This window comes from Panthera onca, chromosome A1 (assembly GCF_046562875.1).
Source record: "Panthera onca isolate mPanOnc1 chromosome A1, mPanOnc1 haplotype 2, whole genome shotgun sequence".
Classification (NCBI taxonomy): domain Eukaryota; kingdom Metazoa; phylum Chordata; class Mammalia; order Carnivora; family Felidae; genus Panthera; species Panthera onca.
In genome coordinates, this window is record NC_138339.1 from 169,306,628 (window position 1) to 169,860,591 (window position 553,964).

General features: G+C 40.1%; 3 protein-coding genes, 1 long non-coding RNA gene and 4 pseudogenes across 12 annotated transcripts; 6 read left to right on the forward strand and 2 right to left on the reverse strand.

The window, feature by feature from the left end:
- Window positions 1-676: 676 nt before the first annotated feature.
- On the reverse strand, window positions 677-413,723 carry PCCA (propionyl-CoA carboxylase subunit alpha). Of its 7 annotated transcripts, XM_078432159.1 has the most exons (24): window positions 413,574-413,721; window positions 397,988-398,065; window positions 391,990-392,037; window positions 391,819-391,887; window positions 344,630-344,743; window positions 342,771-342,824; window positions 299,622-299,753; window positions 279,256-279,292; window positions 257,733-257,811; window positions 253,129-253,231; window positions 245,721-245,815; window positions 242,689-242,839; window positions 220,719-220,862; window positions 219,279-219,353; window positions 214,932-215,000; window positions 212,953-213,028; window positions 195,741-195,851; window positions 180,109-180,217; window positions 142,985-143,087; window positions 94,861-94,959; window positions 72,577-72,630; window positions 14,803-14,943; window positions 3,616-3,693; window positions 677-1,023 (listed from the first exon to the last, which is right to left on the reverse strand). In XM_078432159.1, exons 1-24 carry the CDS (start codon window positions 413,676-413,678, stop codon window positions 955-957), a joined length of 2,193 nt encoding a protein of 730 aa, XP_078288285.1. In that variant the 5' UTR covers window positions 413,679-413,721; the 3' UTR covers window positions 677-954. The 7 variants fall into 7 exon arrangements, with proteins under 7 accessions (XP_078288285.1, XP_078288289.1, XP_078288293.1 ...); XM_078432163.2 differs by lacking the exon at window positions 397,988-398,065 and having other exon boundaries at window positions 413,574-413,722; XM_078432167.1 differs by lacking the exon at window positions 14,803-14,943 and having other exon boundaries at window positions 413,574-413,722.
- LOC132681873 (large ribosomal subunit protein uL29m-like) lies at window positions 73,206-74,086 on the forward strand (annotated as a pseudogene).
- Window positions 155,820-157,658, forward strand: LOC132674937 (tubulin alpha-1D chain-like; annotated as a pseudogene).
- Window positions 333,035-333,133, forward strand: LOC132682568 (U6 spliceosomal RNA; annotated as a pseudogene).
- A 40-nt stretch (window positions 413,724-413,763) lies between the features above and the next one.
- On the forward strand, window positions 413,764-433,888 carry LOC132680540 (asparagine synthetase [glutamine-hydrolyzing]-like; annotated as a pseudogene). The gene is made up of 6 exons (XR_014137686.1): window positions 413,764-413,767; window positions 413,802-413,929; window positions 431,814-432,159; window positions 432,462-433,093; window positions 433,125-433,137; window positions 433,582-433,888. The product of XR_014137686.1 is annotated as an asparagine synthetase [glutamine-hydrolyzing]-like (transcript).
- A 7,508-nt stretch (window positions 433,889-441,396) lies between these two features.
- On the forward strand, window positions 441,397-450,905 carry LOC132681874 (uncharacterized). Its single transcript, XR_009611292.3, has 3 exons — window positions 441,397-442,074; window positions 449,382-449,806; window positions 450,124-450,905. It is a non-coding gene; the product is annotated as an uncharacterized LOC132681874 (long non-coding RNA).
- A 38,670-nt stretch (window positions 450,906-489,575) lies between these two features.
- Window positions 489,576-494,393, reverse strand: ZIC2 (Zic family zinc finger 2). Of its 2 annotated transcripts, none has more exons than XM_060636767.2 (3): window positions 493,228-494,393; window positions 491,258-491,421; window positions 489,576-491,032 (listed from the first exon to the last, which is right to left on the reverse strand). In XM_060636767.2, the coding sequence occupies exons 1-3, from the start codon at window positions 494,297-494,299 to the stop codon at window positions 490,673-490,675; spliced, it is 1,596 nt and encodes a 531-aa protein (XP_060492750.2). In that variant the 5' UTR covers window positions 494,300-494,393; the 3' UTR covers window positions 489,576-490,672. The 2 variants fall into 2 exon arrangements, with proteins under 2 accessions (XP_060492750.2, XP_060492751.1); XM_060636768.2 differs by having other exon boundaries at window positions 490,915-491,069.
- Window positions 494,394-505,075: 10,682 nt separating this feature from the next.
- Window positions 505,076-513,638, forward strand: ZIC5 (Zic family zinc finger 5). Its single transcript, XM_060636769.3, has 2 exons — window positions 505,076-506,545; window positions 510,877-513,638. Exons 1-2 carry the CDS (start codon window positions 505,084-505,086, stop codon window positions 511,317-511,319), a joined length of 1,905 nt encoding a protein of 634 aa, XP_060492752.2. The 5' UTR covers window positions 505,076-505,083; the 3' UTR covers window positions 511,320-513,638.
- The last annotated feature ends 40,326 nt before the right edge of the window (window positions 513,639-553,964 follow it).

A 553,964-nucleotide genomic window follows, 5' to 3' on the forward strand; every position in this document is an offset into this window, starting at 1 on the left:
ACCAGCGAAGTAGGAAATGGATTCCAAGAATTGCAGAAGCAACTGCATTCGCAGCTGCTGATCCTCAGTGACCTCGTCCTCCGCTGGGAGAGCTCACTCACTCTTCAATTTAATGGTACACTGTGATCGCTAACTGCATCTGGCACAAAAACATCATCATTATTTTTAGCCCTTTTTTCTTAACGGGAAACTTGCTTCACAAAAACACAAAAAGGCAAGGATGGGTATCAGCTGATGGGCTTGTGGCAGCCACACCCACCACTCCCAGGGGAGGGAGCCCCAGCAAAGCCCTGGGGATGTGGGCCGGGCAAGAGGGACCCGGAGAGCGGCTGTCACTAAGGTGCCCCCCCCCCCCCCCCCGCCAGCTCATTCGCCTGCCCAATGAGAGCCAAGAGCAGCACAGGAGGAAGCTCCAGACCTCTAGCCCCCTGTGGGTACTGCGCGGGCTCCCGGAATCATGAACGGCCACAAATGGGAGTTAGGTCCTCAACCAGGAAGAAGTAGGTAATCAGAGTATACAGTGGCAAATGATAATTTCATGAAACCGAGGTAAAGAACTGGGGTTTATATAAAATGTTTTAAAGGATCACAATGAAATGCTAGTATTTAAAGTCTACTGGCACAGCCAGTAGCCTCTTAATGTACATTGTCTTCATTCAAAAAAAGGGCAAGCTAATATTTAGACAAATGCTCAGTTTTATTGATTTAATTTTGACACTAGGAAATCTCACAGCAGAAGTACAAATCATATGTACAAGTATTTATATCAATAAAAATTTCCATTGGTGATATTTTGGCAGAAATGTTGGTTTTGACTATATGTGGAATAAATATGACCATGTAAAATCTGCTGCACAGGGGTGTTCCTGCAAAATGCTTGACTAAATTGAGTGTGAAAGAATAATAATACAAATGGCTAATTAAATTGGGTGATGACGGAAAGGCTATAAATACTCATTCCAGTTCCACGAGCAGATCTCCTTCTCCAACTGTGTCTCCAGCTTTACAACGCACTGATTTCACCTTGAATTAAAAAAAAAAAGGAGGCGGGGTAAAAATTATTAAGTAGACCACGAGGGAGATCTCCTCTTCCTTTTCTGGAAACGAGGAGGCAGCCTGGCAGGCTCCGGAGCACAGGTACAACAGTCCTCTCCTGCCGGCAGAGGAAACTGTGAGCATAGGGACATCGTTGCTGAGGGCTGTGACTCGCCACCTTCCCCCGCCCCGGCCTGTCCCCTGCTGTCCTAAAAGCTGCTGGCGCAGGGGGTCTCTGCTGCTGTCTGCCTGGGCCCGGGGGTCTGTGCAGTGTCCTAAAAGCTCAGTGTATTTATGCCGGATGAGCTCTCAACAGCCAGCCCTCCCAGTCTCTTCTACAGCATCAGGTGCTAGAAATGGTCTCTGAGAGCTAACGGTATATACTTGGTTTAGTGTGAAACCCAAAACCAAAAATAACCACACAATTATACACGAGCCAAAACAAACTCCTTAGCCTGAGATCATAAACTTCCTTCTAACGGGAAATGAAATCCTCCAAAGACATGTGGCTGCAGGGATAGTACTATATGGCCTAATGTGGAACAGGCACTGAGCTCCCACAGCTGTGCCACTGTGCCCTTACATTCTACTGATTCCTCTCAATTTTAATCAAGTTTTGCTTTCCCGAATTTGTGTTCCGATTTAAGATGAGCAGGGAGATACTGGAGTGGAAATGAAGCAGTCTTTTGATTTCTTGGAGGCTCTGCTCAGGCATGGAAACAAACGATGGGCTAGAGCTTCCTGGCCATCTGAGCACCTGGCAAACAGGAAGAACGTCCCGGACGGCGGGTTCGGGGCCCTGGCCTGCGTCCCCACTGCTCCACTGGGAAGCGGAGGGCTAGAGGGGCCTTTTCTCCCTGGAATTCAAGCTCTGGGGCCTTCATGATGTGAACATGTGCAGTGGCCACTTCAAAGGCCTGGTAGGTGCTATTGGCACTGAAGCGGCCGCCCTTTCTGATCTGAAGCCTCCGATGTTTGTATAGCGTGTATCTTTCATGCTGCGATTACTACATGAGGACCGGTTTCCATTGTGAACGTTTTCTCCGGGAGGAAAAATGGCCCTCCAGATAAGAGCTGCCAGTCCCCAGGCTCGCCGGGGCCTGCTCCTCTGTGCAGGGGCCTCTGGCCACTCCTGGGCGCCCTGCTGGGGAGGGGCAGAAGGAAATGGGATGGGCAGGAAAGACTCCAGCTGAAAGGGGTCAGGCCAGAGTACAAATTCACCCAGAGCCCATCGACACCCTGAAAGCAACTCTGGGCCGCCGATGGCCAGGGATCAGCGAAGTTCCACATGAAACCCAGAAGCCACCGTGAGGCCACGGGGCTCAGAACACACTGACAGACCAGGGCTCCACGCTCCCTCAGGGAGCTAAGACAGCGTTCATTTTTGTGTTAGTACTTCGGTCCAGCAACACGGGCCCTTGGCACGTAACGACATAGACATATTCTGGATCCCCCCAGATAAGGCCAAGTCTTCATCATGCCTGGAAATTTTTTGACACTAATGCAGCATAAATGTTAAATTAACCCTAGGGAGCAAATGCAACGATTTCTACAGGAACAGAAACGATTGTTGGTCCGCTTTTAGAAAAGAAATCAGATGTCGAGAGCAGAATTCCCAAATCATGCGATTCTCCTCTCCCAAACACCACGGAGCCTGGACACAGCCCACGACAGTCTCTTCCAGCCTGACCAGCCAGCTCCAGGCCCAATGACCATAAACTGGGCCTCTGTCCCCCCAGCCAGGCCTACTGTCTGCATATCAGCCTCATTTCTTTTTGGGGTGACAGAGGCTGTATCTCTCTGCAAGTGACACTGTGAGTTGACAGCACCTCTCTGCCAGGGCACCCATGTCCCCAAGGCTTGGTCTCACTTCCCAGGTGTGGCCGCAAGGGCAGGATGCCTATAGTCCTCTCCCCTCCCCGCCCCACCCCGCCTCCTCCAGGACACCCGACACTTCCAAACCAAACCCTCCTCAGAAAAGGCTCATTCTGCTACGAGTGGCATCTTTTTAGAAGCAGGGGGAATAATGAAGTTATTATTAAAAGGACTTTTCTTTATTCTTCAAGGAGAAACCACATTTAAGAAGTTTTACTCTTAACAAGTTTCAGGACAAATATAGCACCTTTTCTCCTCCCTAAATCATGCCATCCCACATGTGTGCATGGGGCTTTCAGCTCCTCTTGATCTAACATTGAATTGTTCTCTTTGCGGAGAAATTATCTTGAAGAGTTATATTAATTTTTGCAATCTCTAAAACCATTTCCTGCTGTGTCACCTGAGTCTCAGATAACTAACTGCCTCCAAGACAGATGTAAACATTAAAAATTAAAGAGTCCTTAATTTGAAAGACATGAAGGTGAAGAACAATTGTTCTTGGACTACCTGCACATCGCAAAGACTCTCCACGAGGCAGGGACACACGAATGCAAAGTGAAAAGAGTTCCCAATCTTAATGTCCTGGTGTGCTGGCAGGGGTCACCTCCACGGTCCCTTCCAGGCCTACCCATCCAAGATCCAAGGGTGGAAATTCTGCTTCCTGTCACAGAGCTGGCATGGGCTACTGGGAACTTGGGGACGTACCTTGCCAGTTTTCCCAGCTGTCATACTGTTCTGCATTTTCATGGCTTCAATCACACAAATTTCCTGGCCTTCTGCTACCTGGAAGAGCGAACAGAAAAAGGACACACGTTTTAAAATCGTTGTAATTTTGCAACAATGCTCAAGAGTGAAGCCATCAAGAGATTCTTTGTCAAATGCTCTGAAATGTTATCCAAACAGCAGCAACGACCTCTAATACTTCATGTTCCAAGTGCTTCTTGGGGGACAACAGAGAAGGACCATTTTCTCTATCATCATCAAATACTCACTGGAAAAAAATCCCTGATGTTGGAGGATTAGGGGGGCTGGTTGTGGGGTCTCCCCTGGGAATCAGTCTCTGAATCTGCCTTTGCTATAGAGATGTGGCAAAATGGGATGTTTTCCACTTAATGTGACATGTCCAGATTTGGCAAATCTCTACATACAGAGAAATCTGGGGTTTCTGGGGGCTGGGAGGCAGAGGGGAGTGACCGCTGGTGGACACAGCATTTCTTTTAGGGGTGAGGAAAATGCTGTGACGGTTGCACCCCTAACTGTGAAGCCATGACAACCACCAAGTGCATGCTGTAAGGGGCCAAACTGCACTGGATGTGAATTTTATCTCAGGAAAGCTGTGACCAAAAAATAGTGTTCCTGTCTATCGCCTTGGGGGGGGGGGGGGGGGTGCCGGGAACAGCAGCCAGCCATGGGGACCACGGTCTCAACTTCTGCAGGACATGCCAAGTAACAACCAGGTGGCTCCTGGGAAGTGCCTTCCAGAACAGGGAGGGATTTCTCAAGCTCTGCCCGGTCCTTGCAAGGAGACCGGTAGCTCCCACAGGCACTGGCTGAAGCTTCACCTGCCTTTCGTGGCGGGGCCAGTCCAGGTGGAGCTGGCATGAGCTCCCGGGGCTAAGCCTGGGGCTTCCAGCAGCAGGCAGCTGTGACCAAAGGCCGCTCTGTTTATTCTCTTCGCTGCCCTTGATGGGGAAGCATCAAGGAGCGGGCTGGATTTTTCTCCTCTGAAAAAGGGCCTCCTCCCAGTCTTTGAAATGGTAAAGTTGTTTCCCAGGGCAACTGGCTGGCTCTTCTGGGGTGCTGGTGGGCATCCTGGGGTGGGGCTCCAGGGCACTCACACCACCAAGGTGGCGCTGGCCCAGTGTGGCAGGAGCGCCTGGAGAATGTTCTTTCCTGAAATCCCCAGATGATCTCCGAGCCCCCCCCCCACCCCTGCCCCCGGCCCCCTGTGTGGCACAAGCTGTCTCGCTGGCAGTCAGGGCTGCCTGCGCCCTGTGCATTCCTTTCCTTCTCTGATCAGGTGGTGGGCTGCCTTCTCCTGGCACAGAAACCTAGGACAGGGGCTGCCAAAGCTGCGGGGCTGGCACGGAGGAGAGACGCTGAGCTGGGGAGCTGGGCTTTGAAGCTCTGTGCTCACTGCCCGTTTTGCTTCATTTTCTCCTGGCATCTGCATACCGCGGAGAGCGGAGGATGCGCACGTGAGGGCCGCTCATCGCAGGGCAGGGGGCAGCAGGTGGGCGTTGGCACACGTGCCCCCTCCAGTCGTCGTTCCGGGGCCGTTTTTCTTTTCAGAGGCAGGCGGGGCCCAGCGAGATGGGAGAAGGGCGACTCCCTTGGAGGGGCCCCGCTCACAAGCCCCTGGTGGGCCTGCACCGAGGTCTCCTGGGGGCTGAGGGGCCAGAGCTGGCCTCTCTGCTCGGCGTCCCCGCCTGACGACTGGGCATCCTGGCAAAAGATGCCAGGGGGGATTTCTGGAAATGGATCTGACACCCAACACAACAGAATGTAAATTCTATCCAAACTAACCAGCTCTCCCCTGTCCAGCCCCCCTCCCCCCGCCCCCCCCCCCCAGGTGCTGGTAGCTCTCTCCTTCACAGCTGGCCTAGTGCCCATGGTGGGGACCTGTGTGAGCTTGCCCCCCTCCCCGGCCTCCCACCGAGAGCCCAGGGCTCCCCGGCCCCGGGCCCTGTGGGCTTCGTGGGGGAGGGCACACCCCGCCCCCCACCCCCCCCCCCGTAGCAGGTCTGTTCCCTGTTTGCTGCTCGGCCTGGCTCAGGGTCTGCAGGCCAGACCGAGCGCCCCTCGCTGTTCTTTCCGGGATCTTCAAGTGAAGTCACAATTAATGCAAATATGAAAAAGAAATAAACTCCAGAAGTTTCCAGCGGTCACACCAAGGGGGCAAGACCAACCTGACAAGGATACCATAGAACCTGTGCTAAAGGGCAGCGGAGCCCGGGCCACGACCCGACATGAGCCGGTCACACTGGTGCTTAGACCAGGGCCCGCTGGAGCACGGGGCAAGTTCACAGGATTCTGCTCTCGCCACCCCCGGCCATCCTGCCTGGCTGGCCCCGGGCGCCCAGAGCCTGCGTGATGTGAAAAGAGGTGCCATACAGGTGACTCAAGCAGAGGTCCCCAATCACACTACTCAGAAAAACAAAACCTTGGAGAGGGGGGCAAGTCCCAAAGTAAAAATACTCTTATTAAGTCCCTCTGGCAGTCTGATTAAAAGGACTTCAAAGAAAGCGCCTCGGATTCCAAGGGGCCACTGGCAGCACTGCCTCGAACCCACATCCGGTTCCTCTCCCTCCTGCTTCCCCCCTGGTCCCTTCCCTCCACCTGCCAGTCTGCATCTCTACTTCGGTCCGGGTGGAATGTGAAGTACTCACTTCTCCCTCTCTGTTCACTTAGCAATGGGTTTTCTAGTCTGTTTTCACTCATTCATCCCTGAAAGAGAAAGAAGTCTTGGAAGTTGTCCCTTGAGACCCCACAAAACAGAGAGGTCCGTCTTGGTCAGCAGAATCGAGTCACACGCACACGCGGACGTGTTCTAAATTCACATTATGTCATCCCTCAACGACCGCAGCCGGAGGAGCTACGTGGGGTGGATGCCGAGGTCGGGGACCGCGGGCCACGCTGTCAGGGCGCCCCACCCGGGCTTGGCCCGCCGCACCCAAGGGCATCCCAGGGCCCCCCACCCCCACCCCGCGATCTGGGAGCCTCCAGTCCACCGGTGGTGGCTGGCCTGCCCACGGGGCTGACGGCTGACGAGGTCGCGGTGGCGCCGCCCGCATTTCCCCAGGTGCCTGCGAAGCCCAGGCAGGCGCGGCATGGGCCCGGAGCGCTGACGTGGGGAACTTGGCCCCGACGGCTCCACGTGAGCGCGCGGCTCCCGAAGGCTCCGTGCACACACTTCTCTAACACTTTTGTGCATCATCTGATAAAGGCTCACTGATTGTGACAGGAGGTCTCCGACGTTGGGCTTACAAAATGGTCACAAGCCTCGCAAGTCTTTTCGATAAACCTAGTCAGCCTGATGTCCTTCTCCGCTCCCTGTCTAATTGGTGTAAAGTTTGGAGGCCTGAGTCCTGTATCTTTCATCCGGCTTATTGCGTCCTCTCCTTTGACATGGGGTCAAGGTTCACATTCGCATCCGATTATCAGAGCGCAGCGCTCATTAAGCGGGGGCCTGCCTCGCTCCAAAATGAGTAAGCTGGAGAGAAAACTCGGCCCATTTACTCAGCAGATTTTAGCATGTTTAGGAGGCCTGAATGTCACCCGGCAGTGCTCTGCGCTGAAGAGTTTCAGACATCTCCAGCTGATGATTAATTGTGAGTGATGGGAAATAAAATCCAGTAAAGCCAGCTGCTTGCCATGGTCGGCAAAATGACTCTAATGGATATAGGCTGCCAATTTTCCAGTTTTACTGGCAAGTCTTCCAAGTGTAATTAAGGGAAGTTATAAATGATATGGAAATCTATCAAGTTCCATTTATTTTCAGAGGACTCTTTCCCCAGAGACTTTTATCTTCAAGCTTATAGTATGCTTTGTTGTGCTAATGATTTAAACCCCTTCTTATTTCTGATTAAAGCCCCCAATATCCTTCTCCCAAGTTCGCTTCCCTCCTTCCCCAAAGATGAAAAGACACAGACCCTTCTCCAGCACACGTCCCTCTTGGAAAGCATGCGAAGACGGGGACACGTCTGGCAACTTGTATCGTGCTGACTGCGAATGCACGAAGAAGGCTCAAAGAAAAGTGCAGGAAGAGCGCGGGCAGAGAGAGGGGGAAGAAAGACCTCCACCAAACATAAAAGGGAGCCCCCAAAAGTCCAGACTTGAAAGCTGTGCTCGAGGGCAGACATTCATCAGAAGGTGGTATAGCTCACTAATGTTATTTGATTTGGAATAAAAGCATGAAAATGATGGCAAAGGCCTAAAATTGGAGATGTAAAGGCTGACTGCACAGTATCCCATTTCTCAATTTCATCCTTCAGAGCCACAAAATGGGGGTGATACAGTGCCGGGATGAGGTTTACAGTAACAGCTGTGCTCTTCCCACACAGGGGAGGCCCTTCTAATGGGCGAAGGTCTGTTTGGAACAGACGGGGAGAAACAAAACAAGGTTCCCTATTAAGAGTGTGCAGTCCTATTTCTGATAAAGAAAATGATTACGGGAGTCGGCTTTCCTCTGAGGTGGGTCCTACCCTCTTTTGTCGTCCAGAACCAGGGCTGTTTTAAAGGTGTTATCCTTTAAGTGGAGGAGAGAGGACATAATGTCACGGAGGGTTTTCCCCCTGTAAGCCTCCTCTCCGGCAACTGTAAAGAAGGCCCCGGAAACGGTGCCAGTGGCATATGGCTTTCTACTGTGCTAAACATTCACACAAAAGACAGGTTCATCAGTCATTGTGGTATCTGGATAAAAAATTAGCTCCTGATGGATGGTATTTTGAGCTTACCTGCTGCTAGTACATTACCAGAGAAACACAGGTTTTGAAGCCCACATGACATTAGAAACTGCAGACCATGAAATACGACACGTGCAGGAGCACATAATGTACGCCAGATTATACACAATAATAAATAAGCTATTTAAACCCTCTGCCTAAAATTGGGCCCGCTGCAAGGAACCCTGGGTCACTTCTACGCAGGCCAATTAATGCACAGCATCTGCTGTATAGAAGCAGGGCACGCAGCACTTCCGAATGATTTCAGCAATTAAAAGAAAACTGTTTCCTGCCTGTTCAGACAGCAACTGTTTCAATGCAAGAGTGAGCACCAAATCACTGTGTGCAGCTGAAAAATTAAGTCCCCTTTTTGGGGAAGAGGGGTGGGTGGGAGGACGAATTTTTATGGAAAAGGGAGCCTTCTTTTGTTGTCCTACATTCTGTGTTTTTCTGCCAAATTAGACAGAAGGCTCGGAGGGCTTACCGGCCTGCTGCAGGCTCCCCTTCTGGGCCACCCGAAAGCGCGGATCAATATCAACCCTGCTGACGACTCCACAAAAGTGAAAATCCTTCAATTACATTTTTAAAGGCTGTTCTACTTAGAACACAGGTGCCTGAATGCAATGCATTTTACGGCCCTTAGATCTGAAGAAAGACGCAGTTAACAGCCACAAGAAAAAGGCCTCTCAGATTTGGTTAAAAGGCACTGCTAGAATCTGATTATAATAACTTCCTCTTTCTGAGCTGGTAAGATAGGCTGGTAAATATCCCCTGATATTTCCTGAAGAAGAAATGTGCATTCACATCCCAACATCTTCATGTAAAGAGGGAGGGAGGGAGACCCGGGGAGATGGTCTAGTATTTAAGCAGTGATGGAAGGAACCGTCATCAAATTTACAAAGAAAGAGGAGGCGGGCGAAAGAAATGCCACCAAACCCCTTATCTCCAGTCTAAGGCCTCCAGCAATGGGTTTGTGCTCTAGCCGCCTGCTCACGCAGGAGCAAGGAGAGGTGACACCTCAGCCAAGGTTGCCGGCTGGGGGGACTCCAGGCCCCTGCCTGCGCAGCGCTGGCCCCGCTTCCCCCCACCCCCACCCCCGCCCAGAGCTGCCTCCCTGGGTCTGTACAGTGGGCATGGAAGCAGGGAGCAGAGAGGCTCCGGGAGAGAATACAGAGTCATGGCCAAGATAAAAGTCTAGTTTTCCTTAAAATGAAAAACATTTCTCCTTACTGCCTTCTAAGTAGCCAGGAACTGGAGCCAAAGCCCCCAGAGTTAGAGAAGAACTTAACAGTATCTTTAAGGTATCAGTCTGGATCCTCTACCTCTGTGAAATATGCTGTTTTAAAGCCCTCGGTGATTCAGTGTTTTTGGCTTTTTTCTCTTTTTTTTTTAAGCAAAAGGGTGAGAAAAGATCTCGAGAACTGCCATCTTCAAAAATGGTTAAAATGAAGATAACATAACCTCTAATCCCAAGTGGATCATTTCTTGAAAAATAAAATCAAATGCCCAACTTGCAGAAGACTCACCTACAATATTTATTGATTGATCTGTAAAATATTTCTCTTATAATTATCATTAAGTTACACTGTGAAAATTCTCAAGTGGTTACCTCCAATAAAAATTTGCCTAAACACTGAAAAGCGAATGTTACCTGGAAAAGATAAGAAGGCCAAATTCAGGGTAGCCATCACTTGAAGAAGACAGGACAGGAATCTGATGAGGGTAGGGAGGGGCCACGGGCAAGTCCACAGTGTGAGCAATGTTTTATGGTTAAGTACAAGTGGAAATACAGGAAAGGTACGCAGAGAGCATGAGTACTTGTATTATTCTCTGTAACTTTATGTTTGTAATATTTTGTAATTTAAAGTTTAGAAATGTTAAGTAATGAATGCATAAATTTATTTATACCTGCTTTAAAATACGATCTGAGGTCTAGGTGAAAAACTGGCATCTTGTCAAGTAAACTGCGATAAAACATGAAAATGTAATTATTGTCGTGATTTCACGAGTGTCCATCAAGATATCCAGAAATTGGAAAATCCATCAGTCGAGCCAGGGCCTCTGCCAGGGAAAGACACCATTATCATTATTATACTGGGCTGTACGGGGCATACAAGTCACTGCCAGATAAACATGTCAGGAGGGCCCATTCCAATGCCATCTAGAATGCCTAAGAGCAAAAGAGGCTCCAAGTCTGTTTCTTCAAGAAATGAAAACTAAAGGTCTCTTGCCAAATTTGACATGCGCTTTCCCCAGGATCAGCTGTGGGCTCAGTTCCAGATGGTCTGGGGGCAGAGGGGGGTATGAATGCCACACTCTGAAACGGCGCACCTGTGTCTCATGATCAGTGGCCATCCAACTGCTTGGGAACCTTCCCCTGGAGCCCCTGCAGGAGCACGTGCAAGGAGGAAAAAAATCAGGGCTAACTCTGGGGCCAGCGGCGGGGTGGGGGGGGTGGGGGGGACTCCCACTAATGATCACAAATTTTGTCTTCATTGGTGCACGTTAGAGTATATAGTTTTGTGCCCAAGACCCCATGCATGACAACAACAGTCCCAAACACCTACTTCCCCTGCTGCTAAAGGTCAGTGCCCTCACCGAGTACATCTCCCTTGTCTTGGCCCCACAAAAATACCGCCAAGCCTGTCTCACTAATACTGAACAGGGTAAGTGGCAAGAAAAGCAGCAACAGGTACTTGCTGCCAATCTATTACTGGACCTGTTCTCACAAACTAGTAAGTCACAAAGTGGTAATTACCTAAGTGGGGACACAGCCTACCTCTGGTTCAGGTCTCCACTGTTACTGTAATCAAGAAGACGAATATTTCTGATGCAAATCTGAGATGTCTGCTTAACTAGAACCCACCTCAGAAGAAATCTTGATTGATTGCGACAGGAAAGTCTCCCCTTGGGTTGCCTCATTTTCTGCTTTGTTTCTCGTATCGAAGGACTAACAAAACAACTCTGCTCCTTACTGACTTTATGCCATTTCAGCAGCTCTCAGTCTAAAGCTGGCAGGTGCACTCTGCCATTATTATGAGAGAATATGTGTACTTAATACTGTTGTTCGACAACATCCTAAAGACAGACATTTTAAAATTAAAACAAGTTATAAAAACTCCTGGCTTTGATTAAAATGCCGCCAGTGTATGATGGTGCTAAATATACAGGAAAATAGGGATTTCTTCCAACTGAAATGAAAGTCCGTTGCAAAATTATTTTCAGACGGCTGATTACCAAAAAAAACAAAAAACAAAAAACAAAAAAAACCAAAAAACAAAAAAACAAGAAAACAAAAACAAAAACAGACAAAAGCATATGAAAGTCATTCTGCCAACTGTCTTCTGAATTAAATGTGTGTCTCCTGACTTTCCACAATCCGCTTTCTTTCTTTCTTAGTGGTTTGCTGGTATGTGTTTGACTGTTGACTACAACCCCCTCCCACTTGTTCAAAAAGGCTACTCTACCATCATTTGAAAAATGATTTTACTGCCACATTTAATGTTAAATACTATGTAACAGACACTGAAAGGATATTAGAAACTTCTGCCGCGTGAACCCAAAAGAACACAGCTTCTGTGCTTTAGGAGGGGAAAGACCTTTCCACAGGAAGCTCTCAGAGTGCATTTCTTACTTTTGAGCAGCCACCCCACATCATTTCGCCCTGAGGTTTTTTTTTTTTTTAACTCTGTTAAGATTGTTTGCCTCACAAAACAGATTTATTATTTATTATTTATGTGATGCTTTTGTGGAACACATTATTGCCAGGAGCTCCATTCTAAGATTTCTCAAGTTTTACTTAACCTGAATATAAAAATATCAGATTACTGGAATTCAAACTATAAAAAAATAACATTTCAAAGAAAACGAGAAGAGCTGTAGGCCCCTATTTGTTTCTTACGTCCTTGTTTTCCTTGAAAACACACAGGGATGACTGATTCCATTATCTTTCTACTGATACAAGTGGAACTTTGGCTCAGCTATTGTTATTGCTAAGAACAATACAACATGCCCATGGCACTAAAACAATTTAAAACCACAAAACTTAAAAGTTACAAGTATTATTTTCTCATAATGGCCTCAAGTAAGCATGTGCCTTTGGTCAAAGGAAAGTTTCTTGTGTTTTAATTACACAAGGCAGATTTAATGATAGAAGCTGCTGTTAAGAGCCCAAGATGAAGCTTCTCACCCTGCATTTGGGGAAGGGAACGGTTTGGGACACTTCTCACAACTAGTAACTCAAGAGAAAATACTGTTTTACCAAAACACGACGGCACAGAGTAAGAAAGGAAGTTCAGCAAGGACCAAAAGTGGCACCGGAAGCTGGGGCGAAGAATTTAAGAAGGTGTGCACTCTCCCTGACCAGCCTAGGCACACGCGTGCAGAGAGCATTTCTAAGTAAGGGGAACCACACAGAGACTAGAAGCCAATTCACCCAGACTTGGACTTTAAAGGACTACATAAAGTAGAGGTCCCATGACCCCACAGTAACATTTTTAACAGTCGGTTCTCAAATTAAACCATTCTTGAATACCCACATTTAATGACTGGTGGTGGTTTTCAATATCTGAGCTATCCCAATGAACCAAGGACTAACCCCACGTTGTTCCAATTTACTAAATGCTTTGCTTTCCCCCATTAGATTATTAGCCAGGACACGGAAAGTATGAAGCCTAAACCCTTCTGGTGTCTGGAGAAGCCAGACCTGGAGAAAGCAGTTGCTGGAAACAAGGAGGCTACATGCTTCCCGGTTCTCTGCCCCAGGAGTGGTGCGGGGGAGGCCAGTGCCAAGGGAGGAGCAAGACCGACCACAGTGTGAGCCCCTCTTGCCCCCCACCCTGCCTCTGGTTTTGATTCAGGTGTTGGAAAAGTAAGGATTTCAGTTACACTTATTTTCTTAAGTGCAAATGTGATTTTATAATTAAAGCCACACAATTAGGACAAGCTCAGGATGGCAGCCTATGTAGCTTCTAGAAAAGGCTTAAGATGAAAAATGGGAAAAAAAGAAAGAACACACCACACTGTTTACTAACCTGCACGTCTAGTTGCTGGAAGATTCCACTGACTGCTCTCATAATGCAGTGAGTGAGTGGAGGCATTTTTACAAAATCCAAATAGTATATTTGACACACAAGATTACATTAGTTTCAGGTGTACAACTTAGCGATTCAACGTCTTGGTGTAAGCATTCTTCATGTCAAGGCCAACGAGCTATCATCTTAGGACCCTAACCCTTTAGAATGAAGACCAACGAGGCAAACCCCTCCCCATATTCAACATATAAATGTAATTTTATGTATCACTTCTCCTAAATCCTTAATAAGACAGTCTTAATGAGGGCTTTCTTCCAGGAATGTCAAAGCCTTTAAAGTAAATATAACAATTCATAGCTACTGAGCCTCTCCTATGCCTTTCTAGAAGAGTGCGTAGAGTTGTTTCTATATCATCAGGTAAGAGCAACTGCTAAGTCAGTTTTCTGACTTCATTTATCAATTTCAGGGCTCATCATTTAAAGAACAAACTGATCGTTTTCTTTTTTTCCTGATCATTTTTTCTTAATATTCATTTATTATAAATATTTCTCTAGAGGCCAATGCAAGCTACATGAGTTTTTCTCCATGTGATTTTACTAAGTATATTAATAAAGAAATACAGAGGAAGTTCTAATGCACTCTTTACAGGAAAGTATGTAAACTCCTGTGATTTCACTGAGACACACAATGGAGTCACCGCCATACCATCCATTAAAGACTATCATGTTGGGCCATGATTTTCCAGCACATAAATAAAAATGCTAGTATTTAACTGTCCCCTAGAAATCTGGTTACATCTTTGTTTTCTTTTTACAAATTTCTGCTGCAAATCAATAGAGCTCTCTCTCCATGCTCTATGAAAATGCATCCTACCAATCTGTCCATAACATGTTATGGTGACTCTGAACATGTGAGGAAATACTAAGATAGCTTTGATTTGTGCCTTAATGTCACAAGGTCGAGATGAAAAGCTTCAAACTGTGATCCTGAATTATATGTATCAAGTTACGGAAGTGCTCTGTACCGCACAGTTTATGGAATTAGCTTTCCTTAGCCCCAGAAATCATAGAGAGTTCCCCATCAAAGGACTATTGCTTGGTGTCGGTTCTTCAAGGATACTTAAAGCACAGAGAACTAGAAAGCAAATTGAAATTTTAAATAAACTACTTCCAAAATACTGCATTTGCCAATTAACAGAATGACTCTGGCCTTATTTCTATTCCAGTCCCAGGTCTTTGGTAGGGGAGACACTCAGGGATACTGTTACTAACCCAATTCAAATGTGAAGCAGTTGGACAGAGAATGTGCAAAAGCTATTTAGCGGTTTTGTGGGGGTGGTAGGAGTCAAGAAAGAGCTGCACGGAATGTGATTGCGCTTCAGTCCGCCTCATCCCACAGACAGGCTCGGTCCTTACCATGTCTCCAGGCTTGACAGAGACGGTCACCACCACGCCAGGCATCGGGGAGCGCAGAATACTGCTTGTGTCCTCAGCCGCTTTTTCCAGCATAAATTTGTTCAATTCTGCAGCCAGTTTGGTTAATATATGCACCTTGTACTTAAGGGGGTAAAAAAAACGTAAGTGAGTTTAAATGAACTTTTCCTCAAAGGTAGCATTCTTTCAGAATCAGATTTTTAGCTCTGAAATTTAAATGATCACATCTTTGAATTCAATGGTTTTTAATTATTGTACAGATAAACAAAATATAGTCATTTTGTTTCTGGCACATGTTGTGAGCTGGTTATTTAAGAAATTTCTTGAAACGAGAACAACTCCAGTAATTAATTAGTGAGAAATAGCAGTCACCCTGGAAGAGAAACATCTCAAAACTTTTGTAAAGAAAACAGTGAGGATTTTTCCTTATATTCCCTTCACTGCTCACAAACTTATCCCAATTAACACGGATTCTATGAGCTGGCTGGGTCAGCAGGAGGGAGAGGGGTGACTCTGCGGGCACCCGCCAGCAGATGGCAGCAGATTGCTGTCTCAGGCTCCTGTTCCCCGCGAGAGCGGCCGCGCCACCAAGTTAAGACAAAGGGTTTCAGTGTTCGTTTGGGGCAAAATAATATTTAAAATTCAATCTCTTTCTAGAGGCACAGTATGTTATATTCACTACAGAAAAAGTTAGCTCTTCTTTTTGGGCACAACATGGCGTAGTCTTTCCAAGGTACCAAGATGCTTAGGGTAGATAAAAATGAAATAGAAGGACTATCTTCTACACAGAGAGACAATAATATCAGACTTTAAGCCATTGAGAGAAACATTATGCACAAGCAAGTATTTTTAATGGAACCTTTTGTAGATGGTTCTCAAACAATCGGGCAGGTTCAAGGGAGTTCAAACAGAACATTTCTAATAAAGAGAGTTTCTGCCTGGCAGGGGAAAATATCCTGGATCTCTATGAACAAATAGAAGAGCCACAGTTTGGTCTACCCAAAAAGAAACAAACTCAGCTGGTTTGAGGAGGGGTTACTCAGTGAGGCTGAAACCAGCACCTGAAGATTTCTGAATTCCTTCCAAATTGCATCTCCCTTGGGTAAGAGAGATACAACACCGAGGCAGCTCCATTTTGTTCGAGAAAAGATGCTGTAACTCAAAGCCGCCTGTGGGCATCATGATGGCAGGGATGCAAAGGCAAAATAGAACTCCCCTCTAGTTCTGTACAGGCATGGCGGAATTCCTTCTGGGTGCTCTTTGTGGGACTTGTTCTAAAAGGGCAAGGGAGACCCCCAGGAGGAGCACCGATGGCCTAAGTTCCGCTCAGATTTGCCACTGTGACAGGTTGAATAATAACATCTTTTGCATGTTTCTTTACTCCTGAGTGTGTGTTTTGCAATCAAGACATACAAGTGTCTGCCAGTTTCTGAAGGATATGATCCTTAAGTGAAATTACAGTGCAAATAAAAGCTTTTTGCTCCTATTAAAATTCATCTGAGTCCTAAGTGGCAAGGAGAGTGCATTGTGCTGTCAGTCTAATAAACATTCCAGGCAGAGGGACTACTTATCAGCGATGAATTGTACCTCAAAGTCTTTCATTAGACCATGGCGGGGGGGTAGGGTGGTGGACGGAGAAAGAAGGGATAACATAATTGTACCAAATTGCATGGTTTTTCGTAGCTGTGCTCTGTTTGCCTTAGAAAAGAAAACCCAACACCCCTAGGAGCAGGAGAGTCCACAGCAAAGTCACTTTTCTAGCTGGCAGCGCCCTCCCCGGCTCCCAACACGTGACTGGTCAGCACTGGGCCCAGCTGTCCAGGTTCAGTGTAGCACACAGATCTAGTTTTTTCCCCTTGTTTTTTGTACCATTTGACTACAAAATGTGAAGTCTAAATTCAGGGAAAGGCTCTTTCTGCACTGTGAACAATATGATTTATCACATTTCACCACAGTGGACAGGCTTAAAACCTAATTTTAGCTATATCACAAACAAGCCTTAATGTAAATAAAGAGCTGAGATCGTACCGAGCTCCATTTCTCCCCAGAAATTACAAGATCCTGACTAAAACTGGATCCTTTTACTATTTTTATAATTTTCCTATCTTTTGAATTCCTTTCTCTGTAGGACTCCTGCTTTGCTTGGAAAGAGATGTAAAAGAGTCACAAAACTCAGCGCCTTTAGATGCAGTCTTTGTTATTGATGAGATGTTCCTTTTCCTCTTGTATTTGTTTATTGTTCTTAAATCTGTTTGGGGGATAAGCGACTTATTGTAATCACAAGTAAAAAATAACAACGGGGTAAATGCCTCAGGAGAGGCCTCCTTGCAAATAGTTGGCTAAGAAACGACCTTTCTGAATATAAAGAGAGGAGGCAGCAAGAGGTTCTCTTTTTAAGATTACCTTTGATGTGTCCTGACCCCTTCAGCGTGCCCACACAAACACGCCTCTTAAAACAACGTCTTGGCTCGGCAGCCGTGCAGCGGACGCGGGGCGCGCTGGCGGGATGGGATCTAAGCGGGTGCAGCATATGGGCCCATCAGAATGAAGTGCCTGGTGAGAGCCATAAAAGCTTTTTGCTGCCCCCAGAAAAGAAGTCGTTTAAGAGTGTACACTACGGCTTTCAAAGCTTCTGATCAAAACTGCTATTTATTGGTTTCTCTGATTCTTACGGGGCTCAGGCAGAGCCAGCCAACGAGCTAAAAGAATTCAGGAAAATGCCCTATGACGCGCAAAGAGCTTGGTTTTTTACGCTAGGCATTTAAATATTCCTAAAGTGTTCCGTGAAACCTCCCTGGAGAGTTGTGCTTTTAAGTTGTTGTTGTTGTGGTTGCTACTGTTTTCAAGCAGATAAACCACAAACTTGAGGTTCTGGGGGTGGGAGTCCAAGATTTTAAAGGTTACTTGATAGGACGGAGAAGTACAATCCTAGAAGAACCCAGAAGGTTCTCACCCTGCAAGGTCACAAGAAACATCTGTGGGGCCTGAACTGGATTCGTTCTGGGTTCTTCGGTAGATGGAACCTCACTGTGGTTTTAGGGAGGTGCTCATAAACCACAAATTATCAAGCTCCGCATGGAGGAACTTAACGCTGAGAACAGGTGCTCTCCGGGGGGTGGCCTGGTCAGCTCAACCCATGTAGGAAGGACAGTGATGGGAGGGAACATTCATGGGAGGTGTTCTCTAATGACCCCAGCCAGAGGCTCTAAGCGAATGAATTTTATGGTGTCTGTAATGTAAAACCATGTCTAACAAAATTTCTCCCAAAAAGTTCAACAAGAAAGAAAGAGAAGGGAATCACACCAGACATAAAGGGTCAGGAAGAAAACTACAAGAGATGGACGCTTAAAAGGAACACAATGGAATTGTTTTTACAATGAACATACGGCTCTCAGGGCTCTCAGCATGGAACCTAACGAAAGGGGAAAAGGTGGGGGCAGAGAGCCATGGTAGTTGGGGGAGAAGCCATACGTGGTCACGGTTTGGGGTGGGGGGCGTATATGCTTTTTGGTCAGGTTGGTTAACAGAAACATCCTGCAAATGGGCAAGCCCACCCGTGCCAGGCACACACACAGCACACGCACACGCACACCACCGCGTAAAGCAGCCCTTGCTACGGCTACACTGCACTAGATGGTCACACAAAGTGCCTTGCCGCTGGTGTCTGCGCCTCCTTAGGGAGTTTAAATCCGTGCGCCTCTCTGTACGGCCCTGAGATTTACCAGCGACTTCACCAAGTCACACACCCCGAGTGCTCGCACCTGCAGGCCTTGGAGGCCTATGGGCTCCCAGCAGGATGAATGCTTCCAAGCTGCTTTGCATACTGTCTCAGTTGTGATTTCACCTTAAAGTAGCCCACCTCTGGTTTCCACTCCTATGCCATTCTTCCAAAACGATCAGGACGTGTGCAGTTGATGAACTGCTCGTGTTTTCACACGGCAACCGTGGGCCATCTCAGTCAAGGGTAAATGGTGCACTTTGCTGGGAATTATGTTACATCAGTTCCCAAAACATCCTGAAGCACCGGTCATATACCGTATATCAACCCTCACTAAGTAAGGGAGGAGATGCATTTCTTCAGATATAAGGTTCTCCTCTTCAAAGTTTTCACCTTCTGGTCCCAAGGGTCTCCAACATTAAACTGCCTTTTCATTTCCACGGTGTGGCAGTGAGAGCTAACACTCCAACATACCCCTAAAAATCTACTTTCCTAACTCTGAGCTGGAGAGCAAGTGTCAGTGTTCTTAAAGTGTCAGAAATGACTAGCTGCAAAAAAAAAAAAAAAAAAAAAGACACATCTTTAAAAACACTGGAGTTTCAGAAAACTAGAAAAAAAAAAGCCTCACTAAATATACATTAGAACACTGAGGTACATTTGGAGTCTTAATTCAACGGTTTTTGTTTTGTTTTTTGTTTCCCCCATTCCTGAGTTCTTTGTGGGATCACTATGAACACTGGAGGAAAACCACAGCAAGGGGTCAATGCCGTGCAAAATACAGCAGCATCGGGCCCAGCCAAACCAAACCGACCCTGCAAGAATCTGCAAGAAAAAATCTGCAAGAAACAATACCCCAAACAGAGAGAATCAGAGCCTGTGGCTGCCCTTCTCTGGGAGAGCCCCCCACCTCCACCAGCCCTGCCACCGCCGCCACCCCCCCCCCCCCCCCCCCCCCGCCAACACACACCCCGGGCCAAGAAGGTGAACCGAACAGGCGGCTGTCCCTGAGTCAGTACAGCTGCAACCACCGGAGCAGCCCCTCAGCATAATGCTGTGACAACTCCATCCGCACAGTCTCGAGGTAGCTGTCAATCAGGACGCATCATTTAATCCAACAGCACTCGGAGGACTTTCTCCGACAACCCACATGACAGCATATCTACAGCTCTATTTATATCAGCGCCCGGTTGTGTTTACAATGCTGTGGCAATTAGAAAAGATGCAACAGGCAGCAATATTATGGAGATTTCCAGTTCGCAGTATTGCCCCGTAAAGTGTGATCTTGCTTCGCAGAGTCAGGCTAAATGACAAAAGGCTATTTTCTTCACTCTCCGTGCTCAGACAGCACTTCATTTGCAGCTAGCTATAATTAGATTAATGGTGTAGTGCAGTACAAAGCCGGCCCACTTCACATCAGATAGCATATGAATTAGGACAAACACTTATTTCAATTCCAGGCAGAGAAAGCAATGACTGGGGTATTTAGCATACCCTTTATGGTGGAATGAGATGTTAATTGTGTACCATTACCTCTAAACTGCTTGCTTGTTGTATAAATCACTGTGCTAATTGATGCCGAGATAGAAATGTAGCCACAGGCAAGAAAGCAAAGGAATGAGAGCTGAAGATGTTGGATAAAGGATTATCGAGTAAAACCATATGGAGATGAGGTTCCTTTGAAACCTTTCCTTTCTGCCCAAGAGCACCAGTTCTTAAAAGTACAGAAAAACTCTTGTACTAAGAAAGCAAATTTCATTTTTCACATTCCTCTTTAAAAGCACCCGTTTCTTTTCGAAGTTCCTGTCTGTCAGCAATCTAAATAAGAGGTATGTGGAATTAATCTGAATATACACTTACAAACACAAGGAATGTGCAGTTTTCAAATAGTGAGAACTCCCTATCTGGGTCTTTGGCTCATGGGTTAATAAGGAACACCTGTCAACTACCTGAAGCAGATGTTTCCGACGCATCCACAGGGCAAAAATAAATTCTTTCCCAAGACCTGACCTGGAGTTGTTCTTAATAGACCAAAACCAAACACAAAAATCCGCTGGTTTCGGTGTGGTGTGTTATCTACTCCATTTGCGTAGAAAGAATTATTCAGGATGTGAGTCCAATGGGACAGGCCCATTCTGATCTGCCACTGAAACAATGATTTTACTGACATCTGACTAGGCCAGTTCATGATTTTGTATGAGAGTAAGGAATTAGAAAGGAAATCTTGTTTCTTGTCTGGCCCCCTAAAACTAGCAAAACATAATAAGCAGAAGCACGTAGTCATTTAAAAGCTTCAGTCTTGTTGTAAAATGCTACCCTTCTCTTTGTAAAATGTCCTATCAGTGCTCAACAGCTCCTATTAGGGTAAAAACGAGTGTCTCAGAAGTACACACATAGAAACCAAATGCTATACTCAAAAAGTCAAACTGTTGAAGGTCCACAGATAAACATGCTCTTTGGAAGTTTATAGATCAAGCGCATGCACTCCATGTATGTGATCACAATTCTTTTCCTAGCAAAGCAACAGTCAGGTGCAAATTACTGCTGTGCACTTTTTCACAAATCCAGCTGCTTAGTAATTAGCACTGTTATAACAAACTTTTACACAGAGAGCAAATATAGTGGGTCGACTAATAGTTCAAATTCTCAACTTCAGAGTAACAGTTAACATATCTGATTCTCGCAAACGCACTTTTGAGAAACGCACGTTTGAGAAACACCGTGTATGGCTTAGCCTTGCGAAATCCAAATATCACATCGACTTGTAAGACAATAAAAGAACGTCCCAAGAAACTGCATCATCTGGATTGAATTATCACCACTGAAACCTGGAGAAAAAAATCCAGAGCTGCTTTGGTGGGGGCAAGCCCACCTTTCACTGGACCATATAGTCTTTATATATCAGGAACACCTGCGTTGCAACCGCCATGTCAAAGAGTTTAAGGTTTAGGTCATTGTGCTAATAAATAAATAACACGTGAGTATATATGCATTACAGTACGCTTAATATAATACTTCAGTAAATACACACATACACAGAGAACAGGTACATGTATATAGAGCAACATCAAGGGTCCCCAAAATGGAAACCAATGCCGACAAAATAGTGTGATCTGTGCTGAAGTAACACCTCCCAAGCGTGTGGCTAGGTGACATAAATGGAAGTGCGCTGAAGAAAAGATCTGGAAAGCAGTGTAAGGGCCTGCCCCCAATCATTAATCACTTGTTTGGACCATTTAAACTAGAGCAGTACAGCCTGAAGCAAAACACCAACACACCCCTCGCTTGCGAGGCTGCGAGGCTGGTGTTAACAGGAGAAAATATATGGTTTCTGATACTGTGACCCCGTTCCCCAGCGTTTGCTACCTTTAATTGAAAAAGGCAGTTACACACAAAGTAAATCATTCAGTGAGGTGAGCTGTTTAATGACACATAATTGATAATGTCAATATGTGGCAGTGACATAATACGCCACTTTCAACACTGGCCCACTTACGGTTATGAATCAATCTATGCTCCAGGTTTTATTCTCTTACTGCTAAGTTGGTTCTCAAACTCCAGGCTTTTGCTGGACCGATCAATGTGCCACAAGGAGCCACAGTGGCGCAACGACCTCATGAAGGACAGTTTTTGAGGCAAGAATCACAAAAGGAGAGGTGGGAGGTGAATTCCAACAAAGCAAAACAAGAAAAATACGTGAAGCCCACTTCTGCACCGCATCTTTCAAATTCTTGCTAAAAAAGACCAAGTATCCTTAGAGAAAAGAACTAATCTTAAGGCTGATATCAAAGCCTTTGAAGGAATGAGTAAGTTCGTGTGTTTCTCCGGCTCATTCCCAAAAGACAATTTCCTCAGAAGAGAAAAACATGGGGACATCTGTCAATCATGTAAAAATCTAACCTAATTTGTTTTTCCAATTTCGTTTTTTCCTCAGAAACACGAGTCCTTCCAATTCTAATATCCTAAGATCAGCAACGCATCTTTTGTCACCATAGCACTGAAAATTAAATTGCAACTTAAACATTAAACCCGGCACTTAACCAATCCTATTTCCTCAGCCGTGTTCCACGGAGTTACCTTCGTTGCAATTTGAATCACTGGTGTCTCAAGATAGAGCCAAAACTGAAGGAAAAGCCACAGAGCTACCGTACAGGAAGCCAGCCCGCTCCCAGTTTGCAGGACAGCGCTGGCTGCGGGTCCTCAACGGGTTTCTGGAAGAGCGAGTCAGTGAATGGGGGAACTTCCCTGGTGCCCGGCGCTGTGGGGACGCAGTGTGCAGGTGTGCCAGGATAAAGGGGCCCAGGCTCTGCCTCACCCAGGTGCCCGCAAGCTGTCTAACAAGCAAGTACATATGCCACAAAGGTTATTTGCTGGAATAAGTGGCACTTTCCCATCCACAAAGGCAAGTCCATTGACAATGTTCTGTACAGAACTCACAAAACAGAACACGCGCATTCTGTTTGATCAGGAGTCTCTGTGACACATTATGACTATAATGAGTCATTTCTTTCTTTTTCATACAAGAAAAATATTATAGATCTTTGAAAGCCTTGTGCTCAATTATGTAACAATACCAACATCTGTGAACAGTACAGGCTGTTTCTATTCTGTATCCTGAACAGTTTTACGTAATTACGCATTTATGAGGTATTTGGTAAACCAGTAAGAAGGTACCTTTTTAAAGCACTATATAATTTGGGGTACAATGAAGTGTTCTCTTGAAAATCTATAATTAGGGCAGCATCAGCTTACAGAAAAGTACAGGAAGTGTTATAAAAACACAATTATGTAAATAAGCACATAGGTAGGGAAGTGTACCATTTCGCTATGGTCCCTACGCCTCCATTTCCTCCTCTTCTATTTGAATTGTTCTGTGCTCATCTCAAGTTAAAGTAATGTTGTCTACAGGGCACAGAATAAGTGAACTCTGGGGAAAAAAGATAGGGATCTTGGCCTTCCCTGGAAAGTTCTTTAGTCCAGAGATGGAACATCAGAGATCTGGGGAGTGTGCCGATGCCATGGGGCTGTTCAACAGTGCTCTGGGCTTTATATGGATTTTTTTAATGATACAATGTTCTTACTAGTATGAATTCACTAAAGAAACTCAGAATCTAATAAGGCAAAATGTTAGCTTATATTGGTCAGAAATTTGAAACTAAAATATTTCAAGGCAAAAGCAAACAAAAGTACAGAGGATAATATTGTGGAGTAAACTGTTGGCCAAGAAGATGAAAGCAGAAAACTAAAGAAGGGCACAGTATGCCAGCCACCCCAAAACATGCCCTTTCGCTGAAAGGATTGCTTTGAGCTGAAAGCAATGAGCTCTCTTCCCTCCCCTTCTGGTCTAGAAGCAGGTGTCTTTCTCTCATACACAAGGAAGAGAACTGCTCCAGAGCTACTCTTACGGCCTGAGAAGACTCTTATCGGCATGAGAAACCACACTAAAAATACCATATTTATCCTACATTTCCTAGTTACCTTCCCACAACTTACTCCCACCCCCAGAAGTCCCAAACCTCCTTTCCTTTGTCCCCACACTATAGTGTCCTTTGTTAAGATAGTATAAACCCCCCACATTCTAAATGTCTTATTTTACATTTCTTTGGGAACTCCCATGTATAAGTGTAACATAATCTATTTTTTTCTTTTGTTAAGCTGCCTTTTGTCAGTTTGATTTGCAAGGCTCCAGGCACTGAAATCTAAGAGGTGAGAAGAAAAAGTTTTCATCTCCTACACAACCCAACAACCCCTGGTCCAAAGTACTGGGAATGATCTTGTCAGGGAGGAAGAAATTTCCTCTGCCATTCAAGGTCCTTCTAGCTGGATTAAGGATCAGGTGGACATAAGATGAACAGAAGATCAAATTTAAAATTGTAGTTACAGGAAATCCACACAGACATGAAATCGCAAACACAGGCAAAATAAGGCATCTCTGTCATGTTGAACACTGAGGAGAAGGGGGTATGGGTCTGGGACCTCAAAGGGAAGGAATGTAACCTTTAGGAAGAATGAGAAAGAATAAATGTTTGGTAAACAAGTGTTTGCTGGGCCACTCAGAAACAACAGAACATGGAGGACTTGGATCAAACAGGCCTTGCTAGCTTCCTCCCTATCTACTGTACCTGGCTCAAGGTGTAACGTAGTCATCTGTGGTGACAGCTCTCTTCCTGGAGCAGGCCCCCTAACTAAATTCTTTTTAGGCAGTTGTGCGGGAGATAAAGAGCTTTTCCTGAATCTGCTGGGTTTTGATTGCTTTTAACTCAAAATTATCTTCATACCAAAGGGCCCATTTTGCTGTGGCCTGCCCTTGGCCTGTGCAATCTATCAGGGGACTGCTTAGCAATTTTATAGTTTAGAATTCTTACATATCTCAGAAGTTTAACCCATGCTACTAAGTGGACTTCTGGCATGTCACATGTTGCACATTATACAGAAGATACAGTATTGAAGACAGACAAGCCCTATAAAGCCATGTGGACAACAGAGGTAAAAGGAGATGTGGCCACCATACTGGAAGCAGAAGAGAGTTCAAAGAAAAAAAAGCACAAGTCTTTGAAGCCAAATGACCTGAATTTTGATATCCCAATAGATTCACCTTTTGGCCAAGTGATCTAACTTCTCAGAACAAATCTCTTCATTTCTAAAATCAAGATAAAACATGGATTAAATGACTGAGAGATTAAACTGAAAAAGTTTTGCAGACTAAGTAGCAAGTGCCTGACAGTAACCACTCACCAAATATGATTTCCTCTTTCCTTCCCAAGTACCTCTGATTGTCAAAGAAAAGACAGTGGTAGTTGTGATTTTTTTAATTGTGTATTGTAAAGCATCATGGAATAACAAATTCTATTTGTTACAATTCTAGTTCTATGGTTCCACATTAAGGAAATAGACTAAATTTTTCAAAATGACACCTGGCTCTAAGATCAAAGAAAAGAAGTTGGTTCTGATATTAAGAAGGCATCCAGATCGGGCAGTGCAGGATTCTATGGTCATCCTTTCCTTAGATAATGTCATACTCAATTAGTGAAAGAGTATGGTTCATTCATTCAAAAACTATTTATCACGCACATATGGGCAATATGAGAATACAATATAAATAAGAAAAATTGGCTCCTGACCTCAAACACCAGAATCTGGCCAGAGAGAAAAGACATTCATAAATAACACAAATATAAATATAGATGAGGACTATAAATCATGTAATCAATGTGAGGGGAGCTTTTTTATGTTAGCCCCTCTCTTGAAATGAAGTGAAAGGAAAAACAAAACACTTTTTCATACTCAGAATACTCTGGCCACTAACTGTGTGGGCATTTTCCCCACACCAATTCAATTCAGTTCTGACACTGTCTACCTGCAGTTAGTGTCAGACCTCCCAGGTTAAGGGCTCAGTCCCACAAGACTGGCCCCACCTCAGATGCCAATCACAAGTCCAGGCTGTCACCTGTGCTTCTGATGGACCTGCTATAAATAAATTGGAGGCTCCCACAACTCCCTCCTCGGATTTGAAACTTTGTTAGAATGGCTCACAGAACTCAGGAAAATAGTTTGCTTACTAGATTACTCACTTATTACAAAAGAAAACCCCTCAGGAACAGCCAGACTGAAACAATGCAAAGATAAAATATGAGGGAGGGTGCAGAGCATCCATGACCATACCAGGTGTGCCACCCTCCTGGCACATCAACCCACAACCTCTCCAAACCTCTTCAGTTAGAGTTTACAGAGGCTTCCTTATGGAATCATGATCCATTAAATCATTGGCTGTTAGTGGTTAGTTTAACTTCCAGCCTCTATTCTCTCCCCAGAGTTTTTTTTTTTCTTTTTTTCTTTTTTTGGTGGGGGGGGGGGGTAGGGCTGAAAGTGCCAGAACTCTAATCACCTTCTTGGTTTCCCTGGAAACTAGCAACCCCCCCATCCTTAGAGGCTTTCCAAAAGTCACTCATTAACCTAAGCTCAGGTGTAGCTGGAAGGGGCTTGTTATAAATAATGAAAGATGCTCTCTTTACCTTTATCACTCATTTCACTTAGGAAATTCCAAGGGCTTTAGGAGCTCTATGCCAGGAATAGGACAAAGAACAAACATGTATTTTTTTTTAATTTTTTAAATGTTTATTTAGTTTTGAAAGAGAGACAGAGCATGAGCAGGGGAGGGGCAGAGACAGAGAGAAACACAGAATCTGAAGCAGGCTCTAGGCTGTAGGCTCCAAGCTGTCAGCACAGAGCCCAATGTGGGGCTCAAACCCATGAACCATGAGATCATCACCTGAGCCAAGGCTGGACACTTAACCAACTGAGCCACCCAGGCACCCCCAAACATGTATTTCTTATTACAAATCACAGTATCTCATGAAGTCAAAATTCAGACACCAAAATGCTTGGGCATATTCTCCGAGAAGACACTGGAGGCTGTACTGGGTATTCCAGAATTCATCAAAACACATATATCTAAGTCTCTCTCTCAAGCACATGTAAACACACAACTTATTTTTCACACCTCAGTCTCCTACATTTGGAATTTCCTCTGATAATATTCTTAGCCTAATAATGTGGCCTTCTATTCAATCCTCATGAGCATACTACCTGGAAACTTTGCTGTATCTATGCTAATCTATCATAATCTTGCCCCAGACTTAGGGTCTATGTTCTAAATTCTCAGGGCAGGAGAATTCATATTTGAGGAAATTGAGAGATTTATAAGTGAGAGAGAGAACTGGGGACTGAGTTTGTGAGTGAACTTTGAAAACTCTTATAAAATTTAAGATTTCTTTTATGAAGTGAGCAAGAGTTAAAGACTTGTAAGAGTCCTATAATAAAGAAGTATATAAAACAAGCTAATAATCCCCCCTCCAATCCCACTCCCCTGAAGTCATGAAATAATTTGGATTGTAAATCTACTCATGTAAATCTATAAAAACATAAACATACATATCTATTTTTATAAATGCATCCACTCTGGGTACAATACAACAAGGAAGCTGCCTTATCTAAAAAGGGGGGAATTCGGGCACCTGGGTGGCTCAGTAGGTTAAGCATCTGACTCTTGATTTTGGCTCCGGTCATGATCTCATGGTTCATGGGATCGAATCCCCCATTAGGCTCTGTGCAGATGGCCAGATGGTGTGGAGCCTGCTTGGGTTTCCCTCTCCCCGCCCCACCCCCCACCCCCACCTCTCTAAATAAATAAATAAATAAATAAATAAATAAATAAATAAAACATTTTAATAAAAATAAATAAATACAAAGGGGGAAATCCATGGTATTTTGCCAGTCAGCATCCTTGACTATCAGTTTTTAAACACAGGAAGGAAGTTAGGTTACTTCTTTTTGCATGCTTAGCTCATCTGAAGCAGAGGGAAAATTCCCATATACCCCTGTGTTGTTCCCAACCCCCTTCCATAGTACACAGACTCTGCTATGACGACTCCAGAATGCAGAAAAATAGCCCCAACTGGCCCGGCTGGTCCCTCTTCCCCAGGACTCAGCTCTCTTATTCCTGAGGACTATGAGGCACAGTTGTAAATGTAAGAAGGCGTTGGGTATGCTGCCCCTCAGCTTCTCAGGCCCTTCCTCCCAAGGCTGCACTGACAAACCATGTCTGCCGTCTGCTCTATCCCCCTGTCCTTCACTCAACTTCATTCTCGTTTTCTCTAATTGTCCCCGAGAGCATGACCTGTTATCTGTATGGAGCAGATAACCAAGCCTGGTTGCAATGACTCCACAATAATGTCCCGGAAGCTGTCCTTCGCTCAAATACTAATATTCATATCAATCAACATAAAGCTCTCTTAACTTTACAAACTGTTAACCACTCAGTGATTTTTCTGAGTCTAGAAGGTCAGAAATGCCAAAAGAAATCACCCGAAGCTTTAGTCATAGAATCTAGGATCATTTCCCTGTGGACTTACTCCTAAGCAAAAGCTGTCTAATCAAATTGAAAAACACCTAACACTTTTACAATTACAGTTAAATAATGTTACACAGCAGTCCACGAAAATAAGTCTAGGAAACACTTCACTTGTGTCCAGAACCCAGAGACCAGGAGGGCTGACTATCAGTTAGTTCTTCCACTGGAATATAAGGTCAGGAAAGAGAGAGCCCCAGGAGGGCTGGGATGGAACCGTGGCTGCTGGGCTGACTCACCCCATGGCATCTACGTTAGTGAATCCACCCTAGATCACAGGCCGGGCCACTGTTTCACAGCCTTAGACTTCCTCAGACTTAGACTGTGCTACAGACTTCCTCTATAGCACAGAATGGGTCATTCTCAGCTAGATGGGTTTGCTTGTCAAGCTCACAAGAAACTGATGTGTGAAAACCATCCTGTAAATTTACAATCAGAAATACATTTGTAAAGGGAAGTAGCACATCCCGCAAGTGTAGTGTGTGTGTGTAGACAAATTATATCCATGGTTGTTTGATACACATGGAATCAGCAGAAGCGGCATCAAGGGGCCTTCAGCAGTGCTCTCCATTAAGACAGCACAAGTAGTGGTTCTCCACCCAGAAGACTCAAAACTCACCCAGAGGGCTGGTTAGAGCAGATTGCTGGGCCCCACCTCCAGGGTTGCTGACTCAGGACTGGGTCGGGGATTGTATTTCTAATAAGTTCCCAAGAGACGCTGAGGTGGCTGATCTGGGACCACCCTTGGAGAAGTGTGGATGTAAGGCACCCTACTCCACTATTGGAGCAGCCTTTTCAGGGGGCCTATCTTAGACCTTCAGGGCTGCTGTAACAGAAAGCATGCATGTGTGGCTTATAAATAACAGACATTTATTTCCACAGTTATAAAGTTTGGGAAGTCTAAGATTAAGGCACTGGCAAATTTTGTGTCTGGTAAGAGCCTGCTCTCTGGTTCACAGACAGCCATCTTTCTGTTGTGTCCTACATGGTAGAAGGGCAAGGGATATCTCTGGGGCCCCTTTTATTTTTTTAAAAATATTTTATATTTAATCACATATTTTCCTTTTGAGCTTTTTAGTTTTTTTCTTTAGAGACAGAGAGAGAACAAGCAGGGGCGGGGCAGAGAGAGGGGGAGACACAGAATCCGAAACAGGCTCCAGGCTCTGAGCTGTCAGCACAAAGCCTGATACGGGGCTTGAACTCACAAACTATGAGATCATGACCTGAGCCAAAGTCGGACGCTTAACCGACTGAGCCATCCAGGAGCCCCTAAAGAATGCGTCTTTGACTCTTGCTCTGGGTAGAAAAATCTTCTGAGTGACATAGTCTTTCTTCATATATGATAATCACTGATAAACCTAAGAAATTATCAGTATGGGGTGCCTGGGTGGCTCAGTCAGTTAAGTGCCTGACTCTTGATTTTGGCTCAGGTCATGATCTCACGGTTTGTGGGATCGAGCCCCATGTCAGGCTCTGTGCTAATGGCACAGAGCCTGCTCAGGATTCTATCTCTCTCTCTCTTTCTGCCCCTCCCTGCTCATGTGCCTACCCCCTCTCTCTTAAAAATAAACAAACTTAAAAAAAAGAGAGAGAGGAGGTCACAGAAACCTCTGATTTATAGCCAGTCAGTCAGAGTACAAGTAACAATTTGGATTTGCGACTGGTGTCAGCATTCTCTTTCTCCAACCGTGCAAGCTCACAGAGGAGTTCGTCATAAGGGGTCCTGGATAAGAGGGGACCTTTGTCATCTCAGCCTTTGTTGTCTTGTTAGAGCTGGTAGAGTCCCAATCCAGTAGTACCTGCTCAGTGTGACAGCTTAGCAGATCTGTGACTGAGGTGTCTCACATTCTCATGGGAAACCAGGGACACTGTTTAGGCTATACTATTCCTACTGCCTGTGACAATGAAGTCTGCTTTCCAAGGCTAACCCTGGGAGTGAACTTCTGGACTTGTGAGGGCTCCATTTCTTATACTCTCCTAAGGGGACAGCTCTGAGGGGTGTCCATGATTAAGTTATAAAAAGGCTTATTGGTTTGAGTTGTTATTGAGATTAAAATAAGATTCTACTCAACGGCCAGATGATGGATCCTTTGAATGGACAAACTTCTATATTGTAATGTTTTTTTAATTTTAACTTAATTTTTTTATTTTAGAGAGCGTGTGTGCATGTGGGGGAGAGGAGCGGGGTGGGGAGGGAGAGAGAGAGGGAGAATCTTAAGTAGGCTCTGTGCTCAGAGTGGAGCCCAATACAGGGCTTGATCCCACAGCCCTGGGATCATGACCTGACCCGAAATCAAGAGTTGGAGGCTCAACTGACTGAGTCACCCAGGCACCCCAGAGCACCGGGGGTATTATACAGGCTCCTCAAGTAAACACTAAAAGTCAGGTAGTGAATTCAGCAGAAGCACCTGAATGGCCAGCAGACTAGCTCATCTTTCTCTTACAATTCCTTCTACTTTCCAGAGCCCTGAGATCAGGCCCTGCCAGCCGCAGGCCTTCATACACAATGTTCTCTGCAGATATATCCTGGACCCCCAGTGCAAAGAATTCATGTCCCCTGGACAGCAACAGATTTTTTAAGTTATAAAGCTCTTTTGACCTCCATTTTCAGAAGATCTTGCCAAACTTAGGAAGAAATTAGAAAGATTCGTGGCCATTTACAACCCCCTTCACAGAGGAAACAGATGACGAAATTTCTTCTAGGCCTTACTACAAATGATCAGCTGGAAGCCGATGTTTGGGGGCTGATAAAAGCCAAGACTGAATTATGCTTTCAGGAAAGAGAGCACCCAAAGTCCTTTTTAAAACACTTTATATAGACTTTTAAAAGATGTAATGCATTAAACCCTGAAGTTCTAGAACACAGAAATCTTTTAATTCTAATTTTAGTTGGAATGCAAGTCTTCTCCCTGATATAAAGAAGCAAATTGAAGAAAATTTAATTAGATGAGCAGGTCAGTCCCTTGATATTCAAGCTGCAATCTAGTTCTTTGGGGAATTACAAACAACTGTACTGTCTTGGTGGTCTCTACAATACCAGAAATGTGGTTTGAGAAGCAATTCAAACCTCCCCTATTCATCTCAAAATACTTCTAGGTGCATACAATTCAGGACATTAGAAACAGGATTGTCTTGCACTTAAAGAAAGGGAAAAAAATGAAAGTAATCACTCTAGACCTCTGATAGGAGGCAGATATACCCCCAAAACTCCTTGAAGAAAAGTTGGATACTTACTCTGTACCTTGGTGATGTGGATTTTCTACCTCCATCTTCTCTAGGATGTCATATTTTTCTACCTCTGGATGGGTCATCAGGGAAATCATTCAGTATTAAAACTAGTTTAAGTTTGTTGGTTTAATTAACATAGACATGTCTTTAGAGTTATCAACATTCAATAGAATACTTTTATTCTACCCAGGCTTACTAAATATGTTTAATACCTCTTGCAAATTTCAACAGCAAGAAAAACAGCCTGGGATGATGGCTGACTTTGTCTACTGTCTCAAGAAGTTTTTGTGAGTAAACATATGTTGGAATTTACATAGATGTACGTGGGTAAGAGTCTTTAGGTGAACTTCTTCACAATATATTTTATGCTATGTGTACTTAAAAATAGCTTTCAAAACCTTCTAGCTACCTCGAAACTTTCCAGCTTTGCTAAGTTTGGGGAGTTTTCTGGTGTCAACAGTTACTCTCTTGTTAGTTCTTCTTTGACCCCAATGTTGCTGCCCCTGAATGAGATCATACACATCATTTGAAGGGTGAGATTAGAGAAAGAAACATGTTAATACAGACTGAAGGTTTCTCTGGTTCTGTAAGTGACCTTCTGAGGTTGGAGAATACCTCTGGGCTCAAAGTATCTTCTGGAAAGGGGTTCTCTTTAAATGTTTACAGATTATAGATAGGCTGAAACCAGCTATAACCACCCAATATCTGGGCAACTGGGGGAGTATTCATTTGATCTCTTGGTTTATTAAAAACTATGGGGAGGCTAAAAAAAAGTCCTAGAAAAGTTGGCAAGGTAACTTCAAATGGAATGCATATGTTATTACACAAAACTTATTAAGTACAAATCCCTTGAAAAGAAACTTTAATATTAAAGAAATTATAATATATCCCAAGGAGAATTCTAGTCTCAATAAATGACAGCAAATATAAGTACTAGATCACTACTGCCTTTGGTCTGGCATCTGCAAGAGGAAATTATACACTCAACCAGTTTGACTTCTATGTGACTTTCAACCTTTCTACAATCTTGTTAGAATGTGGAGAATCTGGAAACTCCATTCATTTTAAAACTAATTGCCTCAATCTGAAGATGGTCCCAGGAGAAAAGGAGTTGAACTAGAATTGTTTTAGCTCTTTTCCTGGACAGTGGGACTCCATTCTTGCCAAATTTCTTACTTCAATTAAGTTCAGAGCCAGAGGGATTTGAGGATGGGATTCAAATATTGTCCATCTTAAAAAAAAAAATCTGTTATTCATTCTCCCCCAATGGCAGAAGCATGATTTAATTGAATATTCCTTCAAACTCTATAGACTCTTAAGTTAGGGACAATTAAATACTAGCACCTCCAGAAAAGTCTCACATAGCCTAAGAACCAGAAACATAAAATATTGTTTTCCTTGGCTTCTTCTGTGTCATTCTGAAAACTGTCCTCTGTGAGAGAAAAAGTTTTATTTTTAATATCAAATATATTTAAGATTTATTTCTATAAGGAAGTCTGTCAAAGTTCACATGAGCCCTGGTCTTATTTTTGCCACTCAAGATGATGGGACAGATATGCTCCTTTGTGGCCAAGTGCTCTGTGGAGAAGTGCTTGTCGCAATGAGCATCAGTCCATCTTGGAAACAGCAGCAACCCATGCTCTTTATCATGAGAAGGCATGACATGAAAGGCTGAAACTAACTTTACCAAAGTATTATTCATCCCAACATAAACGTCTGTCTCGAGACACCCTACAGGCTTGCCTGTTACCCTGCCAAATAAAAGAGGTCAAACGGTACCAGAAGGGGAGGAGGAAGCCATGTGGCCTAGAAACAGTGACTCCTGGTCCAGAGGAAAAAAGTAGAAAGAGTTTCTCAAACATTAAAAGCCATCAATATCGGAATCACAAATATTTCACTAATATCTCCTGGGGAACAGACTGATATGCCATTCTCTCTGCCCAATACTCCAGTGGAATGAAACTATCTCCCAGGTCAATAAGCTCCAGTATGGGAACACTGTTGCTGACAAAGGAAAAAATCTTAGTTTCTAGGCCTATTTTTAGGAACAGCAAAGGCTGTTGGTATTTTAGAAAAGGTAAAGCAGTTCCATGCTAAGCAATGGAAGGAAACAGTGTCCTAGGCATGGATTGCACACCTGTGATTTCTACCTATAACAGGTGGAAAGGCCTCCACCTGTCAATCCAACTCATAGTTTTCCACCACAGTATGAACTGACAGCAGTGATTTTGCCCGCCAGGCTAATACAAATCTTGTCTGCTGTCATTGCCAAGCTCTCAGAACCAGAGAACTGAGTCAGTACCTTGTTCAAAAACAAAATGGACAAAGGGGGCGCCAAGGTGGCTCCATCAGTTAAGCATCCAACTCTTGATTTTGGCTCAGGTCATGATCTCACAGTTCGTGGGATGGAGTCCCGTGTTGGACTTTGTGCTGATAGTACGGAGCCTGCTTAGGATTCTCTCTCTCCCTCTATCTTTGCCCCTCTCCCACTCACATTCTTTCTCTGTCAAAATAAATAAAGAAATATTTTTTAAAATTGGACAAGGTTTGAGGGCAGAATACAAAATCTTTCTCTACTATAAAAAAATCTGCTAACATAATACTGCTGAGTCCTTAAACTGCTTGTATTCTAGAAATATCACTTCAAAACAGTTCAATGGGAGGAGTTGATTTTTAAACATACTTAAAGAATATACTTGGTAGAGGGGCCTGGGTGGCTCAGTTGGTTAAGTGTCCAACTATTGATTTCAGCTCAGGTCATGATCTCATGATTTATGGGATTGAGCCCTGCACTGGGCTCTGTGTTGACAGCACAGAGTCTGCTTGGGATTCTCTCTCTCTCTCACACCTCCCTCTCTCCCCTCTTGTGTTCTCTCTCTGCCTCAAAAATAAACATTTTTTAAAAAGAATACACTTGGTAGTAGAATACTATTCAACCATAAAAAGGAACAAAAAACAGGAAACTGACACTTGCTACAACAGGTGAACCACAAAAAAATATTATGCTAAGTGAAGGAGGCCAATCACAAAAAGTTATATAATCTATGATTCCAATTATACAAAACATAAGAACAGGAAAATCCAGGTGCAGAGAGCTGACTAGTGGCTGCTGCAGGCTGGGGAGAGAGGGGTATGAGTGATGGCTAAGAGGTACAGAGTTGCTTTTTGCGTTGGAACTAGAGAGAGGCCACAGCCCTGCAAATGTACTAAATGCCACAGAATAGTATATTTAAAAATAATTAATGGCAAATTTTATGTTACATAAATTTTGACTCAATTAAAAGAATACGGTTGGCCACATGAATGTAGTAAAGCATTCACATTAAGGCTCTTTAGTTAGAAATACTGGATTATGCTACCTGATTTGGGGCTGGCACTGATACACACATCGATGTGATGACCTCCATTAGTTAGGGATCATAGTGTCTGGTACACAGAAGATAGTCAAAATTGTGGATGAAAAGTAAAAAGAATCTATGATCATTTTGGCCAAGCTCTGCATACCTCTACCCGAGCAAGAGGAGGCAAAAAGCAGATAGTTATGAAAAGTTCCAATGCTGAAGAATGAAATTCTCTGAGCCTCAGAACTACTAATTTCTTAGAAATTTATAGGGTCTTGAAAACCTCAAGGAATTCTTCTGAAGATGTATTTTTGCCCAGACATCATTAAAGCTCAGACAGAGGTTCATAATCCTTTTCTCACTCACAGCATCGCTAATGTCCACTTTCCAAAGATGACCTCACTTCTAGAACAAAGGAGATGTCTTGACACGAATTTAATTTGGAGACTCTTGGAGAATTATAGCAGTTTCTTGACAGGAGACTGGAAAAGTCCTGGGCAGTCCAAATGTATTTGCTACCTCATACTTGGGTAAGTTAGCAACATTTGCCACAAAAATAAAAATTTCAAATTGGCTGAGTGTCAAAGAGCATAGAGAGCCTACACCCATTCACCACTCCACAATTTTAACTTCTTACTCAAGCCAAAGAGTAGCAGGCTTCTCGGCTATATATTGCAAAGCCAGATTCAGGTTGATTTTTGTTTTATTTGCATCATTTTTCCTATTTTTATTTTCAATAATTTTTATGCTGGAAAAGATGAGACAAAAAAGTGACATGAGCTTTTTGCAAAGATAATTACCTTCTCTGAGAAAGAAATCAATTTCCAGTGGAATAAATTGCATCCCACTGATGATGTAACTTGTACACCTATCAAATACTGTGATTTTCCCTCTAATGCCCACATTTCTGCTACTTCTGGCTCTGTGAATTAGGGAAGAGAGGACTGTAGAATTCAGAGACAAAAAAGACCCCACAATTCCTGAGAGAGAGCAGGACCTTCACTTCTAGCTTCCCATGAGACCTCACACACTCAGATTTCCATCTGAGGATTCCATGATTGGAGAACTCAATCTCAGAACTCAAGATGCCAACCACTGCAGTTTCCTAAACATATCATGCTATTTCATGGCTCTATGGCTGTGTTCATGGTATTGTAGCCTTCTAGAATATCCTCCCCAGATTCCTTTGGCTGGCTGATTCAACAATCATTCCCTAAGTCACCGCTGAGGTGTCATCACGTCGGGGGATTCCATGGCTCCCATGGCACCCTGGCTGTCTGTCATACCTACCATGCTGTGTGAAAATGACAAGTTTAAGTGTCAATTTCCTTTACCAGACAACTAGAAAAAGGAAAAGTAGTAAGTTTAATGCAGAGAAACTGGACAAATCCCACCTTAACCAAGTAATCAAAGTAATATCACCAGTGATGGGACATGTGCCTCTCTCCCTAGGATGTACTGAGGGCACAACACACTTCGGTGGTATTCCACACTTTGGTATACATTCCGAAAATGTATAAATTCATCTGACTATAAGAAAACACCAGACAAACCTAAATTGAGACCCATCTGACAAAATAAAAGACGTATCTTAAAAAAATGTAAAGGTCACATAAGACAAAGACCAAGGAACTCTTTTCGAATGAAGCAAAGTAAAAGAACATGAAAAGTAAATGCAATGTGTGTTTCTGAATTAGAGCCCCAACCAGAAAAAAAATTATTTTCTTTTACTATAAAAGACATAAGTAGGAAAACCAGCAAAACTTTAAAGGCTTTTAGACTAGATAATATTACTGTGCCAATGTTAACTTCCTGCACTGTGGTTATATAAGGGAATGCTGTCCGGACTTTAAAATAAGTTGCTAGCAACTTAACTAAAATCGTTCAGAAAAACAATCATGGGGGTGTGGGATGACACACAATAAAGCCACCGCAACAAATGTTATACATAGTAACATGTTATACAAAACGTTAACATTTGGGGAATCAGTGAAATTATACGGACATTCATAATTGTACTATTTTTGCATTCTTTCTAGAAGTCTTAAATTATATCAAGATAGGTTTAAAACTTTTTTAATTATAAAAACCTAAAGAAAATTTTCCTTTTTGATGAGAATAATAATGTACAGGATTAGAAACGCATATGCTATGTTCAGGGTGGATGAGAAAATCTGCAGTAATTACCTTTTTTTCCCCCCGTGCAGTAATTACTTTTAAAGTGACATCAGTGGCTACACAGAGTGCTAATTGGAAGTTGGCACGATTCCAGGTCACTGATATGCTCTCCCAGATTAACCCAACAAACTGGACAGCGTTGCAATACAAGGAATTTTCTTTACTTGTATAGTCGTAAGTGGGAAGCAAATACACTGTCCATAATGGTGAGCTCTCTACCTGCTTTAGAAGTAAATATTTTTCTCACAGCCTTTACAAACTAAAAAACAAAAACAAACAAACAACAAACTCCACCTTAAAGGTAATGATCCTACAAATACCCTACACAAAAGATAAGGAACAATAATGTTGTGCCAGGATTAGGGTTTGCAGCCGACTGATCTTCACTGCCAGCAGGGGAATCATCTCTATGGGGTTGGTCGTTTCCGAGGCAGCATTTTCTAGGACAAGATTAAATTAACTGTTCTAGCGGCAGGGCTACAAAACAAAGAGAGTAAGACACTGCGTCTGCCGTCAGGAAGTTTACCATGACACGTGAGGAACACACGTATAGAGGTGAGTCGTGGGCCCAAGCATAATGTGGAAACCAGCGAGGGGTGGGAGAGCTGCAAGGACTCACAAGGGAGCTCTCTATAAACACCTCCATGTAGGGAAAGGAATCGATTTATTGCCCAGCCACAGAAGACCTGCACAGGGAGGCAGAGTTCAATCCAACATAAGGAAACAATTTCCAACAGAGCTCTCCAACAATACAATAGGTGGCCTTGTGAAGTAGTAAGCCTCGCCACCAAATACATTTAGGTATATCCAGGATGTACTCTTCAAGTCCTACAAGAACCAAGGATTCTTATTACATCATCTAGGCTGAATCACTGAAGGTCACGTTTCTCAATGTAGCATCCCTGGCCTCTAGCCACTAGATGTTGTAGTCCCCCTTTCCAGTTGTCACAGCTGAAAATATCTCCATTCATTGCCAAATGTCCCCTGGTGGTGGGCGGAGGCAGACTGTCCCCAGCTGAGGGACTCCAAACAAGCAAATTTCTCTGAGTGTCCGTGTTGAGAAAATGAAATACCGTAGAATTTCAGAGGGAGGGCCTAAGGTAGTCAGAGGACTTGTGGAGAAGGTAAGACTGGAGAGAAGTCTTGGAGTAAAAGAATTCTGAAGAAGGGCAGAGGAAGCAGTGAGCTTCCTTGGAAAAGTATGCTAGGAATCAAGATGTAGAAGAGGTAGGAAAGAACAAGACTGCAACAGGACTATTAGGAAGTCAGCTGGCCAAGCAAAAGCGTTCAACAGTAGATAAAACTAGGAGTATTTGTAATGTTGTAATGTGTTGAAGGAATTTCCAATCCAAAGTCAAAGCTGCTTAGGTTAGTATCCATGACCTACCCATATCATGGGAAAGTCAAAGGTGAACGCAGTCCGATCCAGAGACAATGTTCTGGAAGAATGATGGCATCCTGGACAGTTAGGCAACACACCATATTATCCACTCCTCCATTTTCAAAAAATATAAATGTTTGCTCTCTTATCTACCACTGCTCTCTACATGTGAATGACAGAGATTTGACTGTCATTTTAAAGTCCACATGGAAGAGAAGCAGAAGGCAAGTGAGTGGTGGGTAGGGAGAGGAAGAGAATAACAGTCATCAGATGCTGGACTGAAATGCATCAGATTTCCTGAAAGATGGCAGAATGTTAACATTTTCCAATATTCAAGCAATGCTCACATGCCAAGAAGGTTGGAATCTGCAGGTGTATGGATGACCAATACTTCAGTCTTTATTTCGTTTGGTTCTATAGATCCAAAACTGACCCCAAGTGAGTTTTCTCAAATCACGCTGTGGTTGTGAGAAAACTGGGCATGTGGCAGAGTCTGATCAAGGCTAGCGCCAGCCTTAAGAATCAAGCTTCCTGGGGTGCCTGGGTGGCTGAGTTAGTTAAGCATCCAACTCTTGGTTTCGGCTCAGGTCATCATCTCAGGAGTCGTGAAATCAGGCCCCGCATCAGGCTCTGCGCTGACAGCATGGAGCCTGCTTGGGATTCTCTCTCTTCCTCCCCCTCTCTCTGTCTCTGCCTCTCCCACCCACTCACATGCTCCCTCTCTCAAAGTAAATAAATAAGCATTAAAAAAAAAAAAAAAAAAGAACTGAGCTTCCTTAGACTAGGCTGGTTCTCCTCTCAGCATGGCGCTCAGATACACCCAGGAAGGCTCTGGAAGGGCTCACGTTCAGAGAATCTATTGCAATCTTGGAGACTAAAGGGAACACTTCTAGTGTTCCTCCTCTGGACAGGCACTGGTTGGCAGTGCAGCAGGGTGGACAGCTCACATCCATGACACCTCTGGAGGTCTGAGAATGCCAGGAGGCCCACTGGCAGTTGAGGTAGGCTGGTCCTGGGGCCCCTACATCTGTGCACTCAACTGAGGGAGACAGCAAACACCCTTCTGCTGACTCCTCTGTCTTCTGCCGTTCAGAAAAAGGATGGTCTATCTGAGCAGTCACGGAGGGGCAGGAAGCTGCTGGCTTCTGCAAGAAACCTATCAAACCTATTGGACCACCTCCAAAAGGTGCAAATGAACCTTTCCTAAGTAACTCTTCCCCTGTATTCCAATATACTTCTGAAATGGGCCCTCCAATTGACGTTCACCAGGTTCTTTATGGAGTAGAATTCAGCATCACTCTTGAGAGTTGTCTACCATTTCCACTTGTTCTTTCAGGGCGTATGAGAAGCTACTTGATTCACCCTAATTTAGGTTCATCTTACCTAAACTCTATTTTAAAAAATAGAGAAAAGGAGACCAAAATATTTACATTTAGGGAAGATTTAAAATAAAAGCGTTACAAATGCAAATGAGTTTGTACAAACGGAGAGCTTTCAATCCAGGCCTCCTGCTGAGCCAGCCACTCAACTGCAGACCTTCTGCCAAGTGTTCTCACATTAAATGGAGGAGCTTTCTCGAGGGCTAAGAAAAAGTTATTAGGAGTGTGAGCTTTGGCCATTATTTCACAACTGAGTTAACCTCTATCCCAAGGGCAACATTCTGCAGCTGTCTGCAGTGAGTCAGTACTTTGTCTTCGTCTTGATTTTTTCTCCTATTTGGGTAAATTACCCTTGACATTTTTGCCTGTGACTAGGGGCATCAGAACCAAGCTTGGGTCTGTGTCTTGCTGCCGTCAATAGCTGTCTGCTTTGTCAAAAGCAGAAATGGATATAGAGTCATGTGACCTTAATTCATTCTAATGAAAGTCACAAACTGATGGAGAAGGCGTGCGTGTGCATGCACACACACAGCAGCAGCAGCAATGGCACTTCAAGATGATTGGAAAACATGACCTCTCAGATGGCATCTATTGGCATGTTTACCATGTAGTCTCATACATTTCTTTCCTCTAGACTTCACCATATCTGATTGTCGAGAAATGCTTGGCACGATCGTAACAAGCACACACAGAAGACCCATCACAAAAGGGAGTATTTCTCACAATGCTGGAGACTGTATTCACCAGGAAAACAGAGATGATGAGAGTAACCTGTCTTGAAGGATGCTGTGAGGAGCAAAGTAGTAACACACATAAAGTGTTTCTAGTGGTTGCCTGGGGCTGGTGGAGGAGACAGGGATTGGCTGCATGCAGGCAGAAAGGAACTTCTGGGGTGCTGGAATGTTCTAACAGCGAACTGTAGTGGTGGCTGCACGAGTCCATTTGCTACCAATCACTGGATCGCAACCTACATGGCCGACTGTGGTCTGTAAAGAATACCTCAATTTAAATAAAACTTAAAACTTAAAAATGTTTAGAAGAGTGCCCAGTTCATAGTATCAGATGTTGGCTCTTATCATTTCATTCAAAAGGATTTATCAAATTGGACATGTCATAAAAGGAACTAATCTCCCTTCAAAGTGTGAGGGTCACATTCTGCCTTGATGTCTTGAATGGGATCTGTGTTGTAACCTGTAATTGATTTGAAAAGTAAATTAGGCCTATGGCAATCATTTCTATTACGAAGATTTTACAGACGGAAAAAACGATATCCCACAGAGTAATGTATCAATAGCAAACTGGCATGTAACCAATCCAGTTACACTGCTCCATAATCACTCACTTTCCTTTTAAAATATGGTGAACGTGGGGTGTTCAGTTGGGAGTCTGACTTCGGCTCAGGTCATGATGTCGTGATTCATGAGTTCGAGCCCCACGTTGAGCTCTGTGCTGACAGCTCAGATCCTGGAGCCTGCTTTGGATTCTGTGGCTCCCTCTCTCTGTGCCCCTCCCCCTGCTCATTCTCTCCCTCTCCCTTTCTCTCTCTCAAAAATAAACATTAAAATAAAATAAAATAAAATAAAATAAAATAAAATACAGTGACCGTGTAGATTTACTTTAATTCAGAGTAGCAGTCTTCATTACTGCCATCTCTTTCAATAACAATGACTCATCATAAACTATATTAGGATTAGGATATGGGCAAGAGAAGTAATGCAAGGCAACATACGGGAAGTGCTCGAAGGTGGCCCTGGGTAGAACCTGAGAAAACAATCACACGTTAGTGCCAGAACTATGTATGAGTAGGTATTTAACAATACTGACTTACTGACAACTGACAATGTTGAATCTTCCGAGTGCTGTGCAGAAACGGTCACAGAACCTCCACTCTCTTCCATCTGGTAAGTGGCTAAAGGCAGAGAGCCACTCTCCCCCCATGACTTAGACAAGACTTACTGTCCACTCCTCCTCCATAAGCCCCATTAGACTGACGATGACTCCCTTGTGTACCTGCTTCGATGGACCCGAACCCTTCCTTTTAAGACATTCCTCTTTAATGAGGATTCTCCCTCTTGCAATAGCCTGAATAAAAGTATCTTTCTTCTCTATTCTCCAGTGCATTTTGTTCTTGACACAGTAAATATAACAAACAAGTTTGGGTGGCATTTCTATCCACTCTTGGTTAACAATGTTACTTGAATCCCTTGACATTTTATGATATTTTAGGGTACACACCTATATGCACAACATACATATACCTGTATGCATGTGCTAGAGAACAAAAAAGCAGAAGATAAAATTAGTGTGCACACACAACTACCTACAACTGATTGTCCAGGCAGAGGTGGACACACTTTTCCTACAAAGAGCAGATAGTAAATCTTTTGGGCTTTGCAGGTCATATGTCTGTCACAACTACTCAGCTCTGCCTCGGCACCATGAAAGCAGCCACAGAAAATACAGAATCGAACGGGTGTGGCGGTGTTCGGATAAAACTTTATTTACAAAAGGGAATGGTGGGCTGCAGTTTACCGCTCCGGGGCAGTGTCTCCCAAAGGTATTCGAAGGAACACTACTTTTAGGGCTTGTTAATAAGGAATATGGAAAAAAAAAAAAAGATGGGGAACAGATTTGGGGAAATTGGGAAGCAGGTTTCTTCACTACGGCACTGCTCAACAGCTTTAAAATGCCAGTATGCACTGTGAATCTCCCAGGGAGAGCCCTTACAGAATATTTTTCAAAACCTCAAGTCAGAGGGTTATTGCTTTGTAAAAATATTTTTTAAATCTATAAAATTAAGTAAATCAATATGTTTTTTTTAAAAAAATAGTAACTATTTCGAAAGTACCTATGTATTTGAAACACTTGGGTGGGGTCACCTTTGTAAAATGTACTATATAATTCCTACTTATAGAGATAAAATAGAGAACATAATTTAGCCTATTCTAATCGAGACAGGTCCCTATAAATCACATGCTACTATCCTTCCTGTAAGATTATAGTTTTGTAGGGGATTTTTTTTTTTGGAGGGGGTTCTTTTTCCAAGTCATTGGCAACTCAGGTATTATTTCTGTTTCTCAGTCCTCTGCACATCTTGCTATCTTCTAATTCCTAGTTTAAAAGGTCCCAAGGCATCAGGCACCTGGCTGGCTCAGTTGGAAGGGCATGAAACTCTTAATCTCAGGGCTGCGAGTTTGAGCCCCATGTTGTAGGGTAGAGATTACTTAAAAATAAATAAATAAAAATAAACAAAAAATAAAAAATAAAAGATCTCAAGGCAGCATCTCCTATGTTAGTCTACAAAACAAGTTCTGGGAAAGGTTAACACATACTCAATGAAAAAAAGGATTCAGTGATAAAAATAAGTTTGAGAAATACTACTGCATTCCACATTCCCTCTCAGAGATTCAAAATGAATATAAATCTAATAAAGACTAAGAAGTCCTGAAGTAAAAAACATTATTAAAAAATAAAAATAAAAACCACATTGTTTAGGGGCACCTGGCTGGCTCTGTTGGTACACCTTGTGTACTCTGGATCTTGGGGTCAGTGAGTTCAAGCCCCACACTGGGAGTCGAGGTTCCCTTACAAAATTGTTTAATTTAACCTACCATTTCCCAAATTATATGAAATAGAATTTTTTTTTTTTTTTTTTTTTTTTTTTTTTAAGGACTACCATTCACACTGCTTGGCAAAAGTGGCCTATACACACACACACAGACCCAGGCACATAGAGATCAACTAATTCTTAGAATCAGCTGTAAATGATTAGAATGAGCTAATTCTTAGAATTCTATGTAAATTAAGAGTCAATAAACTTAAAGTCATGAACTTAATGACACCCTTTCATTGATTCTCAAGCCTCTTTCCAGTTATTCTAGGTTAAAAAAAAAAAAAAAACAAAAAACAAACAAACACAAAACATCTCCATGGTAAGACAGTTCCAGAAATCTGGAGTGTTACTCTATTAAAGAAATGCACTTTTCTCATTTTAGCTCCTTGGTAATAATGACGCTCTATTATTACGTTCCCCCTTATGCCCTTAATTTGTTGTGTGATACCGGTAGAGGTAACTATAGTTCATAGCCCCTAGGTCTTACTTTGTTTTCTTTCTCAATAATCAATACTATTCATTTCAGCTTTTAATTAGTACAACTTCTATACCTTGATATGTTTTGCAAATATGCTGCTGAATATATACGCGATAGATGTTCATTATCACACAAACAGATGTTAACAGAAAGGCATGAAGAAGATTCTGTTCAAGTTACACAACTATTAATATTCCTGAATTCCACCGTCCAAGTTTGTGCTTTTAAAACAAAATAGGATCTGGGGCGCCTGGGTGGCGCAGTCGGTTAAGCGTCCGACTTCAGCCAGGTCACGATCTCGCGGTCCGTGAGTTCGAGCCCCGCGTCAGGCTCTGGGCTGATGGCTCGGAGCCTGGAGCCTGTTTCCGATTCTGTGTCTCCCTCTCTCTCTGCCCCTCCCCCGTTCATGCCCTGTCTCTCTCTGTCCCAAAAATAAATAAAAAAACGTTGAAAAAAAAAAATTTAAAACAAAACAGGATCCTATATACATCACTTTAACCTTATTTTTTCACGTCAGCGTAGTTCACATTGCATCTTTCCATGTGAATAAACACTGACCTAATCCTACTTTTTATGGCTGAATATTAATATTCTACCATATGGAATGCCATGATTTCTTTAATCAAACCCCTGTTGATGGACAGGCTGGTAGTTTCCAATTATTTTGCTAACATAAACAACACTGTGATGAATATCACAGACATAGACTTTTGGGAACTCATCCAATTAGTCCCCCTGGTGGACCTCAGGCTGGGTTCTCTTCCCATCCAAGTCCTGCTAGGTGGCGGTATATATAGCATAGTGCATGCCCTATCTTCTGTCCATGGTGTTGGCTGATGGGATGAGAGGACAGAAAACCTCAATAATCCAGTGATCCACTACACATATAAGTGAGAGAGGATGACATGAGCTAGTCTCTCAGGATGAGAGGCAGCTTCCAGGGAGGGCATAATTTGGAGAACGGCTGACAAGGTCATGATATGCGTCAATCTGCCATATGTAGTCCTCAGTTACCAGGCAAAAATTGTACCCTGCAGAAGAAGTAAAAGCCACAGATGGATGCAAGCAGACTCCTGTAGAGGCACTCAGTCATGTTAATGGGGGTGCACTGTAAGGAGGGTCCAGGAGCCACTCTTGATGGCTTTGCCATCAGACAGTCCCGAGGTTAACCCCTGTTTCTGATTCTGGCTACACAACCCTGGGAAGATTACTTGATGTCTGTACATCTGAAGTCCTTCAACTCAAAAACATGAATAGTAACAGTATTTACCTCATGAAAGATTAAATGAGAAGATAAGCTGAAATGCCTCCTACATACCGAGCACTCAATATAGGTTAGCTCTCATAATTACAGTCTTATCATTATGATCTGAGCCACCCTGGGTCCAGACAATTGGATGGATGCCCTGGGGCCTAGACAACTGGCCTTTTCCAAAGGCCTCTCTACACACATCCTGGTGATAAGTTTAGGAAACTTGAGTGAATCTCCTGCAAGCAAAAGAACCTAACCAAAACAATTCCTTATGATAAATTTCTAGAGTTGGGATGGCCACTTCAAAGAGGAGTATATATAATTCTCTTGGAGAAACTTCTGTTAGAAGTTATTCATACTGGACACTGGTGTGAACTGATTCCTCTAAAGAAATTCAACCACATGATACCTAAACTGTAGAAATGCTTGGTTCACATGAATTGAGGATTTGTCATTGGCTGTTACAATGGTTAACTGCGTTCAAGTTCAACATGGGTCTCAGAAACGACAACCAGAACTGATAGTGCACCTCCCCTCCCCACCAGAGCTGCCACAGTGGGTTGGTTCTGGGTAAATACTCAAGAATATGAAGGGTGGGAGAAAAAGATGGCTCTACTACCACTGCTTTAGAGAACAGTGTGGCTAATGTAGAAACGCAGGCCCAATCCACAAACCCTTTCCACACCCATGAAAGCAATGGGGTGGGACAGTTGCCCCCTTCTCTACACCCACTTGCTCTGTTTCCTCCTCTTCACCCCTCAGGCCTTCTGACTGCTGGGTCTTAGTGCAATGCTTTCCCTTTGCTTCTACACAAAGGGAGAATGAGAGGAACAGGAACGGAAGGAGGTGTAAGCCGGTGGGAAATTATCTCAAGTCCATGTTTCTTAGAACGGCCCTGCACCAAACAGTTAGCAACAAAAAATACACAGATGAAACCATACCTAACAAGAGTTTACAACGGTGGTTTTACAGAGGTATTCACCACAATCATGGGGAAGCCATTTCACAATGGAGATGGCCAGGCCCCACCCAGACCCAATACACTGCTGGGTTAAAATTCATAGTGAAAAAAGCATATATAATGGTTGCTTTATGAGTTCCATCAGTTTCTTCTGAGTTCCATCTGGCTACCTGATATCTGGTCATATCTGGAAGCAACTGATATTAACAGTGGGCTCTCAAAGTCTCCATATGCCAAATATATCTACAGGAAGAAAAAGAAAAATTCAAACATCTCCAGTGATCTTTGTAACCTCAGGCTTTTATCTCAAGGATACTGAACATACATACTGTTTAGAAGTTTAGAATGGGAGCACAGGAGTAGTCACAATACATCAAAAACTTTAGGTGCATGTCAATGAGTTTTTCTATTCCTCAGTAGTTTTCTATTTTGGGAGGACATAATCCCACGCGTACGGTTTACAGCATCTGGGCACTTTCCTTAAGACGGGTCAAAGGTCAAGGGTTTCAGGAGGGCCCCTCGCTCAGTTCCTGAAGAACACTGTGGATTTGCTACTGACTTAAAATAGGGCCACAGTTCTTACCGTTTCAGTGTTAGGGTCATAAACACAAACGACCACCAGAGACCACAGAAGACCGGATATGAGCTACTTATAGTAAAACTGAACCAGGGAACAAGAATGGCAGGAAAGCTGCCTATTTTCTTGTTGTGAGGCCCTTTGAAGTAAACTATTTATTAAACATTATATTACAGTGCCCAACACAAAAATCTTTGAAGGCAGGTTATCCTCCCCTGCACAGGGGCCCACTGCTAACGAATTGTTTCCTTTTCCTCTTAGGTTTTGTTTTTCCTTTTGTGAAACTGAAACCCAGATTGCTTTCCTCCATCTATGAAACTAGCTGGCACAAGGCACCCCTCCTGGCAAAAATGTCCATGAATAGGAAGAGCATTAAAAACACGCACTAACCCATCACTTTCCACCACACAACGTAAGGAGACATGAGTATCAAGAAGCTGCCATATACGGCTCGGCAACCTCTCTAAAGTTGAAAGCTAGGTTATAAGAAATGAAATCCAAGAGTAAAAATGGCAAGAATTCAAACAATAGGATTTCAATTTTTAATTTAATTTCAAATTTATCTATTGCAGTCCCTACTTCATCGCTATAGACAGACAGACCTCATTTCAGTTAGCATTCTTCCACTTCTCACTCAATAAAGTCCCCGAAATCCACCAGTGACAGTCACATGTTAAAGAAACGTTCCAAAGAAGAGCAAAGGGTGATCTAGTTTATTTTTCTAAACCGATCATTAGCTTAAGAGTCTTCCCCCGGAAGTACAAGGAGAAGAAACAGTATGTCACTAATGGCAGGAGCCTAGCTCACTCCCAAAAGGCCCGCTCTCTAGCTAGCTCAGTGTGTGCTGAGAAGAGAAAGGACAAGGCCATTGCTGGACATACGGCTGGGTCTGTCTCAGTGTGGCTGGGGACGGCAGGAAGCTCTTTAAAATCTAGAAATACATCAAAGGGCTAATGCAGATTAAGCTCTCCTCCCTTTTTCCTGAAAGGCTCACTTTTGTTCCTAATATAAAGACTTAGATATTTCTTTAGATCATAAAGCAAGTTGTACTTTTAATGATGGATTAAAAATTATAAAAGTAAAAGATAGCTTGTTCTCGCTGTTCTTTCTTTCTTTCTTTCGTTTTTTTTTTTTTTAAAGTGATGAATGCAGGAAAAGACCAGTCTAGGGCAGATTCATCTCTTGCTGACCTTCAGGGACGTTGAGTAAGCCAAGAATGATGTTAGTACAAGGTCAAATGTGGATACTTTAGTCACTTTTTTGTTATTTCCATTATTAGAAACATTAGATGATAAATATATAATAGCACCTATGGTAGATAGCTTTAAAATAATACGAATTTTCACCCTAAAGAGTATAAGATAAAATAAATTTGTGCTCACTCTGGTCTTTTGAAATAGAAAAGCTTGTCATGTCAACACAATAATTATTACTGAATGGATGAATGCTCTCACAAAGAAAAAAAGTTCCCTGGGCTCCTTAGACAGCCTACTGCCCAACTAACTCTCCATGATTTGTCGATCTGTAGCTCTGTCCCCCTAGCTTAGGGAGGGAGGGAGAGAGGGAGTGCTCTTCCTATTTGCCATCAGACATTGCACTTGAATCCTTGGCCGGTTCTTTACTCCTTCCTTCATCAACTATGACCCTGCTTCACCAACTACACGTTTTCCTCTCCATTGGCTCCTTTTGCTCAGCCTGAAAAACAAGCTTGAGTCATTCCCAGTAAGAAAACAAACTCTCCTTTGACTCTGCATCCCATCTGGTTTCTGCTTTCCCCTTCATGCCCCGCAACCCCACCCTTCGCCTTACCTCCCCCTGTCCTCCCCCTGTCTCCACCACGGCCACCTCTATTCTCCACCATGCCTGTGGCAGGAAGGCCTCTCTACCCCATGGACAGCTTATCTGAGGCATCCACATGTTAGATATTTCAGGGGAAAAGACAGAGTGGTACAGAGATGTTCATAATAGAATGAAGAAACACAGCAAGTCACACCAAGTTAGAGGCTCTGCATCTAAATTAGTTGTCCTTAGGATAAAGCCGCCATGGCAACTAGAAAGTTCCCAGGATGGTGTCTCATAAAGGTGAACACAAGTTTAGTCCTTGGTATAAAATATATTTCCACAGTGCTGGTTAAACTTATTGAGTGAATTATACTGAGAATTATAATAACTGGCACATATGCATTCTCTCACTTAGTTCTCACAATAGATGGGATTATTACTCTCATTTTACAAACCAGGAAACTGGGCTTAGAGAGAGCAAATAAGGCTAAGATCAAATAGCTAATAAGTGTCTGCCAGACTTTAAACCAGGTACCTTTAATCATTACTCTGTAAATTACATTAAAAAATTTTTTTTTAATATTTATTATTTTCAGAGAGAGAACTGGGGAGGGGCAGAGAGAGAGGGAAAGAGAATCCCAAGCAGGCTCTGTGATGCCAGTGCAAAGCCTGATGCAGGGCATGATCCCATGAACTGTGAGATCATAACCTGAGCTGAGATCATAATCTGAGCTGAGATCAAGAGTTGGATGCTTAACTGGCTGAGCCACTCAGGTGCCACTCTGTAATTACATTTTTAAAAAAACAGACTTTATGTTTTAGAAGTTCTTTAGGTTTCAGCAAAATAAAGTGGAAAATAGAGAGGTTTCCCATATACTCCCTGCCCCCCCACATGCAGGAACTCCATCAACAAGTAAATTGCTTTCTGTATACAAACAGGTGGAAAATATATAATTGAAGTAATAATTATAAAATGCAAGGGAAATTCAAGAAAGGAAGCAAGATCTTTACATTTGTGGAAGGAGACTTAAGACCACAAAACTAAAAACTGGCTTTTACTTCAAAAAGGGAGAATAAAGTGACAGTCTTCAGAATCCAAAGTCTTCATCATCCCCCTTACTCAATTTCCCTGCCCCCAAACTCAAAGGGGAACTCTGAGAACTGACCTCAAAGGCCTTTCGTTTTGCTATGAGAAGCTAAGGAAAGGTAATTTGGGTTGCATATGATGATCCCTGACCTATGATGGCCCTATAGGATTTTTTCTAATTTATGATGCCTTGAAAGTGGATATGCATTCAGGAGAAACCACACTTTGAATCTGAACTTGGACCTTTCCCAGGCTAGTAATCAGTGGCATGATTGTCTCTGGTGATGTGGGGCAGTGACGTCTCCCAGTCAGCCATGCTGGGTAATGCTCACAAGGGTAAGCAGCCATACAATGACAACCCTTCTGCACCCATACGGCCACTCTGTCTTTCCTTTCGGTACAGCATTCAATAAATTAACACTTGATTATAGAACAGGCTTCGTGTCCGATGGTTTTGCCCAAATGTAGTAAGTGTTCTGGGCTCATTTAAGGTATGCCAGGCTAAGCCACAGTGCTCAGTAGGGTAGTTGTATTAAATGCATTTTCCATGCATGATATTTTCAACTGAGGATGGGTTTATCAGTATGTAACCCCATCCCCAATGGAGGAAGATCCATACTTACTACATCTGCTCATTGTATACATTAGCTGGTTGCCTCTGGATACTTATTTGTGATTTATATTCTGTCTTACATCAATTGGTCCATTTCCCCAGGACCTAGAACATTGTATGGCAAGTAATATGCACCCAACAAATATTTGTTGAATGAATGAATGAATGAATGAATCACAAACTTCCACAGCTATGCAAAATAACAGTGGTGCATAGACAAGGACTTTTTCTTCCTGGCATCTGCTAACTTTGAACTAGTGACTCGTAAAGATACTGAATATGTTTTTCCTTCTGCACAGTATTAGCACTAATTAAATACAGTGTCAGTTATTATATCCCTTACAAACACATGTAGGTGGTCTACAGAAGAGAATTACTACCTAAATGACTAAGGAATCAAGTATTTGAAGCTTGATATTTTCCCACTATCTTAGTTTCCAAAGCAAAATATCAATTCACAGGCAACAAGAAGAAACTGCCCAGTAATGTGCAAAAAATATCAGTTGGCTTATATCTCAAAATGTTACAAGATACCTATTAAAAAATTATACAAGCAGCATTAACTTTCTCTTCAGTGCTGATTACTCTTTCTTCCTCTCTATATAATGACCTTCCTGCACAGTATGTGCTACCATTAAAAAAAAAAAAAAAAAAAACCCAAGGGAAATGAAAGGATTTGCTTGCTTTAATATCAAAAACATTTTACATGCAGAAGGAAAAGACAACAGTGCAATAGAAAATATACAATAATTAAAATCAATGTGCTTTGTTGTTTTATTAGGGTTAAGTTTGTTTTTAAACAAAACAAAACAAGACACAACTAATACACTGTTTGGGTTTTTTCTGAATCAGGAGTTCTAGTGAAAAGAAGGAATCCTACACAGAGTATTTGAAAACGAGTCCTATCTTTATACCCGCTAGGTGTCTAGAAATAAAGACAGACATCGGATATGAACTAGACCTATTATGGTGATCATGTCACAGTGCATACAAATACTGAGTACCTGAAACTAACAATGCTGTATGTCAATTACACTTCAATAACAAAAAGATAATGACATGCTGGCAAGGATGTGGGGAAAATAAATGACTCACATATTGCTGGTGGGAATGTAAGATGGTGCAGGTGCTTTGGAAAACATCCTGGCAATTCCTCAAAAAGTTAAACATAGAGTTGCCATATGACTCAGAAACCTCTCTTGTAGATACACACTCAAGAAAAATGAAGACATATGTCCACACAAAAACTCGTACAGGAATGTTCACAGCAGCATTATTTATAGTAGCTAAAAAGAAACAACACAACATCCATCCTGAGGAACGGAAAAACTGTAGTGTATCCGTCCACTGGAAAATTATTCGGCAAAAAGCGAATGAACTACTGATGGTACAACAGAGATGAACCCTCTGAAAACTTGATGCCAAGTGAAAGAAGCCACTCACAAAAGATCACATACTATATGTTTTGTTTATATGCAACGTCCAGAATAAGCAAACACGCACAAATAGGAAGATTAGTGGCTGCCAGGGGCTGGCAGGGCTGAAGGAGAATGGGGGTTAACTGCTAATGGGGAAAGAGCTTCTTTTTGGGGTGATGAAAATGCTCTCAAATGGACTAAGGGATGCACAGCCCTGTGAACAGACGAAAAACCACTGAACTGTACGCTTTAAGTGGGTGACTTGTGTGGAATGTGAATTACATTTCAATAAAACTTTTTTTATTAAGTAAACTCTACCCCCACCATTGGGCTCAAACTCACAACCCCGAGATCGAGAGTTGCACGCTCACCGACTGAGCCAGCCAGGCACCCTTCAATAAAACTTTGTTTAAAAAGGCCTTATAGTCAGCCATTTGAAAATGCTCTATAAATCAAGAACTTGGTATCTCCTGGCCACAGGCAAAAGTTAAAAACAGGAATACAAGAGAGACAAGTAGTGAACACGCAAAATACTACAAGAAAAACAAAAATAGCAACATTGAAATAAACCTATTAAACAGATTGCTTCCAAGGGCTGATACTTGGAATTATGTTGTAAGCAGGACACTGACTATACCAGTCAAAAATAACTACTTTTTACATCATAAAAGGAAGATGTGAGTTTTTAATTTGAAGATTCCACTTAAAAGTCAAATTAGCTTATTTGCATTTGAAATTGAAGAACAAAAGAGGTTTCTTTTCTAACAGTTTCAACCTATTTTAGACAGATATTTATTAAATATTTATTAAAATGCTTTAGTTTGAAATAATGCTATAGGCACCAGAAAGAAAACAAATATGAGCAATTCAATTCTATACCTTCTGTTCAATAAAACTCGCTTCTCCGTGGCAGGTGGTACAGAGAAGTCTACCCAGGGGGTTAATCAAAATTCCCTTAGAATAATTGAAAAGCATCTGCATTTTTCCCCAGAAACCACAAAAAAGTCACAGTAAGCAGAACATATAATCTTGATTATTAGCACTGAGCCTGTGCCAGCACAATGTGCTGTCCCCCCAAATTAAGTGACAGGACACAGTATCATTGTGTGATAAGCCAGCGATGTCTCCCCCAGAAGAGACTGAGAAACCCAAGAAAATCAAAAGACGATGATAATAAGTTGCATGTGTGATGTTTTGCTACCATAGCAAAGCAAACCCCATATTGTGACAAATATAATCATTCTCAGGGCAGGCTGGTGCTGGGGAAGACCTCCGGGGTCAAGAACTCCAACCTTTCATTTTACAACAAAGAAAACAGAGGTTTGGGAAGGTCACACAATCAGTTTAAAGCATTTATGGGCTAAAATGAGATCTTTCAGGGCTCTTTCCATGAACTATTTTTTCTGAGTGTATGTACTATGGGGGCCGGGTGGGGGGGGGGGGTACCTAAGAAATGGAAAATTCTTAGGAACTTCCGAGACCTGCATGTGTGAAACTCCACACATAAGTGCTAAAACTAACTGTTGGTGAAAGTGCATCACCAAAGAGTTTGGGGGCACTCAAAATTCCAACCAAAGTTCTCTGTGTGTCACCCTAAGGGAAGCAGGACTATCATTCCACAGCCTGGCTCCATGACAATAGTTTCAGTAGCTGCAGGTTGGTCACCTGCAAGAGCCACGTGGGAACATGAAGAGCATGTTCTCTGAGGCCCAGAGAAGATGAGGTGGGCATTAAAGGGTGTTCCTGCTGCAAGTCAGAAGCGATTCTGTCAGAGGTGCCTCTGGGGCTCAGTTGGTTAAGTGTCCGACTCTTGGTTTCGGTTCAGGTCATGATCTCAGTGTTTGTGGGTTCAAGTGCCTCATCGGTCTCTGTTCTGACAGTGTGGGGCCTGCTTTGGGATTATTTCTCCCTCTCCCTCTGCCCCTCCCCTGTTTGTGCTCCCTCGCGCTTGCTCAAAATAAATAAATAAATAAATAAAAAGAAAAAAAGAAGTGATTCTGTGAGATTTCAGCATAGCATAAGTACACTAGGTCTCTCTCTGCTCTGACAACCCACATTAGTTTTGAAATAATCTGCCTAACCAGCCTTCCTAATTATTCTGATACCATCATTCACCTGGTATTCTGAAGAACAGATTTAAAGATTTGGTCACAGGAAGAAATATTCCTCATCTCAAATTAATAACTACATACTGTGGTTTAGTTGCTGTGAGTTCCATTGGATGTGATTATTTCCGGGTTCTATGTGTATTAATCGTGAGGGTTTTCCCTCCTACTTCTTATACTGTTTTGACATCTTCGAGACTCTACAGACCTGGGGAGAGACTGCCCTTCCCAGGGCTGGCTAACTCCTGAAGATAGTGAGGAACTTACCTGGGAACATGCCTTACCTATGCAAGCTAACTACACTCACCCAAGCCATTATTTCCCATGCCCTAAATCATGCTAGGGCCAGGTATCAGACAACCAGAGACCACTTGTTAAAGTCCAAAGCCCAATGAAATGCCAACTAGCAGTCCTAAGTCATTTAGACTGCCCTCCCTTGCCTTTCCTGTGCAAACCCCAATAAAGGCTCCTCCTGTCCATGTTTACCCCTTGGCTCCTTTTTGCCTCCTGACAAACCCTGGTGCTTCTGCAGTGGCCCCGCGTGGTGTGGGGCACTCCCTTCTCATGGAAAATGTTAAGTCATTCTTTCAATGGCATTAACCTCTGCGTCAACACTCAATTACCTCCATAAATTAAAAACCTGTAGGTACATTTCAGAACACCCCGCAAAGTAAATACCAAATCTGCAGAACCACCGAAGGCTAGAATGCAGGCCACAGGGTGTAGGGGCGCCGAAGTGTGAGGTCAGGAAGCTCCTACCTGGGCCCCACTCTCACCCGCTCACAACCCTGCCTTCAAACCACAAGAGCCGCCGTTGGGAAGATACAGGCTTTGTGGAAAGCTCAGACACGCTGTGTGCACACATGGAGCACACAGCATGTATTTATATAGGTTTATTTTCAACAAATTGATAAACTGATACCACAACATCTAATTGATCTTTTACTCTGAGCAGCTGTGGCATTAACAGAGCTGATTCAACAAGAAAACTCTACTGATGGGCAAGCCTGAGATGTAAAATGTTTGGGGTTTTTTGAAATGAAATTTAGGTACAATCAATATAAAAAACAATATCAAAGCCCTTTGGATCATAACTGCAGACACTGGTTAAGAGAAAACTTCATTTAGAGGAATGACATGTTGGTCAAAAGTCTGTGAAGACACAAAATGCAGAGAGGATCATCAAATTAGGACATAATAGCGAAACAATACGTGTGACATATATGTGTCTGGGGCCCAGTTCTTTGCTAATATGATCAAGATGTCAGCAAGTCCATCGATTCACAAATAAGACTGAAAAGGGTGGGGCAGCTGCGGACTATCTGTCCAGGGGACACCTAAGTCTGCAGAACAGTAGAGAGCTTTGAGGACAGTTGGAGAGACGGTCACGGGTAATTACATGCTGTTCCATAGTTATTGTCTAGACTCCAGCCCAACCTCGACACTGCTGATATTTCGGGTTGGATAATTCCTTTACAGGAGCTGTCTTGTTTACTGTAGGATATTTAGAAATATCCCTGGTGATGCCTCCAATAACTTTTAGGAAATCTACCCACTAGATTCCAGTAGCAGCCCACCACTTGCAATAACCAAAATGTCTCCAGACATTGCCAAGTGTCCTGTCAGAAGCAAAATGGCCCAGGGCTCAGAACTGCCAGTCTAGACTTGCAATACTGCGAAATACTGCCAGGCACCTGTATTTCAAAAACTACCCATGTTATTCCTAAAATCCTTTAGGGGGCTCATAGTTTGGTTGAACAAAGCAGTGGGAGGTAGAAAAAGAAGGGTTAAATACTCAAATAAGGACAATTAATTTTTTACCACACACTTTAACATGTATTCCACAATCTAATTACCTTCAATATCATCTAAGGTTTTTCTCACCTTCAAATTGAAAGATTTTTTTTTTTAAGTCTATTGATGTATTTTGAGAGAGACTGAGTGAGCAAGCACAAACAGGGTAGGGGCATTAGGGAGATAGAGAATCTCAAGCAGTTTCTGCACTCCCAGAGCAGAACCTGATTCAAGGCCCAAACCTACAACTATGAGATCATGACCTGAGCCGAAATCAAGATATGGATGCTTAACCAATAGGCATCCCAGGAAAAAAGACTTTAAATCAAACTGAAATTTTAATCTATTTTTAAAATCTGGAATGATTACTTGGATAAATACTACCTTTTGTAAAAAGAACATTCCCTCCCTGAATACAAAGTAACTTGTGAGGAAGCAGAGGAGCCTGAAGCTTTTATACTCTATCCCATTAAGTGGCTGGTCCCTAAGTTCAAACACTTAAAAGGAAGGTTGGGGCACCTGGGTGGCTCAGTGGATATGACCTCACCTGTAAAAAGGGGTTTCTGCTGATGATTTCAAACAGTTGTGGGAACTGAGGTGACAAATATAAAGCATTGGGCACACTGTAGGCATTCAAGGAGCATTGTCTCCTTGGTCTAGTTTCGTGAGCAACTGAGACAGGAAAGGGTTGGGTGAGGTCTGGGACACGGTGTACATTCAGGGTGACTGTTAAAACCTAGGCAACTAACCATTTCCCTGTGCTTCAATAAGGCAGGGGTTCTATTTCAAACAAGGGCACCTCACAGTTTCCTGTGTCCCCTGACACTTGATAATTACCTAGGGTAATTAACACTGATACCTTAGCAATTACCTTAGCTGTCCCCCACAAGCTTGAGAATTTACATCCATACACACACCCGTGTCAGCTTGGGAAAGCCCCCTCTCAGAAACACATACCTGAGATACTGACTATACTATTTGCCTCTCACATGTCCTGCTGGGCACCATGCCCATATACCGCCCACACGTGGGGGCAAGTACAACAAAACATTAAAGAGCTATGCAATTATATGCTAGCCAAAAAGAACAACAACAAAAAATTTTTGCAGAGCCCACTGTGAGGTGATGCTGTAACACACTCTATATGACACATCTTACCAGGAAGGTCTTACAGGACTTTTACAAAATGGAAGGCCAAACAAAGAGCAGCAGCTTCTGAGATAAAATATTACCTGTACCCTCTCCCTGTCGACTCTGCATGTGAAGATCTTTGGTAAACTCTTCTTGGTAAACGGTAGAAAGGATCCAAACAAATAGAATGCAGTTATGCAGACGAGAGCTTTCATGAACAGTTGTCCTCATTAGATCTAGATTATGATCCAATACAAGGAAGACTATGAAGGAGCAGTCCTCATACCCACCTCCAACAGCTAACAGTTAAAAATGCCACTAAAGCAAAAATCAAACAAGAGGCTAGCTAAAGTTTGTTGTCATTTTCTGTGCCTAAGGCATTTGAGTAGGTCAAGATGTATGTAAGATTGTAAACTTCAGGCCACTGAGGAGTATTACATCTGCTTTAGAGACTTCGTGTCTCCAACATGAAACTTATTAGTGAAAGGGGAAAGAAAACTCTGAAACTCCAACTGTTGCTTGTAGTTTAAGCTAGTGGTTCTCAGCTGGGGGGTGGGGGTGGGGCAGATTTTGCCCCCTTCTCACCCCCAGGACCACATGGCAATGTCTGGACGCAATTCTGGTTGTGATACTGGGGGAGGTGCTGTGCCATCTAGTGGATAGAGACCTGGGATGCTGCTAAAGGTCCCATATAGCACAGCACAATCTCCTACAACAAAGAATTCTCTTGTCCAAAATGTCATTACTGCCAAGGTTGAAAAACCCCACTCTAGGCCCAAAATAAAAATGATTACTGTCTAATGGCTACAAAACTTAAGAGATACATTTGATACTATAGATTTAATTATACTGTGGTTCCTATTGTCCCTTCCTGGTTAAAAAAAATATATATGTGTTATAAGTACATACACTAATCAATTCAAGTTATCAAATGTGCATCCTACCCTCTCATTATAATAGGAAACATCCAGAATACTGCTGTTATGCTTGACTCATAACACCAGTAATTTAATGTGTATTGGGTATCCATTTCCTCAACTAGAGACTAATTCTACCATTAAGTGTCAAAACAGATTCTAAATCCTAATCCTGGTGTATTTTACACTGATTTCTATCAATACAGATCTCTAAGTCTTACTTGAGACCTACAGAATGAGCTTTGCTGAGAAGGCGGCCTGGGAATTTGCATTTTTTGGCAAGGTTTCCCAGTGATTCTCATACATGCTCAAGTTTGACAACCACTGACTTTGCGTCTACGAGAAAAGAGATGTCATTTCCAAATCATTCTTACATAAGTTAAATAGCAACAATCAAATAATTTATAAATACGGAATCAGCAACATATTGCACTATGCCACAGTGGCTTTAAAGGGGCTACCTGAAATAATATCTCTTCAAAGTGGGTCTGGTATAAGAAAGAAGTCCCTGGTTGAATATCTGACTCTTGACTTCTCGCTCAGGTCATGATCTCATGGTTTGTAAGACTGAGCCCCAAGTCGGGCTCTATGCTAACAGTGTGGAACCTACTTGGGATCCTCTCTCTCTGTGCCCCTCCCCCATGCTCTATCTCAAAATAAATAAACAAACATAAGAAAGAAAGAAAGAAAGAAAGAAAGAAAGAAAGAAAGAAAGAAAGCTCATAAGCACCATCATAAAATTCCCTGTATCAGAAGTATTTTGTCTTGCAAACTCAAGATTTACCCAGTCAAGACTGTTCTTGGTAAAACATACTTACTCTTCAGGTTGATGTTCTTAAATGTCTGGCTGCCACAAGGTACAGGTTCACATACATGCTTTATACTTGTCATTAAATGACAACACATTAACTGTGAGAGGAGGTCATAACCATAAGATGAACAAAAACCAGACTTTCCAAATTAAAGAGAAATATTTTTCTTCTGAATTTTTCTGGGACTGAGCACCAAATATAATCTCATCTGGAGATTACACATTCAGAAGAGAACATGTCCCCAAGCAAGCAAGAAAAAGGAAAAAAAAAATGCAAAGCAAAATGAAGCAAAGGGAAAGTGTATTAAATGTTGGGGGTGAGGGCTAGAGTAATAGCTGAGCCACTGTATGTCAAGCACCTATTATTTTCAGGCATTTGACAAACACTTCCTTATTCAACCCTCACCAGTTCCACAAAGGAGATATTCTGCTGATGAAAAATACCGAGGACCAGAGAGGTTAAGTATCTTGATCAAATTCACAAAACTAGTCAGTGGGAGATCTGGGATTCAGACTCAGGGAATCAAGGTTTATGCAGCATTCCTCCACTCATGAGCCCGGCCCATCCCAATATCCACTAACATCCTGGTAGTGGTTTGTGGAAATTGCTTGTGAACATATAACTCAATAATAGCAAATATTTTTAATTGACATTTCAGAGTGCTGTGTGTCTTATTTTTACAACAACGTCTAAACTGCTGTATGGCTTATTTGTCTTAGAAATGGAATGGAATCAAATAAGCATTCTAAAACCCTAAAGCATCATACAAATGTAAGGCATTATGTTATTCATTAAAATTAATTTTATTTTGAGGATCTCTGACAGATGGCAGCAGGATTTTGAGATACTCTGAAATAATTAGTGACATGCTAGGATACTGTGAAATCATGACTGAGGTTACACTAAATTGGCTTCTAATAGCCACATATAATATAAATGATTTGGACAAGAGATAACGTCATTTTAACAATGATATTAGAGAGGCTCCAAGCCTCCTCCCTAGATGTGGGCATTTCCCAGGGGTCCGTTCTGGGCCTTTCCTCTACTTCTCTATCGTCCCATTGGACAATCTCAGCTACTGGAGACTTCAGATCTCACCTCTGCATGTTGACCAAGCACCAATTTACATGCTCACCCTTAACCTTTTTCCTGATCTCCAGACCAGAAATGTCCCTGATATCAGAGATGTTTTCCTGGCATTTCAAACTTAAAACAGTCAAAACTCCAATTCATTATCTCTTCCACCTTTTCTCTAATATAATTCCTCTCCTCTTCCTGTTTTTCTCCCTCAGGTAATTGTATCATTGTTCACATCCAGAAACCTCAGAATCATCTTCAACTCTGTCTAATACACATAACTGGACACTGGGTCCTCCAGAGGAAGCTCTCAAACCCACCCTCTTCTTCATGTGCTCCCCCAAGTTCTCTCTAAAACCAGAGCACCTGGCTGGCTCAGTTAGTTAAGCATCTGACTCCGGCTCAGGTCATGATCTCGTGGTCCACAGGTTTGAGCACTGCATCAGGCTCTATACTGACAGCTCAGAGCCTGGAGCCTGCTTCGGATTCTGTGTCTCCCTCCCTCTCTGCCTCTCCCCCACTGCCCCCACCTCTCAAAAATAAACATTAACAAAAAATTTTAAATCAGAACAAAACAAACCACACCTCTTCTTTCAAATCCTTCGAAGTCCAAAGAATAAATTCCAACCGCCTTAGCAGGCCTCTGCATCATCAAGCTCCTGCCTAGTTTCACCTCCCATACAGACCTCTGCCCCCTGCCTGGCACCCTCACCAGCCAACCTGCTCTTCCTTAAACATCTGGACACCCTCAGCCTCTGTACCTTCATTTATTTTACACCATTTGTTTTCTCTACTATCATCACAGAGCACAGCTTCTGAACATGCCATCTCGCTTTCTGTATAGAAAAGAAAAAAGGAAAGGAAAGGAAAGGAAAGGAAAGGAAAGGAAAGGAAAGGAAAGGAAAGGAAAAGAAAAGAGAAAAGAAAAGAAAAGAAAAGAAAAGAAAAGAAAAGAAAAGAAAAGAAAAGAAAAAAGAAAAGCTAACAGATATATAATTTCTGCTACCACATCAGCCTGTACATAACCCATCTCAGCACTTATCCCATACTCATGATACCAGTGTGTCTGTTTTTATCTGGAGCCAATAGGGCAGAAACCAGATCACATCATCCAGCAAACTTCCTAGCACATGGTGCAGCAGGCAGTCCATGATTTCTCTAAAAGTTTTGTTCAAAAGGCATCACATCATGGGATATTAATAATTGCACTTTCATATGATATACAGCATGCCAATCTCAAAAGGCCAGAAAAGTAAACTTAGCTACATCCCAAAGGTTTGTTTTTATTTTTTAATGGTTATTATTTATTTTTGAGAGACAGACAGAGTGTGTGCAGGACAGGGGCAGAGAGAGAGGGAGGCGCAGAATCCGAAGCAGGCTCCAGGCTCTGAGCTGTCAGCACAGAGCCCAACACGGGGCTCGAACCCACAAACCGTGAGATCATGACCTGAGCCAAAGTTGGATGCTTAACCAACTGGGCCACCCAGGTGCCCCTCAAAGGTTTATTTATGGTTGGTTACATAGTACACAGAAAGCATGTTACCACAAAAATAATGTTCAAGAATGAGATTGCACTGAAAGCCCATCTCAAAAAATCTTGTTTTAGTGACATTTTGGCTGAGATTTTGCGTATGGGGGGAATGGCAAGACAGAATGCTATGGAATTACTTTTTCACAGTATGGTAAAATGCATCTAGAGAACAGAACGACTTCATCAACCCTCCATAAAATGCTCTGCGGCCTCTGTCTGATCTCTGTGGCTGGATAGGCTAAGGATAAGGAAAAAGGAGAACGTGACCCAGTGGGGAAGGAGCCCTGTCTGGTTGGGGCAGGAGTGGCCCTGTGAAGGCTCTGTGGCTAGACACTTCCCATCTCCCCCCCAGTTTCCCCGATCCAAGGAAATCGGAACGGGCGCAGCTGGGTGAGGTGAGCAAACTTCAGGGGGTGCAATTCAGGTAAGAGGAGGTGGGCACAAGTGGAAAGCCTAAGCCAGCAGCATTTGGTGTGACGGCAGAGGCAGGCATGGACGAGCACACACAAAACCCCCCAATAAGCCATCGTTCACTCCCGAAACCCCACTAGTAGAGAGAAGGGGATGGGCTACAGAAGGGAGAAAAGGCAGATGGAGTTAGAGAGGAGTCAGCCATGATGTAAATAGAGGGACTGCCTACGAATTTGTAAGGTATACAATACTGAAAGAGTTCCCTGGAAGTTTATTTTTGGAAGACAATAATAACCCAAACCGTATGACATCATTCACTTCTCCAGAGTACTAAGAAAAACAATAACATAGCTTTTTTCATTTTCCGATTATTTGGAGTTCAAACAAATGGGAGTTTACTGTATCAAAATTCAATATCCATATGTGAGCTTTCAGAAGAACTTTTTGATGATGTTCATACATCTATAAATATGAATAATGCAGACTGTGGATCCTATGATATCAGATGACAAGACACAGCCTAAGCCTCAGCTCTTGCTAATTAAACGAATCAATTAAGAGACTACAGTTGCAACCGCATAGCTGCTGTTCTATAGTAGCAATAACAACCCCACGGGGAGGTCTTTTACTACATTAAAATGCTGTCCTCCACAACTCCATCTGATATTATTAGAAACAGTTATTTGTGTCTTGCTGTCATATTAGTAGCAAAGGCAAATTATAGAAATATGCAGACCAGAATGGTCCCAGTATGAGATCAGGTTGGGTTTTCAGCCTCCAAGGGAACATCGCTGAAATTCCAAAGTTCCCCAAAGTTCTTTAATGGAACTGATAAATCTACCAGCACAGCATCCATTTAGAAAGTAGGTAAGGGTCACATATTTACATACTTTCCTGCTAAGCTGATACAATTCAACTAGATGAATTATCATATTAAGTTTACCCTCCTGAGTTAAACTGATGGAGTTCAAAATTGTTTTCGATGGTTGTCATTAATCGCTGTTACTTCGTAAACGCTTACTTTGAAATCTAATTGTGCTAGCGTATCAAGGGTCATATTAATGGCCTTCTTAATGGTAAATCTTTGTAAAACATGTTTATTCTACTGATGTTATCACTCAAGCTTTCAAGGCTAATAAGAAATAAAGTATATTTATTATCAATAAAAACTTAATTTAAATGCACAATTTGAGATTTAAATTAGCTTTAAGAACTTCACCATGATTTGGTTTCATTAAGATCTCTGGCTAAGCTTCAAAGACATACAATCTGATAGTTCCTGAAGAGTCCTTGGGTAAGTGCCAGTAGCACACTGTACCCTGAAGAAGCTGCTCATTGTACCCTGAGCTTGTTTTCGCTTTTGGACAATGTGCATTATTTTCACAAGAAAAAAAAAATGAGTCTTGGTGAGATACGTTTGACATCCTATTATAGTACTTAAAAAATAATAGCACTTTAAAAATTAAACGTAGGGGCGCCTGGGTGGCTCAGTCGGTTAAGCGGCCGACTTCGGCTCAGGTCACGATCTCGCGGTCCGTGAGTTCGAGCCCCGCGTCGGGCTCTGTGCTGACAGCTCAGAGCCTGGAGCCTGTTTCGGATTCTGTGTCTCCCTCTCTCTGACCCTCCCCCATTCATGCTCTGTCTCTCTCTGTCTCAAAAATAAATAAACGTTAAAAAAAATTTTTTTTTTAAATAAAATAAAAATTAAACGTAAACAATGATTACAATACAAAACTGTGGAATAAAATGGTAATTTGTGCATTCCTAAGAACAGTATCAAAATATTCATCCTTATTATAAAGCACAGTCAAGTAAGGAATTCTGGTTAAGTGAAACATTGGACATCTTCTGTTTCTTCGTGTACTGATACTATCTGGTATGTACAAACTCACAGCTTCACCAAAGACATGCAAACAAAACAAACAAAACTCAGACAGATTACAATTTGAAATAGGCATATATATCTTGGAAAAATTCCAGGATATGTAGCTTACCAAGTAAGTGTATGTTATGGATTATATATTTGTGTCCCACCCCAAATCCATATGTTGAAGCCCTAACAACCCCCGATATAATGTTACTTGGATGTGGGGGCATCTGGGAGGCAGTCAGGATTGGATGATATCAGGAGAGTGAGGCCCTAATGATGGGATTAGTCCCTTATAAAAGGGAAAAAAGATGAGCCATTGTATTGTACACCTGAAATGAATATAACAGTGTATATTAATTAACTGGAATGAAAATAAAAACTTTAAAAAAATAAAAGTGAAATAAATAAAAGAGAAGAAAGCCCAGAACACTCTCTCTGCCATGTGAGAATACAGCTAATAAGGCAGACACCTGTAAGTCAGGAAAAGGGCCCTCACCAGGAAATGAATCTGCTAGCATCTTGATGTTGAACTTCCCGGCCTCCAGAACTGTGAAAAATAAATGTGTGTTGTTTAAACCACCCAGTCTAAGGTATTTTGTCACAGTTGTACTTAGCAGTTATGGCCATAACTGGATTATACAGTTGAGTAATTTGCTTTTTTTTTTTTTTATTTTTTTTAAAGTTTATTGAGAGAGAGCAAGTGCAGGGGGGAGGGGCAGAGAGAGAGAGGGAAGGAAAGAGAGGGAGGGAGAGGGAGGGAGAGAGAGAAAGAGAGAGAGAGAGAGAGGGAGAGGGAGAGGGAGAGAGAGAGAGAGGGAGAGGGAGACAGGGAGAGAGGGAGAGAGAATCTCAAGCAGGATCACACTCAGTGTGAAGCCTGATGCGAGGCTCAACCCCATGAACTGTGAGATCATGACCTGAGTCTAAATCAAAGGTCGGACGCTTAACTGACTGAGCCACCCAGATGTACCGTGAAACAATTTGTTTCTAAGGAACTCTGACAGTGAACAGCTTAACTTAAAAGTTAGAGACACCTGGTTTTGTGTCCTGTTTCTACCAGTTATTAGCACTGAATAGTCATTTAACCTGCCTGTGCTAATTTTGTCTTCTGAAAATCAGGCATACTCTTCATCAGCATTCCACATGTTTAAATGTGAGATATAGGTGATGATAATAGGTAAGAAAATACTCAGGAAAATAAATGGCAGTACTCAAGTCAGTTACTAGTAAGATCTAGACCTAAGGAACAATGCTCTGTTTATAAAATATATTTTTACGTACATTGCCTGAATTAGTTTTCAACTTTTCATACACATCAAATATGCTTTCGTGCCTGTCTATATGGAGTGTATACTGGGTTGAACACTGCTATCCAAAACGGCACGTCCAACTGATATTTCAGAATGTGACCTCAGTGGTAAGGGGGGGGGGGGGGGGTCTTTGCAAATGTAATTAGTTCAGAAGAGGTCTTACCTAAGGATGGGTCCTAAATCCAATGACTGGTGCCATCAGATGTCTGTGACCGAATATACACAGACCCGAGGTAGAGAGCCATGTGAGGACAGAAGCAGGGACCGGAACAATGCAGGTCTAAGCCACCAAACAGCAAGTGCTTCCCAACTACCAGAAGCTTCACAAGAGCCATGAACCTGATTCCCTGGGAGAGCCTCCGGAAGGAGCCAGCCCTGCCTACACCTTGATTTCACATTTCTCATCTCCCAAACTCTTAGAGAACACATTTCTGTAGTTTTAAGCCACCCCTTTTGTGGCAACCTGTTGCGGGCAAACTTATGAAACTAACAACTGTCCTATATCCTACTTTTTGGGGACGGTTAATGAAACTAATAGATACCAAAGGCTAAAATGTGGATGGTCTGAATTTGTATGTACATTCAAGTCAAAGAAGCTGCTTCTCTGAATCATAGAGGCACAAATTTCATCTCTCAACGCCCTTCACTAATTCAGAAGAGTTTGCCTTTCATTACATAAAAATACTACTACTTAACAATTTTTAAATCAAGTTCAAACAGTAACAGAAAGGAGAGACCTTACTCTTAGCTTTAAAGTTGAAGAGCCAAAGGCTTTAAAGTGGACTAAATCCACCGTATCTCCAATCTCTACCTTTATATGAATCTGAATCTATGTAAGTGGGTGTGGGGCTCTATGAACAAGAAGAGAGCCCTTTAAGTTCCAAGGCTGTGTGTCAGGATAAGCTAGGTTAGGCTTTAGAAATAACACGGAAATCTTAGTCCGTGGAAGGCTGAGGGGACAGTGCCCAGCTCCCATCTTCCTCAGGGACACGTGCTGCTAGGACTCAACAACCAAGCATACAGCTTGGTGGACATGGTAGAACCCAGAAAGCTCACACTTGCTCTTGTCACTCCCTGACCACAAGTGAGGACCTCTCTGTGAGGAGACTATTCTCCATGGGTCTCTCGTGCTTCTCCACTTCTTGTGAGCACGGCACTGACTGTCTTTTGTTCTGGACTATTTTTCAAGGCTGTTTGAATAGCAATGTCTCCCTCAGAACAAAGGAAGGCATGCTCCCTGCCCATACAGACACACTCAGGGTTCTCTGAACTAAACTCAGGCTCCTCTGCTATAACACACAACCCACTGTGCAAGCAGGTGTCCCCCTGCCCTCATCACACTGCCCTCTGGGAACTGGAGTTCAAGGAAATGGTGCAAAAATAATGATATTCTGGCTATTGTTATTGCTGTAATAAACCATCCATCTCAGACCCTGGAGTCTCGCCTCTTCCACCAGCATACATGACTATAATGGGTTAATCTTCAAATAGGGTAAAACCTCAGACCCTCCATTGTTCTTGACAGTCACTTCCATTCATAGCTCATAGTCAGAACTAGTCATGTGGTCCAACCCAATCCTTCTGCCTTATTACTGAAAATGCAAATGACATAAATAGACTAAATTCATGCACGTATACAGTCTCACTCCACAGAAAGATGGGCAGAAGGTTTAAGCGGTACTTTACAGAGGAATAGACTTAATGGTCAATAAACATAAAGGAGCAATACATCCAGAAAAATAAGTCCTACTTCATTAATAATCAGGATGTTAATTAAAACCACAATGAAGACACTACAGACACTGGCAGAAATTAAGAAGTCTGATAATATCAAGTACTAGTGAAAATGTGGAACAGAGTGAATTCATTCACTGCATACTCCATGCACATCAACCCTAACAAAGCTTTTGCATACGTACAAAGTAGGCTACGTGCACTTATGGACATAAATGCTTACAGCAGCACTGAGTTACAGCAAAAACACTGGAGACCACCCGGGGGTCCATCAACAGTCGAGGTGGGCCTCACAAACAACACAGAACCAAATAACCATGCCATAGATGATTATAGAATATAATCCCATGCATTTTGAGCTTAAAAGCATGCAAAACTAAGCTGTATGATATTTAGGGGTGCATATATGTGGAAAACTTTAAAAAAAAGAGTGATAAAAATCAAAAAGTTCTCTGTAAAGGGGGAGAAAGGGTATCTAGTAGGATTGAGAAGGAGCCCACAGTGAACTTCCAAGATAATGAAAATTTTTTTGTTGTTTTCAGAAAAACTATGGTGGGTGTACATTTGTTTTACCTTTATGTTTTGTAGCTTATAAATATTTTTTATAATATTTATTTTTGAGAGAGAGAGAGAGAGAGAGCGAGCAGGGGAGGGGCAGAGAGAGAAGGGGACAGAGGACTGAAAGCGGGCTCTGTACTGACAGCAGAAAGCCTGATGCGGGGCTTGAACTCACTAACCATGAGATCATGACCCGAAGAGAAGTCACACGCTTAACTGACTGAGCCACCCAGATACCCCAACAAATATTTTACAAATGTCCTTTTACACATACTTACAAATATTTGAAATATATAATAGTTTATATAATATTTAATATTTATATATCTAACAAAATCTAATTTTAATGAGATTTATTTTGCTGGACATGAAAATAACAAAATGGTATTTTTTAAAATTCAAAGTGTGTATAAAAAAAAGGAATGAAATTAATTATTTTGAAGTCTGTACCTTCCCTGAGTTGAAACAGTAACATTTTTGAAGTTTATCATTGCAACAAAGTACTTCTTAGTCTAAAATTAAACTCTTACTTGGTCGGCTCCTGGCTCAGTCAGTGAAGCATCTGACTTCCGCTCAGGTCGTGATCTCACCGTTAGTGAGTTCAAGCCCCACATCAGGCTCTCTGCTCTAGGTGGAGAGCCCACTTTGGACCTTCAGACTCCCTCTCTCTCTGCCCTTACCCCCTGCTCATAATTTCTGTCTCTCCCTCTCTCCCCCTCTCTTCTCTTCTCTCTCTCTCCTTCCTCCTCCTTTCTCTGTCAAAAATAAACATTAAAAAATAAATAAAATTAAGCTCTTTCTAAAAAACTCATAAAATTAAACTCTGAAGGCCATGTTTATCAATATTCAAAAGCCAACTTCTATGGAAAATTCCACAGGTATTCTCACAAAGGCAAAACAAAGACAAATGTGTATTGGGAAAGTCCTCCCTTTACCATGTGACCTGCTAATGCTCCTGCTCCTGGAGTGCAAGCTTTGGAACCTGCTTCTGCTTTAGAAAATTAGGACTGAAGCAGCACAACCTAGCTAGAAATCACCTGGAAAGTACTCTGTATCTGTCCTATTAGTCCCACTATCTCCAAACCCTTTCTTTCCCTCTTCCATCCTGGTCTATTATTGCTAATAGAAAAATGCATTGTAAACAAACTACACTGGCCATCCCAACCAGAATTCCCATGCAGAATTTTAGAGTGCTTAGAAACTGCACTAGAAATTGACGTTCCTTCTGCATACAAGCTGTATAAACAATGCAGACAGATGTTTGGGGAGGTTGTGGCTGTTTAGGGGCACGAGCGTATGTTTTAGGTGCCTGGAGTGGATGAAAGTAAATGAGGTAAAGGGCATTTGCTGATGGGAAGAGCACTGGGCACAGCGGAAAACCCGAGCATGCTTCCCTGCTCTACGCACCAACTGGCTGTGACACCTTGGGCAAAACAAAGCTGTCTTTTCTGATGCAAGTTCCTGATCTAAGGAAGGGGGATTCACTCTAAGGTCCCAAAGTCCCCTACACTTTTCCATTTCTCCATTTGTTTCTGTATTTGCTTTCTTCCCATTTCTTTCTTAAGCCTAATCCTTAGGTCTCATGCCTGTCAATCTCATGAATTCGCTCGACAAGTATTTACTGGGTGCCCACTGTTCACTAGGGTGCTGTTCTGAGTGCTGGGTGGAGAGTGGGGAGCAGAACAGACCAGAGCCCTCTGCTCATGGGGCTTATCATAACCAGTTTTTAAAAGTAAAATATTAAAGTATGTCAAATAGTGATAACTGCTAGAGAAAAAGAACAAAGTGGAGGAAAGGTGGTCAAAATTTTATACAGTGTGACCCGGAAGCCATCCCTGAGGTGGTGGCTGCTGTGTAAAAAGACATGAAGAAAGTGAAGGAATCTCCTGTGCAGGTATGTGGGGGCAGACAGTCCTGGCAGAGGAAAGGCAGCTGAGACCCTGAGGTGTGTGCCCAACATGTTTGAAGAAGAGTGACAAGACCAACTAACTGGATTTATATTTCAAAAGATCACATTAATGGGGCACCTGGGTGGCTCCGTTGGATAAGTGTCCCACTCTTGGTTTCGGCTCAGGTCATGACCTCACGGTCCGTGGGATCCAGTCCTGCATCAGGCTCTGGGCTGACAGCGTGGAGCCTGCTTGGGATTCTCTCTTTCTCCCTCTGCCTCTCTCTCCCCAGTTCATGTGCTCACTCCCTCTCTCTCAAAATAAATAAATAAACTAAAACACACACGCATGCACGTGTGTGCGCGCACACACACATACACACACACGTGTCTCACATTAATGGTTAAATTAAAAACAGGCTAAGGACCAGAGGCAGAGGTGGGAAGACCGGTGACTGCAGTAATTCAGACAGGAGATGATGAAAGCTTTGGTCAGGATTGGGGCAGCTCATGTAGCCATTTTCGACATAGGAAAAAATTGACAGAGAAATGTTTTGGTTTTGTTTGTGGGTCTTGCCTGTTGACAGCTCAGTGTTCCATGTGTGAACGCTGAGAAATCAATTAGAATCCAAGGAGAGTTATCAAGTAGCAGCGACAGAAAAAGTGCCCTTTCCAGCATGAAGACTGAGGTACAGAAAGACCGCCACAGAATACATTCTAGGAAAGATGCCCATGAGTTATTGCTGCATAAGAAGATGTGTAATTCTATTTCTGGAAGAATATAGGCGTATTTCATTCTATTGTGCTTTGGTTTACTGCATGCTACAGATACTGTTTCTTTTTTTACAAACTGAAGGTTTGTAGCAACCCCGCATCAAGTGAGTCTGTCAGTGCCATTCTTCCAACAGCACTTGCTCACTTCCTGTCTCCATGTCACATTTTGATAAGTCTTACAATATTTCAACTTTTTCATATGACTGTATTTCATTATTACTGTATTGTTGTAACCTGTGATCAGTGAGTGATTACAACTCACTGAAAGCTCAGATGATGATTAGCATTTTATAGCAATACAGTATTTTTATTTATTTTTAAATAGCTTATTTATTTATTTTTAGTAATCTCTACACCCAGCATGGGGCTCAAACTTACAACCCTGACATCAAGAGTGACATGTCTGAGCTCTTCTGTCTGAGCCAGCCAGAAACCCCTAGGAATACAGTGTTTGAAAATTAAGTTACGTGCATTGTTTTTTAATTATTATTAAAAAAATTTTTTTAATGTTTATTTCTTTTTAAGAGAGAGACAGAGCACAAGTAGGGAAGATGCAGAGAGAGAGGGAAACACAGAATCCAAAGCAGGCTCCAGGCTCCGAGCTGTCAGCACAGAGCCTGACGTGGAGCTTGAACCCACAAACCATGAGATTATGACCTGAGCCAAAGTTGGAAGCTTAACCAACTGAGCCACCCAGGCGCCCCTGTGCATTTTTTTTTAATATAATGCTTTGCACACTTAAGAGACTATTCTATAGTGTAAACATAACTTTTATATGTACTGGGAAACCAAAAAATTCATTTGACTCGCTGTATTGTGACATAAGCGTTCTTGCTGTAGTATGGAACCAAACCCACAACAGCTCCAAGGTATGCCTGCATATCTACTGTTAATAATGAAAATACTCTAGGAGATGGGATGTATACTTCTGTGATAGTGAATTTTATGTGTCAGCTTGGCTAGGCCACAGTATCCAGATTTTTGGCCAAACATTATTCTAGATGTTTCTATGAAGTTATTTTTAGATTAACATTTAAATCAGTAGATCTTGAGTAAAGCAGATTACACCTCATAATCTGGTTGGGTAACATTCAATCAACTGAAGAAAAAGGACTGACCTCCCAAGCAAGAAGGAATCCTGCAAGCACATGGTCTTTGTACTTGAACTCCAACCATTTCCTGGCCTACTGTGCAGGTTTTGGACTTGACCCCTCTTCCTCTCTCTCTACACACACACACACACACACACACACACACACTCCTGGTTCTGTTTCTTTGGAGAACCCTAATACAATTTCCTAGGACATGCATTGAAATAATATTTAAATTTTTAAATTAAAAAAAAGCATGAAATAACTTATCAGAAAAAATAACTATAAATCGCAGGTGCTACACTTAAAATTTATGCATATACTACTACATATGCTTTGATACATAAACTTTACTGTGTCTCTATATATAAACTATAAATGCACATTATTAGTAATGTCCTTCCTATCTCCATGACTACAAAAACACTTATCCTTTGATCCACGCCACAGGCCTCTCCTCTGATATTCTCAATAAACTCACAGAGCAAACAGAACTATCCAATGTGAATTTACAACCTGAACAAGGTACCCAAAACTATGAACAGACATTTTACAGATTATAAATGATACCTAGCAAATGAATACATGGAGAAACATTCAAATACATAAGGAGTAAACAGAAATGCTAATTAAAATAAATAAGTTACCTTTTTTAACAGTTAAATTATTTTGAAAATTATAACTAATACTACTAATGATATGATTATTATGCTCGTTACTTTTACATTAAAAGTAAAAATAGTAACTGTAAATTGCTTTCCATAGATAAAGCTCAATGCTTTTAAAAATCATAACTCCTACTAGTGAGAGTGCAAAGTGGCATGCTGACACATGACGAAGGGCATTCTAAAGAGATATGAGGTAACTGATAATGTGTACTAAGCCATAAAATTATTCATGGTTTTGATTCTATTCACTTAAAATTTTTTTAATGCTTATTTATTTTTGAGAGAGAGGGAGAGTATGAGTGGGAGAGGGGCAGAGAGAGACAGAGAGGAAGAGAGAATCCAAAGCAAACTCTGCACGGACAACACAGAGCCCAATGTGGAGCTCAAACTCACAAACCGTGAGATCATGACCTGAGCCAAAGTCAGATGCTTTTCCAACTGAGCCACACGGGCGCGCCATGATTTTATTTAGAATGAGATATATTTCATACATTTCTGAGCATGCTTGAAAATAATTCAAAATGTCAAAAAAGCAAAACCCATTAAGTTGTTCATTAGAACACCATTCATAATTGCAAAAACGAGGACTAACTTAAATACCTAACAATTGGGATTCATGGATAAGAAAATATGCCACAACTACTCATCAGAATGTTAAACACAGCTCCAGTAAAATGATGCTGATATTTTCTAGCAATATGGAAAATGATTAATAGGATCTTAAGTGAAAAAAATCAAGATCCAAAATTATGTCTCAGTTCCCTTAGAAATGTGTACTTGAAAGGACCTGATAGAGAAAGCTAGAAGGAAAACTAAAGAGAAAAAAGCCATGGTCACTATTTTCAAAAGCATCTTAAATAATATGTTCTTATTTTTATAATAAAAACAGAGAGAAAATCTTCAGTAGAAAAAAAGCACTTGAAATACTCAACAAAGTTCAAATAATAATAAAAAAAAACATTTTCTCTCTAAAAAGAAATAGCTAAAACTATTCTATCACGGAAACGTGACGAACACATTAAAGAATGTATTTTCTTATACAAAGATACCTCATTTAATAGTAAAATAAAACCATGATGAAGGCAAGTTCAAATACATGGGCTAAAGCTATTTGAACGCTTTTGTTTCTCTGTAAATTAAATGATTATACAAAGTAATAATTCTTTCATACTTACCACTGTGCCAAGAAACTGAATGCTCATGTTTCCACCTGCTTCTCGAGAAAGACACTGGAAAAAAAGAAGTATAAAATGAATTCGCATCCACACAAAAATGTGTACATGAATGTTTGTAGCAGCATTGTTCTGAATAGCCAAATAACCCAATGTCCATCAACCAGTACACAGATAAACAAAACATGGTATTTTCATACAATGGAATATTATTCGGCAATAGAAAGGAATGCAGTACTGATACATGCTACAACAGAAATCAGTCACAAAGGACCACATGTTCTACGATTCCATTTAACATGGAATGTCCAGAACGACCAAATCCACAGAGACAGGAAGCAGCTGAGCAGTTTGCCTGTTCTTTGCAGAAGATCCGCAGCTACCCCAGAGACTTTCCGGTCATCACAACTTCCTCGGTTACGACAGGGTGCCTAAGAATACACCAAATATCACATCTTTTCTTTGGGGTAAATTACACCACTGGTCAAGGAAACGACTCAAAAAATTTTTTGATGACCCAAGAAATTAGGGGGAAAAAAGTGAAACTTGGGGCTTCACGGACCTGTCAACAATTAGGAATGAAAGTAATGAAGACATGCATAAACTCTGGTTGTCCTACTGAAAAAAGAGACATGCTTATAACTTTAGAGCAGAATGCCAAATGGCAGAGATTGCCAAGGCCAAGTCTGGAAGAGTTAGAAAGGGTGGCAGATTCCACGGATGCATTAAAGTTGTCCAGGAAAGAGAAGATGCCCCTAAGGCTTCTTCAGACTGCTCCAGAAAAAACTAGACCTCATGCTTGGACAAGAGACATCTTCAATGGGCACCTGGGTGACTCAGTTGTTTAAACGTCCAGTTTCAGCTCAGGTCATGATCTCACAGTTCATGGGTTTGAGCCCATGTTGGGCTTTCTGCTGTTAGCACAGAACCCGCTTCATATCCTCTGTCCCCCTCTCTCTGCCCTTCCCCCACCTGCACTCTCTCTCCCTCTCTCAAAAATAAACAAACATTAAAAAGAGAGAGAGACAGGGGTGCCTGGGTGGCTCGGTCGGTTAAGCGTCCGACTTCGGCTCAGGTCATGATCTCGCGGTCCATGAGTTCAAGCCCCAAGTCGGGCTCTGTGCTGACAGCTCAGAGCCTGGAGCCTGTTTCAGATTCTGTGTCTCCCTCTCTCTCTGCCCCACCCCTGTTCATGCTCTGTCTCTCTCTGTCTCAAAAATAAATAAACGTTTAAAAAAAACTTAAAAAAAAAAAAAGGAGAGACAGACAGACAGACATCTTTGGAAGAATCATCTGGCACAAGTTCAAGAAGTGAAATTTGTACCTAAGTAACAGATACAATAAAAAATTATTCTTTGCAATGCTTTACGTGGGACATTTTGACAGACTGAGACTCAAGAAGTAAGCCTACGTTAAAGCCAGGAAGAAAAGTTTAGGGAAAAAAAGTAAGAAAAAAATTCTTCAGTAAGAGTTTCCACATCTTTCCAAAGCCCACAAGTCAAGTCTTATCTAATAAATCTGAACTCTTAACTTACCGTTTTTTCTTGGATAACAGTCTATATACAAAAGTAAACATATGTTAAGGGGTTTCATAAAGAACTTATGTTTCCAGTCAAATGACAATTTACTTATCGATTGGTCTAAGTATTTTTATGCCACGCTAATTCTGGAAGTGGTCATGCTTTTACCAAACTTTAAAAAAAAAAAAAATTAGGAATAAGGCACAGATCAAATTCCAGAAAAGAAAGAAAGAAAGAAAGAAAGAAAGAAAGAAAGAAAGAAAGAAAGAGGGAGGGTGGGAGGGAGAGAGGGAAGGAAGGAAGGAGAGAAGGAAAGAGGGAGGGAGGAGGACTAGGAGGAAATAAGAAATGACCGCTAATTAGCATGGGGTTTCTTTCCACATTGGTGGAAATGTCCTACAATTGCCTGTGGTGACTACTGCACAACTCTGTGACGAAAATAAAAAACACTGACTTGTGCACTCTAGGTGAACCATGTGGTATGTGAATTCTATCTCAATAAACTTGTTATAAAAAGTAAGTTAGCATTTGTTTAAAATGACAAGAGAGACAACACAATTCTTCTATGGCCAGAGAGTAGTCAAAAAGCACCTCTATGCTATGCATTTATTTGTAAATAAAATAAGTTCAAAATGAATACAGTATGATTTATGCATATCTTGTTTGAATTTTAGTTTGCTAGAAATGATGACTAAATAGTTCACAAAAAGTAAATTATACCTTTTTTTTTTTTTCAGGTAATTCTCACCCATAAAACTGCTGTGTTATTCCTAACATGTTCTTAAAAATTCTTTCTTCCCTGTGCTACTCTGAGAGGGCCCAGTGGCTTCAAAGACCACACAAAAAAATAAAGCAATTCTAACTACGTAGCTATACATTTTTTTTAAAGTTCCCAGATGTGGCCCTCGAGGGAGTAGTGGCCATCAATCAACTCCATGCCGTGAACTATTACAGACATATCCTAATAGTATTCCTTTCTAACAAGTGCAGGTTTACCAATTCCAATCTTTTTTTAAAAAATATTTTTAATGTTTATTTATTTTTGAGACAGAGAGAGACAGAGCATGAGCAGGGGAGGGGCAGAGAAGGAGACACAGAATCCGAAGCAGGTTCCAGGCTCTGAGCTGTCAGCACACAGTCCAACGTGGGGCCCAAAGTTACAGATCAGGAGATCATGACCCTAGCTGGAGTCGGATGCTTACCCGACCAAGCCACCCAGGCACCCCCTACGAGTTCCAATCTTTAAGATCACCCAAGTCATAAAACACAGAGCAAATCTCCAGAATTCAAGCTGAGCCCTTGGGTCCTTGATTGAGGGAAGTTAGATCAATAAGAAAGAAAGTAGTTCAGTGTACAACGACAACTGGTTACACCACCTGTAAATATTGCCTCCAGTGACTCAACACAATATCTGACGGTGCCTGGGTGGCTCAGTCAGTTAAGCGTCCGACTTCGGCTCAGGTCATGAACCCAAGTCTGAGCCCCATGTCAGGGTCTGTGCTGACAGCTCAGAGCCTGGAGCCTGCCTTAGATTCTGTGTTTCCCTATCATTCTGCCCCTTCCCCACTCGTGCTGTCTCTCTCTCTCTCTCTCTCTCTCTCTCTGAAATAAATATTAAAAAAAAAAAAAAAAAAAAAAAAAAAAAAAGCTATCTGACCAGCACACTCAAGGTGGAGAAAACTCAAAATCCATATTTTTATCCATTAATTTCACTTCTAAGAATTTATCCTAAGGGAAAAAGTCATGAATAGGAAACACACACACACACACCCCCCACACAAAAAAATCCACAGCTACAAAAATGACACTGTAGTGCAGTTTCCAGAATCTAAAAATTTCAAGCAATCTAAATGATAAATAAAACAAACTGGTTAAATAAATTATGATATAATCCATGCAGCCATTAAAAAATTTGAGACATGAAAAATGTTTATAGTATATTTCTAAGTGCAAAAAAATCAAAATGGTATGTTCAGAATACATCATGTTAAAAGCTTCTATATGTTCAAGATAAAATTCTAGCACAAATAATGCACATAAAACAGTCAACTATTATTTCTGGGTGGAAGATATTAGTTGGCCTTTCTTTTTGGCTTACCTATTATTCCTATTCTTCCAAATGGACATACATAACTTAATAAAGGCAAAAAGAGAAATAATACAGAATGAAATAAAGTAATTTATTTCCCTCAATGTCCTAAGGGATTAAAAACTGAGTCTTGAATCATGGGTTCTGACACTGGCACTTGTACTTTGGTCATCCATCCACCCATCCATCCATCCATCCACTAGATTGAGTTGAGCACTGCTAGTTGAATTAAGAATCATCCTCTGGGAGACCAAATGAAAGAAGAAAATTTGAAAAGAAATCATAGGGGCGTCTGGTTGGCTCTGTTGGTAGAGCACGTGAGTCGATCTCTGGGTCATGAGTTTGAGACCCACATTGGGGATAGAGATTACATTAAAAAATAATAAATAAAATAAATTATAATTCAATATGATAAATCTATAGTACAAAATGTACAAAGTATTATAGGATAAGAGGCCAGACTAGCTAAATGCCCAGAAAGGTTAAGGAAGACTTGCAGATACACATTAGAGTTGGGTACTCAAAAATGAGCAAGCATTCTCCAAAAGGGTAATAAATGAAACACCTTTGGTCAGATGGGACTGTTTATGCAAATTTCAGATTAAGAAGAAGCACGGTGATTTTAAGGCATGGTGAACAGTCCAGTATGACCAGAGATAGGTTTGGTTGATGGAGGGAAGGGGCAAGAAAGGAAACCAAGAAGAAATTAGGGAGCCAAGTCCCATCCTGCACAGAGTCATACTTTACAAAGTTCTTATACTTAAAAACTGAGGAGTAACATGTTTGTTTTAGAAAGACTGATGGTCTAATGTGAGGTTGAGGGTACACCAGAATGGAGGAGGAGGTGGGCTGGGAGCACAAGGAAAAGGCAGCAGGTAGCAATCACCAGGTTAGTAGGGCTCCAATGCTAGAGGTAAACCCAACAGTAGAACTAAGCCTGTTTCATTCACAGAAACTTAGAATTTGGAAAGCAAACAGATCTCAAAATCTTCATCTTGTTTTACTTATGAGGAAATCAAAGGTACAGGGATGCCTATATTGCACTAGGAAAATAAGAATTCCAACCCAAGCAGTTGTGCAAGGTTTGGATATCCCCACTATGTGGGATGGAATATCTCTACAACATCAGGCTAAATCATCACTTAGATGGTGGGTCCTTTAAGGACAAGGACCATTTCTAGCATTTCCTCCTTAATCCCAACAGCATGCAAGTCAGTGCCGCAGAAATGGAAAAGATTTAAATCAATCTTCATCAAGAATTCTGAATTTTTTTCATACTATGAAAGAGAACAGTGACCTACAGCTCTCTCAATCTTCAACTGTCTAGTGGAAATTTTAGCTAGGGAGAGTTAGAAGTGTAGCTGCCAAGAAATTAGGGAAAGGCGTGTGATAGAGTGAGGATAGGCAGTCCAATAATACGCTGACTTCCGCACTGCTGAGATTTTAAGAGTAGGGAGGAAAACACTCAGTGCAAGCGTCGCCATTACTATCAGCCCAGGACTCATCCCCGCAGTAGCTGAATCTTCCTTCCTCAGAAGCTCAAGGCAGAAATCCAGAATCCAGTCCATATTTACCAGGACAGAAGCAGCACAATTAATTACTGTAAGGCAGCAACAGTATCAATCATAACGGCTGTTCAGAATGAGAAATTTTCTGATTGAAAAGTATGGCCCTTATACTCTGGGAAGATGGCAGTGGTGGCATGGTTTCTGAGTCCTCTCCAGAAACACTGAAGAGGCCCAGTGGCAACAAATGTCCCTAGCACCCCAAATGCTGCCTACAAATACCGTTTCCCACTCCAAGAAATCAAGGCTTCTTGGCAGAACAGCTTAGCCCTGGTTTGAGGCAGAAATGAGGCTGCTACATCTTGTCATTTCAGAAAGCAAGGGGGCTATCAAAGACGGGGGGAGTCACACGAAAGGGACTTAGAAGCCAACCTGAAGAAAAGTCCCTGGCCAAAGATGGCAAAATCTGACCATCACTAAGGTTATAACTGCAATGGATTAAAGCCAAGTATGTTTAAACCCATGACTTCAAAACAGATACCGGAAACAAAAACAAAATAACACCCTAAGTGAGTCACTTTTGGAGAATGATAGGGAACCAAGTCTTTGGGAACTGAGAAGTAAAAGGAAAGGATCCAGCATTTGTCTTGCCTTTTCTATGAAAACTGATCTGCTGGATAACCCAAGAAGTAGGTGAGGTAGAGCTTCTCTTTAAAGAATTAATCCTGGTAATAAATTTAAAGAAATGACAACATTGGAATATCATCGTTTTGTAAACCTTAACGAATTTATTGATTGAAGCTTGAGCATCAACAGAGAAGTAAGCAGACAGTATGTGCCTCTTCCAGAGGCACACCACAGCATTTATGACTCAGTCTTGCCAAAGATAATGGCACCTGAATCTGATTGCTCCTCTAGATCCAAATATCAATTTCTAGAAAACAAAGGAGAGAGGACATGTTAACCCATACCACTGGAATGCAATCAGCTAAATTCTGACCATGGAAAATTGTATAGGACAAACCATCCTGTTCCTTCAAGAAATAAAATGCAAAGAATAAAAAAAAAATTCTACAGACATTTCCCTCAAGCTACTATCCCATTTCTCCTTTAAAGCCAGATTCCTTAAAATGTTGTCTCTCTTCCTGGTCTCTGCTTTGTCACTTTCCATTCTCCTTTGAACTCATTTCCATTTGTTTCCCCCCCACTATTCATCTGTAATCATTCTCATCAAGATCACCTATGATTTCCATGTTGCTTTACCTATCAGTCGGTTTTGTCCTCATCTTACCCAGCAACACTACAAACAGTCAATGATTCTCTTTCCCAAACACAATTCTTTCACTGGCTTCAAGGATATCCATGCCCCTAGTTTATCTCCTACCTCCTTGGCAGCTGTTTCTTAGCCTTCTTTGCTAGCTTCACCTCTTCATTCAATTTCTACCTGCAGGAGTGCCCCCAGGGCCTAGTCCTCAACTCTCTTCTCTTTTCCATCATGCTCTTCCCCTGTGTAATCTCATCTCTTCCTCCCAATCCTGATGCCCATCTTAAAACAAATCAATTTCACTGAAGCATAATTTAGGTACAAAAGATTGCATTCTATTTAAAGAACAGAATTCAGTGACTTTTGACAATTTTGAGAAATCACCACCACAATCAACACAGAGAACATTTCCAACACCTCCAAAATGTTCTTCCTGCCCATTTACACTCCAATCCTGGTCCTTGCCCCCCAGGCCACCATTGATCTGGTGTCTAATACACAAGGTCATTTTATTCACCAAAATGGACATACAGCTGTTTGAGTACCGTTTAAGAGAATTTCACATTAAAAGTCCTTAGCACTTTTGCCAAAAATTAATTGATCTATATGTGGATCTACTATACTTTCTTCTGTTCTACATATCTAACTACCAATGCCACACTGTCTTGACGCTGCTGTTTCATAGTTAGTCTTGAAATCAGGTTGCATAATTCTCCCAAGTTCATATTTCTTTTTAAAAATTGCTTTGGCTCCTATGATTTTTGAGTGAACAGGGTCTTTTTTTTTTATAGTAAAAAAACATGACAAAATTTACCCTTTTAACCAATTTGAAAGTATACAGTTCAGTAGTGTTAAGTATATTTACGCTGTTGTGAAACAGATCTTCAGAACTTTCTCATCTTGCAAATCTGAAATTCTATTCCCACTAAACAACAACGCTCCCTTTCCCTTCCCTGAGGTCCCTGGTAACCACCATTCTACTTTCTGTTTCGATGAATTCAACTGCTTTAGGTGCCCCATCTAAGCGGAATCATACAGTATTTGTCTTTTCTTGTCTGGTTTATTTCATTCAGCATAATGTTCTCAAGGTTTAATCATGCTACAGCATGTGACAGGATTTCTTTCCTTCTTACGGCTGTAAATTATTTCACTGTATGTATATACCACATTTTATTTGTCCATACATCTGCCGATGAACATTTTGGTGGCTTCTACCTCCTGGCTATCCCAAATAATGCTGCAATGAACTGGGGTATGCAAATACCCCTTTAAGACCCTGTTTTCAATTCTTTCAGATATATATCTAGAAGTGAGATTGCTGGACCATATGGTAGTATTATTCTTAATATTCTGAGGAACCCTCATACTGTTTTCAAGTTGTGCCATTTTACACTTCTACCAACAATGCACAAGTATTTTAATTTCTCCATGTTCTCACCAACACCTATTCTTTTCTGGGTGTGTTGTTGTTGTTGTTGTTGTTGTTGTTGTTGTTTTTGGTAGTAGCCATCCTAATGGATACGAAATGATATCTCATTGTCATTTTGATTTACACTTCTAGGATGGTTAGTGATATTGAGCACATTTCCATATGCTTATTGCCTGTTTGTATATCATCATGGAGAAATGTCTATTTAAGCCCTTTGTCCATTTTTAAATCAGGTGTTTTTTTTTTTTTTAGGTTGTGGGAGTTCTTTATATATTCTAGATATTAACCCCTTATCAGATTTATGATTTGCAAATATTTTCTCCTATTCTGTAGGATGCCTTTTCACTCTGCTGTGTCCTTTGATGCACAAACGTTTTTTTAGTTTGATGTAGTCCCATCTGTCTTTGTCTTTGTTGCCTATGACTTTGGTGTTATATCCAAGAAATCATTCTCAAGTCCAGTGTCATGAAGATTTTGGCCTCCATTTTCTTCCAGGAGTTTCATGGTTTTAAGTCTTACATTTAGGTCTTTAATCCATTTAAGCTAATTTTTGTTTATGGTGTAAGATACAGATCCAATTTCATCCTTTCCTTTGTGGCAGATCCATGCTTTGAGAGAAAATCTACAGGCTTATGACTACAGAATTTGTGTTTTCAACTCCCATTTGTCATCTGAGTTCAAGGCTCATACAGTCAATAGTTAACTGGACATCAACACTTGGATATGTAATGTACATGTTAAACCTACCAAGTCTGAAAAGAATTACTGATTTGCCTCTCCAAACCTGTTCCTCTCCTAACCGCCCCCACCCCCACTGCCCGACCTAAGTAAGACCATTGTTCACTCGGTTGCTTACCCCTTCATTCTTTAACTTCCTTCACACTCAAGTATCTGAACCTGTGGATCCTTGCTGCCTTCCTACCCAATTAGATGTCAAATCAGTTCACTTCTCACCATCTCTACTGCTGCCATCTTAGTCTAATCCAAGGACTGGCAAACTCTTTCCGTAAAGAGTCATACAGTAAACTTTTTAGGCTTTGTGAGGCAAAATTGAAGGTATTATGTAGCTAGTTAGAGAACAAGAGAGAAAACAGATTTTCACAACTTTTGGGGGGACAACATTCCAAATATAATAAGCACCAGTTTTTGCTAATACTAATACGGAAAATGGAATTCTTTTATTTAGAGATAAAATTCTGTTTAATTGGGGCTCAAAGTTAGTGTTCCCTATCACCAAAGTCAATGGCAATTATACAACTGTTTAATGCTGACCTACAGTGAGATTTTACTGATTTCATCTTTGACGATACCTTTTCCCAGAGACAGGTACTGCCAAATACTAACAATAATCCATGGGTAAGGGATATTACTTGAGCATAGTGGTTGCTTGGAAGGGATTTATAGAATTTTGTTAAATTCCTCTCTTGATATTCGCCATTAGCCTAGCATTTACATTGCAGTTTGATCACTTCCAATTTTAGGCTGAGTGGAAGATCCTCAATTGTACAGTGAAATGGATTTTCACATATGGAAATTTCCTTTGCTCTTGCACTGACGTTTGAAAACTGCTGCTGAAGCTAGTTCACTTCTTATTTTAATCTTCTAACAGCCTGGGAAGTGTAAAAAGCAGCTAGACAAGGGAGCCTGGGTGGCTCAGTCAGTTAAATATCTGACTTTGACTCAGGTCATGATCTCGAGGTTCACAAGTTCAAGGCCCACATCGGGCTCTATGCTGACAGCTCAGAGCCTGGAGCCTGCTTCGGATTCTGTGTCTCCCTCTCTCTCTGTCCCGCCCCTGCTCATGCTCTGTCTCTCTCTCTCAAAAAATAAATAAATAAATAAACAAACAAACAAACAAAAAAAGCAGCTGGACATTAATTGTGATTCAAATGTTAGTTGTTGTCAAAATAATGTTACCACAGTATAAATTTTGTATGTAAGTGCTGTTTTGTCTTACAATTTTAGGTTGAATTCATTAATAAACATCAAATCTACAGCATGAACTAATTTTCAAAGCTATCCGATGTTTGATAACAGTGGCTGAGAGTGTTCTTCTTGTTTAGGAACATGTAAGTCTTGGTTCTGTGCTAAAAAAATAATCACAATAAATTTTACCACTGCTAAGCCAATTGAACTGCTGTGAGATAGCTGGAAAACTGGGACATTAAGGTTCTACTTAACAAAAATTCTACAAGCAGTCATAGCAAATAAAAACAAATGATTGTGGCTATATTCTGGTAAAACTGTATTTGTGGATGCTGAAATTTGAATCTCGTATACTTTCCATGTGTCATGAAGCATTATTCTTCTTTTAATTTTTTCCAAACATTTAAAAATGAAATAACCACACAACTTGTGGGCCATACAAAAACAGGCAGTGGGCTGGATTTGGCCGACTCCTGGTCTAAGCCATCAGCACCTCTCACCTCCATGACTACAATGTCATAAAAATGGTTGTCCTACCTCTGCCACTGGTCCCCTGTGGTCCATCGTCCCCAGAGCAGTGATTTTAAATCACATCACATCATTCCTCTACTCAAAACCCTTCAAAAGCTTCACAGTTGGAACTGAATAAAACCCAAACTCTTTGGCCTACGAAGGCTCTATATGGTCTAGTTCCTGCTTCCTTCTTGCACTCTCCTAAGCTACACTCAAGATGCTGGTCTTCCCTCAGGCCTCTGCAAAGACCAAGTTTGTTCCTGTCTCAGGGCCTTTGCATTTACCATTTCTGCTACTTGGGACTTTCACACTTTTCATTTTTGCATGGTTGCCCCCCTTGTCCTCAAAGGTCTTCACTCAATGTTAGCTATTCAGAAACTTTCTTACTTTTTTTCCTTTCTAAAAAAATTTTTAATGTTTATTTATTTTTGAGAGAGGAATAGTGTGCAGGGGAGGGGCAGAGAGAGAGGGAGACACAGAATCTGAATCAGGCTCTAGGCTCTGAGCTGTCAGCACAGAGCCTGACATGGTGCTTGAACTCACAAACTGCCGAGATCATGACCTGAGGCAAAGTCAGACTTAACTGACTGAGCCACCCAGGTGCTCCAGGAAATGACTTTCTAACCACCCTACCTCCTCTACATACTTTCTGTGAATGATCCTGTTTCAGAGCCTTTATCGACCTTCTTAGTACAATAATTACGTTATTTATGTGTTTACATGTTTGGTATCTACATCCCCCTGTAGCAAATGTTGTACATGTTGTGAGGGGGACAATGACAGGAGGAAGAGAGAGAAAAAAGAAGTACCCAAATCTGATACAGCTCAGCAATAAGGACTGATAAAATGAAACATAGGGAAAAAAAATTTCATCCACACCGAGATTGATCTCTGTACACAAAACAGGAATATAGAATTTTCCCACAGTTTACAATTAAGACAGTTAGGTTTTAGAGTTCACCAAGAACAAAGTATCAGACCTTACAAACAGTCTGAGGCATGCCAAAACAAATAGGAACAGACCATTTGATTAGCTAATAACAAAAAGTAGAATAAAATAAAAATTAAGACTTTTATTTTCATGAAATATATTCCATCCCTATTAAAATACTTTCTCCAAGTTTTTATTTTATCCCTTCTCCTATTTTAAGTGGTACTTCATAGCTAGATAAAAATTTCCTTCTGTTCTTATATTGATACTCTGCTCCAACATTTACAAAATACACACCTTTTTGTTTCTTTAAAGAAAAGAATATTTAAGAAGACTGATTATCAAAATGACTTCAACATTTGTGAGAACCAAATTCATACAAATTAGCAAGGCTGTTTGTTCACTCAAAAAAGGCAAAACATTCACAAAATAATAAATGTTCCAAAAATATCTCCCTGGTATAATAAAATCAGAAGCAATTTCACCTTTAAAAGTAATCTCACTGAACGGTAAGAGGAAGAAATAGTAATAGTTTTCTTTTCCCCTCACTGATTTCCAACATGATAATATGTTGTAAAGGCCATTACTGGGGGATTTGTCTTATCGGTCTCCAGTGTGGCTGCCTGTATTATTTTCCACATTTACTACAATCAGTGTTTATACTATTGAAAATTCTCTTCTTCTGGCAGCTACTAAAATATAATTTTCTAGTAAACAGACAGTAGAGGAGAAAAAGAATACGTGAGGGGAGTGGGGGAAGATTCAGAACATTTTCCCATTATAGTAAATATTTAAAAGCAACTCCAAATCATAATGCCACTAGAGACAAAACACACACACACACACACACACACACACACACAAAACAAACAAACAAAAAACCCAAAACAAACCAAAACAAAACAAAAAAACACTAAGCTTCTAAGACTACATTTCAAAAGCAGGTAAATGTGTCAAAATTAATATTTTAAATTATAGTTGTAAATACATCCCAGCTGTTAAATTGTGATTAAATTTTTTGAAGCATAGTGAAAGGAGTTATTTCTGTTCTCCTGGCAGGCTTGTTTCTAAGATGTGTAACTGTAATTGATATTTTCAGGAGTGTGAAAAGGAGATGGTTAATAATTACTCTCTTATTTCCTACTTCTTTGGAAAAAAAATACCAACCTCCACTTATTCTGGGTTATATATTTATATATCCTATACATCCTAAATAGATGGTTCCATATTACATTTGGTAACTCTAGAGTAATCACATGTGTATAGTACAAAATAACAGCTAATTACTTCTAAGGGGATGGGGAGAAACATCTAAAACCCATGGAAAACATTTATTTTGGGACTAAAAACATAAGGTGATCACTTCCAAATCCACTTTTTTTGGTACTGGCAAAGTATAAGCAAACAAGGAAGCCCCTTCATTTAATTTTCTAATTAAAATATCATTAAAATATTTACTTTAGCATCTATATTCACTTATATAGCATCTGTATACATTTACACATTTATTGTAACCCAAGTTTGTTCCCAGAGGTTGTTACTTTCATCTAAAAAAAACAAAAAAAGAAAACAGCTTATTTTTAACTTTCCTTACTCAAAGAGGTACGAGGATCAATTCATTTTCTTTGAAAAAAGAAAGTTAAGCTTAAAATTTTAAATTCTATTCAAACTCTGCACAAGCATTTGCAAGCACACGTACCACAGATAGTTATTCAATCTGCGAACACAATTAGAGCCGTTCCTTCAGGTTCATGTGCTTATATCATATTCTGTATTACACAGGCTCACTGAGCATTTTAAGTTATCATGTCATGTAATCTATTTAACACTGCAATCAATGCACAAATAATCCATTTAATCTGGCATTCTGTAGTAAATAACATGACATTCGTGTGACACTATTCCAAATGTGTCTGCTTTAACATAGAAAATTAGTTCCACTTAGTTGAGTATCAATGACCTATTCAATGTAGAATGTGCTAGTGCTGCAGTCAGCTTTCTCCTGTTCTTTATCATAAATTTATCTTCTCTTGAAAATATTTAAGCAAGAATATGAGAAATTAAAAAAAAAAAAAGCCTTCAAAGGTACATCATGAATAGCTTCACATCACACAAACGCAGAGATTGTTAGACCTTAGCGGGATCTCAAGACATTTTCAAAAGTATTTAGCTCCTCTTCAGGCCTGTAGACAACCTGCTGTGAGCAGGTGGAGAGAAGAAATCATGCCACACAAAGAAACAGGCCAATACCAGTTAGTCGGCAGCTCTGCTCGCAAATGTTCAAACAACGCGACTACGCAAAACGAAAATCTTGTATGTAAAATGCTAACGAGAAACAACACATTAAATCCCAGACAAATTACACTGTAAGAAACGGAAGACTATGTGAGTTGTTCAAAGTAAAACTGAAGAGCTTCTTTGGAGGTTAAAAAGAATGCTTTATAGGAAGAGAGTATATTCACAGAAATTTAAAAAAAAAAAAAAGTTCTATTTGATCAGCATGTTCCACACTACGAGATGCTACGGCGTATGGAGAAAATACAGTGAGTTCAACATGTGCAGAACACCGCGTATCTTTTGTTTCAACACTTAATTGTATGCTGCAGGCAGGATATCATTCCGCTTATTAAAAACAGTCCTAAATTTTGCTAAACTTCTAAGTTAAAAGGTGAAAAGGTTGTCAACTAGAGAAGAAATTCGTCTCCTGTTTAAAAAATGAAGTTAGTTCATCTCCTCTTAATTTTAAATGATAAAAACCAAAACTGCGGTGGACACACAGGGGAGTGCATAAAAACCAGTACATTTTGTCTTCTATGAGCACTCTCATTTAGGAAAAGTTTTGTGACCCATCTAACCCGTAACTGCTAGCCACACTTGGCTACTGGGGACCTGGAATGTGACCAGTGCAAGTGAGAAACTACATTTTCCATTTTAATTAATATTAAGTAATTTAAATACAGAAGCTGTGGAACCTATTTTTCTTTACACACAACATTCTGGTAGGGCCACATTTCACATTCATCATTCTGTTGCTTAAGATATTATTGGTATATTAGCATACGTATTTCAGGCATAGGTGCTGTTTCTGATATCACATTAATAATTTTCTTTAGATAATTTCATGTTGAAACGCTAACATTTTGGATATATGGAGTTAAACAAAATGGATTAGTGAAATGAATCTCACTTGTTTTTACTTTCTTGATGTGGCTACTAAGAAATTTAAAATTGCATATATGGCTTAACAGATTTTATTGGACAATGCTGCTTCACTCTATAATTTTTTAAATCAGTAATTTGGAATTACTAGAGATTTGGAATTACTCTCATACTAATGAGACTTTATCTTCCCATAGTCAAAATGAGAAATGATTGTAGGTCCTCAGATTATACCATTAAGATCTACTGTATAAACATTATTACTGATGGACTCTACATCTACAATGGGGAACTAGTAGGAAAACACTGGTACATACCCAATATAAGAAAAAAGAGAATTACGAAATGCTATCATTTTATTTCCCTTGAATGATGTTCTTTGAGGAAAACTTGGCTTACTTATTAGATGAAGAAATAGATTAAAAACCTATAAAAATTCTAGAGGACCTATAAGTATCTCCAAGAGTTTTTTAATGCTTATATCCTTGATTCTTCAGCATAAATTACTTCATTTCAAAATACAGGACCTCCTCTTCCTCCTTTTGGATACGTGCATCACTAGCTATATACTTAAAGCTATTAATAATGATTAGAACTTCTGTCCAAAAATAGGATTTTCTAAACATCAGAAGAGAAAAAGCAGCCGCGTGGGTAACTGAAGTAAGAGCTTGTGCAGCAGACTTAACTGAACAATGGGTTATTAGTGATGCTGGGTAAGATACAGCTCAAGCAATGTGCCAATGTTCGCATTCCCCTCATAGAGACAGGGGAAATCAGGAACAGTCTGAGGTGAACCTTTACTATACCTATAGATACTGTTGGCCTTAAACAGCTTAGGAAAATAGGAAAGATGTTTGCTTGATTGGAAAGAAACTCACTTGGTAAGCATGATACTTTTGTGGGCAGACCGTTGGGAGCCCTCATTTGTCTTTGAACTCACAAATACTATGTGATTCCATATCCATGGGGATCAAGCTGCCATGTTATCTAAGAGTACAGATTCTGCAAATGTTGGAAAGTAAAGAACTAAAGAGAATTGATAAAACAGCTAAGAAGGCTATCCTATGAACATAGCTTAGTTTGATAAAGTCTTAGAAGAAATAAAATCTAAATCTTAAAAGTATAGATAAGACAGATTTATTTCTGAAATTATAAAATGCAAGATAACTATCCATGTATTCATCCACTCATCCTTTCCTCCAGCTAATGAGCCGTTCTTCACATGTGCCAGGAATTCAGTATGGCGGTGGGAATTGAAGGTCAAATCAAAACTGAAAATTCTGATTAAAGGAAGTTAGTAACCTATCAAATTCATTTTCCAAATGAGAGTACATGCCAAAATACAATTTTTTTTAAAGGAATTAATAGATAATATCAAGTTCCTGAGGCTTACCAAGGAACGCCAGGAAAGTCAAAAGATAATGTGATATGATTAGATTTGATTGGATGAATAGGGAGCTAACTCTTAAAGCAAAGGTATGCTTCCTCCCCAACTACTTGATCATTTAATCAGATGAAGTTGTTAACTGCTACTTTTCACGTAGTCACAGGGATTCAATAATAAAACTAAACAGAGGGGCACCTGGGTGGCTCAGTCAGTTAAGCATCTGACTTCAGCTTAGGTCATGATCTCATGGTTTGTGGGTTCAAGCCCCACATTGGGCTCTGTGCTAACAGCACGGAGCCTGCCTTGGATTCTCTCCCCCACACTCTCTCTCTCAAAAATAAATAAAATAAAATTAAAATAAAATAGGTGCTAAGTACTCACATATTCTTGAATAAGACTGGCTACACAAAAGTAGACTGGTGTACTAGACTGGCTACACCAAGTAGAACATGCTAGGAAACCACAAAACCAACAAGTGCCCAACTCCCACCTCAAGAGAATATGAAAGAAATTTAAAAATTGTTTGAAGTTAAATTCTTAAGCTAAGAACTCAAGGTTGAACATTTTAAGCTATGTGAAAGGGATTTTATGAGAATCCCTTGGTTTTCCATGTATCTCCTGGATTTTGAGGGGTATCTAGGTAAGATCAGCAATTGTTTTAGTGACAAAACAGGAAGAGAAGAGTATGGTGAGGCATCGATTTGTAACTATTTCTTGTGGTCTAGACGTGGATTGTACAGAAAAGACTAAGGCTGAGTCGTTATGAGAGAACCTGCTCAACAGAAAAATCTAGAAAAAGACAGCTGGAAAAGACAGAGCAGACTTTAAGGGTTCTACAGGTGAGAAATTCTCCCAAATCCACAAAAGTGTCCTTGAGGACACCAGCCAAGTGTCCAACTTTGGATGTTTGACATGCCTCCAAAGTAACGAGGGCCAGGTTACATTAGCTAGGTCAACCTAGTTCTTCCTGCCATGTTCCTCTCTTCTTTACCCCAGACTGAAACTTTGGACAGACCTCAGATGGCAAACAAGAAGTGAGAGAGGATATAAAGCAAGAGGGAAGAAAGCAACACTCTCATTTTCCCTATAAAATTTCTGTCTGAGGTGGAAATGAGTTCAGGAGGAGAGGTTTTAACAGTTTTGACATTACAATGAACTAGATTTTTATTTATTTTTTTAAATGTTTATTTTTTTGAGAGAGAGAATGAGCAGGGGAGGGACAAAGAAAGAGGGGGCAGAGGATCTGAAGCAGGCTCTGTACTGACAGTAGAGAGCCCGACACAGGACTCGAACTCACAAACCACAAGATCACGACCTGAGCTGAAGTCAGATACTAAACCAAATGAGCCACCCAGGTGCCCCTGAACTAGACTTTTAAACACTTCCTCTCCCAAACAGAATACTGCTTGCCTATTCCCTGGTAGCAACTATACAACTGAGAACTGTATGTGATTTTATGCAGGGGAGGAAAGAATAAGCTGAGAAAGTGAGTTTAAAAGAAGAGTTGTAAAAAAGTTCCTTTCATTGGGGGTGCCTGAGTGGCTCAGTAGGTTAAGCCTCAAACTCTTGATTTCAGCTCAGGTCATGATCTCACGGTTTGTGAATTCGAGCCCCACACTGGGTTTTGTGCTGACAGTACAGAGCCTACTTGGGATTCTCACTCTCCCTCTTTCTGTACCCCTCCCCAGCTTGTTCTCTCTCCCTCTCAAAAAATAAACCAAAAAAAAAAAAAAAAAAAAAAAAAAAAGTTCCTTCTATTTGCCCTGGCAAAGTTTCATTTGTGCAGCAAAGCACTTATGTGGTAAAACAGATAAAAAGAAAGACAAATATTAGGAAGTACTCAGAATGTTTTCTCAATAACTATCTAAATAAATTTTGTTCTACAATGAGGTACTACCACTTCACACCCATTAGGGTAACTTTATAAAAGAACAATAAAACCACCAGAAAAGAACAAGTGCTGGTGAAAAGGTGCAGAAATTGGAATCCTTCTGCATTACTGTAGAAATGTAGAATGGTGCAGCTGCTGTAGAAAACAGCACAGTGGTTCTTTAAAAAGGTTAAACACAGAATTACTACATGAGCCACTAACAGAGGATCGGGATTCACAAAATATGAACTTTTATGAATCATTAAGTAAAAGATGAATGCTCCAATAAAAAGAAAAAATGGGCAAAAGCCATGAACAGGCAGTTTGCAGAAAGGAAAACAGGACTGACAATAAATATATTTTTAAAATGCTCATTGTCATTACCAACCACATTAAAACCACAAAAAGATAAGTAGTCTGGATATCAAGGGTTACCTAGGATGTGAAGCAAAATTGTTAAAGGAACAGATTCCTGGGTTCAAATCTTGGCTCCTCCATTTATTAGCAGAATGCCTTGGGTGAGCAATTTAGTTTCTATAGGCCTCAAGTTTCCCTAACCTCAAAATGCACGGTAATACTAGTACACTAGATTGGTGTGAGGATTAAATACTTTGATACAGATGAGGTATTATAGGAGAGTCAGTGCCTAACATAGTAAATATACAATAAGGTTTTATTATTATTCATGTTATTGATAGCAGCAGCACTGTTGGTCTGCGTGAGGGGTCATTTATTTCACATTAATTTTTTTTAATTTATGTTTATTTTTGAGAGAGAGAAAGAGACAGAGCATGAGTAGGGGAGGGGCAGAGAGAGAGGGAGACACAGAATCGGAAGCAGGCTCCAGGCTCTATATGTTGGTAGACATATACATTAGTACAGCCATACAGGAAAAACCATTTGGCATTACTGTGTAGGATTAAGAATGCATGGTCCTTACAAGCCAACTGTTCTATTGGCTGGCATACTCCTTGGAGAAACGATTTCAAGAGGAAACATAGAAATGTTCAGAGAAGCAGTGTTTGTTCTAAAAACAAAATAAGTAACACAAATATCTTCTTAGGGGAGAAAGAATAAATTGTGGTATATTAATAGGACTTACATAGCATGGAAATAAATAAAACTACATACATCCAGATGATCAATCTCACAAACCTAATACTGAAGGAGAAAGCAACTCACAGAAGCACACAGAAATATGGTGCTATACAATATACTGTTTACAGTTGTACGTATATATGACATCCTTAAAGAAAAGGAAGGGAGAGATACATTTAAAAACTGGGATTGTGGTTATCTCTTGGGGCAGGAGGAAGGATTTTAAGTAAGGGGGAATGCAGAGGAAAGTCAGTAATATTGGTAATTTTTTTTCCTTTTTTAATCCAGATGGTAAGTAATGTTTTTGTTGTGTTTTTCTTTAGATTTTATATAGATCAATACATATTTGTGATATAAAATACTTAATAAAAAAAAGTTTAAATGCAGGCACAAAAATCTAGGGGGAAAAAAACCTCCAGCCATTATTACTGTAAAATCACTTGAAAATCATCTGTGATAATATCCATCCTAGTTCTTCTTTGAAACTCATAGCCACATTTTCATAGCTATCTATTTGAAGGTATTGAGCTGAAGTCTTGAGGAACTCAGCCCAAGAAGTTAGCACAGAGAAAAGGGAGTTGGGCACAAATCCTGAAGGTCTGCCCAGGCTTAAGGCAGGTGGAGGGGAAATCCACAAAGAACACTGTGAAGCGATCATTCATTCTCCTGTCATTTCAAATCCCTTCCCCACACAATGCTCTGAACAGCTAACATTCTGAGACAAGATGATTTCCCTCCTCTGTTTCTGAAATGCATCCTAACTTCTCTCTTTGTGTCCAGTCTCATTCTCCTCCCTTCCTGTCTCCACAATGCAACTTGAACCAAGCTCTTCCTAAACTCCCAATCCTCTCCACAGCATCACTTCATTTGTGAACACTCGTCCACGAGTCCCACCGGCCAAGGGTGAAGCAGTGGCCTCATTATGTAATTAGCAAGGCTTCCAATGAGCTGGCTCCTACTCACTTCACTTTTGCTCCTCACACCCAGCTTATTCTCTGATTGCAAGGGTTTAAAGCAATGGTTCTCAGACTGCTTTCCCCAGAGTAGCAGCATCACCATTACCTGGGAACTTACTAGAAATGCACACTTAGCCCAGGCCTACTAAGTGGGAGTAAACTCTGGGGTGGGTCCAACCATCTGAGTTTTAACAAGCCTTCCAGGTGATTCTGAAGCACACCTAAGTTTGAACATATTGGCTTAAAGCATGAAGGAAAGGTACATTATTATCTGAAGAACTCTGATGGAGACAATCAAAAAGTACTATATAGCACAGTGGTTAGAAGGTTAGAAGCTCACACTCTGGGGTCCCAGTGCCAGGGTTCAAATTTCTGCTTAGCTTCTTCCTAGCTTTGTAACCACAGAGAAGTTGCTTAGCTTGCCTCAGTAAAGTGTAATGCTTAACAGCACAGGTCCTACAGCAAGCCTGCCTGGCTCTACCTCCTATCAGCCTCGTGTCCTTGAGGTCACTTACTTTTCTCTGAGCCTCAGTTGCCTCATATACAAAAGTATAAATAATAGTACCCACTTCATACAGTTGCTGTGAAGATGATATGAATACATGAAATGCATTCAGAACTGTGCCTGATACACAGTAAGTACTGTGTATTACTTACCCTCATTATGTTATTAATTTCATGGGAACCACGTTATAGAGACAAAGAGAGTCAACAGTGAATGTTAATGTCCATAAAGAGTGAATAAAATCCATCTATTCTGGAAAGGAAAACTTTCTTCAGCATTTTTTAGGTCAATGAGTTTGTTTGGTTTTTATCCAGTCTACCATTTACCTCTCTGAATGAATTTATTTCCTTCTGATGAAATGGTACTTAACTAGATGCAACACCCTTCTCCAGGGTCAGGGGGGTCTGCGTGAGGGGTCATTTATTTCACATTAATTTTTTTTAATTTATATTTATTTTTGAGAGAGAGAAAGAGACAGAGCATGAGTAGGGGAGGGGCAGAGAGAGAGGGAGACACAGAATTGGAAGCAGGCTCCAGGCTCTCAGCTGTCAGCACAGAGCCCAACACGGGGCTCAAACTCACTAACAGTGAGATCATGACCTGAGCTGAAGTCAGACGTTTAACCAACTGAGCCACCCAGAAGCCCCTAATTTTTTTTTTTTTTTTAAGCAAAGAACTTACAAGAATGACAAGATTTACTGAACAGTATCTCTATGATAGGGAAAATATTTCTGGGAATTATTCTAAATACATATCCAGTATTAATTTAGCTAGAAACTCTACATATAAAAGTGCCATCAGGCTACCTATCTGCACAGTCATTGAGAAGGAAGCTGAAAATATGATACACTAATTTGGGTAGTAGGAATTTGTATCTCTCTACTGGCGGGTCATATTATGTCCCCTGACCAGAAAATGCTGCCTGGCCACAGCACATTCAGGGCAGAGCATATTCTATTATACATAAACAAATATCACAAAACCATGTTTTTGGAAAACACAATGAATGGATCCAGGTAGTGTGAAATTATGCAGTGATACTTTTTCCAAGGGTCTCAAAGTATTTCACCTCATAATGAGAATATGAAAGAAAATATGAGAGAATAAATATACTGGGGCAAGCCAGAAAACCAAAGCCAAAATATACGACTCGGTCCTGAACATTCAATGTTTGTTAGAACCATAAAGATAATCTACCAATTAAGCCTGGCTTATAAATTAGTTTAGTCATTAAATATTTACCAGGAAGTTTCTAGACTACCTCTGTCTCTAATAGAGATATATGTGAATCTGGTATAGAGAAGTCTTGATCTGTGATTCTGTTGACTTCTCTAGGTTTTAAAAATCAGTTTCCTGTGTAAAATCAAGTTAAGGAAACACAAAAATATTTTTGTAAAAAACAACAACAAAAAGAATGAGCGTTTAATACTGTGGGGTGGGGGTGGGGGTCTGGATTTTTATCTGCATGTGATCGTCACATGTTACGTGGAGTTCTTTGTTTTGTTTTCCCTGGAACCCTCCCCCTCAACTAGGAGGTGAGCTGCAGGAACTCTGGCAGCACCTCCCTTTGTAGCTTCTACTTCAATACGGAAGCCACCGATAGCAAAGAATATTCAGTCAACTCTGGATTTCAAGTCATTTCCTCAATGTAAGAGATTGTATTTTGCAGGGAAAAGAAAGGTTAACATGTTAAGATCACTGAATTTTTAAAAGGCATCAAGGTGTTCTGGCAAGTCCATCTGAACAGCTCACATTTCTGCTGATCGAACAGTACACAATCTCAGTCACACAGAAAAGGAAGGTAACAAAGTCATATTTTATAACTAAAAACCCACAATGGCAACAAAAATGCTATCTTCCCATGTTTTTAGAAAAACACGCAGGATGCTCTGTGTACAACAGTAATAATACACTGACACTCCTGGATTGCCTGAAAAAAAGAAAACATCCATTCCTCAGAATAAGACTTGCTTCAAGATCCCCTCAAGAACGAAACAATGTTTTCAACTATGGAATGTATGAGACAGGATAAAATGCAGCCTCTCCCAGCCACTTCTGTCAGTGTTAACCACCCAGGTGCTGGTAAGGATTTTGGACTTGACGGACCCCTCAAAGTAAATCATCAGAACATTTACCTGCACCGTCCTCGGAGTGCCATCAACGCTGACAGACAATAAGGGTGAAGCCAGGTTCCACGTGCTGGTCACATTTAGTTTCGACCCATCAACTTCCACCTGTTGTGACACCAAATAAGACTGTTACCATGAAGAAAGACAGAAAACTGATCTCAAGTTCACTGCCACATACAAAGCAGCAGCCACTTTAAACAGATGGCTCCCAACAGCCTGTCATGTTTACTGCTCCCGCCATGAGAGACAGGGTCCAACAGGAGTCTTCTTAGCTGTCTCTGGGGAGAGGTGAAGGACCTGGGCACAGCTGCCTCTGGGTACTGAGGTTTCCAGTGATTTCCAGTAAGTAACAAACAGCCTTCTCACTCTAAACCTATCTGGACATGCTACATTTACTGCAATTAGACAAGTAATGCATATAAATTCCAGTGACATTTTGCAACCCACACATCAGGGCTTGCATATAATATCCTCTCCAAGGACCAAGAAAGAACTTTTCCTGTGTTAATTTTAATGAAGGACTGTGCATTGTGATTTTAATTAAACAGAAGCTTTAATTAGGCAAAATTCTTTGGTGTGAATATTAAAAGTCCATTTGAACTTTGCAAAAGTTGTCATATTTTTGTCAATCTTAAATGACTAATTTCACCAAGTCATCACTTATGAAGATGCAAAAAAACAAACAAACAAAAAAACCCAAAAAAACCAAAAAACCCATATCTTTTAAAACAGATACTTTTAAGAGAAAAATTCTAATTTCCAAATAAATAATATAAAAGAGAAAACAAGCAAAGCTAAAATAAAAAGTACTGTTAGTTTCTTTCTTTCCTTCACTCACCGATTCCCTAAGTCTTGTATGGGAGAGCTAAGAGAAAATAACAGTATTACATCCACAGTAAACCACATAAGGAAGGGATATTTAAGTTTCAAAATAAAACTGTAGCAAAGTCAAGACACAAGATCCCTAACAATTCTCTCTCTCTCTCAATTCTCTTAAAAGATACTTATTATAATAAAAGACACACAGATATTATTTAGAAGAATAACTGTATCCATATACATCTATACAGACTTTCTGTTTATCTATTTCCACAATAGTGTGGTCATACAGTCTAGAAGCAAAGACATGCTATTGGCTACATAATGAAATGTCAGCTGGACATACATTATGCACTTGCTTGTTTCTGGGTTCAGGAGCCTTCAGGTCCATACAGCACATTTCAGTAACTGGGAAGAAGGAACGACAGCTTGGGTCTCACCTGACATTACTATTTGACTAAGTTAGAGCTGCTTACCACGCTGGAGTATTTAACCTGTCTGAACTTTAGCTGCCAAACTATAATACGGTAAAACTCTATCTGAAAGGGTGCTGTAATATTTTTTTAAATTTTTTAATGTTTATTTAGTTTTGAGAGAGAGAGAGACAGAGTGCAAGCAGGAGAGGGAGAGAGAGAGGGAGAGAGAGAGGGAGAGAGAGAGAGAGGGAGAGAGAGAGAGAGGGAGAGAGAGAGAGAGAGAGAGAGAGAGAGAGAGAGAGAGAGGGAGAGAGAGAGAGACAGAGAATCTGAAGCAGGCTCCAGGATCTGAGCTGTCAGGTTGCTGTAATATTTAAAAAATTAACATAAAACAGTCTCTACCGATATTCCTACTATAGTAGGTCCTAAAAATTTTTTCCCTTTTCCTGTTTCTAATGGTTCCACTTTCCTTAAATGGATTTTAAAAATAAGGTCAGATATCATGCTATCTCATAAATTATGTACTATTAAAAAGTAGGTGATAAAGATCCGTGAAGCAGAAAGACTATAGTTTTGAGAAGAGCAACATTTTAAAATTATCTATTTAGATAATTAGCCATTAACTGCCCTGGGTGGCTCAGTCGGTTAAGCGTCTGACTTTGACCTAGGTCATGATCTTGTCATTCCCAAGTTCGAGTCCTGCATCCAGCTCTGCGCTGACAGCTCAGAGACTGGAGCCTGTTTCAGATTCTGGGTCTCCCTCTCTCTCTGTGCCCCTCCCCCACTCTCACTCTCTTTCTCAAAAATAAATAAAACATTAAAAAAATAAAATAATCTATTTAGCACTTCTTCCTGAATTAAATATCTCCTTATGTAATGGAAGAGTTCCAAAAGAAGCTCCCAAAAGATAGTTTTACAAATATTAAGTGCTAAAAATACCTTTTAAAACTGAGAAAAATATTTGCTTTGATATGATTCCTAAATTTAAAAGGTTAAAAAAGGTCAGTGTTCAATTATAAAAGTTTTATGTGTTAAAATGGAAAGTTAGAGGCTGTAAGGAAAGATATTTTTAATGACAGGCATTTACAATTTGTATTTGATACTAATTTTAAGTCAATAGGGGTGACAGAATGAAACTGTAATTGTCATCTTTAGGGGTTCTCAGAGAAAATAACCTAACATACTCAAATCATGCAGAAGAGGAACCACTTTACAACAGCCTAAAGTAAACTATTTTATGACTGGTTAAACAAAATGCGGCATATCCATATAACAGAATATCATTTGATAATAAAAAGGAATGAAATGCTGATACATGCTACTACATGGATGAATCTTGAAAACATGCTAACTGAAAAGCCAGTCACAGAGGATCACAAATTATATAGTTCCATTTATAATGAAATGTCCAGAAAAGTCCATACCAACAGAAAATAAATTGGTGGTTGCCTTGAGCTAGGGGTGTGGGGATGGATGGAAGGATTGAGGGGTAACAGCAGTGGGGCATTGGCTTTCTTATTTGATATGATGAACATGTTCTAAAATTGACTGTAGTGATGGTTACACAGCTCTGGGAATATACTACAAGCCACTTAATTGTACAACTTAAATGACTAAAGTGAAGTATATCTCAAAAAAGCTGTGGAAAAATAAGTAACAAATGAAAACAGAAGGGAGAGGTTTTACTTTTTCAAAAGTCAGAAGCAATATTCTGTGAGAAATTAAAGAATTAGACCTAAAAAATGGAGATATATATATATATATATATATATATATATATATATATATATATATATATCATGTTCATGAATTAGAAAAGTTTCAGTATTATCAAGATAGAAGTTCTCTTCCAAACTGATATATATATTCAATGTAATTCCAATCAATATCCCAGCAGGCTTTTTTTTGTTTTGGTAGCTGATTCCAAAATATACAGAGAGAAAAGCAAAGGATATAAAATAGTAAAGATAATTTTGAAAAGTAACAAATTTGGAGAACTCATGCCATTTGACTTCAAGACTTCCCATTAACCTAGAGTAAACAAGATCTGGTGTAAGAATAGAATGAAATGAGAGTTCAGAGACACATACATAAATGATTAATTGATTTAAAAAAAAAGTGCCAAAACATTAAATGGGGAAAGCATAATTTGTGAATAAATAGTCCTAAAACAATAAACATCCACATTCAAAAAAATAAATCCCAACCCCGATAACACAACATTAAAAAAAAAATCAACTCAAAACAATGAAAACTAAAGGTAAAACCTAAAACTACAAAACTTCTAGATAACAAAGAGAGAAAATCTTTATAACCTTGGTCCAGGCAAAGATTTCTTAGGACACAAAAAATACTAATCTTGCAAGAAAAAATAGGTGAATTAGACTTCATCCAAAATTATAAATTTCTGTTTGAAAGACACTGTTAAGAAAAGAAAACCTGAGCCACAAGTTGGGAGAAAATATTTGCAAAAAATATATCTGATAAAGCACTTGAATTCAAAATCTACAAAGAATTCTTTTTTTTTTCATGTTTATTTAGTTTTGAGAGAGAGAGAGAGAGAGAGAGAGAGCGAGCGCAGAGACAGAGGGAGACAGAGGATCCCAAGTGGGTTCTGCACTGACAGCAGAGTGCCTGATGTGAGGCTCAAATTCACGAACCGTGAGATCATGACCTAAGCCAAAGTCGTAGGCTTAACCAACCAAGCCACCCAGGCACCCCAAGAATTCTCTTTTTCAACTCAATAAGAAAACCAACTGAATTTCTTTAAAAATGGGCAAGAGATTTGACCAGAGACTTCATCAGGGAAGACAGATGGGTGACACAAGCACATCACGGGTTGGTCATTAGGAAAAAACCAAAACTATATGAAATAGGGCTACACACCCACTAGAATGGATAAAATGAAAAGTACTGATAATACCAAGTGCTGACAAACCTGTGAAGCAGGTTTCATACATTGCTGGTGGGAATGCTAAATGGGAGGCCTGCTTTAGAAAACCCCAGAAAAGTAATGATACATACACACAAAGACCTGTTCGTGAATGTTCACAGAAGCTTGTTTATGATAGAATACATACAGCAAAATGTTTACATCAGCCTCAAACTGGAAAACCCCCCAAAAGTCCAATGAACTAATTCACGGACAAATATGGTATATCCACACAACAGAAAATTAGCACTAAGCATCTCAAAAGCACTATGCTAAGTGAAAGGAGGCCGGTAAAAAAGGATATAATAGAACATGAGAATGGGGGCACCCAGGTGGCTCAGTCAGTTAACTGTCAAACTCTTGATTTAGGCTCAGATCACGATCTCATAGTTTGTGAGATCAAGCCCTGCATCAGGCTCCGAATTGAGCTTGGAGCCTGCTTGGGATTCTTTCTCGCCCTCTTTCTCTGCCCCTCCCCCACTTGCGCACGCACGCGCGTGCTCTCTCTCCCTCAATAAATAAATAAATAAATAAATAAATAAAGGGGAGGAGTGAGATTCCCCCTTAAAAAAAAAAAGAAAAAAGTACATGAGTATGATTCCATCTATAGAACATTCTGGAAAAGGCAGAAATCAGGTCAGCAGTTGCTAGGTGATATGGGTATGAAGATGAGTTTGACTGGCAAAGGGCATGAGGGAACTTTCTGGGGTAACAGAAATGTTTTAAATCTTGATTTTGGTGGTAATAATATAACTACATAGATTTGTCAAAACTCAATAAAACCATACAATTAAAGACTAAATTTTATATTAATTATACCTCAATAAATCTGACTTTCTAAAAACAAAAGCAGAGGGAGAAAAATGAAAGTGGTATTTCTGAACTACCTCTATCTTCCCTTACTGATAAATTAATTTCTTTCCCTGCATCCTCTGCTATTGGATGAGTGGATGTGAATGTTAACTTGGAAAGAAGAATAGAAGGAAAGTTCCTTCCAGATAGAAACATGGGGGGCTGGGGGGGAGGCCTTTTCAAGTCCCTGTGGATTACATGAAGGAAAGATACAGAGGGAAGATGCAGATATCAGAAATCCGAGACCTCCCCATTTCCTTTTGCATGGATCCTTGGGAATAGGTAGGGGACAGCAATGGAGACAGATGGATGAAAATATTCTGACAGGTATCAGGTACCCTAAAAATATCTGGGCTGGAGATCTACTTCTGGGATATAGTCTAGGGAAAGCTGCAGGCTTCTACTAAAGCCCAGTACTTGGTGTCACAGCAATCCTAATGTGGCTTATGAAGCAACAGCACAGCACTGATTGAGGAAGAACCTGGAAAGATGACCCAAGCACATCATGATAGGAATCCAGAAGTTTCTACCTATCTTAGTGAGATAACAAAGTCTGGGTCAAGATAAAGACAACATAGTACAAGGGACTCCATGACTGCAGGCAAACAGTACCCAGGACTATGGGTACAGAGGCCTCTTCAATGCCAAAGAGGATGAATCATCGCCTGCCAGTACCCAGTCCAGATCCTTACAGCAAAGCCTAGTAAAGACAGTCTGGGTCTGAGCTCTCCTCCTTACCTCAATAGTTATGAGTGAGTCCAACCACATACCCAAAGGCCCCTTTTACCTGTACCTAACTCCACGCCTCAGTGGAACCTGGAAGGAAAAGAAACCTGAAATACCACAGTTTCTGAAAGATACTGCTTAAACCAAAGGAGCCCAAGATCTTATTTATTACCAAGTGTTTCCTCCCTCTCCCCACCTTAGTAAAGGTAGAGGGCTTATGAGAAAGAGTACATGCGACAGACATACAGAAACGACATTTCCTTGTACACCTGGGAAGTAATGAGCATAATTTTGAAATGTTACTATACAACTGAAACAAGGAAGCTGTCAAAGCTCCAAATCATAAACTATGAAACACATCTATAAACTTTAAATGAGGGAAAAGAACATGCTGAAAACCACCACCAGCCTTCTCAGGCCTCCAGCCACAAACAGATTTCACCAAGAAGCATAATTCGGAACAGCAGATGCAAGGATTCTATTGATGCTATCATCAGATGAGTGAAATCTCAATGGCTTATACTTATAAGCTACTAGGAGAAGCAGGAAATTTGTACATTTTAATACCATAGAAATATAGGAACAGACTGAAGAATTCTTGTTACTGTGCTATGTACACGGTTTATGCGTAATTCTTTAGCCAAGGGGGACTAAAGCTGCAGATATGGGGTGGAAGTGGCATTTCACTGTTACAACACCGAGAAGCTGACATAAAGAACCCACCCTATGCCAAAAACTAATGGGAAGTGAAATCTAGGACAATGGAAATAACAGATTTGATGAGAGGGTATTATAAGCCTAATTAAAGGAAAAGCTGTGGGCTGTCCATGCTTAGACCCAACCACCTACCCCACTGCACATAAATGATGATCAGAAAATAACCAATACTGCATCTTTGCATACAGTTTGCAGAACATACTTTTATCAAGAGGAAAAGGTAAATTAAGAGCATTATAACACAAGAAGAACCACTTGAAGAAACACAGGAAGAGTTCAGATAAATAATTCTGCAAAGTCTCAAAGACGACTGTAGGAAACCTGACTCCTCTTTTAAAAAATGAGCTCAAAGAAGAAAAACAAAGGTTCAAAGAAGAGATCATACAACAACAGAAGGAAATGAAAATCAAGCTGGAAGAACTCAGAAAAAAAATGAAGAGAAAAATAACACTATAGAGATAAAAGCTACTTTAAGAAGCAACCAAAAATAGAATCAATGTGACTAAAAAGAAAGATAAGGGCATGGAGAAATCATATAAAACAGAAAAGACTAGCAATATAAAAACAATTTATAGAGAAGACAACAGATATGAAGGAGGGAGAAATGGGATCCAAAGAATATACAAAATACTTTTTCAGAAAGGCTTACGAAGAAAAACGAATAAATGTAAATTCGAAGATACGATAGGGTAAAACTTTTCAAACTAAATAAAACCTTAAATTTGTAGAATTCTGCTGTTTATGGAACTTTAAAGATAAAGAATGTTTTATGTGTTACTTAGGCAAAAGTAAGAAATCACGCACAAGTAAGGAAAAACATCAGGTCAGCCTAATTGTTCGAGGGCAAAATTGAGATATAAGACCACAGAGCAGTGTGGTATAAGTACTAAAAAAGAAAATGTTGCCCTCAATTTTATACCCAGCCAAGATGTCCTTATATCATAGAAACACATCTTGCAGCCTATAAGAGAACTTAGAACCCCTTCTTTAAAAAAGGGCATATCTATATATTGATATGAAATTTTCCCAAGAAAATACAGAATAGCATATACAGTGTGCTATCATTTGTTAAGAAAAAAAACCCTTCGAAGTGTGTGGTTTTATTATTTTTTTTAATGTAAAGAATATCTCTAGACAAATATATAAGAGGAGTGGGAGGGGTTGAAGGACAGAGATACAAGGGAGGCTTGCTTTTTACTGCAAATCTATTCATATTTTTAAGTTTTCCTCTTTATGTATATTATATACTAAAAACTTTAAAAGTGAGGAGAAGGATAAGGGCCTATTTTTCCTCTCTCATAGCACCATAAAGTCAATATTTACTTTATACCTTTCACTAACAGGCACGTAACACATAGTAGCTGCTTTTTTAAAACTTCATTTTAGTTAACATAGCAATACTCATTTCAATTTCTCTGGTCATAAATTTATGGATTTCATCTACCAAACCCAATTGTACAGTGTATTTTGGACACTGTCTTTGTATCAACTCTTCCTTATCTGAAAATGAGGGACCTGAAGGAGCAATGCTGAAGATCTCTTTGAGGCTAAAATTCTATGGTTTTATGGTTGCAAAGTTCTTTTTTTAAGATACATTTACACAGTTAATTTCAGACATGGCAAATTCTAATAATTAGAAAGGGATTTTGTTTTGCTTGAGTACCTACGTTTGGGGTTGGAAGGTTTTAAGATCTTTCCTTTGACAAACAAAAGCTAACAAATTAAGTCAAATTCGGTGTGGGTATTAAAAAAACAAATAGACCAAGTGTAAAATGACAAATGACATAATACTCTGAGGCTCAATAAAATTTCACACCTTTCAAGGCAGATAATATTGTGGAAATGTTCTAGCACTAGGAAAACACTAGAATATTCTAAATTATTTTAAAACTCTATTTAAAAAACAACCCAAGGGGTGCCTGGGTGGCTCAGTCGGTTGGGCGTCCGACTTCAGCTCAGGTCATGATCTCACAGTCTGTGAGTTCGAGCCCCACGTCGGGCTCTGTGCTGACAGCTCAGAGCCTGGAGCCTGCTTCGGGTTCTGTGTCTCCCTCTCTCTCTGCTCCTGGCCTGCTCATGCTCTGTCTCTCTCTCTCTCAAAAATAAATAAAAACATTAAAAATAAATAAAAATAAAAATAAAAAACAACCCAAAGACGCCAAATCTCAGTTTAGAAACACTAATTCAGACATAAAGATTTCATGTTTTTAGAGTAAACAGACCTAGGACTCAAGTGCACCAAATTTACATTAATTATCATATTAATTCTGACCCACACTTTTGGCAGATGACCTCTTTGCTTTACCAAAATTGAAGCCACAAGACATAAGTCCTCTTATTTTTTAGCATCATCAACTATTTTCTTTCCTTTACTGAGATCTCACATACCAGCTGCTTTCTCTCCACCTTCAAGCACATACAGGACTTCCACATTTTCACAGATGTGTACTTGACCCACTTGAACCACCAAACTTCTTCTCTCCTTTTCTCTGACAAGTTCTAGAGCAAGTACTCTGCTCCCAATTTCCTACCATGTAACTTTTTCCATTAACCTTCTACAATCTGGCTGCTAAAACTATATTCTGAAAGGTCACAAATCTTCAGCAATTGTATACTCTCTTCTTAATTCTTATTACTCTTCAGGAAGGAAGAGCACTCAAAGGAGGTGATCTTTAAGCTAAGAGCTGAAAAGTGAGTAGAAATCAGTTGGTAGCAGTGAGTGAGTGGGTGTGTAGGTGGGTGGGACTATCCAGAGGAAATATCCCAGAGTGAATCTCACGTAAAAAGAAAATCCCAGAGGCAAGAAAGAGCTTGGTTCATATGAAATCAGTGTGTGGGGCACAGAAAACAAAGGTGAGCATAGTACCCAGATAAAGGAGGAGCAGTGGGAAGCACTAAAGGATTCCAATGGGAGAGTAACACCATCAATTTTTATTTTTAAAGATCAGTCTGGCTACAGCTTGAAGAATGAGTCAGATGAAGCAAAAAAGAAAATGGTGACCAGGACTAGATTGTTGGCATTGGGGAAAAGTGGGATACTCAGGAATAGTATTAACTGGAGAAGGAAAGTGAAAAGTATGAATACAGAGGTCATGAAACACAGAGGTCACTAAAGAAAAAGGAGAGGGATGAGCTTATCAGAAAAACAGCACAACTGCCACCTGGTGTCGGCTGCTCAGCCACAGTGGGCAATATGCACATGGAATGATATGAATCTGCCCTTGGCATGTGGTTTTGCCCAGCAACGCTCATGTACTTTGCCTGATGCAGGCATTAAGAAGGTGGGTGGATGGGTTCATCCAAGTTTAGGAATGATGGAAGAATTAAAGGGGTTGAGGAAGTTAAGGGTTATTTGCAAGCGAATTACTACGGCCAGGGTGTCTAAGCTGGATGAAGGATGGAAAAACAGAGGTAGGATCAATGGATGGAGAGAAACTAAAAGGACTAATGGTTGTATTGAGGCAGAGAGACCATAAACTGGTTGCTAGCCTTCAAATGCAGGGAAAGGAACTTAGAGGTTGCCAAGACAGAGGGGAGGTAGTGATGAAGCCAGGTGATGTGAACTTCAAAGAACAAGGATTTTCTAAGAAGGAGGGGACTGTGGTCTAGAATGGTACTAGGGGAAAAAAACAGTCTCGCTTCCCACCTCAGAGGTGCATGTGGTATGGAAGAAAAACCACCAGGTTTCTGTGAAGGCAAGTAAGTGGCAGAATGTTCCAAGAATGTCTGGAGATACAGGGCAGTTTGTTGATAACAAAGCAAGAGATACAGAGGCTACCATGGAAAGGGTTGAGAGGAAGAGGAGAGATCATATCGAAGAGCATGGATGACTGGAGAGGCTTTCAAACAGCCCCACTTCCCTCCATCCTCACACAACCACCTTACCTGCACCTGCCACTGCCTCTCACCTGGGCTCCTGCAACAGACTAGTCAGTCTTCCACAAGCCCCCCCCCCACCCCGATTGGTTCCCTCACTATAGTGCAGAATAGTTTCTTGTAAACATAAAGCTGATCTGATCATGTACAAAATCAGAGAGAAAGGGGAAATAAAAAGAGAGTGAGAATGACCAAATAAAGGTCCTGCCAGCTTTTGAAAAGTGCAAACTTCAAAAAAGATGTATAATACTGCAATCTTGAGTATGAGAACATCATATGTCTCAGTGTTCTGGAATCATTTAAAGATTACATTCTATTTAAAGTATCTATAGTTTGGGGCACCTGGATGGCTCAGTCAGTTAAGCATACGACTCTTGGTTTCGGCTCAGGTTATGATCTCACAGTTTCATGAGTTCAAGCCCTGCGTCTGGCTCTGCACTGGCAGCAAGAAGCCTGCTTGGGATCCTCTGTCCCTACCCCACCCCCACCTCTGCTCTCTCTGCCCCTCCCCTGCTCACGCTCTCTCTCAAAATAAATAAATAAGCTTTAAAAATATATTGATATTTTAAGATCAAATTAAACAAAGCAAGGCTATGGTAGATAGAATTCATGAAATGCATTTTAACACACACTGTTTTCTGCAAAGTTTCCCCCACCTACAGAGGATTAGTTAAGTTGTTCATAAGAATATTTATGATGTTTAAAACATCACTCCAAAACATGATTTCCTTCCTATTTCAACAAAGTATCTTCTCATATTTAACAATCTGCTGGTAACTTTGTATTCCATTAAAAGCATTTAACTGCATTTATGGTACAAATAATGTTGATGTGGAATATTTTCCATGAGTCGTTTGGAACATTTCAGTTTTCCTATCTACGTAATCATAGGGGAAAAAAGAAAGTACACACCCAAAATTAATTTGACATTTGAGAGAGATTACTTACATCCTTTGCCATTAAAAAACAAAAAAAAAAAAAAAAAAAAAAAGCACTTCCTCAGAGGTGCCTCATGACACAAATATTATAGCTTCTATTGCAGTAGGCACCTGTTAAACACATTTTTTCAATAGTAGGAATGTAAAACTTACAAAACAAAATATTTGCCAAAATTTTTTTCCAAAAATAATAAAAATTGGGGAAGATACAGGCTATAAAAAGTGTGTCTGATTCACCATACAATTCTTCTATTCTGTTATACACAAATTTTAAATGCTTTTTTGTCATCAAATGTTAAGATTAGCATTGTGCAGAATTAGATGTCAGATAAAAATCAAGGTATTCATTCCACTCTTTAAAAAAGACTTCAATTATATATTTTGTTTCTGTTTCTGAAGGCAGTATGAAGGATAAAAAAGATTTGTTGATCACACTATAACTAATTATCAGAAAGGAATGACTAGTGTCTGCCTAGTTAATAGGCTTTCATAGCATATCTTAAAAATTACGAGTCTGCACGAAATGTGGAAAAAGATCTGTGGTTTTCTGATTTGACTATCAGGCTGGAAAAGATCCTAGAAAAATATATTCCAATTCAACCCTCTCCTCCTGTTCCTGCACATATAAGGAAATTAAAGAACCATATAAATTATGTAGGCAAGAGAAGCCATTATCTTGCAATTCTCAGAGTATCTCACTGAAATCCACACGTCAAAAGCAAAAGTAACACATGTAATCTAAATATTAAGGTACAATCCTTGTATGTAGCAAACACTCACTGCTTATTTGTACCTTCAAAGACTATTCTAAAGATGTTTACTGATTCTTTTTAGTTCTTATCTCATAATTACTGCTAACAAAAATACGGTTATTCACTGTATATTAAATCAATGAAGTATATCCAACACTCCCCAATAACAAAGGAATCTGTAGGCCATGCAGTTAATTACACTGGGATATTACCATCATCTACCATCATTATAGTTCACTGACTCCTACATGCAGTGCTGCTGAACATATGAAACACAAATAAGGTTTCTAAAAAAATTCTGAATATGTTGCCAATAAGAAGCATATTAATTCTCCTAAAATTTAGATCTCATAACTTTGCTAAGTTACTTGCTTCAATGTTAACTTCTCAGGTAAAACATGAAAAATAACTCAAACATTTTTATTCAATTATAATAACGATTCCTAACATTTTAGTAGGAAGTATAGCAAATCTTAATACAGATCTTAAAATGACAGAAAAAATGTAGGTATTCATGGGGTGCCTGGGCGGCTCAGTCAGTTAAGCATCTGACTCTTGATTTCAACTCAGGTCATGATCTCATGGTTGGTGAGACTGGGCCCTACATAGCACTCTGCACTGACAGTCTGCTGACATCTCTGTTTGGGATTCTCTCTCTCCCTCTCTCTCTGCCCCTCCCCTGCTTGTGCTCTCCTCTCAAAATAAATAAAACGTTATTTTTTTAAGTTAGCATTAAAAAAAGGGTAGATATTCTTTATCCTGCTCACCTATTTCCTAAAATATTATTCCAAAATATAGTTGTGATACCTCTACTGCCCTTCCATGGAGGAGATGAGATGCTTGCTTTCTGAAAACAAAAGGAGACAACCATTTTTCATAAGTTTCTTCTTTATCACTATCACCTTGGAAACAGTCTTTTATTTCTGTCCCAAAGAGATATGTAATAATGACAAAAACATCAAAAAGGATTAAACATAATGATGGTGAAGATCTGTTAATCTGTCACAAAGGATTATATTAAATATGCATGTGTTATAAATGTAATTAAATATATCTCAAAGGATGTGAATTGCAAAACAAATTTTAGGTACTGGTCTACAATCAGCCAGGTTGACTAGTTTCTCTTTAATTATCGCCTCATTAATTGATCAGTAACAACTGTAATTTCAGTTGTATGGTTTAAAAAAATCCTACATTATTTTGCCCACACTTTAATTATAGTAGTAGTTTCTTTTCGATTGGTGTGATAAGGTCATTCTCTGAAGGCAATACTGTAAATTATGTCACAGCTTAATGAATAACTCAAGGTAGATGAATTTAACATAAGGAACAAGTGAAACTGCCTTTACTTCTCCTACCAAACATACCAAATCATGGTGGAATCCTATGTTTTCTATGTGGTATTGTCATCAATAGTCAATATGCCTGTAAATGAACCTCAGGTTCAGAAGCTGCCTAATTATTCATGTCTCCATGCCCTCAAATGTTAACTCTATACTGGAGGAATAAGGCAAGCACTTAGAACAGTACCAGGCATGTAATAAGCCCTCAGCAAATGCTGGCTGTTGGCAGAAGTTCAATGCAGTGATACTATGTCCTCCTCCCACAGTAATAATTATTCTGGATCCATTTTTCAACATACCTACTTTTGTTTGTTCTTCCATTAATACCTCCTCCTCCTCCAAGTCCTCCTTTTTTTTTTGTTTGTTTTTGTTTTTGTTTTTTTAAGAGAGAGCATGCAGTCAGGGAAAAGGGTCAGAGGGAGAGAGAACTCAAGCAGGCTCCATGCTCAGTGCAGAGCCTGACTTGGGGATAGACCACACGACCTTGGAATCATGACCTGAGCCAAAAATCAAGAGTCAGACGCTCAACCACCCCTCATTTTTATCTTTTTAAATTTTATCTGATTCCTATTAGCATCTCTTTTGCTTTTCCTGTGTATTTCACTCCCACGTCCCCCTGTCCCCTGCAACAAAAACCTTAGCTGCTGGCTTGCCCACACAGGACCTATGTGGGCTACAGGACTTGCATAGTAGTGTCTAAGTCCTCCTTCCCCCTAAATTCCCATGCACTGCATCTGCAACATGCTATTTCCTGACCATCTTATCTACCTGTGACTGTTTAGCATTCTAGTTCTACCCTTAGACACATGAGTTTGCCCTAATGGCTCATTTCTCTGGGCCAGCAACAAATATATTTGACATTCTATTTTCTATGTTCCTACCTACCGAGGATTACCCCCCAGTTCTGCACTCTCTTCTCAGCTTCTGTGGCCATCGGTGATATGATTTCTAATACATATATGAAGATATTTATTATCTCTCTCTTATACTGCAATATCAACAACATAAACTTGGTAGTTTTATGTTTGAATATTAAAACTGTAGTAGCAAATATACTGCCAAAAGAATTACTATATAGTTTATGTCCTTAGAACTTCTCATGAATTGCAAATCTAATAACAATGTTTTCTAAGCATGAACAAAAAAACCTTTTTTTTTTTTTTTTTGGGTCATGGTGAGAAGTGAGATACAGGAATTGATGCCCAAAAACTACTCACCAAATCCATCCAGTGAATAAAGTAAAGTAACAACCAGCCTTTTATTCTGTAAGTCCCAATTATATCTCAGGAAAAACCCTAGTAAAAATCTATCAACTTGATCACAATTTTTAAGAAAAAACACTTGGAAAGAGTCAGTAGGATAGCTTCTAGCTCTATAAACCACTAATATAACCCAACTAGTAAGAATTAGGGTTTATGGAGTTACCAGTATTTTTTCATTGCTTCTAACACGAAATAGAATAATACATAGTACAATCAATTTCCATCATTCTAATGAATGATCTGTTCCTTTTTTGTGAAGTAATTTCAAATGTACATAAAAATTACAGCAATTGTACATCAAGTTCAGATTCCCTACTTGTTAATAACTTTTGACAGTTAATATTTTTTGCCAGTTATGACGTCCTATAGCCCCCTTAATAGTGCAACTGCAATGGGGCGCCTGGGTGGCTCAGTCTGACTACAGCTCAGGTCATGATCTCATGGTTCATGAGTTCAAGCCCCACATCAGGCTCAAGGCTGTGGAGCCTGCTTTGGATTCTGTGTCTCCCTCTCTCTCTCTGCCCCTCCCCTGTTCTCTCTCTCGCTTTCTCAGAAAATGAATAAAACATTAAAAAAATTAAAAACAAAATAGTGCAGTGCGTTCCCAAGTACAAGGATGCCCTCTGTACAACCCAGCAATATCAGGGAGTTTAATATGGACCCAATATTACCATTGAAACCACAAACCCTACTCAAATATCCAGAAATTGACCCAATAATGCCCTTTAACCTTTAAGGTATGTCCAAGATTTAATTTATGCTCCTGCATGTAGCTGTCATGTCTGTTTGGTCTCTGTCCATCTGGACCAGTTTCTTAATTCTGCCTTATCTTTCATGACTTTGACCCTTTTGTAGAAATAGACCAGTTACTTGGTAGAGTATCCCTGAATTTGGAAGAAGGTTTCCTCATGATTATGCATTTTTACCAGGAACAATATAGCAGTGATACTGTGCTTTCTTCAGCATCATACCATGGTGTCAAGGGCCCACAACAACAAGGTGTTGCCCACTGTAACATTAAATACTAAGTAACTCCATCTAAATCTGTTTCTGTATCTATGTATAAAAAACCATGAGATCACACTGATCCCTCCAATTCCTATCCAATACCACCAGGTACATTCTAGCCTTCCTCTGTCCTATATTTGTCACTCTCTGACAGTGAGAAACCTGCCTTCCATTATCCACCTAAAGAGCAAGTCTGCTACTTGTTTTCTCTGCCCAACATTCATATATATGTATCATCTTCCTTACATATATTTTACAATATATATTAGAAAAAGAATGTGATAGTGCTTTAATTTAAAAAGGTCAAGTGATTTGACACTAATGTGAATTTCAAAAGAAATAGGTTTCTTTTTGGAGAAAAAAATGAACTGTGAATTAGATGATCAGTGTACAAGGGTTTGGGAATTGGGACACTGGAAGATGTGCAACTCAACAAACTAAAAAATTTTTTTAAATAAAGATGAATTGATAGCATGTGTCGTACGTGCTTTAAAATACTCCAGAAATTTTTGAAAAGTGAGCAGAGATAAAACAAGGATAGCACATGATATTCATTATACTTTTCTTTCAGTTTCATGTATACTTTAGGTTTTTCCACAATCAAAAGTCTAAAAACACAGACTATCAGGTCAGGCCAACTATTTGGACAGTCATACTTGGTACCAAAGAATTCCAGTCCCTACTCTTGATTAAGTATCAAGCCAAGGTGGTCACAAGCAGAGATGGTTTACAGACTGAGTCACAGCACAAGTGGCCTTGACAGAAGCAGACTCGTTCTAAAAGATATTCCATTTACTAAGTTTTGCTTTTTTAACCCTTTCTCCTCCCACTATTGCTGATTTCTCTCCAGTCTATCTGCCCAAATTCTCTTATCAGCCACTAAGTCAAATACAAACTCTTTTCCTCTTAGCAACCCATTCAAATAGAAAACCTTCCCAAGGCCCTATCAGCATTTAACAATTCTATTTACTTTCACTGACCAGTTAAAGATGTGGCTTTTATCTTACAAGTTTTCTCAGCTCAAAATCTTTCTTGGCCTCTGGTTGCTTACTAAATAAAATGTTAACTTCTCAAAGTGGCCCTCAAGGTCCTCTATACTAATGGTCTTGATCCAGCAACCTATCATTCTGACTTTTCTTCCCTCTTTCTCTTCCATTTAACAAACGTGCACAGGCCCTATTCCAGGAACTCAGCCTAATAGACTTCTACCATCCATTCTTCATTACCTGCTCCATATGCTATTTACTGCATCCAGTTTGCTCTTGACTTTCTGCCTTATCCCGCTCAAGCCAACTGTACCACCTCTAGTCCTCTGCTCTATTGGATGGAATCTTCCCTTTCTTTGAATTTCTATAACATTCTGTACCTCTATGCACTTATCAAATTATGCCTTATATTACAGATCAGTAGAGTATTGATCTAAAAACCTCCCAACTAAACCGGAAGCTCATGAGTGCAGATTAGTGCCTTATTCTTTCATGTGCCTTATTCTTTCATGTGCCTCATGAAGAGCTTAACACAGTGCTTTGATGTTGAAGACTGAGGATCTTTGATAAATATCTATTGTATTAAAAATAAAAATTATCAAATTCAGTGAGAGAAAACCTAACTTTATTTATTTATAACTTTTATTATAACTTCTGTTCATTTTTTCATAGCTAAAAAGCTAACAAAGCTATGTTTACAATTGACACAACATAAAGCAGACAAAAGCATAATGACATGCTCTCATAGTCTTAATGCATGTTATTCAAATAAGTAGCTTTTATCTTAGATTGTTGGCCAATGAAAATATAGTTCTAATTTAAAACTCCCTACAGCAGCTTTTGGTAAGACTAATAAAGTAACCTTATGTAAGAGTATTTTTAGTCATAATGTCCTGAACTGTTGGTAATACGTGTACTTAAAAATCCACATGTGCTTAGAGTAGCAGATTAAAGTTATTCCAACTATATAAAAAAACTCCATTAAGCCCTTTTAGGATACAAAATCTACACAGGATCTAATATATCAAAGATGAACACCCCCCCCCCCACACACATGCACGCATATTTAACATAGCTCATTTATAGAAAGAGAGAAAGAAAGAATTTCAAAACAAATTTAAAATGCCACTTAAAATTCTATCCCATTTCTAGGGTTTCACTTTCATGTTCACACAAATAAAATTATCTATTCAAATTGTTAGATAAACCCTTTTCATTCTGATTGCTGCGAACAAAGGAAGACCATTCTATTATTTCTAAAACTATGCTTCCAAACCAAAAGGAGATGAAAACTGGCACTTTTCCAGAAGCCTTGGAAAGGGTCATGGCTAATGTAATATATCAGTTTGGGTAGCAGTTACCAGAGATAATACACCGATCATGGCCAAAGAGAAAGCTAACAAGGAAAGGGAAGAGTGGACACCAACAAAGAATAGCATAAGGAATTAATGAGCAAACTGCATTCATGCCTCAAGACCTATTTCAGATACAAACTGAAACAGAAATAGTAAAAATTTCACATTTTAATTTCTTAGGAAGCTATAAAAAATTCTGAACTATTTCAGGCAATGCTACTTTGAAATAAGGGTCAACTCCTATCAATTTCCAGACAAGAAGCATGGAAAAAGTCACAATAGTGTAAAAGATCTTGGTTTCTCCATGTTTTACTAGCCAAGGATTGACATTACAAACACCTAAAAACTTTACTATTACCTGATCATAATAAATCCCAAATAGACTTGGATCAACAGCAGAGTACACAATTTACATCAACTACTCATCTATGTAATAACCAGCAGATAGAAGGAAGGGATACAGTAACTGTTTGCAGCACTGAACTTTCCAGCAAGAGCCTTGAGTAACCACCCCTCCTCCCTAGATACCCCTTTGCAAAAGGGCCTTTTGAACTAAAGAAGACTTGATTTTATTTTTAACACAGGTAATTCTAAATTATTTGGGGATGGGGAGTGGACTAAAAACACTCAGAAATACCCACATGAACAAACATAAGCTAAACAATACAGTCATACCCTCTCCTAACTCAGCTAAAAAAAAATGTTACATTAATGGAAAATATTTCTACTGAAGAAAAACATTATTATCTCTAGAGCAAAAAAGCTAATATCAATCATGACACAATACCTAAAATCGTTAACCCTTCTATGAGGGGTGATACTCAGAACAGGCATAAAGATCCAGCTCAGTGACTAAAAATTCTACCCAGTCATTCCTTTCAGTTAAGAAAGAGTCTTCAGGGACACCAGGGTGGTTCAGTCAGTTAAGCATCTGACTTCGGCTCAGGTCATGATCTCACAGTTCATGGGTTCACGAACTCTGTGCTGACAGCTCAGAGCCTGGAGCCTGCTTCGGATTCTGTGTCTACATCTCTCTGCCCCTCGCCCATTCATGCGCGCGCGCGCGCTCTCTCTCTCTCTCTCAAAAATAAACACTAAGAAAGTGTCTTTAAAAAGCTCCTATTAAAATTTACACTGCCTAGAAATTAACTCATTTGTACATGATCACATAGATGAGCTCACTAGGTTATATAGCTCTCACTTTAAAGGAGTCATTTTTGATAAAAGGAACTAGGAAAATTTTTTAAAAGCAGGTACTTGTGGGGACGTGGGTGGCTCAATCTGCTAAGCATCAGACTCTTGGTTTTGGCTCAGGTCATAATCTCACAGTTTCATGGGTTCAGATTCTGCATCTGGCTCTGCACTGGCATCATGGGGCCTGCTAGGGATTCTCTCTCTCTCTCTGCCCCTCCCCTGCTGGTGCTCTCTCTCTCTCTCTCTCAAACTGGATAAACTTTAAAAAAAAGGGGGTGGGGAGGGGCTGTGCAGGCACTAGGAAGGAACTGGTAAGTATAAAAGACCTTATAAAAGTAGGGGGAGAGAAGGTGCCTGCCCTGGGTGGCTCCATTGGTTGGGTGTCCGACTTTGGCTCAGGTCATGATCTCATGCTCTGGTCTGTGAGTTTGAGCCCCACCGTCGGGCTCTGTGCTGACAGCTCAGAGCCTGGACCCTGCTTCGGATTCTGTGTCTCCTTGTCTCTCTGCACCTTCCCCACTCGCACTTTGTCTCTCTCTCATAAAAATAAATAAACGTTAAAAAAAAAGTAGGGGGTAAGGTCATGGAGCATATTACACAAACAAAACAACAACACTTCTGTTGGGGAAAGTTCGACATAAACAGCAAGAATAGTTTAACAACCTCTATATTTCCATCACCCCAGTTCAAAACTTATCCACTTAAAGCCAATCTTGTCTCACCTATATCCCCGTTGATTCTCCCAACCTGCTCTGTGACTATTCAGAAGCAAATCTTAGACTTCTTGTTCTTTCATCCATAAATTCAATTAATATTTTTTTCTTAAGTTTAAGCCTAAAGTGCTATGACATGCACCAAGCTTTTGGCAACAAATCAATCAAAAAATTAATATTCAGTAACAATAGTTATCTCCTTTTTCTACAGCACATATACTTTGGTTTCTCTGAGCCTGAGAGGGGTGGGAGGAGGTGGAAAGAGGCAGTGGAGCAGGCAGCTGTAAAAGGTTACCTGAAAAATAATCAGTAATCACACACACTGCATATTGTGCCTTCTATAATTTCTATTCATTGAAGGATGAGGTCAGAATGAAGTGTTCCTGTTAGTCTGGGTCACAAAAGTAATTCAAGATGCATATAAAAATGCTTATTATCATTCAAGTTCTCTAAACCCATTCAACCATTCAGCCCTTTGCTTTCTGATAAGACTGCCAACAACTATGCCAATTAGTGTCAATTGCAATGTTAGATTTTATAGCATCCGCACCTGCCTGCCAGTTAGCTTAGTGGGCAGAAAGAAGGAACCGATGGTTACAAGTTTCAGCAACTTGAAACTCTGTTTCTTCATTAACATTAGGCAAGTCTACAAATTCACCAATTGGTGCTTTTTTTTTTTAATTTATTTTGCAGATCAGTTTCTATAGAGGCTTTCTTAATTTTTGGAAGGAAGGCAGGTTTAGCCATTATATTTTAAACTACAACAAAAATAATAATTTTTTAAAAACCTGAAGTTTCATAACTAGAGAAAAATCTAATCTAAAATAAATTTGGTGGATTATATATTTACTTCAAAGTTTCACAAATGCTAAATTTATGCATTTCACTTAAACACATTATTAAAAAAAACCCACCTATTCATATTTTGAATGAGATGTTTCTCACTTTAGACCAAGATTTTTGATTAAAATTCGTCTTTTAGAATTTGCCAAATATTAAAGCATATATATACAAAAGAGCAAAGTGTAATTAACATGGAAGGAATCAGGGGTGCCTGGGTGGCTGAGTCAGTTAAGCATCCGATTTCCACTCAGGTCATGATCTCACAGCTTGTGGGTTCGAGCCCTGCATCGGGCTCGGTGCTGATAGCTCAGAGCCTGGAGCCTGCTTCAGATTCTGTGTCTCCCTCGCTCTCTGCCCCTCCCCCACTCACACTCTGCCTCTCAAAAATAAATAAACATTAAAAAAAATTAAACATGGAAGGAATCATGAACATCTGAAATTTGGTATTATATATCATCATATTAAGGTGTATATTTCATCTTTCCTTTTTAAATTTTAATTATTCATAATTAAAATTCATGCAGTACTTCTGAAATATCCAGAACAAAATACAATCGTTCTTTTATCCTGAAATCAAAATGCTTCACTTTGGTTTGTTATAATTAATAACATAGTATTTTTTTTTTAATTTCACAACTGAAGCAAATTGCATGTAGCTGATGAGAGCTACTGGAAGTAATATAGTGGTTAAAGACAAAGTGCATTACTAAAGAGAAATAAAAATTGCATGTCAATATCTAAAAGTATGGGAGATGTATATAGTGTAGCACATTCTATCTAGTGTCATTACTTAAATTGCTACTTTTCCTCAACAATCTATTCTCCAGCTCTAGCAAGTAGAATAAATGGTAATTTTACCTGCCAAATTTGGCACAAAAAGGGACAAGCAACTTCATTAACAGAACAATGCTTTCAATATGATTTTTTTCCTTTTTCCACCCAGTGCCAAACAGTAGAACAATTCAAATCAAGAAATCTAAGCAAAATTACCTCTTCTTGTTGAAGTTCACATGCTTGAATAAGCAAATGATACACACAGAATGCTAACAGGAATATCCTCCCCATAAGTCAGTGTATTTCTTGTACTGCAGCTTAATTCCAAGCTGGTATGCTGTACTCAACAAAAAGAAAATACCTCCCCACAGGGGTAAAATTCTCAAGGTGTGGTGCGATATGGATATGTGATAATTCAACGGAATAGATGAAACCTAGAAGACATGGCTTAAACTTCTGGGTTAAGAGCTCCATTAACACACCTAAACCAGCAGGATGGACTTAAACAGAACAGATTTACCAATCTTTGATAAACTGACGGAATACCACATCCACCACCAGCAATCTTGCCGAGCACCAACGGCTCTCACACTTCCTTTGTGTTTTTAGCAGCTGGCTATAAACCAAATCATATATTCTTCTAAACTCTGTTTCAAATCTGATCATAAAAACAATAAACAACAACTCTTCTATTAATAACGCTGGAGATACAGTCAAGCTAGCTCTTAAGTGACCATTACTAGATTTTAAAAGCTAAACATAAGCACTTTTTGTCCAAGTGGATAAATTTGGTAGCTGTACACAAATTTGTCTGTGGTTATTTACAACAGGGCATGTGCTATGTTTAATCGCCAGCTGATTTCCTTACTCTTGTTCCATATGACAACCATGCATCGCACATGTAAACACAGTCAGTGGTTTTTGTAAAAAGCCAAGTAACAAAATGGGGCAACAGCAGTATATACCCACCATCATACCAGCATAATAGATATGGCTAAGCGCAAATATATCCATGCAGAGCCTTACCCAAAGTCACTGCACTAAATTTTAAAATTTCAAGCAAGATCTGTATTTTTTTTTTTAAGATTCAAACACTGAGAAACAAAAGACATGGCTTATTTTATAATTTCCTTCTTAGAAATAAGATGAAGTTAAAAAAAGAAAACAATGAATCAGAACAGACATTCCAATGGTGAGAATACCCCGATTATGAATGCCCCCTGGTTTTCTTCGTAGCTAACTAACTTTTGTCACTTGTTCACAAAAATTAGTCTAAACAAAAGGGAACATGCACTGAGTGCCTAACATCAATCAGATATTTTAATAAACACTAAACTCACTGAATTCTCAGAGCATTCCTACAACAGAGATGTTTTTAATCACATTTTAGAAATGACAAATCTGAGGCTCAGAGAAATTAAAATAACTGCTCAAGGCTCCACAACTAGCAAAGTAGCATATCCAAACTCAGGCTGATCTGATTACACATCAACTGAGCCAACTTAGATATTTGTAGATAAATTCATTTGTAGGGAAAATCCAACAGCAAGGGTTGATTTTTTTTTTTTTTTTTTTTTTTTTTTTGGCAAAAATGGTCAGTATACAGTTGGTATGGTAATTCCATGATGGCTGGAGTTGTTGTGTGTTTTTTTTTTTTAATGTTTGTTTATTTTTGAGAGAGAGAGAGAGAGCAGGAGTGGGGCAGAGAGAGAGAGAGAGAAGCAAATGATCTGAAGCAGGCTCCACACTGCATGGAGAACCCTGCATGGAGCTCAAACACACAAACTGTGAAACCATGACCTGAGCCAAAATTAGTCGCTTAACTGATTGAGCCACCCAGGTGACTCGATGCCTGGAATTTTAAACAGACATCAGTACAGTGTCCATGGAGAAGAAAAGGCTCTACATAGAGAAGGGACAGATTCCCCCAAAGAGACTGATCCCCTCAGCCCTGCACCTAGTAACAGTATAGGCGGGCCTTGTAGTGGGGAAGGGGGAAGTGCAGGCTTCATGGGCTTTCAAACCACAACAGGGTCCTGAGGGGTCATGGAGGCAGCAGCCACTGGCTCACCAGGCTCACTTGACAAAATTTCCCAAGGTGAAACACCAAGAGGTGAAGTTTACTTCTGTAACTACTCCCCAGGTATTCTGTGGCAGCCTCAAAGAGAGTTTCATAAATCAAATGAATTCTGGGGCACCTGGGGGACTCAGTCAGTTAAGCGGCCAACTCTTGATTTCAGCTCAGGTCACGATTTCATGGTTCATGAGTTCAAGCCCCTCACTGGGCTCTGAACTGACAGCTTGGAGCCTGCTTGGGATATTCATTCATTCATTCATTCATTCACTCACTCACTCACTCATTCATTCATTCATTCATTCATTCTCTCTCTCTCTCCCCCCAGCCCCCTCCCCGCTCAAGTGGGCTCACGCTTGCGTGCTCTCTCTCTCAAAATAAATAAACTTTTTTTTAAAAAAAGCTATTTTAGGTTCTTTTAAAAATCACTTTGTCTGTATTTAGGGGTGAGATCATTAAGGGGGCTCACTCTCGAGTGCCAACTACGTGCCAGGCACTATACTAGCAACTTTACGTACACTTATTTGATTTTTACAAAACCCTGGAGAACATTAACCCTATGTTATACATGAGGAAAATGAAGGCGTAGAAAAGAGAATAACTTCTGATTTTACAGCCAGCAGTTCCAGGACTGATACATAAACCTGAGTCCATCTGACTTCTGGCCTTTCTGTTTTCCTGAGTACTAGCGCCTACCTCAGCAGAAGCTCAGAGATACTCCATTAATTCTTTCAAGGTTACATAACTGCTAAGTGACTGGTAAAGAGGTGTATCAGTTTTCAAAAAGTGTTGTTTTAAATACAATGTTACACTATTGATTCTCCACCACCTGTTTACCTAGCCCCAAACGAAACCTGTTAGTAAATGCTGGCAGGTTTTATAAAGATAATGGAGGAAGAGTATGATTGTCTATGTCCCTATATCCAATGTGACTGATTTCTTTTTTATAAGATGGCCCAGTTTGCAGAATAGAAAACATGATAACTGTAATGTGTTACTTATTAACTCCAAATGTTAGAAATAGGATTCCCTAAAAACTTGTCTTGCAAATTGATATAAAAGAAAATTCATAATGTTCTGTCCTTTGTATTTGACATTTTATATTTCTACCAGGATTTTGTTTTGGGTGAGAGAGATCTCAAGTGGGGGAGGGGCAGGGGGGGTGGTAACAGAGGATCTGAAGTGGGCTCTGTGCTGACATCAGAGAGCCTGATGTGGGGCTTGAACTGACAAACCACGAGATCATGACCTGAGCTGAAGTTGAACGCTCAACTGACTGACATTTGCAGGACATAAAGACTGTGAAACCATATAACACTGTACTAAGGGCAGAACCGTTCAAAGAACACCTTAAATAAATCATATGGATAAAAATTTTAAACATTAAATTTACAAAATTAAATCAAATATTCCTGAGCCATATGTCCATCTATAATTCTCCTAACACCAGGATTTCCCCCAAATAGTCACAAGTCACAAAACGTGTAATAAAGAACACAGAGATCAATTCCCAACAATATTTTGGCCCTTTCAGTGAAATCCCTTTCTGGCTTACGCCAGCATTGCTCAAAACACTTAAAAAAAAACCAAAAACAAAACTGTTTATAAGCCTTCATCAATCTTTTTTTTTCATTATCTTCAGTAGTGGATACATCTCTGACCTTTAGTGTTAGAAACTGGCAGTTATGTACAACTACGTCTGATGAATAACATGGAAAAGATCAGTTATGGCTAAGAAACTAGGCAGAAATACAAGCCTGAGATCTACAGATTCTTGGATGGAATCCTGAAACAAGACACCAAAAGAATTTGTGGGATATATTACTATGTATTTTTCAGTGTGATCTGTGGCTATGGGACAATTTTAAGCTTGAATAGTCTAAATTAATTTTCCATAAAAGTAAAAAAGAATAAGTTAAAGAGTACTTTTTTAGGATTTTTTTAAACAAATCAGGATGTTCTAGCAAGAAAAACTTTTAGAGATGCAAACCTGTGCCTATGAGTGAACAGCCCAAAAAACCCCTGAAGCATTTCATCCTAAATACAATGAATGACCAGGATTCTGGGAGGGATCACAAACCCCTGAAATGTAATTAGAACTGTGGGCACAGAAGATAAAAGCTGCCTTGATGATGAAGCATGCCAGACCCTAGGCACACTAGCTGAAAAAAAGAGAAGAAAGAGCATTATTTTCAGGGCAAATCCAAGTAGCTATTCTAATGAAATGTGAAGATTGAGGGATAATTGTTCAAAGACTCCAAATATTACTAGCAGTATATGTTTTTAAAAGTCTATAACCTTACTATGGAGAATATGTTTTGATATTGAAGCATACTAATTTCAATTAATTTTTTAAAGTATTTATTGAAAGCATATCATGAGCCATGCACGGTAGGGAGAGTAAATCAAAATGCAATTACTATTTGAATTATGGCAAGCCTTGTTGGTTGATCTGCTCTATTTTTGCGGTTCATATTATAAGCTTCTGAACCAACTGCCCTATTAACATATTCAGTTACTGGTTTTCACCTTATATACTGGCATTCAAATTTCGGGTTTACAGAATTATTCCACAAGTTTATGCCATAATTTTGGTTCACGTCTCCCGTAAGCAAAATATGCAAACACACGGCTGCCCTAATAGTCTGACAGAGCAAGATCTATTCCACAGATCTCGGACTTCCCCCAATAACCAGCTCTGATACAAAAGGAACCTCGGTGAAGAAAGTTATGTTTTCTTAATAATAACAGTTGTATAAACAGAAGGTCTTCTCAGTTAAAGGGAAAGCAACATCAAACAGCAGTAAAACATAGAACCCTAAAGCTCTCTTTCTTTGAAGAAGCCCGTTTGAAGCGAGGTGTTTCTAGTTATGGGTGAATGAAATGAGAATTCAGTTGTAACCAGCGGACACCCAGTCCCAGGAAGGGCTAATTAAATCCATCTGAGAAGCGCGTCTAAAACTGCCTCACACATTTCAAAGGCAGGCACTAGGCTGCCTTCTGCAAAGACATCAAAACCCTCAGTCATGAATGACGCACATCGAGACGCTACGACAATGTTATTTTTATGGACTACAAAGCTCCATAAAAGTAATGTTACAAGTTTACATGATTTCCTTACACAAAAATCAAAGTTAAGGCAGAACATTTTTACTTCTATCTGAAATTTCTTTCTGGCCTCCAACTCTATTTTTGCACATCTTCTACAGGACCTCAAAAAACAGAGGAGATACATCAATAATATTCAAGTGTTTCAAATATTTGTTGACTGGAAGTAGTTAAAAAGTTAATAAAAAAAATTAGCCATGGTTTGCACAGTTAATTTCTTCCCTAACAACAACAAAAAACCCCAGGACTCTGATGTTAAAACTCTTTAGTTAATAAAAGCCAGCAGAAAGAGCTCAAAAATTTAAAAACTTGTTGATTTGGCAAAATATTCCATTGAACAGCCATGATTTGGACTATGAAGTGGTAGAAGAAAGTTACATTCAGAATCAGGAATATTATCCCAGTAGAATAAAGTAGTCTTGGTGTCTACTCTACCAACCCTTTTTAACTATCTGTACTTGGTTATGGTGGGCTCATATACTCATATTGAGCAATCACATCCTTCTCTTAAAGAACACTATTAGATACGATGGTATGCAACAAACTCTAAATAGGAGAAATTCAATACTTCAAAAGCAATATATATATGTACATATATACAAGTATATATATGTATATACATGTGTATATGTATATTTGTGTGTGTATACATACATATATATATATTTACACACACACACACATATATATATATATGACACCACCCTCATACTTACTAAACTGGAATCTCTTCTCCCTATAGAGAACTCAACAAAAAGAGGACTGGTCATGAGAAGACCTGAGACTTCTGGCTTTGCTCACCTAATAACCTTGGATGAGGCACTCAATCGTCCAGGCTTAATGTGTTCTCCACTGTTAAACAAGGAGATGACCTAGGGGAGTCAAATACTTTTTAACTTCTGGAAAACAGTATAGAGGTTCTTCAAAAAATCAAAAACAGAACTACCATATGATCCAGCAACTCCACTTCTGGGTGTTTATCTGAAGAAAATGGAAACACTAACTCTGTGTTCATTATAGCATTGTTTACAATAACCAAGATATGTAAGCAACTTAACTGTCCACCAATGGATGAATGGATAAAGAAAATGTGTGCACGCATGCACGCATTCACGTGCAGACACACACAGCAATATTATTCAGCCATAAAAAAGAAGTAAATCTTGCTATTTGTGATGACATGGATAGATCTTGAGGGCATTATCCTAAGTGAAATAAATCAGAGAAAGGCAAACACCATACGATCTCACTTATGTGTAGCATCTTACAAAACAAAGCAAAACAAGACAAAAAACCATATACACAAACTCACAGATACAAAGAAGAGATTGGTGGATGCCAGAGGAAGGGGGTAAAGGGTGGATGAAATGGGAGAAGGGGGGTCAAAAGGTAAAAACTTCCAGTTATAAAATAAGTAAGCCATGGGGATGTAATGTACAGCATAGTGACTATAGTTAATACTATATCACAGATTTCAAGGTTCTAAGAGTAAATCTTAAGCGTTCTTATCACAAGAAAAAAGACTACGTATGGTGATGGATGCTAACTACACTTACTGTGGTGATCATTCCACAATACTACATACAAATACTGAATCATAATGTTACATCCTGGAAACTAATTTGTCAATTATATCTCAATTAAAAAGAGTAATGAGGGGCGCCTGGGTGGCTCAGTCGGTTAAGCGGCCGACTTCGGCTCAGGTCACGATCTCGCGTTCCGTGAGTTCGAGCCCCGCGTCCAGCTCTGTGCTGACAGCTGTTTCAGATTCTGTGTCTCCCTCTCTCTCTGCCCCTCCCCTGTTCATGCTCTGTCTCTCTCTCTGTCTCAAAAATAAATAAACGTTAAAAAAAAAAAATTAAAAAAAAAAAAAAAAAAAGAGTAATGAAAACAAAAGAAATTACATCCTCAATCCAGCATAAAGTTAGGGAGTAAAGGTCAGCAGAGGGAAAAGAATAGTTTTGTCCGTAAGAATGGGGGAAAGGCAATCATCGCAGTGAACCCAGCAGAGCAGAACTAGCCTGCGGAGCAGTGTGGCCCTCTGCGGCCAGCCTGGGAGAAATCAGCCAATACCATGCCCTGATTTACTGTATTGCAGTCTGTACACACTAAGAATAAGCATGGTGGTTTATTACAAGTCTCCGAACTTTAAGAATGATCACAATAAATACCATGTAAGATGGTTTCTTAAAAAACAGTAAGAAATTTTATGAAATATTACACAGTTACTTTAGATTATGTTTTACCTCTGAAATCTCAGTTGGAGACAGGATCTTTAAGACTCTAGCAGGATGATAACATTTCAGAAAAACCGAAAAATTCTTATAACTTCTAAAATTCTGATTTTTTTCCTTCAAACCCAAACTCATAAACACTACATAGATGGTTTAGAATCCTACTTACAGCTGTTCATGTAATAGCAACATGTGAATGTCCCACTTCTGCCCTATCTTTTTTGTCCCAAGAAAATTCAGGGCATACTATGACAGTTTAGCAAGTTAACTCCAACCGAAAGATTTCAATTCAGAGAAAATTTCATAGCAGAGAATAAGTTTCTAGAAATAAATAACAGACTGCTTTATTACTGAAAGAGAAAAAACTTAAAGGAAAAATAGATTTTTAAATTTATTATCTAATTTGAAATACTGCCAGGGCACTGGTGTGGCTCAATCAGTTAAGCATCCAACTTTGGTTGAGGTCATGATCTCATGGTTCACGAGTCTGAGCCTCACATCGGGCTCTCGGCTGTCAGCACAGAGCTTGCTTTAGATCCTCTGTCCCCCTTTCTCTCTGTCCCTCCCCTGCTTGCATATGCATAATCTCTCACTCAAAAATAAACATTAAAAAATAAAATAAAATAAAATAAAATAAAATAAAATAAAATAAAATAAAATAAAATAAAATAAAATAAAATAATTGCCTGGAACTGTACACTCAAGAATTCACTAGTAGGTATTACTTACAAATGCAGCTGATCCTAGCATTAAAAAATGTCAGTTACACAAACTCTTAACTATAGAGAACACACTAATGGTTACCAGAAAGGGATGTGAATGAATGAAATAGGTGATGGGGAATACAGAGACCACTGCGTGTTGTATGTAAATGTTGAATGACTAAATTCTACACCTGACACTAATATTACACCTTACATTAATTGGAACTTAAATAAAAACTTGAAAAAAAATGTCAGTTATAGGGGAAAGTATACATTTAATTCATATGGTACCAATTATAGTGCTGGAAATATTAAGTACTAAAATTAGGCCAGCTGAATGAAAACCAAATTTAAAATGCCTTATTAAATTCAAAACAATAAAGCATGATACAACATACTAACATGTGCACTACACAGCTTTAAATGTGTTCAGTATCAATGTTATTCATCATTTATAATTAAATTAATGAGATATGTAAAATGTGTAAACAAGTGCAGTTATAAGAGTTGTTGGAAGTTGGAAATGCCACTCAACAGGCTACAGAGTTTAGGTAGACAAGTGACATTTCTGAGTGGGCCAGCTGCCTTCCCACTGCAATAACATGCCATTTGACACAATTCCATCTTTCTCACGTGCAGCCATTGTACCTGTGCTCCTGATTACTCTCTTGGTATCATTCAAGGTGCTGGTTTTTATCTATGTCCAAATAGAATATTAATTTGAATTTGCTTTAATGGTTATCTTTTTCTTTTTCATTTTTTAATTAATTTTAGAGAGAGGGAGTGTGTACAACTGGGGGAGAAGACAGAGAGAGAGAGAATCTTAAGAGCATAGAGTCCAACACCAGTCTTGATCCCACAACCCTGGGATCATGACCTGAACCAAAAGCAAGAGTTAGACGCTCAACTAACTGAGACACCCAGGCGCCCTGATGGTTACCTTTTTCTAATCACATAATTGAAACTAATTAGCTTGAATGTTCCCTAAATTTGCCTTTTGAGAGACTGGAATAATGTTCCTCTTAGTTAACGGCAAATATTTCTTAAATTGCTTTTGTTGCTTTAAAAAAAATAATCTTCGTATTACTCTGCTTTTCCTAAGAACCTGAAGAAATGTGAAGTATTATCAGAATATATTAATCAAACTCATTTTGTGTCCTAAAAATATTTTAGCAATTTTCTAAACCTATATATATATATATCATTTTTTTATTTGTCCAAAAAAATTAGATAACATTCTGTAAAAATGTACTTCACGTTGGTAAAGTTAGATTTTAACACTTATCAGAACAGTTAACGTCGTAAGTTGCAATGACCTTTGCTAATAACATCACTGAAAATTTAATAAAATATAAAATTCAAAGACAGATACTTTTATAACGCAAGATTTTTAAAACATTTAACCAAAATATGCAATGGATATTTATCCTGCATCTAACCTACTCATAGAAGTGTTTCATTTCTTCAAAAGAACACTACTGGTATAGTAAGCAACTTTCTTTGTTAACAAAAATAAATGTTTTTCCTCCCAACTGGTATCTTCTGAGGTAGTGGTTTGGCCCGTTCTCCTCCATGTGGACACATAGTGTGACTACATCTCCCATCCCCTAAAGGCGGAGGAATAGTCACATCATGTGCTTTTTCCAACGGAATGAACAGATGGACACAGGCAGAAGCTCTGAGAACTGGTGCATGATTTCCATTCTCTTTCCTTTCCTTTGTCAGGTCCTGAGCTTCCTAGTAAGGATGCACCCCAACAGATACACAATGCACATCTAATGCATGTAAGAAACAAACCTAAGTTCCTGCAATTTTAGGGTGACTGCTACTGTAGGATGGTCCAGCTGATCCTAACGGATAAAGTTATGATGTTACATCACTAATGTGCAGTGTTCTTTTTTGCTTTCCATCAATGTCCTATGTGAGCAAAAACAAACAAAAATCACCTAATGGTATGTTAAGACACATTTGAATCTGTCATATCAGTAACATTAAAATGATTTTTTAGAAAACATTCAATCATTCCTAGCCTAAAAGGCAGACTGAAGCTTGGCAGTTAAAACTTAGCTTGTGAAACAAAAATTCAATTTTATTTCTAATAACATTTGAAGAAGTGAAAAGATTATTCAGCCTATTTATTGTTACAGGTAAGTTCAATAAATTACCAAAAAAATGGATTTTTTTAAAAAGTTCAAATCTAGATTTCTTCACTGTGTTCTTCAAGTTCCAGGGGGCAGGGACAACCCATTCTTTACAAACCAGCTCTTGAAGGTAGGCTGGTTTATCACTAGCCCATTCTCCTATCTGTCCCACTGCGGCAGGCGTATACTTCTCCACACCGATGTTGGGCTTAGGTCACTTGTTTTGCTTTGTGCAGACACACTGACTGCATGTCTGAGATCAGGCTATAAATGTGTTTGCATGGTATGACTCGCCCTCCAGTTCTCCTGCCTTGTTTGATGAAAACAAACATGCTCCACAGGGTGGTAAGCAATATTCCTCCAGCCTGGATCCCCACAGGGACCTACGACAGGGACCTACGACAGGGACCTACGACAGGGACCTACGACAGGGACCTACGTGGGGAAAAACCTGAGCTTGGCCTGCAGCTGAGAGCCATGCCCAGGTGGGCCTGGTTAAGCCCAGCCCAATCTTGGGGAGAACCAAGACAAGAGTCTCACCAAAAGACGTCACAGCCAAACTGTATGCAGCCACAGTGATTTTCTGGGGTGTTTTTCTTTTCTTTTACCCTACGAAGAGCTGATACTCTTCATTAGACTTCCTTGTAAAAGCAATCACTTATTCTAGGCCCATCCTGTTTGAGGTGCCTTTTTGCTGACAAACACAGGACTACATGCTTGCCACGTTACCACAAGAAAAGCCAGAAAACATTTCATTTGACCTATTAACTAAAACAATATATCTGATGACAAATAAAAATCTCTTAAGTTTTAATGAATAAAAGGAACTATCTCCCCTTTAATGATACAATGACTGCATAGTTTTAATTACACTCCTACATACATACATAAATCCAGTATGAGTAACTCAACCTTGAAATGAATGAAGAAAGCTTAAATTTGATATTTGGGATTACATTTCCCAGGTGCTGGATTTGTAATAAATAAAATCATTGTTTTCTTTAATCGTAACAAATTAAACCCGCAAACATACTGGGCTGAATTTTCATACCCCATCATGTAACTAATTTGTTGAGAGAGTACAACAGGCAACTGCCAATGCAGATGACCCTGCATGTAACAGATGTAATGTTCTAATTTATTGGCTGAAGCCTCGTCATACCGTGTCATTAGGAAGTGATTTTTCAACTTTCTACCCACTTTCCTTCCTTCCTTCCCTGCTCCCATACCCTCGTTCAACATTTCCTGAGAAGTACAACTGGAAAACAAGGCAAGGTTCTCCTCTTATATAAAGCTTATATTTTAGTGTAAAGAGACTGAACTTACATAAGTGGACAAAGAAATAAAAAAGAGAATTAAGGGGCGCCTGGGTGGCTCAGTCGGTTGAGCGGCCGACTTCGGCTCAGGTCATGATCTCTCGGTCCGTGAGTTCGAGCCCCGCGTCGGGCTCTGTGCTGATAGCTCAGAGCCTGGAGCCTGTTTCAGATTCTGTGTCTCCCTCTCTCTGACCCTCCCCTGTTCATGCTCTGTCTCTCCCTGTCTCAAAAATAAATAAAACGTTAAAAAAAAGAGAGAATTAAAATTTATAATAGGTGTGATGAAGAAAATAAATACTGTGATATGACAGCAAGTAACCATGTAATTCACTTAGGAGGCCTCCAATTTATTCCTGCTCCCCCATGTAAAAACAACAATGAAGACAAAACAAAATGAAGAACAAAAAGCCTCTTCACATACCAGAATTAGTGAGTAAAATAAATTGGTATAAAATATGAGTTTACTAAAAATATGACAAGTTTGTTCATTCCTAATCATGACTAAAGTGTAGAGTCTATTAATTCATAAGATACCAAATTGAGCACAAGTTAGACTTTCAAAAAATCTCGATTGATCAAGAGTCTTCTCTAGAACACACTTTATAAAATGTTCCAACAAGAGATGGTGAGATAATGAACAACCTCAGAGTAAATTCAAAACTCATGGTCTAAAAGGCCCTCCAGGAACTGTGTATGTCCATTTTGCTCACCGTTAACTTTCTGTCCCTCTCCTCCCCAAGCCCTGCTTCAGGCACTGTTCTCTCTATGACCAATTATTTCTGCTAAATCCAATAGGCACACCTCAGTTTTCTTCTTCTTTTGTGACCTCTTAATATTCACTGGCATCATTGACCTTTTCACCTTCTCAAAACTTTCTTAAAACACAGAATCTTAATACCAAGTCTTAGTAAACATCTCCACTTGTCTATTTCAGACACTGTAAACATGTCCAAAATTCAAAGTATTGTCCTATCTCAATTGTTCTACTTGACTGACACAGACTTTGTCCTTGCCACCCTCAACAGATGACAAATTCTGAGGAGTAAGACATCATCTCTCTTGATGACTGTTGGTTCTCCGGAACATATGTTGTAGGAGGTACTCAATAAACAGCTATTAAACTATATTACAACTGAAATGATAAATGTATAATGGCTATAAATAGATCAAAATTCATTAAATGGTTGAATTGCTCAGCAAAGGCACATTTAACAGTTTGCTTCACTGTTCACAAGGAGCCAATAATATAATAAAATGAGTAAATAACTTATAGTAAGTTGTTGTGGTAGAAGTTTTAGCAGTGGCCATTATGAGCTACTAGACTACAACGAATTATTTATAAGAGCTTATAAAGCTGAACTGACTCAACCTGAATGTCTGGTGTCTGAAATAAAACTGAAAGTTTTCTTCTAAATGAAATGCTTCAGAAAGTGGCTGAAACCAGGGGATAATACTAAAAATCACTTAAAGTCTTAATTATAGCATTTGCCAACTTTAATTTGGTAACAACCAATACCATTCAGTGTTTTCCATTTCCAAAGTAACTGGATTTTATAATGCACTTTTCCTTCATTTAGTCACATAACAAGTTCCTGGACTCTTGAGCACAACATGACTGAATCATTCAAGAGGGTACAGGTGCAACTGTGCCCCCAATTAGACAAGCAATTTTCCAGATTACATGGGCAGGAGCCTCACCTTTTTATGAAAATTCACTCTTATGGTTCAGAAGCACAGTACATACCCACTGCACAAGGGTGCGTTGGAAAAGTAAACAGGTCAAGCTGTGCAAGGTTACTCTTCAGACTTAATTTCTCTACAACCTCATTCATCCGACCCCCTCCTATCAGACATCAAGCTGATTTGGAGGAGTTCTCTTTGAAAGGATATTCTTTAGTTTGGAGTAAAGGAGTCACATTGGTAAGGAAGTTACTTTGGGGCCTTCCTCTGTAAGCCAAGAGTAGCAGAGAATAAATCCATTCCACCACTGATATTTTAGAACCAATGAAATTACTGTGAATTCTGGGACCCTGAGCAAAGCTTCTGGAGTGAGCTCTCGCTACCTTTTGTAACACAGGCATCTCTCTGGCTTTTCCAAATAGTAATCTCTCTGTACAGTTTACATACCTAAAGAAGGAAAAAATAGGAAGCTGTTGGAGGGGCTGTCCAGATCTATCGACTCAATTTCCTTTCTCTCACTCATGTTACTTACCATCCTTCCTTTGCTTCTTTCCAGTTTCTTATTTCACGTTAGATCAAGCTCTTAGTATAGCCTATTCAGTGATCTCCACCAACTGCCTTCAAGTTCAGAGTGCCAGCTGGAGTTTCAGTAATTGCACTTTGTGTAGTTATGGGTATAAGACCAGAGCTCTTTATTCAATAAGCCAACTGCTCATGTGACTACTTCCCTGGATGGGATAGGCAATGTAAGATCCTTGACAGGTTATTAAAATTCCATTATTTCAATAGTCCCATACCTTGCAGACCTGTCCACTGCATAATTTTGAAACATTACTTTGGGGGAGTGGGGACGTAGGTAATACAAAATAGGTTCAAAATTCAAAAAGTACTAAAGGGACATCTAGTATAAGGTATGTATCCTTCTCACCCTGTCAAGGGGTCAGCCATACAGCTCCCCAATTCAAAGGCAACCATGGTTATCGATTTCTTGTGCCTCCTTCCAAAGATAACCTATACACGTAGCAAACAAATGTTTTTTTATGCAAATGAAAATACAATGCTTTTGTCATTATTAGCATATACACAGAATGTCACTTAATACACTCAGCATATACAAAGAAAGTTCGGATCCCTATAGTTCAATGACAGGGCTTTATTTAATGACCCCATTTTGATAGGCATAGTCCAGTTGTCTGTAGTCCTCTGCTCTTGCAAACGATACTGCCACGAACATGCTTGTACGTCTCCTGCATGTGAACACATCCTAGAGTATAAATTCACTTTCGACAAAAAATGGAGGCTGTATCAACTTGCGCACCCACCAGTTACACATACATGGGCCTGTTTCTCTATAACCTTATAAAATTAGAGAATTATCCAACTTTTTATCTTTGCTGAAATGTAGGTGGGAAATGGTATGTCATAATTTTCACCTTATTCTCTCTGTGTGGTTTAGCACATTTTGTCATGGATGGAGGCACCATTTATATTTCCTCTGCCATAAACCACCTGAGAATTTTTCACCTGGAAGGCTGGTGTTTTTCACTGATCAATAGTTCTTTATATATTAAGAACATTTATTCCCCTTTTGTCACTGAAATGAGCGGCATATTTCTCCTCTGGTCTGTTGGCTTCTCTACTGGCTTTACTTATGATTATGGTTTTACAGTTTTTGCCAAAATATTTAAAATTTTAAGCACAAACCTATTTTCCTAGCAATTTTTCTCAAATGGAAAAATAACTTTATCAAGAAAACAAATGTTGTTGCCACAGTGAAAGAATTTCATGTTTGCACAATATTATGTTTTCTGGAAAAAAATTCATTTCCTCAAATAGGGTAACATTTTTGCTACTTTATCTAGCATTCTTTTTAAAAGCGGGGGGGGGGGGGGGTTGGGGAAGCCTAAGTGAAAAAAATCACCTAACAAAAACGTAGCTTATATGATCATAACATTGAATTAATTGCTGCCAAAAGAAAAAGATTTTTAAGTTTTAAATATAAAATAGTGCATAATTTCTTGGGGTGCCTGGGTGGCTCACTCAGTTAAGTATCTGACTTCATTTCAGTTCATGATCTCACTGTGAGTTCGAGCCCCATGTCAGGCTCTATGCTGACAGCCTGGAACCTGCTTTGGAATCTGGATCCCCCCCCTCTCTGCCTCTGCCCCCCCCATACTCTGTATCTCTCTCAAAAATAAATAAACGTTAAAAAAATACTGCATAAATTCAAAAACCTCAATTTTTTTTGTCATTTATCACATACCATATGTCAATTTTCTTTTTTTTTTTAATTAAAAAAATTTTTTTTGATGTTTATTCTTTGAAAGACAAGAGACCCAGTGCAAGCAAGGGAGGGGCAGACAGAGAGGGAGACACAGAATCCAAGCAGGCTCCAGGCTCTCAGGTGTCAGCACGGAGCCCAACAGGAGCCTCGAACCCACAAACTGTGAGATCATGACTGAGCCACCCAGGCGCCCCAGTCAGTTCAATGTCCAACTTCGGCTCAGGTCATGATATCACCTTTCCAGAGTTTGATATCACCGGGTTCCAGAGTTGGGCTCTGTGCTGACAGTTCAGAGCCTGGAGCCTGTTTCAGATTCTGTGTCTCCCTCTCTCTGTTCTTTCCCTAGTCGTGTTCTGTCTCTCTCAAAAATAAATGAACATTAAAATTTTAAAAATAATAATAAAGTCCTTCATTACAAGCACTTAAGAGTACTATGGTATTCATTTTAAAATGTTACTATAAAAATCTAAATAAAATAAAGTAAAATAAAAAATAAAATAAAATAAGTTACTACAAAAATGTTTTTTCAGTTTTCTGTCTGCCTACCATGCCCTTAAGCTATATAGCTAACTCTTTAATAAAAAGCCTACAGTAGGCATAAATGTAAAAGTAAACTCACCTTGTTTGTTGATGTCTTTTTCATGTTCAAAAATAAGAGTCTACTCTAAAACTTGACCATAGTGACAAAAGGACAGATAGAATAATATTGCATTTTATTCTACAAAGGGCACTGGAAAATTATTTCCTTAAAAGAACCATGATTCTTACCATGTCCCTATAAAAATTCCAGTAACTACATGATTTAGCATTACTCCCTACAAATGGGATAAAAGGAACAGAGACTGTGATGTAAAATGCAAGAATAAATTCTTACTGAAAACATAAAGAAAATATGATTTTGTGCACAGAATTATTTATTGGCAAATGCTAACTTCATTTAATTCTTAATCTTTATGAAAATATTACTTAAAAATACTTAACTAGTTCTACTTAAAACCATATTTTCAGGGGTGCCTGGGTGGCTCAGTCAGTTAAGTATCTGACTCCTGATCTTGGCTCAGGTCATGATCTCATGATTCACAGGTTCGAGCCCTGTACCGGGTTCTGCGCTGATGGCACAAACCGTGCTTGGGACTGTCTCTCCTTCTCTCTGTCCCTCCCCTCCTTGTGCTCTCTCTCTCAAAATAAATAAATAAACTAAAACACACACACACACACATTTTCAAAGTAACTCTGGTGGTGTTTTCCTACAAATGAAGTCTAGAACAAAATCTATAATGGTAGAACAAATGGGAAAGGGTTAGCTATGTTAGAGAAGGAAACCTTCAGATGATGCATATCTAATTATTTATTATGCATCCATATGTATTTATTATTTTTTATTCTTATGTTCTTTATCATTTTCTCTGTTCGAGAAGAAAAATATAGGGTGGTAATTTCAATGATATGAATACTACAAAACATTTCCCTCCCACAGGCATCTAAAGATGAGACAATTTTATATCAACCAAAACAAACATTACTAAGAAAATGAAATGAAAGCTCTTTTAGATGCAAAAATCTTATTTATCTCAAATCATGTATTGCTCTCAAAGATTATTACTTACTTGGATAAAACTGTAAGATCACTGCTAAAACTCAATATATTGAATTTTAATACCCATTTGAAAAATACGGTAACCTCTACAAGAGGTAATAAGATACTAAAAATGCTTTCTAACAGCTACTCTTTTTTTTTTAAGCTTATTTATTTGAGAGAGAGAGTGCAAGGGAGGGGCAGAGAGAGAGAGAGAGAGAGAGAGAAAGGGAAACCCAAGCAGGCTCTGCACCGTCAGCGTGGAGCCCAAGTTGGGGCTTGAACTCACGAACTGAACTATGAGACCATGACCTGAGTCGAAATTCGGAGTTGGATGCCCAACTGAGCCACCCGGACACCCCTCTAACAGCTACTCTTAACCAGTATTCCTGATTGTGTACTTTTCAACACTGGGTACATTGTGTATATAATATTGTGTACATTTTTGTGATACCTTGCATGATCCTTTAAATAGTATGACTGCAGCCTTAACTTTCTGCCTATCACAAAGAAAAATCCCTTTATCATGTGTCAAAAATATTCTGTTTGGAAATAAATGCATTATTCTTTGTAATTTTCCTTGACAGTGCTACTATATCTCAGAATTTTGTCTAGCAAAACTACCCTATAAAAGGAGATATAGAGAGGTACTAGTGCATGGGCTAGTAACAACTGCGTTCCGGTTTCCTACTATCTCATTTAGAGATAAATTATGTGTAGTGCCTACCACAGTGCCTGGGACAGGGTACATCTTTGATAATCGCAAACCAAAGTAATCAACTGCTTCATGGAAATACCTTTAAATAGGCTAAAATAGGTACCAGAAAACAACAATGCAACTAGAACAAGACAGGGACACCCCTTCCTCACTCTACTGTTTGTGGAAAACAAATAATAGAAAAATTAAGGAAACATACACTTCCATAATAAGAAATCAAAGTTATCTATAGAAAATGTCTCTGATGTTTCAAAAAACTTACCTTGCTACCACGTGCCAGTGCTTTTCCTCACCTATTTTACCACAATTTGGAGGTAAGTCATGACATATGTCATCACATTCTAATCTGTTACTCATTAGTCATCTTGGCCAAGAAGAACTTCACTTTCACCTAGATACTTCCTTTCCCCCAGCCAGTTGAGTGCTCTTTCTTCTATCTTTCTCAGGATTTAAGTGGTTGAAGACACTTCTGTTAAGACATTTATGTATTTTAATTCCAAGCCTGCTGACCCTTTATTACCATATGTAGAGATTGTTTACATGGATATCTCCAAGGCAAGCCACCATTAATTCATCTTTTTTTCACGTTCACATTCACAATTTTTCATTGGATAGGGTTTTTTTTTTTTTTTTTTTTAATGTTTATTTACTTTTGAGAGAGAGACAGAGTATGAGCCAGGGAGAGTCAGAGAGAGAGAGGGAGACACAGAATCCAAAGCAGGCTCCAAGCTCTGAGCTGTCAGCACAGAGCGCGACACAGGGCCCAAACTCAGGAACTGCAAGATCATGACCTGAGCCGAAGTCAGACGCCCAACCGACTGAGCCACCCAGGCACCCCTCATTGGGTGGGGTTTGAGAAGAGGTATCAGTGAACCAAAGAATATGAACATTTTTTAAAGGTCTTTGATGAATGTTATCAAATTATTTTATAGAAAGGGTAAATGGATATTATATATTCCTATTTAATTTACTTTTGAGTTGTATGTATTTATGTATTTTAAATACAAGTGTTTTACTGAATATATTATTTGCAAATATGTTTCCCCCTTCTGTGTTCTGTCTTTTCAGTTTCTTGTTCTGTATCTTTTGAACACAGTTTTTAATTTTGACAAAGACCAATTTATTTTTTCTTTTGTTGCTTGTGCTTTTGTCCTATCTAAGCAACTGCTGCCACAAGCAAGGTCATGTAGATGTACCCTTATGTTTTCTTCTAAGAGTTTTATTGTTTCATCTTTTACATTTAGATCTTTTATCCACTTTAGGTTAATTTTGGTATAATTAACTCAATATGAGATAGGGATTCAACTTTATTCTTTTACACGTAGACACCGACTTGGTCCAGTACCATTTGTTGACAAGATTATTCTTTCCTTCACTGAATTACTTTGGCACCTTTGTCGAAAATCAGGGATTTAGTTCTGGATTCTTAATTCTGTTCTATTGATCTATATGTTTACCTTTATGCAAGTACTATATTTTATGAGACAATTCTGTTGTTAAGTCTTGAAAAGGGAAACTGAGTTCTCCAATTTTGTTCTTTTTTTCAAGATTGCTTTTGCTATTCTGGGTCCCTTAAGTTTCCATATAAATTTTAGTATCAGCTTGTCAATTTCTGGAGAAAATTTTTTTTTGGATTCTGGAAAGAACTGCATTGAATGTGTAAACCAATTTAGGAAATATTACCATCTGAACAACATTAAGTCTTTCAATTCAGGAATATGAGATGCTATTTATTTGGATTTCTATTAATATCTTTTTTAATAGTTTTTAGTTTTTAGTTTTCACAGTATAAATTTATACCTCTTTTGTTCTTTTATACTTTTGATGCTCTTAATGGTAACTTTTTCATAATTTTGTTTTTGGATTGTTCATTGCAAATAAGTAAAAATGCAATTGACTTTTATATATTTATTTTGTACCCTGTACCCTTGCTAAACTTATTTTGTAATAATTCCTTAATGGATTTTTCAGAATTTTCTACATACAACAATATGTCATCTACAATAGAGATTTTTATAACTTTCACCAGTAGTAGTTGCTTTGTCGCACAAAACTGCTGTTTCAGAAGTGGATCTCTGCCATTTAACTTTTAATATAAATTGTATCAATATACAACTTACTTGAAATTGGCAGAATGAAAGGAATCTGATTGTAATTTAAAACTGCAGCACAATCAGGAACACGACGGGGATGTCCATTCTCACTGCTGTTGTTTAACATAGTGCTGGAAGTTCTAGCATCAGCAATCAGCAACAAAAGGAAATCAAAGGCATCAAAATTGGCAAAGATGAAATCAAGCTTTCACTTTTTGCAGATGACATGATATTATACATGGAAAACCCTACAGACTCCACCAAAAGTCTGCTAGAACTGATACGTGAATTCAGTAAAGTCTCAGGATACAAAATTAATGTACAGAAATCAGTTGCATTCTTATACACTAATAATGAAGCAACAGAAAGACAAAGAAACTGATCCCTTTCACAATTGCACCAAGAAGCATAAAATACCTAGGAATCAACCTAACCAAAGATGTAAAAGATCTGTATGCTGAAAACTATAGAAAGCTTATGAAGGAAATTGAAGAAGATACAAAGAAATGGGAAAACATTCCATGCTCATGGATTGGAAGAATAAATATTGTTAAAATGTCAGTACTACCCAAAGCAATCTACACATTCAATGCAATCCCAATCAAAATTGCACCAGCATTCCTCTAAAGCTAGAACAAGCAATCCTAAAATTTGTATGGAACCACAAAAGACCCCGAATAGCCAAAGTAATATTGAAGACGAAAACCAAAACAGGAGGCATCACAATTCCAGACTTTAGCCTCCACTACAAAGCTGTAATCATCAAGACAGCATGGTATTGGCACAAAAACAGACACATAGACCAATGGAATAGAATAGAGATTCCAGAATTGGACCCACAAATGTATGGCCAACTAATCTTTGACAAAGCAAGAAAGAATATCCAATGGAAAAAAGTCTCTCTAACAAATGGTGCTGGGAGAACTGGACAGCAACATGCAGAAGAATGAAACTAGACCACTTTCTTACACCACTCACAAAAATAAACTCAAAATGGATAAAGGACCTGAATGTGAGACAGGAAGCCATCAAAACCCTAGAGGAGAAAGCAAAAAAAAAAAAAAACAAAAAAAACAAACCTCTCTGACCTCAGCCTCAGCAATTTCTTACTCAACACATCTCCAAGGCAAGGGAATTAAAAGCAAAAATGAACTATTCAGACTTCATCAAGATAAAAAGCTTCTGCACTGCAAAGGAAACAATCAACAAAACTAAAAGGCAACCGATGGAATGGGAAAGGATATTTGCAAATGACATATCGGACAAAGGGCTAGTATCCAAAATCTATAAAGAATTCACCAAACTCCACACCTGAAAAACAAATAATCCAGTGAAGAAATGGGCAGAAGACATGAATAGACACTTCTCTAAAGAAGACCCCAGATGGCCAATAGGCAGGCACATGAAAAGATGCTCAATGTCGCTCCTCATCAGGGAAATACAAATCAAAACCACACTGAGATATCACCTCACGCCAGTCAGAGTGGCTAAAATGAACAAATCAGGAGACTATAGATGCTGGAGAGGATGTGGAGAAACGGGAACCCTCTTGCACTGTTGGTGGGAATGCAAACTGTGCAGCCGCTCTGGAAAACAGTGTGGAGGTTCCTCAAAAAACTAAAAATAGATCTACCCTATGACCCAGCAATAGCACTGCTAGGAATCTACCCAAGGGATACAGGAATGCTGATGTATAGGGGAACTTGTACCCCAATGTTTATATAGCAGTACTTTCAACAATAGCCAAATTATGGAAAGAGCCTAATTGTCCATCAACTAATGAATGGATAAAGAAGTTGTGGTTTATATATACAATGGAATACTACTTAGCAATGAGAAAGAGTGAAATACGGCCTTTTGTAGCAACGTGGATGGAACTGGAGAGTGTTATGCTAAGTGAAATAAGCCATACGGAGAAAGACAGATACCACATGTGTTCACTCTTAGGTGGATCCTGAGAAACTAAACAGGAACCCATGGGGGAGGGGAAGGAAGGAAAAAAAAAAAAAAGTTAGAGAGGAAGGGAGCCAAACCATAAGAGACTCTTAAAAACTGAGAATAAACTGAGGGTTGATGGGGGTTGGGGGAGAGGGGAAAGTGGGTGATGGGCATTGAGGAGGGCACCTGTTGGGATGAGCACTGGGTGTTGTATGGAAACCAATTTGACAATAAATTTTATATTAAAAAAATAATAAAAAAAGATAAAACTGCAGCACAATTTTATGGCCATCAAAAAGGAAAGTTTTGACCTTTCCATAAGAAGCAAAAAAAAAAAAAAAATCTCATTTAGGAGAAAATGAGCTGAAAAGAGTTTTAAAAAAGATAAAAACAATTTTCATTTTTCTTAACTATACTAAATGTTTCTTTTCATCATTGAGATTTTTCTCTTCAACTATTAGCACAAAAATTACATTGCTGTGCCAAAATTCATGAGTTTGAGGATTCTGGATATTCTTAAGTAGTTTACAGGATCTTTATAAAAATTTCTATTGATGGCTCACTGTAACACAAAGGATATCTAAATCAGTATCTAGGATCATATGCTGTTTTCTGTTTATTATTTCTACTTACTAGTAGTTAACAGAAATATTAGGCAAAAAAATTTTAAGTGCATGTACAGTGCACACTTTTTCATCTTTAGGAAGGCTGAATTCTTGAGCTAATTTTCTTCACATCAAGAGTACTCTGACATTCTTCTTCCAAGTGAACTGTTTTCAGTATGAAGTTAGGCCATCATCTTTAAGATAACAAACGCACTATCATGAACTATTTTGACCAGTATCACATTACACAGAATAAAAGAGAACGGAAAACATCTTGGGAATCCAGAATATAATCATGAATTAAATGTAAGTAAACATTAGTTTGTTTTTGATATTTTTAAGTTTCTCATCTTAATATGCTAAACAATATTTCAATTTGGTGTTAGCAGATTTTATACTCAGTTTTGCTATTCATTCTGACCCTTATAGTCAAAATCAAAAATCTAAAACATAAAATATTTCACCCTATCTACTACTTCTTTTTTTTAAGTTTATTTATTTATTTTGAGAGAGCGAGCACACAAACAGGCGAGGGGTGTCGAGAGAGGGAGAGAAAGAGAGAGACAGAGAAAGAGAGAGAGAAAATCCCAAGCAGGCTCCATGCTGCTGCCCGCAGAGAGCCTGACAGGGGGCTCGAAATCACAAACCAGGAGATGATGACCTGAACCAAAATTTAAGAGTCGTATGCTCAATGGAGTGAGCCACCCATGCGCCCCCACCTACTACTTCTTCACTTAACTTTTCCCCCTACCATGCTTCCTTTGTTTCCCAAAAATTTCATCCTCACTACTTTTAAATTTTTTATCAAAAAATACTGATCTGTATTGATTTTTGCACTTAAAAATTTTTTACAAATCATATAATTTACTATCTTACCCATTTTGAAGTGTACAGTTCAGTGGTATTAAAGACATGCAGAGTTTTGTATATGCATCACCAATGGCCATCTTCAGAATTATTTTCATCTTGTGAAACTAAAACTCTATTCCCTTTAAATAATAACCCTCTGTTTCCCACTCTCCCAGCCTCTGGCACCACCATTCTATTTTCTATGTATTTAACTACTCTACATACTGTATGATTTGGAATCATACAGTATTTGTCCTTTTGTGTCTGGCTTATTTCACTGAGCTCAATTCCCTCAGGTTCCTCCATGCTGTGGCACGTATCAGAATTTCTTCTTTTGGTCGATGTGTCTGTCTTATGCGAGTACCACACCATTTTGACCACAGCAGTTTTGTAATAAGTATTAAAATCAGGAAGTGTGAGCTTTCCAACTTTGTCCTTCTTTTTGAAAATTGTTTTGGCTATTTGGGGTCCCTCCCTTAAGAGTCCATATGAATTTTAGGACTGACTTTTCTATCTCTGCAAAAAATCGGTTGGGATTTTGATAGGGATTGTTTTGAATCTGCTGAACATGGGTAATACTGAAGCCAAATCATGGGTAATATTGACATTATAACAACATTAAGTCTTCCAATCTATGAACCCAAGATGGCTTTGCATATATTTGTGTTTTCTTTAATTTCTTCCAGCAACATTTTGTAGCATCTAGTGTACAAGTCCTTCTCCTCCATGGTTAAGTTTATTCCTAAGCATCTTATTCTTTTTGATAGTGTTGCAAATGGAGTTGTTTTTGCTTTGTATATTTCAAACTGTTACATAAATGGCATCATTAAGTACTTATATTTTCACAGTCTTCTTTTTTACTATTAAGTCCATGCATACATACTAAATGTAGAACAATATGCACAAGGAGGACACATAGCATCTTCAGGATAGCTGTCACCTCTGGAGAGGGAAAGGGCGGAATGAGATATCATAAAGAAGGGATTTAGCTGTAACTATGAATTGTTTCTTTTTCAGTAAGAGATCTGTATAGAACATTTGTGCATTTGCAATACTTTCCTTATTTGAAACATCTTTTAATTTAAATTTTTTAGATTAAAATAATTTTGAAAATGTGGGGTATCTGAAGCATTACTTCAGGCATATGACTTTGCTTGTACCACTCTTGGGATCATGACCCTAGAGTGTCACCTTGAGGCCAGTTACTTTTTCTTGATGTGGCAGTGGATGACCTAGGAAACCAACAGTCACAGCTCTCCCCCCGAGACCCTAAAATCTGAGACTTCGTATCAATGGGTCTTTACTTAGTCTGTGCTATTCATCTTGACTCTCTTCAATAACACTGATGTCAAATGAAACTCAATCCAAATATACTTAGGAAAAAAAAGACACTATCAGGATTACCTGTTTTTCATTAGGTTTGATACTGTAAAGCCAATAAATAGGGGTAAGTAGCTATTGATACTATGTATCAAGGTGGATATTTTCCAGGGAAATTTTTAATGCAATAATTTTGATGTGTTTTTTTTTTAAACAGCCCTGCTTTTCTTATGAGCTAAAAAGTAAAACAAGAGGTAATTCTACTGGAAAAATTCAAAGACACCATTTGAGCTGATGGTCTCTAGTTTTTCAACATGGAATCTGAAACAAGCACCAAGAAATAACAGCTCTAAGACGTAATCTGAGCCGTTTTCTTATTAAGGCAAGGCACTGCTTAGAAAAACAGTGTAATGGAGTATCAGATGAACAGTAACACTTCAGTGGTGACTCAGTACAGAACTAGAAATTATGCTAAGTCTACATTTTTGTAAAGTTAACCTTCCCTGAGGAAAATGTTATAATATTAATACTCTTTACTATTCAATACACATAGTTTGCTACTCAACCTGATATACACTTAAGTCTCCACTTATAGAGCTACGTTTTTAAATGATCATATAGAAAGGAGGAACATAAGGAATCACGTAAGTACATCACAAAAAAAATACATCATAAGACAACTGTTTAACTCCACCGCAGTTTTCACGTTAACAGAGTAGAGTGAAATACCTTTCAGGAACAAATGCCTCAGCAATTTTGGCACACAGAATGAATCCCAACACTTAAAGACAACCAAGGAGATGACCCTTCACTCATGAATGAATCTCATTTACGTGTGACTCTGACTACCACATAAGAATGTAAGCTTCTCCAGTCTTAACAGCCTAGCACTTACCTAGCACAAGGTAGGAATGTAGTACGGATATGTTGAATAAGTGACTTCTCCTAACTCTGATGTTACTTTCTAGCTGGGATCAGGAAACTGCCACCAGGAGGTGCCTGGCTGGCTCAGTTGGTAGAGCATGTGACTCTTGATCTCAGGGTAACGAATTCGAGCCCCACGTTGGGGGCAGAGTTTACTTAAAAAAAAAAATACACATAAAAGCGAAAAAACTACCACCCTATACCTCAGCTTCACCAGTTCTTCTTTTCGTGAAATCATATTATTTTTATTTTCATATCCTGTTTAAATCTTTTGATGAAAAAGTCATGTTTTCCAAACAACAAAATGACATTTCATTGCAACTTAGCCATGAGAAGAGAAATGTAGATTAATAAAATATTCATTGCACTAACTACCTAGAAGCTCCTGTGTGTTCAGGCTGAAAGTAAAACAGGAAAAACATTTCACAATATCATGATATTTTTCTGGCACTCACTCTCAAATCATATAATTTAAACATATCATTCATAACACAGTGTAAACACTAAATGTTAACGTAACACTGCTTAGTACAGACCCGAATTAAACTAAAGCAGTTCTATCATGGATATTATCCAAGGGGTTTAAGTTCAAGTTTTAAATTCCTTCAAAACAAAAGGAATGTCACCACAAGGTAAATTTAGCCTCAAGAATGTCTCACACAACATGAAGTCTCAAGAAAATGTTATATAGGCTTCAGATGACTTGTTTTAAAAGAGTGATTACCTACCACAGCTATCATATGTTTGGAATTATACTTAAAGATGCTCTTCTCTGGGACAAAAACAAAAGTATTACTTCTCAATAACAAAAGGAAAATGAATCAGGTGTCAGGAAGTGGGTGTAGAATGTGGCTAAATCTAGGAATGTATTTCCTAATTAACATGAGAGAACAAAACCTCCCATTTACATTCAGCTTCCTAAAGAAGGTGAAACAAGCACATTGCTGTGTTACAGACTCAAAAGATGAGAGTCGCTGAATACATTAAAAATTGTTTGAAACAGGCACAGATCAATTTTCAAGACTGCCAAAAAAAATAAAAACAAAGAAATAAAACTCACAGAGAATGTTGGCCCACTGTTTGATGCTACGACAGTATGAACTTCGTCATGCAATTTTACTGAGAGCTGCCAGTTAGCCACTTGTGGTTGAATAATAGGCACTCTGAAGCAGAAAAAAAGAAAAGGAGTTAGTAATTTTACATTATTCTCTTAGTAAACTGATTTTCCTTTGGCGTTAAGTGTGCAGGGTAAAATTGCCACAGATTATATTTCAGAACATTATTTTAAAAGGCTCTGTCCCTGGAAAAAAGCTTTCAGATTTAAACTAGAGCAGTTAAAAACAAACATACAAAAAACACATAGACATTCCAAGGACAACAGTAATCACTCTGGGATAAATGTCCTAGTGCCATCCATTCAAATACCATTATCCATTCTATGAATTTGAGTTGCTTAACTATGACTTTCAAAAATTAACTGTATGCAATATTAATATCTTTTCAGTATTTTGCTACTGTTCCAGACTGTTTTCAAAAATTTACAACGTGAATCTTTTATTTTTCTGGGTTTATTGAGTTATGAGTGGTATGCATAAGAACTGCATATAATTAACACACAATTTAGTGAATTTGAACATAGTTATTCATTTGTGTTTCCATCACCATAATTAAGGTAATAAATATATCCATCACCTCCAAAAGTTCCCTTGTATATCCCTTCATTCCTTTTTGGTATTTTGTTTGTTTGGGTAAGAATACAATCTTGGGGCGCCTGGGTGGCTCAGTCGGTTAAGCGGCCGACTTCGGCTCAGGTCATGATCTCGCGGTCCGTGAGTTTGAGCCCCGCGTCGGGCTCTGTGCTGACAGCTCAGAGCCTGGAGCCTGTTTCAGATTCTGTGTCTCCCTCTCTCTGACCCTCCCCCGTTCATGCTCTGTCTCTCTCTGTCTCAAAAATAAATAAACGTTAAAAAAAAAAAAAATTATAAAAAAAAAAAAAAAAGAAAGAATACAATCTTAATAACAGGTCTTTTCTTGCCTATGGTCCATATTACATGGTCCAGAAAAACTGGGTAAAGCAACCAGAGACAAAAACATTTTTAGAATACAAATATTTCCCACAATTTTTTAAAGTAACAAGATTTTAGGGGCGCCTGGGTGGCGCAGTCGGTTAAGCGTCCGACTTCAGCCAGGTCACGATCTCGCGGTCTGTGAGTTCGAGCCCCGCGTCAGGCTCTGGGCTGATGGCTCGGAGCCTGGAGCCTGTTTCCGATTCTGTGTTTCCCTCTCTCTCTGCCCCTCCCCCATTCATGCTCTGTCTCTCTCTGTCCCAAAAATAAATTAAAAACGTTGAAAAAAAAAAAAATTTAAAGTAACAAGATTTTAATCATTTGTGAATTAGCCTAATTTAAATATTGCATGTTTTCATTATTTATGGTCATAAAGGAATATTTTACAAAGCAACTACACAGATACTATCCAGACTCTTGTCTTAAGTTATAGTTCCGAAAAAATGTTGCAGGTCATGTTTCAAGGTCACACCCCCTCCCATGAATTTCAAAAGGATTCTTTGTGTATTCAATGAAAACAAATTCAGGCACAAAAACTATGATTATAATCAAATCATCTCTAGACACAAGGTCTAATGGAGGATGATGGATAACTTAGGAGAACATTTGTATTTGGCCCACTATTTATTTTCTGAAAAAGAAGAAATGTCTTAAATACTCTAGAAGTGAAAATTAACGTTTTAAAATGTATCAACAAATCAATACTAATGAACATGGCAGACATGGACGATTCTCTCGGCAACTTAAATAGGGCTGTTTCAGAGGATAGAGCTTCACACATGAGAGCTTGAAAGAACAACAGGGGAGCATACAGGACGCAGAGGAGGAGAAGGAGGAGGGGGGTAAGAGGAGGAGGAGGAGGAGGAGGAGGAGGAGGAGGAAGAGGAAAAGGAGGAGGGGGAGGAGGAGGGGGAGGAGGAGGGGGAGGAGGAGGGGGAGGAGGAGGGGGAGGAGGGGGAGGAGGAGGGGGAGGAGGAGGGGGAGGAGACAAGTGTCACAGGGCAGAGTGCTCCAGTATGCCAACACCCCACCCCCCTCTATTTTGTCACTCTATTCCACAGGGCATCTAAGTTTGTCTCCTTAATTGGCCTGTGAGCTCCTAAAAGATCAAGATCATTCCTGGGGCACCTGGGTGGCTCGGTCAGTTAAGCATCCAACTTCAGCTCAGGTCATGATCTCGCGGTTCATGAGTTTGAGCCCTGAGTCAGGCTTTGTGGTAACAACTCAAGAGCCTGGAGCTTGCTTCAGATTCTGGGTCTCCCACTCCCTGCCCCTCCCTCACTCATGCTCTTGCGTGCTCTTTCTCTCTCTCAAACATTTAAAAAATTATAAAAATAAAGATCAAGGTCATTCCTTATTTTTGTTTCCCAGGTCCCAGCACAGTTTGGGGAGAAAGGGATGATGGGGGCAGTAGGAAGGAATCTGAGGAGCACCTACTATGTGCCGAGCACCGCATAGGAGAGGCCGCGTCACCCAAGGGACAGAGTATGCTCCAGAAAGAGCATGGCCCCTGAGCTCTTGGCTTACTACCTGGCTCTTTTTGCATTATATAAAGGACCTCACCAGACTTCACTCTGTTTACCTTCAAAGGGGCTAACACCCCAACCTCTCAGGGGTTTTGTGATGACAGAAATAACCTCCCAGCTATATTACTGGCAACCTAACTTTCTTAAGTCTTTACTATCCTTGACAATTATGTACCTCTGCTGCTCAAGATTGTTACATGGTTTTCTACTTCATATCAGGTGAAATCTTAACTGAGTTACCTACCATTCAAGTTTCTTATAAATAAGGTCCCTCTCTTTGTATCCAGTTTTATTTCTGATTATTCATGACTTGCGTATCTGGTTGCGCCAAAACCTTAAATTACTTCCCAAACCAAACCAAACCAAACCAAACCAAAACAAGCAGGAGAAATAAGCACAGTGGTCACAAACCCAGGCTCTGGTAACTCGCACAAGTGGGTTAAAAACCCAGCCCTTTCTGGGGCGCCTAGGTGGCTCAGTCGGTTGAGTGTCCAACTTCGGCTCAGGTCATGATCTCACGGTTTGTGGGTTCAAACCCTGCCTTGGGCTCTGTGCTGACAGCTCAGAGCCTGGACCTGCTTTGGATTCTGTGTCTCCTCCTCTCTCTGCCCCTCCCCTGCTCATGCTCGGTCTCTCTCTCTCCTTCAAAAATAAATTTTAAAAAACATAAAAAAAAAAAAAAACCCAGCCCTTTCATTAATTCATTCTTGAGCAAACTATTAAGTCTCAATCTCCTTATGAATCAATCTAGATATATAATAGTATCTACATCACAGTGATGATGTACTGAGAACTAAATCAAACAGTGCATGTTAACTTTTATTAATTTGATTAGTCCCAACCATAGGGCTACATATTCATTTCCACCCACCCCCATAACTGAAATCCCTTTAAGGGAAACCCTGGATTCCTTCTGCTCCACAAACCAACAGATTTTTCAAGAAGAATATCATCTCTCTCATAAACTGTTCCCTAACCATATAGGTACTGACCATAGTACAAACAACTTCAGTGAGCTCCCTGCCACTTAACCTACATTATAGGCTTAATATTTTTCACAATTTAGTAGCCTGAAGGAGGTAATTCTTTCAAGTAAATGTGGAGACTCTTTTCAGTTATGCAACAAGCCTCTGTTTCCAGAGGAGCTGCGAAGTTAATGCTGACATCCGGTTGGAACCCAGACTGAATTTTCCCACAGAAAGCAAACCTACAGATGGTGGCGAGATACAGTTGCCACCCTTCAGAACCTAACTACTATTTATTTTTCCATTGTTTTATTTTGACCCACATCTGTTTCATATATGTTAGAACCTGCCCCAAGAGGGACCTTGTAGAAAGAGCACAGGCTCCTTTGAGTTAAAATGCTGGGGTTTAATCTCAGTCCATTCCCTTACTAACAAGGTCCCAGGGACTCCAGTACTTTGGCCCCAAAATTTCCACACCTGTGAAATACAGCTGGTGCAGCGCTGGGCAGGTGATGGGGGAGCTGTAGCTTCTTCTGAGCACACAACTCCTGAAGTGCCCTTTCCTAACAATTTCTCTTAAGGTGATGTGTTACTAGGAGGTAGGAAAGAGGCTTCACTGTGACAGCAAGCCCTTGAGATACAAGATGGTCACACCGTGGAATCTCTTCATGAGTTCACTCTTCTGCAAACAAAATCTGCTAAGATTCCTTCCGGCTTTATGTAAGTTTGAAAGTAGTTTTGTTTTGTTTTTAAATAAAATGGATGGGGTTGGGCATACATGCCCAGTGTAAAGATCCATAAACTGGGCAGCAGAAATAAACTGTAATAAACTACAAATAAAGAAAGTAACATGCACCAGCCTGGAAGTATAAAAGTATATGTGTTCTATTTCTGCAAAATCATTGGGGCTATGTTAATAATTACTTTGAAACACTGATATCAATTCCACCAGCACAAACGTGTTTATAATGGTGGCAGTTACATTTTACAGTTATATTTTAAATTTTAGAAAGGAGTTCCTTTTATCCATCAAATCCAAAATAGTCTCAAATATTTTTATGAACAACTCTCTGGAAAGGGAGAGAAAAAGTCCTAGAGTTTCACTCGACTCAGCTTAGTAATGTTACACAGAAAACAGCTTCTTTACTGAACTATGTGCCTAGTAAAAGAGGCTGACATCTGATCAAAAATTTCATCTGTGCAGCTTGTTAGTTACTTGAAAAGCTGTTATCATTTAAACTACTACTTCAAAAAACAAACAAAACCCCCAAAACCCAGGAAAAGGGAACTCACATAAACAGAGACTCACAAAGCAAATCAAATAATAGGTCTTACCCAGACCTGTCCACTTTGATTATCATCAGCCAACCAGAATGAATATGCTCAATAAAACTGAATGTTTCTGTATTTTATAGTAAAAACGGTCAGCTGATTATCACAAATGTTAATGCTAATGCATTTAACTTATTGGAATATTTTACTCAAAAATGTGTAAATAATACTAACCCAAATACCCAAATCTGGGTAACCAAATACCCATTACACTTCATGTTTTAAGGCAGATTTTATGTAAACATAACTCACAGCATCTTTAGTTATCAAGGATTATAAACATCTCAAAACCATATTATGAGACACTCAGAAAAGCTGGTTTTCAATTGTGCCATTACATATTTAGGAGTGAAACACTGAGTTAAAACAATGTTAGTGGTCAAAGAATCATTAAGCAATCCTTGATCATAACTTTCACAGTGGGTGGTCTGTAAAATGATCAAGAATAATACGCTGCATTCCATAGCCACAGAGGTCAGCTTCTGCATACAAATCTTTGCAGGAAGAAAAAGGCCTTCAGAAAAGTGGGCCATTCATCTGAACCAAGTTCAGAGAATTTCCAGCACGGTGAAAAGATATGTTATGCGAGCACATAGATGTATTCAGTGGGGGTAGACGGAACCAGCTACATGTGGCGACTACAAAGGAGCCCTCCCATGGTTCATGAATAAGTCGAGGAAATGATCAGAAAAAAAAAAGAGAGAGATGTTTAGACAGATGGCCCACTTAAAATGCCTGAGACAGGGCATAAGCAATTTTAATGAAACTTTAGATCTAGCATATGAATTGTTTCTTATTTCCTCCAGGGAAAAAAAATCTAAAGACGACAAAAATTCAGCAATTTGCTGAAAAACTCACTCTTAGCAAGTTGGGATGGAAAAAGAATTACAAATACAAGTTTTATTAGTGCAATAAATTCATATAAAATTCTTCACAGAGCCATCAGCTATCAAAATGAATATAAGCATGGAATGAACAGATTAAAGGAATTTTAAACAGAAGTCTACTGCCAAAGCAAACAAAAATCTAAGCCTTATTATGTGAGAACTTACAACACTCCAACATTAAAGTTCATCACTGCAGAAGAAAGATAAAAGCAGCATTTTCAGAGAAGCTCTTCAAAGCTAGAAATTGTCACAGTAGAGGAATAGAATCCTGCTTATATGCAATTTAAAATGTGTACATTCAAATAGATGAGGCTGTGTATCACAAAACAGTGCCCAGAAAGGGTTACAGAACACCCTCAAGTTTTGAGTCATTAGCATTACAAATAACACAAATGACACCTGAATCAGGAAACCGAATACTAATGTTACTTATAATCTTACAGATTTTAATATTATGCAAACCCTATTTCTTGTGCTACCAATCAAAGGGTTCAGGTTCTCAATTTAAATGCTGAGCATGAACAGTCAGGAAAGGCAATGGAGTTTAGCCTCTGCAAGCCCTGGTCATGGACTGACCACCAACCCCAAAAGCCCTGTGGCCTTCCAAGTTACTTTTCCTCCTTGCATCTCAATTTCCTGGTCAGCGAGCCTAAGACAGTAAGAACACTTTCCCCACAAGTTGATTAAAGAAGGTAAAAGGTGTAACACACTCAGATTCGTGCTTGGCACGTGAATGCTAAAATAAGAGTTATTCTCATCATTTTCAGAATATGGTGAAATATCTGAAACTCTCCTCTATTATTTCAACCCCATTTTATTTATTTGAGAGAGAGAGAGAGAGAGAGAGAGAGAGGGAGAGAGAGAGAGAGAGAGAGAGAGAGAGAGAGAGAGAGAGAATATCTCAAGCAGGCTCCATGCTCACCACGGAGCCCAACACGGGGCTCGATCCCACGACCCTGGCATTGTGACCTGAGCCAAAATCAAGAGTAGGAAGCTCAACCAACTGGGCCACCCCGGTGTCCCAACCCTATTTTTAAAAAATACATTAATTTATTATTCATATACAGTGAAATTCAAAACTGTAAGTTCCATCATTTATCATTCCAATAAATCTGTCCCTTTCCCCAGTAGTTCAACTATAGATTAAAGCTTCACATAAACAGACTCCAAAAACATGCACTCTTGCATGTAGCTTTCTTTTCTTCCTTGCCCAATGCAATGTTTTGAGGCTCATTCACGTTAATAGTTCATTATTTATTGTAGAGCAGTACTCTATGGTACCAGCATACCAAAATTAGTTCATCCTTCTGCTGATGGGCATTTGGGCTATTTCCAGTTTGGGGCTCTTATGAACAAACCTGCTATAAACACTCTTTGTATGAGCCTTTTTTGAAGACAGAAGTTTTGATTTCTTGTGGGTAAAAACTCTGAGAGTGGAAATGTGAGGGCAACCATGTTTAATTTTATAAAAACTGTGCTCGCTTCGGCAGCACATATAATAATTTTATAAAAACTGTCAAAACTGTCTTACAAGGTATTAAAACATATCTATACTCCCCCCAGCAATGGTACTTGCTCCATAGCCTTGTCACCATTTGGTGATGTGTTTCTACTTCTAGTCAGGCCAGTGGCTTAGAAACTTCTCATTACAGGTTAACATGCATTCCCCTTATGACAAATAATGTTGGGCACCTCAATATTAGTGCTTATTGGCCACTTGTTTCAAAATTTTGTCCATCTTTTTAATTAAGATGTTGGTCTTACTGATTTGTGGGAGTTATTTTTTAGAAAGCCTCTATCAGATTTAGGTCTTGTGAATATTCTGCACCACCCCTGAGGCTTATAAATTCTCTTAAAAATGTCTTACCTTCAGCAGTTTTTAAAAAATTAACAGACTTAATTTTTCAGAGCAGCTTTAGGTTTCCAGAAAAATTGAGCAGGAAGTAGAGTTCCTACAAATACCCTCACTCACCCTACCCTGGCTACAGTTATTACCATTCTGCATTGCTGTGGTACATTTGTTAAAATTGATGAGCCAAGGTTGACAAATTGGTTGACAATAGGTATGGACTTTAGTCCATAGTTTACACTAGGATTCACTCTTTGGGCTATACATTCTACAGGTCTGAACAAATGTATAATGACAGGTCTCCACTATTAAGGTTTCATATAGAATAATTTCACCTTAAAATTGCTCTGTGCTCTACCTATTTAACTTTCCCTCCATCCCCCTGAATCACTGGCAACCACTGATCTTTATTATCTCTACCATTTTGCCTTTTCCAGAATGCTGTATAGCTATAATCATACAGAATGTAACCTTTTCAGATCGGCTTCTTTCACTCAGCATTATGCATTTAAAGTTTCTCCATGTCTTTGTGTGGCTTGATGACAGCTAATACCTTTTTATTGCTGAATAACAGTCCATTGTCTGGATGTACCACAGTTTACTTATCCATTCACCTACTGAAGGACATCTTGGTTACTTCTAAGTTTTGGCAATACGAGTGAAGTGAAGCTGCTATGAACATTGACATTCAGTTTGTAAGGTAGAAACATTTTCAATTCATTTGAATAAATACTAAGGAGTACAAATACTGGATCACATGGTAAAAGGATGTTTCATTTTGGAAAAATACCTGCTAAACTGTCTTTCAAAGTGGCTGCACCATTTTGCATTCCCATTAGCAATGAATGAAAGTTCCTGTTGTTCACAATTTGGTATTGTCAGTGTTTGGGATTTTAGTTATTCTAACAAACATATCTCTTTGTTGTTTAATGAAAATTTTTAATATGAATAAAAACATATGCATTTTCCCTTTTATGCTCAGTGCTTTTATGTCCTTGCTAAGAAGTGTTCTGACTACAGCAAGGCTCAGAAGAAATATTCATGTTTTGCTTTAGAGGTTTTACAGGTGGACCTATGATTCATCCTTAATTTTCTTGTGTGAAGGGAGAGAGAAGGAGTTTCATCTAGTTGTTTCAAGAAGACTTGCATACCAAGTTCTGCAGCTTTGTCCATCGGTTAAGATGATATTAGCTGTTCTAGATCCCTTTGCATTTTCACAAAAATTTCAAAACAGGTCAATTTCTTCTCCTTCCTCCCTAAAGCAACCCCCCTAATGGGGTTACGTTTGGGCTTGCACTGAATCTCTTCATTAATGGAGGGAGAGCAGACACCTTAACATTTTATCCTCCTATCTACAATAGCTCTTATCTTATATTGTGAATTTCTCTCAGCAAAGTGTGGCAGTCTTGAACCTCCTTTGTGAAAATTATACCTATTTCTTAGTTTTATTAGTTGTATCACAGATTCCTTAGAGTTTTCTTAAGTAACCTATTAAGGTGTCCTGGAAAGCTTTCTTTCCAGTCCTTAGGCTTTATTAGTTTTTCATGCCTTAACTACTCTGACAACTGACAGTCTTGAATTTATTTTGTTAAAGTATTTGCCTACCTTTTTATGCTGTTAAACAAAACTGTTAATTTTTATTTTCTTGTTGTTAGTTCACTGAAACAATTTATATGATTGACTTTTTATCCTGCAACTCTGCTAAATTTATTTCAGTAATTGTGTTATAGATTCCTTAATGTTTTCCATGCAAACTATTGTATCCTTGGTGAATAGAAATGATTTACTTCTCCCTTTCTGATCTCCATGACTTCTTATCTTACTGGGTAGGATCACTACTATAAAGTTGAATAAAAGACACACACAGAATTCTTTCCTCTTCCCAATCTAAAGAAGACAAACTCCGTATTTTCAGATATATTTTACCCCATTTTCTGTCTTCTATTTCCTTTTGTAGCTCCAAATATACATAAGTTAGACTTCCTGATCTTATGAACCTAGGTCAATGAGAGTCTCTTCAATGTTGTGAAATACCTTTTCTCTTCAGAGTGTATAGTCTCTATTCTTCTAAGTTTACCCATTCTGCCTTCTGCCAGCACTAACCAATATGCTTTTCAGCCTACCCAGTAAGTTTTCCATTGCAGGGACAATACATTTTAAGATCTAGGATTTCTACTTGGTACTTTCCTAGTTTCCAGATCTATGTTTATATTCCCTATTAACTACTTCATTTTGATCTTTAATATTTGAAAATAATTTTAATAACTGTGCTAAAGTCTTATACATAACCCAATATCTTATAGTATTATAGTTGGCTTCTACTAACTGCTTTTTCTCTTGACCATGGGTCAACTTAATTCTTGAATTGCGTGCCAAGTGAATTGTTTTTTGTACATCAGATTGTGGATATGTCGCAGAGACTGTAGTTTTCCTGTTATCTTCCCCTGAAAAATTCTGATTTTTATTTCAGCAGGCAGTTAAATTACTGACTGATCACTGTGAAGTCATCAAGACTCACCTTTGTGTTGTGCTAGGATGCTTTCTGGTTTTGCTTTTACTGAATTAAAAGTCCAAATCACTTATTCCAGAAACAGTGTTTCTCCTAAGACATGATCCTTCTGGGGTTTTAATGGAAAATTCGAGGTGTTTACAAGCCCCTCAAATTTGATGAGGCTCAAATTCCAATCATTATCATCTGTTTGAAAGGCAGCAACACAACTTCAACTCAGTTCACTCAGCATTCCAGAGGGATTCATACACTGGGATTCGCAAAGTCTTCATGCATGCACATATCAGGAATCAATCATCTATTTGAGTGAAGCTAAATTCAGAGATAGAAATCTTCACTGTTGCTCTCTTTTTGCCATGAGATCCCTGCCCAATCTTCAGCAGTTCTTACAATTCTAAGCATCATTCTCCAAGACCTCAAGTCAATAAGATTGGGGCTAACTCCTGAGTTCTACCATGTCCTGATGCGCGCATGCAACGGTGACCACCTTCAGGGGAAATGCCATACAAAGGTGGATCTCATCCAGTGTGTTTTCCTTCGACAAACACTCAAAATCCATTCAAATTCTGACTGGTTTTAGTTGTCATCCAGAGCCTTCTAATAATAGTTGTATATCTTCTCCAGAGCTTGCCATTGTTATTTGGAGGAAGGTTAATTGGAAATAAGCTACATAACTATTACAGAAAGTAGAAATTCTCTATGTTGATTTAACCTTCTTTCACTTGCATTCAAAGGCAGAGGAGGAAATAAAAATAGGAGAACACTGGATCACATATATATACCACTTCCACCTGCCAAGTAGTAGCCCAGGAACACTTGACATCTGTACACGTTTATTCATGGAACTAAATTGAGAGCAGTCACATAAACATTTTATAATCATGAGAATAATCTTAAAGAAGATTCCATCATGTGAGAAGATACATCATCTCAGCTAATTCCTAAATTTTAAACTTCTATTATGCCAACAGGAAAATAAATTCTTAAATATAAAATACGTAAGTTTCAAAAATCGTAAGCAGTTTTATTGACATGAAGTTCAGACACCATAAATTTAACCCACCTGAACTGCACAATTCAATGATACTTAGTATATTCAGGGTTGTGTACCCATCACCACAGGCAATTTTCAAACATTTTTATAACCCCAAAAAGGAAAATTTGGACCCATTAGCAGTCACTCCATACTCACCTCCCCCTACACCACTACTAAAGTTCCTTCTATTTCAATAGCTTTGCTCATTCTAGACATTTCATAAAAATGGAAACAAAGAAATCGTGGCCTATTATGACTGCCTTGTTTCATTTAGCATAGTGTTTTCAAATTTCATCCATGAAGTGCCAATACTTCATTTATTTTTTTATCACTGAATAATATTCCATTCTATAAATACATCCCATTTAATATTATTTATCCATTCATCATTTTGTAAACATTAGGGTTGTTTCTACTGCTCATTTACTATGGAAAATGTATGAACATTTATATACAACACTTCTGTGAACATATGATTTCATTTCCCTTGGGTATAACCCTGGAAGTAGAATGGCTAGGTCATGTGGTAATGTCATACATTGTGAGAAACAGCCAAATTATTTCCAGGTTTGCACCATTTTACTCAAATTCCTACCAAGAATGTATGAGACTTTGAACTTCTCCACATCCTCACCAACACTTTGATATTGTCTGTCGTTTTTATTACAGCCACTCTAGTGGATATAAAATGGTATCCCATTTTGGTTTTGATTTGCATTTCTCTAATGACTAGTGGTGCTGGGCCTCTTTTCATGGGCTTGTTGGTAATTTGTATATCTTCTTTGGAAAAATTTATATTCATGTCCTTTGCCCATTTTTAAATTGGGCTATCTTTCTATTATTGAGTTATATAAGCATTATTTACATATTCTGAGAAAAGTCTCCTAGCAGGGCACCTGGGTGGCTCAGTTGGTTAAGTGTCCGACTCTTGATTTCGGCTCAGGTAATGATCTCAGGGTTCATGAGTTCAAGACCACATCGGGCTCTGCACTTTCAGTGTAGAGTCTCTTGGGATTTTATCTCTCTCTCACTTTCCCTCTGCCCCTTCCCTACTCACATTTTCTCTCTCTCTCTCTCTCTCTCTCAAAAATAAACATTTAAAAAAAGTTTCCTAGCATCATACCTATGTTTTGCAAGTGTTTTCTCATATTCCATAGGTTGTGTTTTCATTTTCTTGATGTTGCCTTTTAAAGCACTTAAGTTTTTTTCTTTTGTTTCTTGTGCCTTTGGCATCTTACCTAAGAAATCATCCCCTAACCAAAAGTGAACCAAAGCTCTTACTTTTAAGACTGTGATTTTTTTTTAAGTTCATTTTTGTGTATGGTGTAATGGGGGGAACTAGCTTCCATCTTTTGCATGAAGACAGCCACTAGAGTTGCTCCAGCAGCATTTATTGAAAAAAGTATACTTAAATACTCTAAATTGTCTTCATATACTTTTGAAATCAACTGATCATAGTGTAACGATTTATTTTTGGACCCTCAATTCTATTCCATTGATCAACATATCTATCCTTATGCCAGTACAACCCTGTCTTGATTACTGTAGCTTTGTAACAAGTTTTGTAATTAGGAAGTGTAAGTCCCCAGTTTGTTCTTTTTCAAGACTGTTTTGGCTATGCTGTGTCCCTTGCACTTTCATACAAATTTTGTAATTTTTTTTTTTTTTTTGCAAAAAAATACAGCTGGGATTGAGAGACGGATGGCACAAAATCTGTATGCCGTGTTGGTGAGTACTGCTATCTCAGTATTAGGTTTTCTGATCCATGAATAGGGGAAGTTTATCCAATTAAGTTGTCTTTAATTTATCAACAATTGTTTTGCCACACAAGTCTTGCACTTCTATGTAGAAAAATTTAAGCTTAAGTATTGCATTCTTTTTGGTGCTTTCATAAATAAAATTGTTTTGTTAATTGCTTTTTCAGTTTGTATGCTGGTACTGTATCAAAATAAATTTGGTATTTGTATATCATTCTTATACCTTGCAACCTTGCAAAAGTCATTAGTTCTAATCGATTTTACGAATTCCTGAAGTTCTCTTACATCAACCACTTAACAGTCATGCTGTAAAAGTAACCTCTCCTCTTCCTCACCGCCATCTGTTCAGCAGCCACAAAGCAGCAACCATGTGTGAATGCATCTCCATCCATGTTGGCCAAGCTGGTGTCCAGATCAGCAATGCCTGCTGGGACTCCTACTGCCTGGAACACAGCATTCAGCCCGATGGCTAGATGCCAACTGACAAAACCACTGGGGAAAGAGATGACTCCTTCAACAAGTTCTTGAATGAGATGGTGAGATGGGTGCTGGCAAGCATGTGCCCAGGGCAGTGTTTGCAGACCTGGAACCCAGAGTCATTGATGAAGTTCACACTGGCACCTACCACCAGCTGTTCCACCCTGAGCAGCTCATCAAAGGCAAGGAAGATGCTACACCTGAAGCCACCAGGCCATTGGCAAACAGATCACTGACATTGTCTTGGACCGAATTCAGAAACTGGCTGACCAGTGCCCAGGTCTTCAGGGTTTCTTGGTTGTCCATAGCTTTGGAGAAGAAACTGGTTCCAGGTTCATTGGAAAGTCTGTCAGTTAAGGCAAAAAGTCTAAGTTGGAGTTCTTCATTTACCCAGCACTTCAGGTTTCCACAATTGTAGTTGAGCCCTACAACTCCATCCTCACTACCCACACCACTCTGGAGCACTCTAATTGTGCCTTCATGGTAGACAACGAGGGCATCTATGAAGGTCACAGAAAACTTGATATTGAGTGCACAACCTACACTAACCTAAATAGGGTGATAGGTGAAATTGTGCCCTCCATCACTGCTTCCCTCAGATTTGATGGAGCCCTGAATGTTGATCTGGCAGAATTCCAAACCAATCTGGTGCCCTATCCCTGTATCCAATTCCCTCTGGCCACATACACCCATCATCTCTGCTGAGAAAGCCTACCGTGAACAGCTTTCTGTAGCAGAGATCACCAACGTATGCTTTGAGCCAGCCAACCAAAGGATGAAATGTGACCCTCGCCATGGTAAATACAAGGCTTGCTGCCTATCATACCATGGTGATGTGGTTCCCAAAGATGTCAATACTGCTACTGCCACCATCAAGACCAAGCATACCATCTATTTTGTTGACTTGTGCCCCAGTGGCCTTAAAGCTGGCATTAATTACCATCCTCCCACTGCAGTACATGGTGAAGACCCACCAAAGAACAGTGAGCCGTGTGCATGCTGAGTAACACCACAGCCACTGGTGAGGCCTTAGCTCACCTGAACCATAAATTTGACCTAATGTATGACAAGCATGCCTTTGTTCACGGATATGTGAGTGAGAGTATGGAGGACAGTTTTCTGAGGCCTGTGAGGACATGGCTGCCTTTGAGAAGGATTATGAGGAGGTTGGAATGGATTCTGTTGAAGGAGAGGGTGAAGAATACTAATGCTAAAAATCTCACAAAGGTGCTGCTCTTACAGGAAAGCTTATTCTATTTTGCACACTTAAAAGCTGTGCTCTGATCAGTTAGTATGTATGTACCAGTGTATGGTCTCATATACAATTATGGACCTATGCTTTAAAACACAATGCTTTGGGGCCACCTGGGTGGCTCAGTTGGTTGGGCAACTGACTTCAGCTCAGGTCATGATCTCATAGATCCTGAGTTCAAGCCGTGCGTCGGGCTCTGTGCTGACAGCTCAGAGCCTGAAGCCCGCTTCAGATTCTGTGTCTCCCCCTCTCTCTACCCCTCCCCTGCTCACACTCTAGGTCTCTCTGTCTCTCAATAATAAATAAATGTTAAAATTTTTTTAAAAAATAAAAAAAATAAAAAATAAAACACAATGCTTTGTTACAGACCCAAGCTGTCCATTCCTGATGGGTTTGAATAAAGTATTCCCTGTCTTAAATGAAAAAAAAAAAAACAAAACACAATTTTATTTTGTAAATTCCTTAAGACTTCCTACATATAAGATCATATCAGGGGCGCCTGGGTGGCGCAGTCGGTTAAGCGTCCGACTTCAGCCAGGTCACGATCTCGCGGTCCGTGAGTTCGAGCCCCGCGTCAGGCTCTGGGCTGATGGCTCAGAGCCTGGAGCCTGTTTCCGACTCTGTGTCTCCCTCTCTCTCTGCCCCTCCCCCGTTCATGCTCTGTCTCTCTCTGTCCCAAAAATAAATAAAAAACGTTGAAAAAAAAAAAAATTTAAGATCATATCATTTGGAAATATAGTTTTAATTCTTCCCCAACTTGACACTTTTTATTTTTCTTGGCAAAGTGGCGTACTAGGAACTCCAGTACAATGCTCAACAAAATTAACAAATATCCTTGTCTTATTCCTGATCTTAGGAGAAAAACATTCAGTCATACACTATTAAATACAATGTTAGCTGTAGGTTTTTCAGCTGTAGGTTTTTCCTCATCAGGCTGAGGAAATTCCCTTCTATTCTATTGTGGTTTTTACCACAAAAGGCTGCTGGATTTTATCAAATGTTTTTTTTTTCCTGCATTTATTGAGATAATACTGTGATTTCTGTCCTTTATTAATAGGGTTAATCACATTGACCAATTTTTGGATATTAAGCCAACTATGTATTCCTAAAACAAATCTCACTTGGTTACAGAGTATAATTATGTTATATATTTCTGGGTTCCATTTGGTAGTATTTTGTGGAGGATTATTGCATTAACATTTATGAGGGATTTTCATCTCCGGTTTCCTTTACTCATAACATCTTTATCTGATTTTAGCATGATGGTAATATTGCTCTCATAGAATGAGTTGCAAATGTTTCTCTTCTCTATTTGTGGAAAAGTCTGTAAGGAATTGGTGTTAATTCCCTTCTGAACACTTGACTGAATTCATCAGTGAAGACTTCTAGTCCTGGGCTCTTCCTTTTGGGAAGTTTTGTGATGACCAATTCAGTCTCTTTCAGGTCTATACAGACTTTCTGTTTCTTCTTGAGTCCATGTCAGTAGCTTGCATCTTTCCAGGAATGTCTCCATTTTATGTTACCTAATTTGTTGGTAAACATCTGGTCAAGTTATTCCCTTATAATCCTTTTTAATTCTCTAAGGTCTGTATGCATACCTCCTCTTTCATTACCATTTTTAACTGTTGGAAGTCTTTTTCTCTTGGCAGTCTACTGTAAGATTTGCATTTCTGTTGATCTTCCCAAATACTGCTTTTATTAATTTCCTTTATTGTTTTTCTATTCTCTATTTCATTTATTTTCATTTTAATCTTTAGTATGTTCTTCCCTCTGCTAACTTTGGGTTTAGTTTGCTCTTCTTTTTCTATTTTCCTAAAGTGGAAGATGACGTGATTGGTATCTTTCTTCTTTTTGTAACATCTGTGTTTCTGGCTCTAAATTTCCCTCTAATAACCACTGCTTTAATGCATCCCATAAGTTTTTGAACCATGTTTTTGTTTACATCCATTTCAAAATATTTTCTAATTTCTCTTGTGATTTCTCCTTTAACCCACTGGTTTTCTAGGGTTGCTTAATTTCCACATATTTGTGAATTTCTCATTTCCTTTATTGTATATTTCTAATTTCATTCAGTTGTGGTTGGAGAAGATACTTTGTATAATTCTAATCCTATTGAATTTACTGAGTCTTGTTCTATGGCTTAGCATATGATATGGTCTTTTCTGGAAAATGTCACACATGCACTTGAGAAATTGCATACTCTGGTGTTGTTGGGTGGATTGTTCTACAGATCTGTATTACATCTATTTGGTTTATAGTATTTTTCAAGTCTTCTACTTCCTTGTTTATCTTGTCTAATTGTTCTATCCATTACTAAAAGTGGGGTATTATAGTTTCTAACAATTGTGTTATGTAGTCCTATAAAATATCCCCTTTTGTCTCCAGTAACAATTTTTGTCTTAAAATTTTGTCTGATATTAGTATTAGTAATAACAGTATTAGCATTGTAAATATAATATTTGTCTAATAACTCTCTCCTTTTATTTTCAACCTATTGTGTCTCTGAGTCTAAAGTATTTCTATTAAGGGGAACCCTCTTGCACTGTTAGTGGGAATGCAAACTGGTGCAGCTACTCTGAAAACAGTGTGGAAATTCCTCAAAAAATTAAAAATAGAATTACCCAGGATGCCTAGGTGGCTAGGTCAGTTAGTGTCCAACTCTTGATTTCGGCTCAGGTCATGATCTCATGGTTCATAAGTTCAAGCCCCACATCAGGCTCTGTGCTGACAGTGCAGAGGCTGCTTGGAATTCTCTCTCTCCCCGTGTCTCTGGCCCTACCCTGTTTGTGCTCTCTGAAAATAAAGAAACTTGAAAAAAATAGAATTACCCTATAACCCAGCAATAGCACTACTAGGAATTTATCCAAAGGATACAGGAGTGCTGATTCATAGGTGCACATGTACCCCAATGTTTATACCAGCCCAATAATAGCCAAAATATGGAAACAGCCCAAATGCCCATTGACTGATGAATGGATAAAAGACATGGTGTGTACACACACACACACACACACACACAAGAATACTACTCGGCAATTAAAAAAGAATGAAATCTTGCCATTTGCAACAACGTGAATGGAACTGGAGGATATTACGCTAAGTGAAATAAGTCAGAGACAGACAAATTTCATGTTTTCACTCATGTGGAATTTGAGAAACTTAACAGAAGACCATGGGGGAAGGGAAGGGAAAAAAAATAGTTACAAACAAAGAGGAAGGCAAACCATAAGAGACTCTTAAATACAGAGAACAAACTGGGTTGATGGGGGTGGGGGGGGGGGTCGGGCAAAATAGGTGATGGGCATTGAGAAGGACACTTGTTGGGATGAACACTGGGTGTTATATGTAAATGATGAATCATGGGAATCTACTCCTGAAGCCAAGAGTACACTGTATAGACTATGTATTAGCTAACTTGACAATAAATTACATTAAAAAACAATAATAATAGAAATACCCTATTGTAAAAAGCATCCAGTTCAATCTTTGTTTTGTTTTTGTTTCTGTTTTTTGAGAGAGAAAGAGAACAAGTGAGCATGGGGGAGGGGCAGAGAGAGAGGGAGAGATATTCCCAAGCAGGCCCTGAGCTGTCAGCACAGAGATTGACATGGGGCTCAAACCCATGAACAATGAGATCATGACCTGAACTGAAATCAAGAGTTGATGTTTAACTGAATGCACCAGCAGGTACCCCCCGATCTTCTGTTTTATCTTGTCATTTGCAACCACATGGAGAGTGCTAAAGAGTATAATGCTAAGTGAAATAAGTCAGTCAGAGAAAGACAAATTAGCATATGATTTCACTCATGGGTAATTTAAGAAACAAAACAAATGAGCAAAGGGGGAAAAAAAGGGACAAACCAAGAAACAGACTTTTAACTACAGAGAAATGATGGTTACCAGAAGGCAGGGGAATTCATTCCCCTGGGAATGGGAATTAAATGGGAATTAAAGAGTATACTTATCAGGATTTAACAAAATAAACAACGGAAAAATTTAAAAATAACAATAAAGCAGGTCTATTGTAGAAAGCATACAGTTTGATCTTGCTTTTTACCCATTCTGCCAATATCTACCCTTAATTGGCATGTTTAATCTATTTACATTTAATATATGCATCAAGTAGGATTTACATCTCTCATTTTAATTTTTGCTTGTTATAGGTTATGTCTTTTTTTGTTCTTCTATTCCTCCATTACTGCCTTTTTAAAAAAAAAATTTTTTTAATGTTTATTTTTTGGAGACAGAGAGAGGATAAGCCAAGCCAGGGAGGGGAAGTGGGAGAGGGAGACACAGAACCCAAAGCAAGCTCCAGGCTCTGAGCTGTCAGCACAGAGCCTGATGCAGGGCTCGGACCTACAAATGGTGAGATCATGACCTGAGCCAAAGTTGGATGCTTAACTGACTAAGCCATCCAGGTGCCCCGCCTTCTTTTGTTTCAACTGTTGTACCATTTTAATTCCCTTAATGTTTCATTTACTATTTTTAAATTTTTTTAATGTTTTTACTTATTTTTGAGACAGAGAGACAGAGCATGAGCAGGAGAGGGGCAGAGAGAGAGGGAGACACAGAATCTGAAGCAGGCTCCAGGTTCTGAGCTGTCAGCATAGAGCCCAATGCGGGGCTCGAACTCATGAACTGTGAGATCATAACCTGAGCCAAAGTCGGACACTTAATCGACTGAGCCACCCAGGCGCCCCTCATTTACTATTTTTAAAAGCAGTTTTCTTAGCGGTTACCTTGGGGATTACAAATTAGCACTTTACATTTAAACACTATAGCTTGGATTAATGCTAACTCAATTGCAATAGCATACAGAAAATCTGCTCCAATATATCTTAATTCCTCCACCCTTACATATCTTATTGTCATAGAAATTACATCTGTATATATTGTGCACCTACCAACTTACAATTATAACTACTGCATTAAGTTGACTTTTTAAATTTTTTAAAAAAATATTTGAGAGAGAGGGCATACCAGTGGCAGAGGGGCAGAGAAAGAGGGAGAGAGAGAGTTCCAAGCCTACATGGGGCTCGATCCCATGAACCATGTGATCATGACCTGAGCCAAAGTCAAAAGGCAGATGCTTAACCAACTGAGCCACCCAGGCATCCCCCTACCCCACTTTTTAGAGACATGCTTGAGCAGGGGAGAGTAGAGGCAAAGAATCTTAAGCAGGCTTCACACCCAGCATGGAGCCTGACCACAGAACTAGATTTATGACCCTGAGATCATGACCTGAACCTGGACCAAAACCAAAAGTTGTACGCTTAACTGACTGAGCCACCCAGGCACCCCTATCTTTAAGGGCATTTGTCTTTTAAATAAGAAAAAAGATGTACTAATCTTTAACCATTGCTCTTTATTCATGTGTATTTGAGTTTTGGTTGGATAGGTCTACTAGCAATGGATTCTCTTGGTTTTTGTTTACCTGGGAATGTCTTCATGTCTCCTTCATTTTTTAAAGGATAGTTTTGCTGGATATAGAATTCTTTGATGACATTCTTTGTGTTTTTATTTTCCTTCAGCACTTCATTTATATCATCAAGGCTCCATTGTTTCTGATGAGATGTTAACTGCACAGGAGGAGTCATTTTTCTCTTGCCGCTTTTAAGATTCTGTTTGATTTTGACAGTTTGACAATAATGTGTGTAGATACAGAACTTTTTGAGCTTCTTCTAATTTATCTACTTCTTGAATGTACAGATTAATGTTTTTCATGAAATTTGTGATGTTTTTTGCAATGACTTCTTTTTCGTTTTCTTTTTTTCCAGTAAGCTCTATACCCAAAGTGGAGCTTGAACTCATGACCCCAAGAGTCACATGCTCTACTGACTGAGCCAGCCAGGCATCCCAGCTATGGTTTATTCTTTCCATTCCTTTATCTTTTTTCTCCTCTCCTTCTGGGATTCAGCATGTGTGCTGGTACATGTGATGGTGTCCCATGGGTCTCTGAAGCTCTGTTCATTTTTCTTTTTATTCCTCACACTAGATAATTTCAATGTATTTTCAAAATTGCTGATGGTTTCTTTTGCTAGGTCAAACCTATTGCAGAGTTCTCTCTAGTATACTTTTTCATTGTAGGCATTGTATTTTCATCTCTGGAATTTTTATCAATATTTTCTATTTAGTGAGACATGATTGCCATACTGTTACTTCTTTGTATCTGATTTCCTTTAGTCCTTTGAACATATTTTTAACAGGTTATTTAAGGTTATGGCATAATAAAACACAACATTTCAGCCACCCTTCTGAACAGTTTCTATTGATTTTTTTAACCTGTAAAAGGGACATACTTCCATATTTCTTCATGTCTTGTAACTTTTTATTGAAAACTGGATATTCACATAGTGCAGCTAACCTGCAAATGAGATTCCCTTCCTTCACACTTCACTCACGCTGCACTCTTTCTCTAGCAGTTTTCAGGGCTGATAATCATCTGTTTAATGTCTACCTGTTCCATTCTATTTTAAGCTTCTTAAATGGAAGGAATTGTTTTGTTATTACTCTAAGCCCAAGAAACTTACCACAAGGCACGCTATTTGTTATTTTTGGAATAATCTAATAACTCTAATTCTGAAGGTAAAAAGTTATTACCATTAACATATATATTCAGGAATTTATTCTACCAAAACAAAGTGACCTTTGTGAGGTAGATGGTCAAGATACTGGTCATCTAGACCAACATTACCTAGATTCAGGGCCACTTATGACACAGGGGCATTGAAGGTATGAAATTAGAAATTAGTCTGACACACTGTGTGAGGCCACAAATTCTAAAGAGTACTAAATCATAAGTTTTTTTTTAAGTAAAATAAAAAGATAGTATAAAAGAATAAATAGGTTAATTCGAAGTTTATCCTATAGATTAATGCAAAAACATTAGTGATTGTATAGGGGAGTATTAGGATACTTAAAGAGGTACTATGCCAATATATATTTTTTTAATTAACAGTGCTTTCAAACAACATGGGTTATTAACTAATCTACGTTCTTGCTTTCCATACACATTTCTTTATATTTCTTGGACTATTCCAAAGTTCATAAAATTTATTCACAGAACAAATTTCATTGAAACTATTATTTAGAATAAAAATGGAAAGTAGCTCTATAAAGACAGCTCAAGTCTATTCAATTCAAAGAATCAAGATCTAAACATACTAATTTTCATCTTTACTAATCTATCATTATTATTGGATTATTTAAAGACAAAGTAGCACAGGGACAACTCATTTTACTGCACTATGCTTTATTGGGCTTTGCAGATATTGCTTTAAAAAAAAAAAAAAAGAAACTGAAGGTTTGTAGCAACCCTGCCTCAAGCAAGTCTATCAACACCACTCTTCCATTTGCTCACTTTGTGTCTGCTGCATTTTGGTAACTGTCATAATATTTCAAAGTTTTCAGATTTGTTACAGTGATTTCTGGTGGTTACAGCTCATTGAAAGTTCAGATGATGGTGAGCATTTATTTGGCAATAAAGTATTAAAATTAAAGTGTGCACATTGCTTTTTTAGACACAATGCATACTTAACAGATTAAAGTATAGTGTAAACATAACTTTTATTCACATTGGGAAACCAAAAAATTCATCTGACTGGCTTTACTGCAGTATTTACTTTACTGTGGTAGGCTAAAACCAAACTCGCAACATCTGTGAGGTAACGTCTGTACTGAAGTAAATGGATAAATAGCTATTAATGAACACAATGCCCAAATCAATCACCTACAAGAAACTTTTAATTTCATTCTGGTAGATTACCTCATCCATCACCAAATACATAAATTATTACAGTATATATATTTAAGTACATACACAGAGAAAAGAACATAATACTGAAAAATGAATTATTATCTTCAAAAGATATATTTTTCCATTTGTACTAATTCCATTGCTCTTTTGAAATGTTCCTTGTTTAAATCTCTCTAAATCCCCTTTAAATCTTTTTTTTGGAACCAGGAAAAACATAAATATATACAAATATTCCTCCATTACCTACAGAAAATTGCTTTACACAGATCGGCTAACTTGGGAGTTTTAATAATAATCTTTGAATTATGTAAATTAATCGTTTGACATTTTACTATGAATGTAGTGATGGTGTTGACTTAGTTTCAATTCAAAAATCAAGGATTTCATTATCCTATAAAACATATTCAGAGTTCAAAGTATTTAAGGGGGGTTAAACAAAATGCAAACATTTAATGCAACATTAAGCATGTGAAATAAAAACTTGATTGCCTAAAGAAAGCATGCTATGCTGTTACCCTGGTGACAGGTTAAAAAAGGGATTGTGAGCTGAATAGCTGTATGATATGAAATTAAAATGTTTCACATTGAACAATCCAAAACGAATTGGGAAAGGTTAGAGTAGAGGAGAGAGAAATCAATTCTCCAATGGCAGTAGTGAATGGGAAAGAAGTATGAATAGGATTTGCCAGTGGGGTGCAACAGCTGCCAAATATCCTGCAGCCAAAGAATTACAATAATACTGATGAAGTGTGCAAGAGCTTCTGGAATCATTGCAGGGAATGGAGAAACTCTCCTACAATAATGAGGCCATTCTGTCTTCTGTTCAGCTGGTATGGTGGAATCAAAGAAAAAAATATTTTAAAGTGTAATACTTAGCAAAAAAAAATGTATAAATAGGCCATCTTAGCCATTAATAGTGTGTGCTTGAACTCACGTAGATTTCTAAATCACCCAGGATGTGGTCATATTAAGTAACAAAAAATACTGTAACAGAGATAGTAAAAAGTAAGGCAGGCTTAAACGTTAATGACTGAATTAACATTTTCTCCCCTTTGTTGCTTTTAGGAGACTTATTTGCTCAAATCAAAGTAGGCATTTCCAAAGGCAAAGCATGGCTATGTATGTTTGTGAATATATACCCAAAGTATGATTTTTTTAATTATATAGTCAGTTATCAGAACACCCACTTCATTCTCATAATGAAGTAGTTTACCTCAGAACATATATGAGACAAGTATGATAAAAAGTTGTATTTTATTGTCACAGATGGTATAAATCCATTAATAATGTGTCCTTTTAAACTCAGAGACATTTCAGTAAAAGAACCAATTGCATCTGTACCACAATACTAGCTTTTCCTTGGGAACTATTTTCATGTGGCTGCTTTTTTCTATGTTTCTTTCCCTACTTATCTTTCAATGATTGTGATATTTTAAAACCTCAAACTTTATCATCTAATTGAAAACTTAGTAACAGGTAAGAGAATTATAAATCCACAACCAGGAAAGGAAAGAAGCAAGGAAAAAAACCCGAGATAATTGCATCTGCCAGGTAAAAATCACTAAAGAATTGATTCTCTGTTTTATCAGGAAGCCAGAAGAGGAAAGAAACTACAATATGAGCGTGAGTCACGTGAATGTAACTTTCCATTATGCCACTCTGGCTGACACTGAAACCCACACCAGGCTCTGTAGCCCATCTACATACCTGATACATATACCCGACACATTCCACGGAGGATCAACTCCCAGAGGCGGTGATACACTGACTCCACATACCCAAAGCAATCTCTCCAAAAGTGAACCCTACGTATTTTAAAACCTTCCAGGCTAAAGTCTTTTCAACAGTGTTATCGTTGGCCACAGTGAAGGAGTTCCCTTTCCTGAGTCTTTCACCTCTGCTCAAATCTCAAGAGAGACATTAGAAGCTTTAAGTAGAAACCAGAGAGTCAAACGGTCTTGTTCAGCCCCATGCAAATCACTCAGGATAAGCGCTTAAAAAAAAAGTCAGAAATCATCCAATCTAACACTGCTGTTCTCAGAGGAGGAAACCAGAGTCAAAAGTTGAAGCATTTGTACAGAGACTTGGGCCACCTGTATACTTGGAAGTGGTGCTGGCACCAAAATTCTGAGTCCTGCCACCTCATTCCGGGCTGATGCCAACTGGACCACACCGAGCACGGACATTTCAGTGCCAGCTGAAGGAGCCAAAAGAACCACAGATGACATAATTTTCCTAACCCCAATTACTGAATAGGGGAACTGCCATAAACAAAATAAGCTAGACAGAGGTGCCTGAGTGGCTCAGTCGGTTAAGCAACCTGAGTCAAGGCTCAGGTCATGATCTCGCGGTTCATGGGTTTGAGCCCTGTGTCCGACTCTGGGCTGAAAGCTCATAGCGTGGAGCCTGCTTCAGATTCTGTGTCTCCTTCTCTCTCAGCCACGTCCCTCCTCACGCTCGCTCTCAAAGATAAACATTAAAAAAAAATTCTCAGGATTTATCAATTTTATAAGAACAAGGTTTTCTACAGATGTTAATTTTTTCAAGTTGCTAATATTGTACAGTCTTTGAAAACCATTTTTTCAAAAACTATTAATACAGAGAAATGTTGACAACACAACATGCTTTTAAAAAAAAAAAGACATCCCTTCAAGTAGAATGGCCCATTTTCTGTAAAATCAAAATAACACACTTCATGTACATACATAGAAAAAAGGCAAATCCTCCTAAGAGTTTCTAGAACTTACAAGCTGCCATTTCTCTCTCCCCACCTGTTCTCAAACACCCCTCAATCCACCTTCAACCACCACTTCCCACACAACATTCCCGAACACTGCCCTCATCAAGGTCCCCATGACCTCCACATCGCTAACTTCAACAGTCAACAGTCACTCTTCAAATCATGTATGTCAGTTGAACACGTCTTCCTCCTTGAACCCTTTCTGCACTTGGCTCTCTCAACTCCACCCCAGACTAATTTCCTGCTGGATCTGCCTCTCTTCCCAACCTGTTACTGCGGAGTGTTCCAGGGCTCAGGCCTAGGACCTCTATGCCTGACCAGCTTCCTGGCTTCTACTCTTTCCTCCTTACGGTTGTTTACAATATTGCAACCACAATGCTCATTACTACACATGGTACAAGTTCTTTGCCCGAGACTCTGCAATGCCTCCCCACTTCAATCAGTGAAAACCTAAGTCCTTACAACAGCCTACCCAAACCAACTCTAGCCCTACTAGGGGAGCTTGCTTACTCTTCTCATTACATTGGCCTCCTTGCTATTTTTCAAACAGGTGGGGCATACTTTGACCTCAGGGGCTTTGCATTTGCTGTCTCCACTGATAGGAAGGTTCTTCTTGGAGATATTCATGTGACTTGCTCCCTTCCACCATTAGGTGTCTGCTCTAAAGTTCATCTTCTCATCCTGCTAATCTTTCTTGCCATCCACTTCCCTGTGATCCAAATTAAAACTCCAACTACCCTATAATCCACCTCCAGGATAATCGATAATACATCCCTGTTTATCACCAAAATATTTATCATCATTATCATTCTCATATCACACAGTTTACTGACCTGTTTTGTCTATCAACCATCTGCTAATTAAATGTAAGCTCAATGGGGGTAGGATTTTTCAAAATCATTTGTTCCCTGCTAATTTATCTAAATTTTCTTTTCGAAATGTTTTATTTATTTATTTTGAGGGGTAGGAGGGGCAGAGAGAGGGAACAGAGAGAAGACCAAGCAGGCTCCATCCACACTGTCAGCACAGAGCCCAACACAGGGCTCAATTTCACAAACTGTGAGATAATGACCTGAGCTAAAATCAAGAGTTGGACTCTTAACTGACTGAGCCATACAGGTGCCCCTAAAATATCTAAATTTTCTAACTCAACTCTTATAATGATCAACAGATGATATTAAAAGACATGTGATTATACTCAATATCTGTATACTATTCTTTTATTCAAAGTGGAATGGAAGAACACACCCTTAACACAAGAAAAAAATATTTCCTACCAACTGCCAAACTATCTGTTAATATTGAAATGCTCAAGGTATTTGTTAGCTAAAAATAAAACAAGCATGCATCATGACCATTACCCTTGAAATGGAATCTTTGTCATTAGAAATTCTAAAAAAGAAAATTGGGCAAGGATAGCTAAAATTAAATGGGTATGTTAAGTATTTTATATCTCATTTGACATTGACAAAAACTCATTAAGAACTACTAATTATCTTCATATTGCAGATGAGGAAATAGAGTCCAAAAGAGATTAAATAATTTATCCTAAGATAATAGCTAGGGACTGGCAGAACCAGGGGAAATCCAAGTCTCTGGCACAAAAGCTTTGCTCTTAAACATGAAACTGTACTAGAAGCTCTAGCAGAAAGGAAGGCATGGGGTAATTAGAAAATGCAGAGGCCACTTTGGTTACTCAACATCTATCTCATACCAGAAAATCATTCCAAGACAATCATGATAATCCAATTCCCTTTGCAGTTATTGGCTTATGAATGGGCAGGAGACTCACTTTTGGTCAATAGGAACTGAGAAGTAGCTGCTTGAGGATCATCTGGGAAAAGTTTGCTCAGACATAATCCTTTGAATCTTATCTAGATTTGACTTCCCAAACTCCCTACAGCCATCCTGCTATCACAGAGTTATGAAAAAGCCACACGGAGAAGAAAGTGAGGCTAAGAGAACTACAGAAAAGTAGCATCAGCAGATAACCATACTGAACTTTATCTTTTCTCTTCTCTGAGCTTCTTGTTCACTGTGAAGCAAGAACGACTATCAGTCTGAATCAATGGCTCTGTTACCTGTATCCAAAAGGATCCCAAGTGATTTAGAAGGTTATATGATTGCCCCTCTTGAAATCAATTAAAAAGGTATTACAATGGATTTTTTACAACTAGGAAGAATTATTACAAAAGAAATACAAATACTAAAGTGGTCAAACTCCTGGTGATAGAAAGAATGGTGGGTGCCAAGGGCTTGGGGCAGGAGGTGGGTGGGCAGGTGAAGAAACGGGATGTTATTCGAGAGGGTGGAATTTCAGTTCTACAAGATGAACACCTTCTAAAGATAGGTTGCACAACACTGTACATATAGCTAACACTAATGTACTATATGCTTAAAAATGGTTAAGATGGTAAATTCTGATATGTGTTTTTTTACAATTAAAAAAATAAATACAAATATCATTAGCTTCTCTTTATGAAATGAATAATCATTTTAAAAATGAGAAAAAGATCCCATCCATAATACAATATATAAACAACCAAATAATAATACAAAAACATAAACTATCTAAGAATAACAAGAAATCTACTCTTACAATAAAAAAATTATAAAGCTTTAATGAGAGAATCAAAGAGACTTTGATAAATACAGTCACATTTTCTGAAAAACCTCAACATCTGATGTTTATTCTACCCAAATTTATGTAGCTTTAAGGCAATTCTAATATCAAAGTGCTTTCAAAGCTCAGCTAGAAGAATGAACAATAAATTTTGGGAAGAAAATAATAATTATTAATTTAAGGATAGAATGACAAATGCAAATGAAGAGAAAAATTTGGAAGTAGACCCTAACGTATTTAAGAATTTGGCATAGGATGGGGCACCTGGGTGGCTCAGTTGGTTAAGAGTCCAGCTCCTGATTTTGGCTCAGGCCATGATCTCATGGTTCTCGTGGCTGAGATCAAGCCCTGCACTGGGCTCTGTGCTGACAGTATGCAGCCTGCTTGGGCTGCATTCCCTCTCCCTCTTTGTCTCTCCTTCAACTTCAAAATAAATAAACTTTAAAAATAAAAGAATTTGGGGTGCCTCGGTGGCTCAGTTGGTTGAGCATCCAAACTTTGACTTGGGTCACAGTCTCATGGCTGATTAGTTCAAGCCTTGCATCCAGCTCTGTGCTGACAGCTCAGAGCCTGGAGTCTACTTCAGATTCTGTGTCTCCCTCTCTCTGTGCCCCTCCCCTGCTTGTGCTCTGTCTTTCTCTCTCTCAAAATAAATAAACATTTGTGCTCTGTCTCTCTCAAAATAAAATAAATAAAATAAATAAACAAAATAAATAAATAAAAATTTTTTTTCAAGTAAATTAAAGAATTTGGCATAGGAAGAATGTGACATTTAATAATCAATGAGGAAAGAATAAATTAATAAATGGGACCAATTCTAAGAAAACAAAGAAAAAAGGAGACAAACCAAAGGACAGACTCCTAACTATAGAGGACAAAGGAGGGGTGGTGGTGAGAGATGGGTGAAATAGGAGATGGGGATTAAGAGTGCACTTGTCGTGAGAAGCACTGAGTAATGTATAGAAGTCTGAATCACTGTATTATACAACTGAAACTAATATAACAATGTATGTTAACTATACTGGAATTACATTTTTTAAAAAATGGAACTGATTCTACTGGTTAACTATATGAACAAGCAAAATTAGATCTCAACCTCCTATCACTTTGCAAAATAAGCCTGAAATATGAAACACCAGTGTAATAAAGAAAAACTATAAAAGAATGGAAATAGAATATAAGTAAATACTTGATATAAGGGTTTTTTAAGAAAAAAAAAAAAAAAAAAGCAAAGTAGGGGCACCTGCCTGGCTCAGTCAGTGGAATGTATCACTCTTGATCTAAGGGTTGTGTTTTTGAGTCCCACATTGGGTGTGGAAGTTACTTAAAAATAAAACCTTAAAAAAAAAAAAGATTGATTTGACTAAATTAACATGGAAAACACACCCTACTGGTGTCTCATTGCTGGACTGTAAGATAAGACATCTCATTTTTTTCACTAAAGATAATTAGACCCCAATTTCTACTTTCTTGTCATATTCATAGCTACCCGATATAAATAAACAAAAAAAGGCCATTTCTTATTCTTAATGATTTTTGCTTATCTATAAAACATTTATGTAGTTTTGTACAATATAAAATTCATTTCTTTATTTTTTTTTAGTTTGTTTATTTATTTATTTATTTATTTATTTATTGAGAGAGAGAGAGAGAGAGAGAGAGAGAGAGAGAGAGAGAGAGAATCCTAAGCAGGCTCCATGCTGTCAGCAAGGAGCCCAATGTGGGGCTTGATCCCATAAAATCATGACCTAAGCCAAAACCAAGAGTCCAACAACTTAACCGACTGAGCCACCTAGACGCCCCTTATTTCTTCATGACAAATCAGGTAAAAGAATTTGGGTATTGAAATATAATTACACAACATCAATTATTCTCACAAAAACTTACGAAAAACATTATTCCCATTTTAGTGGTAAACTTAAGTTTAAAGTAATATATCTAATTAAGTAACATATCTAAAGTAATATATCTAAGGTCACATTACAATAAGTGGTACAGTTATGACTGGAAACCAGACTTCTAATTTTAAATTCTAGTTTTTTCCACTAAACCACAGAATGTATTTATGTAACATATGCATATCTACTTAGACGTGTGTGGTGTGGTGGTGGGGGGTGCTCTGCACACATGCACGCAAGTCACACAAATGAAAGAGAAGGAAGGAAAGAGGAGGGGAAGGGATGTGAGGGCAGCAGGAAAAGAGAAGGGAGAGCGGAAGTAGGGAAGGGAGAGATGGGCAGAGAGAGGGAGTGCATGAGTAAGCACACACTCACTGTTAGTGACTAAATGTTTGTGTCCCCACTCCAAAAACTCCAATGTTGAAATCTAATGCCTCATATGATGGTATTTGGAGGCAGTGGCTTTGGAAGGTAATCCGGTCGTGAAGGTAGAGCACTCATTAAAGGGATTATGCCCTTATGGGAGGAGGCCAGAGAGCTAACTTGCCCCCTTCCCACCATATGAGGATATAAGAAACAAGCCTTCAGCAACATAAAAGAGAACCCTCACCGGAACCCAGCCAGGGCGGCCCCCTGATCTCAGACTTCCAGCTCCAGAGCTGTGAGCAATGTTTGTTATTTAAGCCACCCTGTCTATGGTAATTTGTGAGAGTGGCCCAAACTGAGACACTCATATGTATTTCTGTCTTGCTATCTTTGGACATACAAAGAGATACTACTTTATTTGAGAAGTAGGTTGGAATATTTTATAAATAAAAGGCTACCAAATCACAATGAAGAAACTCTTTTATAACATACACATAAGTGAATCCCAAATGAATTCAAGAGTTAGATGTTGCTGATTTTCCCAAAAGTTCACATTTAGGAATCTGAACACATTCTCTGGGAAATGGAAAAGTACAAAGAAAGAAAGAAAAGGAAGCAAACAAGCAAAAACAAGCCACAAAAATATATATGATGAAATTACTATAAATCTGCAGTAAAATAAATATTTTTATAAAACCCGTGAAATCAACACTTACTTTGAAACACCTTAAAATAGTTTCAGTATACCTCAGTGTAGCTACACTATGAGGACTGACATGCCAAAAGGAGTCAAAGACTTATCCTGAGCCATACCCCCTGCCAAATTCTTACAACACACAAGGTTAAGTGAATGCAAAACAGCACTTTGCTAGGGAAGAGAGACCTGGTCACCAGCCTTCCACCACCAGGGAAGTTGGTACAGCTCTCCCAAGAACTAATAATCATTACATGATAAATTAGCATAACAGAAAGATAATAATCATGAAATTAGGAAATGTAAGTGATAAAGCTCAAGAAAGCCTAGTTGACTATTTACTTAGCTACCAGACCTAACCAAAAAAGGCAACAGGTGTAGAAATAACAGTGGGAAGGACAGAAGTACAGAAGTTTAGAGAGAGCGCAGTGGCGTTCTCACTAGCGCCTGAGAAGCTTGGGATGGCAGAGGTGGACTTGAACAAGAATAAAGAAAGGAAAGGGCCTCGCTCAGAAAGGTGATTCCTGACCTGTGAACAAGCATTTAGATCCAAGGAAAACAGGCATATCTTGAACAAAACTAAATGAAAGATTACTATAAGGGACTAAATTGTTTCCTTTACTCTTTTTTCCTCCAATCATTATCTGTTAGTGCAACAAATTATTAAACCAAACCACACTGCAACAAAATCACTCTCACTTCAAATAACATGAAGTGATTGTTTAACACAACTTTCAAACATTCATTTCTGTCAAAAGAATAAGTGACATGACAATTAAAAATAATTATCATGTACTTCTGTAAAAATTTAATTGTGTTTGCCAAATTTATTTGCGGTCATCCTGAGAAAAATTGCTATTGTTCTGACATTAATGTTTTGGTGGTTTTTTTTCTTCTAAAAGGCACTGCTATCTTCTTACTATCCAAATACTATGGGTACATGTCATCAGTGTCTTTTTCCAAGTCATAAATGATGAAAGAATAAAATCCATAGAGATATTGGGAAAATAATATCAGCAGCCAAAACAAGCCACACAAAGGAAGGGCTGAGGGCTACTGGATCTGGAAGCATAAACATTACATGAGCACACCCATGATGGAGGAATGTGCAGCCACACCTGGAGGCTGACTCTTAGACACCATTCCCAAGCCAATAATGAAATCATGCTTCGTGAACCAAAATGTAAAGACTCAATCACCTAACATCAACTTTGATGTCAGGGACCTTTGCAGCAAACAAGCAAAAATAACTTAGATTTACTTCGTTTAAGTAAGATTATACTCTGCCAAAAAAATCAATATATTTTGCTAGATATTACAGGTCTCTGTTGTCATGGGTAATACTGTTTCACAATAAACTGGCTTACTAAATGAGTAAGTTCCATAGAAAATAAACTCACCCGAAATAAATCATTGTTATATATGTAACATGTGCACAGTTATTTACATAATTTTTGCCACATATTTTATTAATATAATTTTTCCAACTTTTAAAGAGTAATAAGTTCAATAGTAATATATAGAGGAGAAGGATTCTGGGATGATGGCGGACTAGGAAACATCAGGAATGTGTCTACCCTCCTAAATGACGATTATACTGGCAGAATCTCTCTGATATTTTTAGTTTAGAACTCCAGCCCAGTCAAAGGCTTGCCAACTTCCAGGTTAAAGTGGGATGGTAAATTGCAATTAATTTTGGTCAATTTCAGGTCTTACCAGAGTAACAGCTACTCATCCCCCAGCCCATCCCCAGCAACTGGCAGGCAGCTTGGCATGTGTTCCTGGAGCAGCATCCACACGGCTTGTGGAAGCCAGGGTGGGCAAAAAAAGGATCCTGTCCTCCAAATACTAGGCATCTGTGTTATGATGACTGACTACTGCTTGTGATCACAGAAGTGCAGACAAAAAGGTAGACAGCCATTGTTACTGCACTTCCTCCCAGTGTTGCAAGCCCCTCCCTCTGGCTGAAGGGACTTCCAGGGGATTTAAAGGGTCAGTACCCCCATTTGCCTCCTTCATTTTCTGCTTTTCCCCCTGTCAGGAGCCAGACAATAAAGACTAAGACATTCAAAAACAACTGCATTTATAAGGGAAACTGGAAAGTGACTGTAACACCCAGGGAAATGCTCAGAAAAGACCTGAGAAGACCTTACATTTACACCTCAAGCTGATCAGCTGATTGCTGGCATAGAGACAGCCTACAACAAATAAATGCAGACAACAACAACAACAACCAGTAAACCCTGAGGAAAGAGGAGAATCTGATTTCCAGAGTTACCATATTAACAGATTCAAATGTCCTATGCTCAACGACAACAAAAAAATCACAAGTCATATACAGAAACAGAGAAGTATGGTCTTCTCAAAGAACAAAATTAGCAGAACATGACCATGAAAAAGAGCTAATGGCAGATATGGTAAACCAAGACTTTAAAACAACTCTCTCTTAAAGATGCTCAAAAAACTAAAGGAAGATGTGAACAAAGAAAACAATGTGAAAACAAAATGAAAATATTAATAAAAAGATTAAAAACCTATAAGGAAATTTAAAAATTCTAGAGCTAAAAAGTACACTAACTGAAATGAAAAACTCACTAGGATTAAAAGGCAGATTTGAGCAGGCAGAAGAATCAGCCAACTTGAGAATAAGGCAAGAGAAATTCTCGAATTTGAAGAACAGAAAGACTGGGTCCTGTGGGACACCATCAAACAGACGAATGTATTCATCATGGGAGCCCCAAAAGGAGAGAGAGAGAACGGAGAAAATATGTGAATAATGGCTGAAAATTTCCCAAATTTGATGACAGGCATGAATATAAATATTCAAAAAACTCAATGGACTCCAAGTAAGATGAACTCATAGACCCCCAGGAAGACACATTACAGTCAAACTTTTCAAAAGCCAAAGAGAAAATCTTGAAAGTAGCAAGAGACAGGCAAATCATCACCTCCAAAGGATATTCAATAAGACTGTCCGATTTTCAACAGAAATTGAAGAGGCCAGAGGCAGTAAGCTGATATATTCAATGTGCTAAAAGAAAAAAAACCAAAAAACAAAACAACCTGTCAACTAAGAATCTGAAATCCAGCAAAACTGGATTAAGAAATAAAATTGGAAATTAAGACATTCCCAGATAAAGAGAAGCTGAGGCAGTTTGTGGGTTTGTGACCACCAGACCTGCCCTGCAATAAATGCAGAAGGCAGTCTTGCAAGTTGAAATGGAAGGACTCCAGACAGTGCCAGGAAGCCACATGAATAAATAAATGTCTCAGTAAAGTCCATATTATTATGGACAATAATAATAGCTGTTATTATTATAACTTTTTTTGAAAGTCCATATTTTGTTTTCTACATAATTTAAGAAATTAATACATTTAAAAGAATTATTAATTTATGGTTTGGGGCACAGAATGTATGAAGACGTAATTCTGTGACATCAACACCTGCATCCAGGGAACCACTAATCTTCCCATCATTATATTTTTGCCTTTACTAGAAATTTAAAATAAAACTACAGACTATATAGTCTTCTTTAATCTGGTTTCTCTTAGCAGGACTTTTTTTTTTTTTTTTTTTTTGCATGGTGATACATATACCAGTACTTTTTTTCTATTTTACTGCTAAATAGTATTTCATTGTATGAATATACCACAACTATTTATCCACTTACCACTTAATGTACATTATTCTAGTTGGTGTGTATTAGTGTGGCAATGTGATTTTGTCTTTCTCTAATGATTAATGATGCTGAACACCTTTTCATGAACTTATTGCCATTCACATAACTCCTTTAATAAAGATTTCTATTTTTTTAATTGGGGTGTCTGGCTTATTTTTGAGTTTTAAGAAGTATTTATACATTATAAACTCAAGTTCCTTATCTATATACCTATATATCTATATATCTCTGGATACATTCTGCCATTTGCTACATATATTATTTTATAGTTTTCTCAATGGTATCTTTTGAAGAGCAAAAGTTTCCATATGTTTTAAATTCTGTAATAAAAATTTTAAAATATGCTTCTAAAGACTAGGGAATAAAAATAATATTCACAACATAATATTACAATAAAAAAATAGAAGTCAAACTATATTCCCAGTATGACTCTATGTGAGGTATATGCACGCTACATGTATGTCTATAAATATACACACATATATACACTTAGAAAGGAATACATCAAAATGTGAAAAAGTACTTCCTGAAAAGTTTGTGGGATACAAGTAATTTTTATTCTTTTCCTTTTTAAACCTTTTTCAGATTTTTGCCAGTGGTAAGTCAGTACTCTCTGAAAATAATTTGAATACATATCTTAAAGATCAAACCACTTCATTATTAGTGACCCTCAGGACTTCAGAAATGATCAAGGTCCAAATAACATCTGAAGGGCATCAGGATATGAACACTATATTTATCAAAAGAATAATAAAAAAAATTATACAAGGTATGATTCTGGATTTAAAACAAAAGCTAGATACACACATCCCTCCAAAACATCCCTGTTGCAACAGAGCTTGATGGAAACAAACTGCAATGATAGAAGGTTCTTTCTATCACTCAGTTCACTAGCCACTAACCACAGTACAGCAGTGGCTACAGAGCACATGAAATGAGGTTGGTGACTACACAGATAGTGGCACTGAAACCTGAGAAACTGAACTTTTAATTTAATTTCAGTTCAAGTAAGCACACATGGCCAATGGCTACTACATTGGCCAGTGCAACTTTAGGGAAAAAAAACAACCAGATTCATGGCTTTATTGCCCACTTTCCTCCTCCTTCCATCATTCAGTAATTTACTGATATTCTGTAACCTCTCAACTCTCCCTAGACATCTATCAAATCATGACTTAAAAAAAGATTATACATTAATCTACTAATGAGTATCTACCCAAGGGAAACGAAAACACGAATTCAAAAAGATATATGAATACTATGTTTAGTGCAGCATTATTTACCATAGCCATTTCCTACACACACACACACACACACACACACACACACACATTCACAGAGAGAGAAAGAGAAAAAGAGAGAGAGAATACTACTCAGCCATAAAAAAGAATGAGATCTTGCTATGGGAAACAACATGGATGGACCTAGAGGGTATAATGTTAAGTGAAATAAGTCAGACAGAGAAAGACAAATACCATATGATTTCACTTATACATGGAATCTAAAAAACAAAACAATGCAGAAACAGACCCATGAATACAGAGAACTGATGGTTGCCACAGGGGTGGGGGGGGCGGGCACGGGCAAAACGGGTGAAGGGGAGGAGAAGGTACACGCTTCCATTTATGGAATGCTAAGTCCATATGAAAGCTACAGCATATGGAATACAGTTAATGGTATTGTAATAGTGTTGTAGGATGACAAACGGTTACTGTGTTTACAGTGTGCACAGCATGTAGTATAGAGCTGTTCAATCACTATGCTGTACACCTGAAACTAATGTAACACTGTGTGTCGACTATACTTCAATAAAAAAAAGTGGGAAAAAAAAATCATCAACTAAGCTTCCTATACTCTCTGTTGAGAATAAAAACAAATGAAGAGTACTATTTACTCCAAGATTTTCTGAGTAAGACCAGTCAGCCATTAAGATACAGCCGAAACCCAATCTACTTCTCCTCTACCTAATTCTCAGAGGGTAATCTGAGTTTCTGATCTGTGTTCTTCAGAGCTGCTCAGTCACCTGCCATCTTTTCTCTTTTTCTCTTTGTTCTTCTTCTTGTGGAAAAGCAAAAAACATGGAAAAGAAGTTGAAGTGACACAGTTTTATCAACAACATCACCCTAGCAAGTCATAGACTGTACTTGCTAAAGTAGGATTATGTTAGCAAGGACACAGAAATTCATGTTAAGTAATTCTGTCATTTAGAGCCATTAATGTCATGATGACTTTGTTTTTATTTGCCCTGATACAAAGGATATTTTTTCTTTCACTTACATTTCTAGGAAGCTAAAAGGTATACTTAGGGATCACAAATAACTAACTCAACCTGTTAACTCTTTCTTGTATCTTATAAATGAATTTCTTATATATATGTATATTTTAGCTGCTCAGACTCAATCCTAATTTTTAGTACTATAACACTTTTCAAAACTTTGTCAACAAAGTTAACAAAGATTAACAAACGAAGTTATAAAACAGAAATAATAAAATACAAATTACTTAAACAGATATTCCTCAGGGCTTCAGAGTATCTTCTTACCTCTAATAATGTCCAAATTAGCAGGGTCAAGATCCTTTTTTCTGAGTTAAAAAAAAATCATTTGAACAAAATAGAAGCAATACCATTTTTAAACAGTGTGATTTTATTATATGTCTGCAAACACTCACAAGATTCAGAACTATGATCAGTTATATTTTTTATTAGCTATTTTCTACGATTAGATTGTCGGTATTTGTTCATTTATGCTGTCTTAAATAATCTAACATACCTTGAATTTTCATGTTCTTGAAAATGTTGTGCTCTTAATTGGAATGCCACGAACAATGATGATGCTATTGCCAATAATTGGTTTCTCTCATTCTCTGTTAACTTGTGTCCTGAGGGAAATCAATCAATCACATACATCTTGTTAACATCTAGTGCTTCTAACTTATAGAATTATTAGTCATTCAAATAAGTATTTTATCAAACATCTATTATAGAGCTAGTATTATACCAGGCACTGAGGCATGCACTGGGGAGGGAAGAGAGCAAGATTATTCAAATAAGACCAAAAACCCCAAGTGAGTCTATCAGTTAGTTCTAGGAATTTGGTAATAGACCCCTCAATGGCCTGGATAAACTGCACTCTTCCAGGCTTTGAAAAGTTCCTGATGAAAACAACTCACATGACCCCATACTTACCCTATATGAGGATTACAAAAATTTGGTCTTAGTCTTCTCAAAAACAGTCTACAAGAGCACTTCTCAAAGTGTGTCCTATGGGCTATCAGGAGTCCCCAGGAACCTTTGGGGACTGCAAGGTCAAAACTACTTTCACAATAATGCTAAGATTTATTTGCTTTTCCTCCATCATTTTTTTCAGGTGTATACTGTGGAGGTTCCCTGATCCAAGAGATATATGTGTGGTGACTTCATTGCTCTGATGTCAACATATAATGGATTTATTACTAGTACTATAAAAATAAATTTTAAAAAAAGAAAAAAGAAAATAAATAAATATTTTTAAAGCTCCTAAGTTTTTTCTTCTTTTTTACAAATTGTTTTAAAATATTTTTTAAATGTCTGTTTATTTTCGAGAGAAAAAGAGAGAGAGAGCGCAAGCTAGGGAGAGGCAGAAAGAGGGAGCAACAGAGAGCAAAGCAGGCTCCACACTGTCAGCACTGAGCTGGATGTAGAACTTGAACCCACTAAATGTGAGATCACGACCTGAGCCCAAGTCAGATGCTCTACCGACTGAACCACCCAGGCACCCTTCTTCTTCTTTTGTTAATGTTTATTTATTTATTTTGAGGGAAAGAAGGAACATGCGTGCAAGCAGGGGAACAGAGAGGGAGAGAAAGAATCTCAAGCAGGCTCTGCACTGTTGGTGCAGAGCCCAATGGAGGTGCTCAATCCCACAAACTGGGGGATCATGACCTGAGCTAAAATCAAGAGTTGAACACTTAACCAACTGAGCCACCCAGGCGCCCCTGAAGCTCCTAAGTTTTAATTTATAATATGGCAACTATCAACGGATATAACCACAAAAGCTCTTTGGAGTATAAAGAGGACCAGTAAAATGATCTCCAACTTCACTGTGCCTCAGAATCACCTGCATTAAAGCAGATATTCCTGTGCTCTATCTGCAGAGACTGACTGGTAGTAAGTCTAGGATGCGGCCCAAGAACTTGCTTTTCAAACAAGCTTCAGGGTGGTGCTGATGCTGCACGTCTACAGATCTCAGCTTGAATAGAACTATTTTAGACACATGTTTACCAAATTGCATAATGCAAACCACTCAAGTAGTTCATGAAACCAGTTTAGTGGGTCATGACCATAAAGACAAATTATGTGAACATTTTGCACCCCGAATCTTTTGTGGATGTGTGTACACTAATCAAGATGCAGAAGAGATTTCTTACAGTGGTTGAAACAGTCACTCCTCTAGACACATTTGCACATTGTATGTCATCAGCAGGGAAAAAGGCAATACATTATGAGAATCCTTTCCTCTGTAGGACACTGGTTCAGTGTTTCATTTGGTCTAATCGCTAGCTGCACTAAGATAATATTGAGAAAGGAGATTCCCAAATAAAACTCACTATTATTCATCACATCTCACAGAGAAATTGATACAGTGTATATCAATTTTAATCCTTTTATTGATACTGGAACAGATTTGCAAATTCTACCAAGGACTAATTCCCAATAAATTTCTATCTGATATAAGCCTGCTGAAAACTTATCTACTTCTACAATTTAAATTTGTTTCCACAACTTAAGAATCTCTCAGGTAATTTTAACAGAGTAGTGCTGCAGAGATGATCTATTTCATCCTCCATGCAGTGCGAATGCCTCTTCTACAGCACTATTGCATAGATGGTTATCTAGGATTGACAGAACCCCAATAGTTGGAAAGTGACAAACTCAAAGATTTCTAAATAGATGGTTACTTCTCATACTGAATCAGACTGCTTCTACAAACTTTTTTTTAATGTTTATTTTTGACAGAGAGAAGAGACAGAATGCAAGTGGTGGGGGGCGGGAGGGAGAAAAAGGGAGACACAGAATCCGAAGCAGTCTCCAGGCTCTGAGCTGTCAGCCCAGCCCAGAGCGCAATGCGGGGCTCGAACCCACAAACCACAAGATCATGACCTGAGCTGAAGTCATACTCTTAGCTGACTGAGCCACCCAGGGGCCCCAAACTTTTTAAAAAATTTTATTTGAGAGAAAAAGAGAGCATAGGAGAGGGGCAGAAGGAGAGACAGAATCTCAACGTTTTTTATTTATTTTTGGGACAGAGAGAGACAGAGCATGAACGGGGAGGAGCAGAGAGAGAGGGAGACACAGAATCGGAAACAGGCTCCAGGCTCCGAGCCATCAGCCCAGAGCCCGACGCGGGGCTCAAACTCACGGACCGCGAGATCGTGACCTGGCCGAAGTCGGACGCCCAACCGACTGCGCCACCCAGGCGCCCCAAGGAGAGACAGAATCTCAAGCAGGCTCCACACTCAGCACGGAGTCCCAAGCAGGGCTCAATCCTACGACCCTGGAATCATGATCTGAGCTGAAATCAAGAGTTGGATACTCAACTAACTGAAGCACCCAGGCGCCCTGAGTCAAACTGTTTCTTTGTGACTTCCACCCAACTTTTCCAATCTGAAGTAATTTTGAATAAGTCTATTCTAATTCTATTCTTTCCTATGCTTGTACATTACCCATCTTAAAGGATATAGACTGCAGTTACACACTCTGCCACTCATTAAAATGGGTTTTATATCTTGACCATCCTTGGAGTATCTAGCCACATTGAAAAGATACTTTTCAGGTCCAAAGTGGCAGTGTAGAAGATATTCTATCATAACTATTCTTATGAAAATGGTTCTAGCATAAGGCTACTCTTGATCACAGATCAGAGGGGCCTTGACTCCTGTTGTTCTCTTATGGCCTGATACCCACAACATGTCTGCCCTGGCTCTGACCCTGGACTTCTTCTGAATGTTCTACACTACTATGCCCTCAGGTTTTTCCTTGCTGAAATCTCTGGCACAGCTGGTCCTGGAGTCTTGCAATCCATGATCCAAATGTTGTTCCTAACTAAGTTAGACTAAAATCCAGCCTAACCACCTGGACCAAAGCTGATCCAAGGCAGAAAGTGGCCCTGACTGAATCTTAGCTTTGAGATGAAGATTAGTTCATCACCTGACTCTTTCACCAGAGTGATCAATATAGTATGCCCTACCAACTACAAAAGTGACCCATTGTGTATTAGACACAGTCAACAAATAAACACACATCAGTGGCCAGGGCTCAACTGCTGGGTCAAGCTGATTACAACTGCATTATTCCATATTAATGAGTCCTCTCTTCTCCAGGCTAACCACCTATAGTTCCTTCAAAGTTCTTGATGTGAGATGGATCTCATACCACCTTTTTTTTTTTTTTAACATTTTTTAAATGTTTGTTTATTTCTTTAAATGTTTATTTATTTTAGACAGAGAGAGAGAGAGACAGAGTGCGAGCGGGGGAGGGACAGAGAGAGAGGGAGACACAGAATCCGAAGCAGGCTCCAGGGTCTGAGCTGTCAGCACAAAGCCCGATGCAGTGCTCGAACTCATGAACCGTGAGATCATGACCTGAGTCAAAGTCGGACACTCAACCAACTGAGCCACCCAGGCACCCCTAAATGTTTATTTTTGAGAGAGAGAGAGAGAGAGAGAGAGAGAGAGAGAGAGAGAATGAGCAGGGGAGGGGCAAAGAGAGAAGAAGACAAAATCCAAAGCAGGCTCCAGGCTCTGAGCTGTCAGCACAGAGCCTGACACAGGGCTCAAACTCACAAACCACAAGTCATCATACCATCTCTAATAAGAGGTTATGATTTTCATTATCATAATCACTTTCTTTTGCACACACCCCAAAAAACTGAAGGACAGTTTTTTTAGTTCTTTTCTTAAAATGATATCTTTTAAAAATTGTGAGATAAAAGACATAAAAATGTAAAGGACTTGGTCTAATATCAGAGCCATGTTGAGATAGTCTTTGACTAGAGGTTATATAATCATACTATGGCTCTCCCTATCAAAATAACACCAGCATTCTTCACAGAGCTAGAACAAGTAATCCTAAAATTTGTATGGAACCAGAAAAGACCCCAAATGACCAAAGCAATCTTGAAAAAGAAAAGAAAGTAGGAGGCATCACAAACCCAGACTGCAAGCTATACTACAAGGCTGTAATCGTCAAGACAGTATGGTACTGGCACAAGAACAGACACTCAGATCAATGGAACAGAACAGAGAACCCAGAAATGGACCCACAAACGTATGGCCAACTGATCTTTGACAAAGCAGGAAAGAATATCCAATGGAATAAAGACAGTCTCTTCAGCAAGTGGTGCTGGGAAAACTGGACAGCGACATGCAGAATGAACCTGGACCACTTTCTTACACGATACACAAAAATAAACTCAAAAATAGGGGCGCCTGGGTGGCTCAGTCGGTTAGGCATCCAACTTCGGCTCAGATCATGATCTCGCGGTTCACGGGTTCGAGTCCCACATCAGGCTTTGTGCTGACAGCTCAGACCCTGGAGCGGGCTTCAGATTCTGTGTCTTCCTCTTTCTCTGCTCCTCCCCTGTTCACGCACTGTCTCTCTCTCTCTCTCAAAAATAAACATTAAAAAAACAAATTAAAAAAAAGAAAACTCAAAATGGATGAAAGACCTAAATGTAAGACAGGAAGCCATCAAAATCCTCGAGAAGAAAGCAGGCAAAAACCTCTTTGATCTTGGCCACAGCAACTTCTTTTAACTCAACATGTCTCCGGAGGCAAGGGAAACAAAAGCAAAAATTAACTACTGGGACCTCACCAAAATAAAAAGCTTCTGCACAGCAAAGGAAACAATCAGCAAAACTAAAAGGCAACTGACAGAATGGGAGAAGATATTTTCAAATGACATATCAGATAAAGGGTTAGTACCCAAAATCTATAAAGAACTTATCAAACTCAACACCCAAAAAACAAATAATCCAGTGAAGAAATGAGCAAAAGACATGAACAGACACTTCAAAAGACATGAATAGACATCCAGATGGCCAACTGACACATGAAAAAATTCTAAACATCACTCATCATCAGGGAAATACAAATCAAAACCACCATGAGATACCACCTTACACCTGTCAGAATGGCTAACATTAACAACTCAGGCAACAACGGATGTTGGCGAGGATGCAGAGAAAGAGGATCTCTTTTGCACTGCTGGTGGGAATGTAAGCTGGTGCAGCCACTCTGGAAAACAGCATGGAGGTTCCTCAAAAAGCTAAAAATAGAACTACGCTATGACCCAGCAATTGCACTACTAGGTATTTACCTAAGGGATACAAGTGAGGTGTTTCAAAGGGACACACATGCACCCCAATGTTTATAGCAGCACTATCAACAAGAGCCAAAGTATGGAAAGAGCCCAAATGTCCATCAATGGATGAATGGATAAAGAAGATGTGGTATATATATATATATATATACGTATATATACATATATATATATATACGTATATATATGTATATATACATATGTATACATATATACATACACACACACAATGGAGTATTACTCAGCAATCAAAAAAAATGAAATCTGGCCATTTGCAACTACGTGGATGGAACTAGGGGGTATTATGCTAAGCGAAATTAGTCAGAGAAAGACAAATATCACATGACTTCACTCATATGAGGACTTTAAGAGATGAAACAGATAAGGGAAGGGAAATAAAAATGATATAAAAACAGGGAGGGGGACAAAACATAAGAGACTCTTATAGAGAACAAACAGAGGGTTACTGGAGGGGTTGTGGGAGCGGGATGGGCTAAATGGGTAAGGGGCATTAAGGAATCTACTCCTTAAATCATTGTTGCACTATATGCTAACTAATTTGGATGTAAATTTTTTAAAAATTAAAAAATAAAAAAAAACATGCTATGGCTCAAAACAAGACATTAATATTAGAGTATGCTTATAGTCTAATATAGATCCATATAGTATACAATATATAATGTATAAAAATACTCATTTTAGCTTTTAAAAAGTAGTTGTATTTATTATCCTCATAACTTCCAAGGTATAATATAGACATAGTAATTTTTTTAATTACAAAATGTCTGAAATTTCATCAAGTAATTTTTGACTGACATATGAAATCTAAAAATAATCTATGTTTTAGCCATTTAATTGACACTGACCATACAATAATAATTTAAAAAGAAAACTTTTTTACAACAGCTTTCAATTTCAAGTTTATGGGCCAATTAGAATTCTTTACATATGCTCAATTAGCACTTACTATTTTGCCAAACAGAAATAAATTTTACAGAACATTGTACAGAAAAATTTTACAGAACACAGTCATATCATTAGTTTTCATTAGAAATGTTTGCACTATTCTTTTAAAAGATTACTCCAATGTCGAGACAGTAACTAGACTCCTCAGTTTTATTCTAATTGTTTTTATGTTTTACATTTAATCTTTGCCTGGAACTCATTTTTTTTAATTTGGCATAAATTAAAGTTCTAACATTTCATATAGAGTAAAAGAAAAAACTCCCACATATACTAATTTCTGTTTATGAGCTCCCTATTCCATTACACTGACATACTTATCCATTTTTTTTGTTTTCTTTCAAGTATTTCCTTTCTTAAACTATTTTTTTAAATGTATGTTTATTTACAGAGAGAGAAAGCATGAGCCGGGGGAGGAGAAGTAGAGAGAGAGGGGAAAGAGAGAATCCCAAGTGGGCTCTGCTGTCAGTGCAGAGCCCAGCATGGGGCTCCGTCCCACGAACCATGAGATCATGACCTGAGCAGAATTTAAGAGTCAGACACTTAACTGTCTGAGCCACCCAGGCATCCTACCCCCATTCCTCCACTTTATATCATGCTGTTTAGATGCAGAGGCTTGGCAGTACATTTTAAAACATGGAAGGCCAATTTTCCTCTATCATTCTTCATAATTTGCTATTTTCAGAAATTTATGAATACATATAATCTTTTAAATCATTTAATGTAGTGGACCTTGTGAATCTAACTGGAATGACATAAAATCTGCATCAATCTGAGATAGATTGGCACTCCTATACTATTGAGTCCCCAAACAATAATTGATATGTTTAAAATTTAACAACTCAGGAAACAACAGATGTTGATAAAGATATGGAGAAAGAGGAACCCTCTTACACTGTCGGTGGGAATGCAAACTGGGGTAGCCACTCTAGAAAATAGTTTGGAGGTTCCTCAAAAAGTAAAAAAATATAACTACACAAGACCCAGCAATTGCACTACTAGGTATTTATCCAAAGGATACAAAAACAGTGATTCAAAGGGTTACATGCAGCCCAATGTTTATAATGGCACTATCAGCAATAGCCAAATTATGAAAAGAGCCCAAATGTCCATGGACTGATGAATGGATAAAGAAGATGTAGTGTATGTGTGTGTGTGTGTGTGTGTGTGTGTGTACGTACACACACACACATTGGAATACTGATCAGCCATCAAAAAGAATGAAATCTTGTCATGTGCAACAACACGGGTAGAGCTAGAGTGTTTTATGCTGAGCAAAATCAGTCAGAGAAAAATACCATATGATTTCACTCATATACGGAATTTAAGAAACAAAACTGATGAACACAGGAGAAGAGAATGAAAAATAAAATATAAAACCAGAAAGAGAAGCAAACCATAAGAGATTCTTAACTACAGAGAACAAACTGAGGGTTGCTGGAGGGGGGTTGGGTGGGCAGATGGCCTAAATGGGTGATGGGCATTAAGGAGGGCACTTAAGTGACAAGCACTGGGTATTCAATGAATCACTAAATTCTACTCCTGAAACCAATACTATACTATGTGTTAGCTAACTTGAATTTAAATAAAAATTTGAAAGAAAAAAAAAAATAACTGATGTTTTCCCATCTGTTCACATCTTGTTTCTCCTCAACAATATTTTTACAGCTTACAGAGTCCTATAGGTTCTATGTCTTCCCTATTAAATTTCTCTTGACTATTTTACAAGACGCTACAATTAATATGAACAGGGTTCATTTCAAACTGGCTCTTTCTAACACAGAGAAGAGACACTAACTTTGCATGTTTATCTTGCTGCATTCAGTCACCTTGACAGACATGTTTTAAGTCTAGAAATTTTTAGTAGTATCTTCTGGGTTTTCTAGGGACACAATTATATATGGAAAAAGAAAATTTTCTTATTTTCAAAATATTTAAACCAACTTTTTTTTGGTCTTTTTGATATTCCAAAGCAATAAAAATGATTGATAATAACCGTCACTTTACAGAATTCATTTGTTCCTGATTTTAAGGGAAATTTTTTTAGCATTTCATCATTTAAAACTAGGGTTTTTTTAGTTTTCATAAAGTACATTTTTAATCAAATTTAATTTAATGTTTTTATTTCAAAGAATTTTTAATTAGAAAAGGCTATTGAAAAGCATAAGAGACTTAAAAACTGAGAACAAACTGAGAGTTGATGGGGGGTGGGAGGGAGGGGAGGGTGGGTGATGGGTATTGAGGAGGGCACCTTTTGGGATGAGCACTGGGTGTTGTATGGAAACCAATTTGACAATAAATTTCATATATTGAAATAAATAAATAAATAAATACATACATACATACATACATACATACATTGTCAAAAAAAGAGGCTATTGAATTTCCACCCAACACCTTTTTAGCACCTACTTTTTTTGTAAGCCATCACTTTTTATTTTATTCTAATTGTAATGGATATCATTAACAAAGGTACTTTTTTTTTTTTTAACTCTGAGGTACAATTTTCATACAATATATGGGTCCATTTTAAATAAGCAATTGAGTTTTGACAAATGTGTATGCCCATATAAACACCACAACAATCCATATCAAATTTTCCATTACTCCAAAATGCTCCTTTGCATCTCTTTCCAATCAACACCTCTGGACCTCCTTTCCCTCCCTGACCTCAGGCAATTAAGCTCTTTTGTAGTTTCATTTAAATGGAACCAGAAAGTAAGTACTCTTTCGTGTCTGGCTTCTTTTGCATCTAATATATTTGAGATTCACCCATGCTTTTGAGTGAATCACAGTTTCTCTCATTCTCACACTCAGTAGTATTCTATAGCATGGATATACTGCTATTTGTTTAGCCATTCATTCACTGAGGGCTTTCAAAGTAAGGGAGGGGGAAGATATGATTTGGTTCTAAAAGTGAACTCTGGCAGCTGGGCGAAGATGAATTACAAAGTGCAATGGCGGCAGGAGGGAGGGCTATGAGAAGGCTGTTCTAAATCCAGACAAGAGTATAGCAGCTCGGATAAGGGGGGTTGGTGTGCTGGTTTGGTGTTGAAATGAGACACGCCTGCATTCAATTCCCAGCTGTAGGTGAACAAGCTAAGGCAAGTGCACTGTACTGACGACCGTGAGTGGGTTCACATCTGAAAACACCTACAGAGAGAGTTGTGGTGAGGGGGATGAGGACCCATGCTGCCTGCTAACTCCTGGCATTGTAAACCCCATGCGGGCAGCAAGTGTTTCTGCTTACCGATGAATCCTAAGCACCCAGAACTTTGGGACACAAAGTGTATTTAAATTCTTTCAGATTCTTCCTATCCCTTTCTCAAGTGTGAAGGTAAACTAAGAGAGCACTGCAACTTGACCCTTGTTTTTCACCTCTGCCAACCCTGATTGAGAAGATTCATAAGCATGACCCTGGCAGTCCATGGGGTCCAAACAGTGAGGCAGAAAGACCAAGAACTTCCAGCCTGGCATGCAAGGACAGATGCAGCCTCACAAGCTCTAGCAAGAGCCATCTTCAACAGCAGCAACTCACCTCCACGTAAAAGTTAGAACCCTAGCCTGGGAGGAGTTCTAAGGGTTTCTCAAACCCATCTTTTGAAACCTTCAAGAGCATTAAGGCTTGAAATCTCTACCATACTCTCTGCAGAAGACATGGTTGGAAAAAGGTGCAGGTCTTGATTTAAAAACCCTTACGCTTTTTAAAATACCTTCCAGGGGGCGCCTGGGTGGCTCAGTTGGTTAAGCATCAGACTTTGGTTCAGATCATGATCTCACAGTTTGGGAGTTCAAGCCCTGCATCAGGCTCTCTGCTGTCAGTACAGAGCCTGCTTCGAATCCTTTGTTTTTCCCCCATGCTTTTTCTCTCTCTCAAAAATAACCGTTAAAAAAATAATAATAATAAATACTCTTCAGTATTTATTAGTGTCAGAGCCTAGACACTACCTTTTACCTAATGGGCTCAGTAAATATTTGTGAAAGAAAGGAGAAAAACTTCCTCTTCACAATTAGCCCTCACCTTCTTAGCCTTTGAGGGAGTTGGGGAGTGTGGGGGGAGAATTTCCAACAAAAACCCCAAACTTCAAACAACATTTAGGCTCTCCCGTCCTTATTCATTCAGTTGGTAGTTACTACGTGCAGATCAAATCACATAGTAGCACCCACAAGGTCTGTGATATACCTCTGTAAACCTCATGCAATTATCACTCCATGTGCATGACCCAGTTTTTCAGAAGCCTGATCAGTGTTCTCCTAAGTGGCTTTAGTTCTATCATCTATTTTTAACAGTCATCTGGGGATTCCCTTTCAAACTAGTATTGTCTTAAATGATGCTGACAGATGTCCTGATCCTGAGCTATGCATGTTCTCTCTTTCTGGGATGTGGCTTTGCTGACCATTTGCTTTGTGTGTAGGCTTCATGGACGGGTTGGGAGACGGGGCGTCACCACATTCAGTATGTCCACATTCACTCAATCCTCTGTCCAACTGTGCCTGGTGTCCCTGGAGCAGAGGGCATCTTATTCTCCAAAGAGAAGAATTTCGAAGTCTTTGCCAAAGTGGAGGAGAGAGCCACCCTCCTCTAAAGAGTGAAGGAGGGGATATGGAAAATTTTTCCAGAGATTTTTAGACCAATAGTCCTACCTTTAGAAATTTCCCAAGCTTCCTGAAACTTAAATAGGAGCTAAGACTACTAAAGGGTTCCATGGTGGTAATGAGCAACTTCTCAGTTTTTCACACTGTCAGATTAGGATTCAACTTTCTTAGGTTGCCAAGTCAGTTAAGAATCATTTTTTGGCTCTTCATTTTCCAGAATACTATCTCTTCTCTTTTTCCTTACGGGCTTGTGTCTTTAAAAAAAAAAAAAAAAAAAAAAAAAAAAAAAAAAAAAAAACACCTCAATTCAGGACACCTGGCTGGCTCAGTCAGTGGAGCATGCAACTCTTGATCTCAGGGTCATGAGCTCAAGCCCCACATTGGGTGTGGAGCCTACTTAAAAATAAATAAATAGTAAAAATAAAAGTAATAAAAACTTCAATTCATTGGTTGGGAAAAATGGGTATAATTTAGGTGTCATCTTTACCTCATATTGGTTAAAGCACTTTCTTCAGTAATTTCCTCAAAATATATATAATGACATATTTCTGAATCTTTATTTAAAATCTCTTTTCATGGCGCCTGGGTGGCTCAGTCAGTTAAGCATCCAACTCTTTGTGTTGGCTCAGGTCATGATCGCATGGTTTCATGGGTTCAAGCCCTGAGCTACCAGTGCAGAGCCTGCTTGGTGTTCTCTGTCTCCCTCTCCCTGCTCCTCTCTCTCTCTCTCTCGCTCTCTCTCTCTCTCTCAAATAAACAAAAAATTTTTAAATAAACAAAATCTCTTTTCATAATTGAGAAATGAAAGATATGTTAGTTGGGTATAGTACCTCCTGGGTCAAGTACGTTCTAATGAATCAGATATTTTAAGATTTTCTAATTTCCAGTTTATGGAATCTGAAGATGATCTCATTCTACATTCTCTGCATATAACTTGGTGCTTTTTTTTTCTTTCTAGAAGCTTTAAAGACTTTTTATTCTTGATATTCTAGAAGAGTTACTTTTTTCATTAATTTTGTCTGAAACTCAGTGAATCTTTGCAACAACACATCAAGGCTTTCTCAAGAACAGTGAAACAAAAATCTCCCTTATTATTTCTTTTAAAATTAACCTTCCTTTACTTGTCCATCTTTTCTTCATGAAACTGTTATATACATACAAAATCTCTTGGATCATCCCTCCACATCTCTTATTTCACAAATTATTTCATCCTTTCTACCTTTTTACCTGTAGTAAAAGTGTAAGGAATAAGGGAATAGGACCCTTATTCCTTAGGGTCACTAATTTAGTTCTTAAAAGTGACCATCCTACCTTTCGCTTTGCTGAAACACTTCTAAAAATCAGAGTTTTTATACTTTATTAAAGTCTCTCTCCTCTGATTTCATGTCCTTAAATGTTCTTACCATTTTTCAGCAAACTCTGTCATTTGACTCACAGGAGTTCTAACACAGCACCGCCTGTCCTCAGCGATTCTTCTAGGTCTTCCTCCCTACATGGTAAGCCTTTTCCTTTGTACAGTCAGGTCAAAGGACCAGATGCTGGTATGCTGGTAAATGATAATAATCAACTCGGGTGTGAAAGAAGAAGAAATGCACCAGTGCAGGTTTTGACAGTTTCCTCACTGTAAATACTCTCTCCAAGGCTGATTTCAAACTACCGGCATCACATCAGAGAGGACGGATTGGGCACAGATGAGCAGTGTCCCAGAATAGTTCTTGGGGAAGTGCTGCAATGGTCTAAATGGTACCTCATCCTGGAAGCCATCCTTGATTCCCTGAATCGGAAGTGGTTTTTCTCTGTGCTCAAGACACTTTGCTTACATCTTCATTTAGCCCTTCTTTTGTCCTATAGCGGTTAGTTCGTTACATATTTATTACCTTGTGATGTAAGCTCCTTAAGTGCAGGGAAAATATATTATTTGCTTTCCATTTTCTTCTAGAGCCTGCATCAATTATTTGTTGGATGATTTTAATGACTGAATTCTCAAAGGCAATGCTACAGCCCAAATTTCATTTTACCACTATCACCAGCTAGACCCCAAGACATGACCTTTACTCCCCACTTGCCTGTGCTCACCAACCTTTGTCCCCGTTTTTCCTTACACTCTTCTTTCCAGCGTATCTCTTAACTCAGACAAAAGACCCTATAGGGATAATATTCAGTGATGGAAACCAAAACAACTGCCCAGAGTACCAGCCAGCCAGACCAACCAGACCAGTTTAAAACTAACCATGCCACCATCCCCTGCCCCCAACCTGCACCTGCACAGATGGGCAGTGGAATGACTGACAGTTACCTTTACCTCATTATACTAAAATCTCCACCAAAGGAGGAACAAGCCTCATTTACAAACAATGTATACATAGGTATATTTCCTTATGGCACATATGAGACCTTATGCCTGCCTTTACATACAATAACAAAGCTCCCTATCTAAATATTCATCCTAACCCTAAATAGAAGGAACCCATTCACCCTTGCCCAGAGAGTCACAGCTTTGGAAGTTATTCCCCACGATCTCCTCATTTGCTGCAAATTAAGTTCCCTTTATTTTATTATCCTGTTGCACAGATCTGTGCAACAGAAACCATGGTGTGGTGTCTGCCTGTGACTCACCAAGGAGCAACTCATACTGATTTGGTTACACCGCTTTTAAAGGAATAGAAATACTTGACTAAATTAAACGGAAAAGAAAAAGGTGTAATTAGTGGTATATTACTTGTGTTGAACCCAATTTTTGTTAAAAATCTGCAGCTTTCCAGAAGAGAAAAATAATTCTGATCTCTTCTTCTGACAGGGCTAAAGGTTAAACTGTAGCAAGGCAAAAGAGAAAAAAGTCCAAAATGTTCATTACAGGCCAACTGAAATTACAGTTCCTAAAATAACTTCTTCCTCATTTTCCCTTTACTCCAGAGTCAAAATAACATCTTCCCCAGTTTTCATTTATTTTTCAAATAAATGCACAGCAGCTTTTCAACCTGAGACTCTAATAAGCAGATATGAAGAATATATTCCTGTGCATCCTATTTTTTGGTTTTAGTCACAGTAATTCATTCCAAAGGTCAACCTCAGAACCTTTAGTAACACTGTTCCAGTCCACAAATATATTTGGGATAATAAACATATATAATAGAAAATGTTAATGCAGTCATAAAAACACGTCCTCGCCTGTGAACAGTGCCTAGGATAGCTGGACAGATGGGAAGCAGACGGGTAATCCCAAAGGGACAAAATGACCCAGCCTCAAACATATGGAGAAGATCCTGGATTAACTTCAGTGGCCACTTCCTGCTGTCTCTTTCAGGCGCATATATCAAACAATCAAAGATGATACAGTTTAAAATATCAGATACCTGCTGTAGGGAAAAATAGGAAGGAGGAAATAGAGTAATCTGAAGAACAAGCGATAGTAGCCATTCAGAGAAGGACTGACCTGAGAATAATGTGAAGGAAGACAATGAGAGGTCCACATTAAGAAGGGCAAAGCTAGGTGTGTACTTTTAAAGTGCTTACAGGCATTCTACAACAACAACATACAGCATACTCTGAAAACCTGTATGATTTGTGATTTTGAAGCCTAGCACAATTGAATGAGTACTGAAACAGGAGGTGGAAACTAAGTTCAGCTTCTGGCTTTATTATACTACTGGTCATTTAGCCTTATCAAGCTCTCTGGGCTTTCGTTTCCTCACATGGAAAAATAAAGGATGAGATGAAATAATTGCTAATGGTCCTTTCTAACAACTTCTAACAATTTTTAAAACTGTGTTCCTATCTTGTATAAGCATGAATAGAATTACATTGTCCATGCTGATAATTCCCTATCAAAACAGAAATGTAATATAGTAAGTTTATCACGGAAAATGGCAATGTTAAGTTTTAAGTAAATTTCTGAGTTCCCTTGAGAATGTGTAACATTTTCTGATGCTAAATGTATAGCACATAGTAATCAACTTCAATTAGAAATTTTAAATGCCATCTTCTTCCCCATAATGGGATCCAACACCATCTATGTACACATATAGACATTTACACAAATGTATGTATGCAAGCATGTTTGCTCTAAAAGTTCCCTCAAGTTTTCACCTGTTGTCTGCTTCTGCCTACTGTTTCATGACACATCATCATCACAGACACATTAGCCAAGCAGACATAAAAGCATATGGAAATTCTGAAAACATAATTCTGATCTTTTCCCTTGATGGGGCTTTAGGTTCAACTATATATAGCAAGGCAGCAGAGAAAAGAGGCCAAAATGTTCATTACAGTTGAATATCTCACTCAACAAAATTATGGATTACTGCACATTCATGAGTCATTCATGAATACTCAAAATCATGAATGTCAATAGTCTAGGATACTCTGTTAATAAATCAAGTACAGTATAGACCAGAGGCCTTAATTTCAAAACAGAAAAATTATACATTATAATAAAGTATAAAAATAATAACTTTAATACAGTAAAATACTTCAATGCACACAAACCTTTAAAGCCATCAGGATACACATCAGAAAGAAATTTAGTGTTGATGTCTCCTTCTATAAAACGTGAGTTGATTATCACCTCTCGGAGCAATGCAATATTATGTGTAACACCTAAAAATAAAAACATATCAGATGGAATTAGAGAACAAAGAGTCAGTTAAAAATCTAAGTCTTACTATCTAGAGAAATTTATCATCTGTGTCTTATGATCTAGCAAGAACCAGGCAAGATTATCCATCTCCTTAACTTCAAGTAACAACAAAAAAGGTCTGAATCTGTGGTAGCAATAAAATACTAAATGTAAGCCTGAGAAGCTTGTGACTGCCAAGTCAATTTAATAGGGTAACAAATGTCTTTTCAGTAAATGGTACTAACATGTCCATTTGGGAAAAAGGACATTGAACTTCAGCCCTATAACTCACACCATACACAAAAATTAACCTAAATTGGATCACAAACCTAACAGTAAACCCTAAAACTTCAAGACTTATGGGAAATGTAGGAGAAAAATCTGTTATCTTGAGGTAGGCAATAGATTCTTTGGTAGTACACAAAAACCATGAGCCATAAAAAAAGAAATTGTACTTCATCAAAATTTAAAAGTCTGCTTCAAAGGATACAGTTAAGTAAACAAAATGGTAAGCCACAGAGAAAACGTGCACAACACACATATCAGACAAAGAACTTGTATCTAGAATATATAAAGAATGCTTACAGCATAGTAAGATGACAATGTAAAAAATGGCAAAGGATCTGAACACATTTCACAAAAGAAAATATGCAAATGAAAAGTTGTTCGGAGCGCCTGGCTGGCTCAGTCGGTTGAACGTCTGACTTCAGCTGAGGTCATGATGATCTCAGGGTTTGCGAGTTCGAACCCCACATCGGGCTCACTGCTGTCAGCGTAGAACCCGCTTTGGATCCTCTGCCCCCTCTCTGTGCCCCTCCCCGACCTGTGCCCTCTCAAAAATAAATAAAACTTTTTTTAAGAAGTTGTTCAACATTGCTATCATCAAAGGAACACAATGAGATGCCCCCCAAAACCAACTTAAGTGGCTAAAGGTTAGAAGACAGAAATATCACATATCAGTGTGGATGTGAAACAGTAGAACTGTCACACCCTGTGGTGAGGATATAAATGGCACAAATACTTTGGAACTGCGTGGCAGTTTCTTAAAGAGTTATACATACATATGATTCAGACAAGTCACTCCTAGGTAACCTATCCAAACACTTATACACATAGGTTATTAATTTATTTACAATAGTCAAAACTGGAAACAATCTAAATGTCCATCAACAGGTGAATGAATTAGCAAAGTGTGGTTTGTCCATACAATGAAATTCTATTTAGCAATAAAAAGACAGGGGTTACTAAAAACACAAGAATGAATCTCAAAATAATTATGCTGAATTTAAAAAGACTACTGTAGGAATCCATTAATATAAAAATTCAGAAAAGGCTAAAAAACCTACAGTGACAGAAAGCAGATCACCCGGTTGCACTGGGACAGGGGTAGAGACACCGAGGATTCCAAAGGCAATGAGGAAACTTTTGGAGGTGACAGAAATGTTCAGCATCTTGATTGTGGTGATGGTTTCACAGGTGAATACATATGTCCAAACTCATCAAACTGAATAAATACGAGAAGTTCATTTCATGTCAAGTATACTTCAATGAGTAGTAAGAAAGGAGGAGGGGGGAAAAAAAGAAAAAGAAGAAAAAAAAGAACAGAACAGCTTGTGATCCAGCAGGAAACACTGAGTCTGGAACACAAGGACCACTACAAAGTTATGTTACAATAGCTAACTGCCACAACAGGGACTCGAAAGGTATCGGGAGAGTTCTGTGAGATAGAAGGGCTTTATGAACGGAGTATTTGATCTTGGTCATGCAGATTACAAAGACGTAAAGAGGAATAAAAGGGAGGATGAGAGGCATGTCAAATCCAGGGAGAGCAGGAATTCGATCAGGCTTCCACAAGAGGAGCAGGGGACTGGAGTATGATAGAGCTGAAGTAATGAGAGGTTTGCTAATTCCTTCCAGTTTCTTCACCCACTTCCATACTCGTCTATACCATTTCAGACAGCACAGTCCTCATCATACCATTCTGCTGCATAACAAACCTAGAAAGCCTGATTCTGATCTTGCTATTCAAGTCTTGTAGAGTGCTCATTTTTATAAAAATAATTCCAAAGTAGGGTACCTGGGTGCCTCAGTCGGTTGGGCGCCTGACTTCAGCTTGGGTCATGATCTCACGGTACGTGGGTTCGAGTCCCGCATCAGGCTCTGTGCTGACAGCTCAAAGACTAGAGCCTGCTTCAGATTCTGTGTCTCTTTCTCTCTCTGCCCCTCCCCAACTTGCACTCTGTCCGTCTCTCTCTCTCCCAAAAATAAACATTACCAAAAAAATAAATAATTTTAAAAAATAATAATTCCAAAGTAAGCAAAGAATCAGAACCTCAGGCTCAAGTACCAGATCTGCCTCTTACCTTGGGTAAGCTACTTCACCTCTCAAATGTTTAGTTTCTTCATTTGTTAAGTGGTGATCACAGCAGGACCTATTTTGCATTACTGTCATGAAGTACAAATGAGGTAACGCTTAAGGCAATGCCAGGCACTCAGGAACATTCATCAGTGTTGTGCTCATTATTATCCTTTCACATGAGAACCGATACACAGCAGAAGACAATGTGTAGTTAATCAACATCAGACATGGGAGCCTGAGCAGCTCAGTCCGTTAGGCATCTGACTCTTGATTTCAGCTCAGGTCACAATGTCACAGTTCAGGAGCTCGAGCCCCACATTCGGCTTGTGCTGCAGGTGTGGAGCCTGCTTGGGATTCTCTCTCTCCCGTCTCTTGCTGCCCCTCCCTCTCCCCCTCCCCAAAATAAACAAACTTTAAAAAAAACACATCAGAGGGCAGATGCGCTGAATTTCAAGCCTCAGCACTGACCTCCCTCCCCAACTTCCAGTTTCATATCCTATAGGAATCCAGTTCCTCAAAAGTTTACACCTCTCTATCCAGAGAACATAGCCATCCTACTAGGTGGCGTTTAGCAAACTCAGGACACAAATCAGACCACCCCCTATTTTTGTATATCGAGTTTTTTTGGAATACAGAAGTGTTTACATACAGTGTGTGTGCTCCAAGAGTCAATCAGTTGTAATAGAGACCATATGACCCACAAAAGTCTAAGCTATTTACACTCTAGCCCTTCCCTGAGAAAGGTTGTGGACATTGGCTATAAGGTTTTTAACAATGTTGATATTCTGAGCAAATTAGTCTACACCTATCAACATTTATTCTAAACCTACTGGTCATGTGGCAGCTAGATATCACACACAGGAAAAAATATGAGAGCAAACACTGTAACACTATAGTACCTGCTTTGGGGGAACTTTCAGTAACCAGTCACAGAATAAGAAAATTACAAAGAAAAGAGACTTAAAACTAAGAAATTGTGATCTAGAGAGAATGAATCATATATCTAAAGTTTAGTAAAATAGAAATTGTAATAGTAATATATGTTTAAAAATATGACAGCCTGCGGGTTTCACCGAAAATGTGATTTCCATTTTTTACACAGTAACAAGAGTCTTAGCAGAACAAAAGACTCCACAGACACAGACTCTATTTTCCTGTCTGTCCTACAGCTGGACCTGACAAACTGATTTCCAGACAAGGGGCTAGAAGTTAGAGTGATGTGCCCAATTCCAGCCTCGCTTACTTGAAAAGAATAATTACTTGGGCTTCCTTTCCTCCCTCTTCCTATGGGCTTCCTGATATGGCAGGAACTCAGCTCTGGAAATGAAGGTGAAACAGAGCAACATGTTGGCAGGAGGGGAGGGAGGATCTCCTGGAATGACCACAGAACCACAGGACACAAACTTGCCCCATCAGCACAGACCAGCCAGCCAGTTAAATGAGAAGTAAATAAGATTCTATCTTATTTATACTACTGTATTTAAGAATCTTTGTTAAGGCAGGTTACCCTGTACTCTCATGTATACATATGGGGGAGAAGGGCATACTTTCCAATATGATTTCCTATTTCTGAGCCAACCAACTAGGCATTTCTCTATGCATCTCTTTATACTAGACAATGTTAGCAAACATGTGCAAAAATCTGAGCATTATCTGTTCCTCACTCAGAAAATACCAAGTGCCTAAAAACTTTATAAAAGCCAATTTTCAATCTATTCAAACTGCTTCAAAACATTTAGAGAAAGTTCCCAATTAAAATATTAATGGTATTCCTTTAGCTACATAAATTTCCAAGGAAGAAGTTATCACATACAGACAATGACCTAATAAGTATCTTTCATAGCACATGCCCCAAACAAATTATCTCAACCTTGCTCTGTGGGTAATGCAGTTATCCCAACCTTGCTCTCTAGGTAATGACTTAGCCAATATTCAACCACTCATGTGTTGAAGGGCTGTTGTGATTATGTGTATTTCTACGAGGAAAGTACTGGAAGGTGTAAGAAACTTCATCTGATGACACAAGTATACCTCACAAATTATTGCAAAAATGTGACATCTTCGTCTACTACAGGTGATATTTGGGTAGATGAAAATGAAGAGCAACTGAAAGCAACATGCTACGAGTGCTTAGAAAGCCAAACACAGTAGGCAAGAATTTAAAATAAAAGACTCCTTGAAAGAGGTCAGGCTGTGAAAGGGAACTGAATCCCTTTGTTGCATGTTTTACAAACAGACAAAACTAAAGCGCTTTTGAAGAAGGAAAGGGAATGGCTTGCCAGAAGAGATTTCTATGCATAGGCAACAACAGATGTGGCATTCCAGGAAGAGAGAAGTATCTGTGACTTACGCAAATCCTCCTAGCTGGGAAAAGAAATAGAGAAAGACACAGAAGGACACAAAGATGGGTAATATAAGGGAGGAACAAAGAATTCTCATGTTGTTTTGGACACCACCAGGTATTTGTGTGGAGAGAACTGGAAGATGGGCACCGTGGCCAAAGAGCATGAGCAAAGGAGAGAGCTGTGTGCCTAAGAAGTCCAAGGGGGGGGTGGGGGGGGGGGGGAACCAGGTCTGACAGTCATGCAAACATTTTACCTTTCTTTGAGAGCAACCAGAAGAGTTGAAGCAGGGCAGGAACGACTACGTTTGAGCTCCAGGAACCATGCAGGCTGTTAGTGGACTGGGGTCTGGGGAAGGGTGAGGGTGTAAGTGGGAAAAACCATTAGCTGACAATTGCAGGAGACATGTTGAAAAACTGCAAGGCATCAGACCACAGCAAGAGTGTGGCCACTACAGACGGAGAAAAGCAGATGGACTGGAGAGACATTTAGCAGGCAGAGAGGGCATGGTGATTTAGTGGACATCAATGGGGGAGACAGAGGGACCTGGCTGGCTCAGTCAGTTAAGTGTTCAGTTGTAAGTTCAGGTCCCATGGTAAAGATTACTTAAAAATAAAATCTTTAGGGGCACCTGGGTGGCTCAGTCGGTTAAGTGTCCAGCTCTGGATTTGGGCTCATCATGATCTCACGGTTCATGGGTTTGAGCCCCACATTGGGCTCTGTGCTAATGGCGTAACGCTTGCTTGGGATTCTCTCTCTCTCTCTCTCTCTCTCTCTCTCTCTCTCTCTCTTTCTCTGTCCCTCCCCTGCTTGAGCTCTCTAAATAAATAAACACTTTAATGAAAAAAATAAAATAAAAACTTAAAAAAAAAGAATAGGGGAGAGGAGTCAATCACAACATGCACCCTTCTGGCTCTGCCATGCTACATGACTGAAGACCCCACTTACAGACAAGAAACAGGTTAAGAGGAAAACATGTGATTTACTTTGGGCAAGTTCAACTGGAGAGGCCTGGGAGAGTAGACTGATGGTATCCCTGTGGTTAGAGTTCAGAAGAACAGGTCCGTTAGAACAGAGATCCACCCCCAACACAGAACACATGGGGGCAGATGCCCACATGAAGAAATCCAGAAACAGAAATGCAAGACAAAGCCAGCAGTATGCAGCTTATCCCTATACAATAACTCAAGTTTGGAAGAAGAAAACATCCTAAAGGAGGGACTGGAAAGGATGAAAATACGAAGATCAGGGTGCAGCTGGAATTTCATTTCCAAAAAAAAAGTGTTCTTAGGTGCAATTTAGTATTTCAAAATGTCTCCATTTGTAAGCTTTTAGATAAATTATAAATAATGTAGAATCTAGGAGCACCTGGATAGCTCAGTTGATTGAGCGTCTGACTCTTGATTTCGGCTAAGGTCATGACCTCTTGGTTCATGTGATCAAGCCCCATGTCAGGCTCTGCACTGATAATGGGAAGCCTGCCCATGCTCTCGGTCTCTCTCAAAATAAATATACATTTAAAAAAAAGTAATAAAGAAAGGCAATCTAACTTTCAGAATTTCTGTCCTTCCCTCCTCCCTCCAGTTAAATAAAAATAATAGTGTTTACTTACAAACTTCCTATTTCGTATTTAACTTTACTAGCTCTCCTGTTACAACCTAGTGATAGTATAAATTTTCTTGTTCCTCTGTGAGGCTGAAGTCAAAACAGCATCAGACTGTCTTCAGGAAACTCGAACATAAAGTTTCAGAAATAATGATCATCTGAACAAAAATAAGATTGTTTTCTGATAGTGATCAATTTGTGATTGAGGACATCAAAAAATTACAATGTATGCAGTTTCAGGGCGCCTGGGTGGCTGTTTGTTGAACACCTGACTCTCAATCTCAGTTCAAGTCATGATCTCAAGATTCATAGGTTCGAGCTCCAGGTCAGGCTCTGCGCTGGCAGCACAGAGCCTGCTTCGGATTCTGTCTCTGCCCCTATCTGCCTCAAAATAAACAAACTTAAAACTTTTTTTAGTAAAATGGATGCAGTTTCAGGCACCTGAGTGTCTCAGTCAGTTACGTTTGCCTCTTGATTTTGGCATAGGTCATGATCTCACAGTTTGTGGAATCGAGTTCTACATTGGTCCCTGCACGCTGACAGTAGGGCCTGCCTGAGATTTATCTCTCCCTGGGCCCCTCTACCCTACTCATGTGTGCTCTCTAAAAATAAAATAAATCTTTTAAAAAAATAAAAATAAAAATAAAGGGGTGCCTAGGTGGCTCAGTTGGTTAAGCATCCAACTTCGTTTGGCTCAGGTCATGGTCTCGTAGTTCATGAGTTCAAGCCCCACGTCGAGCTCTGTTCTCTCAACTCACAGCCTGCTTCTGACCCCTCTGTCTTCCTCTCTCCCTCTCTCTGCCCCTCCCTCACTTGCACTCTCTCAAAAATAAACATTTAAAAAGTAAATAAATAAAAATAAAATGTATGCAATTTTACAGGATAAATGATATGTTGTTTTTTTTTTTTAATTTTTTTTTTTAACGTTTATTTATTTTTGAGACAGAGAGAGACAGAGCATGAACAGGGGAGGAGCAGAGAGAGAGGGAGACACAGAATCCGAAACAGGCTCCAAGCTCTGAGCTGTCAGCACAGAGCCTGACACGGGGCTCGAACTCACGGACCGTGAGATCATGACCTGAGCCGAAGTCGGACGCTTAACCGACCAAGCCACCCAGGCGCCCCAATATGTTGTATTTTTATTACAAATTCAAAGTTGTAAAAAGTGATTTTAGAGAAGTCAAAGGAATTATAAGCAAACATTAATTTACTTTGTGGATATCAAAGAGCAGAGCCACTCAAGCACACAAATGAAGCACGGACTTTCAAAACTATTTCTACTTGAATAGTAAATAGAGCATGAAAACAGACTTTTATCTTGCTAAATGATGTTTCAGGAATAAAATTACTACACAAAAGCATTTTCTCCTTAAATGTTCTCTGAATGAAAGATTACATATTACTATGCAAAATCAAATCATTATGTTTTTCTTTCTGAAGGACTAGAAGATGAAACAATGGCTAATGGCAGACAACCAAAATCTAGGTGCCTCAACTGACTCCAAAGACTACTGTACATTCACTGATTCTAAAGCCAAATGGGGGAATAATCAAAGAACTATTTTTTTCCCTAAAAGCACAAAAGAACAGATAAATGGGACAAATCACTGGACTGTTCAAGAGATATCCTACACATCTGAAAGTTACCATTTTGTACATAGTTACTTTTTTTCCATGTCCCAGGAAAGACAATGCTGTTTAAAGCAATCTTGTTCAAACAAGAAGTCGGTAGCGGAGGTACTCTGAGACATAGTTTATAACTTCAACGATATTATTAATCACATACTCATAAAAATTATGGCTCTCAGTTTTAGACAGGGAATTGAAAATGACCTCTACCAAAGTTCACAAGGTCCCATCTGTATGGGAAATCACCACCAGGCCACAGAAGAGACGACCCCTAGGAGCGGCTTTCTCCTGACTACCTGCTGTTTCCAAAACACTGGCCAGACGTTAGCTGCACACACTGCCAGGATCAAACAGAGGCCAAAAGTCACCGCTTATTTCATGGGGACTCAGAAATTAACTTTAACCAAATTACATCTTTGCTCTCAAGATTTTTTTTTAACAAAAGCTCACAATCCGCTTAGGAAAAAAATTATTTGAACAAATAAGCAGTTATCCAACAAGACAGTAAATTGTCCTTCACAAAACAATTTCTTTAAGCCCTCTATCCTTTAGATTTTATCAGATAAATAATATATCATCACAAATGCATCTGTTTTTATTCCTTAAATAAAACTCCTCAGGTTTGGGAGGAGGGGACACATGCTCCTCTTCACCTATTTTTTAAACTTTTTATTTTGGAACAATTTCAGAATTATAAAAAAAAACTCATAAAATAGTAGGAAGAATTATTGCATATCCTTTACCCCAAATATTTATTTATTCACTTATCATTTATTTATCATATTTTTTTCTCTTTACACACACACACAATTCTTCTTAAACATCTGGTGGTAAGCCAAAGACAGGATGTCTTTACCTCTCCACACTTCGGTGTATTTCCTAAAACCAAGGTAACTCTCTCATGTAATCACAGTACAATGACCAGATCTGGAAATTAACATTGATAACAGTATCATCATCTAATCTACAAACCTTGTTCAAATTTCATCAACTGTCTCATTTATGACCTTTACGACAAAAGAAAAACATTTTTTTTTTTTTTCTGGTCCAGGAACTTATCCTGCATTAGTTGCCACGTATCCTTGGTTTCCTTTGATCTAGATAAGTTGATCCACTTTTGTGTTTCTTGACCTTGACACTTTTGAAGAGTACAAGCCATTTATTTTGTACACTATCTTTCAATTTGGTTTGTCTGCTGTTTCCTCACGATTATATCCATGTTATACATTTTGGAGAAGGACATCACAGAAATGATGTGCTATTTTCAGTGCATCATACCTCAAGAGGCATGAGATGTTGATATGTCCCATTACCAGTGATGCTAACTGTGATCATTTGGGTAAATTGCTAGGTTTGTCTATTTTAAAGGTGTTATAGTTCCCACTGTAATTAATTAGCATCACCTGGGGATATACTATGAAACTATGCAAATACCTGTTTCTCATCATATTTTCACCCGCTTATCTTAGCATCTGTCATTGATGATTCTGACCCTAGACAATTTGGTGTTTACCCCATGGGGATTCTTCTATATTTATAAGTTAAAAATCTGCTGTAGAGAAGAGCTGTGCCTCTTGCCTCTTTTATCTTTCTTATCTATTTATATCAGTATGGACCCACAGGCTCTTGTCTTATTCCATGGGCTTTAATCCATCGCTAACATTATTTATTTTGTTGCTGAAGTTTTCCCAGATTGGCCAGTGGGAAACCCCATAGAGCTGGCTCCTGTGTCTTTTTGACATATCATCTTTGAGCACTTGATTACTTTCTTATACAAGATGTTTCAGGCTCATCTTACACTCTTCCGGAAATCAGCCGTTTTATCATGGAGTAGTGGTTCCATTTATGAGACAATGGTATTTAAAAAATAAGATCTGGGTTCCTGGTATGCTCATTGCTATGGGTGCCAATGTTTCCATGACCTCTCAGCAAGCCAGTGGTTCTCAGTTGAGGGTGATTTGCCCCCCTCCCTCATGACATATGGCAGTGTCTGGAAATACTGGGTTGTCACAACTGAGGAAATGTTACTGTCTTTTAGTGGGTAGAGGCCAAGAGTGGTGATAAACATCCTACAATGCAAAGGATACCCTCCTGCACACACAATAAAAAAATGTTTACCCCAAAATGTCAATATTGCTAAAGAAACCCTGAGCTACAGAATCTGTGTATATACACACACATGTGCAGTAACACATTTATACAGTTATTTTTCAATATATATTAAAAACCATGAGTTTCCATTGATACCTCCAATTTCAACTCAATACATAGGACTCATTTAGAATGGAAATCCTCATCCATTTCCCCATCTGTAACCTCTTTCTCTGACAAGAAGAAATGTCACTCATCTTATCCACAATCCATGTATTTATTTCCTTAATCCCAGAATATACAGAAACTGGTTTCAGAACTGCTAACCCATGAACTAGGAAAAACAAACCTACTAACTACAGTTCAATGTTTGCTTCTACTGTTTTTTAAGCCTGAGGATATGCAGTTAAAATATGCTTAAAAGTTATTTAAAGCTAGTTTTTTTTTTATCTCTCTCTCTCTCCCTCCATCAGTACATTATTCATAAAATTCTGTCCACTGTTGGTATTCCATTTAGAGCTTTTCCCCCAGAATGTCAATAATTTTATTTGGAAATGTTAATGTCAGAATTCTAAAAGTATAATTGGAGAAGCCTCTCTCCTTTAACTCAGGTACTTCATTTCCCATCCCCCAATCATTTCTACCAGATGAGGATCTGGGAGGTACACCCTATAGGTCCACCATCTTATTAGCTCTGCTCTTGTGTATGTGTGTGTGTTTCCACAAATAAGCAGATACATGTATATATTCTTATTCCCCCTAATCATCCACCAATATCTAGTCTATTTTTCCTTTAATAAGAGAAATGCTACTTTTTAGCTTAGTATATGGCCACCTTGGTATCAACCACATTGTTCATCTTCCTGGCAGATAGGTATGACCATGTGATTAAATGCCAATAGGATGGGAGCAGAAATAAAGGGTGCTTTCTAGGTTATGCCCTGAAAAAAAATGGGTGTGAACTCCCCTTGCCCCTGCCACCTTCCTGCTGAGGCTGGATGATGGGCATAAAAGCAGCCACTCTGGAGCCCCCAAATGAAAACCATCTGCTGTGAATCCAAGTCTCCCTACCAGCCCTTGACAATATTTCCTTTTGGGACTATGACATGGTAAATATATTAAATTTTATCTTTCACAGGTCACTGTATTTTTCATTCTCTTTGTTATAACTGCTTAGACTACAGCCTAACTATGAAGGTCCTTGGGTGGGAAGAGGACTGAGCATTCCAGCAAATGAAAACAGAGAAGCAGGAAGGAAGGGAAAAAAAAAAAAAAAAAAAGAACATGAGACAAAGTTGTGTAAATGACCAAAGAGTCACATGAGGGCAATGGGGAAATATTAAAGGGTTTTAAGCAGGGTTGGGATTATACTTTAAATTTTATGCTGTTAAAACCAAAGAATGGATTGGTGCAGACAAAGAGTATTTACAGAGAACCTGTTCAGAAAGCTCTTACCTGAGCCATGACACACATAGCTGGAGTATGGGATAGCACAGCCAAAGAAAGGAAATAAAGGTTGTTTAGATGAAGTTACAGATCAAGCCCCCTCAAAATGCCTCAGAAACCACTTTTCTGAGCCAAACGGTTCACCTTCCTACCAGGTACTTCAAGGATTTTGCACCCATCACCAGAAGGGCTAGGTTCTCTGGCCATCCCTCATCCTTGGAACATCAGCTGACCTAACCACTCTCACTTCCCCAAAACACCTCTTCCAACTCTTTTCTAGGCCACTCCACAATGTTTTCTGAGACTGCTGCTTCATGATTACCACTCAGGTCTACTGAGGGTTCAGTATTTTCATGGAACATTCCATCTATCTCCTTGCCTCACTGAAAACCTCAGTGACCTCAAGGACCTCACTTCTCCAGCAACCTTCACATACCTCCTTGAGATCCACTGTCACTTCTAGAACATTACCTCTTCTAATCCTTGGAGAAAATTCTATTTCCTTGAGGCTTATTTCAGCTGGCCAAAAAAGTCTTCCCCAATTCCCTGTCATCTATCGACATCTCTTTTAACAACCCAACATTCGCTGCAGAATTTATGTCACCTGGAAGACGCAGAATTTATGTCACCTGGAAGGAAGAACCTTCCTTCCTTCCCCTAACTCATGTCACCATGAGTATGACCCAGGTAACATCCTCACCACTCAGCTCTTTGGATCTCATTTCAAATTACCTATTCTTTCACTTTAGCCACCTAATCCCAGAGTCAAACCCTAAAGTCATCTAGTGTTCACTAAGTGCACCATATTCGAAATCACCAACTCAAAATAAATTGCTTTCCAACTGCAACCCCTATCTTTCCACCTCCTTTCCCAAGAGACTTGACTGGACCAATATTGAAACTTCCAATCTAGACTATGAGACATTCTGGAAGTCAGCTGCCCTTCACTCTTATGAAGAATTAATGATACGAAATACAAAAAGAGCAAGATAATAAAGAGAAATAAATAAAAGCAACGTGTAAACTCTAAGTGGACCATAGGTGGTGTTAAAAAAACAAACAGATAAACAGATATAAAAAGACACTTAGCAAAACTAAGGAAACTTGAAATACGGACAGTATGTTGGACGATATTATGAGATTCCTGTCAATTTTCCTTGGTGTAATACTGGTTTTGTGATTTTGTTGGAAAACGATCTTACTTTTAAGATCCATGCTGAAATATTTAGGAGTCATGTGTCATGACATCTGCAACTTTCTTTCAAATAGTTGAGGAAAAGAACAAGGAGAGAAGGGAGAGAGGAGAAGGAAGAAGAGCAAGGAGGAGGAGGAAGGAGAAAGCAAAGAAAGGTATAAATGGAGAGATAGAGGGAAAGATGTAGAAAAGCTTAACAATCTAAGTGAAGAGCATACAGGTGTGCAACGTACTATTTGTTCTTTTTCTCTAGGTTTGAAAATACCTAAAATAAAAGGCCTGGGGGCAATGTATCAATATCAATATATATTATATATAACATATATAGGTATGTATTATGAGAGAGAGAGAGAGAGAGAGATCTCAATCTGACGTGTATACATCCACATCTTTCTCTGTGCTCATCCAAACACAGTAAAGATACTTCAGGATGGGAAGGTGGCTTAACTGACGTGAGGCTGCACCACACACACTACTCTGCGAACAGCCTTTCTATTAACAATACATACAGACAGGCCTTCAAGTACCGGCTGTGCCGCAACTTATAGTGAAGACGCACAGTAATTTATCCGGTCGTTCATCCATTTGGTGGACATGATGGTTGATTACAATTTTGGCTACTTTAAATGCTGCTGTCACAAATGTCCTTGTAAATATCACTTCACAATTCGGTCTTTTAACTCTGAAGGATAGATTCCTGAAAATTGCACAGCTCAAAGAGTATGCACTTTTAACATCCAACACCAGATTATCTTCCCAAAAGACAACAGTCAGTCATATTCCAAACAGGCCTGAGTGCGCTCTCTCCTATATTTCACCTCCACAGTAAGTTATCAGTCTTTTTAAAAAAAAATGCTGCCACTCTGGGGAGCTGTTTGAAGGAAACACAAAGTGAGGTACTCTCAACAGAGTCACTTGTGAGAGTCACCTAAGGCAATGCTCACATTACTTCCAAAGAACCAAAAGCAAAGGTGGGAAAAGAAAAATGCCTCCCCCATCTGAATTCCCACCATAGTTTTTCACTCCAGTATTATGGCGTCTATAAATTTATGTCCTTTCTATATGCTTCATGCCAAGTTTACCAGAAACTCCTTGAAATAGGGCTACTGTCACTCATTCATTAATTCATTCAACAAATACTTATTACTCACTGACCATATCAAGCCCTAGTAATACACACGTGAACAAGATAAACACCATCACTGCCCACATGCACCTAATATTCTTATGGGATAATCCAACATTTAGCAATTAGTCAGGCAACTAATATTTTAATTATAGTTACGGTAAATGCTTTGAAGAAGCAGAACAGTGTGCAATGAAAACAAGTACCCAGCACACAGTACCAGGAATGACCCCAAATGGGTTTTCAATGTTATCTATCTATGGCTTCATCAATTTCCCATGTCACTGACTGACTGATAATGACTCATGACATATGATCTTTAAATATGCGGTTTTACAACTGTAATGAGAGAAGGACAAAAGAAGATAGGAACTCAAGTTATTGAGCTGGTACTGTGCCAAGCCCTTTTGTGTACCTAACTTCAGTTCATCTTTGCTACTAATTTATAGAGCAGAGGCTAATGCTCCACTTTTAAATGTAGAGTATGAGATGAAGGGAGACAAAGTAACTTGACACAACTCACATAGTTACTAAAAGGTGTTATGACAGGATAGGAACCTAGGCCCCTCTGATTTCTATTTTATCAGAGTGAACCAAAGGCCTTTTCAAACTAGGCCTGGAAAAGGGCCTGGAAAATACATACAAAGTTAGGAGAATAACAGCAAGCCTACTACTCTGTATTAAGTCACTTTAATTTAAAAATGTGGTAACTGGTGAACATTTATTACACACACACACACACACACACACACACACACACATTAAGTAAATTCAGTGGCAAACATTTATTTAAATATAAAAGATGAAAAGTGTACTCTGTAAATATGTTAGAGTATTCCTTTCAGAATACAGACAGAGGAGAATACAACGCTAATATTTTGACCAACTGCCAATACGCCATGGCACTATATTACATCAAAGCTTAATAGAGATGTGATTTGACAAAATATTCTTACACAAATGGACTATCTCAAATTCATGAATTTACCACTCAAGCTCATTAGAACAAAACCGAAATTAACCAAAATCCAACAATTCAACAACCATAAAAAATTACAAAGATACTGATGGGGGGAGGAATCTAGAAAGCTCTTACAAATACTTTAAACGCCTCTGGGGATAATATTCCCAAGTACCTTGTTTATGTCTGTATGTGTGTGTAGTTAAACACACAGAGACCAACATACACCCAAATTAGATGTGTGTTCCAAACATGCACTGAAGTATTTCTGGGGGAATACTATTTCTAAGGAAAATAAACCCCTCCAAGCCTACTTAACCAATGTACAGAGAAAATATGTAGCTGCTGCTCATGATGGCTCATGATGGAACATGGCAGAGTTTAAAAACCAGTAAATACTCCACAATTAAGGCTGAAAAGAACTAGAGAATGAGCTAGAAAGAACGTGAAGGGGATTTTTCAAATTTGTATACGCTTTGGATACTGAGGTTATGGATTTTATTTTTAGGTTCACTTGAGAACTGTTTTCCTTTCATTGACAGAGGTGAATTACTAGCACATGAGATTAGATACAATCACTGATTACCTGTTAGTTAACAAATGGGAAGAAAAGAGAGTGACAGTAAAAGGGAAGGGAGGGAAGAAGTTTCTCCAGGTATAACAAAAGAAAAGCTAGAAGAGAAAAGTGATTAAAAGTAATGATTATATGACTTAATTGCCATATATTAAAACAAGAAGAGGGGTGCCTAGGTGGCTCAGTTGGTTAAGCGTCCGACTTCGGCTCAGTCTCACGGCTAGTGAGTTCGAGCCCCGCATCAGGCTCCATGCTGACAGCTCAGTGTCTGGAGCCTGCTTCGGATCCTGTGCTTCCCTCTCCCTTGACCCCTCCCCCGCTCACAATCTCTCTCCCTCCCTCCCTCTCTCTCTCTCAAAAATAAACATTTAAGAAAATTTTTTAATGATCAGGGAAAGGAAAATATGTAAAAATGGAGTCACTAAATTGTCCTGAGTCACTACTGTACAGTTGTACAAACTGTTCACTGCATATAGGCACTGGGTCAAGGGTGCAGAGTAAGGGTTTAATATGCTCCATTGCCAAGCTGGGCTCTCTGTCTCAGGGCTGGATGCGCCCAGAAAATGGAGCACTTTTCCTAATTCACACAAAGTTGTAGTCCACTTGCCAAGCCTTCTGACCTACAGGTCGTGTCCACTCAAAGGGAAGCCTTTTGAAATTACATAAAAGCTCTGTATGGACTTGAGAGGCGCTAAGTAATCATACTCCACCAACATTCTATCCCCTCAGCCTCCAATTCTAGCCTCCCAGCTCCACTGTTTTAGTAAGCCATGAAAAAAGAACAAAACTATACAGCCAGTCCTTCCTATGGGAATGTTCGTAGACCCACACTATTCACTCATAATTCAAAGTGAACTGTACTTTAAATTTGATGTTAAACTCCATTATTCTTAAGTTGATGATAATTTATGTTGGACTAAAATGAAATGATCTTTTCAATGCTAATAAAAAGTTGCTAATACAACTTACAACATAATTTACTCCTTAAGGGGAATTAGTATAACTTTGCTTTAATAATTTAAATAAAATGGCTGTGGGGCACCTGGTGGGCTCAGTCAGTGAAGCATGCAACTCTTGATCTCAGGGTTGTAAGTTTAAGCCCACACTCGGTGTAAAAATTAGTTAAAAATCTTTAAAATAAACAAATCAATAAAATGGCTACTCCTGATTCAGTTATCACTCCACATTCTACAGGCCATAGGACTGGACTTTGTTAGACATTAGAACTGACGTCTATGTACATGAGGCGACACTGTTACATATGCTACAAGACATTCCATAATTTGCTCTAATTTATAGACACAAAAGGCTATTCCCTCACTCTCAAATTAGTCAACCGTAGGTCACTATATTTTATAGCTCCATATATTCTTAAGCTTCATACTTCAAAACACCATCAATAACAATAAAAGACAATAAGTAGTTAATTTGCTGCACTGGCCTATAAAAGACTTTAGAAAAAAGAACCATTTCCCATACAATACATACCTATAAAATACTAAATATTTGTCTAGGAAAGGTTATGCACCGTAAGGTTAATTAAAGAATTTAAGGTATATATGTAAAGTATAGGGCTGCTAAGGAAAATAAAATACCTATTCTTAATTAGTATGTCTAATTCAAGCTTTTCTTATTTCTATTTAAATACATAGTAAGCACATTTTCTACTGAATTCTCTAGTTAGCACATCTTCAAGCTGTTTTCTAGAACTGGACACCATGTGTAATACCAAGACCTCAAATATTTGTTTTTACCTCGAATAACATAATTATCCAGTGCATCTTCCATTCTCTTCAGTGCTTCAGTTCTATCAGAACCATATGTGATCAGCTAAAAGCAAATAAACAAAAAACAATTTACATAGATAGATACCAATCTATCTAAAAGTCAAACAATTCATCCTAATAAAAATCAAAATACTTTGTAACAGGTTTCCCAAAACATCCTCTGAAATTTCACAGTAGCTCAATTTCTAATATAAAGTATGTCAATTAAGATTTTTTTAAAACTCAATAAATATCAGAATCAAGATATTTCAGACTTTTCTCCTACATTCACTATCACAGAAAAGAGCTATTTGAGATAAACAACAACATAATAAAAATAACCATAAAAAGTTTAAAAGGAAAGATATCAAAATGTGAACATTTGGGATAGAATATAAACATCTGGAATAGTGAAGGATCAGGCAAGATTTTTCTCTCCCTACGAAAATGTCGTTTCCAAGTCTGATACCCTGCATAGCTAACTTTTACACATAACATAGCATAGAAGCAAACTGTTCTTGTATTACAAAAACAGAAGGGTCTTACTGTTCTATATGATTTTGTGCCTATTTATAAGAATCTTAAACAAATTAGCAACTAAATACAAGCAATAAATAATATTTTATTGCTAATTTGCTTGTTAAAATAAGACTTTACCTACTCATAAAATATTTTTCTATTACATTAGTCAGTCTATAGTTTACAATTACTTTGGTACATTTCATCAGCTCCTCAGTATCAAGCCAGGTTGGAAATTTACTTGCAGGCCACTTTTCTGAACAGAAATGTATTCATCAAAAAATGGAACCACATATATCAAAATCAATCTATAATTTTTTTGTTTTTTTATTTTTAAATTAAATAGCACTTCTCTAACAAATGAAATACCTAAAGGTCACTTTAATAATGTTACTATAAAAACTTAAGTGAAAAAAAATAAAAAAATAGTTTGCTACAAATACATAAAAAGTACTTGGGGGAGAAAACCATCTGACAAAGGGTTTTTAGTAAAAAAAAAAAAAAAAAGTAATAATAAAATCGTTCTTCGGGATAGGGAAAACAGGATTTTCTAAATGAAATCCCCAGGTTTTGTTGGTTTTTTTGTTTTTTTTGGGTTTTTTTTAGCGTTTATTTTTTGAGAGATAACAAACACAAGCAGGGGTGAGGCAGAGAGAAAAGGGGACAGAGGATCCAAAATGGGCTCTGTGCTGACAGCAGAGAGCCCAATGCAGGGCTTGAACTAACGAACCAAGAGATCATGACCTGAGCCGAAGTTGGATGCTTGACCAACTGAGCCACCCAGGCGCCCCCATGAAATCCCCAGTTTCAACTACTGCAGTCAGAATCCTACATTTTATGAGATCTTAAGATTCTAATGATTTTGAAAGACCTAAAAATTTGAGCAGCACTGTTAATTTATTCTGGGAAGTCAAATTTCAAAAGACAGGTGGGCAAAAAGACATCTTGTACTCTAACATAAAACTTAATTATGTGCAATCACCACAAGTAATTAGTGATTCATAAAAATGGAAAAGAAATGGTAAAAAGTATTCCAAAAAACATGACCTATCAGCTCAACTCCTTGACGTGGCAAGCCATCCATACTTCCACCTCAGGTAATTTCTAGGGATGACCAAATAACGTAATTCATGCTCACTGTATCGGCTGCATTGGAGCCACTGGTTAGATAACTTTATTATTGTTGGGGGAGGGGATCATCATTTGATTTGATTGGGGACGAGCAAATGACTGACTTGATTGGGGAGTATTACAAAGTAACATGCTGTTGAAATTTCTCAAGAGAAAGAAAATCTGCTCTGCTTTCACTTTTCCATCAATGCATAATTACTTGTTTAATTACACAGCACATGATTCAGAGAAAGGATCAATTTAAGATTTTTTAACTTTAATACTTCCACTGTCTTTCAGGAGAAAAATGTACAAAGCCATTAAGAAATCGAACTAACTTTTGAAATCATTGGATCATAATAAATGCTAATGTCACTTCCTGGTTGGATGCCGCTGTCAACCCGGACCTGGAAGAAAGAAAGAAATGAAAGTAACTTCATATTGTGCAGATATTTTTCTAACAACAAATTTAATTTCCAAGGAGCAGAAGGATAATTTAATCTCAAGTAACATTTCAACTTCTGGAAAACAGAAGAACAATCTAAACCATATAGAGACCAAATTATCTTGATCTGTTATACCATGTAGTATAATGCATTTTTTTGTTCTCACTCTAAACAAAGGAACGAAGAAACTGCAAAAAATAACAACAATAAAACTTTATACATCACTATCCTGGGATGCATTTGTAGCTATTTGATGGTGTCTTCCAACTGAAGCATGGCATGAATGATGCCCCTTCTAGGCATACTCCCCACTGTACCCTTCTGAGAGCTTCAGGGAGGACCCCAGTCAAGCCATGCAGCAGGACTCGGGAGTTCTGCTCATCAGCTCTACAAGAACGCTGGTCCTGCGACTTTCATGTCTGTAACACTTTCCTTTTTTGCCTTACCCTCTCAACTGTACATTTTTTCTCTGTTACTGTCAGTCCCCTGAGACTTTAATGTTTACACAGCTTTTCTCATAGCTTTGCTTTGTAAGGACACAGCCCCAATTAGAGTTCTGATTTTGCAATTTTCATGGGGGAAAAAAAATAGCCCAAGTTCAAAATATTCTTTTGAAGAGCCTGATTGCTGTTAACCAGCCAACAAGTTAGTTAGTACATCGCTGATTCTTGTTTTCATCTCCCAGTTTGATACCAGCAGTAAGGCACAGAGGTTAGCCATGTAAAACTTTTAAAATGAGCAGTTGCTGAGGACGAAATATTTATTAAATTATTGTGCCTAAGTTTTGGAATCTGAGGTATTTAAAAGCTAATCAAAATACTTAAGACTGTCAAGCATGTCCTAGGGGTCTTGAAGATAGAGGAATTTAATCGAAGCTGCCAGAACAGCAGGACTTTGATGCCCAACATCGTAAAGGGGTGGGAAGAGAAGAGCGGAAGCTCACATAGCTCTTCACCTGTGGGAAGAAGCCTTCCTAATAAACAGCAGCTCATCTGTCTGCAGCAAGGCAGAAAAAGGTCAACACAGCGGCTGTTAGGCCTTTAATATTTTAATTTAGGCAATTATCAAGGGACCACATGTAGAACCTCTTGTCTAGGATATCCACATGAGGGTATGATGATGGCTTTATTATACAGTGACATCAAAAGATAAAGCATAGTTTCAATCTTTAAAAAAATCACACTACTATTATTCTCTTCGTAAGGTTTTAGAAGGTAACACTATAACAAACTCAGAGTGCTTTTATCTCTGCATTTGCAAACACAAAAGTATGGTTATTTGTATTTACATTCACATTCATATATGAAAATCTCAATTTTAAATGACAGTCACTCAGCACACTTAAAAATATCCTGGCTTTCTATTTTCTGAAAACATACTTCAGTGCTATGAAATACACAGTGTTGATAAAAACTAGAAAAGAATTAATGGGGCAGCTGTGAAAGCAATAAAATCATAATCTACCCTCTCCCCACATTTACAGAGCCCCCAAATGGCAGCTGGCATCCAACTTACATAGCAGAAAAGAGCCTTCTGAACTTGTATTTTCTTAATTTTAGTAGCAAAAAGTTAAAAAGCTTATTTTATCACCAGGTATTATTTAAAACCAGAGCATGCTTGCTAAAGCTGTGTTTCCAATTGAGATGGGTAAAAATTCTAAGATCTTTGGCTTTAAATATATCCTCCTATTTGCTATGTAAACTGCTACAAACCTACTGCAGAACTTTAATGTTCAACCCACTGGTAAAATAACATAGACAGTAAAGATTATTTGTTACACTCTTCTCTGGTTCATAATTTAAAATTTTAGTCACTTTGAACAACACCATTCTGAAAGTTAAGTTACCTAGGGCTCTTAGATATAACTATTTCATTTACTAAAATTATGATCACAGAAGGTATGTCATTTTAATTTAAAAATACATAGGGTAAAATCAAGAGGTATTATACATAATCAACACACATCTCTAATCAAACACATGTCTCATTAGCAAATCAACATTTGTAATTTAAAACTGTAACAAAGCATGAAGACTCTGACTTATAATTTCCTGCTTATGTAGTTTTCAAATAATCATCAGCTTTTTTTTTATTTCTAACAATGAATTCAAAGTCAAACTAAGTTGCTATTCCCCGATGGAAACAAAGGCTACACACAAAAACATATATATATCTTAGCTTTTGCACACAAAGCTTTAAGAATAAGTCAAATGGAATTGTAACCAAATTTCTGAGAACAAAATTACAGAAACTACCAAATTTATAAAATGTGGTGATCAAAGACACACACAAAAAATCTTCCACAAAGCCAGAATGAGTAAATTGTAGGCTTAAAAAAGCAAGTGAAAACTACAAACTGTAAGTTAACGTTGAAGTATGTATTCCTGTGACCAAAAAAAAAAGGGGGTAATAACCAAAAAGTTTCCTAAATTAAAACCAACTGATCTAGTTAAAGAGGCAAGTAGGAAACACCAACACCCAGGCACCTGTGTATTGAGGGTCTCAAGCCATTGCTCAGAAAACATCTAGCGTAATTTAAATGTCTTTCTTCTGTATCAACGGTAGACCGTGTGAAACTACCAGCCGTCTCCCACCCTTCATGCTCCATTCACCTCTCCCCCTCAGTCCAACTCCCAGCCCACCATGTCTACCTGACAAGTGACAGCCCAATCTGATTAAATGCTTCCAAGGGAGGGGACTCGTGGGCCTCCATGACAGGCCAAAAGTGATCACCATGGAGATACATAATTACAGCTGTCAACGCATCTACTGTCCTGCTGACATCAATTTGATTGCTCCCAGCAATAATGATAGACAAAGCTTGGTGTGCACTCTCCCGCACCCAATCACTTTATCTATTCCTTGGTCCATTTAGCTGACATGCAACATTCACACAAGCAAATAACAGCAGTAAGCAGAACATTTAAGGCATTTTAATTGTTTTTTCTTTCTATGGATGGCTCACAACTGCAAATGTTATTACATAAAACTCCTGCTGCAGCATTAATTGAAGAAAGATTTGGTGGGACAAAGACTGTAGGGGGTATAGTTTGTCCATTATCACTTGTACTTTCAACAGGTCTCACGTTTGAAAATTGCAAATTGCAAAAACTTGCGAGGGCAAAATGTTTGACATCCTGTTAGCTATTACAACATGGTGAAAACTTCTAACAACTAGAGTAATCATTATGAATTCTTATTTAATACTTTTTTGTTTGATTAAAAAAATGTTTAGATATGTCCCTATGATACTGGTTTTCTCATCTGCTATTTAACGTCACATAATGCCTGTTAAATCTTTACAATTTTTTTTCTGCCTTCAGGCTTTGAACACAGCATGGAGTCTCCCAGCCTAGAAAGGGTCAAGTCTCTTCAGAACGCATATGGGCAAAAACAATTTAAAAAGTGAAATAAATCATATATCCAATAACATCTTCAAATTTAGGATCCTTCCTGTAATCTTTCACCATCTTCATGCCAGTAATCAGACTGAATAATCATATTCACAGATGGTACCGCCTTGTCATCCACTAGTTAACATAATGGTATGTGTGTGTGTGTGTATATATATATATATATATATATATATATACACACACACACATATATATACACACACACACACATACATACACACACACACACACACACACTACCTTAAGAAAAAGGGTATGCCCTTGTTCTTTATATGCAACAAAAACTATTTAAAGAACACTTATTAAATATAGAAGAACTATGAATTAAGTGGACAGTGATCACTTTTCTTTAACTGGTAGAAATATGTACTTCTTAAAGTACGTGACACTTAATAGAATGAGGCACACTTTGTTTTCCTTAATCCATTTCAATTAAGAGGCTGAATTTCGTGACATCTGACTATACAGGGAAGCTAGGTTAGATTTATTGAAAATATTAAAGTAATACAGAAAAGTCATTTCCCATTCTTAGGATCCTGTGATCTTTTTCATTACCATTTTCAAAAGAATTGGGAACATTGTAAACTATCATTTATTCAGAAGTCAGATGTCTCTAGACTTCCCTGTGAAGGGAATTCTGACTTCCCTACACATCACCAAGTACAAAATATTTTTTTAAAAAAATAACAAAAAACTGTGATTTATCCACAAATTTCACTTGTCCTTCTATTTACACCCTTTGGTGTTGACATGCTTTAACATAAAAGTATGACATAAATCAAGATTTTAACCCCTCACTTGGCATTGCAGCTTAATGACTTACACCAGGTAGATGTATTGGTTCTTGGTACTGAGACAATCTCCCAACGGACGGTAAACCAAAAGACTTGTAGGGGTCCTGAAAGTTCAAAGGAAAGGAAGCACAGTCTTTGAAATATAAATCAGCAAAGTAAGGTTAAATATTTATACAATGAAAAAGCATTTATAGATCTATTTTCAACACACAGTATTTACCAAATCACGATTTCCTAAGATCACTGTCTTATACTCACTCTAGATTACTTAGAGAAGTATTTAAAAATTAAACTGAAATGTAAGCAGAATTGAGCCTGACCTTAGTCATACTTTATTGAAATTGGTAAAATTCCAACATTTTATAAATTGTCTTCAAATGCCTTGGGCAAAAATAAAATAACCTAGGCGTTACATCAAAACATCCCCAAGTTCAGAACAGCAACTGTAGTGCACTAAAGATAACTGTTTTTCTTGCTCTCAAAACAGTTCACATATGGCAAAATTGGAGAATTTTGGTTCTTCAAGTAAAGACCTGAAAAAAAACTTTTCATGTGCTATTATTAGATATATGCCTCACTTGTAAATATCTTAGATCATCAGAATAAAAATTAAATGAGTTCAGTGTCATAACAATACCATTTAAAATATGATAAAAAGCAAGAACAATAACCCGGGCAAGTATATTCTCAAGATCCTTGAAAAACATTTCAAAACAACTTCAAGTATTCTTAAACACAGGTACCATTAATTTATTTTTTTTAAAGGACTTTGAATTCTAAAAGCAAAAGATAGTATTAAATGCTTCCTTGAATTGTTTCACTCATTGAAAAAAGCATTTTCAGATGTTGATTGCTTTATTATCTGATTAATATAGTTATAAGATAATACAAAAGTTTTGGACTGAAAGCTTAGGAGTAAATTCCATAATTAAAATTATGAATGAAAGCTTTGCAATTTAAATTTCAATCACTACTTTCATGTAATCATAAGGTTTATCAGAAAATAAACTTGCAAAAAAATTTAAGTTAATATTAACAACTAATGTGTATGCAGGGTAGGCTCTTAAAAACAAAAAGCAAAAGACAAACAACAACAGAGAAATAAATGATTCTGTTCGTTTCAAATGTGATCTGAAAACAAACAAAATAAAAACCCTGGTCCATGCAAACATACTGAATATTTAACAAAAGCAAGAACATTTAACGAATGCTTTGTTGCCCCTTAAACTGATTGGTGGCTATCTTGCCCGTGCACAGAAATACACAGAACTTAAACAAACTCGGTCTTTTAAAACTATTTTGCATTGCGTCAAAACTGCCCCCTCTTTTGCCTGGTTTGATTCTCTATTACATAAGCAAACACATCACATGGGTTATGAAGCCCTAACTTGCTCTTGCTGTTTAGTTTTCCCTGGTCCCATGTCTCGGGACACAACCACCATGCTTCCTGTGAACATCATTCATTTTACCTCAGCATACACCCGACATTCAACTGCCCAGCCGTTGATGGGAATATCAGCTTGTTTGTGCCTGAGAGGGTAACCCTTGGCAACACGGATCATTTCTTGGACTAGGTCCAGGCCAGTAATGCATTCTGTGACAGGATGCTCCACCTGCAAGGCCAATATCTGCCAGTCAATAGGTGTAGGAAAAGGGAATAAACAGAATAGGCAAGAACAATTTCAGCAGTTCCTGGACAAAATGGGGTTAATTATACATAACATTTAATCATTTTTAACTAAAAAACCGAGAGAATAAAACTAAACAAGCACAATCTAATACAAAGCATGATTTAAAAAAAGAAAAAAACGCCAATGCCTAAAAAGTATTTGTAAACTATCTGTATCACTTGTCTCAGTTTTTAATTAGATGTCGTCCAGCAATGCTTCCCACTTTCAATTCTGAAACTAATTCTTATCTGAAAATTACATATTTAGCTGCAATCCTCGGTATGGCTGGTAATCAACTGTTCTGCTACACATAGCATGGCATCCACAGAGGCAGCTTATGATTTTCCAAAGCACTAAGCTAGCCTGGTCTCACTCACTCTCCTGCTTTCACTAACCTGTCCTGACAAGCAACCAGATTAGCGTACTCTTACATCAATGCAGTGTAGCAGAAAGGAGCAGATGGATCCTGCAGGTTGTTTCCCCTTCAGACTTACATGGGGAGTGCTTAGCATGCACAATAGCAAAACTGAGCCAGTGAAATCACTCTGCTTTCTCAGCAAATTGCCGATAACTACTTTGGATGATGCTGTCATGGGGATCCCTGGCCTTCCACACTCACACATGGGATCCACATGTACAAAAACATGCACTGACATAGAGGGATGCTAACAGGGATACACATCATTATGAATTTGCTTGATTGCTCGCAAGTTGCTAAATTTAACGAAGCTACAAAAAAGCCACTTATGGCACTGATAAGGAGCAAATGATATGTCTCTCATCAAAAACCTTGAAGAAGTTTTAAAAATTTAAAACTTTAGCCACATCTGTTACTTTAAATACCAATTTCTTTTCTCATAAAAACTAAAGCATGTTCCAAATGCACCTCTTAATAGTTTCTTTATCATGACATGTCCGATTTCATAAACTCTGACACGGGAAAAGGTCAATGAACAAACGAATTGTCTTCCCATCTTCAACTACACTAATTGAAGGACAGGACTTAGTCATTATAATAATCTCGAAGCTTATCATAAGCAGACAATGCCATGGTCTTAAAAAAAAAAAAAAAAGAAAAAAGCTTTGTAAAAATAAACAGATGGCATCCATAATTAGCTCTGTGTGTGTTATGAGTTTGTTTACAGTTTCAACACTTTAAGACATTTTGACATAATTTTAATGACAAATCATCACTAAAATAAGCATCTACCCTTTGCAAAATGAACGTGACACTAAATAAAGATCTTATTAGATAGTTCAAAAATTAAATTTTTCAAAGCAAATTATGGTTTTTTGAGAAACAAGATTCTATATGATAAATATAACAAGAAGGGAACAATGTAAAGCCCCTCTATCACTGCTAGAAACAAATCTGAATGGGAAGGCATCTTATCACTCTATTCAAAGTGAGCCTACTATGTGCCAAGGGCTTTGTATCAATACTATTCATACACCTCCATAGGTGAGAAAACAATTTTAAAAGTGAATGACTTAATTTCCTCCTCTGGCTAGTGCCCAGAAAATATACTAGGCAAATCAATATATATTGAATGAATAAGTGAGCAGCAAATCCAGAGACACATCTACAGCAAATGGTAGAGGCAGCGCTGGCATTCAGGTCACTCCAGAGATGGTATGACGTTCCTATTCTCCTCATGTAAAAATGCATATAAAAACATGTAGTAAACTGGGGCGCTTGGCTGGCTCAGTCAGGGGAGCATGTGACTCTTAATCTCGGGGTCGTGAGTTCAAGCCCACATTGGGTGTAGAGATTACTTAAAAAAAAAAAAACTTAAAAAAATGTAGTAAACATAAAAAGCTGCATAATTAGGTGCTGTTGTCTTCTATAAAACACAGTATTATTAAAGTTTAAAGACCCAAATTCATTATAAGGCTCTGTTTACCTTAGAAGACTTTTCTGTAACTGTCTAAGAGAAAAGTATGTAAGACCCATATTAAACGAAATCCAAAAATGGACCCACTTGACACCAACTTAGAATTATAGAACAGAAACAACACATTTTTCAATCTCAATTAGTGAGCTACAATCGTATCAAAATAAAATAATTAAGTAGGTAACTAGAATAACAACTAGCTGCTAAAGGCAAAACTCATTACTTGCAGAACTTAAAAAACATACCCACTTAGGTTCAAGTATTGTTAAAGAAATATTTCTAAATACATTTGAATATAATTCTGAAGTTATTCAACTGGATGTGTGAAACATTTCCTTTAGACCCTGCCTTAGTATTACCAGGAATCTTGTAGGCATAACATTGTTTAAATAACCATGTATAGCCCCATTTCTGAGAACTTGGAAACAGGTTCCCCTCTGCAAGTCAAATTCCATACTTAAGAGATCAGAACAGAGATATACAAAGAGACAAAACAGTTCCCAGGCCAAAATATAATTCAATAGAAGTTTTAAAAATATGTTTTAAAAGGGGGGAAAAAAAGGGCAGGGAGTGAGGATCAATGGAAAGTGAAGGCAGCTAACTGGAACGAAAGGTTATTCAAAGAGAGACTCAAAGACTGGTGTCTGGTAGGCCAACAATTTTGTCTTGTCCCACCAGAAGAAACATCTACATAAGTTTAATGCCAATAAACATATATTCAGAGGACTATTATGTGGAAGGGGGGAAAAAAAACCCACAAGGTTTCTATGTCACTTCTATTCAGAAAACACTGATTTCACCTAAGTTAAATATGTTCTTCTTCTTTTTTTTTTTTTTTTTAAGACTCCTCAGACTCATTAATCTGTCAATATGCTTTGGGATTCTCAAGAGGAGGGTATTATACAGCACTTATTCACCCACACACCTGCTTTTGGACGATATCCTATGGGTTGAGAAGTCCATGGAACACACTTTTAGAAACCATGCCCTAAATATTCAAAATACAAAAATGAATTCCCTTATTGTGACAAAAAAATTTTTGAGAACCTGGCTTCACACATAATTTTTCTACCCAGTAGAAAGGGTGCTAGTTCCAAGAAGTATATGAATAAGGATACACTAAATAGTATGATTCTGCATTTGAAGATTAATACACTGACATTCTAGTATATAAATCTCATGGTTTAGTCAACAAAAGACCTAAACTACCCCCACCACAAAAATTACACATTAGTAAAAAAAAAAAAAAAAGCCCAAAACAAGTCAGAATTTCTGAATCCTTGAAGACAAATTTGTGATTGGGATTAGTGAGAGAATGTGCACTCTGCAGGGTCTGTTAGTAGCTGATAAATCAGTTTGTACTGGCAATGCCCCTATCTCTCCATGATGTTTTGTTCAAATAGGTGCAAACAGCTACAATCATGAAATGTCATACTATGGAACACACAATCGTGCTAGAGTGAGTCTATATAGTTCTATATGCCTACATCAGATGATTGCAAACATCCAGCTTTTTATAAATCCATTTGCTATTTTCATTTAGTTTTGTCTTCTTGATCACCAGCAAGCTGTCACTAATATCTGTGTTTGTGTATAGACCTCTTGCCACTCTGTTTTCAAATGTATTTGTTCCTTTAAATGTATTTCCCCCCCCAAATATAAATAACTGAGCTTATCAAATCCAACAGTGAGATAAATCTGATTTTGCTTCACCTCTGAGTTCTTAATGTATCAAACTTCAACACTAACAAACTTAGAAAAACAAGTCTTCCCAGCATTGGGTCTGCCATTCGCAATCTTTAACCTCATTTCTCATTAAATACAAACAGTGAAGTATCTAAAACTAGTGAGTGAAAGTATCATGAAACATTTCCAGTACCGAAGTAACTCCCAATAAAATACCTTACTGATGACGAAGGGAAAAGTAGTAACTCTACAGTAAAGAAATGCAAGAGACATCAGTTAACCAAGTCAACCTGAGCAGTAACGGGATAAACAGACCTCGCAGGTCTCCTACGTGGTGGTCAGAGGAGGACAGTACATTTTCTGTATACTTCACAAGATACAGAGCCTCAATATAATCATCAGAAAGCAGACAGATGCAACATGAGGGATGTTCTATAAAATAAAGAGCCTGTGCTCATGAAAAAATGTAAAGATCACAGTTGAAAAAAAAAAAGACTAACAAACTGTTCTAGATGGAGAAAAAGAGGTATGACAAGTAAATGTAATGTAGGGTCCAGAAAATGGGTTTCTTTTACCCTGAAAGACTTTAGTGGAACAACCAGTAAAATCTGAATATGATCCGTAGATTAGATGATACATAATATGTAAACGTTAATATCCCGATTTTTATAATGGCACTGTAGTAATGTAAAATAATTTTCTTGGGGTGCCTGGATGGTATCTGACTCTTGACTTTGGCTCAGGTCATGATCCCAGGGTCATGGGATCAAGTGCAGCATTGAGCTCTGAGCTGAGCATGGAGCCTGTTTAAGATTCTCTTTCTCCTCTTTCTCTCTCTCTCCTTCCCTCCCTCCGCCCCTTCCCCCACCCCATCACTCAAAAAGGAGGAGGAGGAGGGAAAGAAAGAAAGAAAGAAAGAAAGAAAGAAAGAAAGAAAGAAAGAATCTTCTTCTTGTTTTTAGGAAATACAGATGTATTTAGAAGTAAAGGGATACCAGGCCTGCAATTTACCCTTAAATGTTCCAGGCAAAGAAGACATAGAGAGAGAGACATAGATAAAAGGATAAAGCAAATGTAAATGTTAGTGAAAGGTGTTCAGAACATCTTTGTAACATTTTGCAATTTTTTTGTACATCTGAAAGAATTTCACATAAAATTAATACAAATTAAAGCAACATCACTAAAGTTTGTTTTATATAATAAAATATTATTAAAATAAAGATATCTGACTTGATCAACATTTTATCTTCAATCAAACATAAAGATATCTTGGGTGGCTCAGTTTGTTAAGCATCCAACTCTTGATCTCAGCTCAGGTCATGATCTCACAGTTTGTGGGTTCAAGCTCCGCATCGGGCTCTGTGCTGGCAGTGCAGAGCCTGCTTGGGATTCATTCATTCATTCTCTCTCTCTCTCTCTGCCCCTCCCCTGCTTGTGTTCTCTCTCAAATAAACATTAAAATAATAATAAAGATATCTGCCTTAGTCAACATTTTCTCTTTAATCAAAATACACTGTGTTAAATAATCAATAGTAGATAATATGTTCAAGAGGTTTTCTCTGACTTAAACTTTTAAATATTTTGTGTTATTTGCCTAACAATTCCTAAGATTTAAAGAATAGGTAATGAAGTAACAGGCAAGTTTTCCTCAAGAAGAGCAAAATTCAGGCAATTCTAATTATACACTTAAGTTAACCTCAAATGAAAATTAACACTGAGGGAAGTTCAAAAGAGAAAAAAGTCACAGAAAGTATAGAGAAGTCAGAACAAAGAAGTATGTGTTGGCCATGAGAGAGAAGGAGGGTTATGAAAAGTATTCAAAATTCCTTAAATGAAGAAGTATTTGGTTGTAATTGTCAACTGGTAAATGGTGGCCCAATTGCCTAGTCAAGGCAGAAGGTGTCCCCAAAGATGACCCAACCAACATACCTAACATGTAATAGCACTGAAATTTACAAAATCCCACCATATGCATGATCCTGTTCCTTAATACTCCACTCTCATTTTATAGAGAAGGCATATGAGTTACAAAGAAGAGGTATTTGGTGAGTGAACATTAAGAGTATCTAATAATCAGGGGTGCCTGGGTGGCTCAGTCAGTTAAGTGTCTGACTTCGGCTCAGGCCATGATCTCACAATCTTGTGAGCTCGAGTCTGGTGTCGGGCTCTGTGCTGACAGCTCAGAGCCTGGAGCCTGCTTCAGATTCAGCCTGCCTGCCTCTCTCTCTCTCTCTCTCTCTCTCTCTCTCTCTCTCTCCCCCCTCCCTCCCTCCCTCTCTCTCCCCCCTCCCTCCCTCCCTCCCTCTCTCCCTCTCTCTCTCTGCCCTTCCCCTGATCGTGCACTCTCTCTAAAGAAAAAAAAAAAAAAAAAGAAAAAGAAAAAGAAAATTTTAATTAAAAAAAGAATAATATTCAAATAATGTTTTTTGTAATTTTGCAAAATTAGCGTGATTTTACGAAACATCTTTATTAAATGCATCAAGTCTTGGGGCACCTGGGTGGCTCAGTCAGTTAAGCACCTGACAGGCTCAGGTCATGATCTTGCAGCTCATGGGTTCTGGCCTTGCATCAGGCTCTGTGCAGGCTCTGTCTCCAGCTCTCTCTGTCCCTTCCCTGCTCACAGACTGTCTCTCTCTCTCTCTCTCTCTCTCTCTCTAATATAAACATTAAAAAAAGAAAAAAGAAAAAAAATAAATACATCAAATCTAACCCAACAAATGTTACAAGACTTGGTTTGGGAACGCTCTCTTTGGTAAGCAGAACCTATTTGATTCAACTCAACAGAGTAGTTTAGGTGTAACTACCTGTTGAATTATGAGGAAATTGCCCTGTTATATAAAACTGAGTTTCATAATGGTATTTGGCATAACAGATCCCTGTTCGGTTTGTTGTTATTCCAGCCTGAAAGTATAACAGATGCCATTATTTTTGGTTGTGCTCTTTCGGTTCAGAGAGCTTCCTTGTCCAGAACAGAATCTAGCATACATCTATTAAAATTCTGATGCTCTACCTTCTGAGAATACAGGATTTCAAAATAAAGATCTAAAGTTATTAGATTTTGATCCACAGCACTCAAAGATAAAAAGCACATTGGGAAATGGGCCCCAACATAGGATTCTTGTAAACTCACCTTGAAAATAATGGCTATATTCAAGTGTGGCAGTAAAAACTGAAGAGATTCTATTATAGAGCTTCCCCGAGCTTCCCAACACAAATAACTAGATGAAGAAAGGATAACGGTTTTATGTTATGGGCTGAACTGTGTCCCCCCTCTTCCCCCATTTCATATGTTTAAGCCCTAACCCCTAGTACCTCAGAATATGACTGTATTTGGAGACAGGGTCTTCAAAGAGGCAATTAACTTAAAATGAGGTCATTAGGGTGGGCCCTAATCCCACATGACTAATGTCCTTAAAAGAAGAGATTAGGGGGGCGCCTGGGTGAGTCAGTCAGTTAAGTGTCCGACTTCAGCTCAGGTCATGATCTCGCTGTCTGTGGGTTCAAGCCCCACTTCGGGCTCTGTGCTGACAGCTCAGAGCCTGGAGCCTGCTTCAGATTCTGTGTCTCCCTTGCTCTCTGCCCCTCCCATGCTTGCGCTCTGTCTCTGTCTCTCAGCAATAAACATTAAAAAAAAATTTTTTTTAATGTTCTTTTTTTGAAAAAAAGAAGAAGAAATTAGGACACGAACACACAGCACAGAAGACAGACCATGGGAAGACACAGAGACAAGATGGCCATCTGCAGGCCACAGAGAGAGGCCACCAGAAGAAACCAACACCGTGAACATCTTCATTTTAGACTTCTAGCCAGAACTATGAGAAAATAAATTTCTGCTGGTTATGCTAAGTGAAATAAGTCAGGCAGAGAAAGACAGATACCATATGCTTTCACTCATATGTGGATCCTGAGAAACTTAACAGAAGACCAGGGAGTAGGGGAAGGGGGAAAAAAAGTTACAGAGAGGGAAGGAGGCAAACCATAAGAGACTCTTAAATACTGAGAACAAACTGAGGGTTGATGGGGGTGGGGGAGAGGGGAAGCGGGTGACAGGCATTGAGGAGGGCACCTGTTGGGATGAGCACTGGGTGTTGTATGGTATTGTCAAAACCAATTTGACAATAAATTATACATTAAAAAATTTTTTTTCTTCTGGGTAGGCCACCCTGTCTGTGGCACGTTGTTACAGTAGCTCTAGGAAACTAACACAGGAACAAATTTGAAAAATTAAAATCTAGGTAAGAGTCCAGAACTCAAAGACACCAAAATAGTCTTTCAATAGTAGACACCACAATATGCTTTCAAACAAAAACCTAAGTGAAGGTATCTGACCAGTTTACCTATTCACATCTGAGTAATAGAAACTTCTTTCCTTCAACTTTCTAATAAGACTCAATAAATATAAAGGGAAAATATAGCATAGCCTACACTGTATTCTCAGTTTCATATGAGACTGGCTTCAAATATTCCAGAACACTCCAGTTCTGGCTTACTCTAAGCCAGTCTGTGAACCTTGGCCTGACTTTAAAAATAATCAAAAAGGTCAACTTCTGCCCATATCTAAAATGTCCCTTCTGGAAAAAATGTAATTTTACAAATTAGTCACAAATCCATTTTCCCTATTAATTTATCCTAATTGCATCAATTATTCTTTCAATCAACACTCTAACTTCAAAGAAGACCGAACTCTTTTAGTATGGACAATCCTGAATATTTTTAAAATCCAAAACTGCTCTGAAATTAGAATATGGTATTTGTCAGTTACAGTCAATTCTTAGAAATCAGAATTTGGATTGCAATAATTCTTAATTTTTAAATAAGTGAAATAACAAAGAGGAAAAATCAATTTAGAGTTTCTAAAATCCTTCTGCAATATAAAGATACCACATGGTGCAGAATTATCTGATGGGAGGTGGGGGTGTCTCGTCTCCATAGAATCTCATCAATTCCACTTCACTTTCTCTTCCATCCCATTGTGAAAGTAGATTCTGATTTCACTGTGGCAATCACATATGAGCAACTGACTAAAATCTAACAAAAGTGGGAGAATTCAGCTGTCTTTTCTTAAGGATATGGAATAGGCAGCCAGCTGACCACACCTGGGCGTTCACTACTGTAAGATATTATTCCTTTCTACTTGACAGTGTTCCAGTTCTTATCATCTTTGTAGACTACATAAAGGCTGTCTTCCCAAAGAACTAAAATCTATAAATAACCTACGCTTGGAAATTAGCAATTATACACACACACGAATTTGCAAAGGTATATTCAGGGTCCTAACATTAATCTTCTAGAAAAAGGTCTAAGCAAAAATAACGTATGAATGTAACAAACACTTTTACCCATCAGCTTCATTTTTACATTTCCAAGTCTTCTTCTAATCTCCTAGTCTCTTGCACAAATATCCTTATGATAAAAAGATACCTTTCAAAGTGGTTTATTGCAAGTATATTTGTTCATTTGCAACAATGTTTCTGCAGTTAACAGACAAAAGAATAATTTAAAAAGTTATTAATTTGTGGCTCAGTTTGCCATTTGAAAAAAATGACTACTGACAAGCTTTCCTAATAATGACAATAGTAATAGTAAACACGTTAACCACATTTAACAAACATAGCATGCAGAATATCATGGTGAAATTCTCAGGAAGAAGGAGTGTTTAGTCTAAATCAGGCACTTTTCTGAGCATTTTAAATGCATTAACTCATTTAATGCCCACAATCCTATAGAGCACATGCTACGGTTACTGTCCCTTTATAGATGCAGGTAATGAAGCATAGCAAAGTTAAGGAACTTCCTCATAGTCCTACAACCAGGAAGGAGTAGAGCTAGGATTTACTTGCGCTAATCAGAATAGAGGATGTTTGCAATTAATGAAAACAATGAATAAAGGACTTGCCCATTAGTCAGCTATAGCTGTTATGAACCATTTTAGGGTCTAGAACCTCACTAAATTTCTCTCTAGAAAAGCATGTATCCAATTTCAGAGGGTCCACAGATTCCTCCAAAGCTGCTTAACGATATCCAGGTAACCCTGGTTAAATATTTCTGCTTTGGAAGATGGCCAAACCAGCACTGCTCCACTCCAAATCGCATGGTCTCTATTTCCCCCAGAGTCAGTGAGCAGTTCAGGATACTGCAAACAGTGATGAAGAGCAGGTGGCTGTGGTCTCCCGTGGGCTGGGGGACACCTGGAGGCCAGCTTCAGAGATCCCCAGGAAAAGATATGAAAGAAGAGGTCAGGGAGACAGCTTGGCCTGCAGAGATCTATGCTGCCAGAAAACAAAGTCGCTAAAGGCTCCAGGAGAGTCCCTGATCACTCGGCTAACAAGTCTGAGTAGTGAATGAATATTAGCTGGATTCTCCTGGAGACGAAGAGAACACGAAGAGATATATGCTCTTCCTGACCTCAGGAGTAGATAAGGCTGTGTCTTCAACCACTCGAAGGACTGCTGCCACTTTGAATATTACAACAAACAGAACTCAGTAGTGAACCCAAAATCAACTACAGTAAAGCCACGGGAGGCAGCTTACCCATCAGGGACAGGCCAATCATTCAGAATAATGACTATAGATACCTAGTGAAACAGAGCAGCTGAGGAACAGGAGGAAAAAAAAAAAGCAATGGGGCATTTAGAAACTTCAAGGGTAGTAACACATGCACACATACCCCCATGCTCAAGGGGAATTTCTGGGATAAAATAACACGATTTCCCAACTATGCAACTTAGTTGAATACTTTAAGGAAAAGATGTAGCCATTAGAACTCGAATTAGAAGCCTGGAAGAGCAACATAAATATCAAATAACAGAACACAAGAGCACCTGTTTGGCTCAGTCAGTTAAGTGTCCAACTTTGGCTCAGGTCATAATCGCTCGTGAGTTCGAGCCCCACGTTGGGCTCTGTGCTGACAGCTCAGAGCCTGGAGCCTGCTTCAGATTCTTTGTCTCCCTCTGTCTCTCTGCCCCTTCCCTTCTCACACTGTCTCCCTCAAAAATAAATGTTAAAAAAATTTTTTTAAATTAAACCCTTTAAACAAGACAAAGATATGATATAATGATACAAGGTACACAATGCAAGTAAAATGTCATAAACATATACCTACCATACACAGATATAGATATATAGATAAATATGCAAAGTAAACATTGCTTAAAATGCAAGGACAACTTGCTGCAGAATGAATATAGATGTACACTGAAGTAGTAACAGATGAAATTACATAATGTCTGAGATTTTTGTTAAAATACTCCATCTAAAAGGGACAAAAGCAAGGCTTATATAAAACAATATGAGCAAAGTAAATACAAAGCTAGGTTACAGATTCACGGGACTTTACCATACCACTCTTGCTCTTCTTAGGACTTTTGTATGTTTGACAATTTCCATGCATAAAAGAGACAGAAAAACTGACACATGGAGGAAGAAAAAGAAGGAAGGGATGGGGGCGGGTGGGGAAGGAAAGAAATAAGAAAGACGGAAAGAGCCAAGGAAAGAAATGCAAGAAGGTCCTGAATGCAAGAATTTTTAGAGCAGTGAAACTACTCTGCATGACACTGTAATGGTGGATACATGTCATCAAATATTTGTCAAAACCCACTGAATGTACAACACCAAGAATGAACCCTAATGTAAATTACTGGTTAATAACAATGTGTCAACACTGGTTCATCGATTGTAACAAATATACCACACTAATACAAAACATTAATAATAGGGGGAACTAAGGCTGGATGGGTAAAAGGGTATATAGGAACTCTTTGTACTTCCTACTCATCTTTCTGTAAACCTAAAACTTCACTAAAAGATAAAATATATTTTTATTTACTTACTTATTTTTGAGAGAGAAGGTGAGGGAGGGGCAGAAAGAGAGGGAGAGCAAGAATCCCAAGCAGGCTCAAGGCTGTCAGCATGGAAACCAATACAGGGCTCAATCCCATAAACCGTGAAGGTCATGACCTGAGCCAAACACTTAACCAACTGAGCCACCCAGGCATCCCTGTTTTTTTAAATTATGATGAGAAATTCTACGTATCTCTTTCTAAATCAAATAGATCCAATAAAAAAAAAAAAAAGAACTCGGGCACCTGAGTGGCTTAGTTGGTTAAGCATCCAACTTCAGCTCAGGTCATGATCTCATGGTTCATGAGTTTGAGCTCCACATCAGGCTCTGCGCTGAGAGATTGTCTCCCTTTCTCTCTGCCTCTCCCCTGCTCATGCTCTCTCACACACACACAAAATAAATAAATACACTTAAAAAGTATTTTAAAAAATCTAGAAGAACATGAATAAATCATTAACCTTCAATAATCTTGATTATGAATAGATCATATTACCTCATAAAGTATTGACAGTCTACCACAAAAGGAATTAGAAAGTTGTTTAAAGACCTACCACTGAGAAAGATACCAATACAAATGGATTCACATCTGAGTTTTAATATTTAAGGAACACATATTGCCTATTACCTATACAATATTCTCACAGTTTCAAAAAATACATATAATATTAAGTCTGGTAAAGACAGTATTTAAAAAAATAAAAATTCAAAATCATTATAATTAGCTCACAAAATCCAGTAAAACACCAAAAGGAAAATCATTATGTCTAATTAAAATTTATTATAGGAATATAAAGCAAAAGTATCAAAAGAATTCACAATGTTAATAAAAGATAAAAGCTATTTTTCCTTATTAGTAGTAATTGGTAGACAACTAACAGTTTTGGCCACAACTAGAGACAAAGGTAAGATCTTGCAAATTTCTAGAGGGAGAATTTTTTTTTTTAATTTTTTAAATATTTATTTTTGAAGGAGAGCGAGACAGAGCCTGAGCAGGGGAGGGGCAAAGAGAGTGGGAAACACAGAATCCGAAGTAGGCTCCAGCCTCTGAGTTGTCAGCACAGAGCCTGATGCGGGGCTCAAACCCACGAGCTGTGAGATCATGGCCTGAGCTAAAGTCAGACACTTAACTGACTAATCCACCCAGGCGCCCCAAGAGGGAGAAAAATTTTTTAAACAAATGGTCAAGAATCAGAATACATCTCAATATCAAAAGTCGAAACTAAAAGAAAGCTGAAAAAGGTCTTCAAGACACTAACAGAAAGTTAATTCTAATCCAGAATTCTATACTCAAAATTCTAGAAAAAAACACAGGAGAAAGTCTTTGTGACCTCAGGTTAGACAAAGAATGCTCAGGTACGACACCAAAAGCACAATCCATAAATGAGGAAAAAATAGTAAACTGGGCTTTAATGAGTAAAAAACTTATGTTTCAAAAGACACCATTAAGAAAATAGAAAGACAAGCCACAAACTGGGAGAAAATACCTAGAAATTGCATATCTGTATCAAGAATGTATAAAGAATTCTTACAGGGGCAGCTGGCTGGCTCAGTTAGTGGAGTGTGCAACTCTTGATCTCAAGGTTGTGAGTTTGAGCCCCACGTTGGGTGTAGAGATAACTTAAATAAAATCTTTAAAAAAAATAATAATTCCACAGCTCAGTAATAATAAGGTAAACCAATTTAAAATTAGGCAAAGGATATGATTAGACGCTTTAACTAAAGGAGATAACATGACTGACCAATAAGCACCCAGAGATTTGATATCACTAAGCATTAGGGAATAGCAAATTAAACCCCAAAGAGATAGCATTTTGTATCCACTAGAATGGCTATCATGAAAAAGACAATTAAAAAGTACCTATTCAGAAGGATATGGAAATGTAGAGAAACTGAAACTCTTACACATTATTCATGGAAATGTAAAATGGTGCAGCCACTTTACAGCTGTCCAGACAGCTGGACAGTTTGATAATTTACCACACAACAAACAATTCCATTCTATGTATCTACCCAAGAGTAATTAAATAATTTGTCCAAACTCTTATACCTCAATCATCATAGCAGCATTATTCACAATAGCCAAAAAGTGGACGCAATTAAAATATCCACAAACTTATAAGTAGGGAAGTAAAATATAGGATATCCACACAATGGAATACTATTCAGCAATTAGAACAGACTACTGAAACACACTACACCATAAATAAACCTCAAAAACATGCTAAGAAGTCAGACACAAAAGACCATATATTGTTTGATCTCACGTATACAAAGTGTCCAGAAATATAAAATATGGAAACTACAGAAACAAAGTAAATTAACAGTTGTCTGGGAGTGGGGATGTAAAAAGGAATGACTACAGGGGCACCTGGCTAGCTCAGTCATTAGAGTATCCAACTCTTGATCTCGGGGTCGTGAATTTGAGCCCCACATTGGGTGTGGAGATTACTTTAAAAAAATAAAATCTTTTAAAAAAAGAAAAGAAATGGCTTCAAATGTGCACAGGTAACTTTATGGGGTGATAGAAATGTTCTATAGAATGATTCTGATGTTAGTAGCACAACTCTGTATATTTATTTAAATTTTACTGACTTGTCTTAGTCCGTTTGGGACGCTGTAACAGAATAACATGGACTGAGTGGCTTATAAAAAACAGAAACTTATTTTTCACAGTTCTGAGGTTGGGAAGTCCAAGATCAAGGTGCCAGCCAATTCAATGTCTGATGAGAGTCACTTTCCAATTCATACATGGGAGTCTTCTTTCTCACTGTCCTCACATGACAGAAGGGAGAAGGTTGCTCTCTAGGGTCTCTTTTACGAGGTCACAAATTCCATTAGTGAGGCCTCCACCCTTGTAACCTAATCATTTCCCAAAAGCCTCACCTCCAAATACCATCACCTTGGGAGTTATGTTTTAACATATGAATTTTGGAGGGATACAAACATTCACTCTACTGAGTTTGTATACTTAAAATGGATGAATGTTACGATATGCACATTACACCACAATAAAAACTATTGGGTTTTTTCCCCACAATAAGTTAATACAGAGTCATCTGCACTCATGCAAATTCTCATATAATTTAGGTCCTGTGCACCAGTTCTTAGGAAGCTACCTTTTAAAGATGTGTTCCAGGAAAAAAGGGAATAAACGAATGTTTACGACAAAAATGCAGGAGAAAAGAGATCCAAAAAAGGGAAGTGTAAGGAATCTTCAAGACAAAGTAGGGAAATCTCAGCTAAAAAGTCAAAATGCAAATGTAGAAGGCAACCAGTCCAGACTACAGTAAGTCAAAAGGAACCAACTATTTCTACCAAAAAGTAAAACTGACAGAAAACTCAATGTGCTTGCAAATACTCAAACATGGGACAAGTTTTTGGATAAATAAGTGATAGGCACACAGAAAACTAAGCAAACAAAGACAATTTTTAACAGTAAAGAAAAACTGGTGCAGGAAAGTGAAAGTAATCTTAGGTGACAACAGGACTGCTGTGAATAGTGTTCACACTGTGGTCATAATAAAATCCCAACACTGAGCTAACCCAAATCATGACATAGTAGACTAGAAAGATGGGAAATGTGCATTTGTGCAGAGGGTGTGGACAAAGTGAGACGCTGACAGAAGAAAATGGGAAATCAAGAAAGACCTGTGTACATGTAGTGATTAAGAAGATATAAAAAATATTAAAAGAATCAGCTAAATTAATTCGAATTGGTCAGAGCCATCAATACGAGGCTCCCCTGTGAGGGAGGGGCAATAACTGTCCCTAAACAAAAGCAAAGAACAAGCAAGAGCTTTCCTCCTGCTCTTCTTTCCCTAGCAGCACTGGCTGTTCCCTCCCTACAGCTATAGTTCCCCACACAGATCAGTTTAAAGAGCCTTCTCTCTTCCAAGTGATTTCTCATCTCTCCTTTCTCTATTTCCTTTTCCTCTTTCTTTCTTTCTGTTTTCTTAGTGAATTTTGGTAGTTACTCAAGGGTTGGTATTGGATCAAAAGTCCAGTAACATGCTAATTCAGCTATCTCAAACCCCAGAATTTTATACCCAGGTGAAAGGAAATTTTTCAGTTATAAACACAACCTTACCACCCATCTAAGAACTCAGAAAATACACCATGGATACCTCTCAAAAATAAGTTCTTGGTTTTAAAAGAAAGAAAAAGAAGAACATATAACCATAAGATGAATCAAAATGAAGAACTGATTAATCATGAGGCTATGGAAAGATGCTGCTGGTGACCATAAAAACAAGTTAAAATACAAAAAGGGAAGACACTAGGAGAGTTCTGTTACAGAAATGTTACAGTAATATAAAATAATAAAAATAGCAAAAATGAAGAGTTAGGGGGAAAAGACAGCAGAATTAAATATAAATATGCCAATTTCCATTCATTTTTGTAAAAGGGAAACAATATATTCTTTCAAATTAAAGTATGAAGAAATATGATGACAAAAACATAAATGGTTTTAATAACCATTTTTCTTATTAAGAACATCTTTTAAGGACTTAATATCTCTGGAAAATTAGAAACATTTATCTAATAGTTCAGCAATTTCATCATTTTAATCTTTTTCTTTGGTTAAATATAAACGAAATAAGTGAATTCTAAAACATCATATAAAAAAATAAGAGTAATGAGAAAGGAACAGTCCTGCTGGATATTGTGTTATAACACAGAGATATAACATCCCAAACCGTGTGGTACTAGCACATGATTAAACAGAAAGGTTAAAAAAGAAAACAGATCTACATACATATGAGAATTCATGATATAATTAAGGTGACTTCCAATTACTACATAAAAGAAAAATTATTCAAAGATGGTTGTGACAATCAGGTAGCCATTTTTTAAATAGATAAAATCAGGGGCGCCTGAGTGGCTCAGTCGGTTAAGCGGCCGACTTCGGCTCAGGTCATAATCTCGCAGTCCGTGAGATCGAGCCCCGCGTCGGGCTCTGTGCTGACAGCTCAGGGCCTGAAGCCTGTTTCGGATTCTGTGTCTCCCTCTCTCTGACCCTCCCCCATTCATGCTCTGTCTCTCTCTGTCTCAAAAATAAATAAACGTTAAAAAAATAATAAAAAAATAAAAAAAAAAGATAAATAGATAAAATCAAATTTCAGATGAAATGAAAACTTCACCAGGAAAGATGAAATAAGTACTAAAAGAAAACATGTAAGAAAAATATTTAATTTATGAATGAGTAGGAAAAGCCTAAGTATGTTATAACACCAAAAATAAGATATTTAAAATGCAACTGTAAGACTTAAAACAAAAAATATCTACATAGAAAGAAAAAACAATATACCAAGTCAAAGAGGCAAGAGGTGAAGAAGGAAAAATAACAAATCACACCTGGTTTTGTTTTGTTTTAATCCACATTTATTTGGTAATCTTGCCAAGAAACAAATAAATGGTTTGTAGATGGGAGAAGAAACCAATTATTTAGTCATAGAACATGGTAGCACTATTCCCCACATCTCAATTCCATATAAGGCAATGTGATAAAGGCCTTATTTCTCTGCGCATGCAGAAGAGTAAGAAGCACAGGAGAGGAACCCCAAAACTATTAAACTCAGGGCTTATGTAAGAGTTGATGCCATATCTGCCCTTCCTTGACCCTGAGGAGAGTGAGCCAACCTGGCTCTAATGTACACCTATCTTTCTGAGGGAAGGGGAAATTCAAATGGCTCTGAGGAAAAATAAGACTCTCTCCAGTTCTGTCTTAAAGTTGCTATCCTTCGGGGCGCCTGGGTGGCTCAGTCGGTTAAGCGTCTGACTTCAGCTCAGGTCACGATCTCGCGGTCCGTGAGTTCGAGCCCCGCGTCGGGCTCTGGGCTGACGGCTCAGAGCCTGGAGCCTGCTTCCGATTCTGTGTCTCCCTCTCTCTCTGCCCCTCCCCCGTTCATGCTCTGTCTCTCTCTGTCTCAAAAATAAATAAAACGTTAAAAAAAAATTTTTTTTTTTTAAAAAGTTGCTATCCTTCAATCTAGGCACGAATGGTCTTTCTTTGACTAGAAAGCCCTCACTCTAGGGGAGCTCCTGGGTGGCTCAGTCGGTTGAGCGGCTGACTCGATTTTGGCTCAGGTCACGATCTCAGTTTGTGGGTTTGAGCCCCGCATTTGGCTCTGTGCTGACAGTGAGGAGCCTACTTGGGATTCTCTCTCCCCCCCTCTCTCTGCCTCTCTAACAAAATAAATAAGTAAACTTAAAAAAAAAAAAAAAGGCAAGCCCTCACTCTATAGAAAGGTGAAAAATATTCACAGAGCATTGCTTCCTCTTAATATCACAAATGCCTAATTGCCTAAAAAAAATAAAGGACACCTACAATAACAGAAGGCTAAGGATCTAATAGTCAATTCAAAGAAAAGGGAATGTGAATCAGTATGTGAAGAAAAATTCAACCTCACTCATAAGAAGGAAAATGAAAATGAGATGCTATTTTTCACTATTAGACAAAGGCAGAAAGTCAAAGATCCTTTTGGTCAGGGAATAAAGAAATAAGCTCTCCTATAAAAGATATCAATAATACTTAACTAAATTACTAAAGCTCACATTTCCCCAGCAATTCTACTTCCACATGTGCAAAATGATGATGTACAGGATCATTCATAATCGCAATATTTGTGATAGCAAAATCCTGGAAAAACTGCCAACAGGAAACTGGTGAAATTCTAGGACTGTACAGCTACAACTAAATGTTAAAAATCATAAAAAAAGAAGATAATGCTTTAAGTTAGATATGGAACACTACCAAAGATGCGTTGTTAAGTAAAACAAAGGATGCTTCCAGAGGAAAATTAAATGGTTGAAATAAAAACGTGGTATGGAGAGTTATTTTTCCAATGTATACTCTTTTGAACCATTTGGAATTTTGTTAAACCAAATATTGCCAATTCTTAGTTTTATCATTAAGATACGAAACTAAAACTATTCAAGCAGAATTACATACAATTTCGTTAATTAAAATGGCATTTTAACAAAATCACGTTTTTTGGTCTTCCGTAAGGAGAGAAGGAAACATCTATACAGGTATGTGTGTGTGAGTAGATGTATATGTGAGCTTCTACTACAGGAAATGAGACATTTCAAGCAAAAGGAATGACATGATAAAGGTACACAGAGGTAACACAGAATAGCACACTTGGGAAAGAAAGGACTCTCTCCTAACTAGTATATCAAGAATAACAGTGGCAGGAAAGAGGACTCTGAGGGAAGGTGGAGAATACAGAAAAAAGGAACCGTAACGGGGAAGCATTTGAATTTTTTCATTAAGCAACAGAAAACTAATGACTGTGAAAACAATCAAACATATACAAGGACAGCATAGATAATTCTGACATATAAATTCTGACCAGACTGAGAACAAAGCCAGTCAACTGAACCAAGCATTCATGCACCAAAAGTGGTGACTTTCTCAGTGTCGCACATCTTTAAGGAGAAACTATATTTGTATTTCAAATTTCGCTCCAAAAAAAAAAAAAAAAAAAAAATCAAGCAATGTGATGCTACTCACATTTCTGTTAACCAGAAAAAAGCGTGTTAAGTTCTGAAGCTGGAAAAAGTGATAGCTCAATCAAGATATTTCAAGGAAGAAAACAAAACAAAAAAAAAAAAAGAACACAGAAAATTATAGCCCTCCAGGCTCAAAATGAAACACTAATTAGAGATAACATGTATCTTAGAAGATAAAGAATTTGGTGAATGTGCCTTAAGTATTATAATTTAAGGTTAGTAAAGAAATTTGAAAGAGAAAATCTATTACAAGAACATTTGAATTGTTTAAATATCAGAAAGAAGTCTCTGAAATATGTAAGAATGGCTTTCTGAATACGATGAAATTCAAGGTTCTTTTTTCATGTTCCCATTCAGTTACAGCTTCCACCAAGAAATATCCCAACACACATGCTTCTAGAAAATCAAAATTAATTTGTCTGATAACTGACAGGATTACAGTCACTGGAAGTCAACACACATAAAAAAATAATAATAAAACATTAAATGGGAAAGACAAATGGATGAAAGTGTGATATTAAATAGCATAAAATTAGGTACTATCAGATATAATAGGATAAAACTTGTCACAAAATTAATTTTTTAAATTCATTTATAATTTTTTTCTGGGAGTACCAGAACAGAACTTGCTGACAAGCTATCTAAGACATAAACTGTAAACATAAGTAGTTAATGACTTTGATCAACTGCATAGCATCATTTGACATAATACCAACTTTCAGAGGTCTTATACCAAAACAACCATGGGGGGGCCAACTTGGAAAAACTTTCGGATTGAGATAGATGAGCCAGGAACAAATAAAACACACGCGCGTGCGCACGCGCGCACACACACACACGAATAAAGTGTCCTGAAGACAACACTTGTTTTTAATTTTGTAAATTCTGATAATTACCCTAAACAATCTAGTAGCTCTTGCGTCTGTAATAAAATACAAATGTCTTCTGGTCACTTTAAATTCCCTTCAGAAATCATATTACAAACTAGTATTCCCATCATGATATGATAAAGTCTCCATTTTAATAAAAAACGTGATTTCCCAGCTAATTATCTAATTAGACATACTTCGTTACAAAGACATTATTTTTAATCAAAATCAAATTAATCTCCAAAACACAAAATTCTGTCACTCTTAAAGGTATTCACACCAATAAACTACAGGCTAAAAAAGTGATTTCAAACACAAGTATCTTAAGTTTTTAGCAACAACTGCTAAGGTAAATACATACACAAACTCAACAAATATTTACAACATTGGTCTGAAACGCATCTAGATACCATAAATTCTGCCATAATAAATGAAATCCAATCCCACAGTGTAATCTTATCATGTTGAAAAAAGAAGCAAGGTATAAAAAGTTACATATCACATGATCCCGGCTGATTCAGTCGGGATTCAGTCAGAATAGGAAATAGCTCTAGAAGGATGGAGAAGGGATCCTTAGAAGGGGAAGAAGTTGGGCAGGGGGTGTAAGAAGCTGGCATTTTGGTTCTTCAAGATCCATTTGATGCTTCCATGGGTTTTTGCTATAGTAATTTTTCAACTTTAAATTTGTGTTTTATGTACTTTTCTGAATGTGTATTTTAGTTTACAGCTTAAATAAAAGAAAAAGGGGAAGAAGGAATAAAAGCCACCAGTCCTCCTAGACCTTGACTGGAACAGAGGAAGTATGTCCCTAATGTCAAGAATTCCACCAGGAATGCAAGCTGGTGCAGCCACTCTAGAAAACAGTATGGAGGTTCCTTAAAAAACTAAAAATAGAACTACCCTACGACCCAGCAATTGCACTACTAGGCATTTATCTAAGGGATACAGGTGTGCTATTTTGAAGGGACATATGCACCCCCATGTTTACAGCAGCACTATCGACAACAGCCAAAGTATGGAAAGAGCCCAAATGTCCATCGATGGATGAATGGATAAAGAAGATGCGGTATATATATACAATGGAGTACTACTCGGCAATCAAAAAGAATGAAATCTTGCCATTTGCAGCTATGTGGATGGAACTGGGAGGGTATTATACTAAGTGAAAATAGTCAATCAGAGAAAGACAAAAATCATATGACTTCACTCATATGAGGACTTTAAGAGACAAAACAGATGAACATAGGGAAGGGAAACAAAAATAATATAAAAACAGGGAGGGGGACAAAACAGAAGAGACTCATGGAGAACAAACTGAGGGTTACAGGAGGGGTTGTAGGAGGGGGGCTGGGCTAAATGGGTAAGGGGCACTAAGGAATCTCCTCCTGAAACCATTGTTGCACTATATGCTAACTAATTTGGATGTAAATTTTAAAAAATAAAAAATAAAACAAGTTAAAAGAAAAAAAAGAAAAGGAAAAAAAAAGAGTTCCAGGGTGGCAGCCTGACTTCTCAACCTCATCATGGTGGCAGTTCCTTTAGAAGCCAGGCTGGTTGGTCTAGTTCTAAGAGCCATTCCTGAAAGTTACTCTAGGGACCCTTCCTCCCTCCATCTCTTCCAAAGATTTGTAAGCACTTAATCCCTTTCTGTTTATCACACCCACAGCAGTTCTCTCAACAGGACATGAACCCTGACTAATACAGGTCATCAAGAGAGGTTAGGGGAAAAAACCCAAGTGAAATTCCCAATATGGCATATTAACGGTAACAAAGCAGAAGGCCTAGACACTGACCATTAAATTACCCTGTTACTTATCTATCATTCCCAACACATGTCTTAGCACAAGCATAAACATGAAATCTTTAGGACTTTATGAAGTTGACTTGTAAGTTTCATGAAAACAAAAATGGGTGGGAGAAGAGGGTCAAGTATAGAGGCGTGGTGAGGAATGAAAAACAGTTACCTGGAGTCTCGTATTCATTTCCAAAAAATAAAAATTCTTCTTTGAGTCCACAAGGAATTCTACGGTTCCAGCAGAGGAATATTTTACTGCTTTGGCGAGAGCTACGGCTTGTTCTCCCATCGCTCTTCGAGTCTCAGAATCCAGAAAAATGCTGCCAATACAGAAAGATTAATCAACATTTTGAACAAAAGTAATCTTTTGTGTGCACCGTATAAAAATTTTCTTAGAGTTTACTCAGGTTATGATCTCTATCAATTTAAGATTTTATATTATATGCTTTACAAGTGTTTATAACATGTGCTTTTTGTGTTATTAAGCCTAACATGTTTAAATAAGTCAGCTTCAGATTTTTCATAAAACTAATATTTGAACTTTCCACATTATGCTGCAACTTCCATCAGTTTTCGCACAAGTAGTTGTTTCCAACTAGTAAAACTTAAACACATATATTCAAATCTACGCAAGCTAAAATTGGGAGATGTGCCTTCAGTGAAAGGCGAAAGATTTATGCGATTTGAAGAGAAACCAGAGCATGAGATGTGCCTTCAGAAGAACACGTGTGGTGGATGAACTACCTTCCGGCATGTGTTACAGCACTGCCGACTGGGGCTATGAGATCAGTATTAATGAACCAACAACATGCATTTAGCAAGGTGTCTTTCAACAGGAACACACATAAAACAAGGTTATGTCAGGACATTTTCATCAAGGTTATGTAGGGATTAAAATGACCCAACTAGAGGCTCACAGAACGTAACTCTGGGTCTCCCCTAGGAACAATGCTTCAGTATTCACTAATTCAGTGTTCACAGGGACTCTATAAAACATAACTACCACATATAACAAGAACTCATTGTACATGTAATAAATCCTCAAAACTTTTGTTTCACAATACCAAAATAACCCTCCAGCAGGCAAATAAACCTGAAATGTCTTCAATAAACCGTAAAGAAGTAAAAAATACTCAGAGCGATAAGCAACCTCATCACTGCACTCAAAACACAGCAGTAAAGTCAAAATCTAGAAACTGAAACCTACATATTACACTTACTTTACTTTTTCACAAATAATAATACACAAATACCTATCAAGTATAATGATCAGTTCCCATTTTTTTTGTTTGTTTTTGTTTTCTTTTTGCTTCCTATGGCTTTAAATTTTCCTTTTTTTCTCTCAATGAATAGGTGAGTTCAAACAAAAACTTACATTTCCAGAGAAAGAGAGAGAAATGCAACAAAAATAATGATTCAAGTTTCCTAGTCTGTGAAAGGTTTTTTCCCCCACTCAACCTGAGTGAATTTTAAATAAAAAATTAGTTATATTAGAAGCAATAAGAAGATAGCACCAAATTATAAAAGCAGTGTGTCAGAGACTACTATTATTCTACCAGGAATCCTTGTCCCCTTCTACACAACTAGAAGAATTTTAGCAGGACACACAGTTACTTAATTTAAAAAAGACTTTTCCCGGGGTGCCTGGGTGGCTCAGTCGGTTAAGCATCTGACTTCGGCTCAGGTCATGATCTCACGGCTTGTGGGTTTGAGCCCTACATCAGGCTCCTGGAACCTGCTTCCGATTCTCTCTCTCTGCCCTTTCCCTGCACATGTGCGCACGCGCGCTCTCTCTCTGTCTGTGTCTCTCTCTCAAAAATAAACATTAAAAATTTAAAAAAAAAGACTTTTCCCAACTTCCCAGCAAAGTGCCTAACTCCAGATCACCACCAAGTTAGCACGGGTAAATTTAGGGATCCTTCCTAAAGATACAGATAAACATTGCTTTTGCCTTTTCTTCTTCCTTCCTTCTTACATCCTGATCCTGGGCCATGAGACAGGGGTAGGCCATGTGCAGGCTGCAGTGGGCTGTTCTTCAAGCTAAGCGTCCCAAGAAAACAGAAGTGGAAGCTGGCAGTTTCTTAAGGCCCCTTCAGGCAGCATCACTTCTACACAGTCTATTGCTCAAACAGTCACAGAACACAAAACCAGGGGGAAGGTACACAGATCCCTACCCCTACTCCTCAACAGGAGAAGTGGCAAAAAACTTGGGAACCATGTTTTAAAACCACTATACTATACCATATATTTAAAAACCAGGGGCACCTGGGTGGCTCAGTCAGTTAAACGCCCAACTTTAGCTCATGGCTCTTGAATTTGAGCCCCGTGACGGGCTCTATGATGACAGCTCAGAGCCTGGAGCCTGCTTCGGATTCTGTGTCTCCTCCTTTCTCTGCCCCTCCCCTTCTCATGCTCTGTCTCTCTCCTTAAAAGATAAATACACGTTAAAAGTAAATAAATAAAAACCATTATAATTGAAGTAGGATTTGCTTTTTGCCATTACCCTGTGATTAAAAATCTGCTCATAGCCACATCTACTTTTTACAGAAACTATACACATATATCAAGGCACACTGGCTATGACAAAGTTATAATTGGCTATACTCCTTATCGCCTGGTTATTAAAAATAACAATGTACACTCAAGTGGGATTTTTAAGGACTAAGAGACAACTTGGATATATACAAATACCAACCTAGCATCAAATTAGACATGAAGTTCCATGAAATTGCTATATTCAACACATCTAAAGGTGGCTTGGAGAAGTGCCTGAAAGAGTGCTGATAAATCAAGAAATCTCTAAAAATTATGCTCCAGAAGCCTCTTCATGGTAAGATAAATTTAAAAACTTCAGGATCACCTTTATGAAACTTTCACCAACAGAACATCCTGGACATTCCACATGACTGGAAACACTAGCAGGGTCTATTCCCTAGAAGCCTGTGGAAGTCATAGCTGGCTATCCACCCAACTCTCTCCTCTAACAAAACCCCACCTTGTTTCCCAAGAACTCTCTCACGTGTCATGCACTAAGTACTGAGGAAGATGAAGTGGCAAATTCTTAATTATAAAAATATACATCAATAGAATCATACCATGTCTACCAAACTGCAATTAAAGCAATTTTAGCCAGTAAAATGGGAAAGGAATGTAAGAAACAAAATCAGTCTGTTATAAATGCTCACTGAGAGAAACTCTTACCTGGGTGCTTCCTCCACCACTTTCTGATTTCTTCGCTGAATTGAGCATTCTCTTTCATTGAGCCACAAAGCATTCCCATGTTTATCACCTAAAACCTGACAGAGTACACTGCTTGAAAAATTATACTGCCAAACCTATAGAGTATGTGCCCAATTAATGTTTTCACCATGCAACAACCATTGGTTTTTACCAAGCACACCTCACAGAACACATGTGCCTCTCAAATATGTTTCTCTTTTGGTTGATGTTAATAGAGGAAAACTATTTACAACCCCCAAAACTCACTAAAATGTTTTAAAAGACTTGAGGAAAAAATTCTCATGTTACATTTCCAATGTACTAGGGGAAATACCACATCAATTGTACAAATTTTGTGAAGGAAACTGAGTGTCAACAAAGGGGAATATATGTTCCAGGTATCAGTGATGCTTTAGGAAAACCATGACTGTTATCACAAACATCGGTTTGTTTTTAACATCATTAAATACCTGTTGGTCAAGAAATGCTATCTTATTTACATCCAATATGTAGTCTGTTATTTATATACGGATGTTTTTATGTGCTTTTTTTTGTTATAGAAAGTGATAAAAAGTCTGGGGTTACCATGTAACACATTATGATTTTTCCCATTTGTAATACTGAAAAATGAGCTGGAACTGCCAGATAAAATAACAGGATACCCAGTTGAATTTGAATTTTAAATAAACAACCAAAAATCTTAAAGAAAATAGGTCCCAAATACTTACTAGGACGTACCTTCACTTCAAAACAAAAACCAGTTTATCTGAAATTCAAATTTAATATGTATCTTATCAGCTAAATCTGGTAACCCTAAAACATGCTCTTGGTTAGTATTTTTGGACAGAATGCTTGCTTTTAGGAACAGATTAATATATTTTCATGATTAAGAAGTAGATAACTATTATTGAATGCATATGTTAAGGTCATAGAAGTAAAAGCTACTCTAGAAGGCTTAGGCTAGGCAACAATTTTAACTCACTTCTCTGGGCAAGTCACTCTGTTTCCTTACGCATTATAAATAGCAGATAACATCATCTTAATATTTTATATGACTGCTGAAAATATAAAATCAAAAAAGATCATGGTTACAGCAAGTATAACAAACTATGAAATGAGTAGTTAACATATGAATGCAAACTTAATTTTTAGGAATAAAACCTATCTAAATCTTAAGAATGATCCAAGCAAAGGAAAACACTGCAGTAATTAAATGTCAAAAAATTTGGAATTTGATTTTTAAGACTCAAAGGTGGCTGCATGAAGCATACCTGAAAAATAGTTTAACACTAAATTTATTCTACTTCTTTTCATTCTAGTTGACAAGGGAGTGAAAGCAGACCTTGCGTCCAAGAAATTAAGCCATAACCAAGAATTCTCAGAAATATTTCTAACTATAACAGATTAGATTCATATATAGGATCACATCTATTTTTCCCTGAAGTCTGTGTAGTCTCCTGGTTCTTTTTATAAAGTCTTGCCATTTCCTAAGCATTCAACAAAAATAATTTGACAAGGATTTATTCCACTAAATAAATGAAGAAACTAAGTGACCCGACAATCTAAATAAAAAGTGCTTGTAAGGGAAGTTAATCCTTAAATCCATCATGAATTTTTTTTTTAAATGTAATCTCTACACCTAATGTGGGGCTCGAACTCAGGGCCCTGAGATCAAGACTTGCATGCTCCACTGACTGAGCCAGCCAGTTGCCCCCCATCATGATTTAAAAAAAAAACAAAAAACTTTTAATATAGCCCTTTACCAATGCGCAGGTACTCAATGTGGAAAAATCTCCCAGAAATACTGCCTACTGAAAAGTGCTTCATACATATCTATATGCATGTAAGCGACATACATATCTATACTTCACAGTCCATGGCAGGATATTCAAAAAACAGTAACAGTGCCTGCTTCTAGGGACAGAAACCAGGGGACTTGGAGACAAGGGTGAAAGGAATGCTCACTTTTCATTGAATGTCCCTTATAGCGTGCACAAATCACCTCATATAAACGCAAATTGAGGAAAATAAAAAACTTCCAAGCACAGATCAGATAGAGCAACATCTCTGTTACCTATTTAAGTAATTACTGTTACCTATTTAAAACACTTTCACCTGTGTTTAAAATTATCACCTAGATTATATGCCATGGCTAATGAAAATAAAGGCTGATGTAGATATATAATTACTTAACACAACTTGACAAAGCTTTATAGAGTATTGGTAATGTGAAAGACATCGGCCTGGTTGTTGGAACCAAACGTGAATAAGACCTACTAACTGCCTTCAAGGACTTCTTGGTCTATTGGAAAAGTCAGACAAAGATAAAATAAATGGTATTCTAATAGCACAAATAAGTGACAGATGGGGAATACAAAGAAGGGAGAATTAATTTTGCCTGTAAGATCTTACAGGAAGGGCAGCCTAAGTATCTCCCCTAAATTACAGACTTAAATATCCAACAGTCTACTTAGTACCTACACTTTGATATCTCAACTGTGATTTATCCAACATCACACCCTGATTTCCTCCCCAAAACATGCATCTCTCATAGTTTTTCCTTTCTCAGTAAAAGATAGTCCCAGTCTTCTAATTCCTCAGGCCCAAACCCTAAAGCCATCTTTGATGTCTTACACTTTTTCTTATACATCACATCTGATCTTTTAGAAAATCTAGTCTACCTTCACAGAGTATCCAGAATTCAATCACATTTCCTCACCTCCAATACCAACACCCTGGCCCAAGTTGCCATCATCTCTCACTAAGAATTACAACAACAAAAAATCTCCTATGAGAGCTCTCTACTTCAACTGCTGGTTTTCAAATACTAAATAAGAGCTGGGGCACCTGAGTGGCTCAATTAGTTAAGAATCAGACTCGGTTTCAGCTCAGGTCATGATCTCATGGTTAGTAAGTTTGAGTCCAGCATGGGGTTCTGTGCTGACAGCATGGAGCCTGCTTGAGATTCTGTCTCCTTCTCGCTCTACCCCTCCCCCACTTGGTCTATCTTTCTCAAAAAAAAAAAAAAAAAAAAGTAACAGCCAATAAATACTGTGTGCCTAGCTTTTTTTTTTTTTTTAACCTTGTTGAATGGGGCTACTTATTGCAGTGTCATAGCCTTTCCTCCCACCATTGCAAGCTTGACAAGGAGGCATCAAACTGTCTTTAAATACAGAGGTCTCTGCATCAGGAGAACTGCTTTTAATGAACTGTACACAAGAAGTCTCATCCATAGCAGGGCCAAGTTTGAAAAAGAGATTCTGGTCTTGAAAGGAAGATGTTTATGTTCTACTTATGGAAGGACATGATCATTAGGGCCTGAAGAATGGGTTGTGGTAGCTCATATCCAAAGATGGCCTTCACATTCAACAATATATTAAAAGAACCATTCACCATGAGCAAGTGGAATTTATTCCAGGGATGCAAGGATGGTTCAATATTCACAAATTAATCAATGTGATAACCACATTAACAAAATGAAAAAAAATCATATGATCATCTCAGCAGATATAGAAAAAGCATGACAAAATTCAACATCCATTCATGATAAAAACTCTTCAGGTGGGTTTAGAGGGAACGTACATCAGCATAATAAAGGCCAGATGCAAAAAATCCACAGCTAACACCATACTCAATGGTGAAAAATTAAGAACTTTTCTCAAAATCAAAAACAAGACAAGGATGCCCATTCTTGCCTCGTTTAGTCAACAAAATAGTGTAAGTCCTAGCCACAGCAGTCAGGCAATGAAAGGCATCCAAACTGGTAAGGAAGAAGTTAAAATGTCACTATTTGCAGACACATGATACTATACATAGAAAACTCTAAAGACTCCACCAAAAACACTACTAGGAGTAATAAATGTATTCAGTAAAGGTGCAGGACACAAAATCAATATAGAGAAATCAGCCACATTTCCATATGATAATAATGAAGTAGCAGAAAGAGAAATTAAGAAAACAATTCCATTTATAATTGCACTAAAAAGAATACAATACTTAGGAATAAAATAACCAAGAAGATGAAAGATCTTTACTCTGGAAACTATGAAATGCTGATGAAAGAAACTGAAGATGTCACAAACAAATGTGAAGCTATTCCATGCTCATGGACTGGAAGAATATTGTTAAGATATCCATAGTACCCAAAGCCATCTACAAATTTAATGTAATCCCTACCAAAATACCAACAACATTCTTCACAGACTAAAAGCAAATAATCCTAAAATTTGTAGTCAAAGCAATTTTAAGAACAACAAAGCTTAAAGGTATCACCATCCCAGATTTCAAGATATACTACAAACAGTAATCAAAATAGTGTGGTACCGGCACAAAAACAAACACATAGATCAACAGAACTGACCAGAGTGCCCAGAAATAAAACCCATGATTTTATGTCAGTTAATCTATGACAAAGGAGGCAAGAATGTATGATGGGGAAAAGACAGTGTCTTCAGTTAATGGTGTTGTGAAAACTGGACAGCTATATGTAAAAGAATGAAACTAGATCACTTTTTTTTTTTTAAGTTTATTTTGAGAGAGAGTGAGAGAGAGCAAGGGCACGTGAGCTAGGGAGGGGCAGCGAGAGAATCCCAAGCAGGCTCCACACCGTAAGCACAGAGCCTGATGTGGGGCTCAATCTCACAAATCATGAGATCATGACCTGAGGTGAAAACTGAGCCACCCAGGCTCCCTGCAAATGGACCACTTTTTAACACCATACACAAAAATAAACTCCAAATGAATTAAAGACCGAAATGTGAGACATGAAACCATAAAAATTCTAGTAATTTCTCTGACATCGGCCACAGCAACATTTTTCTAGATATGTTCTCTAAGGCAAGGGAAACAAAAGGAAAAATAAACTATTGGGGCTACCACAAAATAAAAAGCTTTCACACAGCAAAGGAAACCATCAACAAGACAAAAAGACAACCTACTGATGGGAGAAAATATTTGCAAATGATATATCTAATAAGGGGTTAATATCCAAAATATATAAAGGACAGGGGCACCTGGCTGACTCAACTGGTGAAGCACGCAACTCTTGATGTAAGGGTTGTGAGTTCCAACCCCCCACTGGGAGTGAAGCTTATTAAAAATATATATGGGGCACCTGGAAGACTCAGTTGAGCGTCTAACTTCGGCTCGGGTTATGACTTCATGGTTCATAAGTTCACGCCCCAAGTCAGACTTGCTGCTGTCAGCGCAGAGCCCACTTCAGATCCTCTGTCCTCCTCTCTCTGCCCCTGCCCCACTTGTTGTGTCTGACTCTCTCTCTCTCTCACTTAAAAAAAACTTGTATAAAAATAAAAAATATATACAAATATATGACAACTACAGTATTTACCAGAACTAAACATAACATTACCATGTAATCCAGTAATATTTCTCCTCAGTATATCTGAAAGAATATATATGTCCATGAAAAGACATAGCAATTTATTCAGCATTAAAAAGCTGACAACAACTAGAAGACCCACCAACAAGAAAATGGATAAATTACAGGTTATTCAAACAATGAAATATCACAGAGCAATTTATTTTTTTTATTCTGATTTATTTATTTTTTATTTTAGAAAGAGAGAGAGTACAAGTGAGAGAGAGGGGCAGAGAGAGAATCTTAAGCTCCACACTCAGCATGGAGCCTGATGCAGGGCTTGATCCCACGACCCTGGGATCATGACCTGAACCGAAATCAAGAGTCAGACGCTTGGCCAACTGGGCCACTCAGGTGCCCCTGCAGAACAATTTCTTAGAATGAATAAATAACATACAGCCTCATGGAAGAATCTCAAAGATATGATATTGTGTGAAAGAAGCCAAGTACGTATAACCAAATATATATTGTATAATTTCATTTATATGAAGTTTAAGGACAAAAATAATCTGTGGTGTTAGAGGTCAGAACAGCAGGCACTTTGGTAGTGAAATGCAGGGATTGGCTGGGAAGTGGTATGAAGAAATCTTCTAATGTCACAGAAATGTGCTATACATCTTATATCTATCTATCTATCTATCTATCTATCTATCTATCCATCCATCCATCTCTCTATCTATCTGGATGGTTGCTATACAGGTTTCCATGTATGCACAAGAATTTTATTGAAGCGTACACAAGATTTGTGGACTTTACTGAAGAGCTATGTTATCTCAATTTATAATATCTAAAAACAAAAAACCAACAACAAAAAATCCTGCTAACTTCAGAAATAAATACACTATATTCGACGTTTTAAAACTAACTGATGGGGTGCATGGGTGGCTCAGTCGGTTAAGCGTCCGACTTTGGCTCAGGTCATGATCTCGTGGGTCGTGGGTTCAAGCCCAGCATTGAGCTCTGTGCCAACAGCTCAGGGCCTGGAGCCTGCTTCAGATTCTGTGTCTTCCTCTCTCTCTGCCCCTCCCCTGTCCATGCTCTGTCCCTCTCTCTCTCTCAAAAATAAACATTAAAAAAAAATTGTTTAACTACTAACTGATTATGTATGTTTGCACATTTTTCCCATTCTGGAAAATTTGAGGATCTAGATGAAGATTTTCTACTCATAAATAATATCTATGTAAAACGGAAATTAAACTTAACAAAACCACAATGACAAAATCTAGGACTTTTACTATGCCCCATCAGAAGGGGCAAGGGCAGCAAATAACCTATTAGTTTTCTGGTTCTCTATTCACACTGAAATGAGGAAAATAATAACCTAAATTTCAGTATGATTTCAAATTTGATATTTATGTTTTATCAATTTTAATTCAATTCATAGCCCTAATGTGTAAAATAGAATGAAGACAATTCTGACAAAAATGACAATTCAGGACACATTATCATCCTCTGTGTGCCATTTCAGAAAACCCAGTTTGTCCTGCTGAAATCCATACTCCCCACAACCACTTTAGCAGTTGGATTAAAATCTTAACCTGAGTAGAAGAAATCATTTACTCATCTCTCTACCACCAGCTCCTAGAAGAATGCCTGTCTCAGTGGGCCAGCCACGCAGACATTTGGTGAACTGAAATAATAGGAATCCAGATGAAGCACTTAAAAAACAAAACAAAACAAAACAAAACCAGCTCTGAAATGGCCAGTCTCAGAAGAGGGCTAATGAGCCTCTGGGCACAATGTATTCAGCCTGGTCCATCTTGGGACTGCTTGTTCCTATGGGATTTTTATATCATTCCCTCTGTTGACCAACATTCTGGCACTCTGACAAAAAGTATACCCAATTCCAAAGGGAAGTGATCAATTTATGTACATTCTCTATTTTGAAGTTATGGAAACATACCAGAACGATTCACAATCATTCTAAATGGAAGAAAGGATGTGTTTCCAATAGGAATAAATGATGTTATTTTGAAGTCATAATAATTAGAAAACATTTTAAAATGTACCAACCTGGATTTCTATATGACGAGGGTTATCAATAAATTTTTCTATTAGTAGTCTATCATCACCAAAACTAGAAGCAGCTTCTTGAGATGAAAATCGAAAACCATCCCTGGAAAAAATTTTTAAAAAGGAAGAACAGTCAAACTAACAAAACAAACACAGCCCTCAATCTAAAAGAAAACAAAGCAATTAAATATTTATCGTGGCTTACTTATGAACAAAGCAAAGAAAAATTCACTTAATGCACAAGTATCTAAATTGACTTGCAGTGAGCTGCAAGTCTTACACTCACCAGCTCTGTGACGTGCGGTCAGTGATTTAATTTCCCTGATCCTAGATTTTATAATGACATAGGAATACCAATACCTAGTTCACTGTGAAAAATCAGGTATTTTTAATAAACCACACAAATCACATAAAATTCCATTTCCTCAACCCAATGTACCTTAATTCTATTATTAAAAAATACAAAAATGCATGTCCATTTGATTCAAGAGTCAGAATATACACACAAAAATGCAAAGGGTCAAACTGAACAACGGCACAACTGGGGCAAAACTACAGCAAAATACTCTGTGAAAATGAACACAGAACAGGAGGATCCTCAAGAACATTTCACAATAGTTTAAATGCACACCTTTATTTAAATATAATTGCCCTCTACACACCCATACAGGTTATGACAGCTTAGTCATTTCTGGACTTGTTCAAAATTAATACTTAGGAAAGTACAATTTTTGAAAATACAAAGTATGGATAGGATTATCGCTTTACATGTTTTATTCCCAAGCTGTAATCATTTAAATCATTAGAATTAAAATATGCTCACTAAATTCATACACTTGGGCTCATTCGGTCTATTAAAAACTCACACTTGCTTACCTAAAACTAAATGAGTATATTATTTTCCATTCACTGATATATTCAGAATATAAAGTTTAATTCTTTTTATACATTATTAATAGTTTATTAATCTTCAAATTAAGTATCTGTACTTAAATACAGTATTAAAATTATTCCAATCTTTTAATTTGCAAACACTCCATCTGGCAATATTAGAAATAAATACCACTTTTGTTTTTGTGCTTAAAAAAATACAACATTGAAAGTAAACAATGACTAGAAGATAAATTCAAAACATATTGCAACAATTCCTATTTCTCAGAGTTCTGAGGGAAAAGGTATCAGGTTTTCTTAGTCCTCTATTACTTCTTTGATTTAGGGGAATGGAGTTTTTAGATCTCAGGAGACTGCAAAGCTCAAAGAAACTAAAGCACAATGAATTATTGTTTTCAATACCATATGACCAACTTTTTATTAGATGGGACATGAGGATTCAGAAAGAAAGACAAGGCACTTTACAGTTTGTCTTTGCTGTAACGACTCAGAGCTTACATCTTGCATTTAAACCAAGAATACTAAAGGTGAAAATCAAAATCACCCAAATAAATTGTCACATTTGAAAGCATCACGGGGATATTTTGGAACTCATGGAAACTGCATTAAAAACATCATTTGTTATACCTAAGTTACACATTCACTCAATACATTTTTACTAATCATGAAACCATGTGCCTGGTGCATATTTAGGTGACAGGAATACAAAAATAAAGCAGAAACTGCCCTCACAGTCCTCGAAATCTAGCAGGGGTATTCCACAATGCAGACATGATCAATTTTCCAGTCATGCCGTATTTCATTGAAACGTGGATAGGGAAAAGAAAGCCAGAGGTTATTATGAAAATATCTGAGTCTACTTTCAACAGCCTTCATGATTCTCCCAATTTAATATACAATAACAACACTATTTTTTTTAATCTTTCAGATGTTCCAAGATTCTAAGACAAGCCATAAATGCTACTTCCCTAAAACCACGAAGGAAAGATGTTACAAGAGGAAGACACTCCTCTGGATAAAATAATAAAGCAATTAATGGCTATCAGATTTTCCTTCCAAAGAAGGCTAAAATTTTTATCGCGTATGCAAAAAATATTTCTGCCTTAAGAAGGGAGAAGGCAAGGAGTAGATGCAGTGTGGCCTATTAACAACTGGGGACTATAGAAGAAAACCCCATGGATATTTTCTGGACTGTTCTCTCAATTTTTCTGTAGTTCAGATTCTTCCAAAGTAACAGGGGATACAGAGGAACTTTTTAAAATAAAGAGCATGTATTATCAAACCAAATAGTGTCATACTTTTATTAATCTCAACAAAGTTTCAGATACGATTTATCAAAGTGAGAGCAGTATTTTAGATAGAAAAGTATGGGTGCACATATTTTTATAAATTTTATCAACATATTTTGAACCAATGTGCCATTTAATGGGTTAAATTATTACCCAAAAAGATGCCCAATATATGAATAGATACAGTGATTTCTGAAAATACTGAATGCTAAATTAAAATCCATTGGTTAATAGCACAGCAAATCTCAATACCTAGAAATTTAAGAGTTATCTTCACCATAAAAGAATATGTTACTAACAGTAAGCCCTGGAGAAATGATGGATAAGCAATCTGAGATCCCAAGAAGAATAATGAAAAGTAAGTGCTAAAGCTTTCAGTGAAATTGCTATGTAAGTGCCATACAAGAGGGCAAAACAGTGAGAAAAAAGTTAGTTTATAAAATACACATCTCTTACAGAACCGTTGTGTTTTATATCTTTATTACATCATTCTTTCCTACCAAGAGGCTGCAGCAGATTGTCTTTTCCAAAGATGGCCACAGTGGTGTCTCCTACTGTCTGGATTTATGCTATATACCTCTTTTGCATAATCATGCAACACATGAACTTCTTGTGAAAACAAGGCCAAAAGTGCAAGAAAGAAAATGCACAGGACTGCACACGAAACAAATTATATTGAACTACAGGCATCAAAATATTTTTAAGAACAAATTTGGGATACAATGTATGGGGTTCTTTATAATAATAAGCTCCAACAACAAATCTAATAATAATCACTGTTACTCAGAGATATCTTCAACAACTGTAATGTGATAACATGTGACTTCCAAAGTGGTACAAAGTTTCATAGATATTACCACTATTGTAAGTCTGTTGCCTATATTGGAGGAAACACTAAATCCCAACTAGAAGCTAGTGAAGAAATAGGTCCTTTTTTTCCCTCATTCAGATGCATAAACCTCTCCTCAATTTCCTGGGGCTGGGAACTCAAAGGTTAAGAACTCCAGATCTAGTATATAAACTGCATAGAGGAAAGGATTATTTTGTCTGTATTCCTGGAACACTACTAAAACAGTGCCTATCACACAGATCCTCAACCAATATTGTCACTCCATGCAATGAGTTTATTCTTACAGTCAGGCTCTGAGCTGTCAGCACAGAGCCCGACACGGGGCCCGAACCCATAAATCTCGAGATCACGATCTGAGCCAAAGTCAGATGCTTAACCAACTGCCACCCAGGCGCCCCAAGACTGGGGTTTAAAGAGCAGTATATGTTATCTCTTATAACGCCACAACACAACTAATTACTTTCTCTGATGCTCAACCAAAGAAACAATGGTGTCCTGAGATAATTTTCCTTTAGAGGTAAAATCATCTGTGCAAGTCTGCAACCTGGTGTTTTCCCAAAAGATTTTAAAGGGTAATAATATATTGCCTTGAGGAAATTTTTACCTTGCTTGTACACTTTAGAACCTAATTTCTGAATCAGGTTTGTAGTGAACAACTTTCACGACGACTGCTCCAGACTTCTGTTTTTGAGAGATATGGGGGAGTGGGGAGGAAAGGAAAAGCAAAGGAACTGAAGAAAGCAGAACGACCTGGAAGACCACATTACTTCTGGGTAGAAAAAGGGCACCAAAAAGCAACATAAGACAATAATTAAGTCATTGTTTATCCCCTCCAACCCTCCAAAAAAAAATGACATAAATCTCTTCTGCCATATCCGAAAATCCATAAAAACACAAACCTACATAGAAGCGCCTAAAACCTGTTTGTACTATGCAGTTTTCCCAAAAAGTTATTTTTTAATCACCATGATGTCATCAATGCATTGGATTTTTAAAATTTGGTTTTAAAAGTTACTTTTGATTTCTGAAACTACTAATAAGAAACTGGTCTACATTTACAACAGAGTGCACCGTATATAAAGGACATTTAGTAGTTTCAAATTCAGAAGAAATATATTCCACAGCATAGAATTATTGAAGTAGTTCACCATTTTTATAGACAAGCTATAGAAAGTACACACTGACTAATGCACGAATGAAATCATAACTGCCTTTAAATATATTTGCTTCAAATCTTCTGACCACACTCAGAATATACATCAAATGTTAGTAGCTTTTGCCTAAAAAACAGAATCATGACTATAATTTTTAAAATATAATATAAAAACAAAAAGACAATCCTCCTTTGTTAATGCATAAAAAAGTAAGAACCTTTCTCTAACAGAACAATCATCATCAACATATAACCAAGAAAGTTTTCTGCATAATCTCCATTTTTTCCCATCTAAAAGAGTAAAAATTATCTGGTTATTGTAATTATTCCATTACACTTTTGGTATCTGTTTACTTGTCAGTTTAATAAAACTCCAGTAACTGCAATTTTCATCAAAAGTAGATTTTGGACAGCACCTCACCTGGTCTCTTCATCATCCCAGGCGATTCGCATGCCTTTCCCACCACCACCTGCTGAGGCCTTGATCATGACAGGGTAGCCTAACAGCAGGGAAGAATTAAACAGAAGTTCAGACTTTGATCATCTGGATGCATGAACATGACAACTGACCACATGTTCAATAACACAGAAGACAATAACTAATTTATTTAAAAGTTCCTTTCTTTAGAGTCAGGAAAATAACACCAGTGTAATGATCTCATATATATTTTAAAAATGAGAGGTGATCATTTCGAAAGAAAAAGACTATTTGTATCAATAAATATAACATTTTTACCAGTAATGAAATAAAAAGCTAAGAAAACATAAATAAGTTATTTGACAGAGGATTCCAAAAATAGAAGCACATATAATATTAACTAACCAAAGATACAAGAAGCAACTTTTATGACATTTACACACACACACACACACACACACACACACACACACACAATTCCTCCAAAGTACTGTTTGCATGCATCACAAATTAAACTCCCTTTTTCAAAAGTAATGATTTACATGTATTTGAGGTATTTTCATCTGAAAATTCACAGGGAACCCCTGCAGCTTTTATCAGCAAAAACTGACACAATGATTTGGGGAGAAATCAAGTCACATTATTCTATCATGGGTGGAAGCAGAAGGTCCAGGACTCGCTGTTATCAATGGAGAGGCTACTGCACTATCCCACTGATTCAACAAGGAATGCATATGCTAGCAAGTGTGATGAAAACACAAAGTAAGACCCAAACAAATGACATCTCCAGCTAAAGTTTGATAAGAGAAAATGACATAAGATTGTTGTTTTAGTATTTTAGATTATTCTAAGGTTTGTGACAGCTTGAGTTACCAAGAAAAGTTATAAAAGTCTCCTTGCTTAGAGGTTTCCTGAAAACAAGGTGGATACACTTATGTCTGAGACCACTTGTTTATGATCTTTTCTGAAGAAAACAGTGAGCACCAGGAAGACTCTTCCTGGCCTGTGATGCTCTAACAGCACTACACTCTACCTATAGGATCTTAGAGGAAAAGGAAGAGAGGGCCAAATGTCATAGACCTTTAGCCCCTAAGCCACAAAACATAGCTCTTAACTTCAACTTAGTTAAAATGGCACTTGCTTTCTATGTGTTTCATAATTAATTCAATTTTTAAAATTCTCATGTTGGTTATATTTATGTGGGACAGTATTTTAAAAGCAATGCTAAGCGCAGTGAGAAAAAAGATTAACAATACTGTTTTTACACTGGAGTGTCAGAATCTAGGAAGAGAGAGGGAAAGTACCCAAATAACTCTGTCACTGGGAATTCAGAAGAGAAAAGTACAACAAGGTAAGACGAAAGCGATTAAGGAAATCATCTTACAGCAAGGACCAAATATTTACGTGAGGCTGTGAAGGATGAGCAGGATTTGAACACTTTAGGCAGGAATAGCAGGAACAAAACAGGCAGGGAAGCATGGGATTGGCTTAAGGAATGACTAAAATAATCCAGCTGTAGAGTATCCGCAGGATGGCAGAAGAAAAAGAGAACCAAAACATAAATTAGGGGAAAAATATGCTTCACACTTTTGCATGCCACAGACCCTGCACAAGAGTGAAAAAAAAAAGGAGTATTCGTCTCTTTCCATGCTGTGGCCTCACAGGAATGTCCCATAAAGGAATCAGATTGAAGTCATTCATGAGGAATCAGCCTGTTTTAGAGTAGTGAAGAAATAATACCTAAAAATTAGAAATTGGCATGCTTAAGAAATCATTAAAATTTAAATAAAATTTAAATCAAAAATTTAAACAAATGGTGGGGTGCCTGGGTGGCTCTGTCAGTTAAGGGACTTTACCTCAGGTCATGATCTCGCAGTTTGTGAGTTCGAGCCCCATGTCAGGCTCTGCACTGATAGCTCAGAGCCTGGAGCCTGATTCAGATTCTGTGTCTCCCTCTCTCTCTGTCCCTCCCTCCCTCCCTCTCTCTCAAAAATAAAGATTAAAAAAATTTTTTTTTAATTTAAACAAATGGATCCATACCCCAAAAAACATGTTATCACTTCACCATCCAAAACTATTTATCCATACAAACAGGAAACAGGAAACCACAAGAGGTAAGCTATCTATATCCCGTATCTCTGTTTTCAGTTCCCTCTGAGGATTAGGAAATGTGCAGTTATTCTGATTTCAGTATTAATCTCATCTTATTTACTATGGACCCTAGTTCAAAATAAGACTGGGAAAGTGTCCTTGGTCAGAAGGAACTAGATGGGGAAACAAAACAGAAAAAGTAACTTGTCAACAAGAAATTATTATATGCTCAGAAAAGATGAGTCATTGTTAGGCAACAAGGTAATACATAATAAGGCAATTACATATGGTCCCCCCAAAAGGAGGCAATGTAGCATGAGACCTGTCAATACATATAACCCAGGAAGACAAGATTCTCTGATGAAACTAACAAGTCAAATATAACACAATTGGGAGGGAAAAAGAAACTGGCATAAGCTAGTGGTGACATTACAGTCACCAACTCAATCTAATTTCTGAACTATAATTGGAAATAATATAAAACTAAGGTTTTATACTCCACTTCCTATGCCAAATAAGTCATTAAATTTCAGACAGAACATATTTTTATGTTGTCACCATGCCATGCAGAAACTAGACCTAGCCATTTCAAGAGGAGGGGAAACAATATTCCACACAGATGATGTTAAATAATATCAAAGAGCCCAGTCCCTCATCCCTACTTTCTTATTGTGTCTCTGAAACTCTAAATGGGGTAAGTCATGGGGGACCAGGAACTGGAAGAAAAGGTAAAAAGATTCAACCAAAAGTAAAAATTCCTAAAAAATCCAAACTAGTCAAGTAGATGGCTGTCACCACTCCCTCACTTTACCTGGTCTAGACCCAAAATTTCCACTAATGTTCTACCCCAATTTATTATCCATTGGAGTACTCACTTCTGAGTACTATGATGGAGTTCTTTAATATTATTTGGTTGCCATAGATTTGAAGCAGAACAACCTCCCTTAGAACAAAACAAATTTCTCTAAGGTTTTTAAAAGGAGAAGAACTCTTGGTATGAAAAGATTGCTTAAAAAAAAAAAAAAAGATACCACAGGTCCTGGTGCTGTTGGCAAGTTCTTCCACAGGTTTCTTCGCCTCTCCCCAGATGCCTACTCCCACTACCTGACCTCACCACCCAGTGACGCTCCTGCAAACACTCTCAACTCCAACATGCAGCGAGTCTCCATTCTTTATTTCCCTCCCACCTAATGTTTCCAAAAAGAAACCTACTAAATACTACATGAGGAAAAAAATTAAATATTTAAGGAAGTACAGAAACTCAGGTTACCAAAGCACTATTGCTCCCTTTCTGTCCTCAAACTTCAAGGGCAGGTCTGGTCTCCTGTCCCCCCAGCAATCAACAGGTCTTACTTTCCACCAGAAAGCAGCAATCCTCTTTCTTTCTAACTCTCTACCAAATTCCCATTCATCAACTCAAAAATATACACTCAGTAAACACTATGTGCCAAGCACCAATCTGGCTCCTGGGGACACAAAGGTAAACAATTCAGAAAGTTCTCTGCTCTCATGGCACTTACCATCTAGTGGACAATGATGTGTAAGTACACAGGCACCTAAATATGCATACTCATGCATAAATATGAATATACACACAACACATAAGGGGGCGGGGAGTACAATAAAGACAACAGAAGGATATGACTGGGGGTGATCAGGGTTCCTTTTCCTTGAAGCCTTCTCCGAGAAAACATACTGAAACTGAGACTTGACTGAGCTGGAGCCTGCCCTCTGAAAACCAGTGAGAGAAGAACATTCATGACAGAAAGAACGAGTTGGAAAGGCTACAATACAGGAGAGGGCAGCAACCTAATGTTGGGTTTGTGAAGATCACTTTGGCTGTTCCGCAAGGGATGAACTGTCTGAGGACAAAGGTGGGCACAGGGAGACTGATTAAGAAGCTTCTGCAATGTTCTAAGGGCGAGCCAACTGTGCTCTGGACGTGGCTGGAAGAAACAAAGGCTTGCAGTTTGTTTTAGAGATAGAGTCAGCTTGACTTGCTGATAGTGTGGATACGGACGATAAGGAAATGAAGGAAGATTCTGGGAGTTTAGGCACTTTCCCATTTTGTTATGGATTACAGGTCTAAAGGAACTTTTTTTTTTTCTTTTGAACAACTGATAGCACCACATTGACCCATATAAGACACAATACATTACATAACCTCCCCCTTCAAGCAAAATCTGCCCCTATACTCGGTGTAACAACTTGGTAACTTAAAGCTGGCAAATGATACCTCAGTGATGCAATAGTCATAAAATAAAGAATTTTATGTGGTTCTTCACCTTCAGTTTCTTGAATTAAGATTTCGTAGAATATAATGACTGATGGAGACGAAAAATGGGGAAAAAGGTAAAAAGTGAAGTATTTCTTGGAAAATGTCCTATTCCTAATTTGATAGTGTAAATCAGAAATCTCTCCAGCATCAAAGAGAACATATGATGGGGGGGGGGGGGTGTTCTTTTAAAAACAGTTGGAAAACATTTATAATTAGGCCTTTATTTCCTAAAAGTAGGGTTCAGAATTAAAAGAAAATGAAAGCTATTTCAGAGAATAGGACAGTCCTCCAGACGGACAGAATAGAATCTCATAATGGAACCTCAGAAGAGAGAACAAAAGAATGGGGGTGGGGGTCAGGGAGATTCTCAGACAGCCAGGAAGGAAATCTCCAGCTAACAGCTATATATTATAATTACAGGGAAATCAAGTATTATACATTGCATTGGTTAGATTCCTTTTCTCTCCTTGAATAGTTCACTTATTACCTTTTTGATTTGGAGTTTGTGTGTATATTTATGGGAGGAGCTATCCTACATGAAAGTGATATTTTGAAAAATCCAAACTACTGTTGCAAACAATATCCTACAATTTCAATTTACCTGATTGTCTCATTATTAGATTCAGAATAAAAATCTGTTAATACTACATAACTGAAATTGTACCCTAATTCTTATATCACATCAGAAAGAAAAAAAAAAAGTCTAATTGTCCATTTCCTGATGAAGAAGTTTGATTGCTTGATTAAGATGGTGACCATTAAATTTCCTCATGAAAAATATGCCATTTTCAGTTTATAATTAGCAGACGATCTGTAGATCAACCTTTGGAAACTGTGAATATCCTATACTCAAACAATATTCCACCCAATAGTAATAATAAACTTTAATGAGTCTTGCTTTATATAATTTTTACACTGCTTATAGCAAAATGAGTTTTTAAAAATGCTGACAATTTTTGCCTCTTCTCACTGTTGTTTCTCCAATGACTAAAAGAGGGCCTGGAGAAGAGAATGCAAAATGTACTTACTAAATAAAATGTATTAATTAACAATTTCAGTACTTGCAAATCCTTTAATTTTAGTACTATATTTCACTGTATAAACACACATTATTCATTCTAGTGAATAGATATTCAGATCTATACATACAATGCTCCCATGAGTATTTCTGTATCTGTAGCTTGGAACCCTGTGCAAAAGGTATATGTCTAGGACTATAACTGTTGGATAGTATGCAACAGTTACAAAGTACTAAAAAATCCAGTTTCTTCACTATTCTTTATCTCCATGATCACAACACTTATACAAACTACCATTACCTCTTTATAGGATGCCTGTAGTAGCCTCCTAACACAACTCTCTGCCACTATAGTTGGTCCCCTCGGACTATACAGTGGTCACTGGAATTCTCTATTTTTTTTTCTCACCTCTCGCTCCAGCCTAAAACATTAAGAGTTTATGTTGTACCAAGAAACCATAGATGTTTAATGAAATTAAAATTATGAATTCAAGGAAAGGAAGAGTGGAAGGTACAAGATGGCTTAACAGAAACTTGTTGAATCACAGTACCAGGTAACGCTATGCTTCACTTGAGTTAAGGAAGCTTATAAAAAAAAAAAAAAAGGCACCTAAAAGGTATTAATATGAACATCAATTAACTGACCTATCAAACAAAATAAATTTTAACCGCTTTTACACAAAGATAACAAAATCCAAACACAAAATATAACATTCACAATGTTTACAATCCAATCAAAACTTAAGAGACACGTGAAGAGGGATGCCTGACTATCCCAGCCCCATACAGCATGGGACTCTTGTCTTGATCTTGGGGTTGTGAGTTTGAGCCCCGTGCTGGGTGTAGAGAGTACTTAAAAACAAAAACAAAAAACAAAAGAAAAAGAGAGAGAGAGAGAGAAAATGCAATCACCTCATGAGGAAAACAGTCAAAAGAAAAGAAGCCCCAAACTGAAAAACATACAACAGCTATTACAAATTATAGCTATTAGAAACATTGTAAGTATGGAAAAGGATTTAAAGAAAAAGTCATCAACTACACTCCAATTAATTTTTTTTCTAAAAGGAAAACAGAATCATGTTGGGAGAAATTTTTAAAGATTATTAAAAATTAAAATTTGGGGAGCACCTAGGTGGCTCAGTTAGTTGAGCGTCAGACTCTTGGTTTCAGCTCAGGTCATGCACTCACAGTTTCATGAGTTCAAGTCCTAAGTCAGGCTTCGAGTTGACAGTGTGGAGCCTGCTTGGGATTCTCTGTCTCCCTCTCTCTCTGCCCCTCCCCCACTCACACTGTGTCTGTCTGTCTGTCTCTCTCTCTAAACTTTAAAACAAAAAGTTAAAATGGGGCTCCTGGGTGGCTGTCAGTTGAGTGCCTGACTTCAGCTCAGGTCATGATCTCACAGTCTGTGGATTCAAGCCCCATGTCAGGGTCTGTGCTAATAGCTCAGAGCCTGGAGCCTGCTTCAGATTCTGTGTCTCCCTCTCTCTCTGTCCCTCCCCACTTGCACTCTGTCTCTCTCCCTCTCTCTCTCAAAAATAAACAAACATTAATTTTTTTAATTAAAATAAAAGAACTAAAAGGAAAAGATCCAACAATGTATAAAAAAGAATTATACCATGACCACATGGGATTTATTCCTAGTAAGCAAGGTTATTCCAATACTCGAAACATCAATTAACGTAATCCATCACATCAACAGGCTAAAGAAGAAAAAATATGATATGACTATAGGAGCAGATGCAAAAAGTATTTGACAGAATCTAGCACCCACTGAGCTCAGCAAGCTACAAATTGAAGTTCTTAAACTTCATAAAGAACATCTATAAAAACCTACATCTAACCTTAAAGTTAGTGATGAGAACCTAGATGCTTTCCCCTTAAGTTCATGAACAAGGTAAGGGTGTCCCCTCTTAGCACTCCTATTCAACATTCTATACAAGTTCTATTTTATGCAATAAGACAAGAAAAAGGTAAACACATTGGGAAGAAATAAAACTCATTAGCAGGTAATAGGATGTCTATAAAGAAAATCTCCAAGAGTCAACACAACAACCAAAAAATGTCTAGAACTAATAAATGAATTGTAACAAGGTTGCAGGATACAAGGTCAATGTAAAAAGTTGATTACACTCCTATGTACCACTAATGAAAACTTGGAATTTGAAATTTAAGACAGTACCATTTACATTAGCACCCCCCCCAAAAAAAAATTAGGCATAAATCTAACAAAAAATGTATGGTACCTATATGAGGAAAGCTACAAAGTTCAAATAAAATTAAGGAAGATTTAAATAAATGGAGAAATATTCATGTGTATGAATAGGAAGACAATATTGTTAAGATACCAATTCTCCTCAACCTGATCTACAGATGCAATAAATCCCAAACAAAATCCCAGCAAGTTATTTTGTGGATGTCAACAAACTGATTTTAATATTTATACAGAAAACAAAAGGCCCAGAATCACTAACAGTAAAGGAAAATAACAATTTCAAAATATTGATATAGGGCCGACTAGATGGCCCAGTTGGTTGAGCGTCCAACTCTTGATTTCAGCCCATTTCATGACCCAGCGTCATGGGGTTGAACTCTGCATCAGGCTCTGCACAGACTGTGGAGCCTACTTGAGATTCATTCTCATTCTCTCTCTCTCTCTCTCTCTCCCCCCTCCCCGTCCCCTGCTTGTACTCTTGAAAATAATTTTTTTAAGTTATTTAAAAGACAAAGATTGACACTACCCAACTTCAAGACTTCTTATAAAGCTATAGTCAGCATGGTATTGGTAAAAGAACAAATTAATCAATGGAATAGAATAAAGAGACCAAAAACAGACACACGTGAATAGAGTCAACTGATCTCTGGCAAAGAAGCAAAAGCAATAGCAATTCAACAAAGGAAAGTCTCTTCAACAAATAGTGCTAGAACTGGACATCCATACACACACAAAAAACTAATCTAGACACAATCCTTAAAAGGTAACTCAAAGTGGGTCTTAGACCTGAATACAGAAACAACCAAAGTTCTAGAAGATGAATGACCTAGATGTTCTAGATGACCCTGGGTTTGACAATGAGTTTTTAAAATAAAAAAAAATTTTTTTCAATGTTTATTCATTTTTGAGAGACAGAAAGAGACAGAGCATGAGCAGGGAGGGGCACTGAGAGAGGGAGACACAGAATCCAAAGCAGGCCCCAGGCTCTGAGCTGTCAGCACAGAGCCCAACACAGGGCTCAAACTCACAAACCATAAGATCATGACCTGAACCAAAGTCAGACACTTAACCGACTGGGCCACCCTGGCACCCGACAATGAGTTACATGAGTTACAATGAGATACAACATCCAAAGCACAATCCATCAGAGAAAAACATTGATAAATATGTTCAAAACATGTATCTGATAAAGAACTTGTATCTAAAATAGAGTTCTTAAAACCCAACAGTAAGAAAACCCAAAGTAAAATCAGCAAAAGAGGTGCGTGGGTGGCTCAGTCAGTCGAGCGTCCAACTCTTCATTTCGGCTCAGGTCACGATCCCAGGGTGATGGCATCAAGCCCCACATTGGGCTCTGTGCTGAGCATGCAGCCTGCTTGAGATTCTCTCTCTCCCCCACTCTATCCCTCTCCCCAGTTCGCACTCTCTCTTTCTCTCTTAAAAAAAAAAAAATCAGTAAAAGATTTGAAGACACACCTCTATAAAGAAGAATGTAAAGATGGCAAACATAGAAAAAGACGCTCACATCTTTGCATTCAGGGAAATGCAAATTAAAACAAGATACTACTATATTCCTATTAGAATGGCTAATAACAAAAACATGCACAATATCAAAAGCTATCTGGGATGTAAAGCAACAGGAGAGCAACAGGAATGCATATTCACTGCTGGTGTGCATGTAAAATAATCTTACCCTACAACCCAGTAGTCAGAGTCCTGGGTATATACCCAACTAAGTTGAAAATTCATGTCCACACAAAAACCCGCATACAAAAACTTTGTCCACAATTGCCAAAAACTGGAAACAACCAAGATCTCTTTCAAAACGTGAATGGATAAACAATCTGTTGTATATCCATACAATAGAATATTATTCAATAATTAGAAGAAATGAGCTATCAAGCCACAAAAAGACATGGAGGAACTTTTACATACATACAGCTAAGTGAAAAAAAAAGCCCATCTGAAAAGGCTACATACTGTATGATTCCAACTATATGACACTCTGGAAAAGGCAAAAGCATAGAGGTAGTAAGCAGTGTTTCCCAAGGGTTGCAGGGGTAGGGAGAGGAGGGTTTAAAACATGAAGCACAAGGGAAACTATTTTGTATGAAACTATAACGGTAGAATCGAGTCATTATGCATTTGTCAAAACACATAGAACTACACAATGCAAACAGGGAACTTTACTGTAAACTGTGGACTGTAGTTAATAATGTATCAAGGTTGGTTTGTTAATTGTAACAAATGCACCACACTAACACCAAGTGTTAACAATTGGGGAAACTGCAGTGTGCTGGGGGTGGGGATGTATATAGAACTGCATGTACTTAACGATGTGTTCAATTATTCTGCAAATCTAAAATGGTGCTTAAAAAATAATTAAGTCTATTAATCATTTAAAGGGGGACAAACATTTGAAAAGACAGTTCACAAAAGAAGATTAATGAATGTGAAAGCATTAGGCATGCGAAAATATACTCATATTATGTATTAGGTATTAAGGAAATATAATTATAATCACACTGAAATAAAACTTACACATCCATCAGAATAACTAAAGTTAAAAAGACAGGCAATGTTAAGAGTTTTTCTGGAATAACTGGAACTCTCAAACACTTTTGTGGAAATGTAAAATGGAGGAAGGGACATTTTCAAAAAGGATAACAATGTTCTAGATCTTAATTTTGGCTGCATTTATTAAAATTCACTAAGGTATACACTTAAAATAGCTAGGCTCTATTCTTCATAAAATGTACATCAATAAAAACGATTTTAGGAAGCAGACAAAAAGAACAGATCGCCATCAAGTAACAAAAATTAGAGCTATCTCTTCAACAGCTACAGAACACAGCACAACCATTTCAGCACTATGCTGACAGAAAACCTCTATCAGTCTAGATTTGCACATGTGGCAAAACATCTTTCAAGAAAGAACACAAAATAGGGGCACCTGCGTGGTTCAGTGGGTTGGGCATTCAACTCTTGATTTCAGCTTAGTTCATCATCTTACAGTTCATGAGACTGAGCCCTGCATTGGGCTCCATGCTAAAAGCACAGGGCCTACTTGGGATTCTCTCTCTCCCTCTCTCTCTGCCCCTCCCCAACTTGTGCACAAGTGTGCTCGCGCTCTCTCTCTCTCCCTCTCTCTCTCTCTCTCAAAAATAAACAAACATTAAAAAAAAAAAAAGGACACTGCTAATCTGAATAGAAACAAAACAAACATCAGTCTATATACTTTCAAGAGATACACCTAAAACAATGGTTCACTGGTTGATTGAAAAGTTGGAGGAACATACAAAGAAAAGACCAAAATAAGGTGGCTTAGACATATTATCATCACATAAAATCAGATTTAAAAGCCAAAAAGTCACTACACTTCGCTAAGAAGTAAAATTAGCCAAGAAGATACATGTTATGCTGTTATATTACTTATTAACTTATCTTAAGAATATACAGAGGCAAAACCTTAACAAGCAAGGAAAAACTGAAAAATCCACTCTTTTACAAATTGATCATATAATCAAAACATCACTAGAATATTTGAACATCCTAACAGGTAGTGCTGACCTACTGGTTATCTATAAAATACAGCATAATTTGAGAATATACATTATTTTCAGGCACGGATGTAAGATGTAAAGTGACTTATGCCTTGGCCATAAGGTAATTCTTATCAAATAAGATTCTAAATAAAAAAGATCACATTCATTTAACAGAAAGCAATTAAGTTAGAAATCAATAAAATAAGCAGTGCCTGGGTGGCTCAGTCAGTTAACTGTTCGACTCCTGATTTCGGCTCAGGTCATAATCTCACAGTTCACGGGATCTACCTCTGCATGAGGCTCCTTAGGATTTTCTCTCTCTCCCTTTCTCTCTGCCTCTCCCCTGTTCATGTTCACTCACTCACTCTCTCTCAAAAATAAGTAAACATTAAAAAAAAAAAAAAAGAAATCAATAATACAAAAAGTAGAAAATTTTCAGTTATTTTAAAATGCATTCTTAAAAAACACAGTCAAAAACCATAATAGAAATCTGGGGCGCCTGGCTGGCTCACTCAGGAGAGCATTCAATTCCTGATCTCAGGGTTGTGGGTTTGAGCCCCATGTTGGGTATAGAAATAGAAAAGAAAAAAGAAAAAGAGAAAAGAAAAAGACAAGAAAAGGAAAAAAAGACAAAAGGAGAGAGAAGAGAGAGAAACAGAGAGACAGAAATCTGAAAATACCCAGATATGAACAATTACGAAAAATACATATCAAAACTGTGAAATAGGGTTTCCAATTCAGATCATCACTTTAGGCCATTCTGCCAGCTGCTGGAAATATTATTGGCAACCAACAGCTGACTTGTCCTCAGCTTTCTGCTCAATCTTAGGGACAGCCCACACCCAATGGTGAGCTGACACCGGTGTACAAAGGCTCAATGTCATTGAAACAGTTATAAAAAACCAACTCAATATTCAGAACTCTCTGTAGGGTCAGCTAAGTCCTTTGTTGAGTCTGCATCTCAACTCAACTCCTCTTTCAGTCCGGAGTCTTTCACTCCTTCACATATACTGGTCCCAAGTGTATTTCTGCAATAAACTTCCAGAATCTGTTTCCAAAGGAATTCCACCTATTACAAAGGAATACATCTGAAAGGCTATTACAGTGATCAGAGCAAGAGGTGACAGGAGCTTAAACAGAAAAAGGAGCCGAGAAATGGAGAGAAGCTGATAAATTCAAGATTTGGGAGATAATGACTATCATGCACAAAGAGCAAAACCACAAAATGAAATAGAATAGTGAACAGTGAATCATGGGAAAAGCCTCATTGCTGATATCGAAACTGAAACCTCTCCACTTCCTGCCTCTGTGATACATGACACTGCACATGGCAGAACTTCCATGAGCCCTCTTACTCCCTGAACAAGGCTGGCACAGAACAAGGCTGGCTCCCACAACATGACTGCTGGGAAGCAAACACACAGGACAAAGAAATAGTCTTTGTTGCTTAAGATCACAAGAGAAGACAATAAATATGTGGAATACTAGAGAGCTTATGAACTAATGACAACTATATGGACTTGAATAAAAACCAGCATATTACTAGAGCTTTCTGAGAAAGTACAATTCAGAATCTGCTGGGAAATGTGGCTGTCACACAACACTTGGCTACACTGAAAAGCTCCTATTGTATATACAAACAGAGGTAGTTTAAGTTCAAGCAATTTGAGGTAATGAATTCCATTATCAATGCATTACTCATGTTGTGTATACTTGGTCATAACACTTTCTACTTTCTTTTATTTCCAAATCAGTAATAGTTAGTTTTAGCATTATCAACTTAGTTTTGCCATACACTTTGGGTTAACACATTTAGACTGAGGTGATACATATTTGCATCGAATACTATCTGGGATTTATCATCATCCAGTAACTGGAATGTAAACATGTTATGTATTGCAGTCCAACTATGAATGACTCATATCTCCACTACCACTGCAGATATATAATATATGTATTCTCTAAAAAGATACTGTAAGTGATCCTTATTATCACTTTATTTTTCCCAATGGAAAATTTTTAAAAAGTGTGAAAAGGGGGGCGCCTGGGTGGCTCAGTCGGTTGGGCGGCCGACTTCGGCTCAGGTCGTGATCTCGCGATCTGTGAGTTCAAGCCCCGCGTCGGGCTCTGTGCTGACAGCTCGGAGCCTGGAGCCTGTTTCAGTTCTGTGTCTCCCTCTCTCTGACCCTCCCCTGTTCATGCTCTGTCTCTCTCTGTCTCAAAAATAAATAAACAGTAAAAAAAAAAAAAAAATTTTTTTTTTAAAAAGTGTGAAAAGGGCACAGGATGGTTTGCCCTTCCTACGTTGTCCATACACACACAACACAAATAACTACAGAAATATATTTAGTTTAAATAAGAATGAACCAATACTGCACACATAAAGATATAATCAAGACATGTTATAAGCTAAAGTAAACCAAAACATAACATGACTTGTTTTGATTTGGCAAGGAAAAGCAATTATCCTTTTTAGAAAAACTGATCTTGTCTACCTATTTCCCTCTACTCAGGCAAATAAAAAATTAGATCCCTAGCTCTGCTCTAGGAACAAAAATAGAGCACATTTAATGTATTGATAGATTAGAGCAAAAGGGGTTCACACACAGCAAGTTTCCAAACAAAAACCAAAGGCTCAATGTTTTCACATTACTGTTGGAACATCAAACACAGCCTCTTGTGTAACAGAAGAACAGAAAAAAGAAAAGGTATGCAAGAAAAACAGAAGATGAGGAAGAACTGAGAAAAGCAAAAGAGAGGCAATGGGAAAGAATATGGAAAAAATACACAGTGAGAACTTGTGAAATCACGCTAAAACCAAAACGTGTATGCTGGAGTAATAAAAGAAAACAGAAGTACCCTAAGTGACGGTGGGAAATGAAGGAAGGGGACATAGGACTCTCGTTCCCCCATCTCCCAGGGATTATCATTCTGACCTCGAATGACCACATTACTTCAATGATGGGAAAAGAGCAAGGTAAAAAATCCTCACTTTTTAACGGATTTCACAAAGAACACCATTCTCTTCAACCTAACTTTTTCCTTAGGCATTTCTTACTAAATCTCCTTAGCATATTAATCATATCTTCTATTGTGGACCTATTTGGAAAATAAATTAACAGAATGTGAGATTGAGAAGAAGGTATACAAACTGTAATAGTTCTTCAAAGGTTTCTTCAATATATCTTCAACCACACAGCCGTATACCATGTGTGAAATAAACAGCATGAAATAGAGGAAATAAAAGATTTGGGGCCTTAGCCAAGTATTTTTATCCCTCTTAACACAATTTGTTCTTATGTTAAAAAAAAAAAAAAACCACAAGCAACTTTTTATGTAATGATATGTCAAAAGGAAGATGGGAGGTACAGGCAGGGGAAAAGAGCCAGAACAGAGAAGAAAGCAAGACCACCCCCACTAACCAGAGCCAGAGGCCATGGCAGTCTGAAGACTAATATCAAAAAGAAACCAATGGAAGGGGGCACCTGGCTGGCTCTCTCGGTAGAACGTGCAGCTCTTGATCTAGGGGTTGTAAGTTCAAGCCCCACATTGGGTGTAGAAATTACTTAGAATAAAAATCTTAAAGAAAAACAAGCACACACACATGCACGCACGCACACACGGGAGAGCCTATCTTGCTAAGAACATAAGATGTCACCATCAGAGAGAAGTGAGAAGGCAATAAGGATCAGTCACATAATCTCATACATCTGAATCTTAGATTCCTAAAACTGCCATTATCCCAGCCTAATGAATCCAAGGACAACCTTCGAGAATTGATGAGCAGTTGTTAACAAGCACATACTAAATTTACTTGAATAATCTTAGATTACTTTTTAGTTATCTATTTGCTGACACTTTATCATGGTTTACTTAATGTTCCAGTTCTTCCCAGGTATCTCCATTACAAAATTCAAGATTAGGAAAGGGGGGGAGGAAGTGAGAAAATCTCTGTCAAATTATGGTCTATAAATATTGTGAAAAAAAATTTAATGTATGATTACTTAATTCATTTGTATACTGATATACACATTTCTATTAGTATTCATTCACTGAATAACCACTTGCTGAATATATACTATGTGATAAGCATTGTCTTAAGTACTAGAAATGCAAGGAAAACTAACTCACATGGTCAACTTTATTACAAAACAGTAACTAAATGAACATAAAACCACCATTTGCAAAGATAAATAGAATCTGTTTAATGCAAGGAATCCCATGCTATTTTAAGAGAAAAGCAATCCATCAATATACTTCAATAAAAGCGGCAAGGAGATATTTCCATATTGAAATAAGTCCTGAGAACACTGCAGGACAAAGAACACACTTTATGAGATACTGTTTGGTTTGATATTATTTTATCCTTTCCTTAAAAAATGTTTTATAACCCAATCATTCAGTCCTTCATGCCTCCTTTTAATAAATACTTGAGGAAAATGTGTATTTTTCTAATGTTGTGCAAAGTATTCTATATATATAAGGCCTAATTGCTTTATAGTGTTGTTCAAGATCTGTATTTCCTTACTGATCCTCTCTGTAGATGTTCTTTTTGTTGTTGTTGTTGTTGTTTTGACTTAAACAACAAACATTTATTTCTCATAGTTTTAGAGGCTGAGAAATAGAAGATTAAGTTGCTAACAGATTCAGCATCTGGTAAGAACCTACTTCTTGTTTCATAAACAGCCAAGAGTCCTCACATGGTGAAAAAGGCAAGGGAGCTCTCTGGGGTCTATTTTTTTTTTTTTTCATGGAATTTTTAAAAATATAATCTATTGTCAAATTGGCTTACATACAACACCCAGTGCTCATCCCAACAAGTGCCCTCCTCAATGCCCATAACCCACTTTTGCCTCTCCCCCACTCCCCCATCCACCCTCAGTTTGCTCTCTGTATTTAAGAGTCTCTTGTGGTTTGCCCTCCCTCCCTCTCTGTAACTACTTTTTCCCTTTCCCTTCCCCCATGGTCTTCTGTTAAGTTTCTCAAGATCCACATATGAGTGAAAACATATGATTCTGCCCTTCTCTGAATGACTTATTTTACTCAGCATAATACCTTCCAGTTCCATCCACGTTGCTGCAAATGGCAGGATTTTTCTTTCTCACTGCCAAGTAGTATTCCATTGTATATATAAACCACATCTTCTTTATCCACTCATGAGTTGATGGACATTTAGGCTGTTTCCATAATTTGGCTATTGTTGAAAGAAAGTGCTGCTATAAACACTGGGGTACATGTGCCCCTATGCATCAGTTCTCCTGTATCCCCTGGGTAAACTCCTAGTAGTGCTATTGCTGGGTCAGAGTGTAGTACTATTTTTTGTGAAACCTCCACACTGTTTTCCAGAGTGGCTGCACCAGTTGTATTCCCACCAACAGTGCAGGAAGGTTCCCGTTTCTCCACATCCTCGCCAGCAGCTGTAGTTTCCTGATTTGTTCATTTTAGCCACTCTGACCCATGTGAGGTGATATCTCAGTGTGGCTCTGATTTGTATTTCCCTGATGATGAGTGATGTTGAGCATCTTTTCATGTGTCTGTCGGCCATCCGTATGTCTTCTTTGGAAAATTGTCTATTCATGTCTTCTGCCCATTTCTTCACTGGATTATTTGTTTTTCTGGTGTTGAGTTTGGTTAAGTTCTTTATAGACTTGGGATACTGACCCTGTATCCAGATACGTCATTTGCAAATATCTTTTTCTGGGGTCTGTTTTATAAGGATGCTAATCCCACTCATCAGAGCACATGGCTCTGTCCTGATGACCTGATCACCTCCCAAAGACCCCACCTCTAAATACCATCACATTGAGGATTAGATTTCCACACATGAATTTTGAGAGGACACAAACATTCTGTCTATAGCAACTGGCTAGAACCAGCCATGTGTTAGAATTGGCTTTTATTAGCTCAGAAGAGCCAACTGCTAAATTTTCAGGAAACTTGGTAATAAATACTCAAAATGCACCACTGTCTAATTATTTTCCTACACTTGGCTATATCTATGTTCTTGATGTTATTGTGTTGGCATGGTGGAAATACTATAAAATGGCATGCTACTGCACTTCTCCAAGTTCCACGTTCAATAATGTCTCACTGGTGGGGCGCCTGAGTGGCTCAGTCCGTTAAGTGTCCAACTCCTGATTTTGGCTCAGGTCACGATCTCACGGTTCATGAGGTCAAGGCACATGTTGGGCTCCACGCTGACAATACGGAGTCTGCTTAGGATTTTTCCTCTCCCTCTGCCCCTTTTCCACACATGCACGTTCTCTCTCTTCCTCTCAAAATAAGTAATAACGTCTCATTGGTAACTTGAAATTGGCTATGGTAGAAGTAGTGACATCATGGAAATCAGCAAACTTTCTACAAATCAAGAATTTTTTTTTTAACTGGAAGGCACATTGTTCAACTTTATTGGTGAGAACTCCACACACCTGTCAGAATGGCTAAAATTAACAACTCAGGCAACAACAGATGTTGGCTGAAGTTTGAGGTGTTCAAGAAAGCCAGTGTAACTAAAGTATAGCAGGCAAGGTGGGGAGTAGTATAAAATGTGATTGGAGAGAAAGCAGGTGCCAAATCATTTGGGGTTAGTCAGGCTAAGGAATTTTGATTTTATGTAAGTGCAAGGAAATGCCATTAGAGGGCTTCAAGCAGATACGGAGTGGGATGAGATGGGGGCGTGTCCTTGTTATTTAGAGTTTTCAAATGTCACACTAACTGTTATGTGAAGAATGGCTTTGAAGTGTTTAAGAAAAGAAGCAGAGAAACTATTGTCACAGTCCCAGAGAGGACAATGGTAGTTTGGGAGAGGGTACTAGTCGTACAGATAGTGAGTAGTGAACACAGGAGGTATTTTGAATGAAGGACTGACAGTATCTATTGATATATTGACATTAGGATGACAGGGCAATGGCACCAGGATAGATCTTGGGTTTTAGCTTTAGCCACTGAGTAAATGGGAGTGACATGTACTGAGATGCAGAAACTGTGGACGAAGCAGGCTTAGAGGATGGTGAATCTGGGGATCAGAAAACATTTATTTAAATCGGACATGATCTGCAATTGTTGAGAAAGACGTGCCAAAGAAAAGAATCAGAACAATCTGGAAGTTAAAGGGCAGGTTAAATGACAGGTTTCAGATTTACAATTTCTTTTCCTTTCACCAATCAATTCAGCTTGATTGTATTAAGGACCTTTGATCCAGTAAAAAAAGATCAAACTTTAATGCAAATCAGTCTTACTGATTACTGTTGTCTATCTCTGGGGTTAAAGATAAACTGGGGATCAATAGCCCTGTATCTGTAAACTTAGAGAGGTCAAAGGAAAAACATCAGGAGTGAGAATGAAGGAGACAAGGCAGACCAAAAATCAAGTACACAGAGGTAACATATTAAGCCCTAATGGTCTCTCACCCTGTCGACGATACGAAGCTGTTTCTTTAATGCCACAAATAACATGCTTAAGTGACTCACAGTATTTTACACCAAGTGGTGACTGAAATGTTAGCTCTCATCCTCTAATCCCATTAGTTTAGCAAAAGTATAATGAAAAATCGATAGTCTTTGGAGCTAAATGAACCTATATTTAAAAGCAGGCCCACCACTCAGTAGCTCTGTGACCTTGAGCAAATTACTTACCATTTCTAATCCTCAGTTTCTTAAATGTAAATGAAAATAATTAACCCAGGAATTAGCATTAGAAATAACATTCACAAAGTGCCTGCAACATGGAAAAAATGCTCCATAAACAAGAGCTACTATTATGTAAAAGACACCTAATTCATCAATGCTCAAGGCAGTTAGCTTCCTCCTTTGGCCTCACAGATTCCTGTTTCCAGGAGAGAAGACTCGAGAGAGGAGGGAATCACAGAAAAGCCCAATTTAATTTTCTCCAGGTAACACAGAAAGAAGGAAAGCAGAAAAATATGTCAATAGATATATATGACATCGTCAATCTGCTACCCATAAATAGACAGTTTCAAAGGTTTGATTATAGTTCAGTTGTTTAGAACTAGGAGCATATTTTCCTGTGGAATCAATGTTTAATTCAACTCTTAAATGAATTCACCAAAGCCCATCAAAATCATACTGTAGTTAAAGTGTGATAGATCTCAATAAAATGAGTAGAAAACAAAACTGATGAATCACCAAAGAATACAGAATACTGAGAGTGGAATAATATTTAATTTCATTTCATTTATTTTAGAAGCTGGCACTTCAGGGAAACAGTTTTATGGGAGGTTTCTGTGGTGATTCAGGGGGGGTTTCAGGGAAATTCCAAGAGCTTTATAATGGGCTGATGACCCTGGTTCTTTATTATGTTTTATTTCACCTCAAATTTTATGGCTTCCCTTTCTTTCAGCATAAGCAAAACACTAGCAGTGTTAGACTTCACAGCCATGATTACGATCATTTATTTCACAAATGAGAAGGTATAACTGGAGAAGAATGAGAAGATAGGAAAGAGGAAGAAGTCATAAAGGTTGCGCCTAAATATAAAGAAAAGAGCCTGCGATGGAATTCGGTAACTCCTTAGCTCAAAGGGGAGCAAAGCACAGCATTAAAATACTGAGGAAAGCCAGGTGATGAGAACTGTTCAGAGTCCCACTATGATTAACTGATTATTTTAAAGGTCACAGATTATTTGGGGGGAAAAAAGAAAGAAAACATAAAGGACAAGACATGAAAAAGCAAGCAAAGCCATTTGCAGCCTGCCATTTACACAAAGGAAATGCTTAAGAGGTGAAGATTCATAATTCGAAATAAAGCATGCCAATATAATTCAAGATTTTCTTCCAATCCCTTTCATTTCTCTAAATTTATCCAAATATTCTGTCCTTTTTATGTAGATACTATTGTGTTAACAGTACTAGTCTATCTTATTCTGTAGTTAATAACAATACCACCTAAACTAGAAAGATGACTTCTTAAATCTACACGTATACAGTAGAATGAAGTGAAATTACTTTAGAAGAAAGTCTCCTCAAAAGCCAGCAGGTATATGCTACCTGCCTCTTAGGCTGTGAGGAATGACAGTGATTTCAAACTTCAGAGAGACGCTTTTGATTTTCTCAAAGAAATAAACCACGAATCAGTTCCATGCAGTCCAACTTATTCAGCAATCCAGCAAATCTTCCTGTGAAGTACTGAAATGTTTTTTTGAAAATGTTGATGTGTCAGAAGAAATGATTAAGGAAGAGATGTTATAGTCAGATAAAATAAGATTTTCTAAGACTGGGTCTTAAATCCAAATCTGTATCAGTAGCAGCTATGTTTGCAAAACAAATAAACAATGAAACACAGTTAACCATGAGCCAAACCAAAATAATTTAGCCAGACCCAACCAGAAACAGGGACACAACAAGCCAACAACTTTCCAGATCACTAAAGAACTGTTCAGCTAGCCTGAGCCAATTGTAAAGAATGTATTTACTAATGCAATCGATTACTTTCAGAAATAAGATGTATATACCATGTATCACAACTCTGTAAATGTTGCCAAATCAAATGTTCTCCCAGTGGATAAAACAATTCCAAACAGTGGATCTTAATGACAAAACAGGACCAAAGAAATGTTAATGCGGGATGCTGAAAAGTTTGGCCCCATCCGTGTAGGAATGCTAAGAAGGTGAGATTTCCTGACTGCTGAGCATTGTCAGATTTCTCTCACAAACCTACAAAGTTCTGTCAAATGTATACAAATACTAATTTGATTAACACAACTGTAAAGTAACTGGATACCACCACTAATCCATGATAACAATTTGTCCTCACCTATTTTTTTAATTGGCAGATACTGAAAATATAACAGTTGTCATGAGCAATAAAGGAATATTTTTTTAAATAAGAAGTTGATAAGCCCTGCCCTAAGTATAATTGTACCTAAAACAATCAAGTAACACAGTCATTAAAATGTCCTTCAGTTTACTGTTTACTCCAATTTAGAATATCCAGTTCTGATTTGTCAAATTCTGTTTCCTAGCAAGATTATTAAAACATCTTAGGACAAGGTAAAAACTTGAAGAGCCTTGTCAAATGTGAAATCTTCATTTTAATCATCTATGTCTTTAACTTTAATAGGTTGTATTCAGCTAAATACATAAAATTTACATTATATCCAATCTCAAGAGTTAAGACAATTCCTTCTTTTAATTAGCCAGTGATTTCAACTTACAAAAGAGCTGTAATTAAAAAGTCAAATTACTCTTTAAAGTTCACTTTAATAATATGCTAATTCAGCACATAAATTCTTCCAAAGGGACAAGTAATCAGAATCCTAAATGTATTAAAATATTATTTGCTCTATGGGGTTACTTATTACATGTTTACTCAACCGTATCTGCTGAAAGACACAGAAACTCTAGCAAAGTTAATTTAAGAACTTACCAATTTCCCTTGCAATTCTGACAGCTTCATCTGCATCCTGTAAAAGCAGGAAATGAGAGCCAACATTAATCCCATCAGCCATTGCACAATGTCTTTAGGGCAGTCATATATTGCACTACTGTCTCCTCTGATTCATTTAATGTTCAATTTTACAACCTTCTAACTCTTTTCTTTCAGAGAAATGTAAAATTAATACCATAAGTGGAATGTAAATTCTACCTCATCATTATTATATTAAGAAACTCAAAGCAGTTTGAAATGAGCTGGCAGGAAGCACTACCAGAATTGCCAAATGATTTGGTGCAGTTGCTGGAATTTAACAGCAGAATTTAGATGTTTACAATCAATACTGAATCATAAATCAGATCATTAAAGCTTGTCTACAACCAGCTTGTTCCTGTCCTCTGATATTTACATGTCATGTTTTCCTGGATTCTGTCAGCAGGGGGAGTTGATTCTCTATTGTTTCAGAGAGGCTCAAGATTTTCCAGAAATAAAAAAAGTAAATTTCCAATATCTCCAGGAATTGTCAACTGTCTCCCCAAAAATTCCTTTAGTAGTTTCCATTACTTTTTCTTTTTTATTTCATTATTTTGTTAGGTACATATTTTATCTTTATATCTTATTAAGACAAGTAATTTAAAACTTTAAATTCCATGAACCAACTTGTGGGGGAAAACTTCAAAAAAGCCAAGGAAAGCAAATGCCTCCCAAAACAGTACAAGGTAAGAGTTGATGCATGTAAGAATTATTGCCAAATACCAACCAATGCAACTGAAAGGAAAAAAATTTCCCTTGAATCTAAACCATTTCATTGATCATTAACTTTCACCTAAGACGCCCAGCACAGGACACTCCTGATACATCTCCCCATGGAAAAATAAAAAGACAGCTGAAAAGAAGGTGTTACATCTAAGCCTCCCTAGTAAATATGACTTTTCTTTACAATTCAGTGATGTAAACTAATCACAAGGAATAACAGTAATGTTTTGAAACCATTAGGTAGTGAGAATGCCTGAAGTTTTCAAAAATAACTTTAAAATATTAAAGTGAAGGCTGGTATTTTTTAAGCTTTTAAGCTAGTAATCTAAAGGTGTAGAGTAACCATGTCAGAATTCTCCCCCAAAAGGAGGGGCGGGGGATGTTTATAACTGCTTCATTTATGTCTAATAAAAAAAAAAAAATCTTCCTTAAAAGTCTTCAGTACCTAATAACATCCCCTGAATAAGGAGGTTGGCAGGGGAAGTTGTCAGAAAAATTTAATTTCCTTTCATTAGCCAGTCTGCTCCACAAATAGGTGCTTGTTAAGTTCAAAGCGGTCCTGAAAGCAACATCAGTTTTAAGTCTCTCTCTCTCTCTCTCTTTTTTTTTTTTTACTCCAAGCAGTCACATCTGCTAATGAGATTTTCCAAATAACAATTGTTTGCAAGTCAGAGATAAATCTATACCTCCCACTCTACTCTCCCCCAAAAAATCAAGGTTTACTGCTTTATTACACCTTGCTGTTTTCACTGACCCTACATTCTCCAAATTTTAGCTTAAAGGGATAAAAATCCATGAAAAGGGTCATTTAAGAATGTTAGTGGTTTCCACACATTGAGTTTGGAGGTTCTTTGTTCAAGCCAGTGACAGTTATTGGAGAATACTTCCCCTTAATAGCCTCTCTGTCAGGAAGTGTTAAAGCTGCCAAATGCGGACAATTAGTGCCTCGCGAACAAAATACAGGAAGAGTGCTGGCTGATGGAGACTGGATTATAAGAAGCCTAGAAGGAAACTTTTAACATGTCTTTTCTTTCAAATGTGTAGTAGTATATTTGCAAAAGATATTCTGAGAGAAGATAAACTGCTGTCTCAAAAGTCTGTTATCTTGAGAGAACTGACAAACAGGCAAATGTTAAAAGATAATGCACAGAATTCATTGGTGATATTTATTATGTACACATTGTAGATGTGTGTATATAAAGAGATATCTATTTACACAAAGCACAACTTACAAAAATTTTGACTGTCACAAATCCAACATTTCTATAAATAACCACAAAACAATCCTGTCTTTTAACTTAATCAGTATGTTACATTTCCTTACCATGATGTGTTATGCAATATTTGGGACCTTAAAAAAAAAATCATTATCAGGGCACCTGAGTGTTGGTTAAGTGTCTGACTCTTGGTTTCAGCACAGGTCATGATCTCACAACTTGTGAGTTCAAGCCCCACATCCAGCTCTGTGCTGAGGGCACAGAGCCTGCTTGGGATTCTCTGTCCCCTTCTCTCTCTCAGCCCCTCCCCTGCTCATGCTGTTTCTCTGTCTCTCTCAACAATAAACAAACATTTAAAAAAATCATTATCTAAGATTCAGGTTTAACTGGGCAACCTGTATTTTTATCTGACAACTCTTAAAAACAAATTTTTTTTCCTACCATGACAAGCAAATGTTACTAAATGCACTTCCAAGTAAAATCAAACTGCCTTAAAAATAAATTTTTCACTTGTCATTCATTTATCCCAAGATATTTTATTCAGGACATATTATATATATTATAAAGCTTGAAGACCTAAATCTCTCAACCCAGCAATTTCATTTTTAGGAAGCTATCCTATACACATAGGCACATGCATGCACACAGAGAGATATATAAATAAAATTATTTTTAATTTGTTGCTTGTGATTTGATAAGAAAATCAGAAAAACAATTTTAAAGGTTTTCAGTAAGGGACTGGTACCAAAAAGGGACTGGTACCAAAAAGGATACATACATGAAATGGAATATGCCATAGTCTTTTAAAAGTTTTAAAAGATGAGGTTGATCCATATGTAATACTATGTGAAATAGTTCTTGCACCCACAGAACTTAACAGACTTGTTTAATAAGGGAAACTGAAAGAGAGCAAACAAACCAACCGAGAACTGAAATAAATGGCACATGGAAACAAACAGTACTGAGGGAGACAGGGAGGGAGAACATGTTTTAGACAGACTGCCCAGAAAGGGTCCTTCTGGGGGTGCCTGGCTGGCTCAGTCAGTAGAACGTGTGACTCTTGATCTCGGGGTTGCGAGTTCGAGCCCCAACTCAGAGGTAGAGATTACTTAATAAATTAAAAAGAAAAAAAAAAGGATCCTTCTGAAGTGAAATATAAACTAAAGCCTGAAGAAAACAGTCGCTGCCATGGGAAGATTAGGGAAAAAGAAGTGTAGACAGAAGGAACAACATGAACCAAACCCCAAATTTGGAAGCCATTTCCTATGTTCTAGAAACCAGGTCTGTGAGGTGAAAACTGAAGGCAAAAAGCAAGTGGCAGAAAAGGACAGTATAAAATCCAGTGGAAGGCATGGCCTCTCCAGCAGGACCTTTTGAGACTCAGGACACAGTTCCAAATGCCTTGGCTCTATGCCAGGGAATGAGGACTAGGGTTTAGGAAGGTAACTCTTCCACTTCAAGAATATGCCAAATATAGTGTGTGCCATGGGGGAAAGCAAGTTGTAGGATAATATATATATGACCTTATCCACATTAAGATAGAAAAATACCTTGGAATGCTCATCAAAGGTCATGTATGGACATATTCAACCACCTCAGCTTGAGTTACTGCTCAAAAATAGGATTAAGAGTTGGAGAAGAGGCAACTTTGACTTATGGCTACAGACCCTTAGGTAGATGTTTAACTTTATTACCAGTAAGATCAAAATTTCATACTTCATACCTCTTTCACAATTTAAAAATTAAACCAGCCACACTTGAAGGTGTTATCCAATGTACTTAATGATTTCCAGGACATTAAATGTTATCACAACAAACTAGTATTCCCAAAATGTGCTTAAACTTTTCATGACTCCCCACTGCCTTAGAACCAAATTTTAATTCCTTTACTTTGTGTCAGTACTTGATCCCTCCTGCCTGCGCCACCAGTCTTGTCCCCAGTCCCTCCCTACCTCTGCTTTCCTTCCCACCCCCAAGCCCACACAGGCATTCCTCCAGCTGCCTGGCCTTTACACCTCCTCCTCAGCAAATCCAGAAACCCACTACTCTTCCGCCCCCTTCCACCAATCCAACTCTTACACTATACGCCCCATACCAGGCCCTGACGACAGAAGGCAACAAGAAAGGCACCATGCCAGCCTTCATGTAATTTATAGTCTAGTGGAAAAGACAGACCCATACATGACACACAGTGGCTAAGAAATCATTACTGAGATGCATGTTACGCAGAAGTGAAGAGGGCGTGTGACAACAGGGAATCTCTAAATTTAAAAACAGAGTTCCTGGAAACTTCTCAGATACTGCAACTATGAAAAGAGACCTGCAAATGAAAGAAAGGGTGGAACAGAGTCAGCGGGGCTGGGGCCTGAAGAGTAAGCCAACTGTACAAGGAAGCGGAGCTGCCACAGGCCACAATAAAGACACTGAACTTCAGCCTAAGAGCAAGAAAACCGAGTCCCCACTATGGCTGCATTCTGAAGAATCTGAACTTATAATTTGCTCATTATTTTGAGTATTGTCTACCCTCTTCATTTCCCTACCACATTAAAATACAACCTCCAGGAAAGCAGAAATCACTAACTGGTGCAGTGATATATTTTAAAAGCCTACAACTGCCTGACACATAGTAGTCATTCGATAAACAGCTGTTGAATAAAAAGACTATGAACACATGAATAGAGAGAGGCAAGAGGGACGTGAGGACTTTAGTTGGGAAGCTATAGTCCAGATGAGAGAAAAACTACCACTTTCTCTCAAACACAGGGGTGCGTGCTTCACATCTCACCTAAACCTCACCTTCCCTAGAAAGCCTCTCCAGCCCTTCTACACCAGGTTAGGTGCCATTGCTGTGCAACATTACACTCTGCCCTTCAATTATGACAGCCCCTATCACTTAATCTCCCTGACAGCAATGACTAGGTCTGCTTGCTCTCAAGAAATCCCCAGAGCTCAGCAAGTCAATACATCAACACGTTATTTGTTGAGTGAATAAACAACTATGCATCAGCTTCCACAGAAACCAGCCTGTTGCAGTAGGTGCCAGCACCAACAGAAGGGCTCATCTCCAGAGCATCAGTGTTTGAAGCAAATAAACTTCTAACCAAGGAGATGTAGTGGCTTGTTCAAATTGACACATCTAAGTGATATACAGCAAGGGAAGTACCACTTGGTAGCTCAGAGCAGGAGCTCAAGAACCAGATGGGCTAGGGTTTTGCTTCAGTTTAACACAAAGCACACTCAATGAAGTACCACTGCCACTGGGCAAAACCAAGCCCAATATGTGCCCTTGTCTTTTTATCTTCAGTCAAGCACTTTTTTTTCATGTTTTATTTTATTTTTGAGAGAGAGAGAGAGAGACAGCATAAGTGGGGGGAGGAGCAGAGAGAGAGGGAGCACAGAATCTGAAGCAGGCTCCAGGCTCCGAGCTATCAGCACAGAGCCCGACACGGGGCTCGAACCCACCAACTGAGAGATCATGACATGAGCCGAAGTCAGACGCCCAACTGACTGAGCCACCCAGGCGCCGCAGACAAGCACTTTTCTTACTGCATGCTGCAGCTTCAAATGTTTGAAACTTGCGTTTCACAAAAACTATTCTTTAAAAAAAAAAAAAAAAAACTTAAAAAATAGTGCTACCCAAGCTGTAATTTTAAACAAATGTTTCATTAATTTAAAAGATCAGACTTTAGGGCGCTCTGGTGGCTCAGTCAGGTAAGCGTTGACCCTTGGTTTTGACTCAGGTCATGATCTCACAGTTCATGAGTTCAAGCCCCACATCAGGCTCTGCACTGACAGTGTCGAACCTGCTTGGGATTCTCTCTCTCTGCCCTTCCTGTTCTCTCATTCTTTCAAAATAAATAAATAAATTTTCTAAATAAACAAGTGACCAAATTTTACATGGCAGTAACTTCTCAAATTGAAGGGCCACACATTATACTAAAATATAGAAGAAAACAACAGATATTCAACTTTATTTATAAAAATGTAAAATAAGTATTAAACTTGATTTTACCAAATACACTTCACTATTTATATAAAACAAATCCCTTTTAAGCAAAACATCATTACTTCTTCACAAATCCAACTTGGCAATATTTGAAGAAAAAGAATTGCTTCTACTCTTTGCTTTAGAATATTGTTTTCTTTAAAAAAATTTTTAATATTTATTTTTGAGAGAGAAAGAGAGACAGAGCACAAGTGGGGGAGGGGCAGAGAGAAACAGACACAGAATCTGAAGCAGGCTCCAGGTCAGCACAGAGCCAGACGCAGGGCTAGAACTCATGAGCTGTGAGATCATGACCTGAGCTGAAGTTGGATACTTAACCAACTGAGCCACCCAGGTGCCCCCTTTTAAGATTTTATTTTTAAGATTCTAAAGTGATCTCTATACCCAACATGGCGTACAAACTCAAAACCCCAACATTAAGAGTCACATGACCTACTGACTGAAGCAGCCAGGCACCCCTAGAACATTAAGACAGTTCCCACATCTATGCATTATATGATATACAACATGTGAAAATATTACAGGGATTAAGACAGCAGATTCCATTCAAGAAGTGTTCTATACGATAACATTCTATGATTTATTAAGAGAAAATTTCTCACAGGTGGGACAATGATCCCCTGAAAATCAAAGAAAAGTCAAATACAAAAATTTCAACACAAGGAATAAAACAAATTTGGTGCTATTAATGCCCTTATACAATTTTAAGAACTTAGAATATTTCTGTTTTATATCAAAAGTTAATACAATTGAGAAAACACAAAGTATAAAACTAAATGAAACAAATCATTAGCAATAATATTCCTGATGGCTTCAAATCAGGAAGAAGGACAAAGGAATGGTCTAACAATATCATTTGATTCTATTCTCCTAAATGATTATGATCCCTGTGGTTCTTTCTCTAATCCCAGCCTATAAACCCAGTTTGAAGGAAGCCACACTCAGGTTCTGAAGTTACTGAGCACTTGGGACACTGATGAGGTAAATATTAAGCTGTGTAATTCCAAAACAGCAGTCCCAGAAATGCAGAAAGAGTAAAGACACCACCAGAACCAGTAACTATTTCTTTTACTCCTCTCTTTGAGCATAATTTACATTAAATGAGCTCTATCATCTAACCGAAGAACAAAACAGTCAAAAATTATGTTTTCCAAAAGAATACGATGGGAGGAGTGGATGATGTTGCTATATCTAAATAAGCAGATCACAAAAATGTCCAAAGGAGTTGGGGTGCCTGGGTGGTTCAGTAGGTTGAGCATCCGACTTCGGCTCGGGTCATGATCTGGCAATTTGTGAGTTCAAGCCCCATGTCGGGCTCTGTGCTGACAGCTCAGAGCCTCCCCTGTTCATGCTCTGTCTCTGTCACTCAATAATAAACACTAAAAAAAAAAAAAAAAAATGTCCAAAGGAGTTAATAAAAATTGGGTGGTTCTTCTACAAACCTGTTTCTTAATACTCCATGATACCTACCTGGGGGGCATCCAAAGTCCAATGGCTAAGAACACAGGTGCTGGAGCCAGAAGGCATGGGCTCCGACACTGGCTCTCTGACAGCAAACCAGTTACCTCCCAGGGTGTCTCCCTGGAATTGGGTCTCCTCATCTCTAAGATGGAGATAGTAACAATACCTATTTCATAGGATCATTGAGAAGATGAAATTAGCTAAGGCTAAAGTACAACGGAACAATATGTGGCACACAGTATGCTTAGCAATGGCAGTCTGCCACCCAAGAGTCCCAAATTTGTTTCTTCCCTGCCTGTCTTTGGTTGGTATATCTTGTGGTCATCATGCAGCCTCTGAACCCGTACAACACAGAACTATTATTGGTATTACAATACCACAAAAAATGTGCGCCTGCATCCCTAGAACACTCCACAGGATCAGATGATCTGTATACTCACTATTGCCAATGAGCAAGGGAAGAAGGGCAGGGAAGGGAAGCAAAAACTATAACAAAGGCAAATTCAATTCGTTATCACTGATGCTATGTTTTGCATGCTAAAAAACAACACTAACACCCTATTTACTTCTACAATGATTCAGACCATACATCTCCCTGCTACATACATATAGCCTACCCACTCAACCCCGAACTCTACACTCAATGGCTGCCAATCCTGCTACTAATTCACATAAGAAGCTACTTACGGTTTACTTTCCTTGGCTGGTTCTACAACAAATCAGCAACTGTTTGGGGGGGTAGGAAATCATTGCTTCAATATAATATGGGTAAAAGCGTATCTGTACACAAAAAGCATCCTCAAACTATTCTGCATTTGTGTATAAAGCAGAGCTACACTTTCAGCAGTCTTGGGTTCAGGAAAATAGTTTCCAGCTGACTGTGTTTTCCAGACAACTCCGAGTCAAGCAGACGACTATGTTGTCTACAGACTACACGTAGTCTATAGACTAATATACTTTCAAATCTTTCTAAACTTTAGTACACATTTCTATTATTACTGTCAGCATAGCAAACATAATTGAATCTTTTTTCAAAAATATAGAGCCTTTGAGGCATCATCAAGAGAGTTCTTCTTGGTTTAGCAGGAGAAAAGGATACTGATATCTATACTGTACTTTGTAATTATAGGACACAGCTTTTCAATTTTTTGGTTTTTTGGTTTTTTAAATGATTCCCTTCATGCTAGTTTTTGTTGTTATTTGGCTCTTTCTGCTAAAGCAAGGGTGCAGTTTGTAAAATCTGGCTAACTGGGTGACAAAAACAATGACTACTTTAAACCTACACTGCATAATCCACAAACCTCAAATTACCACACTCTGCTCTGAGATGTAATAATCCTACTATTCTCTCTTAAAGGGCAATAAGAATTCAGAGAAGTTTAATGAATTTACCCCCAAATTGGAATGCTGATAGGTATTCACAAGCAAATGCAGCAATTTCATCAATGGTGGTTCCTCCCTCTGCCCCACTCCTGACGTGTACCAGATCATGTAAGCTATAAATTCAGCTTCCACCAGGCACTCCACACCAGCCACTCTGCTCCATCCTAATACTTTATTTTAGGCCCCTATCACTTCTTACTGAGGAAAAGCACTTTTAATTCACTGGCCAACTTCAAGTTTTGTACTGCTTCAATCCTTTTTCCACATCACAAACCAAAGTAAGTTTTCCAATTCTAGAATTCTATCATGTTAACTTTTCTACATCAAAGGCTCCCAAAGCTCTAAGGCTAACCTCCAAAACCAGGAACATAGCAGTCAAGGCCACATATACCTGGATCCTCGTTTTCTCTCCAGCTTGCTCTTACTACAGACCCATACACCGCAGACCTGCAGTTTTCTAAAGCTCCAACCGTCTCGGAGCACTAAGCTTTCACGATAAGATGTTCTCACTGACCTGGAGCTGTGTCTCCATCACCACCCTCACTCTTTAGCTAACTCACTACTGCTCAAACTTTAGAAATCATTGGTAGATCTGCCAGGATGCCCTCAAACTAGGTTTGGTGCCCCTCCTACGTGGGTCCCCTGCACTCTGAGCTCTGAATTATTAAAATGTATTATGTTGCCTGTCTACAGCCTCCTAAGGGGACTTGAAGCTCTTTGAAATCATGGTGTGCAGTTGTTATTCTTTGCTAAACAAGTGGGCTGGGGTTCCAAACCCTGTCTTCTCTAGCTTGAAATACACACTTTTCACTGCTCTCAAGTTCCTGAGGTCAAGTTAATAAGATGTTGAATAGAACAGAACTTGTTAAAGGCCACTTTGGTTCCTCTGCCCCACCCCCCCGCCCTACCCCCATGTGCATACATATTCTCTTTCTCAAAAATAAAAAAATAAACATTTTTTTTAAAAATTGTGTTAAGATTTTAAAAGAATGTAGTAAACCATCCCTCTATACCCTCCATACAACAGTATAAACATTCAAATGGGAAAGGAACAAAAGTTTTAAAAAGAAATATAATGAATTGAAATCACATTAATTTACTCAAGTTAGATGTGAAAATTACTTGGGGGAAAAAAGTAGAATAAAATACAATTGCCAAGGAAAAAAAGAAATTTATCTTTAAAGATACCAGAAGCTAAGTAAAAAAAAGAGAGACAGAAAAAACAAAGAAAAGAAAAAAAAGAAAAGAAAAACATATGGATTTTAAAAAACACAATTATCTATAATTAACACATACATTCTTTCAATGGTAAAGTACTGCTAATGCAATTGCTAAAACCACAAGATACTCCAAAAATTTACACTGTTTATTTGTATAAGCGAACCTCCATCTGCATAGATACCCTTAAAAGTAATCTTTTACCCAACAAGTCTAAACTATAAAATGTGAAAAGTAGTGTAGTTCCAAATGAATACAGAGTCACTACACAAGAAATCTAAATTAATAACCAAACTTAAAAAATAAGTACAGCTTCTCATATCAAATAATTAAAAGCAAACTAGAAATAATACCAGCATAAAAATTTATCAGCCAAAATTATTTTCAAATGCTTATCAGAAAACTATAACCTGCAGGTTCATTTGTGGCTTAACTAATTCAGACCATAGGTGCCAAGAACTGTGTACCATAAAGTTAACACAGTAGGAAGAATCTGACATTATTTAAGAGTATGATTGGATCTTAAAAATCACCTAAAGCATACAAGAAGACAAAACTGAAAAGATAAATGGGGTTTTTTTTCTTCTACTTGCTACTTTTCCCTATTTTCCAAATTAACAGAGGTTGCAAATTCAAATGCAGGTTGTCAAATGCAGCCTCTCTGAAAAGACTAGGATGCACAAGCAAAACCAACTTAATTACCTACTACAGTTAAAGATACCATCACTTTGAGGCAATCTTAGAAGTTCCACTAAGTTCTGTTCAAGACCCTAGATTCCAAAACGGTAATGATCTTCGGATGCCTGCTGAGCCCCCCACCCAGGGGTGTCCCCAAAAACAATGGTGAGAAAAATCTCACTTTGGGGAGAGTCCCAATTTCCTTTTCAGGAACCTCAGAAACCAGGAATCTGTTGATATCATGATTAGATTTGAAATGTTTATTATTGGAAGAAGCCCTCCTTTTTATTAACAAAACCTTCCTTATTAGTAATAAAATATCCTCAGCATATCTTGTTCTAAGTCCATAGAAAGAGTTCATATGGAAGAAGACAAGTATAGGACCTATAAATTCATCATTGTACTAGCTCCAGAAGCCAATATATTCAGATGGTTTCATCACATTGGTATCTAAATAGGATAAAATTTGCTTTGAAACCTATAATAAAACCTTGACAATCTTCTCTACCTTGTTTTGTCCATGGGAGAGATCTCCCCTTCAAATCTTAAACCACCACAGCACTGCATATTATCAGGTCTACAATCAGAGATAGCCAACCATTAGGTTGGGAGCTCAAGATATGCTATTATGAGGTTCACATGGGTTCATCACAGGCCAAGTCTATGCTGTGAGGCAGACTTCTTAAAGGTACAAAATTCAGAAGTTATATTTACGTTCTTATCCTTCTAAATAGCATACTCTCACCTAGGATAATTCAGAATTATAGTAGACTATTTTGTAACCCTTAAGTTTAATTTATTTATTTTTGAGAGAGAGTGCATGCAGAGGGAAACAGCAGACAGAATCCCAAGCAGGCTCCATGCTGTCAGCACAGAGCCCAACACAGGGCTCGAACCCACAAACCATGAGAGCATGACCTGAGCCAAAATCAAGAGTCAGGCACTTAACAAACTAAGCCACACAGGCACCCCTCTTTTGTAACCTTTTGATATGGTTTGAGAGTCACCTGTGAGGTGAGGGGAAGACTCAAAATCTCAAACACCTAGTGTTCTGCTATTTTTTTTAATACAATGAGGAAACCTCCAAAAGGAATTCAGATTCCACATTTGTTTCCTTACAAATTCACAAGGAAGACAAAGCTCACAGGGAAGAGGAAAAGCACAGGAAAAGTCAAGTGAAAAATGTGAAAAACTTACATCTCTCTCAAACCTCCTGGTCTTCATCCTGCTATTCCTTTTCCTCCGTCCTGTTTTCCTCCATTTGCCCCTGCCCTGCTCTTTCTTCCACTGACCTGCTCCCTTATTCTTCTAGTTGGCCAGAAACCCTCAAAGCAACATTACCTTTTAAAATTAAGATACTGTCGGGGTGCCTGGATGGCTCAGTCGATTGAGTGTCTGAATTTGGCTCAGGGCATGATCTCACAATTCATGAGTTTGAGCCCCACATCAGGCTCCCTGCTGTCAACACAGAGCCTGCTTCAGATCCTCTCTCTCCATACTCTCTCTGCCTCTCCCCTTTTCAAAAATAAAAAACATTAAAAAATTTATAAATAAAATTAAGCTACTGTCAGAACAGGGCCAGCCTTGAGGGCTACATTAAAACTTTGGTCTCTCCTGAACTAAGTAGTATTAAAGACTTTCCAAAGTTTACACAGATTAGACAGATATTTACAAAGAAATTGAGGAATGTATAAATAATCTAGGGCCCTCATATTTGTATCAGTTGGTTCATATTGCTTCTAAGAACCTCAGATTATAAACTATTAGAGGAAAGGGAAAAATGGAAAGACCTGAGAGTGACTTCAGACTCCTAACTGCACAGGAAACCAGAGAGGTTTCGATACTGGAGTTTCGAACTGGAAATGATGGGAAAGGTGCTTGGGAAGCCACTACCGAAATCTTTCCTATGGAAACAGGTTGGACTCTAATCCAGTTGTGCTAGCAAAGAAAGGATACGTTTATTGGGCTCTTCAGAGAGAACTCTTCAGTACCTTTAGATAGCATTCAGGAGTAGACCCTGAAGCAGTTGTCATCCATTTCCCTCCTCATTTGTTGTGAGTAGCCTTAAGCCAGAAACTGAAAATTTTATAAACAAGCAAAAACTGGATGTATACAGTCATATAGTCTGATCTTTAATGACATACTATACATTTTGAAAGAGCCTGAAAACAAAAGCAGAATAAGACCCAGAATAAACTGATGGACTTACAGATAAAACTAGATGTTCCCACTCCAGAAATTAAAGCAATCTTTTGATAAAGACACCTGCAGTATTGTAAACAGAAGTGACAATGAATAAACCATTGTTCTATATTAGCCAAGAAAATGAAGAAAAAAAATATATAATAGACAATGTTGAACAGCAAATTAAGTACCTATTTCCCATTTTACCCCTCAACTTACGAGAAATTTCACTAACTAGTTATTAGTGATACAAGTAATACACCATAACTTTAAGCCCAGCCACTGTTACACAAGCTCGTTCTCAGAGTCAACAAAGTACTCAGATCATGAGTATCTCTAATAACCTTCAATTTACCATGTCCCAACCCATAGCGGTCACCGTGGGACCTTGGTTCAAGGAACATTCCTTCTCCCTACAAGACACTACATTCACTAATTTCATAAGAAAGCATATACAATACAAGCAGAATTTCCAGATCATATGCTCTCCTAATGACCACATATGTCAACTCCTAAGGACTCTGCTACTCACCCTCAAGACAGAATTAGTTTGGACTCTCATTAAGTCCAAATTGAAGATTTCAAGAAGGCCAGATTTCTTGTTAGAAAACAAACTGCAATTATACCAATAGAAGTATTGGGTCTAAATAGATCACAGTGCGTAATAAGCCACCTAAACCACTACCTGAACTTGCACAAGTCACTCAAACAAGAATGTAAAGAAGGACTAAAGAAAAACTAAAACCCTACTCAAGACAGCCTAGTAAAGAAAACACTTGTCAATACTCTGCTCAGAGTTTTTTAAGTCTGCAGTCAAGGTGTGGCTATATTATATTTTCATTTAGAGGTTCAACTGGGGACAAATCCAAACTCATTCAGGGGGTTGGCAGAATTTATTTCCTTGTGGCTGTATGACTCAGCACCCCACCTTTTTGTTGGCTTTCAGATAGAGATCGCCCTCACTCAGATCCTTAGAAGTTGCCCATAGTTTACTGCCACATGCACGTCCTCAATATGGCAGCTTACTTCTTCAAGCCAAAAACTACAATCTGTTCGCTAGTCCACTAAGATGGGAACATAATCACAGCAGTAATATCCAACTACTTTGCCCCATAATGCAACTGAATGCGGTGATATCCCATCCCTTTTGCCCTATAACATAACCTAATTCAGCGAGTGACATACTATCACCCTTTGCCATATTCTTTTAAATTTTTTTTTTCAACGTTTTTTATTTATTTTTGGGACAGAGAGAGACAGAGCATGAACGGGGGAGGGGCAGAGAGAGAGGGAGACACAGAATCGGAAACAGGCTCCAGGCTCCGAGCCATCAGCCCAGAGCCTGACGCAGGGCTCGAACTCACGGACCGCGAGATCGTGACCTGGCTGAAGTCGGACACTTAACCGACTGCGCCACCCAGGCGCCCCACCCTTTGCCATATTCTAACAGAGAAGCAAATCACAGGTTTTACCCAAATGGAAGAGGAAAGGGTTACACAAAGGCTTGGATGCCCTGCAGTTCCTCAAAAAGGTAAACATGGAATTACCGTATGATCCTGCAATTCCACTTCTGGGTGAATACCTCAAAGAACTCAAAACAGATATTCAAATAAATATTTGCATACAAATGTTTGTACTAATACTATTCACAGTCACCAAAAGATGGAAACAACTCAGACATCCATCAATTAATGAATAGGTTTTTTTTTAAGTGATTTAGTCCTACTATGAAATATTATTCAGCCATAAAAAGGAATGAAATACAGATATATGTTACACATGGGTCCTATATTCTTAGTTTATTATTAAACCTATCTAAAGTCCTTATTTCCATATATTTGTAGTTATGTAATTTCCATTTAATTCTATTAGAGATTCAAATTCCCTGGTGAAAATCTTTACATGTTAATCTATTTTTCTCCACATTTTCTTCAAATTTTTTTAACATACCAATCACATTTATTTTATAGTTCTTATCCCTAATTCCAGTATCTGCAGCATACGTGGATCTATATCTATTGTCTATTTTACTTTTTCTCTTGGTTTTTCATTACATTTTCCTTTATGGTGTGTCTAATAAATATGTACTAAAGGACAAATAAAGTGTATACAGTGGTTATATGTGTAAAAATCTATCTCTTAGAAAAGTATTCATCCAACAAGTATTTAGTGAGCACCGACTGTGTACCAGGTACCACTTATAAGTGATGCAATAATAAAAAGAATATAATCCCTTTCAGCAAAGAGTTTACAATCCAGTGCGGGCTGTAGGCATTTAGCCCATCATTAAAATGGGCAAAAAGGCCCATAAAATCTGCACTCCCCACTATACCTTACTTCAATTACCTCGTCTCTGACTTCTCTCTCCCTTGATCACAGAAGCCACAAGACTCCTTGCTGTTTGTTCAACATCAAGTACCTTTCAACCTCAATACCTATATGTTTTTTCTTCTTTCTGCCTAGTATGCTCTGCTCTTCCTGCTGCTAGCCACATGACTTGCCCTGTCACCTCTTTAGATGGCTTGCTGAAGCGATTTAAAATTGTCAATAGATTCACCCACTCCCCGGCATTTCCTCTTCTCATTCCCTGTCTTATGTTTCACCATAGCATGTACTGTTTATTATTTGTTTATTGTCTGTCTACTTCTTCTATAGTATAACCTCCATGAGGGCAGAAGTTTTTTATTGCTGTTGTTCATGACAATATCCATAGCACTTCAAATAATGCTAGACAAACAGCGTGCACTTAAATACTTAGTAGATGAATGAATGCATGATTTAAAATGTGACGGGCAGGGGCACCTGGGTGACTCAGCCAGTTAAGCATCCGACTCTTGGTTTCAGCTCAGGTCACGATCTCAGAGTTCATGACATCAAACCCCGCATTCCACTGACAATGTAGAGCCTGCTTAGGATTCTCTCCCTCCTTCTCTATCTCTCTCTCCTCCCTTCCCCTACTCATGCACACATACGTGTGTGCTCTCTCACAAAATCAATAAATACATGAATGTTTTGAAGTAAATAAAATAAAATGTGATGGGAGAAGTGTGGGGTACTAAGAAAAGATAGCAGGGGCCTTAATCTAATCTAGACAGTCAAGGGATGTCTTTGTGAGGAATGTATGTGTAAGCCAACACCTAAACAATGTGGAGACCATCAAGAATGAAGACAGAAGCAGAATCAACACACACGACAGAATTTAGCAGAGAAGTTTCAAGAACCAGAAAGGTGTCTTACATGGCTAGTCTACACAATGTAAAGGGTGAACTGGCACGCTATCAGTCTGAAGAGAGAAACCAAGGCCAGCTATTAAAAGGATTTAAATGAGTAGCCATTCACAAGTTTTTAAACACAGTCACAAGTTTTCAACATATAGCTGAATTTGGATTTCTGCAAGGTCTCTCAAGCCCCCAGTGTTGAAAATTTATTAGATGGGACCAAGACTGGCTACAAAGAGACGAATTAGAATGTTGACAAAGTAATCCAGATTAGATGATGGTAACTGGAACTTGGGGTTAGCATGAGCAAAGAAAGAAGTAAATGGATCAGAAAGATCGATAGATGAATTCTCTGTAGTTGTATTTATCAAGAATGACTCTACATGTCTAGCTTGAGGAAAGATGTGGAAACTACCACCACTTTCCCAGGCATAAAAGAATCAGGTTAAGAAGTTTACAGCAAGAGTCTGCAAACATTTTCAGAATGGGCTAGGCAGTAAATATTTCAGATTTGGTGGGTGACATAGTCTGTCACAATTACTGAACTCAGTCATTATAGTGAAAAAGCAGCCATTGGCAATATGTAAAGGAATGAGCACGGCTGTGTTCCAATAACACTTTATTTATAATCAGGTGTGCCAGAGCCATAGCTTGCCAATCACTGGTTAGAGAGAAAATTCTGAGCTGAGCTTTCAGCCTGTTACTATCAAGGTACCTCAGAGGCATCGAGCAGAACTGTTTCAGAAGCACCTGCAAATGTAGTTCTGAAGTTCCAGAGAGAGCTAACACAGATACAGACAGGTTCCAGATGGAAGACTGCCCCAGGGCAAGTGTGTACAGTAATAAAAAATTTCCTTCTCAGAACCCAAAATAAAACCAACATTTACAGAACAAACATAGGAAGAACAATCAGCATGAAAACTAAGAATAAGCATTCAAAATACGCTAAAAAATACAAAAACAAAACCAGAATGAGTAGTGTGTCAAAAGGGAATATTTTGAGAAGGAGAAAATGATCAAGAGACTCAAATGCTTCAAAAAGATAGAGAGAAGATCAGGATTACAAATTATAAACTGAATTTAGTGAAAAGGAGAGGTTGCTGGTAGCCTTGGCAAGAGAAAGTTCAGTGGGAATGAGGAAAGAAGCCAAACTATGGCAGATTAAAGACTGAGTGAAAAGTGTAGAAATGAAAGCAAGTGAGGACAATTCTTCTAAGATGTGTGGCTGTGAAAGGATAGAGATAACTAAGGTGACAGCTGTGAAGGGGCAGGGGGTTACTGTGCTCCAGGAGGCAGAGGAACACATTTCTTTCCACTAAACTGGAAGCAGTGGTGAGGGATCATGGGTATTGTGTTTATCACCACCTGCTTCCCGGTTAGCCTGGGATCAGTACATTTGTTGACTGAGGATTTTTAACAGCAAGGGCAATAGGAAGGTGCTGAAAGACAAGTTTTAAGATATGGAAGAGGGAAAAGATAATCAGTAAAAACTATAGCCCATGAAGTCTATAAGGGATACATCTAGAGCCTGACAGGAAGAACTGGCTCTACTGAGGATAACAATACCTCTTCCTTATAACAAAAAAACAAAACAAACAAACAAAGGATGAATACAGATTAAGGTAAACATGGGCAAGAAGTGGAGGATATTAATAAGGGCCAAGCTTGTTAACTGTCCTGTAACACATGAAAGGTTCCTGCACAATAAAGAATTGTCCAGCCCAAAAACTAACCATAGTTAACACTGAAATTTTAAGTTTTTATAGATTAACTCAAATCACAGATTAAAGCCTACATAGGGACACTCTTCTAATCAGGGAGGAAAAAAAAAAACAAACTATATATATACAGAGAGTAACTTTTCCCCGGGAAACACATGCATACACACACACACAAACCCACTCACTTCAATTTCTGCATTTCTTAGAAACCTTCAGCTGCTGAAGCTGCTTACTGAGGAATTATGTTTAGGATCTATGATCATCCACAGCTGTATCACTTTCTACCAGAAACACATTTATAATTTATGTGTTATGTATATGGACAGAAACTCAACATAAAGATACACAGAGAACATCATAATCCTTCAAACATTAAACACATATCATCATTAAATGAAATCCAGAGATCTAAGAAAACATTTTTAAATCACCAAGATTTTTCCTATTAAATTATAAGCCAATACTGCTCATGACTAAACGGGAGAAGATATCTGCAAATGACATATCCAATAAGGGGTTAATATCCAAAATATATAAAGAACTTATACAACTCAACACCAAAAATCAAATAATCTGATTAAAAATGGGCAGAAGACCTGAATAGGCACTTTTCAAAAAAAGCAAAAAAAAAACAATACAGATGGCCAACAGACACATGAAAAGATGGCCAACATCACTAATGATCAGGGAAATGCAAATCAAAACCACAATAAGATATCACCTCACACCTGTCAGCACAGCTAGACTCAAAAAGACAAGAAAATAGTGGCTCAGTCGGTAAAGCATCTGATTCTTGATTTCAGCTCAGGTCATGCTCTTCTAGTTTGTGAGTGCAAGCCCTAAGTTGAGCTCTATGCTGACAGCACAGAGCCTGCTTGGGATTCTCTCTCCCACTCTCTCTCTACCCCTCCCCAGCTCATGCGCACACGTGTACTCTCTCTCAAAATAAATAAGTAAACTTAAAAAAAAAGTTTCAAAAAGCAATAACAGGTGTTGGAGAGGACATCAAGGAAAAAGAACCCTCATGCGCTGTTGGTGGGAATGTAAATTGGTGTAGTCACTACAAAACAACAATATGGAAGTTCCTTAAAATATTAAAAATGGAGGGGTGCCTGGGTGGCTCAGTCAGTTAAGTGTCCACCTGTTGATTTCAGCTCAGGTCATGATCTCACAGTTCATGAGTTCGAGCCCCACTGACAATGCAGAGCCTACTTGGGAATCTCTCTCCCTCCCTCTCTCCCTCTGCCCCACCCTTGCTCATGCTCACTCTCTCTCTCAAAATAAATAAATAAAAATTTAAAGAAGTGAAATATCCTATGATACAGTGATTCCACTACTGGGTATTTACCCAAGCAAAACAAAATCATGAATTCAAAAAGATATATGCACCCTTAGGTTTACTGTAGCATTATTTACAATAGCCAAGATATAGAAGCAGCCCAAGTGTCCGTAGATAGGCAAATGGATAAAGAAGAGGTGACGTGCGTGCACATACACACACATATACACATACTGGAGTATTACTCAGCTTTAAAAAAAAAAATTAGATCCTGCCATTTGCAACAACATGGATAGACCTATGATGCTAAGTGAAATAAATCAGAGAAAAAGATATACCATATGATTTCATTTATATGTGGAATCTGAAAAAAAACAAAAAATAAATTCATACCCATAAACACAAAGAATAAACTGATAGTGGCCAAAAGAGAAAGGGGTTAAGATATGGGTAAGTGGTTGAAGGGGTATGGGAAGTACAGGTCTCCACATGTAGAATAAGTCACAGAGATAAAAGGTACAGCACAGGGAATATAGTCAATGGTACTGTAATAGCATTGTATGGTGACAGGTGGTAACTACACTGTAGTGAGCACAGCATAATGTATAGAGTTAGGGAATCACTATGTTGTACACCTGAAACTAATGTAACACTGTGTGTCAACAATACTTCAGTTTAAAAAACATTGATCGTGAAATACAATGCATAAGTGGCTTCTTGCTCCTTTTAACTTATGCCATTTATTTTTTTTTTAACATTTATTTATTTTTGAGACAGAGAGAGAGAGAGCATGAACAGGGGAGGGTCAGAGAAAGAGGGAGACACAGAATCCAAAACAGGCTCCAGGCTCTGAGCTGTCAGCACAGAGCCCGACACGGGGCTCGAACCCACGGACAGCAAGATCATGACCTGAGCCGAAGTCGGACACTTAACCGACTGAGCCACCCAGGCACCCCGAACTTATGCCATTTAAAACAATCCAGCAGTGTCTGGATGACTCAGTTGGTAGAGCAAGGTGACTCTTGATCTTGGGGTTCTAAGTTTGGGTCCCATGGTGGATGTAGAGATTACTTAAAAATAAAACATTTTTAAAAAATAAAATAAACCAGGGTCAACAATACTGATTTATTTTAACCTACACATATATATTCTATAAAAGCAGTAAGTGCATTTTATCTTACACTTTTGACAAAATATTTGACTCAAGGACATGTATATTTCAGTAAAACAGTTGCTCACCTTGACTACTCCATCAAAGCCAGGGATTGTGTTAACCTTTGCTTTCTTAGCTAATAATTTGCTTTCAATCTTGTCACCCATGGCTTGAATGGCATGTGTGTCAGGTCCAATGAAAATGACATCTTCTGCTGCCTGTGAAGAAATACAAGTCAAATTTTATGAGAAAAACAATACAGTGCTTGATACAGAGTCACAACCTTATAAAAAGAAAAACCCATACATATATTTACTAATCCTTTACCCACCCAAAACAACCTAAAAGCAAGCATTTGAGCCATTAAAATATATAATGTCGTATATAGTTAAAGTACACAAAGATATAGAAAACAAAGTCGGGTCAAAGAAAAATAACAAAGATGAATTCCTGCTTGATGTTAACAGTATTCTCTGGAACAGCCATGGCTGTGGTGTTATTTTTTATATATAGTATGCTGCCACCTAACCTAAACAGTAGGTTCACCTTTAAAACACCTTATAAACCTTTGTATTCTCTAAACCCTGCAGCACACTGCCCAGTTCAACACAAATATCCACTTTTATTAAATACCAACTCTGTGCTAGGCTTAGAGCTAAACACAGGGGACAACATGGATGAAAACCACAGGATATCCGCTAATTCAAGGGAACGAGATCACTGACACCTCAGGGAAATAGACAAAAGAAAGCAGAGAATGTTTACATCTTTGTGACTATAAGAAATGAGTCAAGAATACAGTGGGAATTTACCAGGTAGAGTTACAGTTTCAACAAAAACTGTTCTGTATAACTCATATTTAGTTCCCCAGCAATAGATCTACCCCCTCTGTGTTTGTGGTATTATAATGAACAAAATGCTAGTGAATTTTGCTAATGAACTAATTAGGGACAGAACAAAATATGATGTAGTTATTAGTGCCACTACAGAGCATGGTTTACAGAAGTAAAGGTGAGCCTTGCTGAAGTAAAGAATGAGGTTATTGGGTAAAGAATGAAGATTAAACATGAAAAAAAGGAAAACCAGATTGTATGCTGGGCGCCATCTGGGTAAGGTGCCTATCGATTCTCCAGTGATCTTTGGTTGGGTCAGTATAAAGAATAAACCGTGTATTTTATGTCTCACATTCTATTGGCCTTGGCACCTAAAAAGACTCGGCTTGGGGGAGCTTCATTCTCCCTGTATTATCCAGAGTGGTTACTGCAGTGTGTTGCTTGGATTGGCCTCTCGGTCATTATGAACCAAGAAGATTACACACACCCACAGCAGAAGGTGGAAGGAGAACAGGGAATCAACAAAAGGAATGTACAAAGAGATAAATAATTAGGACATACGATGACTTAAATTTTGCACATGCTAAACTGAGAGGTCAATGAGATAGTGTTCAGAAAGCTGACAGAGAGGTCTAGAGGCTCTAAGATGAGTCCAGGCTGAGATACGGAGTTTCAAAGGCATTAAATGAAGGAAAAAGTTGAAAGTTGCAGATGAAATCACTCAGATAAAATGCATAGAAAAGCTGATGCTTTTAAACTCAGAATGTATACTTTCCCTCATGCCCAAAAACAAGACAGAAGGGAATTTTTAGATTCTAAAATAATAAAGCCTCCTTTTCTTTGTGTGATAATAGGAATAGCCACCACCTTGCAAGTCTGGTTGAAGGATTAAATAAAATAATGTAAAACATCAAGCTGAATATCACAACTATCAGTTATCTGTTAACCAGAAGTCCTGATAAAAAGAGAACATGAGAATAGTATGACAGCAAGGTCCACAGGGACCCTAAAATACATCACAGGAACCCAAATACCTACAATTACCAGTTACAAATGGCATAATGCTAGGTAAGAAACCTTTTCAGCCAAAACAGATGCTCATAAAGTACCTCTCCATCAAATGTTTGTATTTAGTTGTAATAGGACAAACTTTTCTTAATTAAAAAAAAAATCTTTTGTGGAACCCCAAAATGTAGATAGAACACATGAAAAGTAGAGCTTCTCTATAAGAGGGGAATGTGACTGCAGGCCCACATCTCCACATGCTGTTGGTCTCCAGCTCAATAAACTACCACAGCAACTACCATATTCATTTCTCTTTATCCCAAACCTGCAACTCACTAAATGCTAAGTCAAAAGAAAACAATCATATTTCAACTATCAACTGTCTTTCCATATTCTCATTTTACTTGCTAAGATGGAGGTATTTTTATTATAAATGCTGTTTTAAAATACCACTATGCTAGATAGATATAACCAAGTAGTCAGAATACCCACGCAGACAGTTCGAGAAATAATATAAATGAGAACATCCAAAATACATTACGATTGTACAGTAAAAGTTCTGATTAACAAGGGCCCAACAACTAGGAACCACTCATCAACTAGATTTTTCTCATGGATTCTGATTTGAGAAAAATTACTCACCCCAAAATGCAAAAACTACCAAGAAAAAAAGCTCACATCAAGTATTTAGTAACTATTCTTTTCGTCCCATTCAACAGAAAAGAAAATTAGTCAGTAGTAAGCTGGGTAACTAACTACTCAAAGAGATGTTCCAATGAACCAATTTCCTTTTTACCTACATTTTGGTAGTATTCCCTGGGTTAGCCTTTAAATGTAATTAAAGCAAAATGAGAATGCAGAATCCTGGCTCCTGACTCCCACAACTCCTTGACAAATAGAGCAAGGATGCAGTTAGGGTAAGACAGTATGATAACTGCAAAGTGATGGAGCAGGTTTTAAAAGTTCTGAGATTTTGACCAAAGTCATTGCATGATTTAGAAGGTAAGGCAAGAATTTATCCACCCTCTTGATAATCTTCTGTTAACCCTGTATCTTATTGTTATCCATCTAATTGTCAATTTCCTTCAATCACAGTAAGTCTTTTTGACATTCCACAGCAATACAACTTACTTCTGAAAATATGCTTTTTAGGGACTTTGTAAATTTACCATGAATGATACATATAATACCTGAAGGCAGATAGATGTCTTACAGTCATGGAAAAAAAGTGTTTTTTTAATATTTTTTAATGTTCATTATTTATTTTTTAGACAGATAGAGACAGAGCACAAGTGGAAGAGGGACAGAGAGAGAGGGAGACAGAATCCGAAGCAGGATCCAGGCTCTGAGCTGTCAGCACAGAGACCGATGCAGGGCTCAAACTCACAAGCCGTGAGATCATGATCTGAGCCAAAGTCAGATGCTTAACTGACTAAGCTTCCCAGGTGTCCCAAAAAGTGGGTGTTTTTTAAATGGCATTGGAAAACATTTTAAGAGTGATATATAGGAATATCCAAAAAGCTGAAAATCAAAATCCAAAAAGCCAAAATCACTGCTCTAAGATTCCTTCCCCTTGCTAAATTCTGTGATTTTATGATTCTGGTCAAATTTTGATAGAAGAATAAGAAAAAGGGTTGGTTTTGAACAGCATCTTAGGGGAATAATGAGATTTAACTTACAATAGGCTTTACATTGTAAATGAAGAACAGAAATAATCATCACTTGTAAAAAATGTCTGATGCATAATAAATTCTCAGAAATACAACAGTTACTAAACTGCTTTACTATGAATTCAGATTTCTTTTAAATGCATACACATTAGGCTCACCAAGAATTACTACTTCGATAATTATAAAACCAGGGTCAGACAAGAGACATAGCCATGAAAAAATTGCGGAACTGCCCAATGGACTCAGATTCCAGACCTTAATGTATTCCTTGCTAAAAGAAAGGAATAATACAAAATACACTTCAGTTAGAAAAGGTCAGTTCAGGATTGGTGCAGGGAACTTAGTACATGAGATAAAAAAGTGAGCCAGTGAAAAAGCTTCCAAAAATAGTATGATTATGTCAAAAGCATACAGTAGCAGATAGAAAGGCTAACTCTTGAATATGATAACAGTATGAACATCAAAAAGAATTGGAGCGCCTGGGCAGTTCAGTCAGTTAAGCGTCTGGCTCTTAAGGTTGGCTCAGGTCATGATCTCACCATTTATGGGTTTGAGACCTATGTTGGGCTCTGTGCTGACAGCGTGGGGTCAGCTTGGAATTCTTTCTCTCCTCTCTCTCTGCCCCTCCCCTTGCTGGCACACACATGCTCTCAAATAAATAAACTTACAAAAATTAGTAATAGGGAGATTACAAGGTTAATTCATCTTTTCAAGTCCTCAGAATAAACCTTTTCCTGCTATCTCTGTTCAAACTTAAACTTCTTGGACATGTATCACTCATTTAAAAAAATATATGCAGTTCTTTTAAAAAAGCAATATAGAAGAAAACTAACTTCACACATAAAACTAAGGAAATAAAAAGGTCAAGATAAAATCCCATACAATGTTTCTGTAAGGAAAAAAAATATGGATGAGAATACTGTATATGAAGGAAAGAAAAAAAAAAAAACGAGAAAAACATACCAACACATAATAGATTAAAACTGTTACCTGCTGTTTCAAAACAAGCTGAAAGACATGTTAAAGTAATAGGACACATTAAATAACATAAATCAGTATTAGAAATGTTCAGAAATGAAGTGACTGACCTCAAGATGCAATCAGAAATTAAAATATCTTTCTAGAAATGAAGACGAACCCAGAGGAAACTCAAGAGTGAATAAAGAAAACAGCTAATGCCTTACAAGAAATAGAAAGTGAAAGAAAGACATTATTCTAAATTTAAACATCAAGAAAAAAAACTATTTTTAAAAGACGTAAGAGAAAATGACAAAATAAAGAACATCCAACATATGGATAAGAGGAGTCTTTCAAGAAAATTAAAGCAAATACTAAAAACTCTATTTCAAGAAAACCGTCTTAAAATTGAAAATACATAGCAAAAAAAATACTACAGTAAACCTGAGAAATTCAACCCAGAATGACACATTCTAGCAATACTGCTTAAAAGAAAAAGAAAAAATGCAAGGAAAAAAAAGAATATGTCATTTATATAAAAGAGAAGTTTAAATTATCACCAGACTCTGGGGCGCCTGGGTGGCTCAGTCGGTTGAGCGTCTGGCTTTGACTCAGGTCATGATCTCGTGGTCTGTGAGTTCGAGCCCCGTGTCGGGCTCCGTGCTGACAGTTCAGAGCCTGGAGCCTGCTTCAGATTCTGTGTCTCCCTCTCTCTCTCTGGCCCTTCCCTGCTCATGTTCAGTGTCTGTCTCTCAATAAATGTTAAAAAAAAAATTTTTTTTTAAATAAATTATCACCAGACTCTGACAACAATAATCCATGCCAAAAGAAAACTGAATAATGTGGTCAAGAAAAAGTATGAGCCAAGGATTTTAAATCCAACAAAACTGATGTCCAAGTATTGCAGAGTAAACATAATGATAAGCAACAACTCCGGGCCTTTTTCTGAGGAATCGAGTAAAATAGGGGTTTGCAAACTACAGGCTGTGAGCCACATATGGCCTGCTACCTGTTTCTGTCCAGTCCGCACTCTAAAAATGGATTTTAGGGGGGAAACATTTATGGAAAAAAAATTAGAATACTGTATCATGATATATGTAAATTACATGAAGCTGAAAGCATTAGTTTACATGTTGTATGGCTCCTTTCTCATGACCACAATAAGACTATTTGCAACACACTGGATGGCCTACAAGGCCAAAAATAATTGCCACCTGGACCTTTACAAAAAAGTTTGTCCACTCCTTTACTACAGAATGAGCTTCAGAAAACCAAAATGACTAAAAAGAGGTCAACATAAATGGTCTATAGCTACCTGAGAGAGTATACTTTATACTAGCTGTATTTTCTGACAGTACAGATACAGTACAACTACTTTTAAAGCGAGGGAAGAATAGAAAGATGATGTGTAAAACTTCTTTAATGTTTTCAGTAATCATATCGGTGTTGACACTGCTATCCTGAGGTTGCTGTGTGTGTATTACTGACACGTAATTATGAAGGCTTCTAATTTCATCATCTCCCCTGTCCCTGAGAGTCAGAACTCTAAATATGAAAGAATGACAAAGAAGAGGGTAAGTAAAAGTTCTGCAATCCTGAATTTTAATTATAAGTATCACTATAAACACAGGAGGTATTTTTAATCTCACATAAAGCACAGTCTATATACTTTTATTTCATGTTATATATAGAAGAAAATTGTTGCATATTTATAATATAGTATATATATTATGCAACATCTATACTATACATTTAGATTTTATGTACCCTATTTGGGCTTGGGGATAGCATTATATCTAAATACACATATTAGGGGCACCTGGATGGCTCAGTCGGTTGAGCATCCAACTTCAGCTCAGGTCATGATCTCACAGTTCATGAGTTCAAGCCCCGCGTCGGGCTCTGTGCTGACAGCTCAGAGCCTGGAGCCTGCTTCAGATTCTGTGTCTCCCTCTCTCTCTCTGCCCCTAACCCACTCGCATTCTGTCTCTGTCTCTCTCAAAAATAAATAAACGTTAAAAAAATTTTTTTTAATAAATACACATATTAAATGTATTAGAATGTTATATATTCTATTAATGGAACATTGTTAACACATACATCATACGTAATACACATATGTAACATAAAACGTGTTAAAAAAAATAAACTTGTTAACAAACATATCTTCCTGGCCCTATAAACTGAAAAGGCCTACAAACGATGACCATGAGTAGCAATGACCATGTCTGGCATGCTGTGGCCTCCGATACCATTTTTTAAAAAACCAATGCATCTTGATAAGATGGCTGATTAAAGGCCTGGAGCAGGAAATGTAAAACATAAGCCTAGAATGTCTTGTTAGACCAGAGAACAAGGAAGCTATAAAAGATTACGAGGTCAAGTCAAAAAGAGCATGAACCAACTTAGGACCCACTGGCCTGAGAGAAACAACTTAAGCTTCACTAATAATTCCAACAGATTTAAGCCTACAAAATATGTTTTAATCTATGATTTCATAATGACACTTTTTATAAGAATTGGGTCAATTGTGAATAAGGAACCGATTCATTACCTCAAAAACATAACATAAAAGTAAAGAATTAGGCATTTATCTTGCTCTTTCTAAAGGAGTCGTACCGCTAGGTAACCAAACAATAAATGTGGCAGAGTCTCTTTATAAGTATATTCTAATTAATTAACGAAAAAGATGTTAAAGTATCACCATTTTGCAATCCAGTGAAATACTAAATATAGACAGTAAGCATCGACCGTTGCTTAGATCTTAAAAAGTGCTAACAAGACACTAATGTGCTCCTACAGTCTTGGCCAAATGCATCAAAACCTGAATCTGATCCCATCTCTGAATCCAGGTGTAGGAATCCAATTTGTAGAAAATGCCAAGAATGAAGGAAAACACTGACCTGCAACTCGAGTCTGCAATAAACTAAGTCTGACAAAAATTCTACAAGTCAATAACCCAGGGTTCTTCAACAGAAAATTGTAAGGAAAAGGTATGAAAAGAGAACCTATGGATTAAGAGAAATTTAAAAGACATGAAAGCTTAAAATAAATGGGCAAGACAAACCATAGTGTCTAGGGATGCACGTTTGGACCACAGAATTATTTTTAAATGCAAGAAAATGATTACTACAAAACTCAAGTAGTGAGCACATATAGGGAAAGACTGGAGGCTAAGATGGACATGGGTCACATGGACAAGAATCAGGGCAAACGTCTCATGTCTAGACCTATGTAGTGATTCCAAGATTAATTTACCCTAGGCAAGCCACACATTTGTCTTGCATAGTTTTTCCTGTATCTTTTGTTTTATGATAAAAATTTCAAAAACAATTTCACAGTAGCCATCAGCTTATAGGAGTGAAACCAATGGCTGGACCAGGAGCAGACAAGTAGATGGGTGAACACTCCCACCCTCACCATCCAATATTCTACCAGAGGCCTCAGGCTGTGCAGTGTACCTGTGTGTGATTAAAGAAGACTGGAGTCCAAATCCTAATTCATTTTCCTCCACGTGGACTGTGGGGTATCAATAAAGAGAGGTGCAGAATAACCCTAGTAAAGGGTGTCATCAGCCTCCAACGCCCTACATTTATAAGAGTCATTTTCTTTAATGTGCTAGTCAGCTCACCATGCATTAAGAACCCAATTTATGTGACTAAAAAAATTAGGATTAAGAACATTAATGAATTTTTTTTTTTTAACGTTTTATTTATTTTTGAGACAGGGAGAGACAGAACATGAACAGGGGAGGGTCAGAGAGAGGGAGACACAGAATCCAAAACAGGCTCCAGGCTCTGAGCTGTCAGCACAGACGCAGGGCTCAAACCCACGGACCGCGAGATCATGACCTGAGCCGAAGTCGGCCGCTTAACCGACTGAGCCACCCAGGCGCCCCAGAACATTAATGAATTTGACTGATATGGGAGATAGGTGACAGAGGAGAGACAAAGTTTCTATTTTAAAATTCTAAATGTAAACATAAACCAACACAATTTTTTCATTTGTTTGGGATCTTAATCACAAGATCAACTGAAACTTAATGACATACTTACAAACTGTATTTAGCTTACGGTACACTGTATATGCTGTGACTTAGTTTAACCAAAGGAATCTGTCTCTTTCTCTTTCAATATTACCAGTATCTGGATTTCATTCAGTCTAGTGTATATTTTGTATTAAGTGTCTACTTGGCATAGTGCACTCAAGTAATATTATTACTTCCAGATGATTGCCATGTACAATATTTAGTTAGAGAAATAGACTAGTAGTAACTTTCCCCACTGTAACAATTGGCAGAAGTCAGGTTTTCTAGGTGAGGAATATAGTTACACATAAAACCTTGTTTTTCATTCACAGGAAGTGAGCATTACAGCAAAAGAAGACTTTCTACTTCTAATATTTGGTAGTGAGTGGAATGATTTCCATTTCTACTTTCCAACTATTACTAAGTCAGAAAATGGTTAAATTTCTTTTATTAAATGTTGGGTTTCTGACAAAGGTACTTAGGGCAAGCAAGAGGTTTTTGATACATTTGGTACATTTTAATTTAATAAAAACCTTTTTAAAAAACTATAAATCGCTGAATATCTCTGTAGTTCCTGGGTCAGCTTTTCAAGCTCACAGGGAAAATGTTTTTGGTTGTTTTGTTTTGTTTTGTTTTTTAATTCTAGTTAGTAGATCCTATATTCACATTGGAAATGTTCTTTCCACTTTAGAAGATTAAGATTAAAGTCTGTCGGTGTTTGCCATCTCTTTTGTGCCTATCTGGTTTTTTCTTTTTATTTCCTTGTAATCAGCACTGAGATCTATTTCCAGAGTCTAACTGATTGTAAAGAAGAAAGACGCTGGGCACTTAAGCTTCACCGTTCTCTACTCTTTGTGCAGATCAGGATACTAAAAAGAGATGAGTTCACAAAAACCTGAGTGGGCTGTTAACCTTTTTTTTTTCTTCAGGGGAAATGTAGATGCAATAACATTTCCAGCTGAAAGACTCATTCTAAGTTCCTAATGTTTGAGAATGCAAATGAAGTATTTTGTCTTTTCTGTGCCTGGAGGTGTTATGTGAGAAAACAGAAAGAGGTTTCTAGGATTAGTTCCACAGATTTCCTTTATCATGTAAACTCTCAGACTCCTTGCAATGACAAGAATCAAAGAAAAGCAATAGAGAAGATACCCAGAGAAAATAAATTCAATAACTTCCTCAGCAATCGCTTTGAGAAAATTAGAGTTAAGTAAAAAGTCAGACGTTGGGATGAATCCTAGCCTCCCCTCCTGTAAAGAAACTCTAGTTTTAATATTTAGAACATTTTAAAAAATACATTAGCAAAATACTGGCAATGAGTTCAATAACACTAAATTTTCTCAGAAGAAATTGCTAAATTTATCACCCAGAGACCTGGCATCTTCAAGAAGTTAATTTATATTATAATGGCAATAATGCTTTCATTAAAGATACAGGTACAAATTTTCAAGTTTTTCTTTTAGAATGTATGTTTTTTAAAGGACAAAGTAAGAAGCTTCACATTTAAATTTGTTATGTAGTGCTAAGGTTCTCCTTATGTAAACTGGACACAGAAATTAGTTATGAAGTTGTAATTTCCTTCTATGCTCTTCACATAAAATATTTTATATCCCCACATTCTGGATATTAAAAATGAGGTGCTTTCATTTCTCCCTGATCCAATTATTTTTAATGTTTCATGAATACTAAAATTAATTGGTACTTTTGGATTGAAAACAAATACTTTTCCAGTACAATTTTGGAATATACCATATAATAACTATGAAATTAGATAAGCAATTTTACGGTGTAAGTAAAAAAATAACTTAAAATTTAATAATACTTCAATTAGCATGAGGGGGTGTTAATACAGATGTCTCATGACTCAGCTTCCTGTTCATTCCTCACAGTCCATTAACATTTACTGCCAGTAGTGACTAAGAATAGTAAGGTGGTAAACTGGTGAAAGGCCAGTGAACTTTTGTTTAGTCCAAATATTAGATATGAAATTTAATTTAAATTTTTTAATTGCTCTGGGATATGATCTGAATTATGTACTTTTCTTATTTCCTTTGGAAGTATTTATGAATTTATTGTAAAATTTACTACAAGCAGAAGTCCTTCCACACTCCTTGCTTAATTTACTGCTTTCTGGAACACATCAAGTTTTCGATACCACTACTGGATGGAAATAAGAACCGTCATTTGTAAGTAAACCATACTCTACTGAAAGTTGGGATACTCTTTTTTGTTAGCACACTTAATTGCCATACTCTAGGATAACCAACAGTATAAAGCTTATTTCAAATACTGAACGGAAATGCTAAAAAAACAGAGATCATGATTTTTAATTAATTGCCAAGAACAACAGACTAATTCCCCACTCTATTCAGCACAGTCTAACCCATCAACCTGCAACTTTCACTCTTTGGTTTAGTTATTAACTAGAATGCAATGAAGACAAAGTGACAAGAAGATGTAGTGGAATGACCCAAATAGAGGTTAATTTTTCTTTAGGTAGGAAACATTTTTTTTAATTTTTTAAAGTTAAATAAATACTAATATTTTTTATTGACTTATTTAACACTGTCTACAGGGCACTATTTTCAGGCTTACTTTATCCTAAACACCACTTTACAGATAAACATTTCAGTCCGCAGGTTTCTAGTTTGTTCACAAAGTTAGTCCTTAATTTATTCTACAATCCACAGTAATGTCTTACGTTGTAGAACATCTCAGTTTTAAAAGGTTTTTTGGGGGCAGCTGGGTGGCTCAGTTGGTTAAGCATCCGACTTCGGCACAGGTCATGATCTCGTAGTTCATGAGTTCAAGCCCCGCGGTGGGCTCTGTGCTGACAGCTCAGAGCCTGGAGCCTACTTCGGATTCTGTATCTTCCTCTCTCTCTGCCTCTCCCCTGCTCACGATCTGTTGCATGTGTGTTCTCTCTCTCTCTCTCAAAGGTAAATAAACATTTTTAAAAAATTTTTAAAGGTTTTTTGTATCTTATGCTTAAAAAGAGGGAGAGGCTAAGAAACCAGCTGGCCATAAATAATCATCCCTACTGACAGGTCAGTAAAATTAGGATCCAAGGGATGGAATCAACTGCCCACTGTCACTAAATGGGTAAAGTAATGGAAATAAGACAAGACTAAGACCCTGTCACCTTCTCATGCCATCCCACACACTTGTGAACAGGTTCAGGTGGCCAGTGCTTATTCAACAAGTCAAAGACGATGCACTGACTACTGACAGTGAGCATACATCAGGTATGCCTGGCACAGTCCTAGGACATAACTACAACCCTAGCATCCACCTGACTAGCGTCCCTTTCTACTCTTAGAAGCATGCTGGCTTGGACAGATCTGATTTCTGCACACAAGGAGTTTACAGTCTGGGAGAACAAACAATACGTACCAAACGACAGAAATAATACATGGTAGACAGTAAATGCACTAAAAAAGCTAAAAGTAAATAAATAGGAGTCCAATGGGGAAATCAAAGGCTTCACACAAAAAGGGAAGCATTTGAGGGAAAAAGACAACTAGGATTTGGAAAAGCAGCATGGGCAATCAAACATTTAAGTATACAGAAAAACACCTCTCACTGGTCTGTAAAGGGTTGTATGGTCATCAGAGGAGGATGATGAGGTTATACACAACCAGTGTTCATCCAGACACGTCTCCTCTTTCTCTGAAGTCCAACAACAACCAGATCTCAATTATAGACTTCTTTGGTGTACAACTCAACAGCTAGTCATGCATTCATTCTACAAGTACCTGTCAAGGAGCCATGCTGTGTCAGGCACTGTGCTAAATCTAGGGATACCATGACAGACAAGACAGAGATGTTATCACTGCTCCCTTAGTTGACATACCAACTAAGAGGATGCAATATGCCAAGCAATTAAAATCACAATACAGCATGAGTACTGTGATAGTGTGAGTCTAGAATACTCTGGGAAACCAATAATGGTAACTGGAATAAAGCAAACATGGGTGGAAACTGTGAGCCAAATGAAGTTTATTAAACATGAGTGTAGTATTTCAAAAATTCCAACTTTTGCTTCAGAAAATTTCTACCTTCAGTTGTAGTAAATATGCAACAATTTTAATGCGCTCAGATCACCTGATATTTCTGACTTTCTCAGAAATCCAATCAGGGCCTTCCTAACTTCTGATAAATGAGATTTCAGAATGCAATCTTCTCCCCTCATTTAAGTCAATTCTGTAACTTGACTGAGGGAGAAAACGGACACCATATATAATAGGCTAAGCTTCATTTTACATCAACATCCAGTAAGCATAAATCCCAGCAAAATGATATCCTTAAAATGTTTTACCAGCCAGTGTGACTCCCTTCAAACATGTGATCACCACCCTGACATAGGCTTTTGGAGTTCTGAAGTTACAACTGACACCACCCGTACACCCCTCAGCTCCCATGCCACTTAGATCAGACAAAACAATGGTCAAGCAGGGTTTTAAATAATTTTATTGAAAGAAAGGCAGTAATTAGGAGCAGCAAAGTATAATAGTTAAAAGCAGGGACTGTGGTGCCTGCCTCAACTCCAATTCTACCATAAACTACCTGGTTGGCCATTGACAAGTTACTTAATCACTCTGTGCCTATTTCTGAACCTGTAAGGATTCAATGGATTGATATATGTAAGGCACACAGAGCAGAGGGGACCCACAGTAAGCTGCTATGTAAGCAAGACTTTGAAGTCAGTTGGCTGGTGAGGACACTCTGCCTGCCTTCCTGCGTGCCCATGTCTGATGCATTCATGGAGCCTTGTTCCTGAGACAGGAATACTGCTGTTAGCCCCTTAGCCCTAACTAACTCAGACCCTTCCTGAAGAGGCTAACCTACCTCTTCCCTACACCTTTCATCGCTTCCTCTCAACTGGCTCCTTCCCCTTGGCCAAAAACACTGCTTGCTTGAATACTTGCTTGCCCTCCCAACATGTGACTCAAGTAGAGGCAAGCAATCTTCCAAAAAAAGAGCAAGACACTATTCTCAAGGAGGAAAAGATGTTACACAGACAAAATTTCTTTGAAATGACTGTCACAATACAGCAGTAAGGTAGCCTTTGGTAACGGAAATGCCAGAGAAGGGAAGCACAAACGGTGCTGGAAAACTGACTAAAAGAAAAGAATCGCGAACTACTGCTTGAGGAACACAGCCTTCCAGACAACGGTGAGCCACTAGAGAGTTCTGAAACACTTCAGGAAGATGAGCACGGCAGCGGTATTGAGATGGCTCCAAGGAGGAAAGACTGAGGTGAAGAGATCAGTGGCCCAGATGAAAAGGAGGAAGTGAGGAGGTACTGGAACAGCAGTGGCATCTAGCAGGAGGAAAGAGGTCAGAAAAGCTGCAGTGATACTAACAGGAGGCCTGGCCAGAGATTTAGGGGGAATGAACACATTAAGAAGGGTAAGGGAGGGGAAGAGCCAAAGATGACTATAAGGCTTTTCAGGCCATAAAACTCAACTGAAATGCGGAACCAAAAAGCAGGTTTGGTTACAAGGACAGTGAGATTCATTCTGCTCATTAGTGGCTTGTTAGTAGGACAACCAGGGGGAGACTCCAGGGGGGATATTCTTACCTGGGCCTGGAAATGTCTTCAGTAAATCAGATACCAAACCAATCATATAATTTCTTGTGATAAACTATTCTGCATTTGAAACCTCACATTACCTATATAATCTTTACTGTCATATACTGTGAAATACTTCTGACAGATTTTAAACAGTTATTATTACCTTCAATATTTCACTTCCAAAACAGAAAAAGTGTTTTTGGAGTACTACTGTTCATGCTATAAAGCAATATGGTTTAGGAAGTTATTCTGTTTTAGCAGCTCAATTTTGACACTGGAGTTACTCTACTTGACCAAAGACTTCAACTCTGGTTTAATAATGCTATGTAATTATGGGTGCTTGGGTGGCTCAGTTGGTGAAGCGTTCGACTTTGGCTCAGGTTATGACCTTGCAGTTCAGGAGTTCAAGCCCTGCGTCAGGCTTTGTGCTGACAGCTCAGAGCCTGGAGCCGGTTTTGGATCCTGTCTCCCTCTCTCTCTGCCCCTCTGCTGCTTGCACTCTTGGGTCTCTCTCCTCTCTCCAAATATAAACAAACATTAAAAAAAATTTTTTTAATAATAATACTATGTGGGGCACCTGGGTGGCTCAGTCGGTTGAGCGGCCGACTTCGGCTCAGGTCATGATCTCGCGGTCCGTGAGTTCGAGCCCCGCATCCGGCTCTGTGCTGACAGCTCAGAGCCTGGAGCCTGCCTCAGATTCTGTGTCTCCCTCTCCCTCTGCCCCTCCCCTGCTCACGCTCTCTGTCTCTCAATAATAAACGTTAAAAAAAAAAAAATTTAAATACAGTCTCCTGTCTTCTTTAGGTTACCTTTAATAGAGCCCTCAAGAAATTCAGTCCTTTTCCAATAGGACTATCCAATCCATAAGAAATTAAAGAATTTTCAAATTGACCATGTGTAAATTGATTTGGAGGCTTTTTTTTTTTTTTTAAATGAGAAAATAGCACAGAAATTACCTTAGGTTGGACAGGTGTAACTTTAAGGGCTTAAAATAAGAACTTACACTATTGGGAGGAAAAATTATAATCATTGATTACACTACTAAATATTCAAGATATATCTTCAAAATAATTGTTTCAAACTGACCCATCTGTAAATTTCTAAATAAAATAGAAAGAAGTTATTTAAAATAATGTTAAGTCTTCTATTGTAACAACTTGGGATGATGTCACAGGTCATCCAGAGACTACACAAAATATATCCCCACCTTGTGGTCAGCTTCATGAAAACAAACAGACTAAAATTAGCATTAATCCCTGTATCTTCCCCAAAACTTCATTTCTATCACACATACCATTTGACTTTTATTTCCAAGAATTCCTTTTCTCCACATTAGCCGCAATGTGCTAAGACATAATTCTGGTTCCTCCAGACATGCTTACCTACTTTCTCCAATTTTTTCATCACAGAAAATACTTAATCCATACATTTAAACATTAACAATCAGGGGCGCCTGGGTGGCTCAGTCGGTTAAGCGTCTGACTTGGGCTCAGGTCACGATCTCACTGTCCGTGAGTTCGAGCCCCGCATCGGGCTCTGTGCTGACTGCTCAGAACCTGGATCCTGTTTCAGATTCTGTGTCTCCCTCTCTCTCTGACCCTCCCCCATTCATGCTCTGTCTCTCCCTGTCTCAAAAATAAATAAAACGTTAAAAAAAAATTTTTTTTTAAATAAATAAACATTAACAATCAACCAGTATGAATGTACTAAGCACCCACAGAGTGGTGCTTCTGATGTCCGAATTCCACATCTATCAGGCAGCCAGATCCTGCACAACTCTATTTGGGGCTGGGAGCATAAATCCCTGGCCTCTTCGAGAGCATAATTCAAATCTTTTGGGAAGACCAGACATGTTATAAATCTAACATTAATATTTATATAAGCTACTATATTTTACATATATTTTATCAATGCAATTAATTCTCAATACACAGAAGATTTTTAGTTCTGAAAATAATTCCTCCACAGCATTTCTGAATTCATTGTTCACATTCTCAGCTGATGAGAATGTAAATCGAATGTTACTGAAAATGATTACTAGGCCCTACACATTCAAATTAAACAACACATTCTAAGATTACTTCTATATTATCGTTACTTTTTTATTTTCCCTATTATTCTACACTCCGCGTCCATTTAGTAGAAATAACTGTACCATATACTTTTTGATCTGCCCAGAGTCTCTTTCCAATGGCCACAACTACATAAGCGCTTACCAGCACGAGAGTGAAATATATAGTAGACTAAATATATTTGCAGAGATATACATCTGTTTCAAACAGACCACGGAGTAGTCCATTTCTGTCCAACTAAAAAGGGAAATTTTTAAATAACTGGAGACAAAAAACTTCATGACATGTTAAATTCTATAAAACTCTAATTGTAGTGTCCATAAATAAAGTTTTATTAGAATACAACCATACCCATGCATTTCCTGTGGTCTAGGGCCACTTTCACACTGCAACTACAGAGTTGTGTGGTGACAACCGAGTTGATCAGCTGTGACAGTATGGCCTGCAAAGTCTAAAACATTTATCAGTCCTTTACAGATGAAGTTTACCAAACACAAGCTTATATGACAAAAGGTTTAAAAGTCCAGTCACTATAATTATGAGCGCCAGCTGAATCATCCTGCAGAGATGCCTTACATGTGTTTTCTGCATTTATAAACATCTATCTACTTACGAGGGAATTTAGGGCATCAAATCTCTTCCATGAATGGCCCAAAGGTAGACAATCCACCTCTTACTCATCAAACAAATATATATGAGCCAGATACAGTTCTAGGTACATGAGGGAATAGTAATGATCAAAACAAAACTCCTGTGGTTGTGTAGGTTACTAAGTATCTATCAGGCACCAATACATATTTTGGAGAAAAATAAATTGGGAAACGGGAATTAAGAGTGTGAGGTGGGGAATGGTAACCTACAATTTTAATAGTAAAGTTAGGGTAGGCATCTTTGAGAAGATGACTTTAGATAATGGCCTAAAGAAGATCTATTTGGGGGTGCCTGGGTGGCTCAGTCGGTTATGCATCCACATCTTGATTTCATCTCAGGTCACGATCTCAAGGTTTGTGATTCGAGCCCTGCCTCAGGTTCTGTGCTGACAGTGCAGAGTCTGCTTGGAATTCTCTCTCTCTCCCTCTCTCTCTGCCCCTCCCAAACTTGCTCGCTCACTCTCTCTCTCTCTCTCAAAATATATAAATAAAAACTTAAAAAAGAAAAAAAAAAAAGATCTATCTGGAGGGACAGTGTTCCAAGCAAAGACACTAGCAAGTGAAAATGCCCTGAGGTTGTAAGCATATGTTAGCTCAAAGAAGAACTAAAACAAAGGAAGCAAGAAAGAGTAAAATAATTAGGTCAGAACAGTGCAGGGAGGTCAGGGGGAGTCTTAAAGGACTTTGGCTCTGATTCTAAATGAAACTGGAAGCTATTAAAGGTATTTCATGGCTTGGTTTTTAGCCAAGAAATGCTTTGATATCTGACTTACATGTTGACAGATCACTCTGACTGGGTTTTGTGAATACTCTTGAGGGAGGTAAGGATGGAAACCTGGAGAGCAAGAAGGAAGCCAAAGCAACGATGCAGAGGAGAGGCCCTGGTGACCAGACTAGACGGCAGCGTGGGGAGTGCTGAGAAGTGGTCAGATTCCAAGCTTATTTCGGAGAGAGAGCCAGGAAAACCAGCCCCCTTTCTGAAACATCCTTCCCCCTTTTGTGGGTCTGTGCTTCTCCTCTACCATCTTATCTAAATACTGCCTGTCTCCGAGGCCTCGTCCAAAAGCCACCTTCTTCATGGGACTTTCCACGACACTATTCCCGATCAAAAGTAATCGCATCATCTGACTTTCCCGAGAGGCCATCTACCACACTCTCCTCCCCGCTGCATCTCTCCCCAATCAACCTCTTCAGGGCAGTGAACCTTTTTCAACTTTTTTTTTTTTAAATTTTTTTTTTAACGTTTTATTTATTTTTTGAGACAGAGAGAGACAGAGCATGAACAGGGGAGGGGCAGAGAGAGAGGGAGACACAGAATCGGAAGCAGGCTCCAGGCTCTGAGCCATCAGCCCAGAGCCCGACGTGGGGCTCGAACTCACAGACCGCGAGATGGTGACCTGAGCTGAAGTCGGACGTTTAACCAACTGAGCCACCCAGGCGCCCCTTCTTCAATTTTGTACTCACCAGCATCTGCCCCCATGAAGGAATCAAATTAGTTAAGCTCTAAATTTCTCCTGGCTCAAAAAGTCCATGATTTTTTTCTCCATGTGTACTTCATAACTCTGAAAAAGCTACAATGATGAAACACAGCTTTATAAGGGCACAGAGCTTTTAGAATAGGTATCAATTCCTAGGGAATTGACTACACAAATACAAAATCTCTTAAGTAATCATTTCAAACACACAAACACACACACACCTACCTCTTACATAAAGTGTGACAATTTTCTCTCCCAACTACACTCAATCCCAAACCTATCAGAATTAACCACTACTTTCATGCAATACCTACACCACATATACTCTGCTGCAATGATCACACTGCCCTATGATAAGAGGGTGTAACAGACATTTTGTGGCAGAGTTAGCCAGCTCACAACTTTCCTGAACTGTCCCTTTTCCCAACCACAGCCAAAGACCCCTCAACTGCAGCCCTTTTGAATGATGTGATCTTGCCCCCTGAACAGAGATGATTAGAGCAAAAAGCAGCTAACCCAAACTACATCTATCATAGTCCCTTTCCTAGGAATGAGGACAGAAAGAAAAAAGGAGCTCTCCTCTTTTCAGGATGCCAGCCCTAAAATACATAAGCTCAGGGGCTATGAATTTGCCTGTTCCACCAGGGCCACGAGAGCAGAGAAGCAGCAGGTGAAAGTAAACAGGCAAGCAGAAAGATTTTGAAGAAGCAAAACCACAAAGAAGAGCTAACACCTTGCTAACCTGCTTCTAATACTTTTCTCAAGCCTACCTATCTTCTACCTCTTGGATCCCTTAACACACGCACATATGATATGCAGATAGTTCTGGCAACAACATTAAAGCAACTCACAGCCCTGAGACAGGTTCCCCAATAAGTGAGGATTAATGCTTTAACCTCTGGGTTTCTATAATTTTCATTAAATATTAATAAATGAGTGTTTTATCAGTCCCCAAATCCAATGCAAAAATCAGTCCCCAAATCCAATGCAAAAATAGTCTTAAAATAATACACACTCCATCAACACTTTTACACACAAATTTTTCTAAAAGCACATCACACAATTCTGGATCTCTCTGCCATTCTCTTGGATCTGTACCATTGTGTAAGTCAACTGTGTCCTTAAGCTGGAGATCCTCATAGTTGCAATATGGCCGCGAGCAGCACCAAGCCCTCTCACTCACAAAAGGTGTGGGAGGAGAAAAGGGGAGGGGCAAAAAGCTTTAACACCAATGCTCTCCTAAGCACTAGAGAGATTCTCTCCTGGGAATCTCAGAAAAGCTTCTCATCATGTTTCGTTGACCCAGACTGGCTTAAGCCTTCATTGATCTATCCCTATATCAATAATTGTCAGGGAAGACAATGGGATCATAACTGGTTTAAATAACTCACCCACAGTATAAGGGATGTTGTACCAGCAAATGGTCCACTACAACGTGAGTGTACACGTGTGCAGGTGCATACCTGCCATATACAAGCAGTCATTTAAGCATGCATGTGTGGTATAACCATCACCTGCTAGCCAGACAAAAAGTCAAAGAAGCATATCAGTAATTAACACTGGTGGGAATTTATCAAAGGAGACAGAACTTCAAGTGGCCACCTTGACCTAGACTGCCATGTATTCCCTTTATATCCACACCTACCTCTTAACTGCTCTTGGGATTGAAGACCAAAGGTTCCTATGGGCTCTCTTACTGGAGCGTCAAGACCAAATAATCCAGTCTTGGGGAAATAAACCATTATGGGAAGAGGAATGATTCTTGGTATTAGATGAACATTTGAAGGTAAGGCTGGGACTTACTGACAAGTATAAATTAGAAGACACCTTTGTTTTCACAGAGAGGTATGTCCTGAGAACAGGACGGAATTAAGGAGGGCATCTGCAGGTGGGCAGGTATGAGACTTTACCTACTTCTAAAGGAGTATGTAGCTTAAATCTTTCTACTCATATCATCATATTCTTCATTCTGATGTGCATTCTTCTTGTAGTAATAAACAAGTACATCACATTATGTCACCACATGCTTTAATTCCCCTAGTGGCTTCCCAGTGCCATGTAGATGAAAATCCCAGCTTATTACAAAGGTCCAACTGATCTGCCCTCAGCCTACCTTTCCAAACTGTACCATGTGCCTCCTCATGCACTATTCTCCGACCACACCAGCTTCTTTCTCTCCATCAGCAGGCTCATCTCATTCCTGCCTCAATACATTTACACCTGCCAGTCCCTCTGCCCGGAGAGGGCTTACTGTGGAGCTTCCCTCGCTGCCCACTCCTTCTCATCTTTCAGCTATTTCAGTTCAAATGTCACAACCTTCTCTGCACCCCACCACACACATATCCACATCCACACTCACCCCTTTCCCACCTCACCCCACACACACCCTAAGCTATGACGCTTCTATACATGACTGCCTTTGGGTCAGACACTAATCCCTGATCCAATCAATTATCAATAGAGTGACAGGATCACATGATAAAGAAAGCTTGGTAATTTAAACAACAGGAACCACATGCTACAGGCAAAGAGAATCAACAATTCAAAACAAAAAAAAGTATTAGTGAGACCAAACTGAGCTGAAAACACAGAAATGATTAACCAGCCAAGCCTACCATGATCTCAGTTTCCTAAAAGATCATGAGAGCATTTAGGGCCAAAAAAGTAAATTATTGACCCAATTCAAATACCAGCTTCAGGTTTTAGCCTTCTTTTCAGTAAAATACAGTTATCAACGTTTCTCTTATTCATTAGAAACACAGCAAGCAAGCAAAAAAAAAAAAAAAAAAAAAAAAAAAAAAAAAAAAGAAACACAGCAAGCATAGAAGGAGGAACATGAAAGTCCCTTTGAGCATCTCTAAGAGAATGCACATGAGCTATTATTCAACAGCAGTTTTTATCAACTTATCAATTATACTTCATAAATCAGTTATTTACAGAAGAATTATTACTTCAAAGTACACGTATTTAACTTTATTCTGTAAAAATCAAGGTAAAAAAACAAACAAAAATTAACAAACTGAAAAAAAAATGCTGTTTTATCTTGTGTCTAAGTTGTTTCTTAAAATAAACAGGCATTAAAACGGGATTCAAAGAAGCAAAAATCTTGTAGAAAACAGTAATTCTGTATCTGGAAAAATATGTAAAAACATTTTCCCAGTAGATGTTGCCAGAGCCTCCTGTCCTGCTAGGTTTGGAGCATCTTAGGAGATTCTGTGCCAGCAATCAAAACCAGGGCCGAAGCACAACTCTAGCAGTCCACTTGAAAAGTTCTGAAAAACCCATTTGGTGGTTGTCAGTAGGTGGTAAATTAAAGCCTTATGCATTGAGAGGCAAATAACTTGAAAAATGTACAGAGGCAATGAATCCTGAAGTTATCAGGCATCAAAATGTTTTGCAGAGTTAAGCTAGAAAATCTATGTTTCCTATTTTTCAACTATTTTCTAAAACCATGTGAGAACTGCTGAACTTGGCTCGTGGGTTTAAGATGTTACTTATCAACTATATGTAAAACTATTAAGTAAATTTACGCAAGCATCTTGTCTACTTTTTAGGTTGAAATAAAATCTACCCAAGATCTAAGTAACTGAACAGGACAAATGTTATGAATCAAATTAAATAACCTGATGGTTTCCTGATAGGAAAATATGGTACTACATAAAACATTTATCAGATATTCAGAAGTAGACAACAAAATAGAAGACCTGAATTCAACTGAAGTCTGGTAATATTAAGAAACTAATCTAAGAAATGTTACTTCAAGTCCTAATCACTTTTAAGACCGAATTCTACCTCTAACATATAAATCTATTCAAATGGGAAGAGAATCTCTCCATTTAACAATACGTTGGGGGGAGAAATCTCCTTCAACAGTGAAATTTTTAAAGACACACTTTATATAAGGAGGCCACTTAGTACTATGCTCAACAAGAAAATTAAAATGTAATCAGCATGATGGGAATATTTTCTTTGGTCTTTTTTGGCTCTGAGAATGTCTGAAGTCTTGAGCTATTTTTACATGCTCACCTTGAAGGAATGGATTTATCTTTACGTTATATACCTTAATATCATTTGGAAATAGTAAAAACAGAAATAACTAATTTTCTTTTTCAACAGGGGAGCAAGGCAAGGTTTCAAACAGATACACCCTTCTCAACACATCACAGGTGTGAACAAAAGAACACCATCTTAAGCTCGCTTTTAGATTTTTTCAATTGTTTTCTACTAAAAAAAAACAATTGAACTAAGGTTTTACTAAATAAATAATAGACTTGAGAAACCAAAGAATTCTACATTTCCTTATCTGACCCTAAATCTACTAACAAAGTATCTCTAAAACTATTTATGCACTCATTACAGAAGAGGCAGTTTGCCAATAATTGAAAAAAGCCTACAAAATTAACAAATGAATACTATTCTGACACTAGAAAGCTGGCAATGGTTGTACAAGCTTTCACCTTCTAAAACCATAATCAGAACTGGGCCGATTAATCAACATTTTAACACTTCCCATCTGTACAAGTGCTCAAGGTAGTGCTTACTGTCACTTGACAAGTTGCTTAGCATTGCAAAATTTGATAATTCATGTCTTACTGAATTTTTACTGACTTGGAAGAAAATAAAACACCAATTAAAAGCAGATGTCACCTTTAATTCTAACTGGCTGACAAACTTCTAATTTTTTTACCCAATTCAGAGACAGAATGCATGTAGATGACAGTTTAGACAGTTAAATATTCAAAGTCACTGATATCCCCCACAAATTTGCAAGTGATTTTCCAGAACTTAATCCCATGGGGCTTTATCTGGCAAGCATCCAGAAAGAATAGTTTCAAGTAGTCATCTAGAAGGTAAATTTATTGTTACATTTTTGCAAAGGCTGCACATGCTGATCAGAACATTACTAAATTAATATTCTCAAGATTCTTATCTTTACCTTCTTACCTATAAAAAAATTCCAAAATATATTGCCCCTCTACTAAGATTCTAGCTAATAAAAAAAAAGCTAAAAGACTTAATAAACTGTATTTAACCTACCTTCATGCTTAAATGATCCAAAAGCTAAATCACATCCAACTGAAATTTACCATAAAATAATAATAATCTGACTTGAGTTCTCAGGTTTTTCAATGTCCTTTAATACTATAATCAGTCACAAATTCATTCACTTTTGGTTCTAACCATGAAGTATGAACAAAACTTCTTAAACTCAATGTTTTGGAAAGCAGCACAAAAATAAACAGATGCCAGAGATTAAACACACACACACAACAGGAAATATTAATACCTACATTCTTGCAACGCAAATTTCCAAATACACGAAAGTAAACTTAAAATGTAAAAAGAATTAGGACATTTTTAATCTTCTAAAGATAGCTAGGCTGGTGTTTCCTAATGCTATTCCATCTATGCACAAAGTAACTTGGAATAAAACTCTGAGTTCTAAAAATGCTTATTATAATCTATGAAATTTTTCTACAAAAAGAAAACTTCTGGATTTTCCCCAACACCCCAGTTTCAAAGACAACATTAACATGAGTCCTGTCCCTATGTCCAGAAACACTGACCACAGTTTCCACAGATTACCTTTTAATGATCTATGCAAGCTATCAAAAGCCAGAACAAGCTGGTACCAATCAGGCAAAGAGGGAAAAATGAATCCCAGAAGGAATCACCACAGAGATCCCAATCACAATAATGGGGTCCCTAGGAGCAGCAAAGCCGATCAAGCCCTTTGCTTCTGTGGACTCATTGCCTAACAATCAAACTTGGCTTAATAGTTAGAAGGAGTAAAGGAACCAGGTTGATCCTCTTTTGTTCACTTCCTAGGTCTAACAGAGTATTTTCACTTTAACAGAAAGCCTGCCTTGAAAGAAGAATCTGGGGAAGATGAAATGGAAAGGTGGTCACAAAAAGGGGATTTAAGGGGATGGCCTACCTGGGACCACTTTTGTAGGCCTCATCTTTGCATTTTCATCCTGCTTCATGCATTGCTAATCAGAGATCCACTGGAAGCTTCAGAACCAACTGAAAGGCCTGGCAGGGTATTTGGCTTTCAATTCTTCTACTCTGTTTATTCCCAATATATATTCATCAGGCTTAGGAACAACTCTTGAACAAGGGCAGCCGCTCGGCAAGGAAATGTAAATTACTGACATGTGCTGAAACGTGGACTTACCACCACTAATGAGCACATTAAAGGAAAATGCTCACTGGATGACTGCAGCCCTTTTACTTAACCCTGTGTGCACAGAAAGCCACAATTCAACATCAATTAAAAGAGCTAGCTGCAAAACAGTAACAGAGCAGCCCCTGTCACCACTTGTAATACCTCAGAGACTGAAAAGCTAAGACAAACACGAAATTTCTACACTTCCTCGACAAAAAATATTGTGCAAAACATGGATTGTCAACGTGGTCAGCTTCGGTTAAGATTTGTGAGACCCGTTTAAAAGCCATCATGACTTCAAACAATTTCCTAGGAGTGAAAATAAGATCTCTGGTTGTCTAAAAAGAAAAGAAAGGAAATAAAAAACAATGTAGTAAACTACTGGTTTCTTCATTGGTCATTCGACAAATTTGGACTTTGGCAATCTAAAGCTCACCAGGGCCTCAGGAAGACTGAAAAGTTGAGAAGCTCGTCAAGAAAACAATTATCATATAAACTAATGATTTAGATCTCAAGATAAACAAAATATTTGCTTTACATGAGCAGGGCCTCATTTGTTGGGCCACAAAATATTAGCCTATTTGCCATAATATAATCTGCAATTTACAGTAGAAAAACCTAAAATGAAATGTGAACAGATATCTACTTTCTAACTTTTGAGATAAATTATGATTTTCAGGGACTCCTGGCTGGCTCAGTTGGTAAAGTATGCAGCTCTTGATTTTGGGGTCATGAGTTCAAGCCCCACGCTGGGTGTACAGCTTTAAAAAAATAAGTTATGGTTTTCATAATTTAAAAATAGCATTTTTAATTTCAAAATAAATGTGGCAATAGAATGAAGGTACCATTAATATATTAACTTGCTATTTTGACTTACTGTGTAACATTTGTTAAAGAATACTATTATATAAGTAAGCACTTGTACTTTTAACACGTTTGAATATAATTTTATCATTCTCGGGGCGCCTGGGTGGCTCAGTCAGTTAAGCATCCTACTTAAGCTCAGGTCATGTTCTCACAGTCCGTGAGTTCGAGCCCTGCATCAGGCTCTGTGCTGACAGCTCAGAGCCTGGAGCCTGCTTTGGATTCTGTGTCTCCCTCTCTCTCTGCCCCTCCCCTGCTCATGCTCTGTCTCTGTCTCAAAAATAAATAAAAACATTTAAAAAAATTTTTTTTAATTTATCGTTCTCTGATGACCTTAAAAACGTGCCAGATTTTTTTTAAATGTTTTATTTCTTTGTGAGAAAGAGAGACAGACAGCACGAGCGAGGGAGGGGCAGAAAGAGGGAGACACAGAACCTGAAGCAGGCTCCAGGCTCTGAGCTGTCAACACAGAGCCCCACACAGGGCTCAAACTCATGGACCACAAGATCATGACCTGAGCTGAAGTCGGACGCCTAACCAACTGAACCACGCAGGTGCTCCAAGCCTGCCAGATTCTTAAAGCTTCACACCACCAAATAATTAATCACAATAACTAAATACCACAAAACAACACATTAAAAATCTGGTTACTTGCTCTTTATGAATTCTGAGTAAAAAACTGAAGTTTTCCATATATTGTGCGCAGTTAAACCCCAGTTTTTTAGAACCCTCAGGGCTTGAAAGAATAGACCTCAGTCAAAAGAACTGATCACTGACTAGAAGGTGATTGGCAAGGTCTTCTCTTACTCAGGAGTACGCCTGCTTATGCGTTGGGAGTCCGGCAGCTTTGTCTTTTATCTTAAAGAAAATGTACGGTGATCCAGGTAATTTGCTCCAAGTATAAAAACATCTGTCTACTTCCTAAAAGAGATGTATTTCTGCATTACTGGTCACTTTTGTGGCACCTCAGAGAAAACTGTTTTATCTTCCAGCTCTTCTAACTCAGTATCTTTTAAGATCTGTAGTCAATCATCCCCATTGCTGTTTTTCACCTCTACCAAATCCTGTGAAGGCTACTGCTGCCCCTTCGCCCCACTCACCAAAACCATACTGGCCAAGGCACCTGGAAAGCGAGCCCTCACCATGTGTGTTGTTGGCGCTGCTGTGACTGCCCCACACTTGCAAGGATAGCTACCACCCTATAGACTCCCCTCCAGACCATCATCACCGCTTTCCTCTCTTCTCTTTCTTCTCTATGCTCTTCTCCTTGTTTCGTCTGCTTCTCTTTCCCACTTCTAGCTTTTAGTGGGGAAACCTCAACTTCTACAGGCAACTTTTTTTTTTTTGTCTTTTTTGTTTTGGTGTTATTTTTTTTTTATTATATGAAATTTATTGTCAAATTGGTTTCCATACAACACCAGTGCTCATCCCAAAAGATGCCCTCTTCAATACCCATCACCTACTCTCCCCTCCCTCCCACCCCCCATCAACCCTCAGTTTGTTCTCAGTTTTTAAGAGTCTCTTATGCTTTGTCTCCCTCCCACTCTTTATGGAGCCCCTTTAGGTCTGGAAATGTCCTACCAGCTAAAGATAACAAGAGGCTTACAACAAACTATAAAATTATAGTCTTACAGAAAAAGAAAAAAATAATGATGGGGGAGGGAAAAAAGTTGAAAACATTTTAAGGCTTTATTTTGTTTTGCTCTATAATATGTTGTAGAATCTCTCCGTCACGTCAGAGGGAGCATGGCCCAGTAGGAGTCAGAGCACGACAGGAGCTGTAGATAGGCCTGCATTCTGATCGCCCTGGCACTAACAGCTGTGTGGCCTTGAGCAACTAACTTATTGACACTCTCCTTCTTTTTACTTCTTCCATCTATAAACAGTACTGAAAACCTAGTATCCACCTGTAGGGCTGTTGCAAAAAGCAAATGGAGTTACTAAATGTCGAGTGTAATAGTGTCCGGCACACAATTATCACTCAGAACAAGTTAATCTGCTAAAGGTAGAAATCTCATCCATTCGTTATCATGGTCCAATAAACCTTATTACTCATACTCTTCATCTAGATTCCTTATTTCCTTCTCGTCTTTCTGTTACTACTCACTTTTAAAAGTGCTTTTGTGGGGCGCCTGAGTGGTGCAGTTGGTTAAGCATCCAACTCTTGATTTCAGCTCAGATCATGATCTCACAGTTTGTGAGTTCGAGCCCTGAGTCAGGCTCTGCACTGACAATGCAGAGACTGCTTGGGATTCTCTGTCTCCCTCTCTCTGCCCTTCTACCCTGCTCTCTCTCAAAAACAAATAAACAAACATTTTTTAAAAACTTCTGTTACTTTTGGGGTGCCTGGGTGGCTCATTCCGTTGAGCACCTCGGTCTCAGCTCAGGTCATGATCTCATAGTTCATCCTCTCTCTCTCTCTGCCCCTCCCTCACGTGTGCGCACGCGCGCTCTCTCTCTCTCTCTCTCTCTCTCTCTCAAAATAAATAAACTTAAAAAAAAACTGCTTTTGCTTATAAATGGTGTGATGAAGGATGGTAATGGCAGGAATGACAATAAAAACCACAGCCTTTATATATTTCACTAATAAACATAGGCTCAAATTTAACTCCAAAGCATAAAGATTGCAAAACAAATTTACCATTAACAAATATGTATGGAAAACAAAGCCATATTATACTAACAGTCACAGACATCCAATATTAAGATTCTGTCATGTAAAAGAAAGTAATAGGAAATAGATCCTAATAAATGTTTGTTAATTACTTTTAAAAATAAAAATGTACTTCAAATGAGCATAGCGTGAATAGCAAGGAGATTAGGCCACTCCCCAAAGTTTGTCTCATGTTTGGAAGTATATATAAACAATTCCACTAAAATTGGCAAAGAAGTATTTATGATTAGTAAGTAAAGTCGTAAATAACAGGAATTCAAAGATGAGTAAGTAAAGGTCCTTGATTTCACACATAATTAATTGTAAGGCCAGAAAAGAATGCCAGAGTGCAGAGGGAAGGAGTAGTCAGAGAAGTCTTGCTCTCTCTGACTAGAATGTTCTTTTCCCATGACATCTCAGCTTAATGGTCACCCTCTCTGAGAGATTCTTTGGTCCCACCTTCTCTAAAGAGGCCATCCAGTTAACTTACGGCACAGCATTTCTCAATTTGGGGACCTCAGAACCTCTTTCATTTTAAAACTCTATTGACCTCAAAGAGCTTCTGCTTATTCATGTTAAATCAATATTTACAGTGCTAAAATTAACAAATTTTTAAAATATTTACTTGTGTGACTCTTGATCTCAAGGGTTGTGAGTTCAAGCCCCACACTGGTTGTAGAGATTACTTAAAAATAAAATCAAAAAATAAACAATAAAATATATATTAATTTTAAGAGAATTAACCCTTTTTTAATGTTTATTCATTTTTTAAATTGTTTTTAATGTTGATTTATTTTTGATAGAGAGGACACAAGGTGAGTGGGTAGGAGAAGGGAGAGAGGAGACACAGAATCTGAAGCAGGCTCCAGGCTCTGAGCTGTCAGCACAGAGACCGATGAAGGGCTCAAACCCACAGACCATGAGACCTTGACCTGAGCCGAAGTCAGACGCTTAACTGATCGAGTCACCCAGGCACTCCAAGAATGAACCCATTTAGAATTAACAATTAGAATGAACATTTTCATAACAAGTTAGTAAATGTTTTACATTTGCACAGACTTCTAACATAAAGCTTAATACAGCTGGATTATCCTATCTGTTCTGGACTTAATCTGTTACAATATACATCGTGTGGCCACACGAAAACCTACTGCAGAGTCGTGAGGAAATGAGTGGGGAAAAACTATTACTCAAACATTTTTTACTTGGCAGAGTCTCTGAAAAGGTCCCAAGGATCCCCAAGTGCCCCAGAACATGCTGGCAGCCAATACTCTGCCACTCACCCACTTTTTCTTCCTCTTTACAGCATTCAAATGATCTGACTTTGTGAATTCACTTCTAATCACCTACCTCTCTGTACTTGAATATAACCTCATGAACACTCAGATTTTTATCCTGTTCATCTTGACTATATCTATTATCTAAAAGACTATCTGGCACCTTCCCACTCTTGCCACAAGATAGGAGATAAATCTCTTATGAAAATAAAACTATGGTTTTCCATTTGCATCATCCTTCTGAAAGTAATCCACATATATGCTTACCCTTGGCTTACCCTGTGGGTTCCTTGTGACTAAAACCCCCCTATACCAAAAACAAAACAAAAACCTACACCAAGAGTGGAAGGTGCTCATCCTATTATACTAGGTCATTTTTCCAAACTGTATCGAGTGTTAATGGATATCTTGTGAGGGCAGGTAAGTAATGATCTAATAAAATAATAAGACAAACTAAAGACTTGAATTCTCAAATTCTTATTCTAGTACAAAAACACAATCAAAACAGGATTATTTCTTTTGGCAATTAATGTGTCCTTGAGACAATCATGTCTACTTTAATCTAAACACACATCATAATAACAAAGCACGGTAAAAACTCTTTGAGAAATGCAGTCCTATGTAAAAGATCATCTTAGCAGAAGTTGCTTATGAGACATAAAAAATACTTCAGGGGTACCTGAATGGCTCAATCGGTTAAGCTTCCAACTCCTGCTTTCAGCTCAGGTCATGATCTCAGGGTTCGTAGAATTGAGCTCTGCATCAGGCTCTGCAGACAAACTGACAACATGGAGCCTGCTTGGGATTGTCTCTCTCCCTCTCTGCCCCTTTCCCACTCCGGTTCTCTCTCTCAAAATTAACATTAAACAAACAAAAAAAAAGGTTTATTTATTTTTGAGAGAGACACACACAACGTGAAAGCAGGGGAGGGGCAGAGAGAGAGAGAGAGAGAGAGAGAGAGAGAGAGAGAGAGAGAGAGAGAAACACAGAATCTGAAGCAGTCTCCAGGCTCTGAGCTGTCAGCACAGAGCCCAGTGCGGGGCTTGAACTCCAGAACCATGAGATCATGACCTGAGCCAAAGTCGGACGCTTAACTGACTGAGCTATCCAGGTGCCCCCCAAGCCTCGTTTTTTTCATTAAAAAGAGATACTTAAATGTGATATCTGGAATAAAGATAGGCACCTCCTTACTACCCTAGATTAAGCTCTTTTAACAATTTTATTTGTTCGTTTGTTTGTTTATTTTGTGACCAACCTGACATAGAAGGGAGCTTCCTTTTACATCTTCCCTCTGGTCTAAGGAACAGTTTACACACATGAGAAGGGCACTTCTTTACCGTTTATGGTGCCATGCTGTAATCAAGAGGTCAAGATGGGCTGGAAAAAGCTAAGTTTTTAGAGAGCATACCTTGACTTTAACATCAACGACAGACACCAAACTAAAGGGTAAGGACAAAACATTCTCTTTCTCCTTGTGATGAAACTATCAAGTGCAAGTATTAAAGAGTAAAGGCATACATTTTAATGACAGGATAACATTTCAAAGACAAGGCTAAAATCCTCTCACAGGATGTACAGGAGAGCTTTAATTTCTCCCAAGTTTAGTAAATTCTCCAAGACAATCAACTAACACTGAACCTATTATTTACTCTATGATAATCCAGCCTACCAGAACAACATGGGATATAAAAACATACTTCTTTGGGGGGCACCTGGGTGGCTCAGTCAGTTGGTTGAATGTCTGACTTCGGATGAGGTCATGATCTCCCAGTTGTTGTGTTCAAGCCCCACATCAGCCTCTCCGCTATCAGCACAGAGCCCACTTCATATCCTCTGTACCCCTCTTTCTGTGCCTCTCCCCTGCTGGCGTGTGCACACATGCTCTCTCACTCTTTCTCAAAAATAAACATTAAAAAAAAAATACTTCTTTGGAGCCTAATATACTTCCTTTTATTGATTTTAATGAAAAGTTTCAAACATAATGAAGATTAGACAGAACGGTATCATAAATCCCCAGTTATTGATTACCCAGATTCAACAACTATTTTAAAACTCATTTTAAATTTGTATTTTAGCAATGGTGTAACCAAGTTAGCCTTCTCAATATTATGTATGCCCTTATACCATTAATAATATCAGACACTGAACTAATGGATGCTACCCTAGTGAAATGGCATTTTATGTATATTAATATACAACCAATTCTGTTCATACATTCAATACATTTTATAGAAATTATAGCATTCTAATCAACAATGGCACTCGTAAGGCTATCATTACTAATCAAAACATTTCCTTTTAAGTAAAATATAATGGTTAACAAATGTAACACATAATTTTTTCAAATAGTTTCTTTTTAAATTTTTTTTAATGTTTATTTATTTTTGAGAGAGACAGAGCATGAATAGGGAGGGGCAGAGAGAAAGAGAGAGAGAGAGAGAGAGAGATTGAGAATCTGAAGCAGGCTCCAGGCTCCAAGCTGTCAGCCCAGAGCCGGACACAGGATTCAAACCCAGGAGCTGTGAGATCATAACCTGAGCTCAGACACTTAACCAACTGAGCCACCCAGGCACCCCTCAAACAGATTCTTATTTCTCTTAACACCTATATTCAACAACCAATGAGCATGTGAAGAACTGAATAAAAAGCTAAGAAAATACACACATGTGCCCACACAGCGATGTTAACAAATATGCAATATGTTGGGAAGTGTGCACACACAAGAACAGAATACTCCTAGTAAATTAGCCTATCACACACTGTGCTTCATTCAATATGGTGTCTCAGGAACTTTGTAACAGTATCTTTAGATAAGGTCCAGTCCAAAAACAAAACCCCAGCAATCATCTCATTATTTCTGCCTCTTTGCCCATGTTGGAAAGCATGCACTTAAAAGTTTAATTTTAGAATGTATTGAGGCAATAAGAATCATTAACTATACGTAACAGTGATAATTAATGTTACTTCATTTAATCTGACAAAATCTTCAATCTACTACTTTCACTGGAACAACAAAAAGTGTTTCCTACTGAGTTCCTTCTAAATTTAGGGATTATATACAAATAAATAGATGAAACTCAATTTTAAGAGATCACAAAGTTACTATAAATTAAAAGTAGCATCACAACCTAAAAATACAGGGAGGTTTCTCAAAGTGCCCTTTCTATATTTCCAGAATTCCAAATTTTAATTCAGCAACTTTTCTCACCTATCAAATAGTGAGCAAGCACCTACTGAAAGTTTCGGTAATACAACAGAATTAAAAGCATGATTTCAACTTTCTACTCATTTACAAGTTGAGTGACAATCAATAGATGACAGATAAAAATGTGTACAGCCAAGGCGCCTGGGTGGCTCAGTCAGTTAAGCACCTGACTCTTGATTTCAGCTCGGGTCATGCCCTCACAGTTCCTGGGATTGAGCCCCACGTCAGGCTCTGCACTAACATCTCAGAGTCTGATTGGGATTCTCACTCTCCTTCTCTCTTGGCCCCACTCCCACACATGCTGATGCATTCTCTCTCAAAATAAACAAATAAACATTTAAAAAATGTGGTATAGCCATACCATGGACTTATCAGACTTAGAAAGCAATGAAATTTTGACACACACTACAACATGGATGAACCTCAAGGACATTATGCTCAGTGAAATAAGCCACACATAAAAGGTCAAAAGTTATATGAGTCCAGTCATAAGAGTTACCTAGTATAGGCAAATTCATAAAGACAGAAAGTAAAACAGACCTTATCCTGGGTAGGGGTGGGAGTAGTAGAGAGTTACTGTTTTCGTTGTTGTTTTGTTTTTGTTTTTTGAGAGAGAGAGAGAGAGAGAGAACGAGCAGGGGAGGGGCAGAGAAAAAGAGGAACTGAAGATCCGAAGCAGGCTCTGTGCTGACAACAGAGAGCCCAGTGTGGGTTCAAACTCACAAGCCATGAGATCAATACCCAAGTTGAAATCAAACGCTCAACTGATGAGAGTTACTGTTTGATGAGTACAGGGTTTCAGTTTTGGATGATGAAAAATAAAACGGTAGTGAGAGTTGCACACTGTAAATGTACTTAATGCCACTGAATTGTACACTTAAAAATGGTGAAGTGGGGAGGCACCTGGGTGGCTCAGTCAGTTAAGCATCCAACTCTTGATTTCAGCTCAGATCATCGTCTCACCATTTGTGGGTTTGAACCCCACATCGAGGTCTGTGCTGACAGTGCAGAGCCTGCTTGAAATTCTCTCAAAAAAAAAAAAAATTTACAAAAAATAGAGAAAAGGGGCCCCACATGTACTAAAATTAGAAAGATAGAGAGGATTATTAGCATGGCCCCTAAGCAAAAATGACATGCAAATTCATGAAGAATTCCATATATTTTTTAAATAGTGAAAAGGGTAATCCTATGTTATATAATTATGTATAATTAAATATGTATGTAATTAAAAATTTTCTAAAAAACTAAGAATTTCTCCTAAAAATGGACCAAAGTGAAAATAAGTCTTAATTTCAACTTATACTTGTGTCATTAATGAAGGAAATGTCCTAACTTACCTCAAACATGTTTACAGCAAAAATAGACATTTTCCTATGGAATTTGTAATCTATGCAGATGAAATACTCATGACAACTATTAACACAGAGAATGTTGATGGAAAAATGGGGGAGGGGGGGACTGTACAATTGTAAATTCTTTTTTGAGAAAGAGAGAGAGAGAGAGAGCGCATAAGCAGGACAGAGACAGAGAATCCCAAGCAGGCTCCATGCTCACCGTGGAGCCCAACACGGGGCTCCATCCCACAAACCATGAGATCATGACCTGAGCCAAAATCAAGAGTTGAATGCTCAACCAACTAAGCCACCCAGGTGCCTATACAACCGTAACATGTCTACATTTTACATGAAATAGTGTAATATTACCTCTAAGTAGACCATATAAAGTTAAGGATGTATATTGTAATCCCTAGAAAAACTACTAAAAAATGTAAAAGGTCTAATAGGTAACTTTAAATGGAATTCCAAAATTTAATATAATCCAGAGAAACAAGAAAACAGAAGAAAAAAAAAAGTGAGACAACCAGAAAGCAAACAAAATGGTAGCCATAAATGCAGTCACACTAGTAATTTATTAAATGTTAATAAATTTTACTGGAATTGCATATTGAAGATGGTTACACAATTCCATGACAATACTAAAAAGCACTGAATTGTTTATGAGAAAAGGGTGAATGTTAGGACATGGGAATTACACCTCAGTAAAGCTGTTAGTAAAGAAAATAAGGCAAAGCACCTGGGTGGCTCAGTCAGTTAAGCATCTGACTCTTGATTTTTGGCTCAGGTCATGATCTCACAGTTCGTGAGATCGAGCCACATGTTGAGCCCCGTGTCTGGCTCTGTCTGGCTCTCTCTCCACTCCCCCCCAACCCCTATCACCCACTCATGCCAGAAAGAAAGAGAGAAAAAGAGAGAGAGAGAGAGAGAGAGAGAGAGAGAGAGAGAGAGAGAGAGAGAGAAGGGGGGGGGGGGAAGAAAGAAAGAAAGAAAGAAAGAAAGAAAGAAAGAAAGAAAGAAAGAAAGAAAGAATGAATGAATGAATTAGGCAAACCAAAAAACCTTAATTGTCTAAACACTACAACTTGAAAAAGATATGGATTATTAGAATGATTTAAAAAGCATGACCCACCTACACACTGCTACAAGAGACCTGTTTTCAACATAGAGTCAGATGTGGAAATATATATTGTGTGAACTGTGAGCAAAGACACTTGAGTCTTCAAACATTAAGCACCCTATCTGAGATCACATAGCTACAATGTGGCAGAAGAAGAATTTTAACTGATTCCAGACTGTGCTAATAACTGAAGGGGACAGTAAGGAATTAGGGGAGAAGGAAAGTTCATAGGATAAAATTCAAGCTATTTTAACCAAGCCAAGAGCAGGAAATCCCAACCTCATCAAATCCTAGATTCATTTTTTTTTTAATGTTTATTTTTGAGAGAGACAGAGTGCAAGTGGGGAAGGGGCAAAGAGAGAGAAAGAGAGACAAAGAATCCAAACTGGGGTCAGCACACAGCCTGACGAGGGGCTTGAACCCACTAACTGTGAGATCATGACCTGTGCTGAAGTCGGCTGCTTAACCGACTGAGCCACCCAGGCGCCCCTCAAATCCTACATTGTTAACCTTCCTATTGAAGGCATCCCCAAACCCCACAAACCTATATGAATTTGCCTTGTCTACACCCTTAAAAAATCTCCCTAAAAATAAAGGAGGATTTATCCATGTCAGAGCATTTCTATTCACATCTTCAAATTCTTCAACAAATACTCTAGAAGCTGAACTCTAATCCAACACACAGGAAAATAAACTTCTCAAACATTTCCGAGGACATTCTGTTATGATAAGGGTTTTATGAAGTTATTTCATAAATTCTGAACATAACATTTAAGAGTCACAATTACAAATATACTATAAAATTGTCAGAAGGGGAGCACCCGGATGGCTCAGTCGGTTGAGCGTCCGACTTTGGCTCAGGTCATGATCTCGCGGTCTGTGAGTTCGAGCCCCACGTCAGGCTCTGTGCTGACAGTTTAGAGCCTGGAGCCTGCTTCGGATTCTGTGTCTCCCCCTCTCTCTGCCCCTCCCCCACTCATGCTCTGTCTGTCAAAAATAAATATTAAAAAAAATTGTTTTTTAAATTGTCAGAAGAGTTGCCAAACTTCCCCTCCCAATCCATGGAGACCAGATTGATTCAATTTAAGAATATCATGGAGTGGGGGGCTACTGGATGGCTCAGTCAGTTGAGTGTCCAACTTTGGCTTGGGTCATGATCTCACAATTTTTCAGTTCAAGCCCCACATCAGGCTCACTGCTGTCATTCTGGAGCCCACTTCAGATCATCTGTCCCCTTCTCCCTCTGCCCCTCCCCCACTTGTGCTCTCTCTCTCAAATAAATAAAAAGCATTTATATATATACATAAAATCACAGAGTGGTAAAAGGTATCAATGACTATTTTACATTTCCACCAGCTCTTTCAAAAAGTGAGCAAATCCAAGTGAAGACAGTTACTTTCACTAGGATCCAAGATCACAAGATCAGAAAAACAAAAGAAATAGCTGTTTTCAGACCTTAAAAATGGCACACCAAGCGGAGGGGAGGAAGAATGGAGAAGAAAGAGCCTCCATCAACAGCAAAAATAGGCACCAGCCAAAGCTATCTTTTATAAGACAAAAAAACAAAAGAAACAAACAAAACACTAACAACCCAGTCTAGTTTCAATCCATCTTCAAAGCAGTTTGGAACATTTACTGAGTACAGAATTTGTAACTTTTGTTACAAACTATAGTCTCATTGATTAGCTATGTGACACTGGGCAAGGCATTTACTCCTGAGATTATTCTCTTCTTAACACCAAGGGATGATGATAATACAACACAGCTTGTCGGGAAGATTAAATAAGAATGGTGCTAGTGTATCTATAGGTTGTATTCCATACCTATTTTTAAAAGCCTGGGGGAAGGCAAGAAATATTCTGTGCCACTTCTTTTCTCATAAACAAAATCTACTTTGGCAAATAAGACAAATCTATAGCAAAATTCTAACACACACACTCACTCCGGAAGAATATAAATATAGTTGCAGTGGTAGCTTCCAAACTGGGGGCTAGGGTCAGAGGTTCACAGATGGAGAAAACCTTCTTTTCCAGAATATGCATGTGACTGAAATTTAAGATTTTACATTCTCAAAAATGTTTCATTTTAACATAATAAAAATCAAAGATCTATGTCCAATATGGAATTTCTACTAATGTTAAGAAAACGTATATAGTTAAAACTAGATATCTACAAAATACACTGCAGTAACATTATTCAACTTTCTTAAGCCATGATATAAATAAATTTCAACAGTCATGCACAAAACATACTTCTGTGAGTTACCCAGATCACAGCCTACATATAGATAAAATCAGAGTTATATACAATTCTGAACTTGCAAGGTTTAAGCCTCTCCTTTATCCTCCTACCTAAAAAAAAGTTGTTACAACTATGAGTGAATAGAGTATCATAGGAATCACTTTAAATTTACTCTACTATTTTAAGAACAAAAATAGTGCTAAATGAAACTATTGGCTAACTTGCTAACTTCAGAATTTTAGTATCAGTTACAAACCACTTAAAGCACACTTCTTAACTCTAATAACGCACTATGGATTACGATCTCCCAAGTGAGACAAGGGACCCAGCAAGATGCTGTCTTCCAAGTTTCTGCCTACACAACAGTCATTTTCCTACAATCTGACCATGCACTACCTGTATTACTGTTAAATGGAGAGAAAGGTTTCTATGAGCTTTGGGTAAGTTGACCACAGTTATTTGGTCTTCACCGTTTGGGTTCTCTGTGAATGCTCTATTTCCAACTTAGCCAACGAGGGCACAGTGGTTTTTATTTCAAGTGCTCTGTACCTGAAAGTCAACCAACGTAGGCCAAGTCCTGACTCTGTTACTACTAGCATAGTGTAACTATTAGAGGTCACTGTACCTGAGTCATTGTTTTCCTTTCATGATAGAGTTCATAATATCCAGCTTCGGTGGTTGCATGAATGAAAGAAATCATGGGTCATAATAATTTGTAAACTACATTATTACGCACAGATATACAGCAGTATAATTCTATCAAACTATTAACCTCAACAGGAAAAAAAAAATCTAAACTCAAAAAATAGACATGAAAACTATCAGACTAATTTCCCAAAAGCACTAACTTCAACTATATCCTTGTCGCTAAATGCTCTTCAACAGCTCTCTCCTCTACTAAAGTAATTATTAACAATAATAAAGATTAAGATGATTTGCCTGGCAATGCCAGACTCTGTGCTAAGTTCTTTATATAAGTTGTTTCCCATCTTTACAACAACCTTGCAGGTAGGGGTCATTCTCTTCATTTTACAGATGAAACAATGTTAACTTATTTCCAAGTTTTGCTGTTACAAACAACCTTGCAATGAACATTTCTTAAGGTTTGTCTTTGTAGGTGAAGTTCCTTGTCAAGTCAAAGAATATATACACTAAATTGTAATAAATACTAGTAAATTTCTAGCAAAAAAAAAAAAAAAAGCCTAAAATACTTTATATTCCCAAGAACAATTTTCCTGTCCACTTGCCTACACTGGATATTACAGCCAGTTTTTAAATTTTTGGTAAATCCAATGGATAGAAAAATGACATCTCATCACTGTTTTTGAACAGTTATATTCCTTATCCTGTTAAAAGGTGTCCAACAGAAGGAGATAAAAGAATATGATCATCAAATCTGAAGTGCTTGCTACAGTTTTCTATAAGCTTCCACGCTGAGCACTGTGGATAAAACTCACCGTCGATATGCATGTACACACATATCTTTTAAATACATGGGCAAGACCCAAACGTGAAACACGAACTATTAAATCTAACGTACAAATTTCTCATAAAGCTAATCCCTATAATTTGTAATGCTGTGCTTTAGTAAAATAAATTACTAAATAAATATATATATATATATATATATATATATATTTACTATACTTACATAGATACTTACTATATCTATACACATACATATGTTAGCAAACTAACTAGGAACACTATGAAATCTCTTTTAATATTTATTTAATGTTTACTTATTTTTGAGAGAGAGACAGAGACACAGACTGTGAGCAGGGGAGGGGCAGAGAGAGAGGGGGAGACACAGAATCAGAATCAGGGTCCAGGCTTTGAGCTGTCAGCACAAAGCTCGATGCAGGGCTCAATCCCACAAACTGAGAGATCATGACCTGAGCCAAAGTTGGACACTTAACCGACTGAGCCACCCATAAGCCGCTAAAATCTCTTTAAACCAATACCTCCTTTTTTCAAGAGCAGGTAGTTTTACTTTTTTCTTTCTTTTTTTTTTTTTTTTTTTATTTAATGTTTATTTGAGAGAGAAAGAGCATGAGCAGCGGAGGGACAGAGAAAGAGGGAGACAGAAACCGAAGCAGGCTCCAGGCTCTTAGCTGTCAGCACAGAGCCCGACGTGGGGTTCAAACCCATGAACTGTGAGATCATGACTTGAGCCGAAGTCAGACGCTTAACTGACTGAGCCACCCAGGTGCCCCTCAAAGCTCTTTCATAAATTAAAGAATTTATTTTCTTAATTCTCCTCATAGCTTCCTATCACTGTGTTTTTACCGCTCAGAATACAAGGAGCCCAGAAGGGAAATACAGAATGAAACACAGTTTGGAAATAAAATCTGTTGGCTCGGCACATTAAGATTACTGAAAATTACTGAAATTTCTTCATGAGGGTGATTTGTAGCTTTGTTTTTTTCCATGATTTAAGCAAAACCAAAGTATGATTTGGTTTAAATCAGGTACAGTAGGGATTCTGGGTAATCTGATCCCACTGCATGTAAATTAAGCATAAAGAATAATGGTCACGGGTACCCACAAACATACTCCCACACAGAGGCCCAAATGAAGGCTGTTATTACAAAAAAAAAAAAAAAAAAGAAACAAAAAGAATTAGTCTTGGAAAAAAAAAAAAAACCATAATGTTCAGTATGCTTTTATACTTGGTTTACTATATATTTTCTAATGTTTCTAAAAACAACAATGTATCACATAAAGCACAACTCGTTTTTCCATAAGCAAAATAAATATGCTGGTCTTTGAACAGCAATTTTAAAAAACAGAATCAAGGGTGCCTGGGGAGCTGAGTCGGTTGAGCATCTGACTGTTGATTTCCACTCAGGTCGTGATCTCACGGTTTGTGAGATCTAGCCTGACACTGGGCTCTGCACTAACAGTGTGGAGCCTCCGTGGGATTTTCTCTTTCTCTCTCAAAATAAATATTTTTTTAAAAAAGACAGTAAAAAAACAGAACTAGAAAAAAATGGGGGGAAAAAACCTCCATATTTGATTAAATCTCAAACATAAGATATGGTATTATAATAAAAGGAACTCCACAGTATCCAACTTTAAAAAAAAAGAAAATTCCAGGGGTACCTTGGTGGTTCAGTTGGTTGAGCATCTGACTCTTGATTTCCACTCAGGTCATGATCTCACGGTTTGTGAGATCTAGACTCACACTGGGTTCTGCACTGACAGTGTGGAGCCTCCGTGGGATTTTCTCTTTCTCTCTCAAATATTTTTTTAAAAAGACAGTAAAAAAAACAGAACTAGAAAAATGGAGGGGGAACCTCCATATTTGATTAAATCTCAAACATAAGATATGGTATTATAATAAAAGGAACTCCACAGTATCCAACTTAAAAAAAAAAAATTCCAGGGGTGCCTGGGTGGTTCAGTTGGTTGAGCATCTGACTTCAGCTTAGGTCATGATCTCACAGTTCATGAGTTCAAGCCCCACATTGGGCTCGCTGCTGTCAGCACAGAGCCTGCTTTGAATCCTCTGTCCCCTTCTCCCTCTGCCCTCCCTCCACTCATGCTCTCTCAAAAATGAATAAACATTAAAAAAAAATTTTCAGCTTCTCCTTGCCAAAGTCACCACCACCAACATGGTTATCTATCACCACTACAACGTAAAGCATATTTCCAAGAATATATTCAGTTTGAGAGAGTAATTATTGAATCCAATGGCTGGTCACCAATCACACAATGTTTATATGGCCTAACATAATCAGTAGGCAATTTCATTTCAATGCTGTATTATTTTTTATGGAACTTACCAACTATACCTAGATATCCCAAAAGGAGCATTTTAAATGGCACACTCCAATGGGAAAAGATTTTAATGCTAGGAAAGCTATATCCCAAAAAGAATCTTGCCACGATACACACAAAAAAAGACAGGGTTAGTTATCACTAGCTGCATATTTTCGTTGTGAACCAAAACACAGCAACATTGCCTTCTAACTATAAAGCAGTCCCTTTTGTGATAGACGAAAACTTTTCTTGCAGGTTATTGTTTTATTATTTTTAATCTAGTAATTAATCTTTCCATATCATTCTTTGAACCTACTATGCAGAAATCATTAAAATATAAAACAAAAGGGAAACAAAGACCAATGAGACCAAGTCTCTCATCTCAAGAGGAGATTAAAATACAGTAAAGGAAAAATTTTAATATGGAAAGAGGTATATCAAACAAGAAGTCTCAAAAAAAAATGCTCTAGCAAATAGAAGAAAGAGATTACTTCTCACCTGAAGGGCATGGAAACTATGCTGATAGTAGTAACATGTGAACCATGCCTTTCGGGACAGGCAGAAGTTGGAAATGTGGGAGAGGACCGGTGTGCCCACAGGGTAAAGAGTGCTGAAAAGGATGGAACAGGAAAGAACTAGCCATGTTTGAGAATGGCACTGTTGTCTTGGCTGAGGCATAGCACTGACAATGGGAAATGGAGGAGAAATTACAAAGCAAATTAGTCAGTAAGGAAGGTGGTCAAACCTATTCTATACTCTTCTCTCTAATGCAAAGCCCCTGATGGAAATATCCTTCATTTAAGGAGAATGTGAACTTCCTCATAGTATTTTTCCCCTGAACTGAAGTCACTTGTGGACTTGACTTATTTTCCACAACATGACTGTGAGCCCCTCATGAGCAGGACACACATCTGATGCCTTTTTATATCCTTCTCAAATATAAACACAGCAAACAACCATTTTTTTAACGATTGAATGCATGGATGAACACACAGGCTGTGTCATTTAACTTCTCTGAGACCCAGATACTCTATACCAAGGGTTGGCAAATTTCTACACAAAGGGCCATACAGTAAATATTTCAGGCATTGCAGGTTATTTGGTCTCTGCTATAGCTTCACAACTCTGCTGTTATAAAGCCAAAGCAGCCACAGACATCACGTACATGAATGAGCATGGATGTGTGCCAATAAAATTTAATTTACAAAAACAGGCGGCAGGCTGCATTTGGCCGATGGACCATGGTTTAGAGACTCCTCATCTACACAAACTTAAGTCTAATACATTATATTGTACAAGCACATTCACATGTATTATATTCAAATCACTTTTGACATAACGATACAACTCAGTCAAAATTTCAGGCAAGAGGCTAGCAAAAAAGAATAGAAATGGGAAAGTGTGCACATGCTGCACAAATGGTAAATGTGGTAAATGTGGTAAATGTGGGCCTTTGGTTGCTTCCACCTCATCTGCCCTCTCCAGGCACCTGTTACCATTAGCTATCTGTGTCACCTTACATCACAACTCCGTCAGGCCTCACTTTAATCTTTAGGCCCTAGTTTATAACCTATTAATTGGTTAAAATAAATCATTCTAAACTAGAACTCTAGGATCTCAAAAATTGTCCAAATTAAATTTATGGATCTTAAGTCAAAATTTCATCTAGAAAATTATATTCGTAAGTAATTCTGAATCCATGAAACAACAAAATATAAATATTTCACAGAAATAAAGTATAACATATTAGAATAGTAAATTAAGATACCTCCTGGGATAACTGATCCAATGAGCTTTTTGAAACATTCAAAATCCTAGTTTAGCACCTGAACACTAAGTTTTCAGTACCATCTTGAATGTAGTTCAATTCATTTAACCAACGTGGTAATATCTGGAAAAGACTTTGGTAATACAAAAGTCTTTTCCCAAAACAGAAATTTGATCTTAAATATCACAATATGCAATGAAAAGGGAAATAGATAGAATCTTACTTCTGGCTTCACAGTCCATGCTTGTGTTATAATAATAAATCACTGGACTCTTTGACATAGTTAGCTACAAATCTGAAGAGTCGAATTTTTAAAAAGTCCATATAGTATATGACAAACTCAGTGTCATTAGCTAGGTATAAAGGTGATCTCATAACTCTTCCACTTTTATTCTTTAAACCAAGACCTGGGTTTCAGAACAAAAACTCTTCACTTTTTACAAGTAATTTTCAAAGACTTGATGGGTCAATTAAAATTCTTTAATGCATCATGACCCACATTTACAAAAGCAATACCATCACGCTGCTTTCTGAGATAGAAGTCAACAGATTCTGATCCATGACAAACTTACCAGACATTTGGCAAATTCTTTGTTTTCTGAAAGGAATCCATAACCTGGATGTACCTTAGAAATGAAAACAAAACACACATTCAATTTTACAAAAAATTTCACAAAACCTTTTGTAACCAACACAGTGCATTATTGTACTTATAGTTTAAGGGCCTTGAGTAAGGTTACTTCTCCTCAATACTGGCAGCCGCAACTCACATTCCTGAATACAGACCCAAATTCCAAGAGACTGACTATGCAGCATTCACTTGCAGCACACTACCTTTTTCCTAGCCACAATCGGGACCATAATTCTGCCTATCCACCTACATCTGACTATGCTATTCAACACGACCCAAATTCTCCCTACTTCTTCTGAGGCTGCCTTTGGCCACAAGAGTGGAGAAATTTCTAATGGCTGGTGGGTTGAAGTACAAGGTTAAACAAAACCATTTACGGATAGATGAAAAACTCCTAATTCCCCTTCCTTTACAGTCCCAGGAACTACTGCTTTCTAAAACCCTGGGTAAGCCAACAAATACATTTTATTCCTAATAACATGAATATACTCAACCACTATCCAGTGAGCAGTTTCTGTCAAATCTAGGTAAAATCAAAGTCTGGTTTTACTTTTTCTTTGTATTCTGAAATTTTTTATGCTAACTAGACGTCTACTCTTTCTCCCCTGGCCCAACCCATTTAGCCACTCACAACCACTTTATGCAATCCTCTCTCACAAGCCACGCTGCTACAATTGAAGTTCTACCGTCCTGTTCTACCACACCAGCCAAACAAATGTAGCCACTCTATCACTGGTCAGCATTGAATGTATTTCCAAGAAAACAAGTCTGCTAGAAGGAAAGTCAAATTTTGGAAGGAGCCAATATCATAATCTAGAAGTAGCTACACATCTGAGATTTTTAAACGCTTTAGGAACATGGTACAGAATTGAAATGACTGCATCACAGGAAAAGTTTCACTCCATCAACTGCATTTCACAGAAACATTTCATGAAAGATTGCACTCTGACAAGCTGTCGTCAAAAGGTTAAGAGCTTTACCTTCATTAACTCTGATAATAAACTGTAAACATCTATAATATGGGTTCATGAATTCAGTTTTTATTTAAACCTGTATCTTACTACAACATTTCTTTCAAAGACACGTGAGCGCTAACTGAAGCACTCCAGGCTAATTGCTGGTGTTGGCTGTTTCCATCCCATTTCAGAGATGACTCCCAGTAGTTACAACATTATATATAATTAGTTCTCTGATATGAAACATATATACCCACCAACAACAAAACACTATTCCTGATGTCAGAAACCAGTTCCTTCCCTGGATTCCACCCCATTCAAACAGAATTAGACATGGAAAGCATTATTTATTTCTCCGTGCAAGTCAAGTGTATTCCACTGACATTATCAAACTGAAATAATTACCAATTGCATAGTTTTTATTTCTGGAAGTGTAACCAGGTGTCCTAAGGTTAACATGATTAAAAGAGAACTTGAAGAATCTTTTGGATCCTACTGGTAATACAGATTTTTTTCTTAATCTTATTACACTGAAAGGGTTAATACTCAAAACTAATTGGGATTTTTTTTTCCCTAGCAAATTTGGAAATGAACTGAAACTGCTCCCTGGTGTGAAAGCTGAATCCAACAGCCACCTGCAGGATCAGCGACCAACACTGCCAGATGCTACAAAGCCTTTGATTTCCAGTAGCGAATTCGGACACATTTAACTCGTATGACATGAACTAACTGCAACAGCATTTTCAATCATTCTTTCTTATTTTTTTTTTTCCTGAATACCAACTCTAGCTTTCTGCTCACTATATATGAAACAGCTGCAGTAGATAGATTCATTCAGACTCACAGCTTGGGCCCTGGTTTTCTTAATGGCTTCCATGATGGCATCCATGTTGAGGTAGCTTTTACTGGTGGGAGCTGGGCCAACACAGACAGCCTCGTCCGCCATTTTCACGTGAACCTGAAGAGACAAATCTCTGCATTAACAGATGCTCCCAGCACAAAGAACTCCCATCCCCTGCAAATATACACAAAATTCCAAATCTGATTGTCTCACATATCATTTAGGTAGTCAGATCTCTTTTAAAAAGTGCACTAAAAAAGAAGAGTGGAACAAAGAAGCTCAAGAGGTATATTAACCATGACTGTCATTTATTAGAAGCCTAATCACTCTCTAACCAGGTAACTTCCAGAATATTCCCTACCAATTTGATTAAATAAACCCCCTGCCAACAACTTTAGCCCCTTACTTGGTTCATCAATACATAAATCCCATATCAAAAACTACCCTGTTACATGTAGCCAGAGTAGCCCCGTATTTTCCCGAGAAGCACTCATAAGCTCCCCAAGCAAGTGGGGATAATTAAAGGGACTGAATGAAGGGACACAGTGAGTGTCCCTACACAGCAGCAGGTCAGCACTAAGCATAAAGTTCACCACTAAAGAGTTCACTATCACTACACATGAGCCACAGAATCTTGACAATCATTTAAATACCCTCACATTTGATCCTCATCCATTTTACCTTTCTCCTAGAAGAGCAGATGTGTGCATTAGTCTACTCAAAACTTCAGAATATATAGTCCATTTTTAAGACTACTTATTTTAAAACATTTTAAATCTATTTTTAAGTGTAGGCATTCACTCCTGAAAAGAATAACTTATTTACTTCTAAAAAGAACCTATTCTAAAATGATAATGGGATTCATGTATCTTTGAAATGGATTTCCCTAACGGTCTTCCAGTTTAAGGAATTTCCCATCAGTTTAACTTTATTTTACAAAGCAGACATAAAAACTAGAGCACTTGCATATACCTGGACATTTATGAGCCCGCCCCCGCAAAAGTCTAAGATAGAAAGTACTTTTCAATACTGCTAAGTTATATTCTTCGCCGTGAAGTAATTTTTAAGAAGCATTTTTTTTTTTTAAGAGAACAAGCAAGCACGCCTGAGCAAGGGAGTGGGGCATGGGGTGGGGGGGAGTGAGTGAGTGAGAGTGAGTGAGAGTGAGTGAGAGTGAGTGAGAGTGAGTGAGAGAGAGACAGACAGAGAGAGAGAGAGAGAGAGAGAGAGAGAATCTTAAGCAGGCTCCATGCTCAGCACAGAGCCTGACGCAGGGCTTAATCGCCTGAACCACAAGATCATGACCTGAGCCAAAATCAAGAGCCAGACCTTTAACCGAATAAGCTACCCAGGCACCTCAATTTTAAAAACTTTTGAAATTCGGGGCAGCTGGCTGGCTCAGTCTATTAGGTATCCGACTTTGGCTCAGGTCATGATCTCACAGTTCATGGGTTCGAGCCCCGCCAGCAGGCTCTGTGCTGGCAGACAGAGCCTGTTTGGGATTCTCTCTTCCTCTCTCTCTGCCCCTCCCCCACTTGTGCTCTCTGTCAAAATAAGCTTTAAAAAAAAAGTTTTGAAACTCAATTGCAATTTTGTCATCATTGTTGTACTAAATGCCTGATGTGATTTCACTGGGTTGCTAATACAAAACCAACTACATTCAAGCCATGTAATAAGAGCAACTTATTACTGCCTATCAATGACTAGATGGATTTATGTTTCAAGAACTTCAGTATCTTGAAAAATATAAATCCCTTTTTATATACTTCAGTAATATGTAACAATTGTGGAAAAGTTTAAACAGAACTAATCAATTAACTAGGATTACTGCTGGCTACAAGTTTCAAAGACAAAAATAAAAGATTTTAAGTACAAAGTAATCTTCAGAAACTTTTCCAACAGGTTTTTAATTATTAATTTCCTCAACATTTAGTTTTATATTTTCAATTTTTTTATTTAAATAGGAGAAAAGTACATGAACTGGCCTTTTATTTTCCAAATAATAATATAGCAGAACAAAGTGTGTTTTTCATATTACAGAACTGAAAAAAAATCGTCTTCCTCATTGACTTTTTTTAATGACTTTAAACACTTGGATCTAGATAGGTTAGAAATTGTGCCTGAATTTTAAAACTGAGTTAATGGACATTTTCATGTTAGTCCATTAGATGCCTAAGATATGCTTGGAAAACATACTCTCCTTGGTTAAAAACACTGCATCTTAGTGTTAAGCAGTACACTAGACCAGATCTGAATGAAAGCTTTTAAATACATTCTAAACTACTACAGAAAGGAAGATAGGGAAGACAAGCAGGTGTGAAGATGTTTTGTCATGCTGGGAGGGTCTGTGAAACCTATCACTCAAGAAGATTTGCAGTCAGGTGGGCACTCCCCACCACGTCCATGAATACTTGAGTTTTCCCTGGGATATCATCCAATGTGACCACAACATGAGGTGGAACACTGCCAGGATGACAGACTGTACATTAGATGTGCTCCTTGAGAAGAATGGCAATGCCTCATACGATCTATCCACACTTCAGTACCCACCCAAATCGAACCCAATTCTTTAACGTTACCAACAAGCAAATGTCACCCTTAAAGACTGAAAAGGCAGGGGCACCTGGGTGGCTCAGTCACTTAAGCGTCCAACTCTTGATTTCAGCTCAGGTCATGATCTCACAGTTTTTGAGTTCGAGCCCCACATCGGGCTCTGCACTCACAGTGTGGAGCCTGCTTGGGGTTCTCGTCTTCACTCTCTGCCCTTCCCCTGTTCACACTCTCTCTCTCTCTCTCAAAATAAGTAAATAAACTCTAGGGAAAAAAAAAAAACAAAACACTGAAAAGGCAATGAAAAGAATGCCAACTGCAACAATCTTAATTTGAAAAACCAGGGGGAAAAGATTTTATTTAAGTAATCTCTACACCCAACATGGGGCTCAAACTCCACTGACTGAGCCAGCCAGGTGCCCCAGAAAAAAACATTTTTAAAAACCAGATAAAATCCTATTTCTAACGATGGGGGGGGGGGGGGGGCACGGAGAAGAACCTTTCTTTCTATTCTATACAATGTGTCCAAAGAGACATACAAATGTCAACAGACTAGCTTTCTTGCACATCCTTCTAGAAAGGCAATTCATCCCTAGAAAATAAAACATGAGAATTTAAGTCAGTAAATATTACATTTGCTTTGATTCCATTTTGTAAAACTACAGGTGTAACATCATGACACATTTATTCATGATTATTTGGGGATGGTAGAATTAGTGACTTTACTATTTTTCTTCTGTCATAACTTATACAATTTGCAAAGTGACAAAGCCAAAAATTAAAAACTACAGTGAAAAGGGAATAGGTTTTTGCTAGTTGCAAAACTCTCAATTTCCTAAAATCCTATTTTCCTATCAGTAAAGGGAACTGTCCCGGAATCAATCATGGAATCAAAGGGTTTGCTGAGTCTTTATTTGCATTTCTGAGAATACAGTCAAAAACAAAGGAATGAAAAGAAACTAGAAGGACTAGAACCATATTTTCTTACTTTGGCCCCTGGGAGAAGCAGCAAGGAGTGATGGGAAGGATGGAAGAGGGGGAAGGAGACACCAAGTATGAAAACAAACGCTTAGCAAAAGCAATTACCAATGTGCTAAGACCACAGTGAAAAGGTGAAAAGGATTGTGGAATGGCGGGAGTGCAGAGTTAAGTATGGTTGGTTGTAAAGGGTGGGAGAAGCAGAGTGATCGCTGAGAAAAGGTTTGAAGTGTTTTGTCCATTTTTTTAGCTTAGGAAATGCTTGAACAAATGCCCTTAAGAAGGACTCTTCTACAAAGTAAGAAGCTAAAAAACACTTGAGAGATGAAAAATTCACAGTAAATGGTTTTTGACAAGTGAGTGTCAGAGCTAGGAGGTAAGGGGAAACAGGATAGAGATCATCACACATACACACACACACGCACACGCCAGGATTTAAAAAGAAAAACAGATAAAGGAAAAGAAAAGAAGACAGGAAAGACAAGCAGGAGGGGCAGAAGAACAAACAGCTTGTTGTGCAGTCCAAGACAAGCCCCCCAAGCACCCATTCCCCAGGCACTATGCTGCCTAGAAGCTCCTCTCCACAGACATTCTCGAGCCACCAGTACAGAGAATGCAGCAGGGATAAGATCAGGAATGTTTCTTTCCTTCTAAATAGCAGGCAAATGCCAAGAATGGGTATAAATACAGGTAAATTTACAGACTTGTTGCAGAAATTAAAGGCTCTGACCTTTGGCAGTTCCTATGTAGTGTGTGAAGCAAGAGACAAGATCACCTTCTGACAAAAGCAGCAAAGGAGGAGTCACTGGTGGTGTAAGAAGAACATAAAAGAGGGAGCCTGGGTGGCTCTGGTTAAGCGTCCAGTTAAGCTCAGGTCATGGTCTCATGGCTCGTGACTTCAAGCCCCGCATGAGGTTCTCTGCTGTTAGTGCAGAGCCCGCTTCAGATCCTCTCTCCCTGCCTCTTTCTGCTCCTCCCTGCTTGCATGAGCACTCTCCTGCTCTTTCAAAAATAAACATTAAAAAGAAGAAGAAGAAGAAGAACTACCATGGAGCACATCACTGGCTCAACTGGCGAAGCATGTGACCCTTGACCATGGGGTCATGAGTTTGAGCTCCACGTTGGGACTTTACATTAAAAAAAAAAAAAAAAAAAGGAGGGGCGACTGGGTGGCTCAGTTGGTTGGGCAACCGACTTCGGCTCAGGTCATGATCTCGCAGTTTGTGAGTTTGAGCCCTGCGTCAGCTCTGTGCTGACAGCTCAGAGCCTGGAGCCTACTTCAGATTCTGTCTCCCCCTCTCTCTACCCCTCCCCTGCTCACGCTCTGTGTCTGTCTCTCAATAATAAATAAAGGTTAAAAAAATTTTTTTTAAAAAGGAAAGAAAGAACTACCATATGATCTAGCAATTCCTCTTCTGGATATGTATGCAAAAAAAAAAAAAAAAAAAAGTGACATCAGGATCTCAAAGAGCTATTAGCACTTCCAGGTTCACTGCAGCACTATCCACAATAGCTAAAATGTGTTTAGAGACATTCTGAATATCCATTTACAACTAAATGGATAAAGAAAGTATGATATACACTCACAATTGAATACTATTAAGTCTCTTTAAAAATGGAAATTCTGCAATGTGTGACCACATGAATGAACTTGAGGACATTATACTAAATGGAATAAGCCAGACACAGACAAAATACTGCATGATTCCACTTACAGAAGACATTTAAAACAGTCAAATTCATAAGATCAAAGACTGCTGAATGGTGGTTACCAGCTGCAGAAGGAGGAAGAAATGGGGAGTTATCAACAGGCATAGTTCCAGCTATACAGATAAGCATTAGAGATCCACGTACAACATTGTAACTACATTCAACAAAAATGTATTTTACACTTACAGTCTGTTAAGAGGCCAGATTTCATGTTGAGTGTTCTTAGCACAAAATTAAAAGAAAAAAATGAACGAACAAATTTCAGCCAATTCGGTCATATACAACTCTTAGGTTCTTACTGGAGAGGATGGTAAACACCAAAAAGTTGAACAGAAAGAGTTGGGTGAGGATCAGCTACTCCTTTAACCCATCTTGCTAAAGTTTATAATAAAAGCAACTCTCAGTCCAAAGTCTGCAACAGATACGTTTATTAAGCAAACATTTCTCAGCAAGACAGCATATAACCTGTTCCACATGCTGAATAAAATCCTAATTCTTATCTGATTACCATCTTGCATGAAAGGGTCACCAAGGGATGCATAATTAAACTCCAAAGGCAAGATTTTCCTATCTTTACAGTTACTATAAGACTACCAGAAATCCTCCTCTCTGATGGTGGGACACCAAAAATATGGAATTCAAGAACAGAGCAGAATCCCTAAAGGTAAATGCCCTACTAGATTTTTATATCTTGTCTATGCCAGGGTGAAAGGTCTCTGAAATATTTCAGCCAATCCAAATACCTTGAACAGCACTAATTTCAGTAAGAAGCATCCATTTCTAATATCCATACTGCTATATATTAAACCACTAATGTCATCAACAAAAATCCATTTACTTAAAAATTTAGTCTTGAGGTGACATTAGTGGTTTAAGGTCCAACTCTTGATTTTGACTCAGGTCATGATCTCATGGTCATGAGATCAAACTCCGAGTCAAGCAGGCTCCATGCCCAGCAAGGAGCCCAACATTCTCTCTCTCTCTGCTCCACTTTCCCCACATGCTCTAAAATAATAATAATGAAGTAAAAAAAAAAAAAAAAAAAAAAAAAAGATTTAGTCTTGACTGAGATACGGCAAGTTGTAAATGCTTTTAAAAGCCATCCCTGGGAGTGCCTGGGTAGCTCAGTCGGTTATGCACCGACTCTGGGTTTTGAGTCAGGTCATGATCTCACAGTTCATGAGTTCGAGCCCCAAGTTTGGCTCCGTACTGACAACAAGGAGCCTGCTTGGGATTCATTCATTCATTCACTCATTTATTCATTCTCTCTCTCTGCCTTTCCCCTGCTCTCTCTCTCAAAAATAAGCATTTAAAAATAAATAAAATAAGGGGCACCTGGGTGGCTCTATCAGTTAAGGGCCTGACTTTGGCTTAGTTCATGATCTGACTGCATAGAGGGACTGCCATAAATAAAATAAGATAGGGGTGTCTGGGTGGCTCAGTTGGCTAAGCACCTGACTCTTGATTTTGGCTCAGATCATGATCTCACGATTCTGGACATCTAGCCTTGTGTCAGGCTCTGCACTGAGTCCTCAGAAAGCAGGATGGCGGTGACATTCCTCACATCTGCTCTCGCATCCATGTGTAAAGAACTGGCCAACTCCAAGCCAGAAGGGGCCTGCATTGCAGTGTATGAAACAGATGTGTTTGTCATTGGAACAAGAGAGGACATGCTTTTGTCAACATCAGAATTTTCAGAAAGATTTTGTGGGGGTGCCTGGGTGGCTCAGTCAGTTAAGCATCTGACGTCGGCTCGGGTAATGATTTCGCAGCTCATGGGTATGAGCCCTGTGTCCCACTCTGTGCGGACAGCTCAGAGCCTGGAGCCTGCCTCTCTCTTAGATTCTGTGTCTCCCTCTCTCTCTGCCCTTCCCCCACTTGCACTCTGTCCCTCTCTCTCAAAAATAAAAACTTAAAAAAAAAAATTTGTAAAATATTGTGCTGAAAGAAAAGGCTGCAGAGATGCAGAAGATGAAATCTACAACCCCAGCAAATTGGATGAGTGCCGACACTGTAGAGATTGAGGCATTCAGAAAAAGTCGAGGACTATTTCTGTGTGGAGCCTACTTGGGATTCTCTCTCTCCCACTCTTTCTGGCCCTCCCTGCTCATGTTCTCTCTCTGAAAATAAACACTAAAAATAAATTACAGACATCATACCACTATGGCAGATCGCTATTGTGCCCAAAAACCTTCATTCCCCTACTCTCATGGCACATGACTGTCCAGCTAGAGATAAGATTTCTCAGACTAAGAGTCTCACATCAGTGAATAAAGTAAGTTTGAGTCACTGGGATCAGAATGTGAAACATACAACTTCCAAATTATCTACAACTTAAACACAATCTTATTTCTCTGAATTCTGGCCATGTTCTTTCCTTTATCCTGGAACACAGATGTTGTGGGAACCAAGTTCAACTATGCAAACTAAGGCAACTTCACAGGACAAGGGACAGCAAATTATAGTGGGGGCCAAAATCAGCCCAATGCTTGCTTTGGTAAAAGTGTTATAGGAGCACAGCTATACCTATTAAGGGCATCTTTTGTGCTAGAACTATAAATTTGAGTACTTGGGACAGAGACATGAAATATTTACTCTGAGTCTGTCCAGGCAAAGTTTACCCATTCCTTGCCCTCAGGGATAACAGAGCAAGAAGGCAGCCCCTTCTTGTACAAGGACCAGAGCCCCTGTACATCCACAGAAATACACTGACCTCCCTAACCTAAAATTGTTAGATGTGAGGGAATATTTGAATGTCATCCTAAACTACTGTATTCTGTAATATCAATATCTATTACTTGTAATAACATCTCAAGTATAATCACTGCCATAAGCACCAACTTAATCCTTTTTTTTTTCTTATATTTCTTTTTGAGAGAAAGAGACAGAGGGGCGGGGGGCAGACAGAGACAGAGAGACACAGACTCAGAAGCAGGCTCTAGGCTCTGAACTGTCAGCACAGAGCCCAACATGAGGCTCAAACCCACAAACTATGAGATCATGACCTGAGCTGAAGTCAGACACTTAATCAACTGAGTCACCAATGGGTCCCCAACTTAATTCTTCTTAATGAGAAGAACCAGATTAGTGAGCTGGAAATAGTGATTTCATTAGAATATGGCCAGATCAGTCTCAGAGGTTCTCCAAGAGGAAAATAACTGGTGGTGATACACTTCTGGCACCCGGAGTTCACCATGGGTCTGAGCACCCCAAACATGTTTGCTCAGTATTCCAAATCGCTGGAAGTCTAAACCAGCTCTTCATCCTGAGCAGTTTCTGTAACCAGTCACATATGCCAGGCATCTAAGTCACTATGGGTGCGTGTTTTACTATCACACAACTACTTGCCTCCTGATGGAGGGACACTTGTTTGCTGCTTGCTACAAAAGCTAGCAATCCTTGACCCTCGTTGGCAAAATTTTCCATCAGTATTTTGTATTTCTGTGCATCACGTGAGTAAGGCACCAACTGCCTTTGTCTCAAACTATGTTTGCACAAGTGTTTGAATAGCCAACAGCCCTGGAAGAGAAGAACTGGGGAGCGATGGGCAGAGACGCTAATGGTCCATTAATGTGAGAAAAACTCTAGCTCAAACCATTCAGGTGCAGGTATCCTCCTCTTGATATCACCTTCTGTAAACTGGGACTTGGGGAATGAGAGCAAAAATGCTGATACTCCGACCACTGCCATGGTTGTGAGCAGTAAAGAGCCATTCATCTGTCACCCAGCAGCCTTTTATCTACTATCAGCACCATGAAACCATGAGAGCTAACTCGTTAGCTTGCAAGGAGAGTAAAATCTCACAGTGAAGACTAGAGTAAAACACAGTTCTTGACAGGCCCGTGTCCCTTAGCTGTGACACAACAGCACAGAAGGATCACACCCCGCCGTGGGGCTTGTGAGCTGACAACCAACACTACCACACTGACACTCCTACTATTTGCTGTGTTCACAGGAGTAAATTCTCTTGCTCTGATGGATTGTTGTGTACTTTTGGCACTGATGGCACTGTGGCAGATGTATCCTTACCATCTTCTAGGACATGGGTTACTTCCTTAACATTTAACTATTTTAGGGGTTTTTTTCTTTGGGTTGGTTTATGGGCAGGAGAGGGAGAATAAGAATAAATTTCATAACAAGGGATGTTAAAAACAAAAACAATTAATAGTGGTTAGTAACTTCCCATGCTGTAGGAAGACTCACCAAAATGACCATTCCAACATTCCTTTCTAAATTACTTTCCTCTACTATCAAGGACAAAAAGCAAAGAACACTTCCCAGACTCCCTTGTAATTAGCGTGCATATGTGTGATCTCAGTTCCACCAATCAGGCACATCCCAAGAAGTCAGAGTAATGTGAAGTGGTACTCCTGCAGGCAGATCTCATAGAACAGCTCTAGAAGAACTTTTGGGTCTATCCCAGAACATCACAATTGCCAAGAATGGTCAGGAGTGGAAGTGGGGACTGTTCTTGAACAGATTCATTTCACCTGACGGGGCTATCTATGACTTGTGGCCCTCCTGGAGATTCTGTGAGCTACCTTAAATACAACAGAGCTAGGGTCAGCAAACTTTTTCTGTAAAGGGCCATAAATATTTTAGGTTTTGCAGAGCACAGACTCCATCAAACCTCTCAACTCTGCCTTTGTAGCACAAAAACAGCCACACACAGTACAAAACCAAATGCTCATGGCTGTGTTTCAATAAAGCTTTATTTACAAAACCATGTGATGGGCCAGAATTAGCTCATAGGCCACTGTTTTCCACTCCCTCTGTCAGAAATGCTTTTCAGTCTACATTAGTTCAGTCAGGATTCTCTAGGAATAAAGTGACACCATCAAACATGTTTACCTGAAAATAACACAGATGTGTGAATAGGGTTAGAAAAACCACCCGAGGATGGTGAGGTGTCCAGGGACTAGCGAGAGTGGGAAACCATGATCACCCCAGTCATGAAGGGGCTCACAGCAGGAAGAACATAAGCAGAGCTGGGGAACACAGGGCTCAACAGTCACTACGACCCTAAAAGAATGCGAGTACTGTCCAAACACAGACAAGGCAAGGATGTGGAGGGGGATAAAGGGATCTGCTTGATATCTTAAATAGCTGAACAAAAACAAAGCACAAGGAAGCTCAAGTGATATGCTCCATAGATGTCAGTGTCCTGCAATTGATCCAAAAAAGAAGAAATTTGAGAAATTTGAGTTCATCAAAATTTAAAACTTTTGCTCTTCTCAAGACACCATTATTCACAATGCAATACCAATTCCCACTGACCAGAATGACTATAATAAAAAAGATAATATCAAGCTCTGGCAAGAAAGAGAAGTAATTTGAACCCTCATACGCTACTAGTGGGAATGTAAACTGGTGCAGCTGCTTTGGAAAACAGTCTGGCGATACCTAAAGTGTAAGTATAGTCACCAAATGGTCCAGCAATTCCAATCCTAAGTATATACACAAGAGAAATGATAATATATGTTCATACAGACATGTATACACATGTTCATAACAGCATTATTCATAGTAATTAAAAATTGGAAGCAATCCAAATGCACAGCAACTGGTAAATGAATAAAATGTGTTATATTCATACAATAGAACAGTACTCAGCCAAAGGCAGAGGGAGGAGGAACTGATCAATGCAACCACAAATGAATCTTAAAAGCATTATGCTAAGTGAAAAGCACACAGACACAAAAAAACCCCAACAATTATAAAATTCCATTTAGTTGAAGTTTCTAGAGAATGCAAAACTATATATAGACAGAAAGCAGACGAGTGGCTACCTCGATGGAAGTGGAACAAGGACTATAAATGGACATGAGGGATCCATTTGGGTGATGGCAACATGCTAAAAACTGGACAGTGGTGGGGCGCCCGGGTGGCTCAGTCAGTTAAGCATCAGACTTCAGCTCGGGTCATGATCTCACGGTCCATAAGTTCAAGACCTGCTTCAGGCTCCGTGTGACAGCTGAGAGCCTAGAGCCTGCTTTAAATTCTGTGTCTCCCTTTCTCTCTGTCCCTCCCCTACTCATGCGGTGTCTCTCTCAAAAATAAACATTAAAAAAATTTTGGGGGGGTGCCTGGGTGGCTCAGTCAGTTGAGCATCTGACTTTGGCTCAGGTCATGATCTCCTAGCTCATGGGTTCAAGCCCCACATCGGGCTCTGTGCTGACAGCTTGGAGCCTGGAGCCTGCTTCGGATTCTGTGTCTCCCTCTCTCTCTGCACCTCCCCCACTCACACTGTGTCTGTCTCTCTCTCTCAAAAATAAACATTAAAAAAATTTTTAATTTACTGTAACTCTTTAAACTGTACACTTAAAAATGGTAAATTTTATGATATGCAAATTGTACCTCAATAATGCTGTTACATAAAAATTGGGAAGTTTCATGTTCACTTCTTTAATCCACTATGCTGTGAGCTCTGCTATGCGAGAAACTTCTGGCCCATAGCGCAGTGACCTAGACTATATATGTTTGATTAATAACTGCAGCCAATGAAGAGAAAGTTAGAATTAACCTGACAAAGACGACTCTGGAGACAGAAGGCACTCGAGGAGGCACTCCAGCAGTGGGTGGAGGGCATCAGATGCACAGAGCCCTGAGAGACCAGAGGATATAAAGGGAGAAGAAAGCCATGGAAACACAGGGACAGTCATCAGGGCTGCATGCCACAGACACAGTGACTAAGATGGGGATTCAGAGTAGTAGCTACTGGATCTAACAAATTACATGTCTGGCAATTGTGGGGACCAACTTACTAGAATAGCAAGTAGAAGCCAGCCTTCTCTGGGTTGAACAACAAATGCAAAACAAGAAAGAAAAACAGGTGAGGCACCTGGGTTGCTCAGTTGGTTAAAGCAACCAAGTCTTGGTTTTGGCTCAAGTCATGATCTCCCAGTTTCTTGAGTTCGAGCCCCGCATTGGGCTGTGCACTGAGAGCATGGACCTTGCTTGGGATTATCTCTCTCCCTCTCTCACTCTGCCCCTCTCCCACTGTCTGTCTCTCTCAAAATAAATAAATAAACTTAAATATGTTTTTTAAAAAAAGAAATAAAACATAAGAGACTCTTAAAAACTGAGAACAAACTGAGGGTTGATGGGGGGTGGGAGGGAAGGAGGGTGGGTGATGGGTATTGAGGAGGGCACCTGTGGGGATGAGCACTGGGTGTTGTAGGGAAACCGATGTGACAATAAATTTCATATTTAAAAAAAAAAGAAAGAAAGAAAAACAGGAGACTAGTCTTTCATGTCAGTTTAAATGTAATGGTTGGGCACACAAGGATATTTTACTTTATTCTCCCTGTAACTATTTGGGAAAGCTCGGTGCACACACAATGTACAACAACTCTCTGACTGCAGACTAATACTACTTTTCAAAGAGATCCCACCACAGAGAAACAGCTAACAGATATGTGCATGTGTACCTCACAAACCTAACTAGAAGTCCCCAAGATGGGAACAAAACCACTATCAGTAGCCAAACATATGGCCATAAAGACAAAAGACAACCCAGAAAGAGATCTTACAAAATCTACAGATTCAATCACAAAGTTCTGGAAACAGATGGTTGTGATGGTGGCACAACACTGTGAATGTACTGAATTATACAATTAAAAGTTAATAAAGTGTTAAATTGTACATTCTATATATATTACAATTAAAAAAACAAAAACAAAAACAAAACTACACAGACCCACCTGGCTGGCTAAGTCAGTGGAGCATGTGGCTCTTGATCTCAGGGTTGTGGGTTTAAGCCCCATACTGGGTGTAGAGATTACCTGAATATAAAACACACACACACACACACACACACACACACACACACACACACACACGTATATACATATATGTATATACACACACACACACACACACACACACACAATAAAGATTCAATCACAATTTGCAGCCTGTCACTGACCAGCAATGATGAAAGAATACATTTGTAGAGCTTAGCTATATAGAAAATGTAAATATTATCACCTAAGAAAAACTGCACCAAGGGAGGAAAACAAAGGAAGAGTTAAGAAAAATATTAATAAGAGTATGGGCTCAGCTCCAGACTGTAATCATTTTCTACTTGCTAAACAAAAGCTATCCCACATGCATTCAGGACTCTAATGATGAAGACAAACCTACATATATCATAGTTCTGAATACAAATTTCTGAAACAATGGCAGAGCGAAATTTGAGAGATACGATTAAGAAGTTACTTCCAATTGTAATTAGGGTGTTTTTAAAAAGTATTTCCAAAGCATATGAATAGCTACATGTCAATTCTAATAATTTAAAATACAGATAGCCAACAAAGTCATGAGATCTCAAAAAACTACTGGAGCCATCACTTACCATTGCTCAATATGTGCCACAAATTGATGACACTATGCATAAAAAATGAACCATCTAGAGGTTCCTAAATTTGGGGGTTTTATTTTTTTAATGTTTACTTTTGAGAGAGACAGAGAGAGAGGAAGGGGCCAAGAGAGAGGGAGCCAAAAATCTGAAGCAGGCTCCAGGCTCTGAACTGTCAGCACAGGACTCAACGCAGGGCCTGAACCCACAAACCATGAGATCGTGACCTGAGCTAAAGTCAAACACTCAACTGACTGAGCCACCCAGGCATCCCAAATGTTTGTTTTCTTTTAATCACCCAAGGAATGTATGAATATACACTATTTTGATTTTTTTTTTTAATATTTATTTATTTTGAGAGAGACAGAGCACAAGCAGGAGAGGGGCGAGAGGGAGGGAGAGAATCCCAAGTAGGTTCAACACTGTCAGTGCACAGTCTAACACGGGGCTTGATATCATGCACACAGAGAACATGATCTGAGCTGAAATCAAGAATTGGAGGCTTAAATGACTGAGCCACCCAGGCCCTCTAACTACTATGATTTTGAAAACAAGAGTTCAAGCAATAAAGATAACCACTGCTCCCCACCACCTTAAAGGACTGCCACTTCCTACCTTAAAAGCAATTACCAACAGTTTTACATGTGTCCTTCTAGTCTTACCTAAACATGTTCACATGCACATATAGGCATGAAAATGCATGGTTTTATCGTGTGCTTAAGATTTGCCTCCCATAAATTGTATCACACTATAGGTTATTCTTGCAACTAGCTTAACTGTTGTACAATGTCCTAGGAACCTGGGTAAACCACAATTTATCTAACCATTCTTCCAATAATGGATACTGTTACCAATTTGCAGGGATTATAAACTGCAATAGGCTTTCCCTTACCAATCTGTATCCATGTATGTATTTCTGTAAGCAAAATATTTGAAAGTTTAAATGCTACAAACTACACACTTAAAAGCTTACATCAATTAACATGTCTACTGGAGATGAATTTCCCTGTACCACCACTAAATAACTGATCTTTCTGATTTTAATTAACTAATGGAGAAAAATAATGATTCTTCAATTTTTTAAGTCTGCATTCCCTAATTATCAATGACTTTTGGTATACTTTCCACACTCATGAGCTATCTGTATTTCTCCTTTTGACCATTAACCATTTTTAAATTTAATAGGAGAGATCTCCTATAAAGAAGAAAAAGTATATTTTGGTTTCTTTTTAAACATTTTTAAGTTCATTTATTTTGAGAGGGGGAGAGGGGGAGAGGGAGAGAAGGGGAGAAAGAGAATCCCAAGCAGACTCCACTGTCAGCACAGACCTGAAGTGGGGCTCGATCTCACCAACTGTGAGATCATGACCTGAGCCAAAATTGAGAGAACACTTAGCCACCCAGGCGTCCCATTATTTCTTTTTTTTAATTACACATAATGCTTAAATGTTATTCTTTTTCAAAATAAAGCTAACCACTCCACTAACCATACCTCTGTCCCCATTATAATGTTTTCTCTCCCAAAGTCACTTCTCAGGTGAGTATGTATTCCTAGACCTTTGTCTCTGCCAGGGGAAATAAAACAATTTTGTCTTGCAGGACACAGTCGGCAATGTCTAGAGGCAGTCTTGTCAAAACTGTGGGTTGGAGGAGGGCGCCTAGGTGGCTCAGTTGGTTGAGTGTCCGACTCTCGGTTTTGGCTCAGGTCATGATCTCACAGTTCGTGGGTTCAAGCCCTGCAACAGGCTCTGCACTGACAGATTGGGATTCTCTCCCTCTCTGTCTCTCTCTCTCTGCCCCTCCCCTGCTCTCTCAAAATAAATCAACTAAAAAAAAAAATGAAAACAAACAAACAACACAACAACAAAAAACCATGGGTTGGAAGGATGCTACTGGTGTCTAGGGGGTAAAGGCCAAGGATTCAAAATACCCTACAACACATGACAGCCAAAATGTCGAAAGTGACACTGCTGAGCACCCCTGGTCTATGCTTTTTATGTAATGTATCTAACTATAAAACTATAAAATGTTTTATCATCAACAGTATTATTCCAGTGCCATTTTCTAAGTTCTTTTTCAATCTCTAATGTGTCTTAGAGATGTTCTGTCCATAGGCAGACATCTACTTTATTCTTTAACTCCTAAAGAATTCCAAGATATGGTGCTACCAGTTTACCAACCACTCCCCGGATAGAAACTGAGCATGGAGGAATCACCCAGCTGGATGACCACAAGATTTCCAAGCCAGACCTCCTGTCAATTATCCCAGGTCCTCCTTCCTGCTCTGGACCTTTCTCCTCTGAAGCTGGTCCACCTTTTGGAGCCATTTTCTCCCGTGTTAGACCAGGGTGTCCTATCAAATGAACACATCCACCATCTACCTTCCAGAAATTCCTCATCATTTCAGGACCATACTTCCCACCATTTTGCGCCAAAATTCTGGTTATTTTTCTTTTAGTTTTTTTTTAAGTGTTTCTCTTTCCTGGGAATTTGGGACAGGAAGATGAAGTCTGATTTATCCCACCAGCCTAAATTAGAGGTCAGGACTCTTTAAAATTTTGTATTTCTTACCACAGGAAATAGAGCATGTGTATTTTTATTTTAAGCTAAAAAGCAAAAATTGTGAATATTATTCTCTAAATGAAACAGCTAAAACTTTTTAAGATGGCCATGAAAAATATCAACAAACCCTTACTGCCAATCTAATCTGGCATTAAAATAGGTATATGAAAATCATCATGTAGTTCCTAAATTACAACAGCCACAAATGCAACCTAGCTTTAGGTAACACATGTTACCGTTTCTCCCTTGGTGCAGCTCGATGGTAGGTGTCTTTTCCAGAGCAGCCCCTCTACCAGATAAAAAGGCATTCCTAGGAGCTCCAAAAGCTGGCTTTCCAACCTCAGATTCCATTCCCTAAATCGTCCAAAACTGCTGCTGGGTTCACAAAGGATATGAAAGCCCTTGACTTCTATATAGCCTGTGACTGCTTGTTTTCTCACCAAGAGCTTTAGATGATTATTAACAACAAAAAATCAACCACGTAAATGGTCCTCTCCATAAAATTCTTGGCATTCTACAGTTAGCTCCCTTACTTGAAGCAGCAATCATCAAAAGCAGTTAAGCAGCTCAAAAAGTTTTTGTCAACACACTCATTCTCAGTGAGCAGGGAGAGGATACGTGAAACCATCAAAAACATCTGGGAAATGTTTTTATTCTCTCTCTAAAAATAAATAATCTTTTTTTATCTCCATCTCCCAAACAAGAAAATTCTTCTCCATAGGATAGGATGGGTACTCTGAATGAGCTCTAAGCCTAATAATTAACCTCAATAATTTGTTAGAACTAAAGCAATTTTTGTTATTCATGGAATCTACCTGTGGCTCTGTGACTGGGCCTCGCTACCAGGAATGGAATAAAAGCTGAGAAGTCCCTCTTTGGGGATTTAGTCTGGAGACCACAAGAAACACAATCAGATAAAGAGCCCAGGAATCAGGACTGAGGCAAATCTGGGGCTCCCATATTCCACCTTCCTTGGAATTGAAGCACCAGAGAAGATAGAGACTACAAGTCAAAAAGGAGGAAGAACACATAAGTGTATCAGAAGAGATCAAGCTACCTGCTAGGCTGAAGCATGACCCACCTCCCACGGTACTGCCTCTCACAGGTTGCACAGTCCACTCTGCGAGGTCACAGCTGAATGTCACCACATAAAAGCCCAAGTGTGCTTAATAACTTCAGTAAGCTTCCCAAATGCAACCAAAGTCCCAGGGTATAGACTCTAGTCCATAGAAAGGCGTACTGCATCTCAGATTTCAGGATGAATTAGTTCTTTAATTATGGAAACAGATTTGTGACAGGATCCATTAGAGAGATGGAAGTAAAGTGGTACCCGACCTGGCAGCAGCAATGGGCAAGGGAAAGATCAATGGTTTAACAGGCACAAGCTACTGGTCTTTCATTTCAAAATCCTACTTTTTTCCAATCCAAATGTCTGGCTGGTTTAGGAAAGAATACCTTGTGCAGCTGTCCACATGCCTCTTTTGTATGAAAGAATAAGCATATTCAAATTAAGGTGAACATCTGGACAACACAAGGTAGAAAAATCTGTGGCAGCTGGCTCTATGGACAGAAAGAACAAGAGAAAGGGCCACCCCTCCCAAAGAAAAACCATATGTAATAAAAAGACAAGGAAAAGGACTATTGTTTCCAAAACTCAAAGTAACAAAATATTTTCCCCCAAAACATAAGCTCATAATTCCACTTATACAGTACTGGTCTCTGCTTTTCAGTCTCTTGTAATTCAACTACTTTATGCTCCACTCACCATATCTTTTTACCATTAAATAGACCCTGAACGCATCCCCTCTCCCTTCCCTGACTCACTCAACATTTCTCATCGGTACTCTGCTACGACAGGGTATAAGGAGATGAGACATCAGTCCCCTTCCTTCCAGGAGTTCTGTCTAGTACAAAAGAGACTTCTACACAATCAGAAGTAATTAATCAGGGGAGCCTGGGTGGCTCAGTCGGGTAAGCATCCAACTTCAGCTCAGGTCATGATCTCGAGGTCTCTGAGTTCTAGCCTGGACTCCGGCTCTTTGCTGATGGCTCATAGCCTGGAGCCTGCTTTACTTCTGTGTCTCCCTCTCTCCCTGCCCCTCCTCCACTCGCACTCTGTCCCTCTCTCCCTCTCTCTCTCAAAAATAAACATTAAAAAAAATAATAATTAACCAGAGCACGTACATGTTGCTAATACAGAAAATGATTTCATGAAGAATCCTTTCTTTAAGTAAAACAGTGAACTTCTAATAAATGGAAAAAAAGTGAAGAGAACGACTAATGGGCAAGTTCTGCGCTCCAAGTCATGGAAATGTGAAAGGCCCCAGCCTATGCAGACATCCCCAAAATGGCTTGAAAGCAAGGTGTATAAGGAGGTACTTATGGGAGAGGAGGGGGGAAGAGAAAGACTAGAAGGAAACCTCCTTGAAAGCAATCTTTAATGTCATAGTCAAGGGTTCAGGCTTTAAGGAGGAAGTTGCTGGCTCTCACTGTTGATCTCCTACAAAAAGGAAATGTTCTACTCCATCACAAACAGCAGCCTACTATAAGTTGCTGCAGCTGGAACGTTCCCAGCAGTTAGCAATAGACGTACTCCTTTCTCTCCCACAAACCTCAGACAAAGCTTAACAGGCAGTGCTGTTAACAACGAAAACCTCTTCCCTTTTCCTCTAAGGTTATCTGACCATACTTTTCCCATAATCTGGGATACACAGCATAATAATATTGGACACAAACACCTATTCAGCTACACTGAATTCCTTCCCACACTTGTTTTTAGGAGACTTCTAAGAAATGCCACTGGCCATTCTAATTACCGATTAAATGGAGTAAACGTAGTCCATTCTGTCTCTCCCACTGAATGCAGCTCAAAAGTCTGCATATATGAATCAACTATATGTGAACCCTGAAAAGTAAATAGTAGCAGACAGATTGAGGAAGAACAAAATTCAAACTACTATAAATCAGTGCTGGGTTTTCCCATTTTCTTTTCCTCCAAGATCCCCCTGCCTGATCAACAAAATGTGATGCCTGAAGTAGGCACTGGGGTGCTAACAGAGAGCTCCAGAAGAAGCCCTGTACTTCTGACTCAAAAAAACAGAAAAAGGAGCTCCTAAGATTAGAACGCTACAGAAATGCCCCAAGGTTTTTTGTTTAAAACTTGATTTGTGTGTGTGTGTGTGTGTGTGTGTGTGTGTGTGTGTGTGTGTCCCAGCCACCAAGAAATGTTATGGCTTCAACAGGAGTGGCAAAATGGGAGCCTGCAGGAGCCAAAACAGAGAAGGAACATTCTTCTCCCATCAATGAAACTGCAGTCCCATGAGGATGGGTAAATCCCCACTGCTTTTTTTCTTTTGACATAAGAAATAGATATTTGGTCTCTGCCCCCAGTTCCTGACACAGAACTTCTAAAACTCTTGTTATTTCCTGATAAATAGGGGTGCTAAGAGCATCTTTTGTTCTAATATTTGGTCTTTGACCCCAGTTCCTGACACAAGAGCTTCTAAGATCCTTGGAATCTCCGGAGTGATAAGAGTGTCTTTTTGTATGCTAATAAGATGACTGGGGGGGGGGGGGGTGAGATAGCTCCAGGATGGGGGCTGGTCACCAGATTAACAATCAGAGGGATGGAATTTTCAACCCCATCCCCCAACCCCAGGGGAGGAGAGAGAGGGACTAGGGATCGAGTTAATCAGAAATAGCCAACAATTTGATCAAACATGCCTACATAATGGAACCTCCATAAAACCCTTAACCAATGGGATTCAGAGAGATTCTGAGTTTGTGAACCCACCCAAAGCTAGAAAAGGTGGCACAGCCTAATTCCATGAACAGAAGCTCCTGTGCTCAAGACCCTTCCAGACCTTGCACCATGTACCTCTTCACCTACATACCCATTTGTATCTTTCATGATATCATTTGTGATAAGCTAGTAAATGTTAAATAAAGTGTTTGCCTGAACTCTGAGTCATTATAGCAGATATTCAAACCTGAAGACAAGGTCGTGGAAATCCCTGATTTATAGCCACTTGGTAAAAAGGACAACTGATAACCCAGGACTTGAGACCAGCATCTGAAGTGGGGGCAAGTCCCACAGGACTTAACCATGGAATCTGAGCTAACTCCAGGTAGAACTGAATTAAATTGTAGGACATCCCTCTAGTCTCCAGACTTGAAGAACTGGGTTTTGGTAGGAAGGAAAAACTCCACACATATAGCGTCAGGAGTATTGTGAGTAAAGTAACAGTTTTCCTTAGTCTCCCCCTGCACTCTCAGTGGCTGGCCATACACATGGAAGTCTGCAGCAATGCAAGGTCACCAAAATCCCAGCTTTCTCAACAAGAGGAATGAAAAGGGAAGGCCTCAAGAACAAGAAAGCACAGATAACAAAGTTGAAAAGCTAGCATAGAGAAGCGACCCAATAAAATTGTTTATCAACTTCTAGGTCCATCCCTAGGCTGGGCATATGTAGATATGACCCTATTAAGCACACCAAAAAAATTTAAACACTGAACAGAGAGAAGACACTTCTCAGACTGACCAGATGGTAATACACCTGTGACACACACAAACAGCATTACAAAGGCCTACGGAGCACAGAAAAAAGATGAGAACATTCATTCTGAAGTCAACCATGTTGAGTGCCGCTAAAACAAAAATAAGATTCTCCAAAGATTTTAAGATTCAATTTCATAATACATAAAATATCCAAAATACAGTTGGATCCTTGAACAACCCAGGTTTGAACTGCACAGGTCCACTTATACATAGACTTTTTTACAGTACTGTAAATGTATTTTCTCTTCCTTGTCATTTTCTTTTCTCTAGCTCATTTTAAGAAAATAGCATATAACACTTATAAGATACAAAATATGTGTTAATCTGGGAGGTCATGACTGATCTCTACTTCTACAGAGATCCTCGGGAGGTTGAAAAGGAAGAGCAGGCCGCTGCTGGAAAAAGCTGTGACCACAGAGGAATTTCAGGGTGCATGGACTTCTCTAGCTCCTGGGTCACTGATAACTCAACCTGAAGTCACAGACTTCTGGTCTAAAGACCTACAGAGGCTCTATGTCTATTCAGCAGTTCCCTACAAAAGAAAGCTCAGCCTGTCACTGAAGACTGGTCTACAGCTCCCACTATTCAGGCCACTAAATGGATAGGAACAACCACTGAGCGGTCTTAAGATGCTCTTCCACAAAACCAAACAATATGGAAATAAGGTTGATAGAAAAGAAACAGTTTCTTAAAGTTGAAAAAGTGGTGCCCGGCTGGTTCAGTCGGTAAAGCATTCAACTCTTGATCTCAGGGTTGGGAGTTGGAGCCCCACACTGGGTATAGAAATTAATTAAAAATAAAAATCTTTTTTTTAATAAAAGTTTAAAAAATACATATATATATGTATTACATATATATAATAGATACATATAATACATATATATGTAATACACATATAAGTGTGTGTGTGTGTGTGTGTGACAGAGACAAAGAGAGAGAGAGAGAGAGAGAGAGAGAGAGAGAGAGAGAGAGTTAGTTAATCGACTGTTACTGGTAAAGCTTCCAGTCAAGAGTAGTCTATTGTATTTTGGGAAGTCAAAAGTTTTATGTGCATTTTTGAATGCACAGGTGTTTGGTACACCTAACCCCTATGTTGTTCAAGGGTCCACTGCACAATCCAAAATTGTTTAGCACACCAAGAACCAGGTAAATCTCAACCCTTATAGAGAAAGACAATCAATAGACACCAAAGCCAAGATGACAAAACTGGTGACAATTATCTGACAAAGACTGTAAGGGATTACAAAAATATTCCAACAAGGAAGAGTATACACGCATGAAACAAATGAAAAACTATAAAGTATAAGAAACAGAATTTATAAAAAAAGAACACATGGAAACTTTAATGAAATATATAACAACCAGAAGTTTTAAAAACTTAATGGTTGGGCTCAATAGCTAAGGAAAGAGTCGATAAACTTGAAGATAAATCAACAAAAATCTACTATACAATCTTATTCAGAAAGAAAAAAAAACAAAACAAAACCTCAGGTAACTGTGGAATAATAACAATAGGTACAATATACAGGTTATCAGAGAACAAGAAGGAAAACATTTGAAAATATTTGGAAAAAAATGCTGAAAACACCTCAGGTTTGTGAAAGACAAAACTACAGATTCAAGAATCTTAATAAATCCCAAAAAGGGTAACAAAAAGAAATCATGGATCAAACACATCTAATCAAACCTGTGAAAATTAAAGACAAAACAAATCCTGAAAGCAGAGTTTTCGAAAAACAACACATTAACTACAGGGGAACAATTATTCAAAAAACTACAGACATCATTTTTTAAAAATGATGGACACCTGGGTGGCTTTGTCCCAAGTCTACAAAATCTCTATTGGATAGACCACTCCTCATTCCCAGTATCTGGACAGACCTTTGTTGTAAACATATTGAATACGTAAGTGACTGGAGACAGCAACAGCAGCTTTACGTCTGATGTATTCACTGGAGTTAAAGCCTCTCCTAAGGAAGAGAGGTGCCAGTTCAGATAAACACATCAGGTACAAGTCCACTGGTGCCATATTCCTTAATCACACAATTTTGTGTATTCCTAAAGATACCTCCTGGTCTCATCCCTTTGCTACTCTCACTTGGCAGTTGCCATTGTAACCACAGAGAAGTAGCAGCAGCAATTAGCAAAAGCAGCTGTTCCAAGTAGTGTCAATGCATTGGCTATAGCTAGAGCTCAAGACCCAGTAAATGAGTGCCTAGAAAACCTGAGCTGATTCACAGACTTCGTTTCAATCTACTGGACGGGCGAAGGGACTTCGCACATGCTGTCCCATCTACCTAGCAGACTAGCTGACTGCCCAACTGAAAGCTGACTCTCACCCATCAGGTCTCACACTAGATCTTACCCCTTTAGAGAGAAATTCTATGACCATACTATTAATGAAGAGTTCCCCATTATTCTCTTTCAACAACTGGTTGGTTGGTTCATAACACCACAATTTTTAGATACTTATTTATATGTTTTCTTATTTTATATCTAGCTTTACCATTGGACTATAAGTGCCATGACAGCAGAAATCATGTTGCTCCTGGTCACCATTCTAATTCAAGCAACTAGTATAGCATCTGGCCTACAACAGGCCCTAATAAATACCCAGCCTTCAAATTAATAAACTAACTTCTCTGGGGGAGAAAGGGGAGTTTTCCACAAAGTTAGTGTGGGAAGCAATAGGGTACAATGGAAAAAGCACAACTGGGGAGTCACACAACTCCACGTTCAGCTCCACTGCCTAACTAGCAAAATGAACTTAGGCAAACTATATCTTTATATATACATATATACATATAAATATATATAAATATAAATAAATATAAATATATAAAAAACTATATATACGTGTGTGTATATATATATATATTGTGTGTGTGTATATATATATATATATATATATATAAATTTCTTTTTTCTTTTTTAAGTTTACTTATTTATTTTGAAAGAGAAGGAAAGAGAAAGCAGGGGAGGGGCAGAGAAAGACAGAATGAGACAATCCCAAGCAGGCTCTGCACTATAGTGCACTACAGATGCAGGGCTTGAACTCAGGAAACAATGAGATTGTGACCTGAGCCAAAATCAAAAGTCAGAGGCTTAACCGACTGAGCCACCTAGGCACTCCTGGGCAAACTATATCTTAAAGCCCTCATTTTCCCCAACTTAAAATAATGACAATAATTCTTCCCTTACATAGTTATTCTAATTCATTCGTATATTGTAGATATTTAATAAGTGATAGTTATTACCTGGAGTGATTGTATCTTTCCCTCCACTAAGAAGTCTTAAATGAGGGAGGCTGCAACAGATACAAGGTTAAGTCATGGTCTAATAAACACTACAATATCAAAAATAATGTATTTATTTCCAGTGAAGATGGTGGAGTAGGAGAATCCAAGGTTCACCTCATCCCATGTATACACACATATAGGTAACATCCACATCATTAGAAAGTAACCAGAAAACAACCAGAAGCCTTGCAAAACAGATTCTCCACAGCTAAATGTAGAGAACAGGCCACAACAAAGAAGGTAAGAAAGGCAGAGACATGGTCAGTGACCTGACCTGTGACCTGAGGGACTATCGGCAGGAGGCAAGGATGCTGCAGACACAGAGAGGGGAGAGGAACAGACCTCACACCAGGTACCCCCAGACACAGGTGACCCACACTGGTAAGACAAATCTTGTAACATTTGGCTTTGAGAGCCATAAGGACCTAACCTTCACTAATTCTTACAGTAAATGGGGCTTAACAACTGAAACTTTTTATTTTTAATTTAAATATTTTAATATTTTTTTAGAGCAAGAGAATACAAGTAGGCAAGAGGAGCAAAGGGAGAGAGAGAAAACTCAAGCAGACTCCATACTGCTTGAGTCTGCTCAAGCAGAGCAGACTCATCTCTGATTGGAGCCTGACATAAGGCTCAATAATCCCATGATCCTGGGATCATGACCTGAGCAGAAACCAAGAGTCAGACAGTAACCAACTGAGCCACCCAGAGATGAAACTTTAAACATCAGTGGGCCTGGCTCTGGGCAAGGTGGAAGGGCAGTAAGAAACTAAGTCCCTGCCCTTAAAGACACAGCACAATAAAGAGTCACAATGAGATACAACATAGAAGCAGCAGTTTGAAAAGCTGTTAGGGGATATGCAAGGGAGATTTGCTGACTAATCTCAGTGTGTGCGGGAGGGGCAGGGATCTTTGGAAGACTTCTCCAAGAACAAAAGAGGTGGCATGTGCCATTTCCCTCCCCTGCTCCCCAGCAACAATACACAGACATCTGCAGGAAGCACAGGGTAAACACTCTAAACCTAGTTTGCTAATGCCATGCCCGGACACACGAGCTTCTGCAGATCTACCCCCTCCAATGCAATCAGCCTGGGAAGGAGTTTCCCAGACAACTGAAGGGGCTCTCCTACAGCAGACCAGCACATACCTTGCTGGCACCCCACACCATGCCCCAAATTCTCTTAGGAACCAACCCATCTAACACACCCTTGGCAGGAGTCCATCCAAAGTGGTGCTACAAAGGTGGCAGTGTGCAAGCAGCCCCTAGTGTGCCAGCACCACTCCAAAGTAATTCCAGACCCAGAGAGAGGGGAAGAGAACGACACATGCTGTGGCCCCAGCAGTGGAACAGGGGCAGACATGTGGTCTGACTGCAGGCCGTTCCCACTAACAAAAGTACCTCAGGGGACAGCACAGAAAGCATCCTACACTTCAGTGTTACTGCAGCTCTGACAAATGCCTACTCTGCCTTAACTCAAACCCAAGTTGACCCCAGACTGTCCCGGTAACACAAGGACCAAATGCTAAGTACAACAGGCAAAGAGTCATTGAAGATGACTGGACTGAAGGCAAATGTGGTTCAGTCCTAATAGGCACACACAACACACACAGGAGACACTCCTGAAATGCCAGATTCTGGTGAACAGGGAACATTGCCCTGCAGGGTACTATAGGACCTCTTCTCCATAAGGCCACTACTTTCAAGAGCAGGAGACATAGCTCATTTTCCTAACACAAAGAAACAGACACAGAGAGTTAGACAAAATGAGGAAACAGAGAAATGTATGGCTAATGAAAAACAGGACACACACAAAAAAATCACAGCTAAAGAGCAAAATGGAACAGATAGAAATAATATGCTTGAAAGAGGACTTAAAGTAATGGTCATAAAGATACGCACTGGACTTGAGTAGAGGACTTCCGTCAGACCCTCAACAAACACAAAGAAAATCAACCAATCAGAGATGAAGAACTCAGTAAATGAAATTGAAACTATACTAGAAGGAATAAATACTAGACTAGAGGAAGCAGAAGAATCGATCAGCAACCTGGAGAAAGAGTAATGGAAATCAATCAGGCTTAACAGGAAAAACAAAAAAATAACTAAAAATGAAAATAGACTAAGAGAACTCAGCAACACCATTAAGCATAATAACATTTGCATAACAGGGATCCCAGAAGAAAGAGAGAAACAGGGGCAAAAAAATTATTTGAAGAAATAATAACTGAAAACTTCCTGAATCTGGAGAAGGAAAGAGACATCCAGATCTAGGAGGCATAAAAAGCCCCCAACAAAATCAACTCAAGGAAGTCCACATCAGGACATGTAGTAATTAATGTAACAAAAAGTAGTGATAAAGAATTTTAAAAGCAGCAAGAGAAAAGAAAACAGTTACATACAAAGAAAACCCCATAAGGCTATCAGCTGACTGACCAGCAGAAACTTTACAGGCCAGAAGGAAATGGCATGATATACACAAGCATTAACAAAAAACAAAACAAAACAATACACCCTACAATCAAGAACACTCTATCCGCAAGGCTGTCATTCAGAATAGAAGGAGAGACAAAGTTTCCCAAAAACAAAAGCTGAAGGAATTCATGAGCACTAAACCAGCCCTAGAAGAAATGTTACAGGGAACTTTTTGAGTAGAAAGGAAAAACCAAAGATAGGAGTAAGAAAAGGAAGTACAAAAGCAGGAAAATTAAGTAGACTTTTAAAAATCTGTCAAGGGATTCACAAAACAAAGGGATGTCAAGTATGACACCATATGCCTAAAATGTGGCTGAAAGGACTAAGTGATTTGGGAATGGATAAAAACTTAAGCCACCAATAACTTAATATATACTGCTATATGCATAAAATGTTATATATAAACTGAATGGTAACTACAAATCAAAAACTGGTAATAGACATGCAAAAAATAAGAAAGAAATCCTAGAGAAAGAAAACTAGCAAACTGTGAAAGAGAAGAGCAAAAGAAGGAAGGAACAGAGAAGAACTACAAAACCATAAAACAAGTAACAAAACAGCAGTAAGTACACACCTATCAATAATTACTCTGAATGTAAATGGACTAAATGCTCCAACCAAAAGACATAGGGTGGCAGAATGGATAAAAAATACTAAGACCCGTCCATATGCTTCTTACATTAGACTCATTTCAGGCCCAGAAGTACATGCAGATTAAAAGAGAAGGGATGGAAAAGCATTTATAATACAAATGGAAGTAAAAAGAAAGCTGGGGCAGTGATAATTACATTGGACAAAACAGATCTTAAAGACTGTAACAAGAGACAGGAAGGACACTATACAATCATAAAGGGAACAGTTCAACAAACGATACACAATTATAAATATTTATGCACCTGACATGGCAGCATTCAAATATATAAAGCAGGTAATAAACATAAAGGAAGTAATAGATAGTAATACAGTAATAGTGGGGGACTTCAACACCCCACTAACATCAATGGATAGATCATCCAAACAGAAAATCAAAAAGGAAACAGTGGCTTTGAATAATACACTGGACCAGATAGATCCAACCAATATACTCAGAACATTCCATCCTAAAACAACAGGAAACACATTCTTTTCAAGTGCACATGTAACATTCTCCAACAGATCACATATTAGGCTACAAAACAAGTCTCAAAAAATTCAAAAAGATCAAAGTCATTCCATGCATCTTTTCCAATTAAACTAGAAATCAACCACAAGAAAAACTCTGTTAAGAACACAAATACACGGAGGTTAAATAACATGCTACTAAACACTAACAGGTCAACCAAGAAATTAAAAAATACATGGAGACAAATGAAAATGAAAACCTAACAGTCCAAATTCATCAGGATGCAGCAAAAGCTGCTCTAAGACAGAAGTTTATAACAATACAGGCCTACTTCAAGAAGCTACAAAAATCTCATTTTTTAAAAAAATTTTTAAATGTTTATTTTGAGAGACAGAGAGAGCACACGAGCAAACAGGGAAGGGACAGAGAGAGAAAGAATCCCTCTGCCAGCACAGAGCCCTATGTGGGGCTCCATCCCACAAACCATGAGATCATGACCTGAGCTGAAATCAAAAATCAGATGCTTAATCGACTGAGCCACCCAGATGCCCCAAGAAAAATCTCATATAAACATCCTAAGCACCTAAAGGAGCTAGAAAAAGAACAAACAATACCCCAAAACAGAAGGAAGGAAATAATGAATATTAGACAGAAATAAACAAAATAGAAACTAAAAAAAAGAAAAAGAACAAAAATCAATACAACCAGGAGCTGGTTTCTTTGAAAGGACCAACAAAATTAATAAACCTTCAGCCAGAATCATTAAAAAAGAGAGAGAGCAATGACTCAAATAAGCAGTGCAAGAGGAGAAATAACAACCAACACCATAGAAATACAAAAGATTATGAAAGAATATTATGACAAATTATATGTCAGGGTGCCTGTGGCTGGCTCAGTTGGTAGAGCATGCAACTCTTGATCTCAGGGCTGTAAGTTCAAGCCCCACACTGGGTGCAGAGATTTCTCTTTCTCTCTCTCTGTCTATATATATATACGTATATATACATATATATGTGTGTGTGTGTATATATATATATATATATACACACACACATAAATTTTTTTAAAAACTGCCTGTTGACAAATTGGACAAATTAGAAGAAATGGATAAATTCCTAGAAACATACATCCTCCCAAAACTGAATCAGGAATAGAAAATTTGAACAGACCAATAGCCAGCAACTAAACTGAATGAGTAATCTAAAAACTCCCAAACAAAAGTTGACCAGGTGGCTTCACAGGTGAATTCTACCAAACATTTAATGAAAAGTTAATACCTACTCTTCTCAAACTATTCCAAAAAATAAAAGAGGAAGAAAAGCTTCCAAATTCTGTGAGGCCAGCTTACCCGGACACCAAAACCAGATAAAGACACTATGAAAAAAAGAACTACAGGCCAATATCTCTGATGAACATGGATAAAAACATCCTCAATAAAATATTAGCAAATCAGGGGTGCCTGAGTGGCTCAGTGGGTTAAGCGTCCAACTTCGGCTCAGGTCATGATCTCGCAGTTCGTGAATTAGAGCCCCATGTTGAACTCTGTGCTGACAGCTCAGAGCCTGGACCCTGCTTCACATTCTGTGTCTCCCTCTCTCTGTGCCCCTCCCTGCTCATTCTTCATCTCTGTCTCTCTCTTAAAAGTATTTAAAAAAATTAAAATATAATAATAAAACATTAGCAAATTGAATTGAACAATACATTTTTAAAAACTCATTCACCACGTCCAAATGGGACTTATTCCTGAGATGCAAGGGTGGTTCAATACTCACAAATCAACCAATGTGATACATCAACAAAAGATAAAAACTGGATGATCATTTCAATAAATACAGAAAAAGCATTTGACAAAATACAACATCCATTTAAAGTAGGTTTAGAGGGAACACAATGAAGGCCATATAGGAAAAGCTTACAGCTAAAATCATATTTAATGATGGAAAACTAAGAACTTTTCCCTTAAGATCAGGAACAATACAAAGATATCCTTTCTCACCACTTTTATTCAACATAGTACTGGAAGGCCTAGCCACCTCAATCAAATAAGGAAAAGAAACAAAAGGCATCCAATTTGATAAGGAAGAAGTAAAACTTTCATTATTTGCAGAAGATAGGAAACCCTAAAGACTCCACCAAAAAACTACTAAAACTGATAAATGAATTCAGTAAGGTCGCAGGACATAAAATCAATATACAGAAATCCGTTACATTTCTATACACTAATAATGAAGTAGCAGAAAGAGATAAATTAAGGAAATACTCTCATTTACAATTGCAGCAAAAATAATAAAACACCTAAGAATAAATTAAACCAAGGAGGTGAAAGACCTATACTCTGAAAACAATAAAACACTGATGAAAGAAACTGAAGAGGACACAGACAAATGGAAATACATGCCTGCCCAAGGATTAGAAGAACAAATACTAATGTCCATACAACTCAAAGCAATCTACAGATTTAAAGCAATCTCTATCAAAATACCAATAGCATCTTTCACAGAAACAGAACAAATAATCCTAAAATTTGTACAGAGCCACAAGAAATTCTGAATAGCCAAAGTAATGTTGAAAGAGAAGTACAAAACTGGAGGTATGACAATCCCAGATTTCAATATATACTACAAAGCTGTCGTAATCCAAACAGTATGGTACTGGCACAAAAACAGATACATAAATCAATGGAACAAACCATCCCAAAATACACCCATAATTATATGGCCAATTAATATTCAACAAAGGAGACAAGAATATGCCATGGGAAAAAGACAGTCTCTTCAATAAATTATGCTAGGAACACCTGAACAGCTACATGCAAAAGAATGAAACTAGACCACTTTCTTACACCATACACAAAAATTCTAGGAGATAGCACAGGGAGTAATTTTTCTAACATCAGCTGTAGCAACATTTTTCTAGATAGGTCCCTGAGGCAAGGGAAACAAATGCAAAAATAAACTGTCAAGAGTACATCAAAATAAAATGCTTTGCACAGCAGACGAAACAATTGACAACAACAACAAAAACCCTACTGAATGGGAGAAGATATTTGCAAATAACATATCCAATAAAGGGTTATTATCCAAAGATATATAAAGATCTTAAAATTGATCAAAAAAAAAACCCCACATAATCAATTAAAATGGGCTGAAGACATGAACAGACTTTCTCTAAAGACGACAAAGAGATGGCCAACAGACACATGAAAAGAAAGATGCTCAACATCACTCATCAGCAGGGATATGCAAATGAAAACCACAATGAGAATTACCTCCCTCCTGTCAGAATGGCTAGTATTAAGTTGTCACGGGGTCCATGGCTGGCTCAGCCAGTAGAGCACACTACTCTTGATCTCAGGGTTATATGTTTGAGCCCCACATTAGGTGTAGAAAATACTTACAAATAAGATCTCAAGAGGGGCACATGGGTGGTTCAGCCAGTTGATCATCCAGCTCTTGATTTCGGCTCAGGTCATGACCTCACGGTTCATGGGTTTGGGCTCCACATTGGGCTCTGTGCTGCCAGTGTGGAACCTGCTTGGGATTCTCTCTTCCTCCCCCCTCTCATTCTCTCATTCTCTCTCTCTCTCTCTCTAATAAATAAATCTTAAAATAAGATCTTAAGAAGAAAAAAGATAAGAAATAAGTTTTAGGGAGGATATAGAGAAAAAGGAACCCTCACCCACTGCTGACAGAAATGCAAACTGGTGCGGCCGCTGTGGAACATTATGGGGGTTCCTCAAAATATTAAAAATAGAATTACTATATGATACAGTAATTCCACTACTGGGTATTTACCCCCAAAATACAAAAAACATTAATTTGAAAGGATATATGTACAGCTATGTTTACTGCGGCATTATTTATGATAACCAAATCATGGAAGCAGCCAAAGTATCTATTGATAGATGCATGGGTAAAGATGATGTGGTTATGTGTACACACACACACAAACAGCCTTAATCTTAAATATAGAGAATGAACTGATGGCTATTAGAGGGGAGGTGGGTGAGACAATGGGTGAAACAGGTCAAGGGAATTAAGAGTACGCTTAACTTGGTGAGCACAGAGTAGTGTATATAATTGTTGAATCACTACATTATGCACCTGAAACATAAACTGTATGTTAATTATACTGGAATCTTTAAAAATAATAAATACTACAAATAAATAATAAATAAATACTAGGTAAGCTAGGTTTTCAAATATTTTTATGTTTTTCAGTAAGACTACAGAACTTCTAAGCCTATTTAAATAGATGCTTGAAGAAAAATCCACAATTAAGTACTTTTTCCCACCATCAGGCATTAACTATACTGAAACAATGTTCTTTTTCAAATTATGCTGTTTAAATTTGTCAGAATTATTAAAATATACAAATATATATATATACTCAATATTTCAGTGTGTTTTGGTCTTAAATTAAAATTTTTAATGTCATTGAAAGGTCAAAGTTCTTGTTAACAAAATTGAGAAGGTCTTGGGATACTCTTTTCCAATTTACAAAGGAAAATCTTCACAACTTACTTTCCATAGATTAAAAGTTGGGAGGCGCACCTGAGTGGCTCAGTTGGTTAAGCACCATACTCTTAATTTCAGCTCAGAAAATGACCTCATGGTTCAGGAGATTGAGCCCCACTTGGGGCTCTGCACTGACAAGCATGGAGCCTGCTTGGGATTCTCTCCCCCTCCCTGCCTCTGTCCCTCTGCCAAACACACGTGCATTTACCTGCACACTTGCACGTGTGCTCTCTCTCAAAATAAATTTTCAAAGTCCAACTTTTTTTTAATGTTTAAGTTAAATAGCAAGTACCCAAACACATGTCAATAAAGTAATTCATACATGAAGATATGGATATAAATCCTTTTTTCCTGTCCAAATGTAATTTTCACATTGCTGCTAAATAAAGTCATAGTCCTTCTTGACTGTAATGGCTGGTGTACCTTGAACTCCAGGGGGTTTAAAATAGTCTTTTAAGCAGCTTTGACAGATTTTGACAATTTAACCTGCTGAGCTCACAGCACCCAAGGGACTGTCTTGGTTGCAAGTTTTATTTTTGATGCAGCTGACCACTAACACTGACTCCATAGATAATGGATTTCAGTAACAACCACCCACAGGTTAACACTTTGAGTAGTACCCATAATATTGCTTTAATTAAGTCAATACATGAAGGTCACAGTTTGGTAGAAACTTTTATTAAATTTGGCAGTGCTTACAGTAAAAGAAAGAAACTGTGTGTGTTCATCTGTACAGTAACTCTATAAATTTGCCTATAGATATAATTCAGTTTGCTCATGGATTTATGCTGTATTTCAATTTATTTTCTAAAAGGAATTCAATTTATTGGTTCCATTTCCCCCAAAATATGTACACTTCTAGCATTTCTAACTGGTAGTTTCATGACAGATGGTTCTAACCATGCTGGGCACAGAATGGGTCTACCTGGCACAAAGAGACCACCCACTAGAGCAAAGGAAATTTCTACCACCACCACGCCCACCCCCCTGATTTTGGAGCATTTTGATGGTAGAAAAGATTAATGCCTTGATTTGTCTGCAGCTTCATGCCTTAAATATTAATATATTTCTCAAATATCAGAATTATTTTTCAGCTTGAAAAGATTATTTTTTTTGAACCCAAACTTTTTATACAGCAGAAATAAGCCAGGGTATTTAAACGAATATATGAAAGGGCAAAGTAAACAAGGTTTTAAATGAATCTGAAATTAAGGGTTAACTCTAAAGTGTTTTAAAAAAAAGATACTATAATACCCAAATCACACAGTCAGCAGGGTTGGTTCATTTTTCCATTTTTATATGTATTAGGTAATTTGAGGGTATTTTATTGAAAAGCGAAGAATGGTGGCTGAATTTATACATATTGAGTTCAGCAGTAATTGTATTTTTTAAATACACAACCTGACAGGCACTATGGTAAATGATAATGAATCAGCATGGGAGCCATTTAATATACTTCTTGATTAACTCATTGCCCGTCCAGTTCGCACACAGACATGCTTACATGTCATAATCGTCATAATTCCCATCATCCCCACTGCTAGCACTCAAGCTCCTTGATTAGTGCACAACTCCCAGACGAGCCATTGCTAATGCTAAATCATTCTCTTCAGCCTCCTGCTACTATTCTGCAGGACCTCCAATTAAATATAATGTCCCTGATGAGCCATATTAATGTGAACAAATCCCTACCAGGAATCCTAACCTATTCCATTTTACCCAAAAATATAGAGAAAGTAATTTAGCCAAGCCAAAGATAATCAAAACATTTTAAATTGATATAGTATAATGTTTCTGCAAAATATGTTTTTCCAAGGACAATAAAAGCAAAGAGAAGAAACGTCTGAACATTTCATATACTTTCTTCTCCCGATTAGTTTCTCACCATCAAGTCTAGTGTTTTAAATTTGCAAAGGTTGATACATTGTATTCTAAATCCAAAAAGGTTACTGAAAGCACTATGTTTTACAAGAAAAGTGAGCAATAACAAGTTTTAAAGCAGGTATGCCATTTAAAAACTCTTTAATCACCAGAACCCCAAGGTCCAAAAATCACATTAATGAAACCAATTCCTCCCTTCCCATTAAATACAGTATTGCAATCACTATCAGAGGCTTTACTGTGCAACTTTATCCTGCTGATAAGAATACCTCGTGATGAACAATAACAGTATTTTTTCAAAAAACCGATTTAAGAATCCTATACATTTTCTAAATCTTGCATTTTCTAAATGCAATCTAAATAATTGTCCATGTTTCTGAATGAAATAAGACCAAATGGGAAACAGGGATCCTCACGAACATCATCTTAAAGTATTCTGTACTAGTAAAAGCTATTTAAAAAAATGTTATTTAAATATACCATCTCAAAATATAAAAAATAAAAAAATAAAAATAAATAAATAAATATACCATCTCAACTACACACACATACAATAAATGGTCACCTGAATTAAGTTATCACCCAAAAGTTTTACAAACCTGCCCTTTACTTCTTTATTCCAATTTGAGGATCAATGACTACATTGATTGTAAAGAAGTCCTTAACGGATTGTGAAATGTATTTTAACTCAAGAACTCATAACTCCTTTCCAAATAATAAAAGGTTGAAAAATATCCTAAAAACTAAACCATATGAGAAAAAGTTAATGCATGAGGTTTTTACCTTTAAACTGCTTTTCATACAGCTAAAACTAAAGATATTTTAACAAAAATAATAAATATATAAAGATATACATAAAAATAAAACATATATTCTAACAACCCCATAAAATTTTTATAACGTTTTCCCTAAGGTCTTTTATACCTTAGCCTACATTAATGTATTCCTTCTTCATTTACCTGATCATTACCCTCCAGTTTGTTCAGCTGGAACCAACGTACACTAATTACATAGACATCACGAAGTCCTATTTGTCCTTAGTACCTCCCCAGACAGCAGGGAAATATTATCAAGGGTAGGCATGCTAAGTGATGATTCCCCTCACCTTACTGTCAATCATCCCAGACTGCTCACAGGAAACCCCGCTCAATCTCATTACTGAATCCTAAGGGTAAGACTACAATACACATCAGGAATCATACTTCAAACAGCAGGCTGTCTGACCAAGATGGGAGTCACAATGGCTACTTCCCTGATTTTAAGTTTGGGTTCTGAAGTAGTAAATATTAGGCATTTCTCATTTACATCCAACATCACTGAACACAAAGCAACAAAACATTGATACATTCAATTTAGGAGTCTAGATAGAAAATATAGCGAAAGGTTATAGCACAGAATCATTTAATCCATTTTAAGAAAAATCAAAATGTTAACTTCAGAGATTTGATACAAATATAATAAGATTTTGCTATTTCTTACGGGAAAGCATACTATCTTTTTACTTAAAAACAAAGTTATAAAAATAAATAGTTATCTAACATGCATTTTGAGTACAACCTCTATGTTTGCAAATTCTTTATTCCCACTATTCACCAAACTAACAAAGTAGGATCCACCTTCCCATTTAGAAAAGTCCTAGTCACTAAATCCAAACATTTCTCATCTTTTATATTTCTTAACTTCTCTGGGAATGCCTACAATTACAAATTAGTCTCATAAACCCCTAGAATCTACCTCTCCTGCCTTCTAAGTCAATATTCATATTAATAAGGCCCTCTTCAACAAATCAAGAAATTCTCCCATATCAGCCCTCTGCCTAAAATCTAATGAATTTACTCCACAGACCTGTCTCTTCTTGCTCCAAAATTTTATGGTGTGCTCCTGGTTATTTCTGCATGAAAAGGTATTAAAATGTACTCTAGTATCTGTTAGGTTGGTCCCCTCTTCAATTTTCCACCGACTTTTCTAGGACATTCTACAAATTTACTCCTTTGTCATCCCCCCCCCCAATTATACTGCATTAGAATTTAATAGAGAAATGTACATAAACTTTCAAATAACTAGTATTTACACTATTCAATTTCCCTATACAAAAATAAGTCCTCCTATAAGTCCTACAGATTTCATATCAAGTGCTTTACCTTTTCCACTGTTTCTATGAAGCTATACATTTTCAGTTGTATTTTTTTACATTTATTTTTGAAAGAGAGAAAGCACGTATGTGTCCGGGTGAGAAGCAGAAAGAGAGGGAGACAGAGGAGAGACGTGAAAGCAGTCTGTCTCTCTGACAGCAGAGAGCCCGATGCAGGCCTTGAACTCACCAACTGTGAGACCATGCATGCCCTGAGTTGAAGTCTGACGCTTACCTGACTGAGCCACCCAGGCATGCCAGTTGTATTTGCTATTTTGTTGATGATACATATAGGAAAACTATAGATTTATTTTTTAACAACCATAGAGATGGTTTTTTATGTTTCTAAATAGTTATTCAGTTAACTACGTAACTAGAAACTCAACACAATCTTACTATTTCTGCCTTTCCTGTCCACCATTTTACATTTGCTTAACCCACTACCTAGCACTTTTAGAATGCTGTTAAATAACAGTAGTGAGAGTAAATTTATCAGCCTTTACCCTGAATTTCATGAGAATGCTTCCTATGAGGTATAACCTTCTTATTATGGGAAGGCAGCATGTATTTAATCCTGTTTTACTAAGGATTTTACAAAGACAGTGAATTTCTTTTAAATGACATCTAGGCTTTTATCAGAATAATCATCTAGTTTTCCTCTACTAACTTATTAATATATTAATATTCTCTAATTTTGAACCATACTGAAATGTCATGAATACACTCCATGTGGCTGCAGCATATTATTTAAGTAAATTATTTTATTCCATTTTCCTATTACTTAGGATTTTTCTATCAATATATGACAGTCATTGTTTTATTTTTCGCTTACCATCTTTGCCCAGATTTTAAAAAAGAAACCTTTAAAAAACAAACATTTTTTAAAAAGGAAATCTATTTTTACTTAAGTCTATAACAATTCATGTCAAAATTTCTTGTTTACTGAAAACTGCAAAGAATTCTTGTGAGAATCTCTACACCAAGCACCCTACTTCATTACTTCTATGACAGCCTAGAGTTCCTTAGTCAATGATCTCTTATCTTATTCAGGCTCTTTCATGCAGAGTTACAGGCCTATAACTACTTGTCACCGATTTTGTCTTCTGAGCAAAACAAAATAAATACTTAACATTTTAAGAAGCTTTTTACAAACATGTTAAACCCCACTTTCATTAATGGATAGAACAGATGATCAACAAGGAAAGAGAAGACTTGAATAGCCCTATGAACCAACCAGTCCTAAGAGGCATCTAGAGAGAACCATAAACAGCAAAACAGACATTCTTGGGTTCACATGGAACTCAAGGACAGAGCATATGGTATGCCATAAAACAAACACCAACAAATTTTAAAAGACAGAAATAGAAAGCATGTTGCCTAACCAAATGTAAGGAAACTAAAAACAGGTAACAAAAACAAACTTGGGAAGCTCACAAATAATGTGTAACTAAACAACACACTCCTAAATGATAAGCAGGCCAAAAGAGAAATCACAAGGGAAGTCAGAAAAGAGTTTCAGGAATGAAAATGAAAAACATACCAAAGCATATGGGGTACAGCTAAACAGAGAAAAATGTTATACAGCTCAACAATTAGATTAAAAAAAGACTTTAAGTCAACAACCTAATCTTCTACCTTAAACTATTTTTAAAAAGAGAAAACTAGGGGCACCTGGGTGGCTTAGTTGGTTAAGCGTCCAACTCTTAATCTCTGCTCAGGTCTTAAGTTCAAGCTCTGCATTGGGTTCCATGCTAGGCATGAAGCCTACTTATTTAAAAAAAAAAAAAAAAAAAAAAAAAAAAAGAGCAAAATAAACCCAGAACAAGCAGGATAAAGGAAATAATAAAGACTAAATACAAATGACATAGAGATCAATGAAATCAAAGTTGGCTCTTTGAAAAGATCAATACAGTTGAAAACTTTTAGCTAAAGTAACCAAGGAAAAAAAGACTCTTAAAAGCCTAAAATCAGGAATGAAAGAAATCACTACCAAACTTACAAAAATAAAAATAAGGAAATACTATAATCATATATCAATAAACTAGATAAATCAGATGAAATGGACAAATTCCTAGAAAGAAAAAATTATAGACACAGAAAAAGAAATCAAAAATCTGAATAAACCTTTAATAAGAGATTGAATAATCAAAAAACCACCCATAGACAGGTACCTGGCTGGCTCAGTTGATAGAGCATACAACTCTTGATCTCAGGGTTGTGAGTTCAAGCCCCACATCGGGTATAGAGATTACTTAAAAATAAAGTCTTTAGGGCACCTGGGTGGCTCAGTTGGTTAAGTGTCCCCACTCTTTGATTTCAGTTCAAGTCATGATCTCACAGTTATGAGATCGAGCCCCATGTCAGGCTCCATGCTAGGCATGGAGCCTGCCTGGTATCTCTCTCTCTCAAAAATAATAATAATAATAATAATAATAATAATAATAGTAATAATAATACATTTAAAATTAAAAAAGCCACAGAGATGGCTTCACTGGTGAGTTCTACCAAACATTTAAGGAATAATTAATGCCAACTCTTCACAGACTCTTCCAAAACAAGAGAAGATGAGGGAACAGTTCCTAACTTATAATATGAGGCCAAGATCTGATACCAAAACAAAGCCATCACAAGAAAACTACAGACCAATAGCTCTTATAACCACAGATGAAAAATTCTCAACAAAGCACGAATAAAATGAATCCAGCAATATATACAAAAACTATACACCTTGACCAAGTGTGTAGTATCCAAAAATTAATGGAATATACCATATCAATAACAGACAAAAGCTATGGCATCTCAGTCGACACAGAAAAAGCATTTGAAATAATCCAATATCCAATCACAAAAAAGCATTCAACAATCTAGAAATACCAGGGCACTTCCTCAACCTGATAATGGGAATTTATGAAAATCCCAGAGCCTAAATGAAGCTTAATTGTGAAATACTAAGCGCTTTCTGCCAAAGATGAGGAACAAAACAAGATGCTTGCTCTCACTACTTCTATTCAATATCACTCTGAACGTTAAAGCCAAGAAAATTAATATGAAATAAAAAGCTCCAAGATTGAAACAAAAGAAGTCTATCTCTAGTCTATCTCTATTTGTACATGGTCTTCTAGAGAGAATCTTAAGGATCTTACATATATAGACACACACACACACACGTGTGTGTGTGCGTGCGTGTGTGTGTATATAAAATAAACAAATTCAACAAGGTTGCAGGAAATGATCACATACAAAAGTTGATTATAGTTCTATAAACTTGCAATAAAAACTGAAACTTAAAACATTGCAATCCTAATATAAAAAATACCAAAACATTTACTATGTAATATAACAAAGTTAAGTGCAAAACTTATACTCTGAAAACTACAAAACACTGCTGAAATTAAAGTAGCCACAGTAACTAGAACAAGAGCAAACGGAATATCCACGTCCATGGATAGGAAGAATTGAGAATGTTGAGATAATAATACTTCCCAAATTAGTGTACAGATACAACACAATCCCTATCAAATGTCCAGCAGGATTCAGTCTTCCACCAGGACAATTTTTCCTTCATAAACCATTCTCCAAACATCTTTCCAAAGACTAATAAAGACCTGGAGAACACATAAAAGACAATTCATGACTTGGTAAGAGGCCTAACTCCCACTTGCCTCTCCTGCCCAGACCATTTCCCACTGCTTGTGGACTTATCCCCTGGACGCAGCTGCAGAAATCCCATCAGCATATGTGAACTGCCATCCTGGGTAAAGTCTGATTTTGATACTGCTCTAGATCAGCCTTCACTTTTCAAAAAGAGCAGGGCAACTTCCTCAACAGACAGGATGTCATCCTCTTTTAAGACTATCCACTGGGACAGCCCAGTGGCTCAGTCACTTAAGCGTCTGACTTTGGCTCGGGTGATGATCTCATGGTTTGTGAGTTTTAGCCCCACATAGGGGTCTGTACTGACAGCTCAGAGCCTGGAGCCTGCCTCTGATTCTGTGTCTCCTTCTCTCTCTGCCCCTCTCCTGCTCATGCGTGCTCTCTCTCTCTCAAAAATAAACATTAAAAAAAAAAAAAAGACTATCCAAGAACAACCAACTAAATAATCTGCAAAGCCTCCCTACAAGCACCTCTACAAGCACCTCAAATCCTAGATTAACTTTAACAAACACCCTTTAAATGAACAACTTGGCTTACAAGAAATTACAGGCAATCCCCAGGGCTCAAAAGCAAAAAAGGAAGCTAAAAGCCAGACAGCATCTGCCAGAGCCAATATTCCAGCTAATCATGGAGAGCAGGAGGGGGGATCTCAAGAATCAGGGTTGGTGAGCACATGGAAATTGGGGGAAACCGGTGTGCCTAGAGAGGGTACACAAGCTTCCTGCCCTGTCCCCATACCTTCCCTTACTCAGATCTTCCAACTGACTGTTTCTGAGCTATACTCATTTATAATAAACTGGTAATCTAGTAAAAAAAAAAAAAAAAGGGGGGGGGGAGAATCTAAAGAACTGAGTTAATTCTCAGAGAAAGGAGTTAAAAATTATAAGAAAAACTCCCTACATACAGCCAGGCTGCTCAAAGATTACATCCTCAGTGAAAAGGAAGAAAAATGTCAATCTAATAAGTACATGGAAGACAAATATTTAAAATTATCTGCTGTAGTTCAAAGTAAGAAGTCTCCTCTGTAAATTAGAAACCATGGGTCTATTCAAGAGAGGGAGGGATATATGTCATTTCATTTTGTTTTTTCCATTATCCTCAATATTCAGCAACCTTCATGCCAATAAGTTAACAGAAAGATTAGTACCAGAAGAAGGGTACCCTAGAGAGTCTGGCAGAAACAAATATAGCATCCACCCAACAAGACCATATCTGCAACCCAAACCATGCTGGGATTCAACATTAAAGACACCAGATAGGAGGTCACAAGCCAAGATCCACACAAACGAAAAGCTCATCCATTGTGTAAGAAGTCAGAAGTAGACACTTAAGAACTTGGAATAATACAGCAGTATGATAGAAGCTTTAAAATAAGTAGTTAAAGGGGCACCTGGGTAGTTTAGTCAGGTAAGTACCCAACTCTTGGTTTTGGCTCTGGTCATGATCTCACGGTTCCTGGGTTCAAGCCCCACATCAGGCTCTGTGCTCACAGGGTGGAGTCTGCTTAGGATCCTCTCTCTCTCTCTCTCTCTCTCTCTCTCTCTCTCGCTCGCTCTCTCTCTGCCTCTCCCTGGTTAGCACATGCGCATGCACTCTCTCAAAATAAATAAGTTCTAAAAAAGTAGTTAAAAATGAGTAAGACATGAAAGGGGGAAAAAAAGGTAGATTCAAAATGGAGTAGACCTGACAGACTTCTCAGCAGACAGCACGAGACAAATGCGACCAAAGTAATTTTTGCATCAGATGCTTTTTATCAGTGGATGAAAAATAGTAGATGAGAGGTTGTTGGGGGACAAATATTCACATGGATTCAAAGATTCACCCCCAAAAATTTCAAAAGAGGGGGGAAAAATAATGCACCATTACCTCAACCAAGTAATCAGTGTAACCAGAACCACCCAACATTATGAATGAACTTCTTGATACAACAGGATCACTTAAGTATTTTTTTTAATTTTTTTTAATGTTTATTTACTTTCAAGACCAAACAGAGTGAGAGTGGGGGAAATGCAGAATCTAAAGCAGGCTGCAGACTGAGCTGTCAGCACAGAGCCCAACGCAGGGCTCAAACTCACAGCGAGATCGTGACCTGAGCCGAAGTAGGACGTTTAACCGACTGAGCCACCCACTTATGAAGGCGCCCCACTTATGAAGCTTTCTTATCAAAAAAAAAAAATATTTACACTGAATCTATTTGTGAGGAAACAAACCCAGACTATCTATAAGCCAATTGGCCTGGATTCCTCAAAACGTTGGTATCGTGAAAATCAAACAAAGAGGGAAGGGAAGACGACTATTTTAGATTAAGAGACTCTTTAAAGAGCCATAATAACCGAATATAATTCATGAACCGCGACTGAACTGTGGGTCAAAAAAAAAAAATACTAAAGACATTGGGAGCGGCACCTGGCTGGCTCTGTAAGTAGAGCATCTTCATTACAGGGTCATGAGTTCAAGACCCATGTTGGGTGTAAAGCTTACATTAAAAAAAAAAAAAGTAAAGACATTTGGAGACAAATGGGAAAATTTGAATACAGTCTGTGTATTAGATTATACTATAGAATTACTAATAATTTTCCTAGCTTTGATAGGGTATATGTAAGAGAATAGCTTTTTCCTGGGAAATAAAAACTTAAGTATTTAGGGGTGAAATGCCATGACTGTAACTTACTTCCAATTTCCTTAGCAAAATAAAAAAAGAAGAAATATACACACAATATATATTTATACTCATACATATGGACACAGTTATAAGCAAATGTGTCCAAATGTTAACTGGTGAGTCCAAGCAAAAGGTATAAGCACTCACTGTACTTGCTCTTCCAATTTTGCGTCTGAACACTTAAGAATATAAATGGCCATTAATATGAAAAGGTACTCAACATCAATATTCATCAGAGAATTTAAATTAAAACTACAATAAGATAACATGTGAACACCAACAGAATAGCAAAAATCAGAAGGACTGCTGAGATCAAGTCCAGGCAAGGACGCAGAGCAACATGAATGTTCGTACATTACTGGTGAGAGCAAAATGTGGCAGAGTCATACAGAACAACTATTTGGCAGCTTCTAACACTTATTATTTTTTAAGTTTATTTATTTTGAGAGGGGGTAAGGGGGAGAGAGGGAGAGGGAGAAGGGGAGGGAGGGAGGGAGAGAGGGAGAGAGGGAATGAATGAATCCCAAGCAGGATGTATGCTGTCAGTGCAGAGCTCAACATGGGGCTCAATCTCACAAACGACAAGATCATGACCAGAGCTGAAATCAAGAACCAGACACTTAACCAACTGAGCCACCCAGGCACCCGTGGCAGCTTCTTACAGTTAAATATACATCTATTAATGCCAGGAGTCAACAAAATACCACCCACCCACAGGCCAAATCCAATCTAAGGACGGTTATTTTATAGCCTGCAAGTTAAAAATGGTTTTTATATTTCTAAAGGGTCATATGTATGTATATATAAATAAAAGTAGCAGAACATGTGACCTGCAAAGTCTAAAATATATTTATTTACTCCCCAGAGATTTACTATTCATACAGGAAAAAGTTGCTTTGCCTCCCATCTACCTGATGACCAAGTAATTCCACTCCTAGGTATTTAGACGAATCAAAGTATGTGTTTACATAAAGATTTGTACTAGATTATTAAAGAAGTCTTGTTCACAATAGCTAAAAACTGGTGGGTGGATGTGTCTAATTTGGTAAGCAAGCTTATCCTAAAATTCACATGGAAGAACAAAAAGACAAGAATATTGAAGACAATTTTGAAGAACAGGATGGGGGAAAGGAGACCAATGGAAAAAACTGCATAATCATCTTTAAAAGCCAATTTTTTTCCATTACACATCATTTATAAGGTAGTTCGTTTTCTTTATAGGACTTATCACTTAATAGTCATAGTAAACCATTAGCCTTTTCTCCCTGCTTAACGGTCAAAAATTAGTTGTGGAAAATATTAACTTGCCATTTAAAAACAATCAACTGTTGGGGCACCTGGGTGGCTCAGTCAGTTGAGCGTCCAACTTCGGCTCAGGTCATGATCTCACGGTTTGTGGGTTCAAGCCCCATGTCAGGCCCCGTGCTGACGGCTCAGAGCCTGAAGCCTGCTTCAGATTCTGTGTGTGTGCCTCTCTCTCTCTGCCCCTCCCCTCTACACACTCTCTCTCAAAAATAAACATTAAAAAAAAAAAAAAAAAATCAACTGTTGTATTTTCCTACTGCAATATTTACATTTCCATTTATGAAATTAACATAAAGCATATAAGATATTTTTTACTCTAAATTACATTTAAAATGCTCACCTCCTGGGGCGCCTGGGTGGCTCAGTCAGTTAAACGTCCGACTTCAGCTCAGGTCATGATCCCATGGATCATGAGCTCGAGTCCTGCGTCAGGCTCTGCCCTAATGGCTCAGAGCCTGGGCATACTTTGGATTCTGTGTCTCCCTCCCTCTCTCTCTGCTCTTCCCCACTCACACTCTGTCTCCTCTCTTTCTCTTGCTCAAAAATAAATGTTAAAAAAAAAAATTTAATGCTCACCTGTTGAAAATAAATATTGCAATGTTAACAATACATCAAAGTAGCAAGACTTGTTCATATTACCCATATTGTAAAGCTCATTGGATACAATGATAATCTTTTTGGTCACATGTTAAGGAAGCAAAAAACCAAACCGTTAGAGGAATTCACCCTTTTGGCTTTCTTGAGATGCAGAAAGCAAATAGATTTGGTTCTAGTGCTAAGGCCTAAACTTAACTATCATTATTATCCTAAATAGTATCTTTCTAGAAAAGGGCTTAAGGTAGTTCACACTAAGAGGAAGTTTTGACTGATCATGCATTGCCTCCACTGTGGGCCCTAGGAAATGTTATTCTAAATTATGTATTATAATCTCTAGTAGGCTCATTTCCACTTTCAGCAAAAAGTGACTAAAAGTCTTTAAAATGTAAAACTACCATCTCTGCTTTAGAAGGATATGAAGGACCATCTTAAAACTCTGACCAACTCTTCTGAAACCATTTTTTTCAAAGGCTGGAAAGAGACAGTGTACCTCTAGATCAAAATGTTATGGGTGAGTCTGGGTTGTGTGAATGGAGGTCTCAGTCTCTTGATTCCCCATGAGAAGATTTATGTGAGGATCCACACTCGAATAAAGACAGCCAGAAGGAAAGTAGCAAGTGCAAAGCAGTTTATTAAATCGGAAGTACACTCTCAAGGTGGGAGAGCTGGCTCCTACGTTGTTTTGGGATTGGATAGTATTGGTTCTCTCTGGGCTGGGAGGAGCTGAGACAGACAGTGTGGGATGGTCTCTAATGGAGGCTGCTTCCAGTCAGTTGGGAAACTCCCCCCACAGGTTGGGAGGAGTTTCTGGCCCTACAAGGTTTGTACCATACCATCATGGCAGCCTTTCTCCAAGGCAGGGGCTGTACCCGCAATGCAAATTGCTCCTGCAAAGCTTCTACCTAACAAGAACACAAACCTAGAAAATTAAGAATGGGAAAAAGCAGTCATGCTGTTGGGATCTATAATACCAACACTGAAATACAAACATATATGAAAAAAATCAAAACGCAAATAATTTTAGACCATGCATGCCAACAGTCACCTTCATGAGAACACAGGATACAGAACTATATCTTGATATGAGAAAAGTAAGTTAAAGTTTACTATAAGACTTGATATAAAAACAGTGTCCATTTTCTCTCCCAATTTACCCATGAGTGAAAAACACCTCCTGGCCTAATACACTGAAAATGAACACAAGACAAGAGAAAATTTTAAATCTATTACTAGCCTGATGGTAACACAAACTTTTTTCTAAAAGAGTTTGCTACTGATAAATGTCTTAGTTTACCAACCAAGAAACAGATTAAAGTAATAGTTTTCTCATTATTTCATAGATATCTTGTAAGGAATATAAACTACTATTGAAACTATCAGTTAAAACAAATTATTAGTAAAGAGGCCAGAAACCAATATTAAAAAAAAAAAAAACCACATATGTAAAATAAATTTATTTAATTTCTTTTTTAAGTAGAAGAAGACTATTTATTTTTTTTTAATTTTTTTTTAATGTTTTATTTATTTTTGAGAGAGGGAGAGACAGAGCATGAACAGGGGAGGGTCACAGAGAGGGACACACAGAATCTGAAACAGGTTCCAGGCTCTGAGCGGTCAGCACAGAGCCCAACGCGGGGCTCGAACTCATGAACCGCAAGATCATGACCTGAGCCGAAGTCGGCCGCTTAACCGACTGAGCCACCCAGGCGCCCCAAAAGAGGACTATTTTAAATGTATCTGTCAAGTAAACTAGATGAGATAAATACTTAACCTTTATTTTCAGGAAATTAGAATAGCTTGTAACGGTTTCTCTTTTTTTTGTTTTGTTTTGTTTTTTAAAGGAAGTCAGTCGCAATAAAGCAGAATGAACAACACATTTCTAGGTAAGAAATCACAAACAATGAAAATCCTCTGTATTATCTTTCTGTATAATAAAAACTGACATCACCGATAGGTCCCGTTATCAAAAGTAGTGTAAAAGAATGAAAAACAGCAACGTAAAGTACCACTACTTAAATTTCATCCCCTCGAGTTCTAATAATTTACATTCTTTTCTCATGAGATTTTTTTCTATTCCTTCATAGTTTATTACTGCTAAAAATGCCTGCTGTGGTAAAAATCCCCAATAAAATCATTCACGGCTTTATGTTATTCCTTTTGTTCATGCCCAATTAGTATTAGTGTATCTTTCATTCATCAACCTTTCAGCTGAACACGATACAGCATTTAGGAAAATTAAACAATTATAGCATTCCCTTAGTGATCCCGGAATTCAGCTGTGGAAAAACGTGCTCTCCTAATGCAGCATGATATAAACATTACAATAATCTTTGAATCTTTCTCAAGCTTTGTCTAAATCTACTTGGTGACCAGCAATCTGTCAAGCAATTTTTAAACTCTACTCTAGGTTTTTAAAACCCTGAGGAAAAAAAAATTAAGACACATATTAAAGACATTATGATGCTTCCATTTTGCTTAATACAAGAGTCAGTAATTTCATGTTTTGTTTTTTAATTGTGTATACCCTTTTCAGGCCAAGAATGAAGAAAACCTACATATTTTACCTTTATTTATTTATTTACTTTAACATTTATTTATTTTTGAGAGACAGAGAGAAGTAGAGAATGAGCAGGGGAGGGGGAGAGAGAGAGATACAGAATCTGAAGCAGACTCCAGGCTCTGAGCTGTTAGCAGAGAGCCCGACAGAGGGCTCGAACTCACAAACTGCAAGACCATGACCTAAGCTGAAGTCAGATGCTCAACTGACTGAGCCACCCAGGCTTTTTTTTTTTTTTTTTTTTTTTTAATATACCCCAAATAAGGGTCTTCATTCAGATAAAGCGAAATATACTTACAGAACTAGCATCAACATCACTGTGGATGGCAACTGTCTTAATGCCCATCTTCTTGCAAGTTTTAATAACCTATTTTAAAATATATCAATGTTATTAATAGAGATTCATATTTCAAGGGATTTAATAAAATTCACAAAGTAAAATAGAAAATAAGATTAAAATTCCACTCACCCTACATGCAATTTCTCCTCTATTAGCAATAAGAATTTTATCAAAAGTCTAAAGAGAGAAAAAACACACATAAGAAATTGTTACTCTCACTTTGGAACCAGAAAACAAGTTTTCTCACAACACTGGACATGATTCTAAAAAAAAAAAAAAAAAAAAAAAAAAAAAATTACTTCCTAGAGTAGTACTAAATATTACACGTATGTTCATCTATAACCCGATTGCTACTAAACTCATCTGGTAGGATGCGGCCCTATAATTAGTCCATTAAAGCATCAACTGATTTGGTTTGGTGTATCTTAAATGGACTAAGGGGATATTTATAAATTCTCTTGCCAAAAGGTAATCTTCAGATAACATTTCTGAATACTAAAAAACTTTAGACAGAATTGTTTGACCACTTACTTCACAACGTATATTCTAAATTCAGGGAATTTATGTTAAGTTTGAGTAACCATCATATTCGAAGCAGCTAAGGCCTCATAAGAGAGTACCTCCATTCTGGGTAGGCCTGGATACTTCAATTCTAAGCCCAGCTTTGCCACTAACAATAACCTATTTGACTTGAGGCAAATCAATCTCTGTAGATCTTCACTTTCACATATAAACTGATGGCATTTCTAGAGGAAACTATTTTATAAGGTTCTCTTCCTACTCTAAAATTGTACAGGCTAATCCTTTGAAAGAAACACACAAGTAATATGGATATCTTTTAGTACACAATTATTTCTGGGTTAGTGAATTGTTGTAAGTTGAATGTAACTACAGAAAAAGTCTTAGTTATATTTCTAAAAGAAAGTTAAAGCTATATATGATCTTTAAAGTACTCATATAACTGAAAGCAATATTTTAACCTGACAGGGAGTCACAGAATCTCAGAGTTGGAAAAGGTTTTCAAAGTCTTGGTTTAAACTTTATGTCACACATCACTTATTCTAGCAAACTGAGACAAGCCTCTGCCTTAAAAATCGGTAAACTCCTAATCTGATAATATCCTGAGTCATTCAGAGCCTTGAGCAGATGGGTCCTTAAAATACCCTCATGTCACGTCAAGCCTGAGACTACAAAAATCATAGGCCATTCTATACCTAAGTGGTCATGGTAAATCCCTGTTAAACACTGACAATATACAAAGAAAAAAATGTTTTATACCTCTTTGAAGTGCATTTTAAAATGTGCATTTTTATAAGTATTAAACAGATGACATCTGATAAAAGCAACACAACATGAAGTTACACAATAAGAAACTGTTATAGCAAATATAACCAATCATAACATTATAGGGATTAAGAACTTCCTTCTAATTTTTATCTGCATGGCAGAATAATACTTAAAAGCCAGTCTGGAACTAAATTGCCCAACACCACCACGTGTTCTTATGTGGGCAAGCCATCCTTCTCGACCCTCATTTCCTGGTATGTAAAATGAGAGTAATAATAGCACCTGCCACAAGAGGCTGTGAGAGTATGAATTAACACCCTTAAAGTGTTTAGAATAGTGCCTAGCACATAATATATACTCAAGAGGTGTTAGCTATAGCTATTGTTATTCACCCCTTTGGGCCACACACCACACTGTTTGTGACAAATCCAAGAGTGTGAACCTATCTAACAGGGAAAAATCTACATTAAAACAACTATCTGCACCTGACACATCTTCTCTATTAAGGGCTTGTGATGGCTAATTTTACTTTTACGTGCAACTTGACTGGGCCCCAGGGTGCCCAGATGAAACATGATTTCTGGGTGTGTCTGTGAGAGTGTTTCTAGAAGACATGAGCATGTGAATCAGGGGACTCAGCCCAGTACACTGCCCTCCCCAGTGTGGGTGAGCATCATCCCATTCACTGAGGGCCTGAGAGAACAAAAAGTAGAAGTGAGGATTTGTCCTGCGTTCCTGATTCAAGAGGGACACAGGTCTTGGCCTACCCTGGGGCTTACCGACATATGGGCTCCCAGGTTCTCAGGCCCTTGGACCTGGACTAGAATTACATCACCAGCTTTCCTGTGTCTCCAGCCTGCAGATGGCAGATCGTGAGACTTGGCCTCCATAGCTGTGTGAGCCAGTGGATCTCCACATACATCTCCTACTGGTTCTCTTTCTCTGCAGAACCCTAATACAGGTCTGTTAATACCAATTAGTGCACAAGCTAAATAAAGCTGATCATATCAATTAACCTTCCACACAGAAGATATTCTTTTGAATAAATGTATGTATATGGTTCAGGGTTTAAAAGGTACAAAAGGTGATATACTGTAGAGACAACTAGGTCTCTGCTCCAAAGGCAATGCTATTACCAGTTTCCTGTACATATATTCTTTCAGGTAAGCTATGCACGTAAAAGAATACATACAAATAAATTTACACAGACTTTAAAACTTCCCCTCTGCATCAAAAATTACAGGGAAACATCAAGTGCATTTGATAACTTCTGTGTACAATATGGCAGTATGACAACAAAGTGTGGTAAGTGCCATAACGCAGCTACATCCAAGAGGCTGTGGCCAGTGCAGAGAAGGAAGAGTGAACAGCAAGGGCAAAGGCAGTGACATTGAAAGCAGACAGTAGCACTGAAAAACAAGGGATTTTTAATATAGCTCAAGCACAAGATATGTACAGGGGAGCTGGAGCAAACAAAGCTAGGGTAAAAAAGGCCAGATGATAAAAAGACTTATATGCCATTTAAGGAATTGGACTTTATCCTATAGGTGCAGAGCCACATATAAGGAGGCACTCTGAAGATATTCTAAGGGAAACGAACAAAAATCTTTAAATCAGGAACCTATATCCTGAAGACAGAGGGGCTTTCAAGTACCATGAGAGAGAGAGAGACGGACTTTCGCAGCAGCGGTTCTCTAACTACTAATGAGGTCATCCAGGGTAAGAAACACAATGGAAATTCCTGAAGATTTTTTGTTTTAAGTTACCTCCTTTTATTCTATCCTCTATCCCTCCTTCCTTCTTTCTCCTCCCCATACTTAGATCTTCACAGCCAGGGTCTAAAACCACCAAGGACACTTCACTCCATTCACAGCCCAAGAGAAGGGCTGAGCTGGCCCGTTCCCCTGGGTACTTGTTGAAGGAATGACCACAGAACTCCACATACTGACTAGTCACTTACCAACACTTCTGAGAAGTGGTACAGAACAGTGGGTAAATCTACCACCTCACTAGAGAAGCCCAGGCTTGAGTTTACACCCCAGTTATTTACTATCTGTGGATTTTGAGGCTGTTTCCAAATGTACAAAACCTAGTTGTTAAGACTAATATTAAGCAGCTAACATTTAGGGCACATGCTTTCTATATGCCAGGACAAATCCCTTCTGTCCACTATGTCTCATTTAAGGCTCAGAATAGTCCTATGAGGTCAGCTGAGAACATCCCCAATTTACAAATGAGAAAATTAAGGCTTGATGAAGCCAAATCACTTGCCTAAATCACTTAAAATTCACAGGGGCAAAGCCAGAGCTCACATCCAGGTATTCATATCAAAACATACCACAATGTGACATGATCGGAGTATAATGGTACAAGCTTTAAACACTGTATTAACAGTGACACCTAAGATCACATTTGTTACGCCAGGCACAATATAGTACTGCTAACTTAAGGCCTACTTTAGTAGCCTCCTGGTCTTTTTCTAAGCAGATTATTACTAAATCTTCCCTATTGTTATGAACGTATCAGAGACAAGTCGATGTGTTAAAATTCAAGTCAAAAAAAAAAAAAAATGGTACATTTAGTAATGATTAAATTTTACCTGGTTTAATTTCAACCTGATGGAAATTGCTGATAAAATATGAAGGAGTCAATGACAAGTTCAGATGAGAATCAATTTATTTAGCAAATATGTATTACCAAAAAATCAGATCTATCTGCACTTAGGACAGGAACAATAAAAAACAAAAAAGTGCAGTATTTAATGAATAGCTATGACAACACCAAGAATTCCTAGAAGTAGAAAGGCTCAATTAAAGGCAGCCCTGGAGTGAAGGGCAAGCCTGCAACTTGGTCTTAACACACAAAACCTATATACTACCGTTAGGTGTCAACAAGGATCATGGACATTATGACATGACTGACACACTATATAGTTTCACCACAATTACCTAAAAGCAAAGGTACAGCAAAGAAGACAAAGACAGCAGGCAGCAGATCTGATTTCAGACATTTAAAACAAAATACGTACTTTAGTGGACTCCAAGATGGGGGGAAGAGCTCTATAAATTCCCTAAACCAGGTTATACGTATTTGTTTATTTTTAGTAATTATCAATGGCCACCAATGTGGGGGGTGAGCCAGCTATTACTGTAAGCTCATTACGAGGTTATGGCAAAAAGAAGCCTCAAACCAAACTCCACCAACACATACATTTATGAACAGGCATAAAAAAGATCTTAAAATCTACCAAATAAAGCTCAATGATGTCTCAACTTCCTTCATTGTATAATGCTCCAACAGTCTGAATGAAAGGTTCACCTGAGGTAAATACATCAATATTCTGATTTGGCCAGCTACACTGTCAGACTCAATCTATCAAGAACCTCCAGACAAAGAAAGAGCTGCACATAGGATCACTTCATTTAGGGATCAAGCTTAGTTTCTATCCTTAAAGATAAAGAATGAAAGGCCAACTAGATTGTTTTATTCTAATTCAGGGGCTAAGAATTTCTATTAAATAGCAGCCAGAACACATATCTTGCATAACCACTAATTTCATCAATGAGAGCCCACTTCTAACACCTATTATGCTAATGAGGAAGGCTACCAAAGTTAACAGGGAGAAAGATAGATGAACACTTCGTAGTATTCTATGTCTCCCCCACTCTTGAATGTGGCCTCTTGAACAAATACTAGCTAACCACTCCATAGAGTGTGTTCCCAGTTAGGACAGCTCACTACCTCTAGATTGGAACTCAACACATGTGCAGAAATATACATACATGCACCCCAACTTCTATACTAAAGTTTTCATATTAAACCATGGATTTATTTCATAAAAGGGAGTTTATCATAGCTAATTCATCTGGACCAGTGCAGTCCAATCAAGTAACCACTGGCACTAAGCTCTTCAAATGTGGCTAATCAAACTGAGATGCCAGAAGTGTAAATTATACACTTGGATTAGAAGATCTGGTACCAAAAAAAAAAAAAAAGTAAGTATCTCATTGATACTTTTTATATTATGTATTGAAATAACACTCTAGATATAGAATTAAAACATACTATTAAAGTTAACTTCTTCAGTTTTTTTTAATGTGGCTATTAGGAAATTTTAAATGACATATACCCTGCAAATTGTGTCCACATTGTTATTAAACTGCAATGATACAGACCCTTTCTCCAAGCCTCCAAATTCTTTTGAGTAGTTTTGTATACTTCAAGAGATGATTTAGAAGATACCTCAGCTATTTCGTTCTCAAATAATCATTCATCAGTTTTACCTTCCTGACTCTCAACTTGAATCACTTCTTCTTAACCAAAACTCTCCTGCCCTGTTTGAGGTCTTCATTGTCATTGTCATTAGAAAAAATGACATTTTCTAATCACCGCTTATAGCCCCTTTCTTTCTCCTATTACGAGCCTCAACTATTATCCTATATCAGGATTTTAACTGGAATTCCCTTGCCCCAAAATTTACAATACACAAAGGTGCCTTCAAAATTAATCCTACAGATATTAAGTAAATGGAAAAATAAATCAGTTCAATCAAAATCTCTCAAATAACCCATAATTTAAGAAAGAATGCTATGTTAGTTATTCTGCTGAATAATAAAGTAAACACACTAAAAGTTTACTCAATTTCTGGTAAAGGTACAAACACAAAATTTAAGACTCAGGTTGTGGCCCACAATGAAAAAAGATTGAGCAGCTATAAAACCTATGATGTTAGAGTAGTAATTATACAGCACTAATATTTAATCTGTCCACTGAACACAGCATGGAAACAAGAAAGCAAAACCATTATAACTCTGCTAGTCAGTATTTTTTAAATACTTACTTTTTCATTAGAATCATATCCTGCTGAACAGAGACTACGGGACACCATTAAGTGCTGTCTTGAGTAGTGTGGGACATGCTACCAAAAAAAAAAAAAAAAAAAAAAAAAAAGGTGAAATAAATTACAGATCCTTGAATGGGCTTTAAAAATATTTTTTCAGAGTAATTCTTCCAGTATGCATCTACCTAAAATATTTTATCAATACATGTAGTCCTAAGCCACATGCCGTAACTATGGAAGGTTGGAAGGTAAATCATAACTACCAGACATATCCCTTTGGCACACAAGAGAAACCAAAGGCATCAGAATGATCTCCAGAAAAGTAAAGTAAGAGTCAATGGGTCAACTTTTTTTTTTTAATTTACATCCAAGTTTGTTAGCATATAGTGCAACGATTTCAGGAGTAGATTCCTTAATGCCCCTTACCCATTTAGCCCATCCCCCCTCCCACAACCCCTCCAGCAACCCTCTGTTCTCCACATTTAAGAGTCTCTTCTGTTTTGTCCCCCTCCCTGTTTGTATATTATTTTTGCTTCCCTTCCCTTATGTTCATCTGTGTTGTATCTTAAAGTCCTCATGAGTGAAGTCATATGATATTTGTCTTTCTCTGACTGATGGGTCAATCTTAATTATAGAGAGCTGATGTTACCAGGGAGGAGAGGAATTAAATAGGTGATGGGGACTAAGGAGTACACTTGTGATAAGCATCAGTGATGCACAGAACTGTTCAATCACTATATTGTATACCTGAAACTAATATAATACTGTATGTTAACAGGAATTAAAAACTTAAAAGGATCAATGGGTCAAATAAAATTTAAAGAAAGGTCTGATTATGCACACTGACATGCCAGGATCATAAGGTCACATACCACACAGAACTTTATAAAACATAAAACAAGAGTCTTGGCCTTCAAGGGGCTCCAATTTTCACAAGGACCAGAAAGTAATCAAATAGAATTTTTGATTTGCTGAGGTCTTGAATGGGATTTCTTAGTCTACTTTTTCTGGTACAGGGAAAACATACAGGTACAGTGAAAAGGTAATACTAATAATCAAGTTGACTTCTAATTCATTATTATAAATGTGGAAAAAAATGTTCTCTTAAGGCTTTAAAGCATTAAGAATCATCACTAATAAAATGTATAGTTGAGGTTTAAGAAAACAATTTACCCGGTAGTCATTGATAAAGCTATTTAAAAAAAAAAAAAAAAAAAAAAGGTGGGGCTAGTGAAAAGCAAATGGTACTACCCCTCAGAACTTTCTAAGAGGACAACGCTAATAAGAGGCAAATGTTTTTATACCAACATTCTTAAATAAACTCAAAGATCTTATTTTTTTAAAGCACCAAGTCTTAAATTACAAAATGTAATCTTAATATAAGAGTGAAGGTGGGGCGCCTGGGTGGCGCAGTCGGTTAAGCGTCCGACTTCAGCCAGGTCACGATCTCGCGGTCTGTGAGTTCGAGCCCCGCGTCAGGCTCTGGGCTGATGGCTCGGAGCCTGGAGCCTGTTTCCGATTCTGTGTCTCCCTCTCTCTCTGCCCCTCCCCCGTTCATGCTCTGTCTCTCTCTGTCCCAAAAATAAATAAAAAACGTTGAAAAAAAAAAAAAATTAAAAAAAAAAATAAATAAAAAAAAAAAAGTGAAGGTAATAGATAAGAAAGACACTTTAAAAATGAAGTTCACACTATCAAGTAAAAGACTCGTGAATCAGGGTGCCTGGGTGGCTCAGTCCATTGAGCATCCAACTCTTGATTTTGAGTCGGGTCATGATCCCAGCGTCATGGGATTGAGCCCCACAATGGGCTGAGCTGAGCGCGGAGCTTACTTAGGATTCTCCCTCTCTCCCCTTACCCCTCTCCCCAACTTGTGCACACACTCACTCGTGCTCTCTCACTCTCAAATTTAAAAAAAGTAAAAGACTAGTAAAGACACTGGTTGGAAACTGGGAAAACACACTTCATACTGTGTGCTTTTTATTTTTTTACATTTACTTATTTTTGAGAGAGAGAGAGAGAGAGAGAGAGAGAGAATGAGTGGAAGGGGGCAGAGAGAGAGGGAGACAGAATCCGTAGCAGGCTCCAGGCTCCAAGCTGTCAGCACAGAGCCCGACATGGGGCTGGAACTCACAAACTGTGAGATCATGACCTGAGCCCAAGTCGGACGCTTAACCAGCTGAGCCACCCAAGCGCCCCCTGAGTTTTGGTCTTTAAAAGGCACACACTGGAGCACCTGAGCGTCCGACTTCGGCTCAGGTCATGATCTCACGGTTTGTGAGTTCGAGCCCCACATCGGGCTCTGTGCTGACAGCTCAGAGCCTGGAGCCTGCTTCGGATTCTCTGTCTCCCTCTCTCTCTGCCCCTCCCCCACTCACACTCTGTCTCTCTCTCCTTCAAAAATAAACAAACATTTTTAAAAAAATTTTTTTTAAAGACCAAAACTCACTCTTAAATACCTTCAGACATCCCTGTAAGTTCAAGAGTATTAGGCCCAATTTTAATGAGAGAACAGAGTCTTGAGAATTTTAATTTGTCCAAAGTCATTAGGCTAGGTTGCAATGGTTGCAAAATTTAAGCACAGATCTATTCAAAGCATTCTGGAGTTTATTTTGAGATAATAAAAAGTAATGGCACCTCCCACGTGAACACCAATGTCTATGCAAAGATACAATTAAAAGAGGGAAAAAACAACAACAATTTACCAGGAGGGTCTCACCACTCTATGCATTCAAATAAAAATTCAGTCTTCCACTGCCTTCAGCAGAACAGCTATATTTAGCAATTTTAGTCCCACATCAGACTTAATAAGATAAAGGTAATACTACTTCTCCAGAAAATCAGGTCTTGTGTTTATAGCCTCAGCCCATGCAGAAAACTAAGAAAACAAATTCCAAGAATAAAGAAAAACAAAAGCTCCCTGGAAATTTCTCATTCTGCTGCAAACCAGCACTAGGGTATTTACACAAAATAAATAACATGCAAGCTTCCTACCCATTTTATAAAATGTAACAACAAAATAGTTGACATTTTTACAAATTCTCCCTAATATTGTAAGGCACATAGTGGTCTGCTGTAAGAACAGGTCAACAAGATCTTTTTATAAAAGACAAAATCACACGTGTGTCTTTAATCACTAACAAATAAAGGCTGTAACTGATTCCTGATGACAAATGTGCATCTTGCAGACAAAAAAAACACAACCTGGGATGGACATTTTAGGTATTCTAATTACCTATGAAGAGTGAGAACAACAGCGATGTTTATGTCTGGGGAGGGGAATACTTTAAAAAGCACCCTACCACCCAGCAAAGAACTATGGGAAAGAAAATCAAGAAACCTGAATTCTAACCCTAACTCTAGGACTTGAGCAAACCACTCTAACCCATCTGCTAAGAAATGAAAGTCTGGATGACTTTTCTTTAAGGTCCCTTACAAACCTAAACCACAGTTATCAAAAAAACAAGAGCTTACGTAGTAGAGGGGTATCTAATGTGTACAAGCTTCTCATGATCATGGGAGGATATGCACTCGATCCAAAGTCAACATGTAAGCCAGTGAGGCCACGCAAGGCAGTGACCCAGATCTCACTGCTGAACTACTACTACACTCAGAGTAACTAACAAACATGCAGACCTACTTGGTGTAAATCGAGCTGATTTCATAAATTTTCATCAGTATGAATTAATGCACTAAGTTTCCAGGCTACTTCTGGGAATAAAAACCTCCAGACTCTACCTAATTAGATGAGCCCATGAGGAATAAGCTACATTTCCCCAAAAGTAAGAGTTTCTATCCCCAAACCACTCAGAAATCTCAAGTTGCCAGGCTCTGACCACTGTTTGGGGGCGCTGACTCAATTATGCTATATTTACTTCCAGTGAAACTATCAGTAACCTAAAACTAAAATAGAAAACATCTACGCCAGGGGCACCTGGGTGCCCACTGGGTGGCTCAGTAGGTTAAGTGACTGACTTTGGCCCAGGTCATGATCTCATGGTTCATAGTTCGAGCCCCACATTAGGCACTCTGCAGTCAGCACAAAACTCACTTCAGATCCTCTATCCCCTCTCTCTGCACCCCCCTCCGCTTGCACAAGCACACACACTCCCTCTCTCTCTCTCAAAAATGAACAAACCTTAAAAAAAAAAAAAAAAAAAAAAGCCTACGCTTAAAAAAAAAAAAGTCTATGCCACACACTTCTTAAAACTAAATCCACTCTATTACAAGTTACATCTGGCCAAAATGTAGAAGCTGTAGCACTATACTTATTGATCAAACTGGTGTTTTGGAATCTTTTTATTACGATTTAAAATACCTGATTCTGAAGACCTCAGACTATTTTACCACCAGTATTTAAAAAAAAAAAAAAAAAAAAAAAGCATATAGCTTTTACACATTTGAATTTGTGATAATGTGTCCCAAAATTTCAAAAAAAAACATGGATTCCCCTGGTTAACCAAGTAACTAGAAGTACAACTGGTCCAAGCAAAACTAGAAGAGCAGAACTATAAAGAAGAAACCAGGGTCTGAACTGGTTTATAGTTGGCCTTTCTCTGTTCCTGTTCACTCCTGGGAGACCTTTATGGAAGATCAAAGTTATAAAAAATACAGGTCAAAAATCAGATAATTTTTGTAGAGATACAACATGAAATTTCTTTCATCATTTTGTTTCCTAGTAATCTCCACACCCAACGTGGGCTAGAACTCATGACCCCAAGGTTAGGAGTCACATGCTCCACCAACTGAGCCAGCCAGGAGCCCCTAAAATTTATTATTTTTTTGAGAGAGAAAAAGAGAACAAGAGCATGAGAGGGAGGGTCAGGGGACAAGAGAGAACCCTAAGCAGTCTCCAAGCCCAGCGTAGAGCCCAACACCCAGCTCTATCTCACAACCGTGAGATCATGACCTGAACCAAAATCAAGAGTCAGACGCTTAACCAACTGAGCCATCTGGGCACTCCTAAAATTTCTTTTTTTAAATACAGAGAATAGTTAGGAGAAATCTGCTTAATTTGCACCTCTACACAGAATTTTAATTCATTATTTTTATTAAGCATATAACAAACTGGCTACAAGCTCCATCCAAAGTTTTTTAAGGTATTTCCTAAAAACAGAAGTTCAAGGGAAACACCTGAATCAACTCCAATTATAAAGACTATTTAGCCTATCACAGCCAAGAGGAGAAAGGTCAGTGTATACAAAATGACTTCCCAACAACCTCTTACCATTGGTTCTCTTCTACAAGATAAAGATTTCCACATGTGGAAAAGAAATATCTGCTAACAGTGTGGCACATGGCAAGTAGCAGAACCTTCAGGGTCACAAGACCTGGGTCAGCACTTAGGTCCACCGCTTCGTAGTCATGCACCACCAAGCAAATCATCTCTCTGGACTTTGTTTCTTTTAGTAAAATGTAGAGATACCCTACACTTGTTGAAAGGATCACACAAACCTTTACAAACTGTAAAGCACCAACAAAATGTAAGAGATTATTACACAATAACTAAATCCAATTATACAGCTGTTCCCTTCTTAAAATTGTACCAGACCCTTCCTTTGGGAGTTACCATTAGGGTAGTTAGTAATAATCAGGAGCTCTGGTCCAGACTCAGATTTGCATGTTCTATAAAGTACATAATAATTGTTAACCAAAAGAAAAAAAATGGGGGGGTGCGGGGGGGAGGGGGGGGGTAGGACGACAAAGGCTATAGCTTTTCAACAAACTGCATACAAGCTTTCCAGCCGTTGCAAACAGGGAAACAAATATGTGTTTCTAACACAGCACCTACTTTCACATTCTGGACATGACCTCATGTGGCAGCCGAAACTGGTAAATCCACTAGCAGTTATCTCAAAAAAAAAAAGAAAGAAAGAAAGAAACGTAAACACTAGTTTAAAACCAAACGCTAGTGTAAAAATCAAAACTACCATTATGCTTAACACATCCACAGCAGCATTCAAATGGATAATACTAAAATCTGTTAACAGGCTAATTCATGATTAGGATGCATTCTGCTTCAAAGTAGCAGCTATCCTCAAGACCAGGGATTAACAGAGCCATAAAGTGATCTTACCAAGGTGAAAGTCAACATTAGCTAATGCTTCAGCTTCAAAATCTCCAAGAGAAGTTCCTCTCCATGTTTCACAAGGAGCAGCCTCGCTTAGTATTTAACTGCAGCATTGTAACAGCCCCAGGGCGACCTGGGAACAACCTCCAAAAACACGTAAGTCAGGCTTTTTCACTTAAGCACAGCTTTTTCTTCAAAACAGACATGAACTATTTAGTCTTTGGGACCTCACTAGCCAGCCCAATCTTCTACAGTCTGACCTTCCGTCAAAAGCGAGGCTGAATACCTGGTATTTGAGAGGTGATCAAACCTCAAGATTCTCTGGCTATGCCTCCACAGTGAGTTAGAGCACCAGGAAACTGCATACATCAACTCTAAACTTTGTCATCATTCTACCCAGCTCCCCTCTCAGGCCATTCTCCCCATCCCGCCTGTAGCAGATGTTGCCAGGGCCCCTTCCAGAGCCTCTTCAGCAGTCAGCACAGCTTCCCCAGCTGCTGTGTTGACCACTCACAACTCACACCTGCTCCCTGGACTGACCCACTTGCCTTAACCAGACAGGAGTTCTCCGTTAAGACCGGGAGCTGCCCCTCTCTCAGCCCACAGCCAATGACTGACTAACAAGGGTGTACAAAAGGCCATCCCCACTCACCTCAAAGTGTGACCAATTCAGTAGGGTGCTCTGGTTATTAAGAACTGGCTGTCCAATATGGCAGCCACTAGCCACATACTGAGCACTTGAAATGCACCAGTCCAAATTCTGATGTGCTCCAAGTATAAAATACACACCAGATGTGAAGACTTAATACCCAAACAATGCAAAAGACTTCAATTTTTTTTACATTTATATGTTAAAATATTTTGAATATACTGAGTTAAATAAAATACACTAATATTAATTTCATCTTATTTTCTTAATGTGAGTGCTAGAAAACTACATTTGCAGCTCGCATAACATTCTATTGAACAGGGCTAATTTACAGCAGTGCTTCTCTAACTTTCTTGTGTATCAGCATCACCTGGAGGGCTTGTGAAAACATTGCTGGGCTCCATCCCCAGCTTCTAATTGGCCAGTCTGGGGGGCAACTGAAAATTTTGCATTTCTACAGGTTCCCAGGTAATGCTACTTCTGCTACAGACTGAGTCCCCACTTTAAGAATCACTGCTTCAGAGCTCCCCTATAGGGTGAGACTAAAGCTAGTCTCCAGCTGAGGCCCCTTCCTTGCTTAGCTTTTTTTCCCCTGTTCTATCCTGCTTTCTTCACTCTTCTGTTGACCACCAGCCTTTCAGGCTTCTGGGAAACCTAACCATCCCACCTCCAATAGAACTGTTTCTCCACAACTGTAACTTTCACAAAGTGCTAGATCAGTGACAACCAATGAGATAGGAAGAAAGATGACTGCATTTTTTTGTAAAATGAGTATCAAACTTATTTATTCGACGAATTGGGGTTTTATTTTTTTTAAATGTTTATTTTTTGAGACAGAGAGCATGAACAGAGGAGGGGAGAGAGAGAGAGGGAGACCCAGAATCTGAAGCAGGCTCTAGGCTCTGAGCTGTCGGCACAGAGCCCAACGCGGAGCTCAAACTCACAGACCGCGAGGTCATGACCTGAGCGGAAGTCAGACGCTCAACCGACTGAGCCACCCAGGTGGCCCTGTTTTTACATATTCTTTACATATTCTATGCAGTCAATAGCCTACTGCTTCCCTCTTCTCTGTGGCTACTAGGGAGTTCAAACTAGTTTTCATGTCAAGATGTATAAATTTCTCCTTTATTCTTTTTACTAAGTTTATTAATATGGTATAATAAAAGCACTGTAGATTTGACTTTGAATCCTGAATCTCCCACTTAATTCTTGTGTGACCTTGAGCAACTTAGTTAACCCCAGCTGTGGAAACGAGAATCATTTGAAGGCGGTTTGATGATTAAATGTGAATACAGCTTTTTTCCTCCTTTGCCATTTGCAACAACCCTAGAATCATCAACCCTAGAATATGGTTTCAAAATACTTTCCACAGCCATCCAGCACCCCACAAACAACAAATAAGATCAACCATCCCTCTGTGTTTTGTAAATTCCATCAAATCATTTCAATGGAAACTGCTGTCTTCATCTTCCACCCCAAGCTGCAGCGTTCCAAAACACTAAGACTATCCCACCCAAGGGCTCAGGTAGACCTAAGAGTCACTCTTTTTTCCCCCCTGTAAATTGAGATTTAATTCACATACCATAAAACGCATTCTTTTAAAGTACACAACTATGTATTTTAGGATATTCACAAAGTTGTGGAACCATCACCAATCTGATTCCAGAACATTTTTTCATTGCCTCAAAAAGAAACCCCTTAGCTATTAGCAGTTTCTACCAGTCCCCACCCCCAGCCCCTGGCACCTGCTAGTCTGCCGTCTGTCTATGCATCTACCTATTCTGGACATTTCATATATAAGGAATCCTACAATATGCGGCAGCCTTTTGTGCCTTCCTTTCAGGGATCCTTGATTCCACCCTTTGCTTACATCTCCCTTTGAACCCAACAGTAAATACTACTGGCTCTAGTTCTAAATATATCCCAAGTCTTCCCAGGTCTAACTCCAGTGCGACCACCCTACCATCCTCTCTTGTTGAACTTCTACAATGGCCTCCTAACTGGTCTCCCTGATGCCACTCTTCCCACCCCAGTCTCCACTAGGACATTCTCCACATAGCATTCAGAATGGTCTTTCCAAAACATGGATCCAGTTTGCTCAAAATCTTCCAAGGGACTCTCACGATTAGGATAAATTGCACATACAAGCCCCTATATGACTGGCCTACCTACCGCATCTCCTAGCACTCCTCGGTCATTCATTCACTCCAGCCACACTGGCCACACCCATCCCTTGACTATACCAAATACGATCGCAACTCAGAGCTTTTGCTTGGCCTTCCTTTGGATTGCTAGTCCCCTAGATTGTCACGTGGTAATCTGGGTCACTTTCCTGTTCAAATGCCACATGCTCAGAAATGTGCCCCCTGTTTTTTTTTAGGTTAGCAGTTCTCAATACCACCACCACTCTATTTTTCTCCTTTCAGAGCACTTACTGCTCTTTGAACTTATCTATTTCTTTTTTATTTCTTTTTTATTTTTATTTTTTTTGAGAGAGAGCGTGGTGAGCAAGGGGCAGAGAAAGGGAGAGAGAGCGTGGAGCCTGGAGTGGGGCTCGACCTCACAAACAGTGAGATCATGACCTGAGCCAAGGTCAGATGCTTAACTGGCTGAGCCAGGCAGGCAACCCTGAACTCATCTATTTCTGTGAACACAGTCAGTGTGCTCTACCTGGATATAACCACAATGAAGGCAGAGACGTTCACCGTTATACCCCAGCATTAAACAGCACCTGGCACATAGCAGGTATAGCAGATTGAATGGTGGCCTCCAAAATTGTGTGTCCATATCTTAGAACTTGTGGCTATGACCTCTTCTGGAAAAAGGGTCTTTGGTGATATATTTCCAGATGGGATCATCCTGGATCCTGGTCACGGCCCTAAATCCAAAGACAAGTGCCCTTAGAAAAGAAAGAAGAGGAGAGTACACACAGGGAGAAGGAAGGGAAGGCCATGTGAGGACACAGGCAGAGACTTGCAGCCACAAGGTAAGGGATGCCTGGAGCTACGAGAAGCCCAGAGACAAGGAGGCATTCTTCACTGGAGCCTTCAGAGCGAGCATGGCCTTGCCAACATCTTGATTTCCAACTTCTAGCCTCCATAACTGTGAAGGAATAAATAAGTGTGGTTTTAAGCCACCAGCTGTGTCCCACGGATGCTCTATTAGTTTTCCTGACTGAAATTATAAGCCTGAAAATTATATTTTCCAACGTTTTTGAAATTCACTTTTATTTTTATCTTATTAATACTGACCCCATCACAGTTTGTCTTTTTTTTTTATAAAAATGTCAGTAGGAATTTAAAATAATTTTTTTTAAATCATACAACACCCTGATTTTTCAAAACAGTATGTATTTGCTCCAACTACTGGAAGGTATCTTCAAAACAAAGCAATATTTCTATATATAAGAATATACCACACTACTGAAATCACTATCATTAAAGACTACAGACCTTATCAAATTCTTCCTTCAGTCTTTTATTTTTATTCCTTGACCTCTCTACACCAGGGACACAGTGAGGGAACATGTTTTAGTTTCTTTTGATCTCCTCAGTACATATCATAGTAGCAGGCACTTCACAGATGCTCCACACACACTCTTTGAAGGGACAGAGAACTACATCTCTAGATGAAGGAACGAACTATACAGACTCCTCTCAAACCATTCCTCTAAATCCTCCTGTCTCTTCATCTTTTTTTCAAATCTGAATTTAGGGCAATAAGATGGGAGTATTCTTGGGGTGTCGGGGTGCCTCAGCCGATTGAGCATCCAACTCTTGATTTGGGCTCAGATCATGACCCTAGTGTTGTGGGATCGAGCCCCACTGAGTGTGGAGCCTGCTTAAGATTCTCTCTTCCTCTGCCCCGCTCATGCTCTAAAACAAAAAAATAAATAAATTTAAAAAGATGGAGTATTCAGTTAAGTATTAACTTACTATATCCTGCAGAGTTCACATCCAACTTCTACCTCAGATCACCCAAAAACCTGCCGCCAATTTCCCTCTTATTTCCCACCAACTCAACATGACTCTTGTAGTCATCTAACTCAGGTTACCTAAAAGGAAACATTGTTTCTACCCCCAAAATATGTTTCCTTCTCAAATTTCCTTTTTCATCCCTATTCTCCCATTTACCCACATCTTTTTTAAAAATTTTTTTTTAACGTTTATTTATTTTTGAGACAGAGAGAGACACAGCATGAACGGGGGAGGGGTAGAGAGAGAGGGAGACACAGAGTCAGAAGCAAGCTCCAGGCTCTGAGCCATCAGCCCAGAGCCCGACGAGGGGCTCGAACTCTCGGACCGCGAGATCGTGACCCGAGCTGAAGTCGGACGCTTAACCGACTGAGCCACCCAGGCGCCCCTACCCACATCTTTTAAAAAATAGGAATCATTTAAGGGTTGGCTCAGTCAGTAGAGCATACGACTCTTAATCTCGAGGTTATAAATTCAAGTCCCACATTGGGTGTAGAGATTACTTAAAAAAATAAAATCTTTAAAAATTTTTGGAATCATTTAAACAATGCCTTTTCCCTCACTCTTTTGATTAAACTGTCCCCCATCTTTCCCTCTTATTTAGAAAAGGATTTTACCAATCACTCCTCAGTTCTGAACCTCTTGACGAAATAAAACCCAAAAAGCAGATGTATAAATACACAAATGTCCATAAGCATTTTATCATGCCAGAACTGGTTTCTGTAATAATCTTAGAAAATTTTCTTCCCAAATGATTGTCAGAAATTTATCAGCATGTTGGAAAGATTTACCTCCGGGCAATTCTAAAGCATTCAGATAGGCTTAAACATTCTTTTTCAAGACTAGAAAAGAAATTCTTGGAATTTTAAGGAACATAAAGCTTGAGCATTTAAGTTCTGTGAATGCACCATATAATGAGACCATCACTTAAATGAGAGACAATTTGTAACTGTGAAAACAAGGTTTGGGAATCATACCATCCAAGGTTGAAATTCTGCCTCAATCAATTGTGTCCTTAAGCAAGTTACTTCACTGCTAATGTTTGTTTCCTGGTCTGTAATACTGCAACTTTTTACCTACTTGCTATACAGATGAGAGATAAAACATGAAACCATGTAAGGCATATAAGAGTTCAATACACTGTAACAATCACCCTAAAACCAACATCCTAGAGCCACTGAAAAATGGAGACAGAAAAAAAAAAAAAAAAAAACAAAAAAAAACTGGGTATTTAAACAAAATGTGCTGATACACAAAACAAGACTAAAAGGTCAACTCTACATATACCCTAAAAGCAAACAAGTTCTGCTAACTGGCTAAAAGAATGGGGACACTAGGGTCTAGAGTTGCCAGTCTGCTTTCCAACCAACCAAATGGCTTGCAGGATGGGAAAGAGGAATGGCAGGAATAAAATATTTAAATGGTTCTGCTTCAAAGGCAGACTCAGTGGAGCACATTTCAAATTCATGTAAAAGAAGCACATAAAGAGGGTTGCCTGGGTGGCTCAGTCGGTTGAGCGTCCGACTTCGGCTCAGGTCATGATCTTGCAGTCCATGAGTTCGAGCCCCATGTCCGGCTCTGGGCTGACAGCTCAGAGCCTGAAGCCTGCTTGGGATTCTGTGTCTCCCTCTCTCTCTGACCCTCCCCCACTCATGCTCTGTCTCTCTCACTCTCAAAAATGAATAAGTGTTAAAAAAAATTTTTTTTAATTAAAAAAACAAAAAAAAAAGCACATAAAGAAGCTAAGCAGCAGTGCAAGTTCTTCCCCCAAAGTAACAGTGAACTCCAGAGATTCTTCCCACTTATGGGAGGAATTCTTTATTGGCACTCTACTCCAGTCAGTACTGTCACACATCCAGCACCTATTGTGTTAAACACTGCGCTGAGAACACAGAAATAGACAAGATGCAGTCTCTGGCAACACACTAAAAGAAAGCGGGAGATGGGGTGCCTGGCTGGCTCAGTGGGTGGAGCAGGTGACTCTTCACCTCAGGGTTGTAAATTTGAGCCCCATGTTGGATGTAGAGATTACTTAAAAATAAAATCTTTTAGGGGCGCCTGGGTGGCTCAGTCGGTTGAGCGTCCGACTTCGGCTCAGGTCATGATCTCACGGTTCCTGGGTTCGAGCCCCGCATCGGGCTCTGTGCTGACAGCTCAGAGCCTGGAGCCTGTTTCAGAGTCTGTGTCTCCCTCTTTCTCTGCCCCTCCCCTGTTCATGCTCTGTCTCTGTCTCAAAAATAAATAAATGTTAAAAAAAAAAATTTTTTTTTAATAAAAAATAAATAAATAAATAAAATCTTTTGGGGCGCCTGGGTGGCTCAGTTGGTTAAGCATCCGACTTCGGTTCAGGTCATGATCTCACGGTTCATGGGTTCGAGCCCAGCGCCGGGCTCTGTGCTGATAGCTCAGACCCTGGAGCCTGCCTCAGATTCTGTGTCTCTTTCTCTCTCCACCCCTCCCCTGCTCACTCTGTCTCTCAAAAATAAAAAAATGTGGGGCGCCTGGGTGGCGCAGTCGGTTAAGCGTACGACTTCAGCCAGGTCGCGATCTCGCAGTCCGTGAGTTCGAGCCCCGCGTCGGGCTCTGGGCTGATGGCTCAGAGCCTGGAGCCTGCTTCTGATTCTGTGCCTCCCTCTCTCTCTGACCCTCCCCCGTTCATGCTCTGTCTCTCTCTGTCCCAAAAATAAATAAAAAACGTTGAAAAATAAAAAATAAAAATAAAAAAATGTAAAAAAAAAAAAAAAAATTAAAAAAAAAAAAAAGAAAATCTTTAAAAAAAGGGGGGGGAGTATGGAGAAAGATCAAAGCTTATATATTATAGCCCAATAACGTCTAAAAAGTATATAGCAATAAATACTGTAACAACTTTCCTCTCAGCCTCACCAATCTAAAATGTCAGTGCAATCCTTCCTACCTCCAACATGAATGACTTCCCATCACTATAACATAAAGACCAAAAGTAATAGCTTGATCTGCAAAGCAAGCACAACCTGATTCATACCTACCTCCCTAGCACTGTCTAATCTCTGCACACTACAGCCTAAGTAGGCTTTTCTCAGTGCTTATATCTTGTCATTCCCTCTGGCCACAGGGCCTTTGCACATGCTTTTTTTCCACAGTCATCTCTTCTATCTTTACAAGTCACTTTATCCTTCAAAACTTGTTTCAATTTTCACTTCCAAAGGAAAACAGTCCTTTCCCTTAAGCAGGATAGCATGATTAAGGGCACCAGTTCTGGAGTCCTATATCCTAGCTCTGCCACTTACCAATTCCATAGCTTTGAGCAAGTCACATAACACTTTGTGCCTCAATATCTTCATCTATAAATCGGGATTATATGGCTGTCGTGAGGACTGAATAAATTAATTCAAGTAAAGCACCAGAACGGTACCTATGACATAGAGCTCAATATCATGACTTGGTCAAATCTCTCCATTGTATTTTCTTATAGCACCAAGACCTCTCCCCTAATAGCATTTTACACTTACTTGTCTCTCTCTAATAGACTACCATATCTAAGAGAGCAGAAACTATATTTGTTCCCCATTGGTAGAATACAGGAAATAATCCAATAAAGATTTGTTGAATAAAAAAGTAGTTGAAAGGACGAAGCTGAGTCCCAGCAAAGTGACTTGTCTAATATACAAAACTTCATCTGTGTGACTGACTCCAAAGCCCAAGCCTTCCTTCCACTACACCAGGCCGCCTCCTATGTAAAAGCATAAGATGTGACAACTGCAACTAATGTAGCCAACAAAGACTAAGATAACAAAAGCATTTAAAAACAGATTTTGTGGCCACACAAAGAACACTGTGTACTTTGAGAGTGGCATCCAAAGCTGAAGCTAAGCTAACACAGGTGCAGGCTCACTTCCACTTGGAGCTGGAGCTCCCACAGTGCTCACCTGGGCCTCAGTTCCCTCCTCTTTAAGAGAATGGGATGGGCCAGATCATCTCTAAAGTGTTTTCCAATTCTAGAGCTCAAGGACAATAAATCAAGTTATGTGACAATTTTTAAAAGATTTTTTTCTTTTAAGGAAGTTTAACAAGCAGACGAACCAAATGACAGGTGGTTTTCAGGGAGACCCTCATTTTAAAGAATTCGCTGAAATGACTTAATAAACCCTATTAGTAAAGTCAAGTCGTCTTTGCTCAGAAACTACAAGAGACTCCATTTTCAAGAGAAAGTCTTAACAGCGGCCCACAGACACTCCAACATATGAGCCAAGGCTGTCATCAAGAAACCCTGGGGCACACAGCACAGAGGAAAAATGGGTTTAGATCAATTGTACAAAACTCCGGCTAACCACTACATAGAAAAGAAAACTAAACTCACAGGATGCACACACAGCAAACCGCGATGTAATTCAATTGAAATAGGCTCTCAACTCAAACGTAAAAGGTAGTAGCAATCCTGGCATCGCAGACACTTTAGAAGTTGAGATAAACTCACAACCCTAATTCTACTTCGGCAGCAATTCAGTGTCCCTAAAATTAGGAAAAAGCCAAGAGAAAACAAACTGTAAGGATCCTTAAGAATCCACCCTGGGAAGCCGAAGCCGAAGCCGTAAGGCACAAGAACGGCTGCAGGGAAAAAGCACGTAGGCGCCAGCCACACGGCTGTCAGCCGCTCCCAGGGGCTAGCGAGCCGAGGGCGCACGCCTGCCGGCTCGGAGGGCCCCTCCGACTCCACGAGCCTCCGGGTAAGGGCTGCGCTCCAGCGCCAACGCGGGTGCAGAGGGACGAGGGGCGCCGACGGCTGCGGAACGGGCCGCGGCGTCGCCCGGGAACCGCGGGGCGCTCTCCGCCACACCGGCCACCGCAGGCGCTGCGGGGCTGCGAGCCCAGCGAAGCCCAGCGAAGCCCAGGCCCGCGGGGAGCCCGCTCGCTCCTCACCTTCAGGGTCCACAGCGCTGAGCTCCGCATCAGCGGCTGCGGCAACCGCCGCCCACGCCGTCCGGCCCCGACCAGCGCCGCCGCCCCAACCCAGAGCCCCGCCATTGTCGCCCTGGCCGACCTGCGCTCTGCTGACCTCTCACCCCGCCGAAGGGGGCGGAGAAGGGGAGCGCCAGAGCTTCGGCCAATCATGCGCCGAGACCCGCGGCCCCGCCCCCTGCCGCTCAGGAGGGGACGTAGGGGCGACTGGCCCAACCGCGGAAACTGGCAGACCCGCCGCGGGACGGCCGAGTGCCGGGACCCGAGGGAGGGGGCCCCGACCGGACCCCGGCGTGAGCGAGTCGGGGAGGACGCGCGTGAGTTCTGGCGGCAGCTGGTCCAAGCCTGCTTGGGGTAAACCCCGTCCTGTACCAGCGTCCACCTAGCTACAGTCCGTGGCCTGGCCACTCACTCCACGTCAGTTAGTGACCTAAGCCCCATGGCCACCCTGCAGGGCCGAGTGCCCTAAGTTCCAGACATAAGCCCGAACTATATTCCTTTTATTCGAAGGCATAAATTGCAAAGCACCAAATCAAGATAAGATTTTGAACAGATAGCAGAGATAATGCTCTAGGTCTAGAAATCAGAGATCGGAGCTCAGGCTCAAAATAGCTGCTTGTCCGAGGAATTAGCCAAAACCAGGTCAGTTTCTGTTGCTTGCTAGCAGGCACCCTTACGAGTAGTAGTGCAACTACTAAGGGCCAGACCTTGTGCTGGATGTCCCAAATTCTATCTCATTTAACCTTCACAAGAATTCTAAAGGCCCACACATTATTCCCATTTTGAAAAACTGAATTTATAGGGAGGTAAAGTCATTTAGCCAGTAAATGGTGACACCAGGGTTTGAACCCAGGTCTGGCTGTCTTCAGAGACTGGGCTTTTGCTTTGCTGTATTACAAATTTTATAACATAAGCAGCACAGAGAAATAATATTATGATCACCCAGGCCCCCATTACATGGTTACAACAAATCAACATTTTGTCAGTCTTATTTCATCTAGTCCCCCTTTTCATCTTTTGCTGGAGTATTTTACATTGTTTTGTTTTGTTTTAAGTTGAAAGAGAGAGAGAGAGCAGAGGAGGGGCAGAGAGAGAGGGAGAGGGAGAACCCTGAGCAGGCTTGGCGCGTTCGGCACAGAGCCCAACATGGGGCTTGATCCCACGAACTGTGAGATCATGACCTGAGTCCAAATCAAGAGACGGTCACTTGAAAGACTGAGCCAGCCAGGTGCCCCATGCTGGAGTATTTTAAAGCAAATCTCAGACATCAGGTCATACCACCAACAAACAGGCCAGTATCAGCAGTTCTGCTCTTAACTATTTTCCTGCTCCTTCAGAGTCACCTTGAGAGAGTTGCAAAACTAGGAATGACCTAGAGTATGTTACAGCATAGCAAATGCCAAGAGATACAAGCAAAGTGTTTGGGATAGCAGAGAGGTGACATTTCGTGGAACTGTAAAATGTAAGTAGGAACTTTCATGACAGACCAAATAAAAAGGAGTATCAAGTTTCAAGGGTTTTTTCATCTATGTATTTAAGGCTGGAATCATTTCCTACCCAAGAAACCTGCTTTTTTTTTTTTTTTTCCTTTTTCTTCTTCCCATTTTAACCTTTGGATTTGTTCTCCTTACATCCTGTCTGTTTTGTTCTTTTCATGAAAGGCACTTGTGGCAGAAACTACTTGTTTTCTCCACTCATTCCTTTAATAAGAGAGCTCCTAAGTTTTAGCTGCACACAGGCCACCCAGCTCAAGGCTGCAGTATCCAGCCTCCCTAACAAGGGGTATGGCCATGTGACTAAGGGCAGTCTCATGGAATGTAAGGGTTGTGCCCTTAAAGAGTAGACGCATGCCCTCCATTTCCTCTACTCTCCTTCCTGAAGTTAGACATGGGTGGGTGCTGGAGCAGTCATCTTCACTCCAAGACAGGAGCCCCATGTTGGAGATGGCAGAGCAAATGACAGGAGGAGCCCAACCCCCTGACTATGTGGAGCCATCTTATCAGCCTGCTGCTACTTAATGCATGTTCTGGGACAGAGAAATAAAGTTTTATCTTGTTTAAGTCATTGTTATTTCTGCCTTTACTACAGCAGCCAAAACTGTATCTTAACCAACTCATACTCTAGTATCCAGAAGTGAGGTGCTGACCTAGTGAAACCTGAAATGCATGGTGATAACAGTGACAACCCCAAAATCGCAAACCAGAAGCTGAAAGCTGAAAACTCTTATTGCCATGGTACCTCTTTGGCAAAATGGTTACTTTCAAACTTCTGGACAGTCTTGCTATCACTATCACTGATACGACCTATACTTCTAATGCAATGTTTTCAAAGACCAGCAGCGGCATTTTAAGTTAAACAGTTCTACCTTGTCCGAGCTGTGCCACACACTTAGGATGTTTATGATCTCCAAAGCCCACTTCCTGTCTGAAATGTCTGTGAACAGTTGTTCCATATACTTTGTCTATCCACAGTGACAGAGAAGCAGTTACTTCATCATGGCCAGAAGCAGGTCTTTTCTCAAAACTCTGCAAGTATCTTTACATCGTCTTCTAGCTTCCAGAGTTGCTCTTATTTGTGATCCAATGTATCTGATTACAGTTACCTGGCTGCTATACTGTTGTGTAGTGGGTATGGAGCAGAGAGAAGTCAGAGTTGTAAATTAGGGAATCCTGACCAGCCATATGCACAACAAATAGCAAGCCTGCGCTCCACCAAGAGATCTTGACCTTTGAGCGACACATATCTGGCTCTCTTTGAGTGAGAGTATGCGCAGACTAGGTATGCTGGATTGAAAACTGTGTTTCCCTAAATCCTCTTCCCTTTATGGTGCCTGGTTAGAGTTGATCAAAAGAAAAACTGATAAGATATTTAGAAGGCAGGAGTGAAACATTACTCTCTGAAGATTATTACCGTAAGATAAGTAACGTAGTTTCCTGGAAAGTCTCAGTTTGCTGTCATCCAGGTTGTTTTTCCCAACTGCTACCCCTGCTGACCACCAGCAACTCCACACCCACCACTGGCTGCTTGACTGGAGAGCCACAAAGGGGTTAACTATACATAGGTAACTGCTCCTTATTGACCCCCCCATGAGATCCTTCTCATTCCCATTTGGCAGCCAGACATGTATGGCTTCTCAGCTGTCTGTCAAACTCCATCTTGTCTACATTGCAATGCATCAGGCAGACTGTTTTAATCTCTCTCTCTCTCTCTCTGGCCCTCTGAAAGGAGCCTGTAGCCATTGACTAATGAGAGAATGCTTCAGGGAAGGAAAAATAGCCCAAGTTTTCAGGAATTACTGGCTCTGAACTGCTAGTAATTCCTAGAGACCCAAAGTGCCATTGTGTCCCACCACTGAAAGAGAATGTGGCACAACTATTTGAGTGATGAAAGGGGGGACCATGGCAGACACTGCTCATTGTCTTCTAATGTCCATCTTGCTCTCATTACTTCGGTAAAAGAACTCTCACAATTTAGGTGGGTGTATGGTAAGAACTACATTTCCTCGGGGAAGGAAGGACTTCCATGGCAGCAAGAGTGGCCAGGTTACTAAGTTTTGCCCAATGGGATGTAAGCAGAAGGGACGTGGACAGCTCTTGGGTTGTGTCCTTCAAAGGAAGGGGCACGTCTTCCACTTTCCCTTCTCTTCCCAGCTTGCCAGAATGGAGGCATACAGATTATAAGGAAAATTCCAAAGAGCTGAGGAGATGGCAGGATCTAGCTAACTGCTCTCCAAATATGTTCATTCTTCTTCCTGAGCATAATACTAGGCAACATTTCTAGCCTCCTTTATAGTTAGATGTAGTGAGGCACCTGCATTCCTGTCAGTGGAGTGTGAGTGGAAGTGAGATACTCCAACCTCGAGGCTAGGTTCATAAAACCCTCCATACATTTCTTCACACCCTTTCTTTCTCCTCTCATCTGCTGAGACTCCTGGAAGGCACTAGATAGAAGGAGCCTTGGTATCTCAATGCTTAAGTAGACCAAGATCTTTCTTGCCTTCCCACACTAAACTGTGACATGAGCAAGAAATAAACTTTGTATTTGCTTAAGCCACTGAGATTTGGGGATTGCAAAAGCAGTTAATCTACCCAGCCTAATACAGTGTTAATAAAGGGAAAATAAACAGACTAAAAAGGACTTTTGTACACATCAGAAGGGAAAAGATGATATTTAAGAGGAAAGTAGATTTTTTTTCTGAAAATAGAATGAAGGAATATTTAACACTAAATTATAGAATTGATAAATTTTGACAAGAACTCTTCAAAATCAAAGTATTGAAAATATTTTTTACTATTACTATAAATGAATTAGACCACTGCTTAAAAACTGTCAGAATGAAAATATACATTAACAGTATCAGGAATAGTATCCATCCTATGAATAGCACCCAAGGTATCTAAAAACATGGCAAGGATTTCTTCTCCTTGTTTTACTTATTTATTTTTTGCAAGAGAGAAAACACAAGCAAGAGAGGGGAAGAGGGAGAGGGAGAGAGAATTTTAAGCAGGCTCCATGCCAGCATGGAGCCCAGTGTAGGGCTGGCTCTCACAACCGTGAGATCATGACCTAAGCCAAAATCAAGAGTCAGGCACCTATCCAACTGAGCCGCTGAGGCACCTTGCAAGAATTTCTTCTCAAAGAATTCAGTATTAGAGTAGGCTCCAGAGAAGGAGTTGGCAAACTTTTTCTGTTTAAGAAACAGTAAAGATTTCAGGCCTGTAAGAGGCACATAAGTCTCTGTTGCATATTCTTTTTTGTTTCTTTAGCAACCCTTTAAAATGTAAAAGTTTTTAAACTAAACTTTTAGCTTGCAGGCCTATAAAAACAAGAAGCAGGCTGGATTTGGCCTGGGGTGTAGTCTGCAGACCTCTGCTCTAGAGTAGTGCTATACTAAGTGTACTCCAGCAACCACTGCCCATTGGCCACCAATGTGAGAGTTATGTGACAAGGCTGTGATAAGATCTTTTAACAATTTATGTATTTATCTCAACACACAGTCTATGGTATATTTGTTCAGGTTGCTTTAGCAGATGTACTATAGACTGTGTGGCTTAAGCAGTAACTATTTCTCACAATGCTGGAAGCTGGGAAGTTCAAGATCAAGGTACCAGCAGACCCAGTGTCTGCTGGAGGCCGCTGCCCGGTTTATAGCTGGCCATCATCTTGTATCCTCACACAGTGAGAGCAGAGAAAGATATCTAATGTCTAATGTCTTTCCTTATAAGGGCACTGATTCCATTCATGAAGGCTCTACTCTCACTGCCCAATCACTTCTAAAAGGCCCCAACTCCAAATACCATCATACAGGTGATTAGGTTCAACACATGAATTTTGGAAGGATACATTCAGTCCCTAGTAGGAACCTATAACTAACGTTTTGAGGATTGACACTGGCCTGCAGACCAAATTTTGTATGGTGCTGCAATCAAAGTCATGTCATGTTTTATGGACATCCACCATCCTTGGAACACCTTTCTAACATTGGGGAGTTTCCTACAGGATGAGTTCTCCCCAAGATAGAACCAGATATTTGCTTTGTCTTACTCCTTTACAGTTAGATTCAGGCAGATGATCTAGCTGCACCAGTAGCTGCACCCTAGAAAGGTGTAGAAAGGTGTTGATTCAAGACAGCTATGTGATAAGCAGTTGCTACCCAGAATCCATTTGCTGGTAAGGGTAGCAGCACAGGCTCCCAGCTACAGGATCCATGTGGGGTCTTCACTGGGGTCTTGTAGGAATACTGGAGTATTCTGTCCTGTCTATGTATCCTCCAATTCTACTCTCAAGCCCTTTGGAGATCTTGTGAGTTAATGTCCCTTAATAGATTCCATTTCTGTTTAGACTAGCTAGACTCTTCTATTGCACCTAAGAACTTACTGATATAGATGTTTACTGATAAACGAAATTAATTCACCATCCCAAATTAAACAGTGTTCAGGTCCTATCATTAACACCAGAGCTGTTTTTCTTCAATAAAAAATTTTGGAGTTTGTAAGAAGTAATAATAAATAATAAAAATCATTTTAAAAATTGAGTTTGTTCCAATTAGTGTAAGAGAAAATTTTTAAATGTGGTCTGTTTCCTCAAGGACTTCAAAATTTATCTAGAGAGTGAAAGGTAGCATACCAAAAACAAAAAATAAGCACCAAACTGTGCCCCAAGATTCAAAAGCCTATCTCTAAACAGCTCATGAGGTGCAGCCAGGCCCAGAGCTCTTTCCTAGCATAGCAACCACAGAACATCCTTGAAGCTCTCGGTAACCAACTTTCTGTCCAGCAGCCTCCTCATTTTGGCCACAGGTTAAGGACACAAGAATTGAACCTGACTCTTATGGAAGATTGTGGGAGAATTCTCAAATATGTTTGGGACCATGGTACCTATGCATAACAATTTTTACAGAAACAAATTAGTAATAGTTTATGACTATTGTCTTTAAGCAACGTATGCCAAGGTCCCCAAACCCTTTCATATCTGCCCTGAGAAAACAAATAACATTTGTAAATACTGTTATTTAGGGAACTTCCTTGCTTACTCTTTTTGATATGTGTAGATTAAGGATAAACTTGACTGGATCCTGGAAGATCAAAAGAACTACAAAGAGTCCATTTCTGACCCAAATGAAAAAAAGACAGTAGATAAAATAATAATAATTAGTATTTATTGAATGCTTATTCTATGCCAGAGACTGTTCTCAGCAAAGTGGTGTTTGGAGACAAAGCTGAAGGAAGAGGAAAGACCAGACCCTGAGGAAAGTAAATATTATACTATGGAGTTTGGGGCTTTCATCTTCCAGGCCAGAAATCACAATGTGGCAGAATGTGGGCCACACATAGCACAAGACTATGTTTGGCTTTAGCCGTGGGAGGGGGGGGGCGCGCGCGCGCAGTGCACTCCTGTGCACGTTGTATGTTTCTCAAATTGAATTAGTTAACTATTCAAAATATGGCAGCTTTCGCGTATAAATCCAAATTTTCTTTTCTTGAGATAGTGAAAGATTTAACAATGCGGGGATCCCCACCTAAAAACATTCAAAGGCATCACCATGTGCCACACTCAGTCTTTTACTCATTCTCTTTAGATGCTTGTGTTTTTTTAATCCCTGTTTTTTGAGGTGGAAAACCTGAAGCATCTTAATCTAGGAAGTGATACTGTCTTTGCATTTTATAATTTTTTTGTATTATTCTAGAACTAGTGCAAAAGTATCCACATGGATAAATCTCACAAATATAAGATGCAGCATAAATAAGTAAATTAAATAAATAAATAAATAAATAAATAACAAATTGCTGAAGAATATATACAGTTTGATACTATTTTAATGAAAGTTTTAACATGAAACAGTCTTATATTATTGAAGAACACATGCATAAGTAATAAAGGGATGAAATAATGTGTGGGAACACTAGTTACTGAGTTTGAGAGGCAGGTTGCCCTTGCCGAGGGAGGCTAGGGCTGCCATAACTGGGTAGCTTAGATTTTTATTTTCCCACAGTTCTGGAGGCTAGAAATCCAAGATCAAGGTGCTGGCCAATTCAGTTTCTGGTGAGAACTCTCCCTAGCTTGTGGACAGCTACCTTCTCATTGTGTCCTCACATGGCCTTTCTTCCCTGCTTATGTTCAAGGAGAGTGACAGAACTCTCTAGTAACTTTTCTTCTAAAGTCTCTAGTCCTGTCAGTTCAGAGTCTGACCCCAATGACCTCATTTAACTTTTAATCACTTCCATAAAGGCCTTATCTCCAAATACAGTCACAATGAGGTTAGGGCTTCAACATATGAATGGGGCAGGAGTGGGGAGGGGGAGATACATTCAGCCCATAACACTGTCCCATGAAGGGTCACACACAGCACACTCTTGACCCAGCAATGAAAATGCATATGTGCAATGTTTTTGCCCAGGGAAGACTTTCAGAGACTCAGTGAGCAATGTTTCTACCAGCGGCTAGTCATGTAAGCACCCTTTGCTTAACACCTACCAAAACTCCAGATACCCAGAAGAAAAGCAGGTGTTCAGCAATAAACGACATTATTTGCATAGTCTGAGCACAGTGGGCCACCCTTATCAGTGGAAGGCAGTAGGAATGTTTCCAAAATCCAGCCAAGGGCCAACTTTGCAATCAGCCCCTTCTAAAGAAAGTCACCTCAGGGGTGCCTGGGTGGCTCACTCGGTTGAGCGTCTGACTCTTGATTTTGGCTCAGGTCATGACCCTAGAGTTGTAGGATTGAGCCCTAAATTGGGCTGTCTGCAGTGCCTCCTTGGGATTCTCCCTTCTTCCTCTCTATCTGCCCTTCCCCCACTCATACTCTCTCTCCCAAAGTAAAAACAAACTTTAAAAAAATGAATAAAGATAGTCACATGAGGCTTGCTGTTCCAACTCTCCTCTGCACACTTACCAATGACCTCCTCAGCTCTGCTGTATCGCTTCCACATTCTGGTTAACAACTGCTAAGATACCCAACTGCTAAGCACTAAAACTGGTATAGTAACTGTCTATAGATTGTTTCTAGGTTTTAATACCATTGCCAATCAAAGCCAATCATAGTATACTTTATGACCTGAAAGGCCCTTACAATCCATAACATGTTCTCTCCCAAGGTAATAATTGATGATATCTTTCTAAATTAATTATGTGTCATACTTCAGGACAGGATCTCACCCTCTTCCATCCCTGGGTGCTGATTAACATAGCAAGCAAGCTCTTCAGTCTTGTTACCATAGCAAAGATAGTTTGGTGACCATCTTAATCCAACAACGGAGTTTGAAACACTTAAAGCATAGTCAAGAATGTTTCTAAAAAAAAATAAAAAAGAATGTTTCTAGTGCATATCCTACTGCCTATAATAAAATCCTGGCAAAACTAAAGCTAGAAGAGAGAACAGAACCAAAGCTTCTTTGAGCACTTCCAAATGCTTTATATAAAATTGCCCTAACAATGGGATATGAATGTATTTTGGTAATTGTGTGTTCATATTTTTTAAGTATATTTATTTAATTTGAGAGAGAGAGAAAAAGAGTGCACACAAGCAGGCAAGGGGCAGAGAGGGGGGGGGAGAGAGAATCTCAAGCAGGCCCCACACTGTCAGAGCAGAGCATGACACGAGGCTCAAAGCACAAACCGAGAGATCATGACCTGAGCCAAAATCAGGAGTCAGACTACTTAACCAACGGAGTCACCCAGCCACCCTGGTAATTGTGTGTTTATTAGAATTAAGTTTTCTCTTTTCAGAAAGCCACAACTTGTACAGAAGCATAAAGTTTCCTACCTAAGGAGTCTTAACTTTCTCTCTAGGGGCAGAAACATTCATTTCACTGGAATTTTTACTAAGGAGCTTTATAAAGCTCAGTACTTCATTGCCCATATCATCCTCAATCCTCAGGTAATACAGAAAAGACAAATAGAATTCTCAACTCTAGCTAAATTTTTAGAAACTCTGGAACTTGGCCTGAACAGTTGCCTTTTATCTTAATGACAACGAAATCAAACTCCATAGCCAGCCCATTGACTCTCAGTCTATTAACTAATAGGCAGGCATCTTATCTGCCTGTCCCCAGTTATAGACTTTTCCTTATTACAGGCTGAAATAGCCAAATATTGCAAATGACTCATGTGATACATTGAGTTGTTTTTAATTTTTTTAAGGTATGGTAAATTATAATTAACATCAAATTTACCATTTTAACCATTTAAGTTTATTTATTTACTTTGAGAGAGAGCAAGAGCACAAGCAGGGGAGGGGCAGCAAGAGGGAGAAAGAGAATCCCAAGCAGGCTCCATGCCCTCAGTGCAGAGCCCAATGCCGGGCTGGATCCCACCAACCATGAGGTCATGACCTGAGCTGAAATCAAGAGTCAGATGTTTGACTGAGCCACCCAGGCTCATTATAACCATTTTAAGCCACCCCATTATGTATATATACATATATATACATATGTGTGTGTATATATGTATATATATCCATATATATACATATATACATATACATATATATAGCCACCCATTATAACCATTTTAAGGGTACGGTTTGGTGGTATTAAATACATTGACATTGTTGTATAAACCATCACTACCATCCATCTCCAGAACTTTTCTCACCTTGCAAAATTGAAACTGTTTTTCTTAAACACTAACTGCCCATTTTCTGCTCCCCGCAGACCCTAGCCACCACCCTTCTACTGTCTCTATGAGTTTGACTATTCTAGATATCTCCTATAAGTGAAATCAATGCACAACTTTGTCAACAGATGTGAGTAGCTTTTTCAGAACATCCTTCAAAACAACCCTTTTCACTATTTAAAATGAGAGGTGTTATCTCTTTAAAGAACCATGAGAAAAAGACTGCCCTGACCTCACTGGAAAGGACCTTACAGGCACTATGAACAACTAACACAGTCGTCCCACTCTGGGGTGTTGATCCTTGCTTTCTTACTTGTTAATGAAGGAGAAAGAAATCCTTCTTGATCAGAAAGACTGTTTGTTCCTGCTACAGACCTCAACCTGAGAATTCTTAGGAGTACTCCAGAAGCAGAAAACCACAGGAAAGAGCTTCCACTCAAGACTATCAGAACAAACTAACGACTGCAGGCAGGAGACAGCCCAAGCCCCATGGAACATGGGAAGTCAGGGAACCAGCACTGCACATTGTCACACTTCAATCTGTATGCACGTTTTCTTAATTTTCCTACATATTTTCCTTTACCTCTTTTGGGTTAAGGTTCTGGATTGTTGACAGCTTGTTACCTCTTAACTATGGTACCTATAAGCAATGGTTCGCTTATAGATAGAATCAGCTGATGAGAATTGTTGAATTGTCGGGAATCTTATTAAATTCTTCAAAGCTTGAAATCAGCCTGTGGAAACTTTTACACAGTGGAAACAAGAAAACTACACATCAGGGCCTCCCCTACTCCCACTGTCCCAGAGAAAGAATCTGTTGTTAAACATTTACCAGCACACCACTGCCTAAAAAGTACCCATCCTTAATATTGCCCTTTGCATTCTTAGTCACTTCCAAGCATACACCCAACTGACTACAATTTGCTTATGATATGGCTAAAATATACCACTAAACTGTTAAATTTGTATTCACTTTCCTTTGAGGACCACCCAGCTTCACTTGGTACCAGTTCCTAGGTATCAGGTGGTTCCCTAAGTAACTGGACTCAACCACTAAGCACCTTTTTAGATGGAAAACACCTCAATAAGCCAGGTGACCAGAGATCTGAAACTCCTTATCATAAAATACTAAAAAGAGAGATTCCTCTCTCCACTTGTAAATCTTTCGTGAGTGCTAGACTTTGGAAGTAACTGTTCACAGTCACAGAGCTTTAGAAAGCAGGAAACAGATGGCGTATATCCAGAGGTTATGTCACCTTCACACACCTTACCAGGCAGCACACCAGGGATGCTCAACATGGAGCTCGCGCTTTAGATCTAGCCCATGATTACTCTAAATTCACTTGCTGGCACTGGACTTATCTCGATGAGTGACACCATCACCGAAGTTACCACAAGACTCCTTTTCTTGTAAAAATCGTGTGCTGAGCTGAAATCTAGCTGCCAGTTCCTTTCACAACTTTGGCTCCAAAGCAAGATGTTTCTTATTAGAGAGAGATAAGAAGACACAGCATATTTCTCAACCTTGTCTGGGAAGGGCAGGCACCACTGCCTGTCCCTCTAAGCCTGGACAACTCAGCACAGGCCTGTGTCTTTCATTCCTGCCACTAGAAAACTAAAATTTCTCACACACGTTAAGAGATCCAAATTGTTTGGGGCACCTGGGTAGCTCAGTCAGTTCGGCAACTGACTTCAGCTCAGGTCATGATCTCACGGTCTGTGAATTAGAGCCCCTGAACTGTCAGCACAGAGCCTGGAGCCTGCTTCAGATTCTGTGTCTCCCTCTCTTTCTGCCCCTCCCCACTTGCACTCTGTCTTTCTCAAACATAAATAAACATTAAACATTTTTTTTAAAAAAGAGAGATCCAAATTGTTCATTTTTGGCACAAGTGGCCCTCACTCTGAGCACTTAATCTTTCTTAAAATAGACACTGAGTATTTTGTCTTAATAATAAGGCTGCATTTCAGGCTGGGCTGCTTTGCAGGCTGAGGAACTTCATGTGTCAAATGGTGATGGTGTAAACTCCTGGTAAATGCAAGGCTTAATTCCATTAATTTGTGCAATTATATATTTAATATATGTATCACCCATAAACTCTATTGTAGCAGAGTTTATACTTTTATCATTCATTGTTGTTTCTCCTATGCCTGACACATATACTAGGCACACAATAAATGTTTCTGAAATATGTATACACACACATACACACACACACACACATATATACATATATATGTATATATATGGTTTTATATTGATAGTTCCAATTTAAAGTTAGGATTATAGTGATTTTTTTATCTTCATAACTTGGAAATCTTGGTTCCTAATAACATTAATATTTCCTTATTTGTTTTATTTTATCATACACAAAAGCACAAGAACAACAATATTGCTAACAATAAACTTATTGAATGCAGTTCAAAGTATCTTTGGAGTTTTATTTGTCCTTAGACTTTATATGGGCAAAATGTTACAGTGGTCTATGTTCCAAAGTAACTTTAATTATCTTCTCGGGATGCCTGGCTAGCTCAGTCAGTAGAGATATGACTCTTGATCTTGGGGTTGTAAGTTAAAGACCCATGTTGGGTGTAGACACTACTTAAAAATAAAATCTTAAAAAAAAAAAGTAATTATGTTCTCAGTGCAATTGGGCTTCATATTCAGTTCCACTCATTGGTTTCTGTTTGTGTTCAATTTTAGGTTTTTTTTTTCTTATTTAACTTAATTTTTTGAATATATAAATCATTTACATGATTCAGAAGTCAAAGCTAAAAGGATACCCAAAGAATTAAATTCTTGCACCCACCTTTATTCCTTATACCCATTCTACCCATCCTTATTAGGAACGCTTTCCATTTTCAGAAATATCTTGTTTATTCTTCTTTTTTTCATACAAATAAATATATATACCTATGTACAAGTATATACAAATATGTTTATGTGTGGATATGCCCTAGTTTATTCAGTCTTCTATTGATGGATACTTGGATTTGTTTTTAAGCTTTTATTACAAATAACTTCACAATGCAGAGCAAAGTGCATACTATATTTTGCATTTGTAAAGGGATTATTGTCAGCTAGTTTCCCAGAAAGATTACCGAGTCAAAGGGTAAACGCACATGTAATAATTTTGTTGTATATTGTCCAATTTTCCCTCCAGAAAAATTTTGCCATTTTGCAATCCCACTGGTGATGTTTAGGAATACCTGTTTCTGGGAGTACCTGGGTGGCTCAGTTAAGTGTCTATTTTTTTTTTAATGTTTATTTTATTTTTTTGAGAGAGAGAGAGACAGAGGATGAGCAGGGGAGGGCAGAGAGAGAGGGAGAGAGAGAATCCAAAGTAGGCTCCAGGCTCTGAGCTGTCAGCACAGAGCCTGACATGGAGCTCGAACTCACGAGCCTTTGAGCTGTGAGATCACGACCTGAGCTGAAGTTGGCCACTCAACCGACTGAGCCACCCAGGCGCCCCAAGTGTCTGCCTCTTGATCTCAGCTCAGCTCATGATCACAGTTCCTGGGATTGAGCCCACATCAGGCTCTGCATTGACCATGCAGAGCCTGCTTGGGATTCTCTCTCTCCCTCTCCCTCTGCCTCTCCCCTGCTCACTCACTCTCTCTCTTTCTCTCTCTCTCCAAAAATAAGTAAAATAAACTTTAAAAAGTTTCTGGGGTGCCTGGCTAAATCAGTTGGTGGAGCATATGATTCTCCATCTCAGGATTATGAGTTTGAACCCCATGTTGGGCGTAGAGATTACTTCAGAATAAAGTCTTTTTAAAAAATTTTTTTTAACGTTTATTTATTTTTGAGACAGAGAGAGACAGAGCATGAACAGGAGAGGGTCAGAGAGAGAGGGAGACACAGAATCCGAAACAGGCTCCAGGCTCTGAGCTGGCAGCACAGAGCCCGACGCGGGACTCGAACTCACGGACCACAAGATCATGACCTGAGCCGAAGTCGGCCACTTAACCAACTGAGCCACCCAGGCACCCCAGAATAAAGTCTTTTAAAAAAAGAATACCTTTTTTTTAAAAAGGTTTCTCTCCGGGATTACCAACATAGGGTGATGTCAAGCTTTTGGACCTCTGCCAGTCTGGAACTGGGAAGGATTTGAGATGTCACCTTCCTTGAGTGCTAACAAGTTAGCCTTAGTGGGTGTTACCAGAAGGCCTCAGACTCTTAGGTCAAAAACAAGAGAATCTATTAGTTATGGTACAGCAGAAGCCTGAGCTTCATGTTGGCATCAGTTCATCTTGCCTCCCACGTCCCATGGGGATGATGAGGAGCAGCCCGAGTGAATGCTGTGGCCAAGTGGGTTTGTGTCACAGCAGAGGAACACCGAGACTAGGAAACCCCTAATCTTATATGGGGCTGCTATATAACCTGCCTAAGCTTTACTCTGAAGGAAATACTATCTTTATTATCCCAGTCAGAAAACAAATCTGCCCTCTGTTGCATGTGCATTTCTTTGTTTTGTTTTGAATGTTTATTTTTGACAGAGAGAAAGCACGATTGGGGGAGAGGCAGGGGGGCGGGGGGGGGGGGGGCACAGAGAATCCAAAGCAGGCTCTGTGCTAACAGCAGAGAGCCCGACGTGGGGCTGGAACCCACAAATGGTGAGATCATGACCTGAGCTGAAGTCAGATGCTTAATGGACTAAGCCACTCAGGCGCCCCTGCATGTGCATTTCTTTTAGGAAGAATGTCACCGACTACTTTTTCAAATGTCTCATAGGCATTTGCCTTTCATCTCCTGTGAACTGTCTCAACATTTCTAACTATTCTCCTCCTGGGTTTTTGTCTTTGTCTTTTTTTTTTTTAACGGTTTTATTATGATATAATTTACATAGAATGACATGCTCACCCATTTAAAGAATACCATTCAATAAGTAGTATATTTACAGAGTTGTGCCACCATCGCCATAATATAACTTTGGAACATTTTTAATACCTCCAAAAGAAACCTCTTACCCATTAGCAGTCATTCTCATTCCCACACCCCATCCCCACCCCACCCCACCCAGCCCTAGGTGACTGCTAACTTCCTCTCCTTCTCTGCAGATTTGCCTATGCTAGATGTTCCATGTAAATGGTATCACACCGTATGTGGTCTTTTGTGACTGGCTTCTTTTGCTCGGCATGGTTTCAAGGTTCATCCATGCTGTAGCATCAATCAATACACTTCTTTATTTTTTGTTATGTATTGATAGAAATTAATCATTTTGTGTAATTTCAGTTGAAAATATTTTCTGCCAGTTTTTCATTTGTCTTTTGACTTTGCTTATGATGATTTTGCCAAGCACAAGTTTATATGTATCTGTCTGTATGTATGTATATGTAGATAGATAACTTAGATATCAAATGTTAGATAGGTAGAGATGTATTTAAATGTATTGATCTTTCTCCGTGGCTTCTGGGATTTGAATTATAATAGAATGGCTTTCCTCATGTCCAGGTAATAAAGAAATGGATATGATTCACTCTTGAATATGTTGTTTCATTTTTTTACATTGAAATAACTGATCTATTTGGAGTATATTTTAATGTAAAGTAAGGGACATAAATTCAACTATATTTTTTTCAAATGACTCTCCAGTTGTGCTAATCCCATTTTTTTAAGTTAATCTTTCCCCTCAATGATTTAAGATGCTTCCTTTGTCAAATGCTAAATTTCCACATGTGCTTGAAATTATTTCCATTGGTTTGTCTGTTAGCCAGGTATCAACACCACACTGTTTTAATTATAGGATCTTTATAGTAATTTTTAATATGTGGTAAGGCCAACCCCTCTAATTGCTTTCTTTTGAAGATGTTCATGAGTATTCCTGCTTATTTATTTTTCCATATGAAGTTTAGGATCCAGTGCCAGGAAAATTTTGCTGGCATCTTTTTAGGGAATTACATTAAATTTATATATTAACTTGGAGACTCTTGAAATATTTATGATGTTGATTGGTCTTCTCCAAGAACAAGGAATGTGTTTCTATTTTTGATCACATTTTTGTGACTTTTCAGAACTGTTTCAAAATCTTCCTCATATAGGCTTTATGCATAATCTCTTAAAACAGTGCTTCCCACTCCTCTAATAACTAGGTCAACCGAGTATGGCCAATTATAGTAGCAGCTCTTCTCTTTGAGGAGGGATGAGGAGGTGGGCTGAGACAGAGGGAAAAGAAGAGCAAATATCTTCTATGTTCTACTTTCCCTGAGTTTTGTTCTATTAGCCCCACTGAGAGTTTTGCCTATGTATGCTGCTAGTTATGCTATTATATAGTACTCACTGAAACACTGTCTTCCATGAGCTTTACTGGACAATATGGCTGAGCATAATGCGGGATGGGAGACAGACTAGAGACTGAATTTGGGAATCTAGTGTATAATGGGCTTTGGAGTGAAGCTATTCTACTTTTTACTCAAGTCGGAGATTTGTAACAGGAGACCTCGTCTGCTCAACGAATTGATTCCAGAAGGAATCAGAGGAGAAATAGCAATTATCAGGAAAGTGGTTTCACAAAGGTGAAAGCAGCACTTCCCCGGTAGATATCTCTGCTGTGAGATAGCTGTACTCCAGGTTAACTCGAGGCTTGCTTTAAAACCTAATGGTGTAACAGACAGTATATTACAAAAAGGAAGTATAGGAGGAGAGGAAAAAGCCTATTTCTTCTTTCAAATCCTTCTAGCTGCTCTTTAGCTCAGAGAACAAAGAGATTTATTATATAGGACCAGCAGCAATTTTGTGTTAATAATACTCAGTCATCTCTCTATTGGCACCATCATCTAAGCCTCACTAGGGACCCTGGAGTTACCCACAGATTAGCAAAATAAAAGGCCTTCTCTTCCAAAAGACTTCCCATGCTTTGAACCTTTCCTAATACCCTCAGTCTTAAAATGTACCAGAACATCCATCTAATAGGGTACTGTGTACCTGTAATAGGGAATAAGGAAAATATCTACATACAACAGTGGACTGATTGCCAGGATATATTGTTGAGAGAAAGAAATCAAGGTAGGGATGCGTGGCTGGCTCAGTCAGTACAGCCTACAACTCTTGATCCTAGAGTTGTGAGTTCAAGCCCTATGTTAGGGTGTGGAGCCTACTTAAAAAAAAAAAATCAATGTAGAGAAAAGTATGTATAGTATACTAACATTTATCTAAGAAATGAGGACTAGATATAGATACATAGATATGCTTATATTAGGAACAATGGAGGGGTACCTGGGTGGCACAGTTGGTTGAGTGTCCTACAGTTGATCTCAGCTCAGGTCTTGATTTCAGGGTATAAGCTCAAGCCCTGCACTGGGCTCCACATTGGGTGTGAAGCCTACTTAAAAAAAAAAAAAAAATGGAGATAATCCATAGCTCTTGCCTCCACTCCTGCTAACAGTCTGACCTGCTCACACCGAGAGAGCCTGTAACTCCACCGTGCCATCTGTGGCATTTGGGCCCTTTTTGGCAGTGATAATGGTTTCTCTGATCAGTGTCTAAGTGCTATGAAGATTGCACACAGAGGTCCAGATTCACTTCATCTTCAGAATGTCAACAGACATATAAATTGCTGTTTTGGATTTCACTGGTTGGCCATGGTTGACCAGTTGTTTGGATTGCAACCAATTTGAGCAAAGAAATATCTTTACTGTGGCTTTGTTACGAAGGCAAAATCTATAACCACAAGGAGACGAAATACATTTCCTTTTTTTTTTTTAAGTTCATTTATTTATTTTGAGAGAGACAGAGATAGTGCAAGTAGGGGAGGGTTAGAGAGAGAGGGAGACAGAGAGAATCCCAGGCAAGCTCCACACTGCCTGCGCAGAGCCTGATGCAGGGCTCAAACCCACAAAACGTAGAGATCATGACCTGAGCCAAAGCCAAGATTCGGACGCTTAACTGACTGAGCCACCCAGGCACCCCAAAACACATTTTCCTTTTTAATTTAATTAGACTTTAATTATCCTATTGAACTTATTTTGAATTTATTTTGAATTTAATTATTAGACCAAAATGGATGGTGAGTCGTCCTTCATCATTATAATAAAGGAGGAACTGAGAAAATAATTTGTATGTTGGATGAGGTGTTTGTATTTATTTTTTAGGATACTGCCAATAAGAAAGTGTTCCTGGGCACGGTCACCTATGAAGTCAGATCTTTGTTTACAGTCACGATAGAAGACGGATTTTTGGCTATTTGTTTAGAAGCTAAAGGTCTTGTTAACTTGAAGCATATCACAACTCCTTTATCAAAATGGAACCTTAAAAAAAAAGTGGAGCCTTTTCTTCTGGTACACTATCAAATTCTTGATTTAAAGCCAAGTGACAAAGTTGCATCTATGGAAATGATTCACAATCATCACTGCAGAGATGAACATCTGCTTGCCCTCTGTAACAGTGTAGAGAAACTATTCCCAGGTCTTGACACAGAAACTGCTAAGAGAAGGTGAAGCGAACTGGAGACAGCAAGTATAGGCCACTCTTTCAAGGACTTTTGCTATAAAGGACAGGGAAAGGTGGAAGATGAGAGACAGTACAGTGTGTGTGGATGTACATATGCTATAAATGATCCAGTAGAGAGGAGAAAAACTGATGATGCAAGAGAGAAGGGGAACAATCCTTAAAACTGAAACTCAAGGCAAACCTGTTGTGATTCCATTGTGACAAAGTAAGTAATGTTTCCTGGGCAAGCAGATTTAGTCATGTTCTTTTTTCCTCTTCATATACATGTCTACTTTTTTTTTGGTTTTTTTGGATCCTTTTTAACAGTGCTATTAAGAAACACTGGATGACAGAAGGACTGGATGCCTTTTATCAGGGGGCTTGGATTCCAGCTGAGTTGCTGTCACCCTATTGAAGCAGCTAAAAGAGGCTCTGGGACAGTATGTTCTCAGACATTTGCAACTGGCAGGGAGAAAGTCCCCATTTACTGGCTGCTGGAAAGGTAGCAGATCACATTGGGAGTGAACATCATGAAGTCCTTTTTAACTGTGAGGAACACATTCAGATATTGAATGAAGTCATATTTTCCTTGGAAACTTATGACCTTACAACAGTTAACACTCCAGTAGATATGTATTTAATTTCCAAGTACATTTGGAAGAACACAGCATGGTGATCTTCTCTGGAGAAGGTTCTGATGTACTTCCACAGGGTTACATATATTTTCACGAAAACTTCTTTTAAAAAAGCCAATGGTAGAGAGAGAAACTTCTGAAAGAACTCTGTTTGTTTGATGTTCTCCACACAGATCAAACTACTGCTGCCCATGGACTTGAACTGAGAGTCCCATTCCTGGATCATTGATTTTCTTCCCATTACTTGTCTCTGGTACCAGCAAAGAATGGAATAGAGAGAGAGAGAGAGAGAGAGAGAGAGAGAGAGAGTATTTGAAGACTCTAGTCTTCAATCTGGAGAGAATCTGGTGGGGTGCCTGGGTGGCTCAGTTGGTTAAGCATCTGACTCTTGATTTTAGTTCAGGTCATGATCTCATGGTTTGTGGGATTGAGCCCCCCGTTGGGCTCTATGCTGACAGAGCAGAGCCTGCTTAAGATTCTCTCTCTCTCGGGGCGCCTGGGTGGCTCAGTCGGTTGAGCAACCGACTTCAGCTCACGTCATGATCTCATAGTTTGTGAGTTCGAGCCCCACGTCGGGCTCTGTGCTGACAGCTCAGAGCCTGGAGTCTGCTTCAGATTCTGTGTCTCCCTCTCTCTCTGCCCCTCCCACGCTCATGCTCTGTCTCTCTCTGTCTCAGAAATAAATGTTAAAAAATTTTTTTAAAAAGGAAAAAAAGATTCTCTCTCTCCCTCTCTATGATCCCCATCCTGCTCACACACTCTCTCTCTCTCAAAATAAGTAAACTTTAAAAAAAAGGAGAGAGATTATCTGGTGACCAATAGAAGCCTTCAATGATGGTATAACCTCAGTTAATAGTTTCTGGTTTATGATTTTACAGGAACATATTGAACGTTAGGTTCATGATACACTGACAGTAACTGCAAGACAAACATTTCCCTCAGTACTCCTCAAACCTACAAAGGCAATTACTACCATTAATATTTGAATGCTGCTACCCAGGCCAGGCTGACTGGCTGACCGATTACTGGATGCCCAACTGGATCAATGCCACTACCCTTCTGCCTGCACTCTGACCCATTACAAGTCAGCTACCAAAGGTTAGGCACTCTCTAAAAGAGAAACTGAAAGTAAACATTCCTCTTGTGAAGGGTAGTGGGATTGTTTGGTAGGACCAAACATCCATATGTACTTGGACATGAAAAAACAACCCTCTCAAATCTAAAAAAAAAACAACATAAAATAAATCACAAAATTAAAAAGAAATCGTTCCTGGGGCACCTGGGTTGGTTAAGTGACCGACTCTGGATTTTGGCTGAGGTCCTGATCTCACGGTGAGATCAAGCCCCATGTCAGGCTCTGTGCTAACCAAGCAGAGCCTGCTTGGGATTCTCTCTCTCTTTCTCTCTCTCTCTCTCTCTCTCTGCCCCTCCCCCACACATGCACACACACACTCTCTCTCTCAAAATAAATAACTAAACAAAAAAAAGAAAAATAGAAATCGTTATTAATGGGATGAGAAGAGGAATAGGATAGAGACAGAGATAGAAGCCAGGTATGTTTTGTATACTTGACTTTGAAACCATGTAAATATTTTACACAGATCTAAAAGAGTTAAATTTTTAAAATTTTTTTAATATTTTATTTATTTTTGAGGGGGGGCGACAGAGAGGGAGGCAGAAAATTTCAAGCAGGCTCTGCATTGATAGCAGACAGCCTGACGCGGGGTTCCAATTCAGGAACTATGATGAAATCATGACCTGAGCCAAAGTTGGACACTTAACCTACTGAACCACCCAGGTGCCCCTAAAACAGGATTAAATTTTAGCAACCTTGGGGATCCTGGGTGGTTCAGATGGTTAAGCATCCGACTGTTGATTTCAACTCAGGTCATGATCTCATGGTTTGTGAGATGGAGCCCTGCATCAGGCTCTGCACTGACAGCGCACAGCCTGCTTGGGATTCTCTCCCGCCTCTTTCTCTGCCCCTCCCCCCACATGCTCTCTCTCTCCCTCTCTCTCTCAAAATAAATAAATAATTTAAAAAAAAAATTGTAACAATCTCTAAGTATCTGAAGGAAAATGAAGCAAATGAAATCACTGAGAATCCTTAGTGACCTCCTAACTGCTAAATCCAATGCTTTGCTTTAGAGTACTTTCAGCTTAACCTGTATATATAATTTGAAATTGTTGATCACTGACTTATTATTTTTTTATTTAAATTCAAATTGGTTGGGGCACCTGGATGGCTCAGTCAGTTAAGCATCTGGCTCTTGATTTCAACTCAGGTCATGATCTGACAGTTTGTGAGTTCGAGCCCAGAGTCAGACTCTGTGTTCACAGCCTGAGTCTGCTTGGGATTCTCTCTCTCTGCCCTCCCCTACTTACGCATGCTTGCACGCATGCTCTCTTTGAGAGAGAGAGAGTGTGCACAAGTGAGCAGGGAAGGGGTAGAGAGGGAGGGGAACAGAGGATCTGAAGCGGGCTCTGCGCTGATAGCAGAGAGCCTGATGCAGGGCTCAAATTCACAAACCGTGACATCATGACCTGAGCCAAAGTCAGACACGTAACCAACTGAGCCACCCAGGTGCCCCTAAATAAATAAACTTAAAAACGTAAATTCAAGGGGCGCCTGGGTGGCTCAGTCGGTTAAGTGTCCGACTTCGGCTCAGGTCATGATCTCACGGTCCGTGAGTTCGAGCCCCGCGTCGGGCTCTGTGCTGACCGCTCAGAGCCTGGAGCCTGTTTCAGATTCTGTGTCTCCCTCTCTCTCTGATCCTCCCCTGTTCATGCTCTGTCTCTCTCTGTCTCAAAAATAAATAAACGTTAAAAAAAAAATTTTTTTTAAAGTAAATTCAAGTTAGTTAACATACAGTGTGGCATTGGTTTCAGGAGTAGGATTTAGTGATTCATCACTTACATATAACACCTAGTGCTCAACCCAACAAGTGTCTTCCTTAATGCCCACTTAGCCCATCCTCCCACCCACCTCTCCTCCAGCAACCTTAGTTTGTTCTCTTATGGTTTGCCTCCCGCTCTGTTATCTTATTTTTCCTTCCCTTCCCCTATGTTCATCTGTTTGTTTTTTAAATTCCACATGAGTGAAATCATGTGATATTTGTCTTTCTCTGACTTATTTCGCTTAGCATAATACACTCTAGTTCCAACCACATCATTGCAAATTGCAAGATTTCATTCTTTTTGATCGCCAAGTATATTCCACTGTATGACGTGTGTGTGTGTGTGTGTGTGTGTGTGTGTGTGTGTGTGTGTGTCTCACATCTTCTTTATCCATTAGTCAGTTGATAGACATTTGGGCTCTTTCTATACTTTGGCTATTGTTGATAGTGCCACCATAAACATTGGGTTGCATGTGCACCTTCAAATCAGCATTTTTGTATTCTTTGGATACATACCTAGTGATGCAATTGCTGGGTCATAGGGTAGCTCTTTTTAAATTTTTTGAGGAACCTCCATACTGTTTTCCAGAGTGGCTGCACCAGTTTGCATTCCCACCAGCAGTGCAAAAGGGCTCCCCATTCTCCACATCCTCACCAACATGTGTTGTTTCCTGAGTTATTAATTTTAGCCATTCTGACAGGTATCAGGTGGTATCTCGTTGTTTTGATTTGTATTTCCCTGATGATGAGTGATGTTGAGTATCTTTTCACGTGTCTGTTAGCCATCTGGATGTCTTCTTTGGAAAAGTGTCTGTTTATGTCTTTTACCCATTTCTTCACTGGATTGTTTTTTGTATAAGTTATTTAGCACATCTACTGAATTACTGTCTATTCTTCAAGACCCGTCTCAGATGTTACCTACCCTGTAAAATCGTACTAGATTTCTCTAGCCATAATTGTTACTTCCTCTTCATTCTGATAAGATCTCTTTTATGACATTTATCACATAGTGACATACATTGCCAAAATGCCAAAATAGAAGTGGATAGGAAAAAAAAAAAACATGAGAAGCCACAAGATCCACATAATACCATCGTTTGTGAGGGAAGGCATAGATAGAAGCAAGAAGGACTTGAGAAAATGAAATGGCTAAAATCAATAGTAGGACAGAATAAAGGCTCACACTAAGATAAAACCATAGGGAATAGAATCCAAATTGACTAGTACAGGAACACAGGGACAAAGGCGAAAAAAAGTCCAAATAAAAAGTGAAGCCAATCTTTCTGGGATCTGACACTTCAGGACTGCTGTTCTCTCCATCCCTGCTGGGTGCCCAGTGGGAGCTGGGCACCCTTGGAGAAGCAGGAGGGACCTGGGAATCTCCACGGCCCCTGGAGGTTCCCTGCCTCAGGGATTCCTGTGGGCTCTCACTGTCTTCATCCTGACCAAAGGTGCCTCTGCCATTAAGTGTTATTTTGCGGTCCACTCTGGAGTCGCAACCCCCCTCAACTATTTGGCTTCTCTGTGCATCCTCCAATCACATTCTCCCTGTGACCAGGTGGCTGGTGCCACCTTTCCTGTAGCTGCCTCCTGCCTTGCTTCCTTTGGGGCTTAGAGTACATTCACTCTTTTTCCTTTTGGGACCCACCACAAACTTCCTGTTTTCTGCCCCAGAAACATTTCTATCTCTCAGCTCTGCCTCAGAGTCCCTTAAACACAGACTCCAGTGTGTGATTTTCAAAGGGCATTAAGAAGCCATTCTTTTGGGGTGCCTGGGTGGCTCAGTTTGGTTAAGCGTTCGACTCTTGATTTTGGCTCAGGTCATGACCCCAGGGTCGTGAGACTGAGTCCTGCATCAGACTCTGCTTTGACAGCACACAGCCTGTTTGGGTTCTCTCTCTTCCTTTCTCTATCCCCTCCCCTACTCACATGCACACACACACACTCTCTCTCAAAATAAATAAACATTAAAATATATATACATGTGGGGCGCCTGGATGGCTCAGTCGGTTAAACATCCACCTTCGGCTCAGGTCATGCTCTCACAGTTTGTGAGTTTGAGCCCCGCATCAGGTTCTGTGCTGACAGCTCAGAATTTGAAGCCTGCTTCGGATTCTGTGTCTCCCTCTCTCTCTGTCCCTCCCCCACTTGTGCTCTGTCTCTGTCTCTCTCTTTCTCTCTCTCTCAAAAATAAGTAAAATGTAAAAACAAATTTTAAAAAATAAATACAAATATGTATGTGTGTGTGTACATATATATATGTATATGTACACACACACACACACACATATATGTTTTACTTCATAATAATCTGGAGTTGAGGACGGCAGGTGGGAGGAAAACTGAAACAAGATTGACCATGAGTTGATAACTGTTGAAGCTGATTAGGAAATGAGGGTTCACCATACTATTATGTATGCTTTTGTGTATGTTTAAGGTTTTCATGGAGCATGAATGAACTATTGCTATACACAATAGGCAACAAATCTCACAAACATTGAGCTGAACAAAAGAAGCCAGACACAAAGTGAGCATACAATGTGATACCATTTATATTAAACCAGGCAAAACAATTCTATGATGTTAGAAGTCAAAGGTGCCTGGGTGGCTCAGTCAGTTAAGCAGCTGACTTCAGCTCAGGTCATGATCTCATGGTTTATGAGTTCAAACCCCGTGTTGGGCTCTGCGCTGACAGCTCAGAGTCCGGAGCCTGCTTCAGATTCTGTGTTTCCCTCTCTCTCTGCCCCTCCCCCGTTCATGCTCTGTCTCTCTCAAAAATAAATAAACATTAAAAAAAAATTAAGAAAGAAGTCAGGGTAGTGGTTACCCTTGGGGTAACAGTAACTGAGAGGGAGCCAAGGAGGAGGTTCTGCTGTTCTGAAAATATCCTCTTTTTGATCTGGGCATTGGTTACATAGGTGTGTTTACTTTGTTAAAATCAAACAGTACACTTATTTTTTTTAAGTCCTCTGGATGAATGCCATACTTCTTAAAAGATACTTTTATTTGCAAAATTCAAATTAAAATGAATAAATGAATAACATTTAGTTGCACAGTCTAAGAAAGCTTATTTGCATATCCAGTTTCAGTGGATACTCTTTTTTTTTTTTTTTTTTTTTTCAACGTTTTTTTTAATTTATTTTTGGGACAGAGAGAGACAGAGCATGAACGGGGGAGGGGCAGAGAGAGAGGGAGACACAGAATCGGAAACAGGCTCCAGGCTCCGAGCCATCAGCCCAGAGCCTGACGCGGGGCTCGAACTCACGGACCGCGAGATCGTGACCTGGCTGAAGTCGGACGCTTAACCGACTGCGCCACCCAGGCGCCCCTGATACTCTTTACTACTAATCACTGGATACAGCTTGGGTTCTCTCTCTTCCTAACGATATACTCAATTTTTTGTTAATAAAAACAAGAGTGCACATAACCAAAAACCAGATACTGAAAGAAAATAAATTTAACCAGTACTTTTGGCCTCCTGAATGAATCTCACCAAAGTATCTAACAAGTAGGCAAACTGATTGCTGCACATACATAACATATACGTAGATATGCTACTCCACACTGAAATGCCTCAAGCAGTGCTAAGTACACAAAGCCTACTCTTGTATATCAATAGCACTGCAGCAGTTTGACATACTATATTTGACTAATTTGTCTAACTAGAACATACATACACATACTATACAACAACTTTGTTCCTCAAGGCATTGAGGAACAATTGTATACATTGCCAATGAACACACTGTGCCTTGTCCCATTGCAAAACAAGATACATACACTCTCTCACCAATACAATATAAAAGTTGGACAAAATAAAAAAAGTTTTTTTTTTTTTTAATTTAAGGGGCGCCTGGGTGGCTCAGTCAGTTGAGCATCCGACTTCGGCTCAGGTCATGATCTCACAGTTCATGGGCTCGAGCCCGCATCAGGCTCTGTGCTGACAGCTAAGAGCCTGGAGCCTGCTTCGGATTCTGTGTCTCCCTCCCTCTCTGCTCCTCCCCCACTTATGCTCTCTCTCTCTCCTTCAAAAATAAATAAAAACATTAAAAAACATTTTTTTTAATTTAAAAAGCTAGACAGGATATACCAATCAGGGCCACATTCTGACTGGATATAGTCCTTTGTTTAATATAGAAATAAAATCCACTGAGTGACCTTCCTTTAGTCATTAACTCAAATCCATTACTGTGCCCAAGTCACACAACCAGTGAGGGGTAAAATTAGAATTCTTAACCATTAAAATTGTAGGTCTCAATGATAAAGCTTCAGAGAAGCAGTGACGCTGAGTCACGTTCCTCCACCACCAAACATTAGTCTGCTAACATTTCAGCTAGTGCTCCCCTTCAAATAAGCAAATGCATAATTATTGCCCTTCATAACTCAGGCTCCCTTAAGAGATTAAAAGAAGTGCTTAGCCACAATAATTTTTGACATATTGAGAATGCAAAGTAAAAAAGAAGATTGTACCTCCCTTACTTGCTTGCTGATGCTTATGAAATACTTTTCATTCTACTATTAGAAATAAAGAGAAAGGAGGGCCTTCTGGCTCCGGCCATGACCAAATAGCTTGTATTGGACTAACCCTCCCACAAAATAACAACCATAAACTACACAAATATTTAAAACAACCGTGTGGCAAAACTGTTGGTGACCCATCCATATCCCTAGGGATCCCTTTTCCCAGTCCTATGCACTCAATGGCCAGCAACTAAACACTTTGTTGTTAACAATTCATCCCTGCAAGCTTTAGAGGATGCATTCTCACTGTGGGCAATAATTGGTCCTTGGGGAGAAAAATAATTGTACTCTTTTTATGTATAAAGTACAGATAAAAAGGGGTGCCCAAGTGGCTCAGTCGGTTAAGCAGCCGACTCTTGATTTCACCTCAGGTCATGATCTCATGGTTGTGAGACTGAGCCCCACTTCAGACTCTGTGCTGACAGCTTGGAGCCTACTTGGGATTGTCTCCCTCTTTTTCTCTCAAAATAAATAAATAAACATTTTTTAAAAAAGCAAATACGGATATAAATATAGTACATAACCAGACATATGGTATAGTTACAGCAATAAAATTTCACAGAAAGTGATTAGGGGAAAAACTGCTGAAGCAGTTTAGTTTCTTAAATGAAGAAGTTTAACTAAGGGTGTTATCGTGAGCAAAAACTTGAGGAACTGTGTTTTAGGGGAACATACATGGGCCCTGGAGTTGCTTTGCTATAAGGAGAGCCAGAAATGCTTGAAAGTATGGCATTCCCTGGATGGACCACAGCCAATTCCTTTCCCTTGGGGTGAGACAAGTTCTAAGGTGGTGACTGATGTTCCGGAGTGTTCTGGAGATGAATCTGAGCCTGAGTCTTTACCTACGTGGTACCCTCCCTTGCCTTCTTTTTCCATATCTTGTTTCTTCTACTCCATTTCTTTTTCAAATTCAAGAAAGTTTTCTTGGGGTGCCTGGGTGGCTCAGTCGGTCAAGCATCCGACTTCGGCTCAGGTCACGATCTCACAGTTTGTGGGTTCGAGCCCTGCGTCAGGCTCTGTGCTGACCTCCCCCCCCACCCCAGTTTTAATGCTCATTCTCTCTCTCTCTCTCAAAAATAAATAAGCATTAAAAAATTTTTAAGAAAAATTTTCTTAATGTTTATTTATTTTTGAGAGAGAGAGAGGGACAGAGTGTGAGCAGGGGAGGGGCAGAGAGACAGAGAGACACAGAATCCAAAGCAGGCACCAGGCCCTGAGCTGTCAGCACAGGGCCCGACGTGGGGCAAGAACTCGCGAATGGTGAGATCATGACCTAAGCTGAAGTCAGACGCTTAACCAATTGAGCCACCCAAGCGCCCCTCTTCTACTCCATTAATGGTTTATCCAAGAAGCACTTTCTTAATTAATCATTTTATCCAAATCCTTGCTTCAGGGTCTACCTCTGGAAGAATTCAACCTAAGACAAACCATATGAAACTACTGCAAAGCAATAAACACAAGCAGGACTTAAAGTTTATGAACAATTAGAGAGGGGAAGCACATTAGAATCAAGCTGATTTACTGCTGTTCTATCTGTCAGGTAGAATAAGTACAATTTGTTATCCACGATGTCCTGATTCATCAACACATGCTAAAAGAAAAGGATCAACTTATCAAAAAACAAGAGAAGAAACCCAGGTAATAGAAAAAAGGAGCTACCCGGTGAATTTGATTTTGGAATGTAATCAAACAAGGACTAAAACATCTATGATTTATATCCAGGAGAAGAAAAGATGAAGAATTTCACCAAAGAGCAAGAATCTACATATATTTTTATTAAGTTTTTTATTTTAATTCCAATACAGTTAACATCCAGTGTTATATTAATACAGTGATTCAACAATTCTATACATTCCTCGGTGTTCATCCTGGTGAGTGTACCCTTATCCCATCACCTATTTCACCCATCCCCCAACTCAACTCCCCTCTGGTAACCACCAGTTTGTTCTTCATAGTTAAGTATCTATTTTTTGGGTTGTCTCTTTTCCCCCCTTTTTTTGTTTGCTTGTTTCTTAAATTCCACATGAGTAATATCATATGCTATTTGTCTTCTCTGACTTAATTTGCTTAGCATTATACTCTCTAGCTCCATCCATATTGTTGCAAATAGCGAGACTTCATTCTTTTGTATGGCTGAATAATATTCCATTGTGTATATATATCACATCTTCTTTATCTATCTTTCAGTGGACACTTGGGCAGCTTCCATAATTTGGGTATTATAAATAATGTTGCAATAAACATAGGGGTGCATATATCCTTTTGAATTAGTGTTCTTGTATTCTTTGGGTAAATATTCAGTGGTATGATTACTGGATCATAAGGTAGTTCTGCTTTTCATTTTTTGAGGAACACTTTTCCACAGTGTTTTCCACAGTGGCTGAACCAGTTTGCATTCTCAACAGTGCACAAAAGTTCCTTTCCTCCACATCCTCACCAACACCTGTTGTTTCCTAAGAACCTGCATATATTTTTTAAAGCCAATTAGAAATTCTATAACAGAAAGTGATTATACCTGAATTTAGTAATTCAATTGATGGGTTTGATATCAGATTAAACAAAACAGAGGAGATGATTAATTAATTAAAGAACATTTCAGTGTATTAAATTAAAGCACAGAGAGTAAAAAAGAACACAAGAAAGAGTATAAGAGATTTAAAGAACATGATAGAAAGGTTTAATATCCATGTAATTGGTGTCAAAGAAGCAGAGGAGAGAAAAAAATGAAGAGAAGCAATACGTGAAGAAATAGTAGACAAAATTTCCCAAATTTCATCCCTGATGAAAGTTATTAAACCACACATTCAAGGTGCTCTATGAATCTCAAATGAGATACAGAGAAAACCACATCTAGGTATATGATAGTCAAACTGAAGAAAAACAAATATAAAGGGGAAAATCTTAGAAAGATTAAAAGGGGCAACAATAAGTTTGAAAGGTAACTTTTCAAAAAAAATTATGGAAGTCAGAAGACAATGAAGTAACACTTTTAAAGTGCTGAAAGAAACAACAGACTTCTATATCAGCAAAAACGAAGGCAAAATAAAGATGTTTTCAACTCAAATGGACTAAAAACCTAAATTCAAGATCCAAAACTATAAAACTCCTAGGGGAAAAAAAACTATAATACTCCTAAGGAAAAAAAAATACAAAAAATGATTTGTGACACTGGATTTGACCTGATTTCTTGTTTACAACACAAAGGGCACAACATCAAAAGCAAAACCAGAAAAACTGGACTAAGTCAAACTTAAAAACTTCTGTGCATCAAAGGATGCAATCAGTAGAGTGAAAAGGCGCCTATAGAATGGGAGAAAATATTTGCCAATTGTATATCGATAAGGGGTTAATACCTAGAATATGTAAAGAATTCCTACAACTCAACAAAAACAAAAAATAACCCAATTCAAAAGTGGGCAAAGAACTTGAATACTTCTAATAGTTCTCTCTAACAGTTTGTCTTCTCCAAAGATAATGTTCAAATTACCAAACACGCATATGAAGAGGTGTTCAGTATCACTAATCATTAGAGAAATGCAAACTAAAACTAATGAGACAATCCCACAGCCATTAGAATGGTTATTACCAAAACAAAACAAAACAACACAGAAAATAAGTACTGTCAAGTATGAGGAGAAGTTGGAACCCTTGTGTGCTGTTGGTAGGAATGTAAAATTGTGTAGTCATTATGGAAAACAGTATGACAGTTCCTCAAAAAATTAAAAATAGAATCACCATATGACTCAGCAACCCCACTTCTTGATATATACCCAAAAGAACTGAAAGCAAAATCTCAAAAAGATATTTTGTTTTGGTTAAAGAATGGATATGTTTAATACATTTTGTTTTTGTTTAATGAATATAATTTATTGTCAAATTGGCTTACATACAACACCCAGGGCTCAGCCCAACAAGTGCCCTCCTCAATGCCCATCACTCATTTTCCCCTCTCCCCCACTTCCCCATCCACTCTCAGTTTGTTCTCTATATTTAAGAGTCTCAAAGAGATATTTTTACACATGTTCACAGCAGCATTCGACACAGTAGCTGTGGAAGTAACCCAAATGTCCACAAATGGATGGATATATAAACAAAATGTGATATATACACATGGTATATTATTCAGTCTTAAAAAGGAAATTCTGCCTCAAGCTACATGGGACATTATTCTTTCTTTTTTAAGGTTTTATTTATTTTTGAGAGAGAGGGAGAGACAGACAGGGCATGAGCGGGGGAGGGGCAGAGCAGGCTCCAGGCTCTGAGCTGTCAGCAGAGCCCGATGTGGAGCTCAAACTCACAAACCATGAGATCATGACCTGAGTGTAAGTCAGACAGACGCTCAACCGACTGAGCCACCCAGGTGCCCCAACATGGGACATTATTCTAAGTGAAATAAGCCAGTCACAAAAAGGACAAATACTGTACGAAGGATGGGGGTGGGGGGAAATGGGGAGTTGTTTAATGGGCATACAGTTTCAGTTCTGGAGATCTATCACATAACAACGTGAACATACTTAACACTATTGAACTGTGTACTTGAATACAGTAGAAATGGGAAATTTAATGTTGTGTGTTCTTTACCAGAATTAAAAGAAAATTTTTTTAAGCTGTGCATTTTGTTTTATTTTAATGTTTATTTATTTATTTTGAGAGAGAGAGTAAGCAGGGGAGGAGCAGAGAGAGAAGGGGAGAGAGAATCCCAAGCAGGCTCCATGCTGTCAGCACACAGCCTGATGTAGGGCTTGGACTCATGACCTGTAAGATCATGACCTGAGCTGAAATCAAGAGTCAGATGTTTAACTGACTGAGCCACCCAAGTGCCCCCCAGAAGAATTTTTAATGTTTTCAAAAAAACAAAATCTGAAGGAATACATCATATGCAGATTGATTTTTAAGAAACACTGAAGAGAATTCTTCAGGCTGAAAGAAAAATCTCAGATGAAAGAACAAAATTGCTAACAGATAAAGATGTAAAACATATTGCTAAATTTAAACAGACTACAGGGGCACCTGGGTGGCTCAGTCAGTTAAGCATCACACTCTTGATTTCAGCTCAGCCATGATCTCACAGTTCATGGGATCAAGACCTGCTTCAGGCTCTGCACTGACAGCAAGAGCCAGCTTGGGAATCTCCCTCTCTCTCTTTGCCCTCCCCCCCCCCCACTCACGTGATCACGCACACACGCTCTCAATCTCTCTCGAAACATAAATATACTTTAACTATGTTAAGGTTCATGATACAAGTAACTATAAATAAGTTTTGATTGCTTAAAACAATAAAATCTTGTGGAGCTTAAAATGTATGAAGATGTAAAATAAATGATAACAGTACAAAAAGCTGGAAGTGGTAAATGAAGCTTGACTGTGATAAGATTCTTGTATTCTTCAAAGTACTAACTTAAGTAGAGTATAAGTCAAGGATGTATATTGTAATTTCTAGTGTGACCACTAAGAGAATTATAAAAAGTCATGAATGAAAAGAGAATAGAGGAGAAAAATGGATTAACATAAATATTTCGTTAATATAAAGGAAGGCAAGAAAGCAGGAATAGAGGAACAAAAAAACAGAGACCAACAGAAAACTAATAGCCAGACAAGCAATATTAAACCCAATTATAATAGTAACTATGTTATATGTAAAAGGACTGCATAGGCCAATTTAAAGACACGTTTCAGACTGGATAAAAATATGCCATATGCTATGTACATGTTGCTCAGTTTATAGAACATATAAACGCTGAAAGTAAAAGTATGAAAAAGGATAAGCATGCAAACATTAGCTAGAGTAAAGCTGGTATAGTAGTATATTAATAACTGACAAGTAGAGTTTCTTTAAAATCATGAAAGTGACTTTAATTGTTTTCAAATCAAATAAAAATATATAAAAGGGGCACCTGGTCGGCTCAGTAGGTGGAGACTGTAACTCTTGATCCCAGGGTTGTGGTTTCAAGCCCCATGTTGGGAGTAAAGATTACTTAAAAATAGTATCTTAAAAAAAAAAAAAAAAAAATAAAAATATATATATATATATATATATATATATATATACACACATATATATATGAAATAGTTTATAGTTTAAAAATAAGATTTATAAACTATTCATTGAAAGGTTTTTAAAAAGCTAAGCCTCTCTGTTTCTGAGGATCCATGAACAAATATAATTGAGTATATCTTAGATGTTATATTAGGCAACATACAATAAGCTTTTATCTACAGAACTAGGTATACTCTTTCTTCTTCACTCTTACAGCATGTCTTTCTATGATGACAAAATTGATTTCTGATCATGTTATGGATCAGCCAGATAAGAAAAAAAAAGTACACATTTTTTCCTCTTTTTTATTTTGACACATAACAAGCAGATTTTTTTTTTTAATTTTTTAAACATTTATTTAGTTTTGAGAGAGACAGAGTGCAAGCAGGGTAAGGGAAGAGAGAGAGGGAGACACAGAATCCAAAGCAGGCTCCAGGCTCTGAGCTGTCAGCACAGAGTCCAACGTGGGGCTCGAACTCATGAACCATGAGATCATGACCTGAGCCGAGGTCGAACGCTTAACCGACTGAGCCACCCAGGTGCCCTAACAAGTAGATTATTTTTTTTAAGTTTACTTATTTATTCTGAGAGAGAGAAAAAAAGAGCATGTGTGGGGGAGGGGCAGAGAGAGAGAGAGACAGAGACAGAGAGAGACAGAGAATGAATCACAAGCAGGCTCCACATTGTCAGCACAGACCCTGATGCAGGGCTCAAACCCACAAACCTCAAGATCATGACCCGAGTCAAAGTCAGATGCTTAACCAACTGAGCCACCTAGGTGCCCTCATAACAAGTAGATTTTAAGCCAAAAAATACTAATGGAGATAAAGAAGGATGCTAGTAATGATAAAAGTGTCAAATAAGTGAATACGTAACAGAACTAACATATTCATCATAGAAATCTTTCATTATATCAATGTTTTATACATATTTTCTCCAAATTTTTGGCTCTTTCCACTTCCTCAACAGACTTTTTATTTTTAAGTTTATTTATCTTTGAGAGAGAGAGAGAGAGAGAGCACAAGCAGGGGAGGGGCAGAAAGACAGAGAGGGAGACACAGAATCCGAAGCAGGCTCCAGGCTCTGAGCTGTCAGCACAGAGCCCGACGCGGGGCTCGAACTCACAGAGTGTGAGATCATGACCTAAGCCAAAGTTTGCTTAACTGACTGAGCCACTCAGGCACCCCAAGAATGTGACTCATATCTCAGCTCAGGTCTTGAACTCAGGGCCATGAGTTCAAGCCCCATGTTGGACTCTACACTGGGTGTGAAGCCTACCTAAAAAAAAAGAAAGAAAGAAAATGGTCGAAATGGTAAAATGTTATGTATATTTTACCACAATAAAAAAAAAAAAAGATGTACAAATGCCCAATAGGGACATGAAAAGATGCTTAACATCAATAGTCATTAGAGAAATGCAAATCAAAGCCACAATGAGATACATTTCACACCATTAGGATGACTGATTATCAAAAACAAACAAACAGAAAATAACAAGTATTGGACACAGAAACTGAAATCTTCCAGCACTGCTGGTGACAATGTAAAATGGTGAAGCCACTGTAAAAAAAAAAAAAAAAGCTGGGGGTGGGGGGCCGCTTGGGGGTGGGGGGCTGTCAGTTGAGATTCAGAGTCTCGGCTCAGGTCATGATCTCATGGTTCCTGGGATTGAGCCCCACATCAGGCTCTGTACTGACAGTGCAGAGCCCTTTTTGGATCCTCTGTTCCCCACTCTCTGCCCCTCCCCCAGTGTGTGCACGCATGCGTGTGCAATCTCTCTCTCTCTCTCTCAAAAATGAATAAACATTAAAAAAATAAAAGGGTAAATTTTATCTTATGTTTATTTTACCACAATTTTTTTTTAAGATTTTATTTTAAGTAATCTCTATACCCAACATGGGGCTTAACCTCACAACTCTGAGATCAAGAGTCACATGCTCCACTGACTGATGCAGCCAGGCACCTCTATTTTACAACGTTTTTTTTTTTTTAAAGAAAGAAAAGTTTTGAAGGTATGCTACCTGGGGCTCCTGGGTGACTCAGTTAAGTGTCTGACTTCAGCTCAGGTCATGATCTCCCAGTCTGTGGGTTCAAGCCCCACGCCAGGCTCTGTGCTGACAGCTCAGAGCCTGGAGCCTGCTTTGGATTCTGTGTCTCCCTCTCTCTCTGCCCCTCCCCGCTCATACTTTGTCTCTCTCTATCTCTCTCTCAAAAATAAAATAAACATGAAAATTAAAAAAAAAGAGAAAGGTATGCTACCTTTTGTGTAAAATAGGGGCATAACATCATATCTGCTTACGTTTTCATAAACAAATACCATAACAGTAAACATATTAAAATGTTTACCTGTAAGACAACGGTAATTAGGTAGATAAGGACAGATGTGAAACTTCTCTGTGTACACTTTTCATACCATTTGTATTTTTTTTTTAATTTTTTTTTTTAACGTTTATTTACTTTTGAGACAGAGAGAGACAGACATGAACGGGGGAGGGGCAGAGAGAGAGGGAGACACAGAATTGGAAGCAGGCTCCAGGCTCCGAGCGATCAGCCCAGAGCCCGACGCGGGGCTCGAACTCGCGGACCGCAAGATCGTGACCTGAGCCGAAGTCGGACGCTTAACCGACTGAGCCACCCAGGCGCCCCATACCATTTGTATTTAAATCATGTAATATACTACCTATTCAAAAATGAATAGATTTTTTCAAATAACTAAATACCATTCACTCAGATATGGCTTTTCCCTGACTAAAGCAGTCACATACTTTTTAAACCATTCTTACATAATTAAAGGTTAGTTACTTTAAATCATAAATACAGTCTCAATTCCATTTTAAACAGAAATGTTTGATCCCATAAAATAACAAAAGCTTCAAAGTTAATTTAATGCTAGCTCTTGTCCTGTCCTCCAGATGGGCTCTGCGGTGGGTTAACTCCTGTCAGTGGCAGAGGGGAGCAGGGCCCTCTTTCCCCTCTCCAAGCTTCTACTGTTCCTTACTGCGATTTTACTACTCTACCTTTCTGACCCACTGCCCTCCACCCAGAGGAGGAAAGACATGTTCTTACTTTTACAGGTAAGTTCATAGGACGGTTGCATGTTTTCTCTGCTTGCAGATATTTAAAGCCAACTTTCTCTTCCAGGGCTCTTCATGGGTTTGTAGGAGATGCCCCCTACAAATCACTGTTGATCTCTCGGCTGCCGTTCCCTCGACCTGAAAGGATACGCTCTATACTCCCAAACACTAGGAATTCCATGGGACTCCTCCAGCTTCTCCTTGTTTACGTGGCCTTTGAGCCAGATTATGCGATGACCCCAAGGAGGCTCTCTTTCACATCTGGTTCATGGGAAATACTCATGCGCTGATTGCCTAACAAACTCTGGAAGAACAGGCTGATTCCAATTTACTAGATACTCTCCCCTGCTCTACTTCCAAGCAGCAAGCCAGCTCTTCTCTTGATCTCTAGATTTCCCGAAAAGGAGTCAGACATCAGCAAACGGTGACCTGATAAATTCAAAGGACGTACTTTAGGCTTTGCAAGCTGAAGCCTCTCTCTTTTGACTCGAGGTGAGGAGGAAATCACATATCTACTTCTCTTTGGGAGGGGAGCAAGGTTCAAACCCAACAACAGCTGTCTCCAAAGGAATCCTTTAAAAAAATTCCTCTCCCTTATAGTGGAGAAATTGCAACACCTTGGACAAAGTATCAAAATTAGTATAGTCAATAACAGGCAGATAGATATTATGCACCCCAAGATGCGATGCTCTGAGAAAAATACATCATTTATGTACCATTTTGACCGGTGTCATAAACTGAATATAATCATGAGAAAATAGCAAACAAAGTAAAAATAAGAATTGTTCCTTTAAAAATTTTTTTTTCAGTATTCTACAAAACTGCCATTGTTCTAAAAGACAAAGAAAGGCTCCGTAACTGTTCCAGATGAAAGAGACTACAGAGAACAGCCGAATGTAGCAGGTACACTGCAACACCTAGAGGAGGAAAACAAAAGCTGGAAGGACGCCATTCAGCTGACCGACTGGAATGTAAACTTAAGTTCTTCAAAGGAACTGTTTCACGGTTAACAGTTCCCGCAGCGGATAACTGTACTGTGGTTACATAACACAATGTCCTTTTTCTTAGGAAACATACAATAAAGTATCTGGAGACAAGTGTAACATATGCGGCTTATTCTTAAATAATTTAGAAAAAAATAAAGAGAGAAAGAAGGATAAAACTCCAACAAAAAAAGCAAGTAAGATAAAATGTTAACAGTAAGTGAAGCTGTATGGAAGCTAAACAGGTACTTTTTGCCCCATTCTTGAAACTTTTTTGTGACTTTGAAATTATTTCCAAGTAAATACTAGGCTTTTTATATTAAAATCTTCTCTAAGGGATGCCTGGTTAAGTCTGTGGAGCGTGTGACTCTGGTCTCTGGGTTGTAAGTTTGAGACAGCCCCACGTTGGGTGTACAGATTACTTCAAAATGAAGTGTTGGGGCGCCTGGGTGGCCCAGTCGGTTAGGCATAAGACTTCGGCTCTGGTCATGATCTCATATTCATGAGTTCAATCCCGACATCGGGCTCTCTGCTGTCAGCACAAGAGCTCACTTGGGATCCTCTGTCCCCCTCTCTTTCTGCCCTTCCCTTGCTTGCAAGCTTTGTCTCTCTCTAAATAAATAAACTTAAAATAAATAATAAAGTATTAAAAATATATATAAATAAATAAGTAAATAAATACATAAATAAATGAATAATAATCTGCTGTCTTTTAAATCTCCAAGAACATGACTCATTTATATCCTTGCTAAAGATAAAGGGACCAAGGGGCAGCTGGGTGGCTCAGTCGGTTAAGTTTCAGACTCTTGATTTTGGCTCAGGTCATGATCTCACTGTTTGTGGGATTGAGCCTCAAGTCAGGCTCCTCACTGACAGCACAGAACCTACTTGGGATTCTCTCTCCCTCTCTCTCTCTCTCAAAATAAATAAAAATTAAAAACAGGGACCAAGAGACATATATCTGATTGTTTAACAAATACCTCTTCTTTTTAATTATTTTTATATGAAAATAGCACAAAGGGGCACCTGGGTGGCCCATTCAGTTAAGTGTGTGACTTCAACTCAGGTCATGATCTCACAGTTTGGGGTTTGAACCCCACATTCAGCTCTGCACTGGTAGTACAGAGGCTGCTTGGGATTCTTGCTCTCTCCCTCTCTCTCTGTCCCTTCCCTGCTCGCTTATAAATAAGTAAACATTAACTTATTAAAAAAAAAAAAAAAAAGAAAATAGCACACAAATGGGCAAGTGTACATTGTGAACACGCTGTTTGAAAAACAGTTACATGGACACCTGTGTACCTAGGATATAGCTGATAAAACAGAACACTATCAGTATCTTAGAAGCCTCTGCCCGCACGATCTCAATCATGCCCCCATGACTCCACCCTAGACAATCACCATCCTGACTTTTGTAATTTTTCAATCTTCTTCATGTCTTTTTCATATATGTATGTAGAACTTTACGATATATAATTTAAATGTGTCTTTCACATTTTAAACAAATAGAATGTGCTATGGTATGAATGTTTGTGTCCCCCCAAAATTCATTTGTTGAAACCTAACCACCAACATGATGGCATTAGGAGGAGGGCATATGGGAGGTGATTAGGTCATGAGGATAGAGCCTTCATGAATGGGATTAGTACTCTTATAAAAGAGGCCCCACAGAGCTCCCCAAACCCTTCTGCTGTGTGAGGATACAAGAAGTATGCAACCTGAAACAGAGCTTTCGCCTGATCATCCTGGCACCCTGATCTTGGACTTCCAGCCTCCAGAACTGTGAGCAATAAATTTCCACTGTTTTTAAGCCACCCAGTTTATGGGATTCTGTTACAGCAGCCTGAACGGACTGAGAATGATAGAATGTTTACTTTTTCTATGCCTTGTTTTTTTTTTGTTTTGTTTTTTGTTGTTTTTTTGCTGAATACTACATTAAAAAAAATTTTTTTTAAGTTTATTCATTGAAGGGGGACAGGCAGAGAGAGAGGGAGAGAGAGAGAATCCCAGGCAGACTTTGTGCTGTCGGCACAGAGCCCAGTGCAGGGCTCAAATTCACGAACCATGAGATCATGACCTGAGCCAAAATCAAGAGCTGGTCACTTACCAACTAAGCCACCCAGGCACCCCTCAATACTACATTTTTTTTGATTCATTCATACTATGAATATAGCTAATGTTCATTAATTTTCATTGCCATAAAATAGGACAGTGTATGACTATAGTACTGCAATATATTTATCCAGCTACTATTGACAAACATTTGTGCGGCTCCTATGTTTTTGTCATTATTAAATACTGTTGCTGTTAGCATTTCTGCACTTGTATCTTGATAAATACATACATGAGCCTTCTCTAGGACACATTCCTAGGAACCGAACTCGTGGTACGCACCAGTGTTCAACTTTATTGCTAACTGGTACCGTCAACTACACAATGCCAAAATGTTTTTCAAGGTGATTGTTGCAATTTACATTTCCACCGGCTATGTATGAGAGAAACAGCTGCTCCACAACCCCATAACCTTTGTCAACATTTGGTACTATCCAACTTTAAAACCGTTCTGTTCTGGTAAATATGGATGGTATCTTATTATGGTTTAATTTGCATTTCCCTCGATACTACTGAACTTGATCTCTTTGCATGTATTTATGGGTTGTTTGTCTTTCTCTTTTATGAAATGCCTATTCATATCTTCTGCTTTTTTTTCTCTTGGGTTTTCCTTTTCATATTGATCTGTAAAACTTTTTCATACATTCTGAATGTTAATCCTTTTTCAATTAAATATGTTGCAATTATATTCTCTAGTCTGTAGTTTATATTCTCACTCTTTTTGATGTCTTTTTAAACAGAACTTTTTCATTTTGATGTAATCCAATTGATTAATCTTTCATTTTTGGCTTCGTATTTTTGTTGTTGTTGTTTTTAACAGAATCCTTTCTTATCCTGAGATGATAAAGACACTGTCCTTTTGTGTTTAATTTATTGGGGTTTTTGTTTTGTTTTGTTTTGTTTTAGAAAGAGAGTATATGCATGAGCAGGGGTGGGGCAGAGGGAGAGAGAGAATCTTAAGCAGACCCCACACCCAGCGCAGATCCCAACAGATGCAGGGCTGGGTTTCACAAGCATGAGATCATGACCTGAGCTGAAATCAAGACTTGGATGCTCACCTGACTGAGCCACCCAGGCACCCCAGATCAAGACAAAACTTTTATAAGACTACCTTTGGGGCGCCTGGATGGCTCAGTCAGTTGAACATCCAAGTCTTGATTTGGGCTCAGGTCATGATCCCAGGGTCTTGGGATCAAGTCCCACATTGGGCTCCATGCTAAACATCAAGCAGATATTCTCTCCCTCTCTCTCTCTCTCTCTCTCTCTCTCTCTCTCTCTCTCCTCCCCTCTGCCCCTCTCCCCAGCTCCTGTGTTCTCACATCTTAAATATATATATATATATATATAGCCTTGGGCACCTGGCTGGCTCAGTCCCAGGACCATGTGACTCTTGATCTCCTTCATATTTAAATCTTTAATTTACAGAGAATTAGTTTTTGTTTATGGTTTGAGGTAGGGTACTGACTTTGTTTTGCTTCTAATTGGATTGTAGTTGGACCATTTTTTGAATAACCATCTTTCCCATCCACTGATCTGCAGTGTCTTTACTGTCCATATATGTCCATACATGTGGGGGGTCTGATTCTTCTGTTCCACCGGTCTATTTCTCTATTCCTGTGTCAGTTCAACACTCTCAATTACATACCTATAAAGTAAATTTTAAGATCTTATACCAACCTTACCATTTTTCACTAGAAGTGTCTTGGATATTCTTGGAGCTTTGCTCTTTCATATCAATTATTCTATCAATTTAAGATTCAGCATCTTAAATTCAAAGAAAAATTCTGCGGGGGACATTGGAATTCCAATGACTCTTTGGGCAGAATTGGTATTCTTACCATACTGAGTCTTGCCCATGTACATAAAATGGCTCTGCATTTTCTAAGATCTCTTGAATAAACTTTTTGTTACATTTTTCTAAAGTATTTCATAATTTTTGGTAGTGTAATAAATGGAATTTTTTTAAGATTTTATTTTTGTTTTTAAGTAATCTCTACACCCAACATGGTGCTCAAACTCACAACCCTGAGATTAAGAGTCACATCCTCCACCGACTGAGCCAGCCAGTGCCCCAAATGAATGGAATTTTTAAAAACTGTATTTCAGGGCGCCTAGGTGGCTCAGTTGGTTGAGCATCTGACACCGGCTCACGTCATGTCTCTCGGTTCGTAAGTTTGAGCCCCACATCAGGTTCTTTGCTGTCAGCATGTGGAGCCCACTTAGGACCTTCTGTCCCCTTTCTCTTTGCCCCATCCCCATTACATGCACGCTTGTGCACTCACTCTCTTTCTCTCTCTCTCAAAAATAAATAAACATCAAAAAAAACTATATTTCTGTGGTGCCTGTGTGGCTAGTCAGTTAAGCACCTTACTTCAGCTCAGCTCATTATCTCACGGTTCATGAGTTTGAGCCCTGCGTTGGGCTCTGTGCTGACAACTCAGAGCCTGAGCCTGCTTCAGATTCTGTGTCTCCCTCTCTCTGCCCCTCCCCCACTCACTCTGTCTCTCTCTCTCAAGAATAAATAAACATTAAAAAAAATTTTTTTTAACTAAAAAAACCTACATGTCTAATGGGGCACCTGGCTGGCTCAGTCAGTGGAGCATGTGACTTGAACTCAGGGTTGTGAGTTTGACCCCCAGGTTGGGTGCAGAGATTACTTAAAAATAAAACCTTAAGGGGTACATGGGTGGCTCAGTCAGTAAGCGTCGGATCTCAGCCTAGGTCATGATCTCATAGTTCATGAGTTCAAGCCCCATGTCGGGCTCTGTGCTGACAGCTCAGAAACTGGAGCCTGCTTCAGATTCTGTGTCTCTGTGTCTCTCTGTCCTTCCTCCACTCATGCTCTGTCTCTCTTTCTCACTCAAAAATACACAAACATTAAAAACTTTTTAATAAAAAAAGAAAGCCTTGAAAAAATTATATTTCTAACAGATTTTTCATGGTCATGCAACCTGACACAGGGCTCGGTCCCATGAACCTTTAGATCATGACCTGACCTGAGATCAAGAGTCAGATGCTTGACCGACTGAGCCACCCAGGTGCCCCTTAAGGTAAGTGAGTTTTTAATAGTGCTTGTGTATCCAACAAACTTGCTAAACATTCTTATTTATTGTAATAGTTCATCTGTTGATTATTTAACTTTTCTACATCAACAATCATATCAGCTATAAAAATGTCAGTTTTTTCTTTGCAAATTCGTATCTTCTTTTTCTTTTCACATTACTTTGAGATTAACCCTCAAGAAACAATTTGAGTAGACATGATGGTTTGGGGCATCTCTGTACTCTTCCTGATATAAAATAAATGTTAACATTTCACAATTAAGTACAGTTGACCCTTGAACAACACCGGTTTGAAATATATGGGTCCATTTTTATGCGGATTTTTATTCCTAATCCAGCTTTCTTATAGTACAGCACTATAAATATATTCTTTCTTCCTTATGGCTTTCTTAATAACATTTTCTTTTCTCTAGTTTATTTATTATAAAAATACAGTATATAATACATGTAATACACAGAATATGTGTCAATCGACTATATTATTGGTAAGGCTCCTGGTCAGCAGTAAGCTATTAGTAGTTAAGTTTTTAAGGAGTCAAAAGTTATATGCAGGATTTCAACTGTGTGGTGAAAACCCCCATGTTGTTCAAGGGTTAATGGTATATTTGCCATGAATTTTTTGGAGGTGGGCTTATCAGGTTATGGGAGTTCGTTTATATTCCTAGCTTGTTTAGAGTGTTCTCATTTTATTTTTCTGCATTTATTAAGATGATCATATGGTCATTATATATATATATATATATATATATATATATATATATATATATATACAAACTATATATAAACTGGAATAAAATCAATTTTCAAACATTAAGCTAACTTGCAATTCTGGAATGAATCCAATTCGGTCATGATGTATTTCATCATTTTTATTCATCAATAGATTCAGTGTGCTTAGATTTACTTAGGATTTATGAATGAGATAGGCCTATAATTTATTTTCTTGTACTATCCTTATTAACTTTGGTGTTGCTGTATATTAATTTTTTCATAGAGAATAATTAGAATTTCAAAGATAAAGAAATGGCACTGACAGTGACAACAGATGATACCCTAGATATTAGAATAATTACTCTGACCATCTTCCTATTCCCCCTTTCATTTTTTTTTTTTTTACTTTAAGATTTTATTTTTAAGTAATCTCTACACCACTGCGGGTCTTGAATTCACAACTCTGAGATCAAGAGTCACATGCTCCACCGACTGAGCCAGTCAAGTGCCCCAAGATTTTATTTTTTTAAGTAATCTCTACACTCAACATGGGGCTCAAACTCACAACCCCAAAATCAAGTCACATGCTCTGCCAATGGAGCCAGCTGGTGCCCCTATCCCCCCTTCCTTATTTCCTCTTCCCATTTATAGAGAATAGTATAAAAGAATCATTACATAAACTATGTCATCTACTTCTTCAATTTTGTGTATTTTGTAGAAATTGAGCAAATACAGAAAAATATGTAAATAATGATCAAAGGATTTAGATTAACTTTTAATTCTTAATTTTTTTTAATTTTCTTAAATTAGTTTTCTTTATTTTTGAGAGGCAGAGAGAGACAGAGCGTGTTGGGGGGAGGAGCAGAGAGAGAGGGAAATACAGAATAGAAAGCAGGCTCCAGGCTCTGAGCTGTCAGCACATAGCCCGATGCGGGGCCCAAACTCACGAACCGTGAGATCATGACCTGAGCCGAAGTCAGATGCTCAACCGACTGAGCCACCCAGGTGCCCCTTAATTCTTAGTTTCTAATCCAACTAGTCGCCTGAAACACTTGCCTAATAAGAGGAAGTAGAAATTATACTTGGGAAGTAAATCATGTTCTATAATTTTCCACTGAATTCTTTAGGATTATTTCTTAATACCATGTCATGCCAACAGTTGCTATGTTATTCTAGTTGGAAAGCAGGTTGTAAAAAAGCATGAAAAAGAATTTTAAGAAATAATAGTGAAAAAAATAAAATAAAAGCACAGACTTAGGTACTTTGCTGCTTTCTCCAAAAATGTAACTACAGCTGCTGGATGCATTCATGTGCTCACTCCATGGCACAGGAAAGAGAAGTCAGACTTGGGTGATTCCCTATTTGTTAAGTGCAAACAAAACTGTTGACTCAGCTCTTAATAGGGAAAGGCAATGTCCTTGTCCCAGGAGTTCAAAACCTAAAACAAACAAATGCTGTACAAACTATCCAATGACAACTTGAATGAAAATAAGGCACTTATGTTCTAACCTTTTAAGAATAGGAACCCAAAATAAATGTATAAAAACTTTACCTCTTACTACTTTATCTTGAAACTTTGGGACATTATTTTCTGAGATTGCTATTTTAAAAGGTATGGAAACAATGCTAAATCTCTCAGAGTTAAAAATATACAGAGTAGTTATGTAGGCATTGGTTCCCATCCTCTGGATCCTTCCATATGTCACATGGCTACGTGATATTCCCAAGTCATGGATTTTGCCGTTTGATCTCTGATGCAGCTTGAAGATATTTCAGGGCTCCAGAAGCTAGGCAGTTCTCTGAACACACTAAGTATACATATGAAGCAGCTCAAATGTACAAGTGCTTCCATCAACAATCACTTCAAAGGTCATTAATAACTTACAGGTGTGAGAGTGGAAATGCCCTCTGCACTCCCCTGACCCTTCTTGAACTCTGGTTACTCTTTCTGGGCCATTTTTGTAACAGTGAATTCTTAACTTAATATTTCTCTTTCTCTATTTTTCTTTCCTGGTACTGGGGCTTTTAAGATGACATTACAAAATCTTCTAGGAAACAAAAAAACAGACAAAAATGCTTCAATGTGTCAATTCTAGAGTTTTCATCTTTTTGTCCTTATGTTATTAATTTATTAAGAGTAGAGAAAAGCAGGGCACCTGGCTGGCCCAGTTAATGGAACATGTGACTCTCGCTGTTGGGGTTGTGGGTTCAGGCCCCACACTGGGTGCAGAGATTACTTATAAATAAAATCTTTTTTAAAAAAAAAGTAGAGAAAAGGAATTTAAATCTTTCTTGAAAATATACCTATAAAAAGAAAAGGAAAAGGAAAGACACCACAGGTGGGAAGTAAAAATCTGCCTGCTTTTGAAATATGGTAAAATTATGATGGACTCTAACATCTGCTTGGTTTCTACCACCACTGAAGATAGGCTCTAAAATTTTACTAGTGTCTCCGAAATGAACTGTGTGTGAGAAAGAAGCTTAATTCTACATCTAGGTCAGTCAAGGTTTCTCAACAGAACTACTGGCATTTTGGGCCAAATAATTCTTTGCTATGGGGGCTTTCCTGTACAATATAAGATACAGAAAGCATCTCTGGCCTCTACTCACTAGATGCTAGTAGCGTGCACCTCCTCTCAGTTGTGACAACCAAAAATGTCTCTAGACATCCCCAAATGTTCCCTGTGGGGCAAAATTACCCCCCGTTGAGAGCCACTATTCTAAATGGAAGTGTCTTCTGATCTTGAGCCTATAAAAATGAATCAACCCTACATCAGGGCAAGCCAAATAAGACAATTAAATGTATGTTTATTCTTTGGGTGAAGGCATATTTCCACAGTGGGATCTCTCCATAGATTACTTTTAACTACAAAGGAGAAAAGGTACCTTTATGAGACAGAGAACTGACAATCACCACCTTAACCAAGTGACCAAATGCAGCATCACTAATAACGGAACAAAATGACATTATGTACTTAACCTGAGTCTAATCAAACCTCCAGATTTATAGCAAGTTTATACAAATGAGAAGTGATGGGACGCCTGAGTGCCTCAGTCAGTTGGGCGACCGACTCTTGATTTTGGCTCAGGTCATGTTCTCGCAGTGAGGTTGAGCCCTACATGGGGCTCCACACTGAGCATGGAGACTACTTATAATTCTCTCTCCCTCCCTCTCTGCCCCTCCCCCCCTCAAAATAAATAAATAAACATTAAAAAAAAAAGAAGTGATACAACGGGTTAAATGATGTCATGAGGAAACAAACACAGAATGTTAGACATACTAAATGAAAAGTAGTCTGGACCTTTCAAAAATATTTACTATTAATGTTATGAAAAGAAAATGAAAAGTGAGGAACTATTCTAGACCAAAAAAGCCTAAAGAGATAACAATGTAGAAACTTTGTATCTTTTTTTTTAAATTTTTTTTTTAACGTTTATTTATTTTTCAGACAGAGAGAGACACAGCATGAACGGGGGAGGGGCAGAGAGAGAGGGAAACACAGAATCTGAAGCAGGCTCCAGACTCTGAGCCATCAGCCTAGAGCCCGACGCAGGGCTCGAACCCGCGGACCGCGAGATCGTGACCTGAGCCGAAGTCGGACGCTTAACCGACTGAGCCACCCAGGCGCCCCGAAACTTTGTATCTTTATTAAGCTATAAAGAGCATTTGTTGAAACAACTGGATAAATCTGAATATGAACTGGATATTAGACGTTAACTAAGTTGTGATAATGGTAGTACATTTATAACGGAGTATGTCCTTACTCTTAGCAGGTGCATGCTGGGGCGAAAGTTCATGATGTCAAATTACTCATGTAAATATGTTTGAAAAGTCTCAGAACAGGGGCACCTGGTTGGCTCAGCCAGTAGAGAATGCAACTCCTGATCTCAGGATTGTGAGTTTGAGCCCCACACTTGGTGTAGAGATTACTTAAGAGAGAAGGAAGGAAGGGAGGGATAGAGAAAGGAATGGAGAGAGAGAGAGAAAGAAAAAGAAAGAAAGAAAAGAAGGAAGGAAGGAAGGTCTCAAAACAAAAAATTAGGAAAAAACAAAAGATAAAAATGTTTAATTGATAGGGCGCCTGGGTGGCTCAGTCAGTTAAGTGTCCGACTTCAGTTCAGGTCATGATCTCCTGGTCCGTGGGTTCAAGCCCCATGTCATTATCCAGCATTTATGCAACACAAGCAAAACATATTTTACCCTTTAAAAAAAGGTAGCATAATAGATACTGTCTTCAGCTGTTTGCCTTTTTCACTTTTCAATACATCTGAGATCTCTCTATATCGGGGCATTTAGATTGTCCTCATTCTCTTTTATAGTTACATTCTATTGACTTAGTGGGTGTACCATTGTTTATTTAACCAGACCCCTATCACAGGACATGTTGTTTCCAATCTTTGGCTATTAGAAGCAATGATATCCTCATATATGTAGATGTATCTGCGAGATGGATTTCTACAAGTGGAAATATTTTGTCAAAGGGTGTGGCAGACAGAAAAAGGGCCTCTAAAGGTGTGGACATCCTAATCCCAGGATCCTGTGAACATGTTACCTTACATAAAAAAGAAACTCTACAAATATGATTAAGTTATGGACCTCCTTACTTCTACCCCAAATTGTCTGGGTGGGCTTGATGTAATCATGAAGGTCCACATAGAGTAAGGCAGGTCTGAGAGGAAAGATGCTATACTACTGCCTTTGAAGACAGAGAAGGGGCCATGAACCAAGGAATATACATGGTCTCTAGAAACTAAAAAGGACAAAGAAATACTCTCCAAGAATCTCCAGAAGGAATGCAGCCCTATAGAGCCATCTCAGATTTCTGACCTCTAGGACTACAATAAATGTGTCAGTTAAGTGACTAAGTTCATACTAATGTGTTACAGCAACAACAGGAAACTAGCACAAGAGTAAACCAAATGTAAACCTTCTACATATTAACAAGTTTGCCTCCATAAAGTTTGTACCTTTTTGTACTTCTACCAGCAACACGCCTATTTCCTCACCATCTCTCTAACAAAGTGTGTTAACAAACTTTTGAAGTTCTGCCCATTTCATAGGTGAAAAATGATTTATCTCAGTATGGCTTTAATTTGTGTGTGAAACTGAACATCTTTTCACATATTTAAAAGATTTCTTTTTCTGAACTATCTGTTAAAATATTTTCTACATTTTTCTACTGGGTTGTTGCTCTGGTCTTGATTTATTTCTAAAACGCTTTATATTTTAGGGATCTTATTGCTTTGCAAATATGAATTGCAAATATTTTTCCCACTTAGTCATATGTCTTTTCACATTGCTTGTTGTATTTATTGCTACACGTAAGTTTTTATTATTTGTACTTATTTTTTTATTTTTTTTTTGTACTTTTTTTTTTTAATGTTTACATTTATTTTTGAGAGAGAGAAAGACACAGCATGAGCGGAGGAGGGGCAGAGAGAGAGGGAGACACAGAATCTGAAGCAGGCTCCAGGCTCCGAGCTGTCAGCACAGAGCCTGATGCGGGGCCCTTGAACTAGTCAACGGGGAGATCATGACCTGAGCCAAAGTCAGAAGCTTAGCCGACTGAGCCACCCAGGTGCCCCTGTACATATTTTTAATTGATGTTTAAAGTTGTACTCATCTATATTTTTCATAGCCAAAACATTTTATTGTGGCCTGTTCTGGTATATTAACAACTCAATAAGATTGCCCCCTAATCTCAAGGGCCAAGTATAGTTGACTTGCTTTCCTTTTCTCTGCATTGATAATGCAAATGGAAGAACATTCCAGTGTGAGATGAGAAATACACAGAAGATGGTAAAAGAAAACTCCAAGTAACCTAACACAACTTTTAGCAATGCAACTACTGCTTTATTTAAATTCGGTAAAATAAAAAATCCATAAATTTGCTAAGAGAATTCTAAAGTTTTACTATAAGAGTATGTTTTTTACACAAATACATTCTTTTGAAATTTATTTTTGAGAACTCATTTGTTTATCTACAGCAAGACATTCTACCAGCAGCATTATTTACGATAGCAAATGATGGAAGCAGCCCAAGTGTTCTATCGATAAACGAATGGATAAAGAAGATGTGGTATATCGGGGAGCCTGGGTGGCTCAATTGGTTAAGTGTTTGACTTCGGCTCAAGTCAGGATCTCACCGTTCATGAGTTTGAGCCTCGAGTCAGGCTCTGTGATGACAGCTCAGACCCTGGAGTCTGTTTCAGATTCTGTGTCTCCCTCTTTCTCTGCCCCCTTCCTTCAAAAAGAAACATTAAAATTTTTTTAAGATGTGGTTTATTTATACAACAGAATATTATTCAGCCATAAAAAGAATAAAATCCTGCCATTTGCAACAACATGGATGGAGCTAGAGAGTATGTAATACTAAGTAAAAAAAAGTCAGTCAGAGAAAGACAAATACCCTATGATTTCACTCATATGCAAAATTTAAAAAACAAATGAGCAAAGGAGAAAGAGAGACAAGCCAAGAAGCATACTCTTAACTACAAAGAACAAACTGATGGTTACCAGAGGGGAGGAAGGTAGGTGGATGGGTGGAATAAGTGACAGGGATTAAGGAGTGCACTTCTTGTGATGAGCACTGGGTGATGTACGGAAGTGCTGAACCGCTATATTCTACACCTGAAACTAATACAACACTGTGTATGTTAACTATACTGGACTTAAAAGAAAAGAAGAGAAGAGAAGAGAAGAGAAGAGAAGAGAAGAGAAGAGAAGAGAAGAGAAAAATAAAGACATTCTTTTTCTTAATTAAAATAAACTAAGACCATTTTGGATCACAAAGAAGAAATATTTACAGGGGTACCTGGCTGTCCCAGTTGTTAGAGCATGTGACTGTTAGTCTTTGGATTAAGTTCGATTGCTGAAAAATTAAATCTTAGGTGCACCTGGGTGGATCAGTGGGTTGAACGTCTGACTCTTGATTTCAAGTCAGGTCATGATCCCAGGGTCTTGGGATCAAGCCCCACGTTGGCCTCTACACTCAGCTTAAGAGTCTCTTCTCTCTCTCCTTCTGCCCCACTCCCCAGCGTATGCACTCTCTCTCTCTCTCTCTCACTAAAATAAAAAAATAAAAATAAATAAATAAAATAAAATATTTTTTGAAAAATCTTTAAAAAAAGAGAAACATTTAACTGAGTTGCTACTCATTAGGATAGAAATTTAAGCAACTCAAAAAATGGAAGTTGTAGAACTCAGAAAATTTCACTAAAATGCGACATCACAAAAACTATTTTAAGTTTATGTTTTTTAATGTTTATTTATTTTGAGGGAGAAAGAGCATGTGTGAGAGGGGTGGAGAGAGGGCAGAGAGAGAGGCAGCGAGAGAATCCCAAGCAGGCTCCCCAGTGTCAGCACAGAGCCTGATGCAGGGCTCAAACTCACAAACTGAGATCATGACCTCAGCCAAAACCAAGAGTCAGACACTTAACTGACTGAGACACCCAGGTCCCCCCTCTTTTTTTAAAGACACATTTACTTATTGTCATGATCAGACTATTACATTTAGCAATCAACAGCATGAGTGCAGACAAAAACAAAAACACCTACATTAAAACCCTTTGTTGGAATGTTTTACACTTTCCACAGAACAGAAACTGCAATAACCTGTTATACAGTTACTCACAAATAACAGTCCTCAAGGTTTTTGCCCATACACATTGAGTCTTGTCTAAAATATGTCTTCTTTGTAGCTGCTAGACCCTGCCACCACTGTGTTTGGCAGAGTCCACAGATCTGTAGCTTCCCCTGTCACTTCACTGGCTCTCCTCTCCTGCTAAGCCTCTGTTTCTTGGCCATATTTAAAACCTTCTGCCACTGCCATAGCTGCTGCTGTTGGAACCTACACAGCCACCTTGGTTTTGTGGTTTGGCAAAGTATTGGCTTCTACCACCATAGGGTCCAGAGCTTGTCTCTAAAACTTCCTCCTTTCATGGGTCCAAAATTTGAAGACTGATTGTTGTAACTGCCAAAATCATGATAGCTTCCACCACCTCCAGAGTTGCTTTGCTCATTACTAAATCCATTACAGCCACCTCACTGCCACCATATCCACCACCACCTCAACTGTCACCAAACCCACCTCGTCTACTGAAGTTTCCTTCACAACCAAAGTTGTCATTCGCACCTAAACCACCTCTGTGACCATCACCAAAGTTTCCAGAGCCGTTTCAACCTCTTTAGCTAGATGAATCTATTGCTTAGATAGATCTTTCCTTATTTCACAGTTGTAGCCATTCACAGTATGGTACTTGGGGGGTTGGTGTGTTGGTTTGTTTGTTTTTTAAGCTTATTTATTTTGATGGGGGTGAGGCTCAGACACACACACACACACACACACAGAGAGAGAGAGAGAGAGAGAGAGAGAGAGAGAATCCCAAGCTGGCTCCATGCCATCAGCCCAGAGCCCCACACGGGGTTCAAACCCATGAACCATGAGATCATGACCTGAGCTGAAATCAGGAGTTGGAGGCTTAACCAACTGAGCTACCCAAGTGCCCCAACAGTATGGTATTTTTGAATGACAATTTGTCTACAGAGTCACGGTTATCAAATGTTACAAAAGCAAAGCCTCTCTTTTTGCCACTACCTCTATCAGTCATGATTTCAATCACTTCAATTTTCCCATACTGTTCAAAATGATCTCTTAGGTGACATTCTTCAGTGTTTTCTTTAATTCCACCAACACAAATCTTTGTCACAGTTAAGTGGGCCCCAAGTCTTTGAGAATCTTCTCTTGAAACAGACCTCTTTGGTTCCACAACTCTTCCATCTGCTTTGTGGCTGTGCATTCATGGCTGCATCCAACCCCCTCCACAGTGGCGTACACAACAAACCCAAAGCCTCTGGAGTGGTTGGTTTTTGGACCTCTCATCACCACACAGTCCATGAGTGGTCCCTATTGCTCAAAATGGCTTCTCAGACTCTCGTCGGTTGTTTCAAAGCTCAAACCTCCAGTGAAGAGTTTCAGTAGCTGTTCAGACTCTTTGAGAGACTCTGACTTAGACATGACGGCACTGGGTGGAGGGACTTTAGTGATGCTTACGTAGTAGTGTCCACGGGCAGAAAGGCTCTTTTTGCTGTTCTTGGGGGTAAGCCTACTTTAGCCTTTGCATTGGGGCCTATTTTTAATAGATTCTACCGAGTGCTGGCCACTGGGTACTGAGGCCAGAAAGGGAAGTGCATGGTCCAGAGCACAACAAGCTGTAGTGACCATTTCATCCACTCCAGTGAGGTCAACAGCCATTTCCCCCTTCTCCCACAATAAGAGCTGGAGCCAGACATATGTCTATTGAGCTAAGCTACATTTCCCATCCTCCCTTGCAGCTTGGTGACTCAGTTGCCAATAACGGAATGTGCCTGAAAATAATGTGTGTTGCTTCTGGGTATAAGCCTTCGAATATTAAGCACATATGTGTTCAATTGCTGTCTCTTCACCTTCTTTCACACTGTCTGGTTAAATGCTAAAAACTACCATACCTTGCAAGCTATGTGTTAAGGGTAAGAAAGCTGTGCAACTAGGCTTCATGGCTTCATGGACCAAAGTCCATCTATCTAACTTAAAGTAGTACATGAAAAAGAATTAAATTTCTATCTAATAGGTGACCACATTTGGGGTATCTTTTTTTTTTAATAGAAACTTGACCAAATATGCCAAGTATGTTTAAAAACAATTTCTTAGATAACACAGAGATAGTAATTATTTTAGGGTGATTGCTCTTTGTGTCTAGTATAAAAAAATCTCTCTTGAGATCATAAAGGTATTCTCCTATATTTTTTTTCTAAAAATGTTTTAAGTTTTGCTTTTAAAATTGAGATTTTAATACTAGAATGTGGTTTATGTACAGTCGGGGTAAGGATCTGTAGTTTTTCTATGCAGTTAGCTGATTGTTTCAGTACTACTTATTGAATATACCATCCCACTGATTTATAGTATCACCTGTGTTATATACCAAATTACTACCGATACATGACTGTGGTCTGTTCCATTGCTTACAGGTTTGTCCCAATGTCACATCCCTATAATTACTAACACTTTACATCAAACTTTACATTTGGCAATACAAATACCTCATTATTTTTCAAAATTATCTTGGCAATTCTTGACATTTTACTCTGCCATTTAAATTTTAACATCCACCTATCAAATTATACACATACATATGCACGACTATGCTCAGGTCATAATCTTGCAGTTCATGAGATTGAGCCCCATGTCAGACTCTGCGCTGATGGCGTGGAGACTTATTGGTATTCTATCTCTCCCTCTCTCTTTCTCTCTGTCCCTCTCTGCTCACACACACTCTCCCTCTCTCTCAAAATACATAAACTTAAAAAAAGATTTTAAAAATACTAAAAATAATAAAGTAATCTCTATACCCAATGTGGGGCTCAAACTCACAATCTTAAGACCAAGAGTTGCATGTTCTACTGACTGAGCCAGCCAGGCATGCCGTCATATGGTATTTTTTTAACTGAATTTTCAACTTATTTATTGTTGGCACAACTTGTTTATTGTTGGTCTTCTGTATACTTATCCTGTAATCTATAATTTTGCTGAATTGTCTTACTAATTTTAATGGTTTGGTTTTCTTAGATTTTCTATATAAGCCTAGGAGAGCTTGGGTGGTTCAGTAGGTTAAGGTTAATTTCCGCTCAGGTCATGATATCGTGGTTCGTGAGATTAAGCCACACCCTGAGTTGGGCTCTGCACTCACAGTGCAGAGCCTGCCTGGGAATCTCTCTCCCTCTCTCTGCCACCCTCCTCATGAGTGCATGTGTGCGGGTATGTGCACACACACACGTTTTCTTTCTATCTCTTCCTCAAAATAAATAAATAACCTTAAAAAAACAACTACTTAAATTTTCCTTTTTAGTCCCTCTGTTTTTCACTTCCTTTTCTTATTGCCCTAGATAATATCTTCAGTAAAATATGAAACAGAAATCGTGAAATTTGCATTTTTGTCTTGTTCCTGATTTGGAGGAGAACACTTTCTGATGCTTACTCAGAGTTTTATGGGATACCCTTTATCATGTTAACAGAAATTCTTTTATCATCCCTACATAGATATGTATATCATTTGCATTACAAATAAATTTTGAATCTTACCAAAGCTTTTTCTGAATCTTTTGAGATGATCTTATCGTTTTCTTTAATTTGTAAATGTGGTAGATTATATCAGTAAGTTTTCTACTGTTAGACCATCCTTGAACTCTTGGAATAAATTCCTCCTTAACCAAAATTGTGTTTTTTATACATGCCACATTTAATCTGCTCATGTTTTATTTAGAATTATTATATTATAGGATTGCCTGGGTGGCTCAGTTGGTTAAGCATGACTTTGGCTCAGGTCATGATCTCATCGTTCGTGGGTTTGAGCCCTACGTCAGGCTCTGTGCTGACAGCTCAGATCCTAGAGTGTGCTTCCTCTTTCTCTGCCCCTCCCCTGCTCACTCTCTCTCAAAAATAAACACTGAAGGGGTGCCTGGGTGGTGCAGTCAGTTAAGCATCTGACTCAGCTCAGGTCATGATCTCATGGTTCGTGAGTTAGAGCCCTGCGTCGGGCTCTGTGCCAACGGCTCGGAGCCTGGAGCCTGCTTCAGATTCTGTGTCTCCCTCTCTCTCTGCCCCTCCCCTGCTCATGCTCTGTCTCTCTCTGTCTCAGAAATAAATAAAAACATCAAAAATTTTTTTAAAAAAAGAGATGCATAAGGTCATTACATCATAATCAATGGGTCTATACACCAAGAAGACCTAACAATTGTAAACATTTATGCGCCAAATGTGGGACACCCAAATATATAAATCAATTAATCACAAACATAAAGAAACTCATCAATAATAATACCATAATAGTAGGAGACTTCAACACCCCACTCACAGCAATGGACACATCATCTAATCAAAAAATCAACAAGGAAACAATGGCTTTTGAATGACACACTGGATCAGATGGACTTAACAGATATATTCAGAACATTTCATCCTAAAGCAGCAGAATATACATTCTTCTCCAGTGCACACAGAACGTTCTCCACGATAGACCATATACTGGGACACAAATCAGCCCTAAGTAAGTACAAAAAGATCGAGATCATACCATGCATATTTTCAGACCACAACGCTACGAAACTCGAAATCGACCACAAGAAAAAATTTGGGAAGGTAACAAATACTTGGAGACTGAAGTCCTAGTGAAGTCCTAGTGAAGAATGAATGGCCTAACCAAGAAGTTAAAGAGGAAATTAAAAAGTATATGGAAGTCAATGAAAATGGTAACATCACAACCCAAAACCTCTGGGATGCAGCAAAGGCGGTCATAAGAGGAAAGTATATAGCAATCCAGGCCTTCCTAAAGAAGGAAGAAAGATCTCAGATACACAACCTAACCTTACACCTTAAGGAGCTGGAAAAAGAACAGCAAATAAAACCCAAAACCAGCAGAAGATAGGAAATAATAGAGATTAGAACAGAAATTAATGCTATCAAAACAAACAAACAAAAAAAAACAAACAGTAGAACAGATCAATGAAACCAGAAGCTGGTTCTTTGAAAGAATTAACAAAATTGATAAACCACTAGCCAGTTTGGTCAAAAAGAAAAAGAAAAGGAGACAAATAAATAAAATCAAGAATGAAAGAGGACAGATCACAACCAACACAGCAGAAATAAAAACAATAATAAGAGAATATTATGAGCAATTATATACCAATAAAATGGGCAATTTGGAATAAATGGACAAATTCCTAGAAACATATACACTACCAAAACTGAAACAAGAAGAAATAGAATATTTGAACAGACCCATAACCAGTAAGGAAATCTAATTAGTAATCAAAAATCTCCCAAAAAAACAAGAGTCCAGGGCCAGATGGCTTTCCAGGGGAATTCTACCAAACATTTAAGGAAGAGTTAACACCTATTCTCTTGAAGCTGTTCCAAAAAATAGAAATGGAAGGAAAACTTCCAAACTCTTTCTATGAAGCCAGCATTACCTTGATTCCAAAACCAGAGACCCCATTAAAAAGGAGAACTATAGACCAATTTCTCTGATGAACATGGATGCAAAAATCCTCAACAAGATATTAGCCAACCGGATCCAACAATACATTAAAAAAATTATTCACCACGACCAAGCGGGATTTATACCTGGGATGCAGGGATGGTTCAATATCCGCAAAACAATTAACGTGATTCATCACATCAATAAAATAAAGGACAAGAACCATATGATCCTCTCAATAGATGCAGAGAAAGCATTTAACAAAATACAGTATCCTTTCTTCATAAAAACCCTCAAGAAAGTAGGGATAGAAGGAGCATACCTCGAGATCATAAAAGCTATGTACATGAATGGCCCAACACTAATATCATCCTCAATGGGGAAAAACTGAGAGCTTTCCCCCTAAGGTCAGGAACAAGACAGGGATGTCCACTCTTGCCACTGTTATTCAACATAGTATTGGAAGTCTTAGCCTCTGCAGTCAGACAACACAAAGAAATAAAAGGCATCCAAATCAGCCAGGAGGAGGTCAAACTTCCATTCTTCACAGATGACATGATACTCTATGTGGAAAACCCAAAAGATTCCACCAAAAAACTGCTAGAATTGATTCATGAATTCAGCAAAGTTGCAGGATATAAAATCAACACACAGAAATCGGTTGCATTCCTACACACCAACAATGAAGTGACAGAAAGAGAAATCAAGGAATCAATCCCATTTACAGCTGCACCAAAAACCATAAAATACCTAGGAATAAGTCTAACCAAAGAGGTGAAAAATATATACACTGAAAACTGTAGAAAGCTTATGAAAGAAATTGAAGAAGACACAAAAAAATGGAAAAAGATTCCATGCTCCTGGATAGGAAGAACAAATATTGTTAAAATGTCAATACTACCCAAAGCAATCTACATATTCAATGCAATCCCTATCAAAATAACACCAGCATTCTTCACAGAACGAGAACAAATAATCCTAAAATTGTATGGAACCAGAAAAGACCCCGAATAGCCAAAGCGATCTGGAAAAAGGAAACCAAAGCAGGAGGCATCACAATCTCAGACTTCAAGCTATACTACAAAGCTGTAATCATCAAGACAGTATGGTACTGGCACAAGAACAGACACTCAGATCAATGGAACAGAATAGAGAACCCAGAAATGGACCCATAAATGTATGGCCAACTCATCTTTGACAAAGCAGGAAAGAATATCCAATGGAATAAAGACAGTCTCTTCAGCAAGTGGTGCTGGGAAAACTGGACAGCAACATGCAGAAGAACAAACCTGGACCACTTTCTTACACCATACACAAAAATAAACTCAAAATGGATGAAAGACCTCCACGTAAGACAGGAAGCCATCAAAATCCTCAAGGAGAAAGCAGGCAAAAACCTCTTTGATCTTGGCCACAGCAACTTCTTTTAACTCAACACGTCTCCAGAGGCAAGGGAAACAAAAGCAAAAATTAACTACTGGGACCTCATCAAAATAAAAAGCTTCTGCACAGCAAAGGAAACAATCAGCAACACTAAAAGGCAACTGACAGAATGGGAGAAGATATTTGCAAATGACATCAGATAAAGGGTTAGTATCCAAAATCTATAAAGAACTTATCAAACTCAACACCCAAAACACAAATCATCCAGTGAAGAAATGGGCAAAAGACATGAATAGACACTTCTCCAAAGAAGACATCCAGATGGCCAACCGACACATGAAAAAATGCTCCACATCACTCATCATCAGGGAAATACAAATCAAAACCACCATGAGATACCACCTTACACCTGTCAGAATGGCTAACATTAACAACTCAGGCAACAACACATGTTGGCGAGGATGTGGAGAAAGAGGATCTCTTTTGCATGGTTGGTGGGAATGCAAGCTCGTGCAATCACTCTGGAAAACACAGGGAGGTTCCTCAAAAAACTAAAAATAGAACTACCCTACAACCCAGCAATTTCACTACTAGGCATTTATCCATGGGATACAGGTGTGCTGTTTCAAAGGGACACATGCACCCCCATGTTTATAGCAGCACTATCAACAATAGCCAAAGTATGGAAAGAGCCCAAATGTCCATCGATGGATGAATGGATAAAAAAGATGTGTTATACACACACACACACACACACACACACACACACACACACACACACAATGGAGTATTACTCAGCAATCAAAAAAAATGAAATCTTGCCATTTGCAACTACGTGGATGGAACTGGAGGGTATTATGCTAAGTGAAATTAGTCAGTCAGAGAAAGACAAAAATCATATGACTTCACTCATATGAGGACTTTAAGAGACAAAACAGATGAACATAAAGGAAGGGAAACAAAAATAATATAAAAACAGGGCAAGGGACAAAACAGAAGGGACTCATAAATATGGAGAACAAACTGAGGATTACTGGAGGGGTTGTGGGAGGGGGGATGGGCTAAATGGGTAAAGGGCACTAAAGAATCCACTCCTGAAATCATTGTTGCACTATATGCTAACTAATTTGGATGTAAATTTTTAAAAATAAAAAATAAAATATTTAAAAAATAAATAAAAATAAAAGCATTATAGCCATGGTATGTTTTACTGTGAAAATTTTTATTTTTTATCTTTTAATGTTTATTTATTTATTTTTGAGAGACAAAGCGCAAGCGGGGGAGGAGCAGATAAAGAGGGAGAGAGAGAAAATCCCAAGCAGGCTCCACACTGTCAGCACAGAGCCCAACGTGGGGCTCAAACTCACAAACAATGAGATCATGACCCAAGCCGAAATCAAGAATCAGATGCTTGGGTTGCTTGGGTGGCTCAGTCAGTTAAACATCTGACTTCAGCTCAAGTCATGATCTCTTGGCTCCCGAGTTCTGGCCCCCAAGTCAGGCTCTCTGCTAACAGGTCAGAGCCTGGCGCCTGTTTTGGATTCTGTGTGTCTCTCTCTGTCCCTCCCCCACTCACATTCTGTGTGTGTTTCTCTCTTGCAAAATAAATAAAGCATTAAAAAAAAAAAAAAAAAAAAGAGCCTATTTTTTTTTTCTTCACATAACAAGAAGGCTAGATAAAAAATGTCCAGAGAAGACACAGCTCTGTAATAATCCTGTCAGGAAAGTAGGCTCTAACTTTCCATTCCACTACCCTTAGCTTAGAGGCCTCCACCTCACACTTGGTACATTTTGGACTCGAAATAGCTGCTTTTTTCTACATAAGAAAGAAACTGAAGCACAAAGAGGTAACACCCATATCAGGAAATCAAAAGCTTTCATCTCATTGTCCAAAACTGTATCACATGGCTCATCTAGCCACAGAGGAATTTAGGGAAGTGTTTTTATTTGGACAAATTACTCCAAAGAAAATCAGGTTAATGAAGGAGGAAGAAGTCGGCATTTTGAATTGTCAATTGGCAGTGTCTGCTGTACTCACTTTGGATAAGTTATATTATTGTAGGAAATTGTCCATACCACCTAAGTTCCTAAATTCTCTTATCATTTTGAAAAATCTCTGCTATATCTATAGTTCTGTCACCTTTAAAAATTCCTAGCATTGATATCCATACACCAATAATGAAGCAGCAGAAAAAGAAATCAAGAAATCGATCCCATTTATAATTGCACCAAAACCATAAGATATCTAGCAATAAACCTAACCAAAAAGGCACAAGATCTATACTCTGAAAACTATAGAACACTTATGAAAGAAACCAAAGAGGACACAAAGAAATGGAAAAACATTCCATGCTCATGGATTGGGAGAACAAACATTGTTAAAATGTCTATACTACCCAAAGCAATCTACACATTTAATGCAATTTTTATCAAAATACCACCAGTATTTTTTACAGAGTTAGAACAAAAAATCCTAAAATTTGCATGGAACCACAAAAGACCCCAAATAGCCAAAGCAATCCTGAAAAGGAAAAGCAGAGCTGGAGGTATCATGATTCCATACCTTAAACTATATTACAAAGCTGTAGTCATCAAGATAGTATGGTACTAGCACAAAAACAGACACATAGATCAATGGAATAGAATAGAAAACCCAGATGGACCCACAACTATATGGTCAACTAATCTTTGACAAAGCTGGAAAGAATATCTGATGGAAGAAAGACAGTCTCTTCAGCAAATGGTGTTGGGAAAACTGGACAACGACATACAAAAGAATGAGACTGGATTACTTTCTTATACCACATACAAAAACAAATTCAAAATGGATGAAAGACCTAAATGTGAGATGGGAAACCATCAAAATCCTAGAGGAAAACACAGGCAGCAACCTCTTTGACCTCAACCAGAGCAACTTCTTACTAAACACATCACCAGAGGCAAGGGAAACAAAAGCAAAAATGAACTATTGGGATGTCATCATGATAAAAAGCTCCTGCAAAACCAAGGAAACAATCAACAAAACTAAAAGTTAGGGGCACCTGGGTGACCTAATCATAATCAGTTAAGCGTCCAACTTTGGCTCTGGTCATGCTCTCACAATTTGTGAGTTCAAGCCCCACATCAGGCTCTGTGCTGACAGTGCAAAGCCTGGAGACTGCATCAGATTCTGTGTCTCCCTCTCTCTCTGCTCCTTTCCTGCACTCTCTCTCTCTCTTTCTCTCTCTTTATCAAAAATAAACATTAAAAAAAAAAAACTAAACTAAAAGGTAACTGACAGAATGGGAGTATTTGCAAATGACATAACTTATAAAGGGTTAGTTTCCAAAATCTATAAAGAACTTACAAACTCAACACCAAAAAACAAATAATCCAGTGAAGAAATGGGCAGAAGACATGAAACAGACATTTTTCCAAAGAAGACATCCAGATGGCTAACAGACACATGAAAAGATGCTCAACATCACTCATCATCAGGGAAATACAAATCAAAACCATGATGAGGTACCACCTCACACCTGTCAGAATGGCTAACATTAACAACTCAACACACAACAGGTGCTGGCAAGGATGCAGAAAAAGAGGAACCTTCTCGTACTGTTGGTGGGAATGCAAACTGGTGCAGCTGCTCTGGAGAACAGTATGGAGGTTCCTCAAAAAAGTTAAAAACAGAACTACGTAGGGCACCTGGGTGGCTCAGTCGGTTAAGCATCCAACTTCGGCTTGAGCCATGATCTCATGGATCGTGAGTTTGAGCCCTGCATCAGGCTCTGTGCTGACAGTGTGGAGCCTGCTTCAGATCCTCCGTCTCCTGCTCGCTCTCTCTCTCTCTCTCTCTCACTCAAAAATAAACATAAAAAAAAAAACAGAACTACCCCATAATCCAGCAACTGCACTACTAGGGATTTACCCAAAGGATACAAAAATACAGATTTGAAGGGATATATGCACCCCAACGTTTAAAAAAGCACTATCAACAATAGCCAAACTATGGAGAGAGCCCCAATGTCCACTGACTGATGAATGGATAAGGAAGATATGGTGTGTATATATATACACACATACATACAATGAAATAATACTCAGCCATCAAAAAGAGTGAAATCTTGCAATTTGCAGTGACATGGATGGAGCTACAGTGTGTTAATGCTATAAGTGAAATACATCAGAGAAAATACCATACGATTTCATCGTATGTGAAATTCAAGAAACAAAACAGATGAACATATGGGAAAAAAAATGAGGGGGGGAAACAAACCATAAGAGACTCTTAATGATAGAGAAAGAGCTGAGGGATGATGGAGGGAGATGGGTGGGGGATGGTGTAGATGGGTGATGGGTATTAAGGACACTTGTTACGATGAGCACTGGGTGTCGTATGTAAGTGATGAATCACTGAATCCTACTCTTGAAACCAATATTGCACTGGCTGTTAACTAAGTAGAATTTAAATAAAAATTAAAAAAAAAAAAAAAACTCCCAGCATTGTACATTTGTGCCTTTTAAAATTAATTTTTTAATTAATTAAAAGTTTGTCTACTTTATGAATTTTTTTTTCAGAGAACCAACTTTCATTTTCTTGAGTTTCTCAATTTGCCTCTTTGATTCCTAGTTCATTCATTTCTGTGCTCATTATTGTTACTTACTTCCCTCTTCATATCTGTGTTAGATTTTTCCCTTATCTTTTTTAATGTTATTGCAAATGGTACCTTAAAATTTTCCTTTTCCATTTGTGTCTTTCTGACACACAGAAATACAATGGACTTTTTTGTATTTTGACCTTGTATCTAGTTAATCTTCTTAATGCCCTTATTACTTTTGATAGTTTGTAGATTCATTTAGATTTTCTACCAACACAGCTATGTCCTCTGCAAATAAATTTTATGACCTTCTTTACCAATCCTTATGCCTTTTCTTTCTTTTTTCTTAACTTATTGCAACTGGCTATGAGGCTAGGCCCTCTAAAACAATGTTGAATAGCAGTGGTGAGAGATGACATCCTTATCTTGTTCCCAATCTTAGGGGGAAAAGTATTCAGTTTTTTCCTTTGAGTATTATGTTAGTTGTGGATTTTCTATACGCTCTTTATCTGGCTGAGGAAGATGTCTTCTATTCCTTAGTTTGCTAAGAGTTTATATCATGAACTGGCATACCAGATTCTCCCAGTTTGGGAAAGTTGTGTTCCCATCATGGTTTTAAACACCCTAAACTAATCATTATATTATTTTATATATGCAATACCTCTTTCAGTTTCCCACGTCAGTGAACAACTTCTTTATACACCATTTCCTCTTGCAGTCCACTCTCCCCTTCCAGATTTAACAGACTTTTCCCCTCTGTTCCTACTATAACCTCTTACAGTCATTATCAAAAGTGAGTGGTAAATTCCCACTTTTTTTTGGTCTGAAGACATATTTATTTAGCCCTCACTTTTAAATAACGACTTAGCTGGGTATGGCATTCTGGGTTATAGTTACTTTCTCTCAGCCCTTTTGAAATAGTAGTCCTTTGTCTTCAGACATCCCTTGTTGATGTTGATAAGAATGCTGCTAGCCTAAATATTGTTCTCTGTATATAATCTTCTACAATTTCTGATATTGTTTTATCCATCTCTGAACACTCTATAAAAATTTATAAACATGCCTTTCAAGGTACTCATTACACTTCGTATTATTTAGTCATTCCCTGTACTCTAGCCTTATTTACTTTGTATTATTTAGGCATTTTATGTAATTGCCTTAACTCCACCATTAAGGAACAAACTACCTGATAACTATAGTAAATTTACTGATAAAAGTAGTAAATGCTGTACACCTTTTCTTATAAAGAAGCACCATGTTCTCTCATGGAATGGGGAGTGGCACATAAAGAAAAAGATCAAAATGTCCTATCTCAGGCTCAAAGAGTGCCTGGATATCAATTTGTTGACAACTGGCTAATGTTTAAGAACAAATAACAAATGAGTAAATCATCTATGCATTGACTACTCTGTTCACCATTTATTGTTTGGCTTTCAACAGATGGTTGGCATTCTTATTAGGGACTGTTTAAACATCAAAAAGGTATTTGTTAAGCTCAGCAAAGTTTTCATCTGCCAACCTGGGAATTTATCAGTGTGTATATAGATCTGACTCCGAATGAATTTGTTAGGAGGAGGAATAACCCCAACTATACAGTCTGTTTTCATCACTGAGGTTCATACATGTCTGAGCAATTCTGCAAGAACAAGAAGACAACTACCTGAAATCTATTTACGTGAGACACTAAGAAACCTCCTGAGAGTAAACTTATTATCTTAAGCAAAGAAAAGATTAGGTAGCTTGATCTTGAAACAAAGTCTTGGCGCTTAGAGGAGAGGAGTAATTTTGAGTGTCTCATAGTTCCTGAAATTAGGCATTATTCCTAGCTCAGACCACCTTAGATTCAAAATCTAAGCTCTAAGGAGAGAGAGGGCTATAAATAAAAATGAAAAGGCCTCTTTATATTAAAGCAATTGACAAAGTACATTGCAGACCATTTAGGAAGCCTGTGACAACATATGTCACAGATAATCAACAATGAACACTGCAGAGCTCTAGCAACTCCATATTACCATTACATTCCTCACCAGCTATACCCAGAAGCAGCAGCGAAAAGGTACACACAAGAGATGCCTGACGTGCATTTAGACATTTTAAAAACAGCTAGAAATAGAATACCCACAGAAATCTTTCCCAAAATGGCAATCAATATGAAAAATATCATCCAAGAAACTGAAGTGTGGAGGTAACCTTAAAGTTCAATCTAATTTCAAAACAACAACACATGTCATTTTACTGTAAAATAACATTTTGTACTTACGCTTCTCAGAGGACCTCAGACCACGTTAGGGCAGCATCTTCTTTTCAGCTTTTCTAGGTAAGACAATGAATACAAAAACTGAAATGATTTGCTAGCCCAGATCCCAAATTAAAGCCCAGACCTCATTTCTCCTACTGTCTCTCTCTCTCTCTCTCTCTCTTTTTTTTTTTTTTCCAGAAGCAGCACTAACCTTCATTCTAACAAGGTGGGTGCAGGATGTCATAGCAATGTCATAGTGGCAGACACTTTGGCTTGGGGGGGGGAGGTGGCGAAGAGGAAAAGACAGGAAGGGTCACTCCCAAATTCTGAGTTAAGTATGACCTCTATATTATACAGACTCAGCAGACCACTTGAACTTCTTCCATGGACTGGACAAAGGCATTTCTAGATGAGAACAGTACAGACTTAGAGTGAGCAGGCAAAGAAAAGGGAAGGGCTCCATGAGGTGCCACATAATCCCTGAGTAGTCTCCTTACTACGATTCCACAGCCAAAAATAACCCGAGAGTGAAACGTAGCTACGCCAAGTACTTCAGGTATCAGTTAAATTTCCTCCTCTTCTTTATGAATTTGTATTATTTATAAGACACTTGACACATGTTTAAACACTTACATAGCTCTTCAGTTTCAGGAAATATGGCTTGTTCGGCTGAAGAGAAAAAAGCATATAATGAGGGAGTTAACAAGGGCTGATATTTTTTTACAACATTCTTTAAAAACTGAAAAACCTCTTTAAACACCGGGAACGGCTTAAATAATTCACTCTAGGCCTGCGGGGCCCATGTGGACGGTTCCCTCTCGTTCCCTCCCGGCCTACATTTTCCCCGGGTTGCATCTGGGAACGCGGGCCTGACGGGCTGCCACCTGCGGCCTCGAGGCCTCATCGCCATGCCTGTCCTCTGCCTTTCAGGGTGCGAGTGGCGGTCGGCACGCGGCCGAGGCAGAACCCCGGAAGGGGCCCGGGGCCCTTTGACCCCCAGGCGAGCGGGACGCCGGGAGCGGGCGGAAGTGCGGCACCAAGGCCCGTCGCGGCCTGTCGCGGCCTGGCCTGGCCTGGAGGAAGCGGCTCCAAGGCCGCCGCCGCCGCCGGACCGGGGTGGCAGCCGTGTAAAGCAAATGATGTCCGAGGCGCTCTGTCGCCGGCCTTACCCCGGGGACTTGTTTGGCCGCTGGAAAGGATCCAGAAGGCCACTGCCCGTGGCCCACCCCGCCCCCCTCTCTAGGCGGCGGACTGGGCGTCCTACAGGGAAGGGCCCCGCGCAGAGGCCCGAGGGGCGGCCTGTAGGCCGGCTTTGTGGGCTTCGGGCCCTCGTGCCCGTTGGTTTGCGGGAGGGAGATCGACGGGAGCTGCGTTCTCAAATTTCTCGCACTCGGGGAGTCCGGGAATAGTGGAGACCGGTCTCCGGGGCCGGCCTGGGAGGAAGGAGTGCGAAATGCGGCCGCCGAGCACGGCCGCCGCGGCGCCGGCTTCCGAGCGGAGGGAAGCACCTGCCTCCGCCCACCTTGACCCCGAGGCCGGCGCCCAGAGCTCCGGGCGCCCCTCCCGGGCTGTCCTCACGGAGGTCTCTGGAGGGCGAAACCTGGATCCTCGCGGCCTTCGAGTGCTCGCTCCCCTGCCGGGGGACGGAGTGGGGGGTGGGGGCGACCCGGGTACCCATGACCGAGGCCCGCTCCGCAGGGCCGAGAGAGTTCGACGCTCCCAAGGAGGGAGTCTCCATGGAGGAATTCCTCCTGCTTCGCTTTCAGAGTTGAAAGCCTGGAGGCCGTCGGTTCTGCAAAGAGAAGCGGTCGGGCGCGGGCAGGCAAGCAGCTGATGAAAATAATTGTCCTAGCACACACAGCCCTGCGCCCAGGGGCGCGCGTACACACACACACACACACACACACACACACAACTTGCCTCATCTAGCTACCCAACCTTAGTATTCCGGGCATGCGGTTTTCAACAACTTGCTTGACACAATAACAAAGACATTTAAATGCCAGGACGCAGACTTCACTTTTTAACCTGCTGAGAAGAGCTACTTTCAAAGCTTCCCCACCGCGAATAAACTGACAAAAAATATGGGGTGCACTTATAAATTAAACACCTTACCCTCAAAGCGGCGTGCGTTAATCAGGTTTCTAAGGCAATAGCCATCTCTGTCTTTTCCTATTCACCCAAATAATGCCACAAGAAGGAACCCCTTTACAGAAGAGAAAGCCAGGGGGAAAAAATGAATTATACCCATTGCTAGTAAAAATCATCTTAAATCAATAGAGCACCACTTGAACTTGAGTTTCCATTGTTTCACTGAATCATCAATGTTTTTAATTAAACAGAGCTACCCTTTCTGTTAAAACATTACATAAAAGGGTTAGGTTTCTACTTTTGTTGAGGCAGCTGGCGTTTGTTGGCTGTTGTGTTTGAGCAACAGACTGTTCAATAGAAGCGAGAAATAGCTCAACGCGCTCTTAATAGACCTGTTTCAACAATGTACCTTGAAAAGGAATACATTGTGTTATTGTGTTAGTTTGCTACAAACCTATTAAAAGAAAAATAGCATCCATCAGGTCTAACAAAACGCATTTGTATTATACGTACTTATCTGCTTCAAATACACTTCTTGGCACAATGTCTAGAATTCAACTAGATCATCAAGAGCTGGACAGAATAACACATACCAGTTAGGTAATGATACACGGGCTAAAAATAATAATAAAGAAAGGTCTAAGCAGAAAGTAATCGTTACTTTTTGTTTATCATGAGAAATACAGGCAACCCTTCTTCAATTGAAAATACATTGCAAAAATGTGGACTCATAACAAAAACAATTTTTAAAATATTCTTCAAATTTAGAAATATTCTAACATGGGAATATTGCTTCAAAATCCATACTTGGAACGAATCTGATACACTTTCGATGGTAATTTGTTTCAGACAGAGATTCAAGGCACAAGTGATGCATTTTTGAAGCAGAATTAAATAGCGCAAAGAGCTGGGTTCTTTAGGGAAATGCGTGAAACAAACAAATCGAAAGCAAGGGTTCCAGCCAAGAGGTTGGGGAGCAGCGATGTCTGGCAGTAGGAGAGGAAGTGCTTCTTGAAAGTGCTCTCTTAAAAATGATTTTTAAACTGACGTTATCGTATTTTAAACACAAAACGAAATTTGAAGCAAAGAAATGGGCGACTTCGCCACTATGAGAGAGAACCTACAGTATGTTTCAGAGAGGGCTGCCACTTGGACCACAAACCTTAGAAAAACAGTAGCAAATGATGAAGCCAATTGAATTCTGAGATGAGCTTCAAAGAAAATACACCTAAAGTAGCATGTCAGAGGGAGACACCTTTTGCTTCCACAAAAAACAATTGGTTTGGTTGCCAACCTCAGGGTGCCCAGCATTAAACTTTCGACTGCAAAAATGTTGGGGACACAAGAGAATTGTAGACTACAAGTGAACTCAGTTGTCAAAAAAAGAGAGAACTTACATAAATTACAATAGCACCCTATGAGAGATATCTATGTTAACAGATAGATGAAGCAATATTTTGCCAGATAAAATCAATTGTTTTTTACTTTTCTGAATTAATAAATTATCATGTGAAGATTTAGAAAAATGTCACCCTGAAACTTTAGGTGACAGTTTTCCCATAATGTAAAATAACCGTGATAGACTTCTCTAGAAGGCATTTGGAGTCAGATGGCTGATATGACTGCTTTCTTTAGCTAAAACATTTTCTTTTCACAAGAAGGGTATGTATATGCATGTACTGGGAGGTAGTTGAGATATGTTTGATTTATAGTTTAAGATTTCTTTTCCCTAGTCCAAATCAGTTTTCAGATTAATTCTCTTGGATTAAAAAAAAATGAATCAAAAATCACAAACTGCATATCATGAAAATAACCTCTCATACCATTAACAGAAAAGTTGATATTTTCAAGGTGAGATATTTTTGATGTATCAGATAATCTACCAAAGATGAAAGGAAGTTCACAATAAATTGATTTAGCCATGACAAGTAATGTTGTTACTAAGGCTTTATGAAAAGCCTTTGATTTTATTTAGAACTTTTAGAAATGCTTTGTGTGTCAGAAGTTAAACTATCAAGGGGAAAATATTCAATTCATTTTAATTTGAATGGATTGTTCAGATAAACAGTCACCACAGAGATCATTTGAAAACCCAGCAGAGGAAGAAATGTATTTAGAGGAAGATTGTAATCTGATTCCTTGTTTTGTTCTTCATCTTGAAAATCCTTGATTCTTCACTCATGCAAACAATTCTCAATAGTATTTGAGGGCTAGATATTTTTATTTATTTATTTGAAATTTTTAAAAATCCAAATAGTATGTACTATAATTTATCTCCCCTTAAAGAACAGGAAAGAGGATCACATACGGCTTATTTTCTATATGCCCTCCAAATTCTTTCTAGAAAGAAACTTCTAGCCCGATTCATTTATCAGTAATATCTAGGAAGGTTGTAACCAATCAAATCATTAAACATTTTTTTTTTACTGCCGTTGATCTTAAGCAGCATTTAATTTGAAAGATTCTGTAGAGTACATTTTCAAAGCATCAAGTCGTTTTCCAGTTTCTTGGTCTGCCTTAGGCAGGTAAGTGAATATTATTTCAGATTTCCTTTTGACTTCTTTTGCCTTTTAGTTCAGAAGTATGGGAAGTAAGAGGGGTTAATTTTTTTTTTTTTTTTTTAACATTTCTGCCACACACAATTATTTCAATACCCCTCTCTGGTGTTGTGTCTGAAAAAGGGGTGGCCGAGCCTGCAGCCCGCAGCGCCAGACATTCAGCCGGATCCACCCCTGGGCACAGTCATCAGAGGGAAAAGATTCCGCTTCCAAACTTGATTAAAAACAGCCTACCAGTTTCTGCCCCGTTAAAGAACTGTGTGGCTTGAAAAGCTGAGTAAACTGCCCAGGAGAGGAGTGGCTGAGGTCTATATGCCTGTCATATGGGAATCAAGAGAAGCTTGAAAAAAGCAGTGGATAGTAGGCTACAGAAGGACAACTTGTCCATCAAAGTCTGCAGTTCAAATCCACTTCACATGATTTAGGTGCTGGAAAAAAAAGTGATTTTACCTTATAATTTTTCACCTTAATTTGAAAGGGAAAAGGAAACACATGTACATACCAAAAACCTATCCAGATGCTTGGGAAATATTAAGTTGTTTCTGAGTTACTCCCCCCCCCCCCCCGCCTTCCTGTTGGCAAATACTTCAAAATATCCTTCTCCCCCTTAAGTTATCTTGTGGATGATACAGTTTAAAAAAAATACTAAGATGGAAAAATGAACTAGAAATGATGAGTGTATAGGTTGGTGAATAAAATAGATGCCTGTCAACGTCTTAAAGATACGTTGCTATTGTTGTTGCTGCTGCTGCTTGTGATTTTGTGTGGTAAAAACTAAAGACGTCCAAACAGGATTCAAATATGAAGAGAAGTGGGAGACTTCCTGATGTGTTTCAATAATAAAATGAAAATCGAGTCTGTATGTGCCTGTGCTCCCCTTCGATTTGAAATTTTATTCCAGAAAGTGCTACAACTTGTTACTTTTTTTGTGGACACAGGAGGAGGAAAAATATGATACATTGGGGGATTTTTCAGTAGAGCTGTGTTTAGTTTTAATTTTCCTGTATTTTAAAATAAACACTTTGACCAAAGCATGTTTGATCTTTGCGAGAAGGAAATATACATTGTGGAGGAATGTGCAGCGGTTGGGTATGAAAATGGGGTTGTGACTCACAGCTGCAGGCTGAAAAAAAAAGGCACAGTGGTGTCAGCCAGAGGTGTTCAGTCTAATAATTCAAGCTGTAAACTGTATCCCCTAAAATTACCTACATAATAAATCATTGTGTGAAGAAAAAAAGTTTGGACTGAAAAGTGTAAGTGGAACAGAATCCTCAGGAGACTTCAGTGCTGGGACCTATTGACAAGGATGTGAAATGCGGGTTTATTTTGTCCCAAACTTTGAAGATCAAAATAATACTGGAGATTATTCTAATACAGCTGGTTTTTGTTTTTGTTTGGTTTGGTTTTGCCTTGAGTTTCATAGTCTGTTGCAGAAATGGGCTTGCATTTTTTTTTTCCTCTCTCTCTCTCTCCTGATCGCACAGCCGAAACTGCTTTATGGGATTTACAGTCGATTTATATATTTTCAAGAGAAATTTCAATTCAAGAATGGGTTTATTTTAAGAAAAACAGTAAAACTAACTTATCAAATGCATATTAAGAATGGAGACAGAAATGTTTCTGGAAATTCCCTTAGGTTCCTGTCTCAGATTTCACGATTGCTTACAGGTACCAAAGAAAACACTGCAATTATGTAAACTGACGAATTAGCTTGCCTAAGAATTCGCTACTAGATTGAAACACTTAGACACCGCGGTTGGCAAAGCCAGTGTCAAATCCTGGAGACTTGAGAAACGGGAACGTTTGGGGATGGAATACACCCGTCTGGAGTAGAAAGGATCTCAGTGCCTGGAGAAAAGATGCAATTGTCAAGAGGAAGTTTAAAGGCCAAGGACACACGAAGTCTTTGAAACAATAAGGGTGAGGAAGTCAAGAAGCAGACTCGCCAAAGCCACATTGAAACAATTTATTTTATAGGATCCCCTACATTTCCAGAATTAGTGAGCAGAAGAAGCGCCCTGCTGGGAACGCGGGCTGTGGGCTCTCGCGCTCACACGGGCACTGCGAAAGGGATAAAGTCAAGTTGACACAGGTCTCTTTCGCCTGGGCATTTCAAATGAAAATATAAGAAGGAGGGCGGAGAGAGAAGGAGACAAAAACGAAGCTCAAAAAGACTGATTCCGAAGTCTGCAATAAAGATTAACTGGAAAAAGGAAGTCCATAGCAATTAAAACTCCTACCCTGGCTCATTAGTATTCATGACCGAAGGTCCAGCTTTTCTGTTTATCTTTCTCCCAAGATCAATATCGGAGCAGCGTGGGCCTGGGAGGAGCCCAAGCCTGGCCCTGCGTGCGCCTGACCTCTCGCGCCCTCCCTACAGGTCAGAGCATCTTCAGAACCGGCGGCCCAACGCCGTGCCCAGGATCATTAAAGCCACCATTCATCTGCCGGCAGGGAGAGGGAGGGGGAACAGTCCTGGGTTAGGGGGATGGGGGGTGGGGGCAACGGGCAAACAGACCCAACCAACTCCGAAGAGTTTCGAGAAACCATACTCCGCCACAGCAACTACTGTGTGTCGGGTGACCCAGGAGAAAGAAAAAGAAGGAACCGCGCGCGTCTGCAGCCAGAGGCCCAGCGCGGCTACTGGCCAGGCGGTCGCTGGCTCGGCCTGGCTCCAGACCCGAGATTTACTTGGGGGAGGGGGGACAACATAAGAACACCCTCCGCACCCTCCCCCATAGAAGAACCCAGGCCCACTCCCAGCCCCGAGCGGTCTGTAGCCGCCCCAGGCCTCCCCCAGTCTCTAGGGAGCTACCCAGTCCGAGAGCGTTAACTAGGATGCTTATCTTTGACGTTATTAACATTATTACTTCTACCCCCAACCTCTCTGGCGGTGTCGTGCCCTGTTCTGGTCCCCCAGGCCACCAGGTTTGGCCTCAGGGACAAAAAAATACTGGCTTCGGGAGGTTAGGAAAAGAGGCTAAGGGCAGGGGTTGGAGGAGGGGAGCGAGGGTTTAGAAAACCCCCTCCCTCCTGGTTTAACTGAGAGGTAAGGGAGCAACCTCCCAAAGCACACCGGGAGGCGGTGGGTTCTCGGGGTTGCCGGACAGTCTGGCCTATCACGTTACCAGGGAAATGGGGCTGAGCGATCCGCACTGCGTGCGGGGATCCCCCACCCAAACTGTCTCCGGCTGGTGGCTCGAGGTGCGAGCCTGGGAAATAAGGCCCAGACAGCGGACTCTCAAAAAACCAAGTTGGATAGAGAGTTCTGGGCAGGCATGGCCCTTTTGGAGGGAGGCTATAGGGGTGGGGGGATCTGGGAAAAAATGGACGGGTGAGGGGAGCATCTCCTGCTGGGTCTTCTGTCCACACGTCCCCAATCTTTGCGACTCAGGTCCATCCCACGCACGTGAGCGGGTGCCTAGGGGGATGCCGAAGGAGGCAAGCATATGTGAGTGCGTGTGCGTGTGCGTGTGTGTGTTAAGGTGTGGAGAGATTGTGAGAGAGAATGTGTGCGTATGTGGGGGGTCTGTGTGCGCGCATGCTAGTGAATGCCGCGCCCTCAGCTCTGGCCTGGTGGCTGCGCAGAGCCTTATCCCGAATGACTGGGAGGCAGGATGTGGGATTCCATTCGGGACAAGGGCACGTTGCAGGTCTGCAGACGAAGCGAAGTGTCACCTCTTCAAAAGCTCGTCGAGCCCTGAAAACAAAAGGGAAACGTGCAAGGGCAACGAGGTGGCCCTAGCACGGACAGTTCTCGGACTGGGCCTGAGGGGCGGGGCGGGAGTGGGAGGACCCTAGCTCCGCGCGTCCTGCCCGCAATCTGGGCCGCCGCAGAGCAGGGGCGGAGCCGGGCGTGGACACTGCGGCCCCAGTCGCCCACAGCCTTGACCGTGAACTCGAACCCTCCGGCTGCCCTGGTTATGGTTTACAGAAGTTCTCGTTCGTAACACCCTGTTCAAACTGCCAAGGCTGCCTTTTCTTTCTCAGGAGCCCAGCGGGACGACCCGAGGGTTTATGCCCGATCACTCGATCCCTTCTGGATCTAGGTTCTTCCCTAAAATAGAACCCTTGCAACAATCTGTTGAGGGTTGGGGAGGGGGTTTAGCAAGGAGGGCGACACGGCTCCAGTCCTGTTCTAAGCTGCCAGTTAAAGATAGAAACCGTTCATTGTGGTCTGCTGGGGGTAGCAGGGGGCCCAGCAGCTCCAAGTTTCTGCGGAACCAGAGGGGTATCAGACTATATAATCAATCAATCCTCCAGTATTTATTGAACGTATATTTTGGATCCCGAGGGTCGCTTTCCGGGGTACGTGTCCGCTTAAGTAAAAACGCATTCAAGGGTTCAACCAAGTCTTGGTGGGATATTATTTTGAGCTCTTTCTTAGCTCTTGGACACAGGCCTAGCGCGCCCTTTGGGTGATTTTGGGGGCGTGATATAGGGGAGGGTAGGATCCCAGGCTCGAGTATTTGGTGGCCCCCGCGTATCCTACTAGAACACACCTCCCCCAGTCAGTCCTGCCTACCCGGACGGCGACCGATCACTTGGAAAACCCAGGCCTTCCCAGCCAACCCTGGAATGAGAAAGAACAGCGCGGTGTACAGGGAACCCCGAAACTCCGGTCCAGCCTGTGATCTGCCCTAGATTTCACTGTTTTGTGCGGAAAATACACCACTTGATACTGAAAACATCCGTCTGAAAAAAGAGAGAGAGAGAGAGAGAGAGAGAGAGAGAGAGAGACAAAGGAGGCAGGGGGTGGGGAGGAGGAGGAAAAGAGAAGGTGCCAGCAGAAAGGAAAGGGGCCAGGACCGCGGGCACCGGGTGTGCTGGGCCTGGGACCTGCTTCCTCTACTCGCGTCGTCCAGCCGGGCCTCGGCCTTAGTATAGCCTCCTCTTGCGCCCAGAACAGAATCAACCCGGCCTCTGCTCCAAGAGTGACCTCCTCCCCGCCTGACACTTGGGGGACTTCATTGAACAGGGAGAAGCTGATACCGATGCCAGTTATCATTGTGGTCATTAATAATGCAGTGAGGATCACGATAATTAATAATAATAATGACGGGCCTCCCGAGGGGGCTCCAGCTGCCTCCGGATAAAGCGACTCCCGCGTGAGGGAAGTTATTTGGTGGTGGATGGAGCCGAGAGCAAAGGCGCTCTGAAGTTCAAGTTGATGGCAGTGACCGGCAGAAACCGTCCTCAGGCGGAGGCAGTCGAGCCTCCCCGCGAGCAGGGAACCAGAGCTGCGTCTCTGGTTCCCTGATTCCCTGAAGGAAGCGAAGGTGGGCTCCAGTTCTGTAGTTCCGGAGTCCACGCGAGGGCAGGTTAGAATGCAGCTCTATTTACGCAACAGTGGGAGAGACGCACGCAACCCCCACCCCCAGGCCCAGGCGCCCGGTTGCGGCGCAGAATCTTGGGCCGCCAGCCTCCCTCGCGCTTTCTAGCATGAGCAATGCTGACACCTTTGACCACTTTGCCATCTTCCCCTCCCCCACCCTGTCTCCGGGATTCGAAGCGTGTTAGGGGAAGGCGGAGAGTGGGCCACACCACCGGCTGGGTGACTGGTGTGGACAAAGCGGTGGGCTTCAGGGGCCGCAGAGCTGGGAGCCATTTTGCGGGAAAGCTGCTCGCGTCCGCTCCTCATACCCCAGCGTGGACCAGGAAACCGCCCCCAGGCTGCGATCTTCCTCCTCCTCGCGCCAGGCGCCTTCTCATTTTTATTTCCTGCTGAAAACTAGGATCAGCTCCCCTGGACCTAAAGGGCCCAGCGGTAGCTCTCCGACATTGAGCGTGGAAAGCCAGCCAGCCCACTCAAGGCTGCGACAGCGTCTGCCTCTTCTTGACGTTGTCCCTCTTCTTCCCCCAAATGAGAAGAAACGCCCCAAGCCTTGAGCTGATACTAAAGTTACACACCTCCACGCCACTCTTCTCTTTAGATTGGGGAGGTGTCCCAAAGCCAATAATTTCCACCAAAAAAGGAAAAAAAGTTTAAAACATTTATGATATACCATTTCATTCTTGCCCAAGTTATGATAAATATTTCATCTGATTCCTTCGTCCCCTCCTCCGGGGGGGTGGGTTGAAAAACTAAAGGCTTTTCCTCACAGCTTATAATGTGTTCAATGAAATCTCCCAAGGATCAGTAACATATGCCAATTATTTTAATAATTTTCCTTAATATTATTAGGGGTTATAAATTTGACTTTAATAGGGGGTTGATTGCTTCAGGAGCTGGTGCTTGGGCAGTTCGTAGGTCCGCTGGGGAGGGCTAGCCTGGTGTCTGTCACCCTCTGGGACACACACACACACACACACACACACCCAGGCTGGAGTCTTTCCCTCCGCATTGAATAGGTGGCCTCCAGGAGGTCAGAGTTGCCCTTCTCTCCAAACAGCCCTCTGGCCTAGCCTGACTGGCCCTGCAGCTCAGGCGACCATGGAAGGGAAGGATAGAAATAGCGGTTTCCGCGGAGACCTGGGTCTCCCCCGACAGAACCTGCTGGGCGATCCTAGGTAGGTGTGGAGGACTGAAGCCCGAATCTTCTCAGTACTGGGGGGGGGGGGGGTGTGGGGGGTGTGGGGGCATAGTAAGGAAGAAATGGAGACATTTTCATGGCTCAGGGATTTCAAAATAATTTTAAGATTATTTCTACCCTTTGATGCCTGCTTATTCCTACCCCATTCCTACCCTTTGATTGTTAAAATTATTTTTGCCTTATTCCTTAGAGCACTGAGTTTGAAATCTGATAAATTCTTGCGCAGAAGATTAAAGCTGCAAACCTTATAGACAAACTGGTCCTCAATGCTCTGCCTCACTCACACCTGACCATTTTAGTCTTTAAATCTTACTCTATTTTACTGAATTCTTGAAGAGATTCTCTTTTGTTTTGAGCCAAGGGTTTGTTATTCTCCTAAATTAAAGCATACTCTGTCACCTTCTTCCCTTGAACATCTTCCTTGTTGGTGTGCAGCAGCTCTGAGGATAAGCAGACTTTCTTGAGCAAGCTCTCTGAAATTCCAAGAAAACACTTTAGGTAGAAAAGGGCCCTTAAACTATAATCACCGGGCCAAGTTCAAAAACAAAGTACTCAGCTCAGTTTTAAATGTGCAATTAAAAATAACTGTACCTCAGCTTTTCAGAGGGAGGGAGAGGAAAGGGGGCAGGGAAGAGGGAAAACAAAGAATAAGGAAATGTTTAGTGCTCTTAAATCCAGTCCAAATAGCTGAAAGAAAGGCACTCCCTCAGATAATGGAGCCATTAGAAACTCTGAAGGTTCCAGCCACCAGTCCTCACAGGGCCCTTCCAAAAATTTAATTCACTCTCAGCTACAAACAAAGGACATAGAAAATAATTTTGAGACTTTCTGCCAAAGGGGCATTTTGGCCTGGTTCCTATGCATACATATACCTTCCTCCCTAGAAGGTAAGGTGGTTCCTCCCCTTCATTTAGGCAGCTGTTCCATACCCATGTCAACCCTCAGCTGCCCCCTTCCCCTTTTTCTTTAAGAACTCTGCTAGAAAAAAAAAAGTATGTTCATGCAGTTTCAACACATTTTATTATATTTCTGTATGCATTACTCTCAAAACATATCACAAGAAATGATCAAACCACTTAAAACCTTCAAATAAAAAATCTGAAACAGTTTATGCCCACAATTGTACATATTTATAGTTAAGAAACATTCTTTATAAATATTGTTTCCTCTGTAGCAAGTTAATACCATAATTTAATTACAAATGGATAAATATGGTAACGGGTATTTACAGAAGGAAGGGTGTTATTACGGAAAAGCTAACGGCACAACGTTTATTTTCCCCCACAATCTTTCATACAGGAACTAACAAATTGAACTTGCAAAAGCACTAAAACATCACATGTAAACCCAGCTAACAGAAAAATACATTCACAAGCGTTGGTGGTGGTGGTGGTGTGTGTGTGCTGTGGGATCAATGTGTTGAAGAAACAGAAGGGAGACTTTGGCACGGCTCGGTTTTTTCCAGTCTATAGTTGCATGAAGTTTACAATCAAGTTGCCTCATAAAAAGGAACACAATATTCAATACCACGATACAAAATAAACCATTTTCTTCCACATTACTTAAAAAGAAACCGGGTGAACTAAAAAGAGAAAAGAAAAAGCCCATCACTTGGGGAAGAGAAGGGAAGAAAGGCAGGGAGGAACGCAATCCGGAGAGTTACGAATGGACAAACTTCTATACACCAAGAAGCCATTAAAACCACCTTGGAGAAGGAAGGAGTTCGCTATGTACAGTTTGTCAGAAGACTGGGAAGTGGGTGAGAAGGAAAAGAGGGCATGGGGGGAAGGGAAGGGGGGTTTGGTTCAAGATTTTTATGGGTTTTTTTATTTTTTATTATTTTTTTAAAATTTCTTATTTTATGTTTTCAGCGGAGACTCCGGAAGGGATATTTTTGCTTTTCATGCCTAGATTATTTAAAAACAAAAACAAAAACAAAAACAAACTTTTAAAAATCCTTCTGCTGGTAAAATCATTTTCATCATCATAAAAATCAGATTCATAATTTTAACAACACATCACAGGGTGCCCTCAGCGCTCGCCACCGGGAGGGCTGCGCCAGGGCGGGGACCGGGAGAGGAAGAGAGGCCCCGGGCTCTCACACGTACCATTCATTGAAGTTGGAGGAGAGGCCGCTGTGGCCCCCGGCTGTCCCGCTGCCCCCGCCGCCGCTGCCGCCGCCGCCCCCGCCGCCCGCCCCGCCGCCGCCCCCGCCGCCGCTGCCTCCGCCGGAGCCGCCGCTCGCGCCGCCGCCGCCCGAACCTCCGCCCCGGTGCACCGCGGACACGGCCGCCGCCGCCGCCGCCGCCGCTGCCGCCGCCGCCGCCGCCGCCGGGGAGAGGTTAGAGCTGCTCTGGGGCTCGGCGCTGGGGGACACCAGCCCCGGGGGCGTGGACGACTCGTAGCCTGAGCTGGCGGCTGGGGAGGACTCGGAGCCCTGCGGAGAGGACTCATGGACCTGCAAGACAAAAGCCGGGAGGGGAGACCAAAGGGGACTGGGTGTGAGTGCAGCTGCTGTGGGGCCGGGCTCCCGGGGGAGAGCACCTCCAAGAAAGGCCCTCCCCGCCCGCCGGGGCCCCGGGGAACCCTGGCCTTCCCAGGCTGGCAGCGGTTGTCCGCGCCGGTTGGGAGCCGGCGCCGCGGGCCAGCGGCTTCACACTCCTCCCGGCCTCCCCGGTGGTACCTTCATGTGTTTCCGCAGCGAGCTGGGGTGCGTGTAGGACTTGTCGCACATCTTGCACAGATAGGGCTTATCGGAGGTGTGGACGTGCATGTGCTTCTTCCTGTCGCTGCTGTTGGCGAAGCGCCGGTCGCAGCCCTCGAACTCACACTGGAACGGCTTCTCCCCTGTGGATAGAAACAGGGGCGCTTGCTGCCCACACCCAGACCTTCCCGGAGCCCCCACCCACTCTGGAGGGAACAAGGCCGCTGCGAGAAGGAAAGAGGAACTGAAAGGGCCTGGGTCCCTTAGCCAGGTCGGATCGCCTCTGTAGCTGAAGATGAAATTAACTGCCTTCCCACCTGACAGTCCTGCTCATTTATGTCATATTTTAATTGTCTTCCAGACTAACACCCATTTCCTGAGATTTATAATGAATTTGGGGTAGCACCCCGTCCTGCCCACCTTTCTATAGGGCTCCTTGGATTCGCAGCCTCTAACAAATTGGTCTCGCCATGGAGAAGCTGTTATTATGACAAAATATTTAGGGCATTATCAAAATCACACAGGCTGCTGGGCTGCTGTCGGTTTGTCTCTGGGGCCAGTAGGCAATTACATTTGGAGTTGCTATGTTGTTTGGGGATGGGACTGTGGATCATAACTGAGCCAGTATTTTTCATCCAAAATTCTGCAAATTAAATTAACCATTCTTCTAGTCTCACTTCCAGTCATTTAAAAATTAGCCGGGGGGGGGGGGGGAAGGTAAATATTAGAGATAAGACAACATCTAGCGATTGCATAGGCACAGGCTGGGCAGTGGGGGGTGGGGGCGTCAGCAAAGGCTTTCAAAATCTCCCTGTTTAATTTTCTGGCGGTCCCTGCATCCTGTTGCCAGAATTCCAAATGCTTGGAGTCATTTAGAGGTGTGAGAACTCAAACATCGTTCCTCTTGGAAAGGGGGCCATTTAACGTTAAATTCCATTAGCACCTAAATTGTTTTTTAAAGACATCCGCTCAGACACAGGGCTCGAAAGCATTTCATGCAAATAAATTTCTCAAATTTTAAACCTTGTTAAAAGCTTGTCTCGCACCTCGGCTCCCTCCCTTCCCGGAAGAGAACAATAGGCCGCTGGCGCATCCCCACTTTGGAGTAAATATTGACGGGGGAAGTTGCTAAAACATTTGGCTTTCTTTTAGGAAATAGTCTGGCACGATTTTGGCTGGGACCTGGTCAGAGATGAATAATCTATGAGGCGAGAGGCGCGTTCTTTTGCAGCTCCCTCTTCTCACGCGATTGCCCCGCGGGGCCGCGCTGCCCCGGGGTTTTCTCTGACCGAGTTGTTGGTCCAAGTTTGGAATCGCAAACCCTCTGGTGCCCATCAGAGACTTTCACAAACTATTGCGAATCCACCGTAAAGCCCCGTGACCTACCCCTAAATAGGCTTTAAAAACACTTTTTTTTTTTCTTTTTTTTTTTTTTAAACAAGAAATGCTCTACAGTTTCGGCTCGCATCAGACTCATTTAATGGAAAAACAATCCCGGGAAGGACGTTTGGACCCGGAGTAAAAGAAGTGGGAAAACACACAAGCCACCCAACACAGACACACAGCCGGAGCAGAAAAGCACATCCAGACAAGCTGGCAAAATCCTCTCTAGGCTCGATTCCCGGGCGCCGAGTTGGAGAGCAGTTTTATTTTGTGCGTTCTATCTAGAACGGAAATTATTAACCAAGGCTGAGCAAATGAAGCAACTGCATCACCCAAAACATATATTTGATGTTACACTGATCACTTAAAACTCAGTTTCCGTACATGGAAAAACCCAGCCCGATACTATTCTTTCATTCCAACAAAAACAAGCCGCTGGCTGTCTCCCGTACACAAAAACACCTCCCATCCGAGAGCAGGGGCTGGCGGTCGGCGCGTTTCCCCCAGCCAACCAACCACAGCCTCTCTCCTCTCCGCGCCCCATCCCTGTCCCGGCCCGCAGTTACCTGTGTGGGTCCTTTTGTGGATCTTGAGGTTCTCGGAGCGCGCGAAGACCTTGCCGCAGCCCGGGAAGGGGCAGGGGAAGGGTTTCTCGCCTGTGTGCACGCGGATGTGGTTGACCAGTTTGTATTTGGCCTTGAAGGGTTTGCCCTCGCGCGGACACTCCTCCCAGAAGCAGACGTGGTTGCTCTGTTCCGGGCCGCCGACGTGCTCCACGGAAACGTGGGTCACCAGCTCGTGCATGGTGCTGAAAGTTTTGTTGCAGCTCTTCTTGGGGTTGCTCAGCTGCTCCGGGTCGATCCACTTGCAGATGAGCTCCTGCTTGATGCACTGCTGCCGCATGTAGCGGAAAAAGGCACCAGGGTGGTGGTGGTGGTGGTGGTGATGGGCCGCGGCCGCTGCCATGTTCATACCCATGTTCATATTCATGGGGCCGTACTGGTTGTGGAGCTGCGCCGCTGAGTAGGGGTCGGTCCGCGGGCTGGCCACCTGGCGGTACTGCTCCGAGCGCCCGAATACCTCGCCCGGCAGCCCCAGGCGCATCTGCCCGTTGAGCACATTCTGAGAGCCGTGCGGCCCGTGCTGCTCCGGGAGGCCAGGGAAGAGGAGGTGACCCTGCGCGTCCGAGTGCGCATGGTGCAGGCCGCCGGCTCCTGGCCCAAACAGCCCATGCTGTCCGCCGCCCGGCGCCGAGTCCCCGAAGCCGCGGCTGCGGAACAGGAAGTCCCGGGTGGAGTTGAAAGGCGGCCCAGAGTAGGAGCCGACGTGCGCTGCATGGGGCCCGAGCGCGGCGGCGGCGGCGGCAGCCGCGGCAGAGCCGGGGTAGGCGCCGGGGCCCTGCGACGTGAACGCCGAACTCTGGCCGGGGGACAGCTCGTGCGCGCCTGGGTTGAGCTTGAAGGCGCCCATGTGCGCGGCCGCCGAGTCCACGAAGCCGTTCTGCGCCGCGGCCAGGCTCAGTTCGCGGTCCTGCATCTCGGCAGCAGCCGCCGCCGCCGCGGCGGCCGAATGGTGATGGTGGCGCGCGAAGCTACCCACCCCGATGGCCGGGAACTGCGGCCCCGCGTCCAGGAGCATGGCCAGCGCGCCCACCCGCCCCGCCGGCCCCGGCGAGCCCCGCGCCTCCTCCGCTCCCACTCCCGCCCCGCGCGCTGTGCGTCCAGCGGCCGCCCGGCTCCGAGCGCAGGCGGCGGTGGTGGTGGCGGCTTCAGCCCCGGGAGCCGCGCTCCTGCGCCCGCCGCCTCCGCCGCCGCCGCCGCCTGGATCTGCCTCCGGCGGCCGGGCGCGGAGCGAAGGCGCGGAGAGGAAGAGGAGGAGGAGGCGGCGGCGGAGGAGGCGCGGGAGGAGGAGGAGGAGGAGGTGGAGGAGGAGAAGAGTCCAAAGCCAGGCGGAGAACCAAAGTGTATTAAAGGAGCTGCGGCGGGGGCGGGCGGGCAGGGCAGGGGAGGGCGGGCGGGAGGAGGGAGCGGGAGGGAGGTGTGGGGAGCTCAGCGGAGAGGGGGGCCAACGGGGGGCGAGCGCAGCGCCGAGGCCCCCACCCCTGCGCGCACCCGCGCGCGCACGCACACACTCACTCGCTCACCAGCCCCGCGGACCCGGGGCCCGGCAGCACCAAGCGGCGCCGGCAGAATGAAATCACAGCAGCGGCGGGGCCACGGTGCCCGAGCGCGGCGGCTGTGCAACGGGCCAGGCAGGAGGGCGAGGAGGGGACGGAGGCGAGCTCTGCGCTCCGCGCCCCGGCCCGGCGCGCCCGCGGCTCCACCTGACCGCGGCGGGGGCACAAGGGCGGCGGGCGGAGGCCGGGCGCCCGCTCCGCAGCGCGCTCGGTCGGCCGCTCCCTCCCCCGCGGACCTACTCGCGCCGCCCCGTGCGCGGCGGGTATTGTTCGGAGCCGCGGCCGAGGTGTTTAGCCCTCCTCGTCCTCCGCGCTTGGCATTGGCTGCGCCTCGCGTAGTAAACTTGCAGCAGCCACGAATTCCCCCAGATGAAGGAAGCGGCCGCGCCGCTCCCTCTTTCTTTAAGTTGTGCGGGAGGAGGAGGAGGGGGAGGAGGAGAGATTGGGGCTGTGGGAGGGGAGAAGGCTAGCAGAGGGAGGGGAGGAGGGGAGGCTAGGCTGAAAAACAATAACAACAATAAAAAAGTGATCTCTAGCTCGCTCGCTCCCTCTCGCCGGTCGGTTCGGGGCGCTGGACCCGGAGCCGGCAGCCGCACTCCTGAGGACCGACCGGTGTCCGAGACCCGAGCAAGTGCGAAGAGGCCAAATCAGGTCCCCCCTTTTCTGCTGCGGTGGGCTTCGTTCGCCACCACCTCCACCTCTGTTTATTTCGGTGGGCGCTACAGACGCCGCCGCAAACCTTTTTTTTTTTTTTTTTAATTTTTTGTCTCCTCCTTTTCCTCTCCCCTCCCCCGCCTCGCCCCCACGTCTCCCGCCCCGGCCTCCCTCCCTCTCCCCCTCTCTCTCCCTCTCTCCCTCCCGCTCCAGGCCGGGACTCCCGATCACACCGCCCCTTTAACGGCGGCTCCCGCCCCGCCCGCCCTTCCGTCGCGGCCATTGGCCGCCGAGGCCCCGTCAATCCGGTGCCCCCGCCCCGCGGCTGATCCGACACTCCTCCCCCGCTCTCCCGAAGCTCCCCGCTGCCCCCGCAGCCGCGGATCCCGCGGATCTTCCCAGCCAGCCCGGCCTGCCAGCCTACGGCTCCTCGCCTGAGCGTCCGGCGCCGCGGCTCATGTTCGCGGCTGGCCGCTGCGCTCCCCGGAGCCAGGAGGCCGGCGTAGCGCTGGCCTGGGCCGCGGGGTCACTGTGCCCTTGGCCGGGTTCGGAGGACACAGCACCCTGCACTCGCGCCCTTCTGCAGAGGCCACCGACTCCCCGGGGACCCGAGCCACTCCTGACGGGCACCGAGAACGGGCAGTCGTGGTCGCTCGAGAACTTGGCTAGCAACCGGGTTCGCCGGGCGAGAGGTTTCCACGCGCCGGGACTCTACAGGCCCTGGGCCCCGTCGGGAGCGCGCGGTGGGGAGCGTTCCGGGAACCGGTCCCCTGATCGGTTGGCACGCTCTCTATCTTATCCCCCCACCCCCTTTTTTAAAAAAACTTACTCAGTGGTATTGAAAACACAGGTGCTGGATGGTGGGCCCAGGTAAAACCAGACTTGCCCGTTCCTTCTGGTCTCTGGACACTCACCCAGGCACCCTCCTCCCAGGCTGTGGCCCCCACCCCCAGCTCGGCGCGCTCTGCTCCCCCCGCCGCTCGCGTCCCGCTCCGATTACAGCAGTAAACACTGGGCAGCGGCCCCCGGGAGGGAGGGGGTTGATTGGAAGTCGTTTAAAGACAGTGTTATCCTCGGGGTGGATGCCCAGATGCCCCAGCCGCTGCCACCGTGGGGTGGGAAGTATGGGGCCGGCGGAGGCGCGCGGCCGGGCAAGGCTCTAGCTGGAGTTTGACCGAGGGTCAGGCTCAGGGCCTCCAGAGAAGGAACCTCCAGACCGGTAGGGCTTAAACCTGCTAGAAGATATTAATCACTGCTTCTCCAGGAGCGGGGAATGCCTCCGCACCTTCGGGCGATGGCGGGGCCGGGTGGCTGCTCCCTTCGCTGCGCCAGGCCTTCCTCGCGGCTCTGGGGCTACAACCGCCCCCCTCTCCCGGCCTCCCACCCCGGCTCCTGGTTGGCCGTTGGGGACATTTCCTATCCCGCTGCGGAACGCTTGTGCTCCCAGAGGTAACGGGAGAGGGTTACCGCGGACCCGGAGGCTGCAGAGGTGTGAATGAAAGGCCTGAAGCCAGAGCCTTCCTTCGCCTAGCTGGCTCCGAGAACTGCTTTTATTTACAAGTCTATGGGAGTTGAAATAAAATTCAAGTAAGAGAAAATAATACGCATTTAAAATGTTCATGTTGAAGTGAATCAACAAAAACGCGGGAAGACAACTCTTGCTCGCTATTGCTGGACGAACCCGGGCTTTCTATCGCCGGCACAGGCAGCCTCTCCTGGCTTAAGCGGGTCTCTGCAGGTCAGAGCTGGCCGCAGCCCCTTGCTTAAGGTGCCCTGTGCCATCCCGCTGCCCACCCCTCATTGCGGTTGGAGGGTGGCAAGAAGGAAGGAGTCTGGGTCTTCTTGTCTGAAAGCCCGAGATTTTGTCTGGAAGCTGGAGATTCTCGCCTTACCTGAAAGGAGGAAATGTTTCTCACTTCCACACACCTCTCTGTTGGGGGTTGGGGGTGTGGGCCGCAAATACCAACCCCCTAAGCAGAAAGGGCATTGAGAGAGACATAGAGACAGAAAGAGAGAGAAAGAGAGAGAGAGAGGAGAGAGAAAATCTCCAGGGAGAAAAGGCTGCCTTGCTACATTGAATCAATAAAAAATTGCCCAGTGCACAGCCTTGCACACTTGTTTACTTTATTCATCAATTTATATGGGGGGTAGGAGTGAGGGAGAATATTGGAAAAGCTTACTCCAAAAATATTTACAAAATAAAATATTTTCTTAGAGATTGGGCATGAGAATTGCAGTCCTGCACATCTAAAAACCTCCCTTCCCTCCTTTTCTCCAGCCATCAGACTTCAAGTTTTCCTCCTTTCCCACTTTCTCGCCTCCTCCCCACTCCTCGGTCCCTCTCCTCATTGCCCCATTCTCTACCTTCGTTTTGATTCCCTTTTTGCAGCGCCTGCGGTTCGGGCTGGCGCGGCTGGGCGCTGGCTCTCGGTAAATTCCGGGGGCCGCGTGCAACCGGGTGGTGGGGCAGACTCCTTAATTCCCGCCGGAGAGCCCGCGGGCTGGGCCCTCCTGACTATTCTTTCCCTGCTCCAATTCTCTCTCTGCAGGACACAGAGGAGCGGAGCCAAGTTCAAAGTCATGTCGCCATACCCTCTTAGAAGTGCTTTATTTCTCTACAAACCGCAAAGCCCCTTTCCCTCATAACACACTATTCTTTTATTATTATTATTATTATTATTATTATTCTTTTTTTTTAAGGAAGAAAAAGAAGAGCAAGAAAGCAAGGGGGGAAAAAAACTGCAAAGGCTTTCAGAGTCATTGCCTCAAAAGTAGATTTGGGTTCCTTGGCGGAAGGGAAAAAAGCGGCTAGGCTGCGTTCTGTACCTTGTAAGTGATCAGTTTTTCAACAGGTTTCAGGAAGGGCCCGCCTTGGCTGTGTCAGACCCCCGGGATCCACAACTGTTTCCATCGGGCAAACATGTTCCCCGTTTGTAAGTTCTCCAAAATTGTTCTTTGACGATCTCATCGTTCCCCCCCCCCCACCCCCCCGCGGGGTGGGTGCCTGGGGCTGGACAGAGTTGGGGCTTTGCTTCATGTGGATGGTCCCGGACAGCCGGCCCACGGAGGGTCTGGCGTCCATTCTCCCCTGCCATAGAGAATTTGTCTTCAAAAACGGCAAATCCCATCAAACACCCGGGCACTCATTCGCTGAGCACCTCGTTGTGGTTTGTGGGCCTCTGTGAACGGTTGACTGACTTCTTTTGTAGCATGACCAGTATTTTGTGTGCACACATACATAAAAACAATGTGTATGTACACAATACAACATACACACACACACACACACACACACACACACACAGGTATATCTTGCCAGCCAGGAGAAGCCAAAAACAAACAAGCAAACAAAACTGACCTTTAAATTGGAAAACATAAATACTCCGTGTCCATACCATTCAAAATTTTAATTTCCTCTTAAGGAAAGGGGTGGGAAGGGGGTAAAGATGAGAGAAACAAATGTGGAATCAGCTGTCTATATACACCAGGCAAAAAAAAAAAAAAAAAAAAAAAGAGGATTTTAGCAGCATCCTCAGTATCACAGACTCATAAATTCAACAAGATCATCAACAGGATATTAAGTTGCAGGGCACCTTTGATTCAGTCCTCTCAGACACTCCTGGGCTGGGCGACCCCTGACCCATGAAGGACCACATGTGTGGTGGGGGAGCCCCCTCTGTGAAACCCACCTAGAACAAAAGTTCTTTGTCAGAGCTTCAGAGAAGTGTAATGTAAAAAGAGAGAGAGAGAGAGAGAGAGAGAGAGAGAGAGAGAATCTGCAATGTGAAAGAAGGGGAAATCATGAAAATCTCAGCCAATGTTGTAACTTTTAAATACCATTTTTTAAGAAGGGGGAGGTTGAGTGGAGGTGGGGAGGTACCATAGGATAAGGCCCTCTCCAGTCTGCTAAAAGAACTTCTTTCTACAGTTAAAATTTACTGTTCTGTAACTGGGCTTATAAAAACTCTCTATATAAAATATATGTTCCCTGGCAGTTTAGTGATAGGGATGCAAATGTTTGTCTATTTGTCATTAGGGACTCAGAAAGAAAAAAAAAAGTCGCCATTTCTATCTGACAGTCGTTGTGGTTTTGCAAAAGGAAGAGAACTAATTGTCCTGACTTTGTCCCCTCTTTCCTGATGGGAGGTGTTTCTACTGCAAAACAAAGCAAAAGAAAAACACACCCCAAACAGGAGGCATTAGTGTACATGAATGTGTTTAATTATTTTGAGGACCGTTATCCTTGGGGCTCCCAAATGAACCACATCCAGGGAGGCTGAATACTGGTGACAGGAGAGCAGTTTTCCAATAAACTGCAGTATTATTGCAATAGACTTTGTAATACAATTTATGCTGTCATTCATAAATAACAATGCCATATGTCAACCATATTGCTTACACAAGTAAATCCGTCAACGTGTCAGTATTTGATTTGCCTCCATGGCTTCTTCAAATATTGAAGTATAGGTATTGGAAGGGGTGTGGAATGGCAGAAAGTGCCCACAAAATCTGAGATTAAAAAGAAACCCCACACAACCTCTGCCTCTCCTTTACCTCTCATCCAAAAACATCCTAAAAGATAAAGAATGAAGGGGGGGGGGGGAGAAGCACATCTGGGATCCAATATAAATAAATATTGGGTGGTTATATGGACTGTGAACACATAAGAGAGTTTTGTGGTTCCTGCTTTGACCTTCTAAGTGTATTTTAAAGCAAAACAATTAGTCATTTCCCAAGAAATTACCAATCCTAATGGTCATATGTGGGTCAAAGGCCATTCTCCTACAACCCCCATCTCTGAGGGTAAAAATGATTGATAACCAAATGAGAATATTTGATGACAGGCCAATTTTACTCAAGTTATTTTTTAGTAATGGGGAAGTAAAGAGAGCCATAATTTTTGAAGGGCTTTTAAGCACCAAGGTCAGGTAGACATGGGATGGGTCCCATTCTTGACTATCCAAAATAAACAACCCCCAAATCCAACGTTTCAGTCACGCCTACAAAGTCCCAATCTTGTGCCCTAAAAAAAAAAAAAAAAAAAGAAAAAAAAAAGAATTCTCATCATTAAGCCCATGTACATGGAACAGGGATCATAAACTTTAGCAAGAAGCACATTTTTAGGTTACTCTTAGCCCGGCTGGTAACCGTGAAGCCTGAGGAATCAGGGTGAGCTCAGAAGGGCGGGAAGGAGAGGCAACCTTGGGAGGGACGCTCAGAGGGCTGAAAATTGCCCAGCTCTTGGGAGCACCCAACCCCCCAGGGCTGGCTGGCAGCTCACACGGGGTTAGATCTGGAGTGGTGAAGGCCGAAGTGTGGGGATCTGGTACCTGCCCAGTGCAAGCCAAGCTTGGGGCCGAGAGAGGTGGCAGGGTACCTCACTGCCTAGACGCCTAGCCAGCCTGATTTGAGAAAAGCCTTGAACCCAAAGTCCTCATCACTTCGGGCATGACAAAGCTCAATGAAAAGGAACCTTTGTGGGTCCCTTTGCCCACCTTGCGCGGGCTTTAGAGAGGTCTGAGTGTACTCCTTCTCCACTTCCTTCAGTATCTGCTGGCGTAACCCTCCTCCTCCCGGTTGAGCACCTACTGGCGCCCTTGGGCTGGGCTCCAAAAGTGTTCTGAACCCCGGAGTAACTCGGGGCACCCTGTTCACCCTTGAACCTGGCTCTGGTGCGGCCCAAATGGCACTAGGCGCTCCAAACCCGGCGGGCACCCTGTCCTTCAGCAAGGAGGACTTCCTCGCTGAAACCACGCGGGGCTGGCGAGCGGTAAAGCAATTGCAAGGGCAATGAAAGGCTACTCGGTGGGTCCCCCAGATCCTTTCTTGTCCACCTCACCGTCCCTAGCTTTCCCCCTCCCCCCGCCTGCAGAAACAATCAAACAAAGGCTCAAAAGCCAGGAAATGTCCAATTCACTTCCTTTAAGTTTATTAATCGCCCACACCCATCACAAGGAAACTTGGCTGTGCTCAGTGACGAACGGAGGGCGCCGGGGAGCCTCAGTCACAGCCCCCCTCCCCCTTTTGCGCAGCGGGTAGCCATAAGCGCCAGCCTAGGCATCTTCGCGACCGGGTCCTATTGCCTCAAGGCAGCCGAGCGCGGCGGTGCTGCCGGGTTCGGGCCAGCTCGGCATTTTCTGTACCTCCTCAGCCTCCTCATGCCTTTGTTTGGCTCTGGGAGAAGGTTGGGATTCGGGGTGCAACAGGGGAAGTCTGAAAATCGATGCTCCCCAGGAGCACCTGTTGACCCCAGAAAGGGCATTTCCATTAGATGGCCACGTTGCTGCTGTCTCCATACAAGCATCTCCACTGCAAAAGCGCAGACAAGGGCATGAGTTTTAGAGTTGGCCCTGACAACCATCACCACCGCAGAAATATGGGGCTGAATCCACCGACGGAAACTGGCATAACGACTTCTATACCCCCCTGTTTAAAACAAAACACAACAACACCATTATTATTATTTTCTTCAGCGCCCTAGAAATTGCTGGTGTTTATTTAGGAAGTGTTACACAGTTATTGGGTCCTTAGAAACTCGGGAGGTTTAAGGGGGGTTGATTTGGCTCCCAAAGGGCTTGAAAAAGAAACAGCGCACCTGGGGTCAGGCGGGTCATCACAATAACAAAAAGCGCGTCTACAAAATAAAAAGCTCTTTTATAAAGAAAGGCAATCCGGGAAATCCACTGTGAGCCTTCCTGGTGACCATCTAGCTAGGCCTATTCTCAGGTTTAATTGGCAGGCAGTTTATTGGCGCCTTATTGGTGTTGATTGAAATTTTGCTCCCAGTTCTTTCTTTTAAGAATTAGCATCTCAAGTCGATTTACCTGAGTCAATTATCTTTTTAGAGTCTGGGTTTGGCCATAAATTTGCAAATATTCATTAAGCGTACTTAAATATCTTTCTTTCTAATCATCATCCAAATCTCTATTATTTCCTAAGAAAGTCTTTTCTTTTTTAAGGCTTCCATAAAAAGAAATTGATCAGGGAGCTATATTTGAATTAAGACATATTAAATCGATGACAGATACATATCATGCTGTGTTTAACAAGAGTTGTACAAGGAGGCGGGTTCCAGATTCCGCACGGCTCTGCTGCACCATTATTCACATTTTTACAGCCTTTCCTTCATGCCTTCACCCATTAAACCATTAAATTTCAGCAATTCAATAAAACAAAGCAGTTATAATTTTGAGGAAAAGCTATTTTGAAGGGGGTGGAGGTACTCATTTTATTGCACAATAAAAATGCTCAATAGTCCATATTAAAAGGTAGGTTGTGCTTATTTTCTTCTTTCTTTATTCGTTCATTTTTTGGTTTGTTTTTACTTATAACCTGCAGGACTGAATGCAATGCTGCCATTATGGAAGTAGTGATGCTCATTGCCAAGAAATTCAAATAAAGGAAACTCATTTGAAATGTCCTGAGAATGGGTTAAGACAGTAGTGACAATTCCAAATATGATGCTTTCCCCATTACCCATCCACAGAGATGGCAGTCCGTTCTCCACTTTTGCCTGGTTGGCTTAAGACGTTTTGAGTCTTTGAAAGGAAAATTGTGAAAGGACTCATCCTCTCCAAACGCAGATGCGGATTTTTGTCGCTGTTGTTTATTAATTTTTTTCATTGTGTTTGCACTCATGCCTTTCTTATTTCCCCTTATTTGAACTTCATTGAAGCCGAAAGAAAAAAAACTATTTGAAATTTGATTGTAGTGTTTTCTTTGTTTGCTTGTCAGTTTTCTAAGAGGAATGACATTCCCAAGGCTTACAGTGAGGTTGCCTGTTAAACATTGCTCACACCGATGTAAATGGGGCCATCGAATCAGTTCTTTTGAAAATATTTCTTACAACTTCCCCGGACCATCTCTCGGGACCATTAAGATGATGTCTTTATGCAGTCTATTTTTACTTGGACTGCAAATGAATCAAGCTGGTAACTTGTTTTTTGTACCTCCCCCCAAGAAAAAAATTCACATTTTAGTCGATAACACTTTTTTTAAAAACAATTTTATGCAAGGCAACAAAATAAAAATTAAAAACCCTGACTTCAATTTTTGAACACCTTGGAACATCACAAAATCTTAAGATGCTTTCTTTTTAAGAGCTGATGTGACACTTTTGGGCAGCAATAACCCTGAAATTTGGGGATGCCACATTTCTCTACTCCCCCCAAAATGATGCAGGAACCTATCTCTTTTTGTCAAGTGATTTGATAACAAATCCTTTGAAAAGGATGGGACTCGCTCCCCCCCCCCCCCCCCCTTAAGGCCAGTTTACAGTTTTCAAATAAGACATCTCGCCTCCTAGGTCAGTATATTAGAAAACAATGACAAGGTAAGAGATTATTCTAATAGTAAATACATAGCAAAGGTATTGCTTGATTTTAAAATATTCATTTTATTGGATCAGTTTTAATTTATGGCCCTTTCAAAGAAACTGAGGCGCACATAAGGAGTACTCTCTGGGCCGAAAAGAGGAATTCTGCGTGAAGGATATTGTTTATTTAGCCGCTTCCCTCTGGAGAGCTGCTGTTTGGCCTGCCCTGCCACTGTATCTCAGAAAGTCAAAAGTTAGAATCGCTGCCGGGTGTTGCCTCACCCCCACCCCCGTACATCTAATTGGAACTGGCAGATCTAGAACTGACGATCAGTGAGATTACACTTCAAGCTAACTCCTTTGAACCACGTTGAAAAGGACTGCATGAGCTAAGAAGTCGAGGTAAACGGTTCCTTTTCGGGAAAGATTTATTTTGACTTCACCTGGTGTCTTGCGGAGCCAAATCACTTAAGTTGTTTTGCAACCAATAAGACTTTAATATCTTCCCTCATTCTGCGCTCTACTTGAGCGCCCGGCAGACTGGATGTCCTTCCCAAATAAGAAGTTTCTAGCATCACCTCTACAAGTATGACGACCGGCACACGGTTCACCTTCCTCTTCCGGAGAGCAGCCCAGGGCTCTTCCAACGGAGGAGGTAGAAAGTGTTTGGATGCTGCTGGGGGAGTCGCTGCGTGCGGTCAGGCGGAGGTTTTTGAAGTTGGGGGCTCTCCCCCAACCCCCTTTGTCCCGGGGTGGGGGGGGGGTGGTCCTCAGCCCTTACCCACCCTGCGCCCTGCGGCCGCGTGCCGGCGCACGCTCTCCGAAAGGCGCGTCATGGGAACGCAGGGCGCTGCGCGCGCAGGCCCGGCACAAACTTTCTGCAAGTGCAACTTGGGCATCCCCTGGAAGGCGGGGACGTAGGGCTCCAGGGGAGGAGGGGGCGCGAAGCGAAAGCGAAGGATGCTGCGAGCACGGGGGCGGATCCCCGCTGGGCCGAGGGCCTGAATGGGAGCCAATCCGGCAGTCTTGGCTGCTGTCAATCACGATGTTCCCTCCAATCCCACCCATGCCATTTCCAAAATCTCGGTCCCACTGTGCAGCTCAAATGTGTTCTTTCTGCCAATCGCTGGAGGACAGAGTGGGAACAGGAATACGCAGAGTTAGGAGGCCAGGACAAAGAAGTTAAAGAGAGCCTAATATATACATGTTTTTGAAGGTGGGCAGAGGGAAAAAAAAGTCCCCCCAGTGAGGGTCTATGGGTCTGATTGTGTAGTTCTGATGGAGCCCCCTTTGAGCAAGAGGAACCCGCCAGCGCTGAGATTAGCGGATTTGGCAACGGCTCAGGCCAGGCCGCTTCAGAATATGACAGGCTTCCCGGCGCTGGCCAGCCCGCCCGCCCACTCCCAACTCCGAGCCACAGCCACGCACCTCCGCCCTCGGGACCTGAGCTCTGACCCCGGCGTGGCCATCACTCCGCTCGGACCGGAGCACATGGCCCAGGCGAGCGCGCTCGGCCTCAGCCCTCCCTCAAAGGCGCTCCCGGCACATCCCGAGGCGCCGGCGGCCGCCGCCCACGCTGCAGCCTCGGTCGCGCACCCCGGCGCCAGCACCTACCCCGGTGACGGGGGCAGCGGCCGCGCGCAGCCCTCCGCGCCCCCGCCCCCAGCCCCTCCTCTTCCTCCCTCCCCTACACCCCCTCCTCCTCCCCCTCCCCCTCCTCCTGCCCTCTCGGGCTACACCGCCACCGACAGTGGCGGCGGCGGCAGCAGCGGCAAAGGCCACAGCAGGGACTTCGTCCTCCGGAGGGACCTTTCCGCCACGGCCCCCGCGGCGGCCATGCACGGGGTCCCTCTTGGAGGGGAGCAGCGGTCTGGCACAGGCTCCCCCCAGCACTCGGCCCCGCCTCCTCACTCGGCTGGCATGTTCATCTCGGCCAGCGGCACCTACGCGGGCCCGGACGGTAGCAGCGGCGGGGGCCCGGCGCTCTTCCCCGCGCTGCACGACGCTCCGGGAGCCCCCGGCGGCCACCCGCACCCGCTCAACGGCCAGATGCGCTTGGGGCTGGCGGCGGCAGCGGCAGCCGCGGCGGCTGAGCTGTACGGACGTACCGAGCCGCCCTTCGCGCCGCGCTCCGGGGATGCGCACTACGGGGCGGTGGCGGCCGCTGCAGCCGCCGCCCTGCACGGCTACGGAGCCGTGAACTTAAACCTGAACCTGGCGGCGGCTGCTGCTGCCGCGGCAGCCGGACCGGGGCCCCACCTGCAGCACCACGCGCCGCCCCCGGCGCCGGCGCCGCCGCCGCCGCCGCCGGCGCCCGCGCAGCACCCGCACCAGCACCACCCCCACCTCCCAGGGGCGGCCGGGGCCTTCCTGCGCTACATGCGGCAGCCAATCAAGCAGGAGCTCATCTGCAAGTGGATCGACCCCGAGGAGCTGGCCGGGCCGCCACCGCCACCGCCCCCGGCCGGCGGCGCCAAGCCCTGCTCCAAAACTTTCGGCACCATGCACGAGCTGGTGAACCACGTCACGGTGGAGCACGTGGGCGGCCCAGAGCAAAGCAACCACGTCTGCTTCTGGGAGGACTGTCCGCGCGAGGGCAAGCCCTTCAAGGCCAAATACAAGCTCATCAACCACATCCGCGTGCACACGGGCGAGAAGCCCTTTCCCTGCCCGTTCCCGGGCTGCGGCAAGGTCTTCGCGCGCTCGGAAAACCTCAAGATCCACAAGCGCACTCATACAGGTGGGTGTCTGTCCCCGGCCGCGCCGCCGCCGCCGCCTCCCGCGCCGCCGCCGCTTCCGCCGCTGCTTCTCTTCCTCCTCCTGCTCGCCTTAATTTTTCCCTCCTTCTGCTGCTTCTCTTCGCATACGTATAACCCGGACATGTGACTTCTTTTTTTTCTCTCCCCCCCTTTTTTTCTATGAATAAGTAATTCGATAGCACACACAGGCCCCGCGCTGGGTTCCCACACGGTGGAGTCTCCAGCGCGCTCGCAGCCCCTCCGCCGGGACCGGCAACGCGCTCCAGACGCCGCCGCCGCCGCCGCCCCGGAACAGAAGCAGCAGCAGTCGGAGCAGGAAGGAGCCCAGGACGGTCGGCAGCCCCCATTCGCCCGGCCCCGGGAACTTGGGGAGGGCGATGGGGAAGGGGGACCGGAGCTGGAGCCGCCCTGGTGGCTCTTCCCTCCCCACCTGGTGGCAGAGCCCGCACCGTGCGGGCGTGCGAGGGGGCACGTGGGATTTACTCCGATATTGAGGCGACCAGGCCCAGCTCAATGTGGCCCTTCCAGGAGGGGAGGGGTCCTGTCCCTCCGGGGCGTGGTGCAAAATGCCATAGAAATGCGCCCTTGGGGCCCTGAAGACCCCCTCCCCACACACACACACACACACACACACACACACACACACACGTTTCCCACACATACATCTTCACGTGCACACAGCACACAACTTCACACACCCGTATCTCACATACTACCCCCCCCCCCCACTTCCTGGTAGCTGGAACACCCATATGCCCTGACACGCTTATCTTCCACATACACCCTCACATACGCACACTTCCCCATTTACACACCTTCATACATACCCATACAGTATCATACAGCTGTCACACACATTTTATCACACATACCCTGCAAGGTGCTAGAGAACTTGGCTTTGTCCTTTCAAAGAGGATTCTATTTGGAGGAGGGCAGGGTGAGCTGCAGTCTCCTGCGGTCCTTGGTACCTTCCCCCCCGTAAGAACTTGGGGGAAGCCCCCAGCGCTGTGGGGACCCCTCCTATCCCAAAGGCGGCTGCGGCGTGGGGCGGTGGGGTGTTTACTGTGGGTCGTGTGCCTCCATCGAACGTACTAGCGCGTTGGGCGGAAGCGCTGATGAGCGCGAGCAGTCGGGATTTATAGGGATAGACAATATTACCCCTCGGAGGACACTTAAGTAACTGGAGTTTACATTTAGTAATTACTTGGCTGATTTATCGGCGCTGGGCGGCAAGGAGGCAGCCGCCGCGCGTGGGCCCAACGCCTGGCCAACAGCCGGAGCCCAGGGCATCAGGGGGTTCTGCGTGCAAGCCGGGTCAGGGTGGCCTGGGGCTGGGCCCGGGGCCTGGCTCCTCCCGGCCATCACCTGATAGGCCTCCTGTGCACCGATGCTGGGCTGGGAGCACATCTTTCCGGGAACTCCGTTGGCCAGCCCCCTGCTTTTCTAATCGAGATGGTCCACCCTAAGGAATTTTCCAAAAGGAAACTTCCCACGAGGCTCTCGGAAAAACTCCCTGGCCCGCTTAGCCAGCTGTTTGCCCCTGTGCCTGGCACTTGCCGCCAGGACAGGGGCCTGGAACCGTAAAGGGGGCTCGCGGGGCGCGGGAGGTGAAGCCGCCCCCAACCCCGTCCCCTATGGGCACCCTGAAAGCAGAACCTGCGGCCTTGGGCCTTTCCCGCCTTTGCAGGCCTCGGAGAGAGAGTGGACCTTTTCTTCTCCGCCGCCGGACCTGAGGATAGTTTCTTTCCCCGTGGAGCACAGAACTGGAATTTGCTGGCGCGGAAGCTGCCACGGGTCGCGGCTCCCTCCGACGGCAGTCCAGGGGGAGAGGGGCGTGCGCGCGCGCGCACGGCGGGGGCGGAGATCCCGAGCACTGCGGGCCCCTGGGCAGTAGTGTTTTCTGGTTTCACGGCGTGCTCAGGGTTGTGTTTCCTGCCCGGCTGCGGGTGGCGGAGTGGTTCTCGCCGAGGCCTTCAGGGAGGGGTACCGGCGCCTCATGTTAGTGCTCAAACCGGTGCCAGGGGGTTTTGGCGGTCCTTAGGCCGCTTAGCAGTTGAGCATTGAGTGCGGACAGGGACCATTCCGGAACCCCCTCCCTACCACGGCGCTCTCCCTTTTGGGGGTTATTCGGAATCCCGGAACAGATTGATCAAAGGGAATAATCCCCCGGCCACTCCCGAAGGCCCATTTCCTGACCCACGTTCCTCCCATCCCCACCCCCATTCGGTTTATAACCTTCCTTTGGGCCAGACTCGAGTTCTCTGGGAGAGGGAACTGGTAGAACAGAGAGCAGCTCACGTAGCCTCCTTTACTCTCTCAGATTCTGCAAGTAGTTAGATTCTGATTGACTCCTCTGTCGGAATCTGAAATGTAAACACTGGGGTTTCTCACCCTTTCCAGTTAGCTGGAATTTGCTCACTGTTCCCCGCCTAGGCCCCCTGAATAAAACAAGCAATTCTTTCACCTTTACTTATTTTTTCCTTCTATTTTCGTCCTTAATATTACCTTAATCCCTACTTTTCTACTCCCCCCACCCCCCACCCCATTCCATATCTCCCTTCTCTGGGCGTAATTGTTTCTCTTCATCGTGGTCAGTGGTGGGACCAGCAGTGCTTAGAGCTACTGTATTCTTCACAATCCGGGATCCTTAGCGAGGACAGGAGCAACTCCAAACGACACTGCACATTTGCATAGGGTGAATAAAACCACTCAAGCCTCCCTATGGAAGGAAGGCCCATTATAAATTTTTAAATAATGCTGTATTAAATTAGAATTATCTCCAACTTAAAAGTAAAACTCAGATCAGGATAGATAACTGATATTTTTATGAAAAGTGATTAACTATTTTGTTGTTGTGTTATGTTGTGTTTTCCCCTCTATAGATCAGTGTAGGAAGTGTATTTGAATAATATTTAATTTCATTTTTAAACAGTATTTAGAGGTAGGGGAAGTTATAGTCCAGGCATCTGAATACTTTCAGATGTGTTAACACACTCTGGCATCCAAGCCTTTGTCATTGGTGAGATTAAAAAGAAAAAGAAAAAAAACTACACTGAAATAGTTGTATATGAAAATTCACCACAAAAATTTATGTACACTAAACTGTCTTAAATAGTTGCTTTTTGAGAAACGTATCCAAAACCAAGGAAGAAGCCATCCCTAGTGAGCCACCAGAGTAGGTCCTGAAATTCAGTAGAGAAACTCAACTTAATTTTTAAAAATCATTTAAATATGAGGGAGATATTATTAAACAATAGTATGTATGAGATGACTGGTTCAATTATGACTCAAATACATCAAGTTCATAGATACTTAGGTGAGAAGGAAAATTCCTACTGCTACCTGCTGTCTTCCTTTTTTGCTTTTTAATACCGAGGTGTTGTGGCTGAATTTCTAGTTGTGTTATTAACATGTCCACTCCCTGAACTAGGGCCTTGTGTTTAAAGGCATTGTGCTCCTGGGGTGGTTAGAGCAGCTTAAAGGGACGATGGGCCAAAGACTGTGGTAAACAGTCCCTTTTCTGACTATTAAGTGGGGTAGAAGGCTGTCAGAATACGTTTCCGTGGGGCATCAGGTACAAGCTAAGTTCTGGTTGCAGCTTGTGGTCTTTATTCACGTTTCCGAGGTTCTGTTCCAAAGGCTCCTAATTGCCCTGCAAGTTGTGAGGAAAGCTGGGAGAAAGAAGAGGCCAACAGCCTCGCCTCTGCCCATCCAGGCTTATATGAAATCTAGTGATGGGACTGTGTGTTTCACAGGTGCCTTTGTTTCTAAAGAGAACGGGGTTTTGCCTTATTTCCTTTCCCATCGGTGGAATCCTGGGGACGCTCTGAAACAAAATGCCGTTATTATAATTGCATGGCACCTCCCCCACTTCACTTTTAATTTAGTGTAATGTGCTTACTTTTCTCTTTTTTTTATATCCTTCCCCCAAGCTGTGGCTTTGGAAGAATCATTTTATTAGCATTTATATTGACAGGGGATCTGCTTGTATCCTTGCAGGTACAGACCTTGAGGGCAGTGAGGACAGGGTATCTGGGTCCTTGTTGGATTTTGGTGTTACATCCTGGATCATGGTCTAGCCATCGTCTCCCTGAACCCTCTGGTACTGCAGGGACTGACATCTAGCCACTCACAGGCCCAGTGTCCCTTCCCTGTTGCCTTCTGGAACGTAGGAATTAGGAATAGAAACCAGGCTGGGGTTGCTCTTCGAGAGAATGGGAAAATGCATCCTCATTTCTGTTCCAAGATTTCTCTCTCTCAGGTGAGGGGTCTCTGAAAAGCAATTGTTGACCTGCCCTCTGTTTTGTTGCAGGGGAAAAGCCTTTCAAATGTGAATTTGATGGCTGTGACAGGAAATTTGCCAATAGCAGCGATCGGAAGAAACATTCCCATGTCCACACGAGCGACAAGCCTTACTACTGCAAGATCCGAGGCTGTGACAAGTCCTACACTCACCCCAGCTCTCTGAGGAAGCACATGAAGATTCACTGCAAGTCCCCACCACCTTCTCCAGGAGCCCTTGGTTACTCCTCAGTGGGGACTCCAGTGGGTGCCCCCTTGTCCCCTGTGCTGGACCCAACCAGGAGTCGTTCTAGCACTCTGTCTCCTCAGGTGACCAACCTCAATGAGTGGTATGTTTGCCAGGCCAGTGGAGCCCCCAGCCACCTTCACACACCTTCCAGCAACGGAACCACTTCCGAGTCTGAAGATGAAGAGATGTATGGGAACTCTGAAGTCCCGCGGACGATACATTAGAATTTACTAGTAATAATAATAAGTAATAAGTGGGAGTCCTTGGACCATATCCTAACCTGAGACAATGCCGAGCCTGAGACAAACCCTTGACTCAGACTTGCCACCGGGTCTAATTAGCCCTATTTATTCAGTATGAAACCCTATGGTGTTTGTACATTTAATTAATTTAATTAAGATATTTGGGCTTTTTTTTTTTTTCTTAGAAAACAAACAAACAAACAAACAAACAAAACCCAACCAAGCTGGACTTGTAGGTTACAGGGGAACAGGGCTAGGAGCAAAATGTACCAAGGGTTAATGGATATACACACTGCTGACTCAATATATGTATATTTGGAAATGAGCAAGAAAAAGCATTAAGTCGGAACTCAACACAGCACCAAGGCCCTCTGCATTTCCTGGAGTGCCTCGAGATTGCCTTTAACACCATAACGAGGGCTTCTCTGGAGCCTCTTTGCCTCCTCCTTGGGCCCTATTTCTGAAAAGGCCTCTTGATTGTAAACCACACACTTGCTGCATTGCCAACAGATCTTAGACTGTACCTGTGTCCAAAAATATTTGTAAAAAAATCCTTTGAGTTCTAATAGTTGTGATTTTAACTTTCCACTCTTTTATTACTGCTCTCATCTTAACACAGTATTTTTATACGGGATTATCTCTTCAGTACCCTGCTTGTAGGATTTAAAAAGAAAAAAGATGCAGCAACCTTATTACGTCTCCGCGTATTGTGCTACTGTGATTGTTCCCGCAAAAGTGGGGACAAGAACACGCTGCTGCAACAGTCAACTGTGAAGCTGTGATATTTTATAAAATAGAAGAAATTCAAGTGCTTTCTTTTTTCTCTACGGTTTTTTTTTTTAATCTGAAATCTCAGATGCTGCCTTTTTACTGTGTCCAAACTCCTTGTGTCATAAAAAGATAAGTTTTAGAGAAGTTTTTTGGGATGCCAAAATTAACAGGCAAGTCTAAGGAGGTGTGATGTTGGCAACATGCCTACTTTTTTGGGAAAGCTGTTGTTTTTAAGACAGGCCAACCCCTCTTTTATACTGTTGTATCAGCCTTTTAAAAAGTCTTTATTTTTCAATGCCCGGAACTGCATTTTCATGCATTTTTTCCCACCTGAGCACTAAGCACACTGAATTCTATCCCATTTGAAAACGACAGTGTGCGAAGTGTATGATTTACATGAAAAGAGGGGAGGGAGTGGCTATACATATTAAAATTTTTAAAAGGTTTCTAGTTACCACCAAACACTGATGAATGTGTGACCTTTGCCAGAGCTGTCAAGCTAGGATAAAAAAGGTCAAGGACCTAGGACAATAACTCTTAGTCAATTTATTTTCACTTCATGCAACACATCTTGTGCAAAATATAGTCCATCATAAACATCATACAAATATACTAAAGAGCACTAATTTATCCTCAGAGACCCTGAAGACACCCCCTCCCCAGGGTTTGTAGAAATTTGTTTTGTGTGCTGTGAGTGGTTGATGTAGTCTTGTCATTGTTAATAACTTGTATGTGAACACTATTATTTGTACAGTTGAATTAATTTATTTTCAGACATCATCCTATGTTTTCCTGGAAGAGTTCAAAGCACACCAAAGAATTATATTATACATTTTGGTGAAAGATTGTCGTTTATGATCCACGGTTTATTTAAAAAAAAAAAAAGGAAAGAAAATGGGGGAATATATTTTTAAGCTTACTTGAATGAACAACGTAATGTGAAAACCAGGACTCTTCCTGCATGTTTTTTTTGCATTGTGTTGACGAGATTATATATAGTTTATAGATATATTCTATTACTAGTACAGTGCATGGTGCTGTCACTTTGAAAGCCTTTCAATGTTGTCTTCAGATTGTTACAGTGAATATGAAACATGCAGACCCTCCTTTATAAAGAAAAAGACCATAAAACTTGAATATAAAATAATTCTACATTTTTAAAGTTTATTTGATTTTCGTATTATTCACTTTCAAAGCTCTTTCAAATAGACAAAATAAGGTATGAACTTTGGGGGGATAATTTATGTATCGTAAACTTATTAGAACAAAATATTCCTGATTTATAATGAGTTGTTTTATTTATACAACTTTTTCAATGGTAGTTTGCACTATTCTTTATTATGCTACAGGTTTATTTATTCTGAAACAAAGGAATATGTATTTTATGTATTTTGCCATGCATAGGTTTACTCTGCCACAGATTTATTGGTTCCTGATACACCTAAAATAAAAACTTAAAATGTGTACCTCCAATAGAAAGAAAGCAAGAATGATTATGAAGTAAAAAATTTAATAAAGGTATTCTTCCTATGTATTGCTCATGTTTTGCCTAATGGCATATTTCTGCCATTCTTTTACAAATAGAACAGGTTGCTGACTGGTGAACATTGGGTCTTCTTGAGCTCTTTATTTCTTAGCCTCTCCCTAGCAATAAAATATTTTTACAGCTTGGTTTAACTTACCATCTAATCTAGAAAATACAATATTTATGAAGACTAAGCCCTGTAAGTTGCATGTAACACTAACATAAATCTTAGGGGTTACTGCACTCATTTGTTAATAATATCCTTGGAGATCCTAATCAGTGAAAATCTGAAAAGTGAGTTTTAGCATTTCTTTGGTGCCTACCCTCTAAAGTAAAAGGGTAAAAAGTATGAGGAAAAGGTGGAGGGACAGTGAGAGGTATCCAGGCACAAAGAAGGGTAAAATCAGGGGCTGAGATGGGTACTGAGTTAACTACATGCTGAATGAATAGGACATTAAACACTGCTCACATCAGGTAATGGGGGGGGGGGGGGAGGGCAGGGGACGGGTAGCATCCAGTTTGTGGTTTATTTACAAGTTGAGCTGATCTATGTAACCTAGCTCAGCATTTTAAGGCAGGTGTTAGAAATTAGAATCATGGCAACAAAATGTTCAAGTGGCTTAAACTAATGTGATTGGCCATCCATTTGAACAGGGCTGAACATTTGCTTGTTTTTATATTAGCTGATACAAAACTGATAAAAGCAAATAGTTTTATTCTTCTTCTTCTTCTTGGTAGTAACGTCAATAAGCAGTTCTCCATAAGCTTACAGTGGTTTTGAAAAGTCAGGTTTGTTAAATGTACTAAAGGTGAAACACGAAGCAAAGACTTGTTTCAAGTCAGATGACAATAACCAGCACACGAAGGAGAAAAACACTCAGCGAAGGGCCCCAATCAATGGGAAAACTTATAGCTCTCTAATGAAGTTTCTGGTGAAAGGGAGGACACAAAGCCACCAAGACATGAATCATTCATGGGAAATATAAAAGATAAAAGATATCTGACAATGAGCAGAACCTTGTATAGAGTGTATAAAACAAGTTTCCCCTTCTTATTTTCTGCTTTAAAACGCACAATCTCCGCTCCCAGAGCTCTGTCCAGTCTATAGAGTTAAAATTGACCACTGCTCGTCCTGCGCCACTTCAAAGTAATTTAGTCCAGAACGGAAGGCTTGGCGCTTGGACAATCTTCATGGTGTGTTAAGATTTCTATGGCAATTGGCAAGCAAGACGTTCCCATCTGAATATGTCTCAAAGAAAGCCACTTACTGACACTAAGTTGGCTATCATCAAAGACTTCATCTCTCCTAGGCAAAACGTGGCCCTTGTGGCCCTCGCAAACATTTTAAATCATCTACCTTTGTTTTCCAGGCTAGGAGAATCTTCAAACACATGGTTATTTGTATTTTATGTATATCTTTTCCCATTCAGGATTTTCTTTGCTAGAGAGAATGCTCCAAAAATCTAAAGCACTGAGAAATAGCTCGAGGGTGAGAATTCTATTCTTTTAAGGAGTTGGAGATGGCCACACAAGAGGGACAGCACTGGGGACAGGAAAGGAGGAGGCCCAAAGTCCTTGAAAGCGAGGCCCAACTATCTGTAGACATGCTAGTATTGCCCTCTTGTCATTTACATCTTGCATTTTGTGGAAGTTTTTTGAGACCATAGTAGTTCATTCTACCTACCTACCATTCATACCTACCTACCTGCCCACCTACCATCTTATCTGTCTATCTATCTATCTATCTATCTATCATCTCTTTCTCTATCAAATGGAATGAGAGATGTTCCTGCCAGAAGTATTTTTTATCCCACTTTGGTTGGAAAAAAGGACTGGGGCGTTGGAGGGGGAGATAATCTGGTTTCTCAAGTGATCATCTAAGTTAGAGGAAAGGAAAGCTGAATCCAGACACTTATTAATACTTTCAGCCTGTCAGATCACACTCCCCATCATCTACCAAAATAGACACATGGCCAGGGAAACCCACCATTCCAGGGCTGGAGGGATGGCTAAGGAGACCCACAGACAAACTGCCCTGGGGTTGCCAGCACACTTTCCCTATGTGATAAAAAACTCACAGAAATTCACCCCCCCCCCCCACCACGTCCACGCCCAAACAGTCCGGGGCACACACATTCACACTAGGGCACAAGTGCCTAATCAGGCAGGGAGAAGTTCAAAGGCATGTTCTTTGAAATTCAAACTACTGCTTTTATGGTACACCCACACCAAGCGTCAGGATTGCTATGGCAATGGGCTGGGCCAGGGGAGTCGCTGGCAGAGGGTCCACAGTGATTCGAGACACTCTATTAAGATACAGTTGCAGTGACCTGTACTTTCATGCCAACTTAGCACACTCAATTTACACCTCATCGGAACTATATGTATTACATACAGTGTTACCCATAGAATATGACATGCACGACCTATAATAACGTATGTCTTTCCACCCACTTGTTGTTACGATCTCCCATGCAACCTCCTAGCTCTCCAGAAAGGAGAAAGGGGGACCGAGGAGAGGAGGAGAGAAAGCCGGGTGGGGGTGGGGTGGGTGCAGTTGGAGGAGGGGACAGGGCCAGGGGCGCCGGAGCTCCAGTGCCTCTTCCTTCTCTCCCCACCTAAGTACTTTTATTTGCAGAGCGATTGTTCTTTGTTTATTTAATACAAGTACTGTGTGAATGGTGAAAAATAAACACGATGAAAAATAACCAAACAGATGATTCCTCCGAGTGAAAAAGCCCGGACTTAATAAAAGTGCGAAGCAGTCACCGCTGAATGAGAAACCCTTTGAAGTGGAACTTATTATAGGAGGAATACTTCGGGGTTGCCTTAACGACGCCGCTGAATCGAAAGCGCTCGCCTTTGTCAGCGATTTGTTCTCCTTTGCTGGGGTGCCCGGAGAAATTACTTACATGGGCTGCCTTAACATGCAGCCTGCAAATCAGTAACTTTGCAGCTCAGACTTGCAGACGCCACTCGGCAACGGACAAAAAGAAGTCAGGGGGAAATGCACCAAGCTTTCACGCCGAGACTCTGGGGATGGGGGCGCACGGGCGTGTTGGGGGCGGCAGATAAGAAGTTGTATTACAACTGGCCCCCCTCACCCGGGCTCCCCACCCCGACCCCCGAGGCCGGGCCGGGCCGCGGCCGGCCGCCAAGGCCTCGGTCGGCTGCAGGGGAGGCCCGGCCTCTCCAGGGCCCTCCAGCGAGGGGCGCTCTTCCACGTGCTGGCCGGGCGCGGGACTTTCCCAGCGGTCCCGGCTATATTTAATAAGGGTCGTTTATCACCCAGGCGCTTTGAAGGGTCGCCTCCAGCCCTGTGCCCATTAGAAAGGCGGAGGTGACATTTAAACTCCGTTTTCAAGGATCGCGGGGGGATTTCAATGAAAAGGCAACTCGTTTGTCTTATGAGCCTGGAAACAACCCCCTTCTCGCTCCTTTTGACCACATGGCATAACTCAAAAACAATAGTTCAAAAGTGAAATGGCATCGTGGTGTTCACTCGGAGACAGGCCCCCATCTAGCACCAGAGAAAAGGGGTAGTCCGCAAGACAATGTGCTTTTTGTGTCCGACTCTGTCACAAGGATTGTGTTGTTTGCTTTGGACGCTGCGCCTGTTATACTTTGCTGAAAGTGCTTGTGTTAAACAAGAGTTATAAGTCATCCAAAACAACAAACATTTTGATTTTCTTTGCCTAAAGGGCTTTCCCTGGCTATGGGCACCGTGAAAAAATAATGTCCTTGCTGAGAAAGGAACACCAGTAGTAGCATTAGAAGCGGGCGCATTAAATATTGAATGACATGGGGAAAAAGAGCTTGTCGAGGGGCACTCAGCCTTAAAGTCTTTCTTCAACTTTGTCTTCGGTGGCTGCTGGACTATTTAAGATGGTATTAATTAAGGCAGCTTCGGACGCCGCCGAGCCTGCCGGCCCCTCGGCCTCACTCGCTCAATGGGCCTGTGTCCCCGCGGTGTGCTCACGCGTTGGCTGAGCCGAGTGCAAATGTCACTTCTCATTTGGAGGCTGAAGAGAAGGGCCCATCCTACATTAAGGGCAGCAGGGATGCAGTCCTCAGCAGGCGTTAAAGGAATACGAGGAGCTGGGTGAGGGGAGGAGAGGCGGGAACAAAATGGGAACATCTGCCCTCGGCCAGGGAGGAGAGTGCGCCGGCGGCGTGCACCACTTTGGGCACATTTGGGAGAGGTGCTGTTTAGCAAACAAGGGCCACGCGGGACTCGCTGGGATGGAACACTCAGTCTCTTTCATCTGCTTGTGAGTGGGGAAAATTAGAACCCCAGCCCTGCAAAAATCCATTAGGCAGTCTGGTGAGGCGTTATTTTACAAAGGGGCTAGCTTGTACAAAGAAAGACAAAAGCCTGGTGCAAACCGGCGTCTTTACTGACTTCCTCCTTCCCCTGAAGGTCCCCTTCCAAGATCACAAAGCCCAAAGGAGTTTTGCCAAGGATCTCTGATCCAATTTTACAGACGGTGAAACTGAGGGCTCAAGCAAGACTCAGGGAAGATTTTTGTCAATTTTCCCTCCAGGTATTGGAAGACCTAAGACCCAGACAGAGTGGAGTTCTGTTTAAGGGCGCCAACAGCATGCAAAATATCCCCTCCTCCTCAACTCCAAGCGTTTGGTTGAAAATCAAATGGAAGTTGATTTCAGCAGCTGGAAATTACTAACATTAAACTGGCATAGATGAAATGAGTACTTTAAGAAACTTTGTTAACTCTTAGTTCTTGACAAGGAGAGACAAGACTTGGCGGGGTATAGGGGTGCAGGGTACCCTGGGCCATTGACTTCTGCAGCCAGAACCCCCAAGGGAGGCCCTGTCTGCCGGTGTGGAGTTCCAGAAGGACTTGGGCCTTCTCTTTCATTACAAAGTTCCCGGAGGGTAGGAGGAGATGCACTCAAACGCTCTCTCCTGCCCTTGCTGCCCAGTGCAGGGGTTTAGCATCCCTAACTTCAGATCCGTTTGCAATGATTGTTTCTCCATCTAGAGGCTGTGTCCCCTCAGGGGTCCCCCAGCCTCCAGGATAAGAGGCGGTTACATTTCCTATCAAGAGCCATCGCGCAGGAGAAGCAGTTCCCACCTTCCTGCAGGGGCTGGGCTCTGTGCACGGTGGGGAGGGAGGTAGCTCGGATCTGTCAGCCAGGGCGTCGGGGCCTGCGGCCTACAGGATCCGCCCCACTGGGAGCTGAAGGTGTCGCTCTGGGGCGGAACCGCCTGGCCGGGTCAGGGAGCTGGCAGAAATGGGAGGTGGGGATGATGAGAGGGCTGTGCCAGTACAACCCCCTCCTCCCACAGCAGGTCTGCAAAACCTAAGACTAGGGTTCCCATGCCCACTGTCCCTCTGGGTGATCTTTTTTGCACCTTGTTCTTCGGTCCCCTTCTGTATTACTTTTTTGCCTGAACAGGCCGCAGGCCAGGGTAAGGCATGTAAAAACGTGGCCTTTTGGCCGGAAACGTACGGCGCGCGCTCACACACACACACACGCACACACACCACAAACACACACACTCTCCCCCCCCCCCCCACACTTATGTACAACTCAACCCCCTCCGCCCCCGCCTTAGCCAGTGCACTGGGCACACTCTCGGGCTCCAGGCACCTTGCCAAGAGCGCGCGAGCACCCTGCGTGGCACACTGGCTGCAGTTCCTGCACCAAGTGGCGGGGGTGGGGTGAGGAGGGAGGGGTGGGCGGCGGTGGACGCCGCCGACTGCTGGCGGTGCGCACAAGTTCAGCGCTCAACTTCCCGCTCTTAACGAGACGCGGGATCCCTTTGGAGAGGCCCTCGGGAGCTGGCGGCGGGGCTGGGAGTGGCGTGGGTAAGCTGGCCGGCGCGGGGCGCGGGCGGCGGGGCACGAGGGCGCGACAGGAGGAGGGCGCGAGGGTGCCCGCGGCCGGCCGGGCGCTCCGAGAAGTCAGTGCGAACAGCTGTGACTTCACCTATTAGCCCCGATGTCTTTGCGAGGAGCCTGGTGGAGTTAAACAGCCCACAATGGGCGCTCTGGGGCGCCTCTAGCCTGACCTCCACCCGGGTTTAATAGTTTCATAGGAACTTCATTAAATCAATTACTTAGTGAGCACATCATCATTTATTTGTAATTAGCAGCGAGGAGCGCGTTCTCCCCCAGCCCGAGGCCCGGGTCCCAGCGGGGTTGGCGGAGTTGTGCAAGCACTTTTGTTTGCTCGAGTGTTGACTCCCGGCATTATTCGGCGCGGGTAATCTTTACATCTTAATCTAGCATTCAGGGGGCGAAGGGAAAACAAACAGGGCGCAGGCCCGAGGCCAGCCCTGCGGCCCCAGCTGCCCGCAGACCCCGGCCGTCGCTGGGCGCGCTTGGGAGATTCCGCGGCCGCTCTCCTCCCGGGCGGAGCGGGAGAGGTACCCCACGGGGGCACAGGGGCCGGGACGAGTGAGCCAGGCCCGGGGGACTCGCCGGGGCGAAGCGGAGGAGACGAGGAGCGAAAAGCGGAAGCCAGGGGCAGAGAAGCACGTCCTGCAAAGCGAGCACAAAAGGAAAGCGTCCAGGCTCGTACGTGTGTGCGGGCGGCGCTGAGGGCGACTGCGTGTATGCGCACGTGTGTGTGCGCAGGATGTGCGTGAAATCACATCCATCTCAGCTGCCGGGATGCGGGGCGGGGAGGCGAGCGCGGGCAGGAGGTGACGGCGTGGCGCGCGAAGGCAGCTCGCTGGGAGTCCAGGCTGCAAAAGCGCTTTAATTTGGGGACTGTAGCCCCGGGCACAGCTCCGCGGCGGCCCACGAATTACGAGCGAGTGGTTAGAGAGGAGGGGGAGTTGCTGAAAGCCGAGCCAGAACCTGAGCGTGCGGAGAGACGCGAGCAGTGGCTCCGCGAGGAGTCGAGATTCCTTTCGGGTGTAACCATCTTTCCCCACACGCCGCGGCACCGGCCAAATACTGTGCGGACCATAGGGGTCTCGGGGCTCGGGCCAGAAACCGGGGCGACGGGCCCCTGCGTCCCTGGCCCGGACCTGATTTCCGCTCCAAGTTGGAGAAGTCCCTGCAACACAGGAAACGCTGGACTTCTGTGGGAGATCCCAGCTCAGGAAATGGCGAGGCCGGAGAGGGCGGGAGGGGGGGGCGGAGAGGAAGGGTCACTGAGGATCCGGATCTCCTAGGAGCGGGCGAGTGGGAACAACTGCGAGGTTAGGAATAGGCCCACGAGATACACACCACACGTGGGCTTCCAGAAGCGAGTGGTCCCTGGGGGTCCTTGAGGTGGGCCCTGTGTATCTGTGTTTTTGACAAGAGGGTCTTAAATTTCTCCACTGGTATTTGTGGCCAGACGTGTTTGATTCAGTTAAATGTTTGGAAGTCTTGAATGTGTTAAACGTGGTTCTTGCCTTGTTGGTATCTTCTGACCTGTGGTTTCCAAACAGATTAAATCAGTGTTTGGAGTGTTTATACTCTAGTGGGCCCCAAGAGTGCGTCAGTGGGTGGCTTCTTGGTGACAGGGTCTGTCCTGGGGGAGTGGCCCAAGGCCTCTGGATTCAGCTGGTTGTGGTTGTGCTCCTGGGGGGTGGCAGCTTAGCTTGTAGAGACCCAGATCTGGGCTCTCCTGAGGCCTCCAGTCTGTTGACCAAAAACTAGTCACAACTCGTTCTTTGGTTTCCCAGGAGGGTGTCTTAAGCCTCCAGCTTCCTCATTACCCCATTTTCCTCCTTATGTCCTAGGGTCTCACCATCCTAAACTCATTCCGTTCCTTTTTCCAGCCTCCTTTTTGTAAAGTTGACTCACTGGTCACTAGGCCCTCTACCCCAGGGTCCTATGCATCCCGGTGCCCCCTGGACACAGGGATGAGAAAGGCAGTTTGCAGCTCAGATCCTGTTTTGGAATAGGCCCCCTTGAATTGCAGAGATCCCATTGAGACCCCCAGCTGCAGCCGACCCACCCCAGGTGGTCTGAGAACTTGGGTCAGCCTGAAAAACAGGAAATGGATCCAGAGAAAGACCATCAACCCACAGGTTTGCAATCCTGGAGAAGCCCCTTTTAAATATGAAAGCACTCTGCAGCTTTGCATACTCTCTCTGCCCCTCAAGTGAGTCCAAGCTGAAGTAGTTAAACCGGTCAGGCTTCCAGAAGAATTATAAGCAACAGCAAATGTGTATACACAAAGCAAAAATACGATTTTTAAAAATATATCTCCAAAGACTGTAAACACAGAGTCAACATGTTTCTGCTGTGATATAATGAATACCTGTGCATATTAAATGTACATTTGATCGAATAAGTCTACACACACACGCACACACACACACACACACACACACACACACTATTATAGCACATTTAAATCCAACTTGGCAAATTATGAGGGCCTACACATTCTGGACCTAACCAAATTTAGGACAGCCTTGAAGGAAACAAAACTGCATTTAAAATAAAATTAAAATGTAATTCTCCCCTGAGTTCTCTCTCTACTTCTCCCCCCAACCTCCAACACTGTTTTTGTTTTATTATTATTATTTTTTTAGTGTTTATTTTTGAGAGAGAAAGAGTGAGTGAGCTGGGGAGGGGCAGAGAGAGAGGGAGACTCAGAATCCAAAGCAGTCTCCAGGCTCTGAGCTGTCAGCACAAAGCCCAATGCGGGGCTTGAACCCATGAGCCATGAGACCATGACCCGAGCTAAAGTTGGATGCTTAACCAACTGAGCCACCCAGCCACCCCTATTTTATTATTTTTTAAAATTTATTTATTTATTTTGAGAGACAGAGAGAGAGAGCCCGAGAGCAAGGGAGGGGCAGAGGATCTGAAACAGGCTCCATGCTGACAGCAGAGAGCCTGATGCAGGGCTCGAACCCACGAACTGCAAGATCATGACCTGAGCTGAAGTTGGACTCTTAACCAACTGAACCACCCAGGTGGTTAAACACTATTTAATAAAATAGCATCATTTGGAAAAAGGAAGGAAAGGGAGACAGGCATTTTATGAGCTGGCAGGGAATTTGGTGAAGTGGTTGATTTAGAAAATCTGGATGCTGGCTGCAAAATTTTCTTAGTGATATTCAGATTATGCATCTTTCTCCCTGCTCCAAGTCTTAACAGCCTAACAGCTTTTAACCCATTAACTGGCTCACATCTCAGGCTCTGTTCTGACTGCCTTTATTGGGCTGCACCCTGGGGCCATCCCACCTAAGGCCTTACCTCAGCAGTGTGAGCCTTGTGCTGTGCTCCCCACCTTCTTCCAGTGGGGCTCCCCTTACAGGCTGTGTCGGATCCTCCTGGCTGGCTCCCCTCTTTTGCCTGGGGTCTTTGCCACTGGGCCCATCAGCCTGAAAACTATTAGGCATCATGTTAATAGGCACCATGTTCTCTTCTGTCCTTTTCTCTGTGGAGGGATCCGAACAGGTTTCTCATACTGGCTATGGGTTTCATCTTCCCCATCTGCAGGAAGAAGAATGGGCACTGACATGTTGTAGGTGAAAAGCTGGGCCAAAGTCTGTGTGAGGGGACTCAGGAGCTCATGGCTGCCTGGGGGTAATGAAGTGTAATGGAAATTGAGGGGAGGGCCCAGGGAGACTTGGAATGGGAAAGATTATGCCAATGTTTATCTCCTTGCAGGGGAAGAGGGCAGGGGTTTGAAGGCTCTGGCCACTTTTTTTTTAAAAGATTTTATTTTTAAGTAATCTCTATACCCAACTCTAGGCTCGAATTCGCAGCCCTGAGATCAAGAGTCACATGCCCTACCAACTGAGTGAACCAGGTGTCCCATGCTCTGGCCATTTCTTAAATAAACTGACCCCAAAGAACAAGCATTAGCAAAACCTGTGGCATGCATCCAATGTCTGTTGTGTTACTGAGAGAAGCTTCTGGGTAGGCGCTAGCCTCTGACTGGGCCACCTCTTTCTGCCTTCAGATGCAACAGCTTTGGTGGTTCCCAGGTTCTCTTTCTTGGACCAGTGTGAGGCAAAATCACAGATTCTAGGCAAGTGGTTCTCGGGAAAGAGGAACCCCAAAAGACAGAGGCGAGTCCAGGAAAAACATTGTGAGCTAGCCAGAGCCACCCCTCACCCCCCCGCCCCCCACTCCCTCTGTTATTTGTAACTCTGACTCTCTAGATCCTTTCTTTCCATCCCATGAATCAGAGGGCTGGCAGGGGGGTGGGGGTGGGGGGTCCAGCCACAGAAATGCGCCTCAAAAAAACTTGTGTCTGTGGCCAGGGAGATTGGAACGTTGATTTTCTGAGGTTCCTCCGACTTGAATGATGCTGGCCAGGAAGGAGTGGAGAAATTGCATCATGAAAAATGTCATTCTTGGTTCCTTAAGTTTCCTTTTGAGGTTGGAACAGGATTTTCATGGGTAGGCTTCTCTGGGCTGCTTGGGTGTCTGGGGAAGTGCAGACACAAAACTTCCCATTTTCTTTTTCTTTAAAAATTGTATTTTTAAGTAATCTCTACACACCCAACGTGGCTCAAACTCACAACCAGAGATCAAGAGTCATAAGCCCCATTGACTGAGCCAGATGGCTGCCCCCAAACTTTCCATTCTCTTAAGGGCAGAGAAAGCCCAGCATGGCTGGTTCAGCCTCGGGTGGGTAGTGTTGGGAGCTCCAAGTTCTGGGGACATTATCCATTATTCACGTGCTTTTCTGCTCCCATTTAAAAAATTCTTGTAAAGTAAAAGTTGGACACTCAACTGACAGAGCCACCCAGGAGCCCCCATGTGAGCCATTTTTAAGTATACCGTTCTGTGGCATTAAGTACATTCACAGTGTTGTGTACCCATCGCCATTCATCTCCAGAACTTTGTCATCTTCCCCAACAGACTGTGTACCCATAAAACATTAACTCCTCTTTCCCCCCCTTCCTCTAGCTGCCGATAGCCTCTCTTCTACTTTCCGTCTCTGTGAAATCTAACTGCTCTACGTGCCTCATGCAAGTGGAACCCTACAGTATTTGTCGGTCTGTAGCTGGCTTATTTCACTGACCATAATGTCCTCAAGCTTCATCCGTGTTGTAGCAAGTGTTAGGATCTCTGTTCCTTTTTATGGCCGAGTGATATTCCAGGGAGTGTACATATGACATCTTATTTATCTGTTCCTCTGTCAGTGGACATGTGGGTTGGTTTCACCTCTTGGCTACTGTGAATAATGCTGCTGGGAGCACAGCTATGCTTGCATGCTTTTATATGTTCATATACCTATATAATATACCTTTTTATGAACCAACGTAAAACACTTTAAAGGGGAGTTCCGGCCAATAATTTAAATATCAGATTTCTCCCTTGGATCTGGCTTTCTGAGGTCAACCAAGTGCAGCCAGAATTCAAGGGAGAGCCAAAGCATTGTTTTCCAATTCCCTGGTATTCCCGTGTGTGTGTGTGTGTGTGTGTGTGTGTGTGTGTGTGTGTCCAGCCCTACCCAGCGCTGCTGCTTCAGAGGAACTATTAACACATTAATATTATCAATAGCAGGCAGTGCCTGAGCCATTAGGGATTTATGAAAACATCTGAAGCCAGTCGTTTCAAAGCGCTGATTTGTTTTATAGTCAGTATTACATTTTATGACAGGCTCTTTTACCAGCAAAATGAGCGTATAAGCATCATACACAGCTCAGTAGACGGAGACTGGTGCCCTGCGCTGCCCTGCGAATTTGTGTTCCAGATCCCTTGGGAAGCATCTGCAATGTGCAGACAAGTACTGACCTTTGGCTGGAGGGTCGGCCCGATCTAGATGGGGAGTGTGCCCCCCTTACTTTTTAGCTGTAGAAAAAACTATAGCTCCATCCCTTGTCTGTCCTTTCCCTCAAACTTCAGACAGAATAAGAGAGCCAGTATCCAGTAGACCAAGGCCATAAAGAAACGTTTGCCTGGCCACTTCTGCTTTTCTGTTGTGATTTTTTTGGTCTTTCTTGATTTTCCAGAGCTTCACAGGGCAGATTCCCTAGTTGTAGTTAAGGTAGTCTCAGCCTGGCTCAGAAGGTGGTGCCTAAGGAGAGCAACAAACAGGTTCGGTGTGTGTTTCTCAGCTTCCCTCAAACTCCCTCTGCATTCAGATCTCTACCCAAGAAGATTCTGGAGTGAAGGTTGACAGGGTGCTAGGGAACCACAGTGGCTTGGAGGGAAAGAGCACATCTCCCCTCCTTCCACCTTTACCACAAAGCTGGGATTTGTGGGCCCCCTCCCATGGGGCTCTTCTTTGGGAGGGAGATAGCTCTAGAAAGTTCCTTCTCAGCATTCCCAGGGAGCAGAGTTTGTAATATTTTACAGCAGCTGTTTAACATTTCCCTACCTAGTTATTAAACACGAAAGGGAGTAAATTAAAATGGCAAAGTAAAATGAAATAAAAGGCGTCTTTTCTTTCTGTAAAGAGACAACACCTAATTAAGGAATATTTGAATCCCACAAAAATGCAGACTCTCATGGGTGACATAAAACTTCTTTTAAACCAGGAACAAAACCCAGAAAATTGGGGACAGACCCAAGAGGTAGTCCTTTACAACAGAAAGCTCCTTCCTCCATAGACTTTTGACTTGTTTCTCCCTTCCTTTTTCCCCCTTCCACAGTCCTGGGGGAGGACTAAACTCAAGCGAGTCCTTTGAGTCAAGGTTTCTGGGCTGTGGCCAGCCACCAGCCCAGCTGCTGGTCCCCCAGCCCCTGCCCCCACTTCGCAGTCCCCCACTAATCGTCCCTCCCAGCTTTTCTCTTTGGCCCTGCTCTAGGTTTTTGGATTTATTTTTGGTTTTGGTTTTGTTTTGCAACACTTTTTCTAACTCCCCCCATCTTTTTGAGGAGCTTCCTGAAAGGACCCCTCCCTCCAATCTCCCACTCCCCTCAACCTCCTAGAGTGGGGACAATGGGACCGTCTTCCTTTTTCTTATCTTGTTCTCGATTAGATATCAGAAGCTTTGGCCTCTGTCACTAATTCCACCCTGGGGCCCACCTTCTCCCACTGGCTCTGGTCTCCTTGTGACACCAGAAGCCTGGCTTTGGCCTTTGCTCTCAGCCATTGTGGGGCTGCCCTTTACTTAGGAACTCTGTCTGGGACACCTGGCAGGAATAGAGGTAAATGAGTGTAAGGGGCTCCCAAACCCACCCAGGTGGAAGGAGCTGCCTAAGCTTGGGCTGGAAACCTGCCTCCTGCCTCTGTTTTGCTCTGGCAGCCTTTGGTGGGGAGGGGACAGCAAAGGCCTAGAGCACTACGGGGCTAGGACGCAGTTCTTCCTATGGTAGCTGCTCAGTTCCTTCGTTCTCCAGGGAGCTATTCTTTTAGGAGAGTATCGTTCTTGCTGTTCAGTCCCGTCACTGGAGTGAAAGAAAGGAAAGGACAGGGAGGCTAAAAATATGTGGATTGGCATGTCTTGAAATGTCTGCAAGTTCAAGAAATGCTCAGTCATGCCTCCTCTCGAGTTTGACTTCGATGGCTTGCAAGTCCTGCAGAATTTTCCGCAGCATCCCAGTGCAGACGATGGAGCCGGAGGCTCCCAGGTTCCTGCTTATTAGACTAAACAGTAGAAGGAAATCAGTTTTTCCTTTCAAGAAACAAGGAGAGGCTGTTTTGCTGGCATTTCCTTTTGGGGATAGAGCCTGTGTCCGGCTTCACCGTAGAAAAGAGTGGACACGGACACTCCCAGCGTGGTGGGAAGCAGTGCTGGCTGCCTCCAGGCGTCTCCCTTCTCTCTGCTTTGAAACATGTAGCTAGAGAAAGTTCGAGTTCTTTACTTCCTTTCCTCTACATTAAAATGCTTTGCATGTAATATCTGTGACTAGAACGGTGGATGGTGTTTTTAGGAAAAGAATCACAGTAATGGAGATATCTGACATCTCTGTGATACGTCCCTAACCCCCGGAGCCTTGCACATGCTCTAACTCAGCCTAGTTAGACCGCTCTAGAATACAGTGGGCAGGCTCTAGTTCTCTCCTTCCAGGGGACAGGGGTGAACTCACAGTGTAGTAAGGGTAGAACCAGATGAGTTCTAGTCCTTTTTTTTTTCCCTAACCAAAGCATAATGGACAGGAATTAAAAATAACAACAACTAGAAAGAAAGTGATATTGTGATTTGGTGACCAGCTCTCTCTCAAGTTTTCTTTTTCCTTTAGGTTTTTTTTTTTTTTTTTGAGAGAGACCGCACATGAGCAGGGGAGGGAGGAGGGAGGGAGGGAGGGAGGGAGAGAGAGAGAGAGAGAGAGAGAGAGAGAGAGAGAGAGAACCTTAAGCAGGCTCCATGTGCGGCTCAAACTCACGAACCATGAGATCATGGTCTGAGCCAAAATCAAGAGTCGGATGCTTAACCGACTGAGGCACCCAGGCGCCCCTCTCATGTTTTCTGATGTAATAGGCTGAGCAGAGAAGATGACCATGGCCCCATCAGCGGCTCTCAAAAAAAAAAAAAAATCTTTCTTTACACAGATGGGTGAACCGGAAAAAATGGATGTTTGTCCAACACTACTCCTAAGCAGCACTCCAGGCCACAGTGCATCTTCTTTGATGTATAACGTAACCTTTCCATTGAGAAGGCCCTCATCGTCCTTTTCATTGAACTTCACCTTATCTCAAAAGTCAGCCTTCCACCATCCCCATTTGGTCCTGGGTGGTCACACCTTCCTTTGGGTAGCAGAGGCCAGACCTGTAGTGTTGTCCAGGGCCGTGCGCTTCCCATAATATAACTCATTTAAATCCACAGCAAGCTGCGAAGCAGATGCTTTTGTTATCTCCATGTTGTAGATGAGGAAGCTGAAACACAGAGAGATGAAAAGGCTGGTTCAAGGTCACACAACCAGAAGTGGCTGAGCTGGGATTCGAGTCCCGCTAGTCTGGACTCAGGAGTCCACGCCTTTCACCCTTACACGATGCTGCCTTTCAGCCCTGACCCTGCCGAGCATCTCACACACACTATCTCACAACTCAGAGAGTGCCCTTCACCACATGACGCCTCACCATCTCCTTACAGCACGTGGACCGTTCTGCCTAAAGTGTGTAAAAACACGTTTTATCCTTCTTAAGCAATTGTAAGCTGCTTGAGAGTGGCGACTGTGGTAATCAGCTTTAAATGTTCTGGGTACCTATTGCTTATACAATGTAATAATAGGTACCCACACATATTTTTGGAATCGAGCTAAATCAACTGAAAGTCATTTGTTTCCCAGGGATTCCTTGAGTACCAACTATGCAACAAGCACTTACTAGGCCCTGGTGAGCTAGTCAGATAAGATTTCTGCTGTTAAGAAACTTAATTTTAGTGAGGGAAACGTGATGAACAGATAAAACAAGAGAATTGCCAGGTAGTACATTTGGAAAATTAAAATAGGCTATGATAGAGAGTGACAGGGTGCAGGCACTACTTCAGAATAGGGGGTCAGAAAGAACTTCTCTGGGTAAATAAGATCTAAGGCAGGCTGTGAATGACTAGAAGGAAAGAGACATGCAGAGAGTAGAGAAAGAGCATTCGAGGCCAAGGGAATAGCTTGTGCAAAGGCTCTGAGGCAGGAAGGAGATCGCTGACCAATTCCTTTAGCAGTTTGCAGGATTTCTCAACCTCAGTACTTGTCTTAGTCAGCTTGAGCTACTATAACAAATTAGTATGGACTAGGTGGCCTAAACAACGGACCTTTCTTTCTCACAGTTCTGGAGGCTTAGAAGTCTAAGATCAAGGCTCTAGCAGAGATGGTGTCGAGTGAAAGTCTCTTCCTATTTTGCAGATAGTTGCCGTCTTGCTGTGTCTGCACACGGCAGAGAGTCTCCTTCTCTTCTTTTAAGGGCATTAATTCCATCATGGGGGCCCCACCTTTGTGATCTCATTTAAATCTAATTATTTCCCAATGGCCCTACCTCCAAATATCACCTTGGGGATTAGGGCTTCAACCTATGAATTTGGGGACATGCAAATATTCAGTCCACTATTGGCATTTGGGCCAGATAAGTGCTTTGTTGGGGTGGGGGTGGGGCTCTCCTTTGCCTTATTGGACATTTAGCAGTGTTCCCTCTGCTCCCCACCTCACCACCTCTAAACATTAGATGCCAGGAGGAATCCATTCCCCTCTAAACTTTAAAATCAAACAATGTCTCCTGGACTATTGCCAAATGTCCCTGGAAGACAAAGTCCTCTCCAGTTGAGAACCACTAAATTAGAAGCTGGCCGGAGTGGCTGGAGTGTCTGGAATATAGTGAGTAAGGTGGCTGTGGTTCAAGATGAAGTTGAAGAGACAGGCTGGGCTCAGATCATGTGAGGAGTTTAAATGTTATTGGGGATTCATTGAAGGGGGTTAAGCTGGGGCATGGAATGGTATAATTTACTTTGGGGGAGGTAGTTATGCTGGGGGCAAGAGGAGAGCAGGAAGTCCTGGGAGCAAGCTATTATGGTGGTCCAGGTGATGGGAATAGAGACAGAGGGCTGTCTCCAGGGTATGCCTCAGATGACGAACTGACAGCACTCGCTGAATCAACAGTAAGAGGTGAGGGAGAGAAGCGTCGAGGATTTCAGTCCAGCAACGGGCTGGGGACCAGTGCCATTAGAAAGGCCTTACCTGGTTTGGGACAGAAAGTCATTAACGTAGAGGCTGCAGCTGTGGGTTTGGAAATCTGGGGCATGTTGATGTTTATTGGTATCTAAAACTATGTGACTGAATGAGATCATCTAGGGGTCCTGTGTGAATGGACAAGAGAAGGGAGCCCAGAGTGGAGTCCTGAAGACATTTTAGCAGGTGGAGGAGGAGCCAGAGAAAGATCCAGACAGAGCTCTTTGTGAGTGAGGCAAAGGTGGTGCCATGGACGTCAAAAGTTTATCAAGAAGGTTGATGGGTGACATGGGGCTCGTTGATCACTTTCATATGGACAGTCTGTGTGGGAAGGTAAGGGAGGACAGCTGACTGGGCAGGTGATCTGAAGGAATAGAGTGATCCAGAAACCTTCCAAGAGGATGGCCATGAAGGGAGCAGAGTATGGGGCAGTAGCAGGTGGCGGCCAGGATCACAGGAGTTTTCTCAAGATAGGAGGCATCCCAACGTGCTTGCATGCTGGTGCAAGTGGCCTACTGGGGGTTGGGGGAGACCGAGGAAGACCAAGGACGCAGGGGCAAGAGGGGATACTGCAGGAAGAAAGTCCTTGAGTGGGATCCAGAACCCAAGCCGGGGTGGGGGCCAGCGGGGTTATTTTTTAATAAAATTATTGTGTTAAAATGTCTGTAACATTCGCTATTTTTTCTACCTCTAAGTGTACCATTCAGTGATATTATTAATTAGATTCATAACACTGTTCAACCAGATTGTACTAGTTCCAAAACTTTGTCATCACCCCAAACTGTAACCATTAAGCACTAATTCCCTATTCTCCCTTCCCCCAGAGAGAGGTGGGGTTTTTATTATTATTATTATTAAGTGGAGTATTTTTATTTTGTGGACAAAAAGCGTTAAGGTAGGTATCTTGGGTATCTGCAGTTGAGGTGGGTATCCTGAATGACCCATGCAGGGAAGTTGACCTAAGCCAACTCACTCAAGCTTGTATCCTTCTGTCCTGATGGACACACTGGCGGCTCATATGCGGGCCATGTTGCTGGATCACCCCGTGCGGATTCAGCAGACGAGGCAAGAGCGAGAGTCCTGGCCAGTTGTCCCCAGATGGCCCCAGTAGAGCTGCTGGTGACCCATCTTGCTCTCTCAAATGCAGGGAGCCAGGTGGGGAGAGAGTTTTTGATAAAAGGAGGACATCTCATCCCTAATAACAGGAAGGAAGGCACAGCGCAGGGTAGGGGTGGTGGTTTTGTCATTGGGAAGAGGAGGGAGTCTCTATTTTCTCACTGAGGCTTGAGAGTGAGCAGGGGGGTAAGAGTGTAGGAGGAGATGGGGGAAAGTGTGCAGAGTCATGTGAAGAGCGGGGAAAGTGCGAAACCAGGGAGTATGCTAGGGTTGATGGCCTGTGTCAAACGTCCACTTGCTGTTTGTTCCCTTGAATTAAAGTGACAACCAACAGCCTTGAGTAGTTTGTTTTTTAAACTCTTTTGTTATTGTGGTAAAATATACATGACATGAAATTTACCCTTTTAGCCATTTTCAAGTGTGCAGTTCAGTGGCATTAAGCACATTCATGTTGTTCCAACTTTCACCACTGTCCTTCTCCAGAACCTTTCTATCACCCCAAGCTGATGCTCTGCTCCATAAACAGTAACCCCCCCCCCCCATCCCCCAAAGCTCCTGGGAACCATAGGTGGTGTGCTTCTCACCCAGCATGTTGGGGTACAGACACGGTTGGGTACACAACCGAGTTACCTCAGCCTGATGAGGAGGACAGAAGGGGGAGCAAGGGTGTTAAAGGCATTTTGTGAGGCAGAGGCCATGACGGTGGCCCAGGTAACTCAGGCAGGGCAAGCAGGGGATGGGAGGGCAAGAAGAGGGACCACTGGTGTCTTTGAAGTCCAAAAGGTGGTGCTGTCTCCTTTCCTCTCTTGTGACGCCGTGGATGGCATAAGTCAAACCTCATTTCGGCTTTATTAATTAATATGGTTCCCTATTGCTCTTGACATCCCTAAAGAATGTTCTGCACAAGAGCCCGCAGTGGCCACTTGAGGCACCTGGCATTACCCCCTCCCCCGAAATGCTACAGGTCCCTAGGATACATGCACCCAATTAGGTAAGAGAAGAGGCATATGGTGTTTATTTGGGGAAAGAGGTACATTTTCTATGAATAGCATAGCTATGTGAACAGACAGGCTGACAGATGATTCCACTTTATCTGATCACACAATATGGGCATCCACACGGTGTGAAAACCCCCAAAGCTTCAGGAACTTGCAAACGTCCTTGCTTTTATGTATCTCAGCCCTTGCTTCTCCCTTCAAGACTGAAGTGGAGGTAGAAAGGCCCTTTCTCAGATGCTGTGGACTCTCTGCTCTGAGACTCCCTCAGACCTCATCTCTTTGGTGCTTTTCACATCCTGGGCTCTTTTCTGCATCATTGATGAAATCATCTCTTCTTTGCAATACACCGATGATCCTTTCTGATCAATGAGTTTTCTGATTTTGCCTATTTATATATATATTTGGCCTCCGACTTTTGTTCCTGAAAGATGCACTGCACTGTGTACAAGGCAACATCTTAGAAGGGAACAGTGTTCTGGGCCATTCCCACAGCACAGATGCCCTTGATGAGGAGGCAGAAAGACACAGGGGGTGGTTTTTCCACATATGGGAGAAGCTGAAGGAGGTCACACCTTATATCATGACATTGATAGATAAACCTAGTCCCACACGAATGGTATTTTCAGGAACGTTTTAGAAGACATAGGAGGGCTTCAGAGAGGGAGAGAGAATCTTAAACAGGCTCCGCACTAGGTCTGGAGCCTGACATGGGGCTTGATCCCAGGACCCTGGGACCACGACCTGAGCCGAAATCAAGAGTTAGACGCTCAACCAACTGAGCCACCCAGGCACCACCCCTCCCCCCATTTTTTTTAAATTTGAGAGAGAGAGAGTGAGCATGCACGAGGCACAGAGAGGGACAGAGAGAGAGAGAGAGAGAGAGAGAGAGAGAGAGAGAGAGAATCTTAAGCAGGCTCCGCACTAGATGTAGAGCCTGAGTTGGGGCTCGATCCCATGATTCTGGGATCATGACCTGAGCTGAAATCAAAGAGTCAGACACTCAACCAACTAAGCCACCCAGGTGCCCCAGTTACAAGTTTTTCCAATAACGTAGCATTATTTTAATTAGATTTACTCGGTATCTAAGTGATCACGATCGTCTTTGGCTGTGAGTAATAGATATCTGAACAACCAGGTCTGTACAGGTGAGGAAGGAAGGAATGGCAGGAAGGGCAGTGGTGGGCAGTGGAGGGCCACGCGGGTGGGTTGGACCGGCCTTGGGGAGCTCTTTCGCCTTCCAGCTGTGCTGCCCTTAGGGTGTGCCTGTCCTCCTCTGAGAAGGCTGTTGTACTTTCCAGAATCAGCTCTGGGTCCTAGGCAGGAAGAACGGAGATGAAAAAAGAGCAAAGGACAAGCAAAAAGCTTTGCAAATCGAAATGGCACAACTCCTGGGGCAGAGAAGCTGCAAGTTGAGCACAATTATGCATGCTGTTGCCCTTCAACCAGCAGTCACGCTTCTAGAACTCTGTCCCAAGCCATACATACAAAAGGCATAATACAAAAGGACTCACGCATAAGATTACTTACTGTGGAATCATTGGTGATTAAAAAACAACCCTGGAAATCATCCAGGTGTTCATCAGTAGGGGAGTGTTCTGACATAGTATAGCCACACAATCAAATACTGTGCAGTAAAAAAGAAAGAGGAAGATGTGGGGTGATCTCCAAGATTTCAGAATATGAAATAAAGAATGAGAATAGCGCAGATATCAATGTAGATATGTTGATATATATCCTTTTTTTAAGTTTATTTATTTTGAGAGAGAGAAGAAAGAGCAGAGAAGGGGCAGAGAGTGAGGGAGAGAGAGAGCATCCCAAGCCTGACTGGGAGAGCCTGATGCAGGACTTGCTCTCACAAAACATGAGATCATGACCTGAGCTGATAACAAGAGTCTGACGCTTGGGGCGCCTAGGTGGCTCAGTCGGTTAAGCGGCCAACTTTGGCTCAGGTCATGACCTCAAAGTCCGTGAGTTTGAGCCCCGCGTCGGGCTCTGTGCTGACAGCTCAGAGCCTGGAGCCTGTTTCAGATTCTGTGTCTCCCTCTCTCTGACCCTCCCCCGTTCATGCTCTGCCACTCTCTGTCTCAAAAATAAATAAACATTTAAAAAAAAAAAAAAAGAGTCTGACGCTTAACTGCTGAGCCACGCAGGCATCCTGATATATATCCGTTTATACATGCACGTGCCCCCCCCACCCCCACCGCTGCCCAAACGCGCAGGCACACGCATGCACTTATACTTGCAAGGAAACAGGAAAAAGAAACAACTAGAGAAGTAGAGGGGAACAGAGCGGGTGAGGCAGGGAAGGAGGTGAGACAGCTCTGAATGTACCTTGTTTCACACTTTTGACTTTGAAATCATGTAAATGCTTGCGTCTCCAAAACCTAACATAAAAAAGTGTTTGAAAAAAGAAGCCTCACTTAGACATTTTCTCTTTCGGTGCCTTGGTTAGACTTGGGTTGCAAGGCCACACCGGGGGGTGTGAGAGGTGAGTATTTTACTGGGCAGGTGGCCTTTTGGAGCCCGAGCAGGAATCAGTAAAATAGGAAGAAGGGAGGGGATGAGACCTTGGGCGGCAGCACGCTGGGTCTGCCAGACCGGCCCGTGTGCCAGGTCTCAACCCCTCGGGCTGTGAACATCCGTGGTTGTGACTGCTTCAGGCCTGTGCTAATTGGACAGCCACCACTGCAGTTGTGCAAAGGGTCCACGCGAACCCTGTGCCGCATTTCTTACCTACAGGCCAGGGAGGGGGGTGCCCGTTGTCATCATCCTCTTTCTGTACAGCAGGAAACCGAATGTAAGGCCACCGAGTCACTTGCCCAAGGCAGCGAGTGGCAGAGGACAGAGTGAGCCCTCCATGTGCTGCTGTGGCCCAGCGTCCGGCCCCACATGCAGGTGATGCCTCCTGGCCACCACCAGCTGAATACTTCACCGTGACCTCACACATTCTCTTGTAAAAAGTGATCTGCAAACTATCACATTTAAAAGCATCTAACAATTCCCCTGCTAGATCCATCCCCACAGAGCTGAATGCAGGGACTCAGTCAGATGTCTGCCTGCCCGTGTTCACGGCAGCATTATTCACAGCAGCCAGAAGGTGCAAACAGCCCAAATGACCATCAGCAGATGAACGGACAAACGCAGTGGGGGCTCTCCATACCAGGGGATATTATGCGGGCGTTACAAGGGAGGAAGTTCTGGGAAATGCCATAATGGGGAAGGACCTTGAGGACAATACACAGAGTGAAATAAACCAGCCACAAAAGGACAAATATTGTCTGAATCCACATATATGAGGGACCAAAGTGGTCAAATTCATAAAGACAGAAAGGATGGTGGTTACCAGGGGCTGGAAGGAGAGGGGAGTTGTTGTTTAATGGGTACAAAGTTTCAGCTTGAGATGACAGAGTTCTGGAAATAGATGTGATGGTTGTACAGCATTGCCAATGTACTTAATGCCACTGAAGCATACACTTGAAAATGGTTTAAAACAGGGGCGCCTGGGTGGCTCAGTCGGTTGGGCGACCGACTTCAGCTCAGGTCACGATCTCATGGTCTGTGGGTTTGAGCCCCACGTCGGGCTCTGTGCTGACAGCTCAGCCTGGAACCTGCTTCGGATTCCGTGTCTCCCTCTCTCTCTCTGCCCCTCCCCCGCTCACACTCTGTCTTGTCTCTCTCAAAAGTAAGTAAACATTAAATAAATGGTTTAAAGTGATAAATTTTATATTATATATATTTTACCACAATTTTTTTAAAAAAGTATTATTGTGGGGCGCCTGGGTGGCTCAGTCGCTTGAGCGTCTGACTTCAGCTCAGGTCACGATCTCGCGGTCCGTGGGTTTGAGCCCCGCGTCGGGCTCTGGGCTGATGGCTCAGAGCCTGGAGCCTGCTTCCGATTCTGAGTCTCCCTCTCTCTCTGACCCTCCCCCGTTCATGCTCTGTCTCTCTCTGTCTTAAAAATAAACGTTAAAAAAATTTTTTTTAAAAGTATTATTGTGAGCAGAATAATGTCTGTGACAGTATGAAAATTAATTTGCTCTCTAGGGACATTTGGCAATGTATGGGAACATTTTTTTTCACTTAAAAAAAATTAATAGAGGGACACCTGGATGGCTCAGTCAGTAAAGCATGTGACTCTTGATCTTGGAGTTGTGAGTTCGAGCCCCACTTTGGGTGTAGAGCCTACTTTAAAAAAATAAGAGGGTTCACTCTTGGTGTTGTATATTCTGTGGACTTTGACAATTCTATAAGGACATGTATCCACCATTATGGTATCATTTAGAATAGCTTCACTGTTTGAGAAATCCTCGGTGCCTGCCTTTTCATCCCACTATTCTCGCTAACTCCTGGTGACCACTACTCTTTTCACTGTTTTCTGGTGACATTTTTGGTTGTCATAGCTGAGAGGTTGGGATGCTACTGGCATCTTATGGGTAGAGGCCAGGGATGCTGCTAAACGTCCTACAAGGGGCAGAATAGCCACCATAACAAAGAATTACCTGGCTCAAAATGTCAATGGTACCAAGGTTGATAAATCCTGATGCAGAGGCCAAGCCTGGATTTCCTTAATCAATGACTCTGTGGGGGTACATAATAGATATTCAATAAATATTAAATGAATGAACATTTACAAGAGAAGCATTTGAATAAATTAGAGAGAACTACTCCTGAGTTTACATAAGACAGAAAATAAGCAAAAGAAAACATCATCTAATAAAATTCAGGTCCTGTAGCTCCCCAGTTTGGTGGGGTGGGAAGGTAGGGAGAGGGCATTTTGACAAGGAGAATGCCATTTTCTTTAATCACCATGCATGCAGAATACATGTACCACATGTGATAGAGTTTGTGTGGACCCGGTTAGTGGTCCAGCAGCATTAGGGATGAATTATATGACTTGCAAAATATCTGGGTCTGTACTGTTTTCTCTGTAAGACAGAGGAGACCTCGCTAAGTATTTCATATAGCACAGAAGCACATTTTGGTACCTTCTCTTTTGTTTTATGAAGCATCCCAGAGATTCAGAAATGAAGAAAGGTGGGGGGTGGCAAGCTCCTGAACACCACTTGAAAAGTGCTTTTTTTTTTTTTTTGTCCTTGGAGAGTTTTTAATACAGTATATTGAAGAACTGTCAGGGAGATAACAGAAACGAGAGACTTTTGATATTTAGTTTGAAACAAAGCACAGAGACATGAAATTCAAATACAATAAAGGGAGGGATTTCAAAAGAGCAGGTGGGCCACATTTCCCGGGTTTTACTCTCACATATCAAACAAAGCCCAACTTAGAAGACCACTGCCAGTCTGCTGTCCTGCTCTGCCAGGGGACTGTGCACGCTGGCACCAGGAGGCAGTGGGAGGCCCCGTTACCTTTTGGTGTATTCAGTCCCTTAGTCAGGGGAACTTACCCTCACTCAGATGTGGTCAAGGGTATTTTCTGTACCCTGAAATTGGTCTGTGCGCCTGGTATTCTCAACTTTCTTTGACAACCTCAGGTCCCACCAACACTTGTCTTCTACATGAGTGAGGTGGGTGGAGAGGCAGGCCCACAAGCAGGGCAAACAGTTCAAGTTCGTGCCAAGAAAAGTAGGACTCTGATCACAGGAAGGTTCAGAGGGGAGGCCTGTATGCAGAGGAACTGTGAACCACACAAAAACAAGCTGATTTTTCTAACACAGTGTTTGCAAAGTGCTCTGGGAACACTGAAGGCAGGACATCAGAGACACCGTCAGGGAGGAGGTGACTGCACCTTAGGTCCTGAAGGATGAGTAAGAGTGGAAGCAGGCAGGAGTAGGGGAATGTTCCAGGCAGTAGGAACATCCATGAAAATCCTCGGGGTCGTAAGTGGACAGCTGTGTTGGACGTTTAGTGGGGATGAAGGTTGGGAGCTGGTGGAGGTAATGAGGCTGGGCAATAAATTGGAGCTCGACTATGAAGGACACTTACAGATTCAAATGCAAAACTAAGGTCAGGGATGCGCAGTCGCACAACCCTGGGGGGCGCTGTTCACAGCCTAGCCTAAGTGAATGGGGCCGCAGTGTAATGGCATGCATGGCCTGTGTGACTGCATCTGCTGGCTCAGCTAGTGGTTGTTGAAGGATTACTTCTAGAAGGTACACAGCACTGTGTATTTTATGTTATTTAATTCTTAAACTACTCCATGAGGTAGATTCTGTTTTCATTCCCCTTGAGATGAGGAAACTGCAGCACAGAGGTTAGCCTGCATGGCTATGAAGTGGTGGGATTGGGATTTATCCAGGCAGTTTGCCTTCCAAGCCCAACCTTTGTCACAGATGGCACTCACAGGAAGTGACCTTTTATGACACACTAGGGTAAATGCCACAGCTGCTCACAATCTGAAGGGCCTCGGCCCAGGGACTCCTGGGTCCCAGGCTGTACCCTGGCCACCCTGATGGCGGAGGGGGTGCTCGGGGTCTTGGCACGCCTGTGCCTCATTTCCACAGCACACCTGTGGGGCAGGTGGACCTCAGCTCTAGAGAATATGCTTGGAGTCGCTTTTTCAGCTAAATTCTGGTTACATTACAATTAAGCTCTCAAATGGGGTGCAGGAAAAAAATCCTACTTACTTTAGGGTCCTGGAGAGTTGATTCTCTTGTTTTGTAGTTTGGGGTTTTTTTTTTTATTAAAAAAAATTTTTTTTTAATGTTTATTTATTTATTTTTGAGAGAGAGAGTGCAAGTGGGGAGGGGCAGTGAGAAAGAGAGACAGGGAATCCGAAGCAGCCTCTGCACGGTCCGTGCAGAACCCAACTTGGGGCTCGAACCCACAAAAGGTGATATCATGACCTGAGCTGAAATTGGACACCCAACCAACTGAGCCACCCAGGTGCCCCTATATTTTTTTACTGTTTATTTTTGAGAGAGATAAAGAGCATGAACAGGGGAGGAGCAGAGAGAGAGAGGGAGACACAGAATCCGAAGCAGGCTTCAGGCTCCAAGCTGTCAGCACAGAGCTCGATGCGGGGCTCGAACCCACAAACGGTGAGATTATGACCTGAGCCGAAGTCAGACCCCAACCAACTGAGCCACCCAGGTGCTCCTAAATTTTTTTTAATGTTTATTTTATTGAGAGAGAGATTGAGAGAGAGCGCGCACGAGCAGGGGAGGGGCAGAGAGAGAGACACAAAATCTGAAGCTGGCTCCAGGCTCTGAGCTGTCAGCACAGAGCCCGACGCAGGGCTCAAACTCATGAACTGTGAGATCATGACCTGAGCCAAAGTCGAACTCTTAACCGACTGAGCCACCCAGACGCCCCTCTGTTTTGCAGTTTTGTAGGCCATGGGGCAAAAGGACTGTGAAAAAAAGCATAGGCTCTAGAGACACACAAATCAGGTCTTTGTTACGTGACGCTGGCCAAAGTGACGCTAGCCCTGCATCTCAGTTTCTTTATGGTTAAAAAAGCTAGGATGAAAAGGCACCTCACAGATTTGCTGTATTAAATGCAGGAGTTTGTATAAAGTAGCTGGGGCTGCCCCTCAGTAAATGCCAGCCTCTGTCCCTCCTTCCTGTCCCTCCCGTGTGGATATTCCTCAGAGGGGATCACAGCAATGCCATGCTGGAGGGCCCTGGTTTGGGGACAGCCAGGGAATAGCCATCTGCCAGGAAAGCCACTGTATTTATAGGGACATTGCTAGTGACACCACCCTTTCTTTAGAACTCCCTTCTTAGGAAAGTACTCCTGAGTTTTGCTGGCACAAGTTCACAGGTGTCAAAACTGCCCATGAAAAGAAACAAGCCGAGCTGTCTTCCAGCAGTTTCCACTTTTCCCCACATTTGCTTCCCTGTGGTAATCTTCATCATTAATTTTAAAGATGTCTGCATTTATTTTATAGTAAAAAAACATATACTATGACATCACTGTCCCCGTTTTTTAAGTGTACATTTCACTAGTGTTAAGTACACTCACATTACCACCTTCATCATTTAACTTTTCAGGAGATAGTTCAGTTTCTTAGCAAGATAAACATTCTGCCCTGCTAGTCTAGCAGGTTGCTTTTGGGATTATGAGGAGGTTAAACACTCCGGCATTACAGTCTGGTCAGAATTACTGTGTCTTTTAACAAAGATTTGGTATTCAGTAGAAATGAAGACCAGTGATAACTACTTGAAGACACAGAAACTTCACATGCCATCCAGATCTTTTTTTTTTTTTTTTCAGTGTTTAATGTTTACTTATTTTTAAGAGAGAGACAGAGCATGATCAGGGGAGGGGCAGAGAGAGAGGGAGACACAGAATCTGAAGCAGACTTCAGGCTCTGAGCTGTCAGCACAGAGCCTACGTGGGGCTCAAACTTACAGACCATGAGATCATGACCAGAGCTGAAGTCGGATGCTCAACCGACTGAGCCACCCAGGTGCCCCAGATCTTTTTTTTAAAGTAGGCTCTACGCCCACCATGGGGCTGAAACTCATGACCCCAAGATCAAGAGTTGTATGTTCTACTGACTGAGCCAGGCAGGTGCCCCATACCATCCAGACTGTTTTTATTCTAATAGTTGATTTATCCCATGTTCACCCAGTGATCTGAAAGGACCCTCGGTTTTACAGGCTCCCTAACAGGTGCGTTACTGACTTTGGCATACTGATTAGGCAAAATATGAATGAATGATGCAGCAATGAAAGGGTATGAATCAGTGAACACCATGAGCATTTGGACTGTCTTCCACCCTTGTGAAGAGTCACACCCCCTGCCCAGCACACCATGGGGGATTGATGCCTCCCAAGCATACCCGTGAAATCGTTGGGGAATGAAAACAACACGGTATCTCTGTTAGACTGAGTCCCTTGCCCTAAGAAGGGGCTCATGCCTGCTATGCTAATCAATAAAAGATAGAACGACTCTGGGTAAGCAGGAAGGAGAGAACCCTAAGGAGTGACAGCCAAGGGGTGTTTTTCAGACTCTCCAAAATCAAGTTTTTATTGTTCACTATTGTCTGTATGGTTCTGGCCTATTCATGAAACATGAACAAGAAAAGGCCCCTTTTCCCAAGTAAATTACTGCAGGAAATAGAAATCCGCCCACAGCGGTTGAGTCTCAGGGAAGACGCCTCTTGGGTCTGGTTGTATGTCACAGTCTCTGACTTACTTGGGCTTTGTCAGGCAGTGCGGTGCCATTTTGTGTCCTCATGGTTTGTGTGTGTGTGAATGTGTGCATATGGTGAGGTGTGTGTCCTGTTTTCTCCCATGGGTGGGGGCTTCTGAGATGCTCAGCCAGCAGTAACAACATTCTGGCTGTTCCAGTGTCCCTTTCTCGATAACATGTTTCTGAGCTAGTGGGTCGCCGGGCCTTTGTCCTCAAGATGACTTGAGGAGGATCTGACGTCCTCGGCCATCCATGGCCATCCATGCCTGTGTTTCTGGGGCCAGGAGCGGTGTTTGTCTTTCTGCTGGTGGGCTCTCACTCACATTGACCTGCTAGAGTTTTCTGGATCCCACACCCTGACTCTGGCTTCGCTTCCAGGAAAGCCTCCTTCAGCTCCCCCTCCAGCAAGCTTCCCTGTTTTGTTCCCAGTCATCATCAGGCTCCCGGCCCCCCCTCCCTTTTCCTCTCTACTTCCCGTCCAGTCTCTGTAACTTTTGTTTCCTCCTTTTGGCTCCCCTGTTGTTGGCATAATTTCGGGACCTGGGCAGACACTCAAAAGTTTTTCAGTGACCACAAGTCATGCATCCCTTCCCCTGCTTGGTACTGTCTGTGCCCACCTAAGGGACACTTAATAATGAATCAATGAAATGTGTTTCAATAAGTCTCTTGCTTTAAATTCTTGGAGACAGCTCTGAGGGAGGTATAATGAAGGAGGGCCCCCAGAATTTCTTCTGTCCTGTGTCTTCAAACAGCTTGGTGTTGATTGGTGTCTATAAATAGTCGATGGGGCTGGAGCTGAGGGAAGGGGGAAGGCTTTGAGCAAATATGGAGACACCAGGCTCAGTATATTCCTAGTTACTCTGGGTCAGTGCAGGATTTGAATGTTTCCTGGGTATACAGCTGCCAGAGCAAATAAAGAATCTCAGTGGAGGAGAATGAGAAGGAGGAGACAGGGACCCAGGAAAGACAGCAAGGGTCGAGTGTTTCCTGGGATATTATGGGATGGAGCAGACCAGTAAAATATGACATGGGGAGGGAGAAGCCTCTTTAGTGATGAACTTCGCAGAAAGACCCAAAACAACATTATGCTCTAACCACAGGCCCAAGGGAAGGCCAGGAGAAGAAGAGTCAGTGGGAGCTGAGGTGGAGTGGGGTCCGGTGGGGGACCTGTGGACAGCTTGCCACGGCCCCACCCTGCTGTGGTCAGTAGGTCACAGTAGAAAGTCCTCCACGAAGTTGAATTCTTCCAGAGTTTTCCACTTCCACCCTTCTGCAAAATCAGATTCATGTTTCTCTCCTTGTCATATTCTCTCCAGTTTATTAGTTGTGATTTGTCCAGTAATTCACTTTTCATTTGATCAGCGTTGTTATAAAGGGGCACATCCAAGACCTCCCAGCCTACTTCCTGGGTTAGATAGCAGGTGTGAACAAGTCATTCATTCTCCCTTGTTCTACTGGCTTGGGGAGGAGGCTGCAGTGGTTTCTGACTGATAGATTTAACATATCCAAAAGGGGGGGTGCCTGGCTGGCTCAGTCTTTGGAGCGTGTGACTCTTGATCTCGGGGTTGTGGGTTTGAGCCACAGTGGGTGTAGACTTTGCTTAACAATAAAATCTTTAGGGGGAACTTGAGTGGTTCAGTCGGTTAGGCATCCTACTCTTGATTTCTGCTCAGGTCATGATCTCACAGTCTGTGAGTTTGAGCCCTGCATCCGGCTCTGTGCTGATAGCTCTCTCTCTCTCTCTCTCTCTCAAAGTAAATAAACAAACAAACAAAAAACAAAGGGAAAAAAACAATAAAACCTTGAAACAACAACAACAACAACAAAAAGATGTCCAAAAGGAATGGAACATCATCGGTGGGTGCACTTCATAAGTGGAGATTATGGAGATTATGTGCACTTGATGAAGCATATAACACTTTATTTGTATAATACTTGTTAATATCCAGTCTAGAAGGTTCTACAGGATGAAATATCCCAAACACCATGACTGACAATCCATGCATATTGCTGCCCCGTAATTTATGGAACGATGTGGGAGCATGATCTTAATGGTGTTCCACGTTGAGCAAGAGAGTTTGTGGAGGTCTGTTGGGGATACAAAGTTTGGAGGTGCCCTGACATCTTCAAGCCTTAGATGGTTCTCCAGCTCACCTTATGGTTCTGATGCAAGCGGGTGGCAGGGATCTTGGTGAGAAAGTGTTATTTTGAAGAATTGTTGAGTTTCATTTTTATTCCACAGTCTTTCAGGAGCTAGGTTAGTCAGTGCAAGGCAAATTCTCGGTTACCTGTCTGCACATGTGGACAAACACCAAGTTCATTATCTTCTGTTGGAAATATACTATTAGGATTAATAGCTATCATTATTTAGGTGCTTACTGTATGCCTGGCTTTATATATACATAGGCTAAGTGCCTTATACAGTAGTCTCATTCATTCCTGGAATAGACCCAGCAGGTAGGAATCCTATTATTATTCCCATTTTACAAATGAGATAACAGGCTTAAGGTTACATGGCTTGGTCACAGAAGAAGTGGCAGAGGCAGGATTTGAACCCAGTTGTGTCTGATTCCAAAGCCCCCATTCCCACCTGCAAATGAGACTTGCCTCTTACTTCAAGTTTTGGGGTTTGAGTGATTTATTTTCATGTTCAACATGGTCCCAAGACCACCATCTCCTTATCTCTCTTACTCCTGCTCCCCAAACACCAGCTCTGCTCCCCTTTTGCTCAGAATTAATGATGGTGGATAACTGCAATGACATCTGGGTGGCCTCCCATGGTGAGCTCCCCAGTCCAAACCAAATGGTGAGATCAAGCCCATTGGGGGTGTCATTTCCTCACCCCTCCAAAAGTAATTTAGTTGTTTCTGCTGGTCAAATGCTTCTGTTTCCTCACTAAGCCCATATTAGTCATTGGGATATGTCAGGATGTGAATGGATTTACTGTGTTCCAACAGCTGCTCAGCTCCAAGCACATGCCCCACACATGGCAGAAATGAGCTGGGCAGGCAGTGGTGGGAGCAGACAACTAGGATCCCTGAAATTCTGTCCAAGTTCTGAGACCAGAGAGAGAGGCTGGGGGAGAAATCACTGTTCTGACATTCAGAAGCGATCTGCCCCCACCCTGGCAAACTGATGAGACATTTTGTGTGCGGTGGGAAGACAGTCTTATAAAAAATCTCCTCTGTGAGGTGTGGTTCTTCCCCACTCGGAACAGAGCCCATCTGTCCAACAGTGTCTGAAATAACACCGGGCAGCCAGCAAAGGAGTGTCCATTGTCACATGCACATTTGGACCACAGGTAGTCCGCATGGGCCCCTGTAATTCAAGTCAAAACAGCCTCTTCAGTGACAGGGAGGCGGGGAGCGAAAGTGGTAGTTGTGATTCCAACAACCAGAAGGATTGTTTTTCTAAGACTTTCTGCCAGTGGCCATTGAGGACCCTTTGTGTGCAGCACCTACGGGAAATGTTGAAATTTAGGCAGCTATCAAATTCCAAATTAAACACCTTAGGTGCTGCTGGCATGCTGGAGAAACAGCCTGGTCATACGGATCTGTATTTGGGAAAGACCAGAATTTGATTGTATTTGATGCTTTTTAATGGAAACCCTCCTAACAGGCTTTCCCAAGATTGTGAAGTAGATGCTGGGGTTTAAAGCTAACAGGCCAATGGAGCAAAGAAGTGTCTGTTTTGAACCTCTGGCCTCAGAATTTCCTAGATTGGGCTATTATGATCCAGTCACATGGGATTTTTTGTGTGTGTGTGCTGTTTTTACATACAGTGGGACCTTTGGCTGACACCTGGCTTGCTGTGAGCACCGGTCAGATTGTAGCAACCATTTTTCCTTTCCCTAAATAAATAACTTTAATATTAACGGGGGAGAGAACCAAGACGGGGTCATCCAAGACAGACGCTTATAAAGGATTTCTCATGGCCTTGTAGCTGAACACAGGCTGTCGATCTCGGTGCTGGCTTCATATCCTGAACATGTACCTCTCTGGCTTTGGGACGTTGGGCAAATTACTTAGCATCCTCAAGCAGCTTCCGCACTACAAAATGAGGTTACTGGTAACAAGAACTCCCTTGTTAGGTTGTGGTGTGAATTAAAATGAGATAATCAAATGCTTAGCACAGTACCTGGCTCGTAATACACATTTAACACATTACTTGAGTAGTATCTAAAGATGAAGACTGGAAATGGTCTTTGAATGCTTCTCTTTGTCCATTTATCCCTCTTGGGAGAGTGTAAAGTTTACTTCTGGGGTTTGGGGCGCTGGCATTTGAGCACAGGCACAGGCCCCAGACAGGCAAAGGCTGAGCCATTGTGAGGTCAGTGACTAAAAGCCGAGGTGTGGACACTAGGGAGATGAATACCACCAGGACTAGGGAGCCTGGGATGAAGACCCCAAGCTTGACCCCAAGCTTGTGCTTGCTGCTAGGGAGGGGAGGGGTCCAAGTGAGGCAGGCAAGTTCAGGGCTGGGGTAGGGGTGGGGGTGGGGAGAATGGGGGTTGGGGGGTTAGGGTCCTGGATGAGTTCTCTATGGTGTGCATGGATGGATGAGGTTGGGTTTTAGAGATGGCAGGAAGGGGGGTGATTTTTTAAAATTTTGTTGTGGTAAAATATATGTGAAGGGGGAAGTGTCTCCACTTGTGTCAGAATTCTTGTGTGGGTTCATCCTGGTCGCCCGATTCCCACTCACTCCATGACCTCTTCAGAGTCTCTGTCTCCCATTTACCTTCTCTCCGTCCGGATGCACCCATGCACACATCTCTACTTCTGGCTTCCTCCTACTTCTTTGGGAATTAGTACCTGTATTTCTCACCACCTGGGGCTTTACTAGAAAATTGAAAAGGCTTGATTCATCCTTGTTCTAGATGCCAAGTAGCTCCAGGCTAAATGTGCTAAGTGGGATTTAGAGAATACAGCAAGGATTCCAGAAAACTCAAGTGTTTGTTCTTTCCACATTTATGAGCACATTCTCGGTCACAGTGGCTGTGGCCATTGATGGGGATACAGGTGATGGAGGCACTTCCTTCCACTCTTGAGTCAGTTATACCTCCAGGGACGTGAATATAAAAGCCAATGGATGTAGACAGGTTCAGTGTGATGGCTGCTATGATGAAGGTCGTACAGGGTCCATTGGGGGTATGAGGGGGGAGTTTAGGGTGTGTGGGTCAGGGAGGCTTCAAAGAGGAAGTGACACACAGCTCACTCAACACTGGTACAGCATGACATAACTGGGGTGCCAGCGTCCAGAACGCCCTGTGCTATTACACACATGGAATTGTTTCTCTACATATTTTTCTTACCGTGCATTTATATTTTAAGAGAGAGGACATATCAGAAAATGAAAGGCCATCAGCCAGGGTTACAGGCAGACCTTCATTATTGCTGGATCTCATGCTATAGCTGTTACATTACGTGTTTCCCTATCGCTTCTTCCCTATGAGACTGTTGGGGATTTGCAAATTGATGTTCTTGAGGCTTTCCTTTTGTATTTTTTCACGTATTCAAGGGTTCAAAGTATGTTTTACTATCTTTTCATTTTCCTTTTGATCAATCTAAAAACTAAAGCTGCTTTCATATTTACTTCTTTTTTGTTTCTTAAAGAAAACCCTGTGTCAAGGGGCACCTGGGTGGCTCAATTGGTTGAGCGTCCGACTTTGGCCCAGGTCATGATCCCATGCTTCGTGGGTTCGAGCCCCATTGGGCTCTGTGCTGACAGGTCAGAGCCTGGAGCCTGCTTCGGATTCTGTGTCTCCCTCTCTCTTTGCACCTCCCCCACTCTGTCTCTCTGTCTCCGTAAAATAAATAAACATTAAAAAAAAATTAATCAAAAAAAAAAAAAAAAAAAAGAAAACCCTGTGTTGATAAACATATTAGATTAGCATCAAGTGGAAAGCGTGTGTTTACTTAGAGATGGCCAAACAGAAGTATATATGAGGGATGCCTGGCTGGCTCAGTCAGTAGAGCTTGTGACTCTTGATCTCAGGGTTGTGAGTTTGAGACCCACACTGGGTATAGAGATTCCTTAAAAAACAAAATCTTTAAAAAAAAAAGAAGTAAGTATGAAAGCAGCTTTAGTTTTTAGATTGATCAAAAGGAAAATGAAAAGATAGTAAAACATACTTTGAACCCTTGAATATGTGAAAAAATACAAAAGGAAAGTTTCACTGCCATTCCATCTTTAGTGACTAAGAGGAAGAGAAAATGGAAACAAACATCACCATGAATGAAGTTCAAGTGGCTCCTATTGACAAAATGAGGAATACTGTTTATCGTCAGTATCACGCAAATTCTGAAGTCTTTGAGCACCTTGAGCACAAATTTGAGGTCCTTGGGATATCAGGATATCCCTATCAAGTTAAATCAGCATGATCTATCTACATTGTATATGGTTTAAGAGGCTGAATTTGAGATGTGCCTAATGTTTCATTTATTTATAATCACCCTGCAAATACCTGCAGTATGTCCCCACTCCCAACTGTATTCATTTCTCCCTTCGAAGGCTGGAGCACACTTCAGGTTAGTGACTAATAACCAGTAAATCCTCTGTTATAATGGCTGCAGATAGGGGCGACTGGGTGGCTCAGTCGGTTGGGCGTCCGACTTCAGCTCAGGTCACGATCTCGCAGTCCGTGAGTTCGAGCCCCGCGTCGGGCTCTGGGCTGATGGCTCAGAGCCTGGAGCCTGTTTCAGATTCTGTGTCTCCCTCTCTCTCTGCCCCTCCCCCGTTCATGCTCTGTCTCTCTCTGTCCCCAAAATAAATAAACGTTAAAAAAAAAAAAAAAAGAAATAATGGCTGCAGATAGGAGTGTAGCATTTCATTTTCTGTCAACTCAGCAAACATTTTTAAAACAAGATTTAGGGGCACCTGGGTGGCTCAGTTGGTTAAGTGTCTGACTTTTGATTTCAGCTCAGATCATAATCGTGTCGGTGGTGAGTTTGAGCCCCACGTTGGGCTTTGTGCTGTCAGTCCAAAACCTGCTTAGGATTCTCTTTCCCTCTCTCTCTGCCCCTCCCCTGCTCTCTCTCTCTCTCAAAATAAATAAATGAACTTAAAAAATAAAAATAAAAACAAGATTTAATATTTTTTTGCAACTTGCAAGTCTACATAATTTTATCCTAAAAAGAAAACTAGTGCTTTCTATATTTTGGGGATCCCATCACATAGTTTTTTGTTAACTCCAGATGTTGGCTTGAAAAAGTAGGTTTTAAGATGACTGCTAGTGGTTTCCAGGCATTTTTTCAAGTATATCCCATTTCTAAAATACACAGAAAAGTGATACGTTGGCTTTCTTAAAGGATTTGCCAGAGATTATACCCTTCAAGTAAAGTGATCCTGAATTCAGCTTGGTTGTCAGTTTCATTAAGAAGGAAGTAGCTCATCTCATATAAATATTCTTCAGCAACGCCCTGTGATGCTGACAGTCATGCTTTTTAGGAGCACCCAGATGGGGGACCTTTCTAACTACAGCTGGAAATAGTCTAAGATGAATTAATTTGTTATTTTAGAGTTAATAGTGGTAGGTGTTAAGAAAAGACTTCTTTGTGTGTCTGTGTTTTTTCTTGGATAGCAAAGTGAAATCTGTAGAGCTGGGTGGGGGCTTTGTGACAGTGACAGGTTTAGGAGACTCTCAGTGCCACCCTGAAAGGAGACAATACCTATATTCTTGACCTCACATTCCTTATTTTATGCCAAACCTAATTGGTAGCACTGTAGTTATATATTTAAGAAACATGTACTTCTTGTTCTTTATGGCTTAGCAGAAATTTCCTTCCCTCAGAAGTAAGGTATTTTTGAAATGGTCTATTGACTGGAAAGTTATGGGTCAGGGATGTGCCTAGGATCAGGTGGTTCAGGTAAGGATGAAGAAAGAAAGTTTTGAAGATGTTAGAACTGTGGTCGACAACTTGGGCTGTCAGCTCGGAGAACTAGTAAAGTGGAGAAAAATAGTTTTATTCTCTAATAGAAATATGGTGTGGGCTGGAAGAATATTTAAGAATTAGGTGATCAAGACTTTGAAATGGATAGTTGAAGCACAGTTGTCGACATTTTGTTGCAGTCATTCATATAAAAATCTGAATCATATATTAACTCTAAACGGATGGCACACTGGGGCACCTGGCTGGCTCAGTCAGGGGAGCATGCAACTCTTGATCTTGGGGTCATGGGTTTGAGTCCCACATTGGGTATAGAGATCATTAAAAATAAGTAAATAAATGAACTAAGTGGATGGAATACTTCTTAATTTACCAAAATTATGAAGTTGTTGCTAGGAAAATGATGTGATCTGAGCATTAGGTATTGAGATTGATCTCAGATGACCCATCTGGTCATGGGCTATAAGGACTTTTGTGTGTTTTGGGGTCGGGGCAGGGGAGGGCTTTGAAGGTAACTGTTTTTAGGGTGCTCTGTGTTAGCCAGGAGTCAAGAGAATTTGCCTCCTGTTTGTTATGTCTGAGTTTGAATTTGATTCTCCATGGATTCTGTGTAAGATCTTAATGCAAGAAAGAATGTCTGCATGAAAGCACTTTGGAGGGGTACTTGAAATGAAGCTGGGAGCCATTTATCTGGCATAGAGATTCTTCTAGATGCTTCTTCTGGACAAGAGATAGCTACTACCGGAAAGGGGCAGATGCAGGGAATCAGCAAAGGGAATCTCCCAGAAAATGGGGATATGAGCTGGTCTCACTTACTACCATGTGGCCGGCAAGACAGATTCCCAGATGTGGGAGCCAGGGAGCATTTCTGGAAGGGGCAACTACAACACCACTTTCTTTCCCGTCAGAGTACTTGAAGTGCAGATTGTACCACAGATGGCCAAATCAATGCCACACTTCTTTCTGGAAATTTAAGGCCATGGAGATGAGGAAAGAGATGTAGAGAGCAAAGATGGAGAATGGGATAAAAGTGAAGAATTTAGGGGTGTCTGGCTGGCTCAGTCAGTGGAGCATGTGACTCTTGATCTTGGGGTCATGAGTTCAAGTCCCCCATTAGGCATGAAGCTTACTTAAAAAAACAAAAGAAAGCAAAACGTTGAAGAGTTTATACAATGCTTCCCAACTTGTTATACACTGTGGCACACCAAGAAAATAATGTTTTTACAGCGACTGGGAAGCTCTTGGCAGGAGATGACCAGCTTAGAAGTTCCAACCATTCCTGGCCCTGTCCAGCCACCAGAGGGCTGAGGGGATCGTAGACCCAGGCACACCCTATCCTTGCATGTTGATTGGGGAAACCCTAATCTAGTGAACATCATGAATATACAGAGTGACAAGACGGAGGTCATGGAGCCCTCTGAGAATCTGATTCAAGTTATATTTCCTCTCCCCAGAAACACCACAGTTGTACATACACACAGAATTTTGCCCATAATTTCCAGAGACTCATAAAATCACTCAAGTCCACTTTGGGACCTCAGAAAGAGAACTCTTGCTTTAGATAATTGGTCAGAGAAAGAGTGTTGCTGAAGAAATGAAGGCAAAGGATAAATTCAGCAACTCGGACCAAAAGTCCACCTAAAGAATGATAGAATCACACTCTTGGGGTTTTCCATGGCTCTTTCTATAAAGCTCTGGCTTTGGAAATGGTTCAAAGGCTGGGGACACCAAGCAGAAAAGATCCAGGTAATTAGATCCAAACAACCGAGAGCACCACAGTGGCTGAGCAGATCGCTGAGCTCCACGTTGCCTACTTTTTAAAGGCATTGATGTTAACTTGGTCAGGATGACTATTTGGTAAATGGTCAGTTCACTGGTACAGTTTAGTTTCTGAATCTCTTTCTTCCCAACATTTTTCAAAGGGAACATTCTCTAATCCCTCAATATGTGTGGCGGAACCAGGAGGGTGTGGCAAAGCCCTTCCACGGACTTCCAAGTTTGATGGAGCCTGCTTGGGCCCTTGTTGGCCCTAGGGCTCTACTGCTTGGTTCATAATCAGTTTTTCTGACGGACTCAGCAGTCCTTGCCCAAATAAGCCCATATGCACCCTCAAAGCACCTAGAGTGGGGAGATGATGGGGACTCAAAACAAGACATTTGGGGCTAAATGCCTTACTAATTATTTCTGAAACAAAAAAGCCAGATCTCAAAAGACTAAATGGTGAGTAAGGGATAGAGCAGCAGTGTTACCTTGAATAATGTATGACTTCTGCTAGTTTACTCTCAGGTCTCACATCACTTGAAAGTTGTCTCTTTGCAAAATACAGCCTGGAGGGAAATTTTGCCAGTGTCGTGCTCTGGTGAGTTAATATGCATTTAAACAGTTTTATAACAGATTATTTACCAACGGGAACAGAATGCCTTGGCACGAGATGCCTTTGAGAGAGCTGTCCTAGTACGCTAGCTAATTCCATATTTCAAAATAATTTCCACATACTTCCTACTTCCTGTAGGTGCTCTCAAACTCTTCCCTCTACTGGTGAAATGAAAAAGTGACAAGTAGGTGAGATTATGTTGCCCTCTGGTGTCAGCCAACCCAAAAGAAAGAGCTAGAACTCAGGAAGGGGATAAGAGGTAGACAGAAGATAAAAAGAGGACACTCCATACCTGGAGAAAGATGGAGACATGGAGAGGGAGGGAAATGGAGAAAGAAGATGGGAGATGAGTATGGCATCCATACCCCCTGGGTCTTCTTCTCACTGGTGGATGATGGGATTTCAATTTCCCCTTGGCTGAGAAGGAGAAAGATACCACCATGGTTATTCATCTACTAAATCTGGTGTCTCTGTGATCTGTGATGAGGAAGAGTAGGTTCATGGAAGGATGGGACTTGGCCTTTCCTCTTTGAGGAACCAATGGGGAAGAGAACCGGGTGGTGGCCAACCTTCAGAATTGCAGATACCTATCCTGACCCACCTCTTCTTTGAGATGGAGACCGACCCTAGATTTCTATTCCTTTTAGGGATTCTACCAGTAATCCCCAAGGCAGGCAGGGCTTCACTGTCTAGCCCTTTAGCATATGCCTGGGCTTGAGGGTCTTCTGGGGAGAAGGGTAGTGGCAGTACCACTGGCCCCTAGAGCTCCTCCTCACCCCAGCCCTTCCCCTCTTGCCATATTACCAAGCTTTGTCCACTCTTTGGATGTGCTTGCCAGAGCACGTGAACAGAGTATGGTTGGCTTGTCCAACCTATTTAATCTTGAGTCATTTCTGGATATCTGTCCTGTCACTGATTTTTGGTGTCCTGTATAGGGGCAGGCATTATGTCTTTTTGCTGCAAACTGTGGAAAGTCAGTGGAATATTATTAATGACTTTTTTTTTTTACAGAAACAATTAATGACTTTAAAGAATTAATGAGGGGGGCGCCTGGTTGGCTCAGGTGGTAGAGCATGCAACTCTCGATCTCGGGGTTGTGAGTTTGAGCCCCACATTGGGTGTAGATATTACTCAAAAATAAAATCTAAAAAAAGAAAAGAAAAAGAATCAATGGAATCCTAGAGCAAAAATGTGGGCAAAGTTTGGGCAGAGGCATGGGGAGGTCAAGTATTCCATCTTTGGTCAAGACTAGAGGAGATAACAGAGCCATGGAAAGGAATCCTTTGGGCAGAGAGCCCTGTGGGGGAAAGGAGAACACCAAGGATGTCTAGTTAATGGGAAAGAGGCAGGAGGTAGGGCAAAGGAGAAAAGTAAAGTTGGGAGAAGAAGGCTCCATCAGGTGCAAGTTCTTATTGTAGATTCTTTTGATTTCTTCAAATCTTAGTTCAAAAGACAGTAAAGTTGGGACGTCTGATGTATTCCTCAGGCTGGCAGAACTCCTGAGTGAAAGAGGATTAAAAATCTAGATCCTAGGGGCGTCTGGGTGGCTCTGTTGGTTGAGTGTCCGACTTCGGCTCAAGTCATGATCTCACGGCTCCTAAGTGCTAGTTCGAGCCCCATGTCCAGCTCTGGGCTGACAGCTCAGAGCCTGGAGCCTGCTTCAGATTCTGTCTCCCTCTCTGTGCCCCTCCCCTGCTAGAGCTCTGTCTTTGTCTCAAAATAAATAAACATAAAAAAAAAAAAAATCTAGATCCTAGCACCTGGTAAATTCAAGACATTATCGAAATGAATGAATGTAATATTGCAACTGATTTTATTATTGGTTTTCAAACAGAAGGCACGTGTATGGGTGGTAATAATAGAAAAAGGGAAAACAGATTACTTATGCCCCCTCTCCCCAGCTACATCCAAGTAAGAAACTCAGGTTCAGGCTAGTTAAGAGTTTTGGAAACTATGAAAGACTGGAAATCACAAGAGAAATCTAGAAAAGAAAACCAGTGGAATAATTTTCAAAAATACTAATTCATAAATGTGTAAATTATTTTAATTTATTTAGTCATTATGCAATTGAAACACAAATCGGCATAGTGATTTCCCCAAATTCTATAGGCAAGGCAATACACAGGGGATTGGGCCGGGTACCCCACTGGGAACTTCCTGTTTCTACCCCCACATATCTTTCCCACAGGTGTGAATGCTTAGTTAATGCATATGAATACCTGGGATTGGCTTTTAGGGCAAAGAAAGTGCAAAGGGACACTGTAATGTGACGTGACGTGACGTGACGTGACGTGGTGTGGTGTGTGTGTGTGTGTGTGTGTGTGTGTGTGTGTGAGATCCTACCCATTTTACACAGGTGCCTTCCAGGAAGTATG

Bases quoted from the DNA above. Each gene is read 5' to 3' on its own strand.
- PCCA (XM_078432159.1), bottom strand. From the start codon at position 413,678: ATGGCGGGGCTCTGGGTTGGGGCGGCGGCGCTGGTCGGGGCCGGACGG. The intron at 299,754-342,770 runs GTAAGTTTGTCA...ATTTCTTCACAG, and splicing joins AAGAATTTGCCAAATGTCTG to GCAGCAGAAGATGTCATTTT. The intron at 219,354-220,718 runs GTAAAATGAATG...TTGAACTTTCAG, and splicing joins AATGTCGGGTGTATGCTGAG to GACCCCTACAAGTCTTTTGG.
- ZIC2 (XM_060636767.2), bottom strand. From the start codon at position 494,299: ATGCTCCTGGACGCGGGGCCGCAGTTCCCGGCCATCGGGGTGGGTAGC. The intron at 491,422-493,227 runs GTAACTGCGGGC...TTCTATCCACAG, and splicing joins CCACAAAAGGACCCACACAG to GGGAGAAGCCGTTCCAGTGT. The intron at 491,033-491,257 runs GTACCACCGGGG...TTTGTCTTGCAG, and splicing joins CGCTGCGGAAACACATGAAG to GTCCATGAGTCCTCTCCGCA.
- ZIC5 (XM_060636769.3), top strand. From the start codon at position 505,084: ATGGAGCCCCCTTTGAGCAAGAGGAACCCGCCAGCGCTGAGATTAGCG. The intron at 506,546-510,876 runs GTGGGTGTCTGT...GTTTTGTTGCAG, and splicing joins CCACAAGCGCACTCATACAG to GGGAAAAGCCTTTCAAATGT.